The 519,533-nt window shown below is 53.1% G+C and overlaps 8 protein-coding genes, 2 long non-coding RNA genes and 1 pseudogene across 19 annotated transcripts in view; 5 read left to right on the top strand and 6 right to left on the bottom strand.

Annotated features, from left to right (window-relative positions):
* Positions 1 to 69,197: 69,197 nt before the first annotated feature.
* On the bottom strand, positions 69,198 to 73,047 carry LOC308523305. Its single transcript, XR_013996317.1, has 3 exons — positions 72,898 to 73,047; positions 71,479 to 71,556; positions 69,198 to 69,257 (listed from the first exon to the last, which is right to left on the bottom strand). It is a non-coding gene; the product is annotated as an uncharacterized lncRNA (long non-coding RNA).
* Positions 72,719 to 150,863, top strand: CABLES1 (Cdk5 and Abl enzyme substrate 1; the record flags this gene model as incomplete). Its single annotated transcript, XM_081097102.1, has 10 exons — positions 72,719 to 73,353; positions 109,884 to 109,955; positions 114,634 to 114,726; positions 121,968 to 122,045; positions 131,518 to 131,614; positions 132,827 to 132,983; positions 133,996 to 134,099; positions 145,819 to 145,925; positions 148,114 to 148,321; positions 149,378 to 150,863. The coding sequence occupies 10 exons, from the start codon at positions 72,719 to 72,721 to the stop codon at positions 149,516 to 149,518; spliced, it is 1,692 nt and encodes a 563-aa protein (XP_080953228.1). The 3' UTR covers positions 149,519 to 150,863.
* LOC308523304 (histone H3.3-like) lies at positions 104,845 to 105,241 on the bottom strand (annotated as a pseudogene). The gene has a single exon. The product of its transcript is annotated as a histone H3.3-like (transcript).
* Positions 150,864 to 157,782: 6,919 nt separating the features above from the next.
* TMEM241 (transmembrane protein 241) lies at positions 157,783 to 213,207 on the bottom strand. 2 transcript variants are annotated; one of them, XM_081096698.1, is made up of 15 exons: positions 213,074 to 213,207; positions 208,773 to 208,819; positions 203,813 to 203,890; positions 200,325 to 200,406; positions 197,825 to 197,902; positions 192,355 to 192,380; positions 189,517 to 189,568; positions 187,856 to 187,904; positions 187,105 to 187,150; positions 182,736 to 182,771; positions 180,986 to 181,020; positions 179,482 to 179,551; positions 177,697 to 177,790; positions 162,882 to 162,946; positions 157,783 to 158,624 (listed from the first exon to the last, which is right to left on the bottom strand). In XM_081096698.1, exons 1-15 carry the CDS (start codon positions 213,143 to 213,145, stop codon positions 158,558 to 158,560), a joined length of 897 nt encoding a protein of 298 aa, XP_080952824.1. In that variant the 5' UTR covers positions 213,146 to 213,207; the 3' UTR covers positions 157,783 to 158,557. The 2 variants fall into 2 exon arrangements, with proteins under 2 accessions (XP_080952824.1, XP_080952825.1); XM_081096699.1 differs by lacking the exon at positions 162,882 to 162,946 and having other exon boundaries at positions 213,074 to 213,192.
* Positions 213,208 to 221,215: 8,008 nt separating this feature from the next.
* RIOK3 (RIO kinase 3) lies at positions 221,216 to 238,308 on the top strand. Of its 3 annotated transcripts, none has more exons than XM_081096695.1 (13): positions 221,216 to 221,439; positions 225,981 to 226,096; positions 226,682 to 226,827; positions 226,920 to 227,027; positions 227,198 to 227,307; positions 228,427 to 228,570; positions 229,165 to 229,292; positions 231,952 to 232,149; positions 232,756 to 232,915; positions 234,171 to 234,251; positions 234,340 to 234,429; positions 235,474 to 235,581; positions 236,694 to 238,308. In XM_081096695.1, the coding sequence occupies exons 1-13, from the start codon at positions 221,377 to 221,379 to the stop codon at positions 236,799 to 236,801; spliced, it is 1,560 nt and encodes a 519-aa protein (XP_080952821.1). In that variant the 5' UTR covers positions 221,216 to 221,376; the 3' UTR covers positions 236,802 to 238,308. The 3 variants fall into 3 exon arrangements, with proteins under 3 accessions (XP_080952821.1, XP_080952822.1, XP_080952823.1); XM_081096697.1 differs by lacking the exon at positions 221,216 to 221,439 and adding an exon at positions 221,627 to 221,706; XM_081096696.1 differs by lacking the exon at positions 235,474 to 235,581.
* A 3,303-nt stretch (positions 238,309 to 241,611) lies between these two features.
* On the bottom strand, positions 241,612 to 244,162 carry LOC308523037. 2 transcript variants are annotated; one of them, XR_013996285.1, is made up of 3 exons: positions 243,926 to 244,162; positions 241,893 to 242,041; positions 241,612 to 241,683 (listed from the first exon to the last, which is right to left on the bottom strand). It is a non-coding gene; the product is annotated as an uncharacterized lncRNA (long non-coding RNA). The 2 variants fall into 2 exon arrangements; XR_013996284.1 differs by having other exon boundaries at positions 241,612 to 242,041.
* A 279-nt stretch (positions 244,163 to 244,441) lies between these two features.
* Positions 244,442 to 257,405, top strand: RMC1 (regulator of MON1-CCZ1). The gene is made up of 20 exons (XM_081096694.1): positions 244,442 to 244,664; positions 245,129 to 245,205; positions 247,127 to 247,211; positions 248,024 to 248,080; positions 249,001 to 249,087; positions 249,711 to 249,851; positions 250,096 to 250,199; positions 250,627 to 250,716; positions 250,799 to 250,904; positions 251,774 to 251,885; positions 252,097 to 252,141; positions 252,361 to 252,414; positions 252,663 to 252,791; positions 253,437 to 253,543; positions 255,252 to 255,371; positions 255,665 to 255,742; positions 256,025 to 256,129; positions 256,208 to 256,276; positions 256,346 to 256,571; positions 257,208 to 257,405. The coding sequence occupies exons 1-20, from the start codon at positions 244,563 to 244,565 to the stop codon at positions 257,285 to 257,287; spliced, it is 1,974 nt and encodes a 657-aa protein (XP_080952820.1). The 5' UTR covers positions 244,442 to 244,562; the 3' UTR covers positions 257,288 to 257,405.
* NPC1 (NPC intracellular cholesterol transporter 1) lies at positions 257,301 to 295,773 on the bottom strand. The gene is made up of 25 exons (XM_081096693.1): positions 295,596 to 295,773; positions 286,383 to 286,505; positions 285,133 to 285,239; positions 282,783 to 282,958; positions 280,042 to 280,209; positions 279,255 to 279,504; positions 278,123 to 278,196; positions 277,245 to 277,615; positions 276,096 to 276,322; positions 274,560 to 274,660; positions 271,861 to 271,963; positions 269,280 to 269,469; positions 268,668 to 268,850; positions 267,653 to 267,767; positions 266,054 to 266,181; positions 265,830 to 265,970; positions 264,594 to 264,683; positions 264,050 to 264,240; positions 263,669 to 263,784; positions 262,523 to 262,652; positions 261,012 to 261,212; positions 260,236 to 260,467; positions 259,496 to 259,609; positions 258,682 to 258,844; positions 257,301 to 257,841 (listed from the first exon to the last, which is right to left on the bottom strand). The coding sequence occupies exons 1-25, from the start codon at positions 295,647 to 295,649 to the stop codon at positions 257,762 to 257,764; spliced, it is 3,828 nt and encodes a 1,275-aa protein (XP_080952819.1). The 5' UTR covers positions 295,650 to 295,773; the 3' UTR covers positions 257,301 to 257,761.
* A 5,237-nt stretch (positions 295,774 to 301,010) lies between these two features.
* ANKRD29 (ankyrin repeat domain 29) lies at positions 301,011 to 330,685 on the bottom strand. 2 transcript variants are annotated; one of them, XM_081096435.1, is made up of 10 exons: positions 330,536 to 330,685; positions 321,956 to 322,066; positions 320,032 to 320,130; positions 317,374 to 317,472; positions 314,573 to 314,671; positions 312,716 to 312,814; positions 308,075 to 308,173; positions 306,429 to 306,524; positions 305,899 to 305,997; positions 301,011 to 303,496 (listed from the first exon to the last, which is right to left on the bottom strand). In XM_081096435.1, exons 1-10 carry the CDS (start codon positions 330,545 to 330,547, stop codon positions 303,392 to 303,394), a joined length of 918 nt encoding a protein of 305 aa, XP_080952561.1. In that variant the 5' UTR covers positions 330,548 to 330,685; the 3' UTR covers positions 301,011 to 303,391. The 2 variants fall into 2 exon arrangements, with proteins under 2 accessions (XP_080952561.1, XP_080952562.1); XM_081096436.1 differs by lacking the exon at positions 312,716 to 312,814 and having other exon boundaries at positions 301,022 to 303,496; positions 330,536 to 330,672.
* A 21,653-nt stretch (positions 330,686 to 352,338) lies between these two features.
* Positions 352,339 to 494,328, top strand: LAMA3 (laminin subunit alpha 3; the record flags this gene model as incomplete). Its single annotated transcript, XM_081097616.1, has 73 exons — positions 352,339 to 352,569; positions 367,842 to 367,994; positions 371,495 to 371,612; positions 372,288 to 372,406; positions 373,953 to 374,123; positions 375,859 to 375,950; positions 377,329 to 377,444; positions 378,436 to 378,554; positions 381,913 to 382,003; positions 384,591 to 384,722; positions 386,404 to 386,466; positions 390,188 to 390,322; positions 395,075 to 395,212; positions 401,703 to 401,755; positions 402,206 to 402,311; positions 403,538 to 403,637; positions 404,310 to 404,466; positions 407,607 to 407,739; positions 409,594 to 409,736; positions 410,464 to 410,561; positions 411,009 to 411,162; positions 411,806 to 411,966; positions 415,619 to 415,727; positions 418,160 to 418,257; positions 420,107 to 420,251; positions 421,906 to 422,032; positions 422,111 to 422,250; positions 426,287 to 426,402; positions 427,517 to 427,728; positions 430,418 to 430,625; positions 432,182 to 432,326; positions 433,286 to 433,426; positions 435,413 to 435,574; positions 438,482 to 438,580; positions 439,878 to 439,961; positions 443,778 to 444,008; positions 448,121 to 448,234; positions 450,027 to 450,136; positions 453,452 to 453,532; positions 454,866 to 454,969; positions 456,273 to 456,323; positions 457,294 to 457,445; positions 459,144 to 459,254; positions 459,372 to 459,483; positions 459,917 to 460,084; positions 461,034 to 461,230; positions 462,603 to 462,719; positions 463,319 to 463,473; positions 463,750 to 463,891; positions 464,555 to 464,657; positions 466,708 to 466,824; positions 466,910 to 467,089; positions 467,568 to 467,710; positions 468,438 to 468,608; positions 469,115 to 469,266; positions 469,419 to 469,581; positions 470,002 to 470,135; positions 471,283 to 471,427; positions 474,871 to 474,990; positions 475,359 to 475,495; positions 479,683 to 479,800; positions 480,114 to 480,254; positions 482,470 to 482,609; positions 483,449 to 483,580; positions 484,019 to 484,172; positions 485,639 to 485,808; positions 487,325 to 487,508; positions 489,954 to 490,094; positions 491,117 to 491,276; positions 491,385 to 491,515; positions 492,568 to 492,661; positions 493,055 to 493,174; positions 493,861 to 494,328. 73 exons carry the CDS (start codon positions 352,339 to 352,341, stop codon positions 494,004 to 494,006), a joined length of 9,810 nt encoding a protein of 3,269 aa, XP_080953742.1. The 3' UTR covers positions 494,007 to 494,328.
* A 20,703-nt stretch (positions 494,329 to 515,031) lies between these two features.
* TTC39C (tetratricopeptide repeat domain 39C) overlaps positions 515,032 to 519,533 on the top strand; it is a gene marked incomplete at its 5' end in the record, with an annotated part of 35,764 nt that continues 31,262 nt past the window's right edge. For 2 of the 4 annotated variants that reach the window (XM_081097501.1, XM_081097498.1), the window contains one exon: positions 515,032 to 515,186. In XM_081097501.1, coding sequence (XP_080953627.1) covers positions 515,032 to 515,186 — 155 coding nt within the window. Of the gene's footprint in view, positions 515,187 to 517,370; positions 517,457 to 517,670; positions 517,842 to 519,533 lie in introns of those variants that run through there. The other 2 variants (XM_081097499.1, XM_081097500.1) reach the window with 2 other exon arrangements.

The raw sequence follows: 519,533 nt of genomic DNA, 5'->3' as shown, positions 1-519,533 counted from the left end.
GCCCCCCCCCCCCCCCCCGCCTCAGACACCAACCTCGTCCCTGACGGGACCCACTGTCTCTGGCCGGCCTGCATAGCCGGCAGAGCTGTAAACTGCCAGTCGGGGCTTCCCTGCTTCCGGTGCCAAGAAAAGGCGAGCTGAGGCGCTCGGTCTTTGTCATTGAGATGAAGCTCACCTGCAGGCATGAGCTCTCTCAAGCAGGCAGCCCCCCATCCTGGCGGGAAATGCTGAGCTGTTGCCCACGCCCCTAAGCCAACACCCAATAAGTCGCAGTGAGAAGCAGTCACGTAGCTTCCTTCTGAGGGAAGCTCATAAAAGCAAGGTGCACCCTCCTCATCCTCTCTCCACACCATGGCTGCATTCCTCTGTGAGCACCGCCTGCTCAGCCGCCCAAAGAGCCGACAACACAAAGTCACGGCATCAGCGACTGCAGTCATCCCACACACACAGGACTTGCCACAGTCGCGGGAAAATTCCAGGAAAGATAAACGAAGCACCCCGCGCACTATAAGTCGATGCTGGGATGCAGCAAGGAGCCCCGTGAGCCCCGCCGACTGCCCGCCGCGTCCGGAAAACCCTAGGTAAGCTTTTCCTTGCATTTTGGGGAGGACCCTCCGTTGCTTTTGCAGAGAATCTGACTGAACTCGACCTGCACTGTTCAAGCGGCTGGGGGGCGGGGGGGGGGGGGGCGGGGGGGGTGCTGCGGTAACCTAAGGGAACAACAGCAGGAAGAGCAATGGAGAACTGGAGGGGAAGGACAGGCAGCTGTGGCTGATTGGGGAAACCCATGTGTGGGAGTCTGAGCACAGACCCTGGCCCACACCAATGAGAGCTGGAGGACCTGGCCCAGGAAATGAATGGCCCCGTCCTCCCGGCTGCAGAGCTCCCTGGTGCTCCTCGGGGCCCAAGAACCTGTTTTGGAGATTTTGGAGCTCATAACTCATACATTCACAGAGTAACTCATGGGGAAAGGCCACACACAGCACATGTAAGGGACTGGAACCCCACAAGGCCTCAGAAAGCAGCGCCAGGAGCACTCTTCAAAATGGCACCCATAAGGCTGCGGGAGACCAAAACTCCCAGCACTTACAACATACACCCACTAAATGGACAGTCCGTGTGGATCAGGAATGCGAAGACCCCTGTGGAGGACCCGAGAAACCTTAGGTAGCGCGGCAAATGGAGGAGGTAAGCCTGAACAGCAAGTAAGTAATAGGCCCCAAATGCTCCCACACACACTCCACAACTGCTCCCTGTGTGTGCTGCCTGAGATGCCTCCTGCTAAATTCCACTGCACCCACCACGTGCGAACAGGCTCTGCACCTGCTACCCGAGCACTCCCGGGTGATGCGATGGCAAACAGGGCTAACAATCCTGACACATGTTCCTCCAGAATCCCAGCAGCCCCTGTGGGGGAACAGCCACTGTGAGGTGGAGGGACCCAGCAATGGATGCGTCCTGGAACCAGCAGCGGACAGAGATCTGACAGGCAACTGCACACCTCCCTGACTTCCTGCTGACACCTATTAAGCTTGCAGAAATCTGCAGACACAACAGGCAGAAACCATGAAAACTACATCGGAGACCTATGTGAATGCAAACACCACATGGCCGGTAAGACAAGAAAATGTGCTGCACCCACCAAGAACTATGCCATGATCCAGGATCACCTTGATGGCAACAGAAACTATAGGCAGGCAATACACAGAGATAACGCTGACCCACTTTGATTCACAGGGGTGCCAACTCCTAAGGATAACAGCAGACCGGACTGACAGGAACAATACAATGGCTTCCTTGAAAATGCAATCTGACAAAAGGGATGATGTGCAATTGCGGGCTTCACATCCATGCGCTGCTAAGCAAGGAGGTGAGTGTCTGTGCATTACCACAGAGGGAGCCAATAGGCAGCCATGGCAGCTGACTGCATGACACTGGCACTGGAGCAAGAGAGCAGGAGCCACAATTGAGAGCAGGAGGCAGATGAACATGTTGTGGGATTGGGGAGGTGGGAGGCGGCAACTTTCTGTGGCGGTATGGGGGGGGAAGACACAGGGAGGAGGCAGGCAAAGTAGGTTACATTTCAGGGGAAGAGCAACCAGCATCCCTGGGATCACAGCAGAGGGATGAATGCTCCCCAAAAAAGGCCATGGGGTTTACGGGAGATGAGAGGGAACCTGAGAGGCGTTTGTGGAGCCTCACACTTGCAATGCTCACTCAAACAGCATTCTGGTGGACAGAGAGAAAGGAGGTCCCATCTCCTGGAAACAGGCAGAGCAGGAAAGAAGACAGAAAAACAGATGAGCAGTGGGGACTGGCCCCAAAAAGTTGGGGGGCAGACTTAGCTGCAAGGTTCCAGGGGGACAGGAAGGGTGGTAGGTGCCTTTTGGGCAAACACTACCTGAGGTTCATAAAGGGGATGTGGAGAGCCTTGTCAGAGACTGCTGTGGGGAGGCCAGGAGTGGCTGTGTGCCAGAAAGGTGCAGGACGCAAAGGTTGCATGAAATCCCAAGGGCAGAGCTAGTGACCAAGACCCATCCCTTTCCACCACACAGGGAAAATGGCTCAAGGAAGCATGATGATGCAGCTTAAGCCAAGTGAATGGAAAACACGCTGGTGAGAGGCACCTTCCTTGGATAGGGCAGCCTGAAGCACAGCTAGCCACCATCACACACAGCCATGGACAGCGAGGGGCACGGGGACACCACCCTCAAAGAGCAAGCCCGGGAAGCAGTTAGCTGGGCTGCAGCCTCCATTCCCAAGAAACTCCAATAGGTACCCTGGACTCAAGGCACCCCGAGACTGTGCACTGCCAGTCACAGCCTGTCCTCGCACCAATCCGTTAATTAACCATGCACCCCCATGAACCCCTCGCCCCATCTGATACTACAGTCACTGGCTTGCCTGTCCCTGTCCCTGTCCCCGTCCCCGTCCCTGTCCTTATGCCCAGATCCCTGTCGACTGTGGCTCGGTGACTCCATTGAACATTGGAGACAAGATGCTGTGTGAGGGTGGGCACTGGGGAAAAGGCACAATGGCAGCACACACAACAAGCCAGAAGACACAGCAGATGTAGGTGAGATGCAGGCAGGGTGATGGGAACAGACCTCCAAGGGACATGAGCCCAAGCTCTGCAGTGAGGCATACACTGGGACATTCCTCCCTCAAAGAGCACTGGGGACATGACAGTGGTGGACGCGGAGCTCACAGGGCAGCACTGGGCTGAGGGAAAACATTGAAGAAACACCCTTGGGCGAGAGGGACACCAACACATCAATTCTATCATTGAGCGCAGCACACGGCAGTGGTAGAATGAACCACAGTGGTGGGTGGGCGGGAAGGGCATGCTTGCCCACGCACAGGGTAACGCGGCAAGATCCACCAACATTCGAGGACTACTGAGACACGCACAAGATGGGAGTGGGGGCAGAGAGAAAAGACACTGGTGCATTGGACTCACAAGTCCATGCTGTTCATCATGCTTTTTGTAGATGCCGATCTACCACATGGGGCATACTCACTCTACATCCCCTAGCAATTGGCCTCATCTTCACAGGTTAAAGGCACATGACAGGGAGAAGAGGGGTGAGGGCACGAAGAACTGGACTCAGCCAGCATCAAGACAATGACTCCATTTATTTTGAAAGTGTGCCAGGCTCAAAGCAAACCCACAGGACTCCACAGGGGAAACTGGCATCTGTAACAGGGAGGGCACTGCATTGGACAAGTGGGGGCAAGCGGAGTGGATGCGGGTGCGTTATCAGGGAGGTGACTCTGGTGGGGAGAACACCCAGGATCATTTTTGCGGGGGGGGGGGGGGGTTGGGGCGCGGGGCATGCAGGCAGGGCAATGGGGAAAGACGTCCCAGAGAGAAGCCCAGCCTCTTGGGTGAAACATGCACCAGCAGAGCACTACCTCGCAGACCACTGGGGGGGGGGGGGGGGGCATGGTGCTGGACAAAGGGCAGTGCTGGGATGATAAACAGCAATCACCCCTGTCATCAACCACGACGGTTTTTTTGGGGGGGGGGGCGAGGAGAATAGAGGCGAGGGGGGGTGGTCCATGGTTGCCCGAGCACAGGCCGACACATGCGGGTCCTCCAAACCACGGGAATGCTTCAGACACACACAGGCGACAGGATAGGGCGGGGACCGGCATAGTTTCCTTTTCCACAGCAGGTGCTCCACCACATAATCCATGCCGCCTCCACGGTGGCGGGAAAGGGTCCTCTCAACTTCCCGCATCGGGGCACATCCAAGGATGAACTAGCGGGAAGCACAGAGAACGGACTGAGTCAAATCTGAGAACATTGACTGCGTTTATTTCAGCTCAAAGGAAACCCCAAGAGGCCCCGGGTGAGGCCAGCTCCTCAGAAGGACAGGAGTCACACAATTGGCAGGGGAGCCAGGAGACTGCACTGGGTGGGAACCAGCAGAGCTCATTTTTGGGATGACGTGCATGAACCCCAGCAGCTGGCCATGACCATTAAAGACTAGAGCCGCACAATTTTCCTTTTTTTTTCTCGCGGATGTGGACCAAAGTCGCAGCTTTTTCGGCCCTATGCATTGCACACACCCGGTGGGGCGGGCAAATGAGCAATTAGAAGCTCTGGGGGCGCGGCCATGGAAAACCACAGGGGATGATGGACCCGGGAGCCCCGACACCAAATCTCCAGATGGGGAGGGGGGGCGCGTATGCAAGGTGATGCTCACACAGGACCACGTGGGGGCGTTTTTCAGAGACAGAGGTTGCCAGGCCTGGGAGTGGAAGGGGGGAAAGGCGGGCACCTGACACCGCACTTCTGAGCCTTCCTCAAAAGAGGGGGGGTGTCACTGCCAAACCCCAGGAACCACCATAGCCCGTCGTGTGTGAGACAGAGACAGGGGGGAGGGGGGCGGCAGTTGCGTGTTTGGGTCACAGAGGCCCTACTGGTGAGAAAGCAAAAGAGCTGCTAGCCAGTCAGTGGCGAACTTTTGGGGGGGGGGGGCGCAGGTGGACGTTGTGTGTTACAGACTCTGCCACCAAAGCTGGCGGTTAGCATTACACGGAAATGCGGGCTGACTCTCTACCCGGCTTTACCTACGCTATCCAGTCTGCTTCAAACCACCCATCAACAGTGAAACCGAGGGGGGCGGGGGGGGGGGGGAGTACAGCGTGAAGGGGTAGCCTGGGCACCGCGAAGCCACCGAAAGAATTCCAGCAGTCACAGGACTGTGGCATCACACACTCCCAGCTGTCATGTGCACGACCGGCCTTTTCTTTGGAGTGGGGGGTGAACGGGGGTGTCGCAGGACTTCTAAGCCTTACTGAAAGAAACGGCCCTTCACACTCTGGCAACCTTCCCTACAGCTGACTGGGTGGAGCAACCCATACATCTGTGTGCTCAGCCAGACACCCAGTTAAATCGCAGCAGGGACAAAGGGGTGGGGGGTGGGGGGGCAGGGGCGGCAAGGGGAGGGGGCTGTTGGACTGGTTGCAGAAGAAAAGTGAGGAATCAAGTGGAAACCAACCAGGTGACAAATTGGAACTTGGATTACAATGGGTCAACACAGATTGGGTACAGGAAAACATGTGTTGCCAGCTGTTCAAAGGCTCTCACATGCATGAAAGCTACATGTTTTCAAATTGTGCCCTACCAAGCATGACTGTACAATGGACTCATAAACCAATAAAAACCATGATGCCCAGGAGCATACGCCACCATGTTTCCTTCAATAGCAGCTTCGGTTAACAAGGGGGTAGGGGTGACTTAGCAGTGAATGCTCAGAGGTGGTCAGCAACTGCTGGCCACCAAGTGGACATTCTGCTGGCCCACCCTTGGAACTGAAAGGGGTAGAGGAATGGATACTTGATTTTTGGAAACCAAGGACACTAGAGGGGAGACGACACATGGACAAAACTACATGGGACGGGGGGGGGGGGAGGGCGGGGGGCGGGGGGGCAGCTGGTGAAATACTAAACAAACAACTTCATTGGCACTTCCAACAGTTTTGTGAAATGGCAACAAACATCAGGGGGTTGCAACACAACAGAGCAACATTTGGGAGAATATTGCCCACCTTAACACAATGTTCACTCCTGTACCCTTCACAAATCAAACACACAATCAAATTCATGCCACTGAGGCACAAGATAAAATGAGGTGCATACAGTATAACTGATAGAATGATGATGGCGACAGGAGATGGAGTCACTCAGGGCACATTGGGTGCAGGGGAAACTGTGCTGCTTGCTAACTTCAACAAAGAATAGGAACCAGTCCCGACATTAGGAATCAGGAGGAACCACACTCAGTATAAATCGGATGTCTCCAATGTCCTCCATCCACTCAGACCAAATATCCCTGTTCCATGGATTCGTGAAGACCCAATAGCCCCATAGCAACAAAGCTGCTCCCCTACATATGTAACTAAAAGTTGTCTTCGAGGTGGGAAGGGGAAATGTACACTAAACAACCACAGCAAATACACACAAAATAACTTGACAGTGCACACATATATGATAGAAGGTGAGGTGAACAATGACACTGGCAAGGTCAAGGGCTTTGGGAAATCAAACCAGGTCTCCTGTGAGCAACCACAAACACAAAAACACCCCAGATGAAACCATGTCCAGGAAAACCACACCCAACAGGACCCTGCAGCCATTGCAACCATTCCAGCCCCCTACGTGCCAGCTCACTCTGTAAACCATGACTGGGAATGGACAAGTAAGGGACTAACTGTGAGCTTTGCTGAACATGGCACAGGATAATGCAACATTTCCACACAACATGGTAAATAAACACATACAAGTATCCACACAACAGGTAACTACAGTGGGGTGTACATAACATGAGGACAGCCAGATAGTCTGTGGCCTGTGGAGACAAACCAGCCTGTATTATACAGAGAGACCACACAAGACATGCTGTCAGCAGACAACTCCACGGATACATCCCAGACAACGCTCTCCAGGTATGTCTTCGGGATCTCTGTTTTCTATTCTTCCAAGAAGGCAGCCATCCTGTTGAGGGCCCACCCAACCCATACAGCATGTTGGAAGTCATAGGGACACTAATGACAAAGCAAAGGAAAAATATTCACACACAGCAAACAAAGCTGTGCTCACAGGTCCTAAGGGAGACAGGTCACCTCCCCACAGGGACAAGCAAAACAGATTCATGAGGGTTCACACAGAGTCACAGCTTCCCATGAAGTGCCCCTCGGGTATTCACAAGGATGACAAACTTCATTCAATGCTGGCAAGGTGAGTGCATGGGGAAAACAACGCACAGATGCCTCATACCAACAGCAACCTCAGTGGGGACAACATGGCCAGCAGGAAGGGCAAACACCTAGAAAAGAGAAATTTCTGTTAGCAGAATCCATAAACAGCAGGATAACAGGACTTCAACCACAACAAACCCATTCATTAACCCAAACCAAACAAGCAACCCACCCACCCAATATAGGCAGTCCAGGATGCTCAAAAGAAAAATGGACCTAAGGGATAGCCCAAACTCTCTAGCCTACTCTACAAACCTATACATTATCAAAGATCAATACTATTACCTTGAAAAGAGACTACAACACTTTAAATGACTTTTGGCTCCTTGGTGCTGGCATAAGCTCTTCAACACTAATGGGATGCCATCCAACTGCCTTCAAAGACTATGATGACATGGCACACTTCAGTGCTACCTAGGCTGGGCTCCTGGCAATGACGGTGGCTTTCCAGAGCTACACAAGGACAGACACAGATGTCACTCTCTGCAACATTAGCATAAAAATGGCACCTGCCACCCTCCACACCATCCATCTGTTACTGGTGGATTCACTCTAGGGTGCTATCTCCTTCACACTCCACCAGGCCCCTTCTACATGCATCTTTTCTACAAGATCACACGGCACACCGCTACACTCTGACCTTACCTGACAATCATGGGAGAGCAAGTACCTGAAGATCACTATGACCACACACCAGTGCTCTGACTGACCCTATGGGCATTGCAAATAGTGGCTCAAACAACGCCCTTTCCACAGGTGACATTCTCACCCAACAACAGGAACAAGACACTCAACTCCTCTAGGGTGCCAGGTGACTTACAATCAACACACACTGTGGCACAAAAAGGAAAAAACTACCATGGGTGGCCCTGAAAAACATGGTTGCACGATGCTAAAAAGGACAGGGAGCTGACAGAAATAGGTGGGGGACACTGCTTCAGAGAGGACCTACACAAAGGACCTCCTCAGACTCCACAACCACAGATATCAGGGATTCACCTACTAAATACTCCTCTCCCCGCCCCCCCCCCTTCCTCCTCCTCCTCCTTCTCCTCCTCCAATACAATCTGTGCATCTGGCCACATTTCAAGTAAAAATTTTTAGAAATTCCAAACACACAGGTTACACACACATATATCTTTTCTTTCAAAAAATCAACATTGCTTCCCATGGACCTTTACATACAGTAAAACAGGAGGACAAGGGAAAAAGAAAAACACATGCATGCAAGAAAACCACATCTACAAATGGTCTTCCATCCTCTCCTACAGGAGACAGACACTGGAACTCCTATCAAACCTACACCATGGAGACATACAATACACCACATGGACACACAAGACGCTTCAGTCCACAGGCAACAAGCTGCACACACTCTCAACAAACCACTGGCTAAACCTCCTGCTCTGGGACATCCAACAGGGACACATACCTTCTTTTTCACCTAAAAAAGGAATGACAGTGCTTCAGGGGGTCAACGTTGGATATGTGCAAACCAATAAGCACATACACAGGATTGGACTCACTCAGGAACAACACTACAAGACACAGCCTTTCTCAGAAAAACACAAAACATCCTCATGGCCTGAGCTTTCACACTTTCTGTTCCTCACTCGGTAATCTGGCAGGCTTATTCTCACACTCCACTCCCCTACAACAGTACACTGCCATCTAAGCAAACACACCTGCTCTCTGCACCTGATATCATTTGAACAAACTCTCATCATTCAGTACCATCCCACCTTCTTACCTCTTGATGGCATAAACACAGCCACCCAAAGACACTCTGGTTCACCTCGCAGGGAAGCTCCAAGGAACAACGACCTCCCATCGATGGCCAAATAGGGACTTCCACGTTCGATAAATGACCTGAAAAAAAGAATCAACACACATTTGCACAGCAGCCTTCACCACAGACAGTGAGAAGGAACCCAAAGCACACAACACACACTGTTCGGGGGCAAGGGGTAAGGGAGCCTCACATGCCTGCACAACACCCAACACAGGGCTGTCATACTCACAACCACCTCCACAAGTCCACGACGGATCACTCAAACAGCTGCTATCTCCCTAGGGAACTCCAGCGCTTGCATAGCAAGAAGAAAGACCTTGCACACACAATTCTTTGCCAAATCTCTAAACTACCCTCTTCCTGAATTTCCCCTTTTGGTTTTTCCCTTAGAAACAACTGCCTTATGCTGAAATGGACACTACAGTGGCTGCACAACAAACCCACAGACGACACATAGAGGGGACTCATTTCCTTCCCCCAGAATAGGAAACACCATAGAAAATGTAGTCAAAAAACTTACATCTTCACATACCAGCTGTCTGTCTCCCTTACATCGTCAGCAAACATGCACAAACTTTCCACTGCCTGCCATAGGGCTGCTCGCCTTACGTGTGCACTGACGACTTCGAGAACCTTCTCAGCTCAGGAACTACCTCCACTTTGCCTCGGGAAGACAATGGCCAACTCCTTTGGGACAGCCCCGCCTCTCACCCCCACCACCACATCGCCTCTGCCCTCCCTCATAACAAAAAGAAGCACCTCTTGGACATTACTTTAGGGTTCAGGGATGCACGACAATGAAAGCTTCATCAACCAGCAAACACAAACCACACACTCTAACAAACTATCTTACCACAAAACAAATCTCATAAGACAATTCTGCTATGAATGCATACAACGAATAAGGAAAACACACAACCACAACAAAACCAGGAAAATATCTCAAGCACATGCACAAGGAACACTGAGGGAAAGGGGGGTTCTAGGCAAACTGACTGTGAGGGTCGCGGCGCAGGAAACTGAGCCAAAGAGTTGGCACATGGAAGGAGGAGAATGGATTCTGTGCTCCCGAACAAGGTCCAGAGATCCTGGGGTAGGACAATGGAGTCGCGCTGAGAGGGAGTAGGGGCATTTTTTTAGGCAGCTGTTCATGGAGGGCAGGGGAGCATGACCTGGGCGAGTCCCCACCACGGGGGTCGTCACGGTTTCCAGGAAGGAGTCTATGTCGCCATCTGTCCGGTAGCTGACCTCTTAGGAATTCCAGGAAGGGCCCAGTCTCTGCCTCACCATCTATCTGCCTTGCAGAGGCATGCATCAGCTCCTGGAACCCCTTACGACCCAACACTGACCTCTTGCGGATCTCAACAACAGCAATGAGCCTCCACAAGAGCACAGTCATGCCCCAAACACAAACCTTCTGCACCACAAACCTTAGCTTTGTCCTAACAAACCTACTACGCCCCTTCCTTCCTTCCCAGGACGACCATGAACATCCCTTTCAAATACCCACAGGCACTGTCTCCTTCCAAATCCTGACAACTAGTCTCAATGAATTTAGAGCCCAATGCTGGCCTTGCTCTCTCCAAACAAATCAACAACTTCTCTGGAGGCAGTACCCAGAACACACATTGACATGCAATCTACCTTCCCCATGGCATAGGACTCAGGAGGGACTGTGACTGGGAGGCCCGCCACAAAAGCCTGCGAGTTAGCAAACAGACAGAAAACAAACAAACCTAGGAATATAGACATGGGACAATCTCATGGCATCGTGTCTTCAAGATTTCGATTGGGGAATCCCGATCCAGCAGCGCTGCTCCTTCAATAAATGTCTCTCCTGAAACTGTGAGGTGGCCCAGAAAAGCGGCGAAGAGAACAAAGAGAACCGAGTGAATCAGAAAGAAAAAGGAGAAGTTTAGTCGCACCTCCAGGGAGGGAGGAGGATCTTTTTATTCAGGTGTTTGGTGAGGGCGGGGCCTGAACTGAGGAAGTCTGCACCGCAGGGATCATCATGACATTCAACTGAGAAAGTCTCAGCTGCAGGGGAGTGGGCGGAATATTCAGGACTAAGTTCTTATCTTATCTGTGTGGGGGTATGTGAATTCAGGGAGAAGAAGCTGGTATCTGTGTCTGGCACGTTGATCTGTGAGAAATTCCAGGGGAAGTCCATTATCTCATCACATGCCTGCATGCATCCGAACCTGGGCTCTCTCCGACCTAACAGAAACCTCCAGGGATAACATTTAGCTTTGCCGCCAGGATGACACAAAAATGCCAGGAAGCACAATATCAGGGGGGGAGGGGGGAGGGGGAGGGGGAAGGGGGAGGGAGGGAGGGAGGGAGGGAGGGAGAGAGAGAGAGAGAGAGAGAGAGAGAGAGAGAGCTCCAAAATAGTGGTTTCCAAAGTTGTTTTATGCATTGAAAATAACCGCAGGAGAGGTCAATGGATGGCTTGAAACCCACGGCCGATAGATGGGGGAGTAGGGACAAACCAAAGCAGAGGAAACCTCTGGGGTTAGACAAAAAAGAAAAACTATTGAGCTGAGTGCAGGACACTTCATATGCAACCACTCACACAACCACAAGAACACAGGCACTTCTGCTATGAGCCAGGGTGACAGGGCTGCACCCTGAGGGGAATGGAGAAACAGAACTTCAAAGGGACAAGGACATTTCACAACTAGCTCATCTCATACACAAAAGAACAAAAGCCTGCATCTGCATGCAAATGAATCTTTATCAGGGAAGAGATTGCCCAAGAACAGGACCAACTACTACAAACTCCTTTCCAATTCAAGGGTTGGCTTTTCAGGCCATCCAGACTAGGGACTTCTGCTCTCTTCCCTAGCTGAGGCCACAGCGCAGCACTTCCCTGAGTGACTCATGCAAACCTGGAAACAGTACATTCAACACATCCAAGAATCAACAGACCACAAGCGTCCCACCTGCTTTCTCCTACTACAAACTCTTCAACACACTTCCATGGCATCATGGACTCAAGCTCAACACTCAATCCTGGGATTTGTTAACATAAAAAACCATTGAAACCTGTAAAGAATTTTTGTGAGTTTATTTGAGCCAAACTGTCGACATAGGCCAGGGAGCAGAACCTCAATGAAATGAGATAATGCTCTGGAGAATGGTGGGGTTACATTTGTATTTATACATTTGCAATCAAAGGAGGGACATAGGTGGGTTATATGAAATTCATTGGTGATAGATTAAGGAAGAGGGAGAAAGCAAAGTAGGGGAACCCCTGGGACTGGATAAAAAGTAAAATGATGGACACATACCTGAAAGATCAGACGGAGGCCTAAAACCAGGACTACAGGCTTTATTAGAGGAGAAGCACCTGCCGGGCTGCCTCACAAGGGGAAGACAGCAACACGTGCAGGGGTGGGCACGCCTTTTGAGGGGAGGAATGGGAAGGGGTGGGGGGGCTTAGTGTACTCGGCGCACACTGATTGGTGGTTTACTGTATTGTCCATATAGGACAAGGGCTTAGGGTATTTGGCAGGTGTGGATTGGTGGTCCAATGTATAGTCCATATAAGGTACCTGGTTAGTCACTCAGGTATTTCTGGGCTGCAGGTTACATCATACCCCGCCCACCAGTTGGGGGAAGGGAGGATCTATCAATACCTAGGTGGGTGTAGGAACAATTAACATATGATGAAGGAATTGGTGGTCTCTGTCCTGGGGCCGAGCACATTTGGTTGTGCCCCAGGGGCTCCAGATACAGGGAAGTCACAAGTGACCCAGACATTTCAAGAGTATGTTATCATAGATGCAAAAAGACACATAGGCTCAGTGAAGGTAAAGGTTGACCTTGTCAGGGAAGATACTGGCCTAGGACGTAACTGCCCACCATAACCGCTTTAAGTTAAAGTTTAATTTCAGACCATCCTTTGTGGTGACTTTAGGTCTCTGAGTTTGCAAGAATGCCATGCAGGCCTCCCCTGAGCTTGTCAGGTCAGCATGTAGCCCCTTTTGTCCACACATTCAAACCACATCCAGGGTAGGAGGGGGATTGGCCGTGGGGGATGCCAGCTTTTCCGATGGCAGCGACCAATTCATTGCACAAAGCTTACATCCACAACCCACCCCATCAGAGGTACTCACCCAAGATGCTCAAACACCTGGGCAGGCGTGGGCTCACAAAGTCAAGCCTGCACGGACACAGGGGCACAGCGAGGGGTGGAGGGGGGAGGCCACCGACCCTCCCTCCTCACATGGCCAAGGGACCTCACCACCCAACGCTATCCATCCTCCCAGGAAAACACCTTCACATGCTTCACATACAAAATCCCATCATCTTCTCCATCACTCACACACCAAGCCTCTGACACCTTACACATCACACAATTGCATGGCCCATCTACAAACAAAACCTCCACAGAAGGGGCTCCTCACAACATTGGGGACTGCTGGCCTCGTTTCTGAAAGGGCAAGGGCTATGCCCTCCATCTTGCCCCATACCCTCCATGTTGGGGCAGCCACCATGTGCTCAGGAGAGTGCCTTCTTCCCCGAAGCCCAGGCCCTTGCTGGCCATGACCGGGATTTCTTTAAACTAACCAATGACAATCAAGGGACGTGTGCGCCATAGAGATGACCACATCCTGTGTAAGAAGACCCGACTGGCGCCTGGCCAATCGGCAGGGCCCACAGTCAGCTCCCCTCCCCTCACACCACCCCCTATTAAAACCCTGTTTTTCCCACGGTGGGGCACTCTGGTTCTGGGTCGCTGTGTAGGCCAGGAGGCAGGGTCGAATTAGCTAGCTCAATAAAGGACCCTCTGCTTTTGCATCGGACTGGCTAGTTCCCTCGTGTGGTTTCCTTGGGGATCTTGAAATCTGGGCATAACAGCTTCCAACACACTTGCCTAGGGGGAGCAAAAAAAACACAGCACAATGGACAGGAGGACCGCGGGCCTCAGGGCACATGACAAATAGGAAGACACCTTTTCCCTTAGCACCAGCTAAGCTGGGACACTGTCACAGTCAAGCAGCAATTTCAGGCGGGGGATAGAGCCAGCCTTAAGCATTTGGGACAATTGGGCTCCATGGAAAAAAGACAGGGGCACACACTGGGAGAAGGGACATGGCCACAACACAACCAAGCCAGGGGCGCTCATATCTCCATAACACAGGGAGCACCAACACTTGCATTTTGCATAGCACAAACGAAATGCAAATACCCCACAAAGGTCAATATTTACAAAAGAAAGACAAGGAAGCCCTGCATTCAGGTGCAAAAGAAGAAAGCTCACAGGGAAGGAGGAGGGACAACCTCACTGGGCCCATGGGAGGGTCAACCTTGGAGCCCAGAACTTACTGGACTAACCAACTCCAAGGGGAATATGGACCCAGCAGAGGGAATAGCAGGCACCACAATCTGCACCCTTGACAGGACATACGGAAAGGAACCCAGTGGGACCCTTTTCCCCCTCCTTACGTGGCAGCCTGCACTTCGTCTTCAACACATCTCCACACTTACTACAACACTTTGTATCCGGGAATTCATTCTGCAATTCCGGCGGAAAAAAAATGCAGGTTCCAGTACCAAAAGGACGTAGCCACGGGATCACCCTCCCCCGCTTTATAAAGCCGCTACCAAGGGGCACCTCTGCCCTCAGTGCCCACTCAGTAGCCTCACATCGTGCAGGGATGACAAGCAAATCTCTCCAGCACAAAGACACAAACATTCCTCCTCAGCTAGGTCTTGGCTCCACCTGCTGCACAAGCAGGGACAGGCCTTTCCAAATGCAATCCTCTCACCAACACAGGCAGACACACATGGGTTCCCACCTTCCTGGGAGGAGGTTTACAAGACTAGGATGCTCTCCTCCCTCCAGACTTCCATTCCAAGGAACATCTTTTCATTCGGAATGCCTGTGGTTTTTTAAAAAATCTTATTTCTGTAGCGTCATATTCGCACAAGGAGTGAGTGGAAGAAAAAAAAAAACAGTACAAGCCTTTCACTTTCAACAAAGATTGCTTCTCTTTCCTCAGCAGATTTCAAACACAAAATCAGCAGCTTTGACACGGTCAGAAAGTCATCTCACAGGGAACCTCAGGGCACCCGTCTCCAGGATGCCCCTTCAAAGGGCTGCAGGGGGTGCACAGCCCACAGCCAGAACAGTGACTTCAGGGAATTCTCTAGCATCAAGGATTCTCTCTCAGCACAGATATTTCTCTCTCTCCCTCCCTCCTTCCCTCCTTCCCGCCCGCCCTCTCTCTCACTTCCTTTCTAAAATAATACAAATAACTTACTACCTAAATAAAAACATTGTTTCTGTAACAAGCCATTCAGCACAATCTTTTTCTACTGCTACTAACACATTTCCATTACAAAAAATGGCTCCCCCATGCTCAGGCCAAGCTCCCCGGGCTGGGCCCAGGGATGAAGCTGGCAGCCACAGAATTCAAGAGTAACTCACCTGATAGGTAAACACCGGAGATTGCTGCCTCGCACAACCACTTCAAAAATACAACTAAAAGACGGAACGGACATCACCCAGAACCACAGGAAGGCTGGCTGAGGGGAAATTCTACAACTAGAAGGAAAGAGAAAAGCATACCGAGACTCAGAGGAGGCGCGGTGCTGAAGTAAAATACAAAGGTGTGGAGGTGCTTGCGGAGCGGGCCTGTCTGTTTCAATCCGGAGGGAGTCTCAGGCTCTGAGCTCCAGTTCCGGGCGAGTCTCTGGGGACCCAGACTCAAACGGGAGAAGCGGGACTGTCTGGCATCGGTCGGAACTCGAGGGCAGCTTTCTCTCCAAGGTTTGCAGCGGTTGCTGGGACTCTGAGAAGCAGAGCCTCTGGGGACGGGACTGAGAGCAGCCATAACTGCTCGCTCTGACCGCCCTGTTGATTCCCTGGGACCCGCCCTGCCCAAGCCTTGCACAGAGGCATTTTCGGAATACCCTTAGGCAAAGGCTAGATTAGCACCTCCCTAGAGGACAGAAGTTCTCCCATTGCAGACACAGCTCATTCTCACAGTCAGTTGGCCTGGAGGTCAAATCCTTCCAGCGCCCCCCCCCCCCCAAGTATTACCTACAACAATCAAGGCTTAACTACAAGACAGCGCACAAAGACCACAAGAGGGTGCACCAAGAAAGCATAAAAAATGCGGAGACAAAGAAAAAGGACACAACTGACAGAAATGGAGGATACAGAGCTCAAAACCACACTTTTAAGGTCTCTCAAGAACAGTCTAGAAGCCGCCAATAAACTTAGTAAGGCCCTCAAAAAGACTGGTGAGACCGCCAATAAATATAGTGAGATCCTCAAGAAATCTAATGAGACCCTCGATGTTGTGATAAAGAACCAACTAGAAATTAAGCATACACTGACTGAAATAAAGAATATTGTACAGACACCCAACAGCAGACCAGAGGAGCGCAAGAATCAAGTCAAAGATTTAAAATGCAAAGAAGCAAAAAACACCCAACCGGAAAACCAAAATGAAAAAAGAATCCGAAAATACGAAGATAGTGTAAGGAGCCTCTGGGACAGCTTCAAGCATACCAACATCCAAATTATAGGGATGCCAGAAGATGAGAGAGCAAGATATTGAAAACCTTTTTGAAGAAATAATGACAGAAAACTTCCCCTACCTGGTGAAAGAAGTAGACTTACAAGTCCAGGAAGCACAGAGAACCCCAAACAAAAGGAATCCAAAGAGGACCACACCAAGACACATCATCATTAAAATGCCAAGAGCAAAAGACAAAGAGAGAATCTTAAAAGCAGCAAGAGACAGAAACTCAGTTACCTACAAGGGAGTACCCATACGACTGTCAGCTGATTTCTCAACAGAAACTTTGCAGGCCAGAAGGGAGTGGCAAGAAATATTCAAAGTGATGAATGCCAAGAACCTACAACCAAGATTACTTTATCCAGCAAAGCTATCATTCAGAATTGAAGGTCAGATAAAGAGCTTCACAGATAAGGAAAAGCTAAAGGAGTTCATCACCACCAAACCAGTATTAGATGAAATGCTGAAAGGTATCCTTTACGAAGAGGAAGAAGAAGAAAAAGGTAAAGATACAAATTATGAACAACAAATATGCATCTATCAACAAGTGAATCTAAGAATCAAGTGAATAAATCATCTGATGAACAGAATGAACTGATGATTATAATAGAATCAGGGGCATAGAAAGGGAATGGACTGACTATTCTTCGGGGGAAAAGGGGTGTGGGAGATGCGGGAAGAGACTGGACAAAAATCGTGCACCTATGGATGAGGACAATGGGTGGGGAGTGAGGGCGGAGGGTGAGGTGGGAACTGGGAGGAGGGGAGTTATGGGGGGAAAAAAGAGGAACAAATGTAATAATCTGAACAATAAAGAGTTAATTTTTTAAAAAAGAGTAACTCACCTTTTTTCCTTAAATATGTATTTTCATATTTTCTTAATCCTCACCAGGAGTGAGAATATTTTTCCCATTGATTTTTAGAGAGTGGAAGGGAGGAGTGAGGAAGGGCAGAAGAGAGAGAAATAGGCAGGAGAGAGGGAAACATCAACGTGACAGAGACACATCTACTGGTTGCCTCCCACACGTGCCCTAACTGGGGATGGGATCAGACCTGCAACCCAGGTAAGTACCCTTGTCTGTGAATCAAACCTGCAAGCCTCTGGTGCATAGGACGATGCTCTAACCACTGACCAATTACGGCCAGGGATGCATGTCCATATTTCATATTTTTTTAATTTACAGTAATTTAATGTCTGAGAATTTTTAGTGTTTGCAAAGCTAAATTTTCAATGATAATGAAAAATTAAGCAACCATTATTGCCTACATGGACTTGTATTAATTTTTTTTTTTTAATTTAGGCACCCAAAGATCCCTGCATTATGGCCATTTTAAGATGAGATTTCTAGTGAAATCACCTTATTTCTGTAAAGTGCTTGCCAGTAAAAGGATTCCTATCAGGAGTATCATTGAAGGCTGGGGTCTGGGAGTTTCCAGTCTGGGAGGCACAATTTCCCATGTAAATTGTAGTGGTGTTTTTTGAACATTGGCAGTCTGAGAAAATTCTCTAGGGCAGCTAAGTAGTGGGTCAAAGTGTGCAGCTTATAGGTTGAGCTCTTCGAGGCCCTTGAGTGGTATTCAACCCTCTTCTGTGCCTCGGTTTCTCTCCTCAGCTGTCTAATACAGCCGTGAGGACTGGGAGCACTAGGTGACCAACCTTTATATGTGCGTCCCTCGATGAGTCAATTTCTTCATTAGAGCTGAGTTGGAGGTTCCCTGTGGAGCCCTTACAAGTCATGAGGAATGACCTCTGACACCTCCACCAAGATTTTTAGTTTCCTAAGAGCATGAGAAATTCAGGCTGGAGAGAGGACGTGCCCCTTATCTTAGGAGCTGAACTAGTTCAGCTCTCATTTACACAGCAAAGGCATTTGTTCAAACTCTCAGAAAACAATTCAAATGGAAAAGCCAAATTTAAAAACCAGGCGCCCATTTTTCCTGTCTCGCCGTATAGCCTGGTTCTGATAACCTTTAACCTTGTCAGGTTAGCAAGTGGCCTGTTTTCATCCAATGAGTGAAACAAAGGAAGGAATTAAAATAGAAGAGACAAGATCAAGGGGCCCTTGGAGACAGGTTCAGGGAGCTAGCCCAGACGAGGTGCCGCTGCCCACTGCTCCCCCATTGCAAGACTCACAGGGACTGGGACCTTTAGAGCTTAGGAGAAACAAAGTAAAAACAGGAAATAAGAAAAGGAAAGACATAGTAGTGAGGAACAACACACACCTTTGTTTTAAGGGTTTTACCTGTTTTATTTATTTGGGTTTTTAAATACAGTTTTATTGATTTCAGAGATAGGAAAACAGAGGGGAAAAGAGAGAAACATCCATGTGAGAGGTATATCAATCAGTTGCCTTTTGTTGAACCCACCACCTGGGCATGTATCCAGACCTGGAATTGAACAGGTGACCTTTTGATGCATGGGACGATACTCAACCAAGTCAGTCACAATGGGTAGGGCAAAGGTTTTACTTGTTTTGTTTTGTTTTTTAGTCCTCACCCAAGGATATTTTTTCATTGCTTTCTAGAGAGAATGGAAGAGAGAGGGAAAAACAGAACAGAGAGAAATATCTATGTGAGAGAAACACATTGATTGGTTGCCTCCTGCACAAGTCCCAACCAGGGCCCTTGACCAGAATCAAACCTGGGACCCTTCAGTCCACAAGCTGATGCTCTATCCACTGAGTCAAACTGACCAGGGCAAGGTTTGACCTGGTTTTTAAAGGTGACAATTTTAGGGAAGGTCTCAATGGAATATCTCAATAGAATATTTATCAAATCTCCAAGTCTGTCCTTTGCTATGCTGATGCATTACAAAGAGCAGAAACAGTGATAAGACTCATTCTCTGATCAGTTTCACCTTAAAAAATGTCACTGGAAAGGGATCTGAACCAAGGTGGATCTGCTCAGACATGGTCTGGAACGTGTACCCCATTTGCTTCTAAGCATCCTAGGTTAGGGAAGATACATTTTTATAATTTATTAGTTGTGCCTATAAATTACTAGGCCCTGTTAGAGTCTCAGATTTTCCATTCCACTTGCCAAGGACTTTTCCTAGCTTTTTCATAACCAGCCACAACTCTATAAACTTGGGAACTCTTATTAGTGTTGAATTCAACGCCATGACCATCAGTGGACAGACATTAGATGTCAGAGCCATAATCAGGACCCCAGACACACACCCTGGACTCCAGAATGGGGATCCTACAGCAGACCATAAACCAAAACCTGGACACCCGGCCCTAGGACTCAAACTCGAAGCGATTCCCCTGACTCAAGCATACTATGCAGCACAAAAGCCAGAAACCAGATGCCAGAGATTGACAGCTGATTCTTAAGATCAGATACCATACACCAGAATACGAATCTATAGCTGCACTCAGACTCCACACAGAACCCAGGACACAAAGCCATACCCAAAGAGACCCAAAACCCCAGACACACACCCAAATACATATTTGACCTAAAACCAGAGACCCTGGACATATAGCAGGGATCTATGACTAAGACGCATTAGCCACAATCCGGAGTTGGAGACAGACTCCAGACCTCAGTTGCCAGATGCCAGATGCATGAATTGAACCAGATTCTCACGTTGTACAAAAACCCTTGATTCAATAAAGAGAACCCATGTCATTCTAAGTCCAAGCAGCTAGTTTCACACATACTTTCTTTTCATGCCAATGTCAATGTATAAGAGAAAAAAATAATTCCTGAACTTCAAAATTCTACCAAATCCTGCAGTGCCACACACATAAGGCTAACAGAATGAAAAAATAATAATGCTTACCTTTGCTGGCAGGTGTCCATGATCTCTTGGCTGCAGCAGTGTGAGAAGTTAACCGTGTCCCAGCCGATAATTTCACAAGGCCAGCTCTTCAAAACTGTGGGAGATTTAAAAAGTAATTATTGCCCTAATCGGTTTGACTCAGTAGATAGAGTGTCGACCTGCAGACTCAAGTGTTCCGGGTTCAATTACAATAAAGTGCATGTACCTTGGTTGCGGGCACATCCCCAGTGGGGAGTGTGCAGGAGGCAGCTGATCGATGTTTCTCTCTCATCGATGTTTCTAACTCTCTATCTCTCTCCCTTCCTCTCTGTAAAAAATCAATAAAATATATTTTTTAAAAAAATAAATAGCCCTGACCGGTTTGGCTCAGTGGATAGAGCATCAGCCTGCGGACTGAAGGGTCCTGGGTTCGAGTCCAGTCAAGGGCATATACCTTGGTTGCAGGCACATCCCCAGTGGGGGGTGTGCAGGAGGCAGCTGGTCGATGTTTCTCTCTCATCGATGTTTCTAACTCTCTATCCCTCTCCCTTCCTCTCTGTAAAAAAAGCAATAAAATATATTTTTTTAAAAAAAGAAAAATAAATAAATAAATAAATAAATACAAAGTAATTATTTGCCTCATACCTCGTAATTCTAACACCTGGGCTAATAACCAAGTTAGCATGATCAAATTGACAAGAGATGCACTACATCAAATACATGCACAAGGAAAACTCACATACAAATGAATGCCAAAGACAATCCTATCTAATAAAAGCCTAATATGCAAATAGTGCCCTCAACTGGGAATTCAACTGGTAGTTGGACCAGGAGTTCAACCAGGGGTCAGGGCTGGCAGCGGCAGGCAGCTGGGGGAAGGGAAGCGCCCCGGCTGGCAGCCAGCAGCCACTAGGGACCCTACCCATGCATGAATTGCATGCACTGGGACTCTAGTAAGGTAATATTAGAAACAGGAAATGTTGGAAAATGGGGGACCACGGTCTCAGATTGTGGAGGTGAAATGGGTGATATTTAGGAAGAGTGCAGGATATCTGGCATGTTAATTTTCGTTAGGTGATCTCAAAAACTATAGGATGGAGAGAAGGGGTAAGATATGAGTATCAAGGAAATCCTGGGAGCCTGGACAGTGTGACTCAGTGGTTTGAGCGTCAATCCATGAACCAGGATGTCATGTTGGATTCCCAGTCAGGACACATGCCCAGGTTGTGGGCTCGATCCCCAGTGGGGTGTGTGCAGGAGGCAGCCGATCGATGATTCTCTCTCATCATTAATATTTCTATCTCTCTCTCTCTCTCCCTCCCTCTCCCTTCATATCTGAAATCAATAAACATATATTTGAAAATAATAAAGGAAACTTCTGAAAAAGCAAACGAATGATTAAAAGCTGCACTGACCAGACAGGAAAATGTATTGTGTTATAAAGCTACAGTAATTTAAAAATTTGGGTAATGTCCTGAGAAAAGAAAAGTTGATGGAACAGAATACAAAGTCCAGTAATAGACTAAAATACACATGGAAATTTGATGTAATAAAAATATCTCCTTAGACCACTGGGAAATGGTGTTGGAACAACTGAATGGGAAAAAAATATTGAAACAAAATCAACCAATTTCACTCATAACGAGTATAAAAAACTGAAAGCTACCTAAAACATAAGGGTACAAAGAGATCAAACGTGAAAGAATTGAAAAAGATACATTAAGCAAACATAAACCAAATGAAAATTATATGACAACACACAAGACCTAAAGACAAAAAGCATCAATATAAATAAAGAGCACTTCAGATCAATAACTTTATTTTACCAGGAAGATCCACATTCACAAGCACTTCATAACATGAAATCAAAGTACACAGAACAGAGCTACAAGGGAAACTAAATACTTTTATAATAATAAAATTATAATAATAATACATTTAACACACCTCTCTCCCTCAGAAACAGAGCATACCTCTTTCAGAACCAATAGCCTCACACAAAGACCTCAGTAAAGATGTAAAAAACTTCAACAACCTGAGTAGCAAACTATTCCACATTCAGAGAAAACACTACCCAACTTTTCCTGCTGAAAGGCATGAAGGTGTTATTCCAAAGTTGCACACGAGGTGGCAGCAGAGGAGCACACTTCAATTATAGTTTATGTGACCATGCAGTGCTATGAAGCAAGTTTCAATAAACTTCAAAGAACTGAAATCATATACAGTATGTTTCTTGATGTCATTGCAGTTCATCTAGAAATCAGGAACAGAAGGCACCTATAAACTCCTAACATTTACAAGATATGAAATACACTTCTAAATAACCCACAAAATACATCACAATTTGAGTTAGAAAATAAATTCAACTGAATGATAATAGTTCATACCAAAACTTATGATAAAAAAATGTGCACTCATATATGCACATATTAGGAATAAAAGCTGAAATTTTACATGTTTTGCATCCATATTAGGAACCTAGCCTGTCTGGTGCAGCTCAGTGGTTGAGCACTGACCTGTGAACCAGGAGGTCACAGTTTAATCCCAAGGCACATGCCCAGGTTGTGGACTCCATCCCCAGTGGGGGGCATGCGGAGGCAGCCGATCCTTGATTCTATCTCATCATTGATGTTTCTATCTCTCTCTCTTTCTCCCTTCCTCTCTGAAATCAATATATGTATATACCTAAAACAGTAAAATAAATCAAGAGAAAACAGAACAAAGGAAATGTGTGCATGTATAGATGTCTGAAGGGGAATATACTTAAAATCATAGCAGGTTTTTTTACTCTTGGGGTAAAATTTTGAATTAATTTTATTTTTTCTGCATTATTTAAGTAAACTGCAACAAAGGCATTTTCATTTTAGGAAAAAATGTTCTAGAGGAAAACATGGAATAATCTATAATAATAAAACCATAAAATGCAAAACAAATGAACAACCGAACAGCAGAACAACCATCTGGACGACCTTCCGGACAACCATGCTATGACACACACTGGCGCCAGGCCAGCCAAGGTTAGTGCGATGCCATTGGTCGGAGGGCTCCGCAATTGCCCCACAATCACCCCACAGAGGGAGGCCCAGGCCACCCTCTGTGGGACGATCAATGGGGGGGCTCCATGATTGATTACCCCAAAGAGGGAGGCCCGGGCCACCAGCCAGCAACACTGTGGTAGATGTGCGGGGCCAGCCAGCAATCGCCCTGTAGGGGGAGGCCCAGGCCAGCCAAGCCATCACACCCCACGCCTGTCACCTGCAGAGAGAGGCCACTGGAGGCGGGGAAGGGGGGTGCAGCGCTGCACAGATGGCAAGCAGTGGCAGCAGTGGGCCCAGGGTAAGCTGTCAGCAGCCAGGGAAAGGAAAGCAAAGCACCAATAGGCACTGATCACAGGCCAGGCCTAGGGACACTACCCGAGGGGTCCCAGATTGCAAGAGGGCGCAGGCCAAGCTGAGGGACACACACACAAACACACACACACACACACACACACACACACACACACAGTGCACAAATCCCGTGCACCAGGCCTCTAGTTTATAAACAATAAGCTAGACTATTGTGGTGACAACACAAGTCTTTCCTTTGCTCACCAACCTTGGTCTCTTAGTCTAAAGAGACTAGAAGTTCTTTCTAATTGTTTAGCCCAAAGTGGCTCCTTTCGGAATATGCACCTCTTTATGTGTAATCCCAGCAGTTCTGAGAGGAAACTCCTACGCTTTGGGTCCCTGGAATTTACCTGAGCCTGGTTCTAACATTTACAAGCTATTTTCTTTTCAACACAGAACAGACCTCTCGGGGTCTTTATTCTGTAAATTGCAAAAGTCACACACACACACACACACCCTTTTTTTGGTTAATCCTCAACCAAGGATATTTTCTTCATTGATCTTTCAGAGAGAGAGGGAGGGAAGGAGGGGGAAAGAGAGGAACATCCATGTGAAGGAGACACATTGATTGGTTGCCTCCCATACTCACAGGGGACCAAACCGGCAACCCAGACACATGCCCTTGACTGGGAATCAAACCCAAGACCAGTGGTTCTCAATCTTCCTAATGCCACGACCTTTTAATACAGTTCCTCATGTTGGGGTGACCCCCAATTTCATTGTTACAAATTGAACATAATTAAAGCATAGTGATTAATCACAAAAACAATATGTAATTATAGATGTGTTTTCCGATGGTCTTAGGCGACCCCTGTGAAAGGGTTGTTTGACCCCCAAAGGGGTCGCGACCCACAGGTTGAGAACTGCTGCCCAAGACCCTTCAGGATGCAGGCCAACACTCTAACCACTGAGCTACACCGGCCAGGGCAAATCCCCCTGTTTCATAGCTTAGAACATTCATTGCTGACAGACCGAGCCTCAGTGCCTTGGCTGTGCCTCCAGAGAGACTACAGGATGGGAGCGTGCAGCTCAGTGGACTAACAGGGAAGCGGTGCTCTAGACCAGGGGTGGGCAAACTTTTTGATTCGAGGGCCACAACAGGTTCTTAAACTGGACCGGAGGGCCGGAACAAAAGCATGGATGGAGTGTTTGTGTGAACTAATATAAATTCAAAGTAAACATCATTACATACAAGGGTACGGTCTTTTTTTTTTTTAGTTTTATTCATTTCAAACGGGCCGGATCCGGCCTGCGGGCCGTAGTTTGCCCACCCCTGCTCTAGACGCTGGTGTTCAGCATGCAGGATGTGCCCGTGAAAAGTGGTCCCACAGGAAAGGCTCACTAATGTCCACCTGCCTCTCGAGTCAGGAAAAATCCTGCTGGTCGTCCTTTATCTGTGACCCACTGTTTGTCCCGTGTCCCAAAACCAGTTATTTTATGAGGCATGTTAACACAACTGATCTAAGGAGACATCTTTATCATACAAAATTTAATGATGGATTTGCATAATTTACTAAACCTTCTATGCTTCTCCATTAATTAACATACAAAATATGCAAAAAAAATGATTAAATATTTGGTATATAAAACATTTTGGGAAATGGTGAGGCAAGGTGATATTTAGGGAAAGCGCAGCACACTTGGCAGGTTGTGTTTGTAAAAAAACAAACAAAAAAACCAAAAGCAATAGGACAAGTATGGGTGGGGGTGGTCAGCAGGCTCCTGTTTGGAGCCTTAAGTTCTAAAGCTGAGGCAATTAGGATAACGTTCCCTTCCTAAAACCAGGTATCTCCATGGAAATCTCTTAGGAGAAAGTTTATTTCTTAAATTCTTTCTTCTTAACTACCAGTTTAAAATCAACATGCAAAATGCAAAACTTTGGTCTTCTTTATTCCCATCTTTGGAACGGTAAATAAAAGTTTTACATCCAGGAGCTAAATTAGTAGATTGTTCCAAATTTCACTGATAAATTCATTCAGTATCAAAAATGTTACTTTATTTATGTTAAAAATATTTTTATTGATTTCAGAGAGGAAGGGAAAGGGAGAGAGAGCTACAAACATCAATAATGAGAGAGAATCAATGATCAGCTGTCTCCTGCACGGCCCACACTGGGGATCGAGCCCAAAACTAGGACATGTGCCCTTGACCAGAATCAAACCCCAGGATCATTCAGTCTGCAGGCCAACAACGCTCTATCCACTGAGCCAAACTAGCTATGGCCAAAAATGTTTCTTTAGCTAATCTTGCAAAACGACATGAGCAGGCGCTTTAGGAGATGCTATTCCTACTATGCACACTAGGGAGGCAGCAAAGAAGAGCATTTTCTTGGCAGGAAAGGGGGCGGGGCCAAAGGTTCTTTCTGAGTCTTGTTCTTGATAAACAGCTTATGATCAAGATTCCAAGTATCGGCATCAGGTGGCAAAATGGTGACCCCTTCATAAGGAATGTGAATTGTCTGTGATACCAGTATTCTTTAGATTGGTAAATGCATGAACAAACACCTTTCTAGAAATACGCTTTCTCATAGTACAATTTTTTAACGTTCCACAGGACATGTTTGCTAATAGTCCCAATGTCTTTATTTCCTCTATAAGATGAAGCAAAGCATGAATAAATCTATGTTCAGTAACCCCACTCCTAACCCAAACTCTCACTACATTACAACACACAATAAACTACAACACACACCATTTCCCACACGAGCCATCCCCCGCTGGTCCTCTGCAGGCGGACACTCGTTCTGCCTCATGGTTTGTGGAGAGGCCTCCGGTCTATGGAGGTGCCCCTATGTGTCTGCTGAGGCACATGGAGCAGCCTCGGGGACACGGTGCCACCTGAGCAGCGGGCAGTGTCTCTGCCCACTTCCTGGGCTTCCTGGGCTTCCGGGCTGCACTGCGGGGCAGTCACTGGACGCCACACCACAGCCTCCACAGGCTCAGAGAGGAGACGGGGCACTCCCTGCAGAGAACATGACCCTCTGGGAGCCGATGCCATGAGGACCCGCTGTAGGTGTGTGAGGATCTGCTCACGGTTCCCCCTTCATCTTCCCTGACATTAAAGAGGAGATAGAGAGGCCTCGATCTGATAGAGAAACATCAATATGTCACCTCCCTGACACGCCTGGGATAAAAGCCACAACATTGTGTCCAGGACAATGTGGCAACCAACTGAGCCACATGGCAGGCTCTGAACAGGTTGTTATGGCAAAACACATCATTTCTGAGAGAACATCCACTGAAGCCGGGGACAGCGAGACACAAAGGGCTCAGCACAGAAGAAGCCACAGGAGAGCCTGGAAGGGCGGCTGTGGCTCCTGAGAAATAAGTTGCAGCGACAAAGGGGAGCCACCTGGAGCTGCCTCCCCTGTGGCCCTCACACCTCACACCCTGCGGCCTCTCCTCACGTCCTCTGCCCCCCTCGCCTCACACCTCACACATCTCACCTCACACCTCTCACCTCACACCTCACACCTCACACATCTCACCTCACACCTCTCACCTCACACCTCACCTCACACTTCCACCTCTCACCTCACACCTCACACCTCTCACCTCACACCTCACCTCACACCTCTCACCTCTCACCTCTCACCTCACACCTCACACCTCTCATCTCAAACCTCTCACCTCACACCTCTCACCTCACACCTCACTCCTCACACCTCTCACCTCACACCTCTCACCTCACACCTCTCACCTCTCACCTCACACCTCACACCTCACACCTCTCACCTCACACCTCACACCTCACCTCACACCTCTCACCTCTCACCTCATACCTCACACCTCACCTCACACCTCTCACCTCTCACCTCACACCTCACACCTCTCACCTCTCACCTCACACCTCTCACCTCTCACCTCACACCTCTCACCTCTCACCCGGCAGCCTCTCCGCACGTCCTCCACAGCCCTCGCTTCTCACCTCAGAACCGGCCTCACTGCTCCCAGGCCACCACTTGCCTCAGGTCCACCAGCTGCCTGCCATGTACCCTGAACCCGTGTAGGCTCCAGTTATGCCACCTTCCTCTCCTCAGGTCCACACCTCCGCTCCCCTCAGGTTCACGGGGCCTCTTGCCTCCATTCCCTCTCGGCTGCACATCCTGGTGGTAGTCCCACAGGAAAGGCTCACTGATGTCCACCTGCCTCTAAAGTCAGGAAAAATCCTGCTGGTTGTCTTTTATCTGTGACCCACTGTTTGTCCCGTGTCCCAAAATCAGTTATTTTACGAGGCGTGTTGACGCAACTGATCTATGGAGACATTTGTATCTTACACAATTTACTGATGGTTTGGGGTCATTTACTAACACTTCTATGCTGTTCCATTAATTTACATACAAATTTTGGAATATAAACACTTTGGAAAAGGTGAGGCAGGGTGATATTTAGGAAAAGCTCAGCACACTCGGCAGGTTGTGTTTATACGAAAACCCAAACCAATGGGATGTGTGCAGGTGGGGGGCCCGCAGGCTCCTGTTTGCACCTTAAGGTCTGAGGCTGAGGCCATTGGGCTCATGCTCCCTCCTGACACCAGGCGTCGCCATGGAAACCTTAGGAAGAAATAGGGGGCCACAGGTTCTTTCTTAACTTACCCACCAGTTTAACATCAACGTGCCCGATGCACAGCTGTGTCCTCTGTAGTCCCACCTTTGGACGGTAAATAAAAGCTTCACATCCAGAAGCTAAAACTATGTACATATTTTTACCCCTTTAATGCTCACTGATTTCAGCGGGAGGGGAGCAGCTGGAGAAACCCGGACCCGCCGGGACCTGGGATCACAGCCGACACTGTTTGCGTCCAGGACCAACCGAGTCACGTCATGGGGCCATGTTGTTGCAGCTGAAACGCGTCTCCATTCCTCAGAGACCGTCCTTCAAGCTGCGGACAGTGACACCCAGCGGCTCCGCGCAGAAGCCACAGGAGGGCCCGGGGGCGGCTGTGGCTCCTGAGACATAAAAGTCCCAGCGACAGGGGAGCCGCCTGAAGCCGCCTCACCTGGGTTCCCGGCCACGGCGCCACCTCACTCCTCACACCCGGAGGCCTCTCCTCACGGCCTCTGCCCCCCTCACCTCACGCCCCTGTGCCCCCCTCACCTTGTGCCCCTCTCCTCATGGCCTCCGCGGGCTCACCTCAGCTTTAGCCTCACGCCCACCGCCCTCTCCTTGAGCGGCTGGCCTCACCTCAGGACCCGGCCACGCTGCTCCCAGGCCACCACTCGCTTCAGGCCCGCCAGTGCCTGCCTCGTACCTGAACCCAAGTGGCTCCACTTGGGACACCTTCCCCTCCTCAGGTCCACCCTCCGCTCCCATCAGGTTCAACGCGCCTCTCGCCTCAGTTCCCGCTCTGCCTGCACATCACGGGCAGGTCCTTTGGTTGAAGACACACAGCGAGGCCACGCCCCTACGTCCCAGACCAGCTCCAGCCTCAGGTCTGGCCCCGCCCCTAACTCCAGCCTGGCCCCGCCCCTCCAGAATAAAGCTTTGTGGCTTAGCCTTTTTGTCAGTTGTCAATCCTCAGGTTGAGAACTGCTGGTTTGATGGGTCACGGGATAAAGTAAAAGCCAACAGTTACAGGACACTTACTCTATGGGCCAAACAGACTTATACCCACTCTCTCATTTAACCCTTATAAGCGCATTCTGAGGTACATTTATCCATCAGCCTTCTGTGAGTTTGGTTTCTGGATATCGGACTCCAAAAGCCTGATTCGCTCTGGGGACCTGATGATACTGAGTATCTGAACTTGCAAAGTTACGAGTTAGGACATGAGCACTCCGCCAACATGCAGCTTCCCAGGATGCCAGGCTGAGACAGATGGCTGGGCACAAAAAAGATCATCTGTCCCAACCCTTGGTTGACCCAGGCAGCTTATCAAAGTCATTCGTTGCAAGATGTGAGACTCCAAATATGCAAAACCCAGATGAGAACAGTGACATGCCATGGAGCTCCAGTGGGTCATCTCTAGAAACCTGAACTGCTTGCATGATACATGCTTTACTTTCGAAGGCTTGTAAATAGAAACAAGAATGTGTTCCACTAAAGCAGTTGATGTGTCTCAGACAGCTTGTGGGGGCAAAAGAGGGCATGGGATAGGGGAGTGCATTGGCAAGGATTCTAACTGCTCAGGAAAGAAGAGGAAACCCTGCTCCCCCAAAAAAGCATCTTGATGGAAGACTTGAAACTTAGATCATTGACATTATAATCTTGCCACAATGTATGAATATCTAAAAGGAGAGAATCATTATTATTCTAACTGCACTCTGAGCTGATGAGTCCAAGACCACGATCGCCCTGTGGCCTGTGGCGTGTGGAGCTCCCAACCACTCACTCAGTCATCTGAGCCAGCAGGGTGGGCGGGGCTGGCTAAGTGGCTCTGGTTTGGGGATTAGACCCTTTATTACAGTCTCAAAAGAAAAGCCAGGCCTAGCAACTTTCTTTGACAGTGAAATATTTCTACCTTCCTCCAGACTAGAATACTGATCCAGAGATGTATGTTTATAGCAAGAAAAAATTTTAAAAAATATGGGCGTTGAAGATCACAGACAACTTGTAAAATAGCACATACCTATGATCTGGAAGGCAGTGAGGCAGCCTCAGTATAATACGAATGGATGGATGAATGCGGACCCCAGGATATAGCATCAGCGTGGGCTTCAGAGAGACACGGATAGGGAGGAAAAGGAGTGTTTAAAAATATATTTAACATATGTCATATTTATATATGTTTACTAGATATCCTATATAATAAAAGGCTAATATGCAAATCGCTGAACAGTGGAATGACTGGTCGCTATGACGTGCACTGACCACCAGGGGGCAGATGCTCTACGCAGGAGTTGCCCCCTGGTGGTCAGTGCACTCCCACAGAGGAGCGCTGCTCAGCCAGAAGCCAGGCTCACGGCTAGCAAGTGCAGCAGCAGTGGTGGGAGCCTCTCCCACCTCTGCAGCAGGCAGACATCCCTGGAGGGGTCCTGGACTGCGAGAGGGTGCAGGCTGGGTTGAGGAACAATCCCCCTCCCCACCCAGTGCACGAATGTTGTGCACCAGGCCTCTAGTATTTTAATAACCCCTTTCCTTCCCTTCCGTGTCTCCTTGAAGTCCATGCTTGCGCAGTACCCTGGGGTCCACATTTATCCATCCCCTCCTTTCTCCTATTCTTCCACGATGAAATGTGGGAGATCAGATTGTGAACAATGAACAGAGTAGTTGTGGTATTTTTGTTTCAGGATGTGGGGAGTGGTACAAAAGGACAACTATTTCTAAGACTGTGTCTCCGCACACAGGGACAGAACATTCCAACAATTCCAACTGTCTCTTTCAATCACACCAAGCGTAGCAATCTGTCCTCACCCATGAGACGGACTAGCTGATCCTCCCAGCTCTCCATAGCTGTATAGGGAAAAAAACAAAATCAGAAACACATCGATCCCATTGCAATTATTTTATGAAGCAGTTTCAGAATGGTGGCAATTTAGTGCAAATTTGGATGAGTTTTGGGCCAGTGAAAGTAATTATAGACAGAAAGCTATTTTTTTTAATTTCACAATTTTTAAAGCTTATATTTTTATTATATATGTATATATTATTGATTTCAGAAAGGAAGACAGAGGGAAAGAAACATCAATGATCCCCTACTGGGGATCAAGCCCAAAACCCCAGCATGTGCCCTTGACCAGAATCGAACCCTGGACCCTTCAATCCGCAGTCCGATGCTCTATCCACTCACCCAAACCAGCTAGGGCTAATTTCACAATTTTTAAATTTTTTAAATGATTTTTTAAAAAATATTTTATTGATTTTTTACAGAGAAGAAGGGAGAGGGATAGAGAGCCAGAAACATCAATGAGAGAGATCGATCAGCTGCCTCCTGCACGCCCCACACTGGGGATGTGCCCACAACCAAGGTACATGCCCTTGACCGGAATTGAACCCAGGACCCTCCAGTCCGCAGACCGACGCTCCATCCTCTGAGCCAAACCGGTTCGGCATAACTGATTTTTAATAATGCATCCCATTGCAGAAAAGTCATCAAGGCATAAAGAAAATAAGAATCACCAATAGCCCTCTTTCCTCCCAGCTGTGAAGGCAGAGCTAAGTGAATCTTCCATGGTCAAGAACCCTAAAATGCTGTGGTATCTGCCCTTCATTCTGAGTGTCTCATGCATAGTCCCCCAGCCAGTGTTGGCACTTCCTGGGCCACCCTTAGTCGTGGGCAGAATTGGGAGCCCCTAGAAAGTGAACGTTCAGGATCCCCAAGAAGGCTTCTGCCCAGAAATACGCTTTTCCCATCTGCTCCCCAGCGTGAGAACACAGGAAACAGCACTCGTTATCTAGTTAAAATTGACTAAATGGAAACACGCATTGCCTTAGACTCACTCACATGGAAACGTAAATTAAGGACTTTCTGTGTGTCCAGGAGGAGAAGGAGACACCGCAGGACTCTAGGCATCTGGGTTAGGAGGCAGGTGCTCATTCAGGAACAGCCATTCTAATGTTAGGCAGGCCTTCGTCTCAATGGCTCTTTTGAAGACCAAATGGATCCTAGGGTAACATTACACATGACCATTCTTTGAGCAAAAGCCACAGAGGGGCTTGTCCTCTGGTGAAATGGCACCATAGCATCTCCATCACCGCGGAAGCTGGTCTGGACACAAGTCAGATCACAGACATCATTTCTTTTCTACCTTCTTCTCTGAAAATAGCCTCTTTCTCTCATGCCTACTAACTGTTAAAATTAATTTAAAATAGCAGTGAGCCTAATCGGGCCAAGTTGTCCAGTTTCACGTGAGAATTTCTCATCTTTCCATCGCACACAAATCTTCACACAGTTTGTTTTCAAGCCTGATTAGACATGGCTTTGGGGTCACTGAACCCAAAATTGATTAAATCCCTTAAATCTCCTTTGGGAAAGAGTCATTCTGTGTGTTTATTAAATAAAATTATCTAGTCTTTCAGATTCTTTTACAATGAACTAATTCCCTAGTTTCTTTGGAATTCTTTGATGTTCCAAAAGCTTCTGGCACATTTTACATGTGTCTTTTCTAGGTTATACTTCTTTAGAAACAGGAAGTTGATAAAAAGCTCCAAATATTTATTTTTGTTCCCAAAATTGGGATGGGGGTGTCCAGTGAGCTCTAAAAATAGCAAAAAGCCCTTTAACATTGAATCTCGTTTTTTACCAAAAGATTCAATGGATTTATATTTTTTTAAAATATTTTTTTGATTTTTTACAGAGAGGAAGGAAGAGGGGTAGAGAGTTAGAAACATCGATGAGAGCGAAACATCGATCAGCTGCCTCCTGCACACTCCCCACTGGGAATGTGCCTGCAACCAAGGTACATGCCCTTGACCAGAATTGAACCTGGGACCCTTGAGTCTGCAGGCAGATGCTCTATCCACTGAGCCAAACCGGTTAGGGCCAATGGATTTATATTTAGTCTAAACTGTGTCCAAAAGTCTCATGGTTAGGTTTGCAGGCATCTTCACATTTGTTAATATTCTTGGCTGTGAATATTACTCCTGTAAATTTTTTTTATGTCTGTTCCTTGACAAGATAGATATTATAATAACAACAAACCTCCCTGGCCAAAAAAAAAACAACCCAAAAACAAAAAAAAACCTGTTCTTTAAACCATTATATTGTCTCTTTTATAACAGGAACTGGGATATTATATAGTCTATGGGCCATATCTATACACTTTGTTGTCCTTTTAAAAAAAGATTTATTGAAGTGCAATTCACATGACAAAATTAGTTGTTTTGACGTGAATAATTCAGAGGCATTTAGTAAATTCACAGTGTTGTGCAACCACCACCTCTATCTCAATCCAAACATCTTTATCATTCCAAAGTAAAACCCTGTACCCATGAAACAATTTCTCTCTATTTCCTCTTTCCCGCAGCTCCTGGCATCCACCAATCTGTGTTCTATCTATGGATTTATTTATTCTGGATCTTTCATATAAAAGAAATCATACAATATGTAGGCTTTCGTGTCTAGCTTCTTTCATTTAGCACAATGGAGGTTGATCCACTTAGTGGTGTGTGTGGATACTTCATCCTTTTTTTTTTTTTTTTTTAAATATATTTTTTATTGATTTTTCACAGAGAGGAAGGGAGAGAGATAGAAAGTTAGAAACATCGATGAGAGAGAAACATCGATCAGCTGCCTCCTGCACATCTCCCACTGGGGATGTGCCCGCAACCCAGGTACATGCCCTTGACCGGAATCAAACCTGGGACCTTTCAGTTCGCAGGCCGACGCTCTATCCACTGAGCCAAACCGGTTTCGGCATACTTCATCCTTTTTATGCTGAATACTATTCTATTGTCTATGTATCCAACAACTTATTTATCGATAGATGGACATCTGGGCTATATCTACCTTTGGACTGTTGTGAATAGGCTGCTATGAACATGTGGGTACATGTACTTGTTTGAGTCACTGTTTTCATTCTCTTAGGTACATACCTAGGAGTAAAATTGTCAGATCATGTGGAGAGTGGCTCTAGTGTTTGGACAGGTTCAAGCCTCGGACTAATGAGAGGGCACAGTCCTCTCATGGCCACGTGTAAGTCCCACCTTGGAGGACAGGGCCCTCCCAGCACAATTATAGCCAACAGCTATAGTTGTAAGCTTGAACCTATGGTCCGAACATGTGGCCCCACATGCCTGAGTGATGTGGGCTTGATAGAGTTCAGGTGCATGTAATTGAATAGGACTGAAACCCACGAGAACGTTGTAAACATCTTGACCACACCCTTACTTTGTCTCGTGGAATCTGGCTATAAAATAAAGACACAGCTGTGGGCGCTGTCACTGTCTCTCCATCAGAGAAGCAGCATCCCACCGAGACCCAGCTTTCATTCTCTTGTCTTTTCTCAACCCTTCGCCCTCTTTTCTCAGGTTCACCCTTGGCCATGCTGGTGCGGCACAAGGTCATATAGTAACTCTGTGTCCAGGTTTTTGAGGACGTGCCAAAACATTTTCCACAGCAGCTGCACCATTTTACATTCCTACCAGCAATGTACAAGGGTTCAAATTTCTCCACATCTTTCTAACCTTGCTTTTCTTTTTTTAAATTGTTACAGCCATCTCAGTGTCATTGCCTGTTTTGTGAATAAAGTTTTATAGGAACACAGCCATGACCATTCTTTCACTGTCTATGGCTGCTTTTGCTGCAATGGCAGAGACTGTATGGCTCCTAACCCTGAGTATTTACTTTCTGGTGCTTTAAGAAAAAGGTTGCTTAACTCTATTTTAGAAGATTAGTCCATCTTTTTTCTTTGTCATTTCTTCCCACAGCTCACCAAAATAAGACCTAATAAGATCACTGTGATCTTGGTTGACTTGGCTTATTTTTAGTCTTCAATTTCCTCACCTATAAAAAGATGAGAGGAGCAGAGAGCGTAGCACGAGTATCACACAGAGAGCACTTCCCTTCCCACATGCTTCTCACATGAATTGAGCACCGTGTCATGGTTTACTCATTGCCTGGCTGAAGCATGATAGGTGAACACACGACAAGCACTCAGAGAGGGCTCAGGAGGTCCCTGTCTGTCCCTCTACACGAGGAGTCAGTGGGTGTTCTCAGCCAGTGCCTAGCTTGGCTGGTCTGGCCCAGCTGGGCCGACTTCTGTCATCAGCAGGTTCTACCCATGTATCCCTGCAGTCCCGTGGGTGCCACTCAGAACGGGGTGGCTGCTCCCTGACACGAGACTCTTATGATTACTGTAGAACAACCTCTGTTCTGAAATTGCTCCAAGTTCTTTTCCTCCCAGCTTTATTGAGGAATGATTGACAAAAATTGTATATATTTAGATTGTGCAGCATGATTTTTTAAAGATGCACAATGTAATTTAGTAGTGTCCATTGAGAAATGATCACCACAATTGAGTTAATTAACACATCATCACCTCACTTAGTTCCCTTTCTTCTTCAGATTCATTTTAAAATCCAGGTCACCTGCCCCCTATTCCATGCACCATGAATCTCTTGCTGGTCCCACCCTGATTCCTCCCCACACTTGGGCACAGACTGTTTTCTCTGCTGGAAGGCACAGGTCTTATACTTGGGCCAACTTTTCAAATCTCTCAAGACACAAATCGGATACCACCTCCTCCAGAGAGCCTTCCCTGACCCCATTGTTTTCCTGTCTCACTTTTACCATAGCATGGATCATACTAAAATATGTGTTCCCATTTACTTGTCTCCCTTCACAGCTGGTCTCTGAGAGATTTAAACCTGGGAACCACAGTTCAAGTCCACAGTCTGAGCCAGTACACTAGAGGTCGAATAGTTCAGGCCTCTGGATGATGGCACATCTCCCTGGAGGTCCCTCTACCACATCCTTTCTTTTCTTTACTCTTCTCCTCTCTTCTTTCTTTTCAGGGGAAGAAATCAGAGGTCCCTTTAGAGCCGTGTTAGGTGACATGCTCAGAGTTATACAACTCCTTGTGCCATTTATCCTCACTCCTGCCTCTGTGCCCTTCCTATGACATTGTGCAAACACCAGACAATCAGCATGAAGGTAACTGGCTAAAATTAATTATTATTATTTTTAAAATATATTTTATTGATTTTTTACAGAGAGGAAGGGAAAGGGCTAGAGAGTTAGAAACATCAATGAGAGAGAGAAACATTGATCAGCTGCCTCCTGCACACCCCCTACTGGGGATGTGCCTGCAACCAAAGTGCATGCCCTTGACCGGAATTGAACCTGGGACCCTTCAGTCCACAGGCCGATGCTCTATCCCCTGAGCCAAACCAGTCAGGGCTAATTATTATTTTAAGTAAAAGATTTATATGACTTTATCCTCCCAGTAACAATCATTCAAAGGCATCAGAGCTGATGGTGAATATATATCTTTCCCTTAGATACCATTATGTTTCTTTTAGTTTAATTAATACCAATCTGAAATGCATTCTTTGTTTGCTACTATCATTTCAATTTCTGCTCCCATAAGTTGGCCAGAATATAAGACCTGTGCCTTCCAGCAGAGAAAACAGTCTGTACTGTTTTACTTTCAATTGTCTTAGTTTCAATTAGCTTTTGGTGTTTTCCTTAGGGTGTGTGTGTGTGTGTGTGTGTGTGTGTGTGTGTGATGGGAGATGGAGTATTTACAGTCTGACCTGTCATCTGAGAAGCTTTAACATTCCAAAACCACTGTAGCCACAACTCAGAGATGACAGAGATGCCCAGTCAAAACAACCAAGGTGCCCCGTGAGCTCAGCACAGCTGTGTCTCAGTGGCAGAGTGACCCCAAAGCTCTAGATATCGGGACGAACCATCACACAGAGCATCTCACCAAAACAAGCCCTACATGGAATCTTCCAGAACTTTGTCCTTACATTGAATGACTGGGGTCACCACAACTCCAGAACATGATCATGGGAACAATGCTTCCTGGTGCCAAGGGGGTATTCAACCGAGAGAAGATAAGAGAGTCAATACATGCCATCGAGAAACTGGGATGTAAATTTATAGAGGGTGGTGTAGGCAAGAAGTGAGACATTCTAGGAAGAAGACTATCCTATATAATAAAAGGGCAATATGTAAATTGACCCTAACAGCAAATGACTGGCCGCTATGATGCACACTGACCACCAGGGGGCAGATGCTCAATGCAGGAGTTGCCCCCTGGTGGTCAGTGCGCTTCCACAGGGGGAGCACCGCTCAACCAGAAGCTGGCTCATGGCTGGCCAGCACAGCGGCAGTGGCAGGAGCCTCTCCTGCCTCTGTGGCAGTGCTAAGGATGTCCAACTAACAGCTTAGGCCCACTCCCCAAGTTGGACATCCCCCAAGGGCTCCCGGGCTACCAGAGGGGTGTCTGACTGCCAGCTTAGGCTTGGGGAGCCTAAGCCGGCAGGTAGACATCCCCCAAGGGGTCCTGGACTGTGAGAGGGCACAGGCCAGGCTGAGGGACACCCCCACCCCCCAGGTGCATGAATTTTCGTGCACCAGGCCGCTAGTTTGCAAATAAAAGAGTTTCCCTGTATGAGTCAACGCATTCCTCTGAGTTTTTATTTCCTCACCTGTAAGATGGGAATAATAACACTCATCTTACTGATCACCCAGGGTTCACATGAGGAAATTAGATAAATTAGCTCAATATGAAAACTGTAAAGTGCTCTAGAATTCTACTATTGGTATTCTGTAGTGTATATATAAAGGAAGTACGGTTTCACTGGAATACCATATATAACAGTGAATGACACTAAAACGCACCAGAAAAAATGATGCAATTCATTGTGATACTTCTACTTAATTTTCTAAATCTAGGGGGAGAGAGGCAGCTTTGCAAACACAAATAATTAACCGAAGCATGGCCAGGTGGCATTAGGCAGGGACACATCAGGAGGGTGAGGCAGGTAAGTGTGCAATCATGGGGCTGCCACCCCAGGAAAGGGGAGCTCAGTTCCAAGACGAATTCTAGCAGCTGCTATGGACTCAGTGGTGGCTCCCAAATGCATATGTGGAAGCCCTAACCTCCTATGTGACACTATTTGGAAATAGGGCCTTTAGCAGGTAATTGAGGTTAAATGAGGGCATGAGCGTGGGGCCTTGATCCAGTAGAATTGGTGGCTTTAAAAAATGAGAGAGATCCCTCTCTCTCCTTCCCCTGCTCCCTGCACTCCCTCTCCCTCAGAGGAAAGGCCACGTGAGAACAAGTAGCCAGGAAGAGAGTTCTCACCAAACATGGAAACTGCTGGGACCTTGATCTTGGATTTGCCAGCCTCTAAAACTGTGAGAAAATAACCTCCCTTGTTTAAGCCAATCACCCAGTGATATTTCCTGCTGGGAGCCAGCCCCGGCAGGTCCAGGGGTTCCCAAAGGTGTGGACGGAGTCGGTGAAGAATAAATGACACGGAGACAGCATTCAGTTGATCAGCATAGCGAACTGTGTCAAGCAGCAAGGGTGGACAGTCTTCCAGCAATTTCCTTATCACAGCCCAAGAAGACGGAGACAGTGATAAGTTTTCATTTTTGTTTTACAGCTAAAAACATCATATGTTTATTTAAAACATATTAATCTCTGCAGCTTCTACCCATGTGCCCAGTGAAAACGAGGAAAATGCAATTCCAAAGGAAAAGTCTCACGGAGCACTCATGTCTCAAGAGGAAGAAGTCGATTTTCACAATTCTCTGTTCATCTGTCTCATCAAAATCAACCTGCTCTTTACAGATTGATCCATAGAGTCACCGGGCGTTAGAGTTGCACAGGGTTTACATGTTCCTGGTCTAGTTGTTCACACAGGTGTCAACTTCATTCCTACAGTGGAGCAGCTAAGACCACACGTGGGATTCTGACGACCCGAGCTCATATCCTAGCTTTCGAATCTCTTAATTGTGGAAAACAGAGAGACTTAAAAAGTCTCCAAATCCTAGTTTTCACCCTTGCAAGGTGGGATAATAACAACAGCACATGCCTCGGGCTTGTTTTAAAGAGGAAATGACATAACATACCCCAGTGTGTAGCGTCTGCACCTCCTCTGCTACGGAGAGGACTACGTGACGTCATTACCCGGCACCCACTATCAACCTTAGAAAACTTTGATGTACAATTACAAAATACTCTGCAATCAAGTTGAAGCTAGAGTAGACCTCCTACTGGGGAGTCAACCTGGCACTCTGCTCTACCCACCAATTGGCTATCTATTGATCTGTAAAACCAATTAACTGAGTATTTATTAAGGGGAAGAAAGGGTATTGGGAAAAAATGAGAATAAAAGTCATTTACGGAAATCCAATTCAGTAAATCCTTTTACTCAACACAAGGGAATCCAATGTCTGCGTGACCCAGAAAGGCATTATTTCTGCAAATGTGCTCACTGCTCTGCCATCCTAGCCCAAAGTCCTTGCTGGTGGTGTGTCAGGGGTGTCAGCAGAGCGGCTTGCTCAGGGCAGGCCCCCTACACTGGACTGGGTGCCTGGAGGATGCAGAGTGCCCCAGAGGTCACAGAAAAAAGAAATATGGCCCAACTTCCTAAAGTGCCGATTTCATGGAGCACAGTGCAGAATTGGCATGAATTTTTAATAAAGACAAAGTATGATACTTCTACCTGCCATCTCTGGTTTCCAGCTGTGCTTCAGTCTGGCAGGGGCCGCTCTGGAGGAAAGTTGAGGTGCTCTGGTTTTCGGGAAAGAGCCTGGACCAGGAGGCAGCCCATATTATCCCTGCAGACTCCCAGCTGTTTCCTCCTTTCCTGCACCCAGATCTCTGTAGACCACATGGCAGGGGCCACCCTCTGGAGCAAACACCTTCAGCGCCTCCCTCTGGCCATGGAGTGAAGTCATGGTTCTTCTCTTGGCACAGGTGCACTCCAGACAGCCTGTGCTCCCACCACTGTACTCCCTCCAACCTCAGGCCTGTTCCTCATCACCTCCCTCCACACCTCAGCCCTGCTCTCCATTATGTTCCCTGTTTGGTCCCTCCATCTACTCACCTTCCCAGGCTGCTCTGGCTCACCTCCTCGTGGGAAGCTCTCTCCACTCCCCCCCCTCCCCCCCACAGGCTGTTCAGGACATAGGCCAAGGCTGACCACACTAAATACTGTCAGTAGTTAACTGCCAGCCCTAACCAGCTGGCTGCTAAAATTTGTATTTAACTGGTGTCAGGACCCACTGACTACAATTTTGTACCCCTTCACTTTCTAGTTTGCAGAGAAATTTTCTTCCCGAGGTTGAACTGTTCTTTTGAAATGAAATCTCAGAAGATTTAATTTCCAAACAGAATTAAAACAGGAAGTGAGACACTAACGTGTGTTCCAGGTTAGTCCCATTTTGAAACCAGTGTCCCCATCTCAGCAGCTCACAGCTGAGACTCCCTTGAAACTCCCTTCAAGAGGTTCTTCCTGCCTTTATTTCACTTCCACAAGGTCTGAGGGTTTGGGATGCTAAAGAAAGCCCCTGCAGACTCGGAGTGGGATCGTGGGAAGGCAGGGTGCAGGGAAGCAGACAGGGGGCGCGGGGGGGGGGGCGGCGGGGTGGGGACCAGAGGGAACTTAGAGGACACAAAAGTGTGTCCATTAAAAAAAAATAACAATCTCTTGTGGAGGAAGTTCTGTGTCCCCAAGCAAGTTCTAACGTCACTAACATGGCTCTGCATCCTTTTCAGAGAGGGAGGGAAGAGAGTGCCTGTCCTCTCCACACCAGGGCAGAGCAAATTCATAATAAATTCCCTTCGGCTTCTAAACAAACCTAACTCCACTCGAGATTACCCTAATGGATCAGGAAAACCAAAGTCTGTGGTCACAGCATCAGGCCCCAAACACTGCTACTGCTCTGGTTTTGTTTGATCTTGGTCATTTATCTTGTTCTGCTCTTCCCACAGTTGGCAGTGGGCAACGATCAATAACCAAAAATACAGAGAAAAAGATATCAGCACATCCTTCTGCAAACACAGGCATGCACCAAAGTCGAAAGGCTGTGAGAACCAGGCCTGCTTTCTCCCGCTCTTTTGGATATGCTAATACTGTCCTGTCTGAACTCTAGCACAGATCCCTCATTTTGTTGCTCATCCATTCATCTCACAGTCAATGAGCTGTTAGGTATTCCGTCATCCATGAGTGCAACTTCAGTGGTTCACCTTTAGACCATCACAGTGACCCCCAATGAATTACTAAGATACAGACTGTGGGCCCAGGACCCCTGAGTGTCCACTAGTGTAGCAATGGGGTGGGGCCCGGGATTTGTATTTCTTAAAAATTCCCAGTGGTGCCACTGTCAAAGCTCTGGGAGCACAGAATGAACACATCCACCACTGAATCCTTAAAATGCCCAGAATTTAGAATCTGTTCAATAAATACTCATTACACTGAATTGCAACTGCTTTGAGAAAAGCCTGGGCTCCCTGAGATAACAGATTGGCGTGTGGACGTGTTTACATGTGTTCCCAGCTGAGACAGAGACAACTTCATAGAGCGGGTGCTCGTTCATAGATCAGATTCGGTTGAGAACAGAGTATTTTGCAGCCAACACACTGGTGAGCTGACAGAGGTGTGGCTTTTTCAGGGATGATTAAGAGAAACAGGAAAATCATTTTATCATCTTTACCATCTGGCTCTGAAGTGGCCTCCTCTTTCCCTCCTCTTCCTCTTCCCCTCCCACCCACCTCTCCCCACTCCCGTCAGCTCTGCAAGGTTATCAGCTAACACCGTGTACAAATACTTTGAGTTCTTTGAAAGAAAGAAACTGTTTTGTTGCCAAATTAAATACTTTCTCCCTGTTCTTTAAGATAGGGCAATAGTATCATCCAAAATTGTGTCTTCTTTATAACACCCTGTTTATCACACTTTAGGATCAACAAAAAGCCTCACTTTTTTATGACCCAAATGTCCAGAGTCTATGCTGATTTGCGGACTCGGTTGTCCAGTTGGCTATTTTAAACAATACTTTTGAATTTGTAACAGTGGCTGGTTTTCTGTAGGGTCATAGCGAATGTCCTCTTGTGTTCCTGGCTCTTGCACTACTGTTAGTTACTACTAGTCACCAAGTGGCCAACCTGGAGAAACATAAATTATATAGGTTTATAATTTAGTTTCCGTCCACTCAAGGTCATCTTCCAAAGAGAGAAAAGTAACTTTATAATTCAACTTTAAAAGTAGGCATAAGTCATTAACTCATTTGTATTTCAGATTATCACTCCAGATAATAATTTAATGCATCTTTTACTGCAAGTGTCTCTCCTACATCAGTCTGGTTATATTTTTAGTGCTTTGTCAACTTTTTTAAAGCTTTCTTTTTATGAATATTTATAAGATAAACACTCTATATAAGTGTATTGGGGAAGCAATAAAGGCACCTAATGAAATGTCTAGAAACAGATCTTTGTAGCATATCTCTGTATCAGAATCACAAATCACAATTTTAACTACAGACACTCTAACTTTTAAATTTGGCTTTAGCCTTGTATATAAGGAGAGGCTGGCAACATAAATTGAAGCTGTCCTGTTTCTCGTTGACAACACAAATAATCTAGGGGGTGGCCATCAACCCCTGACAGGCGAAGTGAAAAAGGAGCAGGTCTCTGCTTCCTAGTACCCATCAGAAGGTGAGAGATGAAGCCACAGATGAGTTAGGTGGGTCCCTCAGACTTCGACAGAAGGTGGTAGATGAGAGAGGAGTCTAGAAAATTATACACAATCTCCCAAAGATGTTCCTTTCTTTAAGGATAATGATAAAAAGGGGAGGGAGGGAGGGAGGGAGAGAGAGAGAGAGAAATGATAGATGGTCTCTTTAAAAAAGTTACTACTTATTGAACACTTATTCTATGGTAGGCACTGGCCAATTACTGAATTTATCATTTTTTGGTTGAAATATAACTCACTTACCATAAAATTGATCTTTTTAAAAGTGACTATTCGGTGGGTTTCAGTATATTTACAAGTTTGTACAACCATCACCACTATCTAATTTCAGAGCATTTTTATTGCTCTCACAAGTGAGGCATTCTCTCACGGGGGTTTGAATGTGCATTGCTCTGATTACTGGTGAGGTTGAGCATCTCTGCATACATTTATTTGTCAATCTGAGATTCTCTTTCCCGAATTGCCTATTCATAGCATTGGTCCATTTTCTACTGGCTGCTTTATGCTTTTAAGCAGTTGTGTAGGAATTCTTTATGTTTTTTGAATAATCCTTTGCTAATTGTAGGTATTACAAAGAGCTCCTCCTAGTTCAGTGATAGCGAACCTTTTGAGCTTGGCTTGTCAGCATTTTGAAAAAACCTAACTTAACTCTGGTGCCGTGTCACATATAGAAATTTTTTGATCTTTGCAGCCATAGTAAAACAAAGACTTATATTTTTGATATTTACTTTATATATTTAAATGCCATTTAACAAAGAAAAATCAACCAAAAAAATGAGTTCGCGTGTCACCTCTGACATGTGTGTCATAGGTTCGCCATCACTGTCCTAGTTGGTGGTCTAGTATTTCCCATTATTTTTAACTAGAGGCCTGGTGCACAAAAATTTGTGCACTTGGGGGGGTCCCTCAGCCTGGCCTGTGCCCTCTCGCAGTCTGGGACCCCTTGGGGGATGTCCACTTGCCAGCGGGGAGCAGGCCTAGCTGCAGTCAGACATCCTTAGCGCTGCTGAGGAGGCGGGAGAGGCTCCCACCACCACCGCTGTACTGCCAGCTGTCAGCCTGGCTTATGGCTGAGCAGAGCTCCCCCATGTGGGAGCACACTGACCACCAGGGGGCAGCTCCTGCATTGAGCATCTGGCCCCTGGTGGTCAGTGTGTATCATAGTGACCAGTCATTCCCAGTCGTTCTGCTGTTAGGGTCAATTTGCATATTACCCTTTTATTATATAGGATAGAGGCCTGGTGCCCGGATGGGAGCCAGCTGGTTTGCCCTGAAGGGTGTCCCGGATCAGGGTGGGGGTCCCGCTGGGGTGCCTAGCCAGCCTGGGTGAGGGGCTGATGGCTGTTTGCAGGCTGGCCAAGCCCCCCAGCGGGGACCCTCACCCATGGGGGTGTGGCCAGCCTAGGTGAGGGGCTGAGGTCTGTTTCTAGGCTGGCCACGCCCCCCGGCAACGCAAGCTCCCATCCTCTCCTTTTTTTCTTTTTTCTTTTTTTTTCTGGGATTTATTTATCTTCTATAATTGAAACTTTGTAGCCTTGAGCGGAGCCAAGGGCCAGCCAGGGCAGGCGGGAAGCTTGGCTTCCTCCATTGCCCGGGGCAATCCAAGCCTCCTGCTTGCTCCAGCTCCGTGGCCGCCGCCATCTTAGTTGGGTTAATTTGCATACTCACTCCTGATTGGCTTTGTGGGCGTGGCTTTGTGGACGTGGCTTGTATGTGTGGCTTCAGCGTATCATAGGGATGGTTAATTTGCATGTTCTCTTTTATTATATAGGATGGCTTTTGAGGGACAAAAGATTTTTTGTAAATATGGTAAGAAATATGAGAAAGATCACTGGGTGTTCATGGAATCTCATGCATTGTTTAGAGCAGATGCTTCCTGGTTATTGGATTTTAGCCGCTTATTGTTTTGAGTTATTTTACAATGCTGATAGCAATGCAAACTCATTTTTATTTCTAGATGTGAAGATAAATTCTGTCTGGGGCACTAGATTGACTCCTCCTGCCCACGCCCCTGACGACCCTCCCACACCTGCCCATGGAGAGAGCTGGCTTCACGTCCATCTGTTCATTTATTTTAGCACTTGTTTATTCCACATAAATCTGTGGTTCCCTGAATTTTCCTTTTAATAATTAATGGCATCTGCCACATTTCCCCATTAATAATGAAGTAAGTAAAAGTGTTTTCTGTCTGTATGAAGTCATGATTTTACCTTTTCTGAAAATTTCCCTTAACAAATGTATTAATCTTTTTCTTTACAGTTTATGTTTTGGAACCTTAAGAAATGATTCCCTCCCCAAGCTTATAAAGATACTCTCATCTACCGGTTAATAATGTGGATTTTTTCAATAGATGGAGTTACACATATGTTGATATATATGCAATTTAATACGTATGTTATTTTGTTGTAGTGACAGCAAGCTTCAAAACTTTATATGTCAAATTTGCTGAAGGTGTTAACATCATAGATTTTTTTATGCTTAAAAATGTCGAATTTTGTGCAAAAAAAAGCATTTGAGGGAAGTTTTAATTCATTACTTTATTTTGAAGAAAAGTGCTGCTGAAAGTTATCATATACTTCAGGAAGCTTATGGTGAACATGCTCCATTTCAAGATACTTGTGAACACTGGTTCAAACGCTTCAAAAGTGATGATTTTGAAGCGAAAGACAAAGAACATCCAGGTCAACTGAAAAGGTTTGAAGGCCAACAATTACAAGCATTATTGGATGAAGATGGTGTCAAACTCAAAAACAGCTTGCAGAAAGATTAAACATTGCTCAGCAAACAATTTCCGATTGTTTACAAACAATGGGAAAGGTTTTAAAGGAAGGAAAATGGGTGCCACATCAACTGAACGAAAGACAAATGGAAAACCAAAAAGTCATCAGTAAAATGTTGCTTCAACGGCACGAAAGAAAGTCTTTTTTGCATCAAACTGTGACTGGCGATGAAAAGTGGGTTTATTTTGAGAATCCCAAACGCACAAAACCATGGGTTGATCCATGTCAACCATCAACATCGACTGCAAGGCCAAATCGCTTGGGAAAGAAGACAATGCTCTGCATTTGGTGGGATCAGAAAGGTGTGGTGTATTATGAGCTTCTAAAACCAGGTGAAACCGTTAATACTGATCACTACCGACAACAAATAATCAATTTGAACCATGCTTTGATCGTTAAACAACCAGAATGGGCCAGAAGATATGGCAAAGTAATTTTGCTTCATGATGATGCACCTTCACACACTTCAAAACCAGTTAAAGACAGGTTAAAAGATCTTGCCTGGGAAGAATTAATCCACCCGCCATATTCACCAGACCTTGCTCCTTCAGATGACCACTTGTTCTGATCAATGACACATGCACTTTCTGAGCAGCACTTCAAAACGTACGAAGAAGTGGAAAATTTGTTCTCTGAATGGTTTGTCTCAAAACAAGAAAAGTTCTATGGGGACAGTATCCACAAATTACCTGAAAGATGGGGGATATGTGTAGCTAGCGATGGGCATGACTTTGAATAAAGCACTTTTGATGTTTCTCCTGAAATTATCGTGTTTTCTTTGATTACAAAATCTGCATCATTAACCAGTACACCTGGTTATCTATCTATTTTTCAAGGTCTACTAAAGTTTTGCTTTTGTTATTGAAACTATCTGTAATAGGGTTTTGCTTATGGTGTGAGATGGTGATGTCATTTAATTCTTTTCCTACTGAGAGCCAGTCTTCCCAGAGTGGTACACTAAGCCACCTACCTGTCCCCCACTAATTGCTAATTCTGTCTGTGTTGTGGAGCCGTAAAGGGGGTGGCACCTGAGGACGCGGCTGTTTTTTTTGAATCACAAGCTCCCAACTGCTCTGAACTCTGGTTCCGGGAAGTCTCTGGGGACCCAGGACTCATATGTGGAGAAGCTGGACTGTCGGGCAGCGGGCGAACTTGAGTGCAGCTTTCCCTCAGAGGTGCTTGCAGCAATTATCGGGTCACTGAGATGCGCGACTCCTTAGGAGAATCAGCCATAGCTTCTTGCTCCGCCCTTTGATTCCCTGAGACCCCGCCCCACCCAGGCTGCGGCAGAGGCTTTTGCATGTGAATGTACCTAACTGCAGCCGAGCCAGGCAGACCCGGAACTTCCAAGAGAAGGGCCAAAGCCCCGCAGCGGCTTGCATTGCTTCACAGCTGAGCCTCTTCGTGGCTCCTGCAGTGTGGCCTCAGGCAGAGGCTGAATTAGCACCTCCTTAGATCCAGGAGCCACTGTACCCAGTGGTCAGAGGGGGACCATTCTCCCACTTCAGACACAGCTGATTCCCACAGCCAATTGGCCTGGAGGTCAATTCCTCCCAGTGATCCTACAACAACCAAGGCACCAAGAGTGCACCAAGAGTGTCCACCCCAGGTAACTGGGGAGGCTGAGCCACTGGGCCCTACAGGACACCTGGAGCGCAGGGCCACTCTATCAACACAGGGAAGCAGCCAAAATGCGGAGACAAAGAAACAGGTCACAAATGGCAGAAATGGAGGAAAGCAAACGACTGGATATAGAGTTCAAGGCCACATTTATAAGGTTTTTCAAGAATTTTATGGAAACCGCCGATAAATTTAATGAATCCCTCAATAAGTATAGTGAGACCATGGAGGACATGAAAAAGGACCAACTAGAAATTAAGCATACACTGACTGAAATAAAGAATAATTTACAGAGATCCAACAGCAGACAAGAGGATCCCAAGAATCAAGTCAAAGATTTGAAATACAAAGAAACAAAAAATACCCAACTGAAAAAGAAAAAAGAAAAGAGATTCCAAAAATATGAAGATAGTATAAGGAACCTCTGGGACAACTTCAAGTGTACCAACATCAGAATTATAGGGGTACCAGAAGGAGAGAGAGGACAAGATATTGAAAACCTTTTTGAAGAAATAATGACAGAAAACTTCCCCTACCTGGTGAAAGAAATGGACTTACAAGTCCAGGAAGCGCAGAGAACCCCAAATAAAAGGAATCCAAAGAGGACCACACCAAGACACATCATAATTAAAATGCCAAGAGCAAAAGATAAAGAGAGAATCTTAAAAGCAGCAAGAGAAAGACAGTTACCTACAAGGGAGTACCATATGACTGTCAGCTGATTTCTCAACAGAAACCATGCAGGCCAGAAGAGAGTGGCAAGAAATATTCAAAGTGATGAATAGCAAGAACCTGCAACCAAGATTACTTTATCCAGCGAAGCTATCATTCAGAATAGAAGGTCAGATAAAGAGCTTCACGGATAAGAAAAAGCTAAAGGAGTTCATCACCACCAAACCAGCATTATATGAAATGCTGAAAGGTATTCTTTAAAAAGAGGAAGAAGAAAAAGGAACTCTTACCATTTGCCACAGCATGGATGGAACTGGAGAGCGGATAAATACCACAGGATCTCACTCATTTGTGGAATATAATGAACAACATAAACTGATGAACAAGGACTGATCCAGAGACGGAGAGGCATTGATTGGACTGTCGGGTCTTGGAGGGAAGGTAGGGGAGGGTAGGGGTAAGGGGGAAGGATCAACCAAAGGACTTATATGCAAGCATATAGGCCTAACCAATGGACACGGACAACGGGGGGGTGAGGGCATGAGCGGGGGGGGGGGGGAAGGGGGTAGAGGGTAACGTGGGGACAAGGACACATATGTAATATCTTAATCAATAAAAAATATATTAAAAAAAAAAGGTGGAGGCAGTGGGAGGGTGGGGACAGAACCTATGCAATGTTTTGAGGAGAAAATGGGAAATGAGTAAATACCAAGGAGAGATCAAGGAAGATCAGCAGAGAATGGACTTAGTACAAGTTGGCTAATGGCGGCCAAGATGAGCCAATGAGTTCTGCGCTGGTGCCCTGTGACCCTAGAGCAGTGGTGGCAAACCTATGACATGTGTGTCAGAGGTGACACGCGAACTCGTTTTTTTCATTGATTTTTCTTTGTTAAATGGCATTTAAATATATAAAATAAATATCAAAAATATAAGTCTTTGTTTTACTATGGTTGCAAATATCAAAAAATTTCTCTATGTGACACGGCACCAGAGTTAAGTTAGGGTTTTTCAAAATGCTGACACGCCGAGCTCCAAAGGTTCGCCATCACTGCCCTAGAGGGACGAGGTCCCGATCTGCTCCTTTGGTCAAGCCACTTCTATGGGTCTCTGTTTGCTCATCTATAAATTGGTCACGATAGCAACTTCCTTCAGGACTGTTCTAAGGATTACTAAAAGGAGGCTTAGTGTTTTATTGATGTCTCTTCACCCTTTCTGTCTCTGTCCTTCTTCACCTGCATCTAACTCTCAGATTTCATCTGACAACCTGCTGCCTCCCATACCATCCGAGCCTCTCTCCTCAAATTGCTTTGTATTTAAGTTTTCTGTGAGGACCCTCTGATGGAAACATGCATGATGGGAGAGCGCTGAACAGCTTCCTTCATCCTGTGCTCCCCACCCCCCTGCAATAGCAGGGTCCCACCCTCACCCCAAACCGTAGCCATCCCTTCTGACCGGGACATGTATCCCCTGGAAGCTATGGGAACAGATGAGGTAAATGTTTCCTTTGCAAGATACTGTCCTTTGAGTGATTTCTAGTGGAGATGTTCAAGTGACCCTTTAATTTCTCCACCAAAAGGATGCATGGTTGCCAGGAAACCAACAATAGGTGTTCACCACCCCTGCCTTGAAAATGCTCCCAACCGAAAGCACTATAATTACATTCAGAAGAATTAAAGCTGCTGTTTCATTATCATCTTTCAAGAATGTAATTTAACAATGAATTATTGAATTTGCACATGCAAAAAGCTTGCAAAGCACGGATCTGATCATGTCACTCAATTCAAGAAACTTCTGTGCTCTCTCACAGAAAGAAAAGAAAGAGAAACCTGTTGAATCTGACCAACAAAGCCAGCCTTACCTCCCCACACTCCCCACTCCAGCCTCACCTGGCTGGGGCTCGCGCTCTCCACTCCACCTCTTGGTCTTCTGAGGTCCCAGCCTGCACAAGGCCTTACCGTTCTTCAAAGCCCAGTCTAACAGGTACTGTTCCGTCCAGGCAGAACGACTTGCTCATTCTGTTCACTGACAAGTTCAGGTTTGCAGGCATTCACTCAGCAACAATTTGTCTTCTCACCGAGCCCATCTCGTTTGCCTTCTTTCTTTACAGGGCACAGCTGGGAGGTGTTCTATGCCGGCTTCTATCATAGGATTTCCCGTCGTGACAAAACTATAGCAACGGGTAATTCTTTTATTTCACAAATTATGGTCCTGGCTTCATAAATACAGAGAGGAGAATTTTAAAATGTAAAGAGCAGCTAATAATTATCCCAGAGTGGTTTTTAAAAAATCGTATTCGCTCCGTTACCCAATCGTGCTTAACAAAGCAACGTTGCCCAATCGTGCTTAACAAAGCAACGGGAGGCATCCTCCTGTATCCAGGCTTTGCTCGAGTTTTATTAAATGTGGATGTTCTCTACTCAAGAGAACAGCTCTTGGAATCAAAAAGTTCATTCCTTCGCAAGTAAGTGGCTTCTCCACATGATACACAAACAGCCCGCAAGCTGTCAGCCATCAGGCCTGGATCATTAAGATAGCAGATTTTAGTTTTTCTTTTGATGCATGCTTAAAATGCTCTCCAAATCTCCGCGAGTAAACAAGCCCCAGGTTATGCAGCTCCTGCATTTTACCGCTGCCATCGCAACAAATGTATCTGATGGTGTACTAGCTCTGTGCAAAAGCCTCCCTCTCTCTGTTCGCTTGAGCTGGCGTGCCATTCCCAGCAGGATCCTTAATTATAATCAATTTGTTGCCAGAATCTAGTGCAGTGGTTCTCAACCTTGGCTGCACATTAGAATCACCTGGGAATCTTTTTAAAAATCCTGATTTCTGGGCCTCATCCTCCAGAAATTCTTTCTTTGTTACTAATATTATGGCCTCACCCCATAACAAAGAAACAGAATTTCCCGAGGATGAAGCTCAGAAATCAGGATTTTGAAAAGATTCCCAGGTGATTCTAATGTGCAGCCGAGGTTGAGAACCACTGCTCTAGTGAGAAAAGCAGAAACCAGTTTGAGTGTTTGGGAGGGAGTTTAATAGAGAATTCATTATGTAAGTGATGAGAGTGCAGAACCAGAGATTAGCAGCACCGGGAGCTCTTGAGTCTGGAAGACAAAGGGAGCAGCAGCGTACGGCAGCCCAGGGCTGGGCATCGCCTGGCAGACGCCAGTGCCAGAGGAGCAGTGTCACTCCCGGAGGCACCGTCCAAGGTGGAGACAGAGGGAGAAAAGGACAAGGGCTTCTCCCTTCCTCACTTCAATCTTCCAGTCGCTTCCGTTGGGCCATCAAGCCAGAGGGCCAGGAACCGGACAAGTGAGGGTCCCTGGAATCGCAGGTAGCAGCGGTGAGAGGCAGGGAATGGGCCTGACAGCAAAAGGGAGCACAATGCACGCCCCAGAGCCCCTGGGCCCCAAGAGGCAGCTCGGCCACTCCAAGTGCCAGCACTTCTCACCCAGTGCTAGTCGCAGATGCCGTAGTCCCATCGATAACAAGCCCTCTCTTCTCCATGAGGGCTGGTGATGCGGAGGAAACACCAACCTAATTAATTTCTGCTTTGTTTTCCTAATTGTGTTTTAAAATAACTTTCAAAGGGAGAAAAAAGTACCTATGTATTATGATCGTGTTTCATATTTCCATTTCAAGTGGTTTTCAAGAGTTTATCTCCAATTAATAAATATCTTTTTTCAACATTTAATATTCAAATACCTGCTCATAAAAATGTACATAAACCGATGAACAAAAACAGATGTAGAGACAGAGAAGCATTGATCAGATGCTCAAAACTCAGAGGGAAGATAGGGGAGGGTGTGGGTGAGAGGGAGAGATCAACCAAAGGACTTGTATGCATGCATATAGGCATGAGCGATGGATGTGGACAACAGGGGGTGAGGGTGAGGGCAGGATTGGGGGGATGAGGGTAATTGGGGGGAGAGGGACACATTTGTAATATCTTAATCAATAAAGGGGAAAAAATGTACCTCAGTCCTATTTTTTGTCACTTTTATTCCCTAGGGGTTTTTCTCAGTTTCCTTCTATGCTTACAGAACTTTTAAGTAGCATGTTGTCTGTTGACCTGCTTTCAGCCCTTCTCCCAGGAAGCGCCCTGGGGTGTGTGTCTCAGGAGAATCACAGCACCTGTGTCTGTACAACGCCTGGGATGGGGGGCAGTCACACCGGTTTCACACACAGGTCAAAGATGGGTACCAAAAATGCGGCAGTAGGCTCAGGCTCATCCACACCCCAAGCACACGGAGTTTCACTGGAGATCAAGGCTGCCTTCTCACTGAAGCCGGTCTTCCCATGGGTCACCAGCTCCCCCGGTCAAGCCAGCAAACTGCAGGGCCTCTGGCCATAGAAACGTGGAGTTCTGCCTCTGATGGGCCCAGCAAAGTTGGGGGGACAGACCTAAGAAATGGAGAAGATCCCCCTCCCCTTACGTTGTTCCCATACAAATCCTAAAGTCTCCGCCATTCCTGCTCTTCCCCTCTCCCACCCCTGCACACGCCAAAATGCCTTATGGAATCTCACCTAAAAGGGATTCTTTTTGACTTTTATATAACGGTAACTTCTAGAGACTGTGGTCATATATGTACACATACATTTTTGGGATGCCTTTTTCTCGGCACCTTTGAAATACTTTCAACTGTCAGAGAAGTTGATTCTTCTGGGTCAGTGATGGTGAACCTACGACATGTGTGTCAGAGGTGACACGTGAACTCATTTTTGGGGTTGATTTTTCTTTGTTAAAAATGGCATTTAAATATATAAAATAAATATCAAAAATATAAATCTTTGTTTTACTATGGTTGCAAATATCAAAGAATTTCTATATGTGACATGGCACCAGAGTTAAATTAGGGTTTTTCAAAATGCTGACATGCCGAGCTCCAAAGGTTCGCCATCACTGTTCTAGGTTCATAACACAATCTGAGTTCCAAGCTTAGTTATTGGTTCCCACCTGAAGTGTCAGTGAGAGCTGGCGGGAGGAATCAGAAGCTAGGACTCTGGTGCAAACATGGGCTGTGAACCACAGCAGGGCCGGGAAACATCCCAGGAACAGATGTCCCAGTCCTTCCCCTCAAGACCTCCAGAAAGCCACTGTGGGACATACAGGAACTGTGCAGCCAGGGCCAGGCCTCCACAGCTCCAGGGGGCACCCTTGACCAAAAACGTGTGACTGCCCCCAGGTGTGTGCAGGTACAGGCCTCTGAGCACAAGAACGCTTCTGGGCACAGAATGCTGTGGATTCTCTGGGGACACACACCCCAGGGCGCTTCCTGGGAGGAGGGCTGTTGACTGTCCTGGGCCCGAAAGCACACGCAACACCAGGACTTGGAGAGGATGTGGCTGCCCCTGAATATGACTGAGCTCTTCCTCATCCACCAGAGCCTCTGGGGGCCTCCCCTGGACTTTGGAAACAGCCCAAGCTTTGGAATGAGGGAGTCTGAAATCTGGTTCTGCTCCTCGAGGGCTGTGTGGCTTTGGGTAAGTGACATGCCCGCTCTCTGTCTTGGGTCTGACACCTGCCAAGTGAGTGAACTGTACTTGATACTCAGAGTTCCCCACCCAACGGGACAATGCCTCCTCTCCTCGCAGATGCTGTGCCTTCCTGTGGGGGGTAAGGGAGGAAACTGAGAAGGGCCAAGGTAGGCTGACTGACCTACACGGGAAGAACAAGGTGCTACAGGAAGGAGGAAACATCCACTGAAAAAAATGAGAAAAGGATCAGAGAGAAGGCCAGAGTTGGCCAGGCTGGGGGAACTTGGGGTGTGGAGGAATAAGACTCACAGGGCAGCGGGAGAGCATGGGAGCTATATTTAGAGAGAGTTGGGGACTTTGCACGGTTATTAAACATTTTTAGAGATAATTCAGTTAAATAAGCAAATAATTTTATGAAAAAGGTCATTGGAAACTATTTCCTTCATTGGCTTGTCCAGGAGTGAAATAAGAACAGAACCAAGGGAAGACCATTAAATAAATGCCCCCTCTTTGATTCCGTATTCACCCCCAGCTCCAGCCTCTGGAGGTGCTCCAGACTCTAATGCAGCTCCTAGTCCTGGCCCCTCCTGGGCAGGGCTGCAGGCAAGGGAGGACAATCCGATGAGTCACTGACTTTACTGTTCTCTGTGGCCCTTCCAGGTTTCAGCCTGAAGAAGGTTGAGAGAGAATTATAGGCCCTCTGACATCATTCATGGTCATGTGCCCCATGAGGGGGGATGGAGCGGACCACTCCCTGGGAACATCTGAGATGAGTCATAAACTTTCTAGAAGCATTTATGTAGAGCTCATTTATGTTATTCAAAGCTTCCTAAATCCAAAAGAAACCACTCACACATTTTAAGACATTGCCTAATCTTTTGATAATAGCAATAATAGCATGGAAAAAATACCAGGGAGTCAAAAGAAATGTTTTGTTTAGACTATGGGCAGGCAGGATTCTACACTGTGGACAGGCAGGTTTTAATATTTGGTGCAAGCATCTGAACACACATTTTTACAATTTTTTCCTTTTTTTCTGTCCTACAATATTCACTTTAGTGGTCCCCAAAGTGAAAGGGGGTAGTTTTATGTAGGAATTACTTTTGGAAATAGAGTCTGAGGGAATCATGATAGCTGAGCCACAGGTTTGTGCTTTTTCATTCTAGAGACTATTCCCGTCAGGTGCGTTTGTGTATTCCCAGAAAACAGAGACCTTAGCGAGGGAGACGACCAGTAAATGGTGTTTCCCTCTTATGACCCAGCGTCCACATCCACCCCGTGGTTGCTCTGCTACATAATGTGGTGGATCCCTAACCTCCACCACCACGTGCCGTGCACAGGACCACTGTGCCCTCCTTTTACTTCTGATTGGAGGAAATACAGCAAATCAAGCAGGGCATTTGCCCAGGAAACGGAAATGGTCCTGATGGGTAGGAGTGGCGTTTAGATGAACGAAGCCCTCCACTCCCAGACCTTTCCACAGGAAACCTGCAGTGTAGTCACCAAGCTCCATGGAACGCAAGCACCTAGTCCCACAGCCGGAAAGATTTACTGCAAGACGAGCTACAAGTACAAACAGTCACCAAAATGACTCCCACCCCCATTCTCAGGAGGGAGTGGGCTGTTGTAAACGTGTGCCCGGGGCCTGGGATGTTTTCCGAGGAAACAGCCAGAAATGGCCTTCCCAGCTATCTTTCAGGGGCAAATTCCACACTACTGAAAAAAAATAATGGTATTTTTTCCTGAATAGAGAAGAATGTAACTTAGTGTAGACAGTTTAAAAATATAAAAAAAAAGATGAAAAACATAAAATCCAGAATCCTAAAATTTGTGGTGTAAATTTTTCTAGTCTTCTATGAACATTTATGTTTATAGAATATATATATATATTACATTTATGTTTATGGACATATATATATATATGGATTAAATTAGTCTACATTGCCGTGTAAACTAACTTTATAAAATATTCACTGCCCAGCCAGCATGGCTCAGTGGTTGAGCACTGACCTATGAACCAAGAGTTCATGTTTCGATTCCCAGTTGGGGCACATGCCTGAGTTTTGGGCTCAGTCTCACTAGGGGGCGTGCAGGAGGCAGCCGATCAATGATTCTCTCTCATCATTGATATTTCTGTCTCTCTCTCCCTCTCCCTTCCTCTCTGAAATCAATAAAAATGTAAAAAAAAATTAACTATATAACATAAATATGTTTCCACTTCATTAAATATTTCATTTCAGCATTTGAAATAGCTATATCAGTAAGAGTAGTGCTATGATTTACTTAACCAAGTCTCAATTACTGGACATTAACCCAATTTTCTGCTATTAAAGCCAGTATTTCATGGGGCATCTTTGTGTTCAGATCCTGGCAAATCTCAGCAATAAATTCTTTGGCACAGATTGGGGATGTTGAAATGCTGGGTCACAGAGCATGCCCATGTTGAAGGCTTTGACATGCACCTTTAAACATCAATTTCAGTTTTATGCATTTCGTACATTGTATGCAAGAAGACCTGACCTGGAGCAGGCAGCAAGAAGTGTGTAATTAGAAACACTTCCCAAGGAAATGAGGTGGAGTGAAAGCTTGAGGGTTTCCGCAGGAGCCGGAGCTGCAGACTCAGTGCAGGTGCTTGGGACAGCTGCCCGCTGACAAGGCGTCTAATTGCTGTGCAGCTGGTTGCAGGCATGCGGCAGCCCAGAGCAGCAGTGTGTCTGTGCAATGCAACGCTCCACTTTTAACCTTTCGTTGCACATAAAAAGAAATTGCTGAGCCCCGCCCCCCCCCCGCCCCGCCGCCCCCCCGCCTTTTCCTCCTACCAATTTCAGAGTTTGTACCCATCAGGAATTCTCTCCAGGTCTAATAGTTCCTGGAGGCTAGTGACCAGTGGGGCTCAGTGCCTTTGGCTTCTCCTCCAATGCTAGCTACTCCAGCTGGTCATTAATTACTGCTCCAGGAAGCCTTTCCAATCACATTAGCGTTTAATCAAAACAAAGACAATGAACTCTTACTGCTGTCAGCAATGACCAACTCTCCGGGTGAGTCTAAGTGGGGTGTGGAGGTTGTACATCCAAGAAGTGTCCCTTGGGGGTCCACTGAGTAGGGCTTTCTCCGGAAACAGCAAAGTTGCTCAGAATACCCTTGAGTTTTCCGGGTACCAGGGCCGGAAACAGTCCTCCCCTGGGCCCCCGGGACCGCATGCTGTGGAGTGAGGAGGAGGCTGCCTGGCAGGCAGGAGACCCAGGAGGTCACACATGCACCTGGCCCAGTCCTTCTCCGCCATCAGTGTCCTCCTGACCTGGCCGCGAAGCCCCACATACTTCTGTGGGCGTCTGGGAGGAAAGACTGGGCCCGTGAGCAGTGGCATGACCCCAGTGACCACGCCTCCTGAAAGCTGTGCCAGCCAGGCGCTGTGCCAGGGTTCACACACATGGTCTCCATGAACCCCACACCTCCCCCTCGAGAAGAGTGCAATCATTGTCTGTTTCACAGATGGGGAAACTGAGGCGCAGAGAGGCTCACCTAGCCACAAGCAGAGCCTGCTGTGATTACTGCTCACTCTGTAATGGCAACACCAGCTCAAACCGGTCCCATCCTGTTTCTAACAAGACCTGGAAGCCACGTTTAAACCGTGAGCACTCCATTCGCATGTGACATGTTTGAATCTTTAATTGCTCCCTCCATAGAAGCAAGGACAGGAACATTTCAGAGGGCAGGTCCATTGTCCAGGAAGATCGGTGCTGGGACCTCTGAAATCTTGCCCCCAACCCTGGGTCTGGGAGAGAGACAGATTTGAGCCTTGCTTCCTGTCTCCTTGCTACTTGGCATCACAATAAAAGCTTTTTTGCTTTTCTCAAAAGCTATCAGCCCTGGCTGGTATGGGTCAGTTTGTTGAGCATGTCCCATGCACAAAGAGTCTCCAGTTCAATTCCCGGTCAGGGCACATGCCCAGGTTGCAGCCTCGATCTCCAGTAGGAGGCGTGCAGGAGGCAGCCAATCAATGTTTCTCCCTTCCACACTCTCTAAAATCAATAAAAAACATATATATATATATTTTAAAGCTAGTACTATAGTATTGGCTTTTATGGGCACCAGGCAGCGAGCCCTTGCTTGTTAACAATTCCATCAGAGCCTTAGCTTTTTGTTTATTTTCTAAATTTTATTTGTGGTGGGATACAAATAACATAAAATTTACCACTGCAGTCATTTTAAAGTGTACCGTTCAGCCGAAACCGGTTTGGCTCAGTGGATAGAGCGTCGACCTGCGGACTGAAGGGTCCCAGGTTCGATTCCGGTCAAAGGGCATATACCTTGGTTGCAGGCGCATCCCCAGTGGAAGATGTGCAGGAGGCAGCTGATTGGTGTTTCTCTCTCATCGATGTTTCTGACTATCTCTCTCCCTTTCTCTCTGTAAAAAATCAATAAAATATATTTGAAAAAAAAAATAAAGAGTACAGTTCAGTGGCACTAAGTACACTCATGTTGTTGTGCAGCCGCCATCTCACCATCCATCTCTAGAACTCCTTTAATCTTGTAAGAATGAAAACTTCGTATCCATTAAACAACAACTCACCATTCCCTTCCCATCCCCTGTGCCCGCCAGCAGTCCCAGGCAACCACCGCTCCATTTTCCGTCTCTGAATCTGACTAATGCAGTTGGTGGGATCACACAGTGTTTGTCTGTTTGTAACTGGCCTAGTTCGCTTAACATAATATCCTCAGCATGTCACAGCTGTCCCTTCTAAGACTGAATAATATTCCATTACATGTATACACCACATTTTGTTTGTGCATTCACCTCTGGATGGACAGACACTTGGGTTGCCTCCTTTTGGCTATCTGTCTATATATATAAAAGGTTAATATGCTAAGTGTCCAACCATCTGACCAGTTGCTATGACACACACTGACCACCAGGTGGCAGATGGTCAACACAGGAGCTGCTGTGATGTGCACAGAGAAATGGCACCGCAGACCTGGCACCCACAAAGCAACACTCGGTTTCCCCCAAATGTGACGCAGGCCCTGCCACCACCCCAGAGCAACAGCCCACCAAATTGCAGCCAATGCTGGCAAGACCCCGTGGTGCAAAATGCAGCCCACAGCCCAGCCCAGCCTGGAAACGGTCAATGTGGGTGCTGGGTAATGATGTCACGTAGCAACGCCCAGTTTCCTCTCCCTAGCAACGACTAGCCTCCTTGCAGTTTCTTCAGGCCAGGAACACAACCTGCTTTATAGACAGGTGGGAACATTTACACTTTAACCAAATGTCTGCGAAGTGTTTTCCCGTGCCTCACCTCATTTGATCCTCACAGAAGTCCTGGAGTAGGTAGATAGGAGACTCAGTGGAATCCTAATTTCTTTTCATTTGCCGTAAAACGGAGATTTATATAGCTTAGAAACTTGACCCGACTGAAAAGAAGTAGGAAATGATAGACCTTGGAAATGACTTCAGGTTTTCTCACTGCACAGAATATAGTCAAACACTTCTGCAGTTAAATATTTTACCCTTTGTTCTCCCTGCATGATATACAATAATAATCTGCTTCATGTTGATTTTACTGCTGTGTTGCTGACAATTATCTGAAAAAGAGAAGTTGGGATGCTTCATGGGCCTGGAAAAAGTTTAGCTAAATCAGAAAGAAGGTTTAATTAAGCACCAAATTGCAGCTCTTATTCTATATCTATAAGAGGCTAAGTTGACTCGAGCATGCACAATACATATAAAGCTCTCACTGGTGCCAATCGCACGCGTGTGTTTCCATCTGTCATTGTTGATCGTGAATTTGGTTGACACTTCTATTATAGAGAAAGGGTGAATAGCAATATTAAAATATTTCTTCTAATTAATTTCCTTTCAATGTGCATGAATCTGTGCACCAGGCCACTAGTTGTAAATAATGCTGCTGTGTTTTCTCTTAACCATGAAGATACATCGAGACTTAGAGGAGTGGCTCGAAGGAGGACACCAAGCCTACAGGTTGCGTGACACACCCCAGACGCCTGATCAGTGGAGTACCATGTGGCCCATCAGCCCATTCAAGAAGGCTCCACCTTCCTGGCTGGGAAGACAGGTGCTTGCAGCCAAAACTTCCTGTAGGTGGGCCAATGGGAGTGCCACAGATCTGCTCTGGCACTCCTGATGAAAAACAGGCTGTAATTCCAGTCTGTTTCCCTAAGGGTTAGGTTCCAGGGTAAACAAGGTCCTTCAAATCCAAACAGCTCAGTCTGGACTTGCCTGGGATTCCCCAGCTCGACCAGAGCCTGGGCTCCATGGGCTCAGCACCAGCCCCTGGAAGCTTTCTCCACCGGATGGTTCCACACGCTGGGAGGAGTTGCTTCCCCTCCTGCAGTCACCACCCAGGGGCTTTGTGGAAATGTCAGGGGCATTTCTGTTCTCATAATGACCCAGTTGGGGGTGCTGCTCATGGTTAACTGCCTACTATGTGAGGCAGTTGCCCACAACAGAATCGTCGGCCTCCTGAATCACTTTCAAACATCTCATTAACATGTATCTTGTAAGCAAAGAGCCTCAGTGTCATTATCTGAGCCCAAGACCTAATTATGTTTTACAAATGTACACAAAGTAATTTTGCATGGTTTTATATGCACCAGATTTTCCAGGAATGCAACTATGGAGTACATTGAGAAAGACTGCATTTTTAAATATTTGGAACTTTACTAGAGTTGTTCATCATTTTGTAAAATCACAGCAATGACACTGGTAGTATTTTTGTTGCAAAAAAGTATATACAACTTTATCAGTTGCATTTGAATTGCCACATTCAGAGAGAGTCTACCTTTTAGGGGTAAGTATCCAATTCATTTCTTAGGTCTTCCTGCCCCAGCATTTACATATTGAAATATACCTTATACTCTTATAAACAGCTATTCTTTCATATCTTCATTATTTTACACTCAGGGCATTATAATACTTTTATTTTTAAACATTATGTATGTTAGTCAATTATATTAGACCACAACTCATCATCCAAATATCATGGGGGCCAGATGTGTTTCAGAATTCAGTTTCCCAGATTTTATAAAAGTACATGGTACACTGTGGAGACTGGCTACAGCGTTTGGACAGGTTCAAACCTCGGACTGACCAGAGGGCATGGTCCTCTTGTAGCAAAGCCACATACAAGTCCCAGCTTGGAGGGCAAAGCCCTCCCAGCACAATTATAGCCAAAGGCTATGGTTGTAAGCGTGACCTTACAGTCTGACCCTATAGTACTAGGTAGCTGAGGGATGTGGGCTGGGGGAGGTGCAGCAAGTACTGCCAAAACCAAGCTTGATAGAGTTCTCAGGTACATGTAATTAAGTATATTTGAAACTCGCAAGAACATTGTAAACATCTTGACCACACCCTTGTTTTGCTTTGAGTGATCTGACTATAAAATAAAGACTCGGCTTACAGGCTGTGTCACTGTTTCCTCATCCAGGCACAGTGATCCACCTAGCCCCAACTATATTCTCTTGTCTGTTTTTTTTAATCCTTCACCGCCCCTCCTCAAGTTCACTACTGGCTGTGCTGGATGTGGTTCAATATACACAATACATTATATAACGCCTTAGTGGGGTCTAAACCAGCATCCTATACTCAAGCACACGAGTATTTCTGCAGCAAAACACAGACAAACACACAGAGTGGTACAGATAGTCTTTGCAACTTCAGGTCCACTCAGGGAAGGTTTTGCTGGCAAATAGGTGTTGCTCCTAAACTTAAAATACACACACACACACACACACACACACACATTTGGATTATCCAAACTGTTTGGATTCTGGACAGGGGTCTTGGCCCTCTGTTGTCTGTGGCTCTCACTGGACAATAATGAGGGGCCCATGTAAGAAGGTGGCGCTGGATTGATAGGCTGAGAGCACAGCTCCACCCACCAGCTCCCAGTCTGTCTGTCCCTGACACCCCCCTCCCCAATCCCATGGGGTCCTCAAGGTCTCCCTTCCCAAAGCCCATCTAGGTTCAAGTGGATGTGACCTGGTTATTCTCTTTCCTGGCTGCTGACCCATGGACCTTCACTAATTAACTTGTCAGGAGTCCACGATCACGCCTGATGCCCCAGGTAACTGGCCCCACGTGATTGCTGCTCCCAGCTGGGCAGGTATCGGCTGTGAGCTGCCACCAGGACCTCCCAGGCCCCTCCCTTCACACTCCTACCCGCATTTTCTCCCCTTAAAATGCCGCTCGTCTCCTCCTTGTCCTCTACCTGAAGAGTTCCTTCTTCAGGCCCCAGGTTAAATGTCACCGACTTATGGGACTCCCCCAATGCTTCTGAACAGCATTTGTCTCTCTCTCAGGTGAGATCCTGCAACTCTTGGTGTGTTCATTCCAGAAATATATAGAGATATTGTGTTGTTGTTGAGTGCCTGCTATGAGCCAGGCACTGGTCCAGGCTAAAGAACATGGACTTCATGGGAGAATACCTCCAAAGCCCTACTTAGGGTGTAGGCCACTCATCAGCCCTCTGATCTCCCAAGGAGCCGGGTCCCCCCAGCTCCGCTCCCAGGAACAGTTGTTTCCACAGAGACAGGAACTCATGTTTGCAGGGCGGCTACTACGTGTGCCAAGCACTCCAAGTTCCGTTCTCTTCCAAAAGGGGATCCTGGCTGTGCCCAAAGACAAAGGCCCAGGATGAATGTGTTGCATCTTTCTAGAATGTTAATTTCAATCTAGAGTTGGGATGGAAAGTTAATTAGTGTACGATAAGTAATTTAAAACATTATTTTTACATTAAATCAATCGTAGATATACTATGGAGCAGAATGCTAAAGTAACACATATTTTTCTTAATTTAATTTATTATTTGAAGATGTAATACATGTTCCTGGGAGAAAAATCATTCTATATAATAAAAGCCTAATATGCTGTGTCAGACTGTTCACTATGATGTGCAATGACCACCAGTGGGCAGACACTCGGACCAGTAGGTTAGCTTGCTGCTGGGATCCGGCCAATCGGGACTGGGAGAGATGGGCCAGACACACCCTGGAGCCCTCCCGCAGCCCCTCCCTGGCCGGCTAGCCTCCCATGGTCCCTCCCCGGCTGACTGGCCTTGATCGGCCCTAATCGGGACTGAGACAGGCCAGACACGCCCTGGAGCCCTCCTGTGGTCCCTTCCTGGCCCTGATCATGCTCCAATGGGGTCCCTCAGCCTGACCTGCACCTTCTCACAATCTGGGATCCCTCGGAGGATGTCGAAGAGCTGGTTTTGGCCTGATCCCCACAGACCAGGCCAAGGGACCCCACCGCTGCATGAATCCATGTACGGAGCCTCTAGTAAGGCATAAAGACTAAACATTGACATCTCTGTTCTCCAACTACACGGCTTCTCTACCAGGAGGCAACTGCTATTCCTGGGTTCTTAGGGATCATCCCACAGACCATCTATATGCAGTACAATAAATAGCTACGCATGTGACTTGCTTTTTTTTTTTTAAGTAAAAATGACAGCATAAAATACACACTGCTTTTCAGCTTGCTTTATTCCAGATAAACACTACATCTTGGAAGTCTTTTCATAACACATTCATAGAATTATTTCATTCTTTTAACAACTGCACAATATTTCACAGTATGGATGAGCCAGAATTTGTCCACTGGCCCAATTACTGCCATTTCCAATATTTTCCTATTACAAACAACACTAAGTAACTATAACCCCAAATTTTCCTCATTGTACACAGGTAGTGTACCTGTAGCAAAATTCCTAGAAGTGGGACCCAGGGTGTACTGTACGGTCCAATCTCTCGATCATCATGCCAGAGTATCTTGCCTCACCCCTTAGCCGACACACAGATATGTGTTTTCAAACTCTCTGACCTTGGCCAATCTGATGAGTGAAAACTGGTATCTCATTAGAGTTTTTATTTGCTTTTCTTAACGAGGAAGGAGGCTGAGTGTGGTGTTTCTAAATGTTCAAGACCCATTTGTGTTTCTTTTGGGAACTGTTCCTTCATACCCTTTTCCTACTGATTGTTGGCTTTTTCCTCAACTGTTGGGATTTCTTTAGATATTAAGGAAAGGTACCTTTTTAAATATGAATTGCAAATATTGCCCTTCAGTATGTTTGTCTTTTGATTTAGTTTCTCCTCCTCGCCAGATAGTCATTTTTAAATTTTTTTGGCAAATTTACCTTTGCTTTTACAGCTTCTGGGTTTTATGCCATATTGGAAAGGATGCTCGCCTATCTGAAGTGATTAAAAAACATTCTTTTATGAATTCATTTCACTGAAAATTTACTGTGCTCCAACTCTGTGCCCGGCACTGAACAAAACAACAATGAGTCCATGTTCTGAGTCCTTTGTATCAGGTTTCTAGCACTTTCCTAAGTACTTTCATAGTTTCATTTTTTTTTTTTTTACACTTAAATGACTTAAATCTTAATTCCATCAGGAATTTAAACTGGTGTAAATGGTGAGGTATTTGCCTTTTTCTCCCCAAGTGACAACCCAGTTGTCTCAACATCATTGACTGAATAACGTCTCTTTTCCTTACTGACTTGATATGCCAATTTTATCATATGCTAAATTCCCATAGATCAAACAAAAACATTTTTTAATCCTCCCCTGAGGATGTTTTTTACTGATTTGAGAGAGAGAGAAACATTGATCATTTGCTTCCCTTAGGGTCTGGGACCAGAGTTTAAATCTGCAACCCAACCCAAAACCTTTTGGTGTATAGGATGACGTTCCTACCAACTGACCCAGAGCCATAGATCATACATTTTTAAGTTAAAAAGAAACCTGAAAGGGATGTCTTGCTTGAAGCTCCATCAACAGACCCCTCAGACTGTGAGTCCACTCTCTCCGATCTTTAGGAGCCCTTGGTCGGAAGACTGGGCATCAAATCTTTTAACCTGCTTTCATCTTCACAACGATAAATTCCAAGGCAGATTGTTATCTCCATTTTCTTTTAAACTAGAGGCCCAGTGCATGGATTTGTACACCGCTGGGGTACCTCAGCCTGGCCTGCGGGGATCAGGCTGAAACTGGCTCTCCGACATCCCCCAAGGGGTCCCGGATTGCGAGAGGGTGCAGGCCAGGCCGAGGGTCCCCACTGATGCATGATCAGGGCCAGGGAGGGACCGAGGGAAGGCTCCAGGAAGTGTCCGGCCTGTCTTGCCCAGTCCCGATCGGGGCCGATGGGGGCCGGCTGGCCAGGGAGGGACCATGGAAGGTTGGCCAGCCAGGGAGGGACCGCGGAAGGGCTCCAGGGCATGTCTGACCCATCTCACCCAGTCCCAACTGGCTGGACCCCAGCAGCAAGCTAACCTACCAGTTGGAGCTTCTGCCCCCTGGTGGTCAGTGTGCATCATAGCAACTGGTCAAACGGTCGGACACTTAGCATATTAGGCTTTTATTATATAGGATATGTTTTTATTGATTTTAGAGAAAGAGGACAGTAGAAGGGGAGAAAGAGAGAAACATCAATTGGCTGCCTCCCGCTGAGCCCTAACTGGAGATCGAGCCTGCAACCTGGGCACATGCCCTGACCAGAAATTGAACCAGTGAGCTTTTGGTGCACGGTATGACGTTCAACCAATTGAGCCACACTAGGTATGGCTCTCCATTTTCCAAGTAAGGAAAATAGGCCTCAGTAAGAAGTGCCCCACCAGGGTCAACCCTTTATCGTCATATCTGCCCAGCACTTCCTTTCTTCTGGGAATTGCCCACTCCACACACCCCACCCATCTGCTTCCAGAGGTGAACGTGTTAGCATGAGATCCCTCCAGGCTGACTGGTCCAGGACCTGCTCTGCACAAGCTTTGCCAATCATGGTCCATGTTAATTTGAAACAGAAACCTAGAGGGGCCAGTCTCTGTAAGTTACAAAGGTGGGCATCTGTCTGAGACACATTTCTTGCCTCATGTACCAAAGAAGCAGAGGAACCTACCCAGCAGAGGGAGATGATGGAGCATGACTTGAGCACCGGAGAAGGTTAGTGGACAAGAAAGGGGGATCCCCAAGGTTCACGGCCACAGTTCTCTGTGAGCTGCTGGGCGTCGGCTATACTCCTGAAGCTGTGTTGGTTGAGACCCTCCTGTATCCTCAGAGTATATTCTCCTTGCGCTGCTTTGACTTGGATGTCTGTCACTTGCCATCAAAGAGGTCCTCGAAAGGCTGGGATGGGCTTGGCCCGGGGATGGTTTGTTTCCAAAGCCTTCTCTTGCGACGTCACAACAGGGAGCCAGGATGCTCTTTCCCTCTGAATTGTGTCTCAAAGGGCAAATGGACTGTGTGAGTGTGGCCAGCCCAGGGTGCTCCCCAACCCCTGTCCTCGGCCACTGCAGCTGTGCGTCCTGTGAGGTGACCACAGTGGAGGGTTGTGCCATGGCAGACTCAGAGCCTTCTTCTCTTCTAGTCATAAGGATGCGGGACGTTGTGGTTTAGAAAAATGAGATCTTAGCCTTTTCACTGGGCCACTGTCTGGTGGTATGGGAACTCATGCCAAAATCCAGCCAGCATTTGACCCCTCCTCTGTTCTCCCCTCCCTGGGGTCCTGCTGGTTCTTTCAGAAGCTACAGCTGCCCGCCCCGCCCCAGGTTGGAAATCTGAAAACCAGTTTCTCCTCAATGTCTCTCGCACTGGACCCTTTTTCCATTCTCAGTGCCAATTCCAAGTTTCATTGCCTCAGGCCTGACCTGTTGTAATCGAGTCCTAATGCTATTGCCTGGCCTGAGATGCCCGATCTCACATGTGAACTGGAGTCCAAATTCAAACATCACCTTCTCTGAGGGGCCTCTCAGACCCTAGGAGTAAGCCATCCTGCTGACCCAACCGCCACCCTCAGGGGTTACAGAAGGAATGATCCAGGGGTAGCACGGGACCGGGGCATGTCACCATCTTACGTTCAGCCTCTGTCTCTTTACCTGTCAGACAGGATAAACAGCAAGACTGCAGTGAGAAGTCAAAGGATGTAGGTAGAAAAAGCCACTGCAGGGCTCCCAAATAAAACGGAAACCCATTATTTACATGCGTTTAAAAATATTCTTTAAATTGTTGAGTTTAAGCAATTTCTAAAATGTTTAAATTTAAGCAATTTCTAAAATGACCATGCACTTATTTCTACTTAGATAAGCAAAAAGAAGCAAGTAGAAATCACCATAATCCTAACAGCCATTGATTTAACCTTCTGATCTAGTTTCTGTTCTGCTTTATTTGGTTAGCATTGTTCCAAAAACCAGTTTTCGTGTCCTTAGAAAGGTTGGTAAAGACAATTTTTTAAAAATAGAAGCATATTATCCAACTGACTAAGCCATCATTTACTTAGATTTCCATTGCTCCACATTTAGGATTTCTTTTTTTCAAATTTTATTTTAAACAATGTTGCAATGAATAATTTCTGTTCATCAGTCTTTGGCCATGTTTCCCAATAGCCCTTTAGGATCATTACAGGAAGTACATTCTTGAGTGCTTTCAAGCACTTACTGCACTGAATCCTCCTAACAATGCTATAAGGTAGGTATTTTCACTCCCATTTCACAGATGGCAAAACTGAAGCACAAATAAGTAAGTACCGTGCTGACCGACACACTCAGAGCCATGATAGGGGAGCCAAAATGTAACCTGGCCAGCCTGACTCCAAAGCTCATACTCTCAGTCATGGCCTTTTAGGGCTCTTGGTATTATTGCCACATGACTTTCCAGGAAGGTTGTTTCAGCCTCCACTCCACCAGCGGCTTAAGAGTGTCCGTCACTCTTATTTCTCCTCCTTTCAAGCGATTGCCAGGCACATGCATTCTCCTTCCTTTGAGCTGTCTCGGCCTGTATCTCTCAGGGAAGGTTGCCATGGACCACCAATCAGTCCAGCTGAACTTCCCAGGGGTGGGCAAAATGGTGATGTGCCCCAAATGTGGCCACATTCACCCCATGCTGATGTGAGAATGGCCTGAACCAGCGGTTCTCAACCTGTGGGTCGCGACCCCTTCATAGGGGTCGCCTAAGACCATTGGAAAACACATATATAATTACATATTGTTTTTGTGATTAATCACTATGCTTTAATTATGTTCAATTTGTAACAATGAAATTGGGTCACCACAACATGAGGAACTGTATTAAAGGGTCACGGCATTAGGAAGGTTGAGAACCACTCTATAGTGCCAAACACTATAAAACAATGCTTTTTATACTGGAGACTGAGCCCTCTAGGTCAGCCTATTAGTGCAGAGTCTAACGGCACCTTCATCTGAAGTCTATGCATGCAGCGGGGGCCAACATGGGGCCCCCAGAGCTCAAAACCACAGCCTCTTGTTTTCCACTGTCAGATGGCTTCTGTTAGGAGTGATATCCAGTCACACCTAAACTAATTTCAGTCTTCACAGTCTGCTATGTTTGTTTGTTTTTAAGAGTCAGCCATTACTTGCAGGTTCTTTTTTTTTCTTTTTAAAATTAACCCTTGCCGAAACGGGTTTGGCTCAGTGGATAGAGCATCGGCCTGTGGACTGAAAGGTCCCGGGTTCGATTCCGGTCAAGGGCATGTACCTGGGTTGCGGGCACATCCCCAGTGGGAGATGTGCAGGAGGAAGCTGATCGATGTTTCTCTCTCATTGATGTTTCTAACTCTCTATCTCTCTCCCTTCCTCTCTGTAAAAAATCAATAAAATATATATTTAAAAAAATTTAAAAGAAATAAAATAAAATAAATAAAATAAAATTAACCCTTATATATGTCCATCAAAACATTTCATGCATGCAAAAAAAAGTTTTCAGAATGGGTGCTTCGAAGGGGCAATATGAAAGTAATTGGAAATAAAAACCTTGGTTGATCAAAAGGAATTACATTTTAAGGTCTAGTCTCCTGGGCCTGCAACCCAGGAGGAATTTGTAGAATTTTCTCTCCCAGAAGTGGGCCCTCCTTCCCTTTTTTATTGCCCAGGTCAGCTCTTCCCCTTAGGCCTTACCTCCAATAAAGAGCTCCCTTTTTTCACATTTTGCTAACATTTATAGATTGCTCACTTAATCTGAGTCAGCCTTGCATTTTTATTTAAATGTGACCCGAGCTTCTGTTTTCCACTATTTTCACTGTCCAGGGCACCAGGGCTAAAGGTCACTCTTCTTTTTATCCCTTTTGTGGCAAGGTGGCGATATGCCATGGAAGTTGCCCAGAGTTGATCAGTAACTAGGTGAAAAATAAATAAATTTGGAATAATTCATACAGTAAGCAGATTAGGATGGTTTAAATAACAAAATACATTTTTTTAAAAGTACTTTAAGGCTTTTAAATGCTTCTTGTTCAGTCTCATTTGTACCTCAGAATAACCCACAGAGGAAACTGGTGTGGAGAGGTTAAGAGTTTTTTTTGACACCCAAATCCTCTTGCTCTAATGCTTCTATTATTTCCATTATAGTTGATGCTGAAACCTATACATATAAAAGGCTAATATGCTAACTGTCAGTCCGGGTAATGACATCAAGTAGCAACGCATGGCTTCCTCTCCCTAGTGACGACCAGCCTCCTTGGAGTTTCTTCAGCCCAGGGACATGACTAGCTTTATAGCCAGGTAAAAACATGTTCACTTTAATCAAATGTCTATGAAGCATTTTCCCGTGCCTCATCTTGTTTAATCCTCACAGAAGTCCTGGAATAGGTACATAGGAGACTTGGTGGAATCCTATTTTCTTTTCATTAGCCAGAAAACAGAGATTTATAAAGCTTAGAAACTTGACCCGACTGAAAAGAAGTAAGAAATGGTGGACCTTGAAAATGACGTCAGGTTTTCTCACTGCGCAGAATATAGTCAAACACGGCTGCAGTTAAATATTTGATCCTTTGTTCTCCCTGTGTGATCTACAATAATAATCTGCTTTGTGTTGATATTTACTGCTGTGTTGCTGACAATTACCTGAAAGAGAAGTTGGGGCGCATCACGGGGCTGGAAAAAATTTAGCTACATCAGAAAGCAGGTCTAGTTAAGCAAGTTTATTCTATATCTATAAAAGTCTAAGTTGACTCGCGCATGCGCGATACATATAAAGCTCTCTATGGGGCCAACTGCACACGTGTGTTTCCATCTGTCATTGTTGATTGTGAATTTGGTTGACACTTCTATTATAGAGAAAGGGTGAATAGCAATATTAAAATATTTCTTCTAATTAATTTCCTTTCAATATGCACAAATTCATGCACTGGGCCACTACTACAAATATAAGATTAAATCTGGAGTTGGCCTCCTCCCATAAAACATCCTCACCAGCAGAGAGCGCTAGAACATGTTTGGGTCTTACTGGCCCAATCACTTTAAGAACTATGTTACCCTGGGGAAATTATTTAATTTTTCTGAGCCTCCTCTGTAAACTATTGATGTAATGCACCCCATCTACAGGGTGGTCATGGGATTAGAAATATTCTGTGGCTGGCACACAGTAGGTGAACAGTAAACCATACCTGCAGTATCCCTATAAGAGGATCACATGAGCAGTGTGGAGGTAAAGTAGATATTGATTCTTATTTGATGATTTAATAAATATTTTAAATTAGTTTGCACATTTGGCATTTAAAATAGGCAGAGTTAGCCCTAACCGGTTTGGCTCAGTGGACAGAGCGTTGGCCTGTGGACTGAAGGGTCCCGGGTTCGATTCCAGTCAAGGCCATGTGCCTTGGTTGTGGGCACATCCCCAATAGGGGGTGTGCAGGAGGCAGCTGATCAATGTTTCTCTCTCATCGATGTTTCTAACTCTCTATCCCTCTCCCTTACTCTCTGTAAAAAAAGCAATAAAATATATTTTAAAAATAGGCAGAGTTGTATCAAATGAGCAAAGAAATGAATATTTCTGAAAAAAATGTTAATGCCCAATGCTGGCAAAAGGATGGGAAATCAGATTGGAACTTTTTTAGGTGGAAAGCCTTCAACATGACGTGCCGCTTGCCCCAGAAATTATGTAACCTAAGAAACCAATACTGAGTGGCAGCAAGGTTTAGAAAAACAAAGGATGTCATCGCCACTCTATAACAGCAAAAGTGGAAACAACCTAAATGTTTAATGTGTGGCACAGGTTTAATGATATACTCTCTCTGTCAAATTGAACATCATGCAGTCATTCGAATTATGCTGTAGAAGAATATTCTACATGGAAAGATGATCACAACACAGCAAGCTAAAAATCACAAGACACAAACAGCCTGCGTTTGCTTCTGGTTAAAAAACCACACAGGACATAGGGTAGGGGTGGAGGTGGGCTAAAAGTGGCTAATGGGGGGAAAGGAGGACATCTATAATACTTTCAACAATAAAGACAAATTTTAAAAACCCCCACACAACACAAAAATCAAAAGTTTAACAGTTATTTTCATTGGAAATGAGATTGTAAGTGATGCCTTTTTTCTACTTTGCTCATCTTATTCTCTAAATGTTCTGCAATGAAAATGTATCACTGTCATAATTTAAAAAATAGGTTTTCTTTTACATGTGCCCAGTTGGTGCCATTCGTGAACATTGCCTGCCAGCACAAACGGGCCAGTGGTCATGGAAAGTAAGTTAATTGTAATAAAGCAGCTTGGAAGTTTCTAGGTAGGTAGTTAAACAAAGTAATTAAAATCCTAATGAAATTTCACACAGCTGGTCCTTAAGCTTTGGCTTAGCTGCTGTAAGGCTGCTATAAATAGACACCAGGCTTCCCGCTTACAAAAAGCCTAAAAATGGCATAAAATAAAATATGAGCAATTGTTCGTGTACATGGCCACGTGCCATGTTTGTCCTGAGCAAATGTCACCTGAAACTCCCCCATATCTCGTCCTCCAGGCTGGCGGCACATCTCTGGACAGGGTGTATTTACTCTCCGTTACTCAGCTTACTCCCCTCAACTGGGCATGGAGTGGAATTTCCATGCAGTTACCCATTAGCCCCAGGGCTAGAGTTAAACCTTTAGTTAAATTAATCCGTTGATCTCAAACACATTGCTTCTCCCTCAGAAACGTGTAGAGAGGTTTCTTAGATGCCGCAGAGCTTAACTGAGTGTGAAGCTGCAAGTCACCCGAGGGAGACCCGCTCCCTCCACACAGCTCTGCCACCCCCTCCCCCGCGTCCTCCTCCCTCCTCCCCCTCCCCCCACAGGGCAGGCACTTACTTGTTGGGGTGGGGCTGGGGTACTGCACTCAAGGATTCTTCCCAGATCCAGAGCTGCAACTCCGGGCAGGAACCCATACTTAGAGAAGACAGGGAAGGTGCAAAATGGGTGTTATCAAATGAATGACAGAAAATACATACTGGTCCCAGTTTATATAAGAAGAAAAGGGATCATAAGCCTCAAAAGGGGGAAGGTGTGGGAGGCCATCGTAGTCCGCCTCTGACTTCATAGAAAACGAAGCACATTTCAGGGCCAAAGTGAAAACTCAGGTTGGCCTTTGCTAAGAGATGAAAAGTGACAGCCCCCTCCGGTGGGTCGTGTCAGTCAGTCCGGCCACAGGAAGGCTGTCCCCGCGCCCGGACTCCGGCGCCTCAGGCGGGTGCTCATCTCAGGGGCTGCATCCTCCGCCTGAGCGTGAACCAGCTCAGCCTCCATGGTGTTTAGCTACAGCTTCAAGGTGGGACAGTCCGTGCAAGAGGCTGTGGACCTGCCCCTGTAACTATTATAACGACTTACTTCTCTGGGCCCAAGGGCAGCGCAGGGTCCAGTTAAAAAGTTCAAGGGCCAAATCTAGACACTGCTCCGAATAACTGTCCAACTCCCAGGGCCACCTCCTCACGCCGCGACGGAGGGGCTCTGCTCGCACCCCTAGCCCCCCGAATGCGCGCGCCCAGGAAGTGCCCTCGCCTCCTTCCCTGGTTCCCGCGAGTCCCGGGAACCACCGACTCTCTCCCTGGGAAGCGCGAACCTGGACCGCCCGGCGGATCCCCGCCCCCCACCCGCTCCACTTTCTCTTCCTCCTCTTCCTCCTTCTCCTCCTCCCGCGGCCTCGCCGCCCGGCTCCGCGGCTTTGTTTTCCTCCCGGTTCCGTGCCCACACGTGACACCGTTAGTGCAAAGAGCGCTCGGAGCGCGAGCGTGGGGCGCGCGCCCCTATAAATACGGACACCGGGCCCGCGGCCGGAGAGCGCGGGGGCAGGGAGCGGCGGGACCGACCGGCCGACCGGGGCCCGCGGGCCGGCAGCCAGCAGCCAGGGAGCCGAGGAGCCGGGGAGCCGCGCGTGGGCCGGGGCGGCGGCGTCCCCGCTCGGACGCCGAGGGGCCACCATGGCCCGCCCGCGGGGGGGCCGGTCCGCCGCGCACGCCGCCCGCGCCCCGCACCCTGCCCAGCCCGGGCCGCCGGCGCTCGCGCCCGCCGCTTAGCACTGGGCGCCGCGGAAATATCGCCGCCTTTGGACACCATGGCGGCGGCCGCCACCCCCGGCCCCGCCGCCTGCAGCACCGACGCCTCGGGCACCAGCGGAGCGCCGCCGCCGCAGCCCCAGCCCCCGCCCGCCGCCGCCGCGCCGGCCCAGCCGCCGGAGCCCAGGAAGCCGCGCGTGGACCCGCGGCGCCGCCGGGCTGCCCTCTCCTTCCTCACCAGCATCTCGCTGGACGGGCGGCCGCCGCTGCAGGACGAGGAGGGCGGCGGCAGCGAGGACCGCGGCGCGAGGACCCGGCTCAGCCCGCTCGCCGCGGCGGGCACGGCGTTGCCGGAGGCCGGACCGGGGCCCTGCTTCCCCCAGCCCTCCCCGCCGCCGCCGCCCCCGGCCCCCGGCGGCCACGCCGCGCTGCCCGGCCTCGCCGCCTGCGCGCCGCCGCCCGACGGGCCGGAGGAACTGGAGGAGGACGACGCCTTCGCCGGCGCGCAGGGGCCCGCGGCTGCCTTCCTGGGCCCCGCGACCCCCGGGAGCGGCAGCGGCAGCCGGGGCCGTCTCGGCTCGTTCTCTCCGGGGATCCTGCCCATCGCCTTCGCCAGGCAGACCTCGCAGACCCTCTGCGCCCTGGAGGGCCCGGTCTGCGGCGCCGGCGCCCTGGAGCAGCTGCAGAGGTCCCGGTGAGTGTCCGGGGCTCGCGCACGCTCCCCGCGCCCCTCCCGCCGGCTCCGCGCCGCGGAACACGGTCCTTCCCCTGTTCCCTGGGCTTCTGGCCCTCATTCCAGACCACGGGGCACGCGAAGGTGGGAGAGTCCCCCGGCGTGTGTTCACACGAGTGTGCGCAGCCCGCAGAGCAGAAGCACCATGGCCACGCAGTGGGTGCAGAGTTAGGAGTTGCGAGAGCCCATTAAAAAGCGGCGCCAACCTCCGGACCCGGACCCGGAGATACGCTCTCTCCAGCCGGGGAGACTTGGCGGGGCGCACAGTGGAGCAGTGGGTCCGCTGGCAGCTCAGGGGCGCATGTGAATCCCTCCTGAGAAATTCCTGCCTGCGCTCAAGTGTTCCTGTGTCTCAGGAAGACTTGGCGTTTTCCTTTTACTTGTCTCAAAAAATGTAAAGTCCTTCTTACATTCCCTTGATCCAGGCCAGGGGTGAAATAGGGCTTGGGTTTCTTTTCTCCATTCCAAGATGAATTTGCTAGAGTTGCTTAAACGCATGTTTTACTTGCTAACTTGTTATCTGCAGGTATTGAGCATCTTAGCAAAAACATGAAATGTTGGACATTTGCTATTGCTCAGGAAGTAGCTGGAGTTGTCACCATGTGTTCAGGGGACAGTGGGGAGTTAGACTGTCAGGCAGTGGACTGGAGGTTGGAAGGGGACCGAGGGGCTGGGAATGCTGGCCTGTTCCCGAGAAAGTGTCCAGCCCCCCAGGCCGCTAGTGACAGCACGGACTCCACCTGGACTCCACCTGGGCTCGGTTAGTGTGACCTCCTGTGGGCCTGGGTTGCTCTCTGGGATGGGACCTAACTCGTAAGTGGTGGGCCTGAGGTGAGGGAGAACCTTTCTGTCACAGGGCTGGAAGCTCAGGCGTGCTCTGGCCAGTAAGAAGGTGCCTGCTGGAAAACCGCACTTCCTCCCCCAGGGGACAAATGGGGAAGAGCAAGCTGCGCTCCTCCAGAAGTTTGCCAGTCTCCTTCTTCCCAGTGGGTGAGGTCCTGCCTCTGCTCGGGGTAGCACAGCAGGGCTGCAGGCAGGGGCAAGGAGCAGGGAAGCAGCCTGGGACTGTGCGGATGAATTATCCAGTCTGGGCACAGGGGACGGTCTGGCCTGGCATTTCTTGTCAGCACTCACCTCTCCCATTAGCGGGTGAGTGTGGGAGGGAAATCCCTTCCCTTCTGGGCAGTGGTGCACACTCAGCAGTTTCTCTCTGGGCAGCTGGGTGTTACCGCCTGACATCACTCACTGGCTCATAATGTCTATAGTTTGAGCATAAACCCAGCTAGTCCAGAAGGTCAAGACAGGAATTGCAATAAACACCCATGGTATTCCAAGCCAGTGTGCAAGGCAGGCCTGTGTCTCCTGGTAGACAGATGTGTTCTTGTGTGAAGAGCAGCCAGAGATCAGATGACCTCATGCTTGATCTTCAGGAATGTCCTGTAAGGGCCTATGGAGGCTCTTGTGTGTTGGTACTTCTGACCCAAAGAAGAGCTAGAATTTCTTCTCTCATCCTATCACTGCAAAGCCCTTGTCTGTGTGATCTTTCCCCACCACACACACATTAAGATGGTTAGTCAGTGTAAGGTCCCTCCTTACCTGACAATCACATTCATCTTACTACTTAGGGATTTTCTATAACTGACAACTTGGTGAACATTAAAAGAAATTACAGTTATCCACAGAAACAGCATCAAAGGTATTGTACAGAGAGGAGATAAATGGGCAAAACTTGACGTAAGGAAGGCCATGAGAGCTAGCCTGACCACAGCTGCTGGGGTGGAAATTCCCTGGGATGCCTGGTTCCCTGTGCTGCCAGAAGTATGCTGCTTTTATGATCCCTAAAGAGCCCTTTAACCTGCCCAGACAAAGTGATGTAGATTGCAAGTGCGCTTGAAGAAAGGATGCCCTTTGCTTTCCTGGTGTGCCTTCCTTTAAGAAACCCTGCGAGGCTGGCTGGTTCCCTGTACGCCTTCATGGAGGTTCCCTGGCATGTCTTTTTAAAATCCAATTATGCTCTCCTTGCACTTGTTCCTTGCTATTTAAACCTTGCTGCTCAAAAGTGTGGGCTCTTTGAGCTCTCAGAAATGTGAACTCTCCGATTCCACTGAGATTACTTGAGACCAACTCTGCATTTTAACAAGATCCCCAGCTGGTTCCCTACAAAAGAAAATGGGGAGCTCCTTGCCTCAGTGTATCTGAAATCTGTCTCTTTTTTGAACCTGAGATTTCATGTACCTGGTTTGTAATGGGTATATAAGCTTTCAGAATTATCCCCTCTGAAATCTTGAAAGCCTTGCTTTTTTTGTTACTTCCACCTGGACACTTGTAAAACTGATCCCAATTATTGCTTGGACTTCTGAACTTTGAAAGACGACACAGGAAATTTCCTGTGCCCAGGCCAGGCACAGATGTGTCCATGGGACGATGACACAATCGCTTTGCCCGGGGCTGGAAGCTTGACATTGATCACATTTAATCCTCACAGCCACCGTGTGTGGATTCTTCCACAGGCCCCGTGTGGCCTCTGCGTTTGGACCCCCCAGCTTCCCTGCCACTTGCCATTCTTCCTTGTAATTTCTAGGGGACCCAGAACCATGGCCCCATGGCTGGACTCCAGCCTGGGAAGCCTGCACAGGGGTTGGCTCTTAGGCCAGGCGGCGGAAGTGGAAGTCAAAAAGATGCCTCTTCTTTGAATCCCTGTCGTGTTTCTCCACTTGGGTTCCCCATGGGGAAGGTGTAATGAGTGAAAGGGAGTGTAAGTTTATGAGGTGTGTTTTAAGGTGTCTTTTCTAAGGCAGCAGCTGGCAGCAGATAGCCACCCAGAAGCCCACAGTCTGAGCCTTGATAGGAAAGGTGCATGGTGACCAGCGTATTCTTTTAAAATAACATGAGGATGTTGCTTCTTAGGACATCTGAGTGAGCATGGTACCTTGTGGGGAGTTAGGACTTCAATAGGACGGGGCCATGGGTACAGAAGAGCCCCGAGTCTTGGGATTGAATCCTGATGCCACTGTGTGACCTGGAGCAAATTATTCAGTTTTTCTGGGTGTTTCCTCATAAGAGCCTCAGTCTGTGTCTTGGGCTCTTTTAAGTGCTAATTGCTCTTAACATCTATCACCCAGAACTGGCCCGTGGGATGTCATGACTGCTGTACACACCTGAGCTTCTCAGATGTAAATGTGTTTAGAATCACAGGGGACCTCCCTGAAGGCAAGTTCGGGCCTGCAGGTCTGCAGGGACCTCCATCCCTGTTTCTAAGGAGTTGCCTGGGATGCAGCTGAGTTGCACGTTGAGAACAGGCTCCCAGTGCTGTGCTCCTGTCCTGGGACTGAGAGAGCCTGGGCTCAGAGATGCTGTCACTGCCCACAGTTACTCAGCGCTGGGACCGGGCCCAGGCTCCCTGCACACCCGCTGCTTTGCAGACTCGAGCTCCGATCTCCCTTTCTGTGCGCTGCCCGGCTCGGGCAAAACCTGGGCTCGGCTGTGACTGTTGCTCCGTCTCTACTGAAAAGAAAACTGTGAGCTGACTAGGGGATCGACCCCCAGAGGAAGAGAGGGGATTGAACATGTTTCCCTGACTCTCGCCACCTGGCTTTGTGACTTCAGGCAAGGTTACCACTCTGCTCAGCTGTGATCCACTGGCCCTCCGGGGTTCAGAGGTCAGTGAAAGACTGAGCTCCTCCGCAGGAAGCCGACCCATGTTACTGTTGAGTCATTTTTTCAGCAACATGAACTATGGAAGCAAAGCTGCCGTCCCAGTCAGGCCCTGGTCAGGAGCTCACCCAAGGCTCGGAGAGGCTGTGCCCTGCAGGACCCAGGCGAGTGGCCCAGGTTCACCCGCTGCCCTCCTGGCAGTCACCAAGTCCGCAGTGCTGTGGGTGAGCTCGGAAGGGGAAATAAGTCAGAAGCCTGCTTACTGCTGGCCAGTGCCCAGAGAGGGCAGCAGGCCCGAGTGTGACCTCTGCCCTTCAGGAAGGGCAGGGAGAGCTGCAGCCTGGCTCTGTGCTGTGCCCACGCTGCCCAGGAAGCTCTGCCGGATGGACTTTTTCCCATCGGAAGGAGAGTTGTCAGGCAGGGAGAGGGCCAAGGGCAGGTGGCTTTCGAGTGCACTGGGGAGTGAGGCGGGTGAGGCCGGGGGGCGGGATGGGATCAGGGTGCCAGACCAGACATGGCAGCCCTGGATCCCGGGCCTGGGCTGTTGGGGCTGGTAACCCCGGGCTGTCGCCTCACACCCTACCTGTCTTCCCTCTCCCTGTGGGATTAGAGCAGCGGTTCTCAACCTTCTGGCCCTTTAAATACAGCTCCTCATGTTGTGACCCAACCATTGAATTATTTTCGTTGCTACTTCATAACTGTAATGTTGCTACTGTGATGAATCGTCATGTAAATATCTGATATGCAGGATGGTCTTAGGCGACCCCTGTGAAAGGGTTGTTCGACCTCCAAAGGGGTCGCGACCCACAGGTTGAGAACCGCTGGATTAGAGGGTTGGGATGGAGGGGCACTTAGGCTCTCCGGGTCTGGGGCTTCAGCGCCCGGAGTCCTGTGTCCTGCTGCGGAGGCTTGTGTGTTTAGCTTGGGGGCGTTTGGATAACCTGACCTTAGAATCAGATGCAGACATGGTGTTAACTTTGTTCCATGTAGCTCTAGTCACAGGACATGGCACGAATGAGTGATGAACGGGTTTCTCTCGGTGTGAGGGAGGCCTTTAAAAAACACCTTTGGCGGAGCTCCATCTGGCAGCGAAGGTGTCACAACTGGACCGGCCGCTTTAGGAGCCATCCAGGCTGGACACACTGCCCTGGGAGGGGTCAGTCCTCGCCACCCCCCATTCCCTCCACCTGTCCACCCCCCGCATCCCAGAAGTGATCTGTAGGTGTCGCCTCTGTTGCAGGTTGTGCACATAGATTTCAGCCCCTACCGACACCGAGGGGCAGGAATCAAGGTCACAGAGGGGCAGAGGGTGACTTGGGCTCTGTGGGCCGTCCGGGATGCTGTGGAGGAAATCCTGGTATTGGAACCTGGTTATGTCTTGTGTCATCCACTCAACACACATTGAACACAGTGACCATCAGGAATGCGGTGCCACTGTGCTGGTCCTACGGACGAGCAGCATGGCCTGCCTGTTGGGCGATGTACTTAAACAGGCCGTTTATTCCCGGGAGGGCTTGGCTGAAGCCCCCACCAGGCCTGGGACACTCCCCCCGCTGGGGGTAGGTGCTGGCTCAGTGCCTTGACACAGTATCTTTAACTAACACAGTATCTAAGGGGGATTAAGTGGATTCATGTATGAAACAGCCCTTAGGTAGCACACCTTCATCACCCTCACCTAGAGCACAGAGAGGTTAAGTGACTTGCTCAGGGTCCCTCAGCCCACACGTGGGACCTGGGCCCAGCCCCAGGCATCTGGCACCGGAGGCTGTGCCCTTCCTTCCCCACTCCGCTCCCTGGGCTGTGGTCTGAGTTGGGCTCAGAAATGCTTGTTCAACTGGTTGTGGCTGACTCTCCTCACCCTGGGCTCCCTGATTGTGGTTTCTGCCTTTCAGTCATTCAGGAAGGGCCCTGTGCGAGAGGGCCCAGAGGACATTCCAGGGTGGACAGAGGCCTCAGTGACTAGGAAACCTCCTGCCCGGCGCCTGCCTGCTCCCCCTCCCCCCACACCTACTCCCTGCTGCCTGGCTGCTGCCTTAAGCACCTGGGGCTCCAGTGCCTGTCGCTGTACTTCCTGGTGGAGTGGGGTCAGGCCTGGCACCGCAGGAGCTGTTTGTGGCTCTGGCTGTCACTTACTTCGTGACGGTTCTCATCTATGAAATGGGAATAACGATACTTCCTTCCTGTGAGTTTCCTTGGTTTGAACCCTCCGTGTCTTCTCAGCTTCACCCTTTCCCCTACAGCCCAGGGGTCTGCAGGCTGCGCCCACCGTGGGCCCAGTGTGGCCAGGGGCCGTGAGGGAATAAAATCTGCTGTTCGTTCCTGTATTGTCTTTGGCTGCCCTTGTGCTCCAAGGACAGCACTGAGAGCTGCGGCTGAGACCGCATGGGTGAGAAGTTTAACACTGTTCATTCTCTGGCTCCTGACAGGACCAGTGTGTGACCCCTGCCCTGGAGGTGGGTGCTGGGCCCTTCCAGCCACCCTCCCTGTCCTGGCCTTCTGGGTGCTCCCGGCTTCTGTTTGGACCCACCAATACCTTCTCCCCCAGCTAAAACCCACATCTCTGCTTCGTGTTAAATTCCTTGTATTTCATGGGAGGCAGCCATGGCCACCACTGCAGCTCCCCTGCTCCCTTGGGGATTATACCCATTTCAGAGCTACGGAGACTGAGGCTTGTTACCAAACTTGCCCAAGACCTGGTACTTGGAATCGAGAGCTAGACTTTGAAGCTGGTTTCTCTGGCTTCTAAGAGGGTTTTGTCTAGACCCCGTAGTGTGCTCTCGCTGGCTCCTGTGATGGAGGAATCTGAGCTGGGTGGTGACCTGAGTATATATTTACGCGACAAGATTTGGCCAGCTTTACAAGTCAGGGCTTTTTCTTTCCTCCCATTCTCCCTTGTGGGGCTGTCACTAGAGGAAGAGTGGTGAAAACCAGGCGCTTTTATGAAAATCTGTTACTTCACAGAGTTTTGTGAATTTCCCCATTACCCATGTTCCACCTAAAAAATATCTGACCCATTCAAGTTTCATCTGACAGGCAATTTTAAAACCGAACTTTTCACAGACACTGTGGGGTTCAAAGAGACTGCGTGTAGGAATCATAAAATCATTAGCCCTTACTCTTCCGTAAAACTGTGTAATGTTGTAGTTTTATTTTTGTTTGTATGTTCTTGGAGGCTTTCAAAAACCAATCAGTCGGTTTCCTGTCCCCCCCCCCCCCCCCGCCCTCTTTGTTTGTCTTAGCATTTTGGATAGCTGCACACTAGTTTATATTTAACAGGGTTATCATTAATGTGGTCTGGGGTTTATTGCTGCATTTAGTCAGAAAGACAAAAGCTTCTAAAACGGAACATGCAAGTGCTAGGAGTTGAGGACTTGGAATGTTATAATAATGTGTGTGTATGAAGGACCCTGTCTTGTCCCAGCTTCCGAGGTGTACTTAACTCTAAGGTAAATGTCATGATAAATAGATGACAGACCGTTCAAGGAGAGAATAATCAAATACTCAAGAATGCCAAAGATTTCTATGTGCCTTGCACATCAAGTTTTATTTTAAAGCATTTTATTCACGGACCCACTGATACATAAAGCAAACTGTCTGCTTTGATCATCTTAGGAGGGAGGGGAAATGGGAGGGGCTGGAGGCGAGGTAACGTCTGTCGTTTTTTGGGTAACAAGTAACAACAAAGCCTGGCATGTTAGGGGATAAATGGCTGATCCGATGGTGAAAGGTAGTCTTGATGAAGCGTTACATTTTATTGATTTGAATAAAGTTTGCTTTGGGAGAGAGAACAGTGAAGAAGGAAGATGACATTACAAATGTCCGAGGTAATTGTGTGGGCAATTGGGGCTCCAATTCATCCATCACAAAAACATCTGATCATATCAGTTCTATACACTTGTTTGGGGCTTTATAAAAATTTGCAAAATGCTTGCATATATATTATTTCATCAAGTCCTTTCAAGAAAGCAACGTGGTAGCTGTTTATAGATTAGAGAGTGGAGACCACGCAGAACTGAGTGGCTCATCCGTGGTTAGGTCTCCACATGCGGCCCCGCTGGGAGTTCGAAACCTACATTTTCTAACAGTAATTGGAGAGGTTGTTTGTCTCTTTAAATTAAAATTGTATTGAGGTAACATCAGTTAACATATAAATTTCAGGTGTACAATGTTGCAGTTTGATATCTGGATGCTCTGTTGCATGTTCACCACCCAAAAGCCTGGTTTCCATCCGTGACTGTATATTTGACCCCTTTACCTATTTCACCCTCCCCATCCCCCCTTACCCTCTGGTAACCTCGGTTCTGTTGTCGTATCTATGAATTTTTTGTTTTGTTAGTTCATTTGTTATTTTAAGTTGAGAGTTTAAAAACAAACAAAAAACTCTACCGTAGCAGTATCACTTAAGAAAAACAAAGAACTCCGTTAGGTGCTGTAAAATTTTTTTCTCCATCTGGTCCAAATCTTCCACTTGTATATTAACCTCAAGAGAACAATGCTGGGCCCACATCCATTTCAGACAGTGGGCTAAGTCAGTCAAGGGCAGTATGTTAAAATACAAAGAAATAGTGTCCTATAGTTTTGGCTAGCCAGCCTTCTCTTCAAGCCGGATGCTGATTTCCACATGATAACCCTGGGCCGGCCAGCAGAACCCTGGGTTGGGGCCTGAGATGTGGAAAATTACCCCAGTAATGACCTTTCTCCACATAATAGTTTTGGTGTCAGGTCCCCCTTCCCTGCACCCTGCGGCCTGGCCTCCTCCTCAGGAAGTTGAGTGAACAGATTCAGGACCAGCGTGGGAGTCAGCTTCTGCCCCTTAGTGGTACCTTTTGGGCAACTCACTTAATCCCTCTGGGCCTCAGCATCCTCGTCTGTAAAATGGAAGTAATAATCCCTGCCTTTGGGGGTATCGCACGCAGTGCCAGCAGAGGTTGGGCCATGGGGGTTGGTCAGTAACACTGTAGCTGCTAATTCTGTTCACAGTTGCCTTGTGCCCTACACTGTCTGTCTGTCAAGAAGCAGTTGAGCCCTGGCCAGATGGCTCCGTAGGAGTATGGTCCCAAACACCAAGAAGTTATGGGTTCAATTGACTCCTGTGCAGGGCACAGACCTGGGTTGCAGGTCGATCCCTAGGCAGGGTACATATGAGAGGCACCTGATCAATGATGTTTCTCTCTTTCTCCCTTCCTCTCTCTCTTAAAAAAAAAAAAAGTATATACTATTAAAAAAAAGCAGTTGAGAAACTTGACAAGGTCGCTGGGGTCATGGGAGGGAGCTGTTTGCTTTGGAGGAGCTGTGCTGCAGTGGAGAGATAATGGGCTGCATTGTGTTAATTTTCAGTAAAGTACAAAAGAATCAGAGAAGCCCAGGAAGACAGTGCCCCCTCCGTTAGGCAGTGCCTTTCGGCCCTAGTAACACGGAGTCTTAACAATTTCCGTTGCCAAAATAAAGGCCTTAGGGACAGGGAGGGAGGACAAGGTGCATTCACACATTCAGGGGTGACCCTTCGAGCAGAACGGCGAGGTTATGAGTGACAGCGCATCCAGACCACGCCGGACCCAGGATGCTGCCTGTGTGGGATCCCTGTAGCCCTCATGGGCCGCACGTGTGGGCTGTGTCCCCACGGACAATTCTGGAAGCTGCATCTTGGCTCGCTCCCTTTGCAGAAGCCACGGCCCTCGCCCTGTGGTCCTTGTGCTTAGCCTCCTTTTCTGAGCAGGGCACCCTGATGTGAGGCTCCTGGGGGCCCTGGGGCCCATGTGGCTGAGTCGCTCTGGTGACTACGCCTCACCTTTCCCTCACTTCCCCTCCCTGTTCACAGGTCTCTCTGCACCTGACCCCACCTCCTCTCTGAGCCCTGGAGAGACTGAGTTGGACTGTCCAGGACCCCAGTGGAGCCAGCCCACCTGGCATCAGTCAGCCCACACCCTTCTGTGTGCCAGGTTCACACACCGCTGTGCAGCAACCACGTGGTTGGGTTGTTCCAACATCATGGGGGCCAGAGCCCAACTCCCAGAAGAGAAGGAGAATGACAGCCCAGGCAGCTGGGCTGGGCGGCAGGGGCAGTCAGGATCCTGTGCCTACCGTGGGAGCAGGCGGCCACTGGACCCGGCCCTTGAGCTGGGTCTTCGGGGTGAACAAGGGCTTGGAGGACTGGCCAGACTGCAGAGTGGCCTGGGCCGACTTCCAGTGGGAAAGAGAAGGGAGCCCTGGAGGGAGCAGACGGAGGGCCGTGTGCCTGCAGCTCCGAGGGAGGAGGGGAGAAGGGAAATAGGGCCACCTGAGGATTCTGATCTGCGTCCTCAGCCTGGTGGGGCCCCCAAGGGCGGAGTCAGAATGAGGCTTGTTTTGAAAGGTGTGCGCCACGGGCGGTGGGAGAACAGGTGCATAACGAAGCCAGAGTCCACTGCCACGGTCCCGGCAGGAGGCGGCCGCCCTCGGGAGAGTGTAGTGAAGAGGGGGGTGGGGGGGCGGGGGGGAGGTCCAGGAGGCAGTGGAGGGACTTGGAGATGGACTGGCTGTGGAGGATGGGAGATGCAGTCAAGGGAGACGCCTTCGGTGTGTGGCCTGGTTGGACAGCGGTGCCATCTCTGTGGCCGGAGGAGACTGGGGCGCAGGATGATGCTGTGCATTTCAGAACCCCGCCCAGGGGAGAGTTGTGGAACCGAAGGTGGCCCTGCTTCCTTTCATTTCTTTATTCTTCTTTTCCCCAACTTGTGCCTTGACTCTCCAGAGCTCCAGGTGGCAGAGCTTCGGCTTATAGATGACATGCTGATGAGGATGTGTGTGGGGACGTTTTCCTCTTTCTTCCAACGTGGGTGCCGTTCATACTTAATGAGATCATCTCAAGTTTTATGCTCATTTCCAACTTTTTGGGCCTAAAAATTCTAATAATATCTATTAAGGTAAATGTTGACCATATCCGTTTCAAATAACCCAAATCAGATTTCACTCATTTATTTTCTGTTAAAGATACATCATTTACTTTTATTAAAGAAAAAAACACCCTTCAGTGAGATCACGATATTTTTCCAACAGTCCCCAGTTCAGCGCGCACGTGTCTGCGGAAGCCTGAGTGACTGAATGTGGAGAGTAGAGATTTGTTCCTGAAGAGAGAAGCAAAAGCCTTTGCCAAATGCACGGCTTCCGTGACTGATCAGGTACCCAGGGTCGCATGGGTCCCTACTTCCACATAAGGCCGGGTGCAGTCTTAATATCCAGCAGCAATCGCATCTCTTTCTAGTTTTCTTGGTGGTTTTGTGTAATACTCCCCCCTTTATCCTTGGGGATATGTCTCAGATGCCCAGCCCCTCTGGATGCCGAACCGTGATGAGTACTGAGTCCTATTTTCACTATGTTTCTTCCTACATGGGAATACCTAGGATAAAGTTTAATGTATGAGGTGAGCACGGTAAGAGAGGAACAGCAATAACTAGTAAGAGGTTCTGTGACGTGGTCCCCGGCCTTCCTGCTGTAGTTTGACAGTCTGTTCCGTGCTGCTCTGCCTCTGTATCTATTTTTGTTCATCAGTTTATAATGGTCTTTATTATCCATAAATGAGTGAGATCATGTGGTATTTTTCTTTCATTGACTGGCTTATTTCACTTAGCATAATGCTCTCCAATTCTATCCATGCTGTTGCAAATGGTAAGAATTCCTTCCTTTTTACAGCAGCATAGTATTCCATCGTGTAGATGTACCACAGTTTTCTAATCCATTCATCTGCTGATGGGCACTTAGGCTGTTTTCAAAGGAAACTAAAGAGAAAATAAACAAATGGGACTACATCAAAATAAAAAGCTTCTGCACAGCAATAGAAACCATCACCAAAACAACAAGAAAGCCCACTGCATGGGAGAACATATTTGCCAATGTTGTCACCGGTAAGGGCTTAATCTCCAACATTTACAGGGAACTCATACAACTTAACAAAAGGAAGATAAACAATCCAATCAAAAAATGGGCAAAGGACCTATATAGACACTTTCCAAAAGAAGACATAAGAAAGGCCAAGAGACATATGAAAACATGCTCAAATTCACAAATCAGCTAAGAAATGCAAATCAAAACAACAATCCGGTACCATCACACACCTGTCAGAATGGCTATCATCAACAAATCAACAAACGACAAGTGCTGGAGAGGATGCAGAGAAAAAGGAACCCTCGTGCACTGCTGGTGGGAATGCAGACTGTTGCAGCCACTATGGAGTTTCCTCAAAAAGTTAAAAATGGAACTCCCATTTGACCCAGTGATCCCACTTCTAGGAATATATCCCAAGAAACCAGAAACACCAATCAGAAAGGATATATGCATCCCTATGTTCATAGCAGCACAATTCACCATAGCAAAGATTTGGAAACAGCTTAGCTCTTTATTATATAGGATATTTACACAGGAGTTCAAATTTGATTTTATATTGTCACAAATTAATCCCAGATGCCTGCCTTTCAGACAGACTTCAGGCTGATCCGAGAGTATGAGTTGGAAAACAAATCACTTGTCTGTTTGGAATGCTGATTGATGTTTTAGGATTTCCTTTTTGTTTTCATGAGGGTAAATAATGCATATTACAGGCCTTGCAAACAGGAACTTCATAAATGGCAATTAGCAGAAGATGCCCGAGGGAGGAAGTCTCTAGTTTCTTTTTATGACCCTGGCAAAGGGATTGGGTGACACTTCATCAGCCTTGGGTCTCCTGTGAGCAGGGGAGGAGTGGGCCTGTGTCGCCATGTCCCCAGCTGGTCACTGGTCCCCCGTTTCCTTCTCCTGAGGAAGGAGGAGAAACACAAGAGCAGCTCTGTCTGGGGAGTGGCCTCCTGGGTCTCCAGGTTGCAGGACCCTGGGCTTGGGGGCAACAGGGGGTTGCCCATTTCCCACTATGGCTTAAAAAAGTGGCTTTTGATTGTGAGTCTGAGGTTTGGTCTCAACAGTGTTCCCTTATCCCATGGGCCACCTTTTTGCTGGCACCTGAATAACTCATAAAGTGAGCTTGAACAGCCCGACACCTCTGGGTGCCCCCTGCGTGCTTTCTAGTAGGGGCTGCTGCGTGGGAACACCTGCCGAGTCTCCCCTTGAGCGGCTGGAGCGTCACGCGGGTAACCGGATGAGCTGCGTCAGTTCTGGCTCTGCACCCTTGAGTTCTCACTAAATTGAGAGCGACACTCACTCTGCCAGGCTTTGGTGAGCATCACTCGGAGGGAAAAGAGGAATCAGAGCTGGGTGGTCTGAGGGAGAGGAGTGCAGTGAGGCTGCTCCCAGGCCTGTCCTGGCATTTCCCACAGGAGCCAGGCCATCAGCGTTCAGCTGCCCGAGAAGGCATCTCAGAGGCCCACAGAGGTGAGGCTGCCGTGCACTGAGCCCCAGGCGTGGACGGGTACATGGGGACCTCGCCACAGGCCTTCAGCGTTGGACGGAGACGCGGAGAGCCCAGGCGGGGTGTGCAGGCTTCTCCGTTTCCTCCCCAGAGCCTGGTGGCTGCACGTCACCCCCTTCACTGCCTTCACCGCAGGCAGGGAATTGGGTTCCAAGTGCCCAGCTTGTGTAGCAGCGCTCAGCCGCAGAGTTATGCTCTGTAACGTTGCTGTGGACTCGCCGTAGCTGCCGACACTGCATACGGAGCCATGGCTCCAAGCGGAAATTCGGGGTTCAGCTTGCAAGGCTCGGGCCTCCTTTTCATCGTCCAGTCGACTCACCTGCTCTCTGTGTGTTCCGTGTAAAGATGCCTGACTTCACCCGTGTGGTTAGTGCACTGGCATTGCGCCCCCGGGAGCGGCAGTAACGCGGCCTGCAGGCCCCTCTCACGCAGTGTTCTCCGTGGCCATGTTGCCCCTCACCTCAGTGCCTCGCCCGCGCCCGCCGTTTTAACAGCCTCTTGGGCGTTTCTCTGCTCTGCAGTGCACGTGTCCACGGGTGACCGACAAGCATCCTGAAGACTGTGGAGCTGCAAATACATGCAAACAAGTAGGAGAATTCGCAGCCACGAAATCTTCATAGAATGAGAACCCAGTGTGCGGGTCCCCCTCCTCAGGGTTCGCCTTCCTCCGTCTCAGTTACCCACAGCCCACTGCGGTCCCAAAATATGAAATGGAAAATGCCAGAAATAAACAGCTCGTACAGATAAAATTGCACGCCGAGCTGAGTGGCACGCTGAAATCTCGCACCATCCCGCGAGGGACAGGAATCCTCCCTTTGTCCAGCGCATCGCACGGGAGGCATTCCCAGCCCCTGCGATGAGTAGCCCTCATCCCAGGCATCAGGTCGACGTGGCTGTATCCCAGGGCCTGTGCTCACGTCCCCTATTTCCCCTAAGGGTGTCCCCACAGCCAAGCGTGTGATGCTAGCTGTTGACTGAGGAGATATGCGTGTGCAGGAAAACCATCGCGTACGTGAGGTTTGCTGCTACCCTCGGTCTCTGGCATCCGCTGGGGGTCTTGGGCTGAGTCCCCGCGGTCGAGGGAGGACGGCTGTACTTCACGCAGGTGTTCCTCACGCGTGTGCCGTGCGCTGGAGCTTCCCAGGACTGGGTCGCTGTTTTCTGTTTGGCAGAGGCTGCCCATTGGTTCCCATTGTATTCCCGAGCGCACCTTCGGGGAGGGCTGGCTTTCTTGACGAGGAAACGAGAACAGAGCAGGTGTCACTCGGGTCCCAGCGGGAAGTGAGCGTGACCACCTGGCACCGAATGCCCTGTTCTTCCCACCAAGCTGGGCCGGCGGGCGTTGGCACACAATAAGCCGGGTGCTTCCGACAGTAGGATCCGAAGGCTGACATCATAGGCTAACACTGCTTAAAAGTCACCTGTAGCATCGTCCATTTACGATTCACTTACAGGAGGGCAGCATGGCCTTGTGCCCGAGCCACTCCCTGCCTGTGGGGCTGGGGCAACTTAGAAATCACAGAAAACCTGACTCCTGGCTTACTTCTTTGTAAATAAAGACAGTGAACACCCGGTGTGTGGGGTTGGTGAGAACCAGGCGAGTCGATTCGTGTTTAGTGCTGAGGTCTGCGCCTGGCACAGGGTGTGTGTGCCTGCGGTGCCAACCGGGTGATGGCTCCTCAGGGAGCGCGTGCCCCGCCGATCAGCGCTGCCCTGAAAATAAGGGCACGGTGAGGGTGGTGGCCGTCGCACAGCTCGGAGCCGAGAGGAGAGTTTGCAGCTTTCCAGTCCTTTGGTCCGTTTGGGTCACAGCGCTGAGACCTGGAAAATCTGTTTAGAGCTTTATTCGTCCAGTTTGACGGTCAGCGTCCAGCATGTGAAACAGACGTTGTCAAGTCTGTCATTTTGGATGAGCGGACAGCTAGTCAATGAGCAAATATTAGTGGTCACCTGCTGGGTGCCAGGCCACCCACCGGGTTAATGGTTCCTCCTGTGAATATTCAAGTGGTGGGAGAGCAGAATGCCAGAGGGGACGTTGCAAAGCAGAGTGTCATTACGGCATGTAAAGAGCAAATTTGTGTGTCAGCCCCAAAACCTCTGTCTCTACAGCTGCTAAAGTGTATTTAAAGCTGCCAGGATGTCCTTCCCTCCCTTCTGCTCAGCATCTGGCGGAGATGTTAGCAGAAAGTGGCTGCATGTCCCCAAGGGTGGGAGAGCACATCGTGTGGAGGGTCCCCACCTGAGTCACCCCCAGACCTCAGCCCTGTGCCCTCTTCCCAGACCTCAGCAGCCAGTCCATCTGCTTGGCACTGCCCTCAGGTCACCAGCAGGAGGTAGCTCACAGGAGGCGGACTTGCTGCCACATCCGACAATCACAAGGTGGCAGTCACTTGGAAACCGATTCTTTATCTTCTCTCTGGAAGCCTCGCTCTGGGCAGTTAGTTACTTTCTCCGTGTCTTCGTTCCACAGACCCGGGCTCACAGTTGAGTGGCACAAAATTAAACTTTCTGTGGGTTTAGCTGGGAGCAAGGACATAAGGCAGCAGTGAGAGCAACATAGGACATTCTCTGTGCTTTCTAGAAACGGAGTCTGGAACATTCCAGCCCTCGTGTGTGTGTGTGTGTGTGTGTGTGTGTGTGTGTGTGTTCGTTCACTGTTATTTGCTTGCAAAGAAATTGCAGCCCTAAATTCACATTTGTTCTGTTATCTAATATTAAGCTTTGCTTTGCCTACCCTGGTTGTGTTCATAAATACAAGCTTGAAGGAGTTTCTTGTTAGGAAACTTCTATTTCCTTAAGGGGAGAAGGGTGCCTTTCCTATAAGCAAGTGTTTGGTGACGCGTGTTAAGTAGACAGTTTATCGAAGATGTTGTCTGCTGTGCACACTTTTGTTTAGTGAACAAGTGATTCCTCTGTGTCTGTGTTTGTGGAGCCCAAGGCGACCGTGGGAGACTCGCTGTTAACAGATGCCAGCCGGTGATCATGGCTGTGTGCGCTCAGAAAAGACCTGTTGAGTTTAAGAAGACGATCAAGCACATGCACAGACAGGTGCTGCCAGCCTGCTTGGACTTCGTCTGCGTGACAGAGGCTCTTCATGTTCCTCTCAAAAGAATTTAGGATTTTCAAAATTTCACCTAAAGATAACAGCCCAGGTAGTTAGAAGACAAAGGTTTGCATTGTTTTTCACTCGTTGTCCAGTTCTACAGCGACAACACCCTCCCCTGGTGCTGGGACCCTCTGCGTCTCTGGAGAATTGCAGGGTCATTCTTGTCCGTGGCAGCTCGGAAATTGCCCAAATAAGATAACTCCTCTCAAGTGAGAACTTGCAAAAACATGTTGATTTTCAGGTAACGGTGTTGATAGCGGATGGATGACCAGAGCCCCGGGTGGGGAGATGGGGAGGAGGTAACCCACCTCAGCCTCCAGCTCGCTGCTGGGAGCCCCTTGCCCAGTGCAGTGCCAAGCAGGGGCGTGCAGGCACCAGGGGGCTGTGCCCTGTGGCCCTGTGCTGCCTGCTGGCCTCCAGCCGGCCCTCCTGGGGGGACCAGGCACCTCTATCGTCTGCAGTCATTACAGCAGAAGGCCCCTGGGGGAGGGGCCCTGGGCTTGCCTCCCAGAGGTTCCCAGAGGCACTTTGTAGGCGCTGTGCACCCGGGGACGCCCCGTCCAAATACAAACTGACGCAGGGACTGTGATAAAATCTTTCTTTGAAAAACACACCATTCCTTTATCTGTCATGTCTCACCTTCAGCCTTTCTCCTGAAATACTGTAGTCTTTTGTGTGGGCTGTGCATTCAAGGGAAGGTGCTTTTCTGTTGTATATTTTCTTAAACTTTTTTAATGTATTGATTTTAGAGAGAGAGGAAGGGAGAGAGAGAGAAACAGCGAATTGTTGTTCCACTTACGCAGTCATGGGGTGGTTCTTACCTGTGTCCTGACGGGGATCGAACCCTCACCTTGGTGTTTGGGACGATGCTGCTCTCACCAGCTGAGCTGCCTGGCCAGGACCCTGTTGTACTTTTTAAGGCCTCTGGGCCTCATGGCCAGTTGCAGAAGCAGGAATGATATTCTTTTCCTGGTTAAGTTTAAGTACAGGCGAAGCGAGAGGCATGATGTCCCAGGAGCGGGTTTCTGGAGGCTAGGAATTGTGCCGTGCACCTGTCAGCAAGCAGCACGGAGTGCACACGACCACACAGGCTTTTACATCACATCTGAGCCATTCTCACCTGTACGGTGCAGTGGGGCTGCTCTGCATTTTTCATGACTGACACTCCGCAGCCATCGACAACTCCTCACTACCCCCCTACCCCCCAGCCCTGGGAACCGCCACCCGCTTTCTGTCTCTGGATTTGACGGCTCTGGGTGCCCCGTATACGTGGAACCCCAGTATATGGCTTGTTTCACTTTGCATCAGGTTCTTCAGGTCCATCCATGTAGCGTGTCAGCATCTCCTTCCTTTCTGAGGCTGCACGACTCCATGGCATGCACACAGCACGAGTCATTCATCCGTCCCCTGTCGGTGGGCATGTGGGTGGTTCCACCTCTGGCTGCTGTGGATGCTGCTGCTGTGAGGGCGGGTGTGCCTGGTGCCAGCTTCTCCCTTCCCTCCATCTGGAAGCAGCCTTGTGCGGGCGGCTTTCCAGGGAAAGGCAAGGTTGTTTGAATGCACCGATTCCTCATCAGAATTGATGCCTGAAAACCTCACATTTCAGGGAAATGAGTGATTTCCTGTCTTTTGGAAAGAAGCAATTCTAGGAATATTTTGAAATGTGTACAAGCAACTAAGAAATTACTTAATCATAATGGGCTGTCTTATCAACCTTTTATTCTTTTTTTTTCCTTTTTGCCTTCCTCCCTATTTTCTTCAATTAATGGTGCCAGTTGATTCTCAAATACTACCTAGAATACCATCTCTACATACAGGGGTGGGCAAAAGTAGGTTCACAGTGTGAGTATGAGAGACAGCTTATTCTTGTATTACTTATTTATTATTATTTATTATGAACAATTGTAAACCTAATTTTGCCCATCAGTGTATATACACATACATATTTATGTCTGCATATAATACAAACATGTCATTTTTTAAAAAAACTCCTTTTTCTTTTTCTTTTTGGTAACAAAAAGGAATGCCTGTGTGAAACATTTAGAAAAAACACAAATTCCCATCACGCCTACCCTGCCACCCAGGTGTCCAGTGGCGTGTGGGGCAGGCTCGCGGTTGGGGGGGGGGGCGGTTGTGTCAAGTGTTTGTGTACATGTTCTCTCTTGTTTCAGTACGAGAGACCAAGCTGCATGTGTCGTTGTGTCGTTCTGGAAGGTTCCCTTTTTCATTAAGTCGTGCGTCCTGGCATTGCATCGTGTCCCTGTGGCTGTCGGTGGCTGGTCCCGCAGCGACTGTGCTGCCCGGAGGAGCCCGGCTGGTTCTGCACCCTCAGGCCCAAGTGGGGTGGCTCCTCCCTCATCAGGAGAAGCAGCTCCGAGCTCCCCATGCCGGGCCTGACCAGGATGGGGCTGGAACGGAGACCAGGTCACTCCCTGCCTGGTGCTCCTTCACGCGGTAAAACTACTCTCAAGATCACTATCAGCGGAAATTGTTTTCCCTGCTCTCCTGGGAGTGTGCTTTCATAATTTTATGTTTGCTTAATGGTTATTTCAATTCCATGTGTTTTTCTTTCTCTCAAAAAAAAAAAAAAGAAAGAAAGAAAGGAAACTGTCCAGGCTTCTTTGGAGGACTTCCTAAATCTCTCCTCGCACAGAGCTGGAGATCTTTGAGGCCACAAAGCTCACAGAGCCCTGGACCCACCCTCGGAGAGTCCAGGCTTCCAGGGGCCCAGCTGTAGCCAGTTTCTTCAAAGGCTGGTTAGAGACACAGGGTCTGTTTTATTTACCAGATACCTCCTTTTTTGCGTTTTATTACCTTGTTCAAAATATGCTGTAAAGTTGCACAGATACCCCCCTGCTGGAATCATTGGTTAGATCTGTCCGCTGTTGTCGGTGTGCTGGTAATTGTTTTGAGGGTTTGGGGGGCTGATTATTTTGGTTCGTTCAGTCATTCAACAGGTATTCACTGTGCACCTAATATGAGGTGTAGCCCTGGATGTAGGGAGCCCTGAGTCACGTAGGAGAGTCAGGCAAGAACATGCAGGATAGTGCAGGGCTGCGGTGGCAGAGCTCTGCTCAGGATGCCATGGGAGCAAGGAGGGACCCTATGTGCAGAGAGGGGTGCAAAGGAGGACAGGAGGGGCCACCCCCCAGCAGGGCCCCTGCAGCCCAAGGTGTGCTCTGGGGGAGCTCAGCAGGTAGCTTTGCCTCATTGGGGGGACGGGTGTGTGGGGCGTGAAAGGAGACCAGGCATGCAAGGGCGTGTGCCCTTGGTCCGTTCCCACCCTTAAGAACAGCAGGCAGGTTCCGTGAGCACTGAGAGCCGAGCTGGCCGGTCCTGGGGTGATGCCCGCTACTGGGGCAGGACAGAGCCAGGCAGTTCCTGGGGCATCTGGTGACTGAGGCCAGTTTCCCTTCCAGAGTTTAAACAGCCGGTGTGGAGCTTCAGCAGCTCTTTGCCTCCCTGTGCTCATTGCAGCAGGAAGGTGGGAGCAGCCCAAGTGTCGTCAGTGGGTGAATGTTTGCACACGGCTGGTATAGGCTACAGTTCAGCCTTAAAGGAAAGAAGGGACTCTTCCCCCCTCCCCACATGGGAGTCTGTACTTCTTCAGTAAATTTCCACCTTTGCTATCCTATATAATAAAGAGGGAATATGCAAATTGACTGTCACTCTGCCACAAAGATGGCTGCACCCACAGCGGAGGCCAAGTTCCTGTAACGAGCCTTAACAAGCAATCAGCAGGGACCTGAGGCTGCACCCCCCCCCCACTGTGGGGCTTGACAGGGGACCTCAGGCCACGGCCCCCACCCAGCAGGGATTGACGGGGGACTTCAAGGTGCACCCCCTGACCGGTGGGGCTTGATAGGGGACCTGAGGCTGTGCCCCCCCCCCTCCCGGCAGGGCTTGACAAGGGTGGGACCGGTTGGGTCTGTATCTAGCCCAATGGGGAGGGGCCGGCCGGTCTGAGTCTCGCGTGATTTTGAGGTGCACGTGGGTGGGTGGGGACTTGACTCTGGGCCCCGTGGTGCACCCCAGACTCTGACAGGAAGAAGATTTTCATATACATTTTACTAATTTTCTTTCATCTCTGACACTTCCATTGTAGAGAAAGGGCAAATAGCAATATTAAAATATTTCCTCTAATTAATCCCCTTTTAATGTGCATGAATTTTGTGCACCGGGCCACTAGTATCATAAATTAAAAAAGGAAAGCAATTCTGACACGTGCATAGAATGGATGAACCTTGAGGACATCATGCTCAGTGAAGTGAACCAGTCACAAAAGGGCAAATGCTCTGTGACTCTGCTTATAAGAGAGTTACCCACGTGGTCACATTTATAGAACTTTATGCACAGGAGAGGGGTGGTGCCAAGGGGGAGGGGCGACAGTTTCAGTTAGGGATGATGAAGAATTTCACAGATGGATGGCAGTGCTGATCGCACAACAGTGTAAATGTACTAATGCCACTAAATTATACACGTAAAAATGGTGAGAATGGTAGCGTTAGGTTATGTGTCTATTTTACCACAGTCAAAACATTATTTTTAATGGAAAAAAAAGAAAAAAATGTGGCCCTGAGCAAAGCTGTGCCACAGCCAAAGGCTGACTGTTGAGCCATCAGGAGATGCCCCCCTCCGCCTCCCTCTGCTGAGGCCTCCCCCGTCCTGAGGAGAAAAAGGGGTCTGTGCACCTACCCATCTCACCAGAGGGTCGCCCACTGGACCCAGGATGCATGCTCTGCACAGGCTCCAGCCGCCTGGAGACCTGATCCGATGATGGAACACGGGACTCTTGTGCGGTCAGAGAGTTTCCCAAGAAGCCGCCTGGCCTGCCAGGAAAGCAGTCATTTCTCATGTCAGTGGGCCTGCGAGCTCCAAGCGCGGCCCAATCCAAGGTTCCAAAGTTAACTTTATTTTTAGACCCATCATTGCTCCCTCCTTGGGTAAAACTTATTTCTTTGGCAAAATAACTTTCATTTGAAAATAAACTTTGAAGTGGTTTGCATCTAAAACAGCTTCCCTTCCAGCACGGCAGGAGCAGAAAGCCCTTCAGTTCCTTTGAAACAGACTTCAGGGGGACTGGTCGGAATTTGAAAGGACAGGAGAGGTGTCCTGTGGCTCGGAGAACTGCCTGGGGGTTGGCATGGCTGTGACCGGCAGGGGCTCTCCTGAGATGCCTTTGAAATCCCCTTGGCTTCTCCCCTAATTGGAGCCGCCACATGTGGGAGCCTGGGGCAGCCTGGGGCGGGAGGCTGTGCCTGGGCTTGGCAGTGGCCCCTGGGGCTGCCAGCGCTGTGGGAGGAGAGGGCACTGCGCAGCCTCCCTACCTCCCTGAGAGACACAGGTTAGCTCTACCCAGGTGCACGTGTGGGGAGGAGAAATGATTTTTATTCGGCCTTTCTAAGCTCTTCCAGCTGGTTTAATGCTCCAGTTTACATGAACAGGAGAAAATGACTAAGTGTGTCCTCCGTGCATACACTGAGACCAAGGGTGGAGGCTCATCTGCCCCCGGGACTCAGGAGGAGAGGAGTGTTGTGGTTGGGGCGTCAAAGGGCAGGAGGCAGTTCACATGGAGATGGGAAGGCAGATGCTTGGGGGCCAGTGAGACCAGAGGCCCTGGAGGAAACGGCCTTGCTAGGTCCCGCCCTGTCTCACACACGACTTCATATCACACTGGACCTGCCAGTGAGGATCTCGCCCTTCCTGGAGCAGGTCCTCGACCCAGATTCTGAGACAGCCAGGGAGAGGGAAGGTCAGAAGTGTTTCCTGAATCTTCCATTTCTTAAAAATAACCACCTTAAGCCCTAGCCAATTTGGCTCAGTGGACAGAGCGTCAGCCTGCGAACTGAAGGGTCCTGGGTTTGATTCCGGTCAAGGGCACGTACCTTGGTTTCAGGTTCACCGGCCCTGGTCAGGGCTTGTGCAGGGGACAACCAATCGATGTGTCTCTCTCACATCAATGCTTCTCTCTGTCTCTCCCTCTTCCTTCCATTCTCTCTAAAAATCAATGGAAAAACGTCTTTGGGTGAGGATTAACAAAAAATAAAAATAAAAAAATAACCAGCTTAAAATAGTCACTCTCTTTTTTAAAGGACACATTTTGGGGTAGCAAACTCGGCTTCACCTCACAAAAAGGCATCTCTTCGTCAGTGACACCTCAGAGTGCTTAGTTCTCTGCCCTGTTCCTTATCCATACTGCCCCCTGGCTCTGTGGCCTTGGGCAAGTTACATTTCATGTTGGAACCTCAGTTTCTCCATCTGTAAAATGGGAATCAGGGTAGTACCAGGCTTACAGGAGTAAAAATTAAATACAAAGATGTCTGTAAAAGCCTTGGCAAAGTGCATGGTATGTACTGTTTGCAAAATGAAATATAAACTTGTAACCAGGGCCTTGATCTGGCCTGAGCCTTCCTGACGGCTGTTTGCAGGAGTGTGAGGCGGGCACAGGGCAAAGGCCCCTTTCTCTCTCCTCTCCACTCTGACCTCCGGAGGGCTGGGCAGCTGCCACGCTGTCCGCTGTGTTGCCAGGTCCCAAGACCACACCCACAGCTTCTTGCAGCATGTTGACGGGCCATGGGTCTGTGTCTACCCCTGATGCTTCTTATTCATTTAAAATCAGGAGCAGAGGCTGGGTTTTCTAGGCCGGGGGAAACGGGCTTTTGCTGGTTGTGAGGCCTTGGCTGTGGAGCGACTGAGTAGGCGAGTCCCGCCTCGGAGGAGCCCTGCGCGTCCTGACACTCGACGGGCGTCCGTCTCAGAGAACACGTCTGAACATGCAGGAACAGAAATCCCGTGGACTGAGCAGGGAACAAGGACCAATTTGAGGGTCTTTGCCCATATGTGTGGGTTGCGGGGAAGGTGAGGTCTGCTTTGCCCCTAGAGACGACGGTGAAGTGTCGGGGCCGGTGGCCTTTGCTAACACGCGACTGCACAGCTGGGCGGGTGTTCTCACCAGGACTCGTGGTCTCCCAGGTCCATCCCAGCACTGACCCCAGGGACCTTCCTGTTTGCTCCTCCTTGGCCCTGCCTTGAGGCCTGGGGTCCCCCTTCTTGCTCCCTAACATCTCAGACTCATCTGTCAGTGCACTCTCCACTCCCATAATTCTCTCTTTTTTATGTCTTTATTGATTTTAGAAAGAGAGAGAGGAGGGGAGAAGGAGAGAGAAACATCAATGATGAGAGAGAATCATGGATCAGCTGCCTCCTGCACACAACCCGGGCATGTGCCCTGACAGGCCTTGAACTGGGGACTTCTTGGTTCAGTGTGCCCCTGAGCCACACCCACCGGCCATATTCTCTCTCTTAATGTGCACCCCCCCCCCCGGTTGTCCTAAGGGCAGGGACCGTGCTCTGTTCATCCTGGATGCCCAGCACCTTGTCGCAGGTGCTCAGTAGGTGACAGATGGATGACGGCACGCACACGTGAGGGACAGTTTGTCGTTCTGCTGAGCTGGGTGCGGGTGGAGGAGAGCGCCCACGTGTGTGAACCGTCCCCGGTGGACTGCTCTCTTCTCATCAGCCCTGCGTGTCTTGTTTCATGCCTCCGTTCTTGGCACAGTTGCAGCCTTTCTACTTTGCTGCCCTTTCTTTTCCCTTTGACAGATCGAAGTGTTACTGTTTCTCCTTGGGAACCTACCCGATTTCAGAGTGGGGGCCCCCACTTCCACTCTGCTGTGGCTTACACTCACCTTGGCTTTTTCCAACATCCCTGCCACCCACTGACCCCCAGTGGCCTGGCCCCCACAGAGCAGGTCCTCACTGGGCACTCCCCCTCCCCACGTCCACCCTCATGGAACTCTGGGTCCCACCCCCATCGGCCTCGCATCCCTGCTGGCCGGGGCAGGGCTCTGAGCTTGATTGCATCCCAAGCTCTGGTCTGTATTTAACCAAAATCTTGGAGATATTAGAGCTGTGTCTGCCGTCTCCATCCTAGGCCGTGAGCCCCCAGAGCAGGGACCAGCTCTTAGCTTCCTTTATGCTTCTTTGTATTCTCACCCCTAGAAGGGGGGTGAGGACATCTGGCCTACGGACCATATAAGACCTGAGAAATCATGGGGTCTGGCCCTGCCATGGCGTTAGGGCGAGTTAATTGAAGGCTAGTTTTTAAGCTGGTGATTCTGTGTGGCCCTCGAATGGTGTTGTAAACACCCACGTGGTCCTTGGCAGGAAGAAGGGCCCCTCCCCCGCCCTGAAGAACCTTGAATCCTTGAATGTGGTGATGACTGTGACAATGACAGCTTGCTCCAAGTCACATGACAGAGACAGAAGTGGGTCTGGAACCCGCCCTGCCACCCCCGCTGCCCTCTTAGCACCACCTCTTGCCTGATAGCAGGGCTTCTGGTCTTTTCTTGGGCTCATAGAGACTAGAAAAGAGGGGAAGGTGGACATAGGTGCACACAGGCGTGCTCTGCCCCTGATTTTACAAGATGCCCAGACCCTCGGTGGTCCAGGGACCGCAGGCCACAGGTCCTGCCCTGAGGAATGGCACCATTGAGTCCTGGCCGGTGGCTGGGTTGGATTGTTGTCCAATGCACCAAAAGGTTGTGGGTTCCATTCCCGGTGGGGACACAACCTCAGTCGGGGTGAGTATGGGAGGCAACCGATTGATGTTTCTGTCTTTCTCTTCCTTCCTCTCTCTCTCAAAAATAAAAATAAAAAAAAATCTAAAAAAATAAAAAACAACAACATATCCTCGGGTGAGGATTAAAAAAGAGAGAGAGAGGATGACACCATTGAACCTCCTTAGGAAAATAAAATGGCAGCTGATTGCATTTATTTTAGTCCATTGCTTTCTGAAAACATTGGTTGAAAACGGTATATCCCCAACTTTCAAGTAGTTCAGAATGTATTCTTTTCCATAATAACTGCGTGGTGTCATACCTGAGCCCTGACATAAAGGGACCATTCAAACCCTTGGGTAGGCTTTTGCCAAGGAAGCCGTCAGCGGACGCCACATGACAGCTGAGTGAAGATCCATGTGGTTCCAGGCTCGGCTCTCGGCTGCAGATGCGCGTTGGAAACCGTCCCTGAGCAGCCTGCGCTGGGGGCTGATGATGTCCACGGCGAGGCAGCTGCACTAATATATTTCCAGAGTCCGCACAAGCTGCTGAAAGATTACACTGCCTCCCCAGACGGACCCCGACAGAGGCTCCAGGACATGCTCTGCCTTCCCCCTCCTCCTGGGCGCCGCCTCCAAGGGGAGCGTTTGCACGTGTGTCTCAGTGAAGGAACCGGCGCCTCAGCCTCCGAACAAACCCCGCTCTGATGGGTGCCATCGGGAGGCTCCCTTTGTGCTGTGGGGAGGCAGGGAGCAGGGTGGACGGGGAGCTGTCGGCAGGTTTGGGTGATGCAGCTTCAGGCTGACCCAGTGAACCTGAGGAGCTGCTTTCCATGCTCACCTGTGCCTGCGGCTGAACATCCCTCCCCCGCATTAGAAAGGAAAAGGGGGGGGCGTTGGCTCTGCGATGAGGTGGTCTGGGCGGATCCTCGCTCCCCACCATCTGGCTCTGGCCTGGGCAGGTCAGTCCAGCTCAGTCTCCAAGGTGCTAATCAAAGGAAACAGAACCGATCCGTTGTTTTCAGAATTACATTCTCTAGAGCCCAGGGTCTCAGCGCGGGCGTCAGGTGGTCCACAAGTGGCTGATTCATGTTGCCATGTATTTTTTCCAAAGTATGTCTTTCTTACATACATACATTTTATAATATGTAAGTTTTATAACTGTGTGTGTTTTACATATATGAATTTCATATGTTTTAACAGTTCGATGAGATGTAATTCATACACCATTCATTTAAAGCATACTATTCAGTGGTTTCTAGAATATTCACAGAGTTGTGCGACCATTGCCGGTATCTAATTTTACACTACTTTCATCACCCAGGAAAGAAACCCCATGGCCATTAGCGGTCACGCCCCATCCTCCCACTCCGCACATCCAGGCCTGGGCAGCCACGAATCTCCTTTCTGTCTGTGGCGTGGCCTCTTCTGGGCAGGTCCTATCCGTGGCATCATACGCGCTGTGGTCGCTTGTGGCTGCTGTTTTCATTTCGGTAACGTTTCCAAGGTTCATCCATTCCGTGCCAGATGTCAGTACTGCTGTCCTTCCTGTGGCTGAATAATAGTGCATTTTATCCATCCACTCGTCCGTTGATGGGCCTTTGGGTTGTTTTCACATCCTGGCTCTTGTAAAGAATGCTGCTGTGGACATTTGTGTACAAACTTTTGTGTGGGTATGCTTTCGTTTTTCTTGGATTATGTCTAGTAATGGAGTTGTAGGGCACATGGGGTAATTCTGTGTTTAACAATTTGAGGTTTGATTTATATGTGAACATATTATATACTTACAGACATACATAGTGATATAAAGTATTTTTAAAACTGCAGTAAATATATAAACCCAGCAGTGTTCTATAGCAAACCCTGTCACACTGGTGACCATCAATACATTCGTTACACATTAATTAACTTGTGCTGCCAGAGTCATGTGATTTTATACAAGTAAACTTCACCTGCCACATTTATTTTTTTTTAAATATATTTTATTGATTTTTTACAGAGAGGAAGGGAGAGAGATAGAGAGTTAGAAACATCGATGAGAGAGAAACATCGATCAGCTGCCTCCTGCACATCTCCTACTGGGGATATGCCCGCAACCCAGGTACATGCCCTTGACCGGAATCGAACCTGGGACCCCTCATTCCGCAGGCCAACGCTCTATCCACTGAGCCAAACCGGCTTCAGCAACCTGCCACATTTAATTGAATTGGACGCTGAGATGTTTAGAAACGGTTGCCATGGGCACCTACTCATCTGTGTCTGTTGGGATCATCTCCATACTGTACAACTGAGACCAGAAGATAAGTCAGTTAGATGCTGAGATTGACCTGGGACTGCAAGTGCCAGTCACAACTCCTGGTTTCAGATCTGTTGTTTATAAAACTAACTTTGTTGCTCTAATAGTGATTGAGTTACAAGGAAATGTGTACGTTCAGATTTATAAGATAATTATTCTAATCTAGTCTAAAAATTTATAATTATTCTAGATTATGTTTTGGGGTTTGACCTAAGGCTTACTTTGAAACACACACACACACACTCACTCACACACTCACCCCAATATTCTGTTGCTCAGAAAACAACCGAGGCCAGGGGTCTGATGCTCTGAGGCCGGCTTCGTTTGGGGCCTCCTCCTCGCAGGGGCAGGGCTTTGCTGTCTTGCCGAGTCTCTCAGAAACGTGCTCCTCTCACTCCTGGGAGAGAGAGGAGCCAGCCCTGCCCCTGGTGGGCGGGGCGGGCGTGGGCAGCTGTCCATGCTGTGCTTTGGGTGTGTTGGGCACCAACAAGGGAAGATGCTGCTCGTTGAAGGGGATTCAGAGAAGGGACGACAGCAATCTGTCCTCCAGGTGCGTGCGTGCAGTCAGCGTACAGATGAGGGTGTGGGACCAGAGTAAAGGCAATCGCTCTGCAGGTGTCCAGATATGAGTATTTCCAAATACGGTGAAGACACCACAGGTAGGAATTCAGAAAATGTCAGGGACAGCTTTGCAGAGCAGGTAGCAGCACCCGGCGCCTGGGGAGGGCTCGGGGGGGGTGGGTGGAGCAGATTCTGAGTTTTCCTCTGAAGTGAGATGTGGTCACCCTCGGGCACCCTCACCCCCTTACTCCCTGTGCAGTCGGGTCCGCGGGGCCCACTCGGTATATAGCATTGGGAATGAACGTCGGTGGTCAGGGAGAAATAAGGCATTTTTAAAGGTTTCCAGAAAGAAATGAGCCCATTTCCTGGAAGGAAAAGGCATGTGTTGACTGACGCTAGATGGATAAGGAAGCATCAGTCTTCATTTCCATGAGCTGCTATTGAGCACAGGTCACCATGAATCTGAAAAACTACAAAATAAAGATGGACGAAATCCCATCAATCTTGAATCTGCTAGAAATTACCGTGGGGTCTCTCCAGCTCCCTCTAGAACTGGCCTTGGTCTGCTAGGGGCCCAGCTGCCTCCTGGCTCCTGCCGGCTCCTGCCCTGACTCTGCTTAGGGAGTCCTCTGGGCCTTGCACACACTGGCTGCTGCATTCGGCCCCTCCTGGGCAGCATGTGTGAGAAGTCCTTCCTGGCTTAGCCCTGAGCCGTCCACACGGGTCTGGGGAGTCCTTCTCGGGGGTACTCCCCTGTCTTCCCAGTTAAATGGGGCTCCCCTGTGAGCTCACGGCACCTCCCTCTGCTTCCCACGTGCCGCACCTGGTCTGTCCTGGCCGTGACCTCTGGGTCCACGTGCAGGACACCAGCCACCCTCCCCGCCTGGCTCAGGGAACCCTTTTCACAGGGAACGCTGGATTCGATTCCTTCAACGCTGATGCCCACCCGGAACACACGCGAGTTGACCCAAACTCCTTGGACTGGTTATGTTAGATCAATGGGCTCTTTTTCCTCCAGGATGAAGCTGGCCCTTTATTCTGAGTGGTTTTCCGTTTGCTGTGTATCCTTCACACCTGCACCCTGTCCTGGCTTGGCCCTCACATGTCCACCCCCACAATGGGCATCCAGCATGTTATGTAGCAAAGACAAGGTGGTTCGCCTCATCAGCCTTACAACACCCCAAACTTTCCTGGATCCTGCACCCCCCGCCCCCCTCCAACTAGTACAACTGCTTTTGGTTTCTCTCTTTGCACACTTGCTCAGCTGGCTCCCTCAGCTGCAGGGCAAGGCTCCGCCCAAGGGGTGGGGCTGAGCAGGAGTTAGAGTCACGGCCCCCCTTTCTCTCCTGCAACCCAAGGCCTCTAGGAGCCTGGGCAGGTGCCTTTGAACTTGTTCCCAGAGGGAATGAAGTGCCTCTCCAGGTGGGAAGTGGCACGACGGACAGGGCACCAGGAGGTTAAGGAGTGAGTCCCCGGCCAGGTTTTAAATTCTGCTCATAAAGCCCTGGGCGCCGAGATGACCTCACACCTTCGTTTTCCAGAATTTGATGAGTCTGATGAGAACCTTAAAGCGAAGGCAGCCCGGCAGCCGAGGGCCTTCCTATTCTCTGCAAACGTTCAGCCTTGTTTCCATGACCTGCTTGTAAAAATGGAGAAACAGATCCTGTTTGAACAAGGGCTGGCAGTTCTCGGTGTATGGAGTTATTACCTGACTGTTGCCTGATCCGTCAGCTGGAGACTGGAAAACAGCCAGACTCGAAGTCCGTTCCCTGCGTTTTCTCCGTTTCTGGACCGTGCATCTCCTTTTCTTAAAGGTGACCCCATTTTTCATCCTTTACAAGGAAGACTCCTGTGACTGGTGGGGACTTTGAAAGGCTTCTGTCGGTGTCCTGGGTGTGGGTCCGGCTTTAGGCACCGAAGTGCCCGGGAGAGGAGTCCGTTCCCTCACAAGCCGGCCAGCCGGGTGCTCACTGCAGGGTGGACGGGCCCACAGGGTGCTCTGTGGGTGGCTGCAGCCTGGTCACCTGCCCAGCCGTCTGCACGGCTGTGTCGGAGCCCGCGCTGCCCTAGGGATTCCCTCTCAGCCCGTCCAGCAGCCGCTGCCAGGTGAGCCGGCAAGGCCACACGCGGTTCATCAGCGGCTTGGCTGCGAGACAAAGCTTAGATCCCCGGGCGGGAACGACATCGTGTCTGAGGAGGCGTCGCCAGGCCGACGGCCCTTCTGCTCCGAGACTCTGTGGTGTCTGCTCAGAGGCGACAGCTGCCTTTTCTGCCTTCATCTGTGAACACATATGTGTTGCTGCAAAACAGTTTGCTCGCCCAGTGAACACAGTCTGATTTGACTTCTGCTCTAAGAGCATCTGGAGTCCTGGCTGTGGGGGCTGGCAGATCACGAGCAAAGTTGTCATCATTTCGCAGCGGAGTCTGGAGAGCGAGCGCATGGTGCTGCGGCCTCGACAGCTCAGCTGCTAGAGAAACGACGGGTAAAATCGTGGCGTTTAGAGGGGCCTTTGGCCTTCAGAGAGCCTGGTATTTGAAAACCAGCGCTTTCACCAAAGATGCATTGAGGAAAGTTAATTCCTGGGTGTGTGGAGGTTCTTCGGTCAGGACCTCAGTCTGCAAGATACAGCCCAGCCCTGCCATCAGGAGCACTTGTGCCGAGCAGTTCCCAGGACAAACGTGTCTGATGAGAAGCGGACGATCTTAGGACACATGACGGGGACTCTGTCTGCTGAAGGGCAGCCTGCTTTCTAGGCTGGTGACCCAGGCCCTTTCCTTCTGGGCCCTGGTGGGGCCGTGATGAAAGCTTGTATCTCAAGTCAGAGAAGGAGGCTCAGAGGAAGCCTGTAGGCTCCCGCCCTGCCCGGCCCCTCATCGTCCTGCATCCCCTCCCCGCACCATGCCCCCCTCCTCGCTGGGGCCCTGCAGCACCCGCCCCACCTGGACAGTGGCTAGTCCTGGTAGCTCTCCCGCCCCTAGAGTGGTCTCAGCCCTCTGCTCCCACACCTGCAGCTCCACGTGGGGAAGGCTGCTGGGCCCGCAGGGATCACCAGGCCTTGGGGATGAGGTTGGAGCCCTAATTCTACTGCTGGTCCTTCATCTCCCTCCCCCCTCCCCCCCCCCCAGCTGGTGTGAGCCACCAACAAGGGTCCTTTATGTGACGACTCTTCTTGCAGCCTCACTTATAGCCAGAGACTGGACAGAACAGGGTGCCCAGCCCGGGGAACGCCTCCCACCTGGGGAGGAGCCCAATTCCCTCCTGGCTGCTGTCTCCCCGAGACTTCATTCTCCTACCCGCCTCACACTCCTACCCGCCCCACACTCCTGCCCGCCCCGCGCTCCTGCCCGCCCCGCACTCCTATCGGCTCAGACACAAGTGTTGCCAATGGTGGAGCCAGGTTCCAGCTCTGTGCCCAGGCGGCGTTCTTCCTCATTGCCTTTGTGTTTGAAAAGACAAACCTTTTCCTTCTCACAGTTCTAATGACTGACAGGGCACACGCCAAACTCTGGACCTTGGGTTAGCAGATCATCCTCAGTTTCTACTTTTTTTTTTTTCCATCAATAAGAAATTTACTTGTTTTAAAAAAATCCAAATGCTGGCATTGTCCAGAAAAATTTAACAGGTTTTTTATATTGTTATAAAGTTGAACTGCTGAAACTTGTTCACTGACACATTTGACTTGCATTAATGCTTTATGTCCCCGCATTTATATTAAAAAATTCACACACAAATGAAAATGGAAAAACTGCCAAACACCTGATTTCTGTCCCATATTTTCAACCTTCAGTCATATACTTAGGTACCTTTTGACCCCATGGAAAAAGAAACCTAACGTTCAGAACTACCAATAACAGGAAGAAGAGAATTTTTTTTAAGAATGAAATGTTTCCCAGCATAGTGGATCTTAAGCACGTTCTCCAGATGTGCGGCGCGCTCGCTGGATGTCTCCTGGTGTAATTGTTACGAGTTTGGCGTGGAGAGCACACAGGTTGGGGTCTTCAAAAAGGCCACCCAGACAGGCCTCCTGCAAAGCACCCATTGCTGCGCTTGGGAAGCGCAGGTCTGCGTTGAAGTCCTGAGCAATTTCTCGCACCAGAGGCTGGAAGGGAAGTTTGTGAATGAGAAGCTCCGTGGACTTCTGATAACGTCTGATTTCACGAAGTGCCCGGTGCCAGGCCTGTAACGATGCGGCTTCTTCACCCTCCGGTGGAGGGCGCGCCCTTCTGGGCGGCTTTGGTAGCCAGCTGCTCCCTCGGCGCTTTGCCCCAGTCGCTTGCGGCGGTCTGCTTGGTAGGAGCCATGGCGCAGAGACCTCTGTACTAACCCCCTTCTCCTTCGGCTGGAGCTCGGCGAGCTGGAGGCGGCGCAGGCGTTGGAGAGCGACGGCGGCTGCCAACACCCTCAGTTTCTACTTTATGCATTTCCTGGTTTGATTTTTTTTAAAATATTGATTTTAATATATATATTTCAGAGCGGAAGGAAGAGGGAGAGGGAGATAGAAACATCAATGATGAGGGAGAATCATTGATCAGCTGCCTCCTGCATGCCCCCTACTGGGGATTGAGCCGCAACCCGGGCATGTGCGCTGACTGGGGAATTGAACCATGACCTCCTGGTTCATAGGTCAGTGCTCAACCACTGAACCACACCAGCCGGGCCTGGTTTGAATTTTTTAAAAGTGAGGCATATAAAATTCCATTTGGAAAAATGAACATTGAATAATCTTAAACAGAAGAAATGAATTTTAAACAGATCCCGCCTCATCCCTGTGAACTGCACAGCTGTGCCTGGGGGGGGGGGGGCTGTCCGTCCCCCACCCGCCCCTCCCGCTGCACGGTGTCTGCCTCCCTGTCCTGCTTGTAGTGAGGGGCTGGGAGGCTTTCTGAGGGCGACCTCAGGCTTCTGGTGACGGGCTGGGAGCCTGTATGTGGACGGGCAGGCCCCGGGGCAGCGTGTGCAGAAAGCTGTCGCGCGGAGGTCGGAAGTCTCTGGGGAATCACAGACGCCTGCCCCCCAACACGGGAGCCCCGGAGTCCTCAGCCTGCCCTTTGCTGAGAGGCTCCCTCCCTGGGCGACAGGTGAGGCGCGGTGTCCCTCCAGGAGCAGCCGACCGTGTGGTGTGATTCAGTCCGTCGAGGGCGGGAGAAGGTCAGTGGGAGACAGACACAGTGACCAAGCAAATAAATTACAAGTGTGGGGTGTCAATGACTGTGAGTAAGTTATTTCCATGGTTGGGGTTTTTGTCGTAATAACTGTCTGGACGAACCGAGGTCATCATTACCCGGCTCCCGTCACCTGTGTGATCGAGGGGCGTGAAGCCCTTGCTTCCCCCCCACTGTGGCCCGTCTGACAGCCGAGGGGCCCTGCGGGGGGTTGGGGTGTGAGAGCCACGTGGGCATGGCCTCCTGTGAGGAGGGAGGTGGGAGCGATGGTCGCTCCCTTGGCCTGGGGTTCTGCCCTCAGAATTTGTTTTGCCTCCAGAGATGTTAACGCTCCCTGGGGTTCCGGATGCACCAGGGGGAGTGGGTGGACCCCGTTAAACCTCCTCCCTGGACACTGAGGCCAGGGCCGCCCTCCTCGCCGTACGGTCCTACCTCTCAGACAGGAGTGGGCCCTGTGGTGCCCACAAACGCACATTGGTCTCTGGGCTAAACTGCTGCCCAGGTTGCCCCACAAGGGGATCAGCCATGACGAGCTGGCACTGCTGGTCCCATGGTCACCCTGTCCTGGCCTCACCGGTCAGCAGGGACAGCAGTGAGCCCAGAGTCCTGCCATGCCAGCCCTCTCTCCCAGGTGCTCTGCCCACCAGGCCAAGAAGAGATGCCCTTCTCTCCAGACGCCGATGGAGGCGCCCTGAGCCCCGCTCCCACCTCCCCCTCACTCTTCTGGGTCCCCAGGTTGCTGTCCATCAGTACGATGGCAGAGCTCAGACCAGGCCGTGGGCTGTTTGCTCCCAGTCATCAGTGTGGGTGGGTGGTCAGTGGGGTGGGTGGTCAGTGTGGGTGGGTGGTCAGTGGGGTGGTGGGTCACGCTCCTGCCCTCAAAATGGAGTCGGTGACAGTTTTGTGCTAAATGACACTGGAGAGACTGCACTGGGTCCTGCCTCGCCGTGTCCTCTCTCCAGCGCACGCGTTCCTGCTGGTTCCTCTGCTCCTCCCAGTGGCTCCTTACCTTCCGTGCGGTGGGTTTATTCTGCCTCCACTGTGAGGGGCCCGGGGCCGGGACGGGACTTGACTCACATGCACCGTTAGCCCTGACGATGCGGATTCACTGGGTGTGGTGTGCTCACCAGGTGCACAGCCGCATCCTGGCTGACGATGCCCTCGCTTGGGCCGAGTGGAGCAAGAACAAGGTTCCAGAAGGATCTGGGCTTCAGAGAGGTCGCCTTCCCTGTGGGTGCTGCCTGGGAACCACATGGCCTCAATGTGCTTACGGCCAGGAGGAGGGGCCAGGGTGTCATTGTCAGACAAGACGGAACCTGAGGACTCGCTCTGAGGACCAGACACAGACGCTTCCCCTTGGTGACGTGGCACCTGATGCTGTTGTGTTGTCTGTCGGCCTCTCACTGGCGTCTGTGGGTTCATAAGGGGCAGGACACTGTGGTCCAAGACCAGGTGTCGTCCGTCATTACAATACACAGACCTTGCTTGTTGGCTGTACCTGGTGATAAGGAGTCTGCCTGGCACTGGGCTTCGTGTATGAGGCACATTGTGGGTGGAAAGTGCCTGGCGAGGGTTGGCGCCTGCCCTTCGCCTTCCTTCCATGGCGGGCTTTCTCAGGATGGGAGCAAGGGGAGAGGTTGCTGCATTGCTTGGGAGGGCCTGGCAGGGGGCAGGGGGCAGAGGGCAGAGGGCTCCCTGTGCTACCACCACGGGCAGGCCCTCGAGGCAGCGAACAGGCCCCTGTTTATGCAGGAAGGGCAGCCCCGCGTCCGTCTCCATGGTGCCCGGTGACAGTTTCTTGGTAACAGCCAGTGGTGGTCCTTCCCAAGCTCTGCATCTCGGAGAAAACGCTGCTAGCTCCTCTCACGAGAAAGGGAAGCACGTCGCCCAATTTAAAGGAGCAGTCAGGGTGGGGAGGGGCTAATCTTGTAGTTGGCCAGTGCGTCAGCAAAGGTGACCCGGGAGTTAGTTATGCCTAGAGGTGTACACGCGTAGAAGGAGCAGGGTCCCAGGGAAGCTCAGGCACAAGGCCTTTTGGGGTGACTCTGCCCCTGACTGGGACTGGGGGGAAGGGGGCAGGGCTAGGACAGCCCCCCGATCCTGGTCGTTTGAGGGGAAGGCAGGTCAGGGTGCATCTCCAGTGGAGGAAACGAGTGTCCGTCAGAAACCCCGTAGCTGCTTGTCAGTAACTGCCGTGCGTCGAGCACTCCTGAGCCTCTGCTTCCTACTCTCACTTTCCCGTTTCATGGACGAGGACACTGAGGCTCCAGGATGAAGGCATTTGCTAAGCTCCAAAGCCTCCAACCCCAGGACTGACATGCATGGCTGACGGCACGCGCGCTGCTTGTGGAACTGCCCTGCCCTTTGAGGCGTCGCGGGCCTGGCAGGAGGGGTGTGACCTGCTGGGCGTCAGCCTGTCCCTCTGGGGCTTCAGACCAGCCTGGGCGAGGGCTGGGAGCAGCCGCGCCTCAGCTGTGGCCTGGACGCTTCAGAGTCACAACCGCGAGCTGTTGTCCTAGGGTCCCATGAGCTGCGCCCCAAGTTGCAGGGCTGCACAGATAAGCCCCGGGGACTGGCGAGTCGGCGCCTATAAAATTAGCTCCCGTCCCTCAGGCCCCTCCGCACCTTTGCAGGCAAAACCAGTGTCTCCCGGAGCCCTGGCCTCCCGTCTGGTTGACTGTTGGGCATCGGGTAGCGTTGCCGACATGGACGTTCCTTGTGAGTCATGGCAGAGCTGAGTGTCAGGCCGTGCAGAAGGTCCCTGTGTCTGAGGACTCTTGGTTCTCACACACCCACAAGTCAGGCAGCTCAGCGATGGAGGAGGGGGTGTGGGACGAGCATTTTAGGGAGCACGGGAACATCACAGATGAGAAAAGGCTCTTAGAAAGTTGATGGCGCCCTTAAATGGATTGCAGACATGAGCTTTCTGAGTGTCTCATTTGATATTGTTTTGTTCTTTAGAACAAAGTTGAACGTAGTTATAATGGCATGTTCTCATCTAAGTTGTGTCAACTGTAATACAACATAGAATTATCCCTCTAATTCTAGTCCCGTGTTTTCCAAGGTGAAGAGAGACCCATTCAAACTCTTCCCACCCCCTCTGCCAGACACTTCCTGGGAAATGATGTCCTCCTGCAGGTGGATTCGCTGTGACGTACCGGCCGCCCCACCCCGTCCCCATCCCCTTCCCAGGGAGTCTCAGTTACCTGGCTGAGGTGTAGCAGGCGGTTTGCGGTTCCTTAGCAACGGGAAAGAGGAAATGTGTTGTCCTCACTGGTCTCTGAGAGACTCCCCCCGGGAGTGAGGTCATCCTGGTCTCTAACTGCTTTTGAAGTCATGGCCGTCAGAGACCATCACTTCTTTATTGCTCCTAGTGATGTTATTGCACCCGGATTGCGACTGTATTTAACAGGGTTTCGAAGTGTGATATTCATCAGGCAGCCTGTACAGACGACTAATATCCGAACACGCAGCAGCGTTGTCTGACGCTCGGTGCCGAGTGCACAGTGGAAAAGCCACCTTATCATTTTTGGTCTTTGGGGAAAATTGCAGCATAAAAGGGAGCAGTCCCTTCCCTAATCGCAAAGCAGCCCTCGATGGACGGCAAGCTGGGCCCGGCCTTCAGGGTGCGGCTGGGGGCACGCGGCCTCGTAAAGAAGCTGCTGTCTGATCTCTTTGGACTTCATTGGACTTTCTTTCTTAGAACAGCTTTCGACGTACAGGGCGCCCGGTCCCTTTCACAGGCAGTTTAAACACCCAGGCTTCTCCCTTCTCTCTGCAGACGCCGGCTCCTCTCCCAGAGGTCCTCGCTGGAGACGCTGGAAGACATTGAGGAGAACGCCCCCCTGCGGAGGTGAGTGTCCGGCTGGCGTTTCTGTGTGTAAATGGCTCGCTGGGCAAGGTCACAGCCACAGTTAAAACTCCTGATCTGCAGAATTAAGTGTTTAAAATGACGTCTAAGCCCCAGGGTCATAGTTTGGACACTCCTGCCCTGAGGACCAGGAGAACAGTGTGGGGCCCTTCTCCCTTCCCTGTGAAAGCTGCTGGCGATGAAGACAGCCCAGCCTGGCCCCGGTCCAGGTGCCATGTGACGCAGCAGACACAGGCTCGCTTGGCGGTGCCCGCGGTGCCCTGTGCGGCCAGGTGCTGGGCAACGCGTGAGGGGAGCTGAGCCTGCTCCCTGGGGCTGGTCCCTCCCTCCCTGGAGGTGACAGAAGTGCTTGCGGCACCTTTTTGGGTGACTGCAGTGCTGAGCTGTGCCGTGCCGCCTCTAGCCCCCTCTGCCGCCCCGTCCGCACCGCGGGCCAGCCAGGCCTCCTGGAGGAGGCAGCACTCACTGCCGCCCAGCCGGTGGCCCGTGGGGGCTGCTCCTGCAGAAGGTGCTGAGCGAGCTGGGCGCTGGCCGACAGGGCACATGTGGCAGCAGCAGGGGAGCCTGCGGAGGATGTGCCCTCAGCTGCACCCGCTCCTCCGGGAACCCACACCTGCACCCATGGGTCGGGCCGTGGCTCAGGATTGGGGCGTCCCGGGCCCTTCCCTTTGGGCCTGGGAGGTGCTCATGTGGAGGGAGGCAGCTCACCCTGGAGCCGGCTCCTTCCGGGCCCAGGTTCTCCCCCCAGGTCCTGGGTCTTGTGCACAGACCACCGGGTGGAGGGTGGAGCATGGACAGGCCTGCGTCGGGTCGAACGTGTCAGATGCCCTGAGTCTCATCATTGACTTTATTCCAAAGAGACAGCGGGGCTGTCCCAGGTGAGTGCGTGTCGCTGCGGGACGACGAGGCGCGGTGCCAGCGCCCTTCCGTCCTGGCTGCTGTCAGTGTTGGGAGAAGGGCTGCTTCCTGGAGGGAGAGCTGCAGAAGCTGCACTCAAGTCCGTGGGGGCGGGCGCTGGCCCAGGTGATCAGCGAGGGGGGCGGTGCTGCGAGCAGGTGCCACACTCGGGGAAACCAGTGTGCGGAGCTGGCAGCCTGGTGTCCCCAGGGCCCGAGCAGCTCGTGGTCAGGGTGCCTGTGGCCGTGCGCCAAGGGGGGCCGGTGGGAAGACGTCGCTCCCCTTTAGGGGCCCATGTGGTTAAGGGGCCGAGGAGGCGCTGGGCACGCGCTCCTGGTCACACGCCCGTCACCCTGCCCCTCTCAGAATTGGCCCAGGCTGAGCCTGCTCTGCCCTTGTGCCCTGGTGGCAACACAGGCAGAGTGAGACCGGGTGTCTCCCTCAGCTCTTCCAGAAACTGCTGAATTCCCGGCAAATCTTGTTCAAATCCAATATTTAACCATCAGTCAGAAATAAGGGAATCGAGGCAGTTTAAGAAGTCTTCACTTTCCCCTGGACTTCTTTCTTAATTAAAATTTTTTTCTTAGAAATATACTTGTTCCTAGGAAATAGCGTCCGCGTGGCACAGCAGGAGGGGACCTGAGGTTGGGAGTCAGGGGACTCGAGGGCTTGACCGGATTCTTCTGCAAACCGGTCACACGGCCTAGGAGTTCCCTGAGCTCCGCTGGGGTCTCAGTCTTCCCGTCTGTAACGCGGGGGGACACGGGGCTGCTCGCTGAGGTCCTTCCCAGCTCCCGGTTCTGTGAAATGAATGTAGCATTAACGGCACTGAAGTTTTGGGGGAACTGGGGGTGGAATGCTAATGCCCAACTTGCTTTTAAACTCAGCACATTGAACAAGTGGCTCCAAGGCATCTAGTAAAAACCTTTTGCATAATTACGTGTGTCCTATAATCAGTGCTAACAAGAAAGAGCTAATCTTTCATTAAACTAGCTTTTAATTTAATCCTACCCTAATTTAATTTTGTGTCACTTAAAGTGTATGTTTTAAAATGGATATTCACATGTTAATTCAGGCGGTTTCAAAATTAATTCATTCTTTGCCCACCCTGCCACAACACATGCTCAGTCTTCCGGTTTCCTTGGCAATGGTTGCTAACGCCACGATTCCCTAGGGTGTCCTCAGGCTCCCTGGGGGTGGACTTGAATGCTTAAAAGACGCAGGACAACACACTGCTCCTTGACAGGGAGCCCAGGCAGCTAGGATCGGGCGCTGAGAGCCGCATAAAGCACCTTTGTTAAGTCCTTTTGAAAGCCTTGCTTTTCTCTTGTGCATCCCAGTGTGTCAGTAAGTTTCCAAGAATTGAGCATTTAATGGGAGGGGGTTTCCTCTGGCCTGGTGGTTACCGAGTGTCCTAGAAATAAGAACCCAGGACTCCCTAGGTGTCCAGAAAAACCTCGTTTACCTGCGCACACGTGGCAGCCGCTGCCGCCCCAGTTTCCAGCCTGTCTGGGTCAGTGGGGGCTGGCTGGTGCGCCTTCTCCTTCCCCTGCTGGTGCTGACAGCCACCGATGACTCCCAGTTCCTGCAGAGGCCTGTGGGGCTGTGTCCCCCGACCTGCAGCCCTCTCTGCAGGCCCAGAGGCGGGGAGCAGCCGGGGTTCCTCCTTGGGCCTCGGACTGAGTCGGGCTTCCGGCCCCTGGGGCAGGATGGGAAGGTGCTCACAGTCCTGCTCACTTTGCTGTGGCCACTGTCCTGGACTGGCCGGCCGAGGAAGCTCTCCAGTAGGGAAGGCGGGGGAGGGTGTGAGGCACAACTGACCCCTCGCCCTGTGCAGGATCCCCTGGGAGCGTCCTTGCACTCTCAGAGGCCCCCTCGCCAGGGACTGAGCTTCTAGAATCCTCTGCTGTGTGTGAGAGCGACAGTGGGGACCTTGAGTGACTTGCAGACTCCAGCATTGGTTTCTGGAGGTAGAAGTGAGGCCATGGGGGTCCTGGGCCTGCCCCACAGAGCTGCCCGAGAGGGCAGGAGGAGCCCCAGGAGACTGAACCTGGGTTAGAGCCTGAGGGGGAGTGGGGTTTGGGGTGCTTCCCCCCCGAAGTCCACAGGAAGCTCTGCTAAAGGCCCTCTGGCAGGCAGTGCAGGTCTTTGAAAGAATCTATTTAAAACCAAGAACTCAGGACCCTTAACAAGGACGCACTTTCAGCAACATAGGGGGCGGGTGGTCACCAAGTGTGCACCCTTTGAGGCCACTGGTCTTAAGAACCACGGCACCTGAGACGTGTGTGCATATTTGCATCCACGTGCAAATGCACGGCTGTGCATGTTTCCATGTGACTGCATCCTGCGCCACCTACAGATGGCGAAGCTCTGTACAGGCCGTCGCGGGAATCCTCACAGCAGCGCCAGGGAAGGGACGAGTGTGGGGGTCGGGGCTGCGGACCCTGCTCGGATGCAGTGACCTGACTAGACCCAAGGGAACCCCCTTTTCCTCGAGAGTCACCACATACCTGGTGTCACGCCTTTGCTTCTGCCGGCACTCACGGCTTCGCTGTGATTGTTTGCAAGCTAAGTCACATTTTAAGGGGCTGTTTCTTAGAAAATAAATAAATGTCAGTGCCCTTTGGTGAAAGGCTTCTAGAAAGACTGGCCCTTCCTAGAGGTGGGGAAGGGGCTGGGGGGATGGACACCCTGAAGTCTGGACCTGATTTCCCCTGAGCTTGGCCCTTGGGGGATTTTAGAGGTTGGGTTGCTCTGTGGGTCTGTGACCCGCCCCCCCACCCCCAGTCCTGAGCCCGCCTGCCCACACCCACCAGCTTGTAGTTACCTTGTTACTCTTGCCCCTGAAGCCTCAAAGTTCAGACCGAACTGAGGTGGGGACCCAGCCCGGACCTCGCTGTGGCTTTGGCAGTGGGCACAGCTCCTGGAACTTCCTCTCGGAGGCTATGTTCTGGGGTCCCCAATCCCAATGGCAGAATCAGCCCTGGGGTCAGAAAGGTCTAAGTGAACAACGATATTTGGCAGCAAAAACCAAATCAGACCAGTCAGCTCCCTTTCCCAAGAAAAGACTCTTGTGTGGGGTGTTTTGCTTTCCTTGGTGTTGTTTCAGCTGTGGAGCTTGGAATTCGCCGGTAACTGTGAAAACACACACACAAGTCAGATCTTTCAGCCCATGGAAGCCCGTGTCGTACATTCCAGGAAAAAATCATTTCAATCCAAGTCGTTCTGTTCAACAAATATTCATTTAAAATTTATCTTAAAACAAAAAGGAGAAGACGCCTCCTCACTCGAGTGCAGCTCCAGGCGGAGCCGCGTTAGAGCCGCAGCCGCGCAGGCCAGGGGGCTGCGAACAACAGGGCTGCTCAGGGTTGTTTCACACGGACTTTCCCCGTGTCGTTTCCCCTCCGAACCCTTTAATTTACAGTTTTCTGTTCCCGTTACCTGTGTTGACACAGAGGGTTTCTTTTTTAAGATGACAAGAAAGACTGATGTCTTCGGAAGCGGGAGGTGGAGTCCTTGTACCTGATGACAATGGTTTTCGTGAGCTGGCGTTTTGGAGGCCCATATAAACTACTATCAGCATCATCAAGGAAGTTGTCTGTCTTCGGGTTTTTTTAAGCTTCCTTGCTCCCAGCCATATTGTCCTCATTATCCTGGGGTGACTCACCCCGTTTGTCTGGTCTTTCCTTCCTGTCTTTGTGTGGAGGTGGCTCCGCTGTCCAGCAGCCACTGACTGTATTTTTGAAATGACTTTGTTTTTCAGATGTCGAACTCTCTCAGGTTCGCCCAGACCAAAGACCTTTAAGAAGATCCATTTCATCAAGAACATGCGGCAACACGACACAAGGAATGGCAGGTACCGCACGCACAGACGCCGCCCTCGGCCTCCTGGTTGTAGGAGGGGTGGGTCCCGGGGGAAGGGCGTGGGGACGCCTGATGGCTGGACCCGGCCAAGCGAAGCGCAGGCTCTCCCGTGACCTTTCACCCCCCTCCCGCCAGAACCGTCCCAAGAAGTCTGTAGAAGGCAGTGCTTCCTCACGCTGCCCAGAGGCTGGTGAGGGTTAGGTTAACCACGCACCGTCTTTCATTTTTCACTATATTTTCATTGATCTCAGAGCGGAAGGGAGAGGGAGAGGGAGATAGAACATCCATGATGAGAGAGAATCATGGATCGGCTGCCTCCTGCACGCCCCCTCTGGGGACCTGAGCCGGCAACCCTGGCCTGTGCCCTGACGGAGAATCGACCCGGACCCTTCGGTCCGCAGGCCGACTGGCTCTATCCACTGAGCAAACCGGCCAGGGCTGCACTGAGTCTTTAATACTCTGCACATATATTTGCATGGAAATCTTTGAAGAGAATAACAGTTGAATTTCGTGTTCTGTCTTTTCCCTCCTTTTCTGCTCTGTTGGGCTGTTTTCTGTTTCCACCTGGGCAGTGCGCCTTGGTCAGCGGATGCCCCCCAGGCCTGTGCTGGGCGCGTCTTGGTGCCGCTGGGGAGCTGCAGGAGCGTGGAGCCATGGCCTTGCCCGCGGGTGCCCCTGGCACTGGCGCGCTGCCTGGCTGCTGGCACTGGGCGCCTGTTTCTCCAGCTCTTCTTCACGGGGCCTGTCGGAAAGCGCTGTTCAGTGAAAATTTACACGATCCTGATATGAACACTGTCCCGTGACACGTAGATCGGAGGCATCACTGCAGGCGCATCTGTGAGGCGGCGGCTGCGTCCATCCCAGCGTTGGACCTGAGCCCAAGGCGGCCCGGGGTCCCTGGTGCTGCACCCTTAGGGGCAGCTCCCTCTGCTGCCCTGTGACCTGGGCAGTGGTTCCCCTGAACGGGGGGACACTGTCCCCGGGCACAGGTCCTGGGCAGACCACTTCGCTTGAGCTTCTGGTTTGCAAAAGGCCCTAATGTCTAGTCCAGTGATGGTGAACCTTTCGAGCTCGGCGTGCCAGCATTTTGAAAACCCTAACTTAACTCTGGGGCCGTGTCACATACAGAAATTTTTTGATATTTGCAACCATAGTAAAACAAAGATTTATATTTTTGATATTTATTTTATATTTTTAAATGCATTTAACAAAGAAAAATCAACCAAAAAAAATGAGTTCGCGTGTCATCGGTTCGCCATCACTGGTCTAGACTGGAAACAGAACGGCCTCAGGGCTGCTGTGCTCGCCTCCTCCCGCCCCGGAGAAGGGAGCCTGCTCCCTCCCGACTCTGTCCTCTCAGGGCCCAGCTCCCGCCTCCTGTGACTCAGGCTGCAGGCCGGACGGGGCTCCGGCTCCGCCAGGACCAGAGGGCGGCTGGCGGGAGAGAGGGCAGCTGTCCTCGGACAAGACGCCTGACCTGGCCCGGAGTGTTCAGCACAGTTTAAGGTAGAAAGGGGGAAAGATCAGAAACTGAAGGCCAGGCGTGATAGGACAATCCTGTGTCTCCTGAAAAACAGCACAAAACACCTATGTCAGCCTCATGGTCAGTAACATCGGGGCAGCTGCTTGGAGATACAGCTGGGGCCTCAGCATCTCCCCGTTCACCCCATCCTCCCCGCATTCACCCCGTCCTCTCCCTGTTCACCCCGTCCTCTCCCTGTTCACCCCGTCCTCTCCCTGTTCACCCCGTCATCTCCCCGTTCACCCCGTCCTCTCCGCGTTCACCCCGTCCTCTCCGCGTTCACCCCGTCCTCTCCCTGTTCACCCCGTCCTCTCCCTGTTCACCCCGTCATCTCCCCGTTCACCCCGTTCTCCCCGCGTTCACCCCGTCATCTCCCCGTTCACCTCGTTCTCCCCGCGTTCACCCTGTCATCTCCCCGTTCACCTCGTTCTCCCCGTTCACCCCGTCCTCTCCCCGTTCACCCCGTCCTCTCTGCGTTCACCCCGTCCTCTCCGCGTTCACCCCATCCTCTCCCCGTTCACCCCGTCATCTCCCCGTTCACCTCGTTCTCCCCGCGTTCACCCCGTCCTCTCCCCGTTCACCTCGTTCTCCCCGCGATCACCCCATCCTCTCCCCGTTCACCCCATTCTCTCCGCGTTTATCCCGTCCTCTCCCCATTCTCTCCCCGTCCTCTCCGAGTTCACCCCGTTCTCCCTGTTCACCCCGTTCTCTCCGCGTTCACCCCGTCCTCTCCCCGTTCACCCCGTCCTCTCCCCGTTCACCCCGTCCTCTCCCCGTTCACCCCGTTCTCCCCATTCACCCTGTTCTCCCCGTTCACCCCGTCCTCTCCGCTTTCACCTCGTTCTCTCCCCGTTCACCCCGTTATCTCCACGTTCATCCCGTCCTCTCCCCATTCTCTCCCCATCCTCTCCGCGTTCACCCCGTTCTCCCCGTTCACCCCGTCCTCTCCGCGTTCACCCCGTTCTCTCCGCGTTCACCCTGTCCTCTCCCCGTTCACCCCATCCTCTCCGCGTCCACCCCGTTCTCTCCCCGTTCACCCCGTCCTCTCTGCGTTCACCCCATCTTCTCCGCGTTCACCCCGTCCTCTCCCCGTTCACCCTGTCCTCTCTGCGTTCACCCCATCCTCTCCGCGTTCACCCCATTCTCTCCGAGTTCACCCCATTCTCACCCCGTTCTCCCCGCGTTCACCCCGTCCTCTACGTTCACCCCGTCCTCTCTATGTTCACCCCGTTCTCTCCGCGTTCACCCCGTTCTCTTCATGACATCGGACCCCCGGTATATGGAGGGGAAGTGAGCCTCAGTGGAGGCGTGGTCCGATGGAGGGTGGATCTTCTTCGAGTGAGAACCACCTCCAGGTGTCCTGAATCAGTGAAGCCGGGAGGCTGGATTGGGGACCTGCTGGAGTGAGTGGGTCAGGGAGCGGGTGCCAGGACCGTGGCCGCCACCAGCAGCCGAAGGGGCAGGGGCCGTTAGAGTTCAGAGGGTTGTGGCCCTGCAGACGCTCGGTTGCTGACGTGCAGCTCCAGCACGGGGCGGGCACAGTGTGCTGTTGAAGTCGCCCCGTTGTGGCACATTGTGGGGCAGCCCCAGGGAACGGGCAGCGGCTGCAGCCACGTCTTCCCAGCATGCTCAGCCCGCACCTCAGCCACTCAGCTGCTCTGGGCCCTGCCACATTGGCGGGCGCATGGGACATGCTGTTCCAGTTCAGGGGCTGGAGGAGGGAAGGCGCCTCAGAGAAGAGGGACCTAGAAGACTGGCCTTGGAGTGGGCTGGGCCGGGACAGGTCCTGGAGCAGGAACGGGGGCCCACAGTTGGGCACGGGAAAGGGAGAGCCCGGACGAAGGGAAGCATGGCCAGCCGTGGTCGGTGAGGCTGCACAGGGCGTCGGAGCGAGGGGGCGGGGCGCCGAGCTGGCACAAGTCAGGTGGGAAATGCCTTGCAGGCCTACGCACGCCATGCAGGCTGGTGGTGCTGTCATCACAGAGCTGCTAGCCGTCTTTTCATGACTGTCCTCTGCCATCTCCACAGCCATTCCCATTGATTTCAGAGAGGAAGGGAGAGGGGGGAGAGAGAAACATCAGGGAGAGAGAATCACCTATCTGCTGCCTCCTGAACATTCCACCTGCAGACCTCAGGCCTCCTCACTCCAAGAGAGACGCCTCGAGGTCTAGAAATAGAGCAAGATGCTGGTTTGGGGCTTCAGAGGCAACACCTACAAGCCCTGGATGACCCTGGACGCCGTCTGCTCAGACACTGGGCCCCGGGCAGCCGGGTTGAAGGCAGATGCAGTGCACGTGGGCCATGGGCTCTGTCGGCTGTGGGGGACCGTGTGCATTTCCCGGCCGTCCCAAGCCCTCCGGCATCTCACCAGGGACGCAGGCTTTGTGGCCTGAAGCGCAAGTTCCCTCAGACCAGAAACACTTTCCTAAGCACAGAAAAGGGGCTGGTGAAGAAGAAAGTTAGAGGGTGCCTCCTGGAGGGTTTGGGAAACCCTGGACCCGAGGGAGCCCAGCTATGGGCCTGCCGCACTGACAGACTCTGTGTATGGGAATGTGATCTCTAATCCCTCAAAGGCCCATCTCTCTGGACTTGGTGCCTCTTTGAAGCCCTTCCCTTCCGTGTACCACTTCCTGCTCATCCTGACCAGCTCCGGCTCCGTGTCGCAGACAGGAAACTGGGCTTCGCAGGCCACTCGTGCAGGAGAGAAGGCGCCCCCGTGGCCAGAAGGGAGACATGGAGGCGGCCGGTTTCCCAAGCCCATCGGGCCATCGGAACGGAGCGGGCTGTCATGTCGTCCTGCACTGCATCTGATCTGCTTCTGCAAACGCACACGCGTGTAGGGGCTGCGAGTCTGACGTCCTGGTGTGTGTGCAGGACGGACGCTGCCTGGCGCTCACAAAGAGCGAATCGGCACCTTCACAGGAACCCCAGGTCTGGACCCCACATGGGGCTCCAGAGTCACTGCGTGGAGCTGCGGCTGTAGGAAGCAGAGGCACGAGCTCGCTGTCCCCCGGGTCCCAGAGCTACTTCAGGACACACGTGGGCTGTGTTCTCGGTGGCTGCAGTGACGATGGCCAGCTCCGTGGGGCGTGAACCACTGCAGACCTGTGGGACTTCTCTGCCCCTGAGAAAGTGGGCGGGTACGAGAAAGGACGGGACGTGCCCAGGGGCGTGTGGTCCTCCCTCGCCTCCCCCAGCCCAGCTGCTGGACCAGAGAGCACCTACTCGCTGCTGGGCCTGCCCTGTGCTTAGAGGAACATGCTTTTCTGAATGAGACTCGAGCTGTCGGCCGCTCCCAGGCCTCCTGGCCAGACCACACAGTGCGAGCTCTCATGTAACGAACAATGCAGCTCATTTACTGACGGACACGTGGTGGCTGCAGCCTCGGAAAGAATGCTCGCGTTTCACAGGCATTACACGCTCTCATTCTCTTGTTCTAGTAAAAATGTCCAAACAAGTTCGGTGTGTGGGAAGGAGGGCACTTTAGCCCGAGTGACGAGATGCCGTCCGCTAAGCCAGACGAGTCTGTCCAACGCCTTCCTTCCTCACGTGGATGGGGAGAGGGCGGGGCTCCAGGCTTTTCTCCTGGTGGAAAGCGAGTGGGGGTGCAGAACCCCTCTCCTCCCATCTGGGCAGGGGTCCAGGCTGTGCAGAGCGGGGGACACAGAGCCCTGAGTCACAGCTGCTGTTGGGGTCGGTCACCCTCTGTCCCCACCCCACGCTCCACCTGGTGACCTGCAGGCCAGGCTGAAAGACACCCTCAACACCGGGTGAAGGCAGATCACTGGGTGTCCGAGGAGCCCTTGGGTGCCCAGCCCAGCCCACAGGAGGAGCCTCTTCTGGTCTCAGAGAGGAGCGTGGCCTCAAGCACCGGGGGTGATGGGGCCCACGGTCAGCCACACCCGCGAGTGTGTCACCTCCTGTGCCCCCTTCGTTACAGTATTTAGATCTGGCGTCTGATAGACACTTGTGAGTAGGAGCTATTACATCTACTTGAGCAAATCAACACGGTGCTGCATGGCAGCCGGGTCTCCGGAGCGGACCAGGGAGCAGCGGGGTGTGGCCTGCAGGCCTCGGCCGCCCCTCCGGGTGGTCGCCAGGTCCTTGTAGAAGTGGCCAGGCCTCGGGGCTGTGGCGGCCGATGAGAATCCCCCTTGAGAGAGAAGAGGCCCTCTGTGTGCGTGTCCGTTCACAGACAGGCCACACGTGTGGTCCTTTGTCTGTCTGTGGAGCACAGACCGCAGGTTCTCAGTCTGAGACTCTGCTGGTGAACTCCCCCCCCCCCAACCCCACCCCCAGGAACAGGCTCCAGGGACTGGGGCGTCCTGAGCTCTCATCGCTGCAGCGACGTTCCAACAAGGCAGTCACAGTTCCTGTCCTTTCCGTGTGGGACGCGGAGCTCTGAGGGAAGCCCCCGTGTGTGAAGCCGGGACGTTGTTGGGTCCCATCGGCCACTGTGGAGGGAGTCACTGTGCAGTGAGCAGCCGCAGTCTCGCCCCCGGTGATGGGGACTCAGTGCTGCCAGGGCGTTGGGGTGGGGGGGCTGCCAGGTGCCACGGCTGCACCCACCGCGGGAAGAGGGAAGCAGCCCCTGGTTCGCCGCTCTGGGGTCCGTACCGTCCTGAGGAGGAAATCAGGAGCAGAAGCAGCGCCGAGGGGAATGAGTAACTGGGGGAGGGGCAGTGCTCCCTGGAAAGGGGACGGCGGAGCCCGTGCTGAGGGACAAATACGAGTTCCCCAAGTGCCGTGTGGCACAACAGGCAGAAGGAATAGCAAAGGACAGAGGCGTGCAAGGCGGGACCTGAAGGTGGGTGTGCAAGTCCTTTGTGGTGAGTGAGGGACGTGGGGGGTGCCGTGTGTGAGGGCCAGAGAGGCAGGAAGAGCGAGGAGACAAGCCCGGGCCGTGCTGGGAAGCTCCACTTGCGAGCGTGGAAGCCACGGAATATCCCAGTGAACCAGGTCAGAGCCCCCCAATCTGATGCCGTGGTGGTTCTGTCTGCTCTGCTGGCTTCAGGATTAGTTACTGAAGGGAAAGATTACAGAAGCCAACAAGCTTCGCATCTGATGTGTGTTGCCATGGCGCCAAAGAATGTTGTTTTTTAATTTCCACTCGTTTCTCCATTGTTTCCATCCGTCACTCTCTTTCGCAAACGTTATTCTCGATGCCAGGGTAAGTGCTGCTGAGAGCTCGCTAATGCCTGTCTGCGTGCCCTTCAATTGCGTAAGAGCGTCGTGTAGAGCCCGTTTCCAGGCGTGTCTGTCGCAGGGATGGGGCTGAGGCTGCTGGTCCTTGTTCCTTATGGACCTCAGAGCCCGCGTGCCGCAGCCTGGGAGACACACCTGCCAAGCGTCTGCGTGTCTCTCCTGCTCGTGGTTCCTGGCCCGTTGCTCTTGCTCTGTAACTGCAGGGTGGGAGCCAGGGGTTTAATGTGGGTGCGGGCACAGCACCGGGCACCCAGCTCAGCCCTGCGCCCGTCTGGCCTGTGCAGCCCACAGCCAGCAGGTCGCACGGAGGACTCGCTGCGCTCCTTGCAGAGCCGCTGAGCAGGGTGTCTCGCTGGCTGACGTTGGGATCAGAGGTAGCGTCAGCATCAGTGGAGGGAGGGGCAGACGCCGCTGCGAATCCCATGAGCGCTTCGTCGCTCGGGGATTTTTAAATTTCAGAGTCTTTGCATTTAGTTGTTTGTTCTTTTTCTGTTTTTATTTTGTAGAATCGTCCTCCTCAGTGGCAGGCGATCCTTCTGCAGCGTGTTCTCAGTGCTGCCGTATCGGGACAGCGCCCAGGCCGGGTACGTACCTGCACTCGCCGTGGCTCTCGGGCGAGAGGCTGTGGGACCACGTGTGGGAGGTGCCGCCCTTCCCTTCCCAGCAGCTGGCCTCTCTCTGACACTGGACATTCAGGGAAAGTCGAAGGAAAGAGTTCTACCCTCTTTTCAGCCAGAAAGCATCCTTGCAGGTGTGTGTGTGTGTGTCCCCGTGTTTATCTGTGTGTCTGTGTGTGTGTGTATCCCGTATCTGTGTGTGTGTCCCCGTATTTATCTGTGTTCCTGTGTGTGTGTCCCCGTGTTTATCTGTGTGTCTGTGTGTGTATCCCTATGTTTGTGTGTGTGTGTCCCCATGTTTATCTGTGTGTTTTTGTGTGTATCCCCGTGTGTGTCTGTGTGTGTGTCCCCATGTTTGTCTGTGTGTGTGTGTGTGTGTGTGTCCTCACCATGCTGCCTGCTGCTTCTGATGTGCACGTTGGCATATCCTGATCCTGTGAAGCAAGAACAATGCAAGGCCCACCCCACCCCCCGGGCCTTGCCGGCTCTGGAGACAGGGAGGTCAGGAAAGGAATGACACAGCGTGTGCCCACTCTGCCTCCTTGTACTGGGCTTGGGGCTGGAACCGACCAGCCTGCGGAGCAAATACCAGAGCAGAGCGGACCAGAAGCAGAGGAGGACCGCCACCTCTCAAGGTCAACAAGCTCCTCCTTTGGTCCGAAAAAAACGTAGGTAGTGAGGCTCTGGCCTTGCAAAGCGCTGCCTCCTTCCCCAGCCCCAGACTCTGTACCTCTCCTCTGAGTCCTGCCCCTCACCCGCACCTGCTCCCTGCATCTGTGTCGTCAGGAAGCTGCAGGGGCTCAGGGCAGGACGCTGGGAGCGCCGTGGGTGCTGGCACTGGCCTCTGCAAACTCATGCAGGGCCTGCTTCTGGGTGTGTGACGGTCACAGGCTGTCCACAGGACCTGGCCTGAGGGAGGGCCGCAGGTCCTGGTGCTGCTTCACCCTTTACGGTGCCGCCTGGTTCACGGGAGATGCATTTTAAGACCCCGTGGGTGCCTAAACTGCGGGTAGTACTGACCCTGTATATACCATGTTTTCTCCTGTATGTACACAACTATGATGAAGTTTACTTCATAAGTTACGCACAGAGATTAACAGCAGTAACTAGTAATGAAATAGAACAGCGGTAACAGTCTGCTGCAATGGAAGTTATGAGCACGTGGCATTATTAAGTAAAACCAGGGTCGCTTGGGCACAAACCCTGCGGACTGGGACGGGATCTGATGACGAAGGCGGCTGCTGAGGGACCAGCAGGCAGGGGCGTCTGTGGCATGAACACACTGACAGGTGGGCTCCCATCGGGCGGGAAGGAGCGGACACTGAGATTCCATTCTGGTCTGAGGATGGCACCGAATTTAAACTTACGAATTGTTTGTTTCTGGAATTTTCCATTTAATATTTTCGGGCCCCAGTGGACCAGGGGTCACTGAAACCGCATAAAGCAAAGCCGTGGATAAGGGAGGGTGGCGGTATTTAGGGGAGTCACCTGGGGGGTTATTAGGAGACTCGTCCTGCCACTTGCCCCAGATGCAGACGTGGAATGTGCAAGGACTCACGGGACGTAACCTCACATCTTGGATACGAACAATCAAACTCGCCACTCCCTCAGCTTTTATAGATGAGAAACCAAGATGCAGAAAAGGTAATTTCTGTAACAAAGCCCCTGGCCGGGTCCCCGTGTCACCCAGCAGAGAAGAGAACATGCTCGCAGGGGTGGCACATGCTGACGTCCTCAGGAGAAACTGGCAGCACGAGTCGGATTGAGCAGCGAGACAGCAGTGTCCTGCTTGTCATTTTTTAAAATATATTCTCACTGATGTCAGAGAGGAAGGGAGAGGGAGAGAGAGAGAAACATCCATGATGAGAGGGGACCATGGATCGGCTCCTCCCGCACACCCCCGACTGGGGATGTGCCTGACGGGGAATGGAACCGTGACCTCTTGTTTCACAGGTCAGTGCTCAACCACTGAGTCATGCTGGCCGGGCTGTTCTGCTTTTTAAATGTTTTAATGAACAGATACCCTATTTATAATAACTGCCTTTATAATATGATTTTAAGCTAATTATTGGGAAATAATTATGCTTAAATGACAAGTGTTTATGCTAGTAAATTTATACATGTACATATTTTTAAACTACTGCAGCTCATGTGCATACTAAGTAGTATGTTTTCAGTGTGGAAAATTCCTTTACCTTTACGCTAAAGCCTCTCCATGACCAGGACGTAAGTCCTAGGATTCCCGGGGTGGAAAGGGGGCTTCCCTGCCTTGCAGCTCGAGCCCATAGGCTCCCTGCCCCCCCCCTCCAGCTGAGCCAGCCACCGGACTCCGGCCACCGGGCTGCTCAACGCACGGTTTCTGGCTCCTGTGGTTCCGTGGTGCTTAGGCACGTGGACCAGGCCACGTGTGCCCGATTATTCCGACAGGCGCAGACCAGCCGCGGATGGGTCCATGTGCGTCCCAACTTCATCCCAAGAAAGATTTAAAGATAGGAAACTCAAAAGTCCCTTCACTGCACTTGAACCCCTGACTGAAGAGCATCTGTCGGGGTGGCCTTATCTCTTCTGGGTCTGTCTTCTGGCCCCTGTGGTGGCCGGAGCGTCCCAGGCCCTCTATCCCCCCCCCCCCCGCCCCCCAGCTTTGTTCTTGGGTTTGAGCTGAACTGGACTGACTGGCTCCCGACATCTGCTGAGCGGAGCAGACAGGCTGGCCCAGGGGAGGCTTCACAGGCGCTTGTGACAGTTGTCCTGCTAGGGCCCCACCGACACAGAGTCGACTCGAGTCGGAGCAGTGATTCTCCACCTTCTGGGCCTTTAAATACAGTTCCTCATGTTGTGACCCAGCCATAAAATTATTTTCGTTGCTACTTCATCACTGTCATGTTGCTACTGTGGTGAATCATCATGTGAATATCTGATATGCAGGATGGTCTTAGGTGACCCCTGTGAAAGGGTCGTTCGACCGCCAAAGGGGTCGCGACCCACAGGTTGAGGTTGAAAACCGCTGCCTTAGAGGGAGTGGCTGTCCCAGCCTCCACCTAGTCCTCTCACGTACGTGGATTCATACTCAGACCTCGCTGGCGCTGTGATCCAGCCCATGTGTGAAAGCCCTTGAAGCCTGCACCTGCGGCTTACGGAGCGCAGACGGCTCTGACGGCTCTCGGCTCTCAGCTCTCGGCTCTTAACTCTCGGCTCATCTGAAGAGCAGGTGGGGTGAGGTCCGAGTCCTCAGACACCCTCCTGTGTGTAGGTTTCCAGGTTCCTTGCTGACTGTCTTGGTGCAGATTCATCCTCAAGGCCCCTGTTTACTTTGTGTGGCCTTCCCAGAATTCCCAGAACCCACGAGAAGCACCTGCCCCTTTGCCTTGCCAAGCCCCAGGCTGCGCTTCTCTGCGGGAGTGAAAGGGCCCTTTTTCCCTTTCCCCTCTCCCTCCCTCTGTGTCCCTCCTTAGGGAGCATTTAACCCTTTGCTCTCTCTGTCCTGCGTGGGGAAGACCATGGCTTGTTAGTGACATGCTGGCTGCAAATTGCCCACACTGTTTGGACTTGGTTTTTTGTTTTGTTTTGGTTAATCCTCACCCTGGGATATTTTTTCCAATGATTTTTAGAGAGTGAAAGGGAGGGAGTGGGGGGAGAGGCAGAGAGAAACATTGACGTGAGAGACACATGGGTTGATTCCTCCTGCCCGAGCTCTCACCCGGGCAGGGGATCAAACCTGCAATCCGGGTACGTGCCCTCGACCAGGAGTTGAACATGAGACCCTTTGGTCCGCAGGCAGATGCTCTATCCACTGAGCCACACGGGCCAGGGCTGTTTGGCCTTGCTTTCACTTTCCTGCCTCAGTTTCCCTATTCACTTGCCCTGGGATTTTCCTGGCTCCTCACTGCCCTGTTAGATAGGAGATGTTTCTAATAACTGTTTTCTTTTCCCGTTCTTTCCCGTTGGGAATGCAGTCTTGCCCGGGGCATGATGGGCACGGAGCGGGGGTGCAGGGCGGGTGCATTCAGACAACACCCAGCTCCCCAGTCCCTGTCCACACCCCTCGGGTCTCTGGCTGTCAGCAGTTGTCTGGCCTCGCCCTCCGTCAGCTCCGGTGGGAAATGTCAGTAGCATGCAGCCGTGTGAGCAGATGAACACACGGCTCTTTCCACGGGCGCCGGGCTTGCGGGAAGCAGGGACGCTCTTGGCTGCACGTTGAGTTGGAAGCGGGTGGTTTCCCCAGGTCCGTTCTGGGTGGGAGTCGGGAGGCGGGAATAATGCAACAGGGGTTCGGCCCGGGACCCAGAGCTTCCTCCTGCCTCCCGCCCTCTGTCACCCTCTGGCTTCTTCCTCAGGCGAGTGCAGCTGCATTACAGGCCAGAAGGGCATCCTGTGGGGTGACTCGTCATGGCGTCCCGTCAGCGGGAATAGGCACGCCCGTCCCAGCCACCAACTCCAGAGCTTTGGGAGCGGGTCCCCCTGTGAGGGGGAGACTGCAGGCCTGGAGTCGGAGCTGCCCCTGCTGCCCCGTGCACACGGCTGCCATGAGAGCCAGATGATCTTCAATCCCTGGAGGTGGGGCACCCGCAGGCATTTTGCACATACAGGGCGGGGCAGGAGGGTTACAGCTGTTTCCATGGGAAGCAATACAACGTTAATAAATACAAGAATAAGCTCTTGTTTCTCATACAACCGTCAACCTACCTTTATTTTAAATTGATTCCAGAGAGGCTGGAAGGGAGAGGGAGAAACATCCGTTGGCTGCTCCCTGCACGCCCCCTACTGGGGATTGAGCCTGCCACCCAGGCCTGTGCTCTGACTGGAATTGAACCAGCAACCTTTGGGGCGATGCCCAACCAACCGAGCCACACTGGCCAGGGCTGTGAGCCTACTTTTCCGTGTAGATCGGATTGGAAGGAGGTCGGAGTGAGTCCAGGAAGCCTGTGGCTGAGGATTCTATAAAACAACCACGCTCGTGACCCCAACAGAATAGCGCCTGCGAGGTGTGTGTGCTGGGGAGACCCACTGAGAGCAGCATGCCTGGGTGACGGACAGTCGCTGGGTGAGCCGCCTGCACGGTCGGAGCCCCAGTGTCTCTGGATGTGAAGCTTTAAACAGCAGCTTCCGTGAGGCGCGCGTGTCCCCAGCCTTTGTTGCTGGACATTCAGGTGAGGTCGTCCCCTCGTCCCTCGGTGACACAGAGGACGGCCCTTCCGGAGAGGCCTCCAGCCCCCACGCCCCTCCCCACGTCCGTGCATGTTCCCCCAGCGACCGGCTCTGGGATGATCTCATGGGTGAATCATGCCGTGGTCAGCTGTTTGTAGGAGCTGCCTGCAGAGGCCCCTCATTGCTGCCAGTGCCCGGGGGGTGGCGTGTGGATGGCGAGCTCAGTGGGAGCCTGTAGGCTGGCAGGACTGAACGCTGCTCTGAGTGTCCGCAGCCTGGTGGCCTGGCCCGTCCGCTGCTTCTGAACTGGGGGCAGCGCTCTGCTCTGGACCAGCAGGCGGACTTGCCCGGTGGCGGCGGTGCCGGGGCGATGGCGAGGATTCTGGAGCCACGTTGGCCTCGTGTCGCTGGGCCTGGGGTGCAGCCCCCAGTGGTGCCGGGCTAGAGGCCTTGCTGCCCAGCCAGCCTCACGCTCTGCTCTCTGCGAAGCAGGTCTCCGGCCTGTTCTTTTCTAAGCGTCTGGAAATCCTGTTAACATTTAATTAGCTTTTAAGTTAGTTACACATCCACGTGTTCAACACATTGTCCTTTAAAGAGCGATGCCCAGAGGGGCTCCCGGCTGCAACCCCGGCCCGAGAGGCAGCCCCGTCACTGAAGTAAATCCCAGCGGCCGTCCCGGAGGCGGAGGCCCTGCGACGAGCTCATTGGCCACAACACACTTGGGTCACCCACTTCCCAGGTGCTGATGCTTTAAGTCACACGCACGTACGGCTGCTGCTGTCATTGAGAGGAGTATCGGTTCGTTAGCCAGACGCTCCCTAAGGAACGGGCCTTGGCTCGGCCCTGCTGTCCAGTTCCATGCGGTGCCGCTCAGTGAGCTGGAAGAGGACACGGGAGCACTGTGCCGCCCACAGGAGGGAGTCAGGAGCTGCCACGTGAGGCCTTGAGCACCGAGGGGACCCCCTCTGGGCACCAGGAGAGCTAGACGGGCCGCTGCTCTGACCAGACGACCCACCACGATGAAATGGTATAGGTCTGCTCTGTCAGGGGACAAAACTAAGACGGGCCCGGGGGCTCCCGCCCGAGGTGACGGTCTTCCCAGGAGACCCACGGGGCGAACTGCAGTGCCGTCTGCGAGGCTGGCTCCACCCCAGAGAGCCCACCTGTGCGTCTGCTTCTTGCTTAGAGGTATCACTGTTGTGGGGCTGTCTCCCCTGGTGTTTTCATCCCCTCCCCCATCTTCTGTGGCCTCTTCCCTCTCCTCCTTAACACTACCTCTCATCCCTCCCGCCCCTTTTGGCCAACCTTTATAAAAAAAAAAAAAAATGTGTGTGCACACGCCCTGGGTTTTCAAAGTGTGTTTGTTGCTTACGGCCTCTGCAAAGGTTAAGAAACTTTTATAGGCCCGGCTGGTGTGGTTCAGTGGTTGAGCATTAGCCAGGAACCAGGAGGACACGGTTCGATTCCCATCAGGACACAGGCCCGGGTTGCGGGCTCCATCCCCAGTGTGGGGTGTGCCCGAGATGATTCTCTCATCATCGATGTTTCTGTCTCTCTTCCCTTCCTCTCTGAAATCAATAGAAATATTTTTTTAAAAAATAAACTTAAATAGCATGAGAAACGAGGTCTTGTAGCTAAATAAGCTGAGCAGTCTCCCCTGGGGCTGTGGACACAGAGGGAATGGGAGCAGGGTTCTGTCAGGGCATCTACACCCACGAGGTCCTGTCCTGAGCCTGACCAACTGTGCCCTCCTGCGAGTCCAAGCGACACGTACACCGTTCCGCTCGCGGTTTTGGACAAGACCCACGTGGGCGGTGGAACTTGCCTCCGTTCCATGCTTAGAAGGAGGCAGAACATAAATTCATTTTTGAACTCAACATGCATCTGGGAAAAATGATCTCTGAGGCTCTTCAAACCAATTGCAAAGCCCAACTTCATTTGCTTTGAAGACCTTCAGCTGCCGTTCCCCGGGGTCCGTCTCCGGTGCCGCACGGTCAGCGCTGGCACCGCGTGATGTCCGTGCTCACGCCCCGTGTTGATGGGAGAGATGATCTGAGAGGGAACGTGGAGACTTGATCACTCGTCAGTCCTCGGCCTTCGGCTGCTGCTCCGCCGGGTGTTTTCAACCCTCCCTTTGGGGGAACCAGCACACCCTTCCGGGCCTTTCTGCACCCTTCCCACCCTCTCGGGTTCACAAAGAGGGGGCATCAAGGCCACGGTCTCTGGCCTCTCCTCACTCCCCTGAGGCCTATTCCAGCTCCGCCCCGGGTCTCCCCCCGGGCCTGGCTCCGACCCACAGGCTGTGTCAGCCTCAGGGCCCGGACCTTGCTCCACGGGTGTTTCCCTTTGCTCGCGATGGGTGCATCCGCTGTCCTCTCTGCTGGAGGAAGTGAGGGCTGCCCTGGAGGCTCCTGGAGGGGGAGAGGCAGGTGGTCCCTGGTTTGTGGCCCTGAGGTGCTGGTCTCCCAGCTGCAGGTTGGAGGCCAACAGCTGGGATGTGAGCTTCCTGTGGGCACGGCACCTCCATGAAGTGGGGAAGCCTGGGCCTCGGAGCCCTCGGGGAGCGTGGTCCTGGTGGGGCCACCCCCTCCCCCGGGGGAGCTCAGACTCCTCCGAGAGCACTTCTGTGGCTCAGGACGCCGTGGAGCTCTTGATGGACGAGCTGCACCTCCGAGGGACCTCACAGTTCTCTGACTGTCCGTGGAGGAGTCTAAAGTCACGTACAGTCACATCCGGTCAATGGGGTGGGGGGAGGGGGGGCCACCGACCAGAGTTTGCGTGTGAAGTGTGAAGACTTTAGTGTCAGTTCCAGAGGGGCCCAGACGCTCTGGGCTGGCAGAACTGGCCTCCACGTGGCTGCAGAAGGCAGTCCTCCTGGGAGCAGGTCGAGGTGGGTCTTTGGAAGATGTTGCTGACCTCACTCTGCATCATAGGATGAGGGAGCCAGTCCATCATGGGAGCCCACAGGCGAGGACTGCTCAGCACATGAGAGGGTCCTGAGTTCCTCCATGGGGGACGGGCACTCGTCTCTCCCCCCCCCCCCCCACTCACCTGGCTCCAGGGCACCTCGCTTTCCCATCGATTCCTTTACCATTTTAAACTTGTTTGTTCTTGCTAAAACAGCCCCCATTCTTACAGGAGACAGCCCTGAGCACAGTGCCTCTCCAGCACACAGAGGCAGCAGCTGGAAGGCGGTCCTTCCTGGATATGGCTGCAATTTAGACCCCTGGGAGCGTTCAGAACTCCTGCACCCAGGTTGCACCCGTGACAACAGAATCAGCATGGCTGGGGTGGGAGCCAGACCGCAGGAGTTTGTCAGAAATCCCTGGTGATTCCAACACGCAGCTTAGTGAGAACTACTGCAAGGAGAGGGGGACGTGGCCAGCCATCTGCCTACTCTGGGCCTCGTTTTCTCATCTGTAAAATGGGACAGTAATAGCAACAGCATTCTGATAAGGGCAGCATCAAGAATGAAGGGGCCTGCGGGCCCACCTCAGTGGTTGAGCGTTGATGTATGAACCAGGAGGTCGTGGTTTGATTCCTGGTCAGCGCACATGCCTAGTGTGGGCTCGATCCCCATTAGGGGGCAGCAGAGGCAGCTGATCCATGATCCTCTCTCATCACTGATGTTCCTATCTCCTCCTCTTCCTTCCTCTCTGAAATTGGTAAAACTATATTTTTGAAAAAAAGGATGAAAGGGATGGTGTGTGACAGTCTTTGTCAGGTGTGAAGTGTTCTGTGACTGCTTGCTGTTCACATTGGACATTGTTTCATAGAAAGATACTCATTTTCCAGGTGGCCTGCCAAGGTAGGAGGGTGACTCTTGTGGCGCTAATTCTCTCATGGCCAGCAGTGAGCCTGAGAGCTGTTCAGGATGAGAAATTCTTTCTCCTGTCTACTAAAGGCGGGGTCGAGAGAGGTCTCCCCCAGGTTTAAGAAGAAGCCAGCAGCGAGAGCCCAGCAGAGTGTAGTCCTGTGCCCGGGGTGCCCCCTGGTGCCTGTGCCATGACCGTCTCAGAGAGGAGGAACTTGCTGAGTGGAGGGCGGCCGGGGATCCACACTCTGCACCCGCCTTTCTCCCTCAGGCACTCGTTCAGCTGCGCATCCTTCATGTCAGAGTGGGGAGCATGGGGGGCATGGGGGGCTGCCCTTGAGCCACTGACCCAGCCCGGCAGAGGGGCGAGGGGAGGCCTGCTCGGTCCCTTTCGTCAGCATGACTGGTGTCTCGTAGTGAGCGTCACAGCACCTCTTTTGGGTACAAACAGCAGCTTTCCTCTCTGGCTTGTCCTCCCAGGGACTTGAAGTCGGACGGAGGGAGACAGTCAGCAGGTGCCGTGAGCCTAAAAGAGGTCATTGGCCTGGAAGGTGTGGAGCTGGGCGCTGACGGGAAGGTAAGGCTGCCCGACTCCCGTTGGCGAGTCTGTGCCCAAGCCACAGGGTTGGGAAGCAGAAAGGGGGCAGGCCATGAGCCTCGCTCGAGGGGTGGGGGGCACCTTCCTGGGCTCCCAGCGGGCAGGCGAAGCCCATCGAGGCCGCGATTGCATAGCAACACAAGGTTTCCCTGCCTGCGCGCGCACACGTGTCCACGTGCATGCTCTGGGGTGCAGGGATGTGGGTAGTGTGAACAGCAGTAACGGATGGTGCCCGCAAGCCGCCACCCCACGACTAGACGGGTGTCAGCCTCCGACGGAGACCCTAGGCCCCAGGGCTGCCACGCCTCTCACACGCAGCTCACCAGGCTGCAGGGTGATGTCTAGGGTGTGAAGGGTGAATCCAGTCTTTCATGAGCCCCCCAAAGCCTGTTGGGGAGATCATGCCGGGTGTCCTTGGGGAGACCGTCCCAGCCGTTTGCATGCACAGGACACCCCGGCACAGCTCCCCCAGGGCCTGAGCTGTGGTCCCCAGGCCAGCGGAGAGAAAGATACATGTGCTGCTTTCTCTCCTGAAGGCTGAGTGTCCACCCAGGAATGGGGAGGGGGTTGCGGGGGGTGGGAAGCGGAAGTGAGCCCCGTGGATGGATCTGCCGCAGGGCACGGGGTCACGCCCCTTGTCAGGGACTCCAGCCGTTGGGGCCTGGAACCCACGCTGCGGGTGCTGGTTCATGGAAAGCAGTGCCAGTCTGTGCCTCACGCAGCCCACACCACCCCACAGTGTCTAGGACCGTGATGGCGAACCTATGACACGTGTGTCAGAGGTGACACGCGAACTCATTTTTTGGGTTGATTTTTCTTTGTTAAATGGTATTTAAATATATAAACTAAATATCAAAAATATAAATCTTTGTGTTACTATGGTTACAGATATCAAAAAATTTCTATATGTGCCACGGCCCCAGAGTTAAGTTAGGGTTTTTCAAAATGCTGACACGCCGAGCTCGAAAGGTTCGCCTTCACTGGTCGAGGACAACACATTGTTATCAAACACACATCGGCCGCGTCACCTGAGCGTTCTCACCAGGGGGTCAGGGACAGCCCCAGGCAGCGGTTCTGGCACAGATGTGGCCGGAATAGAAGTCATCTTCCAGGTCCCTGGTGTCCGTTGCAGTGGGGGACGTGCAGCGTCGCTGGGGCTGTCCCTCACCTGCCCTTTGTCTTTCCTTCCAGACGGTGTCCTACACCCAGTTCCTGTGGCCCACAAACGCCTTGGGAGCCCGGAGGGGCACCATCGACTCCACCTCCTCCTTCTCCCACTTCCGCACCCTGAGCCACCGCAGCCTCTCCATAGGGCGGGCCAGCAGCACCCAGGGGAGCCTCGACACAGGTGCCGGCTGCTGGGTCTGGGGGCTGCGGCAGGAGGCGTCTGGGGTACAGTGTGGGTGGGTCTCCTGTGTGCAGACGGGAGGGCCGGTCCCGGAGTGTGAGCTCATCCCACAGGCGACGTGATTGGGCAAGAGGATTTCAGCCTCACAACCGGCCAGAGGGTGGCCTCTCCAATGAGATGCCTCCGCCCAGCCCCTGAGCGCCCCCGGGGAAACCCCACGGCCTCCGCAGAGGGGGCTGGGCAGGATCCGGCTTCTCGCCACCTCTCTGCGCCTGAGTTACCTCCCTGTTACCTGCTTCTTGCCTACACTTTTCAGTGCTCAAGTTGGGCTTTTCTTCAAATAATTGGGCCAGAAGCCCAGGATCTGGTGTGAGAACGTCCCTTGTGGTTCTCCTCGCGCGAGCGGATGGGCTGCGGAAGGAGGCTGGGTGCTTCCTGCTCGGCCTGAGCGACCCCCTGGGGCTGAGGGGAGCCTTGGTGAGCAGTGCCACTGCTCGGAGACCCCAGGCCATCGGAGGGCTCAGCCTGTGCAGGTGCTGAGTCGGAAACACTGTCCGTGCTTCCATCCGCTGGTCCCCAAGTGCATGGGCCTGCTTTGATCCGTGTTTCTGTGGGCACAGTAGTCTGCCCAGGAGGGTTCACCCCAAAACGCGCTTCTCACGGGGCTCAGCTGCCAATGACCTGCAGGGTTAGAAACGAGCCTTTCGGCGCCACGTGTTCTGTCCGAGTGTCCCTGTGCTGTTCATGCTCCGGGGTCCTGTGCTCTCGGGGTCAGGGAGATTCACACCTCACTTTCTAAAGTGGAAAAGCTCGTCGTCCGGTGAAGAATCTGGTGCCCCTGTCGGAGAGGACACGCCTCCTTGGCTGCAGAGACTGACTACATGTCAGGCAGGCAGGCAGGCGACCGAGCTGGTGCCCTGACCAGCCCTCAGTCCCCCGCACGGGCGTTCACCTCTGCGCTGACTGTCCCTCTGCCTGTGGCCCTGACTGTCCCTCTGCCTGTGGCCCTTAGGCAGCGACCTGGGAGACTTTGTGGACTACGACCCGAACCTCCTGGACGACCCCCAGTGGCCTTGTGGGAAGCACAAGCGGGTCCTCATCTTCCCTTCGTACATGGTGAGTAGCGTGGAGGCGGCAGGCAGGCCTTCCCTCGGCTGCGCTGCCTTCAGACCCTGCTCAGCCTGGAGACCCTCCAGGTGCCGTGCTGACGGGGAGACCAGAACGTGGCCAGTCCAGGGTTCTGCTGGTCACTGGCCTGCACACATCACATTAGCTACCGGCTCACTTGCCAAGCGTGGCATCTGTAGACCCACTGGGAGAGGGTGGGCTCGCCGGCCGTGCTGAGGTCAAGCCAGCTGGTAGAGTCCTCGTGAGGGTGGGTCTGCAGTGCCCACTGAGCAAACACGTGGCCCAGGCTCAGGGCGACCGAGCCTGCTCCCGGGAAAGTGAAGCAGGACAGTGTGGGTGTCAAACGCAAGCCTTCCTTGCGGCTGCTGTTTCTCGGGCTCTTCCTGTTTTCCTCTGAGTCTGATTTTGGCTCCTGGCTGACCACCTCCCACCGCTCTGCTCCTGGCGGCCGTTCCCCGAGATCAGAGGGTCTGGCAGGGCCCGGGTACTTTCTTGGGGAGACGCGCCAACTCGGAGGCAGGCCGAGCCGGGATGCCGTGGGGAGAGGCACGAGGGCTTCTGGGAAACCGCTGCTCCTGGGCTGCACACAGGAATCGGTGGGAGAGCACGGCCAGAACGCCCTGCCGCCTCCCTGCCGGCCGGAGGGCGCAGCTGAGCACACGGCCTGGCGCCTCCCTCCCCCGCCATGCGGTCTCTGCGCTCGGCCCAGCAGTGGGCCCGGCCCTTCTCCTGGGACACGCGGGGCAGGAGGGCATCTCCGAGGAGACAGTGTCCTGGGTCTCGGTCAGAGAGGCTGCAGAAGCCTCGGACCCCGCGCTTAGGGGCAATCAGGCAGGCAGGCAGGCACCAGGGGGAGTCAGGACAGACCCCGTGTCGTGTCTCAGAAGCCTCAGTGGGCCCAGCCTACGTATGAAAGGGCACCTGGCACCCACTCAGAGCTGAGCGGCCTCTGTGCCGGGCCCCGGGCTCAGGCCTCTCTTCACAGAGCATTTGACAACGGGCCGACGTCAGAGACACCCGGGACCTGGCCAGCTCCGCCTGCGTCTCCTCCTGTAACGGGCAGGGAGCCAGAAACATTCCAGTGCCAGAGTCAGGATGACTTACCAAAGGCATTTAGTGTATTAGTTTTTAAAATATATTTTATTTATTACAGAGAAGGAGAGAGGGAGAGAAACATCAGTGATGCGAGAGAATCATTGACTGGCTGCCTCCTGCACACCCCACACCCCAGCCTGCAACCCAGGCATGTGCCCTGACTGGGAATCGAACCGTGACCTCCTCGTAGGGCGATATTCAACCTCTGGGCCACGCCAGCCGGGCCAAAGGCATTTAGTTTAAAACTGGCCCTACTCCTTGCTCTTCCCTCCTTATTCCACAGCTGCTGACACAGAAAGCGAACCAGACCTGTGGGTAGTTCTTTTCCACTCTGACCTCTGTGAGGTCATTGCTTCTTTAAAAACAACCATCAGAGCTCATTGATCTGAGCCAGCGCACAGTGAGGAGCTATTCCTTCTGAGCCAGCGCACAGTAAGGACCTCATCCTTGTGAGCCAGCGCACAGTGAGGAGCTCATCTGTCTGAGCCAGCGCACAGTAAGGAGCTCATCCTGGTGAGCCAGCGCACAGTAAGGAGCTCATCCTTGTGAGCCAGCGCACAGTGAGGAGCTCATTGATCTGAGCCAGCGCACAGTGAGGAGCTCATTGATCTGAGCCAGCGCACAGTAAGAAGCTCATCCTGGTGAGCCAGCGCATAGTGAGGAGCTCATCTGTCTGAACCAGCGCACAGTAAGGAGCTCATTGGTCTGAGCCAGCACACAGTAAGGAGCTCATCTGTCTGAGCCAGCGCACAGTAAGGAGCTCATTGGTCTGAGACAGCACACAGTAAGGAGCTCATCTGTCTGAACCAGCGCACAGTAAGGAGCTCATTGGTCTGAGCCAGCGCACAGTGAGGAGCTCATCTGTCTGAGCCAGCGCACAGTAAGGAGCTCATTGGTCTGAGCCAGCCCACAGTAAGGAGCTCATCTGTCTGAGCCAGCGCACAGTAAGGAGCTCATCTGTCTGAGCCAGCGCACAGTAAGGAGCTCATCTGTCTGAGCCAGCGCACAGTAAGGAGCTCATTGGTCTGAGACAGCACACAGTAAGGAGCTCATCTGTCTGAACCAGCGCACAGTAAGGAGCTCATTGGTCTGAGCCAGCGCACAGTGAGGAGCTCATCTGTCTGAGCCAGCGCACAGTAAGGAGCTCATTGGTCTGAGCCAGCCCACAGTAAGGAGCTCATCTGTCTGAGCCAGCGCACAGTAAGGAGCTCATCTGTCTGAGCCAGCGCACAGTAAGGAGCTCATCTGTCTGAGCCAGCGCACAGTAAGGAGCTCATCTGTCTGAGCCAGCGCACAGTAAGGAGCTCATCTGTCTGAGCCAGCGCACAGTGAGGAGCTCATTGGTCTGAGCCAGCGCACAGTAAGGAGCTCATCCTCTTAGCCAGCGCACAGTGAGGAGCTCATCCTCTTAGCCAGTGCACAGTGAGGAGCTCATCCTCTTAGCCAGCGCACAGTGAGGAGCTCATCTGTCTGAACCAGCGCACAGTAAGGAGCTCATTGGTCTGAGCCAGCACACAGTAAGGAGCTCATCTGTCTGAGCCAGCGCACAGTAAGGAGCTCATTGGTCTGAGCCAGCACACAGTAAGGAGCTCATCTGTCTGAACCAGCGCACAGTAAGGAGCTCATTGGTCTGAGCCAGCGCACAGTGAGGAGCTCATCTGTCTGAGCCAGCGCACAGTAAGGAGCTCATTGGTCTGAGCCAGCGCACAGTAAGGAGCTCATCTGTCTGAGCCAGCGCACAGTAAGGAGCTCATCTGTCTGAGCCAGCGCACAGTAAGGAGCTCATCTGTCTGAGCCAGCGCACAGTAAGGAGCTCATCATTCTGAGCCAGCGCACAGTGAGGAGCTCATCTGTCTGAGCCAGCGCACAGTAAGGAGCTCATCATTCTGAGCCAGCGCACAGTGAGGAGCTCATCTGTCTGAGCCAGCGCACAGTGAGGAGCTCATCGGTCTGAGCCAGCGCACAGTAAGGAGCTCATCTGTCTGAGCCAGCGCCCAGTGAGGAGCTCATCTGTCTGAGCTAGCGCACAGTGAGGAGCTCATCAGTCTGAGCCAGCGCCCAGTGAGGAGCTCATCTGTCTGAGCTAGCGCACAGTGAGGAGCTCATGTGTCTGAGCCAGCGCACAGTGAGGAGCTCATTGGTCTGAGCCAGCGCACAGTGAGGAGCTCATCTGTCTGAGCCAGCGCACAGTGAGGAGCTCATTGGTCTGAGCCAGCGCACAGTGAGGAGCTCATCTGTCTGAGCCAGCGCACAGTGAGGAGCTCATCCTCTTAGCCAGCGCACAGTGAGGAGCTCATTGGTCTGAGCCAGCGCACAGTGAGGAGCTCATCGGTCTGAGCCAGCGCATAGTAAGTGCTTAGTAAACAGCCAGATGCATTGCCCTGATGTCCAGGGAGAGCAGAGCGGTCATGACTGCAGGAAGAAGGCCCCATGTGGTCCCTGCTCGACTTGTCAGTCACTTCATTTGTTAAGTGACTGGGCAGGAAACTACTCCGGAGCCCACCGGCTGCCACGGTGACAGACAGTAAGTGGGCGTGGGGCCTGGCTCCCTTCGCCGCTGAACCCCACAGCCCTCGGCGCCCAAGGCAGCACCGCCGACTAACAAGCTCGGCCCCCAGAGAATCAGGCACTGTTCTCACGGACGTTGAGGTTTGGTGGGAGCTCGGCCACAGGTGGTTCACGCCGGGGTGACACCAGCCCCTCCTGCCACAGGCCTGGGGTCCGGCTGCTGCCAGGTCCGAGGTTTCTCTTTAAGTCATTTCACCGGGAGCTTCGCGGGCCGGGCTGCAGTCCCGTGGGCAGTGGCTGGGTGACCTGCCAGGTCCGCACACGTGTCCCACCCCGTGTTCTGTGTTCCCAAGCCGCGCGTTTTTCATTCACCGCATTGAACCTGCCGTGCTTCCTGTCAGGGTTCGCTTTCCAGAGAAGGAAACGTTCCGTCGCTGTAGACACGGGCCCGTCGGTAACACGCAGGCGCCCGCGTTTCGGCACGCTCGTCTCGGTCATGGATGCGCGTGTCACATGAGCCTCACATGCGCCCGGGGGATCCCTCGCCAGACGTGGGCCCGGAGCACGGGCCCCTCACGAGCATCTCACATGGAGCGTGCGGGGGGTGAGGGGGTTGCTTTATTTGTGTGTTGGGCAACAGGCACAGGATTTGTCCACTCAGCCACTATTGATGGGCCCACTGTGCGCCAGGCCAAGTGCTTCCTGCTCAGAGAAGGTTAAACCCACCACAGTCGCCATGCTCCTTGACCTCGTGGTAGATGTCAGGGAGGGTTGGAGGTCAGAGGTCAGAGGTCAGAGGCTCTCGAGAAAGGATACTGAGAATGGGTGCTGGGAAGGGGGCCCACGCGGAGGCCTGTGGGGTGAGAGAAGCTGACTTGGTGTAAAATCAGTATTTTCAACAGAACAGTCAGCCCGGCCGGCGTGGCTCAGTGATGAGCGCCGACCTATGAACCAGGAGGTCATGGTTTGATTCCCGGCCAAGGCACATGCCTGGTTGCAGGCTCGATCCCCAATGTGGGGTGTACAGGAGGCAGCCGACCCATGATTCTCATCATTGATGTTTCTGTCTCCCTCTCCCTTCCTCTCTGAAATCAATAAAACAAAAAAACAGTAAGTCGCTGTCCTACTCTTTCTGCACACAGGCGCGCGCACACATGCACACAGACACACACATGGACACACGCACATAGACACGCACAGGCACAGGCACACACGCACACAGGCACGCACAGGCACACACGCACACAGACACGCACATGGACACACGCACACAGGCACGCACAGGCACACATGCACACAGACACACACATGGACACACACACACGCACAGGCACACGCACACAGGCACGCACAGGCACACACGCACACAGACACGCACAGGCACACACGCACATGCATACACGCACACGCACACAAAGTCGAGCCTGCAGGATGACGCTCCTGACACACTGGCCCCTCTCCCCCGGGTGCGGAGCCTCACGTGTAACAGGCACTGAGGAGCGAGGACACGGAGGACGCAGCTGCTCAGCCCGGGTTGTCGAGGCCCCTCTGAGGTCTGCGGTCTCGGCCCTTGGGCGGGTGGGCGCTGCCTCCACAGGCCTCGCTGGTGCACGCCTGCTGCGGGGTGACCCTCATGTTGGATGGGCGCCCCTGCAGTGGACGGGAGGCCTGTGCGGCCCCCATTCTGCCCCCTCCAGGCCCTGCGGAGGCCTTGGGGTGGAGCTTGGGGAGGGGTGGCCTGCTGGGTGCAGAGGTCTGTGCGGCACCTCCTCCCTCAGGGTCGCCCAGGGCCTCTGGCTCTGCTGCTCGTGCCTGTCCCCTTAGGCCCCAGGGCAGCTGAGTTAGCGCCCCCCCCCACCCCCCGTGGGGGCCTCAAGCCTGGAGACCTGGGCTGTGTCCAGTGTTTGGGGGTGTCCTGACCTGTGGGATCCCAGGGCTGAGCTGTCCTGTGGCGTCTACAGAGAGAAGCAGCTCTGACCGTGATGAGCTGGTCCTTCGACCCCACCCAATGCTGCTGCAACTCGTTTTCTTACCGTGTGACCCCGACCGGATGCACCGTTCCCAGTGCTCGGGTCCGAGGCTTCTGCAGCCTCTCTGGCCGAGACCCAGGACACTGTCTCCTCGGAGATGCCCTCCTGCCCGGCCTCTACTGTCACCCCTCACAGGCCCCCGCGGTTCTGAGTCCTGTCCCCGCGGACCCGGTTCTGCTTACACCAGCGGTTCTCAACCTGTGGGTCGCGACCCCTTTGGGGGCCGAACGACCCTTTCACAGGGGTCGCCTAAGACCATCGGAAAACACATATATCATTACATACTGTTTTTGTGATTCATCACTGTGCTTTCATTATGTTCAATTTGTAACAATGAAAATACATCCTGCATGTCAGATATTTACATGACGGTTCATAACAGCAGCAACATGACAGTGATGAAGTAGCAACGAGAATAATGTTATGGTTGGGGGTCCCCACAGCAGGAGGAGCTGCATGAAAGGGTCGCGGCGTGAGGAAGGGGGAGAACCGCTGGCTGTCACGCACACGGCACATGAAGGGGCTTATGTACCGTGTGCTTTTATTTCCTCGTCCGTCTTCCACTCGGTATCGGAGCTTCTCCTCGGTACCGCGCAGCAATCAGCTTTTTAAAAATTGCCGAGTAGGATTTCTTTGTGTGAATTCACCAGAGTGGATTCGTCCGGCGTCCTGTTGAGGGACATGGGGCTGTATCCAGTTTAGGGGTGCGATGGGCCTTCTGTGCACGGCTCTCTGAGGACAAGTGTTGTTTCTTAGGCCAATACCGAGGAGCGGGCTGCCTGCGTCACAGTGTAGGTGACGTTAGCAGCCAGGATGTGGCTGGGTCGTAGGTTCACTCATGTTTGCTCCAAGTTCCAAGGCCTCGGGGTCGGGCCGCGGCGTAAAGTGGGGTTCCCGGGGGCGGACGAGTCCCGGGGCCCAGAGGAGGCCTGTGGCTGACGCGGGTCCAGTGGCTCCCTGTACAGTTGGCTTCGCCGTCACGTTCCCATCGTGGTTTTCACGCTGATCCGTGCAGGCCTCTCCTGTTAGCCCCCGGAAAGGTCAGAGGTCGTGCCGAACACAGACATTCCCGGGCCAGGCGTGGAGGCTGGACGGGCGCAGCCCCTGTGGTCTCGGCCGAGTTCATAGAAGGTGACCACGGCCATGGGAGGGTGTGAGCCCCTGGCTGCCTGCAGGTTCTCGCCGGCTTCACTAAGGACGGTGTTTCTCGGGGCAGAGGCCTGGCGTCGGACGGGTCGGCGCTTCCTGCTCCGCGTGCCGCCTGCCCGTCATGGAAGTTGGGGGAGGGAGGCTGTTAGAGCAGCCGAGGCCACAGGGCCCCCCCCCCCCCCCCATGAGTGTGGAGAGCAATCAGGAAGAGAAAGTGAGCCAAAGAGCTGACGAGGCAGCGCCAACAGGAGTAACCTGAGCTGAATGGGTCTCTGGACCCTTTTTCTTTCTCAGGAAAAATAAACCCTCCCACTGTTTGGACACAGACTCTTTGGATGGCTCCCGAGGCCAGCTGTGGGCCGAGCTCCCTGGCCCAGTGCCTGCTCCCGATCACTTACTGTCACAACCTCGGTGCCCACAGACCCTCCTCCCGCCGTCTCCCAGGGTGGCGGGAATGTGGCTCAGAACGCGATTTCGGGGGCGGCGTGCGATGCTGAGCGTGGGAAAGGCAGACAAGTCCCTCCCGTGGGCCCTGCCCACCCCCCGTTCACGCTGCCTTGTCTGTGGAAGCTCTCGGGACGCACGCCTGCGTCTGCCTGCACACGGCTCATGGAGCAGCTAGAGCAGCTGAGCTGCAGCCTCCCTTGCAGTCCCTTCCGAGCCCTGAGGTTCGAGGTGCACGGAGCTTCCTCGGGTCAGCAGACCCTGTTGCAGAAAAGTCACGCCAGACACCGTGGGTGCCCCGCCTCCCGGACGTGAAGGGGACTCCCCGCTCCTGGGAGAACCTGCTCCAGCTGCATAGGGGGAGCAGCAGGCCTGTGGGCGCGGCCTCGGTGCGGGTGTTACACATAAAGTGCTGACTGCGTTGTGGTGGTTTCTGCTGCTCTCTTTCGGGGTGGGAGGCTGTAACAGCCTTATTGGATACTAGAGGCCCAATGCACAAATTCGTGCACCAGTGGGGTCCCTCGGCCTGGCCTGTGGGATTGAGCTGAAACCGGCTCTCTGACATCCCCCAGGGGTCCTGGATTGCGAGAGGGTGCAGGCCAAACAATCCCGGACCCCTAGCTCCTAACTGAACGCCTGCCTGCCTGCCTGATTGCCCCTAACCACTCTGCCTGCTGGCCTGCTCACCCCCAACTGACCCCCAACAGCCTGCTCGCCCCCAGCTGCCCCCCTGCCAACCTGATTGCCCCCCAACTGCCCTCACTGCCGGCCTGCTCGCCCCCTACTGCCCCCCCCCCCAATCAGCCTGATAACCTCCAACTGCCCTGCCCTCCTGGCCTAATCACCCCTAACCACCTCTGCCTCGGCCCCGCCACCATGGCTTTGTCTGGAAGGACGTCCGGGAAGGTCTCCCAGTCTAATTAGCATATTATCCTTTTATTAGTATAGATAGAAGCCTGGTGCATGGGTGGGGGCCAGCTGGTCTCCCCTGTAGAGGGTCCCGGATCAGGGTGGGGGTCCCTTTGGGGGGCCGGGCTGGCTTGGGCGGGGGGCTGAGGGCCATTTTCAGGCTGGCCACAACTGAGGTCCCTGCTGGGGGGTGTGGCTGGCCTGGGTGAGGGGCTAAGGGCTGTTTGGGGGCAGTTTGCAGGCCGGCCAAGTCCCCGGCTTTGTCTGGAAGGATATCCGGAAGGTCTCCTGGTCTAATTAGCATATGACTCTTTTATTAGTACAGATAATTCACATATCACACAGTTCACCTTCCAATGTGTACAGTGCAGCGGGTTTTAGCATATTCACAAGGCATGCATTCATCACCACAGTTGAGTTGAGGACATTTTTCTCCCCACAAGAAGCCCCATACGTCGTCCCCACCCCATGGGCCCCAGGCTGTACTAACCACTTTCTGTCATAGACTTGGCTGTTCTGGGCGTTTCATAAAATGGAGTCGTACGCCATGTGCCTTCTGCACCTGGTCGTGGTGTCACGTGCACCCCTGTCACAACAGCGTCGGTATTGGGGTGGCTTTTTGAGAACCTTGTCTTCTTTGTAGAAGGTACAGAATGAAATACCAGCTTTTCACTCTACCCAGCATGTGGCAGCAGCTACTCCTGGTCTGTGCATCTGTCTCAGACTTTTGATAATCCAGCTACCTGATAATCTGGTGACCTCCACACACAGTTCACCGGCTCATGCTCTGAGCTCACCGTGCATTTGAAAGTGCGTCCACATCCTGCCGGGTGAGCGTGAACTCGGGCCACATGCAGCCAGGGTCACCCAGGCGGAGAGGATGTTCTGGGAGCTTCTACACGCCCGGTAAATGTTTGACAAATACCTGAAGCTGTGGACCTGCTCTGGCAGCACCTGTTAAACCCTTGCAGACGTGTAAACACTGGAAGCAAAGGCCGTTTTTCCTGAGTTTCTCTCCTTAACGTTATTTCTGCGAAGGAACATGAAGAGCTGCTCCCCTCTGGATGGTGAGCGAGAGGAGACCCAGGATTCTGTGTTTGGAACCAATGGGTAGAAATAGCAGCAGATGCGCCGGCCACCCGCCCGTCCCCATCACTCCCTGTGGTTTGCTGTCCTCTTGGGGGAAGAATTACTGCACAGAGCAGCCCGGATGCCCAGCTGTTGGTGGTGGGAGAGGTTTGGTTGAGGGTCGCCGTCTGCTTAGTTCGCTGAGTGAGCGGGTGCATGTTTCCCAGCTGAGCTCAGCGGTGGTGGTGGTGGTGACAGGTGCCATAGGAGCAGGTGAGCCTGGCTGGGCAGGGCTCGGTGCTGGGAGAGCCCAGCGCTCACCCCGCTCCCTCCTTCCTCCAGGACTGAGGGACCGAGGAACCAGGCTTCCAGAGGGGGCCTGCCTGCCCCAGCTCCCGGAGCCCCTGGGCTGGACCAGCCTCACTGGGCATGTCCTGTCCTGGGCCTTCCGGTCCAGAGGGGAGCAGTAGGGAGTCCACAGCCAGCTCACCCCGTTCAGGCTGCCCACGCGGATCCGGGGCAATGTGGAGGGCAGGGAGTGGGGAGGAAGAGGAGAGACCAAGAGGCCCTGAGGTAGAGCACCTTTTAGGTTGTTTCTGTTCCCATCAGCGGCCTGTCAGCCGTGAGCCCCGCTGTCTCCAGTGCTGTCGTGGGGCCTTGTGCCCCCCCACACCTGCTGCCCCTTCTCTCCGCTCTGCCCCCCTCCCCTCCCACTGCAGCCCACCCAGCCCGAGAGGCCTTTGCTTGGGCATCGGGACGTTGCCGTGGGCCGTGATGGGCCCTTGTTCAGCTCCGTGGAGGCCCTCCCTGCTCTCCTGATGACTCAGTCCCGTAATTGTTTCCCAGCAAAGGCTGTCTCCCCAGTAGGTGTGGGGACAGCGTGGTCTTACCCTCTCTCCCTGTGACCTCAGAAGGGACTTGGGGTGCCCGGCGGGCAGGCTCCCCTGGGCTGCGTCTCTCGGACCTTCTGCGGTCGGTGGCCTCCTCTCAGCAGCGGTGCACACGCCACTCCCTGCAGCCGGGCAGCTCCCTCTGCAAACACGCAGGTGTCCTGGAGCCGCCACCATCGCCATGTCACGGCCGGCCCAGGTGTCAGCCGCGGCGGCTGCACAAGGCCCTGCGTGACCAGGAAGGGGCCGCACAGCCTGGGTGCTAGCACCTCGACTCGGTAACATAAGACCGCGGGTCTGGGCGAGGCGCGTCGCCATGGACAGCAGTTAGACTGAGAGGAGAGCTGGGGAGAAGCCTTGGCCTTGCTTTTCACTCTTTCTCGGGCCGGGAGGAGGGTGCCCGGGGGCCATGGTGACCCCGTGGCCGGCTCTCAGGATGGTGGGGAGTTGTCTTCCCTCCGAGGGTGGCATAGTGCTTCCCAGGTGCATGGTCCATGCAGAGAGTCGTGGCTGCTGGACCCCAGAAAGCGTGCCTGAGAGAGAGACTGGGGCTGAGGACGGCAGGGCGGTCACCCCCCAGCCCCCAGAACCTGGGCTCAGGAGGACACAACTTACCCGAAACTCCCTGGGCAGCGTCACCTGCAGAGCGGGCCCAGCTCAGACACCGACTGTGGGCGGAGCAAGCGGTGCTGCCCTCCCTGCGATGCTCTCGATGAGATGCCTGTGGCCTCTCGGTAGGTTCTGTTCTGTCGTCACGGTCAGCCCCTGGGGCAGCCGCCAGGGGTTCTCTCCTGTGCAGAGGAGCAGCGGGGAGGCTCGGGCCAGGTAGCCACGTTCTCAGAGCGACGGGCTGGCGTGGGAGCCCTGACCCCATGCAGACCCACTCCTGCTGCTGTTCCATCGGATTAAGGACAGAAAAGCAGGGACGGGGGCGGGACGGGAGCCACGCTGGTCCTGCCCGCGCTGCTGAGTCTTGCGAAGGAAGGCGATGCTGACATGAGCCAGAGTGTGCCACGCGTGGATGGGCCCTGAGGACCTGTGTTCAGTGAGACGGCCAGTCTCTGAGGGACAGGCACCACATGGTCCCACTCGTCTGAGGACGCGGAGTCGTCAGTCGCAGGGACAGAGGGGGCGTGGCCAGGAGGAGCCGAGGGAGGAAGGGGTTTAATGGGGACGAGTCTCCGTGTCGTGCGTTTTCCCACAATTGGAAAAGTACTCGCGTCTGTTGAGTGCGCGCTGAATGCCAAGCACGACAGACGTCTCCCGTGGTTCTCGAAGTAGCCCTCCGGGAGGCAGGGCCGCCTCACTCTCTGGAGGTGCAGCCTGAGGTTTGGTCACAGTCCCCGGTGGTGGCCGGAGTGGGTGACACCCGTGCGCGTCCGCGATGTGCGAGTGGGGCTCCCTCCCTGCCAGGCGCTGGCCCTGGAGAGCAGAGGCCGTGAGCTGCGGGTCCCCCGGTCCTGAGAGCAGGGAGTGGTCTCCCTCTGCCTCTGGAGGCTGGGCCTCCTCAGGTTCGGGGCTCCCCGGTTCCCCGGGGCCTGGGCGTGGGGATCACCGCGGGCATCCACTACAGTGACCTCGGTGGAGGGCGTGACCTCGCTGCCTTCCTTACAGACCACAGTGATCGCCTACGTGAAGCCCTCGGACCTCAAGAAGGACATGAACGAGACCTTCAGGGAGAAGTTCCCTCACATCAAGTTAACGCTCAGCAAAATCAGGAGGTAGGTGGCCCTCCTCTCGAGCTCCCTCAGCCCCTCCCAGCACCCATCACACGTGGTCTGGACGGCGGTTCAAGCGAAAGGTGGGTGCTGGGGTCCAACCCCAGCGGGTCCAGGGGTCCCCAAAGGTGTGGACGGAGTCGGCGAAGAAGGAATGACAGGGAGACAGCGTTCAGTTGATCAGCAGCCTAGCCAGGATCTCCAGCCAAGTTCTGGTCTCGATCTCCAGAGAGGTTCTGGTTAGGATCTCCAGCCAGGTTCTGTGTCCATGGTCTCTTGCTAGGTTCTCCAGCCAGGTTCTGTCCAGGTTCTCCAGCCAGGTTCAGTCACCAGGTTCTAGTCAGGTTCTCTTGCCAATTTCTGTAGTCAGGTTCAGTCCAGGATCTTTTGCCATGTTCTCTCGCTAGGTTCTGTCTCTAGGTTCTGAGGCCAGTTTCTGTCCAGGATCTTTTGCCATGTTCTCTCCAGCGAAGTTCTTCTGTCTCTAGAGAACGTTCTGTGTAGGTTCTGTGCCTAGGTTCTCTCTCTCTGTCTCTTGCTGTCTTGTTACATCTGTATTTATACCAGTTGATTCAATCCTATCAATCTCTATTCCAAAGGTTAGGGCGTTTCTTATCTCCATTCCAGGGAGTAAAGATTATGTAGCTTAAGCATGATTGTTCGTAGTTAAAGTGAGTAATTACCCGCCTGGCACTTAGTTAAGAGGTTTTATTCCCTCCCTAACTTCAGGGGGAAATCCCTACTTGGGGAAACAACCTTTCTCAGAGAGGCGACCTTGGTTAAAACACATAGTGCCAAGAAGGTGAGCAAACATATTAAGAACAGTATGCCATATATGCCAGGTCCCTTGAAACAGCAAGCATGGACCGGCTCCCAGCAGGTGTGCACGTTCAGCAAAGAGACTCCTGAGCCCTGGCGGTGGCTCAGTGGTTAGGGCGCCCCCAAGGGTCTCCGGTTTGCTTTTCAGTCACGGGCACAGACACGGCTGCAGGTTGGATTGCGGCCTTAGCTGGGGAGGTTAGGGGGAAAGGGTGGCAACCAATCAATGTGTCTCTCACATCAATGTTTCTCTCCCTCTCTTCCTCTCTCTCTAAAAATCAATGGGAAAATGTCCTTGGGTGAGAACTAACAAAGGCCTATGAGGGGCTAGCTGCTGGGAGGACCTCTGTGAGCGCCAGGGCAGAGGGCAGGGGGCAGAGGGCAGAGGGCGGTCTCATGGCAGGAGCTGGCAAGGACCAGGGAAGGCGCCTGTTAGGGAAAAATCGTTTCTGCTGTCATTTCTGCAGCCCACCGTTCAGTCTGATTTATGTTACGGGAAACAGCATAGAGACACGGGTTCCCTGCGTTCTCAGATGCAGGCAAAGCAGGAGAGAGGAGCTGGGCCCTGGGTCTGAAATGGCTCCCTGCCCACAGCCACTCCCAGGAGGGACGGCCGAGCCCTGTCTTGCAGCAAAGCAGCCGAAGCAAAATCACGTTCCCTCATGGCTGATGGGGGCGCATGTCTGCCGGCCAAGCCGTCTCTGGCTGCACCAGAGGGAAACCGGCGTGTGAGGCCTGTGTGCCAGGAGAGCATGTGTTGTGCGTGTGTGTGTGTGCATGTGCGTGTGTGTGTGTGCGTGGTAATGGGGCTGGACTGCGTGTAACAACGCCATGTTGGAGTAAGTGCCAGCATTTATGTCCGCGTGAGTCTTGGTGCTGAGCTGGTGCTGGCGTGTTGGGTTTGACCAAAGATAAGAAGACGGTCACTCTGTCTTCTCACTGGGCAGCCGCCCTGAGCTCACGGGGGTGCTGAGCCTGACCGTCTGACGTCAGTAGCGAACCTGACCGTCACTCCACAGCGCTGACTCCAGACGCCCACCTCACGGCCGTCTCCGTCTCTGGCAGGACCTCGTCCCTCCTGTGGGGTCCCTCTTCCATCTGGGCAGCTCTCCGAGTGTCCCGGGACCCCGACCGCCCTGGGGTCCAGTGTGCGCCTGTGCCCTGTGGTCTAGACCACGGCCGCCAACCTCTCGGACCTTGTGGACCACCGGTTGGCGACTGCCGGTCTAGACGAGTCTCTTCCCCACGCAGCGCAGCATCTCATGGTTTAGTGCCCGTCCCCGGGGGGACGGCAGGGCAGTGCTTTCTGGGTGAAGTCTTGTCCTCGGGGCCTGGTGCTCAGGCTCCAACAGGCCCCTCCCTGCCCCTCCAGCCTGAAGCGCGAGATGCGGAAGCTGGCGCAGGGGGACTGCGGCTTTGAGGAGCCCACGGTGGCCATGGCCTTCGTCTACTTCGAGAAGCTCGCCCTCAAGGGGAAGCTGAACAAGCAGAACCGGAAGCTCTGCGCGGGGGCCTGTGTGCTGCTGGCGGCCAAGATCGGCAGCGACCTCAGAAAGCACGAGGTCAAGCACCTGATTGATGTGAGTGGCCCTGGCTGCGGCCGGCTGCACCGCCCCACCCAGTGTCACTGTCTCAGCCACGGAGCCAGGGAAACGCCCCGGGTCTCGTGGGCAGTCACCCCAGGGCGTCCAGCACACACGGGCCACTGGCCTCGGCCTTGGTGGCCTCCTCTTCGGGGGAGGGCGCGGGTTTCTCCTCGCTCTCAAAGGAGACCCCCTTGGCGTAAGGAAACGCTCGTCTCCTTAGGTGAGTACATGAAGGCCTGCTTCACGGCACCGAGTTCACGGAGAACGTGGGGGGAGCCAGCAGGGAGGGGGCAGCTGCCACCGAAGAGAGAGTGTGTCACCGTTCCTACGAGGAGGAGCGTGCTAGCTCAGGCTGCCACAGCCAGTGCCCCCAAAACCACAGCCAGTGCCCACACGCCACAGCCAGGGCCTCACACGCCACAGCCAATACACATACACCACAGCCAGTGCCCCCAAAACCACAGCCAGTGCCCACACGCCACAGCCAGTGCCTCACACGCCACAGCCAGGGCCTCACACGCCACAGCCAGTGCCCCCAAAACCACAGCCAGTACCCACAAAACCACAGCCAGTGCCCCCAAAACCACAGCCAGTGCCTCACACGCCACAGCCAGTGCCCACACGCCACAGCCAGTGCCCACACGCCACAGCCAGTGCCCACACGCCACAGCCAGTGCCCCCAAAACCACAGCCAGTGCCCCCAAAACCACAGCCAGTGCCTCACACGCCACAGCCAGTGCCCACACGCCACAGCCAGTGCCCACACGCCACAGCCAGTGCCCCACACGCCACAGCCAGTGCCCACACGCCACAGCCAGTGCCCCACACGCCACAGCCAGTGCCTCACACGCCACAGCCAGTACCCACATGCCATAGCACTAGTCCTGTCGCGAGAACTCCCTCTGCTCCTGAGCTTCTCCACAGTCTTGCCCACCATCCGTTTCTCTGTAAACCTCCCTGGCGGTGGGTAGAGGTGTCACACGTGGAGAAAGCCTGGGATTTCGGTCTTTAACGCTAACGTGCCTTTGGGTTTCTCTCTTTCTGTTGCAGAAACTGGAAGAGAAGTTCCGGGTGAGCAGACGAGAGCTGATCGCCTTCGAGTTCCCGGTGTTGGTGGCCTTGGAATTTGCCCTTCACCTGCCGGAGCACGAGGTCATGCCCCATTACAGACGCCTGGTCCAGAGCTCCTAGCACAGGCCCGGAGGCCAGGATGTTTGTTGGTGCCGGCAGAGCTCCTAGCACAGGCCCGAGGGCCGGGCGCTTCCTGGTACCAGCATAGCTCCTAGCACAGGCCCGAGGGCCGGAGGCTTCCCCCAGTGGAAGAGCTGCGCTGCTGCTGGAGCTCAGCACACAGGACTCCTCCCAACGTGCTTGTGCGGAGGCTGCCGGGGACCTTTCCAGGAGTCTGGTCTGCTGGCTGAGAGTCCCTGGGAGCTGTGACTACCCACCGGGGGAGGGGAGGCCTGGGCGGAAGACACGGTGGCCCTCTGGACTGTCCACCAGCAAGAGTTCTTACCGCCCCCCCCCAACCCCCCCAGTTCTCCTCCCGGGCACACACAGACCTGCCGGCAGGTCCAGAACTCTCCAGACCCACGCTGCGTCTGAGCGTCAAGCCAGAGCAGAGCAGGGACGACAGCGTGGACACGTGGGGGGAAGCTGTACAAAGACGCCCTCGTGGTGTCAGAAGAGGGTGCCAGGGTGTCTCTGTACCAGTTGTTGGAGGGCACTGTTCCCGGGGGTGTGTGCCTGCGTGAGTGTCAGTGTGTCTGAGAGATGCTGCCTCAGCCCTGAGCCCCAGCCAGCCCTGCCCCCTTAGCACAAACCTCACCTGGGACTCCTCACCTGGGGACTCCTGGCCTGGGGACCCCTCACCTGGGACTCCTCGCCTGGGACTCCTCGCCTGGGGACCCCTCACCCAGGGCCATGAGCCAGGCTGGCCTTGATGGGGGTTTCTGGAGAACCTCTGAGTAGCCATCGCTCTCTCAGTACCAGATTGTCTGACAGCTGTGCCCCCAGATAAAGACCTGGCTTCTGTCGCTTCCGCCCCCCACGGGACAAGAGCCAGTCCTCGTGTTGGGGTCCCGCGGGAAGGGTGCTGGCGGCTCCGCACCTTCCTGCATCCGACCTCCGTGCAGGTGTTCCCCCGCCCTTGCCCATGGGGCCAGCGGGGCAGCGCTCCGCACTGGGCTTGGTGCTCTATGTTAGAGTGCACGCTAGGCACTTTGTTGTGCTGTATGTACATACGTCACCGTGTTTTATAAAATCAGAACAAGGGTAAGACACGGCTCATACCAGAGGCTTTTAGCCCCGGCACCAGCTGCCTCGGGCTGAGCCTGTGCCCGTTGGAGAGGCGGCGAGCTCACCCCTGCTGCGGGCTGTGCTGACGGCTGGGACTACCTGTACGTGACCAACCTGCATTCACCGCCTGTAGTCACCACGCCTTCACCTTAAAGCCCAAGAGAAGCGCCCACCGAGGTCCGCCCAGCGGGAAGGCCTGTGGCCGTGTAAAGAGAATTAAAGTATTTTATTGTTTCTATATCCGTGTGTGTGTCTGTGTCTGCATGTGTGTGTGTCTGTGTGTGTGTGTGTGTGTCTGTGTACACACGTGTCTCAGTGGTCACACCCCGCCCTGCATCACTGATGCTCCTGCCGCCGTTCCCACTGCAGACCTCACACAGGAAGGGAAGCCTCTCACATCTCCAGGGCAGGGTTGGCGAGTGGGGGTTGGGCGCAGCCTTCCTTGTGGCCTGGACCGAACTTGCTGGCACAGGTCAGAGGTTCTGGTGCCGCTAGAGAGTAAACAGGAGGCTCCCGATGGGCTGTGTTCGGCGCTAAGCAGTTGCTGAATGTTCCCTTTGCTGGAGTGTGTGTAAGGGATTTTGTGGAGGGTCTGGCTGGACCCGCTAAGATTTAGGGCCCTGCAGCGGGTGAGACAGATCTGGGAAGGAGCCCAGTGCTCCAAGCGTCTCCATCCCTTGAGGCCCCACATGCCCTGGGCCCTGCTCTCCCCGTGTCTTCCCCCAGCTCCCAGGTGGCCCTGGCTCTCGGCCCCCCCATCCCCCAGAGGCCTGGGGAGCGGGAAGCCTCTGCCAGGCAGGCCCATGTCCCCCCCCCACCCCCCCACCTCGGACTGAGCCTGGAATGTCTGATGGGTGACAGGCCCTGGCCCAGCCGAGGGGAGGAAGCGGGTGCTCCTGGCTGTGGGCTTGTTTGGTGTTACTGTTTCCTTCTACACATTGTTGGTCCACTGGTTCAAAAGACTCAGGTCTCACACTGCTGTGGCCTGTGGGCTGTGAGTGAGGGGCTTTCTGGTTGAATTTAGTTGGGGGGGGGATGAAAGATGTGTGTCCAGAGGTCTGTCCATAGCATGAGACCATCTGTACGTCACCCCGAGGGAAAGACAGCCAAGAGGGGGCTGGGGGAGGGGGCGCTCGCTGCCAGAGCCGCTCAGGAGTCGGGTGGGTGCGTCTCAGACACGGCCTCAGCCCTGGGCTTGGAAGGGGTCAGGACGAGGCCACTCAGCACATTCTAGACCAGTGGCTCCCAACGTGGGCACACGCCCCACAGGGGGGCAGTTTGACTTTTAAGGGGGGCGATTCAAGAATGAGTATTAACAGTGAACTTTTTGCATGTCTTATGGCTCTAGGGGCCTCTCATACAGCATATAGATTGTGATATATTTATGCATTTCAGTTCTCTATTATGTTTTGAAACTTTATTTGCTATTTTCTCATATCACTTCATATTATTTTAACAATTTCTGGTGATGTCTTCCTCAGCACTTCCACTGTCCTTGCGTGCTTTTATTTTTCTCTTTCGTGGATGCCATGTTGCTTGGAAGCTTGTTTAGACCAAGTTCATGGCCTTTTAGGCTCCCTTCACGTGAATAGGAGCTCACTTTTTGAATAATAACAATTATATGTCAGGTCGGGGGGTGGGCATCAGGATGTTAGAGATGCTTAGGGGGCGTGGCCAGAAGGCTGGGGACCACTGGTCTAGCCCCTGAGGCCCTGCCCTGCCACCTCCTGGGCTCCCTGCAGCCCCCACCCCCCACCGCATGCTCCAGGGCAGCACTGGCCTCTCGGCCTGACTTGTTTCCCCAGACTGTCCTGGGGTCCCAGGGCTCCTTGCTGCTTTGTCAGGTGAGAGGTGGGGGGAACGCACCACGACCCTGGGAGAAGGTGGTGGGCCTGCTCTGTGCCCTGGGAGGGGCTGGCCTGCCCCCAGCACCTGCCCTGGCCCCGGCCCCGGCAGCCCAGTGACACTTGTGTAGCCGCCACACTCCCCTTTCCCGTCAAACCTGAGCAGGACGCCCCCCAAAGCCACGCATGTTCCTGGTGTGTGTGTGTGGGGGGGGGGGGGGTAACAACAGACCCTGCCATGGCTTCCTCCTCACCCCACAGGCCCTTCTGGGGTGAGCCCTTAGCTACACCCACCCCTCCCCACACACACACCACAGACACTGCCTCGCTGATGTGGAAATGGTGTGAGGGTCCCGTCCCCCCGTTCCCCCAACAGCCAGTAAAGCTGCTTACTGCCTGGCTGCGGAATCCTTTCTCCCTCGGACATTTCCGGGTCAGTGCCTACAGCCAGGCCTCCCTCCTCCGCCCTGGCCTCCCCTGACCCGTCAGGGCCTGGAGCCTTTGGGGGTCCCCCTCCACCCCCACAGTCAGCGGCTGCAGAGGAGGCTGGGCTGGGGAGCAAGGCAGGGCTGAGCCAGGCCATTCGGTCACCTGATGGTGTTGTCTGTCCAGCTACAGAAGTCCTTCAAGTAAAGGGGTTGGGGGGGGCAGAGGGGGCGCCCCAGGGTCTCCCCTCTCCCAGAGGGGCCAGAGCTCCGCCCCAAGGGCCCAGGAGGACAGCTGGCCAGGCCACAGCGGGGTGGGGTGGGGGGGAGAGAGTGCTGAGGGCGGGACCTGAGGACACAGACTGAATCGAAGACTTACAGGGCTGGGAGGAGGCTTCCTGTGCGGCGGCTGCGGGGGGACAGGGGGTGGGGGGCCCGCAGGGGGGTGGGAGGCAGACATGAATGAGGTAAAAAGCTGTCAGAGGAGGAAACGGTGGGGGATGAAAAGGGTAGCAGCTCCTGCCGCCCAAGGAACCCAGTGAGAATGCGGGAGCGCCCGCTCTGAGCTGAGCTGGTGAGGGCGGCCTTTGCCCACAGACCCGCTCGCGAGAGCACCAGGCGCTGATGGGAGCCCTGGCGGTGCTGCTCCGGAAGGGTCGCAGGTTCGATTCCTGGTCAAGGGCATGTGCCTGGGTTGCGGGTGCGATCCCCAGTCCCAGTCGGGGTCCGTGCGGGAGCAACCAATCGAGGTGTGTTTCTCACATCAGTTTCTCTCTCCACCTCCCTCCCACTTTCTCTCAAAAAATCAATTGAAAAAATATCCTCAGGTGAGATTAACAAAAAGAAAAAGAATGGATGGGAAAGGTCAAGAGGGTCCCAGCCCCTTCAGGAAAAGGCAGTTTGGCTGCCAGGAGCCCGACCCCGAGCGTCGCCCCTCCCGCCACGTGGCCGCCCCCTCGGCCTCCGGGTCCCTTTATGAGCGACTCCTGAGCCAGAGCTGGGCCCAGGGCGACCACAAAGGCCTCGGAGGGTGGAGCTGAGCTGAGAACGTGGGCCCCTCGGAGGGTGGAGCTGACGGCCGTTCCTGCCCTTTGAGGCTCAGCGGGAAATGCCCGGTGAGACCTGCAGACTTTTATGGGATCTAAGTCAGAGGTCAATGCTTCCTGAGGCAGCTGCCTTCGCGCATGAAACCAATTTTCATTTTTATTTGCAAAATACAACCAAGACCCAAATGGGACGGCTGCTCTCCCCGTCCTCCCGTGTGCGGAGACGGCAGGACGTGTTGGAGGAGAGAGAGCAGGAGGGCCCGGAGCAGAGGACGCGCTGCCCGGGACGTGGGGCCCAGGCAGTGACCCCGAGGTGCAGAGGGAAGGGGTGACCCGGCCGGCGGCCGCAGGACGGTGCCTGCTGCAAAGGACGCGTCGGGGGCGTCCGGGGGACACTGAGCTGCCACTGACACCTGAAGGCGCTCAGTCAGGGGGACGATTGTTACCGCCCACGGAACTGCGCTGAGTTGGCAAAACTATACAAACAAACCCCTGCTTCGTGGGGTCACTCCTGGAGCACAGACAGGCATTGGGCCGAACGGGAAGGTAAGCAGCTCCTTGAATTCCCTGGGCCTGGTTGTCCTCGGGTCACGGGGGTGCCGCCATACAGCCTGCCCAGCCCGGCGTCCAGTGGGGGGCAGGAGGCAGGCTGGACGCAGCCCTCGCTTCCTTCAAAGCCGTGTGTGGCATGGCCCGGAGGAGGGGCCGCCTTTGATTGCTCTGCCCAGGACAGCATGGTGCCCGCCCGCAGCTGGAGAAAGCAATGCGGCTCCGGAGCCTTCTGAGGGCGGGGAGAGGGCGTGCCTGGTCCCCTTGGGAGGCCCGCGGGACGGCTGGCTGCTGGGGCCTTGGGGTGCAGCAGGGAACATGGGCCCCTGAGAGGACTGTGGCCAGGGATGGAGAGGGCGTGAGGGTCCCTTAGACATCCCGGGGTCGAGCAGGAGTGTCAGCAGCTGCAGCAGGACCCAGCTGCCCGGCCCGCTGCCGAGAGGAGAGCGTGGAGGGGGTGAGGGGGACGTGAGGACCAGGGACCCATCCCTAACCTCCCCACAGGGTGCGGCCAGGCGGGGGGCGGGGTCAGGACTGGAGAGGCTCATCCTCAGCACGGGGAGCCCCTCCCAGCTCCTGTCCATGATGCCTCAGGTTGCTCACCAGCCAACGGGACGGAGAAGGTCAAGAGGGGCCGGCCCAGCCCTCCAGCTGCGGAGCTTCGCACGGGAGCGGGCGGCACACTGGGCGAGGCACCTGTGTCCCCTGCGGCCTTCCCACCGCCTCGCCTTCCGTGTCCACGGGAAGGGCCTCTGGTCCCTGCCCCCAGTGCCGCGGGGGTTGCACTGGCCTCTGAGCTGCTTGCAGGCGGGTTCCAGGCCCCACCCAGCATCCTGGCACCAGCTGGGCGGACCCCACCCCGGCTGCAGAGCGTGGGTGGGAGGCTGGGAGGGACGCGGCTCACTGGCATTATTGATCGTCTTCACCCGAGGATATTTTCCCATTGATTTTTAGAGCGTGGAAGGGAGGAGGAAAGATGAGAGAAATGTCGATGTGAGAGACACATCAATTTGGTTGTCTCCTGCATGCACCCTGACCAGAGCGGGGAACCTGCAACTGAGGTCCGTGCCCTTGACCGGAATGGAACCCATGACCCTTCAGTCCGCAGGCTGATGCTCAGCCATTGAACCGCATGGCCAGGCACAATCAGCAGCTCTTGGGTACAATGTGTGTCCGTCAGAGACGTCGTCTTAGGAAAAAGCCGTCTGCTTGTCAGAAGGAAGTGGCAGCTCACGCCCAGACGGAAACAAGGATTTGCTGGAAAATGCCGTCGTGGCGCCATTGCCGGTGTCCCACCGTGCGAGGGAGGCGTGGTGCCAACGCTGGGCGCTTCCCTGTGTCGGCTCTAAAAAGGCCCATCTTCACCACGGAGCTGGCAAGTGAGGGTTTAAACCCGAGTCCAACACAAGGCCACGTGGGCACGATCCCACGTGGTCTGTAGAGTGGACCGCGCGCTGCCTGGTCAGTGGGAGGGGCGGAGGGGGATGAAATGCGCTGAAGGAGGCGGTGGTGACGGCTGCAGCACGCTGTGAAGGCACTAAGAACCGCTGGACTGTCTGCGAGTTGTATCTCAATAGAGCGGTTGATTTATGTGATTTTTAATTTCGATCCCTGGGTCTTCTCACAGGCCCAGGCCTCCCTGGGAGCAGGATGTGCGTTGCTTTAGGTCTGCGATCGCATGAAAATCCAGCACCTCCCACTGGGCGGTCTGCCTGCAGCTCACCAACCTGAGGACCTGCCACTCGGCTCCCGCAGGATGGCGGCCGCTCTGCTGGAGACAACACAGAAGCCGTGGACACGCAGTGAGTGGTGCCAGAGGCAGGATGGCGACCAATGAAGGAGTGAAGGACGCCACTGGCCAGAGTGCGGGACAGCCTGGGACAGCCCCTGGGGTCCCAGCTCTCCAGCTCTGACTTGGCGCCCTGTTACTAAGCAGCCCCCCACCCCCCGCCTCCTACTTGTCGTGTGACTCTGGATTAAGTCCCCAGATTTCCAGGGCCCACGCTCCCCGAGGTGCAGGCTGTGCCGGGGTGAAGATCCCCGTGGGCCTCTCACGCAGCCAGGGTGGGCTAAGGGGCTGCGTGCTCCTCTGGGGTCCACCCCCACTGCCAGGGAGGGGCTGGGGCTGGGCAGGGGGCGGCTCCTTCCACCCTCTCTTCCTCCGTCTGAAAATCCTTGGAAAGAGTGTCATCGGTTGAGAACTCATGAAAGAGGGAGGGCTCCCTCCCAGGGTGACTCCTGCTGGGGCTGCAGAGGAGAGAAGCCAATCACCCACAAATACAGGCCAACGCCAGGTTTACCTCCTCACGGCCGCAGCAGGTCAGTAACACGCCTCTCGACACAAAGCATATTCTTTGTACAAACAAACCCTCCAACTCGCAGCCACCGAGGCCTCAGGGACCAGGATCCAGAGGAGTGAGCACACAGGTCCTTCGGGTGAGGGGGCCTGGGTGCCTGGAGGGGGGCCCCTGGTTTACAGACCCCGGGCCCACCCTGCAGGCCACCTCTGGCTGATGTCAAAGCAAGAAATCAGATTTTTAAAAACAACAGGACTCTGGAACATGAGGTTAAAGATCAAACAACAGAAACTCTTGCTAGAGACTCTTTTATAAAAAGGTCTACAGCTTTGCCGCCCAAGTGTGTGGGGTCCGTCCTGCTGGGATGGGGCCCTTTCAGCTCCAGGAGCCTCCCATTCTCTGCAGACGCCACGGGAGACACACGGCGACCCTTGGACAGACGCCTCTTTCCACGAACAGCAGAGAAGTGGCCTCGGTTACAGAGTCTCGTGGAGCAAAAGAGCAAGACTCTGAACCCGAGTTTCCATCTGATCCTCCGTCCGCAGACGGCCAGCATCCAGGTGAGGGCCAGAGGAAACCGACTACCTGGACAGCCAGCAGAGACCAGCAAGGACAGGCACGCAGACTCCATGTGTACAGGCCCATTCCCGCCACCTTTCCTCACCGTGTCGGAGGGACACGCAGAAGGAATGGCCATGCCCACCCTGTTCCTCCTGGGCGGAGGGTGGGCAGGAGCCTTCCTGGGGCTGGGGCTCCCATGGCAACCTAGGGGGGTCTCCATGGCGACCTGGGGGGGCTCCCATGGTGACCTGGGGGGGGGGTGGTCCTGCCCTCCTGCATCTCCAAGGGCCCCAGGCCGACACCGGCAGAGGTGAGGAGTCACACACCTCCTCTGAGCAGAGTCGTGGATTCGGCACTATTTCCTAAACCTTCACTGTGGGCTCAGAATCAAACAACCGTTTCATGCAAATTCATTTCTTTTGAGTCCCACTGAGGCAGAGTTTAGAGCTTTAATCCAACCTTTAATTGGCCTGAAAAATATACTTGTGTTCGAAGACTGAAACCTCCTCAGATATGGGCACGAATGGACTCAGAGCTTTAGGAAGTGACTATAAAAGGTGTGTGTCCATGTTAGACGTCTGTTTCTTTTTCCCTTGCCCAGGAGGACACCCTCAGGGCTTATCCACCTCTTTGCTGTGGTGATCGCTTCGTGTCAGGTTAACTGAATGGTGAGCGAAATAAAAGTGTGAACTTCATATGACACAACCCAACAGAAGGAACACGCACACGTCAGGTCTTTGGCACCGGCTCTGGGGCGATGGCCCCTGCTGGCTTCTCACGGCCAAGCCATGGACGCCCTCGGGAGGGATCCCCGTGAGTGGGTGGGTGAGGCTCGGACCAGCCCACACAAGCGCGAGGAAGGGATGCCCCGGAGGCTCCGAAGATGTAAACACACAAACCAAACCCCAAATGCCGGGGCGGCCCCCATGGAGCTGAGCGGGGAGAGCAGCGCCTGTGCCGGCTCCAGCAGCGGCCGCATGCCAGGCAGGTGAGCGGCGCCTCCACGGGGCATCCGCAGGCGTCCGCACACCCAGAGGTGGGGCTCAGGTGAGCCTCTCAAGGAAGAGGCACCAGTCCATTCTCTGCAACAGAGACCCGAGAGTTCCTGGCGCAGGGGAAGCTCGGCTTCCTCACCCTCGTCCGAGCTCCGCAGCCGGGCGTCTGCTCCCACGCGGGGCCCCGTTCCATCTCCCTTTCCATCGTCACCTCGTCATCTCGGGGCGCCCCTCCTCTCTGAGAAAATCAGCAAGGCCTCTCCCAGGCCGCCGAGCAGGAGGCTGCAAAGGAATGGAGAGGTCAGGAGGCTGCCAGGCGCCACGTTCGTGGGTGAGAGATGTCCCTGGTTGAGAGATGTCCCTGGTTCTGCCGTGGGGGCTCCCTCCACCCCACTTCCAGGTCAGGCCCAGGAGCCGCCAATCATGCCAAGTCCCCCTGAGCTGAGGGTGGGGGGGCGGTTTGCCAGGTGGAAGAGGGGCTGTGTCCACTGGCCTGACGGGTGGTGTGTGTGTGTGTATGAGACTGCGCCTGGGTCACGCTCTAGAGGAAATACCGCGGGAGGGCTCCCCACGGAGCTGCCGGGCCGTCTGCTAAAGGGGCTGATGCCATGGAGTTTCAAGGGGTCCCTATCGCAGAATTGCTAAGGTGACGACCTCTGAACCCGTTTCGTTTAGATTCACTGCACATCACAGATGACCTGGCTTTTCTGTTCACCCAGAAAAGGCCTGCTGCTCCCTTCAGCCTCCCGTAAAGGATGCGCCCGCCACCGACTCCGGGCAAGCGCAGGGCCCATGCCTGAGGGGAGGCTGCCCGGGACTCTGGGTTTGGGGGTTTTACTCCTGTTGATGTCTCCAGGCCCACCCCACCCCGCCCCCCGTTTTCTGTTTCCACGGATCCTCCTCAGTCACGGGAGCGAACAAACATCTGACTAATACGCAGGCTGCAGAGCGCCAGCCAGAAACCCACCCACCGCGCTCCGGCCGCTGTTTCCATGTCTCCCAGTCCGTCCTCTTCGCTCCCATCGGGAGCCAGGCCCATCTCGGTTTTCACCTGCTTATTATTGTGGTTATTCAGTGGATCCCAACCAACCCGCCGGGCGGAGGACAGAGCCGCCCGCCCTTTCCCGCTGCGGCCCGCACTCACGTCGCACCCGGTAAACATTTCCTCGGTGGGTGATGTGAGTGAAAAGGGCTCCGTCATGAACCTGACACGCTCGGGGCGCACGCTCGGGGGAACACGCTCAGGGGGACACGCTCGGGGTGCACGCTCAGGGGCGCACGCTCGGGGGAACACGCTCAGGGGGACACGCTCGGGGGAACACGCTCAGGGGGACACGCTCGGGGGGACACGCTCAGGGGCGCACGCTTGGGGGGACACGCTCAGGGGGACACGCTCGGGGGAACACGCTCAGGGGGACACGCTCAGGGGGACACGCTCGGGGGACACGCAGGCCGCACACGCTCAGTGGCCATCAGCAACCGCATGGGATGGTCTGATCGCAAACTCTGACCGGGCAGCCCCGCCCAGAGCCCCGGGCAAGGCCGTGCTGGCCCTCAGCGGCCCTCCCCGTCCTTACGCATCCAGACAACACGCCGTTGGAAACCAGAGTGATTTCCTTGTCAAGACCCCTCAACGGCACAGGCACCGAGCAGACCGCACAGACCTACGGTCGCCTGTGCCCCCAACGCCGTCTCCAGGGGTGGGAGTTGCTCCTTACCAAGTCCCTGGCCCCACCCGTAGGGAGGCTGTTACTCCTGCTGCTCTTACCCACCTGGGGCGTTCCCAGTTCCCACCTTGCTTCTCCGCCTCCTTCACCTCCCGCCAAGGAGGCAGGACCTTCCCTCTGTCCCCCCCCCCCCCCCTGGACTCGGACGCATAAGAGGGAGCGGAAACGGCTGCTCTCCGGCATCTCCTCAGTCTGTCGCGACCTTGCTTCTGGGCGCATCCTCCGCATTTGGCTCAAATAAACTCTTGTGAAGCCTTCTCTGGTTTGGGGCCGTCTTCCATCAACAGATGAAAGCTCCCCTTTCCCATCGATATTTCAAACTATTTTGTTTTCCCTCATTTCCTCACCAATGTGTGTGCCTGACGTGAGGCACCGTTCCTCAGGCCGTGAGGGAGACAGCAGGCCCTGTGAGCATTTAAAGGGGAGGCTCCCATGTGCGACCCAGGGGGAGACGGTGAGTTCCGGGGCCACGACCCTGGATGCAGTGTGCAGTGCGGGGAGAAGCTCCCCTCACCCTGAATCCATTCTTCCTGTAACCGACGCGCAGTCGCCATGCTGGCCCTGAGCTGAAGGCGAACGGCATCTTCACTCAAAGACGAGATGCGGTCACTCGTGAGGACGCTGGTGCCAGGAGGCCTGTGCCGGGACCAAGTCTGCGCGATGCCCACACCGGGCACCCCCGGTCAACGGCGGGTCAGGGAGGGCAAGCAAGGCGAGGGCTGAGGGCTGAGCGCTGAGAGCAGATGGTGGCTGTCTGGTCACTCCCTTCTCTCCTCAAACCAGCACCGTCCCAAAGACAAGAGGGACTCTCCCACTCAACAGGGCAAGGATTAAACCCTCTTTGCTGAATTTTGGAAGAGGGAATGCCTATCGATACCTACCCTAAAACTCTGATCATTAAAAAATGAGTACTTAGCCCTGGTCGGCGTGGCCCATGGTTAGTGTCAGCCTGCACACCGAAGGGTCACGGGTTTAATTCTGAGTCACGTGCACGTACCTGGGTTGCAGGTTCGATGCCAGCCCCAGTCGGGGTGCATGTGGGAGGCAACCAATCAATGTTTCTCTCTCTCCCCCCCTCCTTCCCTTCCTCCATTCCACTCTCTGTAAAAATATCAATAGAAAAAAATCCTCAATTGAGGATTAACAACAAAAAAGAGTAAATATTAACCTGGATATGTTAAGTTATTGGGCTTGCCACAGATTGTTTTTATAAAATTAAAAACAAGATCATTAGCTGGACATTGAGCGACACTGGCCCTTAGATTTATAATTTCTCTTGAGTGTGTACGTAAAAGGCTGGCCGCTCGTTCACTCAGCACCGGGTGGGCGAGGCAACGGTGACAAAGGCCTGGCTCCTGCCCTGAAGGCGCTCCGGCCCGTCCCGGCCTGGAGCTGGGGGCCACGCTGACGGCCAGGCCCACGTCCACGGAGGGGCAGCCTCTACCCACTCCCGCAGCGGCTACCGTGGACGTACAGGCCACACAGCAGCTCTTCCACATTCTCAAAAGAATCCAGAGATCTGGGCTTCCAGGGGAAATCAGCTGATTTCTGAACATCGACTAAAATTTGAAAGACAGGAAACAGAACAATCACTACCAGGCCTTGCCTTCTGGGCCGTGACAGCCCGAGCCCCACGGACAGAGACCAGCCCGGCCCCCCCGCCCCCCGCCCCCCCGGGGCTGCAAGCCGGGCCCCAGTCTCATTGAAGACAATGCACGTGGAGACTGCAGACAGCTCCGCGCAGGAGGCAGACGCTGAGGCCAGTCTGCCGCTCCTCCTCTGGGGCTCACCCTGCGCTTGGAAAATTCTTGGCTGCTGAAAACACACCCTCCTTACACCCAAAACCCAGGAACTCCCGAAGCCCAGGTTCCTTGGCAATAACCGCACAGGCTGCTTCCGTGACTCGGACTCACACCCCTTCCGCCCCTCTCCTGACCGCCAGGCCTCGAGCCACCTGCCTTCTGAGACCTCGACACTCAGGTGGAACGGGCACCCAGCCGTCACGAATCCTGCACCCCAACTTGCAGCCCTGCGCTCCCCTCTGACTCCCCATCTCAGTGAGTGGCACTGTGTGTTCTCCACTGCTCGGGCCAGAGCGTGCACGTCATCCCGCCTCCCTCCCTCTCCAACCCCACGGCCTTCACTCCAGCACATGCAGGGGTCCGACCAGCCCCCCGCTTCCAGGGCTGCCTGCGAGATCACTGCCGGAGCCTTGGCTGGTCTTCGCTCCGCCTGCTCGACAGTGAGCCTCAGACGGGCACAGGGAGCGCGGCTCAGTCCTGGCCTCCCCCCTCTCAGGCGGACCCCATGTGGTCAGCTGCCCCTCCAGCCTCCCTCCTACCGCTCTCTGGTCACAGCCCCTCAGGCTGACCAAGCACCCTGCACCGCAGGCCTCTGCACACGCTGCCGTGTCCCCCACCGCCCCCCACGAACCCCACGACTCGCTCCTCAGGTCTCTGCTCGGAGGTCACCGAGAGGCAGTGCTGTCTCCTGGGAAAGGGCGGGTCCTTCTACACAAGGATGGTCGGAGCCTGCCCGAGAGCAAACGGACTGAAGGAGTAAAGACACCCACCGGCTTTACACGTCGCCACGGCTGCCACCGTGCTCACGCCGGCGCGGACGAGGGCGCAAGCGGCGGCGTGGTCTGTGTTTCCGGCTGCTCGGCACGGGGAGGGTGTACCCAGCGGGAACAGCCATCACGCTGCATTCATGCCACACACGCCTCTGCATGCCCGTGCCCACGCCCCGCCCTTCCCGTGGCACTTGGACCAGAAGCAGCACCTGGAGAACCCACATCCGCTTTCAGACTCACCATCCCACGGCCGCCCTGGTCAGGACGCCCTCGAACAGCAGCACCGAGGAGCCAGCTGTGGCCACCTGCAGAGAGAAGCCCGACAGCGGCCGTCAGCGCCAGCGCGGGACTCCAGAACCTTCTCCGAGCCCTTCACAAGCCGAGCGCCTGCTGGCCAGGTCCTTCCCCTCCCCGCCCCACCCCACCCCCCGCCCAGTGCCTGTAGTCAGCGCTGCCTCTGAGAAAAGCACTGGGTGGGAAAAGCTACAACCTGTCTGTGTTGGAGGTGGGCGTCTACAGAGAAGCATTTCATTCCCAAACTGGTCAAAAGAGGCGGCAGGGCAGCCCCCCTCGGGGGCTCACCCCCCACGCCCCCGCCCCCGGCCCGGGGGGGGGGGGGGCAGAGCAGAGCACTCGTTTCCATCTCCTCCGGGTGAACCCAGGTCAGCGGGGCCACGACCGTCCCAGGTCCTCCAGACAACACGTCTGTGTCCTGCCTTTGCTGCAGTCCCCGCCTCCCTGCCTAGTGGCGCCTCTGTCTCTGGGCTCATGTCACACGTTGGAGGAAAACAGGCAATTAGATCATTAACTATTTGCAAACACAGAGCCGGCGGGAGGGGGGCACTCCCACATCTGAGCTAGAAATTACAGAAAAGTCTCTGAGGAACCGTTGGTAACAGGACCCTGCAGTGCCTGTACGTGAACCAAAGGCCCTATTTGTCAACACGGAGAACATCTGCTCAGGAAAAGATGTCCCCCCAGAGCCTGCCCAACAGCGTCCAGGGGAAGTCACCCTCAGGGCTGGCTTTCTTGCAAGAACAAGAAAGAAGCAGGCTGCATGCCCGCTGGCTCCATGGTCAGGCATCCACCTATGAGCCAGGAGGTCAGGGTTCGATTCCCGGTCAGGGCACAGGCCCAGGTTGCGGGCTTGATCCCCAGTGGGGGGCGAGCAGGAGGCAGCGGATCGACGATTCCCTCATCATCGGTGTTTCTCTCTCCCTGTCTTCCTCTCTGAAATCAATAAGAGCATTAATAAAAGCAGCAGCAGGAGGCTGTGCTGGGCGCCCTCTCACGGAGGGACGTACGCTGTCGCCGAGGCCGGGGCTGCAGCCCATGGTCAGGAGGAAAGTGCGTTTACTGAGTCACTGTCGCCGTTTGCCATCTCTACAGGAAGTCAGAGAATAAGCCAGGAGTGGACGCCTCCTCGCTCCTGCAGGTCACAGCCTGGGACTCGCCTGTTTCCCTGTGAGTTCCTTTCCCTTTGGAAAAACCTCGCCTGCTCCGAGGTAGACGGCCGGCCTGCTTGTACCGATTAACTGCTTCTTTTGCCAAGAAAACCACATCTTCCATGGTCACACCAGCCCTCATGTGAGCATAAGGCGGCTCAGTAGCCACACTGGGGCCTCTGCCGTCTCTGCTCTCTGGGAGGCGTCATGGCCGCCTTCTCCCGGCGGCTCTCAGGCGGCTCCACATCTCATCTCCCGGAGCACGTTCTGCGGCTGATTCGCTGGCGCTTCGCAGTCAGGCTTGTCTTGTTCTGCAGAGAACGTAGAGCGAACGCGCCTGCACTGGGGCGTCACATGGGCTACTGTCCAGTCCGTTCAGTAGGCACCGCAGCTTCTCAGGCTCCTCCCCTTTATCTCCATCGCCAGCCCCAGCAGCAGCTCTCCATGGAGGCTCTCTCCCCTCCCTCTCCCTCTCTCCCCCTTCTCTCCCTCCCCGCCCCCCTCTCTCCCTCTCCCCCTTCCCCCCCCACACACACTCAAAGTTCTAACCCTTCATAAAAGCCACCACGTAAGGATGAGAGCAGCCAGCACCTGGCGAGGGCAGCTGGTCGGCCTGAGACTCGCGGCTCCGCCTCCGTGGGAGGTTAATTCAGGCCGAGTGGCAGGTTTCCATGTGCCTGGCTGTCAGGGCGCTCAGGGCACTCAGAGGTGAGAATGACAGATCTGCTCATGCCAAGGGCCCGCCCCTTCCAGTTCCACCAAAGAACAGGAGCCGGGCAAGGCCAGCGACTGCAGGGCTGTGCAGAACCTCTCACGCACTCACCTAAGGGTGGAGCCGGAGCGGGAGGGACGCCCTCACGCAGACACAGACGGGGAGATGGGGGGAGACTGCGAGCAGAGAGGGTGCGGGGTCTGCTCCAGGCCTGGTCACCTCAGGCAGTGAGCAGAGGCACCAACGCCCGGCTCCCAGGTCTGCCTTCTCAGCCAGAAACTCAACAAGGGCCTACCGAGCGCCCTGCAGCTTTTGTGTGTGTGTTTTGGGGCGGGGAGGGGGCACAAGGGGAAGAATCACTGACCGCAGGGACGCAAACAGGCATCTGCACACCTATGTTCACAGCAGCAACACCCACAACAGCCTCCGCGGGGAAGCGCCCCAACGACCCACTGAAGGACGAGGAGACACGCGACATGTGGCAGCACACACGGAGTCTTCCTCGGCCCGAGAAGGAAGGAGGCTCTGCGGGAGGGAGGCGGGGGACCCTGTGCTCAGAGGCCGGGGGACCCCACCCGCGGGAGGTACCGGGAGTCACAGAGACGGGCGGGGGGGGGGGGGGGACGGGCTGAGGACGGGTCGTTTCTAACGGGGCCGAGTTTCTGTCTGAAGATGAGCCGTCCTGGAGATGGAGGTCCGTGAGAGCAGGGCTTGGTCCTGAGCTTTCACGTGGCCACAGTCTGTTCATGAAAGACCACGTTGCTCCTGGAACTGGACACGGAAGACACACGGAGGCAGCAGCCATTGCTACCCATCGTGCTTGCTCACCAAGAGCATCTAAGGGACACATCTGTCCGCAAAGAAGCAAGCTCTGCGGTCTGAGGAACGTCTCCTTCGCACGCGCAGAGCCGAATAACGAACAGCAGGGCCCGCCTCGTGGAGGGATGCCAACCGCAGGAGCGCGGGCCCTGGTCTGCGCCGGCTTTGAACTTCCTGGCTGCGTGGAAGGGTGTCACCACCTGGTGTATTCACACGGGGCTGGTGTTGCAGGCAGGCCGCGTTTGTTTCTGAAACATTCCTTCCAATCCAGAGATAAATTTTTGTGTGTTTGTAAGAAAATAAAGGGCAGCGGCTGTTAGTGGAACCTGCCAGATAAGTCACGTATTTGGGGGTGAATCCGGGATTCAGGCTGATTGATTTGCTGCTATTTGCTGTGAATTTCTTTAATAAGCACTGACTGCAGGGTGCCCTCCACGGGAACTGCTGGCATAGCCCCCGCCCCACTTAACCGGCTCCGGTTTCAAACTCGATTTCATCCATCCTCTCACCTGTGCTCGAAGTCCTCTCTGCGTGGGAGACTTCACCCCACACATTCCCACTCACCCTTTGAAATCCATGTCCAGGAGGCCTTCCCTGCACCGGGCCTGCCCACACATCGAGCAGACGAGGCCCCTCTGGGGCTCCCACACCTACTTGCCCGGCACAGGCCAAGCCACTGACCGTGTCTCCGGCAGGGACTGCACGTGGCGTCTCTGTGTGCCTGGGGGCCCCAGGGGAGACTGGCACCAGGCAAGCGCCTGGCACACTTACGGGGCTGCTCTGACCATCAGCGCTGGGTGCATGACCCGAAGGTCAGTATGCTGTTGGTTTAAAATTCCTTTTCGTGCGTCAGGGATGCCTGGGGCCTAGACCTGAGAGCCCGGCGACTCTCTCGCCCTGATGGCGTCTGTGACCAGCCACCCCTGTGGGTGGAAAGAGCTGCGCAGCAAGGACGGAGACGTCCAGGCCTCCGCTTGCACAAGAGGCATCCCCCTTCGTCTGCACCCCACGAAAGAAGAGAGAGTGGGGAGCAGAGTGCAGGTACCAGCACTCTGAGCGCATGAACACCAGCTGCGTCCTGAGAATGCCTGTCTCTCTCACACCCTCTGACACTGGTCCCCTGGCTGTAACTTCAGAAACCGGTGGGCGTTGGCGCGTTCTGCTCCCATGGACAGTCCTGCAGAAGGTGCTCGCTCCCCCCTGGCTGGGAGGCCTGGGGATGTCCTGCTTGGGGAGCGGTGCGCCCGGGACCTCTGGGAGCCATGTCCTTTCACGCTCTCGGGGGTGCAGCTCAGCCCACAAGACCTGGCTCGGTGGGTTTAGCTCGTCTGTTTTCCTATTTTCTTTAAAGAGGCTGTACATTTGACACGTTCTCTTCCTGCCAAGTAGCATAAAGAGCCCAACAATGTAGGCGTCCTTAAAGCACTCAATTGGAGAAGACAAACGGGGAACTTGAGACTATCCTACTCCCCCCAAACTCATTCAGAGACGCCTGGTGTGGGGTCCGTCGCGTCCATTCGAGTCCTTGTCACTTCTCAACTTCTCCGTTCCATTCTACAGTAAATGTGCTCATCGCCTGTCAGCTCGCAGGATGACGGGGTTACCTTTGTCCCGTGGACTCAGGTTCCCAGGCGAAGCAGCACGCCTGGCCAGAGGGGCATGTGGACGAGGCATTTTCATTTCCTGTTGCTCTGATTAGCTCAAAGGGCGGATCTCATCTCCGCAGCTTATTTTTAGGAATGAAATGAATTTAAGCTCAAAGGCGCTTTAAATAAAAGCACCACAGTTACACTTGCTCCAAGGCCAGGAGGGTTTCTTCATCTCCTTTTGATACAACTTCAATTATTGTTGTGCCGAGCAGTAACGGAGGTGGTGACAGAATACATTTTCCAAAAGAAAAAAGTGACAAAAGAAAAAGCTGTTTGCTTCCCTAGTGGAGAACACACCTGCAGTTAGACACCAACCAGAACACGAAGGCCTCAGCGGGAGCCAGCGCCCTCACCCCCTGGCCCAGCCAGCACAGCGCTCTGGGGTGGCGGGGGGTTCCCAAGCACAGCCCCCCGAGGCCGTAGGTCGAGTCCCCTCACTTCCTGTTTCCCATGAGCTCCCGGAGGGTTTTCCACGCCGTGGGCTACTGGTTAAGAAAACGGTGACTACCAGGGGTACAGCCTTCCTCCCCCGAGACACTCACCCCAGCGCACACACTCACCCAGTCTCTCGCATCAAGGAAGGCGGGGGTGGGAGTGCCGGGGGGGGGGGGGGCGCACCTCTGGCAGGCGGGGCCTGGGGCAAGGCCCCCACTCCTCTGCTCTAGCCCAGAGGAGTCACGCACATCCGTGCTCCCTCTTGTCCAAAGGGGCCAGAGAAGCACATGGTCGGGCCACGTGATCGTGATGGGGATTAGGTAAGAAACAGGTGCCCAAGCACCAACCACACGGCTGCACATGGAGCGCGATGGTGGCTGTGACCCGCCCGCACTCCATTGTTCCAGGGACCAGGGAGCAGCGGGTGGACCAGAACCTAAAGCCTGGCTGGTTGTTGAGCTGCTGCCTATGGAGGAATGTTTCTCTCTCTCCCTCTCCCTATCTCTCTCTCTCAAAATTAATAAAGACACGTTTAAATACATAAATAATCTTGGACAATAACAGCATCCATCTAAGACCTTGCAGCCAGGAAATTTACAGAAATTCAAAGTATTTCCTCAATAAGCAAACTCATGCAGGTCAGAGTTGTGAAACCAGAATTGTTATCATATTTCTGCAGCACAGAACATTGGGATGGTCAATGGTTCTAAAAATAGTCCAGAAAAAAATTAAGAGTTCATCATCGGACACAAGAAAAACAACCTCATCCAAAATAGGAAGACGTCCATGAACATGCCTCGCTTCCCCATGAATTACTTTGACAATAGGAAATGGAATTTTAATGTTTTTCTTTAATCCAAAACTATACCCCCGCCCAAGTCACTCTGGGAAAACCGTGCTCATGAAGGAATAATTCCCAGATAAGTTTGTGCTGTTGCCACGCGGCTCCGCAGACGCCAGGGAACGACACGGACAGGCGTTGTGGCTGCCCAGCGAGAGGCTGCGAGGGGAAATGCGCTGCTGCTGTTGCTAGGTTTTAATTTTCCACGAAAAACTATTCTCATCACCACGGCGGCTCAGACTTATGAGGAACCAGCCATGATTAGGTTTTTTTAAAAAAATATATTTTATTGATTTTTTACAGAGAGGAAGGGAGAGGGACAGAGAGTTAGAAACATAAATGAGAGAGAAACATCGATCAGCTGCCTCCTGCACAAGTGGATGTGCCTGCAACCAAGGTACATGCCCTTGACTGGAATCAAACCCAGGACCCTTCAGTCCGCAGGCTGACGCTCTATCCACTGAGCCAAACCGGTCAGGGCTTCACAATTAGGTTTTAAAGTGCACTCTTTCCACAGGAAAGTCACTCAGCGCGCACTTCGCTGCAGTCAGCCACCTGCCCTCCCAGCCCGTTCCAGGCACAGAGAGGCGCAGAGCGACAGCCGAAGGGAGAAAACACAGGACGGACCTGCTCCCGGGAAAGCCAGGCATGCACGTGAGACTCCGAGTGCGACAGGAAGAAGGGGTGCGGACTGTGGAGGACACTGACAGCGAACAGGAGGGGGGTCTCCTCCTCCGAGATTGGCTTCACCCCAGAACAGCAGCAAGTGTCTCCCCACCCAGGACGGTGGCGGAGACGGTGAGACGGATGGTGACGAAGACAACAGAGCGGGAGACTTGCAGCACGGACACTGGAACCAGAGCGGCACGGAGAGGAGCTGGCCGCGGAGGCCGCCCCACACCCGTGGCGCCCGTGCTCTCCTGTGACTGCGTAAGGAGTGGGTGCTGACTACGCTGCCGCGTGATCACTTCACAGGGCGCACACACAGCACCATCATGTCACACACCTGACACTCAGCGCTGACAGGGCCGGCTCAGCCACTCTGCTGCCTCAACTCAGAGCCCCCCCCTTCAAAGGCACCTTCGATGTCCCCCAAAGTGTACAAACCAGTAACCTTAAAACCCCGCTGCACACACAGCTGTAGCGCAGGCAGCACACCTGACCATGTCGGAGGAGGGCCTGGGGCGGGGTGAGGCCCCCCAGCTGCAACATGGAGGGAGACTAGTTCACTCCCGCAGCCGAGAACCCGTCACACGCAGACACCACGCTGCACGGCCCAGCCACACAGCCACCTGGTCCCGGCCTAAAAGACGAAGCTCTAACTCCACCAAGTCAACAGACACTTGCAGGCAAGGACAGCAAGCTGTTTCTGAGGGTCCCTAAGGGGCAGAGGAAGCCGCTTTCTGGGCTGCCACCCCATCCGGGAGGCAGTGGAGCGACACTGCATTCGCCTGAAGGAGACTCTGCCCCCGTGGGGAGCAAACACTGGGTCCTCAAGAGCCGGGCGGGGGCCACAGCTGCTGTCTGGGGCTGCGTCTCTCCTGGCTCAGCCTCGGCCTCAGCGTACATGCACTCGGGCCTCGGCTGCCTCTTCCCCTGACGCGGGAGAGCTGCCGTCCGTCTGAAGGATGAGACAAGACGCTGCTCGACACGGGAAGAATTCTCACGAGAACGTAGAGCTGCTGGAGCAACCCACCCGCAAACACGTCTTCCTTATGCGTCTATATGTCATCACTTTTCTCTTAAACGCAACCACTTTTTTCCTGCAATGCTTTTTAGCACAAGTGGGAAGGGACCCCAAGATTTTATGCAGCTGCGTTAGATTTCACATAGCTCACTTTACCAAAACGAAGGAATTGAAAAAAGGTTGCTAAATATTGTTATTTTTAGCTTCTTAGAAGGCCCTCAAAATCCCCAGAAAGAACAGGAATGACAGTGATGAGGACAGTGACCTAGAAGGCACTCTTTTCCTTGCTGAGCACTGACACCCAGGAAAGAGGCAGAGAAAGTCGAGGAACAGAGAGAAGCAGGGATGCCTCCACTCCAGACTTGGATGTGATGACACGGGCTGACACCTCCTCAGAAATGGCAGAGCATGGGAGCTTCTGGGACGAGGAAGGTGTCCCAGGCCCTTCTGGATAGCCTCTGCCTGTGTATCTACAAGTTTTTCACAGAATCCAAATTCTCCTCTGGGGCCAACGAGCGTCCTTCCGAGTCACTCTACACACTGGCGCCCGCAGTCCCAGTGGCATCACGGGGAAGTGCTGCGTTGCTATGTACAACTATGCTGGACTTCAATGTCAGCACGTCTGATCTGTAGGTAAATGCTTGTCAGGATGGGTAAATATTATGCCATTGAGGGTCACAGAGTTTATTTTTAAGTAGAAAAGAAGGAGAACCAAGATGGCAGCATAGGTAAACACCGGAGAATGCTGCCTCGCACAACCACTTCAAAAATACAACTAAAATATGGAACGGACGTCACCCAGAACCACAGGAAAGCTGGCTGAGGGGAAATTCTTCAACTAGAAGGAAAGAGAACAGCATACCGAGACTCAGAGGAGGCGCAGTGCGGAAAATACAAAGGTGCGGAGGTGCGGAGTGTGCGCGGAGCGGGCTGGTGGCTGAGGGTGCGGTTGTCGTTTTCAATCGGGAGGGAGGCTCAGGCCCTGAGCTCCAGTTCTGGGCGAGTCTCTAGGGACCCAGACTCAAACGGGAGAAGCGGGACTGTCTGGCATCGGTTGGAACGCGAGGGCAGCTTTCTCTCCGAGGTTTGCAGCAGTTGCTGGGACTCTGAGAGGCAGAGCCTCTGGGGACAGGACTGAGAGCAGCCATAACTGCTCCCTCCGTCAGCCCTGTAGATCCCGTGTGACCCGCCCCGCCCAAGCCCTGCAGAGAGCCATTTGCCGGATAGCCTCAGGCAAAGGCAAGATTAGCACCTCCCCAGAGGACAGAGGTTTTCCCACTGCAGACACAGCTGACTCTCACAGCCAGTTGGCCTGGAGGTCAAATCCCCCCAGTATTAACTACAACAATCAAGGCTTAACTACAACAAGACTGCGCACAAAGACCACTAGGGGGTGCACCAAGAAAGCATAAAAAACAATGCAGAGACAAAGAAACAGGGCAAAATTGTCAATGGAAGATATAGAGTTCAGAACCACACTTTTTTTTTTCCCCAGTTGTTCTGCTGTAATTGTTGCTTAGGCTTTTATTATATAGACTAGAGGCCCAGTGCATGAAATTCAAGCACTGGTAGGGTCCTTAGTGGCTGCTGGCTGCCTCCTAGGGCCTCCCTCCCTTTCCCCAGTTGGCCCCGTCCCCTGGTTGAACTCCTGGACGACCTCCCAGTTGAGGGGACAATTTGCATACTATGCTTTTATTATATAGGATTATTGCCAATGGGAATATGAGCTAGTTAACTTGGGTCTGCTTAAATCTGCCCAGCATTGGGGACCCACTCATTGAAGGTATGAGGGCAGACATTACACTTGTGCTGGGGTCCTGCCCCAACAGGTCCAGGGGTTCCCAAAGGTGTAGACGGAGTCGGCGAAGGAGGAATGACACGGAGACAGCGTTCAGTTGATCAGCAGCCTAGCCAGGATCTCTAGCCAGGATCTCCAGCCAAGTTCTGGTCTGGATCTCCAGCCAAGTTCTGTTCAGGATCTCCAGCGAAGTTCTGGTTAGGTTCTCCAGCCAGGTTCCCCAGGTTCCCCAGCCAGGTTCTGTCACCAGATTCTGTAGCCAGGTTCTTCAGGCAAGTTCTGGCTAGGTTCTCCAGCCAGGTTCAGTCACCAGGTTCTAGTCAGGTTCTCTTGCCATGTTCTATCCAGGGTCTGTAGCCAGGTTCTGTCTCTAGGTTCTTCAGCCAGGTTCTCTCGCTAGGTTCTGTCTCTAGGTTCTGTCTCCAGTTTCTGTCCAGGATCTTTTGCCATGTTCTCTCCAGCGAAGTTCTTCTGTCTCTAGGTTCTGTGTAGGTTCTGTGTCTAGGTTCTGTCCAGAACCACACTTTTAAGGTCTCTCAAGAACTGTCTAGAAGCCGCCGATAAACTTAATGAGATCTACAAGAAATCTAATGAGACCCTCGAAGTTATGATAAAGAACCAACCAGAAATTAAGCATACACTGACTGAAATAAAGAATATTGTACAGACACCCAACAGCAGACCAGAGGAGCGCAAGAATCAAGTCAAAGATTTGAAATGCGAAGAAGCAAAAAAACACCCAACCGGAAAACCAAAATGAAAATAGAATCCGAAAATACGAAGATAGTGTAAGGAGCCTCTGGGACAGCTTCAAGCATACCAACATCCAAATTATAGGGATGCCAGAAGATGAGAGAGAGCAAGATATTGAAAACCTATTTGAAGAAATAATGACAGAAAACTTCCCCTACCTGGTGAAAGAAGTAGACTTACAAGTCCAGGAAGCACAGAGAACCCCAAACAAAAGGAATCCAAAGAGGACCACACCAAGACACATCATCATTAAAATGCCAAGAGCAAAAGACAAAGAGAGAATCTTAAAAGCAGCAAGAGACAGAAACTCAGTTACCTACAAGGGAGTACCCATAGGACTGTCAGCTGATTTCTCAACAGAAACTTTGCAGGCCAGAAGGGAGTGGCAAGAAATATTCAAAGTGATGAATGCCAAGAACCTACAACCAAGATTACTTTATCCAGCAAAGCTATCATTCAGAATTGAAGGTCAGATAAAGAGCTTCACAGATAAGGAAAAGCTAAAGGAGTTCATCACCACCAAACCAGTATTAGATGAAATGCTGAAAGGTATCCTTTAAGAAGAGGAAGAAGAAGAAAAAGGTAAAGATACAAATTATGAACAACAAATACGCATCTACCAAAAGTGAATCTAAGCATCAAGTGAATAAATCATCTGATGAACAGAATGAACTGGTTGATTATAATAGAATCAGGGGCATAGAAAGGGAATGGACTGACTATTCTTTGGGGGGAAAGGGGTGTGGGAGATGTGGGAAGAGACTGGACAAAACTCGTGCACCTATGGATGAGGACAGTGGGTGGGGAGTGAGGGCGGAGGGTGGGGTGGGAACTGGGAGGAGGGGAGTTATGGGGGGGAAAAAAGAGGAACAAATGTAATAATCTGAACAATAAAGATTTAATTAAAAATAAATAAATAGAAAAGAAAAAGAAGAGAGGAAGGAAGGTTGTTTGATGTATTGAGGCCAGAAGAATCCTTAATGGCTCATTTTATTCAAGCCGTCACATTTAGGAAGGATTAAAAATCCTTCTACTTTTTAAAGAAATATATCTTTATTCTTTTTTTTTATATATATAGAGAGAGAGAGAGAGGAAAGGAGAGGGATAGAGAATTAGAAACATCAATGATAAACATCAGCAATCGGTTGCCTCCTGCACGCCCCCTACTGGGGAGCAAGCCCGCAACCCTGGCACGAGCCCTGACCAGGAACCAAACCGTGGCCTCCTGGTTCCTAGGTCGATGCTCAACCACTGAGCCACACCAGCCAGGCTCTTCACCTTCTTCATTCAATCTCCCTCCCACTCCCTCTGACAGCTCAGTCTGTTCCATGCATCGATGTCCCTGGATGTATTTTGTTCATTAGATTTCACATGTAACTGAGACCACATGGTACTTGTCTTCCTCCGACTGGCTTATTTCACTCAGCATAATCCTCTCCTGGTCCCTCCATGCTGTCGCAAAGGGTAAGGCTTCCCCCTTTTTTACGACCAAGTAGTATTCCATGGTGTAGATGCACCACAGCTTTTATCCACGGATGGGCACTTGGCTGCTTTCAGGTCTTGGCTGTTGTAAATGCTCCTGCTATGAACATAGGGGTGTGTATATTCTTTGATTGGTGTTTCAGGATTCTTAGTCCCAGAAGTGGGGTCGCTGGGTCAAAAGGCAGTTCCGTTTTTCATTTTCTGAGGAAGATCCACACTGTTTTCCAGTGGCTGCCCGGCCTGCTTCCCCACAGTATTAGAATCTTCAACTATGACTGTTTCTCCTTCCTATTCTGTCACTTGTTGCTTCATACACTTTGGGCGGCTGTTGTTAGGTGTGTATGTTTATAACTGTCCATCTTCCGAACGTCTTAACCCTCTGTCATCACCAAGTGTCCTTCCCTAGTGACAGTTCCTGTCATGAAGTCTGGGTGGATAATAGAGTCACTCTGGCTGTAGTGTGGCTGCTGTTTGCATGGTTATGTTTTCCATCCTTTCACTTTCAACCTCTGTGACTGAATCTAAGATGTGTCCTTACAGACAGCAGACAGCTGGGTCTTGCTTTTTTATCCAGACTGACAATCTCTGACTTTTGAGTGGGCTATTTAGTCTATTCCCATTTAATGCAACTATTGATATGACTGCTAGCAACAAATCCCTGTCTTTAATTGCGAATGTCTTTCTTTCTCGTTCATATTTGAAGGATAGTTTTGCTGCGTACAGAATTCCTGGTTGGAGATTTTCTTTCAGCACATTAAATGTGTTATCCTCCGTTGTTTTTTATGAGAAGTCATCCATTAATACTATTTTTTTTCTACCTCTCTTTCCTCTTCTTTTGGATTTCTTATTATATATATGTTGCTGTGGTTGATGTCCCACAGATCTCTAAGCCTCTGTTTATAGTTCTTCAGGGTTTTTTTAATCTTTGTTCTTTAGATCGAAGAATTCCCTTTGTTCTGCCTCCTGGGTCATCTCACATCTATTATTAAATAGAATCTGGCCGAAACCGGTTTGGCTCAGTGGATAGAGCGTCGGCCTGCAGACTGAGGGGTCCCAGGTTCGATTCCGGTCAAGGGCGTGTACCTGGGTTGCGGGCACATCCCCAGTGGGAGATGTGCAGGAGGCAGCTGATCGATGTTTCTCTCTCATCGATGTTTCTAGCTCTCTATCTCTCTCCCTTCCTCTCTGTAAAAAAATCAATAAAATATACATAAAAAAAAAATAGAATCTGTCAAGTCATGCCAGTTATACTGTCAACTCCAGATTTTCCACTTGGCTTTCTTTTTCAAAATCATTTCGTTCTCTATATTGAGATTCTGTATTGTCTTTCCTTGAATTCTCTGAATGTGGTTTCCTTTCTGTGTAGGAACATATTTAAACAACCGCCCTGCAGTCTTTTTCTGCTAAGCTGCAAATCTGAGGCTGCAGAGACATGGCTCCTACTGACGGACTTTCCTGGCATAAATCACGCCTTCCTGTTTCTCGGAAAGTGTCTAATTTTCTGCTGGCCACCGGACACTGGACGTAACACCGGCAGCAGCTCTAGGCCCAACTTCCTGTGGAGCACTGTCGTCGGTGCTGTCCTCGCTCAGGAACCTGCCTGCACCGAGTCTGTAAGATCCGTCTCCCAGGGAAGGTGCAGCTCTGAGGTCTTCACCACTTTTCCCATGTGTGTTCTCCAGCCTGCTCTTTGGGGTCACCCCCCCCCCCACCCGCCGTGTGCACAGCCTGCTTTCCTCGGGGTCACCCCCCCCCCCACCGTGTGCACAGCCTGCTCTCCTCAGGGTCACCCCTGCCCCCTGCCGCCGTGTGCACAGCCTGCTTTCCTCGGGGTCACCCCCCCTCCTGTGCCGTGTGCACAGCCTGCTCTCCTCAGGGTCACCCCTGCCCCCTGCCGCCGTGTGCACAGCCTGCTTTCCTCGGGGTCACCCCCCCTCCTGTGCCGTGTGCACAGCCTGCTTTCCTCGGGGTCCCCCCCCCTCCCCGTCTGCACAGCTTAGAGTTGTCGTGCTCACATACTCAGAGCCAGAAAGGCTTCTGCTTCTGGCGGTGAGTGGACGGGGTGCACATCGAATCTCAGGGGGCTCATTGCGCCCGGCCTTCCCTTGCTGCTGGCTCGCTCCCCTCCCATGAGTGCGCTTGGGCTCTGCGGGCAGAGTGTGGGGGCTCCGGCACACGACACCTCTGCGTCTGGTGCACAGACAGCCTGGGCACATGCAAAGCTGTCCAGCCCCTGATGGCCTCTCACCCCACAGAGCTCCCCATGTCCCCGTAGACCACTGTCCACCGCTGGTGCCACAGAGGGCTGTGAGCTCAGGACCGTAGGGCCACTGTCTCTTCTTGCTCATTTACACTGACACGGCCATTTAACTGAAAATACTGTGCATGGAATAGTCTGGAAGCACCACCAAGGCCGCTGGTTTTCGCAGCCGCCCGCTCTGGTTCCACCATCACACGGACAGAGCTGGGGAGGAAGGCACGGGAGCAGCCTCAGGCGAGAACGCGCTGCCCGACCCAGACCCAGAGCCGTGGCTCTCAGGGACAAAGCCTCTCCTGGGCGGCGTCTGTGGTCCGTCTGCTCGCTCCGGCTTTCCAGCTGGCGTGGGAAGGCTGTGTCCACATGCTCCCCCGTTGCGGGAAGTCGCATCTCAGCCACGCTGCCCGTCTGTGGGGTCAGAAGTAGCCATGCTCTCCCTCAGGAGGCCACACAGGCGAAGAGGCCGCTGTGAAGTCTCATTTCAAAGACATGCCTTTGTTTTCGGGGGGGGGGGGGGGGGCGACCAATCAACATAGAGATGATAAGGGCACCTGCTTCGGTGGTTATTTCTCCATCAAGTTCACTAACAACGGCCACTCCTCGCAGGCAGCCCCTGCGGGCGACACGACGGAACCAAATGCTCCACCAGGAGGACGGCCCCCAGGATCTCCGAGGGTCCTGGTCCCCCAGCTGCTCCTGCTCCCCCAGCTGTCTCCTCTCTCCCAGCTCCCTGCTCACGCAGAGCCGGCCAGTCAGGTGCCCGTGGGCGGTCCTACCGTAAGTCACCCTTTTCCGTCGTCATCCAGTGCCTGGTCTGGGCCCACTGCCTTCCTCTGCCGCCTCTGATGTGAAACTCCTGGTCAGTTGGGCTCTGGACACTCACGGCCCAGGAAGGGGTCAGAACGCCCCGTGCACCCAGAGGGCAGGCTCTTACGAGAAGCTTTCGAGATGCTGTTTGTTTATAAAACCTCCCGTGTTCAGATGGGAAACCAGGGTCAGGAGAGCGAGGGGGTCCCCAGCGCCCCTGCCAGGAGCACGAGGAGGAAGCGCAGACATGGACCCGAGTGGGGATCAGGCGAGGGCCGGCGCCCAGAAGGGACTCCGTGGAGACGCCCCTGACAGTGCCAGCTCTGCCAGCTCTGGTCCAGCCCAAGACCACTCCACCCTCGTCTCTTACCTGAGCCAGGAGCAGCCAGGCCGCACACTGCCCGGGGGCCACCAGGCTCTTCAGCTTCACGGCGCTGAGCGTGACGAGGAACCCCAAAAGGCCACTGGAAGGAGAAGCCACCTGTGAGTGAGGCTTGTCTTCTCGGAGCCAACAGGGGCCTATTTCCTGTTACACTTCACCAGCCACTTTCTAATTGTCACACACCTAGTGCACCTGCTTCCAGTGATCTCTGGACTTAAAAATGACAAGTGAAAACCCAGGAAGCTCTACTTTCCTCAGGAGCTTTGAAGAGAGCATTTACCAGAGGTGGGGAGGGGGCACGGAAATGTGGGAGGTCTGTTACATCATGACCAAAAGAAAGGGGGGCAGCACCACCCGCCCCCCCCCCCCCATTTTGCTGGAGCTTGGTGCTTGCCAAGCAGCTTCCATTTCTCCCAGCAGAACACAGGCCAAGGACAGATTCCCAAAGGAAAGCACCACCTGAGGGCAGAGGGTCTGGGTTCGAGGTAAGACCTGAAAGGGGAGGGCTGGCTCCCATGACACGTTCTCAAGCGAAGTCACCACACAGCAGTGGCGTTCTAGGAACGAGCCAACCCCAGGGGTGACCTGCACGCACCCCCACCCTGGGGGCCGAAGGTGGGCAGCATCTCGGGGGCCGCACGGCACTGACACAGCCGTGGTCAGGGAAGCAGTGGCCTGCACGAGAACCATCTTCAAGGTCACCATGTGGCCAAGTGCAAAGCATAGGGAACTCCAAGCAGAATGATGGCTCCTCCTGACATTTAGGGGCAGGGGGCTGGGGAAGGGAGTATGGCAGGGACGCCATGGCGGAGGCCGACTCAGCAAATACGCGCAGTGAGGGCTGAGTGCGGCTCGAAAAGCAAGAGACGCACCTGCAGCTGTGCCCCAAACTACGGGCAGGTCTGGGAGTTGGGCCATTGGCACCCCCAGGGCCCCCCTCTGACTGTGTGGCAGGTGCTGGTGGTGGCTTTGGCCTGACTGTGAGCTCTGGGAGGGCGGGGCCTGGCCTTGGCCGGGACTTTCTGGAGCACTGGCTCACGCTCTGCAGGCACAGGCGGCCGCAGCAGGAACAACGATGGCCATCATTTACGGGCCAGGCACAGGCGCAGGCATCAGATTCCCTCTCCAGTACACACAGCCCTGCAGGCTACTATTCCCGGGGCCAAGACGCCCTCAGGGAGCACGGGCTGGGCCTCACCCGAGTCGGCTTTTCCACCACAGCCCAGGGCACGCGGGGAGTCTGCCCCAGAGACCTGCGCCTCCAGTGCAGCAAAGTCAGGCCCGGGGAGGGGCCTGACCACTGAGCCAGCTCCTGCTCAATGGTCCCCACAATCTGTCTCATAACCTTGGGGTTCAGTGGAGGTGTTTTGTGGGGTCTTTTTTGGAGGCTGCCCTTCAGGAGCAAGAGGGAGCCAAGGTGGAAGTGGAGAGGGTAGGACTGTGGACCCCAATCTTCCCTTGACCTCAACTAGCTCAGACTAACGTTGAAAGAATTGTTTGTGGAGAGAACAAAAAGTCGGGAAATCCCAGCTCTTGGGCAAGTTTGGAAACCACTGCTGGAGCCTGAACACTTCCGCAGGACAGGGGTCCTCGAAGGCCCAGGCCAGCTCTGCGCACCCGAGGGTGTTCAGAGCACCCAGCCTGCCCCCGCCACCGCCCGGCCACGCGATGGGTAACCACCAGTGACCTTGGGCTTCGCCGAAGCGAAGACACAGCTGGGAGCACAAAACAGGAACAGGAATGAACAGCGAGGATTTCGTGAGGTCAGATTACCTGGCGCAGCAGCTGCCGTGGAATCTGTAGAAATACAAGAAGGGGAAGTCCAGGGCACGGAGGAGGTCACCTGCGGGCACAGCGAGGGTGAGAGGTGGCCCGCACGCCCGGGCCCATGGTCCCAGCAATGCACGGCCAGGGCCTCCGCCCAGCCCCTGAGCGAGGAGCTGCCCGCACTGAGTTCACACCAGTTCCCTAGGGCTCCTGTTATGGCCCTTTCTTACAATAACCGTCTGATAGTAAGGATGCCCGCTGAGGGAGTCGGCCCTGCAGGACCCCTGCTGAAGCTGTACATATCACCTTTCTCAGGGCCCTGACGATGTAACATAACCCCCTTTGCCTGGAGCTCAGAGAAGTTAAGAGATTTGCCCAAGACGGCACCACTCGAGCTGGGAGCCACAGCGGGAACCCCTCCCTGCAACCCTGGATCCTCCCCTTCCCCAGCAGCACCCTGCCCGCCCGCGGCAGAGGGGGCACAAAAATAATCCTCTTTTCAAGACTGTTCTCTTCCGCCTCAGACCTAAGACCAGACTGAGAGCCGCCTGACATCCTCTTCCCTTGTCATGTTTAATGACAGCACCGGCGCAGGGCCAGGCCGGCCATGGACGCTCATTTTAGGTGCTGGTCCAAAGGGCACATGTATTTCGCGTGAAGTCAGCTCATTCTTTCAGTCCCACTTGGTGCGAGAGGAAATAATCACACATACTGGCTGCTTCCCTCTCTGGAATTTGAACTTGGTCACAAACAAGAAGTCAAGAGATTTAAAAAGCAGCAAGTCTTCCAAAAACATCCCGAGGAAAGGAATTGAGCATTGACGCTCATCCTTCCAAGCTGGGAGTCTCAGAGCGCGGGAGGGGCCGGGCCTTCAAGCCCTGCTCTGCCGCCTCCTGGTTCTGAAGCCCAGGAGCTGGGGGTGTGGGAGGTTGGGGAGATGGAGGGGGTGTGGTGGTGGAGGGGGGTGGAGGGGGTGTGGGAGGTTGGGGAGATGGAGGGGGTGTGGTGGTGGAGGGGGGTGGAGGGGGTGTGGGAGGTTGGGGAGATGGAGGGGGACTGGGGTGGAGGGGGATGGAGGGGGGCAGGGTGTGCCGAGTATTAGTAGCACGGGAGTGTGTGGGCCGCACGGACAGCAGTTCCTCGTCATGGCACACGTTCATCGGGACCTTCAGGACACAGGACCAAGGCCTGTGGCCCTTCCAGACCCAAAGTTTCCAATGGGTGCCGTCTGGACTTGAAGAAACGTTCTGAATTCCCTCTCTCTGGGGGCTGTGTGTGTTTTATCAAGTGGATTGTTTTGTTCCATTTATCACATGTGAGTGTTTAACTAAAGGAGGGGTGAGAGTGAGTGTGTGGGCGATGACTCCGGAAGGTTCCGGGCCATTTCTAACCCTGGGCGTGACCCCCTGGAAGGCAGCTCCATTCCCGCCAACACGTCCTCAGAGACACGGCCGGTCAGGCCCTGCACTGAACAGACACCGTACAGCACGCACACGCAGGGTGAGCTTACCTGTGGGGTGCGCTGCGGCTGCCAGGAGCGCCACGCTGAAAAGGAAACACGAGGGAAGGAGCTCGCACGGGGCACAGCACGCCTTCCCCGCTCCCCCTTCCACTCGGAAGCTGTGGACCCGGCGGGCGACCTCACGGGCGGGCTCCCTCCAAGTCCAGCTCCTCGGTGACAGTGAGGCCTCTGAACTGTAGGCAGGACAGGGGCCCTCCCACCTGAAGTGCTGCAGGCTGGGCCCGGGGCTGAGCGTCCATGCCCCACCACCGAGGGCCAGCCGTGCCGCTAACTGTCCACACCGCCTCCGCCACAGAGCCGTGTCGGCCGCATGAAGCAGCCCCTGAATTCCAGCTGCGTGCTAACCCGTAGCCGTGGACTGTGAGCTCAGTCTATTTTTGCCACAAAATTAACTGCATAGCAGGGAAGTTCAATGTCCAGGAAGCCAGCCCACAAAATGACCCATCCCATTCACCATGGGCGTGAAAACTACCTGGACTGGTTTGCAATCGATGCCAAAGGAGGAAGAGGAGGAGGAGGAAAGGGAGGAGGAGGCCGTATTCTTCCTGGCACCCGCCCACCTTCCTCTCTGGGAGCTTCTCCCGCCTCCCCGGCCCGTGGACAGCGCCTCCCGGGCCTGAGCCCGCCTCTGTACTGTCCTTCATTCCAGCCACCCAGGCAGCGGGTCCAGTCAGAGGTCAGAAATAAGACTTTTTACCCAAGACCAATCAGGCCAGCTACCAGCAGACCTTTTAAATCCATTCACTCAGCAATCGTTACTGAGTGCCTAGGAAGTGCCAGGTGCTGCTCTAATCTGGGGACATAGCAAACAAGAGAGAAGACGCTCCTGCACCCATGGGAAATGCAATGGAGAAATAGGAGAAACGATCATCTCCACAGGCTGAGCTCCAACCCATTGTTTCCGTCTCACAAGTCACACCCCAGAGAGAACAGCTGCGCACACCCCTTTCACACGGACACACACCACACACATGCACATGCACACACACATGCACACACACACACATGCGCATAAACACACAGAGACATGCGTGCACACGCACACACGTGCACACTCACACAATTTCATCTGCAAAACAAGGAGAGGGGTATAAACAGAGATTATAGCCTCAAAACAACCTGGGCCAGATTAAAAGTTAGAATCTCGGAGTCCCAGGAGCTCCCTGCCAGAGGTGGCACCATGGGGAGACCCGGCCCCGGCTCTGGCTCCTGGCTCCATTGCCCCTTCCACCTTAGGCTGCATCCTGCACCCCGAGGACCTCACATACTGCATGTGGACACCTCAGCCTGCAAGTCCACCCACCATCTTCCACTGACAGCCTTCTCTCGGGCACCACTGGGTCTGGGAGTGAGTTGGGAAGACAGACCAGGGAGGCCCTGGGTTCAAGGTCAGGACCACTTGGGGAGGGAAGTCCAGGGCCCAGGCTAGCGGGAGGCTGTGGGCTCTAGGGAAATTGTCCCCTTAGCCGTACAGACTTCACACTCCCGGGAGAGACTGAGCCTCTGAATTGTAGGCAGGACAGAGGCCCCCCAACCTGGTCCAGGTTCCCTCCCACCTGGTCCAGGTTCCCTCCCACCTAGTCTAGGCAGGGCTGCTGGTTGGTGTCCTGACTGGTCCCTCACAGACACTTAGCTCGCCTCCGTGGGGGCATGTTGGCTCAGAACTCCCAAGTCACATTATTGGGAAATAAGCTCTAGAAATATGAGTTATTCTTTGAAAATGTAAATTATATTTTACCTGAATATATAGTTTAGGTACTGCTGGTCGATGTCACTAAGGAATAAGAAAAAGACAAGACATAAAATCATAGAAGTGTTTTACATATACAAAGTAGTCGCTATCCTGTGTTAATAAATTATATCCATGCATAAGTTACTACATTTATAAATTATCAATAAATGGTCTGAAGAGTACTTCATACTCAAAACTAAATCCTGGCTCATTTGAAAAACACATTTCCTAGTCTGGTCACACACACTCACTTGGCTGATTATTTCTCACTAGAGGCCCGGTGCATGAAATCCATGCACGGGTGGGGGTTCCTAGGCCTGGTTGGCAATCAGGGCTGATCAGGTTTCCCACCTCCCTGCTTCCCCTCTTCCTCCTCCCCTCACTGCCCGCATCCGCCGCCACCCACCCCGGTTCCCCGTCCCAGCCCGGGGCCTGACCCTGGGTGGTTGGGGCCTGCCAACCACCAGGGGGAGGAACCTGGGAGGTTGGCCACTGGCCCCAACAAGGGAGCTGGCCCTCAGCCCCTCTGGGAAAAGGGCTGCATCTGCCACCACCCACCCGTTTCCCCGCCCAGCCCAGGACCTAGCCCTAATCCGGTGATAGGGGCCTGCCGGCCAGGGGCTGCTCCTGAATTGAGCATCTGCCCCCTGGTGGTCAATGTGCATCATAGCGACCGGTCGTTCCATTGTAACAGTCATTTAGGCTTTTATATATATACTAGAGGCCCGGTACACGAAATTTGTGCAAAGGGGGGGGAGGGGTCCCTCAGCCCGGCCTGCACCCTCTCACAATCCAGGACCCCTTGGGTGATGTCCAACTGCTGATCCCACAGGGATCAGGCCTAAAACGGCAGTAAGACATCCCTGTCACAATTCAGGACCACTGGGTCCTAACCATTCACCTGCCTGCCTGATCGCCCCTAACCACTCTACCTGCCTGCTTGATCACCCCTAACTGCTTGCCTGCCTACCTGATCGCCCCTAACTGCTCATCTGCCTGCCTCATCGCCCAACGACCTCTGCCTCGGCCCCTGCCATGGTGACTTCGTCTGAAAGGATGTCCGAAATGACGTCCGGAAGGTCGTTCGGCTGTCCAGTCTAATTAGCATATTATGATTTTAATGTCCTATCTAATAAAGACTGAATATGCTAATTGACCCTCACACCATTGCAAAGATGGTGGCATCCACAGCCAATAAGGAGGAATTATGCTAATTGACTGTCATGTCCTCAAAGATGGCGGCACCCACAGACAATAAGGAGGGAATATGCTAATTGACTGCCACACCCTCAAAGATGGCAGTGCCCGCAGCCAATAAGGAATGAACATGCTAATTGACTGCCACTCCCTCAAAGATGGCGGCGCCCACAGCCAATAAGGAGGGAATATGCTAATTGACTGCCACACCCTCAAAGATGGCAGTGCCCGCAGCCAATAAGGAATGAACATGCTAATTGACTGCCACTCCCTCAAAGATGGCGACGCCCACAGCCAATAAGGAGGGAATATGCTAATTGACTGCCCTGCCCTCAAAGATGGCGGCGCCCAGTCCCCTCAGTCCCGCTGGGACAGCAGGCATGGGGCAAGGTCGGGCCCAGCTGCTCTGCACACCTGCCTCCAGAGTCCCCCAGTCCCCTCAGCCCCCCAGCCGCCCAGGGCTGTCCGAGGCTCAGGTAACCGGGGCCGGCCAAGGCTTGTGCTGCCAGCAGTGGCAGCAGCAGAGGTGTGATGGGGCGTCGCCTTCCCCTGATCACCAGGTCGCCTGCTGCCCCTGAGGGTTCCCGGACTGTGAGAGGGGGCAGGCTGGGCTGAGGGACACCCCCCTCCACTCCAATGCATGAATTTTCATGCACCAGGCCTCTAGTCCTCTAGTGTATATATATATATATATATATATATATATATATACACTAGAGGCCCGGTGCACAAAAATTTGTGCACTCGGGGGGGAGGAGGGGTCCCTCAGTCCGGCCTGTGCCCTCTCGCAGTCTGGGACCCCTCGGGAGATAACGACCTGCTGGCTTAGGCCTGCTCCCGGGTGGCAGAGGGCAGGCCCAATCCCTAGGTGCAGCCCCTGGTTGGGCTCAGAGCAGGGCCGATTGGGGAGTTGGGGCGCCGCCCCCTGTCATGCACAGAGCAGGGCAGATTGGGAGGTTGTGATGCCACCCTCAGTCACGCTCAGGGTAGGGCCGATTGGGGGGTTGGGGCACCGCCCCCGTCACACTCAAGGCAGGGTCGATGGGGAGGTTGCGGTGCCACCCCCTGTCACCCACGGAGCAGGGCCAATCAGGGGGTTGGGGCACTGCCCCCTGTCACGCACAGAGCAGGCCCCATCAGGGGGTTGGGGAGCTCCCCCGTGTCACTCACAGAGTAGGGCCGATAGGGGAGCTGGGGCACCGCCCCCTGTCACACACAGAGCAGGGCGGATCAGGGGGTTGGGACACCTCCCTCTATCACTCACAGAGCAGGGCCAATCAGGGGGTTGGGGCGCTGCCCCCTGTCACACACAGAGCAGGGCCGATCAGGGGGTTGGGGCGCCGCACCCTGTCACACACAGAGCCACAGGGCAATCATGGGGTTGGGGAGCTCCCCCTATCAGGCACAGAGCAGGGCTGATCAGGGGGTTGGGGCGCCTTCCCCTGTCACGAACAGAGCAGGGCAAATAGGGAGGTTGTGGCCCTGCCCCCTGTCACACACAGAGCCGCAGGGCGATCAGGGGGTTTGGGCACTGCCCCCTGTCACACTGATCCCGGTGCCGGGAGGCCTCTCGGCTCCACTGATCCCGGTGCTGGGAGGCATATTACCCTTTTACTATATAGAATAGAAGACTGGTGCACGGGTGGGGGCCGGCTGGTTTGCCCTGAAGGGTGTCCTGGATCAGGGTGGGGGTCCCCACTGGGGTGCCTGGCCAGCCTGGGTAAGGGGATGATGGCTGTTTGCAGCTGGTCACACACTCTTCAGGGTGGGGGCCCCCACTGGGGTGCCTGGACAGTCTGGGTGAGGGGCTGAGGGCTGTTTTCAGGCTGGTGGGTGACTGAAGCTCCCAACCGCTCCTTTCTTTCTTTTTTTTTATTCTGGGCCAGCTTTAACTTTGAGGCTTGGCTCCAGCTCTTAGGCCTCCGCTGCTGAAAGCAGGTTTCTGGCCTTTGTTTACCTTCTGTATTTGAAACAATGTTGCGATCCTGCTGGCTGAAGCCCGACAGACTAAAGCAGGTTTCTGGGGTTTTGCTTAGCTTCTATATTTGTAACATAGTTGCTTAGAGTTGCAGCTCAGAGGCCTGCAGCAGCAGGCAGAGAACGTTGGAGTCCTCCGTCACTGAAACAAGCAAGCCTCATGTTCACTTTAAGCTGCCTGGCTGCCGGCCGCCATCTTGGCTGGCAGTTAATTTGCATATTGCCCTGATTAGCCAATGGGAAGGGTAGCGGTCGTACACTAATTACCATATTTCTCTTTTATTAGATAGGATATATGTATATATATATATATATATATATATATATAGAGAGAGAGAGAGAGAGAGAGAGAGAGAGAGAGAGAGAGAGAGAGAGAGAGGGAGATGGGTTCATGGGCCACTTTAAACGAGTGTCAACTAGCTCAGATCAGGGACCCAGCTCCTAGGGTTACTATATTTGACAAATAAAAATATAGGACACTCAAAGAAACCAGAATTTCAAATAAAGAACAATGTTTCATTATAACATGCTCTAATTATTGCATGGTACATACTTACACTAAAAAAAAATTACTCACTGCTTATCTGAAATTCAAATTTAACTGAGTACCCTATATTTTATCTGGCAACTTGACTGGCTTTTTGCAGCAAAAAACACTTTATTAAAAGAACAACGGGTGCTATAGGACCCAGAGTCACACGTTCTCAGGTGTAACCTGCTCCCAGGAACCACTCCCTCCGCACCTCTTCCCTCTTGGCCTTAGGAGGGCCTAGGACCCAGAGCCAGATGGCTGGTTGGGGTTCCGACCTCACAGGCCAGCCCAGCCCCGGCCTGGGTTCCCTTCCTTCACATTCGCCCACTGCCCACAGCGAGGGCCTCACTCTCCCCAGCACAGGGACTCAGGGCCTAACCCAAGTCAGGCTGGGGAGGGCTGGGGATTAGGAAAAACAGCCCTGAGCCAAGGAAGAACTAGTAACCCCTGAAGGAGGCAGGCAGACTTTCCCTCTCTGCCCGTCGCTAACGCTGGCCCGTGGGAGGCCCTGGGCACCTGTCTGGAGCTGCTCAGAGACAAAAGGAGGGCTCTTGCTGAGCCTGCTGCCCACTGCACCCGCCTGGCAGTCTGCAGACCAGGAGCAGCCCTGGCTCCTGGGTCTCACCCTGCTCCTTAACCAAACCATAACACACCACTCTGAACGCTCACCTTAACGCACTGGGTTTCAGGGACTTCTGGAGAATCTTATAGGCCCCTGAAAGGAAGCAACGTGTTACTGGCACAGGACATTCTGGGGAAGGGGCTGCCTGCACCGCCAGGGAAGCAGCTCATCCAGAGAAAGATGGAGGCCCTCTCTCCTGGAGGGTCCCCCACGCCCACAGGGCGGCCACACTCCGGGAGGTTGGAGGTGGACGTGGATAATCCGATGGTGATGCCTTCAGCACAGAGGTGCTGGGGGAGGCTGGTGGTCACGGTGTGGTTAACAGGAAGCTGTCGAGTGATGGGCAGGAGAAACACTGGGTGTCTGACAGTGGGTACCTCGGGGCACGGTGCCCCAGGACCACAGACAAGAGCACTGAACATGTGACTTGAACACAGTCAGGTGGCCCTTCTATTTCACCCAGTTACTTTTTGTATATTGATGGGGTGTCATTGGCACAAACTTCTGGGTCTCTTCCCACCGTGTTTAGGGAAGACCGACCAGCCCCCCAAGGGAGGGCCCGAGCAAGCAGAGCCGTGCCGTGGTGAGTTTGTGTTTGTCCCCAAAGAGAGACTGTTTTGGAAATACAGTTTGAGGAAACCTCCCAAACAGGACAATCAAACCAGAGAATGTCCATTTATTTTAACCTCGACACTGTATTTAATCTTCCTGTTGTCCAAAGTCACTAAAAAGTAGATTCACAGTAAGATCTAAATAATAACCCTTACTTATCATAGCAAGCGTTCTTTTAAGACTTACCTACACTGAGTAAGTGAATTACAGCCCAGAAGTACCCGTCTGGATCAAACTGTAAGACAGGATTTGAAGAAATATGGCTACAGGTTCCCACGAACAGGCCAGTCTGGCAATCAGATACCCTAAATGTCAGCGCACAGTGCCAGGCACGGGCACCAGCCAGGGGCCCAGACGGGACTGTGAGGCCTGGAGTAAGGGTCTCACCAGGTGCCTGCCAATCCTCCCAGCATGCTCCCTGCCCCCAGCCCTCTCCCCCTCCCCCCTCCACCACCACCCGCACCCCCCCCCCGGCACCCCCGCTCCCCCCGCCCCCCCGTCACCCCCGCACCCCCCCCGCCCCGGCACCCGCCCCCCGCCCCCGGCATCTAGAAGGCCGCCTGATGATGTCACCACCTAGGGCCTCAAATCCCTCGGCAGTGCTCCAGGGACACTTCAGGGTGAACTCCAAACTCAGGGCACCCGGCATCGTGACAAGCCCTGGCCCCCTCCAGCGCATCCATGGCCCCTCTACAGAGAAAGGGAACTTGCTCTCCGGTCACAATGCTCCCCCGGCTCAGCCCTACTCCCCTCCCCTCCTGTCTTCACAGAGCTTCTCATCCCAGTTTTACTAATTCCTGTCTCTGTCGCCACCTGCACTTGAACGTAAATTCCAGGAGCCAGTGACCAGCCTAGAAGCACCCACATGCGTAGTAGGTGCTCAATGGAGTGAGTCCCAGCATGCTTAGGGCACCCCAGGGCGGGGCCCACCCCTGCTTGCTCCTGGCTAACCCTCCTCCCTCTTCATGATTAGGTCCAGAAAGCAGGGCCTGGCTCCAGCATCGGAAAGATCTGGGTTAAACTCTAAAATCCCACTCAATCGTCTGCTGGTGACCACATGGGCCGCCTTCGTCTTTGGCTACGACATGGAGACACAGTGATCCCTGTGGGCTTGAGGGTTTAAGTAGGGCACAGGGAGCATCGGCCCGAGCCCAGCACACAGCGGGCCCCGGAACCGTGAGCTTCCCGTTCCGTCCCTAGGTCTCTCAGGTGCTCACACGCCCACCCCACCCGGGAAGAGCCCTGGCCGCTCTGACAATCCTCTCAATCTCTGCTCTCCTCTCCTTTGCTCTGACGAGACCCCGCCTTCTGTCTGAATGAGGACGCGTCTTTGTGTCCAGAGTCTGGCTCGGGGCCTGACACTTCCCGGAGCCTTGGTAAATGCTGGGAGCAAAGAAAGTCCCAGCAGCGAGAGGACTCCTGCAGTGCGGCTGGGCCTCAGCCTCAGACAGAAAAACAGGGGGGCAGGTGAAAGTCCCTCTGCAGAAGAGGCCTCGGGACAGAAGTCCGCTGCGCCCCAATGTGCGAGGCTCGGGCAACTCGGGCGCTGGCTGCAGGCTCTCTGAGAACCTACGGAGGCAGATGGCGCCCACCGCAGCGCCCACCGCAGCACCCACCGCAGCACCCAGAGGCCAGAGCTCGGCAGCCCCACTGCGCAGCCTGGGGAGAAGGTGGGGCCCCGAGGGAAGGCGTTGGCCTGGCCAGCAGGTACCGGCCTGAAAGCACTCAATGCCTGTGCGCGCACCAGGCTCATCCTGATCCCAAAGGGAGGACTGGGGAATTCTGCCCCCATGCGCAGGCTTCATGGTAAGAGAACTGTGGAGGGAAAGCTCGCTGACTGAGCTTACCTGGGCGTCATTGAAGGGGAGGCTCCCCGCAGCGGCCAGGAGCAGGAGGGCGCTGTGGAGAGAAGGAAGACAAGCAGCATCAGGGTTCAGCACCCGCGAATCCTCGAGAGCATGGGGCTGAGATACACGGACGGAGCTCGGTGGAGGCCACGGTCCCGCGAGACCGAGCCCGGCCCGTCCACTCTCAGAGAGCCCATGACTTCTGTAGTTTTCAACTGTGTGCCCCACCGACCACCAGCCGTCTCCCCAAAGACGGGCGTTGGCAGGACATTTGCAAAATCAAAGCTGAATCATAAGCAAACACTTGAGACAAACTCAAATTTAGGGACAATCCACAAAACTGGGCTTCCCCTCTTCAAAAATGCAAAGGCTAATACCATGTGGGGACAGGAAATCTGACTGGGTGCTGGGCACAAGGTGCATATAGAGATCCTGTCAATAGAAACCCACACTGAAACCTATATGTTCATGTTGACCAATGTCCCCCAAAAAATTTAATAGAAAAAAACTTAACACACACACACACACACACACACTGCAAAGGCAGTGAAAGACCACGGGAGGCAGAGGGACCGTCCAGACTGAAGAGCATGCAGACACAACATCTCGGGGAGAGATTACCATGAAAGACAACATTGGGATAGACGGCCAAGTGTGGACATGGACTCCACATTAGAGAACAGGGTTGTGCAAGATACATATTTTCTAAGTTTAATTGCAGTTTACACAGGAGTGTTATTTTTAGGAGATACACGTTAAAGTATTCAGGGGTAAGGACGAGGTCTCTGCAACTTATTCTAAAAGGGCTCAGAAAAAAATTAAAGAATAATTGTATATGCACATTCTTATTTATGTGATATGTATGTATATATGTATTTTCTCAATGGGTGAATCTAAGCAAAAGGTATATGTGAGCGAGTTTCTTGTAACGGTCTTGCAAGTTTTCTGTAGGTTTAAACCTCTTTCCCAAATAAAAGGTTTTATGAGGAAAGTCTCTTATCCATACTCAGATATTTACAGATGAGATGCTATGGTGCCTGAGATCTGCTGGAGTGGGAGGCCCTAGGTGGAGGTACAGGTTGAAAACTACTGCCCTAGCCAGTTTTTTCAGTGGTTAGAGCAGGGGTGGGCAAACTTTTGACTCAAGGGCCACAATGGGTTCCTAAACTGGACCGGAGGGCCGGAACAAAAGCATGGATGGAGTGTTTGTGTGAACTAATACATGTTAACACTGCTGCTGGTGAAGGAGCGGAGGGGAGAGCAAAAGAACCCTCCGCTCTTTCGGCTCCGCGGGCCCGATAGAACAGCCGAACGAGCCGGATCCGGCCCGCGGGCCGTAGTTTGCCCACGGCTGGGTTAGAGCATTGGCCACAGGACTGAAAGGTTCGAGTCCGGTCAAGGGCACATACCTCAGTTGCAGCTTCGATCCCCGGCCCTGGGCCTAAGGCCCAGAGGCTGGTATGGAGGGACCCTCAGAGTGGGGGCAATACGACCTTGGAAGGTCAGGACAACATGGGACATCCTGAGGCTCAGAAAGGCTCCCCTCTCCAGCCCCCCAGTCCCCCCCCCACCCCCACACACGCGGAGGACTCCAAGGCACAGACTGCTCCAGGCTCAGAGGCAACAGGTTAGGTGGAGTGACGTTGTCGGGAGGGTTTCCTGGGCTGCCCAGGAATGGGAAGGTTTCAGGTGGGAGGAGAGGAGGCTCCTAATGAGTTTGGGGTCTACCTTCGGATGAAGGCTCTACAGAATGCAGGACCCTTCCTCATCCTCAGGCCATAAGCATGAGGGTCCCCTCAAGCTGACGACGCCCCAGGCTGAGGGGAGGTGAGACAGCCCTGGTTTCCCACCAACGGAGGCCCTGGGCAATGCCTAACTGCCTCAGTATTGGTGGGCTTTCATGCCTATTTAGCACCTGCTAATCTCTTTCTTTAAAATATTTTTTAATGATTTCAGAGAGGAAGGGAGAGGAAGAGATAGAAACATCAATGATGAGAGAGAATCATTGATCGGCTGCCTCCTGCATGTCACCCACTGGGGACCGAGCCTGCAACCCTGGCATTTGCCCTTGACCAGAATCGAGCCCAGGACCCTTCAGTTTGCAAGCCGACGCTCTATCCACTGAACCACGCCCGCTAGGGCAGCACGTGCTAATCTCTTAAACAAGGGGATGAGTCCTGATGTTTCTTTTTTTTTCTTCCAAGTAGCAGCCTGTAATAAAGTGAAAAATAGAGACTGAATGGAAGCCCAGAAAGGCTGGAACAACCAGCCTCTGGCTGGGTTTCTCGCCCCGGCACGGAGCTCCTGCAGGGGGACAGGAAGCGCACCAGGCGTCCGGGTCGGAACCAGCGCACGCCTGCCTGAGCTCCTGCCGGGGACACTGAGGCACGGAGGAGGGGGTGGCGATGACACCTGCCCGCTGTCACCTGGCCGTCTCCCAGGGTCACAATGCAGATCCCTGACTCGCAAGCCAGTGCTCTCTCCACTGGGAATGCTTTCAACCCAATAAACTGTGAACACTATTTTTAAATTTTTAAGTCATTCCATGTTTTCCATTTTCACTCTCCATTGGGATTGCACAACTCTGTGAAGTTTTGGGCACCGACGACTGAAATCGAGCAGTGGCTGTTTTTGCCTTAGGAATAAAATATTCCAGAAAAAGAGGAAGTAAATTTTAGAATAAGACTCAAAACAGAGATATATGAGTATTTATAACAAATTCCTCTGTCAACTCTCAAGTATGAATCTTCAACAAACAGTTTTATCATCAAAGTTAAAAATCAGGTTAAATCTTGTAGTTTAGAGGTTTGTGAGTGTGTGTGTGTGTTTTAAACTTACCTACAGATCTTGGCAGGAGGCGTTTTCTGCATGAAAATAGAGATTTATAATTAGTCTTTAAAAACCCTCTTCCTTAAAAGAAAACATTAAGACCAAGTTCACTGGGGGCCGAGCAGCAGCTGCACTGAGTGTTGCGGAGGCCTCGCTGCCGGGACAGAGGAAGGATGACTCAGCGCTCAGGCTGTCGCCTCGGCAGAGCGCCCTGTGGGTGCAGCCTTCCCACCCGCCACCCGGTCCTCCCTCCACCCCCAGCCCTGTCCAAATACGTCCCCTGTGAGAGAGCAAGACGCGGGCCAAGCCTCCCTGCCCCACGCGCCACGGGAGGGAGAGGCCGGTGTAACTGTGATAAAGGATTGAAGCATGTGCCCGACTCCCGGTCCAGCCTTCTCTTTAATTTTCCTTCCATTAATCCAGCTCTGACTCTCAGCGGTGCTATAAATTCTCTGGCATGATGTGTAAATTAAGAAACAGAAAAAAGAAGGGACATTGGACTCCACCCTGACCGAGAAGGAAAAATAAGAGCAGGAATCTCAACTTGGCCCTCAAAGCTCGGGGAAATGAAGGAATTTTAATGCGGACGCTCCCTTGGTCACCTCCTGTTCGTGGTGGGCTTAGGGGGTTCGTCTTTGCACTCGGGGAGAAAGTCTAGCACAGACTGCTCTCTACCTGCCGGGGAAACGGTCAAGTAGGAGAACAGGTCAATCCTGAGCGTTTCAGAGGGTTATTCTGCTGGCTGAGGACAAACTATACTTTTTTAAAATTTTATTTTTATTGATTTCAGAGAGGAAGAGAGAAGGGAAGAGAGATAGAAACATCAATGATGAGGGAGAACCATTGATCGGCTGCCTCCTGCACGCCCCACACTGGGGGTTGAGCCTGCAACCCGGGCCTGTGCCCTGACCTCCTGTTTCATAGGTCAATGCTCAACCACTGAGCCATGCTGGCCGGGCCTCACTATAATTTTCTGACCCCAGATTAAGGGTGAAGTACGACCACACTGATTAAAAGAGAGCACTGACGAGAGGACGCCTGGTTTGCATGAGGAGACCCTAAGTCTCCCCATCACTAAACAGTCCAGCCCCCACTGTTTCAATGCACAGACTTCCCTGGCTCATCTCTGTGGGTCCTGCCTCAGCAGGGCACAGGGGGCAGGGCACAGGCTAACCTTGCCTCCACTTCCCCCTGGTGGCGACACCTAGCCCTTCAGTACAGAAAGGATGACCCAGGCACCAGGTGACCTGCTCCGAACAACTGGATAATTGTCCCCATGATGGGGAAAATGTGTCCCTAAAAGATTCTGAGCTAAATATAACCAACATCTCAAGGACTGATGGACGTGTAGGGACAGAGGGATAGAGACAGGAGGGAGGCCCCGACGCTACTATGAGTAGCATGCTCACCCAGCTGTTGGAAGCTTGTCACAGGGCAGCAAACCAGTCCATGCCTGAGCAAGCGCACCATTCCACAGAGGAGAGAATACTTTTTTATTTTATTTTTTTAAAATATATTTTATTGATTTTTTACAGAGAGGAAGGAAGAGGGATAGAGAGTTAGAAACATCGATGAGAGAGAAACATCGATCAGCTGCCTCGTGCACGCCCCCTACTGGGGATGTGCCCACAACCAAGATACATGCCCTTGACCGGAATCGAACCTGGGACCTTTCAGTCCGCAGGCCAACGCTCTATCCACTGAGCCAAACCAGTTAGGGCTATTTTATTATTTTTAAAAAATATGTTTTTATTGATTCAGAAGGGAGAGGGAGAGATAGAAACATCAATGATGAGCGAGAATCATTGATCGCTGGCCTTCTACACGCCCCCTACTAGGGATCGAGCCCGCAACCCGGGCATGTGCCCTGATGGGGAATCCAACCTCGACCTCCTGGTTCATTGGCTGATGCTCAACCACTGAGCCACGCCAGCTGGGCAACCTTTTTTACTTTGAACCCCTCAGACTAAAGGAGCTCAGGCCTGAGACACGGAGCATAAAAATGAGCAGAAAGTCACTACAGAGCTCCATCCCCCGGGGCTCCAGGAACACGGGGTGGGAGGTGTCATCCAGGGGTAAGTCCACGCCTCCAAGTCACTGCCAACGTCACACACAAACCTCGCGTGGCTGGGTTAGAGGACTGCCTCCAGGGCTCCTCGCTCTGGCCGTGGCTATCCTCGGGCTCTACCAGTCCTGACTGCGTCTGAGTTCATTAGGCTACATGAACTGGGTTATGGGCTACATGTGAGGACACCGAGGCCCCAAGAAATTAGGTCAGCTGCCCAAGGTCAAAGGGTTTGGGACACACAACCTAGCGCCACAGCCCGGCCCTTTATGACCCTGCTCGGCCACAGTCCACCGGCCAGGCCTGTCCCCCCCGCACCACCACCCCTTACCCTTTCAGCCCACAGCCCTCACGTGCTGGTTCTGGCTGGAGAGACAGTGATCAGGGTGGGGAGAGCCCAGTGAGAAGCGAGTCTGAGAAACACGCCAGTACCATCTGGACCCCTCTGCAGCTCAGCTGTCCAGGAAACACCGAGCAGGCCCCAGGGCTGAGCTGAAGAGGCAGCGCTGGGCTGGAGACGGGGACATGGGAGTCACGGGGAACTGAAGGCAGCGGTGCCACAGGGTGGAGTCCAGAAAGTGTCTGGTCTCCTAGGCTCCCGAGGCAGAGTCCTGGGAGGCCCTGGACGAGCGGCTATGAAGAAAGAGCCAGTATCTCGGGAAGAGGCCAGCAGGGAGGGGAATGCAGATCATGTGAGCCGAGAGAGTCGAGAGAAGGGTGTGGGGTGGTGAAAGGTGCGAAAGACCAACAGAGTCGCAAACAGGAAGCCATCAGGGGCTTCTGCCAGAGCAATTTCAGGTAATGGTGGGGGCGAAAGCAGGAAATGGTGGGAGATGAGAGAGACGGGAGGATGTGGACAGCATAGACTCAGTGGTGGGCAAGGGCCAGGACAAGAAGAGTGGAGGTGGCGGGGGGGTGTGCATGGGCACAGCAGCGTGCTGGCTTTCCTGTTCAGTTTTGGTTTTATAAACACAGTTGATAAAAAAAGCTGTGGTGTATCTACACCCTGGAATACTACGCAGCTGTAAAATAAGAAGGCTCTCTTACCCTTTGAGACAGCAAGGGGGGACCTGGAGAGTACTGTGCTAAGTGAAATAAGCCATTCAGAGAAGGACAAGTATCCATGACCTCACTCCTATGTGGAATCTAATGAACGGAATAAACTGACGAACAAAACAGATCCAGAGACATAGAAGCATGGAACAGAGTGCAGAATCTCAGAGGGCCGGCAGGGGAGGGTGGGTGGGGAGAGATTAACTGAAGAACTTATACGTATACTAGTGCCCCAGTGCATGGATTCGTGCACTGGTGGGGGACGTGGCCTGGGGGGATCGGCCCTCTGTGGGAGCAGCCGCTCATCCTGGTCAGCTGAGCGAGTGGTGCTCCCACTATGGGAGCCCACTGACCACCAGGGGGCAGCTCCTGTGTTTAGCATCTGCCCCCTGGTGGTCAGTGTGTGTCATAGAGACTGGTCAAGTGGTCATTCTGGTCATTCCACTGTTCAATCTCTGGGCTTTTATTATAAAGGGTGTCCCAAAATTCATGCAAGAAGTAATTTTGATAGAAAACACAGGTTTATAATTAAAAATTGTAAATTTTTTATTGATTCATAAAATATACAGTATAGGGTTATGTATGGAATAGCACATCGGGTAAATGGCCTCCATGGCTTTGCTGGCACATACGCAAAGCCGTGGTCTTCATTGGTCTTCACTGTCCCTGCTCCTAGGCCATAATTGGTACTTGGTAATGCCTATCAAATTGAAGGGATTGAGATCAAAGGGCAACAGATATTAGAATCTGATTCAATACACCAAGTAAAATTAGGCTTTTATTTTTTATTGTTGTTGTTGTTAATGCTCACGCAATATTCAAATCTTGCGTGAATTTTGGAACACCCTTTATAGGACTAGTGCCCGGGTGCATGGATTCATGCACATTGAAAGGGAATTCATTAGAAGGTGGCCGGCAGGGCGGGACTGGGCGAGACAGGCTGGACACTCCCTGGAGCCAACCTCCCGTGGTCCCTCCCTGGCCGGCCACACCTAGGGTGGCACCACAGCTCGAAGGGCATCTGCAGAGTGAGCGGGGTTCCTCTGGCAGGAGGGGTCCCTCGGCTGGCCTACGGGGATCTCCAGCTCTCCGACATCCCCTGAGGGATCCCGGATTGCAAGAGGGTGGTTCTTGTGACACACCCAGAATCGGGCTCCCTACTCTCTGGTGCCGGGGTGCATCACCCAAGAACTGCCACTGCCAAGTCACTGTAGCTCAGCAGCTCCTGTGTTGAGCATCTGCCCCCTGGTGGTCAGTACACATCATAGCAACTGGCCGGACAGTCAAACAGTTGCTTAGCCTTTTATATATATAGATATGCTTAACCGTGGACACAGACACTATGCAGTGAAGGACCAGGGTGGGGGAGGAGGACGAGTATGGGGTAGAGAGAGTCAATGGAGGGGAAAAGGGACATCTGTAATACTTTCAACAATAAAGATAAATTTAAAAGCAAGCACGTCTCCCAGGACCTGCTCCACCCCTGATGAGAGCACTGAGTGTGTGGCGGGCCGAGGGAAACAGCCAGCAGAGAGGGAGGGATAACCAGTATGGAGAGGAGGGCAGTAACGCAGGAGCTACAGGCAGGAATGGCAGGGCGCACGGGTGCTCAGTAGCCTCGGCCACGGGAGGGGCTCCTCCCTCCTGCCCACCTGTAAGAAGTGTGCTGCCTGCATGGCTCACCAGCCTCTCTTAAAAGTTCCAAAATTTTGATATGGGATCATTTCAAAAGGGAAGATGTTAGGAAAAAAGTAACTCCTGAAAGAGGGACCAAGTTAAAACCACCACTAATAACGTCAATAAATACAGCTAACATGCAGAGCACCTACTACGCACCAGACACCGTGGGAAGCACTGATGTGTGCCGCGCTGCGCCCTCCTGACAGTGCTATGAGCTGGGTGAGGTCACTGCCCCCTCACAGACGGAGGCACAGGGGAGAAGAAGCATGTCCTAGCTGGTCTTAGGCTGAGCTGGCTCTGGGAAGAAAAAGGAATGTCTGTCCCTGGCGTGGGAAGTGGGCAATGCCCAGCGCCCTACAGAAAGCTTGGACATGGGCGTCCACGTGGCACTGGGAGGCGCTGGGAGGGGAACCACGAGGCCCACAGGGGATCCCTCTTTGCATCCCAGGCCCTGGCTCAGGCCTGGCCTGGAGGCCCACGGAGTCAACACGCACTCCCACGTATGCTTGGTGGATGACAGATGTCAAAACCATGGTCCTCGAAAGTAATAACCCCTGTCCGGCAGTCCTGACTGGCAACAGATATCCGGAGACAGTAGACACTACTTTCAGCCGTTAAAAAAAGGCAGGCTGTGAAATTTACAGCAGGGACGTGAAACAGGCATCACACATTATCATTTACCTCTTTCCGAAAACACATCCAGTGCCCACAGACGATTACTTCAGCTGCATTGTGCAAAGTGAGAAACACAGGAATGGCCTGAAAGGAAACAGAATAAGAAGCATGAAAATATTTTCTGTGATCTCATGATTACATAATTCTTGATTTCTGCTTAAAAATAAAGATCCGTGGGAACTTTTGGCATTCACATATACTAGTATATATAATCATCTCCAGCAACACCCCGTCTGCATGGACTGGTGCTCTTGGTTGGAGTACTGTGCTAGGTGAGGTGGATGTAGAGGCTCCCTTCCACGGCTACTCCATCAACACACAGTTACTAAGCATCTGCTGTGTGTCAAGCACTGTGCCAGGTACAGAGGACACATCCCGTGAGTAAGTGGACACCTGCAAGATGGACTGGCCTGCTCTCAATGGATATGCATTGGTCCTAAAGAGCAAATCTGGAAAGGGAAAAGGCGAGAAGAGCTGCCACTGTCCAGACCACTCTCTAGACCACTGTCTAGACCACTGTCCAGACCACTGTCCAGACCACTGTCTAGACCACTGTCTAGTCCACTATCTAGACCCGCAGTTGCCAACCTTTCAGACCTCACGGACCACCAGTGGTCTGCGGACCACCAGTTGGCGACTGCTGATCTAGACCACTGTCCAGACCACTCTCTTCTAGACCACTGTCTAGACCACTATCTAGAACCAGAGGCAGATGACCAAGACTTGAAACACTTGAGTTCCGTCTTCTGTCAAGCGATTACCATCTGCCTCACCCATCACCTATCAGGTAACTATGAGAAACACATACAAATATACAGGGGGGAAAATCACTCTAGAAACATATGAAAAATCACGGTACAACAAAAAAAAGTTAATATTAGTATGCACTTTTGTTATTCAAACTTCAAAATTCTGGCATCAATAACTACCCAGATCCTACAAAAACTTTAAAAACCTTTGGACAACACAGTTTTTTACCCAGTGCTCTACTCTGCAGAGGAGAGGAAGCCCCCCAGGTCACGGCTGCAAGTAAGGGAGCAGAGTCGCAGGAGGGCACAGCATCAAGCAGAGGCTGCCACGGCCAGGCCAGCGCAGCTCGGGTCTGGCTGAGCGCCGACAGGCACAGGGTCATTTCTCAGCCCACCCAGGACGTTTCCCCCCACGGCACCCAGCAGCCCATCTACTCAGGCTTATAAATCGTGAAAGAAAAATGTTGATTTAATTTATAAATTACTGCTTTTAATTCTCAACCACTATTTTGCAACTTGGGAGCTGTCCTAGCAATAATATTGTTATCCAGTTAGGCAGATCTCGTTTGTTTTATTACTGCTTTCACATTAACAACAAACTTTACATAAAAGGCCTCAACTGTTCTGTAAATATTGCATTTTCCAAAAGCAGGAATGCAATCATTTTCCGACAGATAAAAACAGTTAGTCCCAGGGTAAAAAATGGAAAGAGGTTAGTCTAGCCCAGGGGTGGGCAAACTTTTTGACTCGAGGGCCACAATGGGTTCTTAAACTGGACCGGAGGGCCGGAACAAAAGCATGGATGGAGTGTTTGTGTGAACTAATATAAATTCAAAGTAAACATCATTACATAAAAGGGTACGGTGTTTTTTTTCAATAGTTTTATTCATTTCAAACGGGCCGGATCCGGCCCGCGGGCCGTAGTTTGCCCACGGCTGGTCTAGCCTTCATGGCTCAGTGGTTGAGCATTGACCTTTGAACCAGGAGGTCAAGGCTTGATCCTCAGTAGGGGGCAGGCAGGAGGCAGCCTATAGATGATTCTCCTGTATCATCGATGTTTCTCTCTCTCCCTCTCCCTTCCTCTCTGAAATCAATAAAAACTTATTTTTTTTTAAATGGGAAGAGGCATTACTATCGTTAGATTTTTTTTAAGCCACATTCTCAGTCTCTGGTCAGTGGTGGTATGAAAGGTTATCTTTTGATGGCAAAATAACTAAATTTTTGGAGTCCCATATAACGTAACTAGAAGAAGTTTGTTCTTCACAGTTCCCACCTTTGAGCTCAATCCAGGGGGACAGGGTAGGATAGAAGAGAGGCTCTTTTCACTGGCATCCCATGCTACTGGGCATCAACCCTGCACCAGGCACGTAATTCCACGCCTGAACCCAGCATGGCCCAGGCCACATTACCAAGGGGCAGGGTTACCATTCCCCGGAAGCAAGGGGCAGGCTAAACCCTCTCCTGGCCCGAGGACGGCCCTATCGACAGCTCCACAAAGTCACCATCACCCTTTTTCCTGCACCTCCATCTGTGCATCTCTTCGTCTAAAAGAAGCCGGCCCTTCCCTGTTACCTGTTTGTCTTCAATCCAGGGAGAGAGAGTGGGTCACGGTCCATGTGCCTCAGGTCCAGGGCTTGCTCTCCACTCAGCTATACCATTATCAAAACTTTGTCCCATTAACCGGATGCAATAAGCTAGCAGGCAGGGGGGCAGAAGAGACAAGAGAAGGGCTGTCCCCCAAAACCTCCAACACTCACCAGTCTGGATAATGCTCTGGAACCGGCATAGATTATGCCCACAAACAGCACCGAAGCAGGAAGCCACGCCAAAACATCAGATCTAGAAAGAAGAAAAGAGGCCATAAAACTTCTGTCATTTTATGTCCAAAGCCTTCGTTGGAAGGAATTACCTTCAGGTGCCCCAGATGCAGTGACAGCAGCTATTACACATCCCTGGGGGAGTCGAGCAGTGTGACAAGTGTATCTCTGAGGGTGATGGAGGCCACTCGGCCACCCACCTAGTGGCCGTGGTCCCACCGCAGGACACAGGTGAGCTGGACGTGGGAAAGCCTCCTGCAGACTGGGAGGGGGAACAAATCTAATTTTTAAGGAAGCAGTGAACATTATTCTTTGGATGTTAAGTAACCAGAAGTTTTGAACTTATGCCACATTATTAAAAATTTTAAAGACTATTTAAAGGCAATACACCAAACCGCTCCATGGAACCACAACCAAAGGACCCACAGTGTCCAAGGACAGAACTGGGAAAGCAGCCGAGCTAGAGCCTGAGCTGGGAGGCCACGTGCCAGCTTCTCCGACCGAGAGCCCGAGTGCCGGCTCCGGAGTCTCCAAGGACTGATTCAGTCGTGGCCACACCAACAACTGCTTTTTCAAGGAAGTTTAGAACCCGCTCTTCCCAGAAAAAGCAAAATCCGGTTTATCGGGAGTGCATCTCACCAAGGTGGCAACTTGCTTCCCCATCAGTCACAAATGCATTCAGTCCTCAAACTCAAGTTCTGAGTTATTCCAATAACAGGCATCAGTAAATGAAGCCATCTCAGGAGGATGTGACATGATCATCCCAGCTAACCAACGGCCTGCTCTCCTGGGGTGGTTCCCGCTCAAACCTGATCTTTGTCAACTTCATCAGCATGAGCAGCACCCCTTCCGTGGTCAGACCGGCCTTTGTACAACTTCCCAGGGAGCATGGCATTAAAATGTGTCGTCTCCCCTGGCTGGTGTGGCTCAGTGGTGTTTTTGTTATGGCAGCCTGCACTGACTAATACACCCTCCTTTACAGCTCTGACATGCAGGATTCTAAGAGAGCCAGTGGCCTGCACATCGGGAACAAAGGAGCACAGACTGTTCATTAACGCACTTGCTCTTTCTCCAACTTTCATTCACAAGGTGGCACCATCTGGACCTCCAGTACTGGGTGATCTTAAATTGTCTCCATGCCAACAAAGGAGGCCAGAGGGCATTAAATCCTGGGGTGGTCCTGGCTCTCTGTGGTCCATGGGCCTCCAGGAGCGGCCGAGCCAGTGAGTAGGTGTGTGGGCGTGTGTGCGTGTGTAAGTATATGTATGTGTGCGTGTGTGCGCATGTGTGTGCGTGTGTGTGCATGTGTGTGTAAGTATGTGTGTGTGTGCATGTGTGTGTAAAGGAAAGGAGCTCACAGTGACTCCTGGGGGTAAAGATTAGACTGTACAATTCCAGAGTACAGTCCCTGTTGAAGAACTATTTGCCACAGGGTCTGGTTTGAAAACTGCGGGGCTACACAATTATTCTCACAGGATTTATGCTTTATACCTCAGGATTTATAAGCACAAATGCTGCATTTTGCTGGAGTTGTGGGTCTGTTTTTGTGTGCGCACACTCCTGTCGCCGAGCACCCGGTGAAGAAAGCATTTACAAGCAGCATGTGAAATGCTGGCATGAATGATGAAACTATTGTTATTGAGATGAAGGCTGATTAAATTAAATCACTTGTTTTCAAATACAGCGCACATTACTGAGGGTGCATCTGCTCCCTGAACTCAGTCTGTCTGTTCGTGAACGCCTCAAGGGCCCCTTGGGCTGAATTCTTGGAAACTCCCTGTGTTATACTGACACCCAGTGGACCGAGAAAGTTTCCACACATGAAAATAACGAGTGACCAAGACACCAGGCTCACGTGGCAACTGTCGGCATTGCCTCCACAGTCACGCCTCACAGTTGTCAATCACCATGTGTTTCACAGGTCACAGGACTTCTAGAGACGTTGGCTCAATACTGCAGGAGGTTCCTAGATTCCATTTTTGGGGGGTCCATTACTGGTGAAGAGAGACTTATTCTCTCTTCTCCTCCCTCCTCCTTCTCTTAGACCTTTCTCCTCCCTCTTCCTCTTCCTCTGACTCACAGGCCACATGCCCCTGACAAAGTTCAACCCCAATACTACTTGGTCCCAAGAACGCTGTGATGCTACTCCCTGTCACAGAGCTCAACTTAAAGTTGGAGTCAGCAAACTACAGCCCTGGACCAAATCCCCGCCTGCTGCCTCGCTCTGCAAACGACACTTTGTTAGCACACGACCACTCCTGTCCGCTCGTCCGCCTGTGGCTGCTTCCATGAGAGGCAGGGGAGCAGCTGTGACAGACGGCCCAGTCCACGAAGCCGACTACCTGGTCTGTCTCTGCTTGCTGGCTCCTGGTTTGAAGTAAGGCCGCCTGGTCCCCACCTCCGGAACCTATGAGCTGGGAGCCCAAGGCTTCACACACGAGGCGTATCCCTGGCTAGACAGACGGGATCGCTGCCATTTTGTGGTAAAGTTTCATTTTTCAGGGCACCTTCATCACTGGTCCTTCTCCTCCAGAATCATCACTTCTCCCCAGTTCCCATTTTGCTGGCCTGAGGAACCCCATGTTGTGCTGCTACGGAAGCCCTGACGCCTTCAGCCAAGTTCTGACAATCCCTGAAGCCCAACAAGGGTCTCAAAGAAATCAGCTCCTGCCCGGCCGGTGTGGCTCAGTGGTTGAGTGTCAACCTGTAAACCAGGAGGTCACAGTTCGATTCTCGGGCAGGGCACATGCTCGGGTTGCTGGCTCGGTCCCCAGTAGGGGGCGTGCCGGAGGCAGCCGATCCATGATTCTCTCTCATTATTGATGTTTCTATCTCTCTCTCTCCCTCTCCTTTCCTCTCTCTGAAATAAAATAAAAAGAGAAACAACCCATCATTAAAAGAAAGTACAGTCCGGACCCTAACTGACTGTCTCACTGTGCGTTCTTTAGGGACAGGACTGGTAAATTTGGAAGTTTTATAAAGATGTCTGTTCTGGCTCCACAAAGACACTCAATGGGTAACTAAGGGGTGGGACTTCTCCCCCGCCTATTAGGGAACCTGAGTAAAGAGAGTGGAAGTCCTTTATGTTGTTTCTAATTCTTCTATAAGAAAACAATTTCAGAATTTACTAACAATGTTTAAAAGTTTATTTAAAAACTCATAGTGGTCTTCTGATCTAAAACAAAGTCAAATTAGTATGGCATCATACACTACATATCTCACTTAATTTTAATACCATGTTAGTGGCATTACTAACCAGAAAAACACTACTTGCGTCCTATTTGATTAAAAATCATTGCATCTTAAAGGTAGAAGGGAACTAAGAGACCAAACAACTCAAATAAACATCCGTGTTTCCCAATATAAGCCGAAAGAAATTACATAAAGAGGAAGCAGGTATGAGTCACGAAGCATAGAGGAGGCTCTACCTTGAACAGCTGTTGATCTCCACCCAGCCCAGTTTCCATGACACATGAAGCAAAAGTCCACCAACTAACGTCTGCCACCTGAAAGGAATAAGGGTCCATTTGAATTTTTAAATTTTTTATTTATTTTTTTCCAATCTGAATTTAACTTAACAGTCTCAAAAGCCATTGCCCTGGAAGGAAGATCTGTCGACACAAATGTACACATCCAACCTTCTGGTCCTTTTCCTCCCTCTCTCTCCCATTGCCACCCCAATGCTCACTGTCCTTCCCAACTTCTACTTACTCCCTTGAATCCATAAGAGCTGACATCGGGCCTCTCCTTACCAAGACCTGCCCTGAACAACTCCTCACGGCCACCTGCGTTCCCATTGCCTCTGCACCGACGATTCCCAGTCGCCCTGCTCACCCGAAACCCACAAGCTCCCATATATAACACATCCAAAACCTTCCCTGAACTTCCGCCTTCAATCCTGGTCGCCTTCCCACTCTCCCTAATCAGTGAACCAGAAAGCTAGATGCCATCCTAGCCCTTCCTCCATCCTCACCTGCCTCATTTACTTGCAAAATCCTACTGATTTATCCCCATAACAGTTCCCACGTCTGAAGCCTTCCTTCCATCCCTACGCCTCTGCCTACTCAGACTCTCATGGCCGGCCACCTGAACACCAGCACCAGACCCCATCCAGGCTGCCCCGCCCCATCCAGTCTCTCCCTTGAAGCCAAAGGATTTGTTCTAAAATGCAACCTTAAATGTGCTACTTGCTTGTTTTAAAAATGGTTGAGCCCAGCCAGTGTGACTCAGTGTTTAAGCATCAACCTATGAACCAGGAGGTCATGGGTTCAATTCCAGGTCAGAGCACATGCCTGGGGTTTCAGGCTCATCCCCAGTAGGGAGTCTGTGGGAGACAGCCAATAAATGACTCGCTCTCATCAGTGATGTGTTATGTCTCTCTCCCTCTCCCTTCCTCTCCAAAATCAATAAAAACCTATATGTATAAAAGCCTAAGTGACCCTTATCGCCGGTTGCTATGACACACACTGACCACCAGGGGGCAGACACTCAATGCAGGAGCTGCCCCCTGGTGGTCAGTGTGCTCCCACAGTCAACTTCCCGTGGCCAGCCAACCTCCTGTGGTCCCTACCCCCAGTTGGCCGGCCCCAGATCGACCCCGATCACCAGTCAGGCTGAGGGACCCCACTGTGCATGAATTTGTGCACTGAGCCTCTAGTTACTAGATAAATATCACTCTATCTTGCAAATAGAGATTATGTTCTCTTCGCAAATGCCCAGGGAATATTCTCCATGAACAAAACAATAGGAGGTGCATAGTAGGGCAAAGTAACTCATTCTACAAATATTTACTGGGTGCATTCTGTGTGCCCAGCACTGATTTAGATACTCCAGGCGTCAGTGAAGAAAACAAGACCCCTGTCCTGGTGAGCCTGCCTTTCTCTTTTGCCTGCCCCTTAGATTTACCTGCACTGACTGAAACCTCATGGTTATTCTTGCTTCCTTCTCCTTCAGCCCTAGCATGCAGGTAGCCACCAAGGCCTCCTGGACATGGTTAGAACCTGTCCACCTTCTTCGTCCACCTACCCCTTCCCAAGCCACTGTCCTCTCTCAGTTACTCTAACAACTCCTAACATGTGCTCTGACCCCTGGTCTTACTTTTCTCCAAGATCCCCTCTCCCTCGGAAAGAGGGCACTTTCCAAGGTGGACGTCTGTGTTACGGGCTGTCCTGCACCTGGCAGGGAGCTCAGCAGCACCCAGGCCTCCACTGCCCAGGTGCCTGGAGCAACCATCTCCTCCCCTCCTCCCAGCTGTGACTACCCACACTGTCTCCAGATGCTGCCAGTACCCCTAGGGGGTTGGGTGGAGCCATCTGGCAGAGAGCCACCGCTCTAGATCAAGCTGTTGGAGGGGACGGCCCATATCGTCTGCTCTGCCTGCCTGTCATGAAGGCTTGGCAAGGGGGACTGGAAAACTGGATCTTAGAATAAGCAGCTGCTCAGCACACACAAGGAGATGGAAGAACATTACGTTGTTCTGGGCAGGTCTAGAAGGAGGTCAAGAGGAAGCACGGGCAAACTCTCAGAAGTGTGAAATGGCCTGGCACATTCCCAAGGCTATGGGCGGTTAACGTGGTGGAATGTGGCTGCCCATGGCCCAAGACAGCACCTGGTCCTGGGGAGGGGCGGGTGCAAGCCCTGGGAGGACTGTGTGTCACACCAATGACCTCATCCTCTAGGCCAGGGTTTCTAGCCGTGGTGCCATGATACCTAGGTGTGTGGTAATCATTTCTGAGGTCATGTCTCAAGTCATAACTAGAAATATGGCTTTGAAATTTATGAATGCGCTGCCTAAATAAGAAAGCAACTAGAAGGAAAGAGGATAAGTTTACGCCTATAGTTCCCCTCAATACTTTGGTATTTTGCTACTGTTTTCTGCATTGGGAAGGGGAGGGGCGCTTATTTTATAACCTGTGCTCCCCCTAAACTCTGGAAGCTGAGGAAGTGTGTCTCAGGTGAGCTTCATGACCCCACATATGTTGTGGCTGAGAACTGCCACCTGCAGCACTGGGAAGAATCGACTGTTTTTAATATATATATACTAGAGGCCCGATGCATGAATTCGTGCACGGTAGGGTCCCTCGATCTGGCAACAATGGGGCCGATTGAGGCTGTCTGGCCCAGTGCTGATCAGGCAGCCAGCTGAGGTGGGGGGGGGGGGGGGGGTGGAGGGACTGCAGGAGGTTGGCCAGCCATGGGAGGTTGGCTGTGGGAGTGCACTGACCACCAGGGGGCAGCGCCTGCATTGAGCATCTGCCCCCTGGTGCTCAGTGAGTGTCGACAGGTCGTAATGGTCGCTTAGGCTTTTATATATATAGATTGTATTATTTAGCACATATGTGTGTGTATGCTAATATGATTATTATACATATGAAGTTCTTGTTTGTCCAATTGAACTGCCATGGAAATATAGTAGTAAACTTGTCTCCTATTACTAGTATGTTTCTATTTATCCCTGGTATTCCTGCACTTTTGTTTGATAAATGATGATGCTCTGTTTACTGGGTTACAGAGGTTCATCACCATCATTTTCATTTTGAACTGCACGTTCCCGCATTATAACACGTGGCTATCCTCACCTGTTTCATGCTTTCTGTCCTGAATTCAGCTTTGTCTGACATTATGATCATGAGCCCTACTTTTTTGTTTGCGTTTGTGTAAAATACAAAAAAGAAGAAAAATGAGAGATGAAGAGCTCTACCGCATATTTAAATGCTAATAATTAAAACAATGTAGCATAGCCCCTTCCATAAAAGTTGACAAAGAAGTGCTCAATAATATGCCCTTTACTAGATTTATCAGGGTGATCGTTTCATAAGTTATACAAATGTCTAGTCACTATGTTGTACAGCGGGACAAATATTTTATGTCAACTGTACCTGAAAAAACTAAAGGAAATTTATTACCAAGAAAATATTTAAGAATAGATCCCAAGAAAATAACCTCAACCCTGGAAGGGGTGGTGCAGTGGTTGAGCATCGTCCCATGCACCAAAAGGTCACCAGTTCAATTCCTGGTCAGGGCACATTCCTGGGTTGGGGGCTCAATCCCTGGTTGGGGCGCATGGGGGGAGGGCGGCACTGATCAATGTTTTTCTCTCTCTCTAAAATCAATTAAAAAACATTTGAAAAAGACAGAAACAACTTTATATATTACATTAACAACCCAAAGGCTAGAACGGGTTATAAATAAAGCATAATAAATGGGAGGCCTACCCAGGTGGCTCAGTTGGTTGTTCATTGTTCTGTTCACCAAAATAAAAAGGCAAAGAACAAAATAAAATTGCAAAAAAAAAACCAAAAATAAAAAAAATCCAATAAAGATAATGGACAAGTGGTTGGCATCCTTAAAATATGAGGAATTCATTAAACTGCTAAGAAAGATATATAAAAAACCAAAACCTGTAGAAATAAAAGTGTAAACGGGAAATATAGATACTTCACTAGAAAAAAAAATGCAAGTGAGTAATAAATATAAGTAAACTGTCCAACTTGATGAGTAATTTAAGAAATAATAAGATAAAACAATGTGATACCAATTTTGGCTCATGAAATCAGCAGAGAAGAAAAAAATAGTCATGGTTCTAGTATAATAATACAGAACTCTCATGTACAGCCTGGTGACAATGTAAATTGGTAAAGCATTTTTTGGAAAAGATTCTGTTAACATTCAAGAAGAATACTAAAGAAGTTCATATTCTTTTTTTTTTAAAATATATTTTATTGATTTTTTACAGAGAGGAAGGGAGAGAGAGATAGAGAGTTAGAAACATCATGAGAGAGAAACATCGATCAGCTGCCTCCTGCACATCTCCCACTGGGGATGTACCTGCAACCAAGGTACATGCCCTTGACCGGAATCGAACCTGGGACCCTTCAGTCCGCAGGCCGACGCTCCATCCACTGAGCCAAACCGGTATGGCAAGAAGTTCATATTCTTTAACCCAAATTTCTAATGTAGGAATGAATCTATGCCAACGAAATAGTTGGAAATTTGGCAGAGTTAAGTATAAAAAAAGTCTGATAACTCTATTGTATTTATACCACCCAACAGGGACACAACTTAAATGCCCACTAATAGAATAGTTAAATAAATTACAGTATATCTATTTGGTGAAAAATCCATGCAGTCATTAAACATATTTTAAAGATAAAAGGTAAAAGAGGTCAAGGACTTGGGGACAGGAGATCTGACTTGGAGTGGTGAACACACTGCATATACAGATGATGTGTTATAAAATCATGAGCTTGAAACCTATGTAATTTTATTAACCAAGGTCAGCCCAATACGTTTAATTAGAAACATTTTTAAATCTATATTTAAAGAAGACTTGGTGATGCTGGTAGAACATCCCCTGCAAATGTGTGCAAAGAGCACAGCAATACTCACCCTTGGAACAACGTAGGGCAGGTAAATTTCAAGACAGACAGGACGTACTGGAAAACAAATACCCGGTTAATGGACGTTTTCAAATGATAGAGAACTGAAAGAAACCACATCATCACGGAAATCTCTAGCACAGAAACATAAGAACAATCAAGTTTCAAAAAGGCCTTTATTCCCACCTCCTCCCCACCACAATCACACACAGGGCAAGACACAAAACACAGAAAAGCCTTCCCAGCCCTGCTCCAGACAGTGGGCCTGCCTGCTCCCCGGGTCCCCCGAGCCTGACCACCTCAGGGGGAGGAAGGGCCGCAGGGGCAATGGGGCAGCCGCTAGTCTGATGCTGGACGGCTGACCACGCAGCATCTTCCCGGACCCAGAAGGGCTTAAGCGGTTTTTTAAAAACCAGCTCAGCTAAGGTCACCTTGTATTTCTATTGTCTTTCAATCAGATTGACAGCACTCTACGAATGGGGGGGCGGGGGGGGGGAGTTGTCCTTATGGATATCTTTTGCTACTTTTTTCTATTATTAAACATTTTAAGAATTATTTAAAAGCCTAATTCTATTAAAGGGCTTTAGGAAGGACTCTACTGATTGCTCACATGCTCTTAACAACGGAACAGAACGGTGTTGGGTCCCCTGAGTTAGTTCCTGAATGCCCCAAGTCTGGCTCCCGCTGTGCCCATGTTTATTAGAAATGACCTTCACTCGTCTCTGGCCTATTTACTCCCATAATTCCATGACCCTCCCACTTTCCCCTGATATTTTCATTCTACATCAAACATAGAGAAAGGATTGCGTGAATATCTGGGCCATATCCTGCATCTCCCTTAACCCTCCTGCAAATGACAAATATTTACTTAGTTTATTGTGTGCTGGGCTTTGTCCTCAAACTTTTTAAACAGGGGCCAGTTCCCTGTCCCTCAGACACTCCACACACGCGCACTGCGGGCCGGGACAGGTCGGCTGCTCAGCAGGACAGGCAGCGCCCGCAAATCACCCGGCGGCCGGATACATGTTCTCGGCGGCCGCATGTGGCCCGCGGGCCGGAGTTTGAGGACCCCTGTCCTAGATACTGGGCAAGACAGAGAACGCGGCAGCTGCCACCTCACCTCCCGCAAGAACAGTGAGAGAACAAGGAACTCTCTGAACAAAGGCGCCCTCTCCTGTCAGCAGGGAGTTGCTCAGACAGAGACCTATTTGGAAGAGGAGCAGTAAGAGCTTCTCAAAGGAAAAGGAGCAATTTGGGGGCCTTGACAAAGAGAACGGATGTGGACTTGGCCTCCAGACGGAAGGGCTAGCACCTGTGAGGGGAAGGACAGGTGGCTGCCCGGGCCTAGGTCGGCTACCGCTGGAGCTCCTGCGGGTGGAGGAGTGCCTCCCTCACCAGGCCGCCAGGCCAGGCAGCCCCAGCACCTGCTGTCCACACGCTGAGCAAACATCAACCACTTTTATTTACTTACTAGAGGCCCATGTAGAAATTTCATGCACTGGGGGGCGGGGGAGAGTCCCTCAGCCTGGCCTGCACCCTCTCGCAGAACAGGACCCCTCGGGGGATGCCCGGGACCCCTGCTCCTTACCGCCTGCCTGCTCGCTGCTCCTTACCACTCAGCTTGCGGCCCCTTAGCACTGCCAGGGAGGCGGGAGAGCCCCCCAGAGTGCACTGACCACCAGGGAGCAGCATCTGCGTTGAGCATCTGCACCCCCACCCCCCAGTGTGCCTCATAGCGACGGTAGTTCCACTGTTGGGTCGATTTACATATTGGGCTTTTATTGTATAGGATTTTTTTGTTCATCCTCACCGGAGGATATTTCTTCCATTGATTTTTAGAGAGAGTGGAAGGGAGGAGGGGAGAGAGAGAGAGAGAGAGAGAGAGCCTCCTGCACACACCCCGGACCAGGGCCTGGGATTGAGCTTGCAACCGAGGTACACGCCCTTGACCGGAATCAAGCCTTCAGTTCAAGGACCAAAGCTCTAAACAATGAGCCAAACTGGCTAGGGCTCACCACTCTTTTAAACAGTAATAAGACTAAGGAATGAAACTAAAATGGGCAAGATTTTCTTAATGAACTTCCTTTAGACAAACAGAGAGGGAAACAGTTTGAGGAGAAAACTACAGAGAAATAGAACAACAAAGAAATTAGCATAGAGCAGTGACGGCGAACCTATGACACGCGTGTCAGAGGTGACACGTGAACTCATTTTTTGGGTTGATTTTTCTTTGTTAAATGGCATTTAAATATATAAAATAAATATCAAAAATATAAGTCTTTGTTTTACTATGATTGCAAAGATCAAAAAATGTCTCTATGTGACACGGCCCCAGAGTTAAGTTAGGGTTTTTCAAAATGCTGACACGCCGAGCTCAAAAGGTTCGCCATCACTGGCCTAGAGTGTTCTAAAAACTTGAAGAAAAGGTCCGCGCCATCGACACAAAAGGACTTCACTAGTGAAGAGAATTCCTTTGGCAGAGACCGGATGCAGCAACACACGCCCGGGTGCCCCTGGCACAGCCCCTCTCCCACTGGGCCTTTGTGTGGTCCAACCCACTCGCCTTGGCTGCCACAGGAAGGGGCCTGGCTGAGAAGAAACAAGAGCATTACCCGCGTTACTAAGTCCCTACCAGAGTCCCCTCATGAACAACCACCTCACCCACCCCTACCCGGTCTCCCATCGGCTCTCCACAACTCCTTTCTAAAAGAATGTTTTGATTTTAGAGAGGAAGGGAGAGAAACATAGATGTGAGAGAGAAACATCGATGGGCTGCCACCTGCAAGACCCTGCTGGGGATTGAGCCCGCAACCCGGGCCTGTGCCAACCGGGAATCAAACCGACTGCACGGGACAATGCTCACTCACTGAGCCACACCAGCCAGGGGTCTCCGTCACTCCTGAGGCGCCTCCTCCCTCCTCTTTATACGGCTCCTCGCCTCCCCTGTCTGCCTGCTGTTCTGCTCCTGCTCTCCATCCAGCTCCCGACACATCCCAGCGCATCCCAACCAGCATGGAAAATGCAGAAGCTGTCTGGCTGACTGTTTACACCCTGAGTGATCTCTGTTACTCAGATGAGATATTCCTGGGGCATGAAGATTTGGGTTATTTTCATGTAGCACCTTGAGGCGATGCACATAGAAGGTACTCACTCAGTCTTTATTACATTAACTATAAAATGCTGTGGTGCCCAATAAACAAAAATAATGCAAACGTACACCCAGAAGGGTGTAATGTCAGGGAGCGAAACACTGTCCGCCTGCTGGATCCTTTTTCTTCGTAGCCAATGCCACGACTCGAGGGCTATCATGAAAAACCTGTCACTGTCCCTGCTGATGATTCTATGGGAGTTAAAGGAAGGTCCTTCTGTTTTAACATATCCATCAGCCCGGCCGGTGAGCCCGGAGGTCAGGCTCCATTCCCGGTCAGGGCCCAGGCCCGGTTCCGGCCCCATCCCGGGGGGGGGGGGGGGGGGCGTGCAGGAGGCCGCCAGGCACGACCCTCTCTCATCAGTGATGTCTCTCTCCCTCCCCGTCCTCTCTGAAAACAATGGGAAGAGGAAATGCTGTCAGTAACGGTTCTTGTCCAGAGAGAGGAGGGGCTTGGGGGGGGGGGCAGCAGAGGTCGTGTCCCCTCCGCCTCGGTCCCGGGGAGCCCCACGGCCCCTTCCCGGCGGGCGCCAAGCCCAGGAGGTCCCGGCCTGCAGCGCAGGTGCCCGGGCTTTCCCGCCGCTTCCTCCGGAGGCCCAGGACCCGCCTGCAGACAGTTTATCCTAAAAAGCCATCCCGGACACTCCGGGTCCGAGGGCCAGGACGGGCCCGTCTTCTAACAACTGGTCCGGGGTCCGCGGGGAGACGGAGGCGGACCATCGCTTCCCTGAGGCTCGGCATCGGGGTTCCGGGCGGCGGGTTAGGGAGAAGGCGAGGGGTCCCCACTCTTCCCCTCCTTCCCGGGCCGGGGCCCCCCGCTTCCCCAGCTCGGCCCGCCCACACTGGGCGCCTGCGAGTTCGCCAATCCAGGCACCAGCTCCGGCCCGGGGCGGGGCGGGCGGTCCCGCCGTCGCGGTCCCCACCGAGCGCCCGGCGCTTCCCACCGCCGTCAGGGAGGGCCGGCTCCCCCACCCCCGACCCCCGGCTCCCCGACCCCCGACCCCCGGCTCCCCGACCCCCGCCCCCGGCTCCCCGGGACCCCCGACCCCCGGCTCCCCGACCCCCGGCTCCCCGACCTCCACCCCCGGGCCCGGCTCCCCCACCCCCGGCTCCCCGACCCCCACCCCCGGGCCCGGCTCCCCGACCCCCCGACCCCCGCGCACCTTGTTGGTGAGGTGGGCCGCCAGGTAGCAGGTGCAGAAGGCCAGGCCCACCAGGCGCCCCCTCCCGCTCATCTGAGGGCGGCCGGCCCCCCGGGGACCCTGACAGCCCGCCGCCGCCGGGCCACAGATGGGTCGCCGCTGCCGGGCCGCCACGTGGCTCCGCGCTCCGCCAATCGGCGCGGGGACCGCCCCTCGGGGACCACGCCCCCTCGGCTCTTAAAGGGGCCGGACCCCCCCCCCCAGGGCGTGGCTTGCTCCGGGGCACCAGGACCCAGCTGGTGGGATGACCTCGGAGGAGAAACCCGGTCAGCGGGGTGGGGTTGCGACCGCCTGAGAGGAAGAACGGGCAACAGTGGAAAGCGGACAGGACCCCAGGGGGTGTGGTTCCGTGTAGCGGGTCAGGCCCAGGACCAAAGGGCCAGGGTTGGATTGGGTCAAGGGCAGGACCTCAGCCACAGGCTGGATTCCTGGCCCCCAGGGGGCGTGGAGGAGGCAACCAACCTATGTGTCTCCCTCGCATCCGTATTTCTCTCTGTCTCTGCCCCTCCCTCCACTCTCTCAATGGGAAAAAAATCCTCTGGAGAAGATTAACAAAAATATAAAACAAATAAGAAATAAAGAAAAATGTTCACTGCTGTCTCTATATGGTGGGACTAAAATGTTTGTGGTTTACTGAATTTTCCCAATTTTCAACGTTGAGTCTATGTTACTTTTGTAAACAACACACAAAACGCTAACAACGATAAATATTTTTAAAAAGAAGACAGGCTGCGCGGGAGATTTGTGGTGAAATTTACATAAGAAATTCTTCCAAAAGTGGGTTTTCAAACAGAGCCCTGCTCCTAGTTTCTAGCCTGGGAATTGAAAGGGCGAGACCTCAACCTAGAGGCCCTGATGTCCAGCACTCCCCACGGTCGGTCCCGGCGTTCCCGCCAGCCCGTCCCTGCCCATCTCCCAGCACCAGCGCTGGGTTGGGCGCCCCGGTCTAGTTTCCTGCCCAGGAAAGCCCAGGGCCCCAGAGAGGGGGCAGGCCCGGGACTCTGGGGGAGCAGGGGCGACCTGAGCCCTCTCCAGCAGGGGAATGGCGCCCCGGGATCCTGGGTGCTGGGGAGCGGCCTGCGGCCTTTGGGGAAGGACGCCTATCGAGGGGCGAGGACTGCGCCTTCCATCTTGCCCTGGGTCCTCCATTTTTGGCAGAGCCATGTGCTCGGCGGGACTTCTTCCCGGAGGCCCAGGCCTCTGCTAGCCACGCCCAGGATTTCTCTGGACTAGCCAATGATAATCAAGGGAAGTGCACGCCATCACTATGACCACATCCTCTGTAATGAGACACCTACTCGAGCCTGGCCAATCACAGGGCCCACAGTCCCCTCTCCTGCCCTCATTCCACCCCCCTATAAAACCCACAGTCCCATCAGGCTTCGCTCTCTCGGCCACTGGGCTTACGTTGCATCGGTGAGTGTGGTCAGGGAGCTGAACTAGTTTGAAATGAAGGACTCTTTGCTTTTGCATCGGACTGGCTGGCTCCCTGGTGGGCTCTTGGGAATCTTGAAATCTGGGCACAACAGGAATGACCCCGCGGGGCTCCTGGTCAGCAGTAGTGACCACACACAGAACATGGTGATGGGCTTTGTCAGGCAGAGGTGAAGGGAGTGTCCCCACAGGCAGAGAGACACACAGGGTTTTAGAAACACCACACACACCAGAAACCTTCTCTCCTTTTATTCTGTTCCCTGGTTAACACTGTGTGTCAAACTATAGCAAACACTGTCTCTACAGAAAAGACAAATAAACTAAGAAGTTATTTTCTCTTGACATTATCTTAGAAAACCTATTTCAGAGCTAAATTGTACGTATAAAGAACATTTTTGCCCAATAGAATTTGATTGAAACCAACGTTTCATTTGATTTCCTGAGATTCCCTGAGTTCTTTTAGTAGATAAACATATTCACTTCAGGCCTTATTATTCCCTGGTTATTGCTTCACTTATTTTGTTTGGCAGAATTTGCTTAACAAGCAAAAAACAGCCAGCACAGTTAAGAACCTTGTAAACAGAAGGTAACATTTGTAGCAAAGGTGCTACAAATCTTGCCAGAGGTATTGATTTTCCCCCAAGCTATATTATTTTGTTCCACGAAACAAACTAAACTAAGACTTAATCAAAATAAAAATCATCAGGTCTTGCACTGACAAACAATAAGCTACTATAGATGAGATTGAAGCAGATATCCTATACACATGAAAAGATTAAACACTGAGCCCTGGCCGGTTTGGCTCAGCGAAAAGAGCATCAGCCTGCGGACGGAAGGGTCCCAGGTTCGATTCCGGTCAGGGGCACATGCCCAGGTTGCAGGCTCAATCCCCAGTTGGAGGCATGCAGGAGGCAGCCAATCAATGATTCTCTCTCATCATGGATGTTTCTATCTCTCTCTCCCTCTCCCTTCCTCTCTGAAATCAATAAAAATATTTTTTAAAAAAGATTTAACTACTTATACTGTTAGTTGAGGTCTTTGTGTCCAAAGAATAGTTATTATTTTTTTATAATGAATTCATAAGTGCTCAGTAAATGTTTGTTGAATAAAAAAGAGGACCTTCCCAGCCAGCATGGCTCAGTGGTTGAACACTGACCTATGAACCAGGTCACAGTTCGATTTCTGGTAAAGACGGCACATGCCCCGGGTGTGGGCTCAGTCCACAGGAGGGCATATGCAAGAGGCAGCCTATTAATGTTTCCCTTTTATCAATGTTTCTACCTCTCTCTCCCTAAAAATCAATAAAAACATTTTTAAAAGAAGAGGAGCTTGCATAAAAAAATACCTTGAGTTTTTTTCCCTTACAAATCTATTTTAATAATGATCTTTTGATAGCAAACATGGGGAATTTTCAAAATATGGCAGAAACAGCTGTATACTTTTTGAAACTCCCTAAGTGCGTCTTCAAAACAAATTTAAAAAATCAATACTTTTATGAATATAAATACAAAAATCCTCAACAAAACACTAGTGAGTGGAATTCAGTTATATAAATACATATATATATGATGGGGGGGGGGGGGAAATAAAGCAGGTTTAACCTAAAAATAAAATCAGACACCTGGCCAAGGGTGATTTACCCCAGGAATGCAGGGTTGCTTTAACATCCAAAAATCAATTAATGTAATACACCATATCAATAAAACAAAGGACAAAACCACATCATCATCTCAATAGAAACAGATAAGGCACATGACAAAATATGACACCCTTCCATGATTAAAAAAAGTTGTTTTTTTAAAACCAGGAATAGGCCCAGCTGGTGTAGCTCAGCGGTGGAGAATCAAGCCAGGAACTAAGAGGCCACAGGTTTGATTCCCAGTCAGGGCACATGCCTGGGTTGTGGGCTCGATCCCCTGTGGGGGGCATGCAAGAGGCAGCCGATTGATGATGTTTCTCTATCATTGTTGATGTTTCTCTCTCTCTCTCTCTCTCTCTCTCTCTCTCTCTCTCTCTCTGTCTCAAAAAAAAAAATCAATAAAATATATTTTTTTAAAAAGATTGAAATTCTAAAGTTTTAAAACCAGGAATAGAAGGCAACTTCCACAACTTAATGAAAGGCATCCATGAAAATCCTACAGCTAGCATTACACTTAACAATGAAAGACATTGCTTTCCTCCCTAAGGTTCCTGAACAAGAGAAGGATAACTATTCTTGTCATTTTATTAAACACTAGAGGCCTGGTGCATGAAATTCGTGTACTCAGGGTGGCGGGGATCCCTCAGCCTGGCCTGCGCTCTCTCACAGTCCGGGAACCCTTGGGGGATTTCCGACTGATGGCATAGGTCCTCTCCCCATATGGGCCTAAGCCATCAGTCAGACATCCTTAGTGCTTTAGTGCTGCTGCGGGGGCAGGAGAGGCTCCCGCCACCGTTGCTGCGTTTGCCAGCTGTGAGCCCAGCTTCTGGCTGAGCAGCGTTCCCCTGTGGGAGTGCACTGACCACCAGGGGGCAGCTCCTGCATTGAGCGTCTGCCTCCTGGTGGTCAGTGTGCATCATAGCGACCAGTCATTCCACCTTTCAGTCAATTTGCATATTAGCCTTTTATTATATAGGATTGTATTAGAGGTTCTAACAGGACAGTAAGGCAAAAAAATTTTTTTAAGGCATCTAGATTGCAAAAGAGGTAAAAACTATATCACAGATGACAAGATTTTGAATACAGAAAATCTTAAAGAACACACTAAAGAAATACTATTAGAACTAAAAATGAGTTCAGCAAGGTTGCAAAATATAAGACCGGTACACAAAAAAATCAATTGTATTTCGATACAGTTGCAATGAATAATATGAAAATAAAATTAGGGAAACAATTCAATTAAAATGGCAACAAATAGAATAAAACACTTAGTAATAAATTTAGCAAAGTAATTGGTGCTGAGACTGCTGATCTCCACTAAAGTTGGACCTCTATCTTATACCATATGCAAAAGTTAACTCAAATACATGATCCTGGCGTCTGGCGCCCTGCGGTCAGCTAAGTGGCGCTCCCAGTGGGAGCGCAAGGACCACCAGGGGGCAGCTCCTGAGTTGAGCATCTGCCCCCTGGTGGTCAGTGCACGTCATAGTGACCAGTCAAACAGTCAACTGGTTGCTTAGGGTTTTATATAGAGAGATTGTATTAAAAATAACAAATAATTTACGATTTTAACCCCACTCTATTGTACAGCACAATAGGGTTAGCTATATGCACACTGCTATGCATAAGGTCGATAGTATTTGGTATCTCACTAACAGAAAGCCTATATCCAATTCTTGCCCACTTCCCCAAACCCCTGGCACCACCATTATATTTTCTAAGACTTTTCCCATATAGGTGGAACCAAATACATATATTTTATTTATTCATTTATTTTTTAATATACCAGTATCTTTATTGATTTCAGAGAGGAAGGGAGAGGGACAGAGAAACATGATGAGAAAATCATTGATCGGCCACCCCCTGCATGCCCCCTACTGGAGATCAAGCCTGCAACCTGGGCATGTTCCTTTGGTCAGAATCGAACCTGAGACCCTTCAGTCTGCAGGCCGATGCTCTAGCCACTGAGCCAAACCGGCCAGGGTGCATATATTTTATTAAAATACTAGAGGCCCGATGCATGAAAATTCGTGCAAGAGAAAGCCTTCCCTCCTCCAGTGGCCAGCAGGCACCCAGGACCAGGGCTGCTTCTCTCCTCCTGCTGCCCGCAGGCACCTGGGACCCGGGATGGCCTCTGGCCCTGGCTTTGTCAGGAAGGATATCTGGAATGATGTCCGGTCTAATTAGCATATTACCCTTTTATTATTATAGACTAGTAGCCCATCGCATAATATCGTGCATAGTAGGCCGCCCGCCACTACTGCGGGAGCCGGCGAAAACCACAGCACGCTGCCAAGAGCCGTGCTGCTTCCACGGGAGCAGTGCGGCTTCCACGGGAGGCAGAAGCGAGCTGCGGGCGCCCACGGGAGCTGTGAGGGACCCGTGCTGATTGTGCGGGAGGCGGGAGGAAGCCATGCTGATCCCATGGGAGGCGGATTCCGCAGAAGGCGGGAGGGAGCCGTGCTGCAGGAGGTGGGCCCGCCATCTCCTCTCCGGGCCTACACTTGGCTGCAGAGGCTGCGGGCTGCCCCCCACCTCTGTCTCTCCCGGCCTCACCTGCATGAGCAGCCTTCTCCTGTCGGGTTGTGACCCGTTATGGCATCCCGGCCTAATTTGCATATTTCCTCTCTCTCTATATATATAGATATAGATATAAATATAGATATCTATATCTATATAGATATAGATAGATGGATTCTCCTTTTATTTATCCTTTACAGTTAGAGCGGCATAACAGTTTTTAAAAATATTGTGCCATTCTTTTCAATTCTAGTGCTACTGAAAACTCATGTTTAAAAAGTTATGTTACTGGGAGGGGCACAAAGAACTGTTTGGGTGATAGAAATATCCTACATCTTGTCCATCAAACCAAACCCTTAAAGATCTGTACACATTGCATGTAAAGTGAACCTCAATAAAAACCATCACATTAAAAACATATTGTGCCATCAAGGAAGCAAAACAAGGTATCTGTTAAAAATAGCCATGATTTACATAGAATTCAGAACTGTTGAGTCCCATATGAACCTAACTAACGCATACGTATAACATTCCACTCTAGTAACCTTTAGAAACTCTTGGCTCATTTACGATTCGTACTTGGAGGCTCCAAGTGCAAGTTGCCGGTTATAAAAACAGTCACAGCGTGTAAAGCAGGGGGTCCTCAAACTTTTTAAACAGGGGGCCAGTTCACTGTCCCTCAGACTGTTGGAGGGCCGGACTATAGTTTAAAAAAAAACTATGAACAAATTTCTATGCACACTGTGGTGGCAAAAACACCCGGCGGGCCGGATAAATGTTTTCAGTGGGTCGCATGTGGCCCGCGGGCCGCAGTTTGAGGATGGCGGGTGTAAAGTATGGCATAGTCATTAATCCTATATAATAAAAGCATAGTATGCAAATTGTCCCCTCGACCAGGAGTTGCCTTGGAGTTCGATGAGGGAGTGGGGCTGGCCGGGGGAAGGGAGGCCCCGGTGGGCAGCCGGCAGCTGCTAGGGATCCTACCAGTGCATGAATTTCGTGCACGGAGCCTCTAGAATTGTAATAACTATGTCTGGTGTCAAATGGGTACTAGAATTATCAGGGGAATCACTTTGTAAGGTATGTAAATGTCTAATCACTATGTTGTACTTTAATGTAATATCATATGACAACTGTAGTCGAAAATTAAGCTAAAAATATATATGGCAAAAAATACACAAAACAAACAATAACTCCTCTTGGTTAATCTGCTCTCCTGTTCCTTTCTTATCCAGATGTGAGAGGTCCATTTAATTTCTGGTTACAACCATTTGTCCTCAACTATCTATACCTTTGAACACTAATTTTAATCCTTTAAACACAGAGGGAATACAAGTCCCACACACATTCACAAATGTAGGCAACATTTGCCAAGCACAAGTCTGTATCCTATTACATAGCTACTAGAGGCCCAGTGCCCCGGGGTTGGTGGGGGTGTAGGGGTCTCTCAGCCCGGCCTGCACCCTCTGGCAATCTGGGATCGGGCCTAAACCAGCAGTCGGACATCCCTCTCACAATCCGGGACCGCTGACTCCTAACTGCTGGCCTACCTGCCGGCCTGCCTGCCCATCACCCCTAACCACTCTGCCTTGGGCCCCACTGCCGCTTCATCAGGAAGGATGTCTGGAAGGTCGTTGGGCTGTACAGTCTAATTAGCATATTATGCTTTTATTATTATAGTTTTGCCTTCTTTTATTTTGGAGTTTAGAAGATTCAGAACTGTTCTGACCTGGAATGGGAAGGAGGCAAGGCCTGTAGCTACTGGAAATCACAAGGTCAGGACCCAGGGATGTCAGGCCTGGATCCTGGCTCAGCGCTGCGCTTCGGGGCTGTTTCTGGGCTGAGATGCCGTTTGTAGGGAAGACCGTCGGGGAGAGCCGGGGAGAACCAGCCTGCCCGGGTCGCTCCTCACTGCTGTCCGACGGGGGCGCATTGCTTCGCCGCCCTCGGCCTCGGTTTCCTTGTCGGGAACCTTGGGATAAGCCGCAGAGTTCCCTCGGGAGCATTCTGAGGCCTGGCGAGCGCACAGGACTTTGCACAGCGCACGAATAGGAGGTGACATGTAACGCTTGGCGACCCCCACCCGGTCACTTTATGGGAACGTCCCTACAAATACCGAGTCACGATTGTTATTAGGCGGCCCGTTTACGGTCAGTGTTTCGTAACACATTTTACCAATTTCCGTGCCCGTGCCCGCCTCCAATGACCGAGTGCATTAACAAGAGCCGGTGTCCTCCTCGGGCTCCCTGCGCTGCCCACACCGGCCACTGCCTCCCAGCCCCTCCGTCCAGGCTGCACCGGGGGTCCTGAACCACAGAGCTCCGTCCGCTCGTTACTTCTGGTCCCCGCCGCCCGGTCCTGGTGACAGTTCCAGCGGCCCCGGCCCCGCCCAGGGAGGAAGCCCCAGCGCCGAGCGGCGGCCGGAAGTGCGGCCTCGGGGGCGGGCAGAGCGACTTCAGGCGGAGCCCGGGGCGCTGGCCAATCGGATGCGACGGCCCCGCGGAGAGGGCGGAAGCGAAGAGGTCTAGTTCCGGACGCGGCGGCGGCCGCCGCCATCTGTCACCGCCACTTCGGCCCCGGCCCCGGCCCCCCGTCGCCCCGACCCCCCGTCGCCCCGGCCCCGCCTCCGGCCCCGCCATCGCTCCTGTGCTCGCGGCTGGCTCTTCCCCGCATGGATCTGGTCGGAGTGTCATCGCCGGAACCCGGGCCGGCGGCGGCCTGGGGACCCAACAAGGTGAGTGGCGCTCGGGGCCATCGCACCTGCCCTGGTCCCCGGGGCCGGTCCTGGGAAGGCCCGGAGGGGGTGGCGGGCGCCCGGGAGGGAGGGGCGGGACGGGCGCGGCTGCCAGACTCGGGGTCTTTCTCCGAGCACCTTGCGCCCCAAAACGCGCACTTGTGGGCGGGACCCGCCTGGAGACGTGACGTTCGCGGACGGCCCGCTCGGACTTGTTTTTCTGGGCGCAATGAGTCAGCCCAGTTACACCCGGGAGCCGGCGGAAAGGTAACAGCCGGGGGCACCCTCCGCGGCAGCTCCGTGCGCTCGGGGCGCGGGGGCGCGGGGGCGGGGAGGATGAGTCCAGGCGCCCTGGCCGCCCAGGCGGACCCTGAGCGGGACTCAGCCCGGCCTGAGCTCCCGCGCCCTGGGCTGTAACATCTGTTTCAGCTTTTCCTCCGGCGGCTGAGTCCACCTTTGGCTCCTGGGTCTCGGGCTGCTGCTTGTCATGCTTTCCCCAGAAAAGACTGTCACTTGTTGAGGGCTTGCTGGAAAGTAAGAATGCTTCCGTTGGGATTTGTGTTCCTCAAACTAAAGTTAGGAAGGAATCCAGCTTGTTTAACTTCATAATTGTTCTTTATATGCCAACACAGAACATTTTTTTTTCGTGTAAAACAGCGGTTCTCAACCTTCTGGCCCTTTAAATACAGTTCCTCATGTTGTGACCCAACCATAAAATGATTTTCGTTGCTACTTAATAACTGTCATGTTGCTACTGTGATGAATCGGCATGTAAACATCTGATATGCAGGATGGTCTTAGGCGACCCCTGTGAAAGGGTCATTGACCGCCAAAGGGGTTGCGGCCCACAGGTTGAGAACCGCTGGCCTAGAGTGTGTGTCTAGCTGCCTGGAGAGACAGGGATCTTCTGTGGCTTAGGGTTCTCTCCATTTGCTTTGAGGCGAGGACTGGGTGTTTGTTGTGTGCCCACTTCATGTTTGCTCTTTTTTATTGTGCTTGATTCTCTCCCTGTATCTGTCTGCAGTAGAACTTTAAACAAAGAAAAGTGGGAGGGCAGCTAGGGATCATTTTTTTTTCTTTTAAATATATTTTTATTGATTTCAGAGAGGAAGGGAGAGAGAAACATCAGTGGTGAGAGAGAATCATTGATTGGCTGCCTTCCGTATGCCCCCTACTGAGGATCCAGCCGGCAACCTGGGCATGTGCCCTTGACCAGAATTGAACCCAGGACCCTTCAGTGCACAGGCCAGTGCTCTATCCACTGAGCCACCCCAGCTCAGGCACAGGGATTGTCTTTAGGAGATGGGCGGGAAAGGGGGATGTCCCCATCAGGCAGGTGGGAGAGTGGCAGCAGTGAAGGCCCCGCTCTGAGCAGAGCCGAGTGGTGGCCATTTCCGAGGGGAGGAGAGCCTGGTGGGTCTCGGGTTCTTCAGCAAACAGGACAGAAGGAATCAGGGAGCTGGTTACGGGCCTGGTGTCACTGAAAGCGGAATAGCGAACTGGAAAGGACTGTGGGGCTTCCTGTCTTGACGCAGTGGGGAGTTTGTATAGATAAGGGAATAGTGGGAAATGATGTTGGACAGCAAAGATAGAGAAGATTAGGAGGGCGTCTTAGGTTTATTATTATTCTAGCATTAAATAAAGTTTTCCTAAATACAAAGAGTGTCTGATTTACTGGAGAGTTACAAGATGATGACAAGAGGATTCCCCTACATACAGTCCACGGTACCATTCCCAGGAGGGGCCCCCCTTGAGGTGGTAAACCCCTGTGCCTGTGTGGTGGATTGTCAGCTTATACATTTTTATGGAGGACTTTTGACTACTGATTTAAAGAGTTTGGATTTGATCAAAGTATGGGCGTTGGCAACCTTTGGGAAGTTTACTTATTTGCCCTCACCCAAGGAAGGCAGCCCAGCTGAGCTGCCAGCAGAGGTACGGGAAGGAGACCTCTGGAGTCCGAGGCTCTGAGAGCAAGAGCAGTGGGAGTGGGCAGGGTGTCTGGTGCCCACTGAGCTCTCCCTTTCTGATTCCGTCTATGTTAGAAGTAGGTAAACCTCTGCCTCAAAATTACACAGTAAGCCTGTCATTTATGCCTCTTCTAAGGAATTGTCAGCTAATTTCACATGTTATTGAAATTACTTGATGTTGACAAAAGACTAGAAACACCTTCAAGATGGAAAAAGGACTTGGAATAGCACCAGGCCTCTAGAGCCCCGGGACTACGTGGCAGTGGATGGGCTATCTCCAGGGTTTCCTGTGGGCACTTACTCAGTAAGTGCTGGGTGCCTCTCCGGGGAAGCTCTGTGCTGGGCTCTGAAAATGGAGACACCCGGCCTTTCAAGGCTCCTGCTGTGTTGTGGTTGATGCAGGAACGCCAGGGCAGTGATTGGTGCTGCTCACAGGACACCGTGGAATGGGAACCAGAGGATGGAAGCTGAGACAGCCTGAAGGAGGAGGGATAATTTAATTGGGGGAAATGGGAGGAAGAGGCATCAGAGAGAAGAGCATGTGAAGGTGTGGAAGGGCATATGATTAAGTGTTGCTTGAGCACGGGGTAATGAGACTGGAAAGTTAAATTAGGTCAGGTTTTGAAGGACATTGACTGCTGAGGAATTCGTATTTGGACTGCAGGCAGTACAGCAGTTTGCGTCTCATGTCCCAAGACAAGATGATTAGGGAAGCAGTGTAGCAACATACTGTGAGTGCAGTTAAGTCCTAGTCGCAGCACTTCCATCTACAAAAAATCTTTCTGTGTCTCTGTTTCTAAATCTATAAAATAGGGATGCTATTGCAACTGCTCAATGGTGACTTTCATCTAGATGTTATATATATTTAGTCAGTGACTAAAATATAGTGAATTTTTGTCTTATTTTACTAATAGTTATTGCCAATGTGATTGACAATTGACAATTCTGAGTTAGAGAATACCGTCATTTACCTCTTGGAACCTGGACTTTGAAACTGATCAGACCAAACATTTCTAGGCAACATTAAGTCTTATACCCTAGAGGGTTTAAGACAGCGGTTCTCAACCTGTGGGTCCAGACCCCTTTGGGGGTCGCACGACCCTTTCACAGGGGTCGCCTAAGACCATCGGAAAACACATATATAATTACATATTGTTTTTGTGATTAATCACTATGCCTTAATTATGTTCAATTTGTAACAATGAAAGTACATCCTGCATATCAGATATTTGCATGACGATTCATAACAGTAGCAACATTACAGTTATGAAGTAGCAACGAGAGTAATTTTATGGTTGGGGGTCACCACAACATGAGGAACTGTATTAAAGGGTCGTGGCATTAGGAAGGTTGAGAACCACTGGTTAAGAAGTCAGCAGAGTCATGTGGCCAAAAGATGAGCTATGTTCTCCAGACTAGAGAGCTTCAAGATTCTAGACCCAGAAGTCACCCAGCCCGTGAAGCCGTCTGTGTTCTCCGTCAGCTCTGCTGGGGGCTAGTGCGGGTGTGCTGAGAGCTGGGTGCCTCTCCTCCTCTCGGGAGGAGGCTGGATAAAGCTGGGTTCTGATTCGCTCAGCATAGCTGTCATTTCTCACCCTGAAGTGCTCCACCCGGCAGCCTGAACCAAGTGGATTTCAGAACCTCAGTGTTGTGGGACCTGAACAAGGGTCAGTGGCCCAGCTGTCCTCAGAGTCACGCCAGGCCCTTAGGCCAGCTGGAGGTCTTTACTGGCTAAATGTGATTAACAGTTTGTCTGGCTAAAACATCATGTGCTGCTTCTAAATTAGACACTCAGTACTAGTTAAGGAACGAGTCTGGACTTTAAAGGCAGTGGGAAACATTAAAACAATGAAAGAGCTTTAAGTAAGGAAACTGGAGCAATCTAATCTGCATGTTCGAGGGGGAAACCACGGTTGTGGTAGCTGCCTGGCAACAAGCAGGGCTGGCAGCAGAAAGTTGGTTGGAGGTGCTTACAGGAGATGGCGTTGATATCTGGGGGAGAATCTTGGAAGGGGAGCTGGGCGAGTTCAAGAGAGATTTAGACGTTGTCTTCAATAATGGTGGTCCTAACCCTGGGCTTTCAAATGTAATCGTTCACTGCTGCTAAGTAAAGCTTGCCCCTCAGAAATGAATTATGAAGTTTACCTACGTTTTGTATGTCAAGAGGGCTGAGATAGTGATGTCATTGAGGAAGGCTGACTGACTAGCCACCTGTCTCAGAATATCGCTTGGCTGTGGTGGTGGTGTTGCAAGACTTGAATTGTGCAGTTCGTGGACTGTTCCCATAAGGGAGTCTACCGGGGACGCCCAGTTACCAGCAGAAGATTGCTTGTGAGTCAGCGTGGATGTGGAACAAGGGGTGTTACATGAACTCATTGGCTGGTGGGGTGATGCTGTGATAGCCTCTTCCCTTCAACTAAAAAGGACATACTACCGATTTGAGCTGGGAGGTATTTTTACTTTGAGTTGACTCAGCTAGTTTAATTCCCAAAAGCCGGCCTTATTTCCAAGCTTGGGAGGTATTTTAATTTCATTATTTTGAATTGAATTGTCTTTTTTAAAAATTTTTTATAGTGTCCATGGGCTACTCCTCAAAAGACAATATCCTGTTCTTTGGCTGATGTCATGAGTGAGCAGTTGGCTAAAGAGTTGCAATTAGAAGAAGAAGCTGCTGCTTTTCCTAAAGTTGCGTAAGTAAAATTTAGAATCAATTTTGTCTGGCAGATTATAACAAGGTTTTGGGATTTGATTAGTGATTGTCATCACAAAGGATTAAGAAATACATTTACAAAAGCAATGCAGTAGAAAGAGCACCGTCCTGGGAGTCCCCTGATGTTTGAGTTTCGGTCCGGACTCTGATGACTTTTCAGTCTTATTTTGGGCAAATCCCTCCAATTCTCTGGTTTAGTTATTGCAACAGTTGAACCAGATGGTCTCCAAATGATCAAATAATATTTTAATCCAATGCCTGTAGCTTATTTTTTTTATAGATGTTATCTCTCCTTTGATAAGAACAATGAATTCTGGGTCTCGGTGTGGATTTCTTATAGACCTCTAGCTTTCTCTCACAGCTTTCTCCATCCTAGTTGGTGCTCTCACAGGTTCCTGCCACTAATCAGAGGGTGCCTGGGCAGGAGAGGTGCTTTGGTAAAGTTTTTCCTGTTGTTCCTTTAGTACAGTTTTTAACAGTGAAAAAGCACATCCTATTCTCATAATTGGTAGCATCTGTTTACAGAAGCACAGTATGTTAGTTTATATTGCCTTATTTTGAATAGTGTTGCTGAAGGACCATTTCTTACTGGAGAAAACACTGATACTTCCAGCGACCTAATGCTGGCTCAGATGCTACAGATGGAATTTGACAGAGAATATGATGCACAGCTTAGGCGTGAAGAAAAAAAATTCAATGGCGATAGCAAAGGTACTATGACCTCATTGTGGCAACTGCGTTGGATGGTAGAAATGCTTATAAAGTGCTCCTAAATAAGTTTTCAACTATTTTTTCCTTTTAAGTTTCCATTTCCTTTGAGAATTATCGAAAAGTGCATCCCTATGAAGACAGTGATAGCTCCGAAGATGAGGTTGACTGGCAGGACACTCGTGATGATCCATATAGACCAGGTATCAAGGCTTTTATTTGATGGGGCCATAGGAACACTGAGTTTTCCCATGAGTCCTTACACTTTATCTTTGAAAAGCATTAGGTAATTTATTATTAGATTCAGATATCTTTTCAGACAATATTGAATTCAGCAATTTAGTTTTTGCTATTTTTATATACTTGTCTTTAGCAAAACCAGTTCCTACTCCCAAAAAGGGGTTTATTGGAAAAGGAAAAGACATCACCACCAAACATGATGAAGTAGTCTGTGGGAGAAAGAATACAGCCAGAATGGAGCATGTAAGTTACAGAAAGTGTTATCTCTGAGAATGTTACTAGAACAAGTTAAAAACATGGGATTCTAAATACACTACCTTAAATTTCTAAAAATACTCTTCATCCTTTCTAAAGAAGTTTTAGATTATAATATGGCGATATCATGAAAACCCTCAGCCACTAATAAGAATATAATGTACCACAATTAAATTCTACAATATTAAGAAAAATAGTTTGATTTATATTAATTCTAAAATTAAGAAGTTGTCTTAGGAAAGTAACATTTATTTTCAGCACATTATTTTTCATAAAATAGTACCCCTACCCAAGAACAGATAACAGTGGTGATTGGGGAACAACAAGAAGAGAGAAAAATACTGTCTACTATCCCCTTCAATACTTTTTACAAGTTTTAGCTTATGCCTGAACTACCCCTGAAAAATCAGAAATAAAATGTAATTTTTTTTTTTTTTTAAAAAAGGGGAAAGATAGCATTTTTCCTTTCATAAAAATTTGGTGAATATAAAACATTTAGACTTGAGGACACAAATACTTGTTACATAAACATATTGTTAAATTCCAGAAACAGTCCAGATCTGACTCTAGAACAACCTTATCCAGTAGCACTTGTGACAGTAGAAATGTTTTATATCTGTGCTATCTAATATTAGCCATATTTGAGAAATGAGACTTGGGTATTGTAAATGAGGAACTCAACTTTACATACCCACATGTGGCTAGTGGCTGCTATATGGAACACTGCAGCTCTCGAACATAATTGTCATGGAGTGGGCAGAGCTTGCTGTACTACCCACTCCTCAGAAATAACTGATTATGAAATTATATTTCTTTGGTTAGATTTGGTGTAGTCTTTAAAATGTACTGTGTCCTTTGCTGATGTAAAAGCAAGGTGCAAAGAAACGCTGCAGTGATTTCAGATGTGAGTGGATATCTTCAGTGCATAGGACAGGATAAACCTCTTCCTTGCTGCAGTTTCTGAAACAGCCCCCTCTCCGCTCTGTTGGGTTTATTAGTGAGTCCTTGTATTTACTCTCTAATGCCAGTGTGCTCTGCTTTCACAGCCTGTCTATGGAGTAGGTAACCTGTTTAAAGTATTCAGATGCTAATGCTTCTTTTTGGCAGTTTGCACCTGGGTTTCAGGTAGGAGATGGAATTGGAATGGATTTAAAACTATCAAACCATGTTTTCAATGCTTTAAAACAACATGCCTACTCAGAAGAACGTCGAAGTGCCCGCCTCCACGAGAAAAAAGAACACTCTACTGCAGTAAGCAATCTTAAATTTTTTTCTGTTTGGTATTTTTTTCACAAGATTGGTTTTTCAAATCTAAGATGTAAATAAACCCAGTAGCTTTGCTTATTAGACTTTTCAGCTTTAATGTAATGGTTATTAATCACTTATTTAAAACCTACAGTTTAGTGATTATAATTTGAATTGTATAGTTTACATTGCATATTAATGTTCTAAGATATTAAAGAAATTATGACATTTTGTAATAATTTATAAGTCTCTAATGTTTTACATTGACGAAGACAGTGTCTAATATCTTGAGAATAAAGTAATTTTTAAACCTTTAGAAAAACAAACTAATGGTAAGTACACTGGGGGAGTTGTTTAAACTTTGGAGATAAAATATGATTTTGACTAAGCTAATGTCTGAATTCTGATGATTCTTTTAGATGTTAATTTTCAAAGACATCAGAATTAAAGTTAAAGGGATGAACTGTATCTTGATTGCTAATCTTAAGAGCCTGTTACAAGTTTAAAAAAAGATATGTATTTTGAATGTTTGCTATTAGCACCGGCTCAGATGATGTTACGTGGTGAACGTTGTCATTCTTTGTGCCGTGTCTCTTGTAGGAAAAAGCAGTTGATCCTAAGACACGCTTACTTATGTATAAAATGGTCAACTCGGGAATGTTGGAGACCATCACTGGCTGCATCAGCACAGGGAAGGAATCTGTTGTCTTTCATGCCTATGGAGGGAGGTGAGTGAGCAAAATACGGCACCATCATGGCAACAAAGCGTAGCTCCTTCTCCCCAGTGTGAATGGATTTACACAGAATCAAAGTTCACACGGCATGGAAAGCAGATTAATTTAAAAAGTGTTAGCATAGAAAATTTAGACACTATGAGATTGTAGAAAGGAAAACAATCATCTTAATCTTAATCCCAGCATCCAGAGGTAAACATAAATTTTGTTTAAACTTTTTCATGAATATACTTTCTACTTTATTGTATCATATAGGCAGCTATAAGTAACAGAACAAAATTTGTACCTGGGTTTGTCTCAAAACCCTAGTTTTCCATTGTGGGGCCTTTGGGTACCAGATCAGAGGGGACGTGCTTCGTCAGTCACTGACGCCTCCCCTGTAGTTCGGATCCTTACTTTAAGAAATACCAGCTTTGAGTAATGCTTACATTGTTGAAGAAACGTCTTTTAGAGATCTTATGCTGTTTAGATCTTCCCCACTTCCCTTCTGTTACAAGGGCTTAGATGAGTCAAGAACTGCATGAGAAAGGTTTTTGAAAGTGGAGCCTGTTTAAAGAACGTGCCAGGACTATGAAATCATCTGGTTACTTACCATGGAAGTCACAGCAAGACTTACTAGCTCGGCTACCGCTTTACTTTAACATTGTTTACAAACAAAATGTCAAAATAGATGACAGAAATTATTCTTGTTGTTTTAGGTTTAGAAAGTTAGTTATTGTGTACTTAGAGGATTCAAACAGTTGTTGGTCAAGTCCTTACCTTAGGTTTTCTTTTTTAAATTTTATTTATTGATTTTAGAGAGAGGAAGGGGACGGGGGAAAAAGAGAGAGAGAAGAGAGACCAGAGACATTGATTTGTTGTTGCACTTATTGATGCATTTATTGGTTGATTCTTGTAAGTTCTCTGACTAGGATCAAACCCACAAACTTGGTGAACCAACTGAGCTACCTACCAGGGCAGGTTTTCTTAACTATTTAATCTCCCTTTCTAGATGAAATATATACATATAATCGTAAATTGAATTATACTGTTAAGTTCCAAAAGGAAGGATAAAAATGAATGTTTTTCAAGTTATATGATCTGGAGCAAGTTAGTACACCTCATAAGTTGACCCTTGCCTCATAGGATTTTTGTGGGGATAAGTGAGGGTCATACCTGACAATACCTGGAATATGTTCATCTTAGTAAACATTTATTTCTTCCTTACTTTAAGCTTTGTTGCCCTCTTTCCAAATTTAATTTGAGGGTATCCTAAGACCAGGCAGATAATAACCTAATGGCACAAATTATTTAAAATGAAAGATTGCCTGTGGTGGAAATGAAAACTTTACAGAAAGAATTAAACTGAAAAGTGTCCTTCATCTTACCAACTCTCACCCCATAGATCTCTTCTCTAAAACCACTATCAACAATTTTTACTCAAATCTTCCAGAAATTTTTATGCATCTATTTCTTATTTGGTTACTATAAAAGAGATTATACTGTACGTTCAGGACCTTAGTTTTTCAGTAATATATCTGAGATCCTTACTGGCTTACATCGCCCATTTCTGTGTTAGTACATTGCACTGTGTGAACATACAGGAATATCCTTGTAAATCTACCATGGTGTGCTTTTGCCAATATATCCTTAAGCTAAATTCCTAACACTGAAATTGCTGGGGCACAGACTATGCACACATTTGGAAAACCTACTTCATTAAATAACACTTTTTTGGCTTGGACACCCTGTTGCCCAAATTAGTCCATTATATCAAGGTTTTATTGTGCTTATAGTTAGTAAAACTAGAGAGTATTTGGTTCTCTCCAAGTGAGAGTTGAATGCTTTTAAAAGTTTATATTAGTTTTCTGTGCTACATAACAAGTCACCACAGGCTTAGCAGCTTAAAAACAACCCCCGTAGATTATCTCCCAGTTTTAGTTGATCAGAAGTTCAGGAGGGCCTGGCCTGGCCGGGCTGGCTCCCTTCTGCAGCGTGGGTCCTGTTCCCTTGGCACAGGCAGCTCCTTGCAGCTGCAGGACTGGGTCTCTGCTTGTTGGCTGCAGGCGAGGCTGCCCTCAGCTTCTAGTGGCCCCACAGCTCCTGGCCGTGTAGCCCTTCCATGTAGTAAGTAGGTCACGTCTTCTCCTTCAGTCAGCTAAGCCTGAGTCTTAGTGCAGTGTCATCCTTTGCCGTACAATGTAAACTAATGGAGGGAGTGGCTACGCCACCGCCCTCAAGAGAGGAATTATCCAAGTGTAGTCCCCTTGGTGGGGCTGGGAAATTGGGAGCCATCCTAGGGTTCTGCCCACCACAAAGCTGTCCTGGTTTCTATTACTCTCAGGTTGGTCTTGTAGTCAGCAATTAATTGAATAGTAACTTGTGCTAGATTTTTTAGAGAATACGTGTGACATGTTTTCTACTCTCAAAGAACTTACGGTACAACCAAGAGAACATTACAGAATTGTTATGGTCAATAAAGATAATTACATAATAGAATGCCCAGTATGTGAGTGAGACTTGCAGTATGGGATAAGAAGAGAGAGCAGAGCAAGGTTATTGCCAGTCATGGTCAGAGAAGGTAGACCCACCCCGGTGTCGGATCTTTATTTTGAAATTGGTTTACTTGTGAGCTGGCAACTTATACTGACTTAATTTTTTTCCTTCCACTTAGCATGGAAGATGAAAAGGAATGTAGTAAATTTATACCTACAGAATGTGCCATCAAGGTATTTAAAACAACCCTTAATGAGTTTAAGAACCGTGACAAATACATTAAAGATGATTTCAGGTTTAAAGATCGCTTCAGTAAACTAAATCCACGTAAGATCATCCGAATGTGGGCAGAAAAGGAAATGCACAACCTCACCAGGTAAAGAGACCCGTGTGCCGGAAGCTGGAAGTCAGCTTGAGTAGTTGCCTTTCTATTAGTTGCAAAGTTCTTCAACTCAGCAGCACTTCTGAGTATAGATAGAGTCATGTCCCGAGAGGCACTGCTGGCCTCGTCTCCTGTACGGCTGAGCGCTCACCGCTGCCTTTCTTAAAATGCTGCTGCTGCCCTGTAGTCTTTAGTGTGGAGTTCAAAGTCCTTTTGTGATGCGAAGCCTGTCTCTGTCGCCCGGAGCCACATGGCCTTCCTCCGATTCAGCTTCCAGCTGTGCTGGTTCACATACATTCCCCAGTGGACTGTGCTCTGAACGCCTCCCTGCACTTCCACAAGCTGCTTCCCTCCTGAGACCAGCATGTCCCCACCTGCCTATCGGGCTGACTGACTCCCATTCACCTGGCGTCCTAGCCTTCCTGATGTGCGTGCTCCCACAGCTCCTGTCCCACCTCTGCCCGGGCCCTGGGGTCACCTCCTCACCAGTCTGTCCTTCCATGTGCGTTACCCCAGCTCATCGCAGGCCCTAGTTAGATGTCCTTTAAGTAAAACATTCTCTCCTGATCTTTACCTTCTTAATCGTTTCTTTCTGTACAGAATGCAGAAAGCTGGAATTCCTTGCCCAGCAGTTGTGCTGCTCAAGAAACACATTTTAGTGATGTCTTTTATTGGCCATGATCAAGTTCCAGCTCCCAAATTAAAAGAAGTGAAGCTCAGTAGCGAAGAAATGAAAGAAGCCTACCACCAAACTCTTCACGTACGTGTGCCCTCCAAGCATTCACACCAGCTTTTAAAAATATTTCTTCTAACCTTTAAAAGTTTCCAAAAGTTGTCCTATTTTATGTGATAGGATAGGCCATGCTCAAGTCTGTGGAGGGATGCTCACATTGAGGGGTGCGCTTGTACCGCTGTGTGTGTGTGTGTGTGTGTGTGTGTGTGTGGAGTCAGTTTAGGAAACAGACGTATGAAGCAAGTGACATGGAGGCATGAAGCTGCTAAAACTTCATTAAATAAGTTTGATATAGTGCCTGCTTGGTTTTCATGTCTTCTTGAACGATACTGCTCTAAGTGCGAAAAAATTGCCTTTCCTGTTGGGAAATTTGAGGCAGTAGATTTGGACTCATAAGGAAGTGCAGCTGGGAACTAAAGATGGAGGGAGTGCATCTCCACTCAGCAGGCGTTAGGGTTGCAAGGACGTGTCAGGAACTTACGGAAGCTCTTCCTGCTTTGGGACAGCAGCTGCATTCAGTCCGAGGTCCTTCTAGCATAAGAAAATGCTCCCAATATTGTGATTTTTCTCTATTGTTGTAACTGAATAGTGGAGAAACATGAGCTTTTTACAGTCTCTGCCTGGCGCTCCAGTGCCAGTCAGCAGTTGATGTGAATACAAACGTAATTTTTTAAGACCCAGCTAGGGAGATAATCCACCTTTCTCTGCCTCCAAGAGGACAACTTCCAAAGGAAAATGAAATTCCTTTTTGGCTTCTTTTTTGGTGGTGGGGTGGCTGGGGAAAAGATGAAGTAATCATGTACTTTTCTATTTGAATTCTATTAAGGCTGGGAAACAAAGCGTTAACACTGATTGCTACGGTAAGGGTAGGGCTCACCACGATTCTGAACATAACACCACGGGATTCCTAAGGAAATTTCTCCTACTGTGTCTGGCAGGAAGTATTTTTTAGCCTTGGAGTTGTGTACATCCCGTAGCGGTCTCAGGGAGCCCTTTGCCCTTTTGTGAAGGGTAAGCCGAGGTCTCCTGAGTGGGGACCATGCCCGTGGCCGCTCTCTTACTCCTCTGGGATCCAGGTGTGCCCCGGGGCCTCCTGGCCTCATTGTCATCAGGTGGACGAGGAGGTGCAGTGTCACACCCTGCCTTCAAAAAGGAAAGCTCGGTCCTGGTCTTTAACCTTATCTTGACCTTCCTGGTTCCTGTGGGTGAGCATAGACATTTTAGTTGTGGCAGTGAATTAGAATGATTTCTTTTCCTAAATGTCTGCCTTGCCTCCTCACAGTTGATGCAGCAGTTATATAACGAATGCACGCTCGTGCATGCCGACCTCAGTGAATATAACATGCTGTGGCACGCTGGGAAGGTGAGGAGCATCTGCTGTTAATGTTCAGATTAAATGACTTGATGTAACTTAGTGAAGGTCAGTCACTGTATGCTCTGTATTTAAATAGGTTTGGTTGATCGATGTCAGTCAGTCTGTAGAACCGACCCATCCTCACGGCCTGGAGTTCTTGTTCCGTGACTGTAGGAATGTCTCACAGGTAGGCATGTAAACTAATACGGTTTTTGCCCCAGCTGGTTTGGCTCAGTGGATAGTGTCGGCCTGTGGACTGAAGGGTCCCGAGTTCAATTCTGGTCAAGGGCACATACCTGGTTTCAGGCTCAATCCCCAGTAGGGGGTGTGCAGGAGGCAGCTAATCAATCTCTCTCTCTCATCATTGATGTTTCTATCTCTCTCTCCCTTCCTCTCTGAAATCAATAAAAATATATTTTAAAAAAACCCCACTAATACAGTTTTTGTAATGGGATGTAAGAGATTCATGTAGTTTTCTCACTCCCAGGATAAGCAAGATATTCTTAGAAAATGAAGGGTTTGGCTACTGGCTGCCGTCAAGATAAAGATATAAAGATCAATTTGTCAGATTTTATTTTCAGCAAGAATTTGATTGCATGCCTCACATTTGGGCCACTGAATTAAATTTGCAATAGAGGAAGTTTTTATTCTGGCTCCAAATATTTGAGCATTCCAGTAGACACTTAGTACATGCACAGAGTATGGAGAGGCTGCAGCTGGCAGCCTGCAGGCCTCCTGGCAGTGTGAGTGCCACTGAAAGGAGCTGGTCTGCGTGACGTCCGAGGCACATGTCTATGAGGCAGAGGAAACCTGAGGGAAGGTAAACCTTGGTGCTCAGAGTTGGGTCACATTTGTTTGCTGTTTCTACAGGAAATTGTTAGCAACAGACCCAGATGGTAATGCTCTTTCTGAATAATAACTTCGTACTGGGAATAACTCGTGTGCCTTTTAACCATTTTAATTCATGGGATTTAGTGAATGTTTTGAGTCTGCAAACAGTTTTATAAAGCACTCATTTTTACAGCTTTAGAAGGTGCACACTTAACCCAGCTATAGACTGTGACAAACTTAACTCAGCAGACGGTGGGTGTGTCAGGACAGAACAAGAAGAGCCTGAACACAGCCAGCCTGAAATGAGGGAGCTCACAGGTGCCTGCAAGCATGCCTTCCCTGTTCTTAAGAGAATTACTCATTACTGCTAATTACTGACTTCCTTATATTTCTTCACTAGTTTTTCCAGAAAGGCGGAGTGAAGGAAGCCCTTAATGAACGAGAGCTCTTTAATGCTGTGTCAGGTTTAAACATCTCAGCAGACAATGAAGCTGATTTCTTGGCTGAGGTAAGCTGAGCTGCTGTTCTCTCTGCTGGTAATGGAGACTGAATATAGCAGATACTGAAACCCAGAGTGAATTTTATCCTCCCTCCCCTCAAAACTAAAATGAATTTGAGATTTGTCTTTTCTGGAGATAGTTTTGGTCCTTTCCAGGCTTAAACCTAAGATAAACATAGCAAAAACATTCTTCCAGGAGTTCACGGTTTGATGGAGATGGAAAATAACACATTTCCCATACACTGTATTTCCCCCATTTTATGAAGTTAAGTGGTAAACACGCTGGGTGATACAAAAATTAGTAATACATGGTCCCTGCTTTTAACGGAATATAGAAAGTTAGCAGTGGCCATCCTTAGAAATACCCTGTCATTACAACATGGATCGATAAAACCATTAAAAAAAATCACCCTCAGAGAAGGTCTCTCAGAATTGAACAAAAACTAAAAAGTGAAATGGCAGCTAATTATTCCCAACAATATACCAGAGCAGAGAATGATTATTATGGAGTCTAAGGTCAGAGAAGTACTAGAAAGATGACAAGTCTAGCCTCTACCTCAGTACAGTTGCTGAGCAGGTGTTACTGTAGTTGCAGGAAAACCCTTTCCTGCCCCTGCACGCTTGAGGGAGCACACAGGAAGACATCGCTTGGTTCCAGTTGCTGACTTGATAACTAAATTTTGATCCTGGTAATATAATCAAGTAAAAACATATGTGTATGTCATGCTATCATATATGCATATGACACATTGTAATACGTAATTCTGATTGAAGGCCAGCATTGTTAGGAGTGGCCTTGGTTGTTTTTTTAAAAAATATATTTTTGATTTCAGAGAGGAAGGGAGGAGAGCTAGAAACATGAATGATGAGAATCATTGCTCGGCTGCCTCCTGCACACCCCACACTGGGGATCGAGCCCCAACCTCCCCCAAACTGACAATGTGCTCTGACCAGGAATCGAATCATGATCTCCTGGTTCATGGGTTCACGCTCAACCCGTGAGCCACAGGTCAGGCAGGAGTGACCTCATTTTAAATGAGTAAACACTGGCTCAATCTGAAGTGTGGTTTCAGTGAAGTAGGGTTGACAAATGGATTGAATGTTAAATATTAATTTTGTAGATAGAAGCTTTGGAGAAAATGAATGAAGATCACGTTCAGAAGAATGGAAGGAAAGCTGCTTCGTTTTTGAAAGACGACGAAGGTCCTCCAGTCCCACGCGATGCATAGCACCAATACCCGCTGCTCTCAGTGGCGACCCAGCGGCGACTGCCAGCTGCCAATGCCAAATGAAGTTACGGGCAACTTGAGATACCAACACGAGGAGTGTACAATGGTGCTTCTGTGCTTTCCCCCTGGTAGCCCTAATGCCAGACGTGTGGAATTTTAGCTCGGCATTGAGAGAATAAAATGTCACTACCTCTCATCTTATGAACAGGATAATATAATTCTTTAACAGCTACAGGTTATCTGGTTGAAATCGACTGGATTTTACAGGATTCGTGGTGTAAAATGTTTTGATGAGAATTGTTTAAAACGTGGGTAACGTTTTCAGATATGGGAGGAAAGGCCAGATGTTTACAAGGGAGGCCTTTATTGCCACCTACTTGCTCTGATACATCCCTGCTTTGAGTCTCATCTTTCCTTGAATATTTTATTGGCCTGACATGAGTCCTTCTCAGTTCTTTTTCCAGATTGTGACCATGATTCTAAAGAAAAATACCTTCCTTTAGTAGGTGTTTTAAATGGAAATCTGGTATCAAAATGGCTGATGGAAATAGACATAAGCAAAATACTTTTTATTGGTACATCGTGAATATGAACTGAGTTCTTTTCCATGTTCATATCCAAGAAAAGGATTGTAGGTTTCTGAAAGACAAATATATAAGAACTTAACGACCCAAATTTTAAAAATTAACTTTCAGCATTTCTACATTTGGGTGAAAGGGATAGAGTGTGATGCATGGTGCAGCTGCTCTGCATTTATAAGGAAAATGTAAGCTATCTGGAAAGGTGGGATGCTAAAATTTAACCGTTTGACATATTTCAATGAAGTCGGTGATACAAAGTTCAGTTTCCATATCACTGAAACTCTGTACTTACTGATTCATTTTGAGAGAAATATAGTAAGTCAAATGATGAACACTAAGTTTGAAACAAGCTGGGTAACCAACTTAACCTACTGATTGAACTATCTGACCTCACTTTTAATAATTTTTAGACTGGCCGGATGCCACTTCTTAAATAAAGCAAGCACTGCACTGGCTTTGTTAGACTGAAGTTCATTAACTACAATGTAATCATTCCTCCTATTGCTGATTTCAGATTGGAACTAGTAGAGACCCAATCTGGTCACTGAAAGTAAAAGTCTAAACATTACTTACACTTGAAAGTTTCTCCTTTGACATTATTTTAAAATGCCAAATACGTTCTTTCTCGAAAAATACTTATTTTTGTTTCTGTTGTATACCTTTTAAGAGAAGTGTGATTTGGGGTCAATACTTATTACATTTCTTAAGTGTTTACTACTATGAAACAGATTTCAATGACTGGTGATTATTGGTTTTACAGAAATTTCAAAGACCTATTTTTAAAAAACCAGTAACCATTTAAAATTTGTTTTCTGACATACTCTGTTTGACTAAGAGCAGCAAACTGTTGCTGTATAGCATTCTTGGAGTGTGCTGTGAACATGCTTTTTAAGAAATTAAAAATGAAGAAATCATTTTAGAATTGGTTCTTTGTGTGGTTTCTTCCTGTTCCTTATATTAACTTAGGTCCTGTCACCAAGTTATCCCTTTTGCATAAAAATAAAGCAGTACTATTTTAAGCAGTTTTTTCCCCTCAAACTTCTCATATTTAGATTTCACTTTTAAATTACTTCACATTACAGATAGGTTTTACCTTTCCTATAGCTCAGACAGTAAATTTTCCACATAGAAGAAAAAGGAAGTGGAAACTGTGCTAAATAAAGAATAAATACAAACGGGGGAAAAAATCTAAAATATGGAAATAATCTTTTGCCTCACTTTAATGAAAGCGAATAATAAAATAAGTTATCAAAACAAGGATGACTGTAGGGAATTTTTATCTCAAGATAATTTATTGCCAGTTTCCTCTTTATAAAAAGTCATTTTTTTATGCTTACAAAACTACGACATGCATAGAAATGCTACGTCCTTTGGATTCTAAAAACCAGTTTACAGTGTGGCTACCTTCCTGCCATCCCCTCCGCATGTGATTCTCTTTGTTTTTAATCTTTGAAGGAAAGTAGGGTGGTGGGAGTGAGGCAGCTGACTGAAATGTTGGTCCTGGTAGCCCTTCTCCTCCAAGGAAGATGTAGGAGATGGAGGCTGAGACCCCTTTTTGCTGTCCATTTGGGCTCTGGGCATCAGAAGAGAGAGATGTCTGCGCCTTTTAAAATTCGGAGCTGTTCGTTTCCCAGCACTTTAGTAATTGGGTGGAAAAAGCTCATCTGATTGTATTTTCAAACTTCAAAACGTATTTTTGAAGAGACATTTTTTTTTAATTGGCATCTTAAAGGGATTTCATAAAAATCAGAGAATGATTTAAGTTTTGTAAGCTTATTTTATACTTGGAGACATCAATTTATTTGCAAGCAAGCTTGTTTTTACTCTTGATTTCCTATTTGTCCCCCATTAAAAAATATTACAAGGTTCCATTTGGGAAAGCATTATTTTTGCTATTCTGGGCTTTCTAGCTTTCTCTCAAATATAGCTTTTTGAGGGGTTAAGATCAATACAGTAGAAAGATAAAGTAGCAGATGGAGGGGGAAGGTGGGGTGTTCATTACAGAATAAGAGAGAGCTACTAAGAGCTCCATAAACTTTAAAAAATCTCTCTACTGTCTTTTGGGACAGAAAGAACTCAATTAGAATACTTGTCACTATAAGAATAGTTGGTCCAACCAACAGAGCCGCCCAGCCAGGGCAAGCCTCAGACATACTGGTATCTAACAAGGGCCTTTGCCTGCTTGGAATGCTCTTCCACTAGCTTATCCACAAGTCTCCATGCTTCAGGTGTCTGTGCAAATTTCATCTCAGTGAGTCCATTAGTCACCTTGTGCTGCATAACTATTACCTCAAAACTTTGTGACTTAAAACAACAAACATTATCTCACACAGCTGCTGAGAGTCAGAATCTGGGAATGACTCGGCAGGGTGGTTTTGGCTCAAGGTCTCAGGAGGTTCCAGTCAGGGTGTCAATGAGACCCTGGCTGGTGTGGTTCAGCTGGCTGAGCGTTGTCCTGTGCACCAAAAGGTCGCCGGTTTGATTCCAGTCAGGGTACATGCCCAGGGTTCGGGTTTGACCTCCAGTAGTGGGTGTGCAGGAGGCAGCTGATCGATGCTTCTCTCTCCTTGATGTTTCTCTCTCTCTCCCTCCTCCTCCTCCCTCTAAAATCAAAAACATGTTTAAAATGAAGATGTCAGTTGAGAATCATGTGAAGGAAGGACTGATTGGGAGCAGAGGACCCCCTTCCAAGACAGTTCCCTCGTGCTGTGGGCAGAGGCCGCAGTTGCCCACTGGCTGGTGGGACGCTTCAGCCCTTGGAGACAGCATCCAAAGCCCTCCTTGAGTGTCCCCGACGCTTTCCCCAAAGCACTGACCCAAGGAGGAGCAAGGCAGGGGCCACAGGGCCTTTTATAGCCTCACGTCAGGAGACACGCTGTCCTTTGTGCAAAGCTCACTACGCAGGGCAGCCGCGCAGCTGGGAGGGCCTGCGGTCAGGAGTGCCTGGAGGGGGGCGGTCTAGGGCCCTCTGGAGGTGGGCTGCCACAGTGTTGGAGCCTTTACGAGTATCACCGTCCCCTGGTTTATTTTTTCCATAGACTTATTTCTACCTCACATGTATTACTCATTTTATTTCTACTCACTAAACACTACTGGGTGAGGGCAGGATTGTTGCTAGCTTTATTCATTGCTGTATTCCCACACACTTGAGTAGAAGCTCAAATATATTTTGAATGCGTGAATGCATAACCACATGGTTCAAAGGGTAGAACTGGGAGCATTAGGTTGGAAATGACACAGACTCTGATCCAATTAGGAAAAGTCTTTACTAGCTGTGCTAGAAGGGGACACTATCTCTTTATCATCGGAGTCACAGATATAAGGGCTGGGTGACCTCATGGTGGGTTTGTTACAGAGGAGCACGAGATGGCTACTTGGATTTGTTAATATTTATGGGCCTTTCTATGTCTTCTATTACCTTATCTTTCAAAACACTTTTTCTGCTTATGAATACACATGTATTTTTAAAATTCAAATAATGCCAAAGGTGGAAAAAAGAAAACAAATCACTCACAGTACAAGATTGTAGAGGGCCGCCAGGGAGGCACCTAGGCATTTTCTTATAATTATTGTCAGCTGAACTCAGAGCATAGGCAGAGCCACGCCTTGGGGACATGCTTCCCCAATAAGGCTGGACATGTTAATCAGGCAGGGGCGGAACTAGATATGTAAATCTAGGCCTTTAAAATAAACCTGCTGTGTGGCTCAGCCCGCTTTTTGCCGCCTCTCCATCAGAGAGGATGGCGCCCACCTGGCCCCAGCTTAAAATCTATTTCTGCGTCTTGGTCTTTCTTTAATTTCTTAATCCCCAGCTCCTCCACTCAGCAAATGGACTGTTTCCTTTCCCATGCGGGACATGGAGAAGAGAGAAACAGCCCCCCACACAAGATAACCACCATCTATCTACATTATACCGAATGCTTTTCATATACATGTATACATAAATGTGTAAACATGCAGTCACACAAAATACTCACGAAATGAAAAGGCTGCAAAATCATGACACAGAGTCAAGATTTCCCAGTAAATATGGTGAACTTTTAAAAAACAGTTCCTTTTATAAAAATTACTCATGCTTACTTTAAAACCAAAAGGAATTTAGAAAGTTCAAAGAAGAATGCAAAAGTCATGTGAAAACTTGCCAAGCCATGAGAACCACTCTACAAATGTTGGTACATATCCTTCCAGACATATAGTCTGAAAAGAATTAAAACACAAAGCAAAGGAAACCAGAAGAGCCTGTGTGATTTTATTAGGTTTCACGAACTGCCAGAAGCACCTTTTAAATCCCAGGAGTTACACTTCTCAACAAAGAGCACATAAGAAGAAAACAAACCAGTTATGAATGTATGTCCCCCAGATTCAGGAACACCCAGGGGTGAGCTGACTGGGGGCTGCACTTCGCTCTCCCCTGCCCAGGGAGCTCACCTGCCCCGAGGCTGGCGTGCCCGCTGGCCCAGCCGCCCTGACTGTAGCTCGCAATGCTTTCTGCGTGCCCTTCAGCTCTTACCTGTCCCCTTCTGCCGGGCCAGCCTCTCGGCCTCACTGGGAGCAGCCGTCACTGGAGCAGAGTGGCAGCCGATGTCAGGTGCCCCCCTGGGCTTCTCAGGCTGCGCTGTCCGGTGGCTGTGCAGCACCTCCAGGAAAGGCACAGGCCTCCTGCTTCCACAAAACAATGAAAACAAAGACCCTAATTAGTTCGTTGAATTGTTGTTCCGTATTTTACTGTTTCCAGATGAACCAAAAACTGCTGAGGAACCATGAGGAAACCTTTTACGTTGATACTCTTCTAAGAAATCCTATCAGCCAGCACCATGCACGTGTTCCCGTGTGGACCAGGGCCATGTGCTGGCTCTGCCGCCCTCTGCACAGCAGGGCCAAGTACACACGTGCCCTGCGCGGCCTCGGGCGAGAGCCCGCAATTCAGCTGGTGACTCTGCAGGTGGCACACGTGGTCCCAGCAGCTGGGCGTGGGCAGCGCTTTCCCGTGGCGAGCAGGAGACAGGAAGGGCAAGCTGTGCCCAGGCCCTGCAGTTTTCTGTTACGTAAACATCACCCACAACTGAGACCGTACCTCAGGTAACGTAACATAAATAAACACAACGCACACATAGGCATTATTTTACCAAAGCACAACTTCAATTCAATTTAATTCTAGGGCACATCTTGGTCCCAGTATTTTATTTTTAAAACTGACGTTAAGGGCATTTCAATTTATATATTAGCTCTGACCATCACAGATACTGTTTTATGCAAAGCTTTTAAGACACAATAAAATAGTGATGAAATGGCAATAACTTGTCTTTTCCCATTAGCTTTAAATTGCATCATATTCCTCTAAAATATTTCACGTGGTATACGACTAGTTTCCTTGTTTACTTGTCCTACTATCCGAGGTGTACCTGTTGTCCTGCATCCTTCCCTGAAGGGAACCGCCTTCTTATTCAACTTTCCAAACCCTGACGGTCCTGGGTCCCCGCCGGCCCCCAGGGGCCCCCAGCTCCACGTCACAGTCCGGGCTCCGCGCTGCCGGATGCACTTTCTAGAGCAGCGGTTCTCAACCTTCCTAAGGCCGCGACCCTTTAATGCAGCTCCTCAGGGTGCGGTGACCCCCAACCATAAAATTATTTTCGTGGCTACTTCACATGCAGGATGTTTGCATTGTTACAAACTGAACATCATTAAAGCACAGTGATTCATCACAAAAACAGTATGTAATGATATATGTGTTTTCCGATGGCCTTAGGCGACCCCTGTGAAAGGGTCGTTCGGCCGCCAAAGGGGTCGCGACCCACAGGTTGAGAACCGCTGCTCCAGAGGCACATCCGTGGCCCCCGGGGATGCCAAGCAGGGGCTTTGGGACTGTGTCGGCGAGGCCACCGCAGGGGGGCAGCTCACCCCGGCGCTGAGGAGGGCCCCGGGGGTACGGACCGGGCACTGCCATCCCGTGGACCCAGGGCCGCCTGCGGCCGGCTCCGGGGAGGCCCAGGCCAGCAGGGGCCGCAGGCGGTCCGGCGTCAGCCTCCGTCCCAAAGCCGCTCTGGCGGTGCTCGCGCCTCGGCAGCACCTCCCTGACAAACCACCGTTCAACACGGGCCAAGCCCGCCGTGTCCCCATCTTACCCTTTCCCTTTATTTAATTATCATTTTAATGGGTGGTAACAGTCTACAGTCTGCCTCTACGTCGGATGTTTGATCCCCTGCACCGCTTTTGGTCCGAGTTGCTCCATCAACTACACGCCGCCGCCCCGGTGCCGCGCCCCCTCCAGTCCCTCTGAGGAAACGGGAACCCCACCCCCCCGCCGCCCGGAGCCGGTCTCTGTCGCAGGCGCTTCCGGTCCGGCGCCCGCAGGGTCGCTCCGCTCCGCCCAGAGGCGCGGGGCGTCCGGGGACGCTCCCGACAAAGGCCACGGAGCCTCGCTGCGCCGCTGCCGCCTTCAGCTGAGGGCCCTCGGCGACCGGAGGTGGCGGCCCCGGCGTCGTCCTCCTTCTACCGTCTCCCGCCCGCCTGGTCGGCACCCGCGGCCGCAAGTGACCCGCTTACATCTCCTGGGATGGGGATGGATAACGGGGCGAAAACCGCCTTTGTCCGCGACAGACGTTCAGATTCTGCTTCCAGGCAACTGTCAACAGCTGGGCTCAAATAAACTCACAAAAATCGGATGCAGGTTCGAATGTTTTCTCAGGGTAACCGGTGCTGAGCACAGGGATGTCTCTCCTCAGCGCTCAGAGGCGGCTCAGGAGACCTCGCCGCAGGGACCCAGGGCAGCCCCGCCCCAGCCTGCCCCGCGCGAACCTTCCGGAAGGGGGCGAGCCAGGCCCCGCCCATGCTGGGGAAAGCCTGGCTACGATTGGCGGTGCCGCCACGCTCTGCAAGGCCCTGGCTTCCGGTCCCGCGGCCCCGCCTCCATCGCCGCCGGGAGCCGCCCTGGGACCCCGCCCGCGCGGAAAGGGGGAGGAGCCTCTTGCGCGGAGGGCTCCGCTGGGGTCGGGCGGCCGTCGCCGGCTTAAACGCCAGGGCCGAAGGTCACGTGGGCGGGCGTGGGGGCGTGGCACCCGGAAGCGGCCTCCGGATCGCCCCACCGCCGCCCGGCCGGACCCGGTGCCTTCCTGGGTGCCGCTCGCCCTGCCCCGCGCTGGCTGCCGCCCCCGCGCCCCCCGGCCCCCCGGCGCCGCCCGCCATGGGCGAGGAGGACTACTACCTGGAGCTGTGCGAGCGGCCGGTGCACTTCGAGAAGGCGAACCCCGTCAACTGCGTCTTCTTCGACGAGGCCAACAAACAGGTGGGAGCCGGCCCGCACCCTCCTCCCAGCACGGCCTGGACCCGGGGCCACGGCCGCCCGCGCGCCCGGCGGGGTGCCGGGACCAGCCGGGCCTCCGCCCGCGCCTTCCTGTCGGGGCAGGGACCAGCCTCCTCCGGCCGGGCTTCCCCCGCCCTTGGGCCGCGAGCCCCGCGCTGAGAACCCCGTTATCCCGGGAATCCCGGGGGGGACGGGGGGGGGGGCAGAGCAGGCTGCTTATGCGGCGCCTCCCAGACCGGATCAGAACGCAGGGGACCCGGGCCCGGGCCGTCTGCGCCGTTTGGGGTGGTAACCGTTTTGGTGTCTCCCCTCGTTTCTTAAAATTCACATGAGCACCGGGCATCCGGGATGGGCGCGCCGGCCGCCGGGTCGGCGGCACCAGGGCTGGGGTCGCTGTGGGCTGGGACAGTGTCCTCGCCGTGAAGGCTGCTTCTCTTCGCTCGCAGGTGTTCGCGGTGCGATCCGGCGGAGCCACGGGGGTGGTGGTGAAAGGCCCGGATGACCGGAACCCCATCTCCTTCAGGTAAAGCATTAACATGTGCAGCGTAAGGCCGGCGTGCACATGGCGTTCTGCTTCTCATTTGGGAGGTGGTGCTCACATGGCCTCTGCCTCCCTTCCGAGCGCTGAAGCCGCGCGTGCCCACCTGTGCCCGGGGGAGAGGACGGACACGGGGACACCTTGTCCCAGCGACACGACTGCTGGAGGGAGGCGCTCCCCTTGATTGGGAACCGGGTCCTCCCCAGGAGGGCGCCCGCTTCCTGGCGCTTGAAGCCGCAGGTCCTTGCGCTGTTGGCTGCCGTGTCCTTTCCTGACGGGACCTGCCGTCCTCCGGGCTTTGCAGAGTCTGGAAGGTGGAGGGGCTCCTGGTCAGGGTTTTTGGTAAAAACGTGTGTTAAGAAAACCAGCTCGGACTGTGCTTAAGGCGACCGGCGGGCCCAGCTTACGCAGCTGAGCCGGGTCCTGATGAAGAGCAGCTCCGTTCATTCAGATCGCCGTGGTGGTGACCCCTGTGAGCATGGTCACCGTGCTCCCGTGGTCACAGAAGAAAATGCACTGGAGCCCTCAGTTCGGGGGGCTTTGAGTTTTTTAGCCGGCCTGTACGACAGGAAACCTTTTTGAAGTAGAAAATGAATCCCGCGGGCCGCGCCCGTGCGAGGCATCAGGCATGTGAAGGCTTTGGGTCGCCCGGCGCCCTTCTGCAGGACGCAGAGCCGAGGTGTGGAGACGAGTGAGGGGCACACGCTTCCTGGGCAAGTGCTGTGCCAAGAGCGTGGGCACCGGAGAGGCAGCATTGATGGTGGAGCAGGAGGGGAAGGCCTCAGAGGGGAGGGAGGCGGCCCTCCAGCAAGCGTTGAGGGCTGGAACGGGATGGTTCTAGGTGGGGAAGGGAGGAGGCGGCTTCCCGATGGAGAGAACCCCACGGGCAAGGGCGAGCGAGCGGGGGCGGGGACTCCAGGTCTGTGTGATGACGCCCATGTGTCCGTGCGGAAGGGGAGGCAGAGGTGTGGCCACTGGCAGGGTCAGCTTGAACCTTACCTGTTCCGCTGCGGAATCAGGGCTTTATGTGGTTCCTGAAGAGGTGAGGTGGGCGTGGGCGACACTGTCAGTGTTTGGAAAGACCACGCTGGTCATAGCCTTGACACTGGATTAGTTGGGAGCCTGTCCGTCGGGGGGAGAGGATGCCGGGGTCTGGGCCAGCGTGGTGCAGACCACACTGAGGGCAGTGGAGACTGGTATCGCAAAGGCCCTCGGCGTCAAAATAAGAGTGAGCCCATGAGGACCCAGATTTGGGGGCTCAGTAGTGTTTGAGGGGGAAGATACTGAATTTACCCTCTTAAAAACATGGTATTTTTTGTTACTAGCCTTACTGTGGTATAATTATTAACTGAACATATGTAACAGTCATTGATGAGTTTTGACATGTGTGCACCGTGAAACCATCACCATAATCAAGAGAATGAGCACCCGTACCCGAGCTTCCACACGCCCTCCCTCCGTCAGCCTCTCTAGATTTCCCTTTGTTGGAGGTGGTTGTGAGGCTTCTGGGCGGGCCTGCTTGAGCCCCCGGGGAGGGGGTGGACCGCTTGGTTCAGAAGCTTTGCTGTCCCAGCTGGAGAGAGAAGGCCGTCATCTGTGGAGGTGCCTGTGGGCACCGCAATAGCTCCTCCAGGCCACCGCCATAGAGCTCAGATACAGTGGGTTGTAATGTGTTTGCTGGTGGAGGTCTTGCCTTCACTTTGTAAAAATGCAGCGTCTGTGAAGCGTTATACGGTGAAGTGCAACATCTGAAAAGAGGTTCTACTGATAGCATCAGAAACATAAGTGTAATTTTAAACTAAGATTTGCTGCTTCCTGAATATTTAATTTCTTTTCTTCTCACAAATGATAGAACCTGGAGTTCAGTTATTAAATAGAACTCTTAACATACTCTTTCTCCTTACAGAATGGAAGACAAAGGAGAAGTGAAATGCATTAAGTTTTCCTTAGAAAACAAGATACTAGCTGTCCAGAGGACCTCAAAGGCTGTGGTAAGACATCGCTCTAAATATGGCATAAAGAAAGCATTTTAGAAGTGTATTTGGAAGAGAATGAATTGCAGACTTCCAGTGTTAAAGGAGCCGCTTGTTATTTTAAAGCCATGAAAGCTGTAACTATGGAGCACTCCTGTATCAGCCTTTGGAGTTCTTGAAGAAAGATGTGAATGGATAAATACTGGTGATCTTAGTTTGTCCATTTTGATTTAAAAAACTAATTTGAACCTCAGGCATCTTTTGTATGGATTAATAGCTAGCATAGATTGCGCGAGGTATAATTTTGGCTACTTTGTGAATTACCCTGTAAACTGGAGTAACTCCATTAAGTCACTTCTCTTATCTTTGAATGCTTGATCTAATGGGAACAGGTATTCATAGTTGGAGCAGTCTGTTGGCATTTAGTCTTTATAAATATTCATCATCACATTTGCAAAGTAGAGAAAAAACTATTGATAAAGAGGCAGCACCCTCATTCCTTCCATCAGTATTAATTGCTAAAATTTTTGGAAAGCCTCTTGTGCAATGTGGAGCAGCACAGTTCTCTGAAATCAACGATTTGAATTAATTTTCAAAATCAGTTTCTAAACCCTCACTGAATATTTGGATTCCCTTTTTAAAAAAATTGAATTGTTAGCCAGCTGCTGTTGAGGCAGATTGTTGAAATTAGTCTTTTTATTTTTCCTGTCTTTGGGTTTTTTTGGTTTTTTTCTAATCACTTTTTAAATGTATTTATCTTTTTCTTTTGTCTGCTATGTACTAAAGTAGGTTGCTGCCTGATCCAAATTTATCCTTGTGTTTCTTTCCAGGAGTTTTCTAATTTTATCCCGGATAGTTCTCAGTTAGAATACACTCAGGAGTGCAAGGTACGGGCCGCGCCCTTTCCCCGCTGGTCTGTGTTCGGCTGGGGGGCTGGTAGCTGAGTGCAGGCGGGAGGGGAAGTGCTTTGCTGAGAGGTGCTGCCTGTGGGCTCCGTGACCTGGACAAGCTGTGAGCCTGTTTCTTCATCTGAAGACAGAGTTGGAGGATGACCTGGGTGGTGGGTGGCACTACTCCTGCTGCCCGCCCTCTCTGGGCGACAGACCTGAGCCGCCTCTTTGGAGGTTTGCAGAAGAGGAGGTTTTCCCTTTATTGGTGATGTTTTCTTCCTCGGTCTGACCTTGTCATGCCCCCTTTCTTCTCTTTGGTGTAGATTCTAGCCCATGTTAATCAGACTTGCTGGGTGTAATAAATGAGGCTGCAGCAGGCGCAGCTCAGATGGCAGGGTGGCCCTGGAGACTGGCAGGAGTTGCCAGTGGAAGGGGTGGCTCTCGGCATCTCTGTAGTGTGTTTGCTAATGGAGGTGAGGGTAGGCTCCTCAACGAGGAAAGAAACATCGCCAAGTAGCTGCCCCTTCACAGGCTCCCCCCCCCGCCCCCCAGCAGCCACGTGCGGGCCTAGGCTGCCTGCCCTCCGGCCCGGGCCCTGGTTCACCAAGGGAGTCGGGCTGTGGCTCCAGCTGCAACCCCACCTGGGTGAACACTCAGTGAGAACCTCTAGGCCTTTATACTTTTACAAGCTGTGTGACCAAGAGAGGCCAGCTGTCCTCTGGTCCTAACGGGAGGAGCTGAGCACTGAGGGCTGGTTAGTTACCTTGCTGCTTCTCCTCCTGATCTGCTGACTCGGGCACTTCCGTGGGTGTTCCAGGTGAAAATCCGGGGTCACTGTATTGAAAAGAAGGTTCCATTTGTTAACAGTAGCTTTCGTTAAAGAGCAGTACAGGGGATTCTACGTTTTTTCTTTTCAGACCAAGAATGCCAGCATACTAGGGTTCTGCTGGACCAGTTCCACGGAGATCGTCTTCATCACAGACCAGGGAATCGAGTTTTACCAGGTATCTGTGCGTCACTGCTGCTGGAGGAAGGTCTGCAGGAGCAGCTTGGCAGTTTGTGAATTCAGCACTAAATAGACCGTTTGAGATTCCAGAACGTTAATCTGTTGACTGGGCTTTCTTCTAATTATAAGTAACATGCTTTTTATGAAATGTTCAAACATTACTGAGATAGAGTATATGGAAGTAACAGTTCCCTACAGTCTCCAGAACACACCTGTTAGAAAAAGGGCGCCACTCCCCGACATGGGGGGCATGGCGTTCAGCCGATGCTGCAGGCGGGTGGCTGATGGGCGCCCGGCTGGGGTCCGTTGGCTCGTTTCCACGGTGAGGGAAGGTCGCTGCTGCTGGCTCTGGTGGCTGGTGCCTGAGAAGGTGAGGCTCGGTGCTGGGTCGTGCAGGGGAGTGGCTGCCCGGGCCGTGACTGTGGCTGAGCTCACTCCCCTCAGGGTTGTGGGCAGTCAGTGAGCCGGGTCCGTACAGCACTAAGCACCGATCCATGCCTGGAGCTGTCGTAGCTCAAAATAGTACTTTTCCATTTAAGTTACTGTTTTTATCACCTTTTAACTTACAGTCTGCTGATGCTTGGCTGCTCTTTAATGAAGGCTGTCTCGCACTCGCCTCAGGTGTTGCCGGAGAAGCGGAGCCTGAAGCTCCTGAAGAGCCAGAGCCTGAACGTGAACTGGTACCTGCACTGCCCCGAGAGCTCCGTCATCCTGCTCTCCACCACCGTCCTGGGCAGCGTGCTGCAGCCCTTCCACTTCCGGGTGAGGGCAGCCTCCACAGCGGTATCCCCCCGGCCCTGAGTGCCCCCTGCAGTACTTCAAGGGCAAGTCTCCAACACTGACCGTGCCTCGTCCGACCACTCGCGGCGCCTGTGTCTTGCCCCCTCCAGGGGTGGCTCATTCTGGGGGACAGACCGGGAGTGCGTTCTGTGCCCTCGGTGATGGTAGGTAGGGAACACAAAACATCAAGGGTCAGCACACTTCCTAACACTTTCTTTCCCCACAGGCTGGCACTATGACAAAGCTGCCCAAGTTTGAGATTGAGTTACCAGCGGCGCCCAAGTCCACTAAACTGAGCCTTTCTGAGAGAGACATTGCCATGGCAACCATGTATGTTTGTCTCCTGAGAGACTTCCTTTTGTAATTGCTTTTAGTGATGCAGCTACTAGAAGTGCGTTACAAGTACTCAGGTGGCCATGGACCAACAAGGACTTCCCTTCCCTGTTAGTGCCTGGGCCTGTGACCACAGAGCTTACGAATGCCGTCTTCTTGGCCTGCGTTTTAGATTTTGTTGGCTTCGTGGTCTGAGGAAAGTCCTTTCGCCATCTAATCTGATAAAATGAGAACATTGGACCAATTCACACCCCTCCCCCTTCACTTTGTAATAGCCGTTTTGTTTTTGACGAGTGCAAGCGTGTTGTTGGCCGCAAAGTATTCCATGAAGGACTGTTTCATGATTTATTGGACTAGAGCCGCAGACGCAGCACTGAGGATGGAGGGTTTCTCACAGCACACGTGACTGTCTGTTCTCTCACAGCTACGGGCAGCTGTACGTCCTCTTCCTGCGGCACCACTCGCGGGCCTCCAGCAGCGCGGGAGCCGAGGTGGTGCTGTATCATCTGCCCCGGTGCGTGCTCGCGCTGCTCCTCTCCCGAGGGGACGTGGGAGTTGAAGCTTGTCGACCCCTTGTGACCTCTCTGTCCCCACAGAGAAGGCGCCTGTAAGAAGACGCACATCCTGAAGTTGGGCCGCACGGGGAAGTTCGCCCTGAACGTGGTGGACAACCTGGTGGTCGTGCACCATCAGGACACGGAGGTGGGAGCCGTGGGGTCAGGGCTGCGTGGTACGCGTTGGGTTGCTCAAAAGAGTTGTGAAAATGAACAAAGCCTTCTGAACACAGACGAGAAAGTGCTTTCTATGCTAAAGGTTTTTAGGTAGTTTAGAAGAAACAGTGATTCCGTGTCATTAAGAATAATTAAAAACTCTTTCAGAAAATAGCACATGAGGAGAGTGACTTTGGAACAACTGTCTCAGCTGTGTTCACTGCAGACCCTCTGCTACGTGTCTCCCTGTAGGTCCTTTGTGAGCAGGGATGAGCATGGTTTGAGGCCCCGTGGCCCAAGAGAAAGAGGTGGGATGGGTCCTGCTCTTTCTGTGCCACTAGCGGGCGTCTCCCAGGCCTCCTGGACGTGCCACCGTGGCTCTAATGAGTTGGGACTGAAAGATCTTCTGACGCCCATTAGCGGGAGCTTGTCAGCCCTGTCAGGACTCTGTGAGGGAGATGGAAATGGGAAGGACAGTTGTAATGTCAGAGCACATTCTTCCTGGGAGAAGAACTAGGGATGGGATGCAAACACAGACTTTGTAAAATATATATATTTTTTATTGACTTCAGAGAGGAAGGGAGGGAGGGGAGAGAGAAACATCAGTGATGAGAGAAACATCGATTGGCTGCCTCCTGCACTCCCCACATTGGGGATCAAGTCCACAACCTGGGCCTGTGCCCTGACCAGGAATTGAACCTCAACCTCCTGGTTCATAGGTGGGCGAGCCACTGAGCCACGCCGGCCGGGCTAAACACAGGCTCTTTAAATGAATCTGAAATAGCAAGATAGGAGGTCATGAAAGGGTTAACTGCTGTGGTCTGTTTGGGCATCACAGTCTGTTCTTTTTCTGCACTTCAGACATCAGTAATATTTGACATCAAGTTACGGGGAGAGTTTGATGGCACCGTTACCTTCCATCACCCCGTGCTTCCTGCTCGATCCATTCAGCCCTATCAGATCCCCGTGGCAGGTAAAGGGAGTCACCATGTCGGTGGGGGCCACGTTAGGGTGCAGTGACGAGCCTGTGCAGAGGGTCCCAGATCTGTTTGCTTTCGTGAAGACGTTTTCTCGGCTTGTTCTCGACCTCCACTTCCTCTTCGCGTCACTACAGTTGCTGCAGGCTTTTAGAAGTACCTGTCGAGGATGTGTTGGCCGCACACTTACATTTTCTCCATGTGTAGGTCCTGCTCCTGTGACCAGCCAGTCTCCGGTCCCGTGTAAGCTCTGTATCCTTGACAGAGGCGCTGGCGCTGTGCAGGGAGCTCCTCTCGCTACCCTCCTGTCTGAGAGGGAATGACGTTTCAGGAACCGAAATGGGGAGGTTTCCTACCAGGAGGGATGGGCACTTGGCGTAGCCTCAGCCAACGGGTCGGGGCGAGTTTAATCAGAGCGGGTTTGCCTTTTGCTTCCATCTTTTTGGGGCTAGAATTTCCTATAGCCTGCAGACTCCTCGTCCTGGATCGTCTTTCAGCCGGACATCATCATCAGCGCAAGCCAAGGTGGGTCAGCGGGGAGAGTGCCTGTTGCCCTGCATTTGGGGAGATGCAGCTTGAACATAGAGGGCTCGTGATTGCCAGGTGTCTCCCGGGCACGCAGTAGTTTGGCTGTCAGTCCTGTTGTCAGCATGTCCTGCATGTCCTAGACTGGGCTTCGGTTTGTGAGAAAAAGCCATCGACTGCTGTGCAGTACTTTTGGGTTTTTGTTCTGGTTTGTGTCATAAGATGACATCGCTGCCTCTCGAACCCAGGTTACCTCTGGAACCTGCAGGTGAAGCTGCAGCCCATCGTCAACCTCCTGCCAGACAAAGGACGCCTGATGGACTTTCTCCTCCAGAGAAAGGAGTGCAAGATGGTCATCCTCGCCGTCTGCTCCCAGAGTAAGGGGGGCTCCTTCCTGTCGTCCGAGTCCAGCCTGTGCTGCCCCACCTTCCCAGGCCTGTCTGCAGCCTGTGGCCCACTCTTCACTTGAAGGGTGGGTGACTTACACCCCCGGAAAGGCTGCTAAATAGAAAAAGGACTTGTAGTGCCTGGCTGGTGTGGCTCAGTGGTTGAGCGTCAACCTATGAGCCAGGAGGTCACAGTTGGACTCCCTGTCAGGGGGCTGCCTCCCAGTCAGTGATATTTCTGTCTCTCCCTCTCTGAAATCAGTAGATGGATATGCCGTGTGGGAACTTGGGTAGAAAGACCACATAGTAAACTGGATGGTTCCAGGTGAAAGCGAGTCTGAGCCTGGGCGCACGTGGGGGTCACGGCTCCTGCCCCTGCTTTTAAAGCAAACATTATTCAGAATCCAAGTCTCTGCCTCCCTAACATCTACGTTGAGAATCTCACTGATACGGTCGCAGCTACTCTCTCCAGGAGCCAGAAAGGGCCTGTGAGCTCCAGGCTTCAGGTCTCCACGCCGGGACGCTCCTCTGGGTGCCCTTAAGGCACGTGTGTGCTGCTGGCCTGGGGGGAGTTCTGTCCTGGCAGCGTGCGCTGCAGGCAGAGCTGGCTGACCTGTGCACACTGATTCTTCCCAGTGCTGAGCGGATCAGACAGAGCGGCCCTGCCCGTGGTAGCCACTGTCTTCGACAAGCTCAACCAGGAGTACAAGAGGTACCTGGACGCCGAGCAGAGCTACGCGGTGGTGAGTGACGGGCGCTGTGCTGGAGGCTCCTCCGCCCCCACCTGGTAGTTGTGACTTTGGGGCAGAAATGGCAGTACACTCGGCATCCGGCATCCCGTTGGCGGGAGGCTCTATCTTCCTCAACGCCTCCCCCTCTTCTGTGTTAATCTGTTGGATCTTAGATGTAGATAGATCCTTGGTCTTCTATTTAAAAAAAAAATGTATTTTATTGATTTTTTTACAGGAAGGATGGGAGAGGTATAGAGAGTCAGAAACATTGATGAGAGAGAAACATCGATCAGCTGCCTCCTGCACACCCCCTACTGGGGATGTGCCCACAACCGAGGTACATGCCCTTGACCAGAATCGAACCCGGGACCCTTGAGTCTGCAGGCTGACGCTCTGTGCACTGAGCCAAACCAGTCAGGGCATTGGTCTTCTATTTTATAAATAAACTCGGTTTCGTCTTGGCATTACTTTTTTATACATGTTTCTACCAAGCCAGAGCCTAGTCTTAGTTAATTAAAAGTAGAGTCGTTTGCCATGTCTTTTTCCCTCTCCTACATAACGTTAGTGCACCCTGTCTTCTGAAGCCAGAAAGAAAAGGGGTTAGGATAAGTGCGATGAGTGATTTCACTTAAAGGACCTCGTTAGTCCTCAAGCTGAAAATGGAAGGTTCTGAGCAGTAACAGAAAGGCCAGCACCCCCCCCATCCCCCCCCCTCCCCCCTTCAGTGACTCCAGGACAACAGGATGGCAGGCACTGCAGTGGCCGGGGCTTGGAGCTGTGGGTCTGCCCATCAGACACGATTCCGCCAGGTGGGGAGGCTGAGCTCGTCTCACTCCTTCTCTCGGTCCTGCTGCTCTGTGGGTGTCGGCTGTCTGGTGGCAGTTTCTGTGCATCCTGCTCTGTGGCTCTTGGCTTCCTAAGCGCTGGCTGGTGGAGTGTGGTCCGTCTGCAGCCCTGCAGTGCCTGGCGCTGCTGAGCACTGCGGGCTCTCGGGCACCGCCCAGCTCCTGCCTCAGGGTCGGCACTGGTCTCGGGCTTTAGAAGTTAAGAGATGCCCTCGCAGGTTTGGCTCAGCGGATAGAGCATCGGCCTGTGGACTGAGGGCCCAGGGTTCAATTCCGGTCAAAGGCACATGCCCTGGTTGTGGGCTCAATCCCCAGCAGGGTGCAACAGGAGGCAGTGATCAGTGATTCTCTCTCATCGTTGATGTTTCTCTCTCTCCCTTTCCCTTCCTCTCCAGAGTTAGGCGATGGAGTCGATCTCGGAGCTTTCCTAGGCAGTAGTAGTTGGGGAGCCTTACTTATTCAAAGTCTAGGCATAGACTCATTACACAAGTGTGTCCTTTAAGATTAAGGCTTCATAAAGCACAGGTGCCATTTCATTTTTATTAGATAACAAGGGCCAGGTCGACTGTGATTGAGAAAATTAGGGAGTCAGTAAGGGGTTAATAACAGGATGCTGTCCCTTAAGAGAAGACGATGCTTATGCTGCTAGCTCCATCCACCGTGAACATGGGTTTTGTCAAGATGACCAGCCGACTTGTTTCTAGAGTAGACTCTGCCCAGAGAGCACAGGAAGTAGCTCCGTCCAAGTTGTGACCTGTGTCACCCCTGCTCAGGCTTGAGGCTCACAGCATCTAGGAGTTGCGTCTTTTTTGGATTAACTGCAAATGCCCGTTACCTGGAGGTGGTGACGGTGACGCCTGTAATGTGTTGCGTAGGCGGCGGAAGCTGGGCAGAGCCGGTGCAGCCCGCTCCTCCGCAGGCCGGCGCGGACCCAGGCCGTGATCGACCAGTCCGACATGTACACCCACGTGCTGTCGGCACTGACGGAGAAGAAGGTGAGTGACTGCCGTCAGCTGCTCTGGACAAAGGCTCTCAGAACAGATCCTTGGAAGGGACTTGAGGGAAACTAGGACTCAGAATAGCTGGTTATTCTGGTGAGGACCTATGCTGGTAGTTTGGCCTCTAACACTCGGGACTAAACATGTTCTTGATGAGGGAGGATCTGAGGGGCTTTGTGCAAAACCAGCCACACCGCCCTGGGCCAGTTTAATAGGCAAAGGGGCAGGAATAAAGGAAGAATTCCGTGGGAGCTCCTGCAGCTCCTCAGACCACCTTTGCTTTCTCCCAGGAGACGCCCCCCAAGTTTGTGGTCGCCGTGCTGATGGAGTACATTCGCTCGCTCAACCAGTTCCAGGTTCCAGTGCAGGTACCTCCAGGCAGCATGGGGTCCGGGTCAGAGGAGCAGGGCTCTCTAAGGCAGCAGCACTGTCCCTCTCCTGACTACGATGCCGTCTATGTGCTAAGGGCCCGCTGTCCTGACCCGGCGTCCGAGCCATTTCCTGACCCGCCACGTGGTGCTGCGTCAGGATGAGCCCAGTCATAAGAGGCTGGGCTCTTCCCCCGCACACGGGCCCCTTCTAATGACGGGAGCTCATCAGAGCCGCTGCAGCCCCGCCACACCTGAGCCCTGTCCCCTTGTCTGCCGTAGCACTACCTGCACGAGCTCGTCATCAAGACGCTGGTCCAGCACAACCTGTTCTACACGCTGCACCAGCTCCTGCAGTACCACGTGCTCAGCGACTCCAAGCCTCTGGTGGGTGTCGCCAGGGTTACTCTGTCGTTAATAGCGTCCAGCACCTTGTGCTGAATAGGCCGGAAACCTGTCTTTCAGGCGTGTCTGCTGTTATCCCTGGAGAGCTTCTACCCTCCTGCTCACCAGCTGTCGCTGGATATGTTGAAGGTAAGGTGCGTTCATGTTTCTGGGGCGTACGCGTCTGCTGTGCTGGCACTCACTTGGGCTTCTCTCCAGCGCCTCTCCACCGCGAACGATGAGATTGTGGAAGTCCTGCTGTCCAAGCACCAGGTGCTGGCCGCCTTGCGGTTCCTCCGGGGCGTGGGGGGCCACGACAGCGTCTCTGCACGCAAGTTCCTGGATGCTGCGAAGCAGACCGAAGACCGCATGCTCTTCTACACCATCTTCCGCTTCTTCGAGCAGCGGAACCAGCGCTTACGGGGGAACCCCAGTTTCACCCCAGGTGAGAAGGCGCAGCCGTGAGTTGGCCTGGGCAGCTGCAGGCTCCTGGCAGGACGACCCCGGCAGCAGGTGGGCCAGGAACCCTCAGTTAGAACTCCTGAATTCGGTTTTAAACAGTCACAACAGCCAGTCTCGCCCTCAGCCCGTCATTCATAGTGGAGTGAACTCCGTGTGCCCAGGGACCTAACTGATCCGGAACTTGAAGTGTTTGGGGAGAAGCATATGCAGGCCGATTCAGGGTCTGAGCCAGCTCAGGTCTGACAGGTGCTCTTGGACAGGAACCTGTGCCTGAGGGTTTAAAGGGGCCTGGGGCTTATTAATGTTTCTGGGTCAGGCAGGAAACATGGGCAAGTCATCTGAGGTCCAAAGGCATGAGATCCAAGGGTGGGGAGGAACAGGCAACTTTATTTCAGGTCTCCCAGCTCTGCCTCGCTCGGAGTCAGGGCACTGGGACCACGACAGGTTAGCCCCCACCGCGGGTTGCTGGGGCTGTGAGGTCCCTGACCAGGTTTGCAAAGGCGTGAGCAAATGGGAAGGACAGTCCAGAAGCTGAGGGACAGAGTGCTTATGGGAGAGAGGAAGTTAGACCCAGCACCTGGGAGCGGCTGTGCTCACCTGCTTCCCTCTGTGCCCCCAGGAGAACACTGCGAAGAACACGTGGCTTTTTTCAAACAGGTTTTTGGAGACCAAGCTCTCATGAGGCCTACGACGCTCTGAAATCACACGCTCGTTTTTATATATAAAAATATGTATAAAGTTAATTTATTGCATTAATAAAGCTCTTTAAACTACAAAATACTATAATAAAGTACCTGCAACATCCTCAAATGTTACTAGAAATGCGGTGGAGTTTGTGTGGTGGCTCACTCCTCAAAAAGGAGCAGCATTGCACTGATTGGCCTTCAGGACGGCCAGGGAGCCGAGCGCCTCCACAGCGTCCGGTGTCAACCTTCCCTCGCTGAGAGTCGGGTTTCATGCCGGGAGAACTGGAGACGCGTCCAGGGCTGCCTCCAGGGTTAGTAGTAACACATTCCCGAGTGGACAGGCGCGTAGCCAGAGCGGCTGCTGTCAGATCCATCGCCTGAGTCTGGTGACGTCCAGTGTTTAGCTTAACCCGACAAGGCAGCTCCTTCCACCAGGGAACTGACCGACCCGCAGACACAGTTCCAAGTCCCCAGGCCCCGTGAGGGGCTAGAAATTGAGCTGCTCTCTCTCTGTGCCTCTGTGTCGCTGTTGCGTGGCCAGGCTTTTGGCTTTATTGACGGATGGTCCTGGGAAGGAGAAAGTTGTGTCATTTCTTTAGGAGGTTTCTCCATCTACTTCAGTGCTTCCACTTGGGTACAAAGCTATAAATTGGGTCGGGAACCTTTCTCTGCCAAGGGCCATTTGGATATTTGTAACATCATTTGTGGGCCATACAAAATTATCAACTTAAAAATTAGCATTTAAATGTATATTTTTATTTCGGAGAGGGAGGGAGAGGGAGAGAGAGAAACATCAATCTACTAGGGATCAAGCCCACAACCCAGGCATGTGCCCTGACTGGGAGTAACTGTGATCTCCTGGTTCATAGGTTGATGCTCAACCACTGAGCCATGCTGGTCAGCTTGGTCAAACGATTAACTTGCCCCTAATGCCTTGGCAGAGCCAGACCAAGCGACTGCAGGGGCCTCATACGGCCCTCGTGCCCGACGTTCCCCATCCCTGCTCTCAATCAAGCAAATCAGTCCTGTTTTTTCCACCAAGAGTCGTCATGGCAGCCAACGAGCATCCTCAGGACGGATGGAAGTGAGGGGGCGGCAGAGGCCTGTTGCTGGACCAGAGCTGGGGACACTGCTCAGCCGCACTGCGGGCTGTGGCCACGTGTCTCAGTGGAGGCGGCGCTGCCTGGGCCGACATTCAAACTCGTTCCCGCCCGGCCCTCAGGGCCTGTTCAGCCAGGCAGTCTTGGCCATGCACTGAGGTGCGGGGACATGAGTCTTCTGAGACCGCTCGCTCAGTCCCGCTTGTAAATGACCCATCAGCACAGTTCAAATCCTTCAGAGATGCTTTAGGCACCTGTCTCCTGTGGCCACAGGCTTCCCACCCCTCACTGAGGTCAGACAGCTCACCTATGTAGCTGAGGAGGACAGGAAGGAAGACCAGCCCGTGCGTGGCTCCCAGCAAGACCATAGCTAGGTACATCCTGAAGTAAAATATCTGGAAGATCTGAGACTTGGCAAAGGCCAACACCACGATCCCTCCAAATTTTGTAAGTGTGATTCCACTGAATACCTGAAAGAGAGGGTGTTAGACCTGCTCTAGTCCCCAATCATAAGCGCACATTTCCTCATACAGGGACTTCTTAACTGTCAAGGTCAAAAGTCATGGGGGCCTGAGGCCCAGCTTTCAGAGTTCCTGCTAAGGACATGATGTGCAACTTAAAATGCTTTATGTAGTGCTTGTGAGCCTGGAACAAAGACAGTGTACAAGGGAAAAAGCTTATGTTCCTGCATAGACACTATTCACACATTTCTTAATATTTTCTGTTGAAAACCAGTTTAAGTATAAAATGGTTACAAAACAAGGTTTGTGTTACTCGGTAACAGTCCCTCTTCAGTAACAAGTGGTTGGTGGGTTAAGCCAGGGTGTGTGCAGACACAGGACAGACCGCTCACTGGACCCTGCTGCCCGCCCATCGCTGGCCTGGGCTCGTGGCAAAGGCTCCTGCTCGCTCACATCCACCCTGTTCTTCCTGCTTCGGCCACCCGGCCGCCCCAAGAGCTTTCACCCACAGGAACGTGGTAAAGCAGCCGGGTACAGCTATTGCATGAACTGCCTGACACCTCGTCACCCCAGGAGCTGCTGCTGAGCAGAGGATGCGGATTCCCTCCTGAGCACTGGCTGGCCGAGCTCAGTCCACACCGACACCCCCGCGTTACTCACGGAGCTGCCCATGTGGGAGAGCGCCTCCTCTGCACGCGCCACGCGGCTCCCCTTCGCGCTCACTGTGAAGGCCCTGGTGATGTGGGAGCAGAACTCCACCGAGATGCCGCAGCTCTGCAAGGAAGTGCCTCCTTGACGACCCGCCGTTTCTGGCTGAAACCACAGGCAGCCACCCCTTCCCAGGGCACCCCGGGGGAGGGCCCTAAGAATCCGCGCGGACGAGCACTGAGAAGCCCCGTGACACCAGCCTGAATGCCCTGAGGACTGGGGGGGCCGTCGGGGAGGCGCCCAGCGCCCCGGATCATACAGCATGTCTGCTTGTCTCAGGGGAAGCGGGCACCCCCACGCCCGGCACGGGCCACTCCGCCTGACGCAGTGGCCACATCTGAACAGCATGGACTGCTGCTACTTTCTGTTAATACCTGCTTGAACGCTCCCAGCATCAAGACTAATTAATTATTAACTATGGGAAGCAAAAGGTATTGGTCCGAGAATTCCACCAGGGAGGGGGCAATATTTCTAAATAAGTGACCTTGTTGCTGTCATTAGGCTGTTTTTGCAAACCCTATAGAAAAAGAAAGGCAAAATACCCGCCACGCTAGGCCATGACATCACACTCCACTGGTGCCCGTGACGTCCAGTCCCACTCACCCGCCTGTGGCCCCGCCTCCATGTGCAGGGAGAGGAGAGCTGGGCCGTCTCTCCTGGAAACGGGCACCAGGAAGTGACCCAGAACTCACCATGACCAGGTTGACCAGGGAGACCGCGTTCAGGCTGATGCCCCACAGCCACATGACACCAAACATGTTGACCAGGATCATGGCGATGGTGACACACATGATCACCGCAGACCACAGCTCGCAGCCCAGCAGCACCACGGTCACCAGGAAGATGGCCCCCAGGGACACGCAGAGGTTGAAGACGGTGTCCTCTATGATGGTCAGGTACTGCTCGTAGAAGACGTAGAACACACTGTGGGAGGGGGAGACCGTCAGCCGTCCTTCCTGGAAGCTCCACCCCCTCCAGCCGCCATGCCACCCCAGGAGCAGGCAGCAGAGCTGTGCAGAACACCCTGGGATAGCAGGACTCGGGCAGGGATTCAGTGGGCCTGCGATGACCACTGCCCCCAAGGCCTAGCAATGACCCTATGCCCGTCTTTTATATCAAGTTTTTGTTCATAATCCCAGCCTACCCTGCTTTGCAGGCATTTATAAAAACTATTCCAGGGCATTTTGAAAAAACAACTACTGCTCTATCCCAAAATTATCTCAGGCCAATGGGGCTGTGCAGGGCCAGAGGAGAACTGGTTTTCTGCCAAGTTCACAGCTCTTCCCAGGAATCAGGACACCCCTCTGAGAGCTTGTCCCAGAAAAACATCCATCCCCTGCCGGACAGGCGAGGGCCGTCCCCTGCCGGACAGGCGAGGGCCATCCCCTGCCATACAGGTGAGGGCCGTCCCCTGCCGGACAGGTGTGGCCCATCCCTAGGACACCCCATGTGTACAAGCCACGCCCACCTGTATGGAAACACACGGTAGTTGCTTCCTCCCTGGCTCATGGTCTGGGTGATGTTACCAGCAATGAGCCGGGCCTTTCTCATGGCGTCGATGAAGTCAGCAGAGGTCTGGAGCACGGTGTGGTAGGTCATGAAGTAGGTGGCGCCCACACCTGTGTCGTTGCCCAGGATGTTAACGGCCGACCCGTAGGCAGCATGTCCTCTGGGAGAAGACAGTGGTGTCAGAAGGACCGCGCTCTGCACACCCCGCAGAGTCCGCGCAGGCACAGGGGAGCCGCTGGCCGGGCGCGGGGCCGGTCCTCGTGGGGACGCTGAAGGGCTGGCTCTTGCCTCCCTCTGGCTTCTCCCCACTCTGGCGGTTGGTGCACAGCTGCTACTGTTTCTCATCTGGCTCTGCTCGCAGCCAATGCGTTTTCACATGAGTCTGCTCAGCAATGATGTGAAACAGGAAGTGGGGAAGGAAGGCCGTGGCATGAGGCCGGCCTGCAACGTGGCCCGGAGCCCTCGGCAGGTCCCTGCACTTGGGCGAAGCATCGTCTCTGCGGACGGGCACATTGCCAACGCGGCTGCGTGGCGAGCTGGGGAAGAGGTCGTGGTGCCTGCAGGACACGGCACAGGTGGTGGCCACTGCTTCGTGCAGGCTGAGCTCACAGGGCTCATTCTGTGCAGGACAGACCCAGACCCAGACGCAAGGTCCATTTCTATTTCACTTCACTCCCAGAGAGCCTGGTACAGGTCTCAGAACAGACACGCTCTCCGTGACTAACGAGTGATGGACTCGGGACTAATCTGTATTCCTGGGAGAAAACAGGATGTCCGGACCTACCTGACAGGCATCCTCTCCTACGACAGCTCCCGAGCCGCCCTCCCCCTCCCCCGGATCCCCATCTCCAGGCCAGATGTCCTGCTTCTGTGGGGACGGCGGCCTGGCTGCAGGCACAGGCTGGGGAGCAGCACAGTGGGGCCCAAACCATCTAAGCCTTAGCCTAGGACAGTGGTCGGCAAACTGCAGCTCGCGAGCCACATGCGGCTCTTTGGCCCCTTGAGTGTGGCTCTTCCACAAAATACCGACTTCTGCACATGGGCCACAAAGTTTCAATCGCACTGTATGTGCGCGCCCACACGTGGTATTTTGTGGAAGAGCCACACTCAAGGGGCCAAAGAGCCACATGTGGCTCGCGAGCCGCGGTTTGCCGACCACGGGCCTAGGATGATCTCACCAGGGCAGACACTGGCCCCTGCGCCCACAGACACGGAACAGACCACTCCTCTCCGCCCACGGACCAGCAGGAGGGCCGGACAGAGATGCCCAGGGAGCAAGTGCCCAGCCAAGATGCAGTTGGCTGGAGACAGCGAGGAGCTTCCTGGAAGGTGTCTGGGGTTTCTTTCTCTCCCAGAGATCAGGAAAGGGTGAGGAGGGCGGAAAGAGGGCCTCTCCCGCACACTGTGGCTAACCCCGCCCTCCCCGAGTTTTACCTGAAAACAGGGGGTGCACATCGCGGGCTCACTTACCCTTTGCCACACTTGGGGTTCGGGTTGTCGGAGAGGAACATGGGCAGGAAGCGCATGAAGTCTCCCCCCTGGGGCCGCTGTTTGCCCTCGGGAGTCAGAGGCCTGCAGCGGATGCAGCCAGGGTCGGCCACTAGCAGAAACGAGGAAGGAGCCAAGGAAAAGAGAATGGGTCTCCAGATTTCACTTTAAAACATTTATGAGTACCTTTTCCTGAATCCTTTTCCTTATCCAAAAGCTTAAGCTCCTGTGAGTTTCACAGTCGGACGCATTTGACTGAGATGCCACCTCCATCTTGGCTATAACACGACCTTCCCTGCGTGAAGGGGCCCTGCATGAAGGTGCCCTGCGTGAAGGTGCCCTGCGTGAAGGTGCCCTGAGTGAAGGTGCCCTGCGTGAAGGTGCCCTGAGTGAAGGTGCCCTGCGTGAAGGTGCCCTGAGTGAAGGTGCCCTGAGTGAAGGTGCCCTGTGTGAAGGTGCCCTGTGTGAAGGTGCCCTGAGTGAAGGTGCCCTGTGTGAAGGTGCCCTGAGTGAAGGTGCCTTGCGTGAAGGTGCCCTGCGTGAAGGGGCCCTGCGTGAAGGTGCCCTGCGTGAAGGTGCCCTGAGTGAAGGTGCCCTGCGTGAAGGTGCCCTGTGTGAAGGTGCCCTGAGTGAAGGTGCCCTGAGTGAAGGTGCCCTGCGTGAAGGTGCCCTGCGTGAAGGTGCCCTGCGTGAAGGTGCCCTGCGTGAAGGTGCCCTGCGTGAAGGTGCCCTGAGTGAAGGTGCCCTGTGTGAAGGTGCCCTGCGTGAAGGTGCCCTGCGTGAAGGACGGCCTCATGGGCATCACGGAGCCAGGGCTCCCATGTGTTTATCAAGGAAACGCTGGGACGACCTCGACTCTCAGCGACCACAGGGCAGCCACAGAGCAGACGGCCGATACCCAGCAGGAGGCGACTGGCGTCGTTGGAAAAGACGAGAAACCCCAACTCTGAAACCAGAGCTCCTGACTCAGGCCTGGCTCAGCCTGCAGCCCTGGGGGGACAGCGAGTGACTGAGGAAGGGACGAGACCCAGCGCAGGCAGCGAGTGGGCACACGCGGAGGTGAGTGCCACGCGATTTCCACGTCACCACACTTTTCAGAAAAGCAGGACAGACTCGGGGGCGACGTACCCGAGGCGTTGCAGAACTGCCCGGAGCCGCTGTGGACCCGGCAGCACGAGGACTGCGGCTTGACCCAGTCGAAGTAGTCGTCGATCCAGGACGAGGGGGCGAAGCCGATCCGGGTGCTGGGGGGGAGAGGAGCGTGACCCCGGGAGCCCCAGGCCGGCCCTGCTCATGACACCCAGCTTCCCGGCTGCACCCAACGCTGCTGCCGGGCGGAAGGATGCTGCACTGGCCCTCCTGGAACCCTGAGCCCAGGCGGTACGTTAGTCCTCTAAAGGCTTTGCTCAGGGAAGGCTCGAGTCAGCATATGTTCCGAAAACCTCATTTCCCGAGAAAATACCTTTTCAGGGAGAACTTTCCTCAGGCAGCCCGGGGACAGGTACTCACTAGGCATCCAGCTCGGCCGCGTCGAACAGCTGCTGCACCAGCGAGTCGTTGTTGCAGCCCATGCCCCCGCACACCAGGTTCTGCCCCTGCAGGGATGTGTAGTCCAGCCCCTCCTCCACCACGAAGTAGACGGGTGGGCCCGCGTGCAGGAACTGGCTGAGGGACCTGAAATAGTCCATCACGTAGGAATCCTGGAAGAAGAGGCCGCAGGAAGAGTGTGGGCGCGCTGAGGGCGTCTGATGAGGCCCGGTCAGGACTCCCTGCATAGCTGGTCCCGTTCCCACCCTCCTGGGCTCTGGTGCTCCCGCAGGTCCCGCTGTCAGGAGGGGGCCTCATAGGGTCAGCCTGCTGCTCGCACCTGTGCTGTGCCCAGCACTGTCTGGGCTCATAGTGCCAGGCCCCACCGCACAGCCTGTGGCAGCTGAGGTCACAGGAGGCCCCGTCAGCACTGGCAGGCACAGCAGGCATTAACCTGAACCATCTGTGTGCACATTTGGAAATGTATCCACCCCTGACCGAGTACGTTAAAATAAAGGCATCTTACTTCTGGCATTGAAAGGGACTGGTCCAATCCAATTTCCACCTTGTTCAGGACGGCGATGCTAAAGGAGAGAACGCCCACGAACACGGCCATCTGGAATGGGGTGGGTCACAGAAGCACTGCTGGTTACAAGGAGCTGAGTAAGGCTCCGCACACAGAGCACAGGCCCCCCTAAACTGGACAGCAAGCCTGAATGGCACACCCAGCACACGGAGGACGGGCGTCTAGAGTCGGAACACCTGGCTCACAGGCGGCCGCTCCGTGCACACAGGGGACAAGGGGAAGTGCTAAGCCTCTTAGCTTCCATCTCCTCAATACACCAGGGAAACGAAGACTCTAATGCCAGCCGTTTTGTGGACGAAACAAGGAAAATCTAGGCATGATCTAGACTTCAGCGCAGCACCTGACACCAGTGCTCAGTGAGCCACAGCTGCTCTTACTTCCCCCGTCACTGGAAACTAACGTTTTCTTAGTGGAGCAGTGACAGACAGCAGCTGGGACCACATCCCGTATAGAAACTATAAACAGCTCTGCTGGTCGCGAGGACCAGAGATCGAGGTGCTGCGGGGACAGGGGAGGGGGCGCGCGACACTTCGGGGGCAGCACGGGAGACCCCTGGTCACGGATCTTCACTGTGTGGCAGGTCCATGAATCTTCACGGGGGATAAAAGGACAGGAACCAGACCCGCCCTCTGTGCCCAGTCCAAGTCCTGGTTTTGAGACTGAATTACAACTATGTGAGACACGGAGGAACTGGGCGAAGGGAATCTGGGCCCCTCTGTACCTTACAACTCAACCTATAATTATTCCAAAATAAAAACTCAAAACAAAAGCTCTTGCTTACATTGACTGCAAAAAAATAGCTAAAAACATTTACGCCCGGCCAGCGTGGCTCAGCGATTGAGCATTGACCTATGAACCAGGAGGTCAGGGTTCAACTGTTAGGGCACATGCCCAGGTTGCAGACTCGATCCTCAGTAGGGGGCGTGCAGGAGGCAGTTGATTGATGATTCTCTCTCAACATTGATGTTTCTATCTCTTTCCCTCTACCTTCCTCTATGAAATCAATAAAAATATATTTTAAAAAATAAGCATTTACTAGTACGTATTTGTCCGTATCAGCTTTGTTTCTGCACACGCAGCTGACAGCTGTCGGAGACCAATGTGTGCGGTTCTTAGGAGGCACGGGACAGAGTCTGTGCCGGGAGAAAAGAGGAAGGAAACCCAGTGAGTTCCCACCACGATTGGCCGCATCCAGGCCTTGAGCAGCAGTGGGGAGTAGGAGTCTCGGAAGAAACGGAACAAGCAGCTCTCGGAGGCCTGGAGGCCGGCGCCATCCTCGCCGCCGCGGACACAGCACAGGATGTCCAGCCGGTTGTTCTGAGGGACAAAGGGCGCAAAGGTCATGCCCTCCAGCGCGTCAGACTCCAGGTGGAACAGCCTGCAACCTGGTAACAACTCACCTCCTGACGCTTCACGTCCAACCCCAGGAGGCTGACGAAGCAGGTGATCTGGAGCAGGAAGTCGATGAGGACGGCCATCCCCGCAAACAGCGAGAAGGTGTGCACGGCGGGCATCACCGACAGGGCTCCTGGGGTGGCGGGTGGGAGGGAGGCGGCCGTCACTGCCACTCACCGCAGAGGGCGCTGGCGCGTCGCACGCTCCTGGGTCCAGAGAACACGAGGAGCTGCTCCCCGCCCCCCGCCTCCAAAGGGTGCTGGTCTCGGGAGGGACCCGAGCTGAGAGGAGGCTGTCAGCATCAGAACCACCTGGGAGTTAACATGCAGGTTCCTGGGCTCGGCCCCACCCGCTTAACCAGACAGTGGACTTCACCCCAATTCCCGAGTATTTCATAGGCTCTCTGAGCCAATGTGTGCACATCAATGCCTGAGAGCCACTAGCACAGGCCATTCTCACGGGGCCCTCCCTGTCCCCGTAAGAGGGACACGTTCCCATCTGCTGTCACACCAACATCAGTCTCTGTGTATTTACAGCCACATGAGGGAGCTCCACCCCCACAGCGCGGCTCAGACTCACGGAAGCTGGCCGCTCCGGGCCCACGGGCACTGCAGCCTGCTTGGCCCACACCCTACAAGCCATCTTAAACGTAACACACTTAGAAGGTAAAACCAGGAGCCCATGTTTAGCAGTGAGTCTGCTTCTCAGTGCTGCTGAGGAAAAGCCTGGCCCGCAGCACTGGGCCGGCGACACACTGGACAGGACAGGACGCTCGGACCTGCCCCGCAGCCCCCGCCGTGTCTCCCCGTGTCCGCCTGAGGCGCAGCAGCTGCGCCCACCCTCCCACTCGCCCTGGGTCTCGCCCTGGAGCTGAGAGGGGAACTAGCTGCTTTGCACCTGCACCATGAGAGGAGCTCAGGCAGGGTCGCAGGGCTCGGGGCTCCGTGGGAATGTCCGTGCTGAGAGGCTGCCCCTGCGAGGCCCTACTCGCCGTGAAGGCCTGGTGGCCCGCAGGCCTGTGTGGGCTGTGCCTCCTCTGACTTCTGGGCGAGCCTGACCGGCCTCCTCTCCAGAGGATGAGCCGCTTCTCTCACTACACGCCAGAGGCGGGCAGAGACAGCGGCCTGGGACTGGCTGACTTCCCCAGGAGGAAGGACTGTGAAAGTGCTGGTTCTGTTCCAGCTCCTTGGGCTGAGGAAAGACCTGAGAACCCAGCTTATCACCACGCGGGTCCCGTGAGCGCGTGCACAGGACGACTGCCCGGACAACAGCGTGCGCGCCCTGCAGCTGCTGCCTGCGGTTTGGAGCTGCTGCCTGGAGGGCTGTTCTGAGGAACCCGTGGCTGTGCGAGAAGCTATTTTCAAATACCAACATCTGCCGTGGGTGCCAGACAGGGGAAGTGGCAGAGGAGTCCTAGGCACCTGGACCCCAAGAGAGACACTGCCTGGAAGACGCAGGAAGACGACACTGGCTAACGGACACCAGGACCTGTCCCACGCTCTCTGGCGTCCACATGGCACCTCCCCGCTCAGTGCAGCTCAGGAAGGAAGAGCAGAGGGGCACGTCACACACCAGGCCCCTCCCCAGCAGCTGCAGCCGATTACCTAAGAAAAAAGCCACCGTCTCTGAAAAGGACGACAGGAACATGCTGGGGGCCACTTCTCCCAGGACCCTGCCCAGCTGCTGGTCCAGGGTCTCCCCTTCAAGGCGTTCGTCTCTCTTTAAAAAAATCAAGCATGCAACATGAACGTTTCTCAGTCACCACGCCACCGCTTTGCTTCTGTGTTAACAGTAAAGGAAAATGGTTAGTGGCATCTACGGATTGAACGTAATCTTTGGTGGGGGACCCGGCAGGTCTCAGGCTAGTTCATTCAGGGTGTTCCTGACGCCTGGGCGAGGTGACAGGCGAGGCTCCAGCAAAGGCTGGGTCACTTCTGAGGAAAGTACATGGGGGTGCGGGCTGCAGACGGCCGATCGTGAAATGACGAGCCACTTATGGGCCACTGAGTCCCACGCAGGGAAGGCTACGGACAAGGCGGGGCCAGGTGAGAACAGTGATGGAGACCGTTTTCTACCTGGCGGGTCCTGTGCTGACCTGCAGTCCTGTTAGTGGCACCTCTGACAAGTCTCTCCTTCCACACTACGCGGAGAATCATTCCATAGCACTTGCACCCAAAGTATTCTCCACAGCCCGTTAGCCCTTTTTGCATGTGTAGAGGGTGTCCCCCAAAATGTATGCGCACACTTCCGATAATTATAAAGGCAGTGTTTTTAAAAATACACTTCATTTTCAAACGTAGTAGAATCAGCTGTTAAAGTGTGTACGTACACATTCTTTTGGGACACTGTACTGAACATGTTTAAAATCAGATTCTCACCTTATCATACCAACCAAAGAGGGGGTGAACTTCTTGGTCCCCAATATGCAGAACAAGTGACGGACACCAGAGGGAAGGGGGGTCTGAGTGTCCGCACACACTCTGCGTGGAGCCGAGCGGCGCTCATGACGGACACCAGAGGGAAGGCGGGTCTGAGTGTCCGCACACACTCTGCGTGGAGCCGAGCGGCGCTCGTGGAGCTCGCCCGTGGCTGCCACACTCCGTGAGACACGACACGCACCTGGTAGGTCTGGACCAGAATGAAGATGTTGTCCACGCCGACCGCCAGCACCAGGAAGGGGATGACCTCGATCACAATGAGGGTGAGGGGGACCCCAGCGTAGCTGAAGATGCCCAGCGAGCAGGCCACCGAGCTCAGCACGATGAAGATGCCCGCGACGCCGAGGGAGACCTTGGAATCCACCTGGGACGCAACCAAGACGTCGCTGTCAGCATGCCCTGTCTGACCTGCCACTGATGGCCTTGTCTCCACCCGCCACACGGGAAGGCCCAACTGGAGCTAAAAGCTCAACTCGCAGTTTGAGAAAAAATAAGAAAAATTGTCTAGGTCTTCCTAAAGAAGTTATATCATGAGCTTCCATTCTTAGGTGGTAAGCAGACAAATTAGAAAAACTTGGACCATGTGAAATCAATTTTAAGTTGAAGACAAACCAAAAAGTTGGAACTGAGGAAATAAATTCAGGGAATAGGGAATGTTAAATACAACTAAAAAAGCACAGGGGAATTTGAGGCAGGTTTGAACATGATAAATTAAGAGGCAAAAACAGGGCCTAGGCTGCACCCTCCACTCCTAACGACACAGGCGCCCGCACCCCACACCAGAGGCCCGCACCAGAAGCCTGCTGCAGCTCTGGATGTGCCCCAAGGCGACGGAAATGTACAGAAACATGACGGCGTAGCTGGTCACCACGGTGGAGATGTCACTGTTACTCTCACGGTTTAGTTCGTCCTCAATACTTCGCTCAGCAGTGAAGGAAATGGTGAGATTTGGGTTCTTGTAGTTTTTCACAAAGTTAATAAACCTAAAGAGTACGAAGAAGTTTATAGTTTTAGTTAAAACTGAGTGAAAGCAAAGTGAGGGACTTCTTCCCAACTTTTAAAAAAAGTTTTTTAAATTTTTATTGATTAACTTTTTTAGGGAGGAAAAGAGAGACTGACTTGTTGTTCCACTTATTCGCACACTCGTGGGCTGATTCCTTCTGAGCCCCGAGGACTGAGCCCTGCACCTGGGGACGAGTCACCCGGCCGGGCCCTCCCAGCTTCTCCGCCCGAAGCCACGCTGACGCAGCCTTATCTGCACTCAGATCTTCTCCGCGGAGACGGAGGGAGACAGTCCCGACACCCTGAGTTTTCTGCCGTTTAAGTCGGTTTGGGACAAATTCGGAAGTCAGTTCCTCGTCTCATTCTCTTTCACTAAGATGATTTCTCAGTGCGGTCTGTGCACTGTGATAAAGTACATGCTTGTGGAGTATCATTTAAAAGCTGGTCACAGGTTAAAGAAGCTCTATCAGAACCTGGCTGACTCCTTTGCGGGATGGTGAGTTGATTCTGAAATTCCCAGGGAATCGCAAGGGGCCCAGAAGAGCGAAACCTGCTATTTCAAGAACAAGCAGGAGGGTCCGCATGTCCTGACTTCAATTCATCACAAAACGAGAGTGAACAGAGTGAGCTGCCCGCGCCAGGCTACACATTCAGAGTGAAGGAGCAGAACCAGAGTCCACTTACTTTCCAACAGAGGAGCAAACAGCGGAAAAGACTAACTTTTTCCGCAAATGGTGGGGGACAACTGGATACCACATGCAAGAGAACGCTGAACCTTTACCTCACACCACATCCAACAATGAGCTCAAAAGGACCGAAGACCTAATGTGAGAGCTGAAACAATGAGACGCTCAGAAAAGCACAGACATGAATCTGCACGTCCGGGGGTTAGGGTTCCCAGCCATGACACAAAAAGCACGAGTAACAAAAGAAAAACTGGATAAATTGGGCTTCATCCAAGTTAAAAACGACTGTGTCTCAGAGAACACCATCAAGAAAGCAAAAAACCAAAAACCAAAAAATGAGAGAAAATACTTGGAAATCATGTTATCTGATAAGGGACGTGCAGACTACATAAGAATTCTTATACTACAATCACAAAAATACAAATGACCAGCTAAAAAAAGGATAAAGAACATGAATAAACACCTCTCTGAGGAGGTAATGTGGAGGCAGTAAGGGCGTGAAGAGATGCTAGAAGTCGTCAGGCACCAGGGAACCACATCACAGCTGACAAGGCTGTGCTGACAAGGACGGGGAACATGAAACCGCCACACACTGCGGTGGGAACGTAAAGTGGTGCAGTCACTTTGGAAAACCATCTGGCAGTTCCTGAGTGACATGTGACCCACCCATCCTAATCGTAGTACACACCCAAGAGAAATAAAAAGCTCCCACAGACACTCGTGCACAAATGTCTACAGCAGCATTATTCGCAACAGTCACAGGAGCAACCGCCCGCCTGCCTCAGCGGGTGAATGGACACCAGAACCCGCTATGTCCACGGACGGACCGTCACGCGGCCGCAGAAAGGAAGGGACCGGCACGTGCCACGGCCTGGATTAACCTTGACAACATTTTGCTACATGGAAGGTGCCAGACACAGAATCTCACACACATGATTCCATTCATATAAACAAGTCCAGAATAGGAAAGTGCATGGAGACAGAAAGCAGTTAGTGGCTGCACAGGCTGGGAGGTGAGGACGAGAGGGTGGGGGTGGTCGCTAAAGGGGCAGGGCTGCGTTCTGAGGTAAAGACCGTCCTACCATTGGCTGTGGTGACGGCGGCACATCATCTGTGAATATACTAAAGCTGCTGAACTGAACGCTCTCACTAAGGGGGTGAAGTGTATGGTGTGGATCAGTCTCGATAAAGCTGCTTTTTAGGAGAATGCACTTGATGCAGATGATGGAGAGTCACAGCCCGTCCTCCTCATGTCGCCCCATTCCCTGGAGGCACAGACACGGTGACGCCGGCCTGGACAGCTTCCTGGGCGTGGGCAGCATGGGCAGCATATGCTTACTCACACGTGCTGACTGCGAGTTTATTTAGTGCATCTTGAACCACTTATCACCTGTCTGAATGTCTGCAGCACTTTCTACTTACTCAAGCCTTCCTAATAACGTACATCCAGCTAGCTCCCCGTTTTTGCTGTTAGAACATGACGAAGGAAAAGTTTCTGCATGCACACTTTTGTGTAGGGAGATCTGTTCAAATAATGTTTTAGGTACGTTTACTCACAGACCTCACTGGTAACGAGTGAAAAGACATCACTCAGATGCGGGGGGCGGGGGGGGGGGTAGTTTAGCGGAGGAGGCACAGGTGGTCTCTGCTGGTGCCCAGCTTCCCGCACACCCTGCGAGCACTCACTCTCTTTCCCAGGCCTGGGCCCTCTGGAGCTTCTCCGTGTCGTTGTAGTAATTATTGACAGGAAAGGTCATCACCAGGGCGGTGGCGTTATTGTAGTTTTGATCTAGAAAGGAAAAATGTGACATCGACAAGGTTACCAGCTTGCAGAAAAGTAGGTCAGTGCAAGGGGCAGTGACGGACAGCTGGCGACTTCTCCCGGGCTGCAGACCACGCCCCGAGCGCTCGGAACAGCAGTTCCTGAAACGGTGCCTGCGCAGCGTGGGGAACAAATGAAACGGGTTCTCTGTGGAAGCAGCACACACTGCCATCCGGGAAGACACCCTTTTATTTCATTCCGCAGCACACATCCCAGCAGAGCCGAGCGATGTCAGTGAGCGTCCCTCTCCTTCCTCTCCTCGCTCTCTTGGCCCTGCCCATCCTGGGACTCCTGCCAGGACACTCCACAGAGGCACAAGCAAACACACATACCCTCCCCTCCTTCTCTTTATACAACAGCCACGCACTATTCTGCACACTACGCTTTTACGTTTGTATCGTGAGGCTGTTTCCTTTTCGTACAGAAAGAGCTTCCTTATTCTTTAATCTGCTGTACAATATTGTCTAGTATAATGTAACCAACCTCCCACTGATGGATATATTTAGTTTTTAAAATCATCAACGGCCGAAACCAGTTTGGCTCGGTGGATAGAGCATCAGTCTGCGGACTGAAGGGTCCCAGGTTCGATTCCGCTCAAGGTCATAGACCTGGGTTGCGGGCACATCCCAGTGGGGGGTGTGCAGGAGGCAGCTGATCGATGTTTCTCTCTCATCGATGTTTCTAACTCTCTATCTCTCTCCCTTCCTCTCTGTAAAAAATCAATAAAATGTATTTTTTAAAAAGTCATCAACGAAGTTACTACAAGGACTAACCTTCTATTTTTAATATGCAAAGTACATATTTGTAGAATCAATTCTTACAATCACCGAATCAAAACGTTTTTGCATTTCTAATTGTGACTGATTCTCCCAAATTGCCCACCAAAATTCTACCCTATTTTTCACTCAACAGAATATTTACTGAGACACTTTAGTGCCCGGCAGGACTTAAGTACCATGGATACATCAGTGGACACAGGAGATGAGACCCCTGCCTTTTCCTGGAGTTTATATTCTAGGCCCCAGTTCACACGCCCCACCTGTGGCTGCCCCGCCGTCACCCATCGGTTCCGAGCTCACAGCCCTTTGCTCACCTGTGAGGCAGGAAGACTTAGGTGAGTGCCCGTCACTGCCTAGGAGTGGGGTGGAGCATGTCCCCTCTGTAATGTTAACTGTCATATGGCTTCCCTCCTTTTCTCTTTTTACACAAGAGCTCTTTATATATTAAATACTAATTTTTTCTCCAGTTTATTGCTTTTATTTTATTTTTTTTTAATTTTATTGATTTTTTATAGAGAGGAAGGGAGAGGGATAGAGAGCTACAAACATTGATGAGAGAGAAACATCGATCAGCTGCCTCCTGCACACCCCCTACTGGGGATGCGCCTACAACCAAGGTACATGCCCTTGACCGGAATCGAACCTGGGACCCTTCAGTCCGCAGGCCGACACTCTATCCACTGAGCCAAACCGGTCAGAGCTGCTTTTATTTTTTAAGCCCTTCTGGCGTTTGCTCTCCATGTAGGAATTTAAAGTTCTGATGTAGTCAAATCCATCAGTGATTCCTGTGGTGGCTCTGAGTTTTATCTTGCTAGAAATGCCTTCTCCATTTAAAAATTCCTCCTGTATTGTCTTCTAGTCCTTTATAGTTTCCCTTCTTACATTTCAACCTGGGGTCCATCTGGAATGCATTTTGGTGGAAGGAATAAGGTAGAGATCAAATTTAATCTGACGGCTATGACTAGCAAGCTGGTGCCGTCTTTCCCACCACAGAAATGGCACTTTATTACGGGCAGAGCAGGGCTTAGGAAACATCCGCCTCTGCATTAGGGTGGAGAAAACCCACGGAGTCGCCGTAATTAGGCTTCAGATGCCAGAGCCGCCATGTGAGTCAGCACCCACGGCCGGGCCACCCACCCCGAGGTGCTACGGGGACCAGCAAAGAGAAAGCCAACTGCTCCCCTTACCTTAACTGTGTCTGCGCTCTCAGCCAATGGCTCCCCCACCTTAACTGTGTCTGCGCTCTCAGCCAATGGCTCCCCCACCTTAACTGTGTCTGCGCTCTCAGCCAATGGCTCCCCCACCTTAACTGTGTCTGCGCTCTCAGCCAATGGCTACCCCACCTTAACTGTGTCTGCGCTCTCAGCCAATGGCTCTCCCACCTTAACTGTGTCTGCGTTCTTAGCCAATTGGTTTAGAAAGAAAAGAATCCATCAGTGTTCTGGGTCTCCACCTGGCATGGCGTCTCTTCCCGTCACAGGGGTTCTCAGCCTGAGGCCCCCGTATCCCGTGGGGTCCTACAGGTGGGCTCCCCGGGTTTCGGGAGTGCCTGAGGCTGCACTGCATGTTGTGTGACATATGCAATTACATGATCCCGGGGACACGCCCTTAACTTTTCACAGCTCCCTAAAGTGTGACCTAAATCCAGAAAAACACAAACCCACAGGAGATATTGCATTTGGGATTAAAGAAACAGGAGATTAATACAAGTGTTGAATGTGTAAAGCCTTTATGACTTCCACTGGACTGTCAATCAAGGCCAGGCCCACTATTCTCTCACTCACCGTCATAGCCTCCCAGCACCAGCCACGGGAACACAGGCCCCCCGAAGGTCCCCAGGCAGGGGTCGTGCAGCAGGCTGGTGTCGTTCAGCGAGGCAGGAGCCCTGCGAGGAGACAGCCCGTTAGAACCAGCCTCGGGCCACCCGAGACCTGACTGCTGACCAGGCCACCCCGTTTTTCACTCATGTATTCAACAGAACATCCACAAATCCAAGCATCACATGGGCCCTAAGGCTCCTCAGGACTCCCTGAGCGAGGCAGGAAACACAGCACGACGTGACTCGCGTCACTCGGTGCCGGGCAGACAGGGAGCAGCCTCACAGGAAGAGCAGTCCCTACAGGAGCAGCGTGTGCAGAGCCAGGCCCCGGCCCAGGGAGAATCCGCCGGGAGGGAGTAGGCTGTTCATGCACCTCAGTGTGGGGGTGGGGGCGGGGCAAGAACAGGCATCGGGGGAGGAGAAAGCAAGAGGTGGCAGTTTGAGGAACAAGAAGTCCTGTGTCCAGAGCATGGGGGACCCCGCGGGGACTCCCAAGAGAGAGGGGCCTGGGAAGTGACAGATGATGAGAAGAGGGCTCCGTGCTGGGCTAAGCATCGTGTTTCATCCTGAAGGCACGGGAATAACGAGACCTGGGACAGGGCAGGGGCTGCTCTCCAAAGACAACTGCGCACAAAGCGGAAGGAGGTCTGTGTGTGGGAAAGAGGGGTCAGGGAGACAGTCGGGGTCTGTGCAAGGTCCAGGGAGGACAGCCAGGAGCTCAGCCCCTAAAGGGTCACATTTAGGAACAAGAACAGACAGAACGTAAGGTCATCACCCCAGGCGAGGAGTCAGAGCGCTCCACTCCTGAGACGCGGTGCCCGCCAAGATGGCCAGAGCACCTCCCCCGGTGAAGAACAGCCCTGGTGACATCTGACCGGCTGAACAGGCGTGTCCAGGCCAGACCAGGACACAGGGCAGGGCGTCAGGGGCCGCCCAACTGCCTGAATTATAGACACTCTGCCAGCCAGACACGCCTCCTGCAGGAAGCAGCTTTCCTGCCCGAATCTAAACCTGCCCCGCCGGCCGCCTTGGCAAGGGGACGCTGCCCGGCTCAAGACCATTCCTGTCCTCACATAAACTCATGTGAACCATAAGGAGGGCACCGCAGCGTTCACATTTGTGTGTGTGGCTGTGTGACTGATGATGCCACGTGTTATCAGTCCGGACACAAGCCTCCTTCCGGCAGAGGCACCTGCGGCTCCTCAACACAGACTCTCACCTGGGCCTGACTTGCCGCTCCGTCCACTGTGGACTCTTCCTCCGAGTCCACAGCTCCCTTTCCCTCTGAGCAGTCCCACCCCAAAGCCGGCACCCTGCCTGCCCACCCGGCTCACCGTCTCCACGCCCGCCTCTGCCTGGCACCAGGGCTGCCCCCCTGCCCCCTCTGTTGGGAATCTGCCTCCGTGCTCACCCCGGCTCCCGGCCCACACGGGTGCAGCAGCAGCAAGCGCTTGGATGTCGGTGGGGGGGGGGGGGGGCGAGCGAGCGACCTGCCACATACCGGACACAGTACAGCAGGTGCGTGTGGTAATCTGCGTAGATAAAGAAGTCGTCCCCTATCTCGTGGTCCAGCATGGAGTGGCTGTTCTGGAAGTAATTTAACACACTCAGGATGGTGCAGTTCTTGTTATACGGGGAGAGCGGGGCCAAGCAGATGTCCTGGAGGGTCACGGTCTCGTTGTTGTAAGATGCAGTGATGTGTTCAATGGCTGTTTGTAAGTCAAGAACCTGAAACAAGATACAAATCCGGAAACACGTCAGATTTCTCTGAGTCTGACTCATCCCTGCTGCTGAGGGGTCAGAAGATAGAGTACTTGGGGGAAACCCTTCCTAAGACAGAGCAGAGCAGATGGGGGCACAGTGTGGCAGGGCATCTGATGACACCCAAGATGGCAAACTGGGATGGTGACCCTATATCGAGGCGTACAGAGAGATGGGGAGGCAACCCCATCACCAGGCAGAGCACATGAGCCTCATCCCTCACACCCTTCTCCAGCAGTGACCGGCAGGAAGCAGCAGTGACCGGCAGGGAGCAGCAGTGACCAGTAGGGCCAGCAGGGAGCAGCAGTGCCAGCAGAGAGAAGCAGGCCTTCTCCTCCAACATGCCCCTCACATCAACACCCGCTAAAGCCCAACGTTTAATGCCATTGTGCAATCACTGATTAAACAGGAGGAGGGAGGCAGTGTGTCCACAGGCACATTTCCCCGGGGCCAGCACGATGGAGAGAACAGGTGGATCTCATCCCAGATGCCTCAGTAGCTGCAGCCAGTGGCACCGTCACCCCTGAGGGCAGAGCAGTGGCCGCTCTGCCCAGGGCACAGGACCGGAAGGCTCAGACCTCTGGGTTCTAGCACATTATCTCTAAATGCCCAGGGGGAGAGTCACAGGTTCCCAAGGGAACTAGAACACAGACGCTTCAGTACAGAAACACTCACCCCAGCTTCTAGAAAGAAGCAAGACCTACCAGATGCAGCACATACAAAAGCGGATTTTTCATGCAGTTCAACACCTGTCATTCACCTTCTTGAGGACTCACTTTACTTTCACCATTAAGGTTTTTAATCTCCCACCACCCTCACACCCAGAGCTGGTGGTGAAGCCGGCAAACCACCGTGTGCCCTGGAACCGCTGTCTGCGGGCGCAGAGTACCTGGTGCAGAATCCCTTTGTCGAGCGGAGGTCCGAAGGGCACGTCGGACCCCGAGGGGTACGGCTCGTAAGTGTGCACGGCGGTGTGCGGCGCCTGGATGATGAGCTGCTCCGTGCGGAAGAAAGGCCCGAAGTGGGTGTCGAAGTACTCCTTCTCCAGGCGCGCCTGGCTGCTGGGGGCTGACCAGAGGTCCACGGGGCTGGTGGTGATGCGGACGAACACCAGGCCCGAGGAGCAGGCGGCAATGAAGGCCAGGGAGGAGAAAATGACACAGCCGGGGTTTCGGACACAGAAGGAGCCCCACCGGGTGAAGAGCCGCCTCAAGCAGCCCTCGAAGGCGGCACCAAGCGGGTCGCAGCAGGAGGCCTCCCCTAAAGGAGAAGAGGGGGTGGTAAGGGCCAGGCCATTCCTGAACGTTGGGCAGGGAAAGCATCAGCTACACCTCCACCTGGCAGGAGTCCTGGCTGCACCTCCCCGTGCGCTGGCCCTCAGCATCCTACCTGCCCTGGAGGCCACCCTTCCCGCCTGCCCACCATGACCGCCAGGCCCACCCCAGGAGGACGATGCTCAGGCACCCGCCTCTGAAAGGCCAGCTCTCTGGCACGCTGAGCTCAGCAGCTCCGTAACCTGCCCTGCTGCTCCCGCCTCAGCCCTGGTCAGCACCCAGCTCTGTCCCCGCCCATGGTCCCTGCCCACCGTCACCCATGGCTGCTGGTAATTACTTGGCTCCGACCTGCCGCCCCACTAGCCCGGAGTGACATGGCAGGGCCTGTCTGTCCTGCTCGGAGCTGTCCTTGGCCGGAGCAGTCTGTCCCCACAGGCGCATAAACACCCACGCCAACGCCACCCACCCTTTCATTCAAGTACAAGGGGCCTACCTGTGTCGCTGACACTAATCGGGAAAGCTATGCTGCTATCAATGGGGGTGTACTCGGAGACCAAGTACCGTTTTCTGAAAAGTGAAAGCACGTAAGTAGTATCAGGGGGTTTCAACACAAGGAGGTCTCTGACATTCCCGCTCAAAGCTTCCTTCCTCATCCCATGGCCCTCTTCCCCCTAAGTTCCCAGAGTGCTCGCACAGCGTCCATGTCTCTCCCCCAAGACACTGATCAACTACAGAGAGAAACAGTAACTCCACAGTGGAGAGCCCAGGGCTCACGGGGAGCGCCCAGAAAGGGGACTCGCTGACATCACGTGCCCCCAGCAGGACATGCTGAGAAAGGTGCCACAGCAGGGCTGTGAGGTTCCTGGGCAAAACCCACAGCCTCACCCAACCAAGAGGAAGTAGCGGTAAAGCTGAATCGAGGGACATTCCACAAACAACCGACCAGGACTCATCCAAAGTGCCAAAGTCATAAAAGGGAAAGACTAAGGCACTACCTGTCACCGGCTAGAGGAGACCAAGGAAACACAAAAGGGATGCAGTGTGGGGTCCCACAAGGGAAACAGGCAGGTTTTCATATCGTCCGTAGCTTAGCTAAGATTATACCACTGTCATTTCAGTGGCTTTGGTAATTATAAACGATGGGTTATGTAATTGCAACATTAGGGGAAACTGGGTAAAGGATAAAGTATGAATTAAGACCACACACACACACAACACACACACAGCACATCTTCGTACCTTTTTCCTAAGTCTAAAATTATTTTAAAATAAAAAGTTAAATAAAATAAACTGTCCTAAATCAAGATGCAAATATCTAAAGGGACTATAGTATAGTATTGCATTTAAATAAATTTGCATCAGATTAGGTTCCGAAGACTTTCTAATGGGTGGTCTCTGCACGGTGCTAATTCACACATCCTTTTAAATGAATCAGTGAGACCAGCTTCTAATGTCCCAGTGTCTGCACAGGCCCTGATTGTTTCCTGCTGCCAGACATAAGCATCCACAGGATGGTTTTAGTGCAGAGAACTGTTTCCTGTCTAAGTGCCCAAGGTCTGCCGCCTGAGCTGCAAGTGCACCGTGGGTCATGTGCTCTTACTCGGAAGGACAAACAAACGGCTTACCTATAGCACCACACGGCAAAAATGGCTCCAAAAAACATGAGCAGAAACGCCATGTAGGTGGCGCACATGACGATGTACATGGCGTCCAGGCCCCAGATTCTCCAGGGGACGGGAGGGGGCGGCGGCTGGGGTCGGGGGCCGCACACGGCCGAGCAGTCCTGGCAGCTGCAGGGCCCGGTGACCTCGTCCACGGGCTCGGCACAGCCCTTGGTGGCGTTGTTCATCGGCTCCATGCCGTGGGCCGGGAGGTCTGCAGCGAGGACGGTGTTGAGTGAAAGTCTCAATTTAAAAACACTACAGAGCTTGCGTTAAACACACTGAAACCCAATGATAAGCTCACTGAGCTCTATAGCACGACTGGAGGTTTCTGTCTGACCAGATTCTGTGCTGCCGCTGAGTCCCGTAAAATTTTAAGCTGCTGTGGTAACTGAGCACAGACGGTTTTGTCGCTGAGATTTGAGCGCCTCACCTTCCAAGGCCTGGTTCCCACTGAGCAGCGAGGCTGACACAGCGCAGAACTCCTGACCGGGCTTCTGCAAGGATCTGGCCTTTTATTTTTTAAATAAAAGCCCAGGTAACCCTTTCAATCACGCAGCAACACCTGAAGGCAAGTCTTCCTCCTCCTCCACCCCCCTCCCAGACCCCTGTGACCAGGGCAGGACAAGTGCCCGCCCCCTCTCCCGCTCAGGGGAGGGGCACCCAGGCTGCCGCCTGGCTCACGCTCCTGCTGCACTGAAGGCTCCTGGGCGCTAACACGCTGACTGCGCCACGCTGAGCGCGCGCCCACCTGAGAAGACGGGAGTGATGGTGAAGGGGGCCTGGCCGTTGTCCTTGTTGAACATGTACTCGATCCAGTTGGTGGCGTTGCAGGCTGCGGCCTCCTTCCCACACAGGAGCCCCAGGGCCTTGTCGTTGCTCGAGGGCGCCTCCACGTCCCTGCAGGCGTTGTACATGGCTAGCAGGGGAAAGGGAGGAAGGCGGAAATGCCACTGCCGTCACAGGGCGAGACCACAAAGGCCTCCGTGTGTGACCTGGAGTGCACGTGCATGTGCACCGTGGGCAGAAGGCAGGACGGAGCAGCCACAGTGCACAAGGGCGGCACCGGAGACCACCCCTGACCCAGCTCATCACACCGACTTGGCCAGAGTCCAGTCTCACACACGACAGGCAGGAAGCCAGTCCTCCCGGGAGCCCACGCTGCCCAGAGGCACCCTCCCTCCTGCACGGAGGAGCGGCTGAGGCTGAGGATGGACAGCTAAGAGCTTAGTGCCCCTCAGTCAACAAAGCTGGCTCCAGAAACCTCCTGCGGCAGGAAACTACACTGTAATAGGACTGTTTTCGTACTTCACGGGCAGAGTATGCACTGCACGTGTACAGGACCACACCTGCCATCTGTGTATTTTGTTTCTTTCTAATTTGTCTGGCTTACATTTTTCTTTCCTTTCCCTAAGTCTGGGGGTTCCTCTCTCATCCACTCTGGACAGTCCTCAGCCGTTTTCCTTTTGCTCACTGTCTCCCCAACTCTCTCTCTCTTGTCTTTTGTCAGAGCTCCAAACTTTACCCCATGTGCCACTTCTGTAATCATCTGTGCAAGCCTCTGCTGTTCTCTGGGTAATTCCGTCACATCTTCCAGCCTGCCACGTGGTTTTCAGGTTTTTATTTTAGTGAATATTTCAAGCATACAGAAAACATGGAGGATACAATTCCCATTTACTCACCACCCCACTATAGCTATCTCACTACTTTACATTTGCCTCAACATTAAAAAAAAAAAAAAAAGACTAAAGACACAACTGAGGCTCTGACTCCCTCCCTGTGACCATCCTCCGTCCTTAAGGCAACCACATCCTGAATTTGATGCTTATCTTTCCTGTGCATGCACACACTTTTATGTCATATTCATGAATATATAGCATTGTTTAATATAAACAACATATTAACATGTATATTCTATAACATTTTAGTCAACATTTTAAAGCAGGGGTCCTCAAACTACGACCTGCGGGCCACATGTGGCCGCCGAAAACATTTATCTGGCCCACCGAGTGTTTTTGACGCCGCTGCCTGTCCTGCTTAGCAGCCGACTCGTCCCGGCCTGCAGTGCGCATGTGTGGAATGTCTGAGGGACAGTGAACTGGCCCCTGTTTAAAAAGTTTGAGGACCTCTGTTTTAAAGAGTCATTCATGTGAATGCCCTAACTCTCAGATATTTGAACAGTTTTAAGTATTCCATTATTGACTATGACTATGCTCCCATATATTATCCATTCTCTTAATTAGCATTAGTGTCTCTGATTTTTTGTTTCTAAAAACTTCCAAGGTTAGCATTTTTAGTCTAAATATTTTTTAGTATAATGAGCAAAAATAGAAACTAGATGAATAGAGAATCAATTCTCTCGCTTCATCTATCAACTAGCCACTTTCCTTAATCAGTAGCAGCACTCCTGTTACATGGATCGATTTCCACATGCATGGTTCAGAATGACCTCTCTCTGTCCAGCAGACTGTCTTTTATGTCACATCTTTTGGCATCTTACTTTCTGTTGCTTCTGTGAGTGGGACTTTTATCTATTAATTTTTTGTTATGTTTTTAATTGGCCATTACAGTTAAAGTTGTATGTTGCTCTTCTAATCAACAACTCTGTCAAATTCTTACTCTCTTACTTTATAGGTCATTCTTGGGCACATGATTTAGCTGTGTCTGATCTGCTGCTTATCTTTTAGCAATTTAAATGACTATTTCTCATTAATAGGTCCAGGTGGTTCTATTTCTAATCTTTCATTCTCTTTCTCTAGAATCTTATTCTTTCAAAATTCTTTCATCTCCGCCCTAGCCAGTGTGGCTCAGATGGATAAGCGTTGTCCCATGCACCAAAAGGCTGCTGGTTCGATTCCCGGTCAGAGTACATGTCCCGGTTGCCAGTTCAATCCCCAGTTGGGTGCTGGTGGGAAGTAACCAATCAGTGTTTCTCTCTCCCTCTCCCTTCCACTCTCTTTCAAATCAATAAAAACATATTTTTAAAAAATTCCTTTATTTCAGTGATTTTCAACAAACATCATATGGTCTTTTCAGACTGTCCTATTATTTCTACTTGTTGGGGTCCCTCTCCCTGGATTGCTATACCTGCTTCCTTTCCCTTCTGGCAATCTGTTTCTTCACAGCCAAAATGTCCTCTCTGCCAACTACTCTCCACCCCACTCCTCAGTCTTGCAGTAATTCATGGAGTTACACAATTCATGTCCAACAGAACCACAGTTCCACTGTTTCTAAAATGTACAGAAGGAAACTTGCACATACTCAGAATTCCCATGTGGAAGCATATAGTTAGGAAGTAGTTAAAGCAAATCTCCTCTTTCAGGAGATTTATAGGGTTTTATAGGGTTCGGATACAAGCAGCAACAACCTGCATTCACGGCCAATGAAACAAACATTGTCACTTTCACACAGTTGACAGGACAGCGAAAAGGAACAACCTGATCCACAGCCGGATACCAATTGTATAAGAGGAATAATTGAAAGTGTACTTACCATTGGCAAAACTCTCTCCGACATAGTACTGTAGCTCCTTCACGTTGGTTTTATTCTCGTGGGTAACAGGGTCCACATACTCTTCGGTTTCTGTAACGTTCAGAAACTGGCTTTGTCGAGGGCTACATGTCAGCTCACAAAACAAGTTCATCAGGTTATAAAAACAGGATGGACATCTAGAGAAAAAGTAATCATACTTTGTATGATGTCACAGATAACAGGACTAACAAAACGATGATTTAAAATAGGAAAAGCATATTTAAATTTTATTATCATGAAGACACATTACACCCAGCCACTATAAATAAGCCTAAACCAGGGGTGGGCAAACTTTTTGACTCGAGGGCCACAATGGGTTCTTAAACTGGACCGGAGGGCCGGAACAAAAGCATGGATGGAGTGTTTGTGTGAACTAATATAAATTCAAAGTAAACATCATTACATAAAAGGGTACGGTCTTTTTTTTCAATAGTTTATTCATTTCAAACGGGCCGGATCCGGCCCGCGGGCCGTATGCCCACGGCTGGTAAACCCTCGTGTTAAAATAAAGACACCTCTCTAAACACGGCCCTTATTACTACATCTATGTTGTCCAGATGTAATGTCAAACAGCAAAATGCGTCTCTGAATTCTGCACTTTCTAATTTAGAGAAATGTTTTCCATGACTTGAAGCTAAAGGGACTTAAACGCCTCATGATGACAGTGATGAGTTTACGGCCCACTGAAGGGCTCTCCCCAGCCCCGGCTAACACAGGCCTCCCTCACTCAGGAGCACTCCCTGTGGCCTGAGGAGAGAGCAGCCCTGGTGGTCGGAGGAGCAAAACCACAGCTGCCTGCGGGCCTCAGGCTCGAAGGTTAAGCTCCTGAGGTGGAGTTTTGTGGCAAAAGCACTCTCTCCTCTCTGGCTCACAGCTCTCTGCAAAACGACTGCTTCATTGGACCTGCAGCACAACCAGTCACAACGGCTCCGATCCGAGGGCGACACTCGGGACGTGTTTGAGCCTCACAGCCCCTGGTGCAGTGAAGACAGGGCCACACACCCTGACCCTCACGAGTCTTGTGCGTTACCATGACAACAACGGGAAGGACACCGGCACCATTTATAAAACCACTTTCGGTGCAGTTTTGTCACTCTCCACGAATTACAAACTCCCGCCCAGCTACGCATTTAATCTCCACAGTCCTCGATCTGACAGCTGCCTGGCATTCCACAGAGCGACTTCTCATTGTTTCCACTGTGGATAAAGCGTTGGCACCGCTGACAACATGGAGACAATGCGGTTACCTCTGACATCGTAATGCCTTCCCTAGGCGGTGCTAAAGAAACAAGATTGCCGAGCGGTGGCTCCAGGCTGGCTCCATCGGCACCACAGGACATGCCGCCCAATCAGATCTTAACTTTCCATCTGTCATTAAATTGTGCGTCGTCCTGGAAGGACAATTGAGGGATTGTTTCCCCTCTTTACCAGCAACTTAAACTTCTGGGAAGGAGCAGAAATTCCTCGGTGGACGCCGACGTGGGCCCGTTGCCTGCAGATCTCTGCACAGAGCAGCATCCCCACGTCATACGTCCTTCCCATCGGCCTTGTGACAAGACCACGTCCGCTTGTCCTTCTGTACATGTGAGAGTGCTGCGTTGCTTAGACAAGAACATCTCTCACGTAACCCTCTCACTGCCCTGGTCATAGAGCACAGACTGACAGCAAACGGACTCTGACAAAACCAGCCGGCTACGCCAGAACAATCCTGTTAACAGTCAAGGCCAGCTCTCGGGAGGCCTGGCCTCAAGCACATCACATCACCCCCGGAAGAGAACCATGTGCAAACCCGGGGAGGTGAAGGGGGGCGACGAGAGACTCCACATGAAGGTGTGGGTCAGAGACCTGAGCAGAACCCCTGGGGGCAGAGCTCCGTGTGGAAGGACCTGGTTAGTCACAGTGCAGAGGCCCTTTGGGGTGAAGACAGCTCGGAGGAAAACCAAGTATAACTCTGGCTGTAAGTAACTAGGAGAAAAGTAAGTCTGATCATTACTACTTTATCAGAAAGTATTCATTGTTCCTGGAAGTCTTAAGATTGCTTTCTCAGAATAAAACAAAACCTTAAAGGAACGGGAATGTGCCGGCTAAGAAGTGCAGGAGGCCCTGCTCAGCGCCTTCGTCAGGCTCAATGGCTCTGAGGGAAACCACATACAATAAACCAATGTCACCACAGCGTGACTGACAGACACAAGAGCTCAGCTCCTACGCATCTCGGCGACATTATAAAGAAATGACGTTGAAGGAAAGGGCCTTATGCGAAGACCTGCAGACCTAACACCGTCTTCTCCTGCTTGCCTGGCGGCCGACCTACCTGGACAGAAACTGGAGAGGCAGCTGCAGGTTGTCTTTCAGGGTCCGGAGCTGCTGCACATCACAGCAGAGGCTGACGTTGCCGAAGAAGAGCCCCGGACAGAGTTCCTTTGGGGGAGAAAGCGTGGAAATCAGGTCAGCGCAGTCCAACACAGACAGACATCACCAGGGAAACAAGCAGCGTTATCCACCCTTTCCCGTGCACAAGGCGCAGACCCTCTTGGCAAAGGCCTTGCAGAATTCTTTTAAAGGCCATCAATGCGCTAGTTCAAAGCTAAGGATTCACAAAAGTAGGGACAGTTCAACTTTTTTCTTATGTGGAAGCTCACTCTCCTCCCTTGACCAATCAGCTTACCTCTCCTGTGCTTTTTCATTTACGTTGGACCAGAATGCTATTCACTGCGTATCCGGGAGCCACTCCAGGGTAGGTCAATGCCTTTAACTATTTGGATGAAGGAGCAACATCTCCAACACCTGCTACCCTGTCAAGTTGATTTTAGATGCTTACGCCTCTAAACTAGTCTTTCACCTTGATTTTCCCAATTCTTCCTAACACCTTTGTGTACCAGGGATGGTGAAGGAGACGACAGAAAACAGAATGCTGGTAGCAGCCAAGGCCACAGGCTCTCAGAGGAAGACCAAGGAACCACTAAATGAACGGAGGACAAAGAAGCCACAGCCCCGTGGCTGCCTCGTCCACTCAGGCCCTGAAATCCAGAACCAGGCGAAGCTAACTTCCAGCCCATTTGGAAGAAGGTGCAAAGAGCACCTCTGAGACACCAGGGTCAGTCCCCAACAATGACCTGCAATGAGAAACTTCATGGGAAAGACGTGAAGTCAGCCCCGAAAACCCACCCCTGGAGTCGTCTTATCTCCTCTGCCTAGTGGTTTCGGGTCAGAGTTAACCCTGCAGGTGTTTCCCCTCAACCCCCGCGCACAGTAGTACAGTGGGGCCTTGACTTACGAGTGTCTTGACTAATGAGTTTTTTCGAGATACGAGCCATCTCTCGGCCGATTTTTTGCTTTGAGTTGCGAGCTAAAATTCGGGTTACGTACGAGCCAGCTTCAGATACCCCACTGCTAGTTGGCGCAGCGAACGTCACAGTGATTTGACAAAGGAGTAACTTGAGTTACGAGCTCCGTCACGGAACGAATTAAACTCGTAAGTCAAGGCCCCACTGTATCTCAGACATGATCACAGAGGCTCTCTGATTCGAATCCATGTTCCCAGCGCCCAGAGGACGGGCTTACCTGCACTAAGTCATACCCGTCCTTTGGCAGTGCCCGCGGGAGCCCGGAATACTCGCAGTTGTACCTCTTGTCTCCGGAAGCAATCCCACACTCTCCATACCAGACGCAGGACTGCGGAAACACCTGTGGAATCAACAAACGGTTCCCCGGGGCCTCAGCAGCAGGAAGCACCCCACAGCTCCCACACAGAACTCCCACTGTCACCTGGGAAGGGGTGACAGCAGGAGGCACTGCGAGGTCAACATCCTGAAAAAATTCAGTAAAGCAAATGCCACCCCCAAAACCTGGTCAGGCACGGCAGTGAAGGAGGTAACAGAAACGACCTATCTGCACGATTCCTATTCCTGCCAGTTCACCGGTTCATAAGGGAAAGCTGTAGTTTATTACTAAGAATTGCTACAAATCCACGCGAGGACAGGCAGCATGTGATGACTGAGGCACTGTGTCTGCACGGCTGAGTAAGGAACGAGGAGAGCTAAGCAATGGGAGAACAGCCCCTCTCTGCTTCGGAGAATTAACAGCAGCCCCTCATGACTCACAGGGAGAACAGAACCACCAACACCAATAAGCCCTCAGTAAGAAGCAGCAGCAACACACACCTTGTCCTAAGGTCAGGAGACGGTAAGCAATGTGCTCATTTTAGGGAAAGTCACCTCATCGATCTTAAAAGAAAAACGCACAGCCTCTCCCGTGGAGATTTCTCAAGAGCCACTCATGTCCCTCATGTGAGAGTCACGAGGCTGCAGGAACTCAGGAGGGAGGAGGTGCCGTGTGAGTCACCGGGTCAGCTGCCACCGGCCCTGCCAGCCACCGGGGCCGCGGGCTTGCACAAGCGAGCTGTCCCCTGTCCCTGGGGAAACGGAGGACATCCGACCGGGCTCCCAAACGCCTGGAGGGACAGCCATCTTAAACAACCTGCACCCAGGCCGCTGCGCCTTCTCCTGGGGCCGCGGCACAGGACCCACACACCCCAAAGGGCCGGCAGTCTGTGCTGTGGTCCTCAGCGTTGAGATACCAATCCCACACCAGACCCTGAAGACCTGGAAACATGAAAGAAAAACCAAGCAGGAGGCTGGGGAACATATGTGGGGGAGCCAGAGGGGCCGATATGATCTGACTCTGAATTCATTCGGGTATTTTAGAACATCCTTATCTCGACTCATGATACAAATGATACAAATGAGGGCGTGCCAACTATTCGAAAACACCACATACCAAACCTCTGGCAAGATGCTACAAAATTCCATCGCATTTTTAGGCAAAAAGAATCACAGTTATTTCCAATTCTAGGGAAAGTATTGTTCTTTCCAAGACTCTGGGTTCCAACTGAAAGGTCATTGTCCATCTACTGAAGTTTGAAAAGGCAAAAAAACTGACCAACGAGGACGGGATGGGACGGGACAGGCGATGCTGATATTGACATGCCATTTAAACAGAAGAAACCCACCCTGGACCTCACAGCATTCTCAACAGCCCAACATGGCAAGCAAGTCTGGGCCCGGGGGTGGGGGGGTGGGGAGGGTGGGGGCAAGGGGGGTGGCCTCTGGCAGGTCACCCATTGGAGAGGCAGAAATCCAGCCAACAAACCACAGCCGTGACTCGGGCATGACTAGCAGGAGGGCGTCTGGCGCCCACTTCCCCTTCTCCACACTCAGCAGGAAATAACGATGACCCAGTGCTGTGTGCTCCTGTCACAAAGATCACGCTTCCTAATCGACATCACTTATCTCTAGACAGAGTGTTCACCATCTGGGGGGCGGGGACGGGGAGGGGAGGGCGGGGTGCTCAGGGCACGGCTTGTTAAGGCCAATCGAGCTGCAGCAGGTGCCGAATCCCTTGGAGCCGCGCATTCCTGCCCGTGAATGTGGTCACACCACCGCTCACCTCACAGGGCTGGTGTGAAGATCCAGGAGGGAATACACATGGAAGTGCTTGGTGAACTGAAAGCACGGTACAAACCAATGAATTATTCCTAGTGTCTCCCAGCCGTGTGGGACCTCTGCAAAGAGGCTCCGGAGAAAATAAAACACCAGGCTCCTTTGGGCCCAGGGACACAACACTGGGCTGGACTCAACGTCCTTGGGTTTGCTTCCAAAGTCATTCTGCCTCAGGCAGCCCTAAGTCAGTGGGGCCCAAAGTACTTACAAGCCCTTTACAAGCCAGTCACGGTTTGAACTGCTCTTCATGTATGAACTAAGGAATCTCACAATGAGCTGATGAGGGAGGAGCTGTTATTATACCCATTTTACAGATGAAGAGACGATGCACAGTGGGCTAAGTAACTTGTCCAAGAGTGGCAGAATCAGGATTCAAACCAGGACATCGTTGTTTCAGGAAACAGTCTTAATAAAATATAATCTATTGTATAATTAAGGTCCTCATTCTAACATTACACTCCTTCCCACTCCCCACCTTGTGCAAAGCGCACACACGTGTCACACTGCTGCCCTGGGCTCAGGGCGGCCCCTTCTCAAACCTCTCTCTACCTTCACCGTCCTGTTCTCACCTCCAGCTAAAGGGGGGAGGCTGCCCTCCATCTCCCCGGCCCCGATGGGTGGTGTTCCTGCGCTTCCTCCACCAACCGACCGCCTTCTCTTCCACATTTTCAACCCCATCTCTCTTGGCCCCTTCGCCTGCGCCTGCCTATGAATGCTGCTCCAATTTCATTCTCCGTCCGTCAAACCACCCCTCACCCTATCCCACTTCCACCTACCTGCCCAGCCACCCCAGGTGCTCAAAAGGAAGCTAACCTTCCTCCGAAGCCCCCCCATCACCAGTCTCTGCTCCTCAGGGCCTAAAGCCAGGGCATCTTCCCGACCTCCCAGGAAGCTCCCTGGTGCAGCCTCCTGTGCCTCTTCCTCCCAGACTCCTCCCCTGCCGAGCCCGTTGCCATTCTTTGCCCTCATGGCACCTTCCACCCAGACCTGGGCAATGTCTCGGAGGTGCCGCTGCCACTTGGCGCTTCCTGAGCCACAGCCGCAGGTTTTCTGCTGCCCAGAACCTACCATCTGCTCCCCTCCCACCCGTCCTTCCCCATCCTTCCCAGTTCATGCCCCTCCGGCCCCGTCCCTGCACTCCACACCCCTGCTCCCCATCACCGCCACTTTCCACCTTCACCTCCTGACCCACCGGGCACAGTCCAGCACCCGTCACTTGCTGAGTGCCTTCACCAGCTCCCTGAACCTCAGGTCTGTGAAGCTGGCACGAAAACACCACCCTTTACAGAGACGAGACGGAGGACCACACGGGTAAAGTGACCCACCTCAGAAACGGCAGGCCAGACCCTACCCCAACCTGGCTGGTTCTCAAGCCAGATCTCTCACTCCTCTCGCCGCTCTGAGGCCACCCTCTTCTCTGTATCCCGTCAAGGACCCAGCTGGCATCTGAGCGATTCAATTTTCAGTCTCCAAATCGCCAGAGCACAGAGGGCAGTCAGGACATTGTCAACAAAGAGGACAGATGCACCTACAATCCCTGGATGTCAGGGCAGCACATGCTGACAAGATAGAGGGACAGGGCGCACCCAGGGCTCACACACAGGCCCGCATGCCTTCCTCAGCAAGCACCTGATAACAGGAGCAAGGTGTCCGCCTTTACCAGGATATGGAGCACCTGGTGCTGATGCCAGGTCAGTGAATACATCCACTCGGGAGGAAGGACTGTGCCCAGTAGGGAAAAGCACACCAATGTTCGAGGTCCGCCAGAGCCAAAGGGCACGCGATCCAACGGGAGCTCAGTTCTGGTTGGGGGCTCGATCCCCAGTAGAGGGCGTGCAGGAGGAAGCCATCATTCTCTCTCATCACTGATGTTTCTATCTCTCTCTCCCTTCCTCTTTCTCAAAAAAAAAAAAAAAAAAAAAAAGAAAAGAAATCAACAAAAACATATTTAAAAATAATAAGAATAGTTTAGGAAAGGCTAAAAAAATGTCAGAACTACAGCAACTTGCTAAAAGGACTCCAGTAAGAAGCTGCAGGAAAGCATCTCATCACATGGAGGAGCTCTGAACACCAGCAACGGGACCTTGTCTCCAGGCTGCCCTTAGGGAATCCTGCCTCCCCCCCCCCCCCCCCCCCCCGCTGGCATGGCTCAGTGGTTGAGCGTCCACCTAAGAACAGGAGGTCACGGTTCGATTCACAGTCAGGGCACTTGCCTGGGTTGTGGGCTTGATCCCCAGTGTGGGGAGTGCAGGAGGCAGCTGATCCAAAATTCTCATCCTTGATGTTTCTATCTCTCTCTCCCTCTTCCGTCGTCTCTGAAATTAATAAAAATATATCTTTTAAAAATCCCAATGAATAAAGTATTAAGTAACTCATATTCAAACGGTTACCAAACGTCAACCAGGTTACGTGATTTCTTTCTCGTTTATTTTTCAGAGCCTGCCTCCCCCCCTCCCCCCCTCCCCCGCCCCCCGCCATGGAGCAGTACTGTAGCATTTCACAGGTAAGGAAATTAAGGCTCAGAGAGTCTCTGAGGCCACATGGCTCATCAGTGAGGAAACCAGTGCTGAGAATGGAGGTTTGAGCACCAAGTTAGCCTGCTCCATCCTATTCCCATCCCACCCCCAGCTGCTGGACCGTTCACAACTCCAGTCAGTTTGTACATAAGGTGTATGATGAGATTTGGACAATGTGCCGGCCAGCGATGGGCTGTCCCATCGCTACAATCCTACACGTGTCCCTCTTCCTACATACACGTGGCCACTTGAGTGCCATTTACATCTTTTTCAGTCCAGCGCTAAGCAGCCGTCAGCTCAGGGCTCACTTTCTCAGTGCAGGTGACTCCTCCACCTCAGGCAGGTGCAGCGCAGGGCTGGGTCCCTCCCTCTGCCCTGTCCTGACGGGTAGAGCTCAAGGCAGAACCTAGAGACGCCCCCGCCCCAGCGAGGGGACCACACACATACGGCAGGACACTGGCGTGGAGGCTTGTCTGGTCTGAACTCTATTGAGGGAAATCTCTGGAACTCTGTTTTACAGCAACTTGGGGTGAACACATCCACAAAACAAGGAGTGGTTTGTGTGAGCACCGGGCTCACCGGTAGATGGGTGTGTAAGTCACACATCTGTCCTTAGATGGACTCAGCTATCTTCACTGTGTGGATAAAGTAGTGGGCAGTTTCTGTAAGTGACTCACCCAGGATCATACCCCTAATAATACCATTAGGCACTGCTGAGCGCCAGCACCCATGGTCTGAGAAACAACCCAAGTCAAAAGACTAACATGAAACTGTGGGAGTGGATGGGGTGCACCCTGTCTGCAGGCTTTTCTCCGATGGGACATTCACAGTGTGGCACCAGAGCCATGGTCAGGCCGGTGGGCTAATCCATCCCTGACTTATCACCAGCTCTTGGAGAAACCACACTAAAGCCAGGGCCTTACTGGCCACACGGAACATTTGCTGAACACACGTTCAACTTAGCTCGCTAACTGTAAATAACCCCCCACCGTTCTGAACCCGAATAGCACACAGGAGCCAAAGGGCAGAGGCCCAAGCCCCAGCCTGCCATCCACTAGGGATGTGGCCTGGGGACAAAGTTGAGCCCTACTCTCCACATCTGCAACACAGCATCGCACTGACCTTAAAGGTGTTCTGCAGATCAACCAGATCGACGAGCCCAGCCATGGGAGCGCTGGGCAAAAATCAGATGGCTCTTTTTCCTTCAGTTTCTTGTCAACTGGGATGTTATTTTCCAGTGGTTCACTGAGGTCATTCAGATACCATGAAGTCCACCCTTTTCAAGTGCACAGGTTTTAGTAACAACTCGGTAACCTCCCCCGCTATTTCCTCCCGTTTTCCTCTTGCCCACCTGGTGAGTGACCCTGCAAAGGTCAGCTAACGCATGGGCTCCTAGGAGTTCTCTCCCTGCTTTTACTAAGCACACTTTGCATTGTGATTTTTACACCATATTTACTCTTCTTCCCGTCAACTATGAATAAGACGCATAGAAGCTGCTGACATCACACAGCACTTCAGTGTGGACTGCCCTCTGCCTCGTTTACACGTTTACTCGTTGCATCTACTTTTGTTTCCTACACTGTGTCCACAGCAAACACTTTTCATTTATAAAATTAGTGCAAGACGGTAATTTGAGTTCCTCTGTGGCCTGAGGGGAAGTCATAAGATAAAGGACACATTTTAAAGTTTCACTCTGAAATTCCCCAACAGCACACTTGCATCAGCGAGGGTTTTGTTTGTTCTTTAACGTTTTCTAGCCAAAGCAAACATTCCAAAGACTGAAAATAAGAGGCACAGTCCAAACATCAGAAAACCTGCATGGCCACCGCTGGTGACTGATTATGGAGAACAAAGACACCATGTGCAAATCCGGGCCATTTCTCCGCCAGCCTCGGAACCCCTCCCCCGCCCCACCCTCTCACCTGAGCCCACGAGAGCCTGATGATCTGGTGATTGAGAAACGCACAAGTGTCCGACCCACTCGTTCAATTCCAACACTAGTCCTCTCTTCCACACGCACCTGAACAGTGGGGATAGCTGTTCATCTGATTGGACAGAGGAGGGAACGGAGGCTCGGGGATCACTGCTGGCCCAAGAGCACTCCTGGGAAGAGGCGGAGGCCAGACCCACACCCACGTCTTTTTAATTCACAGTCGTTTGCTGGGCAGAAATGCCGCTGCGAGTTTACACAAAGACGTAGAGCTTCCCAGGGAAGGCAAGCTAGCTGGGGGCGCAGGGGAGCCAAGGTCGGGACGATGGGGCATTTGAACTGGCCTGGAAGACAGACGGGGTTTGACTGCAAGTCGTTTGTTTGGCTGGAGAGAGCTGTGGTGTGAGGGGGACAGGGGCACTGAGGTCAGGTGAGACATGCTCTGACCCAGGCTCCCGCAGGAGGGAAGGTGTCACCCTTAAGACTCCCGAGAAGCCTCCCCTTTAGGAGGCAGGGCTGCCCGGAGCGCGAGGACACGCTGTCTCCACAAGCAGAGGGGCCCTTTGTCCTGGTGGCATGACAAACACTGCGAGCACAAAGGCCTATTCAGCGAGCCTTTCCTTGCTGCCCACTGGCCCAAGGGAAACCTACTTTCCCTGAGCGCGGATGTTCGGAGCGTAGCGATCACAGCAGCAGCCGGGCAGAGACTGGGAAAGATCACCCACATTCTCGCCATCCTCAGGTGGTGACTCTTCAAGGCTCTCGGCCAAAAACGCCAACCATGCCCCAGCTCAGGAAAAGCCGTTCTAATGGCTTCATTCCTACCCAGGCCTCACTTTGCTCCCTGTTCCTCAAGAAAAAGCTTATAAAAATAGAGTCAGGATAAATGTATATAATATCTATAGAGACACACACTCAACCTATTTCTCAAAACTGTACACATTATTTGGATGACTACAAGGATTTTTAAAAACCATTCAGTCTAGTAATGTTATTTCATCATCTGTAAAAATTTAAAATGAAGGAAAATCCCTCCAAAATGTATTGGAGGCCATCAGAGGACAGCCAGCCTGTCCCGCTGTGACGGAACGTTATGAGTGCTCAGACGGAACCCAGACGCGCTGCTGGCAGAGGTCAGAATCCTGAAGACAGCCGCCCGCCCACCCCACCTGCTCAGGTTCTGCGAGCCTCGCAGACTCAGTGAGTTGACTCATGAAATCACAATAGGAGTTTTTCCAGTTAAGCTTTACAGACCTGTCCCGGGCTCCCAGGCATTTTGCAAGGGACTTGAGACTCGTGACCAACCTCTGACCTACCCCCAAAGTCCTAGGAGGGCCTCTGGCCAGCAGCCGGGGTTCCGCCTCCAGGCAAAGGGGTCTCACCGTTCAGTGAAAGCTGCTGGGCCCTGGGAAGCCCCGAGGTCCTGACTAAGCCGGGGAAGTTGGACAGCTGCACTTTCTTTAAGGCACATCATTGCTATCTCTGGAGTTTTCACTAAAGCAATGGGGTCTCTCCATATATCATACCTAATAACGCGAGTAATCCTCTGAGGTGTTTATTGTGTATCTTCAGAAAAAAACTGAGGCTTGAAAGAGGAATGCGCCCTGACCGGTTTGGCTCAGTGGATAGAGCGTCGGCCTGGCCTGCGGACTGAAGGGTCCCGGGTTCGATTCTGATCAAGGGCATGCACCTTGGTTGCAGGCACATCCCCAGTAGGGGGTGTGCAGGAGGCAGCTGATCAATGTTTCTCTCTCATCGATGTTTCTGACTCTCTATCCCTCTCCCTTCCTCTCTGTAAAAAATCAATAAAATATTTATTTTAAAAAAAGAAAGAAATAGGAATGTGCCCAAAGCCAGTGCTGGTGAGCGGTACCCGCTCTCCCCCTTCTCCCGACGGGCGCCCACACCCACGCCCACACGGCTGGGACCCCCATACACACACCCAGGCGGGAGCCACCGCCCCTCTGGCTCGGGACCCTGACTGGGTGGCGTCCCCGATCCCCTCCCCAGGGCTGCACAGAAGCGAAGGAGTGGTTTCCTGGTCTGCCTGCCCAGCGACTCATCACCCCACTGCCACCCCCTGCAGGCAGGCGGGCACAGGATCCCAGGTCCCTCTTCACCCTGGTCAGGTTTAACCAGCACTGATCCTTGGACTCCCCCACCGCGCCCCGGTTTCCAAAGAGGAAAACTTAGATACACACACGGCAGGAGGCACTGCTGCCCAGGCGGCCTGACCCAGGGGAACCAGCCCACCCTGGGACCCCTGGGTCCTGGGGCCACCGAGTCCCCCGGGGTCCTGGGGACACCGGGTCCTGCCACCAGCGGAGTTGACAGCCCCTGGGACTCAGCTTCCAAAGACGCGAAAAGAGTTGGTAAGAAGCACCTTGCACCCTTCAGGAGACCGAGCTGACTCCTGTCAGACACGCGCAGCTGTTCCAGCCGGTGCTCGACGAGCTCACCCGCCTCCCCTCCCTCGCGCCAACCTTCCTTCCCCTCCTCGCGCCTTCCTCTTTGGGGAGAAGGGCACACACGGGTAGGAGCCTCTAAACAACGGGCCAGAGCGGGAACGCACGCGGCGGCACGAGGAAGGCAGTCAGGCTACACAGGACCCTCCCGCCCCCGCCTCCCCTCCCGCCCCTGCCCCACGTCCTCCACCCAGAACGGGGGTGGCCACAGCGGAACGGCGCCAAACAGGCCGAACCGTGGTCCCAGAGCCGCCCTCCTCCACCTCGGGGCCGGGACGCGGCCGGGGGTGGTTCCCCAGGGCCCGCCGCCCTCCTGGACTCTCGGCCCCGCCGCGCCGCCGCAGCCCCGGTTCCCGGCCGCTCACCTGCGCCGGGCACAGCAGCAGCAGGAGGCCCAGGGCCAGGCCGCGCGCACTCATGTCGCGGGCTGCGGGCTGCGGAGGTTCCGCTGGGCCAGGCTCGGCTCGACTTGGTCCGGCTCCCTCAGAACCCAGTCCCGGCTCCGCGGACACAGAAAGAACCTGTCAAGCAGGACCCAGCGCCGGGGCTGCGCGCGCAGGTTAGGAAGGAAGAGGCGTCGTGAGACCCGCCCCCTTCCGGGCGGGGCCGCAGCTGCTTGGCCAGGAGGACGCTCTGGGGCGGGGTTATGGAGGGGGCGTGGTCATAGGGGCGTGGTCTAGCCGAACGGGCGAGGATTTTGGGGGCGGGGCCTCGCTGGGAGGGAGGGGTTATGGAGGGGGCGGGGCCTAGCTGGGCGGGCGGGGTCACAGCCAGGAGAGGTGAGGACCAGACCCGGCCGCAGCGGCCTCCGGGAGTCCCAGCTCCGCACCTGTCTGCCCGGTCCCGCGGGGGGCGGAGTGGGGCCAGGGCCTTCCAGACTACGTCAGGTCAACTTCTGGGCTTTTCTTTTTAATTTACTTTTTTGTTGATTGATTTTAGAGGGAGAGAGGAACCCGATTTGTTCCACTTATTTATGCATCCATCGGCTGACTCCTGTGCGCGCCCCGACCAGGGCGTGTGGGGCGGTCTCTAACCACTGAGAAGCTCTGCCTGGGCTGGGCGCTAGCTTCTGGAGTCCGCCGGGAGAGTGTTTCTGGGGTTGTAGCAACAGTGTGTGGTTTTCGCGCTTTAAATCCATGCCTCCCCTTTTTGTCCTTTTCTTTGGTTGAAGATGGCGGGCGAGGCGGTGTTAGCAAACGGGAGGTCCTGGCGACGCTTTTTCCTGGTACGGCCCCCACCGCTCCGGCGGAACACGTGCTGACTCTAGGTCCGAGCAAGCTCTGCTCCGAACCCAGTCCCCGAAAGGGGTCCGGCCTGGGCGCGGCCCGCGCACCCGGAGGCGCGGCGCAGTGGCCGGGGCGTGCGGTCATCGGTCACCGGGGAGGGCGTTGTGGGCCCGGGCGCGAGGGCGGGCGCGGGGCGAGGCCCCTGAGTCACCCGGTCAGCTCAGCCCCCGTCCCGGGAGGCGCTGGAACCGCACCCTCTGCTGGCGGAGCCGAGCGAGGCCAAGAACCCAAACCCCGTCCCCGGGCGGGTGGGGCCAGCGGCCCTTTCTGAGTTCTAGGTGCATTCCAGAGAGACAGAGATGAAGAAGCGTCCTTGTTTTGTTTTGTTTTGTTTTGTTACCGTGCCTCTTATTATTATATATCACCGCCTTTTTGGACGTGCACTTACGTTTATCCCATGCATTTCTGGTGACATTGCCCCTCAGGTGTCAGTTGTTGAGATCACTCATCAGCAGCAGTCATTTCCATTTTGAAGTTACAGAAATGGAGGTAAGGCTCTCCTTTCCCCACGGTGGGCTCTGATTCACAATGAAGAGACTAAACACCCGTCTGCAGCACTGAAGAGCGCCATTCCCTCCGACCGCACTCAGGGGTCATCAGTGACTGCCTTCCTCCCCACCTCCTCAGCACGGACATGTCCAGGTGTCCGAGCCCGGCTGGCTGGGCACGGCAACTGCAGGGTTTCCTCTGGACGGCAGCCCTAACCCTTCCACTGACCTCCACTCCCCGTGGGCTTCCTCTGATGACACAGCAGTTTGCTTTATGCAGATGTGCTCAAAGGATGTCACTGACCCTGCAGCATCAGCATATTATCTGGGAACTGGTTTGAAATGCAAATGCATGGGCTCCACCCTGGACAGCTGCATGGGCAGCTCTGGGGAAGGCCTCCGGGTGGTCCCAGGGCACACACTCCAAGCTGCAGCTGCACTGTATTCCCCGGACCTGCAGGGCTAGTTAGCCTCCCAAGTTCAGCAAAGTCCTTATGGAAACAACAGCTAAACCCCTTACAAATTCACTGATGCGAGTAAAGGAGATTTCAAGCTCCAGACACATTTCTGGATGGGCAGGAATTCTGATAATTCCACCAGTCTGAAAACAGAAACAGATCTGTTACCATATATACAGATGCTTTTTCTGGTCAGTCTTTCCTACAACTTCAACAATGCTCAAAAGCCTAGGGTATATTTTTTAAATAAACTCTCTTATTCCTAAGTTACACCCCCCCGCGCCCCCCAACGCCCCATAACAAAGTAACCCATGAATGCCTATGGTAGAAACTTTGAAAATACACAAAAATTGGGAGACAAGAATAGAAAAATCATCTATAATTCCACCGTTATGGATAATGTGTCACACTGTGGTGTATTTCTCCTTCTATGAAAATGGTTTTCACATGGTTGAGATCCTAAGAGAGACTTTTTGCTTGCTTGTTTAAATAATAATGCCACTATGATTATATACACAATTCAACAATGTTTGTATAATAACTAAGGACAGAACGAGGGAAAATGAAATTATTAGACATATGCATCTTTATAAATGTGCAAAAACTCCCTCCAGAAAAATTCTGTTTTTGAAAACATTAATTAAATATAATATATGGACTTTTAAACAGGTAGAGGCATACAGTATACATTTTTCAGTTTGCTTTTTTGCATCTAGCAATATGCTTTATTACTAATTTTTTTTTGTTCATCCTTGCCCAAGGATATGTTTCCCATTGATTTTTAGAGAGAGTGGAAGGGAGGGAGGGAGGGGAGGTGAGATGAGAGAGAGAGAGAGAGAGAGAAACATCAATGTGAGAAAGACACATCTATTGGTTGTCTCCTGCACGCGCCCGGACCAGGATTGAACCTGCAACCCAGGTCATGCCCCTGATGGGGAAATGAACCTTCTGTGCTAGGGCTGACGCTCTAACCACTGAGAGCACTGGCCAGGGCTGAAATAGACGTTTAAAACTCCACACTGAAGCAAGCCCAAGTTCACTGGCCTCTTCACTGGAAATAGCTACAACTCATGACTTAGCGCCAGTGGTTCTGACTCAGAAGTGGGCCATTGTTGGTCAAACGTACGGTGACATGTCTTTTGCCCTCGTAAGGGCACACGACTTGGTGACTAATCCAGTCCCTGGTGGTGGGGACTTTCTCGCAGAGACGATGCCACAGCATCCGGATGACTCCGAACGGCGGTCGGCGTTTCACAATGCTGTTCCCTCCCCTGGAGGATTCCGTCAGGGACACGGTGTCCTTTGCCGGGGGTGGTTTGGGTCTCACCTTTCCTCAAAGAGGGCCCCCCTCTTGTAATCTGACCATTTCCTCCCTAAGGCTCTTTGCCAGTCCGACTTCGGGAAGGGGAAGAACAGCATTCCCTCCTGAAAAACAAGAGGCTTAAGCCCACGTGAGGGAGGGAAGAGCCAAAGATGGGAGAAGTCACTCTTTCTGATGAAGCTGACGAGGGAACCGGAGGTCTTTAATAACGTCCTTCAATTATTAAAACATGACATCGTTTAAAATCATCTTAAAGTATTGCCTTTCCACAAATACATAGATGATGTGGAGTCTCGAAGTCCGAGAGCTAGAAAATGCGTTTGTCCTGCTGGTGTTTGGTGGCTCAGCCGGGGAGATTTCTCTGGCTGCCAGTGAAATTAATTTTGTTAATTAATTTCTGTTTGTTAACAGAAAATTCTGTTTCTTTGTGATGGGGTGGGGCCACAACATTAGTAACAAAGAAACAGAATTTCCGGAGGATGAGGCCCAGAAATCAGGATTTTAAAAAGATTCCCAGGTGATTCTAATGTGCAGCCAAGGTTGAGAACCACTGTTCAAGAACATGAACTCACAGGCCCGCCTCCGTCGCACCACACAGACCTCGCATCTTCATGATGTGGCACAAAGGGCTTCCTTTCTTGTGAGCGAGCATTCGGCCGCTGCCAGCTGCCAGCGATGCCTAGGAAGTGCTTGGGGCGGCTTCACAAATGCAGTTCTCCCCGTCACAGCGACAATTATTTCCAGACCACATTTAAAAATACATTTTTTTTATTGATTTCAGAGAGAAAGGGAGAGGGAGAGGGAGAGAGAGAAACATCAATGATGAGAGAGAATCATCCATCAGCTGCCTCCTGCACGCTCCACACTGGGCATGGAGCCTACAACCTGGACATGTGCCCTGAGTGGGAATTGAACTGTGATCTCCTGGCTCATAGGTCGGCCCTCAATCACTGAGCCACGCCTGCTGTCCATTTCATATAGGAAGGAGGCAGTCCCATCCCCCCTCCTGTCCATTTCACGTTGTTTCTGCTAACTTCCTTTTTTGCTTCAAAGTTCCTCCTCAGTCTTTCTCGAACCAGAGTCCCTCTTTCATCCCATCACTCTGCAAAGATCAGCAGCAATCTAGTTCTAAACGTCAGTTGCTGTTGACAACTGCCGCCTGGAATCTGTTTTCACACATTCTTCAACTTGTCCCAAACTCCTCTCTCTGTGTGTCCCTGAACCCTGTCTTCCCCATTTCCTACCAGTTTCTGGCACCGTGTGCACCGTGAAATCTCGTGTGTGGAGAAGAGTTGACAGCAGACCTGGGGCTGCTCTCCTTAGAGATTCTTGCCTACGAGGTCGGCTGTCGGCTGGCACCTGGGGGCTCGGCTGTCAAACAGTTCCCTGCACTGACATCAGACTTTTCCTGAATGGCAAGGGCTCACTGAGCCCAAGTCGTTTACAAACCATGTGGTCTGTGCCGATGCCTGGACGTCTGGGATCTTGGCAAAGGCCAGGCAGAGGGTGCCTGTGACCAGTTAACTAAAAGCCTGGTGAGTCTCCATTGAGCTTCCCCCGGGGAGAGCACTTCATGGAGTTGTCACACTCGTTGGGAGAGCAAGGAAGCTCGCCCAGTGACTGCTGGAGAGACTCTTGGAGGCCTGCACTGCTTTCCTGCCTTCACGCCACTTCCCTTCCCCTTCGCTGATCTTGCTACACACCCTTTTGCTGTCATCTTCGCCCCGAGTATGACCACAGGATGAGCTCTGGGGTCCTCCTAGCCAATCAGCAAAACTGGGGGGGGGGGGCGTTTTAGGGTCTCCTGACATACTTAGTATAATTCACCTTTCCCCTCACTCTCCATGTTCAATTAATCACCAACTACCCTTAGCTCTGCCTCTGTTTTGAAAAATATGTCTGTATTCTCCGCCCTTACTGCCTCCATGCGGCAACTCCCGCCACCCTCCCCACCCCACCCCCGACTTCCCACACTGAAAGCAGCAAAACAATGAAGAGTTTCTATTTGTAGCATCTTCTGTGACTCTCCCGGGAATTTTTGTCTGAATAAAAAAACCTCCTGGCATCATGACAAAAGTGATCCCTGGTAGAAATAATGAAATCATAAGTCTATAAGTAACATAAGGCTTACAGAGCTGAGTCATTAATTCTAAAATTCCATCTTATTTAAAATCACAGAAATACCTTCTGATTAAACACAAACAGGAAAAAGCAGCAAAGGCAAACTGGGTAGTATATTAACTTTATTTTGAATTATAACCTGGAATATTTCATCAGACAAATGGACATAATGAAAAACTTCTGTGGTTGAATTAAACAAATGCCTTGCATAGGAATTGCTAGTTCTAAGAGCTCAATGAACTGTGAGTTAGATGAACATAAAACAAGAACCATCTATCTGTGTACAAACAAATGCAATTTAGCTTTAAAAACATTTTTTTAGAAGTGCACCCCTGAAATCTATATAATTTCATTAACCAATGTCACCCAGTAAATTCGGTGAAAAGTAACCCGTTTGCCTGTTATCAACCTATGAACCAGGAGGTCAGAGTTTGATTCCTGGTCAGGGCACGTGCCCAGGTTGCAAGCTCGGCTGCAATTTAACTTTAAATAACAGAACGTTTTGTTTTGTTTTTTCCAGTCTTGGGTGAGTGATTTAGATGAGCATCTTCCCTGCTGTGGATAATATCATCTCATCTAGACCACATGTGCGCCTTCTAAGCTAGAGACCTCTTGCCTACAGTCAGAGGCTCCCTTAAATATTGTCAGAGCTCCTGGATTCATTTTAATGACCCTGATATTGATCAAGAGCATTATCCACATAAAATGATCTCATAAATAGGACAAGGAAAGCATGTCTTAGTGAAAAACAACAACATTAAGTTTGTGACTTCATTGCATTTTTGTCCTTTGGAACTTTGCTATCAGTCCCCATAAAACTTTTGATTTAGATCAGTGATGAGCAACCATTTTTGGCTTAAGGCTCTAAGTTAGGGCTCTAACTAAGGCAAAAAATATTAAAAATTTAAGGCCACATTATTTTCGTCTTCAGAATAAATATTGCTTTGTGAAATTCTCATGGGGGGATGTGTAATTGGACAACTTTGCTGAGTAAAAGACAGTCAATGAGGAAACTGGCACTGCTTTGCAGCTACTAAAATATTAATATACGGGGTTCAGCAATCCAGACAAAGCTTTCTCATTGTTTATCCTGATGTGAGACTGCAGGCGTGTTGCATAGCTGGCCAGGCTGTGGGTTGCTCAGTACTGGTTTTGCTTGTGATAATGATCAAAATAAGCTAATATATGTTGGTTATGTTATTGATCATAACAAACTTTAGGAGGATATCTGCCAATTTCAAAATTATACTCCGTTGTTTACCGACTTAACGAGAATGCTTTTAGTGACACTGCAAGTTGGTTAAAAAACCCTCCTGGGGTTACATTTCCCTCCGTGTCAACGTGTGTTTACATAGAGCACTGGCGGGACACAGAGCAGAACAGGAACGAGAGAAGGAAAGATGTGTTTCTAAGTCACAGAATACCCGTGTTCATCACGGCGGGTTACAGAGAGAGGGTTAGCTCATGTCTGTGCACGTAGGCACCAAATGAGGCATGTAGACACCACTGATTGTAAAGTGCATCGAATATAAATTTTACACCTTTCTCGGAGGAATAATTCCATAAAACCCAGGTTTCCTTCTTGGAACCCACTAGCTCAAGAACATGCATAGAGGAACACTTACTACACACTAACAACAGTCTTTTATTACTACAGTCCTGCAATAGTGCCAGCGTATCGTACTTGCACATATCACATTGTATCCAAGGACCGCAAAGCCACTGTACCAAGCGGAGTGATGCTGGAAGCGCCAGACTCCAGAGCATGCCAATGGCACAGGAATCAGGTCCCGATAACATAACCTAAATAAAAGCTAAAAAAACACACAATCCTCACGTCCCGTGGTTTGCAATTTTCTGAATTTCCAAACTTGCCACTTGCATCCTACCCTTCCTGCAATAGGGACTCCGGGTAAACATGGCTTTTACGTGTTAGGACCAAGGTCCGGTTCAACTCACACATGAACACTTTGTCCTCAGAGTTCAACAGCCCCCTTTGACTTCTTAGTGATGCACGTTCACACGTCAGGTCTCTGAGACCACGGCTATGATCCTTGGGTAGGAGAAACACCTTACACTGGGATGACATACATGCATACATGTAAAATGTCACGGAGCTACATATTTCAGCACACTTACATGTAACACAAAAGCTAAAGTTCACTAGTTCATCGGAGGTCAGACCTGCAGCTTTTAAAAGCTTACAGTCTTTCTGTCTTCCGACTTAAAGCTCTTGGAAGGTTTAACAATTAGGGTTTAACCGAGAGACACGAGTGAGTCCACGACCCTGCCAGGCCCCGGGGAGTGGGCTGCAGGCCGCGTGAGCAGCCGTGTGAATGAGGAGGTCCCTGCCCGGTGCCTCGGGCACCAGGCACAGCTCTTCTGGGTGGGGAACCTGGGTGGGCAGCCCGGGCACTGTCTCCTTACAGAATCCCCAACACCGTCTGAAAGCAGTTTCTGTGGGCAATGCGGTGACGGTTTCTCCCTTCAGTCAAATACGCAGCTCAGGTAGCTCTTCCTGTGGCCTTCCTTGCCTCGCAGGAGACTCCGTATTCGCTCGTTTTGGGTGAGTTCTGCTGGAAGTTTGTTGGCCTGAAAGCAGGGAAGACAGGCATTAGCGGGTTCCCACAGCCGGTGTGGTTTTAGGGACTCCAACGAGGGGGCTCGGACCCGAACCTGCTTCTTTCCTGGTGAAACACCCTCTGGACTCTGCTTTGTGTTGAGGCATTAGAGGTCTCTCTGGAACGTAAACACGTCACCGGTCAGGGTTATTTTTTGTCAGGGTTACTTTTCCACCTAGCCGTGCCTCTCACTAGACGGTCCCCCCCGGGATGCCAGGGCCCATGCTTTTTGGTCGTGCGTTCTCGTTTCCGGCGCAACGCCCCGCGCATCTGGCCTGTGCTCCATGAACACTGGTATGTGCCCTCGAAGGGCCCGCCTGAACCTCCATCAGGAGCAGCCGCACGCAGACTCATAGCTCTCGGAGCGCCCAAGGCCGTGCTGTGCTCACTGGGAACCCCCACAACCACCACGGCTGAGCTCCCAGGAGGCACACCCAGAACTGCATTTCCAGTTTCTATATAAAGGTTCTAACTGCTCCCCGGCCCCTTCATTCAGCCCTGGATGTCCCCGTCCAAGGGCTAAAGATAAGACAGGGGTGGTGCTTCCAGCTGCCTTATCACTCCCCAATGGAAGCTAATCTCAGCATCTCGGGAAGAGATAAGCAGAGATACGCTGTCATCAAGCAGGTCAGTGGCAGGAACAGGAGAGGACCCATGGATGACGTGGAGTGAAGGAGACCCTGGCTGTTCACTGTACTTCCTGATAGTTTCTTTCAAAGTGTCAGGATGGGCTCCTTGCTTTTGTTCTCCTTATGAATAAAATCAGACACAGTAGCAGATGCGTATAAAAATTCAAGTGGCAGGAAAGTATACAATAAAAATAGCTTTCGCCACACCCACTTCCTCCTTCTAAGTGAGCGGCTTAGCCCTGGCTGGTGTGGCTCCGTTGGTTGAGCATCGTCCTGGCACCAAAAGGCTGCTGGTTCGATTCCCAGTCAGGGCGCATACCTGGGTGGCGGGTTCGATCTTGTCAGGGCACCTACGGAAGGCAACCATTGACGTTTCTCTCTCTAAAAATAAATTTAAAAGTCTTTAAACAAAAAACAGAAGTGAGCAGTGTCGTGTGCTTCTTCAAGACCTGTCCTAGGCTCCTGCCCCCACCCCACCCCACTGGACAGCTCATGCAAATGTTGGATAAGAGGAAATACGACGACAATCGTGTTTTTTTCCTATGGCTACTGCGCATCTTCCACCTCCAGATTTGGCCTAACGGTAAACCAAAGAGTTTGAGATGTAAAAAGACATGAGTTGGTTCTGTAACAGGGCAGTGAAGTCCTGTTAACAACATAAAAGTGACACTTTCCCATGCAGACACCAAACCGAGCACCAGCAATCCTCAGCATGTGACCATCCAGCCTCCGGGGGTGGCGGTAACGACCAGACTCTGACATTTTCAGGGCACTTTGTGGATAACAGGACCCTCGTAACCCCGCCCCCACACTGCTGCCCCCCCCCCCCCACTGCCTCCCCACCCCTGGAGCTGCGCCCTTGTTAGCTGAAACCCACGGATAATACAGGGCTTTATTTATTTTTATTTTTAAAAAATATATATTTTATTGATTTTTTTACAGAGAGGAAGGGAGAGAGATAGTTAGAAACATCGATGAGAGAGAGACATCGATCAGCTGCCTCCTGCACACTCCCCACCGGGGATGTGCCCACCATTAAGGTACATGTCCTTGACCGGAATCGAACCTGGGACCCTTGAGTCCGCAGCCCGACGCTCTATCCACTGAGCCAAACCAGTTAGGGCGTATTTTATTGATTTTTTACAGAGAGGAAGGGAGAGGGATAGAGAGTTAGAAACATCGATGAGAGAGAAACATCGATCAGCTGCCTCCTGCACACTCCCTACTGGGGATGTGCCCGCAACCAAGGTACATGCCTTTGACCGGAATTGAACCTGAGACCTTTCAGCCTGCAGGCCGATACTCTATCCACTGAGCCAAACCGGTCAGGGCAATACAGGGTTTTAGAGTAATTCTCTGGGTCCAGCCAGGCCAGCATGGCTCGTGGCTGAGCGACGACCTATGAACCAGGAGGCCCCAGTTTGATTCCCAGTCAAGGGCACATAGCTGGGTTTTGGGGTCGATCCCCAGTGCAGGAGGCAGCCAATCGATGATTCTCTCTCGTCATTGATGTTTCTATCTCCCCCTCTCCCTTCCTCTCTGAAATCAGTACGTTCAGTGTAATTCTCTGGCCCAAAGGGACTGCTCACCCACAACCCAGTCACCACCCTGCCTGCCATTTCTAGGCGGAAGTGCGAGGAGAGCCACAGGAGCCAGAGAGGCGTTACCTTGGTTACGGCAGACACTGCCTTACCTCTGCACAGGTGCCTGATGGAGTGGAAAGACGCGCAAGGCAGGCCCGTACCTTGTTTCTCAGGGCTGGGTCTGCCCCCGCCTCCAGGAGCAGCGCGACGGTCTTAACGTTCCCGCTGAGCACAGCCGCGTGGAGCGCCGACGTCCCGTTCTAAGAGGAAAGACGGTGCGTCAGAGTGACTCAGCCCGCAGCACTCGCCGGCCTTATGCTCCCCGATGCCCCCTCTCCAGTCACATCAGCCTCTGACACAGTGCGCCCAGGTGCACAGCGGGTGGCCAGTGTAAGTGCTGCCAATGCTCTTTTCTTTAAAAAAATTTTATTTATTTTTTTATTTTTTATTTCAGAGCAGAAGGGAAATGAGGAGAGAGAGAAACGTCCATGATGAGAGAGACTCATGGACCGGCTGCCTCCTGCACGGCCCTCACTGGGGATCGAGCCCACAACCCGGGCCTGTGCTCTGACTGGGAATCCAACCATGACCTCCTGGTTCACAGGCCAACGCTCAACCACTGAGCCACGCTGCCGGTCCAAGAATCTTCATTTCCAACCCCTTTCTCTTACAGACGGGCACAATTCCTTACCTTCAAAATGCCAAGGGAGGGGGAGAATTTCAGCAGCTCCTGGATGACGTCGTGGTAGCCCTTGTTGGCGGCCTTCAGCAAGGCCGTGGAGCCGTCCTTCAGGACAGGGAAACGGGGGCATTCAGAGCGAGCCGGGCTGAGCACGAGGGCCATGCACAGACCTGCCAGGCCCGACCCTAGGAGCCTCCTAGCGCACACGCAGCCACCGAGTCTGCTTTAGGGGCACCAGACAAAACCGGTGACTTCTTATGTCATCTCAGGGCCCTGCTCTGTGGGAATTCGCACTCTCCCAGCCCCTTGGAACTCTGGGTAAGGAACAATGGACTAGAGGCACCTCTGTCGTTCGTGACCGAGCAGCCCTGTTGATCTGCTTGCAGTGACTTAACAATTCTTGAACTGTATTGGCTGTTCTCAAGCGTTAAAGGGGCTTTTCGTTTTGTCTTTTCTCGCCTGCAGCCTTGCTCTCCTCTGCCCTGGGTGTCTGTCTGCCTGTGGTGGTGGGTGGGTGGATGCGGGGCGGGGAGAGGGGGTGGAGGAGGGGAGGGTAGACTGAAATCTGTTTAAAAGAATGCAAGGACAAGCTGAGAAATTAACCGCCCGCTCCTGCCATCACTTGGCGTGAGCAGAGACCTTGCACATTCTTTTCCTCCTGCCTTGGCGTACCGATGGCGGCACCGGGAGGTTTCGCTCACAGCCCCCTCCGGCGGAAAGGAGACGGCCGCCCACCTCGCCCAAGGCTTAGCGGGAGTCGGGAAGAAAGGAGGAAACAGGGGTTTCTTTTCTGGCTTCAGAGTCGGTGGGAAGAGGAACAGTGGGAGAGGGGAGATGAAGTGGCCAGGAGCGCACCCCTGTTTCCTCTTTTTGGGGTCTGACTGGGAAAGAGGGGGGTCACATAAGCAGAGCCATGCCAAGGACAGAGGCCAGACACTGTGAAAAAATAAATAAATAAAAAGCAAGCAGCAAGCCACCCTTGGCTCCTATGGGGCGAGGCCTGCTGTGGGGTGAGGTGACCCCGGGCTCTGTGGCTGGGGCTGAGCGAGGGGGGTCCGCCTGGAGCACTGAGGGACCCCAAACCACAGGCACCCACGCCGGGCCAGCTGCACTGGGGCAAGTGCCAGCAGGAGGTGCAGTGCCCCCTGGAGCAGCCACCAGGGACACCCCCCAAGGAGCCGGGGCCCAGGCTCCTACGCCCCCTCCCCACCGTCCATCCAGAAGTCTGCTCAGTGGGGGAGCACCACAGAGGAGTTACACAGGCTCTGGTTTTGTTTTCCTTAGAGAGCGGAGCAGCACTAGGTTTCAACAGATTCACACGGTTAGTTTCCTGCTGAAGAGCAGGTGGAGGGGGGGAGAAAACCCAGCTGGGCACGACCACATACAGCCGCGTGGTCTCCGGGTCTAGGCTGCCATGGTTTGGGGCCTCGGTGCGTGCATTTCCCCTGGACCCCCTCCCGTCCCCGCCCCTGCCCGGCCCGTGCATGCATAACCGCCCCCCACCCCCACCCCGGGACCCACGGTGCGTGCGTTTCCCCTGGACTCCCTCCCCCGCCCCTGCCCGGCCCGTGCATGCATAACCGCCCCCCACCTCCGGGACCCACGGTGCGTGCATTTCCCTGGGCCCGAGCTGTGCAGCTTTCACTCAGACTCACGTCTCGGGCGGCGTCGCGGTCGGCTCCCCGCAGCAGCATCACCCTCACCACCTCGCTGTGGCCCATCTGCGATGCGATCCACAGCGGTGCCGTCCCATCCTGCAGCGAGAGGACCACACGGCATCCACATGCTGCCTACACGGCAGCCACACAGTGTCCACACAGCAGCCACACGGCATCCACATGGCAGCCACATGGCAGCCACATGGCATCCACACGGCGTCTACACGGCGTCCACATGGCAACCACATGGCGTCCACACAGCGTCCACATGGCAGCCACACGGCGTCCACACAGCGTCCACATGGCAGCCACACGGCGTTCACACAGCGTCCACATGGCAGCCACATGGCGTCCACACAGCGTCCACATGGCAGCCACACGGCGTCCACACAGCGTCCACATGGCATCACACGGCGTCATGGCAGCCACACGGCGTCCATAGGGCAGCCACATGGTGTCACACAGCATCCACACAGCAGCCACACGGCGTCCACATGGCAGCCACACGGCGTCCATAGGGCAGCCACACGGCAGCCACACAGCAGCCACACGGCCTCCGCACGGCTTCCACACGGCAGCCACATGCACCATGATTTCACCGGCAGAGAGGATGGCAGGGCCGTGGGTGGTGGAACCAGCGTGTCTCAGTCCCCAGCGCGGAAGCTCAGGGACCAGCCGGCTGGACAAGCAGCACAGGGAGGAGACCCCCCACCTCAATGCCAGGGGCCGCTGACCTCTGAGAGCACAGGTCGCTCTGGAGAGAAGGGCAAGAGGGAGGAGGGCCCAGAACTGCCTAAACGGAGGTAACTAAGATAATGTGGCCCAAAGAGGCTGCTGGTCAGACAAGACCGAGTTACTCATCCGTGGGGACGCGGGCTGAGAGCAGGATGATTCAGCTACAGGACACACAGGTCGTTTCCTGCTGAGGATGTGACTTCACTCGGCTCTGCTACTCGCAGCAGGCACAGGACTGCCGCCCACTGCTGTCCGGCAAAGGGACGGGGACAACGGCGTTGGCGCGGGTGGAGGATGAGGGCATGTCGGAGCCCAGAGGACCCGAGGGTGCTGGGTACGAGGACACGGCACCTCTGTTCTTGCAGAGATGTGGGGAAGAGGGGCTGAAACGGGTGGAAGGATCTGAAACACCTCGCCCTCCTCCATCCTTCAATCTGCACATCGTGCATCAATGCAGACACATCCTCGATTGGTACTCTCAGTTCACAAAGCACTTCTCCATCCATTATTTAATTGGATTCTCCCAACTCAGGAGAACCATTCATTCACTCATTCAACCACCCGGCAACTATTAAGCATCTTCCGAGTCTCCGGCAGCCAGAGCTAAAAATAAGACGTGACTGCCCCGTGGAAGGACCTATGAACCAGCAGCTCACGGTTTGATTCTGGTGGGGGCACAGGCCCGGGTTGTGGGCTCCATCCCCAGGGTGGGGCGTGCAGGAGGCAGCCGATCCATGACTCTCTCCCATCACTGTTTCTACCCCTCTCTCCCCCTTCCTCTCTGAAATCAGTAAAACATATTTAAAAATAAGACGTGATCCCTGCTCCGACAGGAGCTAAGCTAGCAGAGAGGCGACGGAATCTGAGTCTGACCTCAGGGCTCCAATAAAGTGTGGACACAGAGCCCCGAGAACCAGGAATGGCCTCTCACGTGCGGGTGACGGGTCAGCTCCCAGGTGGGCGTTGGCGTCTGAGCTGGGTCTTGAAGGACTAGGATTTTGTCAGGGGGGTGAAGGGACAAGGGGACCCATGGAGATGGAACATGTCCAGTCCCAGTGACCTGGACAGGAGGGGCTGGGTCAGGCAGGGTGGGCGATCCAGACGGTGTGGCCACAAGGGCGTGGGCGGGGCCCGAGGGGAGTGGGCGGGGCCCGAGGGGAGTGGGCGGGGCCCGAGGGGAGTGGGCGGGGCCCGAGGGGCGTGGGTGGGACTGGGAGGCAGGAGGGGGTGTCTGGGCTCCCCTGCTGGTGCCCTTCTCCCTCCTTATCCGCCGGGGCCATTGCTCTTTGTGGATGTCGCCACCAGGGGGCAGCCGAGGAAAGGCCGTCAGGGGCCTCTGATGCTTTCCAAGGGCTTGTTTTGAGTAAAATGCTGTTAATTGACACTGACACTTAGAGAAGTGCCGAGAGGTGCTCCGCTGGGAGTCACTGGTAACATCACAGCAGTAACGCTCACAGCCATCACCTCATCGCGACGGCCATGGGGTGGAGGCCACCCGTTCCGGCTGAGCCTCGGCGTCCCTCCTAGAAACTGTGAGCCTCACAGACGGACGGACACTCCCGGTGGGAAGACAGGGCGGGGCCAGCTGACCTGGCCAGACAACCTTCCATTTATACGCTCCCGGCGGGTAGTAAGCAGGCACAGTGGTTGCCTGAGGGGCACCGAGGGCAGACTGGGGTTAGTGTCCCACGAAAAGGAAAAATTCTGTCCCCCCCAAGGCAATCCCTGTGCATGAACACCCGGTTCTTTTCAGAGCGGGACTCACGATGCCGGTCACATCGGACACAATCCTTGGAGGGCAGGTCGCTTGCCCTTTGACCCCAGCCCTCCCCTCTTAAACGAGGTCGTCCACTGGACCCGTCACCTCCCCCTGGGGAGCCCTGGCTGCCCCAGCTACGGGGGGTCACTCCTAACGCCCGGGTTCCCGTGCCATCAGCACACGACACAATCCCTGCAGCACATGAAGTATAACCTTATACCAACTGGGCTTTTACAAACGGTGCCTTGGGCGTATGAATAATGTAATTTACTTTACGGATAGATTTGTCAAAACACCAGAAATTATTTTAGAAGGAGGTTCAAAGAGAGACTTGGCCATCTCTCATTTCTAAATTCACAGAAGCACCCTCAGCAACGACCTCTGCAATCTGAAAGTAACAACCCTTTTTATTTAGTAAAATTAGGCCTCTGATTCAGAATCAACCAACCATTTCAACATAAGAAGGACCAACAAGAAAATATTAAACTCCAATCCCCAGATGTCAATTCTGGCAGAAACGGAAGTGCAACTTTTTCTAAAAGTGTCCTTTCCCAGAAATATTCCTGAGGCCATCTAAGCCAAGAATATCTTTAAGATTCTGAAAATATAATCTCACATTTATAGCAGTGTCTGGCACATGTTAAGTTCCCAAGCAATACTGGCTGAACATTGAACAAAACAGTTATAAAAATTGGGGAGCTTGTGCGCTGGCCAGTGTGGCTCAGTTGGTTGGAGCATCATCCCATACACCCGTGGTCGGCAAACTGTGGCTCGTGAGCCACATGCGGCTCTTTGGCCCCTTGAGTGTGGCTCTTCCTAAGCCTTAGGAGGACCCTAATTAAGTTAATAACCATGTACCTACCTATATAGTTTCAGTTTAAAAAATTTGGCTCTCAAAAGAAATTTCAATCGTTGTCCTGTTGATATTTGGCTCTGTTGACTAATGAGTTTGCCGACCACTGCCATATACCAACAGGTGGTGGGCTCAATTCCCAGTTAGGGAACATACCCAGGTTGTGGGTTCGATCCCCAGTCGGGGTATGTGCAAGAGGCAACCAATTGATATTTCTCTATGACATCGATGTCCCCCCACCCCCCCGACCCTCTCAAACCAATTAAAAAAAAAATTACCAAGAACAGAGCAGGCGCTGGGAGAGATCATCAGCATCACCCCACCCAGCCTCCTACATTCAGATGAGGGACGAGCGGTCCCAGAGGCCGGTTCACTTGTCCAAACCACACAGCCCGCTACCGCAGAGCCGGGTCTGGAACCAGGATTCCTGACCTCAGACCCACTTTGCCCAAAGCCCCTTTCTTTTCTCAGGTCCGGATGCACTTGGACTTCTCAGGTGGTGGAGGCCTCGGACCAGCCTGAAGGCTCCCATAGCTCTTCACCACGTGCACCTGCAGGCTTCGTCAAGGCAGGCCTCACCGCGGGGGGAATCGCAGCGCCGCTTACTGCAAAGAAACCGGCTTGACTTTCCCCTAGAAAACTACCTTTAAGGTCACGTCACTGCACCCGGAAGTGTTTTGTTAAAAACAAGTTAATTAGCGAGGGAACAGTTCCCATACAAGAGCCCTAGTCACAATGCCTCACGTTGGATGGGTCTCCCCACCCTTAGCGCGAGGCCTGCGGTACCTGGCAGTTCTATTTCTTTACGAATCAAGTGGCTGGTTTACCAGCTGCTGGCGAATGAAGTCCCAACAGCACTGCCACTGTGAGAGATGGGGGTGCGGACCTGCCGGTGACCACACTGGGCCCCTCCTTGGCTGGCGGAAGCAGTGAGGCGGGGAGAAGGCAGCACCTCAGTGAGGGCCTGGGCAGGGCCAGCGACCTGTCGCCTCCGTCCACCTGCGTCCAGGCAGCCTTCTCTGACGACCGCGGAGCCGCCGGAGTTTCTCTGAACAGGAGGCGGCAGACTGTGTCCCTGACCTCAGGCACCAACGCCCACGTTTTAAACACAGTCAGCGGTGATGTCAGCCTGGTTCCGGGTGAGCCCAGAGCGAAGAACAGGGACGCCCTGACCACAGGTGAACGGTGCCCGGAAGCGAGGGGTGTAAAGGCACCCAGAGGTGACCGGCCGCTTAGGTAACGCTGCTGCCGAGAGCTGGCCCCGGCCCCTGCCCCGTGCGCCCGACATTACCTGCCTCGGCTGGTTGACTCTCGCTCCCGACGACAGCAACAGCCGAGTGACATCCAAGTAGCCGCCCTGGGCAGCCAGGAAGAGGGCAGTGGCTCCATCCTGAGGGCCAGCAACGGAAAGTGCAGAGGTCACCTTCCACATTTACTTGAAAGGAAATGACCTTTGAAATACATGCATTGAATACATTTTCCCATTGCCACCCCCCTTTTTCACATGCATGGTCAGCGTTTTATTCTTTGAAGAATGATTCTGAAAGATCACACTGAGCCAGACTGACAGGTAAAGGTCAGAACAGACAGTCTCAGGAGGGGGAGCATAACGTCTACGACGACCCCCCGAGGTCCCGATCCCAGAGCTGACACATCGAGCCGAGTAGCGTCCAGGTTTCCCCGACTCACAGCCCCGACTTCTTGTCTGCACGGACTTTCACTGGCTGCTCTCTGCTTTTGTTCATGATCTGAGACCACCCCCTTTTTATTTTATTGTATTTTAAAATATATTTTTATTTCAGAGAGGCAGGGAGAGGGAGATAGAAACATCAATGATGACAGAGAATCATGGATCTGCTGCCTCCTGCACGCCCCCCACTGGGGATCGAGCCCACAACCCGGGCAGGAGCCCCAACGAGGAATCAAACTGTGACCTCCTGGTTCATAGGACGCTCAACCCCTGAGCCGCGCGGCCAGGCGGTTTCATTCCCTTTATCCCGAGTGGAAAACCCGCGCACATCCTGGTGGGAAACACCCGCTCACCCAGCTCACTGCCTCCGTCCCGCCAGGGACACCAGCCACAGGTTAAAACGCACAGCACCCTTCCCGCGAGTCCAGCCGCGCGGCGGTGCCAGGAGTGAACCGTGCCGACGCAGGGAGGGTGTTCCAATGGAAAAGTCCACACCTACACGCTCATTACACGTCTAGGAGAGGACATGGTGCCCGGGCACGAGGGCGAGGTGGCTAGTGGTGGGATGGCCAAAGTGTGGTCCTAGATCACGGGATACGGATCCTTCCACTCCCCACGACCATGCTCAGCCACTGCCTCTCCCCGCATTTTATTTTTTCCTACAAAACTGAAATCATGTTTGCCATAAACCCTGTGGAACCACAGTGACAATCACTGAAGAGAGCCTGGGAGATGTGCTGACTGCCGATCAGCCACCAACAGGCCAGCACGGCAGGGGCTGCCTTTCAAAGGGCCGGGTCTCCCTCCACCAGCCTCACCTCTTTTCCAAATAACCTCAGTTCTTTTTTAAAAAAAAATATATTTTCCTGACTGCAGAGAAGGGAGAGGGAGAGGGAGAGAGAAGCATCAATGGTGACAGAGAATCACTGATCGGCTGCCTCCTGCACGCCCAATACTGGGGATCGAGCCCGAAATCCGGGCATGTGTCCCGACCAGAAATCCAACCATGACCTTGAACCATGACCTCCTGGTTCATAGGTCAACGCTCAACTACTGAGCCGCACCAGCAGGGACAAATAACCTGTTTTCTCCTTTTTTGTGCTCTTCTTCCCGAATAAACCCACAACAGAATGTGTTTTGGTTCCGGCAAGTCCATAGGCTGGGCTTGTCGTTACCAATGAGTACGTATCACACGATTGTTGAAGATCCTAACTGCACAGGTACATGAGCTGCTACACGTGTGAGAGATTTAAAAGGGCAAGACGAAGACGGGTAAACAAAGTTATGTGGTTTCTACTCAGAACAAGGCCATCTGGTAAACGATGCATTTTGCTCCTTGCTGTCTCAGATAAAAGGCCGATTGTCCATGAAACTATTCTTGGAACTGCCACTCTGGCCTCCAAGTTCAGGCTGTGAGGGCAGGTGTGATGAGGGTGCGCGAGGTCCGGAAACACTCACATAGAGCTGGTCGTGGACGTTGGCACCATGCTTCAGGAGGGTGTCCACCACCTGCCTGTGCCCGTACTGGCTGGCAGCGAGCAGGGCAGTGCCCCCGTCCTGCGGGCACACAAAGCACACACTTTAGAACTTTGGAGAAGAACTCTCCATAGACAATACCAAACTCACCTTTCCTCTTTGGCCCCTTCCCGTGCTCTTTTTTATTCTCTTTGGTTAGTCCTCACCCAGGGATATTTTCCCATGGATTTTTAGAGAGCGTGGAAGGGAGGGAGAGACAGAGAGACACATCGATTGGTTGCCTCCTGCACACACCCCGACCAGGGCTGGGGAACCTGCAATCCAGGTACGTGCCCTTGACGGGAATCGAACCCTGGACCCCTTCAGTACGCGGGCCGACGCTCCACCCACTGAACCAAACTGGCCAGGGCCCCTTCCCACTCTCCTGTGACCGTGACAGGGTCCATCTCAAGGACGTCCTCATGCTGGACTCTCGGAAGACCTGCCTGCGATCTGTGGCAGTTGTCTGACCGAGTCCTTGCGATTAATTCAGAAATGCCCCGGGCCTACTAGACTCACGGACGTGATCACTCTGTCAGCTACTAGATGTCCGGTCACTACGTCAGACACCTGAGGCTATCACCACATTATCTGCCCACTGGGATCAAAAACAAAAGCAGACAGACATTTCCCAGGTCCAAGGAGACCCATCGACCCGCCTCTCCACAAAGGGAGGAGGACAGAACGCCGGCAGCAGTCAGTCTGTCGTGGAAGAAACTGGCCAGAGACCCTCTTGACAGAGACGACGCCTCCTTCATTTCCGCAGCTCAGTTAGAACTGGCTTTTATGCCGACCATGTCGCACTCCTGACTCCCCGCGTCTGTGGTCGGCAGAAGCCCTGAATGGGTTTTCTGAGGTGCTGAGGCGAACGGGTTCCCTTTTCCCGTCTAGGGCTGTGGTCTGCTTGGCTCTGTGAATTGCTATGTGGGCATGTGAGCTTAATTATACATAATGAACAACATGCCATCTGCTTCTAACATGCAGATCACAACCATGACAGAGTGTGGTTCCTAACTGGGGCACAGAGTGTTTTTCCCAAATGCCCACCTTCGGGGCCTCATCCTCAGATTCTAGGCTAAGGCCCAGAAATTGGCCTTTGTCCAGTCGTGTAAGGGGACTGTGGTGAGCAGGTGGTGGGTGAGCCTCACATGGAGAAGCTGCTGCAAGAGCTGGGTTCCCAGGGGACGCATGTGGCTGCGTGAGGCTTCAGCCAGGGCCGGGCTGAGGGAAGGGGCGGGGGGTGGGGGGAGGCTGGGTAGGAGGGCTGGGTGGGGAGGGCTTGGTGGGGGAGGGCTGGGTGGGGAGGGTTGGGTGGGGGGGCTGAGTGGGGGGGGCTGGGTGAGGATCAGAAAACTGCTTAATAGCAGCCCTGAGCACCCATGTTTCCCAGTTTTGCTCTGTCCATTTTCTCAGCTCTTTGCCGCAGGAATTTAGAGAACGGATGAGACAGGGTGGCTGACCTAGAAGAGCTGATACCATTTATTTTTTAAAAACACATTTTGGGGCAAATAAGTTTAGTAACGATGAGAACAACTGTTGACACAGTCAGTCTTCATGCCCGGATCCTATTAAAACTCAAAGCCCCCGACATCTCTCCTTCCCGGGGGGAGCTGGTGGACACCCCAGCTGACGGCGTGGAGACCCGGGAACGCCCCCCGGGGCCCAGGTTCCCCGGACCCTGGGCAGCACGAACCGGCCCCTGCACAAGGCTTTAGGCCGGCACCAACTTGCCGACCAGGAAGACCAAGGCAGCCCCATGGCCACTCAGGGCCGTTCTGACGTGGTTCAACCAGCTGAGGTTTGGGCTTGTAAAACTTCGCTTTCTGCGTTTAGTTTCATTACTTTTACAGTGAAAAATAAGACAATTAACATAACAATATGCACACACACATGTTCTGTCCGCCCTATTCAGCATGTTTGGGGCCTGGACGCAGGCCGACGCCAGGTTCAGAAAAGACAGAGACCTGACACTCAGATCCCCGTGTTTTACCATCTTCATAGGGAAATGCCCAGCGGAAACTCCCTGGATATTGAAATATCAAGTCCAATGAATTAAGAAAACCTACAAGTTTCCAACTGGGGCAAATTGTCAGGAATTTCTTGTTATGACTCGACCAGAAATAAGCTGACAATTACAACAGAAAGTCCTGGCAGTTCAACTCCTCCTGCTACAAAGGACGATCCCTCACACTCGCACTGTGAACGCAAAGCTGGCGACCTGCTCTCAGCTCTCTTATCCGCGTGCCCACGGCGAACAGTAAGCGCCTTCTCCTGCCCAACCAGGTAAACTGCAATCATATATTTCATGTCACCTCAGTGCGGCATCGCAGGGGCAAACCACCTGCCGGATTCACTCGGATCGCTTCCTACTTCAGCCTCTCCCATCACTGCCCTGGGACTAACCTTGAGGCAGAAACAAACCCGTGACAACAGGGAAGGTTTCACGCACCTGCCGCTGTGCCCGTCCTGGTAACAGAGTTCGTGTCTCGGAGCAGAAAGCTCAAGTGCAAGAGAGTCCGCGATTCCTCACGAAAGCCCCCGATTGTGAGCCAGAGCAAAGCGTGCCGCGTTTTGAACTGAATCCCGAGGAGGCCCCCAAACGATTACAAGGAACCTCGCGAAACCACCTTCCCAGCTAGACAGTCCCGTAGAGAAGGACGCACAGACTCGTGTGGCAGGTGAGGAGCGTGAATGCTCGGACGGCTGAGTTCTCCAATGAGGATGAAACCAGGCCGTTTACTTACTTTGGTCCTAAATTCAGTGGAGGCTCCAAATGCAAAGAGAAATCGCACGACGTCGTCATGGCCTTGCTGGGCAGCGAAGAACAGGGCGGTGGTGCCTGACTGGGAGAGAGGCTGGTTTTAAAAGACGTGCGGCTCCCCCTGGCTGGCCACTCGCTGGTTAGAGCTCGTCCCAGTTTGCGGGCTCCATCCCAGCCAGGGCGCCCACGGGAAGCAACCGACGGATGCATAGCAAGTGGAACAGCAAGTCAGGGCTCCTCTCCCTCCCTCCCTCCCTCCCTCTCCCCCCCACCACCCCATAAATAAAAATTTAAAAAAAGACATCTGGTCACATTACATTTACTTTATAGATTTGCAAACAAAACAAAACTACATCCTTGCACATAAAACTTCTAGTCTAGGAAGGGGCCATGTTTGAACTGATTATACGCTTTGATCAGAGAAGGAAGGAGGCGAAAGGAAACTTCACTCCTGGCCCCGTGGAAAGGGTGGTGGCCTTGGTCCTACTCGCGGGAACCTGTGAAGGTGACTGATCTGGAGAAGACGCGGTTAACGATCCAATGACGAGCGTCTCCATCAGCGTGAGGCAGAGCGATGTCTAACCCAGAGAAGAGGCTCCGGCAATGGGACCCCAGAGAAGAGACTTGGAGATGGGGCCGCAAGTCAGAGACTGCCAGCAGCTGCCGGGAGCCGGGAGCTGGGAGCCGGGAGCCGGGAGAGGAGGCAAAGGATACGCTCCGGAGCCGGCAGAGGGAGCGTGGCCTGGGAACACTGTCCTTCAGAACCTGAGGGCAAACGTTCTGTCGTTTTAAGCCCCCAGTCTGTGGTCATTTGCTACCGCAGCCGAGGGGAGCGGAGATGCTGGGGATAGCATCTGGGGAGCGCCGGCCTTCGTCCACACGGGAACACGGGCAGTGGTCTGGGGAGCGCCGGCCTTCGTCCACACGGGAACACGGGCAGTGGTCTGGGGAATGCCAGCCTTCGTCCACACGGGAACACGGGCAGTGATCTGGGGAATGCCAGCCTTCGTCCACACGGGAACACGGGCAGTGGTCTGGGGAATGCCAGCCTTCGTCCACACGGGAACACGGCAGTGGTCTGGGGAACGCCAGCCTTCGTCCACACGGGAACATGGCAGTGGTCTGGGGAACGCCAGCCTTCGTCCACACGGGAACATGGCAGTGGTCTGGGGAATGCCAGCCTTCGTCCACACGGGAACACGGCAGTGATCTGGGGAGCGCCGGCCTTCGTCCACACGGGAACACGGGCAGTGGTCTGGGGAATGCCAGCCTTCGTCCACACGGGAACACGGCAGTGATCTGGGGAGCGCCGGCCTTCGTCCACACGGGAACACGGGCAGTGGTCTGGGGAATGCCAGCCTTCGTCCACACGGGAACACGGCAGTGATCTGGGGAGCGCCGGCCTTCGTCCACACGGGAACACGGGCAGTGATTTGGGGAGCGCCGGCCTTCGTCCACACGGGAACACGGGCAGTGATCTGGGGAATGCCAGCCTTCGTCCACACGGGAACATGGCAGTGATCTGGGGAATGCCAGCCTTCGTCCACACGGGAACACGGCAGTGGCCCGGTTACAACATGCATTGCCCCAGGGCAGAAAGCTCTCCGTGCCCATAATCCACGCCGACGGCTATAAGTGTCTCCCCACACAGGACGTGTTAACAAGAAACAGTCTGGTTCCAATTTTAAACTTATCCATGACAATTTGAGACACAATTTTCAGCATCCTTTCTTCACAGGTATTTCTATAAACCTACTCGAAGACTGGGACCCAAATCACTGTGCCATCTGAGCAAAATGACCCTCCCACGGATGTGGGCAGCTTTCATTTAAAGATACTCTTGCCCGGCCGGTGTGGCTCAGTGGTGAGCGTCGACCTATGAACCAGGAGGTCATGGCTCATTTCCCAGTCAGGGCACAGGCCCGGGTTGCTGGCTCGATCCCCAGTGGGGGGTGTGCAGGAGACAGCCGATTGATGATTCTCTCTCTCTCCCCCTTCCTTTCTGAAATCAATTACACAATTAAAAAAATAGTTTAAAAATCAATAAAAACATCTAAAAAAAGAATGACTCAGGTGACAGGCTGACACTGCTGGACGTCAGCTGAACACGTCTTCTCAGGCACGCGTTGCCGCCAGGCATCCAGACCTCAAACCACATCCCTCAAACACGCAAGCACGTCGCCCCCAGCTTCAGTCAGACCTCCCCTCTTCCCGTGGGATGAGATGCTGGAGTTCACACCATTTTCATAGAGATCGTTATGTTTTTAGAAGGACGTCACCAACCTGTTCTTAAAGAGGCTCACCCGCTGCCAGGGGTGGGCAAACTTTCTGACTCAGGGCCACAATGGGTTTTTAAACTGGACTGGAGGGCCGGGACAAAAGCATGGATGGAGTGTTTGTGTGAACTAATATAAATTCAAAGTAAACATCATTACATAAAAGGGTACCGTCTTTTTTTTCAATAGTTTTATTCATTTCAAACGGCTCGCGGGCCGTAGTTTGCCCACGGCTGCGCTAGACTCTCGGCCACCCCCAGCAAACCGTGTTTTCAAAGGGTTTCGCGGACTGGCTGTGTTAATGCCCAACCACTGAGCCACACGGGCCGGGCGTCATTCTCATCCACGTGCCAAACCTGACTTACCTCTCTCTGGAGGTTGATGTCCGCGCCCTGGAGCACGAGCTCCCGCACGCAGTCGATGTGGCCCGCGTAGGAGGCGACCATGAGGAGCGAGGTGCCGCACTGCGGGGAGGAGACAGTGAGCGTTAGGCCACGGCGTGCCGAGGGTCCTGGCCAGCCCCACCCGGGCACCTCCGAGCTCGCCCCGCCATGACAGCCTGTCTCGGAGCATCTCACACGGCAGGCTCGGCGGGGAAAGCCACGTGGCCATTGCCGAGGCTGGAATTTTCAGTTAAAAACGGCCTCCTTCCATCGCCGTCAGAAACGCAGTCCCCACTGAGCCATGGTTCCTGCATCTGAGAGCAGCAGCGATGCAGTGGCCTCATGTTAGGTCCTCAGCCCAACACTGCGATTCATGCGAAAATGGGTTAGAGGTCCCAGCTGGTTTTCTGGGCTGAGTCTGGACCTTCACACGGGTCAGGGCGGGAGGACAGGCACCGTGATGAGATGAGAGACTGGAAGAGTCAGGCCCTGAGTCCAAGTCGGCCTTTGTCATGAACCAATGTTAAGGGGCAGGAGCCTGCGATTGCGGGTTTCACCGCATCTTTAACATGCACATGCGTGGGACGGGCACCGAGGCCTCTCACACGCGTGGGACGGGCACCGAGGTCTCTCACACGCGTGGGACGAGCACCGAGGTCTCTCACACGCGTGGGACGGGCACCGAGGTCTCTCACATGCGTGGGACGGGAACCGAGGTCTCTCCCGGCTTCCAGATTCAGGCCTGGAGGTGCCTCTGACACAGACGCCTCCCATCCCATTAGACTTTTGCAGTTTAATTCCATGTTGCTTCCAACGGCTTGAAATTGTGACCTGAACCACCACCTGGGGCCTGGCCAGGAACAGAGGGTCCATTCCAACTGGGACAATGGGAGGAAGTTTCACAAAGACCAACTGTGAGGCTGTGCCCTGGGGGGGGTGTCAGGCGGGGGGGGGGGGCGGCACTGAGGAGCAGCCTGGCACCGGGAGCGGGCAGTGCGGTCCACGCCAGCCCAGGCCAGAAGGCACGAGGCCCAGGGGGCTCCCAGCTGCCGCCGCCAGACAGAGCAGTGAGGGGGGAGCGCTGGGCTCCCCCACATCCCTGTCCTCCCCACCTCGGACGCCTGCCAAAGCTCCCAGCGGCCAAACCCAACGGGAAGCGGTCCCCTAGGGCCGCACACAGCTCAGAGGCTGGGCACCGGGAGGCTGGAGAGCACGGGCGAACCCCAGATCCCTGCACGGATGCCCCCAGGGGGACGGAGCCCGCACGGCGTCTCCCTGGAGCTGGGGCTGACCCCCACGCCCAGATGTGCCCAGATGTGTGCCATCACAGCGGAAACGGCACATCCTGTTTTCAGGAAAACAATACGGCTCCTTTGAGAAACATTTTTATTTAGATCCTAAAATCAAAACATCTCTCTCCCTCATTTAGGTCCGACTTGCCCCAGATGTGAAGTCCCTCTGGGGAGGGAGGGGCGGCCTCGCCTGGGATGCCCGCCAGTGCCAGTGTCTATTCTTAGTTCCCTTAATTGCCAATTAGCGTGTTGGCGTTTGCAAAGGTAACAGAGAACACCCCCAGGCCCATGGCAGCCCCTCTGCTCTCCATCGGCTCGCCCTCCCTGGGAGCAGCCGGTTTGAATTCTGACACTCCCGTCCCTTCCAGGATCTGCCGATCTGAGCCCGGACAGTGCCCCCCACGCGGCCTCCTGTGTGAGCCTGTGACTGTGCCCTGTGCAGTTCTCTGCCGTCCCCCCCCCCGTCCCCCACCCACCCCGGGCTTTGGACACGGATAAAGCGAGCACGCGCGTGAGCGGTAGCCAAGCCCCGGGAGGGAAACGTGTCGGAGGTGCTCTCCGGCCCGCGGGGGCCCAGCACGCCCGGGGCACGCGTGACCGGGGGGCCTGCGTACACTGTCCCTGCAGTCCACGTCCACGCGGCCGCTGGTGAGCAGCAGCCGGAGCAGAGCCAGGCTTCCCCTCCTCGCGGCCCAGAACGCGGCGTTGGCCAGCGGCGTCTCCTTCTGCAGAATCAGAGGAAACAGGATCGAAAATCAACACGGGCACCGTGACCACGTCTACACACACACATTCCCAGACGTGTCGTAGCCTTTGCTCTAATACACTTGGTATGGAACACACTGCTTTATTTTTTTAAATATGTTTTCATTGATTTCCAAGAGGAAGGGAGAGGGAGAGAGAGAATCATCCATGATGAGAGAGAATCACTGATCGGCTGCCTCCTGCACGCCCCTCACTGGGGATCAAGCCCGCCACCAGGCCTGTGCCCTGACCGGGAATCGAACCGTGACCTCCTGGATCATAGGTTGATGCTCACCACTGAGCCACGCCGGCCGGGAGGGGTGTGTGTGGAATGCTGTTTTATGGCCGATGTGGGGCCGGGCTGTTTACGAGGCGCGAGTTGTTGACAACACAGCACCATCATTCCCTTTCCCACCAGGGCCCTCGCTTTCCTGCCTGTGTCTTTGTTCCCGTTTCCTTTTTTTTTTTTTTTTTTTTTTTTTTTTTTTTTTTTTTTTAAATATATTTTATTGATTTTTTACAGAGAGGAAGGGAGAGAGACAGAGAGTCAGAAACATCGATGAGAGAGAAACATCGATCAGCCGCCTCCTGCACATCTCCCACTGGGGATGTGCCCGCAACCCAAGCACATGCCCTTGACCGGAATCGAACCTGCGACCCTTCAGTCCGCAGGCCGACGCTCTATCCACCGAGCCAAACCGGTTTCGGCAGTTCCCGTTTCCTTTTTGCTTGAAGTGAGTCCTGCCCCGTCCTGCAAGGCCAAAGTTCTTTGAATGCGATTTCCTCCCTGAAACGTCCCCAAATCTCTCTTCTCTCTCAGCAGAGAAAAACCACTCCCGTTTGACCTCCGGGGGGTCAGCAGCCCCTCTCTATGCTCCCAACAGCTTCCACCCCCCAGTCTGGGCGGAGCCGCACTTTCTCGCCACCCGCTGTTCTTGGCTTTAGCCGGACGCTGCGGAGGTTCCAGTTGAGACCCAGGAGCTCTGGGCAGAAAACGCCTACGTGTCCTCGTGGGTCCTTCACGCTGGGCTGGTTTAACGTTGCAAAGTTGCCTGGCCGGTGTGGCTCAGTGGTGAGCGTTGACCTGTGAACCAGGAGGTCACGGTTCGATTCCCGGTCAGGGCACAGGCCCGGGTTGTGGGATCCATCCCCAGTGGGGGGTGTGCAGGAGGCAGCCGATCCATGATTCTCTCTCTCATTGATGTTTCTCTCTCCCTCTTCCTTCCTCTCTGAAATCAATAAAAATATATTAAATAAATAAAGAATGAAGTTGCAAAGTTAATGTTGGAGCCAGGCCTACGGGAGGGAGAGCTGGAGAACGGTCCCCAGAGGAGAGGGCAGCCTCCTCCCCTAATGCAGGGACGTGGGAGTGGAGAGAACGGGGTGTGTGTGGGGGTGGGGGGGGGCAGAGGGCAGAGGGCAGAGGGCAGCCTGGGATGACCACCCCGGCCTCTAGCCCAGCCCTGCACTAGGACACAGTCTGGCCCGATGGGTCTCGGTTCCTCTTGCTTAGACGGAGGAGCTAAGGTTACCTGCGTGCCCAACACATCAAAAATGCTTACGGAGGCTCCTTTCCTTCCCTTTTTCCTGTCCCCCCCTCACCCCCAATATATTCTTATTGATTTCAGAGAGGACGAGAGAGGGAGAGAGAGAGAGAAACATCAGTGATGAGAGAGCATCATGGACCGGCTGCCTCCTGCACGCCCCCCACTGGGGATCCAGCCCACAGCCCGGGCCTGTGCCCTGACCAGGAACGGAACCGTGACCTCCTGGTTCACAGGTCGACGCTCACCACTGAGCCATGCCGGCCGGACGTCTCTCCCGTTTTCTTTACAAAGTTAGAATCAACAGGCAAACTTAACTCAAGTACTGGCACTAAATGAAGAATGTGCTGATCTCAGAGAAACGTCTGGTCTCCAAATTGTTTCACAGAGAGATGTTTTGGGTCGGCTTCCCGCACCACCCAGCCCCAAAGGCCTCTGAGCGACGTCTTGTAAGTAGATGGAGAAGGTACTCAGTACAACACCTAACGCACCTACGCTAGGTTAGAGACCTACACGAAGTTAGAGACCCGCTCTAAGTTAGAGGCCTTCGCTAAGAGAGCAACCACCAGCAATGCAGCTATGCCTGGGCCGTCTCATGGAAGCACAGCGACAGCGGGTGGTGTGTGAGGACTTCATTCCAGAACCTTCCGCACACACCGCTGAGGGCCCTCGTGCATTCCTGGATGAGAGCCGGGCAGAGCGGCGAGCGATAAGATTACAAACATACTCCGAATAGTTTCCTGGCTCCGCGAGGAGGAAAAACTCACCTCAAATTCCAGGTGAACAATTCCTTCCCCGAAGGCGCACATGTTACCGTCCCGGCGTCTGCAGCCAAACGCAGGGTGGCGTCCACACCCAGGGCCGTGGCTCCTGCCCCCGGCAGGGCCCGCGTTAGAGCGGTTATGAGCCGGGTGAGGCGAGAGCAAGGCCGGTCTGCTGTGGACCGTGAGCCACGAACAACGCCCTTTTCATGGCACGGGGTCCTGACAACAGCGCCTCCTTCCTGTGCGGCCGGAGGACTGGACAGATAACACACAGGACCGTGCTCTCTCCCTCCCCCGTCCCTTCCTCTCTGAAATCAGTAAGAATGTATTTTAAAACAATGAGTTAAGAAAAACACTTATCTGGGCTAATTTACTGGTCACCAGCAGTGCTAGGGATGTTGGCCCTGGCCAGGGGCTGGGACCAGAGGTGGGAGTTGCTGATTCCGCTCACAGACGGCCTCCTGCCCCGGGGGGACAGCAGCCATGGGAGAGTGTCCGTTAGGGGCCGGGGTGGGAGGGCAGGCCCCGCGGGAGAGCAGAGAACGGTGGGTTTCACCGGAGGCGGCGGCAGGACGGCCTCAGAGAGAGGAGCTCTTGGGAGGGTGTTGACGGTGAGCAGGGGCCCCGCAGACAGGACAGGGTGCGAGGAGACGCTGCCGCTCCCGGCACATGGCCCCTCTCTCCGCCTGGCAGGGCCGGAGTGGAGGGTGTGAGGAGACGGGCAGGCCGCGTCCTGAGGGTCCGCTGGGCCCGGGTCTCACTCCATCCTGGGGGCAGGGGCAGCGAGGAGGGGCGTGGAGGTGGGCGAGCCATCCAACCATCCGCTCTGTGTAGCAGGAAGGCCCCGGGGCAGCCCCCGGAGAAGGGCCCGGGACGGAGGGAGGCCACCGGGCCCTGCTGCCCGCTCCTCGCTGTCTCAGGGGCCGGGTGAGGTCCATGTCCGCGAGGGCAAGGAGGCTGCTGCACGGCCGGGGCCGAGCTGACGGGCCGAGCGGAGACAGCCACAGAGGGCGGCAGGAGACCGACCGGGACCACAAGGAGCTACACCGACTTGGTCTGCGGCTGTACGAGCGAGGGAGAGGCACCTGTACGACCCCTTCGGACGTGAGATACACAAACACCCGGTGACCGCCCGCCGCCCTCCCGCCGGCCACCTGACCCACCGATGGAGACGGACTGCGCCGGCCACTCCTGGACGTCGGGGATGCGATGAGGGCGGGTTTCAGGAGCGATGGTGAGTTCAGCTTGAACAGCTGCTTCAGGGCCCGGGGGCATCGAGGTGGAACCCCGAGCGAGCGCCGAGGGCCTGTCCTGCCCCACCGTGGGGCACGGCCTGCATCCCGCGCCCGCGTGAGCCTCACCACAGCTCAGAGAGTGGAGCATCCCCCCTCCTAGGGCGCGGACGAGGGAAGCGGGAGACGAAAGGCAGCTCGGCCGCAGCGGTTGGAGCTGGCGCTGCCTGTTCCCCTCGCACTGTCGCCGCCCGCCGGGGAGCCCTCCTGGGACAGTGAGGAGCGGTCAGCACGGACCCGGCCTCCTTCCTGCCCCCTTCCGGCTCCTCTTCTGCCGAGAGGCAAAGGCCCGACCTCCCTTCCCTTTGGGTCAACGCTCACGTTTCCTGGGCTCATACAAACCCCAGCACAACACGGACCGCACCATCGGCGCTGGGCGTGGACGGCAAGCCCTTCCCCTCCCTCGGGGACGATGCTGTGACCATGCGGCACCGAAACCGCATGCGACCGCGGAGCCTGGTCCTCACCCACAGGGCCAGGGCCTCCCAGGCCCGTTGCGGCCGCGTGATGAGGAACAGCGCCGACCACCACGCCGAGCCCTCGCCCCCGCCAGCCGTGTGCCAGGCGCTCTCCTGCTCTCACCCCTACTTCCCGGCAGCCCCACCGAGTGAGCGCGGTGACTGCCCGCATGTTAACGACGAGCACAGCGATGCCCACAGGGATGACTCGCGGCCGTGCCGCTAGGAAGCAGCAGGCAGGATTCGAACCCACGGCTGCTCGAGGCGAGTCCGAGGTCTCGTATCTCATTGCCCTGAGGAAAGCCGAGCACAGACCTTCGTGTGCCGTAAGCCCTCCCTGCCCCTTCATTTACTGCCAGGATTCGGGCTCAGGCACGGCTCATCAGCGCACCGCCAGGAGCTAAACACGGGAAGGAGGAGAGGAAACACGGAGGGGAAGTGTTGGGGGCAGAACTGGAATTCCGAGGAAAAGCCAAGAGCTTTAAGCTGCTGTTTAAAAGGGTTAGAACATGTGGATTCCGTTGTGTCCTATTAGGTCAACCAGGAGGACGTGAGCTTTGTTCCGTCACGTACGACAGAGGCCACGTCACTCAGGACACGACGCAGGACCAGGAGCCTGTGCGGGAGGACGCGCGGCACACGTCACCGGCCACCCTAACGCACTGCCCGCTCCGTGCGAAGTGCTCGAAAGGTTCAGAGTGTCCAACAGACTGTGAAGAAGCTACACCCGGTGGTCGGCAAACTGCGGCTCGTGAGCCACATGCGGCTCTCTGGCCCCTTGAGTGTGGCTCTTCCTAAGCCTGACGAGGACCGTCATTAAGTTAATAACAGTGTGCCTACCTATATAGTTTAAGTTTAAAAAATGTGGCTCTCAAAAGAAATTTCAGTCGTTGTCCTGTTGATATGTGGCTCCGCTGACTAATGAGTTTGCCGACCACTGAGCTACACCCTCTGCTGTCAGCGCTGTTTCGCTCTGCGGGAGGCATCGGAGGAGAAAAGGGGGTTTGCCCCTGGCCTCCCGCTCAGAGGGGGTTGATGTCACACCAGCATCCCCAGATCAGAACTCTAGACCGTGGTGAGTCTGTTTACAACATATGTGACCAGCACAGGCCCATCTATAGGGATCGGGAACAGATGAGCAGAATCGAAAGCCGGGAAGTGCAGGGGAACAGAGTGTGTCTACTACTGGGTGTGCGACTTCTTTTCCGGGCACTGAAAACATCCTAAAATTAATTGTGCTGATGGTGGCACAGCTCTGTGAATATACTAAAACTGAAATGAACACTTTAATCCTTTTTTTTTATTGATTTCAGAAAGAGAAAGGGACAGGGAGAGACAGAAACATCAATCAGTGATGACAGAGAATCATGGATCGATCGGCTGCCTCCTGCACGCTCCCCACTGGGAATCGCGCCCACAACCCGTGCATGTGCCCTGACCTGACCGGGAGTCACAGAGACCTCCTGGTTCACAGGTCGACCCTCAACCACAGAGCCACACCAGCCGGGCGGTACTTCAGTGTTTTGACAGGAGAGTGACTCCACTGTCCGGCCAGACCATCTTGTGAACTGAATGTGTGTGCCCCCCCCCCCCCGCCCCAAACCCTAACCCCCATGCGATGCATTGTGAGGTGGGGCCTTTGCAGGTAATGCAGGTTAGACAGGGCCCTGGCGGAGAGCCCAGGACAGGGTTAGTGCCCTTAAGAGACATGAGCGTCCTCTCTCCCGTGGGAGGACGCAGCGAGCAAGCCAGGAAGCAGGCTGGCCCCACCGCGGCCGCCAGCAGCGGGATCCTGGGCCTCCGGCCTCCGGCAGGGTGAGCTACGGGACTCCCTGTACGGCAGCCACGCTGACCGACTAAACCACATTTCATTTGTCACCAGTCGGTGGACCTCCGGGTTGTGCACACTTTGGAGCTTTGGTGAGTCGTGTTCCTGTGAACATTTGTAAGTGTTGGTGTGAACGTATGTTTTCATTTCTCTTGGGTTTATATCTAGGACTGACATTGTGGGTCATGTGGCAGCTCTATGTTTAACTTTCTGAAGAACTACCGGACTGTTTTATAATGTGGCTGCATGCTTTCTTCTTCCTACCAGCCATGTATGAGGGTTCCCGTTTCTCCACACCTTTGCCAACAACACCTGTCATCGTCTTGCTGATTAGTCATCCTAGGGCAGTGATGGCAAACCTTTTGAGATCCGCGTGTCAGCATTTTGAAAAACCCTAACTTAACTCTGGTGCCGAGGCACATATAGAAATTTTTTGATATTTGCAACCGTAGTAAAACAAAGACTTATATTTTTGATATTTATTTTATATATTTAAATGCCATTTAACAAAGAAAAATCAACCAAAAAAAATGAGTTCGCGTGTCACAGGTTCACCATCACTATCCTAGGGGGTGGGAAGGGGTATCTCACTGTGATTTTAAAAAATACATATTTTTGTTGATTGAGCCTGCAACCTGGCATGTGCCTGGACTAGGAATGGAACCGTGACCTCCAGGTTCATAGGTCGATGCTCAACCACTGAGCTCGCCGGCCGGACCGCACTGTAATTTTGACCGGCATTTCCCTGGTGGCTAACAATGTTGAGCATCTTTCCGGTGGCTCATTGGCCATTTATCTACCCTCTCGGGAGAAATGTGTGTTCCTGTCCTTTGCCCATTTTAAAACTGGGTTGTCTTTTTATCGTCGAGATAATATCTGTCATCACGGAATGATGTTCACACGCCTGCCATTTTCAAGCAAGCAGACCCTGGGCCAAGTCTGGCCGCCTCTGCAGCCACCGTGTCTCGCAGGACTTTTTGAGCGTTCTCCTCGCTCATGGCTTCCACCCTCTCTCTTCAAGCGGTTTCAGTCCGGCTCCTGCACCCACGCTTCACCGGAGCTGCTCTCCTCGCCGCCCCAGTGGCTGTTCTCTTACTAAATTCGGTGGCCACTCTTCAGTTCTGAGCTTGGTGGCTTTCTCTGTGGTATTAACTCCGAGTCCCTCCCCACGTTCATTCAACGGCTGGAGATTCTCGGCTTCCATCCTGGCACGTCTTCCGGACGTTATCAGATGTTTCTTCAAGCTGGCGGCCACTCAGTTTCCGCCATGGGCTTCTCATTCTGCTCATTCTTTTTTTAAAAAAATGTACATATTTTGTATTGATTTCAGAGAGGAAGGGAGAGAGAGAGATGGAAACACCCATGACGAGAGAGAGTCACTGATCGGCTGCCTCCTGCTCACCCCACCCTGGGGATGGAGCCCACAACCCGGGCCTGTGCCCTGACGGGGAATCGAACCTCCTGGTTCATAGGCCGACGCTCAACCACTGAGCCCCGCCGGCCAGGCCGTGCTTAAGTCTTGATCTTCAAAACTGTGTCCTCAGTCCCTCTTATTTTCCACCTTCACACGGACCCACTGGGTACCCCACTCATGCCCGTGGGTTCCGATACCGGTGACACTGCTCCCGCTGAGCCTCACCTCGCGCTCCGCCCACTGCCCGCCTGGCCGGCTTCTCACCTCCGCGTGTCCCTAACTCCGCGGCACATCAGGGGCTGAGTTCTGCAGGTTTGAACGTCCGGAAGCCACTCATTCTGCCTCCGTCCTTCCCCGTGGACACCTGCGCTCTGGTCCAGGGCCATCCCACACGGTGCCCCCACGCCCCCCTGTTCGCCCCCCGGCCGCTCTGCACCCTGTGGCCAGAGACCTGCCGGACCGGCCGCTCGGGGCTCAGGACGCGGCCCGTGGCTCTGGAGCCGGACGCAGGGTTCGCTTCCCACGCGGAGCTGCGCGCGGCCCTGAACCTCATGCTTCTGGGTTTTCTTGTTTTTGTTGGTTTGTTTGTTTTTGAAGAACCAGGAAAGCGCCTTCTCGCGGCCTGTGAGGCTCAGCGGACAGACGCGCGGGGAACCCCGGGTGCGGAGCCGGACCCCTTTCCGCTGCTGGAGCATCTCAGCGGCTATTTTTACTAAAACCTCCAACAGGGCCATTTCCGCCCTAAAATGCGGGGGTGGCGGAGACTTCAGTCAACTGTCAGCGCGCTTCCGCCCCAACCGGTCCCCCAGGCGGCGGCGCCCCGGGGCTGGAGGGGAGGACGCGGACCGGAGCCGCCGCAGGAAGGCGGGGACCGGCTCCCCCCGCGCCGCCACCGGCTCCCCCCGCCCCGCCACCGGCTCCCCCCGCCCCGTCCCCCCCCCCCCCCCCCGCCCCGCCGCCACCGCGACAGCCCCGCGGCCTCCCCTCCTCCCCGCACCAGGCGCCCCACCGGCCACGGCCGAGAGCCGCCCCCGCCCGCGCTTCCCCGCCCCCCGCCCCTCCCCGCCGGCCCGGGCGGTGCGCACCCCCTGCGGCCTCCGGGTGCGGGTCTGCCGCCGCCCGGCCCGCACCCCCCGCACCCTGCGCTCACCTTGAAGGACATCCTGCACGTGTCTCAGTGTCCGGGCGTCCGGGCCGCACCCGGGACCGCGCTCCACCCGCCCCTCCCGCCGGGTCCGCAGGCAGCGGCCTCCCAGAACCGGCACCGGCACCGCACCGCGCGCTCCCGCAGCTGCACCGCAGACCGGGCGGGGCGCGCAGGTCGGAGGGGAGGGGGGAGGGGGAGGGGGAGAGGTAGGGGCGGGGTGGGTGGGGGGGGCGGGGCAGAAGGGGGGTGCACACGCCTTCCAGGCCCCATCTCACTCACACTCCAGCTGTGCGCGCTCCACGGGTTCACACCCACGCGCTCACACCTGCTTCCTCAGTCCACACTCACTCCAGGCTACACCCCACACGCCGCACACTCCCCACCTGCCACGCACACAACCTGCACTCCTCACACACACCCAGCACATCCACGTTCCCTTACACACACACACACACTCACCCCAAACCCCACACTGTGGAACTGTACAGCCTCCACATCCCCACACGCAGGTTCACACACACGCGCGCACACGCACCCTCTGAAGAGCAGGTTGCAGAGGCGGCTGCCGGCCTCATTGCAGCTGGGATGGTGATGGCAGTGAAACAGGAGACAACAGTTCGCCCACCATCCCACCACCCTTTCAAATCGCTTTTTGCATTTTTCTTTCTTTCCAGGTTTTCCTTTCTTTCTGATCCTTTTCTTTTCTAAGAATCTGTTGGTTTTATTCCCCTCCTGGGGATTCAAGCCTTTTGGCTGAATCAGTAATGAGTGGTATTTTCTTTTTTGCAGGTGAGGGGCACATTTGAAATATACTCATAGTTCCTTATTTATTTATTTTTTAAGAAATATTTTTATTATTGATTTCAGAGAGAAAGGGAGAGGGAGAGAGAGAGAGGGAAACATCAATGATGAGAGAGAATCACTGATCGGCTGCCTCCTGCACGCCCCATGCTGGGGATCGAGCCTATAACCCGGGCATGTGCCCTGACCGGGAATTGAACCTTGACCTCCTGGTTCATAGGTCGACACTCAGCCACTGAGCCACCCCGGCTGGGCTCATAGCTCCTTGTGCTTACACCTGTCACCTGCGCTGGGCCTTGTGCTGCACACCTGGAGGGCCCTGGAGCTGTGCACGCCCTCACACACTGCTTGCTGCCTGCCCAGGGTGGGTTTAGGGAAGTAAAGGTGGGGGAGTCATATATATTTTAAATGAAAAAAACAAATTATTTTTTAATGTACAAAAGACAATAATAGCCTTTCTAGAGAGTTCAAAGCTAAAGTAAAAGTGGACGTCCCACACTGTAGTGTGGTGGGAGTTAGACATGAGCAGAGCGAGGACGAGGAGGGTGGGCCAGGTGCTGAGAAAAGGACGCTTAGGGTGGGACCTCCCCAGGTGACCCCCCTCCCGGAGGGCCTAGCCTATCACTGGTCATTAGGGGTGGCCTCCTGACCTTCCCTCCCTGGAGATAACATTCAGGCCTCCCTTGTATTCACTCCAGGCCCAGAAAAGCAACAAAACCAGACCAGCGACCCCCTGGCTGGCCTCAGGACCAGCTGCACTGAATAATGACCCTGCCCTGGCGCCTGCCAATCAATCCCTGAGACCACATCCCTGGAAGGGCCGCCTGGAAAGCTGCTGCGTGTTCTGTAGACTCTTCCCCGACCCCCTAAGACTCTCCTCCCTTAAAGCCCTTAGGACAGAGGCCTCCCCCTCCCCTCCCCCTCCCCCACCCGGACCCCAGGGGCATTACCACAGGCTTCCTCACTCCCAAGCTCAGTCTAAGGTCTTACTTTGCCTCTGACTTGTTTCTAAGCCCATTTCTCCTAGGAACTGACTCTTCCACGTCCGTGGTTTTATACGTAATGTCCTCTTGCAGTTGGAGTCTGGGCTCTGAATTCTTTTGGAGCCAGCACCCAACCGCCGAGGTCGCTGAACCCAGGTCCGGCCTGACCCCATGGGTTTAACCCCCAATGACCCCCCTTGGCCCCCACCCCAGTTCGACCTACACTAGGGATCTACTTATTCTCCCCTCGCCACTGCTTCCGCCTCCTTCCCTGTTCTCAATTGAATTTGTACTGAAAATTTATAAGTTAAAAACTACAACTACAAATAAAAGTTAATAAGGACAACAAATACGTTTTCCCTTTGTAGGGTCATGGGAATTGAACCGTGACCTCCTGGTTCATAGGTCAATGCTCAACCATGAGCCACACTGGCCAGGCCCTTTAGGGATAAACTGTGTTACTTTGTGTTTAAAATCATTTTAAATTACCTGGTTGCCCTTCAGAAGGGCCTCCGGGGACTGCACAGGCCCTCTGGACCTCCTGCATGGACTCTGGACGGGCCACTGCTCTCCCGTCTCCTTTCAATCCCAGCTGTCACAGCAGGAAAGAGATGGCACGTGCACACGATTTTCTGGAAGGACCTTGGCAAAGGGACTGTGGACAGGTGTGAGAGCAGGCAGCCAGCCAACCAGGGAGGTGGCACCCCAGAAACAGACCATCCAAGGTCGCAAGGGGGCGGGGCCACATGAACAGGCAATAGTGGGCACGTGAACAAGGGGGCGGGGCCACGTGAACAGGCAATAGTGGGCATGTGAACAAGGGGGCGGGGCCACATGAACAGGCAATAGTGGGCACGTGAACAAGGGGGCGGGGCCACATGAACAGGCAATAGTGGGCACGTGAACAAGGGGGCGGGGCCACGTGGACACACTGGAGAAGTCGCCTGAGGATGGAGGAGGGGCCCCGTGAAGATGGAGGGGTGCAGCCGGGAGCCCCCAGAAGCGGAAGAGGCAGGAAGGACCCTCCCTGGAGCCTCCGAGGGAGCACAGCCCAGACGCCCTGATTTCAGATTCTGGCCCAGAAGGGGGACGGCACGTGTTCCTGTTGGTTGAGGCCAGTCTGTTGTCATGGGAGCAGCAGCCCCAGGAAATAGACCCTCCTTCCCCTCCTTCTGGGGCTTTGACCGGGTTCTGGGAACAGCTGGGCCCTGTTCCCCAGCAGGGGAGACCCCCCCAGACCTCCCCCTGCAGGGCTCCCGGGGAGACCATCCCTGTGTCTGTGCCTCGGCCCTGCCTCCCGCTCCCCCGGGCTCCTGGGCAGGGACAGTGCAGTGGGCGCACCAGGCAGCTGCTGGTGGGAAGCACAGGCCACGTGGCTCAGGGACGCCTGCCGCCTGGCTGAGCCCCCAGCCGCAGGATGGTGCAGGGTCCCCCCAGCCCCGCCTTCCCCTCCTGAGTCCAGCCTGGGCCTCCGCCTCCGGGGGCACCTGGGTTGACAGGAGCCAGCAACTGGGTTGTGGTGCCCATATTCCAGATGCCAAAACTGAGGCTCAGAGAGGGCCCTACCCCCAGCCCACCTCCCCCTCCACTCAGCCCAGCTCACAGGTGTTCCCCCGGCTGCTGCCTGGTTGCCATGGTGTTGGAGGAGGAGGAGGAGGAGGAGATTCCTGAGAAGCAATCCCAGCAGCTGCCCCTCCTTCCTCATCCCTCTCTCCAGCTTCAAAGCCTCCTCTAGGGCAGGTAGGCGGGGTCTCTTCCTGGCCAGGCAGCCAGGACCAAAGGAGGCCAAGGAGCAGAGGGTCCAGGTACTGAGTTCTGGGACCCCCACCTCACCCAGCAGCTTTCCTGGGCGCGGGCTCCATCGCCCTCCCACAGTTCCCAGGCCAGGCGGCGGTGTCCTGCCTCCCTGCCTTCGCACATGCAGTTCCCTCCACCTCGAATGCCCTTCCTCGTCCTTCAGGGCCCAGCTTGGCTTTAACTCCACTGGAGAACCTTCTCGGAGTCCCTCGGGGCTCCCCCTGCATCCTGCACCCGCCCCAGTCACAGCTGTTTTCTGGGTGCTCTCACGGGGCAGTGAGGTCTTGGGGTGCTAGCTCTGCCTTTGTGCCCGAGCCCCTGGCACAGACAGGTGCTGAGTAAATCCAGAAGGAAGGGAAGGAGGGAGGGAGGGAAGGGAGCAAAGAAACCCCTCTCACTGGATTGGAGCAGATCTGGGGGGCTCGCTGTAGCAGTTTCGATAAACAGAAAGAAGGGAAGGAATTAACATTTTGAGTGTAATCTATGTGCCAGGTGCTTCCTTATAAAAATCAGATGAGGTGGTTTATGCCTATCCACAGGCAAGAAGACGAAGGTCCTGAGAGGTGAAATGAAGGAATTTGCTAACGAGCGACTTAATTAATTAGACCTTCTGTGAAGTCTGTCTGGCTTCAAAGCCAATTCCCTCTCCACTCCCTTTCCACACCCACACTGGCCGCTCAGAGTTGGTTTTGGCGGGGTGTACCGGCCAGGCTGCTGCTGGGATCCTTGTCAGTCACAGGAGAGAATCTGCCTGCACCCCACCCCACACACCTGGCTAAACTCATCTTCATTAAAGAAAAAAAAAAAGCCCCCAAAGGAACAACATTCTCCTGGTCACAGGCAGGCGGAGGGTGGATGTGAGCAAATGGGAAACAAAGGCACTCACTGGGAGCTCTTGCTGTGCTGCAGCTGGTCTGTAGGGCCTTTTAGTTGCAATCAGCGTATTGTAAACACGGCTGTCATTACGCTGTGTGTCCTCTGATACCTAAATCCATTTCTTAAGCGATTCCTTCTTTGACAGCATGTTCCTCTTTAGCGTCTCTTCTGAAAAGAGTTTTCTTTTTTAAAAAAAAAAAAACAAAATATTTTTATTGATTTCTTACAGAGAGGAATAGAGAGTGAGAAACATCGATCAGCTGCCTCCTGCACACTCCCCACTGGGGATGTGCCTGCAACCAAGGTACATGCCCTTGACCGGAATCGAACCTGGGACCCTTGAGTCCACAGGCCGACGCTCTATCCACTGAGCCAAACCGGTCAGGGCGAAAAGAGTGTTTTTTTAGAATTGCATTTGCTAAACTTGTTCTATTGTTCATTGATGAACTGTTTACAGTGTGTGTATGCTCTGCTCCCACTTGCAAAGTGTCTCTCTCCCCCCCACCCCCCTCTCTCTCTCTCTCTCTCCCTCTTTCTCCCTCTCTCCCTCTCCTTCTGGGTAGGGCATTCCCGTGTTGCCGCAGGAGCACCCTGGCCCATGGAGGCAGGGTTCTGGGGTGGCTTTGTGTAAAGGTTTCTCTGTACCCCCTTCTCAGGAGAGCCACCCTGACATAGAGGAACTTCACAAAATGGTTCCACTCTCCCCCAAGTGGCCCTTAGCCATCCAGGCCTCTTCTACTGTTTGCTTTTGGAACAAACACGCTAATGATTTGCTTTTATTATCCACCCTAGTGATTTAACAAAACGTCAGCTGCCCTTCTCTTCTGGGGTCGGGCAGTGAAGCTCCCTGGGGGCCAGTTGCCTTTGCCCCGTCGAGTGCGTGTCAGGATGGACTGTGAGCCTCACGCAGCAGGGTTTCTGGGAGACTCGTCTGTGACCCTGCGGTCCAGGCACCCGGTATAAACGCCAGCCCACGAGCCTTCGTCTCCCTGTCAGAGGTCAGACGGCGTGTTGGACCTTCATGAGGATGTTCGGCATTATCGTGTCACCCTCGGCTTCCGCCCCTCCCGGCGTTTGTTTAGAGAGAGGGTAATGGTTGGAAAGTGCCCGTGCACTAGTCTGGCCCTTGGGCGTAAGAGCATCTATAATGGATGGACCCGAGGACATGCCTCCTAATGGAGGCTGCTGAGCGTTCCAGAGGTTTCTGAGTGTCCATGCGGGAGCGCCAGCCTGACCGTCCTGAGGACCCTGATGCTGGCTGAGCTCACACCCCATCCTCACGGTTTATATCAAGTTGCTAAGCCCGTAAGGGGCAAACGCATAGCAGACACACAGACTTAGTTCTGAGTTACATGCAAAGTTGGCACTGGATTTGCTTCATCTTTACTGAACAAAAACAATTGAAAAGAAGCCAAAAACAAACAAACAAAAGGCTGACTTCCGTCCTCAGGGAAACAGACGCGAAGACTCCCATGCCATGGAAATTCCCTCTCGGCCTTTCGTGGGAGCAAGCGTGAACTTTAAGTTTGTTTGTAGAGAAAACAGATTCCCTCCCGCCACAGCTCGAAACGCAGAATAGAGTGTTTTTGCTGGCATTTGACTTTGGGGGCCCTTACCTGGCGTTACCTTTAAATCAGCCGCCTCTTGTTCAGAACCAGGCAGTTTCCGCCAGGGCTTCCCTTTTGGGTGCTGCTGGGGGCCCCTGATTGCAGGAGCCCAAGTCAAGGACACCCACAGGCCTCTGGAGCAGGGTGGAGGCAGCTGGAGCAGGGTGTCTGTGCCAACTGAACTGACACTTTGTGTGTGTGCGTGTATGTTTTGTGTGTGTGTGAGGGGGGTGTCTGGAATTTTGAAGTTGAACAAGGGACCTTATGCTTGTACAGGACGCCCCACCGACACTCTCCATCCCCCCAGAGGTGCCACTCAAAGCCACCGATGCCACAGCCTTCCTAGGCCACCGCTGGCTTTGATGCCTTTGGTCTGTGGAGGTGTAGGAGTCTCAGCTCCCCAGCAGGTGGAATCAAGCTGAAGAAGAGCCATACACAAGAATGGAAGGTCTGCGGAGAAATCCAAGTCACTTCATGGGAAAGAGAAACTCAGCAGACGCTCCCAGAAGAGCCACCATCAAACATGGTTTCTACACAAAATGGTCCCTGTAACATCTGCCTTCAATCCGGTTGCCGGGGTTACGACACCACGGGGACAGGCCGGTCCCAGGATGCCCTGTGTTGTTCCATAGCAGGTCCTGTCAACTCTGGGCTCAGCAGGTGGCTGAAGGCCAGTCCACTCCTGCTCAGTCCTGGACCTAGGCAGGCCCACGGGGCGGGGGGAGAGATCCACAGAGCTCCCAACAGAAAGCAAAGCAGCCTGGAGGCTGGTTGGTGTCCTGTGGCCTGGGGACCTGGGGGCAGACAGCAGGCGGTGTTGACCAGAGGATCTTAGGGCAATGGGAGCTTCTGTGACTCCTGACAGGCCCTCTAAGGTGCTGGGGTTGTGGCTGGGTAAAAAGTGGGAAGCAGGTGCCTGGCTGGTGTGGTTCAGTGGTTGAGCGTCGACCTATGAACCAGGATGTCATGGTTGGATTTCCAGTCAGGGCACATGCCCGGGTTGTGGGCTAGATCCCCAGTGTGTGTGTGTGTGTGTGTGTGTGCGTGTGTGTGTGTGTGTGTGTGTAGGAGGCAGCCGATCCATGATTCTCTCTCATCATTGATGTTTCTATCTCCTCTCCCTCTCTCTTCCTCTCTGAAATCAATACAAATATACTTTTTATTTTTTTAAATATATTTTATTGATTTTTTACAGAGAGAGGAAGGGAGAGGGATAGAGAGTTAGAAACAGCGATCAACCAAGGTACATGCCCTTGACTGGAATCAAACCTGGGACCTTTCAGTCTGCAGGCTGACGCTCTATCCACTGAGCCAAACTGGTTAGGGCGAAAAAAAACATATTTTTTAAAAAGGGAGTTATGTCCAGTGAGAAGTTCAGCAGGTAAAGGCAGTCCTTAGATTCGTAAGGACTGATGCTAATGGCAAGAGTCAAGAAACAGGTTCCGAGAAATGAGAATCCCAGGCAGGAGCCTGGACAGAAACTCAGGCGCAGTGGGTCAAGCTGTGCGTTTTCCCATCCCTAGCCGAATCGGAAGCAGACTGCACGTGGTATTGCACGAGGCCCTCCACAACCTGACTTCACTCAAATGTCACGCCTTGTACAATTTTTCAGATGAAGAAACCGAGACTTAAAAGTGGTTAAAAAATGGCCCGAAGTCACAACATCGCGGAAGCAGTAGGTGGGGACCTGGGCCTCCCCGGGCAGAGGAAGCGTGGTCCGGAGCAGGGCCCGGGGAGGGCAGTGACGTGAGCGTAGCGGTCCGTCAGCCAGCAGCAGACATGGCACGTGCGTTGTCACTTACCCTTCACGGTGTCCTCGTCTTTATTTTTTTATTTCCCAGATGAGGGATCCAAAACATAGGCTTAAGCAGCTCGTGTAAAGTCACAGAGGAAGGGGACCATGACCCAATCAATGGACTGACGTGCAAGCCAGAGCAAGACCAGCAGCAAGCCTGCCCGAGGCCACGGCCGTGCGGAAGGAAGAACGTGACCCAGCTATGCGTTCAGGTCTCTTCCACCCGAGGTCGGAGTTAGCGAGGGCCTCCAGGGCAGAGAGCAACTCCCAGGACTCGACTTCCTGCACTAGTGTGAGGCGTGGCCTTCACCTGATCTAACCCAGCGATGCATTTATTCTTCATAACAGTGAGTCATGGAGGCGGCCCTGACATGGAGTCGCGCGCTTCCCACCCAGCTCCCCGCTCAAAGGCAGCTAAGCCCGTCGGTGCTGGTGCGGAGCAAGTGAAAGCTGCTGTTAACCTGAGCATACCCATCATTTCTTTTGAGTTCTCTAAGCTTGGATTTAACTTATTACTCACACCGAGCCAAGAGAATCAGGCAGGTTGTTTCATGCCCATATAAAAATTGTTGTAAAAAGCTGACTTATATTTGTTGTATGTACAGTTGAGCGACTGATAAAGATTTAACATAACAGAGCACCACAGGATTAGAAACTATGCATTAAGTAACAATCAATCTGTCAACGTCCGTTTGTTGGCTGCCCACTCTGGGCCCTGTCTTGTCTGAGGCCTGAGGCTGGAAGGTCACTGGAGAGGTCATTTAGACCAGTGCTTCTGTAACTGTCAGTACAGGAAGATCATTTTTTAAAGTTACAATCAATGGTTGGCCAATATGTTTTAAATATACAATAAAACTGGATACAAGAAAAATGGCCACACCATAGTCTGACGTCTACGTACAAAAGCTTATAAACTCAATTTTTGTTTTCTCATTGCAGCCACAGCTCATGGCCTGGCACTGGTCCAGGGGCCACACTTCGAGCAGCACTGGCTTAAACTGCGTATGACGGTTCAGAAACCACCCAACAACTCAAAAGCTAGCTCTTGCTGCTTTTTCTTTCAATCTTTAATTTTTTTTTTTACTTATCACGTTAATGGAAATTTCAACACTTGATGAAATTATCAAAGAAAGTCTTTGAGTCAAGGTAAACCACATTTTTTCCTAACTGAGAGATAAAGGAGAAATGCTTTTTTCAAAGCTCAACCTACAAAAGATACACAAAGAATGAAAGAAAGAAATATAAACTATAAACCAAAAGTGGGGAGGGGGGAATAAGGCCATGGCTATGCTTGAAAGAGAGGCTCACAGATGGTCAAAAACCCCATGACTCACAAGATAGGTACAAAAGGACCATGTGAAGGTGTGGGAGTCACACAGACACAGAATGAAGAAATCTATTTGGATAGAACTGTCCTTTCTGGCATGGTTGTTGATGCTGTGGCACATTCACAAGAACTTTATTATTTTTTAACTTGGAATAAATTTAACAGAGCGACTTGGCAAGAGTCAAAAACAGGACATGAAACTCATGAGATAAAAATTTTTCTTTTCCCTAGATACTTACCCAGGGGCAAAAGCCAGAAAAAAAAGAGAGAAAGTAAGAAGAGATAAACTTAATTTATCTTAAAGACATTAACTACATAGGAAAAAACTCTAAACATGAAAGTCAAATTCTAAAATCCCAGTTTTCTAGAAGCATCTAGAACAGTGGTTCTCAACTTTCCTAATGCCGTGACCCTTTAATACAGTTCTTAATGTTGTGGTGACTCCCAACCATAAAATTATTCTCGTTGCTACTTCATAACTGTAATGTTGCTACTGTTATGAATCATAATGTAAATATCTGATATGCAGGATGTATTTTCATTGTTACAAATTGAACATGATTAAAGCATAGTGATTAATCACAAAAACAATATGTAATTATATATTGTGAAATATTTATTTCTAATTACAAATATGTGTTTTCCGATGGTCTTAGGTGACCCCCTGTGAAAGGGTCGTTGGACCCCCAAAGGGGTCGCGACCCACAGGTTGAGAACCGCTGATCTAGAAGTAAAACTTCCTCATCTTGATAGGAAAGAGCACTCTACATTCCACTTCAGATCTCACTCAAGATGTTTAAGAATGGAACCTGCAAATGGTAGGTGATACTTACCAGTTCATGTTGATGAATGAGAGAAAATTCTGAGTGTTGGGGTTGTGTCCTGGTGCATAATAAGCTACCCCTAAGCCCAGGCTTCAACCACTATTTGTTTATAGTTCGTGGTGCAGCCACCTGGGCTAGGTCAGCCAGGCAGTTCTGCTGGTCTCCTCGGGCCTTCCTCTGATGGCTTGAACGGGGCTGTAATGACGAGGCTGGCTTTGCCCACGTGCCTGGCATGGTCTCACATGTCCCAGGGCCTCTTTCTACATCCCTCTTCCTTCACCAGGGTAGTTAGACTTTCTTACCGCATGGATTCTAGGTTCAAGGGAGAATTCTGAGATGACAAGTGATTATGAAATTTCTGTTTACATCACTCTGGTTAATGTCGCATTTGCCAAAACAAATCACATGACCAAACTCAGACTCCGTGTGAAGAGAAAGAATTCCCAGAGGCCTGCTTCATTGGAGGCCATCCATGTAATAAATGGCCCATCATAAACTAAAAAAATGTTTTAAATCAAAATGTTTAAAACTTACATAAATACAGATTCAAAGTTAGGTTACTTGGAAAATCCGGCTGATGGTCTAGAGCTTTGTAAGATGGCACTGGTATTTGGGGATTTTTTTAGTGGCTTGTGGGGCTATAAAAACTCACCAGATTAGCCCTGACCAGTTTGGCTCAGTGGATAGAGCGTTGGGCTGTGGACTGAAAGGTGCCAGGTTCAATTCTGGTCGAGGGCACATACCTTGGTTACAGGCTTGATCCCCAGTGGGGGGCGTGCAAGAGGCAGCTGATCGATGTTTCTCTCTCATCGGTGTTTGTAACTCTCTATCCCTCTCCCTCCTCTCTGTAAAAAATCAATAAAACAATATTAAAAAAGAGAAAAACCCTCACCAGATTAGCCCAACCACGTCAACCAATCAATCCATCAATATTTATTGAGCACCTGTTAAGTCATTATCACGATGCAGAGTGGCATGGAAGACAGGTTTTCCTGTTTATCGGATGCCCGCAATGGAGTCAGAGAATACAGATAGGAAAAACAATGTGGGAAACAGAATAAGGCAGACTATCACTGCGTGCTTAGTTGTCCCGTATAGAATGCAAAGCAGTAAAGGATTTAAAACTTTGTTATACTTTGTTCTGATGAGGCTTGCAACACATGGAGACGTGGTCTGAGCGTTGGAATAACCTTTGATAATCCAAGTCTGAGCACGGAGACTGGACCATGGCTACCGCCTGGCTCCCCTGGTCCTGCTGTCCGAGGTGGAGAGCACTGCTTTACGGGTACAGAAAACGAGGGAAATCAGCCACGTGAGAAAGGGGATCAGACCTTCTCAAATCCGAGCCCTTGCCCTCTGAGAAGGCAGCGTCCGCCTGGTTCCTTTTGTCTTTAGCAAACCACACTCGGGGCCTAGTGCTCACTCAACAGCCCTGGGCGGCAGCCAGCTGAGGAGTCATGCTGATCGATGGGCATGTGATGGCTTTGGAACAGCAACGCATCCCGGACAGGGAGGACTGAAGAGTAAGGAAGAACTAACACCAATTCAACACCTACTTGTGTGCCAGACACTGTTAGACCCCGCAGATAAAAAATAAATTACACTGGTGCCTGCCCCAAGAGCTCACAGTCTGGTAAGCAGGCAGACCAAGTGCTGCAATAGGAGCATGAACGGTGTGCCCAGTGAAAGGCGCCCAGCTCTGAGGGCAAAGGGAGCGTTCTGGGTGCGGCTAGGGAAAGCCTGCCAAGCAGTGGTGCCCAAGGTCGGTTCTGAAGAATTAACTGGGGGGATTCCTGACAGGCAATATGGCCGTGTGCAACGTCGTGGAGACACACGGAGGAATGGGAAACCGTTTGCGAAGGCTGGAGGTGAGGGCACAATCCCCGCAAGTGAAGGAGACAGGGCAGGAAGGCGGGCCAGGGCCAGCTTACCAACCGCCCTGGGAAGAGCTAATTCAGTCCTTATCCTGAGTGATAAGAAACATCACGTGATGTTAAGCAGAGTAAGGATACGGTTAGGTCTGCAGCCTAGTGACAGCGCTGCCAAGGGGAACTGCCCGTGTTTTATCATCTTCTCTGTTCAGCGTGGTAGCCGTGAACCACATGTGGCTGTTGAACACTGACTGCTTTCACAGGGAGTCCCTCCGGTCATGGCGGCTTCATTCAGCGAGCGTCTATTTCTCATTTACATAGCAGCCCAGTGCAGGTGCGTGTGGAGCAACCTCCCACATGGGCCGGCTTGTGGATTGTGGATTCCCTCCATCTACTTGGCCTTGGAGCCCTCATCTCCAGGCAAGAGAAGAGAGAGAACAGGAAGGATCACACAGAAGGCTTTTAATGGCTACTATTCCTCCCTTTTCATTGGCTCAGAATCAGTCATATGACCCCACGGAGATGCCAGTGGGGTGGACAACGTATTCCTCGGGCAGCACCACTTCCTGGAACAGCTGTGCCCTACGCATGGGGGCGCCAGTCCTCGGTAGGCAGCTAGTCATTGCCGCCACGTCCCAGCAGGTTATGCTGATGGTCCTCCTGGCTCTTTGGTCTTTTCCTCGCCCTGGGCCCAACCATTGACTGGGCCCCTCTCTTATCTCCTCCCACGTCCTCAGGGTATGTCTATGGTTTGCTCCTATTTTCCGGTTGTTTTACAGAGCCCGGCTGTCTAACCGGCCACACTCAGAATCTCCTTGGAATTTAGTTCTATGGAAAAGCACTCTGCACGAGGTAAGGAAATAACGGGTGAGTGGGTGAGGAATAGAGTTACGGAGCGCCTAGTCACGGAGTGCATACCCAGGCCCTCTAACTCCAGTGTCGAAGGGTACAGACATGAGCAAGTTGGATCTACCTGGCCTTAAGAGGAAAATATTGAATTTAGCATCCCCACTTATTCTGTAAACTACTCAGCATTAAGGGGGCTATTAAAGACGGTTAAGTGGTGAGAGGTTTCAGTGATTATATCTTTTTTTAAATGTCTTCCTCACATTATTTCTTTCTTTTATAATTCTTTATTGTTGAAAGTATTATATATGTCCCCCCTCCCCCCCGATTATATCTTTACAATTATTACACATATGTTCTAGGGCTCAGGTGAAATGAGTTCAATCTAGATTTTGACCAAGAACTACCAATCTTCTGCTTTGTATGAGGCACTTCTATTGAGATCTTAGACCATACGAAGAAGAAAACGTCCTTGGGCCATCCTCTGTCCTCAAGCGTTTCCATCCTTTATTGTTAAACTAGGGGCCCAGGGCACGAATTCCTGCACCTTGAAAGGAACTGTGCGCTGCGAGGCTGCAGTGGGCACAAGGGCGGGTCTCGGCCCATCCTCCGCACCCCCGCCCAGCCCCTCCTGCCATGGCCCCCGGTCTCCTGTCTGCTGGCAGCCCCACTCCCGCTGCTGCTGCTCCCACATGCTGGCAACGCCGGACCTGGTCGCACCCGCTGATGGTGCGGAGGGATTGGGGCCGGCGCCAGGAGTGGGTGTGAGTGGGGCCGGCGCCATCAGCGGGTGTGAGTGGCAGCTGCTGACCTGATTGCCCCTCAGGAGCAGGGGGAGGTGAAGAAGCCCTCAGGGGCGATCAGGGCTGGCAGCCACCACTTGCACCTACTGATGGTGATCAGGACCAGCACCAGGCGCCAGCAGCGGGTGTGAGTGGGGCCGGCACCGACAGCAGGTGCGAGCACCAGGCAGGACACTAGAGGCTTGTCTGGATGACAGCGACCAGCACCCATCTTAGTCTGGTGCCCCCGCTCACCTGCTCCAGCATCCTGCCGAGGCCAATGCCCGCCATGTTCTGCACACGCCCCCTGGTGGTCAGAGCACGTCATAGCAACCTGTTGTTCCGGTTGTTCCACCATTCGGTCTATTTGCATGTTAGCTTTCTATTATATAGGATAGCCTTTTATTGTGCAAATTCTTACCAAAATGTATGTCTCTGAAGTGATATATTTTGGACATAGGAACAAAGTGTAGTGTGGCTGGGCCCCAGCATGTGACATATTTTAACGCTGCCTGTGGTGTTAACTCTTGTGGTTACAGAGACTGTGAAACAGGATTCAAATCCTTAAACTTATGGTGATCTGAAAGGAAAAAAATCGAAAATGATACAAGAGGATATCTTAGAGGCTGCTTTCTAATTTTCACTCAAAATCTCTGCCAGATAAATTACTAACCTTCATGTCAAGAGCATGAACGCTCCATTTCTTAAATTTCCACTAAGCCCGAGCAAGATGATTTAATTTCTCTCTAGCTTATTTTTACTCAATTCCACAAAATGAAAATAATGGCTTTCACCCAATTTCCTTTCAAGATTAGCTCTGGGCTAATGGGGGAAATTTCACTGTAAAGAAAAGGTACTGCCCGCTGGCATGGCTCAGCGGTTGAGCGTCGACCTATGAACCAGGAGGTCACAGTTCGATTCCCGGGCAGGGCACACGCCAGGGTTACGGGCTCGATCCCCAGTGTGGGGCGTGCAGGAGGCAGCTGATCAATGATTCTCTCACCATTGGTATTTCTCTCTCTCCCTCTTCCTTCCTCTCTGAAATCAATAAAGCATTTTTTTTAAAAAGAAAAGGTGTTATTACAGAGAGGTAGGCTTCCTTTCACCCCAGTACCACTGCTTGCAGTAACACATACCTGGAGTGAAGAAAAGGATTTCTTATTAACTAATATATAAAATTACCTGCTCTGCCCAACCGCATAGTCCACATAAAGGCCAAACTGGAGTGTGTGAAGCAAGAGCTGGAGAGGAAATTCATGCAATCGGAATGTGAATTCTTCGCAGAGTCTTTGGCAGACTGGCAACCAGGGAGTGCCCTACGGGAGACACCCGTGTCAAGGTTCCAGCCAACCTGGAATCTGCCAGCCGTGAGCAGAAACTCTGCTCCGAGAATTCCACTCTGGTTAGGTGAACAGAGGATGCTGAGCTCAGAAACCAAACCAGACACAGGCCACGTGTGAGGGAGCATCACTGCTTTCCAAGGAGCCCTCAGACCAGCGGCCTGGAACAGGGCCTGGAACAGGGCCTGGGGCCACTCTGAGGGGGAGGGGAGGTGTGCTGCAACCCCAGCAGGCACGTGGCTGGGTTCTGGATTTTGGGTACCATTTTGTGGTAATGAGGACTTGGGCCATTTCCTTGACCTTGACTTCTTGCCTATCAGTAAAAGTGGGTGGTGTTGGATCTGTGTTTTCCCATGCCCAGGGGGCTAGGGAGATCCAGGGGGCGAGCCTCAATTTTCAAAATGACGAGCAGAAACCCTGCTCTACAGAAACCCTGCCAGAGAGCCTGGCAGCGTAGGCTGATGGAGGCCCACTTTCTGCACTCTGGGCTGGAGCGATTTAAGCTCAGCATGGTCACACTAATTGCTCCATGCTAGTTACCAGCTATTTATAGGTCTTTAATCATATGGACAATGTTTGTTAGGAAATAATATTTTATAACACTCATTCAAAGTAGAGCTCCTGAGAGAAGAGTAATCTATCTATCTATATAAAAGCCTAAGCGACCAGATGACCTGACGACCAGATGACCGGCCGGTAGCTATGATGCACACGGACCACCAGGGGGCAGACACTCGATGTAGGAGCTGCCCCCTGATGGCCAGTGCACTCCCACAGCCAGAGCGCCGCTCAGCTGACAGACGGGTGCCAGGCGCCGGGCTCAGGGCTGGCGAGCACAGCTGCTCTCCCACGGACACTCCCCCGTGTGCCCCAGCTGCAGTGGGGGCAGGCACAGCAGGCCAGGACAAGCGGGAGCGGTGCAGCGCCCAGCCTGGGCTCGGGCTCCTCCCTGACCGCCTGCTGCTTCGTGCACAACTTCACGCTGCGCGGGATCAATGTGGACAATGGGCCGGAGCCCAATGAGCTGGCAGGTAAGGCCAATGTGGGAGCGTGGAGGTCTACTAATCCCCACAGGCTGGGCCTAGGGACCCCACTGGTGCATGAGTTTGTGCACTGGGCCTCTAATAAAAGCATAAAGCCCTCGCTGGTTTGGCTTAGTGGACAGAGTGTTGGCCTGCAACTGAAGGGTCCCAGGTTTGATTCTGGTCAGGGGCACATGCCTGGGTTGTGGGCTCGATCTCCAGGGGTGAGGGTGTGCAGGAGGCAGCCAATCAGTGATTCTCTCTCATCATTGATGTTTCTATCTCTCTCTCCCTCTCCCTTCCTCTATGAAATCAATAAAAATACATGTAAAAAGCATATGAAAGTGCATGTTAGAAGGTTGGTTCTGAAAGATGCTCTCGACCTTCACAGCAGAGCTAACCAGGTGGCCCATCGAACATCCCTCGTTCCCTCTGGGTTTTTAGGGGCGGCCTGACCAGGGTGTGGTCTTACCAGAACTAGAACCTTCTCTTATTTTTCCATGTTGTTTGTGTTCTCTTCATGGCTGTTGGTGACCCACAGGCTGCTATTGGCCTAGAAGGATGTCGTTGTCATTGCTTTCTCCGTGAAGTGATGATGGAGGAGGAAAACCACAGCCTGCGCAGCAATCAGCCGGTGGTGAGTTGTTGCCTTGAACAATACAATTCTAAGAAGAATAAGCAGGACCCAGGATTTATGGTCCCGGCTCATAGTCCCAGGAGGACGCGGGAGGACAGGGAGAAGGCCGCCCAGTTGGAGAGGGCGAGGGAGGAAGGAGGAGGATAAAGCCTAGGCTGTGACTTCAAGAGCAGAAGCCATGAGTATGTGAGTCCAAACGCCGTGTGAAAGGAACCTGCCGAGTTTGATTTATGCCCCTGCAACAAGGACACAGTGAGTTTATCACCCGCACAGTCGAGGGTCTGACCTCTGGGGAAACCCTTTTCAACTCAGTCCTTCAGACTCCCCCTTGAAATCTGAAGGACGTCGCTATGCATGAATCACTTCTGAGGTAGCGGGAGGCCAGCCAAGGCCCCAATTCCCTGGTGTTAGTTTGGGGTTTGTTTATTCCCAACTATGCATGTGTCACACCCCTCGCCTCCAGGGCTCAGCAACCCCGTAGCTGCCCTGCTGGGGACGCCTCAGCTTTCACACCTCACAGGGCCTCACCAGGGCAGCGTTTCCGTCTGTCCTCCTGGAGTCCTTCCAGGAGCATAAAATGAGGGTCCCTATTATTCCTATTTTTCTTAAAACAGGGGCAAGTTATTTCATTTCTTCGAGCGTCATCTTTCCCCATTCAAGCACAGCAGCTCCTTGCCTGGCTGGTGTGGCTCAGTGGTTGAGCGTCAACCTGTGACCCGGGAGTTCAAGGTTCAATTCCAGGTCAGGGCACATGGCCTGGGTTGTGGGTTCAATCGCTGGTGGGGTCCTGTAGGAGGCAGCTGATCAGGGATTCTCTCTCATCATTGATGTTTCTCTCTCTCTCTCTATCTCTCTCTCTATCCCTCTCTCTTCCTCTCAAAATCAATAAAAATATATTTTTAAAGACCTCACAAAACACAGCAGCCTCATCTTGCCTTTAAAATGCCAGTGAGCCTTATATTTGCTGCTTTAGTGTGTAAAAGTACTTTTTCATCCCTTCCTTCATTCAAACTTCAGGGCAGCCTCTCTCCCCTCCCCAAGTGGCTTTATTCTCCTGACATCTCTGATAGGTAGGGCTGTGGATGGCAGGTGCTCAGGGTGTTTGCTTTGGATACACAATCTTTAGAGAGATAACGTTACTGGCAAATATTAACTTTAGATATTTAGCTTCTATTTGATCATCTTCAAAGCTGTTCTCAGTGGGCAAACACACTTACCGCACGTGACATCACTAAGTTATTTCTAAGCGGCAATGACAATGCGAGGTCAGCGATGCTCCACACCTTCTGACCGTGGCATGTAGTAAACATATCGAGGAGTGATGTCATCATTTACAAGGCAGTGCACTTGCACGCCATGCTGTCCTGGTTGCCTTTGACAGCAGGATAGGAAGTGCTATGAGGACGGAGCCTTGGTTTGAACTGCAGGTGGTCGGTTCTGCTGCTGGGAATGCTGGGATCAGAACATCTCCGGGCGATGGGCTGATGTGGGCGGAGGACAGCTTCTTCCCTTTCGGCTTTGCTTTCACTTCGCATATTAATAACCTAACTTTGGAATCTTAGCCGTTTGCTGAATATTTCCCCTCAAATACTCTTGTGTCTGGAAGGACTTTATAAAAATATATATAAATCTATCTTTCTTGTTTTCTCTCAGTCTTCTTCTGTCACGTTAGCTAGGACCATGGTGCCGCGGCAGGACTGTTCCAGGTAGTGCTGGGTGTTCAGTCCCTTGATTTATTAAGATATAAGAGTCCCTATTTAGGGCAGAGCAATGTATTTCACTATTGGAAAAGTTAAACATGTATAGACAGGCAGAAAGAAGAAAATAAACAAAACGCTCCTCTTTCCATCCCATCTATCCACTCATGAACATCCTAGACAGCTTTCAAAATCTGAGTCTCCCCGCCTCACCGTGTGTGCATGTATGCATGCACTCATGCACACATCCATGTATACTTTTTATATTTAATATATATTTCAGTTCTGCAAAATTTAGTAACAGCTGAATGAAGATAGGATTCACACACCATAAATTCACATTTAAAGTGCATGACCCAGTGGTTTTCCGTATATTATTCACAGAGTGGTACAGCCATCCCCACTGTCTGCGCCCGCACATTTCCATCATTCCCGAAGGAAACCCATCCCCCTTGGCAGTGACTCCCTGTACAATAATGCAGCCGTTCGGGTCTGGCTTCCTCCCTAGAGAAGCTCTTCAAGGCTCCTCGGTGGTGTAGACGGTATCAGAACTCCGTTTATCTCGCGGCTGAGCGGTGCTCCGTTGCAGAGGTGCACCAGTTCGTTTGTCCATTCATCGGTTGGTGAACTCCGGGTTGTTTTCACTTGGGGGCTATTATGAATGCTGCTAGGAACATCCCCGTGCAAGTACTTGTGTGCCATGGGTTTAACTCTCTTGAATATGTATTTAGGATTGGAATTGCTGCGTCATATGGTAATATTATATTTTAATTTTTGAGGAGCTGTTGAAGTGTTTTCCAAAGTGTCTGCAACATGTTCATTTCCACCAGCAACATATGAGGGTTCCAATTTCTCCACATCCTCGCCAACACTTATTATCTGTTTTTTAATTTTTTTTTAATTATAGCCATCCTAAAATGGGTGTGAGGTGACATCTCACTGTGGTTTTGATTTGTGTTTCCCTGATGTCTAATGATGTCTTTCTATTTGCTTATTGGCCACTTTCACATGTTCTTTGAAGAAACCCTATATAATAAAAGCCTAATATGCTAAGTGTCTGGTCATCTGGTTGTCTGTTCAACCAACCAAAGCGTAATATGCTAAGGCCGCTCAACCACTCGCTATGACATGCACTGACCACCAGGGAGCAGACGCTCCTACTGGTAGGTTAGCTTGCTGCTGGGGTCCAGACAGTCAGGACTGAGCTAGACGGGCCGGACATACCCTGGAGCCCCCGCCGTGGTCCCTCCCCGGCTGGCCAACCTCCCGAGTCCCTCTCCAGCCCCAATTGTGCACCAGTGGTGTCCCGCAGCCTGGCCTGCGCCCTCTCGCAATCTGGGACCCCTCGGGGGATGTCAGAGAGCCGGTTTTGGGCCTGATCCCGCAGGCCAGGCTGAGGGACCTCACTCACTGGTGCATGAATTTGTGTACCAGGCCTCTGGTGTCTATTAAAATCCCTTTTCCATCATTTAGTTAATTTTTGAAATGGTTGTTACAGAGTTCTTTATTCTGGGTTTGAGTCTCTTATCAGAGTATGACTTGCAAATATTTTCTCCCATCCTTTGGGTTGTCATTTCACCTTTTTTGATGGTGTTCTTTGAAACACACAAGTTTTAAAATTTGATGAGATTCAATTCATTTTTTCTTTTGTGTGCCTTCAATTTCATATGTAAGAAACCATTGCTTGTTTCACAGGCAGAAAGATTTACCTCCTACGTTTTTATCTAAGAGGTACTAGTGATTACGTTTAGGTCTTCAATACACTGTGGGTTCATTTCTGCATATGGTGTGACCTTGTAATATTTCACTATGTCATATACCACCATTTACTTAACTACCTCTTTATCAGTGGGCAGTAAGCTCTGGTAAGTACTTGCCATTAGAGCTTTGCAAACTTCCTGAATTATTTCCTGTATATAAATCTCTACAGTGGAACTGTTAGGGCAAAACCTATGCACAGGCTCAACACTGCACACATCTGCTTCCTGAGAGGTGGCAGGTTTTTCTCCTTCTGTGAAGCGTGTGGCACTGCGTCCCCTGAATTCTCTTCCACTTGCAGCGTCATTTACACACCCGTTTGCTTGTTCGAAAGGTGACAGATGAGTCTCATTGGTGCTTTGCTGGCATTTCAGTTTTCAGGAAGCTCACATGTTTTTTATGTGTTTCTTTTCTTTTTTTGAATTTGTTGGGGTGACATTGGCTTAAACATTTGTTTTCTTTGATTGTGTAAGGTGTCTTCCCACGAGTGCTCAGCTTTTCCTAACTGTTCGGTAAAAGCAGTTTACATATGAAAGTCACGAATCCTGTGACTTTTAATGGTGGAAGCTGCCTCCTCCCTCGTTTCCGGCGCGTTTGTTCAGTTGTGGTTTCGAGGTGCACAGGCTGCCTTCCAGGAGTCAGCGCCTCCGTCCTCACGGCTCCTCCTGGTGCTCGCTCCCTCCTTCTTCCTCGGGCGCTTCTGTCCCTCGTGGCCGACGGCGAGGCCCCGTCCCTGCCCAGGGGCCTGCGCCCAGACCGACCCTCGGCCCCAGGAGCGCCTGTGCCCAGGTCGGCGCCACGGCTCCAGCGGTTCGGCAACAGCTCAGCTCACCTGTAAAACGTAGCTGATGGCGCATCTCGGGGTCCCTCTCCCGTTGGGCAAACTACAACCTCCGCTCTTGGCTCTCTCTCTCTTCTTTTCTTTTTAATATGTTTTTATTGGCTTCAGAGAGGAAGGGAGAGGGAGAGAGACATCAGTGAGGAGAGAGAATCATGGATCCTGCCTCCTGCGTGCCCCGCTCTGGGGATGGACCCGCACCCTGGCCTGTGCCCTGACCCTGACCTCTGGTTCGCAGGCGGCCGCTCAACCACTGGGCCACGCTGGCCGGCCTGGCTGTCTCTTCAACGTGTTCTTTCTGCCGCTCAGAGCCCCCTTTGCTCCCACACTCAGTGCGTGGCTGCGGGTCCCGGATATCAGCGACCACGTGCCTGCGGGGTCCCGGATGTCGGCGACCACGTGGCTGCGGGGGCCCTGGACGTCGGCAACCACACGGCTGCGGGGGCCCCGGATGTCGGCGACCACGTGGCTGCGGGTCCCGGATGTCGGCGACCACGTGCCTGCGGGGCCGTGGGTGTCGGTGACGACGTGTCTGAGAATCCACGGGGCTCTGGGCAGCCGAGCCCAGTCTGAAGCCCCGACTCCCGCGAAGTGATTCTGCAGGAGCAGCGCCTTCCTCCGCGGGAACACCCGAGTTCCCCGCCCGCCTCCTCCGTCCGAAGGTTCGTGGCTGGGGGGCTGAGGCCACGCGTGTCCCGGGCGAAGGCAGATCTGACGGCGCCGCCCGCCCGGGAAGTGGGAGCGGCCGGCCGAGCGGAGCCGCCAGGAGCGGGCCGGGCACGCCTCCGCCCTCCCCGCCCGCCCGCCCCCGAGGTCGCTGCGCCCCGCGCTCCGGAGGCGCCGGCAGTTCCTGGTCCGCGGGCCGCTCCCGCCTCCGCCGACCCCCGGGGAGGAGCCGCCCCCGCCGCGGGTCCGAGTGCGCTCGGGACGGGCTGCCCGGCCGCCCGCGGTCCCCACCGAGCCCCTCGCGGGCGGGCGTCCGGGAGCGAGGCCGTGCGCGGCTGGATGGCTCCGGGCGGGATCCCGCCGCCGGTCCGGCTGCTGCTGCTGCTGCCCGCGCTGGGCGCCCCCGCCCCGGAGCCCCCGACGGCCCCGCGCAGCCTGCACCCGCCCTACTTCAACCTGGCGGGGGCGGCGCGGGTCTGGGCCTCCGCCACCTGCGGGGAGCCGCGGCCCGAGCTCTACTGCCAGCTGGTCGGGGGGCCCGCGGCCCCGGGCAGGGGACACCCCATCCAGGTGAGGCCGGGGAGGGCGCGGCGTCCGCGCGGGACCCCGGGGAGCGGCGCCCTGGCCAGCGCGCGGGTGAAGCCGCCCCAGGTTGGGGCGAGCGGGGAGCCGGCTGGAGCTGCCCCGGGGGTGCGGGGAGCGTGGTCGGCCTGCCCCCAGGCAGCTCCGCTGGCGCGTCTCCTTCCAGGCGCTGTCCCCCCCCCCCCGTCCCCCCCCCTCCATTCCCCGCTTATTCGGAGGAGATGGCGCTTCTGGGTGAATTTGAACAGCGTTTAGGCCAGTGGTTCCTCCGACGTCAGCGAGGAGAGGCTTCACCCACGGGCGCACCGGGCGCCGAGTCCCCGGGACGCTCCGCGCACGCAGGTGTGAACCATGGAGCGGGCGGTGCTGACAGCACCTGCCCGGGGGCGGGTCCGTCCACCAGCGCGGGAGCTGGGTCAGGGGCGCTGGGTCAGGGGCGCTGGGTCAGGGGCGGGGGGAGGGCAGGGAGCTGGGTCAGGGGCGGGGGGAGGGCAGGGAGCTGGGTCAGGGGCGGGGGGGGCGGGGCGCTGGGTCAGGGGCGGGGTGGGGGCGGGAGCTGGGTCAGGGGCGCTGGGTCAGGGGCGGGGTGGGGGCGGGTCGCTGGGTCAGGGGCGCTGGGTGGGGGGGGCGGGGAGCTGGGTCAGGGGCGGGGCGGGGGCGGGGGCGGGGGCGCAGGCTCAGAAACGCGCCGCCCCTGTAGGGACTCCCACGGCCACTCACACTGACCGCGATCCCTGCGAAGTGTGGCTGAGGAGCAGGGACGTGGGAGTAATTTTGGAGCTTGTGTCCCAAAGCGAAAGATGGTCACTGAGAGTTTTGGAAGCTCTTTGACGGGCACTTGGATAAATGACAAGTTGTTGAACATGCAGGGCCAATACGTGTGTGTTTGTTTATAGATTATATGCATGTATTACTCTATTATGTATTATGTGTCCTTAGAACATGCAGAAACAGAAATTGAAAAGAGAAAGAATGAGGACGAAAATGCTTTTCATTTTATTGACTCAAAGATCAAAATAATTTTGCTTTCTTTAAATAAATTTGTGGTTGTGTATACCTATTTATACATATACAAATATACAAAAGTCATCATAGGTGTAATTATTTATGACAAGTTTACTTGGGCATTTATGATACGATTCACAGTTGTTTTATTTTGATACTTGACTTCAGTAATTGTCACCGCTGAAAAGGTACCTGGAAAAATATGTAGCTTCAAATGGAAGAACTGCATTGACTGAGTCCCAGAACCAAACAAGTCCAAGGCACCAGGAAAACGGGGAGTCCCTGGGTCAAAATCATGAAGGAGGTGGAGGTGGCTGCAGAGCATGGAAGTAGCGGGAGGACTTTCCGAGAGGGGCCCTGTGTGGCTGCCCAGGCCTCAGGCTGGCTGAGGTCACTGCTTCGTGGGACTCCTATTTCTGCCCCATCCTTCAATTATTTAAAATGTTGTAAAGTGGAAACATGGCCAGTAAATGTCTGCTTTTCAAGTGGCATTCAGGACTTCCTGGTAGGAAGGTGTTGTTCCTTAATGTTTCAGACAATAGATTCAAAACGCGTGCAAGTCCTCTTTTGGAAAATATTAGACTATGTTAAAAATTTCTGTTTCCCTGTTTTCAAAATGTGCAACTATGGGAACTTTCAGAGCAACAGTTCCATACCTTTATTACAAAAACAAATGAAGCATCTCCAACATCTACTTTCCAGAACTGCTCTTCCAAGGCATGCATTTCCCCCTTCTTTTTTGTCATTACAAATGGGGTTTATTTACACTGCAGCACGTCTTTTCTTGGCTTTTCAAATCATTGCTGATCAAATTGTGATGTTAATTTGCTCCCCGGTGTTCTCTTTATTGATTGATTTATTTTAATAAACTTCATTGTTGCTAGTATTATACATATCTCTTTTCCTCTCCTTTACCCCATCCTCCAATCATCCCCCCTACCCCCCCAACACCCCCCCCATCTTTACTAGCCTATTGCCCGTGCCAATGGGCTATGTCTATAAGTTCCTTGGTTTATCTCTTCTCTTCTCGCCCCCCAACCCCACATCCAGGTAGGTCAGTCTGCTCCATGCCTCCCTGCTTCAGGTCTTATTTTGTTGGCCGATTCATTCTACTCATTAGGTTCCACAAATAAGTGAGACCATGTGATATGTGTCTTTCTCTGACAGGCTTATTTCACTTAGCATATTTTCCAGGTCCATCCGTGCTGTCCCAAAGATCCCTCTTTTTTTACAGCTGCAGAGTATTCCCTGTGTAAATGTCCCACAGCCCTTTTATACACTCGTCTCCTGATGGGCACGTGGGCTGCTTCCAGATCTTAGCTATTGTAAATAATGCTGCTATGAACAGGGGTGCACACATTGCTTCTGATTGGAGTTTTAAGATTTTTAGGATATATTACCAGAAGTGGGATCACTGGGTCAAATGGAAGTTCCATTTTTAATTTTTTGAGGAAACTTTACACTGTTTTCCACTGTGGCTGCACCAGTCTGCATTCCCTCCTGCAGTGAACTAGGGTTCCCTTTTCTCCACATCCTCACCAGCACTTGTTTGTTGATTTTTTGATGATAGCCATTCTGACAGGTGTGAGGTGGTATCTCATTGTGGTTTTAATTTGCATTTCTCTGGTGATTAGTGATTTTGAGCATTTTTTCATATGTCTCTTGGCCATTTCTATGTCCTCTTTGGAGAAATGTCTATTCAGGTCTTCTGCCCATTTTTTAAATTGGATTATTTTTCTTCCTTTTGTTGAGTTGTATTTGTATATACTTAGGATATTAACCCTTTATCAGATGTATCATTAGCAAATATGTTCTCCCATGCAGTGTGCTCTATTTTCATTTTGATGGTGGTTTCTTTTGCTGTGCAGAAGCCTTTTATTTTGATGTAGTCCCATTTCTTAATTTTCTCTTTAATTTCCTTTGCCTTAGGAGATGTATCCATAAAATATTGCTACATGGATGTATGAGATTTTATTGCATATGCTCTCCTCTAAGATTTTTATAGTTTCACTAGAGGCCCAGTGCACGGATTTGTGCATGGGTGGGGTTCCTCAGCCTGGCTGAAACCCAGCAGTCCGACATCCCCCTGAGGGATGTAGCAGTGTTGAAGTGGCAGGCGGCCTGGGAGGAGCCCCAGCCAGGGCCGGGCACAGCTCAGCTGCTGCTCATCCTGACCCCGCTGCACCTGCCACTCCTGCTGCCACAGCTGTACTTGGTAGCTGTGAGCCCGGTTTCTGGCTGAGCAGCACTCCTACTGTGGGAGCGCACTGACCATCAGGGGGCAGCTCCTGCATTGAGCATCTGCCCCCTGGTTGTCAGTGCATGTCATAGCAACTGGTCATTCTGGTCATTCCGGTCAGTCCTAACAGTTGCTTAGGCTTATCCTATATAATAAAAGGCTAATATGCAAATCGACCGAATGGAAGAATGACCGGTTGCTAAGACATGCACTGACTACCAGGGGGCAGCCCCACAGGGGGAGCGCCACTCAGCCAGAAGCTGGGCTCATGGCTGGAGATGATGGCTTAAGCCATCAGTCAGACATCCCCTGAGGGCTCCTGGACTGAGAGAGGGTGCAGGCTGGGCTGAGGAACGCCCCCCCCCCCCAGTGCACAAATTTTGTGCACTGGGCCTCTAGTATATATATAGATACCTTACGTTTAAGTCTTTTATCCATTTTTAGTTTATCCTTGTATATGGTATAAGTTGGTGGTCTAGTTTCATCTTTTTGCATGTGTCTGTCTAGTTTTCCCAGCACCATTTGTTGAAGAGACTGTCTACTCCATTGTATTTCTTGCCTCCTTTGTCAAATATTAACACATTGCGGACCAGTAGTTTTATTGCTAGCTTTACCCAGTGGCCAGATAAGTTTCTATTGAATGAGTACAAAAAATGTTTTACATAATGTTAAAGGCACACTTTGAAATTAAATGCCCATTGCATTTTGAAGTTATTTATTACATGTTCTTATAAGCTAATATCTTTTTAAAGTATGATACTTTGTAAAACACTGTGTAATATGAAGCGAGAATTCTTGTGATCCGTTTGCAATGTGTTAATTGACCGTAATGGTGTGGGTCAATTTCTGGGGTCTCTGTTCTGATCCATTGGTTTATATGCCTGTTCCTGTGCCAGTACCAGGTTGTTTTGGTTACAATGGCTTTGTAGTATAGTTTGATATCCGGTGTTCTGATTCCTCCTACTCCATTCTTCTTTTTCAAGGTTGCTGCAGCTATTCACGGTCTCTTTATGGTTCCACATAAACTTTTGAAGTATTTGTTCTAGCTCTGAGAAGTATACCTTTGGTATTTTAATAGGGATTTAATTGAATCTATAATTTGCTTTGGGTAGTATAGACATTTTAATGATGTTAATTCTTCCAATCCATGAACATGGTATAGATTTCCATGTGTTTGTATCTTCCACTATTTCTTTTTTCAGTGTCCTATAGTTGTTCAAGTACAGGTCTTTTACCTTCTTGGTTAAGTTTATTCCTAGGTATCTTATTTTTTTGTTGCAGTGGTAAATGGAATTGCTTTTTTAGTTTCTCTTTTTTTTAACTCTTTTTTTTTTTTTTTTTTTTACAATATACAAACTAAATCTATTACCAGATTGTACATACAAAATAATTAACCATTTACATGCAATAAACATTAATATTTTAAGAAAAACGATTTTAAATATAATAATGGGACTGTGGGAGGTTGGCTCCAGGGCATGTCCGGCCTGTCTCGCACAGTCCTGCCCCACTGGCCACCTTCTAATTAATTTCCTTTCAATGTGCACTAATCCATGCACAGGGGCACTAGTGTTATTATATTTAAAATCTTTTTTTCTTGAAATATTAATGCTTATTGCATGTAACATTATTATATTTAAAATCATGTTTCTTGAAATATTAGAGAAACTATTTCCTCAAAAAATTAAAAACAGTTTCTCTTTCTGAGAGTTCATTATTGGTATATAAAAAATGCCATTGATTTCTGGATGTTGGTTTTGTATCCTGCTACCTTGCCAAATTCATTTAAGTCTAGTAGTATCCCAGTGGAGTCTTTAGGGTTTTCTGTGTACAATATCATGTCATCTGCAAATAATGACAGTTTTACTTCCTCCTTTCCAATTTGGATACCTTTTAGCTCTTCTTCTTATAGATGTGGCTAGGACTTCCAGTACTATCTATATGTATAAAAAGGCAGTGACTGGCATGCTCTAACAACCAGAATGACCAGTTGCTATGACACCCACTATGGCCAGCCAACTGGCTCTATCAGGGGGCAGGGCCTGCCGGCCAACCTCCCTTGGCCCCTCCTCCCAGCCGCCCCACCCCTGATTGGCCTTTCCCACCCCATCAAGCGGCAGGGCTGGCCAGCCAACCTCCTGCAGCCCCTCCCCCCGCTGGTCCCTCCCCGATGGGCCCCCACCACCCCGATAGGCCCACAGCCCCTCCCCTCAGCCAGCTCCAACCCTGATCAGCCTCCCCACTCCAATCAGGGGCAGGGCTGGCCGGCCAACCACCCATGGCCCCTCCCCCGTGCCTCTGACCCCTGATTGACCCCCCCACCCCATTTGTGGGTGGGGCCTGCTGGCCAATTACCTGCAGTCCCTCCCCCCAGCCAGCCTGGCTCTGATCAGGCCCTAATCGTGGCAGGCCGGCCAATCTCCCACCATCTCCTCCCAACAGGCCTGGCCCCAGTCCGCCCTGATTGGGGCCAGGCTGGCGGACACCACCCGTGCACAAATTTGTGCACTGGGCCTTTAGTGTTGATTAAGATTGGTGAAAATGGACATTCTTGTCTTGTACCTTTTCTTAGGGGAAATGTTTTTAGTTTTTGCCCGTTACTATTATGTTGGCTGTAGGTTTGACATAAATGTCCTTTATTATGTTGAAGTATGATCCCTCTATTTCCACTTTATTGAGAGTTTTTATCAAAAAAGGGTGCTGGATTTTGTCGAATTCTTTTTCTGCATCTATTGATATGATCCTGTGGGCTTTTTTTTTATCTTTCAATTTGTTTATATGATGTGTCACATTTATGAATTTGCAGATATTATACCAGCCTTGCATCCTTGGAATAAATCCCACTTGATCATGGTGTATGATCTCTTTAATATATTGCTGGATCCAATTTGCTAATATTTTGTTGAGGATTTTAGCATCTATGTTCATCAGGAATATTGGCCTATAGTTTTCTTTCTTTGTAGTGTCTTTATCTGGTTTTGGGATTAAGATAATGCTGGCTTAATAGAAAGAGCTTGGAAGTATTCCTTCCTCTTGAATTTTTTGGAATAGTTTGAGGAGGATAGGTGTTAGTTCTTGGAATGTTTGGTAAAATTCTCCTATAAATCCATCTGGTCCAGGACTTTTGTTTGCTGGACATTTTTAAGTGACTGCTTCAATTTCATTGGCTGTTATTGGCCTACTCAGGTTTTCTGATTCTTTCTCATTGAGTTTTGGGAGATTGTATGTTTCTAGGAATTTGTCCACTTCACCCAGGTTGTCCAGTTTGTTGGCATTTAGTTGTTCATAGTATTTTCTTACAATCCTTTGTGTTTCTGTTGTGTCCGTTGTTATATCACCTCTTTCATTGACCATATGGTGTGGGTCCATTTCTGGGGTCTCTGTTCTGATCCATTGGTCTATATGCCTGTTCCTGTGCCAGTACTGGCATGTATTTGGGTCCTCTCTTTGTTTCTTCATGAATCTGGCTAGGAGTTCATCAATCTTGTTTATCTCTTCAAAGAACCAACTCATGGATTTATTGATCTTTTGTACTGTTTTTTAGTCTCTATGTCATTTATTTCTGCTCTGAACTTTGTTATTTCTTTCCTTCTACTTCCTCTGGGCTTTTCTTGCTGTTCTCTTTCTAATTCATTTAGTTTTAGGGTTAGATGGTTTATTTGTACTTTTTTCTTGTTTCTTGAAGTAGGCCTGTAGTGTTATGAATTTCCCTCTCAGGACTGCTTTCACCGTGTCCCATAGGTTTTCGGTGGTTTTGTGTTCATTTTCATTTGTTTCCAGGATGTTTAATTTCTTGCTTGATTTCATTGTAACCCATTCATTGTTTAATACCATGCTGTTGAGCCTCCATGTATTTGAGTGTGTTTTTTTTAATTGTAGTTGATTTCTAACTTCATGCCATTGTGATCCAAGAAGATGCTTGGTATGATATCCAATCTTCTTGAATTTGTATGAACTTGTTTTGTGCCCTAACATGTGGTCTCTCTTTGAGAACGTTCCATGTGCACTTGAGAAGAATGTATATTCTGTTGCTTTGGGGTGAAATGTTCTGTAAATAGCGGTTAGAGCCATCTGATCTAGTGTGTCACTTAAGGCCTCTGTTTCCTTGTTAATTTTTTGTCTGGAAGATCCATCCAGTGATGTCAGTGGGGTGTTGAATTCCCCTAATATAACTGCATTGCTGTTAATCTCTCCCTTAAAATCCGTCAAGAGTTTTTTATTTAAATGGTGCTCCTGTATTGGGTGCATATATGTTTACAAGGGTTATATTTTCCTGTTGAATCATTCCATTTAGTATTATGAAGTGGCCTTCTTTGTCTCTTGTTATGGCCTTTGTTTTGGAGTCTATTTTGTCTGGTATGAGTATTGCTGCCTCAGCTTCTTTTCCCTTTCCATTTGCATGGAACAGATTTTTCCATCTCTTCACTGTCAGTCTGTGTGTATCTTTTGTTCTGAGGTGGGTCTCTTGTAGACAGCTCCTGTATGGGTCATGTTTTCTTATCCATTCAGTCACCCTATGTCTTTTGACTGGACCATTTAATCCATCTGCATTTAAGGTTATTATTGATAGGTATTTATTTATCACCATTTTTATTTTCTTTGTGCCTATGATCCCCTCTCCTCTTCTTCTTCTTGTTAAAGCAGTCCCTTTAGCATTTCTTGCATTGCTGGTTTGGTGGTAATGTACTTTTTTTTTTTTTGGTATGGAAAGCTTTTTATTTCACCTTAAATTTTATTTTATCCTTTTAAAAATATTTTTTTATTGATTTCAGAGAGGAAAGGAGAGGGAGAGAGAGATAGAAACATCAATGACGAGAGAGAGAATCATTGATCTGCTGCCTCCTGCATACCCTGTACTGGGGATCAAGCCTGCAACACAGGCATGTGCCTTTGACTGGAATTAAACCTGGGACCCTTCAGTCCACAGGCTGATGCTCTACCCACTGAGCCAAACCAGCTAGGACTCACCTTAAATTTTAAATGATAGCCTCACTGGATACAATAGTCTTGGGTTTAAGCCCTTGCTTTTCATTACTTTGAGTCCTTCATGCCACTCCCTTCTGTCCTGAAGTGCTTCTATTGAGAACTCAGTTGACATTTTAATGGGAACTCCTTGGTAGGCTTGTGGACTGGGTGAAGATTCCCTAAGCAATCTGTATATTAAATATTCGTAAAAGTATATCTCTTATTTTTAAGTAAAATAAGTATAAAGAGATGTAAATATTCCCTTCTTGCTCCCACTGGATTGCCTGGCACACCCAACTTTGGAGAGAACTAGTCTGATTCGGGGAGAGGAGATGCCAGCAGAAGGAAGGAATCGAAGGATTTTCAACCGGCTCCTCTCCCCCAGATTTGCCTAGGAACGGCCATCCCTCATTTTCCCCAGCTGGTCTTTCTGTTGTGTTCACAGTTGGAAACTTCAGTTTTGAAGGTCCAGAAAAGCCACATTTCCTGCTGTTGATGGCGTTCCCAGAATAGGGCATTGGCCTGGGTTCCCATCCTAGACAGAGTAAGAAGGGACGGTGTTTCTAGGCCAGGGTGTAGCCCGCAGGAAAGAAGGGCCACCTGGTATTGTCTTGTGCTTCCCTGAAAATGGGAGGGGAACCAAAGCTCCGCTGCTAGTGCTTTCCTCTCTCATCCTGGAGGCTGGGGAAGAGGCCCTGATTGTTGGTGTGGGAGGTTCTCACGTAAGAAGTGTGTCAGAGACCAGAGGGGAAGCCGAGCTCCAGAGTCCAGGCTGTGAGACGCTGGGGTAGCCCCGTGTGGGCAGTTGCTCGCACACCTGCCTTTCAGAGACATGAGGGGTGTGGGCCATGCGATGGATGGGGAAGAGGGGAGGGACGATGATTACTCCACTGGTTCTGCCTGAATGATGGTGGTTAGGGGCTGCTCATGCGCAGCTCGACGTGGGAAATGGGCAGAGTTAACGGAAATAGTTCTATTTCTTTGAGCTTTCTAAAAATACGTCTTTGAGACCAGCCAGGGTTTAGAATTTTAGGTCAGAAGGATTTTGGAAAAAAAAAGAAGAAAAAGTAAAAAATGAATAAAGTCACATCTAAGAATAAAACCTGAGTTTACAGCCCTGATTCTATAATAACAATGCTGATACTTAAATGGTAGCACGTGTTAACAGGCAGCGTGTTTTGAAAGTCTGAATGTTGTTCGTTGAGTGAAAAATATCCACTGCTTTCTCTGGACTTAATATTCATGAAATAAGACTCTGTACCCGTGAACGCTCAGACATTAAGTTTTTGCTGTTTGATTGCTCCTTGATTCAGGGATTCTCACTGTCTGGTCGCAGCTGTATCCCCAAAGCTCAGGACAAGGCCTGGGACATCGTAGGCAGGTGCTCGGGAAACCCTGAGTAAAGGATGGTGGCGTGCAGGTGCCGGGAAAGGCTGTGAGGAAGTGGAGATGTGTCTAAAGCACAGCCCTGCGCTTGGTTCAGGTTGGCACACACACTAGACTCACATGGAATGAAATGCACTTATCTGCCAAACATATGATCTCGATTTTGTGCATTACAGTGCAACATCTTTTTAAAATATATTTTTACTGATTTCAGAGAGGAAGGGAGGAGAGAGAGAGAGAGAAATATCAACGATGAGAGAGTCATTGGTTGGCTGCCTCTTGCAGGCCCCACACTGGGGATCGGGCTGCAACCTGGACATGTGCCCTGAGCGGGAATCGAACCGTGACCTCCTGGTTCATAGGTCGACGCTCAACCACTGAATCACATCGGCCGGGCTCAACATCTCTTGTATGTTCCCTAATTACACTTTGACATGGCATAGGCATGTGTATCTGACCTGGCGATATTGACAGAGAAGCAGGCACACAGGAGCTGTGGCTAAGGGTGGGAGTGCTTGCCACAGAGCAGCCTCCGCTGTGTGCCTGTGTAACTTGGACTAGTGGCCGTAAACAGGAAACTTGGCTTCATTGAGGTGCAGTGTATAGAACTATTGTGAGTCAGAGCCATTTGTTAACTTCCACAGGCCTTTTCCTTCGAGAAGTGATGTGGAAATCTTGGGCGAGGACCGGGAGCTCTCAGATTCTTACTATGCCCATTGATGCATTTCTAACAATGAATAATGATAAGAGTTATTTTGAGACTCCAAGCGAATGACCACAGCCATTTAAGGATGAATGACCCTTTTTAAAAAAAAGCTTTTCTAATAGCTGTTCTGTGTTTGTGGACATTGGCCAAGATCTAGCAATGAATGTTTAGGTACCAATCATTGAAGACAAACGTTTTCCTTTGAAAAGTCAGATTCCCTCTCCAGTGAGGAAACAGGGGTCCTGGCTCCCGCCGTGCTGATGGGGTGTCGGAGGCACCTCACCTCTCTCAGGCTTCACTTCTTCGTCTTTAAGTTTTGAATATAAACCCCGGAGTGAAATTCAGAAGATTGAGCCAAGCGAAGCGTGGGGGCCACCCCTGGCTCCCGCCCTCCTGCTGTCTCGGTCCCAGTGCCTCTCTGTGATGTTTGAGTCACTTCTCTTCTCTACACTGAGGGGCGGGGGCTCTGAGGGTTTGTTTCTACCCCCCTTTCAGTGCAGTGTCCTCCTCACTGTAGGCAGTTTGAAAAGTTGAGTAAAAGAAGGCATGTTCAAACAATAAAAGAGAACTTATGGCCTAGCTGGTGCGACCTATGAACCAGGAGGTCACGGTTTGATTCCCGGTCTGGGCACATACCCGGATTGGGGGCTCAATCCCCAGTGGGGGGCGTGGAGAGGCAGCCGATCAATGATTCTCTCTCATCATTGATGTTTGTATCTCTCTCTCTCCCCCTTCCTTTCTCTGAAATCAATAAAAACATATTTTGAATATTTAAATGAAAGAAAGAACTTAGGGAGTAGTGCCATACAACCTCTAGTGTCTAGAATAAGATAGTGTTTATATTGTGAATTCAGTTGCAGAGTATTATATATGTGAGGCTTTTAGTTAAGGAGAATCATCAAAAATGTTGGCAACTGGGGGAGAGTGTTTTTTCTCATCCTTCTGAAAAAGTGTAGGTCGCTGCGGGGCCTCCGGGCGAACATCGGCTTGTCCTCTGGGGCCTCCATCCTTGGAACACAACCCTTTTCAGTTGTTTGTTTGCACAGTCCCGCCCACGTCCCTTTTAGCCTCTTTTATTGCATTTGCTGTTTCCCATGTGACTGGGCTAGCATTAGCCGTAACACAGTTCCGAGCGTGGCCCCTTGTCCTGCTTATCTTTCTGTTTCTCGTCTTTGTCTGGCGTAGCGTCTGGCAGGGAGTATGACCAGCACAGGTTTGCTGTGTGGATGGATGAATAACTGCACACAGGGCCTCCTTGCTCTCTGTCTGTCTCCCTCGTCGCTGATTTCTATCAGTGTTGGTCCTGCTTTTGTTTATTTATGTTGCGTAAAAATACTGGACCTCAGGTGCAGCGTTGGATTATAGACTATGCATGACCCCCAGTTATGACATGCTTTCATCATCGGTCCTTGCATGGTCTGCTTTAATATACATGCAGGTGGATGGATTTAAAATAGTATAACAAACATTTGTGAACTCGCTACCAAAACCCAGACCAGGGTCTTGATAGTAACTTATGCCTAACTATATGGTTTCCCAACTCCCATCTCGGTTTCCCGTAACCTGGGGTAACCATCATCCTGAATCCTTTGGTATTTTTTCCTTTGCTTTACTTTTTATAAAGTTTTGTTACATCTCTATATATTCCAAAAAAGTAAGTGCTCTTAACTTTATAAAAAGTATATATCATGCTTTATAAACTCATGTTATAAGACTAACATCCACCCGTACTGTCCGCGTTGTTGTGTATGTTCACTTACTCACTGTTGTTCCTAGACTCACTCATTGTGTGCATATACTACTATTGATGTAGTCACATTCCTGTGGCTGGAAAATTAGGTTAGTCCCAGGATTTTGCTCTTGTGTGCAGGACTGCTATGAATATTCATGAGCATGATGCCATCAGATTTTGGGTTATGAGCTTGAGAGTAGAATTTCTGGGTCATAGGAAATGTGAATTTTTTACTTTAGGAGGTAATGCCAAAACATTTTCCAAAGTCTTTATACCAATTCATACTCCTACCACATCCTTTCCAATACTTGTTATTCTCAAACTTAAAATCTGATCCTATTGAATGCGTGGAAAACAGGATAGCTCTGTGGTCTCCCTGATCACTAATGATCGTGATTGTGAACATTTCTTCAAATGCTTATTTCATATATTTTTTAAAATTTAGTTTTATTGTTGAAAGTGTTACAGATGTCCCCTTTTATTCCCCACCGACGCCCCTCCAACCTGAACCCACTCCCTCTCCCTTCCTGCCCCCCTCCCCCCGCAGGCCTTCACCACACTATTGTCTGTGTCCATGGCTGTGCATATGTGCATACAAGTTACCTGGCTAATCTCTCTTCAGATGTTTATTGACATGTATTTCCTCTTCTGTAAAATGCCTATTCTTACTTTCGCCCATTTTTCTGTTGAACTGTTTATACTTCTCTTATTGATTTGTTTGAGTTTGGGATATATTTCTTAAATATGTATATATTTTTAGTCCTGACCCGGGGATATGTTTATTGATTTTAGAGAGAGAGGGAGGGAGAGAGAGAGAAACATCGATGTGATGTTTTTTGTCATTATTTCTTCAAATAGATTTTCAATATCTTGCTCTCTTCTTCTGGCACCCCTATAATTCAGATGTTGGTACACTTGAAGTTGTCCCAGAGGCTCCTTACGCTATCTTCATATTTTTGGATTCTTTTTCCTTTTTGCTTTTCCAGTTGGGTGTTTTTTGCTTCTTCATATTTCAAATCTTTGACTTCATTCTTGTGATCCTCTAGTTTGCTGTTGGATCTCTGTATATTATTCTTTATTTCAGTCAGTGTATCCTTAATTTCTAGGTGGTCCTTTTTCATATCCTCGAGGCTCTCACTAAATTTATCGGTGTTTTCTAGAAAATTCTTGAAAAACCTTATAACCGTGGTTTTGAACTCTATATCCAGTAGTTTGCTTTCCTCCATTTCTGTCATTTGTGACCTATTTCTTTGTCTCCACATTTTGCTGCTTCCCTGTGTTGATTGAGTGGCTTTGTGTGCTAGGTGTCCTATAGGGCCCAGTGGCTCAGCCTCCCCAATTACCGGAGGTGGACACTCTTGGTACACCCCTTTGTGGGCTTTGTGCACAGTCTTGTTGTAGTTAAGTCTTGATTGTTGTAGGTACCACTGGGAGGAATTGACCTCCAGGCCAACTGGCTGTGAGAATCAGCTGTGGTTATGGTGGGAGAACTTCTGTGCTGGAGACACCCTTCTGGGGCAAGACTTGCTTCAGGGGGCTTTGGTGCTCACTGAGTCTGCCCCCTGAGTGTGTCCCTTATGGATTTGAGGAGTTGTAATCTGCATGGTCCCACTCTGACCACTGGGTACACTGGCTCTTGGATCTCTAAGGAGGTGCTAATTTAGCCTCTGCCTGAGGCTACCCAGCAGGAGCTATGGAGAGATCTGCAGATTCCCCTTCCTTGTTTGGGGTTAGGAGGTGCCCAGATGAGGCCCAGCTGTGAAGCAATGCAAGCTGCTGTGGGGCCTTGGGCCTTCTTTTGGATGTTCTGGGTCTCTCTGACCCAGCTGAAGTTAGTTAGGTAATTTTAGATTGCAAAGGGCCGGGGCATTCATATGCAAAAGCCTCTGCGCACGGCTTGGGTGGGGCAGGGTCTCGGAATCAACAGGGTGGAGCAAACAGCTATGGCTGATCCTCAGCCCTGCCCTAAGGGGCCCTGTGTCTCAGTGTCCCGGTAATCGCTGCAAGCACCTCTGAGGGAAAGCCGCCTTCAGGTTATGCCTGATGCCAGACAGTCCAGTTTCTCCTGTATGAGTCTGGGTCTCCAGAGACTCGTCCAGAACTGGAGTCAGGGCAGTCGGGAGCTTATGTCTCCCTCCCAATTGAAAAAGACAGCTACGTCCTCAGTTGCCAGCCCTTTCCACGTGCGCCTCCGTACCTCTGCACTTTACTTCCACACCTCCTCTGAGTCTCAGTGTGCTTTCCTCTTTCCTTCTAGTTGTAGAATTTCCACTTGGCCAGCCTTCCTGTGGTTCTGGATGATATCCGTTTTGTCCTTTAGTTGTATTTTTGAAGTGGTTGTGCAAGGCAGCAATTTCCAGTGTTTACCTGTGCCGCCATCTTGGTTTCTTCTTAATGTATTTAGATTTTTCCTAATAAAGTTTACAAGTTTCTTACAGTGTATTGTTACAATTGCTCTATTTTATTATTAGTTAACTAGAGGCCCAGTGCATGAAATTCATGCATGGGTAGGGTCCCTAGGCCTGGCTGGTGATCAGGACTGATCTGTGGGGCAACCGGCGGGGTGATCAGGGGGCCCCTGCTGGCACCCACCTTGCCTGGCCTGGGGCCTGTGGGCTGGGGGCAGCTCCTGCATTGAGCATCTGCCCCCAGGTGGTCAGTGCATGTCATAGCAACTGGTCGTTCCACCAGTCGTTCCATAGTTCGGTCGATTTGCATATTAGGCTTTTATTATATGAGATGTTGTCAACTGCTTACTGTGCCTAATTTATAAATTAAACTTTATCATAGGGCGTATAGGAGGCTGTGTTTCAGGCATCCACTGGAGGTCTTGGAGTGTGTCCCCCACAGATAAGGGGGGACGATTGTACTTAACACTTCCACTGAGACTGTGCCCAGTGCCAGACACAGAACTTGCACAAAGTAGAGCATAAACAGTGAGAGGATTTGCTGGAGGAAAAGGTCTTTGCATCCCAAGCACAACAGGCTCTTCTTGAGTGTCAGACGGGACAGGAAGCACAGGCTGTAGAAGGTGGAAGCTAAACAGAGTCTGTACCTGAGACACTCGACACAGGTGCACAGGAAGGTGGTGTAAGAGGGAATGCATCGTGGTGACTTCACCAGCGGGCATCTCGTCTTCCTTTTGGCTATCTTTTTAGAACATTGACAAGACAGAGTTACTTGCACATAAGAATGAGCTGTTTTTGTGTTGTTTTGTCCTTTTCCAGGGGCAGTTCTGTGACTACTGCAACTCCCAGGACCCCAGGAAAGCCCATCCAGTCACCAACGCCATCGACGGGTCAGAGCGCTGGTGGCAAAGCCCCCCCCTCTCCTCAGGCATGCGGTACAACCAGGTCAATGTCACCTTGGATCTGGGGCAGGTGAGACCCACCAGCTGGGATGGGACTTTGAGTTAGAAAGACAATGCAGCTCTTGGGGGGTTTTGTTCCTTTTGGGGAAAGGAAGCGCTCGATGCAGAGGACAAAAGGAGCACTGGGTTCCGGCGGGATTGGAGCTTCCAGATGCCCTCTGCCCCCGCCCTCCCCAAAAGCTCTGACCCTCGTTCTGGAATGGGGGCAGCCTGCTAGAGATCTTAAAGGCAGCAGAATCATAAAATGCACAGTAAATGGAAGTTTATTTTTTTAAAGAGCCTATTTTATTCCTTAGCTCATCTTGAAAACTATTTTATGTTTCCTCCCTTATGAAACTTTTGTGATTTTAGGCAGATTTTGGCTTTAAGTCGTGGCAGTTCTCTTACCAGTGGTCGGCAAACTGCGGCTCGGCAAACCGTGGCTCGTGAGCCACATGTGGCTCTTTGGCCCCTTGAGTGTGGCTCTTCCACAAAATACCGGCTCTTTCACAAAATACCGACTTCTGCACATGGGCCACGAAGTTTCAATCGCACTGTACGTGCACGCCTGCAGGTGGTATTTTGTGGAAGAGCCACACTCAAGGGGCCAAAGAGCCACATGTGGCTCGCGAGCTGCGGTTTGCCGACCATGGTCCTAGTCTATTAATGGCAAGCACATATAAGGAAAGACTGGATTTCTTCACAGTGTCATCAAGGAGGTCTGAGTTAAATATCATGGTGGGGAATCCTTACCCGCACCCCTCCTCTGTCTGCTGTATTCCAGTGCAACCCCCCCTGCATCCCCTCCTCTGCCCGCTGTACCCCAGGGTGTCCCTCCTATACCCCCATCCTCTGCCTGCTGTACCCCAGGGAGTCCCCCCACACCCTCCCCTCCTCTGCCTACTGTACCCCAGGGCTTCCCCTAGGCCCTCAGGCCTCTGCCTCTCCCACACCCAGCTACCCTGTAGTCCCTCCACATCATCCACCTCCTCCTTTCTTCCTTTCTCCCGATGCCTCCTCTCCCAGTTCTCATTTCCATGATTCTTTCTGCCTTTGCCTGTCACCTCCTCCTTCCCCTGCATTCCTTCCTTTATGGAAAACCACCACTTCTCTGTGGTCACTGCCAGCCTCCTGGAGGGGTGTCCCTGCCTCCCCCCTGCAGCCCACCCAGGCCATGGTTGGTGTCGGGTTGGGAGAGTCAGGCTCCTGCCCGGCTACAGCTGTGCCCCCAGGCCTGGCCCAGGTGGCCTTGGATGGGGCAGTGCAGGCTCCATCTCCCTAGGACTCCGGCGTCTCTCTCTGGAGGCTTGAAGCACCTTGATTGAGGAGATTGTTTACCTTCAGCATTTCTCAGCATCACAGAACAACCAGAGGGAACGCTGGTTCTGCACCCTGCCTCTCACAGGCCTCTAGCTGACTCGCTGGCCCTCACACACCTGTCACCACCTGTTAAAAGCATGCAGAGTCCCAGGCCTCCCCTGGAGATGGAGGTGCAGGCCAGGGCCAGGGAGCCGGAGCCAGGAGCTGCTGCCCTCTCTCAGCTTCAGGGTCTGAATTGTACAGCAGCAGGCGTTCAGGCTGGTCTCTCATCAGAGGTCCAGGGGGGCGGAGCGGTGGGCAGTCAGCCTGGGGCTGAGGGAGAGGGTGCAGGGCCTGGCCAGGTGAGGCGGAGCTCAGGAGGGCAAGGTGGCCTCCTGACTGTGGGGAGACGGGCAGGGAGCTGGGCACAAGGCAGCTGTTTTGCAAATTCCTGTGTTTCAGGCCTGGGCAGGGCTGGACCTGAAAGGGCCTGGTGTTCAGGCTGGTGGGCGACACCCGCTGGACGGCCCCGGCTTGTCCCGTTAGGATAGGAGGTGTCTGTGGCTTTCACTAAGCCCCTGTGTAAACTCTCTGCTTGATTCCTTCCCTAGCCAGCCAGCCCCTCAGGGCTGGACACTTCCTCCCTCCTCCTTCCTTACTCCCTCATCAATGATGAGAGAGAATCACTGATCGGCTGCCTCCTGCACACCCCACACTGGGGATGGAGCCAGCAACCCGGGCAGCTGCCCTGACCAGGAATCGAACCATGACCGTCTGGTTCGTAGGTTGACGCTCAACCACTGAGCCATGCCAGCCGGGCGAAAGGCACATAATTTTAAATTATCAAGTAGAAGAGAATAGCTCCACACTGTGGGTGTCACACGCATGAGCTGGCTGTGAACCCACCTTGGACCCCATCACGCCTTGCAGCAGCGTCATGTTGAGTCAGCAGGTCTCAGAGATGAGCTGTGGAGCTGGATCGCGTGGTGTGAACCGGCTGCAAGTGCCACAGCCACGGAGACGATCCAGACAGCAGAGTCTGCCTGTGCAAATGGACTCAGGAGAATGAAAGGCAGCCCGAGGTCCAGGGCACACAGGGCGGACACGGGAGGGGAACGTTTGGAGAGGAACGCCCTGTCCGCAATCAGTGCCAGGTGCTGAGTGGGCGCCATCAGTGGGAGTCTTCACTTGGGCCCGGGGGGCAGGCTCTAGAACAAGGGGAGCAGCGCACGTGGGGTCTCCGCCCGCTGCTGGGTTTGGGGTTTTTGCTGTGCTGCTTCCACGGGATCACATGTTCCCTCAGAGCATGACGGAGCCAAACCAAGAGCGTGGCCTCCTGAGCCTCTGGGTGCTTCATGGATTTGGATATTCCAAGCGAAAGGGCACCTTGGGGAACCACTGCATTAAATAGCCCCGGAGACGTGTCACACCACACGCTGCCCCTCCCGGCTGCTGGGACGGGCATTCACAGGTTTGGAGATGATGATGCTTGGAGCTTTCTGACATTGTATTTCCTCCCCATGATGGAAGAGGTCACGTGTGCAGGACCCGTCGGGCCTGTGCAGAGCTGGTGGTCAGTGAGCAGATGCACGGAGGCTCAGGACTCCTCACCTGCAGGACGAGGACACACTACCTCCTCCGGTCACACTCCTCCTCCTCATTCCTGTGAGGCCTGAGTGCAAGCATGCTTGAGGGGCTTAACATGGCACCCAGAACGCAGCAATGATGACATCATAAATCATTAAATAATTAGGGTTTTTTGAGGGAACCATTAGATTTCTCTGAATGTATGGACTTTAAGATGCGGGGTGGGCCCTAGCCGGTTTGGCTCACTGGATAAAGTGTTGGCCTACAGACTGAAGGGTACCAGGTTTGATTCCGGTCAAGGGCACATGCCCGGGTTGCAGGCTGGATCCCCAGTTGGGGGTGTGCAGGAGGCAGCCGATCAATGATTCTCTCTCATCATTGATGTTTCTGTCTCTCACTCCCTCTCCCTTCCTCTCTGTAAAAATCAATAAAAAATTAAAAATTAAGAAAAGTGGCCACTTTGTTTGGACACGATATGCTGGAGACACTGCCCCAGGCGGGGTGTCCGGGAGGCAGGCCGGCAGGGGCTCTGGTCTGGGAGAGGAGCGGCTGCAGGTGCAGCTGTGGGAGCAGCATCCCGTAGAGATGCTCCAGGTGTGCACAGACCAGGCGACTGTGGTAACTGTGTCTCCTTTGCTTTCTCAGCTCTTCCAGGTGGCCTATGTTTTAATCAAATTTGCCAATTCTCCTCGCCCTGACCTCTGGGTCTTGGAGAGATCGGTGGACTTTGGGAGCACCTACTCACCTTGGCAATATTTTGCTCGTAAGTAACCTTGCCTGCCAGGCTTCAATTATCGGCACAGATTTAGACCTTGGATTTCACTGTAAAATTGGTCTCTTCACTGGCTAATTAAGGATTGGTCGGTTTTAACGTTCGAGGTTACCCCCCAAACAGCCCTTTTTCTCAAGTAGTGCACATTCATCACAAGAACCACGCAGAACTGAGGCCGAAATGCCTGTTATGTTAACAGTTCCTGCCACTGTTTAGGGAGAAGCAACCGTTTTCCTGTTATGCAGAATTAGGAACCCAGTTTCGCCTTTAGGGACCCTGCCTTTCACCTGACTCACCTTGACCCTGTCATCTTCGCTAACAAAGAATGTCAGTGTGATGAGCCCTCTGATGGATTGAGGTGGACAGGAATGTGGCTTGCAAAGGCCTTGGGATTTCCGTGAATGCTCCTTCGAGGGCAGACTTGTTTAATAAGGAGGACTTGGAACCGCATCTCCAAACATTGCTTTTAAAAGTCAAGTGGCCTGAAATGGCTCGGTATTTTCTTTCATGACCTAAAAACGTCAGTCTAAGCTTCTGTCTAAAATGTTCAGTGCTTGTCTGTTCTTTCCCATTCATGTATTTTCTTAAGGAAATGTAAGATTTCTTCAGAGGTTTACGCAAGGTGATAATATTTTATTTGCCAGTATTAAAATGTTTCCTTTCTAGATTCTAAGGCAGACTGTTGGCAACAATTTGGGCGGACGGCCAACACGGCCATCACCCGAGATGATGACGTGCTTTGCACCACGGACTACTCCCGGATCGTGCCTTTGGAAAATGGCGAGGTAAGTGAATTTGGGAGGCCGTGAAGGATGAGACCAGAAACGCACACGAGGATATCAAATTCTTCATTTTGAAAGAACTGTGAAAATGCTCTTTCAAGGAGAGCTGACACAGACCACAACGGGAACCAGTACTTGGGACTAACTGGTACAAGGATCACATCGAAGACTCCGGTCAACGATTCTCTCTCATCATTGACAAGTTGGATTGCAAATTCTTGTTATTATTTTATTACTGAGATGTAATTAACATCAGACATTCTACTCGGGGTCTCTAACTCTCCTCTGGGAGTCAGCATTTCAAATTCAAGACCCGTAGGTCCTGAACCCTCTATTCTGTTTTGTTTTGTTTTTCTTTTTCATTTATTTTTTCTTTCTTTTTGAACCCTCTATTCTGGAGGAATATTTAGAAAGTGGGTGGCTGATGATTGAGGTGAAGCCCTGCCCACTGCTTTCCAGACACGTTATCCCAGGAGTGAGAGTGAGGAGAGGGGAGGGGCAGCACGCATCCCGACTCCTCGGGCAGGTGGGCACCCTCTGTGGGGAGGGGCAGCACGCATCCCGACTCCTCGGGCAGGTGGGCATCCTCTGTGGGGAGGGGCAGCACACATCCCCGACTCCTCGGGCAGGTGGGCACCCTCTGTGGGGAGGGGCAGCACGCATCCCGACTCCTCGGGCAGGTGGGCACCCTCTGTGGGGAGGGGCAGCACGCATCCCGACTCCTCGGGCAGGTGGGCACCCTCTGTGGGGAGGGGCAGCACGCATCCCGACTCCTCGGGCAGGTGGGCACCCTCTGTGGGGAGGGGCAGCACGCATCCCGACTCCTCGGGCAGGTGGGCACCCTCTGTGGGGAGGGGAAGGACTGTTGTCTTTGGGAGCTGCGCTTGCCCTTGTGCAGGCAGCCACACTGTTGTTGGAGGAGACGGGAAACAGGTGGGGAAATCAGACGCATTCCAGGGAAACAGGCCAGCGGAGCTTGAAGTGAGTGTGGAATACGCTTCTCCCAGGGGTGCTGGCCACCCCCTTCGGGTGGAACGGTCTTGGTGAGCAGCTGTAGCCAGTGTCTCGCAGTGAGTGGTTCATGCCCCATGGTTGTCCAGCTCCTCGAGCTTGAAGATGAAACCCTGGTCTTGTAGGTACTTCGTCCCCTTGACATGGAGAGGCTTCCTCTTAAACCTCCTCTAGGTGTTTAGGTTCCGTCAGCTGTTTCTTTGGTGCAGCTTCACAAGAAGTTGTTTCCTTACGTTTATATATTTTAACCTTATACTTTCACCGTGTCACGGCCTCACAGCCCCACAGCTACCCCGATAGAACAACGGGTTTGGAAGCACCTGAGAGCCCAGTTTAAGGACAGGTTGCCAGAATTCTAAGGGGAGGGGGACTAGCAATGATGCTTTTAGACATAAACAAGACACAAGACCACCCGCACACACCTGGTGGCTCAGGGAGACCCAGTGCCTTCGGGCCTGTGAGTCATTTATAGTGACTTGCAGGAAGTTTTGATGAAAGGACTTTCCCCCTGTGTGTGTGTGTGTGTGTGGTTATTTAGGTTGTGGTGTCCTTGATAAACGGTCGTCCAGGTGCAAGAAACTTCACTTTCTCCAACACCCTGCGGGAGTTCACCCAGGCAACAAACATCCGCTTGCGCTTTCTCCGAACCAACACGCTCCTGGGACACCTCATCTCCAAAGCACAGCGGGACCCCACCGTCACCAGGCGGGTGAGTCATGCTGAAGGGCCTACGGCAGCATTTTTTTAAAACTCTTTTTGTTTTTACTTATCAAATTAATTGCCTTGAACTCTTTCAAGTAACCTTTACAGCCAGGAATAGTGTAGGCGTAGACTTGCTCTGGTCTGAATGACTAGATGTAACTTAGATGTTTGGTTGTGGAGGAGAAATGATTACATTCGAAGAAGATGAAAGGCCAGGGTGACAGCTGGCCGGGTGTCAGTATGATTCTATAACAGACTCCCCAAGGCTCACTTTTTTGCTGTCGAATGTGCTCAGTAGGTGGGGTCGGCTCCACAAAATCACTCAGGGAACCGGGTTCTTTTTATTTAAAGGTGCAGCCACCCTGTAGGGCCCCAGAGTCCTCCTTGGGATCCCCTGTATCTGGTCAGCAGATGCGGGGAGAGAGGGTGGGCAAGACCCCCAGGCTCCCAACCACACAGGTCACTGCCACTGGCCGGAGCTGTGTGTAGCCCCACCAGATGCAGGGCTGGTGTGTGACCTGCCAGATAGAGGAGACATGGGTGTGTGAGTACCATGCTCCTCTGTGTGGGGTGTCTGGCCTGCACATCCCTCAGTCTAGTGTCAGGACAGCACCCCGTCTCCTGGGCACAGGTACCCTGAGCTCATTCTTCTGCCGCCCACGCATCTCCTGCCAGGGTCCCCCATTGGCCAAACCCAACAGAAAGCCAGGGAGCAGGAGACCCAGCTGCAACCCATAAAGATCAGCCCTGGGCAAAGGGCAGGTGAGAAAGGAGGAGAGTGGGCGTGGAAGGGTGATGGGAGATGCCCAGCGCATCTTAGAGGGCTTGGCCTCAGAGGTAAGTGCATCAGGGAGCTGGGAAAGGAAGAGAGGAGAGTGAGGTTTGCTCCAGTTGTAGCATTTTCCAGAAGGCTGTCCTGTGGGTGCCGCGGCTGTGTTCTGCATTTCCTGTGCCATCAGCCCTGGGAGCAGCCGTATGTGGAACCCGTCCTGGGTCCGAGGATGGAACCTGCAAGGGAGAGCTGGGCTGTCCAATAAACTCTGGTCGGACTGCGTCTCCATTCCTTCGGGCATTTTGAAGCCCTGCTACGAGTGGACCTCACCACCCTTTATTTATTTATCTGTGGGTGTTTGGTTTTTTTTGGGGGGGTGGAGGGGTGCCAAGATTTGTACTCACGTGTAAGCATATTTCTCTTCACTTAAGTGAATGAGTCTTCTCTATTAAGAAGCGTTGTTAAAAAATATGTTTTTATTGACTTTAGAGAGAGGACGGGAGAAGGAGAGAGAGAGATAGAAACATCAGTGATGAGAGAGAATCATTGATCTGCTGCCTCCTGCACCCCCCACACGGGGGATCGAGCCCACAACCCAGGCATGTGCCCCGACCGGGAATCAAACCTGACCTGGTTCATAGGTTGCACTCAGCCACTGAGCCACGCCAGCCGGGCTTAATCCCTTTTTAAAAGGCGATCGGGTATGATTCTTTTCCCAAGGCAGTTTCCCTCCATTCTTTTAAAGCATTTCATTTTTAAAAAGGTACGGATTCAGCATCATGCTGTTAAATTTGATTGAGGAATGCACTTGTTTCATAAGACAAATAACACCCAAAGTGGCTCCCGTGGGGTTGACGTGGGCTCACGGGAGCAGGAAGAGAGCGGAACAGGGCCAGCATAGATGCGCCTGAGAGACGGGTGAAGGCTTGCTGCTCTTCCGTAAACAGCACGTCTGTTTTCTGTCGCACAGTATTATTACAGCATCAAGGACATCAGCGTTGGCGGGCGCTGTGCGTGCAACGGCCACGCCGACCTGTGCAGTGCAGACAACCCTGAAAAAGTGTGAGTACCTCGTGCAGCGCTGCCAGCCGTGCTGTGAGCCGGTCCAGCTGTTTCAGTGATGGTTGCATCCGATTAAGTATCTCTCATTCCCACCTCCACCCGCCCGTCCCCCCACCAGATGGTGCCCCCGGCAGGCACAGCCCCTGATTGGAGTTGCCAAGAGAAATAGAACTGGTTTATCATCCTTGCTTTAGTGGGATCAAGGGTGTACATGTTCAAATCCTTCCCCCTCTTTTTTATTTCGGTAAAGTGCACATAGAGTTTAGAATCTTTTTAAAAAATATATTCTTACTAGAGCCCTGGTGCATGAAATTCGTGCACTGGGGGGTGGGATTCCCTCAGCCCAGCCTGCCCCTCTCTCAGTCCGGGAGCCCTCAGTGGATGTCCTACTGACGGCCACAGTCTGGCAAGAGGCTCAGAGCAGGCGTCCTGTGTGTGTGTGTGTGTGTGTGTCTGCTGAGGGCCTGCCCCCAGCCACACCGTGGAGGCTTGGAGCAGGCACCCCTCTGTGTTGATCTTTCAGGCTCCTGGCCTCCATTGCGTGTTTTTCTCTCCCTTGAGCTGTGGCCAGGGTGGGGTGCTGCCTGCAGGCTGCGCTTTCCTGCTCATGGATCACCGGATCACTGCAGAGACCGGGGGCAGGCCCTGCTGGGTGCTGCCTGTGGGGAACTTGCCTGCTCTGGGATCGCCATGGGGTCCCAGCTGGCAGCGGGGCTTAGGCGGCACATGGGGGTCCCAGCTGGGGGCGGGGCTTAGGCAGCACATGGGGGTCCCGGCTGGGGGCGGGGCTTAGGTGATGCGATTGCGCCGCCTAAGCCCGGCTGCCCAGGGCCGCACACGGGAGCCTGGATGGCGTCTGGTGCTGGCTAGCCCTGCCTGCAGTATGCAAATTAGCCGCATATGACACTCATTAGCCAATGGGAGGCGTATCGAAGGTACGGTCAATTACCATGTCTGTCTATTCGATAGGATTGATTTCAGAGAGGAAGGGTAAGAGAGAGAGAGAAACATCAATGAGAGAGAACCATTGGTTGGCTGCCTCCTGCATGCCCCCTACTGGGGATTGAGCCCGCAGCCCGGGCATGTGCCCTGACAGGGAACGGAACCATGACCTCTGGTTCATAGGTCGATGCTCAGCCACGGAGCCATGCCGGCTGGGCCCACCCAGTGTTTTCATCTCGCTGAATCTTGTGTCCACATCTGTAAAATGCAGACAGTAGCAGGACAGGGAGCCGTGAGTGATACATGCAGAGTGCTTCGTTTCCATAGTTACTCAATCAAGTGTTCCCTGGGTGACCCTGATGACTGAGTTTTCTGCCAGGAGACGCTGACCTTAGTGTGAACCCTCGCTAACCGATGTGCTTCCCCTCCTGCCCAGGTTCCGGTGTGAATGCCGCCACCACACCTGCGGGGAGACCTGTGACCGCTGCTGTGCCGGGCACCACCAGAGGCGCTGGCAGCTGGCCACGTGGGGGCATAGCCATGAGTGCGAAGGTGAGCGTGGGGGCGGATCTGGGGTGAGGTTTGCCCAACACCCCCCCCCATCTCTACCTGTGGGCCCGCCCAACACCCCCATTTCTACCTAAGGACTGGCCCAACATCCCCATCTCTACCTGAGGACCCACCCAACACCCCCCATCTCTACCTGAGGACCCGCCCAACATCCCCCATCTCTACCTGAGCCGTGTTTTCCCTGCTTGTGAAGAGGGGGGATCACGCCAATCTCAGGGTCACAGGTCTTTCTAGTGTAATGAGTAACTCACAAGAGTGGAGGTGTGAGGGCCCCACTCCAAATTCAGACATAAATGTGAGAATAGAAATAACAGTGGCCCAGCAGGTATGGCTTAGTGGTTGAGTGTTGACCTATGAACCAGGAGATCCTGGTTCGAGTCCCAGTCAGGGCACATGCCCAGGTTGTGGGCTTGATCCCCGGTGGGGGGCCTGCAGGAGGCAGCCAATCGATGTATCTCATTAATATTTCTCTCTCTCCCTTCCTGTCTCTGAAATCAATAAAAATATATTTTAAAAAAGAAACACCACCAGTAATAACGTTTACTGTGATTAGGCGTTCACTCAATGCACGGATTGGGCCGAGTGCTTTAACATAAGCTGGCCTCTTTAACAGTCTAGGACACGATGCAGCCACTATTGAATTTCAATCCTCATCATTTCTTAGGATGTGATACTGGGTTGGAACCCTAACTCTTTTGAGGACCGAGGTCTGGAGAAGGTGGTGAGATTGGCGGCTAAGCAGACAGCTGGGCGCATTGAGGGAGCAGTGGGGGTTGGGCGGTTAGGGTTAGGGGTACAGACTGGACTTTGTGTAAAAGTCCCTAAGATTTCCCACTGAGTGGCCCTGGGGTCCCGGAAGAGGCGGTGCTGTAGCCCACTAAGCAGCCATGCTCTGGGGGCGGGTCATGCATAGGTGAGACTGACTGAGCCTCCCACAGCCATGATGTGCATTCACCTCGGGTGCCCTTTGCAGCCTGCAACTGCCATGGCCACGCCGCCGACTGCTTCTACGACCCGGATGTGGAGCGGCAGCAGGCGAGCCTGGACATCCGCGGCGTCTACGCAGGTGGAGGGGTCTGCATCAACTGTCAGGTGAGGCGCTGGGCAAGTTGAGTGGGGGTGTCACTGTAGGAAATGACATCATTAAGCTCTGCTCCCCAAAAGGTGCCAAGGCCGTTCTGAGCATTGGAAGTGTTTTCTGGAATCACCTCTCCACTCTGTGCACCGCGTCCTCGTGAGCTGGCCGTCCCGTGGGGTGGAAGGGGACACGGACTGAGGCATGTTTGTCCAGGCGCCAGCGATCAGGTTCCTCACGCGATCTTGGCCTAAATGGGGAGAAGTCCTGGCTGCTCCCGCTCATGGTGTGAAGGCCCTAAAGCTGGAGGGAAAATAGGTGCTAACCTCAATGCTGGCCCTGCATCCTCTGTTCAGACAGTTTTGAATCTAGACTCGGCGAGAAAGGGTAGCAGGATCGAGTAATGTCTGCCATCGACACCAAGTATGAAACACTGACTTTTCATCTTTTCTGGCGGACAGTGGGGTTCACTGGACATGAGCCAAGAGGAGGGTCTAATGTCCATGAGTTTGGACTATGTTGTCCCTCAGTCCTGGTGCTTTTAGAGTGATGCTTTGTCAAAGTCTCCATCAAAGAGAGCGTCTCTTCATGAGGTGCCCATTTCTATCAGACCAGGGCCACACGGGCAGAGAGAGACCCACCGCTCTCCCCCACCTCCCACTCCCCACACTCCACAGCTGTCCTTGCAGGGAACTAAAGTACAAATAAACGGTGAGGCACAGGTTTGTTCAAGGCATAGGGAGGGTTTCATGCGTAAGTGAGAGGTCCCGGGATCTGGTTGAGCGATGCGCTCCGAGGCCCTCAGTAATGCGTATGGAATTAAATTGCGGAAATAAATTTGTTTGAAATTGAACTGTGGAAATGGAATCGGGGCAGCACTGGGGGACGGGTGGTGGGATGCTTCTCCAGGGAAGGGCCAGCCCCTCAGTGGGTCGTTAGGACACGTCGTTCCTGCTCTTCCTTCTCGCAGTCACACTACGTTTTGTACTTTGTGGTTCCAGGAAAACATCAAGATGGACTTTCATTTTTTTCAGAATGGCCCTGCAAAAGCGTTTTTCTTTTGTATGTAGATTATTGAAGTCTTGTTTAGGTTCACTGCATTTTTTTCCAACTTGAATTTAAAATGCCTTTGTTTAAGTTAGGTACTTAGCAGTTTATTTTGAAATGCATAAAGTAAGATGGACTGGTGGATGGATAGGGAACGAGAAGATGGATAGTTCTGTGATAAAACAAATACAGTAAAATACATAGGGCATGCATAGGTGTTCACTGTAAAACTTTAATTTTTTATAATAAAATGGGGAAGAGCAATGAAAGAAGGCAAGGAACAAAATATTTTTGGGGGAGTTTGACTCCCTTTAATAAAATATTGATGTTCTTTTTTTAGATATATTTTTATTGATTTCATAGAGAAAGGGAGAGGGAGAGAGAGATAGAAACAAAAATGATGAGAGAGAATCATTGATCGGCTGCCTGGGGGAGAGTTCCAGGTGGAGGGGACGGCAGGGGATGAGCAGGGGTGGACAGGTCAGAGGTCAGAGGCCAGGTGGTGGCCTTAGGAAGGGAATTCAGGCTTTGCAGGAGAGTGTGGCCAGCAGTGGCCAACAGTGGCCAGCAGCGGTCTCCATGTGCTTGAAGTTCTCAGGATTGGACATTAGCAGCGTGTGTGGGTTGGTCAGGGACTGAGCGACAGGGAGGTGGGTTTTACCTGAAGATGGAAAGCACCTCGGAAAAGGTTTGCTTAGAGGATTAGAATGGAAGGATGGTCGGAGCAGGGCCGGGTTTCTGGGTGAGCGTTCCTAGCTTCTCTGGGAGGTGCCAGAGGAGGGGTGTCTGTGGGGTCAGTTAACTCCTGCACGGATTCCCTTCGTGCTGAGCCCGCTCCTTGGCTTGAAAGCTGCAGTTTTCTCATTGTGTTAAGTGTCAGGGAAATGCAAACTCAGTGCCCACTCCCCGGGTGAGGCGGCTTCTCAGTGCGTCCTGTAGAAACCAGGGAGCCGCGATCTTTACGTCTCCATCGGCCTTGGTCCAGCCATGACCTTGGGTGTTCAAAGGTCACCTCTGGGTGCGGTGTGGGCCCCGTACGACAACTGCGACCTGGAGGCCGAAAGCAGCATCAGCCATCTTCTGGCGATTTGCCGTTGTCTTTCGGTCGCTTGTTGCTGTGTTTTGTGTCTTAAAACTGCACCTTCTCTGTGGCCGGTGCTTCATCGCCTGAACTTTGTGGGAGAAGGGAAAGCCCGCTGCCCACTTCGGGGGACGTCTCCTCATTGCCTCTCCGACGGGACACGCTGGGAGCCCAGGCTGCCCTGTGTCCTGGGTCTGTTCTCAGCCACAGAGGCGAGGGGTGAACTGGCCTTGGGTGGGAACGGGGTGGGCCACAGCTGTTTCTTGTTTGCCCCAATGCATGCGCATCTAAGTGTGAAGCCAGAGCAGTGGCCAGTGTGGTTCTAGGCTCAGTGTTGAAGTGCATTCAGAGTTTCGCCCACGGGACAAGGAGTGGTAAGAACTAAAAGCCTGGAGTTAGTAAAATCGTCTGAAATGGGGAGAGGGCACAGAAAGGGCCTTGTCCTCCCCTCTGGGCTTCTGCGCAGCCTCGTTGTGGGTCCGAGTGTTATGGTGGTTCTTTTTGACTCCCAGTCGCCTCTCCTTCTGTTACTGAAGGAACAGCGGCCTCCCAGTTGTTGCACGTTGGAGAGCAGGAGAGGCAGGGCTGAGCTGGGCCCCTGCTGGGTGGTCCTTGGAGACTGGTGACGCAGGTTGCGTAACTAGGTTCTGTGGCAATTAAGAGGGTTAATCATGAAATAGAAAAAGCAGCCTCGTATTATCCTTTAAAACGAGTTCTGTGTGGGAGGCTCCTGCCTACCTTTTCCATTCACGTGACAGACGTGTTTGGGAAGCGGTTCCATGACTAAAGCGCAGGTGACATGAGAACGGCGGGAGGAGAGGATGAGTGTGTGTGCGTTCTTCCCGACACCGAGAAGATGAAAGCACACACTGACTGTTTACTCCTTGGGCCAAACGAAGGGTCAGCTACTGTCCATCCTTCTTCCGAGTGACCTTTGAATTGTGGTCCTCTCTCACTCAGAGGCCAGGTGGTTCATTAGCATGTCCCTGTGATGGGGGAAAGCTGGTTTGTCCAGTTCATGGAACTTACCCTCATTTCCTCTCCAAAGGGGGAAATCCACAGCCCGTGTGAGCCAGTGTCCTGTGGTAAATCTTGGAGACTCAAGGCCAAGATCAGCCCTTTTTTGTCGTGTGTTTTATGCGCGTGACTTTGAAATTGCAAGTGCACACGACAGCCATTCCTCTGGATGAGCAGTGTGAGGTCGGACCTGCTCAGGGCCCTGCCTCTGCATCTCTCTTTCTTCCCAGCACAACACGGCGGGCATAAACTGCGAGCAGTGCGCCAAGGGCTATTTCCGCCCCCACGGCGTGCCGGTGGAGGCCCCGCACGGCTGCATCCGTAAGTTGCATTTCAACCTGGTGCCTCTGGGCGGGTGTGCTGCTCCGGGGAGGCCACAGGCTCCGTTCCCATCAGCCACTAGTCCCTTCTTTCCCTCTTTCTTCATATTGTTGCTTCACTCCTTCCTGTGTGACCACAGGCAGTTCCATAACCTCTCTGAGCCTCAGGTTTCTCATATATAAAAATAGAAACGATCATATATTCCCTAAGATGAAGTGAAATGCCCTCGAAAGCACCTGGGAAAACTCTAACCATTGGGCTATCGCATTCTGGGCCTGCAGCCAATGGCAGCGCCTCTATTTCCTCTTGTTTCAACATGTTTCTTTTTTTAAAAAATGTTTTTATTGATTTCAGAGAGAAAGAGAGAGAAAGATAGAAACATCAATGATGAGAGAACCACTGATTGGCTGCCTCCTGCACACCCCTACTGGGAATGGAGCCCACAACCCGGGCATGGACGCTGACTGGGAATTGAACCGTGACCTCCTGGTTCATAGTTTGATGCTCAACCGCTGAGCCACACCGGCCAGCCTTGACATGTTTCTATGATGTCCAATAGTTTTAAATTTTTTTCAGAAGCAGCATCAAGACAACATAGTAAAAATTTTACAAGAATTTAGTGATAGTCCTAATATTTAAAAGAGCTTTGATTTCTCAAGCGTTTGCTCTATGTAAGGTGTTGCCTAAATACTTTCACGTGTGTCTTATTTAATAAATTTCGGGCATTGTAGGCTGATTCTCATGTTTAGATGTGGGGAAACCAAAGGGCCTGCATATTTTGGCCCAGGTGACAAAGCCAGCACCTGGCGGGTCCAGGAAGCAGTTCACACCTGTCTGGCATCCCCGGACTCTCCTAGTTCCACGGCCGGAAGGATGCCTCGGCCCTCCCCCTCACGCCACGCCCCCCCCCCCCCGTCCCCTCTACTCCCCCACCCCCCTCCGTGGAACCGTCCATCGGGGTTCGAGTGCAGACTGTCCTGTGTGTGTGTCCCGTCGGTTCCTCTCTGTTCTCGGGCTGCCAGGGGCGGAAGATGACTCCCATCCTGAGGCTGTCTCTGTGCCACCGTTTCCCAGTCCCTCCTTCACATCATTCAGATTGGAAGGCATCAGAGACCACAGTGTGTGAGCTCGAGCCGTGGCTCCAGGACAGTCTACGTGGTCAGGTGTGACCCTGCTTCCCGCCTCTTCCACACGATCCCGTGAAGCAGCGTGTCCATCATTTCCTTGTGCCCGATGGGCATCGGCAAAGAGACACGGGCATCCTGGATCTGTCACAACCTGTCAGGAACCCAGTTTTCTTTTCTTTCTTTCTTTTTTGGTTAATCCTCAGCAGAGGATATTTTTCCATTGATTTTTAGAGAAGAGGAAGGGAGAGGGAAAGACAGAGAGAAACATCAATGTGAGAGAGACACATCGATTGGTTGCCTCCTGCACACGCCCCAGCCAGCGCCGGGCAATCTGCAACCAAGGTACGTGCCCTTGACCAGAATCGAACTCGGGACCCTTCCGTCCACAGGCTGATGCTCTATCCCAGTGATGGTGAACCTATGACACGCGTGTCAGAGGTGACACGCGAACTCATTTTTTTAGTTGATTTTTCTTTGTTAAATGGCATTTAAATATATAAAATAAATATCAAAAATATAAGTCTTTGTTTTACTATGGTTGCAAAATCAAAAAATTTCCATATGTGACACGGCACCAGAGTTAAGTTAGGGTTTTTCAAAATGCTGACACGCCGATCTCTAAAGGTTCGCCATCACTGCTCTCTCCACTGAGCCAAGCTGACTCGGGCAGGAACCTCACCTTCCTGTCACTTTTCTAGTTTGTCACTGAGAGGCCTCCTGGGGATGTCAGGCTCAGCGTAAGGGTCCGCAGGCACATGCATCCTCACAAACTCAGCAAAGGCCTCCAGAGGGCCAGGCTGTGGGCGGGAGTGCTTGATGCCCATGGGACGTGTACCTAGCGGAGCGGTGACAGGGTTTTGTGTCCACGGTGAGGACCTGCGGGGCAAGGGACGCTCCCAAGGGAGGGCACCAGTGGGTCCCTCTGAAACGCTCACCCAGTCAATGTGTCGGCTGCACCAACTGCCTTCAGGGCCGCGTCACTCGAAACTACCGCTTGGGCTATGGGCACAACCTTGCTGTGCTGCCCACAGATGACAGATCCACATCCAGGCATCCCACACACGTGTCCACACCACACCCGTGTAAAATGACCATGGCGTGGACATTCACAGCTGGCTCATGGCCCAGAGAGGCTGTGCCCCGCAGGCCTGCCGGGAGCTCCAGCCCCAGCCCCCCAGCCTCTCCGATGGTGGAGGGTGCAGGCTTCCCTCTCCATAGTGAGCTGGGCAGGGCTGCGTGCGGCACTGCGTCTCGAGAGCATCCCAGTGTGGATGCTCCTTAAGACTCCTCTCTGAGGCCCTCGAGGCTCCATCAGTGGGAGCCACGCATGTGATGGAAAGGACGGACCCTCTCAAGGATGGCCGCACCCAGGACAGAGCGGGAACGTTGCTGAGAAGTATCAGGTGCGTTTGCCGTGTCCAGTGCGCGAAGGACTGACGCTCGGAACTGGTTGCTCTCAGCTTGCAGCTGCAGCCCTGAGCAGGCGGACGGCTGTGAGCCGGGCTCGGGCCGCTGTGCCTGCCGGCCCAACTTCCACGGCGACCACTGCGAGGAGTGCGCCCCCGGCTACCACAACTTCCCGCTCTGCTCCCGTGAGTGCCTGCGCAAGGGCTCCCCCCTGCCACCCCCCGCCCCCCACAGGCTGGGCTGTGCATTCACGCCCAAGGGCACGGTGGGTGGGTGAGGGAGGGAGGGGGCACAGGAATGGGGCCAGGTGGGTTGTATTTATGTGAAAATGGTTCTAAATTTTTTAAAAAATTGATGTCAGAGAGGAAGGGAGAGGGGGAGAGAGAGAAACATCAATGATGAGAGAATCATTGATCAGCTGCCTCCTGCACTCCCCCTGCTAGGGACTGAGCCTGCAACCTGGGCATGTGCCCTGACTGGGAATTGAACCGTGACCTCCTGGTTTTTTTTTGTTTTTTTGTGTTTTTTTTAAAATATATTTTATTGATTTTTCACAGAGAGGAAGGGAGAGAGATAGAGAGCTAGAAACATCGATGAGAGAGAAACATCGATCAGCCGCCTCCTGCACATCTCCTACTGGGGATGTGCCCGCAACCCAGGTACATGCCCCTGACCGGAATCGAACCTAGGACCTTTCAGTCCGCAGGCCGACGCTCTATCCACTGAGCCAAACTGGTTTCGGCGACCTCCTGGTTTATAGGTCGACGCTGAGCCATGCCAGCCAGGCTGAAAGTGTTTCTAAAAGTTGGAACATAAAGTGTATAAACATATGTTGTGTAGTCTTATTTACCTCCACAGTGTTAGGTTGTACTGTAGACGTTGCCGTCTCCTCAGGTCAAAAGGGTAAATGTTGGCAATTTCAGCATAACAGTATCCACACGGGGGACGTTCTCCGTTAACCTGGAGGAGACCACTGACTTCCAGGTGGCCGTTTGCACGTGCCATGTGTCATGTCCTGGGACCAGGAGGATGTGTTTCCGCTCTCCCCACGTCCGATAGGCCACGTTATCACAGGCCCCTCACCCCCTACGGTGATCTAAGGGGACATCTAAATATTTTTTTAAATTGACTTCAGAGAAGAAGAGAGGGAGAGGGAGTTAGAAACATCAATGATGAGAATTGATCAGCTGCCTCCTGCACACTCCCTGCTGGGGATGGAGCCCACAACCTGGGCATGTGCCCTGACCAGGAATTTAACCGTGACCTCCTGGTTCATAGGTCGATGCTCAGCCACTGAGCCACACCGGCTGGGCCCGGGTAATTATTAAACTAGCACTGTTGAGTGTCCTAGTCGGAAGGGCACATTATATGATCATCTTATGTTTAAAGGAACCAATTTAGGCCAGAACACAGCAGGACCACCTCAGGACTTAAGCAAGCTAGAATTTGCAATCAGTGGGTAGAGGCTGAGCAGAAATTGTATTTGCCTGTTTAGTGAAAAAAGGAATCTTGAAGTAACACTAAGGTGTAAACAAAATTTGGGGGTGGGGGAGGGGAGTCTTGAAAGAAAACATTTTCGAAAAGCTCGTCTCCATTTTACAGTAAAGGTGTTGAAGTTTCAGGCCGTCCTCCTTAGACCGAGACTTCGCTACGTGAGCGCCAACCATCGGTTTCTGTTCATTAGCGACACGCCAGACGCCTGGCCAGCTGGTCTCCGTGACCAGACGCGAGTGAAATCCAGGGCCCCTTGGCTTCCCCGGCTGCCCATCCGCGCGTTGGGGCTTCTTCCTCGTTCCTGCAGTTTAATATGCTTCTTCCCTGTCTCCCTAATCCTTCTCTGTACTTTTTAATACAATCTCTTTCTAGGAATTCCTGTTTTCCCTGTTTCTGCTCCAAGTCCAGAAGACCCAGTAGCTGGAGACATAAAAGGTAACGATGTAATGTCCACGAGAATGCGATGCTCCCTCCTCTTTCTCTACTTCCTGCGCCAAGTTGGGGGCGTGGCAGGTGCCTTGAGGCGGGTCCCAGGGGAGCTCTCCTGGTGGTTCCTTTTCTTCTGTGAAATAAGAATCCAGGCCCCAGGCAGAGTGAGGGTGGGAGGAGGCCTTGGGGTTGAGGCGGGAGAAGGATGAAGGAGCCGTCCTAGCACAGGGGGGAGGGGCGGGCGTGGGGGTGTCCCAGGATTGGGGCAGCACCCAGGGCTCACCGGGGTGAGGGGCAGCGCGATCCAGTCCACGTCCTATGCTGTTTCCTGCTTCCGCCCTCCCTCTGCCTCTGGTCATTGGGGCACCACGTGTCATGTGGAGCCTTGTCTTAGGTTTCCGTCAGACACGTGGTCACAGGGGACATCAGCTCTGCCTGACTTGTTTCTAACCCCAGGACCGACCCCAGTCTCGGCCCACAGTGGGTCTGAGCAAGTGCCTCCTCGAATGTTGTTATTGCTGGGATGGGACTGGCCTTGCGCTTTCATTACAAGGCCTCTCCCCGGTCCGCTCTCAGGAGTGGTTCAGATCTCCCCTTCGTCATTCAGTCCCTTTCCTCCCGGAGGAGCAGGCGGGCTGGGACTCCGGGAAAGAAGTTTAACTGACCTTGAAGGGAAGTGCAGAGTCTGTTACGGAATCCCAGGGAAGCCTCGGAAGGCAGCCTGAGGGAGACGATACCTGGTGCAGTTGGCTGGCTCTGGGAAGTGAGGGCCGGTGCCGTTCACCGTGCATTTTAAAGACGCCGGTCTGGGGCCCAGCCTGGCAGGGAACGAGAGAAGCACAAACATCTCCACAGCCAAGGACATGCTGGGCTGGGTAGCACCGCACCCTCCAGCCCTGAGGATGTAACTCCTTAGGGCCCACGGATGTGTCCATGGCTCCTAACAGTGGTTCTCACACAGGGTGAGCTGCGGAACCCGTGCTTTTCCAAGATATAAATCCCTGTGTGTCACCCCGATCTCTTTTTTCTTCAATCCTCATCTGAGGATATTTTTCCCATTGATTTTTAGAGGGAGTGGAAGAGAAGAAAGAGGGAGACAGAGATGGGAGGAAGGAAGGAGGGGGAGAGAAAGATGGAAGGGAAGGGGAGGAGGGGGAGAGAGAGAGAAACATCAATTGGTTGCCTCCCGCACACACCCCTACCAGGGCTGGGATCAAACTTGCAACCGAGGTAGGTGCCCTTGACCGGGAATCAAACCTAAGACCAAAGTGTCCGTGGGCCGATGCTCTAATCACTGAGCCAAACCAGCCAGGGCTCACCCCAGATCTTAATCTAGATTTCCAGGGGTGAAGCCCAGGCTGTTGGTTTGAGCAAGTTTCCGGATGATTCTGATACATGTCTCTTCCTCTCGTTAGTAAAAGCTCCCACTCTGCGTTGGCAGGCTTTCCTGTAAAGAGGCCGGTAGGGAATAGTCCAGCTTTGCAGGCGACGGCGCAGCACTCAGCTCTGCTGCCGTAGGAGCAGCAATGGACAGTACGTCGATGTGTGAACCTGGCGGTGCTCCCATAGGACTTTTGTTACTGACACGGGAGGGTCTGGCACCCAGGCCAAGTTCACAGACCGGGGGTGATCGCAGAATCCCACGGGCACCACTGCCCTGGAAAACCCACTCGCTCAGTCTCAGACACAGGAGCGTTGGAGCAGAAGGACAGAACTGTCGCAGACCAGAGCGTTTGCAGGTTTTCACTGTATTTCATGACCTCGAATATTGTTAGGGTTTTCCAGGTCCAACTGCTTGCTTAGTTGTATCCACTGAAGGTTGACTTTAGGAAGTCAGTGTAAATAGACACACCTTCGGGGGCTGCTGTCGGACACGGCAGGGGGGTCCAACACCCACTCCTGGGGGGCACGAGCCTCCATTATACTCTTTTCCCCAACTTCAAAGGCAGAGCAGTGAAAAGCAGGATCGACAGCTGCAGAGAGACGGGGGTGGGGGGTTCTGGTGGAGACGGACACCCCCAGGTGGTTCTGCAGAGCAGCCCACGTGGCCCGAAGGCGGGCTGTCCCGTGGTTTGGACAAACACCGTGAAAAGGTTCGAGTGCCCAGTCGCTTTGCTAGGAGCTCCTTGCAGTGCCCAGGTTTCGAGGTCAGTGGGGATGGGGCTGAGGGTGAGCCCCTGAGGTTGGGGAGCAGCCTGGGTGGGCTGTGCTGGCTGCGCCCCTGCCAGGCTGGGCATCTCATCGGTCTCAGGGCGGGGCAGTCGCTGTTGCCAGGGAGATCGGCCAGATCAGGAGGAAGAGAGGGACCTGCGAATTCTGATATCTCGGTTTTGGAGCTCCGAATAGATGCCAATAGAATAGAGTTTGAGGAACGGTGTTTACGGAAAAGAACTCCAGTCTCGCATACTTAGCGTGCTCTTCATTCATATACTTAGCGTGCTCTTCATTCATATACTTAGCGTGCTCTGCATTCATATACTTAGCGTGCTCTTCATTCATATACTTAGCGTGCTCTGCATTCATATACTTAGCGTGCTCTGCATTCATATACTTAGCGTGCTCTTCATTCATATACTTAGCGTGCTCTGCATTCATATACTTAGCGTGCTCTGCATTCATATACTTAGCGTGCTCTGCATTCATATACTTAGCGTGCTCTGCATTCATATACTTAGCGTGTTCTCCATTCATATACTTAGCGTGCTCTTCATTCATATACTTAGCGTGCTCTTCCTTCATATACTTAGCGTGCTCTGCATTCATATACTTAGCGTGCTCTCCATTCATATACTTAGCGTGCTCTTCCTTCATATACTTAGCGTGCTCTGCATTCATATACTTAGCGTGCTCTGCATTCATATACTTAGCGTGTTCTCCATTCATATACTTAGCGTGTTCTCCATTCATAGACTTAGCGTGCTCTCCATTCATATACTTAGCGTGCTCTTCATTCATATACTTAGCGTGCTCTGCATTCATATACTTAGCGTGCTCTGCATTCATATACTTAGCGTGCTCTGCATTCATATACTTAGCGTGCTCTGCATTCATATACTTAGCGTGCTCTCCATTCATATACTTAGCGTGCTCTTCATTCATATACTTAGCGTGCTCTTCATTCATATACTTAGCGTGCTCTGCATTCATATACTTAGCGTGCTCTTCATTCATATACTTAGCGTGCTCTGCATTCATATACTTAGCGTGCTCTGCATTCATATACTTAGCATGTTCTGCATTCATATACTTAGCATGTTCTGCATTCATATACTTAGTGTGCTCTGCATTCATATACTTAGCGTGTTCTCCATTCATCGCACTCTGACTGGCGCCTACTGTGTACCAGGCACGGACAAGGCCCGTGCGCAGCCTCCTCAAGGTTCTCATCTGATGGGAACCTATTAGATTGAAGTTTTACTGTGTAAAGCTCAGATTTGGGTAGGGGGCAGGGGAGGAGTGTCCTCACAGGATTAGACATGACAAGAGTCTAAAAGGTGTTTTGCAAATGGATGCCCCCCCCCCCGCCCCCGGATGCTTCTTAGTGCACCTCTAAGTTTGCCTGAATATTTATTTTCTTTCCCTTGAAGATGTGGTCTCTGGGGTTAAGGATGTCGGTAAGCCGTGGATAACTCATCATCTGTTTTCCCGACAGAAACCTGAGGAAGGGAGGGACTGGCAGAGGGAAGGAGGAGGGAGACAGACCCCCAAAGCCTCTTCTCCTCTCCAGGCTGTGACTGTGACTTCGAAGGAGTGCTCCCTGAAATCTGTGATGCCCACGGGAGGTGCCTGTGCCGCCCGGGGGTCGAGGGCGTCCGATGTGCCACCTGCCGCCAGGGTTTCTACTCGTTCCCCATCTGCCAAGGTGAGTGGCCGCGGCCCGGGGATGTCAGTCCCCCCATAATTCATCTCCTCGAAGGGAGGGCAGAGGCTGTTTTGGCAGAGCCCTGTGGCCTGCGCTTATTACACAGGAACTTCATACTCACACGTCAGCCGTGTCAGCATCGTCCTCATGCGAAAGGGAAAGACTGTTGCCCAGAAGCACAGTGAGAAAAGGGGAAAGTCAGTGGCAACCTTTTGAGATTAAAGTAAGTAATTTGCCCGACCGGTGTGGCCCAGTGGTGAGCGTTGACCTATGAACCAGGAGGTCAGGATTCCATTCCCTGTCAGCACACATGCCTGGATTGTAGGCTCGATCCCCAGTGTGGGGTGTGCAGGAGGCAGCCAATCAGTGATTCTCTCTCATCATTGACGTTTCTCTCTCTCCCTTTCTCTCTGAAATCCATTAAAAAATATTTAAAAAATAATTTAAAAATAGATGTGATCATTGTCCTTGGAATAATAACTCATGACTATGAATTTATAACGACATTTACATGAACAAATGACCAATGAAAATAACCATGGCTTTTAAAAATATTGAGTTTATCTGTATTTTCCAAGAGCAGATTTTTTAAAAATATACATTTTATTGATTTTTTACAGAGAGGAAGGGAGAGGGATAGAAAGTTAGAAACATTGATGAGAGAGAAACATCGATCAGCTGCCTCCTGCACATCTCCCACTGGGGATGTGCCTGCAACCAAGGTACATGCCCTTGACCAGAATCAAACCTGGGACCTTTCAGTCCGCAGGCCGACGCTCTATCCACTGAGCCAAACCGGTCAGGGCTAAGAGCAGATTTTTAACGAGATCACAGTATAATCTCTGCATCAGTGAATTCCTGACTTCCAGACGTGCATCTGAGGGCTGCCCTCGCCCTGGCCATGCTGCCTCTCTCTGTTCGCCCTCTCTCCTCCTCTGGAGGTCAGGCCCCTGCGTGCGGGCAGCTGCCGAGAAGGTGGCCTCTGAGCGGAGTTGAGGAGCTGCCAGGTGGGAGGGAGGAGACGGCATCCCGGAAAGGAGGCAGCATCCACCACCCACCACCTCCTCCCGCCCACGGTGTGTGTCCAGAACCTGCCCTGGGAGAGGAGGGGGGAGGGAGAGAGAGAAACATGACGTGAGAGAGAAGCATCGATTGGCCGCCTCCCACTCGCCCCCGACAGGGAATCAAACCCGCAGCTTAGGTAGGTGCCCTGACGGGAATCGAACCCGAGACCCTTCGGTGCTGAGGCCGGCGCTCCAGCCACGGAGCCACCCCAGGGGCTTTGTGACCTTTCACAGTTTCCTCCCTGGAGGGCGGCTCTGAGGCCAGTGGCTGGAGCTCAGACGCACTGAGACCTGAACGGGCCGAGCATCAAGGTCCGACCCATCTTCCAATGTATTGTCTTTCTGAGGTGGAGTCGCCTGCTGGGTCTGTTGAATTTCAGAACCAAACCCACGGGACCCCCAAACGCCACCTCGGGGGGTTCGGTGTGTTCCAGCCGGGACGTGTGCCCAGGGCACTGCTCTCTGCTTTAAGATGGTAGAGTCCTTCCAGGAAAGGAGTTGAAACCCTCAGTTGTTCTGCCAACTGCAGTCCTGCACTCGTGGTTTGTTCTATTGTAATTTATTCCAGACTTCGCGTAGTGCAATGCGTATCTTTCTCACTTTAATTTCCACTCCCTCGCGACTCCCCACTTGCTTATAGGTGTGCGTTAGCTTGAGGCCGTGTTGGAGGCTGTCTGTGTGTGTTCATAATCGTAATTGCGTGGCTGTCTGGTCCAGCTCCTTATCGGCCAGCACAGAACACAACCGGGTTCTCGGCTAACCAGGTCATTCGGGGGTGACGCTGCCTTTTCCCCCTCCTATGTCCCCCCATCTTTACCTCCTTCCCACTCCTCATCCTGCCTTCCTCTCCTTAAAAAATAATATATATATATATATATATATATATATTTTTTTTTTAAATTGATTTCAGAGAAAAAGGAAGAAGTAGAAAGAGATAGAAACGTCAGTGATGAGAGAGAATCATGGGTCAGCTGCCTCCTGCACGCCCTACACTGGGGATCGAGCCCACAACCTGGACCTGTGCCCTGACTGGGAATCGAACCCAGGACCTCCTGCTTCCTAGGTTGATGCTCACCCACTGAGCCACGCCAGCCGGGCACCCTTTTTCTTTGTTTTTCTCGTCCTCCTCATCCTTTTGCCGGTACAATTTGCTAGAACAGAGGCTCGGAGGGTGGAATTGTGGGCCAAGTGCAGCTGCCCCCAAACCGCAGCCACGCCGACCTGACCCTGGGCCCAGACGGTCCCCGTTGGAGGTGGCTGTGGCCTTTGGGTGTGGGGACAGGTCTTTTCTCAGAAAACTCCTATAAATATGCTGCAGCCCAAGGGTCACCTGTCACCACAGTCCCGCAAGTCGGACGCACTCGTGTAGAGGAGAGGCCAGATGCTCCAGCCGATGGCGACGGGGCGGGGGGAAGGATCTGGCTGGGACTCCTGGGGGGTGAACAGAACCCCGAGGCCTGGGCGGGGGTAGGGGGGAGTCTGAGCCAAATCTGTGCAGTGACGCCATGAACTGGCCCCTTTGTAAGGCAGCTCTGCTGGGGGAGCCCGAGGTGGGGGGTTGAAGGAGCCTCTCGGGGTTCTCTGTAGATTGAATCCACCCGGAGCCGGAGATGGGGGTGGGCGAGTATCATGGACGGACTGTGGCTTTGCTGAGGGAGGCGCCCCCTGCTTTTCCAACAGAAGGACACACCCCAGAACCAGGGCCATAGGGCATCCCTGGGACAGTCAGGATGTTCACCTCGTAATGTACTTCCTCTCAGAGGGAGCGGGGGTGGTGTTACGGCAACCCCGGCTCCTGCAGCGCGGCAGGTTCAGCAAGAGAAGGCGCATCGGCTGGTGGTGGGAGGACGTCGTCGTTAAATGCAAGGTTTACAAGGTTCCCCTCGGCCTGTCCTGGGACCAAGCCTATGCCTGGTGCTGGGAGACACTGGGGCCAGCAGACAAGCTGTCACCTTAGACGTTTGATCGTTTGTTTTAAATCCTCTTTGGGAGTAAACATTCCCTAAAGCAGAAACAGTGAGCAGATGAGAAGTAAAACACTGCAGACGCGTCCAAGGACCTGGACTGGAACAAAGCGCATTAAATAGTTGTGCAGCCTCACGGTGCTTCCAGGAGTGAGAACAGGGCTGCCAGCGCTGGGGTGGTGGGGGCTTGGCGGTCTTCAGTGGCCGCTGGATTGAGACAAGGGGGAGGTGCCAGGTTGAGCAACTCACAGTTTAAGCTGCGGCTGCGGCTGGCTGGCTCGCGGGAAGCCTGTGTCTTTGTTTCCCTCTCTGGAGTGTAGCTGCACCTCCCCAGCTCCCTGGCCCACCCCTGAGGCCCTGGGGCCAGCGTGGGTGTTGCCCGCATATTCTGGCCAGAGCTGCCTGCCCTGAGCCGGGTTCCTCTTGCTCTGTTCAGGGCAGAAACAGCAGACAGAGCCGTCTTCGTTAGCTTCTCAAGAAAAACAACCAGCCCAGCCGGCAGGGCTCAGTGGCTGAGCCTCAACCTATGAACCAGGAGGTCGCGGTTCCATTCCCAGTCGGCACAGGCCCAGGTTGTGGGCTCCATCCCCGGTGTGGGGCTCATGCAGGAGGCAGTGATCCATGATTCTCTCCCATGGATGTTTCTATCTCTCTCCCTCTCCCTTCCTCTCTGAGATCAATAAAAAAATATATATATTTTTAAAAACCCAAACAATAGAACCAGCAGGATGTGTATGTGTGAGTGTGCGTGTGTATGTGTGTATGTGTGTGTGTATGAGTGTGCGCATGTGTGTGTATGTGTGTGTATGAGTGTGCGTGTGTATGTGTGAGAGTGTGTATGAGTGTGCGCATGTGTGTGTATGTGTGAGTGTGTGTATGTGAGTGTGTGTGTATGTGCATGTGTGTGTGCATACAGAGAGAGCTATTTTAAGGAATTAGCTCACATGATCGTGGGGGCTGGCAAGTCCAAAATCTGCAGGGCAGGCCTGCGGCCGGCAAGACAGGGAAGCGGTAATGTTGCCGCTTGAGTCCCAAGGCGATTTGTTTTTTTTTATTTTATTTATTTATTTTTTAAATATATTTTATTGATTTTTTTACAGAGTGGAAGGGAGAGAGATAGACAGTTAGAAACATCAATGAGAGTAACATCGATCAGCCGCCTCCTGCACACCCCCTACTGGGGATGTGCCCGCAACCAAGGTACATGCCCTTGACCGGAATCGAACCCGGGACCTTTAAGTCCGCAGGCTGACGCTCTATCCACTGAGCCAAACCGGTTTTGGCCCAAGGCGATTTGGAGGAAAAATTCCTTCTTCCTTTGGGACCTCAATCTTTTCTCCTAACGCCTTCCCCTGATTGGATGAGGCCCACCCACACAGTGGAGGGCAATCTGTATTTCCCAAGCCCTGGTCACGACCAGCCCATCTTGCGGGATGTGAAATTAACAAAAACAAAACCCAGGAGCGTTTGCTGAGTGCTCACATCAGACAGGCCTCGCCCAGCTCTTCACGTGTGATCTGACTGCATGCTGGCAGCAGTCGAGTCCCGCGGACACTGGCCTTGCCCCCGCACAGAAGGGAAGCGGGGCTCTGGGCATTTGGCCACATTGCAGGTTCCAGTCTAACAGGAGGCGGAGCTGGACTGGCACTGGGTCTCCCGGGCCCCACCCCGTGGGTTACCCAGGTCCTGCCCCTGCCGGGGTCTGACTGGCGTCTCTCCCGCAGCCTGCCAGTGCTCCGCCCTCGGCTCCTACCCGACGCCCTGCAGCCCAGCGACGGGCCAGTGTGCGTGCCGCCCGGGGATCGCAGGACGGCGCTGTGACCGGTGTCTCTCGGGCGCCCCTGACTTCCCCCACTGCTCAGGTAAGGGGGCGCCAGAACCGTGGGGGGCCCTGTGCTGCCACTCACAGAGCAGCCTGCAGACCCTCACAGCTCACAGCTGTGTGAGACCCACATCTGCCTGCTTCCTCCCCGATTCAGGTCCATTGAAAATGCCTGCGCAGTTTCAGACTTGCATTCTCTAAGGACTCAAAACGGGTTTAATCCTAAAATGTAAAAAAATCCCATGTGCCATAAATTTGTGTTTATTTTTTTTATTTTTGTTAATCCTCACCTGAGGATATTTTTCCATTGCTTTTTAGAGAGAGTGGAAGAGAGGGGGAGAGACACAGAGAAACATCAATTGGTTGCCTCCAGCACACACCCCAACCAAGCCTGCAACCAAGGTACATGCCCTTGACTGGAATCGAACCTGGGACCCTTCAGTCGGCAGGCCAGTGCTCTAGCCACTGAGCCACACTGTCCAGGCTAAATGTGTGTTTCTTGATTCTCATGTAAACTCCCTGGGTGGTGAAGATGGCTGTGAGCCAGGCCCAGTCTCTCCCCACTCCCAGGCATCCGAGCTTCTCTTGGATCCCCCAGGGTGTCCAGCAGGTCCCCTGTGGGCAGCTGAGGGGGCCTTCGCTGGGGTTCTGCCCACTCCAGCCTCGGGGGACCGTGTCATCACACCTCAGCACAGGTGTGAGGGGCAGGGATAGGGGCTGGACCAGAGCTTCTGTGGTTTGGAAAGAGTGAGACGGAGGAAAAGTCGTCATGAGTTGGTGCTCATCCTCGATGGACGTGAGGGAGAGTCTGCATGCTCCGTGGCCGTAAGATGCCTGCGGAATCTCGGTGCTCCAGGTGCCGCAGCCTCCAGGACAGGTGGCTCCGACCGAGGCTTCAGGGCCCCCCTCTCTGTGGAAAAGAGGTGTTTGTGAAAGGCCGAGTCAGACTGCCCAGGGAGGACGTGGTTCTCACCCGCCCGCGTGGCTCAGGGGCTGAGCATCGACCTATGAACCAGGAGGTCATGGTTCAATTCCTGGTCAGGGCACATGCCTGGGCTGTGGGCTTGATCCCCAGTGTGTGGTGTGCAGGAGGCAGCCGATCCATGGTTCTCTCTCACTGATGTTCCTATCCCTCTCCCATCCTCTCTGAATTCAATAAAAACATATTTTTAAAAAGAGAGATGGTGGTGTTCTCAGGCCCTTGGCTCCTGATGGTTCTTGGAGCGTCACATTCTGAGCCATCGAAGACAGGGCCACGGCTCCAACTGGACCCAGAGCCTCGCTCACCAGAACCCTCGGACACCAGGGTTTTTGTGGATGGAAATTATAGCTGCCGTCGGCGGGCATGGCTTGCCTCAGAGAAGGCCTGAAGAGCCTGTGTGCCAGGGGGGCTGGCCGCTCACCTCCACAGAGTCCGGGGAGAAGAGGGTTGTGGGAAGTGCTGAGGCAGCGGGCAGTGGGGCTGGGCAGTGTGGGCAGGAGCCAACAAGAAGAACCTCAAGGGTGGGAAGACTGTTGACCTTACAGAGGAAGGCAAGGGAGCCTGGAGAGAAAAGGAGATGGAGATGGAGAGAGAGATAGATGATAGATAGGTAGATACATAGATGATAGATCGATGGTAGATGATAGATAGATGATAGATAGGTAGATAGATAGATGATAGATCGATGGTAGATGATAGATAGGTAGATAGATAGATAGATGATAGATCGATGGTAGATGATAGATTGATGATAGATAGATAGATGATAGATCGATGGTAGATGGTAGATAGATGATAGATCGATGGTAGATGGTAGATAGATGATAGATAGGTAGATAGATAGATGATAGATCGATGGTAGATGATAGATAGATGATAGATAGGTAGATAGATAGATGATAGATCGATGGTAGATGATAGATAGATAGATAGATAGATGATAGATCGATGGTAGATGATAGATTGATGATAGATAGATAGATGATAGATCGATGGTAGATGGTGGATAGATGATAGATCGATGGTAGATGGTAGATAGATGATAGGTAGGTAGATAGATAGATGATAGATCGATGGTAGATGATAGATAGATAGATAGATGATAGATCGATGGTAGATGATAGATTGATGATAGATAGATAGATGATAGATCGATGGTAGATGATAGATAGATGATAGATCGATGGTAGATGATAGATAGATGATAGATAGATAGATGATAGATCGATGGTAGATGATAGATTGATGATAGATAGATAGATAGGTGATAGATCGATGGTAGATGATAGATTGATGATAGATAGGTAGATAGGTGATAGATCGATGGTAGATAGGGACTATCATTAAGGAAGAAGCTGAAACCGGACAAGAGGCGACAATAAAGGCAGAAAGATACATCTAAGGAGCAGCCTGTAAGAAAACAGAATGCTGTGGATTTCATGAAACTGTCAGACAAGCACGGCTCAGAGCGGCTCGCCCAGCCCTCCCTCCTGGAGCTGCCCCAGGGGAGCACTGAGATCGCAGGTCCCACTGCCTGGGGCGGCTGTATGGGGCTTGTGGTCCTGCGATGACTAAGGCATCAAAACAAGATAATCCTAGGAACGCCGTAGGACACGCGGGGGACCAGGGACTGTGGCATTTAGGGACCTGAGTCTTGGTTAACAAAAAAATGTGCTTACAAATTCTGGAACTTTGTAATTGGATGGTTAAAAAAAATCCCTTGGTACAATATCGCCCTCTTCTGGGAAATCCTAGATGCTCAAAATTCTAGTGTCGCTCCCCCCGTCTCCTGCGTCTTCAGTTAGAAGTGAACTTTTATACATTTTGGATATTAACCCCTTTCAACCTCCTCCCATTCAGTAGGTTGTCTTTTCATATTTTTTTAATATCTTTTTAAAATATATTTTATTGATTTTTTACAGAGAGGAAAGGAGAGAGAGAGAGAGTTAGAAACATCGATGAGAGAGAAACATCGATCAGCTGCCTCCTGCACATCTCCTACTGGGGATGTGCCCGCAACCCAGGTACATGCCCTTGACCGGAATCGAACCCGGGACCTTTGAGTCCGCAGGCCGATGCTCTACCCACTGAGCCAAACCAGTCAGGGCATTTTCATATTGTTGATGGTTGTCTTTGCTGTGCAAAAACTTTTTAGTTTGATGAAGTCCCATTTATTTATTTTTTCCTTTTGTTTCCCTCAACTGAGGAGATATATCAGAAAAAAATATTGCTAAGAGAAATATCTGAGATTTTACTGCCTATGTTTTCTTCTAGGGTTTTATTGTTTCGTGTCTTACATTTAAATCTTTTGTTCATTTTGAACTTATTCTTGTATATAGTATAAGTTGGTCTAGTTTCATTGTATTTTTTTGCATGTATCTGTCCAATTTCCCCAGCACCATTAATTGAATAGACTGTCTTTACCCCATTGTATGTTCTTGCCTCCTTTATCAAATATTAATTGACCATAGAGGTGTGGGTTTATTTCTGGGCTCTTCATTCTGTTCATTGATTTCTATGTCTGCTTTTATGCCAATTCTGTGGCCTTGAAATGTAGTTTGATATCAGGTAGCTGGATGCCTTCAGCTTCGTTGTCCTTTATCATGATTGTGGTGACTGTGTGGGGTCTTCTGTGCCCTATGTCCATTGCCTTGTGATTTACAATAGCCAAGATACAGAAGCAATCCAAATGCCCATCAACAGACAAGCGGTAAAAAGCTGTGGTGCAAATATACCATGGAATGAGAAGAATGAAGTCTTAACCATTTGCAACAGCGTGGGTGGACCTAGAGGGTTTTATGGGAAGTGAAATAAGTCAGTCAGAGAAAGACAAATACCATATGATTTCACTTATAGGTGGAATCTAAAGAATAAAATAAGTAAAACAGGAACAGACGCACAGATACAGAGAACTGACTGATGGTGGCCAGGGGCTGGGGTGGGAGAACTGGGTGAAGAAGGTGAAGGGATTGAGAAGTACAGATTGGTCGTTACAAAACAGTCACAGGTGTGAAGCACAGCATCGGGAATGTAGTCAGTAATATTGTAATCGCCATGTAGGAGGCCAGGGGGTGCTGGAAATATCGGGGCATCACTTTGTAAAGTATAGGATTATCTAACCACTATGCTGAATATCTGAAACTAATACAAATAATGTTGAATGTAAACTGTAACGGAAAAAAATGGGGGGGGGGAAGAACTCAGTTGTGAGCAGATACGAGCGTTGTTCGTTGGCAAAGGGGTGGTTTGGGAATTAAGACCATAAGGCTATTTGGAGGCCTTTTTCTGAATTATATGCAATGTCCTTGCCACCCACATATCAAAAAGTACGAATGTAGACGAACTGTTTCTATTTTTTATATGTATTGATTTCAGAGAGGAAGTGAGAGGGAGAGAGAGAAACATCAATGATGAGAGAGAACCATTGATCAGGAGCCTCCTGCACGCCCCACACTGGGGATGGAGCCCACAACCCGGGCATGTGCCCCGACTGGGAATCGAACCCTGACCTCCTGGTTCATAGGTCTACGGTCGACCACTGAGCCACACGGCTGGGCTAGGTGAAACTTTTTTAAAAACAAGTAAAACTTTTGAAACTCAAAACATCAAAACAAGGAGACAACCAAATAAACACTGAATCCCAGATGCTGACCATATCTCTGAACCTACACAGGCCCCAGCATTCCCTGCGACCTGGCCAGCACCCTAGACGCCAGCTTGGTGAGTGGACAGTCATAAATGGTTGCGATTCTAACTGTCATTCTGGGGCTGTTGGGAGTTTCCTGAAATTAAAAGTAAACTAAAATAAGGCTGGAGGCCAAATTGCTTATCAGGGTCACTGCTCATTTTCTAGATGCAAATGTGATATTGTGAGTTCTTTTCAAAAACAAAAGAACAGGGTTGTTTAAGCTGTGAACCCTGGAGCCCTCGATTTCAATGGTTATTGTTCGTTTCTCTAAGGGCGTTGCCACCCCAGAGGCCTGGAAGCATGTAATTAAAATTAAGAAAACCAAAGGCTAATTTCACATTAAATAAAACTGTCTGTGTACAAAGTAAGTGTAACTTATTTGATACTAGAGGCCCGATGCATGAAATTCATGCAAGAGTAAGCCTTCCTTCCCCCGGCTGCTGGCACCGGCTTCCCTTCCACACCCGGGACCCAGGCTTCCCGCAGCCCTGGCTTTGTCCAGAAGGTCGTCTGGAGGACGTCCAGCCTAATTAGCATATTACACTTTTATTGGTATAGGTTACTCCAAGACAGCCCTGCGATACTGTGTTTTCCCAGCACTTTAGGGATTGCTGTCCGCTTAGCCTGCGAGCTCGGGACAGAGGCCTGCCTCCTTCCTGTGAATTGTGATGGGGTCTAAGCAGGCATGCTTATTACAGAACTGACTAAGTTTGCTTATTACAAAACTTTCAGAGAAACATAATTTTCTACTGATTCTCACGTGTTAAGTATTCAGATACTTTCCCATTTAAATTTGTAGTCCAGCTGTCCCAGAATCGGCAATGGCAGCGTTATAAATCGCAGTGATTTTTAAATTTTTCTGTTTTCCAATTTTGTTTTAACCAGAACTATGGCTTATGGGAATAACAAATAAGGAATAAGAGAAATGAGGCAGACTTGACTTCAGCCCCGTGCCTTTATTCCCCTGAATACACTTCAGTTCCTTTTCACAAGTTCTGTTCAGGACACGCGTTTGAAAACTACCTTCCTTCTGCGATGTCACGTCTTGGTTAGCTTTTCTTGAAAGGGGTTCTGCCAGTGCAAGCGTCACGTGGAGCGTCCCACCTGCGGCGTCTGTAAGCCACTGTCCTGGAATCTGGCCCCAGAAACCCCAGCGGGTGTTCAAGTCACGTTTCTTACTCATAATGATTCACTCCATGGCAGCCTCCGCGTCACCGTCTCTGCCTCAGTGACTACACCCAAAAAGAGGTGTTATCTAATCTGTTCCGTTCGTCTGGAAGTTTGTATAAATGTTTTGATGTCTCCACCCCCCCCCCCCCCCAAAAAAAGGTAACTTTTGGCAGCACTTCTGCCATTTTCACAGTCTCCGCCAGGGACCAGGGACGTATACCCTTTCCCATGAGCGTGTGTGGCTGGGGGAGGCGGCTACTTGATAAATGGTCTTACTGCCTTGTTTTTATAGCCCACTCTTTCGGATTCCGTTTCATGCTTAGATTAAAGCCAGGGCAGGACTCAAAACCACGAAGCAGAAGGTGGCTGAATGGAGTGACTATTCTTAAATAGAGTGCTGACAATAGGGCCATGTCAGCAATGACCTGGACACTCGACTCATTTAAAAATCCCCTGATGCTGCACTTTCTTGGAGCTGTCACAGACCGGCCGTTTCTCCTCGGAGGTGGTGTGGACCTGGCTGTGCCTCGGATTCCGGCGAGCAGTCCAGCCCTAGGGTTCAGCCGTGCAAGCTGACTCCTGTGAAGCATGCTGGGATGTGACCCCGTGCAGGGGCCGGTGTGGCGCGGTCCCGGCGCTGGGGCTGCCCCTGGGTCCCCTTGGCCCAAGGACGCTGTCTTGTCTCCACAGAATGCCGGTGCCACGCGGCGGGGACGGTGAGCGGAATTGGAGAGTGTGGGCAGGTAACGTGAGCCGGTTTACATGGGACGCCAGCACCAATTTGTGGGGTTTCTGTGGGAGGGTGTCATATTAGCACCTCTGCAATTGTACTGCGTGCAGTCATCTTTTTGGACATTTTTATTTTTTAAAATATAGTTTTATTGATATCAGAGAGGAAGAGAGAGGGAGAGAGAGATGGAAACATCATTGATGAGAGAGAATCACTGATCGGCTGCCTCCTGCCCGCCCCACACGGGGGATCGAGCCCACAACCCAGACCTGTGCCCTGACCAGGAATCAAACTGTGACCTCCTGGTTCATAGGTCGATGCCTCTCTGGCTGGGCCTTTTTGGACATTTTTAGATCCTGACGCACGACTTTGTATGACACACGAGGCCTCACGGGCTGAAGCCTTGAGCACAGTGAATTCTGTCCCCTTCACCCCGTGTTGTCGTCCGCTCCTTGTTCTGCAGCACGACGGGGACTGTCACTGCAAGCCCCACGTCGGGGGCGATTCCTGCGACACGTGCGACGATGGCTTTTTCGCTTTGGAGAAGGGCAGTTACTTCGGGTGTCAAGGTAAAGACGCCCGCAGCCCTGAGTGAAGCGCAGGTGCTGATGGGTAGATGTCAGGGCAGCCTTTCCTCCGAGTTCCTCGTCCTCCTGCAGGCTCTCCGGGGGTTTGGGCTCAAAACTCCTGTCCAGGGACTTGGGCCAACCTTTCTGTTGAGACTAGTGATAACTGCACGTGGGGTCGCTTCAGCTCCTCTGCTGCCAGCACACTCGGGGTTAATGATAACACACACGATTGGGCCCCAGCCGGTGTGGCTCAGTGGACAGAGCGTTGGCCTGTGGACTGAAGGGTCCCAGGTTGATTCCCGGTCATGGCACAGGCCCGGGTTGCGGGCTCAATCCCCAGTGTGGGGCGTGCAGGAGGCATCCGATCCATGATTCTCATCATGGATGTTTCTGTCTCTCTCTCTCTCCCTTCCGCTCTGAAATCAATACAAATATACTTTAAAACTAAAATAAAAGACATAATTGCGATGAGGGAGTCACTGTAAGTAACATCGAGGCTTAGCTGTTTTAAAGATATATTTTGCATGATCAAAAACGCCCACACTGGATTTTTTAGAGATGATATTGTTTTATTTATTTAATTATTTATTATTTAAAATGCATCTTTATTGTGGAAAGTATCACAGACGTCCCCTCTTTTCCCCCATCCCCCCCCACCCCCCTTCGCCACTCTGCTGTCTGTGTCCCGGGGCCGTGCACATGTGCGGAGGAGTCCCGGTTAATCTCCCCCTCGCCGCCCTCCCTCTGACACCCATGTCTGCTCTGTGCTTCCATGCCTCTGGTCTCTGTTCACCGGGTCCTCTGTTAGCGTCCACACGAGTGCGGTCATGTGACACCTGTCTTTCTCTGACTGGCTTATTCACTCAGCAGGATGCTCTCCGGTCCCTCCAGGCGACTCTGAGGGTTTTATTGTTTCAAACAATAAAGCTGGGGGAGGGGTTGCCCTAACCCTCCTCTTGCCTCTGCCACAGCCTCTCTGTTAGCAGAGCTGCTTATGGTAGCACTGAGCTGCTGAATCGCTTTCAGCTCCAGGCTACCACCCCCTAGTGGGCAGTGGGGGTCGTACCATCTCAGTTTGGGGGTTCATACATATTTCAAACACCTGCCACACGCTAGAGAGGCCGGGCAGAGCCGAGGGCCCTGGCGGACGGCTTCCCTCCTAGAAGCAGGGAGGCTTCCATGAGGAGATGCTCTGAGGGGTGACCCCGCTGTGTCCTGACTTTCAGGGTGTCGGTGTGACGTGGGTGGGGCCGTCACCCCCGTGTGCAGCGGGCCCGCCGGGGTGTGTGTGTGCCGGGAACACGTCGTGGGGAAGGCGTGCCAGCGGTGAGTCTCTCGAAGGGCCTTCCACCCGCTCATGCTGCCAGCTTGTGACGGGGTCGCCGTGTGCGTTTGAAGAACGAGTCGTGGCACTTCCTGTCGGGATAGTTCTGATCCCTTTCTGTGGCCCGTTATTGGACTCTGGAAAGGAGGCATTAATAGGCGTGAAGCTTAAGAGAAAACGAGGCATAGAAAGGTCATTCTAGTGATCGTACATGAGTGTGTATGTGTAATTGTAAACTCAGCACGTTCACTACTGCATCTGAGGTCTTAGTAACAGTTCCCGACACAGCGATGCTAATATTTGTGTGAAGAGTGACTACGAGTTTGTGAGCGAATGAATGAATGAATGAATGAATGGATTTAGAGTAAGTAACCTGATTTGACTTTGCTGAGCTGTGGGTGCCCTTTGAGGACGTTTTGAAGATGCTACCACCATGTGCTGTGCTCAGTGAGCCCTCACCTGACTGCTGGGAGGGCGTGGGGTGGGTGTGTCGTGTGGGTGTTCACATGAGTGAAAGCAGGCATTGGGAGAGAAAGCTCGGCGCCCCGTCTGTCCTGTGCAACGCTCCCTGTCGGGTGCTGGGGGTGCTGGGCGGCAGCTGTCAGGATCAACGGGTAGTCAGATGGTCCGTGAGCCCAGCCTGCTCATCCGTGTCTGCTTTTTGTCTGTGAAAGACCTGAGGACAACCACTACTTCCCGGACTTGCATCACATGAAGTACGAGCTCGAAGACGGCACCACCCCCAGCGGGAGGGACCTGCGCTTCGGGTTTGACCCCCTGGAGTTCCCCGGGTTCAGCTGGAGAGGATACGCCCAGATGACCCCCCTCCAGGTGCGTGGCCCAACCTCACCCAGAGGTGAGCTCTCCCCAAAGCCGACTCCAGGATCGTTTTCCTCGAAAATAAGAACGAGTGTCCTGGGCTCGGGGTGGGGCTGGGCTTTAGCTGGTGAACATATGTATCAATTCCACAGTTTCTTGTTAGTTTACTTTGGTCACCAAATCAGAAAAGGAGGAGATTAAAGAAAAACGGTGCTTCTCTCTGGAGAGGTTTTATAGGGAATTTCCCAAACAAGATTAGGCTGTATTTAACAGGAGACATTTTTTCTTTAAGCCAGTTGTGGAAGATAAACACAGGTTGACTTAAATGATTCCAATAAAGCTTATGTTGCTAATTTCTTATTTAATTTTCACTTTTTAAAACTCCGAATTATATCCAATAGAAGCTAAGGTACGTGAGGCGTTTCCGTCCGCGCGACTTCATTTTCCTTCCCCGCGCTCCTCCTCCTCTCCCGTCTCCTCCGCTGCACCCCCCCTCCCCCCCCCCCCCGGCTCTGTGTTGGAACGAAGGAGTTCACACTTCACCTGTGGAGCGTAACATTTACAATGAAACTTCCCGTGCGGCTGCTGAGTGTGTTTGTTCTCAGCGTTTCTCTTGGAGGGGGTCTCCTCAGGCTGTGTCTCGGGGAGAAACTCAGAATGAAAGCGGCAAACTGATGACCGTGGCAACCAGCCGTGTCCCTGGCGGACCCAGCACCAGCCGGTCCCTCATTCAGCCCTTAGACAAGCGTGACCGTCAGCCACGGGCACTGACACGGCTCTGCCCGGCCAGGGTCCCCGGCCAGCGGCCTTTCCCAGGCGGTCCCAGGACCTAGGACGCCTCACTGTTGGCTCCTCCCGTTTCTTTACTTCCGATCACTTTGTGATTCAGGAGAAAGCGGGCATTCCCCTGAGTCATAACAGGATGGGAGTGCCTGAGCCGCAGGTGTGACGTGCTGCAGGAGCAGCTGGTTCACCAAGGAATGGCTTTCCAGTGGTGAACTCTCGGGAGTGTCTTCATCCGAGGAAGGGGTGGCGCTCAAATCACACTGACGTTCCTCTGCCCCGAGTCCCTGTTCGCATCATTGTTTTCCAACCTGCAACCTGCATTAAAGGCGAAGCGCCAGGTTGAGAGGGTGAGCCGAGTGCCTCCGGGGGTCACGCAGCTCCGGCTCCAGAACAGGGATTCCACCGGACGTTTCTGTCACAGATTTCTCGCTCCACCACTGCCCCTTCAAAGATGATTAAAAAGTCAAAGGAACCACTGATTTGGAAACGTTCAAGTTCCTTTTTTCCTTTCTTTTTTAAAGTATGTTTTTATTGATTTCAGAGAGGAAGGGAGAGAGAGAGAGAGAGAGAGAGAGAAACACCAATGATGAGAATCATTGATCGGCTGCCTCCTGCACGCTCCACACTGGGGATCAAGCCCGCAACCCGGGCATGTGCCCTGACCGGGAATCGAACCATGACCTCCTGGTTCATAGGTTCATGCTCAACCACTGAGCCACACCAGCCAGGCTTTATTATTATTAGTATCATTGTTATTTATCTTTATTGTCGAAAGTATTACAGATGTCCCCATTTTTCCTCCGTTGACCCCCTCGACCCCACTCTCGTCCCCTCCCCAGGCCTTCTCCGCGAGATTGTCTGTCACTGGGCTATGCACATTCATGTAAATTCACTGGCTAATCCCTTTCTGCCCCGCCCCCCTTCCCTCTGAGGTTCCACACTCTGTTCTCTGTGTCTCTTTTGTTCATTCACATATGAGGGCGATTGTGTGGAACTTGCCTTTCTCTGACTGGCTTATCTCACTCAGCATCATGCTCTCCAGGTCCCTCCATGCCGTCTCAGGGGTACGAGATCCTGCCTTTTCACAGCTGCGTGGTGTTCCATGTGCACGTCCCACAGCCTTTTCACAGCTACCGAGTATCACGCGCCTTCCTTGGGCCACAGCTGAATTGGATCATGCAGTCTGTGGTTCAGACTTAAAATAGCCTGGTCTTTCCTTCCCCTCGCCGGCTCAGGGGCACTTCTGTGTGTGAGCACCGGGGCCTCTGGGTGTTGGGACGCCCCGCCCACATCACCTGAAGGCCCGAGTTCTCCTTGGATGGGGCCTGAGGTTGTTTCCTGTGACTCACTAAGCGCAGTTTAGTTATGTCCTGACTTCATCTCCCGTGTGTGGGGCCTGTAGCTTTCCTGAGCCGCCCTCGGTTTCTGCAACCATTTGCGATGTTGTACATGTGAGTGGGCCCTGGAGGGGGGTCTCTCCGGGGGTCTCATAGCACACTGTCCTTCACTGCTCCCAGCCGCGTGGCTGCGTGGCCTCGGTGGCTTCCTAACCAGTCCCTCCACACACTCCACCTGCCGCTTACAGAGGCCAGAGTGGACCCGAGGGCGTGCCTCTCACGGCTCCTCCTTGTGAATGACTTCAGTTCCTTGTCAGGCTGTGCATCTCCACCTCCTCAGGGGTGCAGGCGCTTGCTGAGTGGGTGTGACATGTGCGTGCACACACATGCACATGCATGTATGCGCACTATGTGTGAATGTGTGTGAACTACGTGTGGATGTGTGTACACATGTGTGAGTGTGTGTATCTGTGCTTATTGAGTGGGTATGAGTGGTGTATGTGTGCACACTGTATGTGAATGTGTGTACACAGCATGTTAATGTGTATGTGTATGTGTACATGGCATGTTCGTGTGTGTACACAGCATGCTCATGTGTCTGTACATGGCATGCTCATGTGTCTCTGTGTACACGGCATGCTCATGTGTCTCTGTGTACACGGCATGCTCATGTGTGTCTGTGTACACGGCATGTTCATGTGTCTCTGTGTACACGGCATGTTCATGTGTGTCTGTGTACATGGCATGCTCATGTGTGTCTGTGTACATGGCATGCTCATGTGTGTCTGTGTACACGGCATGTTCATGTGTGTCTGTGTACACGGCATGCTCATGTGTGTCTGTGTACACGGCATGTTCATGTGTGTCTGTGTACATGGCATGCTCATGTGTGTCTGTGTACACGGCATGCTCATGTGTGTCTGTGTACACGGCATGCTCATGTGTGTACGCCAGGAGCCGGTGTGGAGCGTGGATGAAGCCGCTGTTTGGCCAGCGTCCCGTCTACACTGTGGCCTCGGTGTCTTTCAGAACGAGGTGAGGGTCCTGCTGAGCGTGGGGCGGTCGAGCCGCTCTCAGTTCCGTGTTGTTCTGCGATGTGTGAACCCTGGAGCCGAGGCGGTGGCCGGCCTTGTGACTCTTCGTCCGTCCGGGGCGGAGGCAGGTGGGTACATTTTCAGGACCCTTTTTGGTTAAGAAACGATGGACCAGGGAAACATTTTCTCCTCTGTAGACATGCCCGCCTGGCGCTGGCCTGAGCCTGACAATGCACACGGTGCCCTGCACCTGCGCCTGCCCCTGCCCCTGTTCGTTCCGAAGCATCCTGCTTATTGCACTTTGCTGTTACATTGATCATTAGCTGCCATTTACAAATCCATGTATCAACATGTGTGCCTGGCTGAACGCCGGGCTCTGACGTCGCCACAGGCAAAGCTAGTTTATAACTCGCTTACGGGAAAATGCATGTCGCCTTGCAGTGCTGAGGGACCTTGGCTACCCCCATGATAAAGTCCCCTTGCATCAGGCAAACCAACCGGTTCCCGGAGCGCGGGGTGAGCACAGGAAGCTAAGACAGTGTGTGAGCAGGAAGCCGGCACTCCGGGAGGAGTCGGGACCTCGGTCAGGGGGAGGGTACCGGGGGCCGGTGTTGGGGTCCAGCCCCAGCAGGTCCCGGGGTTCCCAAAGGTGTGGATGGAGTCGGTGAAGAAGGAATGACACGGAGGCAGCGTTCAGTTGATCAGCAGAGCCAGGTTCTCTATCCAGGTTCTCCAGCCAGGTTCTGTCTTTATTCTCCTGTTACATCTGTATTTATACCAGTTGATTTTAATCCTATCCATTCTATTCCAAAGGTTAGGGGGTTTGTTATCTCCATTCCAAGGTCACTACTCTATTGTTCTGTTAAACTACAAGGAAGTAACTGAAGGAGATTATCCTAAGTAAAGATTATGTAGCTTAAGCGTGATTGTTCATAGTTAAAGTGATTAATTACCAGCCTGGCACTTAGTTAAGGGGTTTTATTCCCTTCCTTAGTCCTGTTAATCCCTAACTCCAGGGAAAAATCCCCACCTGGGGAAACAACCTTTCTTGGAGAGGTGACCTTGGTTAAAACACATTGCGCTAAGAAGGGGAGCAAACATATTAAGAACAGTATGCCATATACGCCAGGTCCCTTGAAACATATGCTGTGCAGATGTTTCTCACCTGCAGCGACTGTGTCAAGCAGCAAGGACGGACCGGTTTCCGGCAGGCCGGGAGACGGCGGTGGGAGTGCGGACCTCCCTGGGATCTGTTCTGCGAAGGTCAGGGCTCCTGCCAGACCTGCACACAGACTCCAGGTGGCAGGAGGGCCCGACAGGACACATAACGGTGCCAGTGGGCCCTGATGCAGAGAGAAGGCTAAGCCCGGCCGGCGTGGCTCCGTGGTTGAGTGTGGAGCTGTGAGCCAGGAGGCCACAGTTCGACGCCCGTCAGGGCACATGCCCGGGTTTCGGGCTCGCTCCCCAGCATGGGGCAGCCAGTATAAGCCCTAAAACACGACTTGCCTATCCGCTTACCAGCACAGCCCAAAAGGGTGTGCACAGACCCCATTGCTAGGAGAGACAAGCACAGGGAGTCGGCCAGTCACTGCGCTGGCGCTATCTTCATTTTCCGTTACGTGATGCGGGTGGCACCCAGTGTCTGTTGTGCTGGCCTGTTTTCCTTTTCCTTGTGGATTGTAATTACGTTTCTTTGACAATTAAAAACGGTGCCAAGAGCCTTTCTAAGCAATTTACCTGTGTTAATATACTCCATCTTTCACAAATTAAAAAGGGACTTGCAATCCCAGCACAGACCACCACTGCTGACGTCTGTTCAAGGTCTTTCTAGGCTGTTCTTACACATTCATTCATGCAATTAAAGAAGCAAGGTCTGCACGTAGGATCCATCGTCTACCCTACACGTTTGTGGACGGAAACCGAAGGTGGAAAACTGATTGGCTGCCAGAGCGATGCCCGAGTGACGTGTTTCTCTCTGACAGACGCTGCTCAGAGCAGAGGGGTCGTCTTCCTGCCCAGCACGGAGCCAGCCTTCATCTCCGTCCCCGGAAGCGGTCCGGCCGACGCGTTCTCACTGGCACCGGGGATGTGGGTGGCCTGCATCAAGGCAGAGGGGGTCCTCCTGGTGAGCAGTCGCTCTTTTCTTCTTTATATGTTTTTATTGGTTTCAGAGAGGAAGGGAGAGGGAGAGAAACATCAATGATGAGAATCATGGATCGGCTGCCTCCTGCCTGCCCCCCAGTGGGGATCGAGCCTGCAACCCGGGCCTGTGCCCTGACCGGGAACAGAACCGTGACCTCCTGGTTCATAGGTCAACACTCAACCACTGAGCCACGCCGGCCAGGCTGGCTGGTTCCCTTTTAGACACCAATGGTGACCTTTGCCCTCATATGACGCAATGACATAGAAGCCAACGTAAGGTACCTCCTATCGTCTTACAGCCAACTTCTCACGGACAAAGCATTTACCGAATTACAACGCATCAGGATTTGAAGTTTTCTAAATAAATGCAAAACCTTAATGAACACGTGTCCCAGCCTTTCAAAAGGGGAGAGATCTGTAATGCTGTCAACAATCAAAAGTTTATTTAAAAAATTAAAAACAACAAGAGATGGTAAAATCTCCCCTGGATCGGAAGCTGATGAGGTTCGCCCTGCGGCTCTTATCTCCCGTGCTCATGGCCCCGCGGGAGCCACTTTGGGGGTGCTGGCGAGTCTGGCAGACGCAGCAGCCCGTGGGGAGAGGCCAGCTAGGAGCTTCACCGAGGGGTTAAGCCAGCTGTGTGTCGGCTCTTATTTCTGAAGCAGGGCCACCGGCAGCGGGCGTGATTGCTGTTGGTCTTCATTTCCTAGGACTACCTGGTGCTGCTCCCCCGGGACTACTACGCGGCCCCCTCGCTGCAGCTGCCCGTCACGGAGCCCTGTGCACGCGCGGGCCCTCCCCACGAGAAGTTAGTGTCTCGGGTCCTGAGTCGGGGGCATGCTGCAGGATGTGCGGTGGCCTCAGGTCCCATCTGCAGCCGGAAGCTCTGACCATTACTTACGGGTGGTTTTTCTCTCTGGAGCAGGCGACCCTCTTCCACGTTAAGAATCACAGAGCACTTTGCACCCCGTAGCTGGTGCTTAAGAGCGCTCGCACCCTGTAGCTTGTGGAAACGCTGGTGCATGCCCCAGTAAGGCCCAAAGTCACGCACCTGTGAGGGGAGGAGCTTAAAATAGAAAGCGGGTGATTCCTCCATGGCTCCCGCCAATGGGAATGCCCTCCCGGTGCCCTCCTGGTGCCTGTAGTGGGTGCTGTGGTGCTGGAGGAAGGATGGGTGCCTGGATGGATGGGTGTCTGGGTGCGCGAAATGCTCTGTGCTGGGTCTCCATTGTAACTGCGCATCTTGTTGTCGCAGCTGCCTGCTTTACCAGCAGTTGCCACTGGCCCGCTTCCCCTGCGCCCTGGCTTGTGAGGCCACACACTTCCTGCTGGATGGACAGCCAAGACCCGTGGCCCTGAGGCAGCCTAGCCCCGCTCACCCCGTCATGGCAGACCTCGGCGGCCGAGAGGTGGGCAGCCTTTCATTAGCTGTCAAAGCTATTACTACCCCCCCCCCCGCTACCCCCCCCCCCCCCCGCCCTGTGTCTGCTGAAAACCCCGGCCCCAGCCCTCCCCAGGTTCGGGGACCTGGAAGGACGCCTCGCAGGCTCAGTGCAGTGCGTGCGCCAAGTTCTCTGCTGCTGCTGGGGCTGCCGCGCACCCAGTGGGGTGTAGGGTGTGTGCATCGCTTTAGATGATTTGCATCCATATAATTTAACTTTTCTTTTCTAACTGACATCAGTTAAAAGCCTCCAGGCCCACTTCCATTCCTCTTACCTCCCACTGGGAAATTTCTTCCCACTTCAAGCTGTGGAGTGTCTCTTACCTTGAGACACAGGCAAAGAGATGAGTAGAAAGCGTAGAAGCCCTTGCATGCAGGGTTGCAGATTTAGGAAATAAAAGTACCAGGTGCCCATTAAACCTGAACGGAAGGGAACCGGTGGTGCCGTGCTGTTCATTGGGTTTCCTCTGTAACCGAGCAGCCATCCTGCAGGCCCCCGTGCCCGCAGTGACGCCATGGAAACCGATGTCCATGGTCTGCGCAGCCCTGTTTCTCAGCTGCCCGTGTAAGCACACCCGGCTCAGCTCCCCATCTGCTCGGCCCTCCGACAGGTGGAACTGCACCTGCCGCTGCGGGTCCCGTGGGCCGGCCGCTACGTGGTTGTGGTCGAGTATTCCACGGAGGCAGAGCAGATGTCTGTGGCCGATGTGCACGTGGGGAGCCCAGGGCCGCGCCTGGCCGGCCAGGTGACCATCTACAGCTGCCAGCACAGGTATAGGCCTGCCCGGGGGTTCCTCTAGCGGGGCCGGCGGGAGGTCAGCTGAGGGACTTTGGTTTTCATCGGGATGGAAAGTGGCTCCTTTGTGAGGCTGCTCTTGGCTGCGTGATTGGACGTCACCTCACAGCGTGGGGGCCGGCAGGCTTCTCATCGGCAGTGCCTGGAAAGCGCCGCAGTTTCTTGAAAAGCTGTTGTACTTTCCATGTTGATGTTGGCGCAGGTTCCCAGGAAGCACCATTACCACTACATTGTCCTCGCTGGTGCCCCCTGTGTGCCCAGGGCAGTGCTCGCAGAGAGCAGGGTGTGGCGCCGGGAAAGGCGTCCATCTCGCCTGCCCTCCCAGCGCCCTTCAGAGGTGGAGGTCATGCATGTTCCATGATCGTCGGGAGGAAAATAACGGGACAAAGGATTTTAATGTCTCCCCCTGATGTTCCACTTTCAGGAGCTCTGACCAGGATTTACTAACAGCTGTCTCCCCCCAGCTGGTTTGGCTCAGTGGATAGAGCATCGACCTGCGGAGCAAGGGTTCCGGGTTTGATTCTGCTCAAGGGCACATGCCCTGGTTGCAGGCTCCTCCCCGGCCCGGGCCCTGGTTGGGGCTCACACAGGAGGCAACCAATCCATGTGGTTCTCCCACATCAATGCTTCTCTCTGTCTCTCCCTCTCTCTCCCATTCTCCCTAAAAATCAATGGAAACATATCCTCGGGTGAGGATTAAAAAAAAAAAGTTGTTTCCTTGGCGTAACATTTCAGAACAAACAGAGGCAGCTGAGCAGAGCTGGCTGCACATGAAGAGCCAGTGCCAGGGGTTCCCCAGGACGCTCGCCGAGGCCCTGGGAGTTGGAGGCAGCAGGTAGGAGCGGCATGGACCACCCAGCTCAGGGCCGAGCCTGGAACCTTCTGCTGCCTCTGCTTCCCTGTTGCTTTTGTCCAACCCGGGATGCCCTGGGAGCTGGACGCGCTCCCTGTTTCGCAAGTGAAAGAACTTGTGGAAAGAGTTGCTTTGAGCAGCTTCGGGTGGAAACTTTTATGAGACTTGATGAGAGGGCACTGAGTTCACATCACACTCTCAGCCAGCCTCGCAAATAAGCAATGAAGGCTTCCTCCTTTTAAAAATCTTAAAAAAAAATCCAGTCCACCCCTTTCTCCGGGCTGATGACTTAAAAAACAAAGAATATAAATAATCGCATTTGGATTTGTAATAGGGGGACCAGATGGGCAAAGAAAGTCCCCCGGAATGTTCTTCCATGATCGGAAAACAGTTTCCTCTCCAGGTGATGTCAGCAACCACTGGAATGTACACTCCCGGTGGGTGGGTCACCCCAGGAATCCCTGTGACTGGGCCATAGGGCCTGGGGCCAGGCTCCTTCGTGCCCTGTCTGCCCCGCCCGCCCTCCAGCTCAGCGCTCCCTCCGGGCACAGGGCCGGTCCCTCCCCCACGGACACAGAGTAGGGACGGCCAAGAGCCACAGGCAGCTTCCCGAAGGCCTGGCAGCTCTGAGTCACTCCGGACGAGGCTGCGACTACCCAGACCCAGCAGAGGAGTGAGTTCAAAGCCCAGGAAGAAAGGGCGCCTCCCGGGGTTCCATAGCACCGACTCACGGCCTCCATCTGGACGACACGTTTGGGGGAAGAGCCGTGAGACCCTCTGCAGGTGCTTCTGGCCCTGGACAGGCCAGCACCCGCGTGCCCACCTGCAGACCCCCCGGTCAGGGCCCAACACAGTGTTGCATGGACTGGGAGTCCCTGTTGCTGTGTTTGGCCGCTCCCGGGAGGCTCATGGTATTGATTCTCTGGCTAAAATAGTTCCCTCTCTACTTGCCTGCTGCGTGGCCAATGAACAGGCTACATATACCACAGTCCAAAGAGGTGCAATTGGACAATATTTAACCCATAAATACCTATTTCAAATGTCAGCCCTTCACCATTGCAGCATCTCCTGCTGAGGTCGGGACCCTTGCCAGCCTCACTCCAGCGACTTCCATGTCGTTAACAAGATCCCAGCAGGAAAGCAGGGGTTCTGGTGGGGGCACCATTTTTCAAAATAGAGCTGTGATGAATCTGCTAAGAGAGGTGGTCACTCACGATTCAACCAATCCAGGTATTTCTGTTAGTCTAGTCTCGGAAAGATAAGGCTAAATCTAAACTTAAGCAGATGACTGAATATATTTACTTCCAGAATTCTGCTGGAATCCAAGAAGAAGGCATTTAGAGGACACGCACACACACCTCCACACGCGCGACCCCCCCCCACACACCTCCATTGAGTTGCTAAATATGCCACAAACTGTGTTTATCCTTTATACACCATCTCATTTTAGCCCTCACCCCAAAAGTCATTGCATAAATTATTTCAAATACAGGGTTGGGCAAACGTAGGTTTACCATTGTGAGTACGCAAAACACAGACTTTATGCTTGTGTTACTGTGTATTGTATCATTTTCTACATGAGTAACTGTAAGCCTACTTTTGCCCCACCCTGTGTTTCCCAGAGATGGTCGTTGGTTTAGGGTGTCACTCGTTCCAAATTATATTCGCAGATAGAAAAGTTGCTGCAGAGCCCGGTCCGTGGCTCAGTGGTGGAGCGTCAACCTATGAACCAAGAGATCACGGTTCAGCTCCCAGTCAGGCCACAAGCATGGGTTGTGGGCTCGATCCCCAGTGTGGGGCAGGCAGGAGGCAGCCTCTCACTGATGTTTCTCTCTCTTTTCCTCTCTGAAAGCAATAAAAATATATTTAAAAAAGAAGAAGGAAATTCGTTAGAGTCTGAAGTCAGAAACATTCCTCAAAAAACACTTTCTTTATGGGTTCCACCATTACAATGTATTCTTGGTTCAAAACTGTGACCCTTTATTTATTTACTTATTTATTTGTTAAATTTCTAATTCTCACCTAAGGATATTTTTTTCCATTGGCTTTTGAGAGAAAGGGTAAAGAGAGGGAGGAGAAGGGAGAGAGAGAGGGAGAGAGAGAGACACACATCAATGTGAGAGAGACCCATGGGTTGGTTGCCTCCTGTGTGCACCCTGACTGGAGTAGGGGATCACATTGCACCCGAGGTACGCGCCTTTGACTGGAATGGGACCTGGACCTTGGGCGCACGGGCTGACTGTAACCACTGGGCCAAACTGGCCAGGGCAAAACCGGGCCTTTCCAGTGTTCCTGGACTTGACCTGAGGGGACGGGGGAAGGCGCTGGTAGAAATGGGGCAGGAGGAGGAGGAGCCGCCTGGCTTCCAGAGGCTCTGGGTGCCTCAGGGCATTGGGCACAGCCTCCACGCTCCCTCAGGCCGTAGGTGGTGGTGGCAGGGCCAGTGGGCAGCACCATGGCCACCAGTACGAGGACATGGGCGACTCTTGCAGAGGCTGTGCCTTAAAGGCAGGCAGTACTGGCCCTGGGCTGTCATCCGACAACTACACCTCGTCTGTGGAAAAGGTGAGCAGGGCGTTCAGCCTGAGGGGCAGCTCAGCCGTGGGGAGGCCCTTCCCAGCTGGGCTGCATCCTTCACGCTCAGCTCAGTGCAGGGAGGTTCTCGGCTGGCCACCAGGCCATCGGCAGCAGAGCCCGAAGAGCCACCGGCCACCCGCAGGGAGGCGCCCAGGGAGGGGCCAGGGGGTCGGCTGAGCCAACTGTCTCCTCCTGCAGCGTCCTGTGCCGGAGTGCCCTGACCGACGGCCGGGGCCGCCTGGCCACCTACGAGCTGCTTGCTGACGTGGACGTCAGGCTCAGAGTCCGCAGCGCCCGGCTCCTCCTGGTATGTGTGCCCGTGGGCTTGTTTCATTGTGCGTGTGTGTGTGAATCCTCCCCCAAGGATATTTTCCCATTGATTTTCAGAGCGAGTGTGAGAGAGACACATCAGTTGGTTGCCTCCTGCATGCACCCCGACCAGGGCCAGGAATCTAGCCTGCAACCGAGGTACGTGCCCTTGACCAGAATCGAACCCGGGACCCTTTAGTCTGTGGGCAGATGCTTTACCCACTGAGCCACACCATTGGGTTTTAGAAGCATTTGGTTGATATCTATGCTCTTAAAAATAAGCTTATTAAAAATGTGGCTGGTTTTTTTTGACATCTATAACATCAGCCCTGTGAAGAATGGCCAGTTGTATGATGTTTGTTCTTCCATCTAGAAATCTGTCTGGCCTCTCCTTTGTTTGAGCCACTGTTAGAACACCCGGTCAAGTTTGATCATCACATATGAGCACATCTCACAAAACCCCATTTCATTAATTTGGACTCATTTTTACTGCGGTGAATGAAATGACGCTTATACCATTTCCTCGCTTATTAGTATCGCTGGTGTGGAGGAACGCATTAGTGACTGTGTCTATTCTTCCTCATTTTACTGTTTTATTACGTCTATTGGCTTCTTGGAAAATTCCTTCAGAGTTTCAAAGGTTGGAATCTGGTATTTCCCCCAGACCAGTGGTCAGCAAACTCATTAGTCATCAGAGCCAAATATCAACAGTACAATGATTGAAATTTCTTTTGAGAGCCAAATTTTTTAAACTTAAACTATATAGGTAGATACATTGTTATTAACTTAATTAGGGTACTCCTAAGGCTTAGGGAGAGCCACACTCAAGGGGCCAAAGAGCTGCATGTGGCTCGCGAGCCGCAGTTTGCCGACTACGGCCCCAGGTGATTGCTACTCTGTTTCACAAAGAGCATGACTCCGTTAACTTGAGTGTAATATTAAGACTGACAATGGCAGCATCGCAGGTTAAATGTACGCATGTCCACCTGTCGGTAGCACACCTGACGTGTGAGGGTTTGACAAACAGAGGCAGTGAGGCCTGCGCTGGGAGGGAGCGGCCAGATTTACAGGAAGGTCTCAGGGGACGTAAAAGTCCGAAGTGTGAAGCGCTTTCTGGGGCTGCTAATATCCAGCCTGGCACACCCGGGAGCCCGCGGCCCGCACCCGCCTCCTGCGTTTTCAAGATGCCTGCTCGACCGTAGTAAAGCCTTGGCGCTTTCTCTAAAGAAGCACCTGGGATTCAGTTTTTAAAAATTACAAAGTATATAATCACTTAAGACCTTCTTTTTAAAATTACAAATCTCTTTTTAAGCGTAGCAATCCAATTGACTCTTAACCTCTTCATCTTTGGAAGCAGTGATGGGGCTGAATCTTCATCTTTTTTTAATCCTTGCCAGAGAATATGTTTATTAATGTTTTTAGGGAGAGAGAGAGAGAGAGAGAGAGAGAGACATCGATGGATTGCCTCCTGTACGTACCCCTACGAGGATCCAACCCTCAACCTACGTATGTGCTCTGACCCAGAATCAAACCCGTGACCTTTTTGGTGTTGGGATGATGCTCCACCTGACTGAGCCGCTGGCTGGGGCTGTATCTTCCTTTTGACACATACGTCTGCCCTTTTGTAAGAGTCCAGTGTCCTGCCTGAGATATAAGCTCCTGGGGGCAGGGGTGTTGTCTGTCTTGCAGGATCCCCCAGGCTCAGTGCCTCACATGTAGCAGATGTTCAATAAATATCGTTGCTACTGAACAGCTTTATGATCAAGCTGGCAATACAGTGTTGATCTAAGCTGGAGGATGTTGGCAAGTTAAAAACTGAGTTTTTTGTATGATTCAAAAACTAGCTCTGGAGACAGTTCCTTCAGCGAAAGCCCCCTGTGCCGAGGTCTGCGTCATCCTCTGTGAAGAAGGATTGTTTGCAGCAGGAGCGGCCCTCGCTGGGCGCTGGCTAGCAGGCTCCAGGATGCCCCCCACGCCCCCCGCCGTCCACACGACCTTGTCCCTTTGCATCCTTGTCCCAGGGCACGCGCTCCTGACCTTGAGCCAGCCCAGAAAGGGTTAGCCGCACACGGTGCTGGAGGAGTCCCGTCATGCACCTTTTCTGCTTTAAAGTAGCAGCGATAATTTCCCTGCATGAATTCTTTACCCAAAGGCTTTTTTATTATTGTTATTCTTAAAAATACATTTCTATTGATTTCAGAGAGGAAGGGAGAGGGAGAGAGAATCATTGATTGGCTGCCTCCTGTGCGCCCCCTACTGGGGATCAAGCCCACAACCCGGGCATGTGCCCTGACCAGGAATCGAACGGTGGCCGCCTGGGCCACAGAGCCACGCGCCTGGGCCCTAACAGCCTTTTTAAAGCCTGCGCTTGACCTTGCCATGGTTTTGCTGGTAACTGCAACGTACCTCTTTGCACTGTTTGCCTGACAGCATCAGATTTGTATCATTCCCATCGAAGAATTCTCAACGGAATATTTGAAACCTCAAGTGAGATGCATCGCCAGTTACGGGCCATTTGCGAACCAAAGGTAAGGCGCTTTCTCCCTGTGTCCCTGTGTGTGCTCCCTGTGTCCCTGTGTGTGCTCCCTGTGTGTGCTCCCTGTGTGTGCTCCCTGTGTGTGCTCCCTGTGTGTGCTCCCTGTGTCCCTGTGTATGCTCCCTGTGTCCCTGTGTGTGCTCCCTGTGTGTGCTCCCTGTGTGTGCTCCCTCTGTCCCTGTGTGTGCTCCCTCTGTCCCTGTGTGTGCTCCCTGTGTCCCTGTGTGTTCTCCCTGTGTGTGCTCCCTGTGTGTGCTCCCTGTGTGTGCTCCCTGTGTCCCTATGTGCTCCCTGTGTCCCTGTGTGTGCTCCCTGTGTGTGCTCCCTGTGTCCCTGTGTGTGCTCCCTGTGTCCCTGTGTGTGCTCCCTGTGTGTGCTCCCTGTGTGTGCTCCCTGTGTCCCTGTGTATGCTCCCTGTGTCCCTGTGTGTGCTCCCTGTGTGTGCTCCCTCTGTCCCTGTGTGTGCTCCCTGTGTCCCTGTGTGTGCTCCCTGTGTGTGCTCCCTGTGTGTGCTCCCTGTGTCCCTGTGTATGCTCCCTGTGTCCCTGTGTGTGCTCCCTGTGTGTGCTCCCTCTGTCCCTGTGTGTGCTCCCTCTGTCCCTGTGTGTGCTCCCTGTGTCCCTGTGTGTTCTCCCTGTGTGTGCTCCCTGTGTGTGCTCCCTGTGTCCCTATGTGCTCCCTGTGTCCCTGTGTGTGCTCCCTGTGTGTGCTCCCTCTGTCCCTGTGTGTGCTCCCTGTGTCCCTGTGTGTGCTCCCTGTGTGTGCTCCCTCTGTCCCTGTGTGTGCTCCCTGTGTCCCTGTGTGTGCTCCCTGTGTGTGCTCCCTGTGTCCCTGTGTGTGCTCCCTGTGTCCCTGTGTGTGCTCCCTGTGTCCCTGTGTGTGCCCCCCTGTGTCCCTGTGTGTGCTCCCTGTGTCCCTGTGTGTGCTCCCTGTGTGTGCTCCCTGTGTCCCTGTGTGTGCCCCCTGTGTCCCTGTGTGTGCCCGTGTCCCTGTGTGTGCTCCCTGTGTCCCTGTGTGTGCTCCCTGTGTCCCTGTGTGTGCCCATGTCCCTGTGTGTGCTCCCTGTGTCCCTGTGTGTGCTCCCTGTGTCCCTGTGTGTGCTCAGTGTGATACTGTCATGCCTGTAAGGTTGCGACTTCCTGCTGCAGAAGTGCCTGCAGGTCAAGGTGGTGAGTGTGACAGACGGACAACCAGCTAGCTCACTGACTGCAGGAGTCTGTGCAGAGCCCTGTAAGAGCAGGAGGCCGAGCCAGTGGCCGGGGCAATGAGCCCAGCCGCATGGCCGGTACGTGAGTTCTGTTCTGAACCCTGCGGACTCACTCTGTCCTAATCCTTCAATCCTGTGTCTGAGGCTCTTCATTTAAAAAGCCATGAAAGCAGTGACCGGCCTCACCACGGTGTTATGAGGTTTGCTCACCACAGCTCATGGGGTTTTGGCAGAGTTGTTTTGATGTAGATTCAAACATAACTTATAGACAGTCATGCAAGCTGTGCCACGGCAGGACTGGAGCCGGCGGTGAGATCTGGCTGTGCCTAGGGGGTGACCGGGGTAGTTCTCCTGGCTCCACAGGTTTATGTCACCTTGGCGGGTAGAGGTGAATAATAATGTTCGCTGCGTTGATCTCACTTAACAGTTTTCACCTCGAAGGGAAGCGTCAGTGAGTGTCTGTCGGTTACGCGCCCTCAGCATGAAGCTTTCTGTTTTGGCTCGTTGCTTTGATTCGGCGGCTGGAGTGCCCTGTGGTCCCCACAGCTTACGCTCAGCGTCTGCATCTTCACCAACGGGCAGTTCTCCTTTGGGGTTATCTTTAATACGAGAGTTAAAATACCCTCTTTTTCAGGGCCACGTGCCTCTCCGTGTCCCCCGAAACTCCTCCAGCAGCACTGGTTTTGGATGCCCCACCTGGGGGGCCTCCCCCTCTCCCGCCCCAGGATCCTTCTCCTTCCACGGATGTGGTTGCTGGCATCACCATGGAGGCACCGCAGGTAGGACACCCTCCTCCCCCAAGTGTGTTGTTTCGAAGCCAGTGGTTCTCAAAGTGTGTGGCCCGGACCCACCTGGGGACGGGTTAGAAATGCAGATTCGGCCGGGGGCTCAGGGGCTGAGCGTTGACCTATGAACCAGGAGGTCACAGTTCAATTCCCGGTCGGGCACAGGCCCGGGTTGTGGGCTGGATTCCCAGTGTGGGGTGTGCAGGGGGCAGCCGATCCATGATTCTCTCTCATCATTGATGTTTCTATCTCTCTCTCTCCCTTCCTCTCTGAATCAATTCAAATATTTTTTTTTAAAAAGAAAGACATGCAGATTCATAAGCCCCATCTCAGAGCTACGGGCTTCGAGTCTCTGGAGGGATCTGTGTGTTCACAACCCTCCCAGGAGTTCAGATGCCCCCGCAGTTGGAGGGCCGCTGATCTCAGCGTGGAGGTTCCAGGCGCGAGGCGTCTGATTGATCCTGTCCATGCCACCCCTCCGATCTCTCTGTCCCTCCTGCTTCTCCGCCTGAGGCAGTGAGCAAGTTCATGGCCCATCTTGTGGTACCTCATATTTTCGTGGTTCTTTGCTGTCTGATACTGTCAGGCTTATTATGTCCCCCAAGCTGGAATGCAAGCACCTTTAGGACAGCGACTGTGGCTGACAATGTTCTTGTATCACCAGCTGCACAAGCACAATTTGCAGGAAGGATATCCTCAATAAACACGTCTTGGTTCGTCTTCTGGAGCAGCCATTTCCCACCTGCTCATCTCATGGCACACAACTCACCGCTAAAATCCCGCGGCACACCAGAAGATACAGTCTGACAAATGATAGATGTCATTTTGGTTGATTTACAAAAAAATAATAGTAGTAATTATCTACCCTCTTTACTCCAAAGTGACTTTTTAAAAAAATCAGGTGCCTATACTTGTATAATAAGGATTTCTGGTTCCAAGAATTAACCAATCAAATGCAACCTTATTATGCAATGTGAGCAATAAGATGCAGTTCTATTATTTGACTTACACTGTGTTTATGGTTCAAGACAGGGCAGTCACACCAGACACTATTGTTGTGTTGGCTAGTGTTTTTTTAATGTTCTTAGTGACTTTTTTTTTTTTGAGAGAGAGAGAAGAAGGGAGAGAGAGAAACATCAATAGTGAGAGAATCACTGATCGGCGGCCTCCTGCACGCCCCACACTGGGGATCGAGCCTGCAACCCAGGTATGTGTCCTGACTGGGAACCGAACCCGGGACCTCCTGGTTCATAGGTCGACGCTCACCACTGAGCCACACTGGCTCCTTATGACCTGGTTGTTACCATAGTGACTGAACGCTGAGAACGTTCTGTGCAGCCGTTTGACAAGCATGCTGTGCATCCTGTTGGCGGGCATTAAGACCTGAAACTGTCAGTTATCTGTTCCACTTTGGCAAAAGCTGCCACACAGCTTCCCAACGTGACCACCAAATCCGCCCCCTCCCATCGAGGTGGCCCCTCCGCAGGCCAGCTGCTCTCGGCAGGTGAAGCGGCTGCAACGTCCCAGTGGAGGCGTTCGCTTCCCTGGGCAAACCCCTGCTCGCTTTGGTTTAACCTGGAACTTCCTGCGATTCTGATTGCTCGTCGCTCTGCAGCTCGAGGAGTTTGTTCTTCTCTTTTCCTCCTAGAGCCAAGCGACCCTGAGAGGCCGCGTGCCACGCCCCGGCCTCTACATCATCATTATCCACTTCTACCAGCCAGCTCACCCCGCGTTCCCCGCGGAGGTGTCTGTGGACGGAGGGCGGCGCTGGCCAGGTGAGCGGCGGGAGCTCCGGCTGCGGCCCCCCGTCTCCCAGGGCCTTGCAGGGCGTGACAGGACCCCTCTCTGCCCAGGCGTCTTCCGTGCCTCCTTCTGTCCCCACGTGCTGGGCTGCCAGGACCAGGCCATCGCCCGAGACCAGGCTGAGTTCGCCGTCTGGGAGCCGGAGGTGGCTGTGACTGTGAAGGTTCCGGAAGGAAAGTCCTTAGTGCTGGTGCGTGTGTGTGTCCCCAGCTCCATCTCCGCATGACGTCATCCTGTGGGTCTGTGTGTTTGGCGCATGACGATCATTCCTCCAAGGAATTGAGGTCACGGATATACATTTTAATATATTTTTATTGATTTCAGAGAGAAGGGGAGAGAGAGGGAGACAGAGCATCAATGATGAGAGAGAATCATGGATGAGCTGCCTCCTGCACACCCCCCACTGGGGATCCAGCCCACGACCTGGGCCTGTGCCCTGACCGGGAATTGAACATGACCTCAGCCACCGAGCCACGCCGGCCAGACATGAAGTCATATTTATAGGAAAATGTTTAAACCTGTTAACAACAAAAAAGTGTGTGATGATTAAAATGGAGGGAAACTGGAATAACAGGACAATTGTGAAGAAAATATGCCCGAGTGAGCTCTGCTGAGCCTCCTGCCCCGCCTGCCCCCCCACCGTCCGCCTGCCCCCCTCACCGTCCGCCTGCCCCCCTCACCATCCGCCAGCCCCTCACCGTCCGCCTGCCCCCCCACCGTCCGCCTGCCCCCCCACCGTCCACCAGCCCCCCGACCCTTCGTCTGCCCCCTCACCATCCGCCAGCCCCCCGACCCTCCGCCTGCCCCCTCACCCTCCACCAGCCCCCCTCACCCTCCACCCGCCCCCCTCACCCTCCACCAGCCCCCCCTCATCCACCAGCCCCCCTCACCCTTCTCCAGCCCTCCCTCACCCTCCGCCTGGTCTCTCTGAAGCTGGAAGACCCCTCTGTTCCTGAAACTTCCCCTCCTGGGCTCCCATGGCTCTCTTCTCTGTTTATCTGCCCACTTTCTCTAATGCTCTCCCGTGATCTCTCCTTGCCTTCGGCCCCACATGTTGGCGCTCCCCTGAGCCCTTGTCCATCATCTCCCTTCATGCAGCCTCCTCTGCACCTGCCAATTCGGTTCGGTCCTCATGGGAGGGGCACCCTCCCCGTGGATTCATCTCCGCTTCCTCCTGAGCTCCAGGCCCAACATGGGAGCATCGGCTGCACATCTCCATCCCAGAGACCTCACACGCCCCAAACCTGGCCTGTGCCCTGCACAGCCCCGGTATCCCCACTGTGCCCATCACCTGGGTCGCTGGAGCCACAGTTGCCGATGCCCAGGGGCTTCCCACGGGGCCTCCCATGGAGCCGGGCTACCCGGCGCCCTCAGGCCTGGCCCTGCCCCGCTCTGAGGAGGTTGCCTTCCTCGGGACGGGCCTGACCTAACTCATTGTGTCTCCCTGGTGCCTGGCACACCTGGCCCATGGGCTTGGCAAGTGTTTGTTGAGTTGCATGACGTGAGCCCAGTGGGGTCTCTGTAAGTGCAGGTCGCTGAGCAGGCGACAGAGACGTTTGAAACTCCCTGCAGCTTTTGTTACCGGCCGAGTCCCATTCACTCAGGAGCAGAGAACCCGCAGGACTTTACATACGGGCTACAGTTAACTCACGACAGAGGATAAGCTCTAGAGAACTCCAGGCACGGGCTTTCCCATTGGTTCTGCCATTTCAGTTTGCTCACCTTTAAAAAATACAAAACAGCAAACCAAGATGGTGGCATAGGTTAACGCCAGAGTTTGCTGCCTCGAACAACCACTTCAAAAATACAACTAAAAGACAGAATGGACGTCATCCAGAACCACAGGAAGGCTGGCTGAGTGGAAATTCTACAACTAGGAGGAAAGAGAATAGCATACCGAGACTCAGAGGAGGAGCAGTGCTGAAGTAAAATACTAAGGTGCGGAGTGCATGCGGAGCGGGCTGAGGGCGCGATTGTCTTTTTCAATTGGGAGGGAGTCTCAGGCTCTGAGCTCCAGATCCGGGCGAGTCTCTAGGGACCCAGACTCAAACGGGAGAAGCGGGACTGACTGGCTTTGGTCAGAACTCGAAGGCAGCTTTCTCGCTGAGGTTTGCAGCGGTTGCTGGGACTCTGAGAAGCAGAGCCCCTGGGGACGGGACTGAGAGCAGCCATAACTGCTCATTCCGCCTGCCCTGTTGATCCCCTGGGACCCGCCCCACCCAAGCCCTGCACAGAGGCATTTGCCGGATAGCCTCAGGCAAAGGCTAGATTAGCATCTCCCTAGAGGACAGAAGTTCTCCCACTGCAGACACAGCTGATTCTCACAGCCACTTGGCCTGGAGCTCAAATCCCCCCCAGTATTACCTACAACAATCAAGGCTTAACTACAACAAGACTGCGCACAAAGACCACTAGGGAGTGCACCAAGAAAGCATAAAAAATGCGGAGACAAAGAAACAGGACACAAATGTCAGAATTGGAGGATATAGAGCTCAAAACCACACTTTTAAGGTCTTTCAATAATTTTCTAGAAACTGCCGATAAACTTAATGAGATCTACAAGAAATCTAATGAGACCCTCGATGTTGTGATAAAGAACCAACTAGAAATTAAGCATACACTGACTGAAATAAAGAATATTATACAGACACCCAACAGCAGACCAGAGGAGCGCAAGAATCAAGTCAAAGATTTGAAATGCGAAGAAGCAAAAAACACCCAACCGGAAAAGCAAAATGAAAAAAGAATCCGAAAATACGAAGATAGTGTAAGGAGCCTCTGGGACAACTTCAAGCGTACCAACATCCGAATTATGGGGGTGCCAGAAGATGAGAGAGAGCAAGATATTGAAAACCTATTTGAAGAAATAATGACAGAAAACTTCCCCTACCTTGTGAAAGAAATGGACTTACAGGTCCAAGAAGCGCGGAGAACCCCAAACAAAAGGAATCCAAAGGGGACCACACCAAGACACATCATAATTAAAATGCCAAGCGCAAAAGACAAAGAGAGAATCTTAAAAGCAGCAAGAGAAAGAAACTCAGTTACCTACAAGGGAATACCCATACGACTGTCAGCTGATTTCTCAACAGAAACTTTGCAGGCCAGAAGGGAGTGGCAAGAAATATTCAAAGTGATGAATACCAAGAACCTACAACCAAGATTACTTTATCTAGCAAAGCTATCATTCAGAATTGAAGGTCAGATAAAGAGCTTCACAGATAAGGAAAAGCTAAAGGAGTTCATCACCACCAAACCAGCATTATATGAAATGCTGAAAGGTATCCTTTAAGAAGAGGAAGAAGAAGAAAAAGGTAAAGATACAAATTATGAACAACAAATATGCGTCTATCGACAAGTGAATCTAAAAATCAAGTGAATAAATAATCTGATGTACAGAATGAACTGGTGATTATAATAGAATCAGGGACATAGAAAGGGAATGGACTGACTATTCTTGAGGGGAAAGGGGTGTGGGAGATGCGGGAAGAGACTGGACAAAAATCGTGCACCTATGGATGAGGACAGTGGGTGGGGAGTGAGGGCGGAGGGTGGGGTGGGAACTGGGAGGAGGGGAGTTATGGGGGGAAAAAAAGAGGAACAAATGTAATAATCTGAACAATAAAGATTTAATTAAAAAAAAATACAAAACAGGACCAGCCAGTGTTGCTCAGTGGTTGAGCGTCGACCTATGAACCAGGAGGTCACGGTTCAATTCCAGTTCAGTGCACGTGCCCAGATTTCAGGCCCGATCCATTGAAATGGGGGGATTTCAGGCCCCCCATTGTGGGGCATACAGGAGCAGCCAATCCATGGTTCTCTCTCATCATTGATGCTTCTCTCTCGCCTTCTCCCTTCCTCTCTGACATCAATAAAAAATATATATTTATTTTAAAAAATACCGAACAGCAACCCCTGTGGATCCAGAGGTGCCCAGGCGTGGCTCCCTTGGCCTGGCATCCTGACAGGCCCCGGTTACCCCCAGGCCTCTCGCCCTGCCCGGCGTCCAGGCTGCCGCTCTGAGCAGCTCTCCCAGGGGCCGCCCGCCCCATCGTTTCCTGAACGGATCACGGAGTGAGCCTTCACGCTGGCGGGGGTTCTGTGACTGCGTAAATCCTGCCTCATGGGTCTGGGCTGAGCGACGGGACACTGATCCTGCACAGAGAGGAGCAGCGGCAGGGGAGCCGTGTGCGGGAAAGCCAAGGACATGCTCATGCTCCCTGCAGGTCCGCATCCTCCTGGTGCCCGCGGAGAACCACGCCTACCAGATCCTCCACCGGCAGTCGGTGGACAAGTCCCGCGAGTTCGTCGCCAACTGTGGAGGGAACAGCTTTTATATTGAGTGAGTACTTCCTTGTGGAAAGGCCCTGGAGGGCACGCGGCTCTCCCATTCCCGTCCTGGAAGGTGGGGGCTCCCGGGGCCTGTCCTCCCCTCTCTGCACCAGCGAGAGGCATGAGGCCGGGCCTGGGGCAGCGGGTGCCCTCTGCACGCCTTGTCCTATGATGGGTGCTGTCATGCACATCCGGGCAAGACCCTCACCCTCAACAGGGGTCTCCACGAGGCACCCTCCCAGCGGGGATTCATGGTCATGCAGGAGCTTCTCGTCCCCTCGCTGTTCCTGGGGTCCAGCCCCGTTTCCTGAGACACCCCACGAGCACCTCCCCTGGGAGCCGTGTCGGACCCAGTGCCCACCCTCCTGTGCCACCTGACTGAGCAGGAGCCTCAGGCCAGACAGACCCCCATCCTCTGTCCTGCTCCCTGATGCCCAGAGCCTGGTGCAGCCTGAGTGTCACCCCCGGTCTCTCCACAGACCTGCCTGGGCCCCCACAGGATTCCTGGGGAACCCAGGTCCCTCAGGCAGCTGGGGGGCAGAAGTCCCTGAATATAAAATGCTCAGAGCAAAGACTCTGAAGTCAAACAGCTGTGGATTTGAGCGACCCTATAGCTCTGTGGCCTGGGGAATGTTGCTTACCCTCTAGGAGCCTCAGTTGCCCTATCTGTGAAATGGGTGTAGGCCTGCCTGGTGGCTGTGAGGTTAAGTGAGAGGTAGGGAAAGCTCTGGGCACACAACACTCAATAGATGTTGACAATCCACCTGCTCCTCCTCATTATTGCGATCAGTGTGTCATTAGACACTTAGGTGTACGTTCTTGGTAATGCTTTATTGAAATATAACCCGCATCTTGTACTACTCATCCTGTAGGTAAATTTTCACCCTGTTACCCCAGCCCCAAAGGTTTCCACCCCGAGCCTTAGCTCTTGTGGGGTGTTCTGGAGTGGGGGGCAGGGGGCAGCTGTCCCTGGCTGTGTGTGCGGGGCTGGGGCTTTCTCCCACGTTCTCCCAGACCCCAGAGTCACAGTCCCTCCCCAAGACCCTGCTGGTGGGCAAGCGGGAGGGCTGGTGGGATGTCTCTGGGCACAGCTCCCAGGATGTGAGTCCTGTTTGTCTCCACAGCCCCCAGACGGCCTCCGGGTTCTGTAAGGACTCCGCCAGGTCCCTGGCAGCACTCTACCATGAGGGCGCGCTGCCCTGTGAGTGCCACCCCGCCGGTGCTGCTGGCCCTCACTGCAGCCCCGAGGGCGGGCAGTGCCCTTGCCAGCCCGGCGTCATCGGTCGGCAGTGCACCCGCTGTCGAACGGGCTACTACGGATTCCCACACTGCAAACGTAAGTGCCCGCTCAGCCATCCGGCAGTTCCGTCCCAGCTGCACGGGCTCCATGGGGCAGCCTCTGTCCCAGGTGCACGGGCTCCATGGGGCGGCCTCTGTCCCAGCTGCACGGGCTCCATGGGGCAGCCTCTGTCCTAGCTGCATGGGCTCCTCTAGGGCAGCCTCTGTCCCAGGTGCACGGGCTCCTCTATGGCAGCCTCTGTCCCAGGTGCACGGGCTCCTCTAGGGCAGCCTCTGTCCCAGGTGCACGGGCTCCATGGGGCAGCCTCTGTCCCAGGTGCATGGGCTCCTCTATGGCAGCCTCTGTCCCAGGTGCACGGGCTCCTCTAGGGCAGCCTCTGTCCCAGGTGCACGGGCTCCTCTATGGCAGCCTCTGTCCCAGGTGCACGGGCTCCTGAGGGGGAGTGGAGGCAGGGCCAGGGGCTACCACGCCCTGAGCCAGAAGCCTGCAGACCTTATCTAAGACCCATCCTGCTGCCCAGAAGCAGGTTCATCCTGCTGCCCAAGATGTAGCCTCGGCACAGAGTCTCCACATGAGACCAGCCTTGCCAATGGGTCCTGCTCCTGATCCCAGCCTGGCTCAGGGCTCCATGCATTGGGGTGCACTGGGGTTGGATGCACTGGGGTGCATTGGGTGCATTGGCCTGCTAGTTTGGAGCCCCTTCGGGAGCCTCCAGGGACTGCACAGGCCCTCTGGACCTCCTGCATGGACTCTGGACGGGCCACTGCTCTCCCGTCTCCTTTCAATCCCAGCTGTCACAGCAGGAAAGAGATGGCACGTGCACACGATTTTCTGGAAGGACCTTGGCAAAGGGACTGTGGACAGGTGTGAGAGCAGGCAGCCAGCCAACCAGGGAGGTGGCACCCCAGAAACAGACCATCCAAGGTCGCAAGGGGGCGGGGCCACATGAACAGGCAATAGTGGGCACGTGAACAAGGGGGCGGGGCCACGTGAACAGGCAATAGTGGGCACGTGAACAAGGGGGCGGGGCCACATGAACAGGCAATAGTGGGCATGTGAACAAGGGGGCGGGGCCACATGAACAGGCAATAGTGGGCACGTGAACAAGGGGGCGGGGCCACGTGGACACACTGGAGAAGTCGCCTGAGGATGGAGGAGGGGCCCCGTGAAGATGGAGGGGTGCAGCCGGGAGCCCCCAGAAGCGGAAGAGGCAGGAAGGACCCTCCCTGGAGCCTCCGAGGGAGCACAGCCCAGACGCCCTGATTTCAGATTCTGGCCCAGGAGGGGGACGGCACGTGTTCCTGTTGGTTGAGGCCAGTCTGTTGTCATGGGAGCAGCAGCCCCAGGAAATAGACCCTCCTTCCCCTCCTTCTGGGGCTTTGACCGGGTTCTGGGAACAGCTGGGCCCTGTTCCCCAGCAGGGGAGGCCCCCCCAGACCTCCCCCTGCAGGGCTCCCGGGGAGACCATCCCTGTGTCTGTGCCTCGGCCCTGCCTCCCGCTCCCCCGGGCTCCTGGGCAGGGACAGTGCAGTGGGCGCACCAGGCAGCTGCTGGTGGGAAGCACAGGCCACGTGGCTCAGGGACGCCTGCCGCCTGGCTGAGCCCCCAGCCGCAGGATGGTGCAGGGTCCCCCCAGCCCCGCCTTCCCCTCCTGAGTCCAGCTGGGCCTCCGCCTCCGGGGGCACCTGGGTTGACAGGAGCCAGCAACTGGGTTGTGGTGCCCATATTCCAGATGCCAAAACTGAGGCTCAGAGAGGGCCCTACCCCCAGCCCACCTCCCCCTCCACTCAGCCCAGCTCACAGGTGTTCCCCCGGCTGCTGCCTGGTTGCCATGGTGTTGGAGGAGGAGGAGGAGGAGGAGATTCCTGAGAAGCAATCCCAGCAGCTGCCCCTCCTTCCTCATCCCTCTCTCCAGCTTCAAAGGCTCCTCTAGGGCAGGTAGGCGGGGTCTCTTCCTGGCCAGGCAGCCAGGACCAAAGGAGGCCAAGGAGCAGAGGGTCCAGGTACTGAGTTCTGGGACCCCCACCTCACCCAGCAGCTTTCCTGGGCGCGGGCTCCATCGCCCTCCCACAGTTCCCAGACCAGGCGGCGGTGTCCTGCCTCCCTGCCTTCGCACATGCAGTTCCCTCCACCTCGAATGCCCTTCCTCGTCCTTCAGGGCCCAGCTTGGCTTTAACTCCACTGGAGAACCTTCCCTGAGTTTCTCGGGGCTCCCCCTGCATCCTGCACCCACCCCAGTCACAGCTGTTTTCTGGGTGACGCTCTCATGGGGCGGTGAGGTCTTGGGGTGCTAGTTCTGCCTTTGTGCCCGAGCCCCTGGCACAGACAGGTGCTGAGTAAATCCAGAAGGAAGGGAAGGAGGGAGGGAGGGAAGGGAGCAAAGAAACCCCTCTCAGAGGATTGGAGCGGATCTGGACAGTGAGCACCTGGCGCAGGGCTGGGCACGGAGCAAAGCCCACTCCCTTCCTGCCGCCTCCACCGGAGCCTGGGCTCCAGCACCTTCCGCCTCACCTGTGTCACCCGTGTCACACATCCTCCACCAGGAGCCTTCAACAGGGTCAGCCTTGGCCCAAGAAAGGGCCTTCATGTCAGCTCCCATCAACAATGCCACCATGAAGAGAGCCTGGCATTTTCTGCCCTTGGAAGCTTCTAGAATCCTGGCCGTTGGTGCAGCCCTGCCGGGTCGGGCAGCATCTCACCTGCACGTCTCTCTCTGTCCCTGCAGCGTGCAGCTGCGGCTGGCGCCCCTGCGAGGAGACAACGGGGCGATGCCTCTGCCCTCCGCGCACAGCCGGGCCCCAGTGCCGGGTCTGCGACTCCCACTCCTTTGGCTTCCACCCCCGGGCGGGCTGCCAGCCCTGCAACTGCTCCAGCGTGGGCACGGCAGGCATGGTGGGCACCCCTGAGTGCCACCCGGACCACGGGCAGTGCAGGTGAGCTGGGGCATGGACCCGCTGGTTCTCCATGGAAGGGACGATGCGTCTGCCCACACCGGATGTTACTCCTGATTCTCATGGGCCCGAGGGCTGCACGGGGTCCCCTCAGGCCGCGGTTCCCCGTCCTGATAGGTCATGTGTGGAGTCACTTGTCCCCCAGGGGACCCAGTAGGGCCTGATGGGTGAGGACCAGTCGCCTGAGGCCACAAGTTGCCCGGCCTGTTCCCTCCACCATCCATCTTTTTATTTATTTTTTTTGGTTAATCCTCACCCCAAAGTATTGTTCCTATTGATTTTTAGAGAGTAGGAGGGAGAGAGAGGAACATTGATGTGAGAGAGGCACATTGTTTGCTTGCCTCCCACATGTGTCCTGACCAGGAATCGAACAACCCAGGTACGTGCCCTAGATGGGAATCAAACCCGTGACCCTTTGGTCCGTGGGCCGACATTGTAACCACTAAGCCACCGGCCAGGGCTCCAGCACATTCTTAGTGTAAAATGCACGCGTAGTTACCAACTTCTACGTATCCCTGTGGGGGGCGCCTCGCCACTTGTATTTAGGGCCGGGCTCCACCCTTCCCTGGGTTAGCTGGACGTTGTGAAGGACCGGGCAGGACTCGGGCTGAAATCCTCAGGCCGGTCCCTCCCTGGGGCAGCTGGACTGGGTGAGCCACATGCACCCCCTGCTGTGTAACCACCGTCCAGCGCCTCCAGCCTCTGGTCTGGGAGGCGGGACCCTGTCCCTCATGCCGTCGCCGCTCCGTCTGGCTGGTACGCTTTCTCCTGGAAGCCCGTGACTCCGGCTTCGATGTTTCAGTGCAGAGCCTGCCGGGCACCTGTCTGAGCCGGTGTGGGGGTCCTGTGTGTTTGTGTGTTGGGGGGACAGGGAGGGGAGGGACATGCTGGAGAAGCTCCTGGGAGGGGCTGCCCCGGAGCAGCGAGAGGTCCTGGCACGACTGCTGAGACACGAATGGCAAATGCTGTTTCTATGATGAGAGGGAATCACTGATGGGCTGCCTCCTGCTGGGGATCGAGCCTGCAACCCGGGCATGTGCCCTGATGGGGAATGGAACTGGTTCATGCTCCTGGTTTGAGAAGGATAAAGACTATCCCTCTCCCTTCCTCTCTCTCTAAATGCAAAAATCAGGTCTTCACTCAGCTCCTTCCCGAAGGACGGGTTGCTTGGCACAGGGCAGTGATCAGGTGTGGCCCAGGGCCTTCCTTAGGCCTGATCGCTGCCTGCTGCTCGCCCCCACAGGGGATGGAGCCTGTACCCAGGCCTGTGCCCTCCCCGGGAGTGGAACCGGTGGCCTCTTGGTCCCTGGCTTGATGCTCAATGGCTGAGCCCACCTGCTGGACTCCTGTTCCTTTATTTTCCAATGAAGTGAAAACATATACAACAGTTCCCTCTTCCTGTCCGCACCCTCGGGGCTCAGGCCCAGGCTCTGCTGCCTCCGTTCTGCCTTGGCCGTCAGCACCGGGCCCCGGGCCGTGGACGCGCCTGGCCGGCTGTAGAGATGCCGACGGCTTCCGCTTCCTTTGCTTGGGTGCAGGTGCAGGCCCAGAATCTCAGGGCGGCGTTGCGACCGATGCGCTCCTGGGTTTCACCGCTTCCCCGAGTGCGTCCCCTGCCGCTGCAGCAGAGACGGGACAGAGCCCGGAGTCTGCGACCCGGAGACCGGGGCCTGCCTCTGCAAGGTGAGCCTGGGCCGTGCGGCCAGGACATTGGCCGCCAGTCACTGTGGAAGCTCTTCATGTCCAGTCCATGTACAGGAATATATGGGGATGGGACAGACCCGTGGTCGATGAAGGCTGCAGGCCTCCTTAAGAGTCCGGTGACAGGTGCAACCCTCTCCAGAAAATCACACACATCTTTAAAATATATATATATATATATATATATAATTTATTTCAGAGAGGAAGGGAGAGAGAAAAAAGCAGTGATGAGAGAGTCACTGATCGGCTGCCTCCTGCACGCCCCACACTGGGGATCGAGCCCACAGCCTGGGCATGTGCCCTGACCTGACCGGGAATCGAACCCTGACCTCCTGGATCATAGGTCGACGCTCACCACTGAGCCACGCCGGCCGGGCACCCACACACTCTGCCTACAATTCAAGAGGCTCAGAGGTGCCCTAGGAGCCTGTTCCTGGCTGTGCCTGTTGGGCCCCAGGTCCCAGCGTCGGGAGGCCTTGGTCCCGTCCGACTTCAATTCCCTGCCTTCGAGACGCCAGCGGGAAGGACGTGCCCTACCCGTGGGGGACACACGTTTAAGCCAGCGGTTCTCAGCCTTCCTGACGCGGCGGCACTTTAATACGGTTCCTCATGGTGTGGTGACCCCCAATGTCACTGTGACACATTGAACATCATTAAAGCATAGTGATTAACCACAAAAACAGTATGTCATTATAGATGTGTTTTCCAATGGTCTTAGGCGACCCCCAAAGGGGTCGCGACCCACAGGTTGAGAACCGCTGCTCTAAAGGCTCACACAGCTGGTTTAAACAATGAGGCCGTAAAGAAGCTTAACAATCACTCACCGTCGCTCTGTTGGCATCCCCGTCCTGGCAGCCTGTGCTGTGTTTCATTCGTGCGGGTAGGTTACGGCCGTCGGGACCCCATGGAGGGAATGACCTCTCCTTCCGTGTTTTCCGTAGGAGAATGTGGACGGTGCCGAGTGCGACGTGTGTCGAGAAGGCTCCTTCCACTTGGACCCGGCGAACCCCCAGGGCTGCACCAGCTGCTTTTGTTTTGGGATCAGCCGTCACTGCCACAGCACCCACAGACGGAGAGCGAAGGTGTGCGGGAGCGCGTCGGCCTGTTTCAGGGAGAACATCCGAGTGAGGGCGGACGGATGGGCGTGAAACATGAGGGCCATGGGAGTGTCTGGGTAGTACTTTGTTGTTGTTTTAAATACGTATATTTTTATTGATTTCAGAGGAGGGGAGAGTGGGACAGAGAGAGAGACATCAGTGATGAGAGAGAATCACTGATCGGCTGCCTCCTACACACCCCACACCGGGGATGGAGCCCACAACCCAGGCCTGTGCCCTGACCGGGACTCTAACCATGACCTCCCAGTTCATAGGTCAACACTCACCACTGAGCCTCGCGGCCGGGCCGGGCTCTGTTACTTTGTAAAAAGGCGGAGCCTGGCCCTGGCTGTGCCTCAGCCTCAGTGCTCTTCCTACAGATGCCCTCCTGCCCCGTCCCGTCCTGCAGGGTGTCAGCCCTGCTCCAGCGCCTGGCGCTCACGGGGCCTCCCTCACCGCTCCCCACGCCATAGCCCACCCGTCACCCTCTGCCCTGTTGTACGATTAGTTCTAAAATGTGTTTATTATCTGCCTCCCTCCCCCACGCGCGCCTGAGCTCCGATTCAGACCAGTGCCCCGGCAGCATCTGGGACAGTAGATGCTCAGTGGGCACCGTTAAACACATGGCTTTGTGGTTCCTCCCCTGCTGCTTCTCATCAGCTCATCTTCTTCCTGTGTTACTTCTTTCTCAGACCTTTCACCACATCTTCTGTTTGGCCCCTTTTCTGTTATTGTGAATCCTCACCCAAGGATGTTTAGGCAGAATGAAGGGAGGAGGAGAGACAGAGAGAGAAACATCGATGTGAGAGAGATCCACTGATTGGTTGCCTCCCACATGCACCCCGTCTGGGGCCGGGATGGAGCCTGCCACCCAGGTACGTGCCCTCCACCAGAATACAGTCGAAGGCCCCACTCAGTGGTTGAGTGTTGACCTATGAACTGGGAGTTCATAGGCCTTGACTTACGAGTTTAATTTGTTCCATGACAGAGCTCGTAACTCAAATTACTTGTATGTCAAATCAAAAATGAACGAGTGAAACACGTGATGCTGTGCTGATGTTGTGGTGTTCACTGTGACGTTCGCTGGGCCAACTAGCAGTGGGGTATGTGAAGCTGGCTCGTAACCTGAATTTTAGCTCGCAACTCAAAGCAAAAAATCGGCCGAGAGACGGCTCATATCTCGAAAAACTCATTAGTGGGGACACTCGTAAGTCAAGGCCTCACTGTAGATCTGAGAATCCTTCAATCCGCAGGCAGGTACTCCAACCACTGAGCCAAACCAGCTGGGGCAATGTGGCCACTTTTTAAATTAACTCCATGCAAGTAAAACGTGTGTTGCCTTCATTATTCCATGAACCAGTAGCCTAATACTTGCTTTCTTTGTGCGAGTGTTGTATCCAACAAGTATTCAAAGAAAGATTTCATTGCCTGCCTCCTAAAAGGAGTGCAGCCTTTAATTGGGAAAAAATTAGTTTGTAAACCCACTCTGAAGTCTCCTCCCTCTGCCCCCAGGGAACCCGGAGCCTGATTCCTAACCTCTGCCTTGCCAGCCCTTCGCTCCCTTCCTCTCCCCATTAACTGCTGGCGCCCTTTGTGACCAGGGACATAGTCAGTGATGAGGCCCCATAGAGCAGTGATGACAGCCCAGCACTGCGTTCCACTCCACGTCTCACACGCAGGAGCTCACCATAACAGGAGCCCACGGGACTAGTTGTTACTTAGGCGCTTACCCAGGTGTCACTCGCACATTGATGGACGCCAACTAAACGTCAGGAGTCAGGATGTGTCTGGGCGCAAGGATAACCCCGCACCCCCTGCTCTCTGCCCTCCGAGGACCCCAGGGCAGGGTCCCAGGAGACAGGGGCAGGAAGCCTGTGAGGCCAGGCGGCCGCTCGTCTCTGGATCCTCTGCACAGCCCAGCTGCGGCGACAGACCCCATCCCACATTCCCACCCTGGCTTTTGTGTTCCAGTTTGTGGACATGATGGGCTGGCGCCTGGAGACAGCAGACAGGGCCCAGATCCCCGTCTCCTTCAACCCCGGCAGCGGCAGTGTGGTCGCCGACCTCCAGGAGCTGCCCTCCACCGTGCTCAGTGCCACCTGGGTCGCACCTCCCTCCTACCTGGGGGACAAGGTAGGTGCCACCTGGGCCTCCCTCCCTCCTACCTGGGGGACGACGTAGGTGCCACCTGGGCCTCCCTCCCTCCTACCTGGGGGACAAGGTAGGTGCCACCTGGGCCCCCCTCCCTCCTACCTGGGGACAAGGTAGGTGCCACCTGGGCCTCCCTCCCTCCTACCTGGGGGATGACGTAGGTGCCACCTGGGCCTCCCTCCCTCCTACCTGGGGGACAAGGTAGGTGCCACCTGGGCCCCCCTCCCTCCTACCTGGGGACAAGGTAGGTGCCACCTGGGCCTCCCTCCCTCCTACCTGGGGGACAAGGTAGGTGCCACCTGGGGTGTCTAGCTCTGCGTGTGGGGAATGTGGATGCTCCCCCGTAACCCGCTCCTGCCTCACGCACACGCCTCTTCACCTGCACAGGTGGGCCATGACTGGTTATCTTCGCTGAGTAACAGGTTTCCTGCAACACTGACTTTTTAAAAGATAATATCCTATCTAATAAAAGAGAAACATGGTAATTGGTGTACAACCGCTACCCTTCCCATTGGCTAATCAGGGCGATATGCAAATTAACTGCCAGCCAAGATGGCGGCCGGCAGCCAGGCAGCTGACAGGAACAGGGAGGCTTGCTTGCTTCAGTGATGGAGGAAGCCAAGCTTCCCCGTCTGCCTTGCTGGCCTCTCAGCTGCACTCTAAGCAGCATTGTAACAAATATAGAAGCTAAACAAAACCCCGGGCTTCAGCCAGCAGGACTGCAACATTGTTTCAAATACAAGAGGGTAAACAAAGGCCAGAAGCCTGTTTTCAGCAGCTGAGGTCTCATAGCTGGAGCCGAGCCTCAGAGCTAAAGCTGGCCCAGAATTAAAAAAATAAATAAAAAAGGACAGGTTGGGAGCTTCAGTCACCCGCCAGCCTGAAAACGGCCCTCAGCCCCTCACCCAGGCTGGCCAGGAATCCCAGTGGGGACCCCCACCCTAAAGGGTGTGTGACCAGATGCAAACAGCCATCATCCCCTCACCTAGGCTGGCCAGGCACCCAAGCGGGACCCCCACCCTGAAGAGGGTGTGACCAGATGCAAACAGCCATCATCCCCTCACCCAGGCTGGCCAGGCACCCAAGCGGGAACCCCACCCTGATCCAGGACACCCTTCAGGGCAAACCAGCCGGCCCCCACCCGTGCACCAGGCTTCTATCCTATATAGTAAAAGGGTAATATGCCTCCAAGCACCGGGATCAGCGGAGCCGCGAGGCCTCCCAGCACCGGGATCAGCATGACGGGGCAGCGACCAAACACCCTGATCACCCTGTAGCTCTGTGTGTGACAGGGGGCAGGGCCACAACCTCCCTATCCACCCTGCTCTGTGCGTGACGGGGGACCTCCCCAACGCCCTGATCGCCCTGCGGCTCTGTGTGTGACAGGGTGCGGCGCCCCAACCCCCTGATCGGCCCTGCTCTGTGTGTGACAGGGGGGAGCTCCCCAACCCCCTGATTGCCCTGCGGCTCTGTGTGTGACAGAGTGCGGCACCCCAACCCCCCGCCCCCCATCGGCCCTGCCCTGAGTGTGACAGTGGCGGCACCCCAACCCCCTGATGGGCCCTGCTCTGTGTGTGACAGGGGGCAGTGCCCCAACTCCCCTATTGGCCCTGCTCTGTGCGTGACAGGGGGGAGCTCCCCAATTCCCTGACAGGCCCTGCTCTGTGCGTGACAGCGGGGAGCTCCCCAACCCCCTGATGGGCCCTGCTCTGTGCGTGACAGGGGGGAGCTCCTCAACCCCCCTGATCGGCCCTGCTCTGTGCGTGACGGGGGGAGCTCCCCAATCCCCTGATTGGCCCTGCTCTGTGTGTGACAGGGTACGGAGCCCCAACCCCCCTGATGGGCCCTGCTCTGTGCGTGATAGGGGGCAGTGCCCCAACCCCCTGATCGGCCCTGCTCTGTGCGTGACTGAGGGTGGCATCACAACCTCCCGATCAGCCCTGCTCTGTGCATGATGGGGGGGGGGGCGCCCCAACTCCCCAATCGGCCCTGCTCGGAGCCCGACCAGGGGCTGCACCTAGGGATTGGGCCTGCCCTCTGCCACCCGGGAGCAGGCCTAAGCCAGCAGGTCGTTATCTCCCGAGGGGTCCCAGACTGCAAGAGGGCACAGGCCGGGCTGAGAGACCCCCTCTCCCCCCTGAGTGCACAAATTTTTGTGCACCGGGCCTCTAGTATATATTATATACATATATGTATATATATGTGTGTGTATATATATATTATTGATTTCAGAGAGGAGGGAAAGGGAGAGAGAGATAGAAACATCAATGATGAGAGAGAATCATTGATTGGCTGCCTCCTGCACACCCCACACTGGGGAATCAAGCCCGTAACTGAGGCATGTGCCCTTGACTGGATTTGAACCCGGGACCCTTCAATCTGCAGACTGATGCTCTCTCCACTGAGCCACACCAGCTCGGGCAACACTGACTTTTAAAGCAACAAACTGATGACCTAGCCTGGTTTCTGAGGTCAGGAGTCCAGGAGCGGATGCTCGGGGTCTCTCCTGAGGGTGCGGTCGAGGTGTCAGCCAGGGCGTGGGCACCTGGGCTGAGGGTCCACCTCCAAGCCGTCCCAGTTGCCAGCAGGTCTCTGTTCCTGCGGGCTGTCGACAGGAAGCTCAACCACGGAGCCATGCCAACTGGGCTACGCTTTTTTTTTAACAGAAGGATCTTTTACTCGTGAAGCTCCATTGCGCCATGCGGTTTAAGTGATCGAAAGTGGGCATCCTGTGGAGCGTTAAATACCATCTTCAGTCCGCTCACTAGTGGCCCTGTTAACAGGCTGATTGTGTCTCTCTCCAGACCCTGGGCCCATGTACATCTCACATGAGCGAAGTTGCCGTGGTCTCTTCGTGTTTGCCTGCTGACCACATCCCTCCCGTTGCAGGTCTCCTCCTACGGTGGCTTCCTCACCTACCAAGTCAAGTCCTTCGGGCTCCCGGCCGACATGGTCCTGCTGGGGAAGCAGCCAGACGTGCAGCTCACTGTGGGTACCAGCCTGACGTGAGGGGCAGAGCAGGCGGCCGCCGTCGGCGCTGATCCCCTTGAGGGCAGCTTGACGAGGGGCTGTGACTGTCTCGATGACGTCGTTTCCAATATTTGTAGAAACTAAATGAAGGGTAGAGCATGCAGTGCCTGCCGGGACCCTGCCCCACCCCGCCAGGCCCAATGTGCTTAGTGGCTCATAACATCATTCTCCTAAGTTCACTTTAATGTTTCCATCTTTCAGTTTCCTTTCCAAATGCTTTTGAGCCCTTCCTGCCGACAAGGCCACATGGCTGGGCTCATGAAGGGCAGGCAATGCCTGTCCTCAAAAAGAGAGTCACCTCAACCTTTGCAAAGCACCCTGACACGAAGCACCAAAGGTGTGAGAGTGACGGCTGAGGGAGGAGTGGCTGCCACCAAGACCACTGCCAAGCAGTGCGGTATCCCAGGCTCGTTCTCTGTGCAGAGTCTCGCGAGGCCAGGCCATCAGCACACCTATATGTTACGGCCAACACGTTGATTGTGCAGACGGTTAGATTCACAGAGAGGTGATGCTCAAAATGTCTCCCTGATTTCTCCCTGGAGCATGAACCGTTACTCTGCTGTGTCTGGGCTGCTGTGATGAAGAGCCGACTGGGCGTGTTTCTCAGGTTGAGGTTTAAAATGATCTGTGATCGCAGATAATCTCTTCTTTCTGAAACACGGCTCAAAGGCATTCCTGTCAGGTCTGGTGCTACCACAGAGAAGCTGGGGCGCGTGTGTGTGTTGGGGTGGGGGTGCTGACAGTGGGCGCTGGCCTCCCCTGTGCCCTGTGCTAGGGAGCGGGCGCAGAGCTGGGTGGACAAGCTGAGTCCAGAGGGTGAGGAATGTAGGGCTGGGTCCCCCCAGGGGCCAGCCCGAGGCTCCCCGCTCTGCAGGCTGCACTGCGGCCTGGCACCTTCCTGCCCACCCCACCCCCCAAAGCGCTTTCTTGCTACCACAGTCCAGTCTGTAGGCAGCAATAGAAACAGCACCTTATGTACTAACTGTGAGGCACAGCTTAAAATTTTTCCCCAACTTTTTAGCCATCTTTTGTCAAGAGAATTTGGGAGTTCCTGACTGTGAACCCGCAGTGTATTGGGTAGTAGCATTTTGCTTCCTTGTCACTCATCCTTTGCCAGTCAGTTTATTTCCCAACAATTTTCTAGAATCAGGGACTTCATGCAACGCATGCAGATCCACATAAATTTGTTCTTAGCCTGTCCACAGCCTGAGGGCCCAGCCACAGCCTGAGGGCAGGCGTGCTTTTCTCTGAGCAGGGTCAGCGCATGTCCATCGTCCACGAGGAGCCGAGTGACCCGCGACCGGACAGGCTGCATCACGGGCGGCTGCAGCTGGTGGAGGTGGGTGACCTCCGGAACGTGCCTCCCTGGCTCTCCAGGGCCCTCTGCTCACAGCTTAGCCCTTCCACACAGTCATGCTTTTGAACTTACTTTGTGAGTTAAAAATATGAATTGTACGAATCCTCCGAATATAAACATAATTTATATCTCTCAGTTTAAAACGAGTTATAGAAACTACAGAGTTTCATCCTCACAGGGCTCTGATTGTGCCATTTTTATGGCACGAGCACTGTCCGTCCTCTTTGTCTTAAAAACCCCATGAGCCTCTAAGTGCTACGACGTATCCTCAGGTTCCCTCAGGGCTGGGACCTGGTGAGTGTCCAACAAATGCTTGGGACGAATTGACGGAAAAGCCACAGAGACGTCTAACATCAAAGAATAAGAAAATGTGGTTTATACGTGGGAGGTTGGGGGGAGAGGGCTGGAGGAGAAACAGCCCAGACATTGAATTTACTATAAAAGGCTTTAAATCAACATTTTAAATATGTCAAACAACTAGAGAACACGATGCCTAAAGAACTAAAGGAGAATAGGAGAGCCCTGTCTTACCAATTCGTATGTTGAAGCCCTGACCCCAGGGCTGTGTTTGGAGTAAGGAAGTGAGTAAGGTTAGATGAGGGCATAAGGGTGGAGCCCTGACCTGGTAGGATGACATGTGCCCTCTAGTATGTCCTTATAAGAGGACACATCGGGAGCTCACTCTCTCCCTGCCGTGTGGGACACAGTGCGGAGTGGCCGTCTGCAAGCCAGGAAGAGAGTTCCTAACTGGCTGGCACCTTGGCCTGGGGTTTCTAGCCTCCAAACTGTGATGCAATACACCTGTTTACGCCGCCTCATCTGAGGCATTTGGTTGTGGCGGCCAGAGCTGACTGAGACGGGCTCAGCAGCAGGTCTGAGCAGCAGAAGAGAGAGCCGCCCAGCTGGAAGAAGTTCAGTTGAGATGATCTGTCTGGGGAACAGGAAGAAAAGAAGGTGAGGCAAAACAAACAGTCTCAGGGATAGTCAGAAAAAATGTACCAACATGTGCACAATAGGAGTGCCAGAAAGGGGGGTGGGAATAAAGGCTGAAAACTCCCCAAATTTGATGAAAATCATTAATCTACACACCCAAGCTCAACAAACTCCAAGTATGATAAATGCAAGAAATCCACATACAGAAGCATCATAGTGAAGTTGCTGAGAAACAGAGAATCGTGAAGGCAGCATGAGAGAAGCACGGTGTCACATACATGGGGTCCTCAATAAAATTAGAGCTGACTGTTCACCAGAAACCATGGAAGTTGGACAACAATGGGCTGAGACTTTCAAAGTGCGGAAGGTAACACACTGTCAACAAAGAATTATATATCCAGCAAAATGTACTTCAAAAATAATGGAAATGAAGACATTCTATTATAAACAAAACTGAGAAGATTCATCAAATAGCCAACCGTCCTTACAAGAAATACCACAGGGAATCCTTTAGACTGAAATGAAAGGACTCCAGACAGTAACTTAAATCCACATAAGAAACCCAACACAGGTAAAGGTAACTACAAAGGTAAATAGAAAAGGTAGTATAAACATATCTTTTATTTATAACTCCTTTTTTCTCCTATCTGCTTTAAATGACAGCTGCATCAAGCAATAATTTTAAATCTGTGTTGGTGAGCCTACAATGTATAAAAATGTAAGTTATATCACCGTAGCACAAAGGAGCAGGGGAGGGAATGAAGCAACTGGAAGCCACGTTTCTGTATAGTGTTGAAGTTAAGTTGGTATTTATATAGATGTCCAGCATCAGCAAGTCCACAGAGGCAGCATGTGGCTTAGCAGGGGCCTGGGCCTGGAGATGGGAATGGGCATCCCATCCCATCTAACTGCAGTAGCCAGGAGGCTGCTCTTGGAGGTGGGTGGACATGTCCTAACATTACATTGTGCTTCTGTAAATTTACTAAAAGTTTTATGCGTAAAGTGAGGGAATATTACTGTATATAAATTATACCTCAAACTGCTAAAACATACATTAAAATTACATAAGTATTATATTTACGTGTTAACTAGAGGCCGGTGCATGAATTTGTGCACTGGTGGGGTCCGGCCAGCCCGCCCCAATCGGGGTAGGGGGGGTGCTGATCAGGGGCAGGGCCGGCTTAGGGAAGGGGCTGCAGGCAGTTGGCTGGCCGGCTCCTGGTCAAGGGGACAATTTGCATATTAGCTTTTTATTATATAGGATAACAGTTACCATTTATTTATGTTTACTATACACTGTTCTGATACTTTATGTGCATCACATCACTAATCCGCTTTCATCCTCACGATGCTGCCGAGGGATTAGGTGTTGTTACTCTGCCCATTAAAGAGACGTGGAAACTCTTCAAAGGAAGCAACAGACTCCAGAGGTTAAAAGTACAGGCTTTTGTGCACAGGATGCCCAACATCACTGTCATTAGAGATGCATATCAACGCCAGGAGACACTCCTCCCATCTACTAGGAAGGCTACAAGAAATGTTTTTAATTAAAAACAAAACAAAACAAAAGAACAAGAGTGAGCAAGGATGTGGAGAAATTGTACGCCGTTGGCGGAACAGTGCATTGCTGTGGAAAACAATTGAGGCTCCTCAGAAATTTAAAGAACAGAATTACCGCATGATTCAGCAATCCCATTTCTGGATATATATCCACAAGAATTGGAAACAACATTTTGAAGGCATATTTGTACACGTGTGTCCATCACAGCACTATCCCAGTGGCCCAGAGGCGAAAGCAATGGATAAGAAAAAGTGGCGCATACGTAGAAATGTGATCCCACCCTCAGAAGGCAGGAAACCCCGCCACAGGCCGTGAATGGGACTGGGGGATAGCGTGCTAAGTGAGATAAGCCAGTCACAAAAACAACTGCATGATCTCCTGTAGAGAGATATTTAAGCTCGAAGATTCATAGAGACAGAAAGTGCGGTGGTTGCCAGGGGCAGTGTTGGGGGAGGAGATGGAAGTGATTTCTTAGTAGGCATAGAGGGTCAGTCTTGCAAGATGACAGAGTTCTAGGCACCTGTCGTACAACAATGCGCGTAGAGTAATAGTATTGTAGCATTCAGTTAAATACGGTTAACGTTTGTGCGCCATAAGCGTCTATAGATGCGGGCAGCAGACCTTTTTTAATTAAATTCAAAATATCATGGCAGTTAACTGGTTAAGGTGATAATTTTTATATTGTATCTTTTTTATCATAGAAAATGAATGTATGTGTGCAAGAGAAGGTTGTGTTCTCTGTCCCAGTTACATGTAAATATCTGGGCTGCATCCCTCGGTTTCCATGCCATCTTTCTTGGTGCTTGCACAAACAAAAGTGTATTTTATTTATTATTTTTTAAAAATATATTTTTATTGATTTCAGAGAGGAAGGGAGAGAGATAGAAACATCAATGATGAGAGAGATCCATGGACCGGCTGCCTCCTGCCCCCCCCCCCCCCCCCCCACTGAGGATAGAGCCCACAACCCAGGCATGTGCCCTGACGGGGAATTGAACCGTGACCTCCTGGTTCATAGGTCGATGCTCAACCACTGAGCCACGCCAGCTGGGCCGCAAGTACATTCTAAAAGAAGCCTAACCCTGGAAACTCCAGTTTCACTGCATTGTTCCTGATTTCCTGCCTCCGTTTCCCCCCTTCGACGCAGCGCTCCCTCCTCCTGGGAGGAGGCAGGACATCTGACGCCTGAGTGTCTGTCCCCCTTCAGGCCCTTCCTATCCGACTGCATCTTGTTTGCTGCTGTGTCGTCGACTGTCTGGGTGTCTGCCTCCCTGAGGTGAGCCTGCCTCTCTGTTTCCCTGCAGGGAAGCTTCCGGCACGCGGGGAGCCGCGCCCCGGTGACGCGGGCGGAGCTGATGGTGGTGCTGTCGGGGCTGGAGGATATGCGCCTCCGCGGCCTGTACTTCAGCGAGACGCAGCGGCTCAGCCTGAGCGGGGTGGGGCTGGAGGAGGCCTCGGACACGGGGAGCGGGCGCCGCGCACACACGGTGGAGATGTGTGCCTGCCCCCCTGACTACACGGGTGACTCATGCCAGGTAGGAAATTCTCCTGTCCCTGCAAGCGCCCCGGGCACTCCTGGCCGCTGTCCAGCACCGGCTGGTCTGGGCCGCCCGCTCCACGCACAGGTCTCGGTGGGGCTGTGGCTCCTGTCTTGCCTGGACCCCCCCCCCCTCAGGTATTAAGTGGAGAGAAATCCCAGCGTCTCGGAACCCACGGGAGAGCTGAGGAGCCCGTGGATCTGGGGGTCACATCAGAGCTTCCCGGAGGCTGGAAGGAGCCCCAGGCGCACCCCAGTATCTGAGCTGCTGCTTCCCTGGTACCGACCTGGGTTCATGCTTCTCTCTAACCCAGGCTCCCTCCATCACCACCCTGCAGAGTTAAGTCCAAGTACATCCCAATCCTTCGTGGGGACATCAGAGTCCCCTTTTCCCACTCGCAGCAGGTCCTCGCTTGAGGCCCAGTCGACTGGACTTGTCCTTACGGGATTAAAACGTGCCCTCGGCCCGGCTGGTGTGGCTCAGTGGTTGAGCGTCGACCTATGAACCAGGAGGTCACGGTTCGATTCCCGGTCAGGGCACAGGCCCGGGCTGTGGGCGCCATCCCCAGTGGGAGGCGTGCAGGAGGCAGCTGGTCAGTGATGCTCTCTCATCATGGATGTTTCTGTCTCTTTCCTCCCTTCCTCTCTGCAGTCAATAAAAATACATTTTTAAAAAATGTCCTCTAAAATGAAGCGACTACACACCTCAGGCTGTCAGTCTGCTCTGTTCCTAAGCGAGAGGAGAAATCACAATGTTGGTACCATTGTCAGGAAACAGTTGTCCTGTGCGTCCCGCGGACACCCTTCATTTCTCAGCCCTCGAGGGCGGGACACCCCACGGGGACCGGCGCCTAGGAGTCCTTGTTTTTTAATCTAAAGTGTATTATCTGCATGTTTGGGGCTCCTGTCTCCTGCCATGTAGCCCACAGGGCCCCCCTCCCACATCCCTCTCCTCCTCTCAGCGGCTGACTGAAATGCGTAGCTCCAGGGAAGGAGTGGAGCCTGGGATTGTGGCCTCCTCCCTCCCGCCCGGGCGTGGCCTCTGTGACTCAGCCTGTGATTTACAGCTGCTCCTGGCTGGGCCGCCCGCCGCCCGCCCGCCTGCCCGTCTGAGGCCAGGTGGGTGGAAGGTGGTGCCCGCCCCGCCTGGCAGGGATTACAGAGCGGCTGCTCTGCAGAGCGGCTCACGGTGCTCTCCCCAGGCTGACTCATGGGTGCAGGTACAGGTGGGGCCTCCCGCCGCAGACAGCCCGCCTCACCTGAGTCAGGCGGCCTGGCCCCGGCAGGAAGGGCTGGTATAAGAGGCAGGGCACAGGCTGGTGTGCAGCCAGCGGACGCCCAGGGACCAGGATGCCCCCAGCAGTGAGGTGGTCGGCCCGGAGCGTGGGGTGGCTGTGGATCTTCGGGGCGGCCCTGGGGCAGTGTCTGGGGTACGGTGCCCAGCAGCAAAGGGTGGCGTTTCTTCAGCCTCCTGGTCAAAGCAGCCAGCAAGCAGGCTTTGTGGAGTTCAAACCCAGCCAGGTAACGTCCCCTTTACGTTTTGGCGTGGGGCTGGGGAGGGGTCCCAGCTTTGTGGCGTCTTAACTTCCTTAGGGTGTGAGTGGGTAAAGGGGGGCTGGGGCGGGGCTGGCGGCCTCCCCTCCCCTGGACTGGCGTGTTTGCTGCAGGGCCTGGCAGGCTAGCCACACACCCTACAAACACCAGCCCCCCTGGAAGTGCCAGGCAGCTGAGGGTTTGAACACTTGTGGGAGGTTAGAAGCTGTGAAACGAGCCCTTTTGAGAGTAACCTGAGCCTCAAGACAAAAGAGCCCGGAGCCCATCGGCTTTCCAGTTCTGCTTGGAAAAAAATGACCCGCGAAGGCAGCCATCAGGGTCAGCGAAGTCCCTGTTTTAAGATGTTGGTACCACACGGACCAGGCGGCTCAGCGAGGGCTTGAGCTCACACATTCACTTCTCTCTCCACGTCCTGGGCGTTGCGCGGAGCCTCACAGCCATGATCCTCCGGCTGCTGAATAGCCGTGGGAGCCTCAGCTGTCCTCGGGAAAGTTACCCTGGAAATGATCATTTGAGACATGATGAGCCACAAAGCCCCTTTCCTGAAGTCACATCTCAGGACACTCACTGTCACTGAGCAGATCAGTGTGAATGACGTACCTCTAACCAGGGTCGCCTGCCCTCCCCCCACAGAGCGTCCAATTGAGGCTTTTACTTGGTGATGTTGTTGCAAATGAACCTGCTGTACCTCTTTATTGGGTAATTTGTTCCTTAGCCAGTGTGATTACTGTGTGTGAGAGGTACTGTGTGTGAGAGGTACTGTGTGTGAGAGGTACTGTGTGTGAGAGGTACTGTGTGTGATTACTGTGTGTGAGAGGTGACAGGTGGTGATAATCCCCGGTCCTCACCCCTGATGGCCGCGATGACTGGCTTGCAGAGCGACCAGACCCTGGTCGGCTGAATTTCGTTCGGTGGAATCTCGGTGGTGCTTTTGGCTGAAGAGCATTCCTTTCATACTTGGATCCTTCGGGCAAGCCCGTTCATAGCGCAGCTGAAGGAATCTCGTTTCCTGCAGCGGCTCCTTGGCTAAGCTGGGTTCCTGGCAGCTGGAGGGAAAAGTACATTGGAAGCTGCGGTCTCGATCTGTGCACAGTGTGGCTTCGCGGGTCACTGTGGAAGAAGCTCCCTGCAGCCACGGACGTGTCCAGACGGGCAGTGCAGGAGGCTCTCCCGCCGGCCGGTCCCCGGTCCCGCCGCCCCCACTGACCGGGAGAGAGCTTGTGGCCACGGACGGGTCAGGGTGGCCAGTTCACATCCAGGTGTCCCTGGGCGGTAGTTTCAGAGTCTGAAGACATAGGGGCTGTTGAGAGGGAATTGGACAAAAGACCTTTATCTTGAAAGATTACATTTCCTGGTGCTTTGAGGAGAGGGCGCCTGGGAGGCCGGGAGGGGTGCGAGGGGCAGTGTTGGCGTTAGCCAGGCACTGGTTCTCTCTGCAAAGGAACGGAAGTGCCTGGAATTTGACTTAAAGGCAGAAATCTAAATCATGTTTAGGGGCTGGTGTAGGCGTAGTTGCTTCTCTCTATCGGGGCGTCCGTAACTAGAACACCTCTTTAACGTAGACGACTTCACTGAAAGGGTCGTTCTTTTCACCCGTGTGCAGAGTGCCGGCTGTGTGCCCTGGGAGACAGTGCCCGGGGGACAGAGTGGTCAGCGCTGTGGAGCGGAGCAGGGAGGGGCTGCCTGAGCTGGCTTTGCGCACAGTCAGCCCCGCTATCCCTGCCAGTTCTGTGGGAACCGGGCACGCTTCCCGCTGCTCCCCCTGCTGCCTGTAGCTCCTGAGGGGCAGGAGCTCGATCCCACAGTCCTGCCCCGGTTGTGTGGGTCCCAGTGAAGACCCCCTCCCCCCCCCCCCCACACGGCCTCACCCACCTGCCCAAATCCATACCTGGAGAGGGAATGGCTACCAAAGAACTTAAACTTGCCCTGACCAGTTTGGCTCAGTGGATAGAGCATCGGCCTGCGGACTGAGGGGTCCCAGGTTCGGTTCCGGTCAAGGGCACGTACCTTGGTTGCGGGCACATCCCCAGTGGGGGGTGTGCAGGAGGCAGCTGACCAATGTTTCTCTCTCATCGATGATTCTAACTCTCTATCCTTCTCCCTTCCTCTCTGTAAAAAAAATCAATAAAAAAAACTAAAAAAAAGAACTTGAACTTGAAGGGATTTGCTTAGAATCCTCCCCACGAAGGGCTGAGGTCCTCATCCCCTTTGCACCTTCACCTCCGCCCCCATCCCCTCCCCCTGGAAACAGCTGGCGTGAGAAGGAGAGGAAGCAGGTCCACACCCACCCTCCAAACTTCCCTTCTTGGGATTCCCCCCGTCCCCCGCTCGGGCACAAACACACTCCCCCAGGGCACCCCCCTCCCCCAGGGCCCAGGAACAAAACAGAGCCCAACAGACAAAGAAGAAAGCAGGTGGACAGGCCGGTGTTTGAGTGACATCCACACACAGACCAAGGGGAGAAGATTTAAGAAGCGAGGCTTGTCCGTTAGAATGGTCGCGTGCTTTGGAGAATAATTTTCCCCGTTCTGACCGAACACTTTGTTTGAAAACTAGGGCTGCAGCCCCGGATACTATCGGGACAACAAAGGCTTGTATACCGGCCGGTGTGTGCCCTGCAATTGCAACGGACACTCGCATCGATGCCAGGACGGCTCTGGAACATGCGTCGTGAGTACATGGACGCTGTGACGCTGCCAGCAGGCGATCTGTGTTGTCCTTCCCCCACCCCCACCCCGCCCGCCGGGCCCGGGACATCCACTGTCACATCCTACACCCCAGGCAGCGGGGCTGTGCACGTGCAGGAGGCCCCAGAGACGAGTCCGAGGACCTCCCCCCTCCCCCTCCTCCACGTTAACACCTTCGCTTCTAAACCTCTGCTTCATTAAGTGATTTTTTAAATATAGTTTTATTGCTTTCAGAGAGAGGAAGGGAGAGGGGGAGGGGGATAGAAGAGATCAACCTAAGAATGTGTGTGTGCATGTGTGCATAACTCACGGCACGGGCAGTAGGGTGTTGAGGGCCTGGGGCAGGGGCAGGCTAGATCAATGGGGGAAAAGCGGAATAAAGACTTAAAAAGAAAAAGAAACATCCATGATGAGAGAGAATCACTGATAGGCTGCCCCCTGCACGTCCCACACTGGGGATCAAGCCTGCAACCCAGGCACATGCCCTGACGTGGAATCGAACCGTGACCGCCTGGTTCATAGGTCGATGCTCAACCTCTGAGCCACACCAGCCGGGCCATTAAATGATATGAATGCAAGGGTCCTGGACTTAACTCTTGTGAGGACCTAATAAATCGAAGTCTTCCCCGTGGGCTCCTGTTTTATTGGGGCAGCGGGAGGCTGTGGAGGGCGTGGCCGGCAGAGGAGAGCAGCTCAGGAGGAGGCGGGGGGGGGGGGGGTGGGAAGGAGATGTAAGAAGGGGGCGGTGTGCACACAGTCAAGCACAAGCCCCCCAGGGCTGATGGGAGTGGGAGCAGGAGACACAGGCGAGCCGTCCCTGCCGTCCGTGGCTCATCCACCAGAAAACAGTCTTCTGGAATATTGTAGAAAGTTCTCCTGTAGACAATAGATTCTCAGGGACCTTTTCCTGTATTGTTTTAAAATATATTTTATTGATTTTTTACAGAGAGGAAGGGAGAGGGATAGAGTGTTAGAAACATCGATGAGAGAGAAACATCGATCAGCTGCCTCCTGCACACTCCCCACTGGGATGTGCCCGCAACCAAGGTACATGCCCTTGACTGGAATCGAACCTGGGACCCTTGAGTCCGCAGGCCTACGCTCTATCCGCTGAGCCAAACTGGCTAGGGCCCTGTATTTTTTTTTAATATCTATTTTTATTGATTTCAGAGAAGAAGGGAGAGGGAAAGAGAGAAACATCAGTGATGAGAGAGAATCATTGATCGGCTGCCTCCTGCACACCCCACACTGGGGATCAAGCCTGCAACCCAGGCATGTGCCCTGACGGGAATCGAACCCTGACCTCCCAGTTCACAGTTCAGAATTGCCAACCACGGAGCCACGCCAGCTGGGCTGCTCTATTGTATTTTTAGAAACGCTCCCAGCAAGCTTGGAAAGTGGGTATTATCCTAGCTGCACATTTTAAGAAAAGTGGAGCTGTATGTAAATCACACAGCAGTAAAGTTGATGTATGGAGAGCGCTGAGGCTCAGGGAGGGCGGAACTTAGTCAAGACCCACAGCTATGCAATGGACCTGAACCAGCTGGTCACCCCACCGCACCTCCAGCACCAAACCCCAAGTAGGGGGTGGAAGGGCCGCACACCCTCTCCAGCACCAGCAGTGGCGGGGCAGACGGGAGCGCTGCGGTTAGCACAGTGCCACACCCTGCGGAGAACGAGGATGTGGTGACGATCTGCGCGATGAGGGCGGCCGCGGCCTCCACAGTCCCCCGTGTGATCGGCTGCGGCTCACTGTGCCGTCTGTCTGTCCCCAGAACTGCCAGCACCACACGGCCGGGGAGCACTGCGAGCGCTGCCAGGACGGTTACTACGGCAACGCCATCCAGGGCTCCTGCAGCGCCTGCCCGTGCCCGCACACCAACAGGTACCGGGACAGGCAGTGCTGGGTGGCTGGGACTGGGGGGGCAGGGGGACATGGTGCTGCTTTGTGGGGGATGAAAGGTTCTGCAGCTGAGTGTGGTGATGGCGGCACAATCCCGTGGCGACACTAACAGCCATTAATGGTACAGTTACCTGGGCCACCTGCGTGCTCTGTGAGGCCTCTCAGTAAAGCAGTCGCATAAAAAAGAACAAAATGTGCAAACCAGAAAACAAAACAAAGTCTTTGCGAGCGTACACTTCAGGGTTTTCCCTTTTCCTCTCTCCTTTCGCTGTTTGTTCCGTGACTGAGGCTATTTACTTATTTATTTATTTACTAGAGGCCCAGGCATGACATTCGTGCACAGAGGGGAGGGGGATCCCCTCAGCCCGGCCTGCGTCCTTCCGCAGCCCAGGAGCCCTCGGGGGATGTCCAACTGACACGGAGGCAGGAGAGGCTCCCGCTGTCACCACTGCGCTCACCAGCCATGAGCCAGCTTCTGGCTGAGCGTCTGCCCCTGGTGGTCAGTGCACATCATAGCGACTGGTCGTTCCACTGTTCAGTCAATTTGCATATTACCCTTTTATTATATAGGATTTTTTATTGATTTCAGGGAGGAAGGGAGAGTGGGAGAGAGAGAGAGATAAACATCAATGATGAGAAAAAATCATTGATCGCCCACCTCCTGGGCCTGTGCCCAGGAATGGAACCTGGGACCTTTTAGTCCGCAGGCCGATGCCTATCCACTGAGCCACACAGTAGGGCTGCACAAGTATTTCTGGAGCACCCAGTACCTTCTCTAGGTGCCAGGGGACCTGCAGTCGAGGAGACCCACACAGCGCTCTCATGAAGCTGTACCTGGGGAAGGTGCAGGGGGAGTTGTCACACTCAGTAAACACGCACAAATGAGTAAAAAGTGCACTCGGACAGAGGGTTACGCAGCTAGTGGTGACACACAGGCCTTTCAGAGAGGGTGCTGGGAGGGGTTCTGGAGTCTGTGGGCAGGGACCAGTGAATGCTGAGCTGGAGTAGCCACGACCGTATCTTAGCAACGCGGGTCCCAGGCCAAGAGAGAACAGAAGAGAAAGCCCCGCGGGGATGTGTCCCTGGGCAGGGAAAGGGCAGCAGTGGCTGCAGTGGGTGTGGGAGAGGGGTCAGGAGACGCGGCTAGCGGGCAGGGTTCAGGCATGGAAGCACAGGACCGTCTGACCCCTTCAGTGTGGTGTGCTCTGGGCTGTCACTCGGATCCACTGTGGCCCAGGGTTATATAGGTAGAAAGCTCTGGGCACCTGGGCACATTCTGGCTCACTGCGCATGGTCATGTGGGTCCAGGGAAAACTAGAGCAGTTACTAAGAGAAGCAGTAAAGTCAGGAAGAGCCTGGCCTCTGTGGCTCAGGGGTTGAGCATCCACCTCTGAACCAGGAGGTCAGGGTTCGATTCCTGGTCAGGGCACATGCCTGGATTGTGGGCTTGATCCCCAGTTGGGGATATGCAGGAGGCAGCCTATTAATGATTCATCATTTTAAAAAATTTCTTTCAAAAACTTTATTTTTTAAATATATTTTTATTGTTGGTAGGATTACAGATATCTCCCATTTCCCCCCCTTTTTTACCCCCCTCCTCCCAGCCCCTGCTCACCCCCCAGGTCCTTACCACCCTATTGCCCGTGCCCATGGGCTGTGCCTGTAAGTATGTAAGCTCTTTGGTTATTGCTTCTCATCCCTCCAACCCCACATGGAGGTGTGTCAGTCAGTCCATGCCTCCCGGCTTCGGGTCCTCTCTCTCTCTCTCTCTCTCTCTCATCTCTTCTATGTCTCTCCCTCTCCCTTCCTCTCTGAAATCAATAGAAATACTTTTAATTAAAAGTAAAGAGCCAGCAGGACCAGGCCTCAGACAGTGTGGGCTCCAGGCTGATGGTGTCCGCTGAGCAGCAGAGAAGCGCTGGCCCCGGTGCCTGTCCTGTGGTGCCTGTGGGAAGGCTCCTGCGTGGCTGGCTGTGGCCTGGGTGCTCCATGAGCCTGCCTGGTCCTGCCGCCGAGCAGCCGGGAGATCCGTCCCGCTCCGCCCAGACTTGTTGGAGCAGAGGCTGGAGGGGGTGGAGGCGGAGGGTTCCCATGCGATGGAGGAAGCTTTCATCTTCCGTGAGTGCATCGCCGACGGCCCAGCCATATCCAGTCTCCTCCAGCAGGATGGGTGCCGCTGGCGGGTTTCCGACGGTCCCTTGGAGCTGTGGCTCACTGCCGGCCGAGAGAAGCTCCCAAATAAGATTTTTTTTATTATTGCTAGAGGCCCAGTGCACAAAATCGTGCAAGGGACTCGGCCCTCGCAGCCAAGGCTTCATCCGGAAGGCCATCTGGAAGGACGTCCAGAAGGTCATTTGGCTATCTGGTCTAATTAGCATATTACTCTTTTATTATTATAGATTATTATTATTATTTTTTTTTACCAGCAAATGGTAAATGGAGTCATTTCCCTCAGACTTACACAGCGGAATGTTCAAAGCACAGAGATAGACATTTCTCAAGGGGTTTTTTTCATGATCTTTTTATTATTATTTTTCTTTAAGCTTTTCAGCTCAGCTGGCGTGGCTCAGTGGTTGAGCATTGACCTATGAACCAGAAGGTCATGGTTCAATTCCCGGTCAGGGCAAAGGCCAGGGTGGGGGGCATGCAGGAGGCAGCTGATCAGTGATTCTCTCCCATCATTGGTGTTTCTCTCCCTCTCCTTGCCTCTCAGAAATCAATAAAATGTGTACATATTTTAAAAAGCTTCTCAAACGTACGCCAGTTGAGAACTAAAAGAAGGGAAATGAGAATCCCACAACGTGGCCTGGGAACCAGCCCGAAGGGGCCCCACGCTCCTGCCTCAGCGCCCTGGGCTCCGGCCGGCCCTCCCCCGCTGTCCCCAGGAGGCCAAGTGCTGATGTGGAAGAACTAGAATAAACACGGAGAACGTCTCCCTAAAGAACCGGAACCCTGTGTTCTGTTCTGCCCAGACTTGTTGGATGCCTTCCTTGTTATTTCTGGGAAAATGCCGTTGTAATCGTCTCATCCACAGCGAGCGGCTTTGCTCGTCTTAGGGGAAGGAATTCAGGCCAAAAACAGAACAGAACGAACACCTTTGGTCCCTATTCACCGAAACGGGCCCGACGGCGCTGAGCGAGTCCCCCATTGCCCTGCACGTCTCCGTCTCCGTGGGAGGCACGTTCTTCAGCAAAGCAGCAGCCCCTTGGCCCCTGTCGCCGCCTCCTTGTGGCCAAAGTAATGAGCCCGGAGCCCATGGGTGCCGCTCTCACCGGCCTTCGTTCTGTCTCCTTCAAGCTTCGCCACGGGCTGCGTTGTGACGGGGAGCAGCGTGCAGTGTTCCTGCAGACCTGGCTACACGGGAGCGCAGTGCGAAAGGTGGGTGCTGCCTCTGCCCCCCGCCAGCCTGCAGGTGGGGGGGCCCCTGAGGGGGGTTCCTGCAGGCACCTGGCTGTGGGCAGGGCTCTGCCTGGTCCCAGCTCAGAGTTGGGTGGGGCTGTGGTTTCCCTGAGGCTGGAAAAAGGTCTTGGGGAAAATACAAGACGCTCACTTAACAAATCATTAACTTCCTTCCTTCCCTTTCCTGTGTGTACACGGTTCAGAAACTTGAGAATAAGGTCCAATAGGCCATAGTCCTATGTGCTCCCCAACATGCACCCCTACACACTCCTACCCCCTGCACACCCCTGTATACTCCTTCCCTTCACATTCCCATATACCTCTTCCCCTCCACATCCCTGCATCCTCCTCCCACACGTATCCCTACATCCCCCACCTCCACCTAAGTTCATCCCTACATCCTCTGCCCCTACATATGCACACCCCTACCCCACACACATCCCTACCTGCCTGTACACACACACATACTCCGACATGCCCACACATCCCCACAGCCCTAGACACCCCTACACACACATGCACGCAGGCACGCGCACACGCACACGCACTCTACATCCCCACGCAGTGCTTTAGGGTTAGTGACACGCCGGCACAGCCGAGCACTGTGAGGGCAGCGGAAGGCACGTGGAAGCTGGCTGGGAAGGCAGTGCACACGTATTTGGAAAAGAAACCGTGTAACAGCCGCATCATACGGACACCGTGCTTTTAAATTTAAAATGACTTTATCTTAAAATCAATACATATTTATTATAAAGGTGATGTCATGCAGGTGAGCAGGGAACCGAGGAGGCCCACCACTCTCTCTGGCCTCTGTCCACACCTGGCTGAGGCCTGACAGTCCTCACGTCCGTCCTCCCTGAGAAAACCAGAGAAAAGCTGCTGTCTGTGCTCAGCCTTTCTGCCGGCGCCGGCCTTCCTGCAGCCTCTCTCTTTCCTTCTGCTTTGACTTGTTTTCTCACCTCATGGCATGTCAGCGGTACCTTCCCATGTCAGCCAGTGCCCACTGGTAATCCCTCCCCGGTCAGCGCGTATTCATGATAATAGCGTGTCTGGCTCCTTGTGCATGTTGCTCACCTGCCGTCTGGCGATAGGGGTCCCTGAGGGCTCGCCCTCCTGGGGGCCCAGGAGGAAGGCAGCGTCTCTGCCTGCACCCCACTCTCACATTCTCATTCAAGCCATAGACACACATTCCTGAAAACCCACTGAGCCGTCCTCTGATGGGGTGCCACAGCCCAGGCGGGGCTGGAGCAGGAAGTGGGAGGGAGCAATGCTGAGCTCTTTGCATGTTCCTCCTCTTCTGTACTTGGCACAGGTGTGCGCCAGGATACTTTGGGAATCCCCAGAAGTTGGGAGGTAGCTGCCAGCCTTGCAGCTGTGATAACGGCCATCTGGGCAGCTGTGACCCCCTGACCGGAGGTAAGAGCCACTGGTACCCTGTTACCTGCCTGTTCAGGCCGGGGCAGAGGAGCGGTGAGGAGCCCCAGTCAGCGCTGTCAGGAAGCGTAGTGCCCCAGCTGACAAACGGCCCTTTACTTCGACACCCGGTGGAATGCCCAGGCGGCATTTCCCGCTGGTGGATAACTTATTTCGAGTAGGTTGCTGTAAGTAAATGGTTTTTAAATGCAGCTTTTAAAAAATGTATTGCTTTCAGAGAGAGAGGAAGAGAGAGAAATACCCATTTGTTTATCCACTTACTAAACATTCATTGGTTACTTCTTGTATATACCCTGACCAGGGATCGAAAAAAGTAAATTGTTTTCAACTCATTTTTTAAATTTTTGTTTTACTTTATTTTCCCCCTCTATGCCCTCTTCCACCTGCACCCATCCCCCCCCCGCAGTCCCGCACTTGTCCACGTCCACGAGTTGCAGCCAACGTAACCTCCGTTCTGGTGGCTGTGCTAGGACCTCTGTTTCATGAGTGGTGGTCGCGTCGCGTTCTGCGTCTGGCGCAGTCAGGTGCTCTTTCTCCAGGGCCATCTGTTCTCGAGGGGCGTCTACGATGGGTTACTTGCCAAGGACAAGGTGGCCCCTGGGAATGAGCCTGGTCCTTAGGAAGGACTTGGAAGAAGAGGAAGGCCGCCCTCCTCCTTGTCTGACAGAATGCGAGTGTGATTTCCGAGGAGAAGGCCCGAGACGTGCCAGGGAGGAGGCGGGAGGGGGCTGTTTAAGGTCACGTCCAGCCTCTGTCGGCCCAGAGCTGTGCGGCCTTGGGCAGGTGGCCTGACTCCTCCAAGCCTCCGCCTCATCATCTGCAAACCCGAGGTCCCGTCTCTCCCCGACGGTCACAGACCAGACCCTGGTCCCGGATTGTTCCCAGAGGAACGCAGCGTAGATGGTCATTGTCCGTCTAGAACGAGTGTCACTTCCACGCCTCGGGGCCGCGTCCCTGTGTTTGCGGACGCCCTGGGATGGGGTACCAGAGGCTGTCACATGACGGGGACACCGCACTAACGATGAGGAGTTTAATTTATAAGAGTAGATGCTGTTTCCTAGAGAAGAAACCTACTGTAAAACCAGAGGCCAAAGGGAAGTTCCTACAGCGAGGGGGCGGGAGACGAGAAAGCTCCCCACGCGGCGGGGGTGGGAGGGAGCGGGCGGAGCCGTGACGGCGGGTAGTGTGGAGGCTAAAACCTTGCAAACCAGCTCTTCCGAAAGCCGCCAGGAAGCAGGTGACGATGCGCGCGTGACACTGTCTCCTTTGGCCGTCCCCCCCTCAGACTGCCTCAGCCAAGAGCCCAGTGACGGCGGCCCCGGCGAGGAATGTGACGGTGAGTGAAGAGAGCGCCTCTCCCCCAGCTGTGCGTTCCTCCCTGAGAGACCTGAGCCCCAGTCGGGACCAACAGGAGGAGGGGCAGGAGGGCTACCTAGGGCCAGGGCCAGCCTCTGTCCGCAGCGGTGTGACCTGGGCAGGTGGCCCAGCTTCTCCACGTCATCGTTTGCAAAATGGACGTCATAACTAGGTCAGCCTCACCAGGGCTGCGGGAGAAAGTCTCCTGAATCTCTTATCGCAAGCCTGGTGAAGAGCGATAAATACCGAAATATGGTTCCCTCATAGAAAATAAGCAACAATTTACAGACTCACCATTTTTTCTTTCTTTCCAGTTTTATTGATATATAATTAACACAACATTGTATTCATTTAAGGCAGTGGTCGGCAAACTGCGGCTCTCGAGCCACAGGCGGCTCTTTGGCCCCTGAGTGTGGCCACGAAATTTCAATCGCACTGTACACGGACGCCCACACGTGGTATTTTGTGGAAGAGCCACACTCAAGGGGCCGCAGTTTGCCGACCACTGGTTTAAGGTGTACAACAATGATTTGGTGTATGCACACACACACACACTCACACACACACACAGTAAAATTATCACAAGGAGTTTAGTTAACATCCATCGTCTTACATAGAAATCTGTTTTCCTGTGATGAAAACTTCTACACTTTTAGCAACTTTCAACTATGCGAGAGTATCGTTAACTCTAGTCACCGCGCTACACCTTACATCGCCAGGACTCCCGTATCTTGTAACTGGGCGCTGGTACCATTCCCACCTCCCCCCACCCCACTTCTTTCTAAGACGCAGCCTGCCTGGAGGCCTCCCCTTTCAGAGTCTGCGTCCCCCCAGGAGGTCTAGGGCTGTGATGTTTGCCTGTTGGTCCACTGGTCTGTGGAGCCCTCGGGCCTGTTTGCCCGCCTGTGGCCCAGCCTGCAGAACACTAGCCTTTGGTTGTGGCCCCACAGACTGCGGCAGCTGCGTGGTGACCCTCCTGAACGACCTGGCCGCCCTGCAGGACGAGCTCCACCTCGTCAAGTCACAGCTGCAGGGGCTGAGCGCCAGTGCGGGCACGTGGCAGCAGATGGGGCTCCTGGAGACCCAGACCAAGGACCTGCGGGTGAGCAGCTGGGGCCCGGCGGACGCTGGGGGTGCGATCCGGGGGGGCAGATGCTCGTGAGTGACGGTCCCCAAGCAGGAAGGAGGTCGGCTCCCCTCCTGCCTCTGCTCCCGATGGAGGTGGGCTCCTCATGGAGGTGCAGGTGCCTGCAGTGTTGTCGTAGCTTCGTGTGGGTGACACAGCATTCGCCACGGCAGGTCTGGTCGCCTCTGTCACCACAGAGCTGGGACAGCGTATTGACCGTTTTCTCCGTGCTGTCTGTGACTCCCAGGACCTACTTATTCTATAAATGGAAGTTGTGTGTGTTTTTAAAATATATATTTTTATTGATCTCAGAGAGGAAGGGAGAGGGGGAGAGAGAGAAACATCAATGAGGAGAGAGAACCATGGGTGGGCTGCCTCCTGCACGCCCCCCTCTGGGGATCGAGCCCACAACCCGGGCCTGTGGCCTGACCAGGAATCGAACCGTGACCTCCGGGTTCATAGGTCGACGCTCAGCCACTAAGCCACGCTGGCCGGGCAATATAAATGAAAGTTTTTAACCTTTACTCCCCTTCACCTTTTCTGTCCCCCCGTCCCCCCCATCACCCCCTCTGGCAGTCATCTCTTTGTTCTGTGTATCCACGAGCCCCTTTCTGTTTGTTTTATTTGTTCATTTGTTTTGTGTTTTAGATTCCACATATAAGTGGAGCCATACAGTATTTGCCTTCTCTTTCTGACTTATTTCACATAGACTAACACATTGTTACTGATGGAACATATTAGTGTAAACACAAAAGTAGCACTTCCAAGTGGACATTCCTGACTTCCTGAATGTGTCTGGGCTATTTTTCTCATACAGTCTTCTTGCATTGAGAAGATTCAAAAACAGATTTGTGTAAAATTGTTGTTAACTCTTCTTTAAATGTTTAATGACGTTTCCAGGGAAGCCTTGTGGGCTCTGCAGCCCTGGCGTGGCCGCCGCCCACCTTCCCCGGCTCCCTTTGCCTCATTTGTAAGACGAGGGCGTCCGTCTCTCAGCCTGGGTTCCCCTATTGCTCCACCAGCTTTGCCTCTCAGGGTCCCTTCAATAAAGTAGCCCCGGGCCCTGCTCTCATATTATAAGGTAATAATAGGTTACAAGCAGCTGAATGTATTATAGAATCTGGAAATTAATACATCAGGTAAGTGGTGTCACTCTCATTTCTATAGGTTATTCATTCAAGCAAAGTATCTCTTATCCTTTCACTTTTTAAACGTTGCCATTTTTATTGTAGAGCCGTGTCACAATTTATATCAGAAAGTAGGTTCTTGCCCGGCCGGCGTGGCTCAATGGTTGAGTGTCAACCTATGAACCAGGAGGTCACGGTTCGACTCCCGGTCAGGGCACATGCCCGGATTGTGGGCTTGATCCCCAGTGTGGGACGTGCAGGAGGCAGCTGATGGACGGTGTTTCTCTCAGTTATTCTGTCTCATCATTGATGTTTCTCTCTCTCTCTCTCTCCTTCTCCCCCACCTTCCTCTCTGAAATCAATAAAAAAATTTAAAAAAGAAAGTAGGTTCTTCATGCAGCCTATTTCAAAGAACCATGTTTCTTCCTGCGGAACCAGCATTAGTCTTGCTAATGAGCCTTTCATGTCATCACCAGGTTTACCAAGTTGATAGGACTTAACCCAAATTTCTGCTTAAAGTAAGATCCACTCTGTGATTGACTTTCAGAACCAGCTGCTCAACTACCGCTCTGCCGTTTCAAACCAAGGCTCAAAGGTGGATGGCTTGGAACAGGAACTCGGTCATCTGAATCGTGAATTTGACACTTTGCAAGAAAAGGTAATGTGTTAGGTCAATAACATTACCTTTTTGTTTGTACTTTCAAAATATTGTTAATTCACCCCCCCACCCCCCATTAACGTAGTTTGTTGCTCATCCATTTATTTTTTCATGTAGGTTCAAATAAACTCCAGAAAAGCACAAACGTTATATAACAACCTTGATCGGACAGCCCAAAGCGCCAAAGAGCTGGACACAAAGATTAAAAATGTCGTCCGCAATGTGCACGGTAAGCAGTGACTGAGTCCGATGACCCGTTAACTGTTTTGTTACTTAACCTGTGTCTGCACTCGGAAAGGTTTTCCTTTAAGTTGAACATCATGAGGAAGATCCTATAGTGATAATAAAACAACTAATACTGCCGAGCGTGTGGCTCAGTGGTTGAGCGTCGACCTATGAACCAGGAGGTCACGGCTCAATCCCCGGTCTGGGCACAGGCCCGAGTTGTGGGCTTGATCCTCAGTGGGGGGCGTGCAGGAGCAGCTGGTGGACGGTGTTTCTCTCTCATTGATGTTTCTCTCTGTCCCTCTCCCTTCCCTTCTCTCTAAAAATCAATTTAAAAATGTTTAAAAATCTAATATGAACCCTAAAAAATGCCCACCTGTTGTACATCGTCTGCTGGAGCCCAGACGCCCCGTCTGACCCTCCTTGCTGTTCTCCAGTCCTGCTGAGGCAGGTCTCGGGGGCAGACCCAGGAGGACACACCCTGCCCCCCGGCGAGCTCCCCAGGAAGCTGGCCGACGCCCAGCGCATGCTGAAGGAGCTGAGGGGCCGCGACTTTGCAAGGAACCTGAGGGACGCGGAGGCTGAGAAGCGAGAGGCGCAGCTGCGTAAGGGCGCCCCCACTCTTGCACCCGCCCGTTCTGATCCCTTTGAAATCCCAGGCGCCAAGTGCAAGACCGGGTCCCCAGAACCAAGCGGAGGGTCCGGCTTCCGGGTCTGTCACCTTAGGGCAGCCTGGGGTGGAAGGGCAGCCGTCCACACCCCTGAGAGGAGGTGGAAGGTGACATCTCACCACCAGGCAGAAAGGGGTCCCCTCCTGAGATCGCAGACGCGGACACCCTGCTCCATTTTACTGCATGTCCGTCTTCCCTCCTCCAGCTCCTCCCAACTTTCTCGTGTCATTTTTGAAGGGTCACCCCACCCCCATCAGGGTTTGAATTACTAACGGATATTAGCATTATTATTGCAAAAACAAAAATTGGATATAGTAGACGTGAACGGAACATACCTAAAGTTTTAATTTAATTAGGGGAGATGCCTCGTTAGCTGAAAGCTGAGAAATATTAGTGTGGAGCATGTTTTTTCAGATGCCGTTCATCATTCTCTAGGAAAATAAAGTTATCCCTGGCTCATTGATCACCGCCACAGGCAGGAGCAGCTTTCTTCAGCGTCTGTGCTGTTTAAATGTTAAAATTAGCCTGGCCCTGACCTGCAAGGAGCCGGCACGGAGGCGGGAGGGGCACGTGCTCAGGACTCTGCAGACTTCCTCTGGTCCCGCGTGGCCGGCCGTGCACTCCTGGGTCATCGCCCCGTCTCCCAGAGTCTCCGTGTCCTTATGGGAAACATGAGGATGAGTCACTCCTGTTTCACGTGATGAGCACAAACGTTAGTGAGGCCACGGGTACGACAACAGAGCAGGTGCTGCCTGCATGTCAGCTCCCTTCCCGTCCCCTCGCAGATTCGAGGAGGGCCATGACGTGTTCAGAAGCTCAGTTCTCCTCTGCAGCCTCTGCAGCGTAGCGGCCGTGGGCACATCTCCTGTTGTGTGTGTTTCAGTGCTGCACCGGGTGAGGAGCTGGCTGGACACCCGCCCAGGGGAGCACAGCGGGCTTGCTCAGAGCATCCGGGACTCCTTAAATGACTACGAGGCCAGACTCTCGGGCCTCAGGGCCGCACTGCAGGAGGCGGCCGCCCAGGCCAGGAAGGCCACTGGCCTCAACCGGGACAGTGAGCGGGCTTTGGAGTCCATCCAGGTGAGTCCCAACGGCATCTGCCCATGGCCACTAGGGAAGGAGGAGGGTGACGGCTCTCCTGTGGATTAAATGGCATAGCCAGGACTGTCTGTGCATCTAGTCTGTAGCACCTCTCTGCATGGGGAACCCTCTAATCAAGCAGGGATGAGGCATTAAGGCATCAAGTGCAAAACTCCTCAGTTGCCAGAAAAGATTCTGAACTTAAACCACAGAGAAAGGAGAGCACCCCCCACCCCACCCCGGCTGCCAGAGTCCTACAGGAATAATGTTACCGAGTAGATGAGAAACTAAACTCGTACTGTTATTCATTCAAAGTATATAGTATGTTTATTTAAATGTATTTTTACTGATTTCAGAGAGGAAGGGAGGAGAGAGTGAGAACATCAATGATGAGAGAGAACCATTGATCAACTGCCTCCTGCACGCCCCACACTGTGCCCTGACCCGGAATCAACCGTGACCTCCTGGTTCTGAGAGCGATGCACAACCCCTGAGCCACGCCGGCCGGGCGTACATAATATGTTTTAAGTAACTTCTGTCAGATGCGTGAACATCATGGTCACAATCACCAGCAAGGGCATGTTAAAGCATGACCTGCTTTTCTGGGAGTAAATGGAACACAGGCCTCATCTGGAGCTGATTGGGCAGGACTGTGGTCCGCGATGCTGTCAAGCACGTTCCCAGTGGTGAGCGTTGTGTGCGAAACCAGCAACAGGAGCGAGAGAGGTCAGGAAAGGACAGGAAGACCTGAGTGGAACAGCATAGGACTGATTCCAAAAAGAACTTGGTTCCCGGCCGGCGTGGCTCAGTGGTTGAGGGTTGACCTATGAACCAGGAGGTCACAGTTCGATTCTGGTTGGGGCACAGGCCCTGATTGCGGGCTCGATCCCCAGTGTGGGGCGTGCAGGAGACAGCTGATCAATGATTCACTCCCATCATTGATATTTCTCTCTCCCTTCCTCTCTGACATCAAATATATAACAAGTCCTACAAAGAGCTGGTGAATTATATATAATATTCAAATTCGCTGTGCCAGCTATTGTGCATACATGGGAGTGAGGAACACATACCTATCACGTTGAAAATCCCTCATTCTTCTCCACACTCAGAGCTTAGTTCCCCGTCCTCCAGGCCTGAGAGGCCCCCGTGTAGAAACCCGGGTCAGAATGGTAACTGCTGTTTCTCTGGCCTGAGGGAACGGTGCCGCCATAGGGAGAACAGTGTCCCTCCTTCTTAGTTCCCGGGACGAGACGTCTTACGTCCCAGGACGCATTCTGACTGAGATTGCTCCTGTGCTGGTCTCCAGGAGCAGGCCTGCGCCTGCTGACGACATAGGCTGCGCTCCCGCCAATCCTCTCTTCATTCTCCCCAGAGACAAGTGAGAGAAATGAACTCCCTGCAGAGCGAGTTCACCAAGTCGCTGGCCGCGGCCGACGCCTCGTTACTGCAGACCAACGTCCTGCTGCAGCTGATGGAGAAGAGCCAGGAGGTGAGGCAGCACACCTTCTCTAGAGACATCGGGAACCACCGAAGCCACAGGGCAGGGGAGCGCTGGGCGGGCCGGCCTGGTTCTCTCCAGGACGTGGCATCAGTGGGGAGGAGATAGGCCACCATGCCAGGAGGGTGCCCCGGGCGGTGGGGTGGATGGCGTGTTCTCCCCGTCCATTCGTATTGTCTGCCACGAGCAGATGCTGCTTGCATAATTTCATCATTTTGAAACGCACTTTCAAAATGCCAAGCGACCCTTGTTAGCAGAAAACACTGGGACTGATACAGATGGGCATTTCGGAAATGTATCTTATGATCACTATTTGCAAATCAGACAAAAAGTGTTTCGTTTAGTACGACTTTACGCCAGTGGTAAGAGCGCGGTTACAAAATTCACCAGCGGGGACGCCCCCGCAAGGAAGATGCTCAAATGGGCGAGTGTGCGAGCGCCACTAATGCCCTAGGATGACTGGGGAGGGAAGGGGCTTAGAAAGCACGTTTCTTCCTGTGGCTTCGTGGGACGTGCCACTTAGGGCAGCGCTCAGGAAATGCACGCACGTTCGGTGCTAAATGGCTTGTCTGTGTTCACTCGGGAAACAGGACTATAAAAACCTCGCGGCCACGGTGAGCGAAGCGAGCCGGGAGCTCAAGGACAAAGTGGGCGCGCTCTCCGCATCGGCCGGCAACGCGGCGCTGGTGGCACGGGCGGAGGCACACGCGCAGGCCTTGCAGGAGCTGGCCAAGCAGCTGGAGGAGTGAGTGTGGGCCCCCATGTGAGGACCTGCTGGGTTGGGGTGAAACCCCCCCTGGGCGGGCTGGGCCTCCAGAACAGGGTGGAGGGCAGGCCCAGGCCCGGTCCAATCCCTCCTACAACAGGGGCTGGTTCCAGGTGCAGAGCGGGGGTGGGGTGGGGGGTGGAGGACAGGGGGGAGGTGTGAGAGCTGCAGGACCCAGGTCCCAGGTGTCCACTTAGCAGGTGCATGGGGGTCGGCATGGGCAGGGGGCGCTGCTGAGCACCGCGCTCCCTCCAGGATCCAGCGGAACGCCAGCGCCGACGAGCTGGTGCGCTGTGCAGTGGACGCGGCCACCGCCTACGAGAACATCCTCCACGCCATCAAGGCGGCCGAGGACGCGGCTGACAAGGCGTCCAGCGCCTCTGAGTCTGCACTCCAGGTGGGCACCTGCCTGCACGGCACCTTTTCTAGGTGCCCTCCCATCTGAGATGACGGCTTTCCATTTCCTTCTCTGTGCACCAAGGAACAGACAGACAGAGATGGAGACACAGAGGAGGTGGAGGTGGATGGAGATGAGATGGAGAGAGACAGAGATAAAGAGAGATAGAGATAGAGATAGAGATAGAGATAGAGATAGAGATAGAGATAGAGATGAGAGAGGTAGATATAGATAGAGATGTAGATACAGATGTAGATCGACATATAATTATTACTTTAATTTAGAACCTACTAGTAGAACAAGCTGTTAAACACCAAAGAAGTAGGGACAGGCCTTACTAGAAGGTCGAAGGCTTTCATCTCCCAAGACTGAAACCTAAAGGCAGCTCAGTCTGTCCTCGGCTGCTGCGGAGGGAGCTGTACCAGGGACAGTGAGCACAGGTGACAGGCGTGCTAGGTGTGTCGTTAGTACGTGTGCCATCAGCACATCGCCGAGATGGCCCACTTCCCCACACCACGGGTCCACCGAGGCCCCTGACTCTCTCCCTTAAGGAAGAGTCTTTTTAAACCTCCTCTTCACCATCAAGCCTCATTCTGTAAAGATGGAAGATGGGGCTTCCTGAGCTATGCCACCTGCTTCAGCTGACTCACGCTTGGCTTTCAGACCGTGATAAAGGAAGACCTTCCATCCAAAGCCAGAACCCTGAGCTCCGACAGCGACGCGCTGTTAACCGAAGCCCAGACGACACAGAGCAAGCTGCAGCGAGGTATTGGGGTAAAGGGGATCAGGGTACCATCGGGGGCTGGATTATACTCCTCTGGGGGCGGGAGAGGCAGCCCGGAAAGGCCCCCTGAATCCCAGCGCCGGGGCAGGTGGGTGAACCAGGGTCTGTCTGTAGACTTGGTGTTCCTGCCCAGTATTCCAGCGTGGACTGACGTAACTAGAGCCTCACGACTACAGGTGAACCTTGAGGGCGACGAGCCTGTTTAGGCCTGGCCTTTGGGGGCTACTGATGTTAACCCACTGTGGCCATGGCACTGGGAACCCCATAGCGTAGAGGCGTGTGCAGAGCTGGTTTCTTCTTCTTTTTAATTTACCTTCACTGTTGAGTATTACAGACGCCCCCCTCCCCCTAGGACCCCCTCCCCCTCCCACATGCTGGTTTCCTATTTAAGGTGAAGATATTCCACGTCATTGAGGAGCTGCCTCCGAATTTAAGTCCTGACTCTTAGCAATTAAACACATCAAAGCCACTGCCCCTGGGAAGCGTGAGAGTTTTCACTTAGATTTTATCATTGAAACATTTCCTTTTATTTAATGCGTCTCAAAGTCACCAAACTCCTGCGTTCTGAAAACGCTGTCTCGATTTCCTCTGGTCCCTGATGGTCACTCGTGGCCCAGCAGCCACCTGAAGGCCCAGGGCCCCCCTCTGCCCCTGAGTCCTTGCAGAGTGATGGTGGCTTCTGCCAGCAACTTTCTCTTTCTTTCATCTTTAAAAATTAAGTGCCTGAAAAATAAAATACAAAAAATATGTATTGACATGTAATCATTTGCCTAGCAAATTTCAAGAATTAACATGTTTTTGTGTGACATCTGCTCCCTATGAAATGTGAGCTAAGAAGTGAGGGTCAGGGTTTAAACAGGCTTAGGCTGCTGAGCACACTGTTCCTTTTTACTTTTTGTTTTCTACCAGCTTCATTTATTTACCCTTTTTCACCGTTTGGCCCCTTCATCCGTTTCTCCCACCCCCCACTCCCACCTCTGGCAACCACCAGTCTACTCTCCGTATCTCTGAGTTTTTCGTTGTTGTTTTAGCTTTAAGTGCAAGAGAGACGGTATGCTTTTTGTCTACATTGCTGTTTAAACCAGCCCTAGAGCCATCACTTAAGCCGTCACCCACCATCAGTTTGATCTTAAAACATTCCCTGGTCATTTTCCCCGACCCCACATGGCAATCTTACCCCCTAGGAGTGTCTGTGAACGCTGTTCCCTTCAACGGGATTCCCTAAATGTAGCTCATTTTCGGTTTGGAAATGAGCAGGAACAAGCAGTGCCCACGTGTGTGTTTGCTGGCACAAGTCTGGGGTGCAGCATGCCTTTCTCACTCTCTGAGCCTGAACAGGCCTCCTGCCTGCATTCTGCATTCAGCTGTTCACTCCTCACAGTCATTCATTCATTCAATAAATATATACTAGTGTCCTGGCCGGTTTGGCTCAATGGATAGAGCGTCGGCCTGCAGGCTGAAGGGTTCTGGGTTCGAGTCCAGTCAAGGGCACATGCATGGGTTGTGGGCTCCATCCCCAGTGGGGGGCCTGCAGGAAGCAGCCAATCCATGTCTCTCTCATCATTGATGTTTCTCTCTCTCTCTCTCTCTCTCTCTCTCTCTCTTTCTCTCTCTCTCTCTGCCTTCCTCTCTGAAATCAATAAAAATATTTTTTAAGAAATAAAATAAATATGCACTAGCATTAAGCCCCGACCAGTGTCAGACTTGGCACTTTGTGCTGGGACGGGGCCCCTCCTCCCGAAGCAGGGCCGTCTGTCCTGACAGCGTGGAGAGAAGCCCTCAGGGGTCCAAGCCTCTCCCTCTCTGCATGCGGATTTCCCAGGAGCTGGACCGCGGCCTCGACCTGCTCCTGCCTCTCTCACCAGAGGACCCGGAGCCGGGGGTCTAGGCACACGTGGTGGCATCTGTGGGGGACCCCTTACATGCAGGTCTGCTCCACGCTGTGCCGACCCCAGCTACCTCAGGGCCACTGACACCCTCAGGGATCAAACTTCACAGAGTAACTGCCTCTTCATGCTCCATTTCGCTTTAGAAATCAGTCCGGCTCTGAACAACCTCCAGCAAACTTTGAAAATGATGACGGTTCAGAAAGGGACGATGCACGCCAATGTCACCACCTTCCGCGAGGACCTTCGTGGGATGACGAGAGGTCCGCGTGTCCTGAGCCCCCACCCCCCGCCCAGCCGCTCCTGCTGGGCGTCTCAGACATCACCCTCCCTGTCTCTGTGCGTTAGATGGCATCGACGGCATGATCAGCAGCGCCCGGAGCATGGTCAGAAGTGCCAACGACATCACAGACGCGGTCCTGGGGGGGCTGCACCCCATCCAGGAGGACGTGGGGAGGATTAAGGACGCCTACGGGAGCACCCTCAGCGAAGACTTCAACCAGGCGCTCACCGACGCGGACAGCTCAGGTGCCGGGCGTTCGGGGCCAGGGAGGTGATCCGTGGTCTCCCCGTCCTGTGCTCTGGTCACTTTAAGTTCCTCCCTGATCAAGTACAATCTTAGACATTAAAACATGAGAACACAGTTTCGAAAAACTAATTCAAAAAGTACAGGCAGGAGGTGCTCTGTTCGTTAGAATGACCGGGCAGGACCCATTAACACTCCTGCGGATTCCCCTTTTATAGAGGAGAGGGGGAGGTCCCTGAATCATGATTGAGCTTCAGGGTTAGAAAACCAAGATGTATTTTCCCTAAAGTGGTCGAGAGAGATGGTTTGACATGTGGTTGCAGAATAAAGTCCCTGACGTGTTTAGAAAAGATATGGGCGTCGTCCTGTTCGACACTGGGACCCAAACACACCCCTTGACCAATGCTGTCACCAGGAGCATCTGTGTTTAACCTTCTCGGCTCACACTCATCCATGTCCGTTTCCTCATCTCACCGACAGTAAGGAAACTAACCAACAAACTGCCTGACCTTCTGAGCAAGATCGAAAGCATCAACCAGCAGCTGTTGCCCCTGGGCAACATCTCCGACAACGTGGACCACATCCGGGAGCTAATCCAGCAGGCCCGGGACGCAGCGAACAAGGTGGGTGCGCCCCGCGTGCCGGGCACCGGAGCTCCGCTCGGAGAAGTCGCCACGTTCAACGAAGGAGCGCATTTAGTTCCCCGAGAGCCCGCTGTCTCTCTTGCCCTGATGGTCGGGTGTGTCGGGGACCAGACTGTCTCCTCTCCCCGAGTGTCTGCGGACAGAGGGCTGGGTAAACGCAGCTCAGGGCCGGCTCTGTGGTCAGAATGTGCTGTGTGATGCTGCCCAGCCCTGCTGCTGCGGTAACGGGAAAGCTGCAGAGTCGCCTTGTTAGGAGGGAGGGACAGCTCCTGCAGCGCGGGCTTGTTCTGGACGTGGCGTGACAGCAATGGTCCGTCGTAGGAGCACAGATCCCTCAGCCTTTCTCCTGTTCACCCTTTTCCCCCGTCGGCCCCTTCTACCACCCTCCCCCCCCTCCCCGGGCCTTCACCACCCCATTGTCTGTTTCCGGGGTTATGCACACGTGCATTCAAGGTCTTTGGTTGATCTCTCCCCTCCCACCCTCCTTCCCTCTGACATCTGACGGTCTGTTCCATGCTTCCATGTCTCTGGTTCTATTCGTGCTTTTTAATGCGAGGCTAGGAGGCCTCACCCCCTTTGTTCCTTATCAGACGGCTTGGGAGCGGTGGTTCGTGCTAGAAGCAGTAGCTGGGAAGCCAGGAGCTGCCGCTCTGCACACCTGCTTTCCCCCTGGCACAGCGGCTAACGCCGGGTCTCGCCCTCACAGGTCGCCATCCCCATGAGGTTCAACGGGAAGTCGGGCGTGGAAGTCCGGCTGCCCAGAGACCTGGACGACCTGAAGGGATACACGTCTCTCTCCTTGTTTCTCCAAAGACCCGAGTCCGGGGAGAACGGCGGGACGGAGAACATGTTCGTGATGTACCTCGGCAACAAAGACGTGAGTGCCGCATTGGCGTGTCTCCTGTTATTAAAGGAATATGGGCTCTGGGGCGCGTGACCCCACTGGCAGTGCCGTGGGCACAGTAGGAGGAAATCCTGCCAGTGCGCCAGCAGGCTCCGCCACCTCAACAGTGCACAGGGCCTCCGTCAGCCCGGGATTATTACCTGCCGCAGAGCTAGGGGCCTTACCCGTGTGCACCTGTGAGCACATGCACACCTGGGGTCAAAGGTCGGCCCCTCTCCCAGTGCCCAGGGCAGCAATATGAGGGCTTCATGGAACCATCACGTGTAGGACATGAGTGCACGACACCGCGAGCAAAGGCAGCTCGCGCATTAGCGGTGTGAGGTGTGCTGTCCGTATTACTCCCACGAGGAGACACCGCCTTTGTTCTGCCCCCAAGGCTCCCCGTGCAAACCCACGAGTTACTGGAGATGCACTCTCTTGGGGTGGGGAGCTGAGAGAATGCATGTGTCCAGGCTCTGAGGTGGGCTTTCTGCCTCCAGGCCTCCGGGGACTACATCGGCATGGCCATGGTGGACGGCCAGCTCAGGTGTGTCTACAACCTGGGGGGCCGCGAGGCCGAGATGCAGGTGGCCCAGACCTTGACCAGGAGTGAAACTCAGGAGGCGGTTATGGACCGGGTCAAGTTCCAGAGGTACTCGGCCGCGGCTCCTTGTTAAGCTGACTTACCCCCAAGCTTCCATTGCACGTGTTGCTGAACCCCATTTTTAGAATCTTGGCTTTGATTTTTTTTCATGTTTGCATACATTTTTACATAAACTTGCTATCTACTTTATTTTTAAACAGAATCTACCAGTTTGCAAGGCTTAATTACACCAGAAAAGCCACATCCAATAAACCAGAAACAGCTCAGTTCTACGACATAGATGGTGGAAACAGCAACACACTCCTCGATCTCGACCCTGAAAACGTTGTGTTTTATGTGGGAGGCTACCCATCTGACTTCACAGTAAGTACAAGCGTTACTTCCCCGGGTGAACACATTGGCACTTTTATTTGGTGTGATGACCTCTTGTCTCTACTTAGCAATTATATATAAGGTGGCCTTAACTTTCTATTCTTGAAGCTTACCCAGCGGTAACAGCTAGCACTTGAGTACTTCTTGCTCAGCGATATATGCTCAGTATATTCATCTAAAAAGCATCGTTATCATTCCCACTTCCCACATGAGGAAACAGACAAAGAGGTTGGCTGACTTGCCCGAGGCCATAGGGTTCTGAACAGTACAGCCGGGCATGGCTCCAGGGTCCACATTCTTACCTCCTCTTGCTCTGTGGATGGCGAGAAGCGCCAGGTTCATGCTCTTTCTTGGTCAGCCTGATCGTTGTCCTTTGCTCAGTGAGTAGACGTTTTGTTCCGTTCTCTTCAGCTCCCTGGACGACTGAGGTTCCCCCCGTACAAAGGCTGTATTGAGTTGGATGACCTCAATGAGAACGTCCTGAGCTTGTACAACTTCAAAGAAACTTACAACCTGAATACCACCCAAGTGGAGCCTTGTAAACGGTAACGAAGGCCTCGAAGCCGTGTCTCTGTCACTGATCTTTATGACATGCAGGTATTGTGCACGGACAGCTTGCTGCTGGTGCCACAGGCTGCTTTGGGCCAGCAGTTCTTCAGGGGTGCTGGCAGGCACCATGCCAGGCCGTCCCTAAAATCCAAAACCAGTAGACTTTTTTCTCCATCTGTGTAATACGTTAGGTTGATCAGTTTTCTTGCTTTAAAAATAAATAATTTTTTAAAAATTTTTGGTGCCTCCTACCACAAAATGTTCCGCGTAGGATGGTGCCTGATTTAGGCACAAAAGTATATATTTACTGTAAATTTAAAAAACAAAAGCGGCCCACAGAGCACAGCGTGACTCTCTAGGAACACTGACACCTGGGCCTCATGGAAATCATGCCTGGAGCCCTGACCTTCCTGCCCTCTAGTTAAAAGGGTTTGGAATATTCTAACATGGAACAGACTGAGTTTTTATTACTCAGAACAAAATTACTTATTTCATGATAATAATTTTTGTACCTTTCAAGCTGTTCCTAAGTAGGTATTTCCAAAGGGACTCCTGAATATTATCTTCACTGAGCTGGTGTTTAATTATCATAAGACTAGAGGCCCGGTGCATGAAATTCATGCAGTGGGGGTGCCGGGGGGAAGCCTCAGCCCAGCCTGCACTCTCTCCAATCTGGGACCCCTTGGCGGATGTCCGACTGCGGGCCTAAACCGGCAGTCGGACATCCTTCCACAATCCAGGACTGCTGGTTCCCAAACGCTCATCTGCCTGCCTGCCTGATTGCCCCTAACTGCTTCTGCCTGCCAGCCTGATCACCCCCTAACCAATCTCCTACCAGCCTGATCTCCCCCAACTGCCCTCCCCTGCTGGCCATCTTTGACTACATGGGGGTGGCCATCTTGTGTGAGGGCGTGACAGTCAATTTGCATATTACTGCTTTATTATATAGGATATAAGAGTACCTCCAGGAGAAATGCTGGCTGTTTTAGCATTTTAAAGGTGTTTCCTCTTATTTAAAAAAGCTTAACGACTAGATTGCATGTGTTGGCTCCATTCCCCAGGGAGCAGCACCTCCTACTAATAAACACGCTTGTCGATCACCCTTCGCTGCCATGTTCTCACTTGTGCTCGTTGGTGTTACAGGAGGAAGGAGGAGTCAGACAAGAATTACTTTGAAGGCACAGGCTATGCTCGAATTCCAACTCAGCCACACGCTCCCTTCCCAACCTTCAGCCAGGTTGTTCAGACCACTGTGGACAGAGGGTTGCTGTTCTTCGCAGAAAACCAGGTGATTTATAACAAGCATCTAACTACTAGCAAGCACGTCCATTCCACGGAGCAGCCTGGGCTACCTGGTTATTATAAACAGCCAACTCGCTCTGAAAGACCAGGTGCACCCGTGACCTGCGTCCTCCCCGTGGCCCAGTCCTGCTTTCTCTGGTTGGGGAAGGTGTGTCGTAATAAGGCCAGTAATCAGGAACCTGAGAACAGGCTACCAAAATGTGGGAGCGGTCACCCCTTTTCCCATTTGATTCTCACTGTCAACTTCATTCTTTGGGAACCACTATTTGCCTAATAATTTACTTTGCATAGAAAATGTGAAGACTTCCTGGGTCTCTGGGAGCTAGACTGTCTGCATCTTGGTGCGACTCCTGCAGCCTGTGTGGGGTTGTCTTCATCACCCTGACCCTTGACTATCCAGGACATGATAGCGTCTCATATCAAGTAGCTGAGCTCCCTGGAGGTCATTCCTTAGTCGCCTGGTCTAGAAGAGCCCAAGGCGATGCTCTACGGTAGACCCTTAGCGCCCCCTGCTGGTGGGTGGGCTGGAGTTGTCTGGCCTGTGACGAGCCTTCTGTCGTGGCTCCATCAGGTAGCGTTTCTGGAGAAATGGGGATCTCAGTCTAAGAATGTGGGTTCATAAGGCACTTCTCCCTGAAGGGGGGGTCACAGACCTGGCCCGACTCTTCTCTCTGGGGTCGGTCTGGACCCCGGGAGATGCCAAGGCTAATGAATGGGAAGGCCCTTCCGGCCTGGAGATGCAGAGCCGGGGAGTCCACCACGTGCTCAGGGCCAGGCGCTGCGTCCCGAAGCAGGGTCCTCTGTGCTACAGCGTGAAGGCCTTTGAGACCAAGAACCTGAAACACTGCTCATCGTGTTAGAAGGAACTTACCAGGTGCCGTCAGCAGCCAGATAGGAGCGTGACCTAGAGGCTGCTGTCGGTAGGCTGGCTCCTTCCTGTCCGTGAGCTGAGGTTATTCTGTGTTTATGTGTGATCAGACCCCGACTGGCTCCCCAGGGCAGGTTGGGGTCCAGCTGGGGCCGACTTTTCTCTCAGAGACAGACTCTGAAGCCTTCAGTGCGAGCCTTCAGACCAACAGGGTTAGTGCAAGAGCAAACGCAAGCCCATGGGGAAACCCAGGCTCATCTTTCCTCCGAGGAAGCAGCTGGCCCGGGTATAGCCTGACACCCGGTGCGGACGCACACGGACCCAACCACATGCCTGACACACGGTGCGGATGCACACAGACCCAACCAACATGCCTGACACCCGGTGCGGATGCACACAGACCCAACCAACATGCCTGACACCCGGTGCGGATGCACACAGACCCAACCAACATGCCTGACACCCAGTGCAGATGCACACGGACCCAACCAACATGCCTGACATCCACAGACCCAACCAACATGCCTGACACCCGGTGCGGATGCACACAGACCCAACCAACATGCCTGACACCCGGTGCGGATGCACACAGACCCAACCAACATGCCTGACACCCAGTGCGGACGCACACAGACCCAACCAACATGCCTGACACCCGGTGCGGACGCACACGGACCCAACCAACATGCCTGACACCCGGTGCGGACACACACGGACCCAACCAACATGCCTGACACCCGGTGTGGACGCACACAGACCCAACCAACATGCCTGACACCCGGTGCGGACGCACACGGACCCAACCACATGCTGCCCGCAGGGACCTTGGGTGCTGTGGGAAGACAAATAGGAAACACGCGTCTGCTGGTGGGTGGGGTAATGATGTCATCACAAGGGTGATGCACCAAAGAGGGGGCGGTGGGGGAGACATGAGGACGTGTCACCGAACCGACTTTCTTGAACAAAGGACACTTAATCTGAGACCCGGAGGACGAGGAGAGGGCAGCGTGCAAAGGGAGAGGCAGGAGGGTGACGCGTGGGGGGGGGGGGGGAGCAGGAAGAAGGCCCAGACGTGGGAAGGGCCGAGGGCCCTGGGGGAGCGATGGCTGCCCATGTGGCTGGGACACAGAGAGCCAGAGGGACCACAGAGGAATGGACCCGACGCGTGGTCAGAGCCTCAGAGCACCTGGTGGGGAGTCAGGGCTTTATCCTGAGAGAGGAGAGCAACCTGCTCACACTGACCACGTTGTCTACAGAGTGGAACACGGATTCACGAGGGCACAGTGTGGGCATGGGGGGGGCAGCGTGGGCATGGGGGCAGCGTGGGCATGGGGGGGACAGCGTGGGCATGGGGACATGGGCATGGGGGGACAGCGTGGGCATGAGGACAGCATGGGCATGGGGGGATAGCGTGGGCATGGGGGGGACAGCGTGGGCATGGGGACAGCGTGGGCATGGGGGGACAGCGTGGGCATGGGGGGGACAGCGTGGGCATGGGGGGACAGCGTGGGCATGGGGGCAGCGTGGGCATGGGGACAGCGTGGGCATGGGGGGACAGCACATTATCGCTGTGCAGTCAGCTGAAGGAGCTGTGGTTGTGACCAGGAGGCCTGACGGGGGGGAGAGCTAAGAAATGGCGGGACTGACCAGATTGGATTGGATGGGAGAGGGAAGAGTCAAGAATGGCTCCTGAGTGTGTGGCTGGCTCACGTGATAAGAAGTGAGAGAGGGAACAGAGGGAGCAGCATGAGGGCGGAGACGGCTCGGCAGCGGGTGGGAGGCATGTGGGGGGAGTCCTGTTAGAGAGATTCTGGGTTTGGGTGTCCGGGAGGCCTGGCAGCAAGAAGGGGAGGAAGCAGGTGCACAGGCCCGTGTGTGCAGACCGGTCCAGGCTGGAGGAGACGTCTGGGCCCACGGGCACACCTGAATCGGAGCACAGGTGTGTCTGAGATCGCGAGACAGAGACGTGGCGGGAGGAAGAGGTCCTGTGCGGGACCCCCAGAGAACCCCCACATTGAAACGGGAGGTCAGGGGGGTGCGCCAGCAAATGAGACTGAGGCGCAGTAACGAGGCAGAAGCCAGACGGTGGCCAACGCCGGGGCCTAGGGAAGGCCAGACCTCTTCCCAGAGGCAGCCGCGTGTTCACGTGGTGTCATGAGCTGGGTCTTTCCGTTCCCATTTTCACACGCTGGTCATGGTCGCTGGGAAGGGTCCTGGCAGCTAGACTGGCGTTTACTGTTCCCTCCTGTGTGCCGACCACCACACACGGTGCTTGGCGAGACTCAGCGTGCAGCCCCAGGCCCAGCCGGGAGCTGGCCTTGCAGCACTGTTGTCCCTTCAACCGAAGAGGCAGCTGGCTGAGAGCAGCGGGACTTAGAGGACTTGAGTGCCAGCTCAGCCCTTCCTCTGTCGCGTCTCCTGGTCATCGGCGTGGATCCTGGCTCGAGGGTCCTCATCTCCCTAAACACAGATCCTGTAATGGGCGCTGTCTCCTTGCTGTATGACCCTCCATCTCCCTAAACACAGATCCTGTAATGGGCGCTGTCTCCTTACCCTCCTAGAGCCACTTCATCTCCCTCAACATCGAGGACGGCAGCCTCCTGGTGCGGTACAAGCTGGACGCAGACCCGCCCAAAGAAAAGGGGATCCGAGAAGTCATCAGCAACGGGAAAGACCACTCGGTACGCCCCCCGAGTCTGTTCCCTGGATCCTTAATGCCCCCAGTCCTCACAGTGAAGTCAGCGCCCCAGGCTCTTCTCTGTTACAGGGGTGGTGGGGGGTGGGGGGACACACACTTGTTCACTGAGCGGCACGTCCCTTTAAAATGTCGACATTTGGGCGTGAAATATAGGCCGTGTATGTGGCATATATAAAACACGACTCGCTTCCAACATCTTTATTAAAATGCTTTCATAGTCTAGTTTATGCGACAGTCACCCGACTGCGTGTGTCATGATCTGAAGGAAGACAAGACCACAATAGCCCTGAAGCACCTCGAATAGGGTTCCTTTTCCTCGTTGCTGGCTGACTCACCTCTCGTTTATTTCAGATTCAGATCAAAATTATAAAATCCCGGAAACTTATAAGGATAAGTGTGGGGAGTTCCCAAAGCATTGAAATTGGAGGAGAAATATTTGATTTCAGCACATATTATCTGGGAGGCATCCCCCTCTCCATCAGGGAAAGGTAAGAAGATTTTTTAAGGAAGCAGATTGCCTCTCAGGGGCTTGGTTGCTCCTGATTTGTTTGCCTTTTTAATTCTAGCGACAGATAACCACGGAGTTAGCTTTTCAGTACTGACAGTGTTAGGCCACGGGGTAAAACAGGCTCTGAACACTGGGTGATGGGACTGGCCATTTGAAGGGGGGGGGGGTAGGGGACCTGTGTGCCACCCCCATTGCCATTCTTGGGGGAGAGAAAACTCAGGAGTGCAGGGGGTGCCAGTGCCGCCCATTACAATGGAGGCGGTGGCGCTGGGCCCTTAAAGGTCGTGTGAGGGCCCAGGCGTCCCGTGCCCACAGGCAGTGCTGGGAGTTGGGGGGCTGCCTTTGGGAAGCATCTCAAGAACATAAGGCATCCCCGGCTGGCGTGGCTCAGTGGTTGAGCGTGGACTATGAACCAGGAGGTCACGGTTCAATTCCCAGTCAGGGTACAGGCCCGGTTTGCGGGCTCTATTCCCAATAGGGGGCATGTAGGAGGCAGCCAGTCAATGATTCTCTCTCATCATTGAAGTTTCTTCTTTTTTAATTCTTTATTGTTAAAGTGTTATATATGTCTCCTTTTCTCCCATTGGCCTCTCCCAGCCCACTCCTGCCCCCAGCACAGACCCTCATCCCCCTACTGTCTATGGCCATTCGTCATGCTCATATGCATGCATACAAGTCTTTTGGTTGATAAGTTATCACCACCTCCAGCCCTCCAACCTTCCCCGCCTTCCCTCTGAGGTTTGACGGTTTTTTCGATGCTTCTATGTTCATCATTGATGTCTTTCTCTCTCTCTCCCCTTCTTCCCTCCCTCCCTTCCTCTCTGAAATCAATAAAAAAATATTCTTAAAAAGAACATAAGGCACATCTGTGTTCCCGCCCCCTGCCTATGTATAGAGTGTGGAATAGGGGCACACCTATTCTCAGACTAATGAGCACATGAATGAATTAAGTTCATATGTAAAGAAGTAAAGCTTGATCAGAATGAGAAAAAGACGCGTTGAGAATGTACTTTAAAAAGCTTTCCCATCTTGTTGACATCCTCCTAAAGGGTGTGAGGGCGCTGACGGCATGTACGGAGGAGACACCTGAAGAGTGAGTGCAGCCTCTGACTCAGCGAGCCCCAGAGGCTGGATTACGAGACTTTCATTCGTGATCTGAGTCCAGTTGACGCTTTTCTGATTTGTCCATCAGTTGGAAGGAGATATGACTTACAAGGTGTTATCTGTCCTTAGTAAGGAGGCACTAACCTTCGGTTCGAAGTTGTCAGGTTGGCCCCAAAGACAAAAATGCAGAGAAATCTTAGCACTTCAATGGAGTTTGAGTGAATTTCTTTACTCCTTAGATTTTTGGAACTGGAAGAAACCTTGTAGATCCTGGCAGGTAACCTATGTAACCGCTGAATATAAAAGAAAAAGCAGGGCATCAGGAGATGCTGACGGGTCTAAAATGCTGAAATGCAAGAGAGGATGGGTCTGGATGTATAAACAGACAAGCCCGGGAGTCCATTCGAACCTCCCTCCCCTTGGGAGGCAAAAAGCCGTCTTTATAAGATAATTAAGCTCGGGCTCAGTTCCACTGAGCATTCGTTTCTCCTTTTTCCTGTAATGAAATGTAATTTTATGCATATTGCATGCCGCTGAACAGCTTATAATGAACTGAATAAGAATGAGTGCAGACACGCTGCCCCTTAGAGAAGTGAGCTGCCTGAGGGATTCGCAATGAGATCGACTCTGGTTCTCTGCTTCATCATTTGTTTAAGAAACACAAATATTTGCCTGGACTTCAGCTGGCTCCTGTGGTTCATGTTTTATGGGAATCCAGCTTCAGAAGCCGAATGGCAGGAACTGCCACGTGGAAAGAGCGGCTTCAGAAGTGGCTCTCGTCAAACGACTGCGCTCCCACCGGGTCGTCGCTGAGTCTACCTGCCTGTTCTGTCCCTGCTGTTAGGGTTTGGCCGGTGACCGGGCTGTGAAAGGATTCACAACAAAAGAAGAGATGTAGACGGGAAGTGTCTGTTACCTTCTAGGAAGGGGAAGGCCCTGCATTGCTGATCAGCACAGGGCAAGAGACACAGGGCGGCTTCCCCTTTTAAGTCCCGGCTGTTGCTAAGCGACAGGGAAGGGAGGAGGACTCGGGGCTGAAGTTGAGCCGTCATCAGGGGGTTGCCTTGACAGATTACAGATTGTTTGCTTTTCAGGAGGCAGTCCAGCAGATGTCCTAGGGAAGTACCGTCTCAATGTTTTCCCCGAGCCTGTGAAACAAGCTTAGAGCAAAAGTCATGGAGTTCAAGAGGCTTGTTTGAAGGGGGTGGGGGAAGAGAACTTTCTGCCAACTAGACTCCTTGGTGGGAATTATCCCTGAGTTGTGCAAACAGCAGGGAGGAGGGGGATGCAAGAATTTAACCTCAAAAGTAGCTTAGCTTGTCCTGCAGTTTTGAACAGAGGAGCTGTTTGAACTGGAGGGGCTAACAACCTTGGGGTTTATTACCACGTGCTCTTCATAAATTGGGGAAGGTTACAGCAAAGAAAAAGAGAGGCGTCCTAGCCAGTGTGGCTCAGTGGATAGAGCGTTGGTCTGCAGACCAACAGGTCCCAAGTTCGATTCCGGTCAAGGGCACTTGCCTGGGTTGCAGGCTCCCCCTCGGCCTGGGCCCTGGTCGGGACGTGTGCAGGAGCCAACCAATGGATGTGTTTCTTTCACATCGATGTTTCTCTCTGTCTTTCCCTCTCTCTCCTACTCTCTCTGAAGGATCAATGGAAAAATATTGTTGGGTGAGGATGAACAAAAAAAAGAGAGAGGCCTTTCTTTCTGTCCTTACACCTGCTCCGTACCAAGCAGCAATTGAGGGGTCACACATATTAACTCATTTGAACAACCCCAGGAAACAGATTAAAGTTCCCATTGTATAAATGAGGAAACAGAGGCTAGAGCAGTGATGTCGCTGCCCAGGCAGCAGGACCGGACTTGCACCAGGCGGCCCGGCTCCAGAGCCCACAGCCCTGGAACAGCACCGTCTGACCCCGGGGAACACCTGGGCATTCATGGCCACGAGCCACATGGCCCCGGGCGCCTCCTGTGCATCCGCCTGTTCAGTCCGCACAGCAGCCCCTGGCCCAGCACCGTTACGAGGTGGCAGATGCAGCGTGAGACCGGACAGTGCTTCCCGACGCTCGGCTCGGCGTCGGCTCGGCGTCGGCTCGGCATCGGCTCGGCATCGGCTCGGCGTCGGCTCGGCGTCGGCTCGGCGTCGGCTCGGCATCGGCTCGGCATCGGCTCGGCATCGGCTCGGCGTCGGCTCGGCGTCGGCTCGGCGTCGGCTCGGCGTCGGCTCGGCATCGGCTCGGCATCGGCTCGGCGTCGGCTCGGCGTCGGCTCGGCATCGGCTCGGCGTCGGCTCAGTGCCGAGCCACGGCCTTCACACTTGTTTGGAACCAAAAGTAACAGTTCCTTTCTCCTGCGTTTAGCGTAGAAGTGGACAGGAGAAGAGAGCATAAAGCTTTCTAGAGCATGCCTGGCTCCAACGAACTACTTACTTAGGAAGTTATTAATATACATTTCTTAATATTTCCAGTATCTTGATTTATTAATATACTTCTATTCACCATGCACTGCCATGACTCCTGGGGGAGGTGAGAGAGGGAGCAATTCTAGATATGGTTTATCTCTGTCTCTTTCCCTTTTGGGGACACTGGCTATTTTTCTGTCAACACTATTGTGATCATTTTTAAAAATATGTTTTTGTTGATTTTTAGAGAAAGAGGAAAGGAGAGGGAGAGAGAGAGGGAGAAACATCGATGACAGAGAAACATCAACATCAATTGGCTGCCTCCTGCAGGCCCCCTACTGGGGATCCAGCCCACAACCAGGCATGTGCCCTGACTGGGAATCAAACCGGCGACCTCTGGTGCATAGGTCAACCCTCAACCACTGAGCCACGCCAGCCGGGCGACTGTGCTCATTTCCAAAGCTGAGAATGCAGAATCACTCAGAAAGGAAGTGGATTGTCCCGGCATCACGGAATGAGTAGCTTTATAAAAATCCCCAGAGGACAGATACCCTGAAGCTCACCCTTGTTTCTGGGTGAGACGTGGCAGAGGCAGCGTGGCAGCTGGTTCTCGGGTGGCCTGGTCTGGTACATCCCTGTCCCCGATTGTGTTCCCAATCAGGTTTAACGTTTCGACGCCTGCTTTCCGCGGCTGCATGAAGAACCTGAAGAAGACCAGTGGTGTGGTCAGGCTGAACGACATCGTGGGCGTGACCAAGAAGTGCTCGGAGGACTGGAAGGTGAGCGAAGAGTCCGGAACCCTACAAGGGAGTGCACCCAGCCCGCCCAGTGTTTGGGACTCGTGGCCACATCAACTTTGGACCCTTTTCTGGGAGCACATGGGCTAGTGAGGCCTGGCTCATTCATATGCACTCCCCACAGACTTGCAAAGCCGCCTCAGGTTTGCATATGAAATTCATAGGACAGGGGGGACACCACCCACTCACACAGCCCTGCCGATGACTGATACGTCGTCACTCAGAAAAGCAAGCTCTCTGGAGGGGCACGGAGTGCGGTTCCCATGCCCGTAACCCACCTGTGTTTGCATTCCAGCTCGTGCGCTCCGCCTCGTTCTCCAGGGGAGGACAGATGAGCTTCACCCACTTGGACCTCCCGCTGCCCGGCCAGTTCCAGGCCTCCTTTGGGTTTCAGACCTTCCAGCCCAGTGGTGTCCTGCTGCAGCATCCAGCCGGGGTACGGGACGTTGCGTGAACACTGCACACGGTTTGAACTTGACTTGAGGTTTGACGTCAGCAACAACAGAGAGAGTTTGAATGTGAATTAGTTGGGCGTTTCATCGATCGTCCGTGGCAAAAGCCACCTGTAGCTCAGCCTCCCAGGGGGTAGGTCCGAGAGGAAGTCGGGCGTAGAAAGTACATTATAGTTCCCCGACTTGGATCTGTGTGTCCGTGGGCTTGGTTTTCATTCTTTTTTTATTTTTTCTTTGGGTCGAGGTGGATTATCACTGTTATAAGTGATAATGTAGCTTAACGTTTTTGTCTAAGGGGGAAAATCAGAATGTCCCCCGACTATTCCTTTTGAATTCATGAAAGGTGGCTCTTCGTGTTTGCAGCAGCTAATGGGACACTTTGGCACCTGGGAAGTGGGAGAAAGCCGGTCTTGGCTCTTTGTTTGTGTACAACAGAGCCACGGCCACTGCTTCCACAAGGAGGCGCCCTCTGTGCCCTGAGGGGACTTAGCTGGTGCGGTTCCGTAGGCGCCAAAGTCAACCAGTGCCACGCAGAAAACTCCGTGGGCCACGTGGGGTCTAAGCGAAGTAGCAGCCGCCGCCACCATTCTGGGACTGCTCCGCGGGACTTCCAGCACACACAGCGGACCCCTGGGACCTGCCGACAGGACGGGTGGTGGCTGCCTCTGCCTGTCCTAGTAGAAAGCCTTTCCTCTCTTCACCTCTTTGCCCATCAGCCTTTAGAGATCCTTTTTGCAAAAACTAGTGCTAAAGCTCTGCCGGCGTGGCCCAGTGGTTGAGCATCGACCTATGAACCAGGAGGTCACGGTTCAGTTCCCAGTCAGGGCACACGCCTGGGTTGCAGGCTCAATCCCCAGTAGGGGGTGTGCAAGAGGCAGCTGATCAGTGAGTCACTCTCATCATTGATGTTTCTCCCTCTCCCTTCCTCTCTCTGATATCAATTTTTTTAAAAAACCGGTGCTAAAGAAGCACATGCTAACATTTAGTTGTGAGAATGGCTCTTCCATCAAAGCAGGAAGCTCTGATGCACTTCTGACACAGGCACTGGTTTCTCCTGTGAGCGAGGGACACTGGGAACACCACGTACGAGACGCACAGAGGCAGGTGGGAGCAGAACCGGCTCAGGAGCGAGGAGGTCCGTCCGGGCAGCGCAGGACCCCGAGGAACAGCCGGGGAACGCGGCCCTCCGCTCCTACGTGGCGACCTCAGAAATGCCCACCCGTTAGCATTCTTCCATCTGGTCACAGTGAACATTTCCAACTGAAGAAAAACCAGCAGGAAGTGGAACTGGCGTGGCTACAGCACACACTCGGCTTAGGTTAAAAGTCACTGAAGAATTACATCTTGCTGGAAACGACAAAATTGTACTTGGCAGAGAAAAGGTCATCGAAATTAAAGTGACAGCTGCTAAAACTACACATTTTTTTATTAAGAATTAACAGAAAAAATTAAATCATCTTGCCGGAATTTAGATCTGCAGTTTGACATTGAAAATTGAAATTCCTAGAAATTGTGACCAGAAAATAAAAAATGTATAATGACTGAAGAGATCATTGTTCTAATCACATGAAGAAAAAGATTAATTCACCCTTTATTCTAGAGTTTATTTAGAAAAGAATGGATCTGATGAAAATAACTTTAGCAGAATGAAAGTGAAAATAGAAAAATTTAGAAATGATTTAACTGTTTTGTGTAATTGATGGAAAAATTAAATTGGTTTATGAATGTAGACCCATAAAATGCTTTTGATAAATTCATCAGTGTTGAAATAATTTGCATAAGATGCTTATATTCATAAACCTGGAGTTAAAATATTTAAAAATAGTCTTTAGATCAAAATAACAAAATCAAAACATTTGGGTCAAAATACCCTGTTTTTATATATAGTTTTTTAAAATAGGTTTTTATTGATTTTAGAGAGAGAGGAAGGGAGAGGGATGGAGAGATAGAAACATCAATGAGAGAGAAACATCAGCATCAACTGGCTGCCTCCTGCACACTCCACACGGGGGATGGAGCCTGAAACGGGGCATGTGCCCCGACCGGGCATGGAACTGTGACCTCGTGGTTCATGGTCGATGCTCGACCACGGAGCCCTGCCGGACTACACATAGTTTTCGTAATAAATTCAGTATTGACACATGTGTAATCCTTGAGTAAATTCATTGCCTTGATGGGTATATTCTACGATGATTTCAGACAAGCAGCCTGCAGGTCTCCCTGGAAGATGGGCACATTGAAGTCAGCACCAGGGACAGCAGCCGCCCGATTTTTAAGTCTCCGGGGAAGTACTCCGATGGCTCCCTGCACCACGTGTCTGTGATGAGCGACAGCGCTGGGTGAGTGGGTGGCCGGCCTGCCGAGCTCCGAGAACCGGGCTTTCCTGAGTCTCCTGGGACCTTCCCGCACCCTTCCTTGTGAACTATTTGTCCTTAAGGCTGAGGCTGTTTTACTAGTAAGTGCCGGCCTTCTTCCTGGTTCTATGGCAATTTCCTCATTAAAAATTAGTCAGCATTGGATGGATAAATAAATTGTGGTACATTCAAAATGGAAGGATAAAATGGGAGTCACGAGAAAGGAAGTTCTGTAGCTTTCTGTGACAGCACAGTTCCTGGGGTGCTGGTCAGCTCTTTATTGGGGTGCTGGTCAGCTCTGATTGGGTTGCTGGTCAGCTCTTCATTGGGGTGCCAGGGACATTGGTGTATTCACATTGCAAAAACCCATTGAGCTGTCCGCTTATGATGCATGCACTTCCTGTATGTGTAGAAGCTTTAATAAAAATAGGTGCAGCCCTAACTGGTTTGGCTCAGTGGATAGAGCGTCGGCCTGCAGACTGAAGGGTCCCAGGTTTGATTCTGGCCAAGGGCATGTACTTTGGTTGTGGGCACATCCCCAGTGGGAGGTGTGCAGGAGGCAGCTGATCAATGTTTCTCTCTCATGGATGTTTCTAACTCTCTACCCCTCTCCCTTCCTCTCTGTAAAAAATCAACAAAATATATTAAAAAAATAGGTGCAGAAGAAATACAAGAAACAGTTGTCAATGCTCTTTAAAAACAAGTCTAGTTTAACGCGTTATTTTACGCAGACACTGAGTCTGAACTGAAGACAGGAAGCTGCCGCGAGGCGACGACCTTCTCTCCCAGCACGTCTCACCTTGTTCTGCTTTTCTCCCCTTCAGGCTCCGGCTGCTCGTCGATGACCAGCTGCTGAAAAGTGACCAGAGGCTGCCAGGCTCCCCCAGTTCCCAGAGGCCCCTGCGTCTGGGCGGGAGCGACTTTGAGGGCTGCATCAGCAACGTGTTCATCCAGAGGTGCGAGCCCTTCTCTCTGTACGCTCCAGCAGCCTGCGTCGCAGAGGACCTGCCCCTGGCGGGTTAGGGAGTCAGAGTCCCACAAACTTTAAAAAAATGACTTCCTTGCCCTAACCGGTTTAGCTCCATTGATAGAGCATCGGGCCGTGGACTGAAATGTCCCGGGTTCGATTCCGGTCAGGGCACAGGCCCAGGTTGCAGGCTCGATCCCCAGTGTGGGGCGTGCAGGAGGCAGGCGATCCATGATTCTCTCTCAGCATTGACGTTTCTATCTCTCCCTCTCCCTCTCCCTCCCTCTCTGAAGTCAATGTAAATAAGCTAATAAAGGTAGGAGGTACAGGTGGGTGAAAGGCTGCCCCGAACCGGGACAGTGAGAGTGTGTGGCTTGGAGCCCTCCACCTGTCGGAGTTTGGCGGCAGCTCCTTCCTGCCCTCCCAGGTCATCACAGAGCCCCCAGGTCCTGGACTTGACCGCGAAGTCTTCCAAGAGAGACGTGTCCCTGGGAGGCTGCAGCCTGAACAAGCCACCGTTCCTCATGTTGCTGAGAGGCTCTACCAGGCTGAGCAGAGCCCAGTCTTTCGACATCAACCAGGTGCGTGTCAGACCTCATCCTGGGCCTTCTGGCCGCCTCCTGGGAGGTGTTGGGGGAGGGGCAGGAGGGCGGGAGACTTGGGGGGGGGGATCACATGACCTCACGGTGGTCGGTGCCTCTGGAAGTGGATTTGATGAGTCATCAACAGCTGGATTATGCCAAAAGGTCAAAGAGGTTTTCTTTTTAATTTTTTATTTTTTAAAATATGTTTTTATTGATTTCAGAGAGGAAGGGAGAGGGAGAGAGAGATGGAAACATCAATGATGAGAGAGAATCATTGATCAGCTGCCTCCTGCACACCCCCTACTGGGTATCAAGCCCACAGCCCAGGCATGTGCCCTTGATCAAAATCAAACCTGGGACCCTTCAGTCCGCAGGCAGACGCTCTATCCACTGAGCAAACCAGCCAGGGCCATGTGTTGATTTTTGTTCTTCGAGGCTGAACATGACCCGAAACTCAATTAGCACAGCGGTGGTGGAGACACAGAGGAAGTGGATTCAAAGCTATTTAAGGGACAGACAACACAGGACATAACGATTGAATGTGGGTGGCAAGGGAGAGGCAGGTGTTCCTGTCATCCTGAGGCATCCCCTCTGGTTGCGGGATGAATGGGGGTGGCGTCTGGAGAGAGGACAGGATGAGTATTAGAGGGAAGGAGAGTGAGGGAAGCTGTGGCTCTCTCTGCTCATCGAGGGTCAGATCCCCCGTGATCCTGACTCTCCTGCTCAGTGGAGGGCCAGGTGGGGTCACGTGTTCACTCCTGGGCAACCCCCAGCAAGACGAACCCCCGTTCGCTGTGAAGAATGGGGTCCCCGCTGAACTCCAGTCCTTGGGAAAGGCATGGACAGGGCCTTGCGATCCAGACTTTGCAGCAGAGAAAGGGGTTGGGGGCTGGGAGTCTTGGTTTCCTCCAACAGCTTTTTAGCGACATTTGATACTAATTATGGTTGTTTCTGCACTAAATCTCAGTCCCACGAGGGCATGTGCTGGGGTGGGAGCGGCGGGGAGAGCTCAGTGGAGGAAAGAGGAGGCATATGTATGACTTGAAACAACAAAGAATTTAAATTAAAAAACAACAACAAACAGCTCAGTCCCATCCAGAAGTTCCAGCACCGTCCAGCTCAGACTGCTGTGCGTGTCCAACCCTGAGGAACGGGGGACCGGCTGTGGCCCCACCCGTCTCCTGCCCTCCGCCCTCCCACTGCCCAGGGGAGGCGGCAGGCTGCAGCCCTGGCCCAGGGACGGGCTGTGCGGGCCTGGCTGCGGCCAAACGCTGGCTCTGGGGGAGGGGCTCCGGGTGGCACCGGCTCAGGGGCAGCAGCAGGAGAGCCAGCGCCTCCTGTGGACCCGGATCACCCTCCTCCCCAGGGGCCAGCCCATCAGTGAGGGCTGGCGGGGCACTTCGCAAGAGGGGTTCTTCCTTCTCCCGGGTGATGAGTGCCCCGTTCTGTGCTTCTTCCCGCAGCCCCTGCAGGACTCGCCCGGGGCCTCTCCAGGGAGCATGCCCGTGGGGCAGAGCGCTCAGGCCTGCCCCCCACCGCCTGGCACCCAGGCCCGGCCCGGAGCCCTCAGGTTTGGGGACAGTCCCACCAGCCACTTGCGATTCACGCTGCCCCCGGAGTTGCTGAAACCCAGGTATGATTTCACTTTCCTGCCCCCACGCCAGCTCAGAACCCGGCCCTGTGACTTTACCCTGGGCAGCTCGCAGGCATGGCCCTGGGTGCCTGTCCCCCATGACGGTGGCACCACCCCTCTTGTGAGGGCGGTGCAGGCTGCACAAGTGGGGCTGCCAAGCGGCTCCCACCCACAGCCGGAGAGCATGTGTGTGCATGTGTGTAGGTGTATATGTGCAGGTGTGTGTGCGTTTGTGTGCGTGTGTGTGCATGTGCGCTGCTTGGAGGCTGAGCCGGTCAGCTGGGCTCTGGGTTAGAATCGACAAGGCCCTAACGATGGGCTGATCATGCTCCCCAGGCTGCTGTCCAGTCTGTGATCAATCGCCGTTCTCCCCGCACCCTGTCGCCAGAGGGTAACCGTTCTTGTCGGGAGACTCCGTGCCCAAAGGGTCATTTTCACAGACACATTTGGACGTTCTGTGCTCACGAGTTGCATCTTTCTGGGGAAGAAGGGTTGAGAGAGACGTTAATTACGTCAGGAACGAATGTGGGGGAGCCAGGGTTGTCGTTTCCTGGGATGGGAAGGAGCCTGAAGAAAAGGCGCCACAGTTCCTTTGTGACTCCCCTGTAGGAGCACAGTGTCTGGGGTCCAAAGACCTGCTGTCCGCCCTACTTGGCCCGGATCCGCTGTGGGCCCAGGGCCCGCCACTCAGGCCCCGCAGGCGGGGTGTGTCCCCGTGGATCAGATGGGCAGGAGACGGACTGTTCCTGTAGGGAAATGGGGGGCAGGAGCAGCCAGGGGGCCTTAGCTGGGCTGGGCCCACTGCCCCCTGAAAGGGGAGGAAGGAGAGGGATGGAGAGGGCAGGGGCAGGGAGCGCCTCAGGCCGAGAGGCAGGCCTTTGGGGTGCAGGCAGGCTTCCTGAGGGAGAGCTGCGGCAGGAAGCAGTCCCCGTGTGCACAGGCCACGGCGCTCACCAGCCCACAGGCGTGAAGCGCGGGAACACAGCCCCGTCTGCCTCCCGCCCGAGACTGGCTCCCCCCCTTTCCAAACCTCCACCGACCGGGGACGCCCAGCCCAGCGGTGTGCCAGCTGGCTGGTCCATTGAGCAAATAGAGAGAGCGGTTTCTTGTTCTCTTTGAAGCGCATTCCCCTCAAGGAACTCGCTAATGTGAGGAATTAAAGTGCATTTAGGTGTGGGCTCCGCCTCACAGTACTGGGAAGCGAAGAGGAGTGAGCAGCGCGGGTTTTCTCCCACCTCCTCCTCGCGTGTGCGGGACGCACGCCACCGGCTACGCTAGGCAACCCTGGCCCCCCCACATTCGTTCCTGACGTAATTAACGTCTCTCCCAACGGTGGGGCTTCCGCACGCGTCCCCCTCAGTGAGGGCTTGCACAGCACAGAGGCGGCCATTTCATCGGCGTGCCCCAGTTTACTCATTGAAACAGTGGGGGTGGGGCCAGCTCCCCCCCCCCCAGCTTCGAAGATCTGGAGAAGCTCTTGGAGCCTCTGCTCCCCTCCTTGCCTGCTTCCTCCCAGGTCACAGTTCTCCGTGGACGTGCAGGCGGCCGCCCCCCGCGGGCTGGTGTTCCACACGGGCTCCCAGGCCTCCTTCATGGCCCTTTACCTCTCCGAGGGGCGGCTCGTCTTCGCCTCGGGCGCAGGAGGGAGGAAACTGAGGCTCAGGAGCAAAGAGAAGTACGACGACGGGCAGTGGCACACGGTGAGGCCGGGGTGGGCATGGCACCCGGTGAGGCTGGGGTGGGCATGGCACCCAGTGAGGCCGGGGTGGGCATGGCACCCGGTGAGGCTGGGGTGGGCATGGCACCCAGTGAGGCCGGGGTGGGCATGGCACACGGTGAGGCTGGGGTGGGCATGGCACCCAGTGAGGCTGGGGTAGGCATGGCACCCGGTGAGGCTGGGGTGGGCATGGCACCCAGTGAGGCCGGGGTGGGCATGGCACCCGGTGAGGCTGGGGTGGGCATGGCACCCAGTGAGGCCGGGGTGGGCATGGCACACGGTGAGGCCGGGCCGGGCATGGCACCCGGTGAGGCCGGGGTGGGCATGGCACCCAGTGAGGCCTGGCTGGGTATGAGGATGGGCATGGCACCCAGTGAGGCCTGGCTGGGTATGGCACACGGTGAGGCTGGGGTGGGCATGGCACCCAGTGAGGCCGGGGTGGGCATGGCACACGGTGAGGCCGGGCCGGGCATGGCACCCGGTGAGGCCGGGGTGGGCATGGCACCCAGTGAGGCCTGGCTGGGTATGAGGATGGGCATGGCACCCAGTGAGGCCTGGCTGGGTATGGCACACGGTGAGGCTAGGGTAGGCATGGCACCCGGTGAGGCTGGGGTGGGCATGGCACCCAGTGAGGCTGGGGTGGGCATGGCACCCAGTGAGGCCGGGGTGGGCATGGCACACGGTGAGGCCGGGGTGGGCATGGCACCCAGTGAGGCCTGGCTGGGTATGAGGATGGGCATGGCACCCAGTGAGGCCTGGCTGGGTATGGCACACGGTGAGGCTGGGGTAGGCATGGCACCCGGTGAGGCTGGGGTGGGCATGGCACACGGTGAGGCTGGGGTGGGCGGGGACCTCGGCGAGAGGCATCACACTGCACCCGGGTGTCCTCCTAAATGCCAGGTGGGCTTTGCTCTCTGCCTCAGTCCCTCTGCCTCCCGAGTAGCCCCCCAGCCCCTGGGCATCGCCCTCCTTCAGGCCCCTTCCAGGCCCAGGCCCCTCTCCGACAGCCGTCTCCATCCTAGCATCCTGGCTCTGGCCCTCAGGCGTCCCAGATGGAAACACAGTTTGAGGCAAGAAGGGACTTTTTCTTCTGATCAGCGTTCTGGAGGCAGAGAGAGAGAGAGGGAGAGAGAGAGAGGTGTCAATACTGAGTCCTATGATTTGGGGTTTTTTTGTTTGTTTTCAATATATTTTTATTGATTTCAGAGAGGAAGGAAGAGGGAGAGAGAGAGAGAAACATCAATGATGAGAGAGACTCGTGGATCGGCTGCCTCCTGCACACTCTACACTGGGGATGGAGCCCACAACCAGGGCATGTGCCCTGACCAGGAATCGAACCCTGACCTCCTGGTTCATAGGTGGATGCTCAACCACTGAGCCATGCTGGCCGGGCTCGAGTCCTATGCTTTTGGACCAGTAATCAGGCCCACGGTGGAGCTTCTGCTGAGAGGGGAAGGACGGGGGAAGATGATGTGGCCGGGGGGCCGGGGGAGTTGGGGGGGGAGAGAGGAGGATATGGCCGGGGGCGGGGGGGAGCAGGTCTGAGCTGGGAGGGGGAGGAGTCCTGTGGGAACATCCTCGGCTTGGGCTGCCCGTCAGACATGGGAGCCCAGGGTCCGGAGGCAGCAGAGGCCAGAGGTCGCCGCCGGCCGGAGCGCACGCTGGGAGCCATCAGTGAACCTCTCATAGCCACAAGGGGCTCAGTCCTCACTGGAGCCCAGGGACCCTGACTTGTAGCCAAGAGTTTAAGACGTTGCTCCGGTTGGTGGAAGAGAAGCAGCCCTGGCCCCTCCCCCAGGAGCCCTCCCCCAGGAGCCCTCCCCCAGGAGCCCCGCTCAGGGGCATGCGACCCCCTCAGCCCCGCACAGCTGTCCGTCCCTGTGCTGCATGGGTGTCTGCTCGTGTTCCTTTGCCTCTTCAGTTGTTTATATTTTCTGTGTTTCCAGATTAATTCTATCTTTATTCACTTTTGAGCAACCTTTTCTTTGCTCACTTCTTTAGCTCACTTTATTCAATATCTAACATTACATCACAAACGATGATGATGGTGATATGAGGAAAACCCTAGGGAGAAATGTCTGAGTTTTTAAAGCTACTTGAGGGACAGAAACATATATTTTTTAGTATTTTTATTGATTTCAGAGAGGAAGGGAGAGGGAGAGAGAGAGAGAAACATCAATGATGAGAGGGAATCATTGATTGGCTGCCTCCCGCATGCCCCCCACTGGGGACCAAGCCTACAACCCGGGCCTGTGCCCCTGACCGGGATTGAACTCAGGATCCTTGATAGAGCCGAGGCTCTATCCACTGAGCAACACTGGCCAGGGTCAGAAGAATATTTTTTAAGCATTTCCTGTGACCACAAAGTGAAGTACTGCAGCCATTGTCAGAGGCAAAACTATAATCACCTTGTTCCTTCCCTTGTAAGGTGGCGTTCGGACAAGACGGGGAGAAGGGCCGCTTGGTCGTGGACGGTCTGAGGGCCTGGGAGGGAAATTCGCCGGGAAATGTCACCCTCAGCCCCAGAGCGTCCCTTTACCTGGGATCCTCCCCGTCGGGGAGGCCGAAGGTGAGTGGCTGTGCTCAGAGCCGCAGATGAAACGCACGCCCTCTGTCACGTCCGCATATCCTCACGCAGGACGCTGAGAATGCCCGCATGCCCCAAACGGGCTTTCAGATAATCCATTGATGCCCGTGAGCCCCACAGAGGCACCGTTCCCCGTCCCCATCCAGCCTCTTGCCCGAAAGCTGCAGACACAGGCGGGCCCTGCAGGGCTGACTCAGGGCTGCCACGCGGCCTGGACATGAGCCTGCTCGGTGCGGCCCCACATTTAATGAGCTCGCCCTGACGCCGTGGCAGGGCCAGGCCCGAGGATTTCTCAGGCCTTACAGGGCCCACGGGCCAGAGGATCCCCCTCCCCTGGTTTAAGGGATCACAGAACCCAGAGGCGCCTGCCTGGGCCCCGGGCCCCTGGGGGGCAGACTCAGGGCTCCACGCGGGCCCACTGGGGCTGCCCCCCGTGTCTTATTTTAAGTCCCAGGCATTCGGTGAGCCCAACAGTGCAGGGGACCTTTCAACACTTTATTATTTGCGGAATGTTTGGGCCTATTTTCCCGCCGCCGCCCTGCGTTAAGCAGTCCCCTGAGCTCATGAAATCCTCGGGGGTTTGTAACTGCAGGGACGGCGAGGTCTGGAGTGTGAGGCGGAAACGCCCGCCCCCATTGCAGCTCTGCCCCCTGGACCAGGGCCGCTCACCCCTGCTCTTGTCCCGCACCCCCCACACCCTGCCTTTGCACACACGCCACGAGGCTTGGGGGCACCTTCAGATCTGACTGCCCACCGGACGTCTGGTACCCGGTTTTCTTGGTTCTGTGGCAGGGAGCCAGGTGGAGCAGTGGGGCCGCCTGACTCAGAAACAGGAAGGATGGGCCACCCTCCGCCTTTAGCAGACACCTGCCCCTGCCCCTGCCCTGCCCTACCCCTCACCGGCTGCCCCTGTCCCTCGCCGCCGGCTGCCCCTCGCCGGGCTGCCCACGTGATTCCGGGAATTGTGGGTAATGGCCTTCACTCTCTCTTCTGCTCGGTCGCAGAGCCTCCCCCAGAGCAGCTTCGTGGGGTGCCTGAGGAACTTCCAGGTGGATTCGAAACCACTGGACACGCCTTCTGCCCGCGTGGGGGTGTCTCCCTGCTTGGCGGGCTCTTTGGAGAAAGGCGTTTATTTCTCCCAGGAAGGTGGCCATGTCACACTAGGTGAGGAGCCGTGGGCAAGAGGGGGCATCTTTGAGCCTGAAGAGCTTCATCCTTTTTCTCGAATGACGAGGTTTTAACTGTTTATCTCTTTTTTTCCCCCTTTGAAAGCGAACTCTGTGTCGTTGGGGCCGGAATTCAAGCTCCTTTTCAGCATCCGCCCTCGGAGCCTCACGGGCGTCCTGCTGCACGTGGGCCGCCAGCCCGGGAGGCACCTGCGCGTCTACCTGGAGGCCGGCAAGGTGCGTGGTGGGGAGGGGGCGGTGACTCCCCAGGGGAGGGTCAGGGAGCGTCTCCAGCGAGAGCTTCCTGACGGGAAATAATTGAAATCGAGACCCAGTGCCTTCAGAGCCGCAGTCACAGGTTTAGCTGGAAATTCCCTGAGAATAGGCCGCCCTGTCTAGCAGCATGCAAATTAAATGCAAATGAGTTATCAACACTTAGTCTAGTTCTCCCCTTTCACTCACCTGGTTCAGAGAATCCCAGCCCAGAGAATGGGGATGCGGGGTCCGCACAGTAACCCGCCGAGGGCCTGACCCCGCCACGTGCCTGACCCCGCCGAGGGCCTGACCCCGACACCTGCCCAGCGCAGACGCCATCGGGTAGCTGCTGGACGCCTGGTGTGAACCTTCTGCCAGCCGGGCATTCATGGCACTGTTTCAGTTGGCAGCCGAGCAGGGGGTGCAGGCTCCGCCGCATGTCTGCCTTCCACATTGTAACGTCCTAAACAAGCCTCTGTCACATGTTCACAGCTGAGGGGATCTTCGCTGTCAATGAGTCACCACCAAGTGGGGCCTGCAGGGGGCAGCACTCGATGCGCAGGGAAGAGCTCAGCGCCTTAGGCAGCAGCACAGGCAGGACTCTGGTTGGCAGCTGCTTCGAGGGGACACAGCAGAGGGTCCTGCAGAGCCTTGCACCCACGTGGTTGCGGGTGTGGGAGGGGACCTATATCTATGCTCTCGGGCTGTTGGGGTGAAGGGTTGGGAGGGGGATGCAGGGAAGTGGCCTCCACCTGCCTTTCTTAAGGAAATAGACAATGCACATGTGGCCCTAGCTGGTGTTAGAGGTGTTAGAGCATCGGCCCTCGGACTGAAGGGTCCTGGGTTCGATTCCGGTCAAGGGCATAAACCTCGGTTGCAGGCTTCATCCCTGGCCCTAGTTGGCGTGCAGGAAGCAACCAATCGATGTTTCTCTCTGTGTGCCTCTCCCCTCCCTTCCACTCCCTCTAAAATCAATGGAGAAATATCCCAGTGAGGACTAACTAACTAAAGAAATGAATTCACGTGTGTTCCAGGTCGTGGCCTCTGTGGCCAGCGAGGCGGGTGGGATGGTGACTTCGGTCACACCCAGGCAGTCTCTGTGTGACGGACAGTGGCACTCGGTGGCAGGTATGACGTCCAGCCTCCCTTTTCATCCTGAATGTCCCAGATGCAGCCCGAGTTAAAGCCCCGTTCGTGTCTGACGGGGTCAGCACAGCAGGTTAAAATGGTAAACCGGCATTAGTTGGACTATGATAAAGCATAAAAAAGCATTTGCTTGAGCAAAAGGAGCTGCAGCCAGGGAGACACCGATGCAGGTGGCAACCTGAACTGTGTCCCACGGAGGCAAGCACACCGAGCACCACTGGTGTGGAGAGAGGAGCTGCTTTATGTTGAGGCTGCGGAGCCCGAGCGCAGGGCCCCCCGGCCACACAGGAGGGAGTCGGAAGGACCATGGTTGCTCAGTGCAGACGGCGGGCAGGGCTCCCCAGGTCCTACCTGACCAGCCTGCTCTCCCTCCAGTGACCATAAAGCAACACGTCCTGCACCTGGAACTGGACAGGGACAGCAGCTACACAGCCGGGCGGCACCCGTTCCCGCCCGCCCGCACCCAGGAGCCCCTGCACCTCGGAGGCGTCCCAGGTAACCCCGGCTCAGCACCGACCCCATGTCGCCCCTGTCAGCTCTCACGTTTCCATTCCAACCCAACCCGCGCGCGGCCCCAGCCCCGGGTTACCAGCAGAGCGGCCGTTGACTGTCCGGTGGCCGTGGGGCTGCCCCTGGCTCTGGCCCCGGGGAAACCCAGTTGCCAGCAATGGGCACCTTGAAGGGCAGCCCTGGCCATGCCTGCTGCCCCCGCGCGTCCCGAGCCAATCCTTTACAAGCCCCTCTTCAGAGCCTGAGGGCAGCGGGAACCAGGAGGGGCTGGGGCAGGGTCTCCTCTCGGCACTACACTTCCTGGGGAGTAGCCTTGTGGGGCCAGGACGGGCGCCAGGCAGGCTGCGACGGAGGCGAGTTCGACTGGAATGTCGCCTGGAAAATCTCTTCCTCCTTCATGGTTTTATGTTCCTCCACGTCGTTCACCAGGCCGTCCATGACCCATCAAAAGCACTCGTCTAGAGTTACTGTCGGATTTGGGCTGAGGAATCTCTCTCTCGGGAGAATTTGAAGAGCAGCCTTGGGCTGATGTGTCAGCGGGTGGGGGGTGGGGGCCCCCTGACAGGGAGGAAGTGACTGGGTTGCTGGGACCTGGTCCCGTCAGCTCTAATCTGACTACTTTTCATTCGCCCGTGTGACCTGCCCGTGACTGTCTGCTTTTCCCGTTGCAGCTGATTGGAAGGCCCTGCAGCCCCCCGTCTGGAAGCCCTTTTCCGGCTGCATGAAGGACATTCAGGTCAACCACGTGCCCGTGCCTGTTGCCGACGCCGTGCAAGTCCAGGGCATGGTCAGTCTGAATGGCTGTCCCGACCACTAACTCAAACCATTACACAGAGAGGCACTGCCCCCTGAAAAGCGCTGACCACCTACCCGCCCGCTCCCTGCTCAGGGTCATTCCTGACCTAAGACGCCTCGCGAATGGGCCCCACAGCAAACCCAGTGTTGAACTCGGACCACACGTAACCACTGTTTTGGCCTTCAAGTTACCTATGTATTTTATATAAAAGCCCCATTTCTTGGAGATGATAAACAAATTGTTATATGCTTTTGGTAATACCATTTCCCACAAAAAACGTAATGTCTTTTAAAGACCATTATTTTCCACTCCTTAAAAAAATAAATATCTTTTAAAGCACTTTAAAAATACAAAAGTTGTATATCTGTGAAGGGTGATAATTTGTGAGGTTAAATTAGTGCAGTGCACTCTGTAAACTATGATGTTTTACTCCCATAAAGCATCATGATGGTCACTGTTAACCGCATTAATCCCTCAGCACCTGTTCCATGTTCACAGTTTTCTACAAACACTTATGGAGCAATACCGGTGGGCGCTGTGTGTGCTCGGTGCGGGGCGTACGGTCACATAGAAGAAGTAATTCCTGCCCGAAGGAATATGCAGCCCAATCTGGGAGACACATCTGTAATAATAAAAGTGCAGTATGCTAATTAGACCGGACGTCCTTCCGGACAAAGCCGGGGCTGCGAGGGAAGCCTGGGTCCCGGGTGCCGGAGGGAAGCCAGTGCGGGCAGCGGGAGAAGGAAGGCCTACTCCTGCATGACTGTCGTGCATCAGGCCTCTGGTAATATTCATAAAATAGTAAATAAGCCAATTTAATAAACCTAAAGTCCACTAGGCTCCCCATGGACAGTCTGCCACCAGTCAGTTCTGCATTATGGTGATCAGTTCCTTAAGAGCAAAAACTAGCCCTAGCCAGTTTGGCTCAGTGGATACAGTGTCGGTCTGTGGACCGAGGAGTCCTGGGTTCGATTCCAGTTAAGGGCACATGCCTCGGTTGCCGGCCTCTCCCTGGCCCAGGCCCTGGTCGGGGCACATGCAGGTGGCAACCAATTGATGTTTCTCTGTCTCCCTCTCTCTTCCACTTTCTGTAAAAGATCAATGGAAAAATATCCTCGGGTGAGGATTAACAACAAAAAAAGAGCAAAAACTACGCAGTAGGGAAGCGGGAGGGGTGTGCCCACTATAAATCACGCTCCGCACGGCACGCCGGCAGGAGCCGCTGGGAAGGAGGGGTCGCTTTTATCTACAAAAGAATGAACCACGTGCTCGACCAGCATTATGCCCAGCACTGCTCCCCTAGCAGAGAAGGCCGTGCAGGAGACGACATGGCGTCTGTTCATCAGGAGGAAAAGAGCCAATAATTCTGGAACTTGGACCTCATCATCCTGGAGGGTGTTCTCACCGCCGCGTGCCCCCCTCGGACACAGGGCCACACGCCCTCCCACCCCACGCTCCTTCCTGACCTCACGTGTCCTGTGGGGTGCCTTCTAACAGCCACGGCTGTGCAGGCCTGGGGCCTTCTGGGGGGGAGCCGGTCCCATCACAGGGACATCAACAAGGGCTGCTGGGCCTTGGAGAAGCCAAGCGGGGCCAGAGGTTGGACTGTGTGACCGAGTCATGTCCTTTCAGAAAACATTGGTTTTCTTCTTCTTTCTTACTAATTGGAAGATGGAGGAGGCCTGTCTCCTTTTAGAAGAAAATATATATTTGTATTGATTTCAGAGAGGAAAGGAGAGGGAGAGAAACATGAATGATGAGAGAGAAGCATTCATTGTCTGCCTCCTGCACGCCCCCCACTGGGGCTGAAGCTGGAAACCTGGGCATGTGCCCTGACCAGGAATCCGACCGTGACCTCCTGGTTCATAGGTCAGCGCTCAACCACTGAGCCACACTGTCCAGTAGAAAACACTGGTTTTCAAGTGAGAACCTCCCAGGAGATCCCCACCGGACTGCGTCTGCGGGAGCATCTGGTTCTCTGGCAGGTCCGCACGAGCCAGGCGCCTCCCCTTCGGGTGCCTCACTTCCTGGACCGACCATTACCCGTTAGAGCTGGTGTTGACCAGCACTGCCCAGGCCCGTCACAGGGGCAATTGACTCTCCACTCACGGCCTGGTCCCCTCCTTCTGCAGCAGCTTGGGGACCGCGGTCTGTCCACTGTGGCCAAGTGCGATCCCAGCCACCAGGAGGCGGAAGAGGGCACAGGCGGAGCGCAGTCCTGGAGACAGACAGAGAGCCTCCGTGGGCTCCTCAGATTGCAAATGTGTGTTCTCAGAGAGGGACGCTTACAGCTCCTCGACGGAACTGTCGCGGGACCCTCTGTAACTGCACCTGCCCTGCAGACACCCTCCCCGTTACCTCTTCACGGCTCCCCTCCCGCTGAGGCTCCCCTCTCGCGGCGCGTGCCGACTTGGGGCGCTCTGTTCAGGCTTCTATGTCTCTGGCTCTATTTTTGTTCATCAGTTTATTTTGTTCATTAGAGTCCACATATGAGTGAGATCATGTGATACTTGTCTTTCTCCAATTGGCTTATTTTGCTTAGAATAACGCTCTCCCGGTCCATCCACGCTGTTGTGAATGGTAAGAGTTCTTTCTTTTCTATGGCCGATAGTACTCCATGGTGTGGCTGTACCACAGCTTCTTAATCCACTCGTCTGCTGATGGGCACGTGGGCCGTTTCCAGATCTTAGCTATTGCAAATTGTGCTGCTATGAACACGGGTGCATACGTTCTTTCTGATTGGTGTTTCGGGTTTCTTAGGATATATTCCTAGAAGTGGGATCACTGGGTCAAATGGGAGTTCCATTTTTAATTTTTTGAGGATTTCATATGGTTTTAAAAGCTATATACAGTGACCCTTTCCCAGGTCTGTGACTATAGTAATCACATCAGGCGAATTATGACGTATTTAACAGCCTCCTAGGAGATGCCCTAGAATGCAAACTTGCTTATTTTCCTAGGACACGTCCTTAGAAGCAAAGCTGCCAGAGCAAAGGATACCAACCTTTTTATATCTGTAGTCAGCTTTGCCAACTTGTCTCCTAACATATTTTTGAAACTGGCCTTAGCCCCTGATGCCACTAACTACAAACTTACGAGGTCGGGCATGGCCCGTGGTCTTCAAGACGGAGCAGCTGTGGCGCAGGCGGCTCCAGCTGCACCTCGCCCGCCCCGGGCTCACCTCAGCCAGAACCTCAGCACCTGGAGATGCAGGCCAGCTGATGGGCCCATCGGCAGTTCTGCGAAAAGGCCTCGAGTCCGCAGGCGGTTCTACCTCTCAGCTTTAAGAACCAGCGCTGAGCCAGGTGTACAGAGCGCGTCTCAGCTCCAGCGGTGCCAGGCTGGGCCCCGCCTTCAGGAAGCAGCAGGGCCCTCCTCCGGGGTTGAGGGGTGAACTGTGCGCTGGGAGCCGCCCCCCAACCTCAGCCCTCGCTCCGGCCAGCGACTCCGCCCCCTTCACCTGTAAGTTTGTTTTCTTTGTGGTGAAACTTTCATAAGGATTCGCTCAGGTACAATTTCCAGGGTTGGTTTGTCTTGGTGCCGTTTTATTTATTTATTTAAGATTTCCATCTCCTCCGTATGGATGTTTCTCTTTTGTTTATTCAGTTCTTTTGTTTATGCTAATCCTCACCCGAGGATATTTTCCCATTGATTTTTAGCGAGAGTGGAAGAGAGAGGGAAAGACAGACAGACAGAAATATTGATGTGAGAGAAACTCATCGATGGGGTGCCTGTTGCACGCGCCCTGACCAGGGCCCGGGCCAGGGAGGAACCTGCACCCAAGGTATGTGCCCTTGACCAGACTTGAACCCGGGACCCTTCAGTCCATAGGCTGCTGCTCTATCCACTGAGCCAAACTGGCTAGGGCTCTTGTGTGTGTGTTTAAGATTGCACATGTAAGTGAAATTATACAGTGTTTGTCTTTCTCTGGCTTGTGTCACGTGGTATAATACCCGCTAGATCTGTCCCGTTACAGGCAAGATCTCATTCCTTTTATTGCTGAGTAAGAGTCCATGGTGTGTGGGAAGATGGCTGGAGGGAACAGGAGGGGAGGGCATAGGGGCTGGTCTGCAAAACCCATGGCCTTTTTCAAAGAACAGCTCTCACCTGGAGCTGCCCTGCCCCGGGCAGGTGTAGGGAGCTCCTCCCGTCCTAACTGTCCACACTGAGGATGTGCTGTGAGTTTGTAACCCAACAGTCAAGGGGCCTGGGCCGCCTGTCCCTCCTTGAGCCAATTCAGCAGAGTCAGGGTGGAACCATATGAGGGATTATCCCAATCCTGCCGGCAGCGGGGAGAGCAGCCGTCACCCACAGACATCTGCTCTGCCCCCATAAGCCGCTGCTTATATCGGGTAGAAGGGCAGGGATTACAGGGGGAAGTAGGCAAAGGGTGTGCCCAAGGGGCAGTTCACAGGGAATGGGGCTGGGGGTCTTCAAAGGCTAATGATATGCGAAGGCGGGCGGGATCTTCGGAGGGCTGGCCGCCCAGGTTTCCCCAACAAAGTCGTGATCTTCCCATGATGACAGGCAGCTCCCGGTGGGGAGGGCGGGCAGCTTCCGGGCTCCCAGGCCCCGCAGGCAGCTCCCAGGCAGGTTAGAAAGCGCCTTCTTTCCTCAGAACAACACCATCACGTTACCAGAGCGGACGAGTATTTCTCAGATGCCAGCTGGCTCCCCAGCTTCTGCTCTGCCCCATCAAGTCGTCCCTAGAACCCAAGGCCTCACCTCCCTTTGGCCTGGAAACGCTGTGGAACGATTTCGAGCTGCAGGAGGCCTCGGGCCAACGGGAGGGAAACGCAAAGCCGACCGCTCATTCCTCCCAGGCAGCCTCTCTCCGGCCTCAGGCCTCGGTTTCCCTTCCGGCACCTCCACGGGCTCGCTCACAGCACCGGAGAGAAACCCGAAATAAAGCGAACGCCGGCTGCGCAGCCAGGAAATGGAGGCCCCCTGAGCGTTAGGTCTCCTGCCTCCACATTCTCTCCTGTGAATTGCTCCCTCCCTGGGCCTCGGGCGTCACACACACTCAGGGAAGGAGGGGAAGACAGAAATGACCCACGTGGGCGACGAAACGCGCTAAAATGTAAAGATTTCGAACCTCACCCTCGCCAGCATCGCGGCTTTTGTTACTCGAGGTTCATGGGGAATTGATTCCTGGATCAGTCAAGGGAGACCCTCAGAAGAGGCGTGGCTGCTCGGCCGGACACGTGCTCGGGTCCACAGCTTCCCCATCAGCTCAGCCGACGGGTTCGAAAAGGTGACGCCACCACCATATGCAAGCTCCCCTTCAGGTATTTCAAATAATGAGAAAAAAGCCTCTGGGCTCAGACGGGAGCCGCTTTCTGAGGAGGAAGGTCGTGCGGTAGGAGCAGAGCAGCCCACGTTCACGCCTCGAAACACCCTCCGGCCCCTGGAGCCAGAACAACCCCAACTTCTGGGCCAGAGCTCCGGAGGGAAGCCTCCATCCTATTTGTCACTGGGACTGATGAGCTCGGAGACAAAGGCAGGCCAAGGGCAGGAAGGGCGGCTCGGCCAGCCCGCTAACCTCCGACACCAGACGCAGCCCTCCCTTTCCTGCTCGGTGTCCATGGCTCTGGGACGGGACCTTGACTTGCACATTCACCCAAAGGGGGTTAGGCCCAGCTGGTGTGGCTCAGTGGTTGAGCATCAACCTATGAACCAGGAGATCAGGGTTCGATTCCCAGTCAAGGGCACAGGCCCAGGTTACGGGCTCAATCCACAGTGTGGGGCGTGCAGGAGGCAGGCAATCAATGATTCTCTCCCATCATTGGTGTTTCTCTCTCTCCCCCTCCCTTCCTCTCTCTAAAAATCAATAAAGACATTTTTGAAAAGGGGGGTGGGTAGGAAAGGCTGTGAACACCAGGCTGAGACAACCCCAGGCTCCCAATCTTACGTCCTCAGGAACTGTTCTCCCGTGCTCACTGGGGGCTGTTACATTCGGGGTTACACGAGCTACTAGAGACAGCTGACCAGATGAGCATACTTACTTACAGCAGGTAATTAAGCCAAAGACCTCAGTTGAAAATAGCAATTAATCACCAAAATAGCCGTATTCCGTGTTTCTCTCCCCGCTGCACACACACTGTTCTGGGGACACACGGGATTGTGCGTGTCCTGGAGGCACTGTCACCCCAACACCACATCCGCAAACAGCAACGACACACTGAGCGCCACACGTCAGCCCAGCCGTGATCCACCCACCCTCACAGACACCGTGGAGCCGCACTCTGAAATCCAAGCACCCACGCCACCCAGCCCACGTCCCCTCCACAAGCTGCTTCATTGTATTTATTTATTTGTAGATTCCCACCCGAGGATGTTTTCCCATTGATTTTTAGAGAGAGTGGAGGAGGGAGAGAGACAGAGAGCGAGAAACATCAGTGTGAGAGAGACACATTGATTAGTTGCCTCCTGCACGTGCCTCGACCAGGGCCCTGACCAGGGCCGGACACTGAGCCTGCAACCAGGTCCATGCCCTTGCCCTTGACCAGAACGAACCCCGGACCCTTCAGTCTGCGGCCGATGCTCTATCCACTGAGCCACGCCGGCCAGGGCCAAGGCCCTGCTCATCACAGGAGTCCTGGTCCCACGAGAGAGCCAGCTCTCAACAGCCTGAGCCACGCGGGTAACAGCGTCCGGCCGCTGTCCGTGTCGGCAGCAGGTGGTCACTGTCGGCAGGAGCTTCTATTATTTAACCTCGTGATAGAGGAAGCGTCTCTGGGAACTATAGGGACAGTGGCTACCATGGGGCACGCCTACGTGAAATGTTGCATCTGCAGGCCTTTCGAAAGGACACAGAGCACCTGCTGCTGGCCAGGAGGGCTGGCGGGCACACGCATCCTCCCTGTGGGTGGGGTGGTATTCTGTAAATTCTGGAGTGCCACCGGCCAGCATGGCTCAGTGGTTGAGCACGGACCTTTGGACCAGGGTTCGATTCCCATCAGGGCCCAGGCCAGGGTTGTGGGCTCGATCCCCAACAGGGGGTGTGCAGGAGGCAGCCGATCCATGGTTCTCTCTCATCATTGATGTTTCTATCTCTCTCTCCCTCTCCCTTCCTCTCTGAAATCAATAAAAATGTTTTAGAAAAAAGAAAGAAAAAATGTTTAAGATAAAACTGTGCACAAACAAGGCTCCTGACCTCAGGTCTTGCCTTTGGCTACGATGGGTCTCATCGTAGTTCTCTGGGAGGAGGCGCACCTCCTCCACCTGGTGGGGCGCCGCGTGGAGAGCGAGCGTGGTCACGAACAGCGGCAGTTCCAGCCCCGGCTCCAGGACGCACTCAGCGTGCGTGTCATGACGATCCTTCATGCTTAGCAGTCAGATGGGTCGAAAACTTAACCGTAAAAATGCGGTTTTCCAGTGAATATGATCTGAGAGGTGCTGCCTCTGAGGAACTTGGCCAGAGCAGGTGTGTTTCCCTCAAATGCACAGAAGAAAACCTGGGACAGCTTTGCAAGGCCGCCCGCCCTGCCCGGCGGAGCCAGTGAGTCAGCAGTGACTCAGGCTCTGACTCATGCCTGCGCACCTGCCTGGAAAGGCTGCGCGGGGACATCAGAGCCCGCAGAGGGCCGGCCTCTGCACGCCAGGGCTCCAGCGGGGAGCATGTAACTCCGGCCCACACAGCTGAACTGGAAACGCAGGCGGAAGAGCTGCTGCCACTCGCACCAAGTGTGTAGTCGCTGCAATTTTCACTTTCACTACTGAGTTCAAGTCACAAAACATCAGCGTGTAACATGTTCGGTGTCGGCAGGCGGCAGTCAGCTTTAACGCTGCTGAACGTTAGACTCTATCGTAGGCGGCAATGAACTCTTCCTTCCAGCGAGTCTCTACCATTTGTTTTCCTGTTTTGTCAGTTAAAACACATTTTATTTATTTTTTATTAAACTTGTTGGGGCGACACTGGTCACCAAGGTCATGCAGGTTTCACGTGAGCATTTCTGTGGCACACGACCTGAACGTTGCGTTGTGCGTCCACCCCCCGGAGTGAAAGCATCTTCCGTCACCATATAGTCGCTCCTTACCCTTCACTACCCCTCGCCCTCTTCCGTCCGGCAACCACCATGCTTTGTCTGTGTCTAGGAGTTTCAGTTTTGTGTCCTACATGAGTGAAATCGCATGGTGCTTAGCTTTTCCTGACGGACTTATCTCAGCCTTATGTTCTAAAGGTCCATCCATGTTGTTGCAAATGGCGCGAGTTCACCCTTCCCGTGGCTGAGGGGTAGTCGGTTGTGCACATGGACCACGTCCTCTTTGTTGAGTCTCTATCGCAGGACACTTTGGTCGTCTCCCTGCCTTGGCCGCCGTGAATAATGCTGCAGTGAACGTCCTTATCGTTTGGGTACAGGATACATCTATGGAGGTGCATGCTGGCCTTTTCAAAAGACAGAGAAACGGAACAGATGGCAGCTAAGGCGCCTCTTGCCTTTGACTTCTTATGATCACATGTCATGGCCCTCACATCCTACGTAAAATACCCGTAGGTCACTGTCCCTTCCCCCAGGTCTGGCCCCGTAATTCAACATGAACAACCTAGGGCAGCGGTTCTCAACCTGTGGGCCGCGACCCCTTTGGCGGTCGAACGGCCCTTTCACAGGGGTCGCCTCAGACCATCCTGCATATCAAATATTTACATGACGATTCATCACAGTAGCAACATGACAGTGATGAAGTAGCAACAAAAATAATTTTGTGGTTGGGGGTCACCACAACATGAGGAACTGTATTTAAAGGGCCAGAAGGTTGAGAACCACTGATCTAGAGGTTAAGCCAGGGGTTCGGTTAACGTGGTTGAGTGAGACCCCAGTGAACTGGGGGGGAGGGGCAGGGGGAGTATATTTGGAATTTCTTTCCTACAAATGATATGACATGGTCCCCATTCACTAAACAAAAAGCTCCTGAGTTCCTCCGTTGCCCTGGGTGTGTGCAAAGGGAAATAAAACAGACCTGTGGCCTCCCTCCTCGCGAAGCCTGGGGGGGTGGGGGGGGCGCGGGCGGCCAAAACATAAGCAAGTAACGACGCAAAACCTCGAAAGGCCGCGCGTGCACCAGGCCGCAGAGAAAGCTCGCCTGCCGGTGTGATTTCGGCTCCTCCGGAGACGAGCGCCTCGCACCGCTGCTCTCGAGCTGCCGCAGCTCTTCCGTGTTTCCGACGTGGTGGTGGTGGTGGTGGTGGTGGTGGTGGTGTGCCCTGGACGTGCCCGCGCTTGGAGGGCGCAACCTGTTTAACACATATGTCCTGCTTCTCCCTGGCATCACGACGGCGGGCGTGCTTGGCCGGCCCATCAGACCCACACACAGAGCGGAGCTGCAGCCAGACGCCCTGGCCGGACAGGCCGTGCCCCTGGGGCAGCATGGAGAGGACTCCCAGGCCGCATCAGCCCTCTTTTTAAAAAAGTATATGTTTCTATTGATGTCAGAGAGGAAGGGAGAGGGAGAGAGAGAAACACTAATGATAGAGACAAGCATGGATCGGCTGCCTCCTGTACGCCCCCCACTGGGGATCCAGCCCACAACCGGGCCTGTGCCCTGACCGGGAATCCAACCGTGACCTCCTGGTTCCTAGGTCGACGCTCACCACTGAGCCACACCGGCCGGGCCACAGCCTCTTAATCCCATGTAACATGCGGGTGAACCACCTTGTGCACACGGGTTCTGAGCAAAACGGGGGAAGAGAAAGAAGAGCTTTGCTGCAACAGTGGCAGGAGCCTGGATTCATTTCCCGGTTCCTTCTTGTCTCAATACTGGCCCCACCCCACTGCCCCCACCACCCTTCCCCCTCTCCCCCTCCCCGCCTCGCCCCCGCCCCCGGCTCATCCTGCCACCAGCTTAGGACGGCGGGCCCTGGTCCTGAGAACGCTCCTGCTGCTCAGAAAAGCCGGGTTTCTCCGTGATCAGTGGCCTGACGAGACAGCATGCCTTCCAGAAGAACCAAACTGTTACATCACCTCAGGTTCTCACCACGCACCTCCTTGCACGGGTTAAGCTCGTCTTTGAGGTTAAAATACTGCTGCAAATTGAGGACATGATCAAAGGCCTTTTCATGGGAAATGGACAAGAGACGGAATCAAAGGAAAGGTTTCCAGAATGAATTTCCTAAGATGAAATGTGCCATTCTTAAAACGTCTAATACCAGACGTTGCAGTGTTTCTGTGGTATTCCATGGAGGGTCAGGCTCAGAGATGTGTGTTAATGTCAGGTTGGCCAAGAACAGCTACAGTCCTGTAGTTTCTATGCACAGGAGAGGCGTAACACGTCTACCGACAGAGGCCCACCGTGTTGGGCTGTGTAGGTGTGACTCTGTCATAAAGGCTCCGCTGAAGCTGCATCTCCCGTCGTTCCTCGGTCTGCACCGCCCGGTGGACGGGGAGGGTCAGGCTGGTGGGGCACGGCGGTGGGGATACAGGGACGTGTTAGACAGGACCGTCCTGCCCCCAGGAACCGGGGATTGTGGAGAACAGCCCCACCCTTACACACACACCCGCAGCCTGGCCTCCGAGCACACGGCCGCCTTCCACACCTGCTGGAGCGCAGGCCCTTTTGTTTCCAGCCGACGCCCGGCACCATCCCGGAGGCTCCCCGCGGCTCCCCGCGGCCCTTTGACATAGTTGATGGGTTCGTAATAGAGCCGGTCTCTGTGCATCCTCCCGGCTGCCTGCCGGGGCAGGACTCGGAGCTCAGGTGAGTTGAGAGCTGAGGATTACGGGCCTGAGGCTCTGCTGTTGCCATGGTGACCTTAGTACTTTTTCAACAAGAAGCCCCTCGTGTTCACTCGGCAGGGACCCCACAGAACACGTAGGTGTTAGGGCCCCGTTGTCACGGCAGCCGCGGGAGGTCCGCGGGGACTTTATCGTCATTTGTGTTTGTTGATGATGAAACGGAAGCTGAAAGAGGTTAAGCAACTGGGTCCAGGCGAACAGGACTGTCCGGAGTGGAGTCCAGGACCGAGGGTTCTTACGCAATGACGTCTGTGGAAGGGGGAAGCCGGTGGTGCCGGCGCGGGCAGGTAAGCAGCCATCTCAGGCGGTGATGACAGAAACCTGAGTTTATTTAAGGAAAAGGGGTGGGGCGGGATATCCAAAGGGAAGGGCTACACAGGACCGAGCCAAAGGGTACACAGGACGGAGCCAAAGGGTACACAGGACAGAGCCAAAGGGTACACAGGACCGAGCCAAAGGGTAACACAGGACGGAGCCAAAGGGTACACAGGACGGAGCCAAAGGGTAACACAGGACGGAGCCAAAGGGTACACAGGACAGAGCCAAAGGGTACACAGGACCGAGCCAAAGGGTACACAGGACCGAGCCAAAGGGTACACAGGACCGAGCCAAAGGGTACACAGGACGGAGCCAAAGGGTACACAGGACCGAGCCAAAGGGTAACACAGGACGGAGCCAAAGGGTAACACAGGACCGAGCCAAAGGGTAACACAGGACGGAGCCAAAGGGTACACAGGACGGAGCCAAAGGGTACACAGGACCGAGCCAAAGGGTAACACAGGACGGAGCCAAAGGGTAACACAGGACGGAGCCAAAGGGTACACAGGACGGAGCCAAAGGGTACACAGGACCGAGCCAAAGGGTACACAGGACGGAGCCAAAGGGTACACAGGACCGAGCCAAAGGGTAACACAGGACGGAGCCAAAGGGTCAGGGCCCACGAGGGCAGCAAAGATCTACCTGGGACAGCAGGCAAGGCAGGCCGAGGACAGTGGTCGGCAAACTCATTAGTCAACAGAGCCAAATACCAACAGGACAACGATGGAAATTTCTTTTGAGAGCCAGATTTTTTAAACTTAAACTATATAGGTAGGTACATTTAACTTTAAATTCATGGTTTTCATTTTCCGTTTTTCTTTGCTTCTTCTTTGTAGCCATCTCAAACAGGGCACCTAAAAAAATGTTTCACTTTATAATAATAAAACCACCAACACAAAAGAATTACAAGTCTTAAATTGATGACAAAAATACCTCTAGGATTTGCAGCTGGTTGGAGAAGTACAGGTAACTTTACGCTTCGAGGAGGTACTTTTGTCCCCCGCGCGCGATTTGCGGCCGCGACTAGCACTAACCACTGCACATGAGACTGCTGACCGACCGGCTCTCCCAACTCGGCATGAATCGCACGCGCCTCCCCCGCGCTGCGTCTCCCGTCGCCCGACTGACCGACACCCCCAATTCTAACGCCACTTCTTCAAAATAGACTCGCCCAGGCCGAAAACCGACGTCTGCGCATGGGCCACGAAGTTTCCATCGCACTGTACGTGCGCGCCCGCATGTGGTATTTTGTGGAAGAGCCACACTCAAGGGGCCAAAGAGCCGCATGTGGCTCGCGAGCCGTGGTTTGCCGACTGCTGGCCTAGGAGAACCAACAGGAGAACCCAGGCCGGGCTCACGGGGACGTCAGAGAAAAGGGGGCCGTGGGGACGGGGTCAGGGGTGAGCCCGGGACAAGCGGCCACTACCCATTGCTCCCCTGGTGGCAAGTCTCAGGGGTCCCTTAGAGGCTGGGGGATACGTGCCTGTGGGGAAGGACCGGGCGTGCTCCCTGGAGAGAGCTGGCTCGCTGGGTCCGTCGTCCGAGCATATTTCTCTCCCTCTTGCAGGTGGGGCTCTGAGGGCAGGTCTCAGGGGAGGGTCTCAGCAGAACGCCCATCAGCTTCTCAGGTGGTTCTCTCAGGTCACGGTCTCCACTGATGGGTCGGTGCCAGGGCCGGGTCACTACTCAGCTCAGCTGGTCCTGAGGCAGCCGAGCGTCGCTTGTCAGGTTTTGCTGCTTTTCTGGGCCTGGAGCCGAAATACACCTGAGGCCTCGATGTTGTCTGTAGGGGGGAGGGGCAGGGGCCTAAACTGCATGCCGGGGACGTGCTGGGGAGGAAGGGCACCCTGGGGCGAGGGCCTTGTTTTCCCATTTTGCCCCTTGCTAGGCGCCGGGGCCTTTCTGCCTGTCCCTGGCCCATCGTCATTGCTCTGCTTCTGTCTACACTCTCATGGCATCCAGTTTTGGGGTTCTGCAGCTCTGGAGCTCATCTAAACAGGGAGAGAACTTGGAGGTATAGCCGTTGCCTTCCTCACACCGTGTTCTTAACTGAAGTTCACCCCGTGAGAGCAGGCTCAGTGTCTTGCATGGCCCGATGGCCCTCACCAGCCTCACGGGCAATGCCCCCGTTTGCCGGTCCCCTCTGCCTGCTCTCATCTGGGCTCGCCTAGCAGAGTCCGGGCCAGCCTGGTGCCCAGTCCACCTGGCCTGGGTTCAGCTAGGAACTGCTGACCTCAGGCCTGGGATTGGCTCCGTCGGTCAAGGACCTTGAGAAAGATCGTCAGGAATCAATGATTTAACCGAGTCCTTGGTTCCAGACAGTCAGCCTCCTCTTCTGGAATTATCTTCAAAGTTTTATTCCCAATGTTTTTCCCATTCTCCGTTACCATGGATCTTCTTTTGAAAATAAGTAGGAATGTGATCAAAAATAGTGATTGGCTGCCTTTGATGACTCAGACTGGTTAATGCTATTCTGGGGCTCAAAAGTCAAGGACTGGCACTCCGGCCGGTGTGGCTCAGTGGATGGAGCGTCGCCTGCGGACTGAAGGGTCCCAGGTTTGATTCTGGTCAAGGGCACAGGCCCGGGTTGTGGGCTTGATCCCCAGTGGGGAGCATGCAGGAGGCAGCCAATCAGTGATTCTCTCTCATCATTGACGTTTCTATCTCCCTCTCCCTTCCTCTCTGAAATCAATAAAAATATATTTTTTTAAAAATCAAGGACTGGCTGTAGATTAGTAACAGGTGTCCTGGGTGGCTCATACGCTAACTCTGGAGGTGTAAAAAGATCGACACATTCACAGAAAGCCAGTGACTACCAGTTCATAAGTGTTAGGTTTGGTGTAGCATTTACAGAGTCAATCCGGGAGTGACCCCGATTCGGAAACATTGAGAGGCAAGGCCACACGGCTTAATACCCACAGGGAGCGTGTCTGGCTCCCTGTCTCGTCAGCAGTAACGGGAGGCCTCGTGCTGCTTGTCCAAACGTTGCCAGCACTTTGTATCCCGCTGTCTGACAGTGGAAATGCTCAGCAAGCGTCCGTGAAAGGCAGGGCCCACTCGGCTCCGCACGTCCACGCGTTCGCACAGGCAACACCTCGGTGCGTCTCCTGCGCCGACAGAAACTTTCTCTTCACCTGGCTCCCTCAGTGACCGTGGGGAGTTGAGTGGTACTGAGTCCTGTCAGATCATGGGCATTGCTAACTTATATGTTTGTTGTTGTTGTTTTTAAATTGATTTCAGAAAGGAATGGAGGGGGGTGGGGGGAGAGAGAGAGAGGCATCAATGATGAGAGAGAATCATTGATCAGCTGCCTCCTGCATGCACCCCTCTGGGGATCGAGCCCACAACCCGGGCCTGTGCCCTTGACTGGAATCGAACCTGGGACCCTTCAGTCCGCAGGCCAGCACTCTATCCACTGAGCCCAACCGGGTAGGGCAGCATCGCTAACTTAAACCCGGATCAAAGCACAAGGGTTTTGTGAGTAAAGCATTGTTTTATACGTGATGCCCTCTCACTGCAAAGACAGACAAGAGCTGGCTGGGAAACACGTTACGCACGCCGGACGTAGAAGATGCATTTAAACATCTTCGTGCCCCAGGTTATCGATTTCCTTGTCCAACCCTCCAGGCTGTGTCAGAACATACTAATGGGTTATTAAAGCGGAAACGAGTTAGAGCCAGACGAAGAATTCCAAGACCTGGATATGTGTACTTTGAATTTTTTGGACACGTTCCGAAGGACATCTACGCTGCGCCCCAGGCTGGAGTGATAACAGCCAACGTGCACTGTTGATATTAGAAGTGGTTTAAGCGAATCCTCCCCACCTGGGCTTTCATGGCACAGGCTTTCCCGTAGCTGGTATCACTGCCGACGACAAGCACGTGGACAGAAGGGGCCGCTGGATTAAGGACTATTAGAAACTCGCCGTGCAGACGCGGTAATGCCTTGCTACCGCGTGTGAGCGCTTTCTCCTGCTGCTGTCTCATGCGCTTGCCGTGAAGGCACTGATTATCTCCATATTATAAATGGACACGGAGGCTGAGAGGGGAAGTAGAATCGCTGCAGGCCACAAAGTCACGGCCAAGTGCAGAACCAGCACCGTAATCTATGACCTGGCCTCCAGGCCCAATCCCCCTCGCCCCACTTCCTCCTCACCCCCGGGCAGCTCAGCCTCCCCACGCAGCTTATACGCAGGCCCTCGGCGGCGACTTTCAACCTGGTGCTGCAAGGACATCTAAAACACGCAGCACCTGACTGTTTACTCACGGGCACTGACCTCTCTTCCCTCAGTTGTCAAAGAACAAATGTCAGCAGCCACTAGATCAACAGTGAATAGATAAGAATTATAGTTTTTTTGTTAGATCAGCAAAAACATGTACGTTTGGTGAGCCGCCGAATTTTCGTAAGAGCTTGTGTGTGCCCTGGGATGAAACCGGTTGGCAATGTGGTTCTGGACAGTCCTAGGGAATCTGACTCCACTTTGAGATTTGGAAACAGATCCACCCCAGCAGCCAATGCCACGGCTGCTGCTATTTCCACCCAAAATAGGTCCACGTAGGTGGTGAGGCCACCAGCAAGGAGCCCTCCTCCTCCTGGGCCGGGGAGAGCCTAGTGGTTAGAGGGAACTGGGCCGGGGCATTGGTTGTTAATGTTGCAAAGGATTCAGGGTGTCCTAGCATGATCAGCCCAGGATTGTTGTAAGAAATGACGTCACCCGACTAGAAGGCAGATAACTTTCATTTAGATAAAAATGGGAATTCAAGATGGAGCTCCACCACAGCGGCCGGATGCTTTGGTTTTAGACGCACGCCGAGCAAAGCCACAGCGCCTGGACGGAACTTTCCGTGCCTCTGCCACCTCTCCCCACCCCGTCCCCAGCCCGGAGCTCTGTGTCCCTCCCCAGGGGCTGGGCAGGCCCAGCCTGAAACCAGAGACGGCCTCGCCCTCAGAGCCATGAGGCCCTCAGAGCCACAGACCGCGAAGGAGGACAGGGACGGTCACAGGAAGCTGCCGGGCGTGCTCACCCTGAGGAGCCGGGGGAGGGAGACTGTTATTTCTGGAGGAAGGAGAAGTGTCCGTGGCTCTGGGAGCAGCAACTGTCAGGGAGAAGCAAGGAGGTGGGTTACAGGGAAGGGGTGCAGGAAGGAAGGCAAAGGGGATGGGCGGGCGCAGAGGAGCGTGAAAGAGAGAGAGAGACCCTCTGAGGGCAGGAGACGACCCATATTTCCACTCAAGACGCCTCCATCAAGGACCGGCCTGGCCTCACCGCCTCACCCCCCCCCCCCCGGGAGGCAGGCACCCAGAGGAGGCCAAGGCCCTCTCCCCGTCGCACCCCTGGGTCCAGGCAGCCGCGGAACAAAGAGCTACCCCCATGCTCAGCCCCACCGTCTCGCCCTGGCGTCTGGTTTAGGGAGAGGCCTGCGGGGAGGCGTCCTACCCGGAGGGAATAGTTTCCTGCTCCGAACAGAAACTTAAACCCGGATCCCAACACAAGGGTGATCGCGCTGGGCAGTGAGTTTCCGAGGGATCGTCCCTCCTGCTGGAGAAGAGCCAGGTGGACGCTGTGGGTCCCCACGTGCACCCCCCTCCCCAGGCCAGCTCCTGGCCCACCGAGGAGAGCAGGGCAGGACCAGCCGTGTTCCGTCAGCCATGGACAGTCCACTAAGGGCGGTCAGCAGCCTCTGCCCGCACCTCAGGGGAGTGGAAGGCTGAGCAGCCAGCAAAGCCCGTGTGACCTGAAAACGCAGGGAAGTCAGGTCCCTGCTCTCCTCCCTGTTAGGGGTTCAGACGTTCGGGAACCTGCACTCACTTCACCTGGCAGCGCAGTTTACAAAAAGTCCCCGAGGGCCTGGCTATTGGCATCACAGAACCAAACCGCACGCCGCCAGCTTCCTCCAGGGGAGGCATCGCCTACAGGCCCTGGGACTGTCATCCCCAAACTCACCATGGGGTTCGGGGGGCCAGGCAGAGGCCAGCATGTCTGACACCCACTCCCAGGTCCCTCCTCCTCAGGTGCCTGCAACTCGCAGCCCTGGGGTTTGCACGGAATAGATTCCACCGCCTGATCCAGGCCAGGCTCCAATTGGCTGAATCTTCACGACGGGTCATCCTCTAGCCACAGTGATTGGCTCAAGAGTGAGCACCTGGGCACAGGCAGGCCAGTCAAAGCCAATGAGATTCGATTCTGGGATCGTGGTCAAGCTTTGGAGAAGCAATGCCTGGGAATATAGGGGCTCCCCGCTGACCTGGGATGGGGGGTGGGGGGCCCACCTGGGACGAGGCCACCAGCACCGCCTGGCAGTGCTGAGCACGGAGGTGGAGATGGGTCTCATTGGGGGAAACCCCTTCATAAGTCAAAACCGGGGGCCCCTGAGCCAGTTCGGGTTCGTGCTTCTGTGACTTGGACCAGAGCATTTTCACTTTAAAACGTCTGCGTGTCAAGGTCATACACGTCTGAGCCTTTTCACTGATCAGTTAGACGGCAGTTTTGTTTTCATACTGAAATCTCACGAAAACCGCAGAATGCTGAAACACCCTCAGCGGTGTCAAAGGAAATCCGTTCTTTCCTTCACTGGAGAGCTTCTCTTTTCTTTTCCTCCCCTCCCCCCTCCCCCCTTCCCCGTCCTCCCTCCTCTCCCCTCCCTTCCCCTCCCCCTCTCCCTCCCCTTCTCCCTTCCCCTCCCTCCCTCCTCTCCTCTCTTTCCCTCCCCCTCCCCCCTCCCTCCCCTCCCTCCCTTCCCCTCCCTCCCTCCTCTCCCCTCTTCCCCTCCCCTCCCTCTCCCCTCCCCCCTCTCCTTTCCATCCTCTCCCTTCTCCCCTTTTCCTCCGGAAGAAGCTCTTGGGTAAGGACTGGACGGGAGCCAAGTGCTGGCATTAGCCCTGGAGGTGCTGAGACTCACCCAGTCAAGGGTGCGGGGCCCTGACGTCCACAATTAGACCCCCCTCCTCTCGCAGGCAGTGCAGGGGCCTCTTCAGTGTCCGTCCTCATCTGCCATTAGCATCTCGCCAGGAAACACCCTCCTCATTCCCACCTGCCAGGCGAGCCGGGCAAAGGTCAGTGCCCACCGCAGCTGGCAGCCGTCCAGTGTAACCACTGGCTCCTGCGCTGTCCCTCCAGGATCCCAGGCCGGAGGCCCGCGTCTCAATCCTCTTTGTGTCCCTATCACAGAGCAAATATTTGAAACTGCCCCCGATGCTGCTGCTCATGGGACTGTTCTGGTATCTGGTTAAAGCGGATCTGGCACATGTCTGTGTACCGTTCATGGCGGTGTTATCCTCTGTCCACATCCCGCCCCCACCCCTGCTGCCCACTGCCCCTCACTGCCGCCCACTGCCCCCCACTGCCCCCCAGTGCTGCCCACTGTCCCTTACTGCCCCTCACTGCCCCCCCACTGCCCAAATAGGGGTGCTGGGCAGTTGCACTGGACCTCACCCCAATCATTCAACAGTTAGATTTCAGTAAGTCTGTGTAACCATAACCAACTGTGCTAGGTTATTTTTTAAAAATATATTTTTATTGATTTTTAGAGGGAGAGAGAGAAGAGAAACACGATTGATTGGGGGCCTGCAGCAGGCAGGGGATCGAGCCCCAAACCCGGCATGTGCCCTGACCAGGGACTGAACCTTCTACCTCTTGGTGGTGGGTGGACGCCCAACCACGGAGCACACGGGCCAGCTGGGCGGACGTGCTAGGTTCTTGAGACAATTCTAGGCCCACAAAGGAGCTTTGATTTCCTCACCCCTCGGCCATGTCGGCTGCAGGGCCCCAGGTACAAGCGTTAACACTGGCCCAGTGCCCTCGGTTCCGTGACTTGTTCTCCCTCTTCTCGGAAATGGGAACAGAGGGTCGGGCCGGCTCCTCCTGCTGCTGGGGGAGTCCAGGCCGTGGGCTACGGCTGGTGCTGCTCTCTGGGCTTCCCTCCCGCGCTGACCAGGCTGTTTCACGATGTGGGGTGGATGGTTCCACAGATCCAAAGTTCAGGCAGCTGTGAGCGCTGGGCACAGTGCCAGCTCCCGTGACCAATGGCAGTGTGTGGCCAGGGCTCCATGGCGGCGAGAGCCCGTGAGCCGCGTGGCCGGTACAGAGCCTGCATCAGCGGCCGAGAAAACACGCACGTACATACACGTATTAAAGGACACACGGGCCCCTGCCACTCGGGTCTCGCTCTCAGCGCTGCTCTGTGGCACCTAAAACACCCAGCACCATCCTCATGGCGACCACTGCTCCTCCCCCATGCTCCATGCCCTAAAACCCAGTCACGGCTTCTGCTGCTGCCGCCATGAAGGTCTGTGGTGATGAGGATACTGGAGAAGAACGCTATTTTAAACCCAAGAGTGCTTGGATTAAAAAAAAAAAAGGGGGGGGGGCAACATGTCAAATCCTTCTCAGACTGCATGGACGCATGGTTCCTGCATTTCTAAGGGGCATTCCCAGGGGGACAGTCACCCCTTTGTTGCGTCTTCAGGGGATTTGCGGCTCCAGATGCACAGGCGAGTTTGCATGGATTTGTGAGTGACACAGAGACGCTGAGAAGGGCCCCCAATCCAGCTGCCTTTAACTTGAATCTGTGACTGTTGGGAATACTGCGTGGGCCTGTGTGCGAGGGCACAAGTCACAAAACAAATGATAGCAACGTACCTGATACAACTGGGTTCATTTGCAATCTTTCCTGTGTTAATTTATTTTGTTGATTCCGCTATAATGGCGGACATGATATTTGAAATTCATGGGTTATCTCCAAGCCTGAATATGGCTTTAAGTTTCAAAAACCATTTCAGTGGCAAATCTTCTCCAAATCGGAGTGGATCAAGTGCACCCTGCGAACGACAATGATTTACAAAGGGGTGTCAGTGGTTCTCCACCTTCCTGACGCCACGACCCGTTAACACAGCTCCTCATGGTGAGGTGACCCCCAATGTCATTGTTACAAGTTGAACACAATGAAAGCACAAAAACAATATGTAATTATAGATGTGTTTTCCGATGGTCTTAGGCGACCCCTGTGAATGAACGGGTCGTTCCTCCCCCAAAGGGGCCGCGACCCACAGGTTGAGAACCGCTGGCTTAAGTGCCCATTTCCGGCCACCAGCCTGAGTGTGACACCACGTTGGCGATATTGCTAAAATGGAGGCAAGAAACAAGTTTAGAGAAAAACAAAAGTAATTTGTGGGCCGTTTGTCTCCATAACGCCCCGCCCAGACCCGAACCAGCGCGCAGGGGGAGCGGCTCCGCCGCCGGAGCCGGGCCCAGGTTCCGGCTTCTCCCGTCGGGAAGGCGGCACGGCCGCCGGTGCGCGCGGCAGGCGCTCGAGCAGCGTCTCCATAACTTACACCTTCGGGTCCCGGCCTCCATCGGGGCCTCCATCGGGGCCTCCATCGGGGCCTCCGGGCCCCGGCACAGAGGTGAGCGCCGGGCCGAGGGTGGGTGCAGGGTACGAGCACCCAGTACCTCCGCTCGGGGCTCTGGGAGGCGGGGGGCGGGGCGGGGCGGGGCGGGGTGTGTGTTGGGGACCCCGCCCCCCACCTCCGCGGGGATTGGCTGCCACCCGCTGTGGGCGGCCCGGGAACAGGATGGGGTTCGGGGTCGCGGGCGCGGGCGGCGTGCGTTTCGGGCGGAGTTCCCCGCCTCGGTTCAGACCCGCTGGTCCTCTCCGGCTCGGGCACCCGGGGTCCGGCCTCGGGGAGGAAGGGGTCCCGGCCTCGGCCTCGGGGCCTCGTGGGTGTCCGAGCGGGCTGGGCGCGGGGGCGCCGGAAGACAGGGGCGAGGGGCGCGGGCTCGGGGGTGACAGACACCCGGAAACGGATCGGGCTGCGGGGCCCCCGACCGGGCGGCTGCTGAGTAATCGCGGCCGGAGGCGGCGGGGACGCCCACGCTCCCTGCGCCGCAGCGCCCGCCCCGCCCCGCGCCCGCCCGCTGCGCCCCGGCAGGTGGAGCGGATCCGGGCGCCGGGCCGCACGGCTGCACCACCTCCCGGCCCCGCGCAGGCCCCGCGCCCATGGCCGGCGCCGAGCAGCAGCGGCCGCGCGGGCGGGAGGACGCGGACCCGGCGGCCGGGGCGCCCCTGCAGGACGCGGAGCTGGCCCTCGCGGGCATCAACATGCTGCTCAACAACGGCTTCCGGGAGTCGGACCAGCTCTTCCGACAATACAGGTGATGGCGCCCCCCGTCCCCCCCGCCGCGCGCCCCGTGCCCCCCGCGCGCGCCCCCCGGCCCGTCTTCACGGGATTCAGGCTGCGGCCGGCCTCCCTTCCCGGGGCCCCTAATCCCCGGCCCGGGCCCCACAGCCTCCCCCTCGGCCGCGGCTGCAGCCGGCCCTGCGCCTTCGCCACACCGTCCTCTCCACCCCACCCGGCGTCCTTTCTCCCCGGGACCCGCGGCGCGACCTCCGCGCGCGCTCGCTGGCTCCCCTCACGTCCCCGGCCTCGCCCCCCGAGAGGGGCGCCCTCCCCCCGGGGCCTGGGCTTGGGAACCAGCGGCCGGATGCGATTGGAGGCGGCGGGGCCTGGGGCTTGCAGGGCCGTGACCCGGCTCGCGTGCGCCCTGACCGCCTGGACCTCTCCGCGGCCGGCTGTGCAGCCTGTGCGTCCCCGGCGCGTCTATTTGCAGACAGACCCGCATCCGGGCCGGGCCGGGCCGGGCCCGGGTTACAGAACTCGGCCAGACTCCGCTCCCCGCCTCTGCCCGGCCGCGGGCCCGTGCTGCCAGCGCGCACCGCGGTCAGGGTGCCTGGCTCACAGGAGGGACATGGGGCTAACACATGCGGGAGGGAGGGACCCGCACGTGCGCTGAGCTGTTTTCTTATCCTCTTTTAACGAGGGAAGGAGAGCTGCGTCCTGGACGCTTTCCCCGAGGGGGCGGGGCCTGCAGGGGGCGGAGCCTGAGGGGGAGGAGCCTGCAGGGGGCGGGGCCAGGCCCGGGGAGCAGTTTGTGATTTGCCCTTTGCCTGTGGACGGGACTCCGGGATGTTGGTGAGCGGCCTCCCTGTCCGTGTTTCAGGGTCATGTGCCTCTCACTTTAGACCCGCCGGTTGGGTAGGAACCGGAGGGAAGATGTGCAGCTGTGATTGGGAGCCAGGCTGCGGGGAAACGAGAGAGAGAGAGAGAGAGAGAGAGAGAGAGAGAGAGAGAGAGAGAGAGATAGAGATATGCATGCGGCTGCCGCAGACTTTCAGGCCTCATCCAAGCTCCCACCGCCCTCATGGCACAGCCAAGCGCTCACAGCCCTAGACTTCCCACTAAAGACGTTTTTAACCCGGAAATGAGAAGCTCTCAGCCTCACCCAGAACATTTCACGTTTAAAGCGCGCCGTCCGCTTCCAGCCAGCGTCCTGTCGAGGCTGTGAGTGCAGAGCGGATGTGAAGACTCAGGCTTCCCAGCCTCTTGTGCAGACAGATGTGTGGTCCCCTGAGAACACAGGCCATGGAGACAAGGGTGCAATCCGAGTGTTCGCGCGCTGAGCGCTGACCTTTCTGTTGTCGGTCCTCACCTGAGGAATTTCCCCAGGGATTTGCAGAGAGAGTGGAAGAGAGCGGCAAAGACAGAGAGAGTGATGACTTCGGTTGGCTGCCTCCTGCACAAGAACAGGGCCCTGGCAGGGAGGAGCCTGCAGCCGAGGTTCGTGCCCTTGACCAGAATCGAACCCGGGACCGTTCAGTCCGCAGGATGGCGCTCTATCCACTGAGCCACGCCAGCTTGGGCTGCGCTTTCCTTTTTTGGACTCCGGTTTGTGGCAGGAGAGAGGGCGGGAGAAGGTCTCGGAGTCCAGCTTACTCTCTTCAGTTGCTGAACAAGATACACTGTTTGTGTGTCTTGATACCACTTGCTTTGAAATGTCCTGTGTTGCTTATTTTTAACTAGAGGCTGGTGTACAAATCCCACTGGGGTCCCTTGGCCTGCGCCCTGTCATAATGCGGGACCCCTCGGAGGATGTTGGGTAGCCAGTTTCGGCTGATCCCGCAGGCCCGATCCAGACAGGAGGGAGCCCGAGCCTGTGCATTGAGCATCTGTCCCCTGGTGGTCAGTGCGTGTCATAGCGGCCGGTTGTTCGGTCGCTTAGGCTTTTATGTATAGAGATGACCATTTTTTCTAAACCGCTGTAGCATAGTACTTATGTATTACCCCCGGTTCTTGTCTCCTGAAAGCGTGAAATAACTGTTTCTGCTGTTACATTTTATCCAGACGATTGTACGCAATGGTGATAAGGGCAGCTGGTGCGTTATAGGAAGACTTGTCCACAGCTACCCGCAAAGAGATGCACTTTGAAAGGTGTTTCTGGGCGGGTGAGCCTGTTGGGGGTGAGGGAAGGGGAAGGTGTCCAAGGAGGACTTGCATTTTATAGGTAAGAGCTACCTGCTTGCATTTTATTTTTCAGTCGCAGTTGACATATAATGTGAGGTGCACCACATAGTGGTTAGACCAGGGGTGGGCAAACTTTTTGACTCGAGGGCCACAATGGGTTCTTAAACTGGACCGGAGGCCGGAACAAAAGCATGGATGGAGTGTTTGTGTGAACTAATATAAATTCAAAGTAAACATCATTACATAAAAGGGTACAGTCTTTTTTCTTTTTAGTTTTATTCATTTCAGACGGGCCGGATCCGGCCCGCGGGCTGTAGTTTGCCCACGGCTGGGTTAGATACTTACATACCTTATGAAGTGACCCCCCCCCCCCCCATACGCCCAGCACCCATCTGACACGGGCGTCGTTACTGCAGTCCTATCGCTGTGTTCCTGGTGCTGTTCTTGTATTTGGAAATGGGAGCAGAAGATAAATAAGGAAACAAGCATCGTATCTGTTCTCTGCCAGGTGTGCTGCTGGGCACATTTCCTCGTGTTCCCAGTGTTCTGGGGACGGCTCCAGTGGGGTGCGGCTCTAGTGGGGTGCGACTCCAGTGGGGTGCGGCTCTAGTGGGGTGCGGCTCTAGGGGGCTGCTGTGGGGTGCGGCTCCAGTGGGTGCGGCTCTAGGGGGGTGCGGTGGGGTGCTGCTATAGTGGGGTGCGGCTATAGGGGGGTGCGGCTCTAGGGGTGTGTGGCTATAGTGGGGTGCGGCTCTAGTGGGGTACGGCTCTAGGGGGGGTGCGGTGGGGTGCTGCTATAGTGGGGTGCGGCTATAGGGGGGTGCGGCTCTAGGGGTGTGTGGCTATAGTGGGGTGCGGCTCCAGTGGGTGCGGCTCTAGGGGGGTGCGGTGGGGTGCTGCTATAGTGGGGTGCGGCTATAGGGGGGTGCGGCTCTAGGGGTGTGTGGCTATAGTGGGGTGCGGCTCTAGTGGGGTACGGCTCTAGGGGGGGTGCGGTGGGGTGCTGCTATAGTGGGGTGCGGCTCCAGTGGGTGCGGCTCCAGTGAGGGGCGTTTCATCCTGAGTTTCCCTTGGGGACTTGTTTCCATGCTTATCACGGACCAGGACCCAGCACTGTGGTTCCAGATCAAGGGCTCTTCTCGCTATACCGTCCGCCTGTCTCCCAAGGTGATCAGATTTTTAGTTTGCCCTTCGACCTTGTTTTCCAGCTGTTTACACTCTCTTTAGGGGAGGACAGTAGCATTCCCGCCGCCCGGCTTGCAGCCGCCTTCTGCCGCCTCTGTGGGGGCTGACTGGATGTCACAGTGGCTTCCCGGCCGGCGGACAGGCGCAGCAGGCGTCGTGGTGTGTGGTTAGAGCGGAAGGAAGACTCCATGGGGGCCGGTGCGGTGGAGAACGGGGCAGACAGGTGGAGAACGGGGCAGACAGACAGGTGGAGAACGGGGCAGACAGGTGGAGAACGGGGCAGACAGACAGGTGGAGAACGGGGCAGACAGGTGGAGAACGGGGCAGACAGGTGGAGAACGGGGCAGACAGACAGGTGGAGAACAGGGCAGACAGGTGGAGAACGGGGCAGACAGACAGGTGGAGAACGGGGCAGACAGGTGGAGAACGGGGCAGACAGGTGGAGAACGGGGCAGACAGACAGGTGGAGAACGGGGCAGACAGACAGGTGGAGAACGGGGCAGACAGACAGGTGGAGAACGGGGCAGGCAGACAGGTGGAGAACGGGGCAGACAGACGGGTGGAGAACGGGGCAGACAGACAGGTGGAGAACGGGGCAGACACCGGTGCTCTGTACTCCGTGCCTGCCCTGCCCTCCCTGTACTTTCCCCGATGCTGGAGGCTGCGTAGGAGGGAGTGTCCTGAGTGAAGGTTGCTTTGACATTAAAGTCAGCCCGGCCGGCGTGGCTCAGTGGGTTCAGCATCCACCCAGGCACCGGGGATCGCTGGTTCGGTTCCCGGTCAGGGCACAGGCCGAGGTTTCGGGCCTGATCCCCAGTAGGGAGCGTGCAGGAGGCAGCTGATCCATGATTCTCTCGTGTTTCTGTCTCTCCCTCTCCCTCCCTCTCTCTGAAATCAATATTAAAACATATTTTTTTTTAAAGTTAGCCTCCCATGTTGCATTTGAAAGATTTAGATCCTGTTACGCATTAGAAACTTCCTGTTCCCTGGTTGAAAGGCTGCTGCAGGACCGAGC

This window comes from Myotis nattereri (assembly GCF_964212035.1).
Source record: "Myotis nattereri genome assembly, chromosome: 8".
Classification (NCBI taxonomy): Eukaryota; Metazoa; Chordata; class Mammalia; order Chiroptera; family Vespertilionidae; genus Myotis; species Myotis nattereri.
The sequence above is the reverse complement of the archived record's forward strand: the minus strand, read 5'-3'. Positions and strand labels throughout refer to the sequence as shown.

What these genes read in the sequence shown, in the direction of transcription:
- TMEM241 (XM_081096698.1), bottom strand. Translation starts at nt 213,145, where the DNA reads ATGAGCGGGAGGGGGCGCCTGGTGGGCCTGGCCTTCTGCACCTGCTAC. An exon ending in TCCCCTTCAATGACGCCCAG is followed by an intron (nt 187,905 to 189,516) that starts GTAAGCTCAGTC and finishes CCTGTCTTACAG; the next exon opens with TTTGATCCAGACGGGTACTT. An exon ending in TACCTAAACTATATATTCAG is followed by an intron (nt 181,021 to 182,735) that starts GTAAAATATAAT and finishes TTTCCTTTTCAG; the next exon opens with CGTGGCGCTCCTGGCAGCCG.
- RIOK3 (XM_081096695.1), top strand. Translation starts at nt 221,377, where the DNA reads ATGGATCTGGTCGGAGTGTCATCGCCGGAACCCGGGCCGGCGGCGGCC. An exon ending in ATACAGCCAGAATGGAGCAT is followed by an intron (nt 227,308 to 228,426) that starts GTAAGTTACAGA and finishes TCTTTTTGGCAG; the next exon opens with TTTGCACCTGGGTTTCAGGT. An exon ending in ACTGTAGGAATGTCTCACAG is followed by an intron (nt 234,430 to 235,473) that starts GTAGGCATGTAA and finishes TTTCTTCACTAG; the next exon opens with TTTTTCCAGAAAGGCGGAGT.
- RMC1 (XM_081096694.1), top strand. Translation starts at nt 244,563, where the DNA reads ATGGGCGAGGAGGACTACTACCTGGAGCTGTGCGAGCGGCCGGTGCAC. An exon ending in TCCGGTCCCGTGTAAGCTCT is followed by an intron (nt 252,142 to 252,360) that starts GTATCCTTGACA and finishes TATAGCCTGCAG; the next exon opens with ACTCCTCGTCCTGGATCGTC. An exon ending in TGTCGCTGGATATGTTGAAG is followed by an intron (nt 256,277 to 256,345) that starts GTAAGGTGCGTT and finishes GCTTCTCTCCAG; the next exon opens with CGCCTCTCCACCGCGAACGA.
- NPC1 (XM_081096693.1), bottom strand. Translation starts at nt 295,649, where the DNA reads ATGAGTGCGCGCGGCCTGGCCCTGGGCCTCCTGCTGCTGCTGTGCCCG. An exon ending in AGAGCTGCAGCAGGCTTCTG is followed by an intron (nt 268,851 to 269,279) that starts GTGCGGGCCTCT and finishes GTTGCGTCCCAG; the next exon opens with GTGGATTCCAAGGTCTCCCT. An exon ending in TGGACGTGAAGCGTCAGGAG is followed by an intron (nt 265,971 to 266,053) that starts GTGAGTTGTTAC and finishes TTTGTCCCTCAG; the next exon opens with AACAACCGGCTGGACATCCT.
- ANKRD29 (XM_081096435.1), bottom strand. An exon ending in ACGTGGACTGCAGGGACAGT is followed by an intron (nt 320,131 to 321,955) that starts GTACGCAGGCCC and finishes TCCTCCCCGCAG; the next exon opens with TGCGGCACCTCGCTCCTCAT. An exon ending in GAGTCAACCAGCCGAGGCAG is followed by an intron (nt 308,174 to 312,715) that starts GTAATGTCGGGC and finishes CTCTCGCTGCAG; the next exon opens with GATGGGACGGCACCGCTGTG.